At 38.5% G+C, this 576,716-nt stretch overlaps 3 protein-coding genes, 1 non-coding gene and 1 pseudogene across 6 annotated transcripts; 3 read left to right on the plus strand and 2 right to left on the minus strand.

Moving 5' to 3' along the window:
- Positions 1-45,484: 45,484 nt before the first annotated feature.
- Positions 45,485-99,405, minus strand: SPMIP7 (sperm microtubule inner protein 7). Its single transcript, XM_012458749.2, has 9 exons — positions 98,646-99,405; positions 90,416-90,513; positions 71,617-71,693; positions 67,230-67,368; positions 65,064-65,131; positions 63,553-63,594; positions 62,321-62,428; positions 53,070-53,177; positions 45,485-45,693 (listed from the first exon to the last, which is right to left on the minus strand). The coding sequence occupies exons 1-9, from the start codon at positions 99,196-99,198 to the stop codon at positions 45,570-45,572; spliced, it is 1,317 nt and encodes a 438-aa protein (XP_012314172.2). The 5' UTR covers positions 99,199-99,405; the 3' UTR covers positions 45,485-45,569.
- A 2,696-nt stretch (positions 99,406-102,101) lies between these two features.
- Positions 102,102-216,451, plus strand: ZPBP (zona pellucida binding protein). The gene is made up of 8 exons (XM_012458735.2): positions 102,102-102,225; positions 105,362-105,442; positions 113,447-113,572; positions 128,505-128,654; positions 139,768-139,986; positions 156,363-156,439; positions 204,188-204,365; positions 213,520-216,451. The coding sequence occupies exons 1-8, from the start codon at positions 102,102-102,104 to the stop codon at positions 213,612-213,614; spliced, it is 1,050 nt and encodes a 349-aa protein (XP_012314158.2). The 3' UTR covers positions 213,615-216,451.
- Positions 207,264-208,977, plus strand: LOC105721868 (nucleolar GTP-binding protein 2-like; annotated as a pseudogene).
- An 8,777-nt stretch (positions 216,452-225,228) lies between the features above and the next one.
- LOC135270758 (small nucleolar RNA SNORA23) lies at positions 225,229-225,376 on the plus strand. Its single transcript, XR_010338891.1, has one exon. It is a non-coding gene; the product is annotated as a small nucleolar RNA SNORA23 (small nucleolar RNA).
- Positions 225,377-228,518: 3,142 nt separating this feature from the next.
- On the minus strand, positions 228,519-368,588 carry VWC2 (von Willebrand factor C domain containing 2). Of its 3 annotated transcripts, none has more exons than XR_001108386.3 (4): positions 367,790-368,588; positions 340,626-340,755; positions 238,104-238,499; positions 228,519-229,369 (listed from the first exon to the last, which is right to left on the minus strand). XR_001108386.3 is itself a non-coding variant. In XM_064366683.1 (3 exons), the coding sequence occupies exons 1-3, from the start codon at positions 368,483-368,485 to the stop codon at positions 238,348-238,350; spliced, it is 978 nt and encodes a 325-aa protein (XP_064222753.1). In that variant the 5' UTR covers positions 368,486-368,588; the 3' UTR covers positions 228,519-238,347. The 3 variants fall into 3 exon arrangements, 1 of the variants encoding a protein (XP_064222753.1); XR_001108389.3 differs by having other exon boundaries at positions 228,519-235,968; positions 367,790-368,485; XM_064366683.1 differs by having other exon boundaries at positions 228,519-238,499.
- Between the last annotated feature and the right edge of the window lie 208,128 nt (positions 368,589-576,716).

Below are 576,716 nucleotides of genomic sequence, written 5' to 3' on the forward strand. Positions count from 1 at the left end.
CTGCTGACCCCACAGCTCAAAGAAGCTGCACAGATGAGCTGAGGCCACAGTGGACGGGCAATAATCCACACAGTCCTGAGAGACAGCAACTCCTTGCTCTTTTCAGCCACTGGGCTTTGGAGCAGTCCATTGCCTTTTTTACATAACATACTCTGCATCATCTTGTTCAATGCTCACAACAACCCTGCAAGGTCCTTATTAATTTTCCATTTTACAGATAAGAACCCTGAGCCTCACCAAGTAGATGCAAAAGCATTAAGTGGCAGGACTGGAATTTGCACTCACGTCTATGTGGCCCTAAGGGCCACTCTCTCACCATTTCACTGGCCCATCGGAAACCACAGAGACCAGATAACAAGAGCCTGTCGTAGTGCTGAGAGCAAAGCTGAAGTCCCAAACTGCAGCGGGCCCTGAACTCTTCTGGTAACAGAGCAAAGGCTCTGGAGAGGATCAAGAGAAGGCACAGGAGCTTCCAGGATGTCAGAGAAAAAGGATAGGCTTGGACTTCCATTGACTTCATTGAGTCAACACAGGAGTCAAAAACTGTTGTGACTGGGGACCCACACCCTGCCTGTTCTTGTTGATCTTTGGACAAAGCACTGCAACAGACAGAGTCATTCAAATAAAGCTTAGAAAAGTAAAAAAAGAAAGGGGGAAGAATACCATAGTTAAAAAAAAAAAAAGAGAGAGGGAAATAGGCAAACCTATTACTGGCATCATGATCTATCAGATTATGCTCTCAAAAGAAGGTTATGGGTTCATTCCTAGTGGAGGGATTGGCCCTCATGGGCTGAGTATCATTCACAGAGAAGCCAGAAAGCTCCGTGTGTCCACATGTCCAGAGGCAGGAATGCCCATGCAGGCACTGGATCGCTGCAGCTGAACACCTGCCAGAGAAGTTTTGCCACCCTAAAGCCAGGGCCGGGCCTTCTAGGAACACGCCAGACCGGTGAGGTGACATGTCCTGTGACTGCCTAGTATGGTTATGTGCTTTGCCTAGAAATCCAAGACTGCATTACGATGGAATTTCTGGTATAGAAAAATTGTAATGTTCATATACTATGTTTGAAAATAAAGTGCTTCTTCATTAAAAAAATGTTTAAGTGGCAAACTACACATAGCATAAAATGTACCATTTTAGACAGTTTTTAAGCATATAGTTCTGTGGCATTGAGTACATTGCCATTGCTGTGAAACCATCACCACCAAGCATTTCCAGAACTCTTTCCTCTTCCTAAATGGAAACTCTGTATTCATTAAACATGTCATCCTCATTCTCACCTCCCGCTCTCTCCTAGTAACCACGATTCTACTTTCTCTATGAATTAGATTGCTCTAGGGACCTTATATAAGTGCAGTCATATGGTACTTACTCATTAGTGACTGGCTCATTTCACTTGGCATAATGTCCTTCGGGTGCATTCCTGTCATAGCATGTGTCAGAAGTTCCTTCTTGTTTAAGACTGAGTAATATTCCATATTGTGCATTTGCCACAGTTTATCCATTCATTTATAGATGGAAGCATCCACCTTTTTGCTATTGTAATGCTGCTGCACACAGGAGCATACAAATATCTCTTTCGGATCCATTCTTCTGGGCATATAACCAGAAGTAGACTTGAGGGTCATATGGTAATTCTGTGTTTAATTTTTTTGAGGAACAGCCATACTGTTTTCCACAGCAGCTGTACCATTTTATATTCCCAACCAGGATGATTTCTCAGCATCCTTGCCAAATTTTTCTAACGATTAGCCATCCTAATGGGTGTCGAGCTTCTTCATTTTATGGAGTAGGAAACCAAGACATAGCAAATGTTAAACGTTTCCTTGAGGTCACACGGCCAATAAACGGCAGAACTGAGACTTGTACCAAGGTGATCTGAATCCAAGGAGCAGGACTTTAAAGATTTTCTTTCCAGGTTAATGGTGGACAATCTCAGGCTTATGAGATTTCTGCTAATTGTATGGAACTGGTCATCACCAGGAGGCCTGTTCGGCACACACTGGGGTGAGGAGGAAGACATAAAATATTTCCATCAGTGAGAAGCAAGTCTTCATTTGATCCACTCAAAAACAAGTCGATAACCTGGAAGAGATAAAATCAGAATAAGTCCTGACCTTTGGTACAAATGCCAAGGGACCTGAGGGTGGATAATTTTGGAATCCAACCGAAGAGTTGAATTATTACTTGTCTCAATGCTTCCTGCTTTCGGTTGGTTCTGGAAATGGAAGTGCCAAGCCCTGCCAGGAAGTCTTCTCTCGTGGTTTTACTGGTCAGGGCTAATTTAGGAAGTGCTGGAAATCTTGTAGAAACCCCTTGGGAAATTTTTACCTTGTTTTCCTACATAAGAAGTTCCACTCAGTTACAAAACCTCAGAGATGACATCTGGCCTCCCCACTGGCTTATCTGGGCTAAACCAGATAAGTGTGTCTTTTCCCAGTGCAACTTAGTATCAGGCAACATAGCCTGGACCACTTGGGCCCTTCGAGGAGGCGGAAATGTTTTGCCAGGAGTTCTGCTGGTTCATGCAGGCCCCTTCCCCGTCCACTCACACTTTGCCCTATGACTTGGTGGGTAAGATTCCCACCTAACTGTGCAAGACCTTGAGGCTCAGAGAAAATGGGCTAATTTATCCAACACTACCCAGCTAATAAATGGGAAAGTCAGCACACAAATCCAAACACATGTCATTCCCCAAATTACGCTTTTCTCTTTACACCTCTCTGTTCAGAAGTATCAGATTTATTCCTTTATTTAAGGAGACTTGAGTTCTTACCGTAACATGTGCAATCTTAAATTTCTCCATCAAACAGAAAACATACATGTGGTATGAATTCACACTCAGGCCACCATCCATGCCCAGTGGCCTCCGAGAGTCCCTCCTTTCCTCCTGCAATGCCACCTGCAGCCCACCTGCTCCTTGCTGCCCCAGGACAGGCCTGTACTTCCTGCACTCCCTACCTGCCCTCATGCTGTTCCCTCTGACGGTGGTGCTCCTGCTCATGCCATTGTCTTCACGTGGCTGGTTCCTGCTGATCATTCATGCACTGTCCAAAGGAGCCCCAAAGCGCCATTCTCATTCCCTCTTTTCAGTGCTCACAGCATGTGCCCTGGACCTTTTCCTTACACATCACTGTCTCCCTTGCCAGCTCCACACATGTCTTATTTTGCCCCCGAGAAGTCATAGAAGTGAAATGTGTGGCAAGCTGAGGACATGCCTGGGAGTTTGGGAGAAGACGACGTGAAAGATGAGCCAAACGCTGACAGGGGTGGATGCAGAACAATAGCAAGTTCTATGAAAATCAAAGGAGAAACAAGACTGTGAACTTGCATTAGAAAATGAATAAGATTCAGAAACTAATATTTGGGGCCAGGTGCGGTGGCTAACACCTGTAATCTTAATACTGTGGGAGGCTGAGGCTGATGGATCACCTGAGGTCAGGAGTACGAGACCAGCCTGGCCAACATGGTGAAAGCCCATCTCTACTAAAAATCCAAAAATTAGCCAGGCGTGGTTGTGCGTGCCTGTAATCCCAACTACTCGGGAGGCTGAGGCAGGAGAATCACTGGAACCTGGGAGGAGGAGGCTGCAGTGAGCTGAGATTGCAACACTGCACTCCAGCCTGGGCAACAGAGTGAGGCTCCGTCTCAAAAAAAAAAAAAAAGAAAAGAAAGAAAGAAGGAAACAAATATTTGGATGGCAGAGTTTCAGGGCTGGCAAAACAGGGTAGGCAAACATCAGGGAACAGAGAAGAGGTGGGCAATCCGGACGTGAGGAGGAGGCCCACCTGCTTAAGGTGCAGGTTCCTGCTAGGACTGACCCAAAGGTAATGCTGAACTTGTAAAGGGTGACAGATGAGAGACCCTTGCCATCAGCAAGGAACAAAAATTTAAGTTTCTTTATGAAACAAGGAACAAAAAATAAATTGCATATCATTATGTATGCCAGTGGAAAATCAACCATTATTACCATTATTAATTCCTTTTTTTAAATAAATATTTGAGGGTGTGTACCACATTTAATGAATAAGGTAGCCTGTCTTCCTGCCCTTATAGAGCAGATAGTTGAATAAGAAGAATCAGAAGCAAGTCCATTGTCTTTTCACTTAATATTCATTTTGAAAGGATGCCTAGTAATTAACATAATCAAGAAAATGGAATAATCATTTTATCCCGGAGAACTATATTCTACAGGCTTGGTTTTACTGGTGGAAAAATTTTAATCACATTCGCTCAAGAGTACACTTTAAAGGTGGAATACGAAGAGATAAAATTCTAGTTCATTTTTCCTTCCTTGAAATCAATTTTAATAACTAAGAACTGAGTTTCTCATGAAAGATTAATCTGATTCTATTCCCTTGAAAAATTAAAAGGTAAGAAATCTTTTACTCGTGTTATTCTTTTTCATAAAGATACAAGAAAAATCTTGGCATCTTGTTTTCTTATTCTATGATTCATATATGTTCTCAGCAATTTGGAAATTATATGTAAGGTTTGCAAACTCAATTTACATATCCAGCAGCAATCTGAGTTTAAAAAAAAGAAGTTAGAATCAAAACATCACCTTTCTCTGGAAATCTAAGTACCAAGGCTGGTGCCAACCCCTTGCATGAGTCATGACAATGGCTTTGAAGGTCATTTTCATACTCCCACCCTGCAGAGCGCCAGGCACCAGGTGCCTGCAGCGGGCAGGCTGCTGAGTCAGAGTGCAGCCCTGAGCCTGTCACCCACCTGTGCCCTGGCCTGGCGGTGTGACTCATCCCTGAGGCCCAGCCAGCCCCTGTGAGCCCCGATCGTCCTCCGCAGGATGTGCTTTTCCTGTCCCCCAGCTCCCAGGCTGGGAGGGCAACCCCCAGGCCTCTTCATCTCACTGCACCAGGAACAAACTTTTTTTTAAAAAGTGGGAATCAGTTTCTGGAGGTCTAAATCAGTCTTGGGAGTAGATTCTTACTCCTCTGTTCTTGGAGACAAAACAATGTGATGAGTTTTTAGTCATGTCGTTGTTTCAGATTAAGATAATCTGCAGTTGGCAACGGTGAGAGAACTCCCTCTTCCTCGCAGCTGCAAGCCTTCCTGCCCAGGTGACGGTAATGGCCTTAAGAGGACATCTGTTCCCATCTCCTGTGGCTCTGAATGGTGGGGTAGGTGGGGCTAGGCCATGGGTCCTGAGGAGGAAGGGGTGGCTCTGGCAACACGGCAGCTGTGCTGGGGCCTAGGAGGTGGTGAGCCTCGAGGTGGTAATGCAGAGCCAGGTCGGGAGCAGGGGTAGCTGAAGCATGCTTTGAGTTTTCTTCTCTAAATCGCCATCCTCTCTTCCCTCAGGAGATGGCTCTTGTCAGGGCCCTGAGCATCCCGGGCCATGATGTGGTGCCATGGTTGTGCTCCGATCTTCTTGTCTGATTCCACCACTTACGGACATTTGGCACCATTTTCTTTTGAAAACGGCTTTTTCTCCAGGCTTCTGTGGACTCTTATCTGGTGGATGATTTCCTCCTGCCTGTTTCCTTCCCAGTTTCTTCTTGTGGTGCTGAAACGCTGCAGGCTCCCCGGGCTCTGCTTTGGCCCTCTCTCTCCTTTACCACTCTTCCCAGAACCTACCCCAGGCCAGGCTTGTGCCAATGACCCCTGTTCTGTCTCTCCCGTCCTGGCCCTCCCTGAAAATCCAGACCCGCACCTCCACCTGCACACCTGGCATCTTATGCGGGGGTCTCATAGGCTTCTCCACCCCCTCAGGGGCAAAGCAGAGATTGTGGCTCTCAACTCCAGTGAACCGATCTTGCAGTCTCAGTAAACAGATTCACCCAGTGGCTCATGTCACCCGCAGGTATCATTCGTCCCCTCCCCACATACCCCAATGTACTGCAGTATTATTAAAATATAATTTTATGCCATAAAATTTACCCACTTAAATTGTACAATTCAATATTTTAAAATATATTCCTAGAGCTGTGTAATAATCACGACAATGTAAGTGTAAACTACTTTCATTCATTATCTATAGTGACTCGTAATCATTCCCTATATCTCTATCCCCCCAACCCTGCTGGTCTCCTCTACAAGTGATCAATAATTTACCTTGTGTCTCTATAGAGCTACGTGTTCTGCACATTTTCTATCAGTAGAATCATACACTATGTGGCTTGTGACTGGCTTCTCTCACTCAGCATGGTGTTCCTGAGATTCGTTCATGTGGCAGCATGCATCAGTACTTCATTCATTCCATCGCCAAATCATATCCCATTGCATGGACCCAGCACATTTTGTTTATCCATTCACCAGTTGATAGACATTTGAGTTGTTTCCATCTTTTTCCCATTGCGAATACTGCTGCTATGAACATTCATGTACCGGTTTTGGTGGCACATAAGTTTTCATTTCTCTTGGCTCTTTACCTCAAAGTGAAATTGCTGGGTCATATGGCAACTTTATGCTCAACCATCTGAGGGAATGGTGATGGGCTGTTTCTCAGATTGGCTGCACCACCAGCAGTGTGTGAGGCTTCCACCCTCTCTACATGCTCGCCAACACTTGTCTGCCTTTTTGATTACATCTGTACTGTCGGGTGACTGATTTGGTGTGCAATGCCTTGCTGTTCCAATGACTCCTGCCCAAGCTTTGGAAATATTAATGCACAAGAGATCACCATCAACCCAGCCACAATTTTTTCATAACTACTGCAGGCAACTTCCTTTTCTGATACCCTGAGAAGTCTAAATAAAAGAGATAAATAAGATGCAATCTTTGCTGTAAAGTGCCTAAATTGTTTTTGGGTTAGATACCTTTTAAAACACTGATATTTAGGGTAGAATAATATAAAATCCAGTTAAAAAAATCAATGCAAACTTTTCCTGGGATCTAGAATCTGAGCAGGCATTAGGAAGGATGGAGAGGATTTCAGTGGCTATAGGGAAAATGGGGAGGTCTTTCCTGGAGGAGACAGTAGCATGAGAAAATATCAACTCTCTAAAGGCAAACAAAGCAGTTTGGCTGCAGTACCTTAGTTTCTGAGACTGGGGGTTACCCTCTGGGAGGTATAGGCAATCCAATTGCCATATTGATATGGCAGCTTTGACAAAGTGAGCATTTGGTCATTCATCCCTATTTTATGGCTCTCCCCCGACCTCTTTCCCATTTCTGCATCTTACCTCATTATCTGACCTCCACTCCAACACTGAGCCATATCCCAGTCCTGCCCAGTACCCAACTTTCAACCTGATTTTATGGGTGACCTTCATTAAATGAAAAGAATACTATTTAGGGTTCCCCCCACACCCCAAGACTACATTAAAATATATTATGTCCCTTGGCTATCACATAATGTTCATATAAAAACTTCTTGCTTCAGGTCAAAATATAGAGAGAATTGAATGAATTGCCAATGGGAAAGTTACCATTCTGAGTGGTAGGGTAAGGGCTGGGGCTGTACTTTAGGGAGACCGACCTGGCAGCGTGTGAAGGACAGTTAGAGAATCAGTGAGTGAAGACTAGGTAAGGAGCCACGGCTTCAACCCTGGTTACAATCCTGAGAATCTAACTAGAGCAACATCCCGAATATCACAGGACTAGCATGAGTTGTGGAGATAAAAGAGATTGAATCCGGAAGGGGCTGGGGAAGCCAACATGCTTCTTAGCAGGGCTTTATTTTTCTCTCACATATATCCTAGTCTCTCACTCTTACCTGTGGCTTTGCTTTCCTTCATTTTAGTTACCTGTGGTCAACTGCAGACTGAAAATATTAAATGGACAATTCTTGTGTGATATTCTGAGCAGTGGAATGAAATCTCTCGCCATCCTACTCCATCCCCCAAGGACAAGAATCATCTCTCTGTCCAGTGTATCCACAGTGTCTCAGCTACCTGCTGTGGGTCACTTTGAAGCCGTCTCAGTGATCAGATCAACTGTCAAGCCAGCACCGTGCCTGTGTCAGCTGACCCTTATTTCACTTGATGGCCTCAAAGTTCAAGAGTGGTGATGCTTGCGTGTTGTTTTAATCGTTCTATTTTAGTATTAGTGATTGTCACTAATCTCTTACTGTGCCTAATTTATAAATTGAACTTTATTATAGGTATTTTTGTTTGGGAAAAAATAGTATAGATAGGGTTGGGTACTCGCAGTGGTTTCAGGCATTCACTGGAGGTCTTGGAATGCATCCTCAGAGGACGAGAAGGGGCTATTATAATGCATTATTAGCATTTCAACATTATCTGTTTTATTTATTATTTTTTAAAGTTTATCTCCACCACAGCTTTGTATGGCAGAGGCAGACATTCACCTTGGAAAAGATATACTTTGTTAAATAAGGTGTCATTTAAGCAAAACATCTTACAATGCAGAAGGATAGAGTGAGACTTTTCATTTGCCTCTGAACACAGCCTCTTCCATTAGGGACACAGAGCACGAGAGCAACTTAGGAAAGGAGCCCAAGGCATGTGGGTGGGAAGGCTGAGATCCTCTAGCTGGGGTTTTAGCTTTGCTGTTTCAAAGGAGTCGATTCAGCAGGAGGTTAGGGGCCCAGCTGCCACCTGGCTCACAAAGGCCAGCTGCTTGGCTTTTCCATGTCAAGAGGTGAAGGTGAGCCACTCTGGGAGTGGTGAGGGCATATGGCGCGTAAGCCAAGAGAACATCCCGATCATGGGGTCCAGGTACAAGGACCAACGTGGCATGTGTTGGTTCCTGGACCAGCCCAGAATTACCATCAAGTGAACTCTTCAGGCTGGCAGAAATCACTTCTTGCAGCACCACCACCCAGCAGCAAGTGAGTGGAAGGTAGGGTGGACCCACCAGGTATCCCATTCCCCACCTCTCTGCTGCAGCCTGGAAACATTACTGACCCCTTGGACCAGGTGAGCCTTGGCAGGTAAATGCAGGCCTTGCTAATAAGAGACGTTGGAGGCATCTCTTATTAATAAGGAAAAAAAGCATGCTTTCATCTGTACTCCAAGCTGATAAAACAGGTCACATACAGATATTTAAAAACTGTTTTCTACTCCAGTATATAAAAATAGCTTTACTTCTTCAAACACAGCTAATGGACCATTGTCACTCATGAGCTGTGCAGAAAGACTGATGGAAAGCCAGTATTCATACATTTTCTATGTTTGTGAAGGAATTATCGGTGTATTCTGAAAATGTCAAACAGGTGATAAGTAACGTGCCTGCTCTATGCGGGCATCTCTTTCCCTAGATGGTGTGCCTTCCCCCATTCAGTGTGATTGTCAAGCTTCTGCTCCTTGAGTCTCCTTAGCTCTGTGGTCCTGCATGAAGCTGTATGAATTCAGCATAGGTTCCAGGGTTCTTTGTCCTGTGCCTGCCCCATCCTTCTTGCAATGGCTGTGACCTTTTTGTCTATCAGCGAAGGGAAGGGGCAAGTCTGAAAACGGGTCCCCAGGTTGATGATCACAGTTTTTATTGTCTGAAATCTAAGCAAAATAATATCGCCATTCACTCAGCTCAGCCGCTCACGTTGAAAAGACATGCGAGACTCAATGAGACGAGAAGCCAGGATCGCCTCCTTCTCACATTACTGACTGCTTGGAAATAGTTTGTCAAATTGTATTTATGGTGAGACAGGTTCAAACAGCAGCTTTAGAGCTACCCGCCTGGAACTGTATTGGAAATGGGAAATGACGGGAGCAAGAGAATAATAAAGGGTCAATTAAGGCTCCGGGGAAGATAGGAGAAAAGACAAAATCAGAAAGAATGCTAAAATAAATTCGAATTGTTTTCTTACTATTTTAAAATACAAAGGAAAAGGAGTGTGTCGAGAGAAACTAGCTCCATCAGCACACGGGATGGATAAGCAAACTCAGGATGCATAAAGTAACAAATTAATAACATTAATCATCGTCATCATAGACACCATTTGTTGAGTGATGACAAGTTCGTTAATAATGTTAATCACCATAATCTGAGGCACCATTTGCCAAGTGATTCCTCTGTGTTACTGATGGTGGAGCTGGTATTTGAGCCTATGATTTCCATCTCTTGAGCTCTGCTGTTTCTACTGCCTCTAAATTCGGGGACAAAAATGGAGACTCTTTGGCCCAATGCTGGTCCCTCCTGAGTCTGAGTTAGTGAGTCGTTTGGGATCTCCAGTGCACGCTGGCCCTGTCAAGCTCATGGGAACCAGGAGTGCCATGGATAGAAACTGCGAAATCATCTTGGAGATAGCCAACGATTTCAGAGAGCCAGCCTGGATTCCTGGCAGCAAGCAGAGAGAGGTCAGGCTGGTGAGAGGGAAGTGATGCCAGGGATTAGGAACAGGGAATGCAAAAGAACAAAACAGGAAGGAGGAAAAGTCACTGGGCTCCATTGGGCTGGTGTCCTCCATGCAGCAGTGGAACGCCTCTCAGACATGCCCACTGAGCTCTAGAAGAGGGGGCATTTGTCCCCTGGTTCCAGTGCCCTGTTGCTGCTCATTGGGCACCTCCTGAGGCTCTAACTCCCTTGGACTTCCCAGCTGGCTCAGTCAAGTGCTGTCTGTATTTAAGGAGGACTGGAGCAGAAGAGAGTGCATCCATCCCCAGAGGCAGGTGCTGTTAGTAAGGCCTGTGGGAAGCTGGCTGCCAGGAAGTGGCTGGAGCCAAAGGTGGGCGGAGCTGTGGGAGCCAGGATGCAGCAGGTGGTAGGTAAGGAGGAGTCAGAGCCTATTCATTATCCATCAGGAGGGCTTGCACACTGTTAGTGTAGAGAAGGAGAGACATGCCCACCACCCTCTGAGGATTCAGCAACTGAGTCTTTAAAATAAACAATAGGCAGATTAACAGGATAAAACATAGACAAATGTATTATGTGCACAGGGGCATCACAGGAAAGAAAAGCGAATACCCTAAAACCCAGTGATATGGTTTGTCTGTGTCCCCACCCAAATCTCATCTTGAATTATAGCTCCCATAATTCCCATGTGTTGTGGGAGGAACCTGGTGGGAGATAATTGAATCGTGGGGCAGTTTCCCCCATACTGTTCTCATGGTAGTGAATGAGTCTCACGAGATTTGATGGTTTTGTAAGGGGTTTCCCCTTTCACTTGATTCTCATTCTTCTCTCTTGTCTGCCACCATGTAAGACATGCCTTTCACCTTCTGCCATGATCATGAGGCCTCCCCAGCCATGTGGAACGGTGAGTCCATTAAACCTCTTTTTCTTTATAAATTACCCAGCCTTGGGTATGTCTTTGTCAGCAGTGTGAAAAGAGACAAATATACCCTCTGTGAGATTTAGAAACTTTTATGTCTTCTTTACAGGGGGAAGAGAGAGGGTTGTAGGAAACTTACATGAGAGTAATGATTTTTTTTGGAAAGATGAATTGGCCTTTAGGAAAACAGACGATGGTTGGTGGCAAGGTCTGTCTGGGTGCGGTGTTGCTTTAGCCTCCTCCCTTGTGACGAGAGTCCATCTTTCCTGGATGATGAAACTCCCTGGAGGGGACTGATGACAACTGGGGTCCTTGTGGGGACTCTATCTTCAGACTGATAAGGGATGTTCATGCTGTTTTGCAAGTGCCTTCAGCTCAATTATCAATATACCAAAGCAGCAGATTTGGGGATGGCATTTTCTGAACTCCTTCATTAAGAATTTTTTTCCAAGATGGTAACTTCCTCCTGGCTATAAATGAATCAAGGGCGAGAAGCATTTCTTGGGAAATCTCCGAGTCTTTTCCGGTTCAGACCAGTAACACTTTATCACATTTATATAGAGCTTTACAGTTTTCAAAATGCCTTCATGCACAACAATTCATTCCACCCTCACGGAACTCTGTAAGTCATCCACTATGAGCCCCATGCTACCAAGCAGAAAACTGACGTCCCAAAATATTGCCCAAGTTTTAAGCAAGGAAGGACAAGTCCAGAGCTTTTATCCACCAGTTTCTACAGCTTTGGCTGTTTTATGTGCTGATAAAATGTGGATGCTTGTGCATGTATGTTCCAAGACATTAGTGAGAATACTTTGCAAATAACGTCTACCCAAATTCCTCCACATATGGTCTATTTAGTTAGTATGTGCTTTAAAATGGAGGAGTAGGGGGTGGTAGAGAAGACAGCCATGGTTGGTCTTCCCCATGAGGAGGCACTCATAGCTTTTCTTTGTTTTCATTTTGCACTTTAACCAAATAATACTAGATTCCCCTCACAAAACAAGTAGAGCAGTGATGATGTTTCAGAATCCATGGGTGACTTTATATACCATCATGTTTCATGTATCAACTATTGGTCTCTTACCTGAGTGCCAGATACATGCTAGACACTTGTGTCAGATATTGCATGTAGCTGGACAGCAGCCCTGACAACATGAGAATCAATACCCCTGCTTTACGAATAAGCCTGAGATTCCCAGAGGCTTAACATCTTACACTGAGGTGTGCAGCTAATAGCCAGTCAGCCCAGCATTAGAGCAAGAGCCAATTCCACCTTATCTTTGGACAGAGAGTGGAGTGGAGACATTTGAGGGAAATTAACCTCATTTTTGATGGGAAGTTTTTGATTCAAGTCAGAAAACTGGAATCACTATGTTGGGACAGAGTTCTCTGGTTCTAAAGCCATAGAAAACCCAGATGAGGACCCTATTAAAGGCTGCAGACTGACAACTTTCTATCATGCATCTTCGCATGGCAGAAAGCAGAGCAGAGGGAAAGCAAACTCTTTGTGTCTGTCTGTCTCTCTCTCTTTCATGTCTTTTTATAAGGGCACTAATCTCATTCACAAGGGCTCCACCCTCATGACTTGATCATTTCCCAAAGATCCCATCACCAAATATCATCACATTGGAACTAGGGTTTCAACACATGAATTTTGGCAGGGGATGCAAACATTCAGTTTATTGCATTGAACATGTGTCCATTTAGAAAATTTAATAAGCTGGTGCATTATCTAAAAGGATCAAGTATTTATTTTAATAGGAATGTATTGTTAATACAGCTCACTAGATTTCGGGAGATGGAGGGAGCTAGAGAGATGAGTAAGATCCGGGTGTTACCTTCACTGGTGGTTACATTCGCATAGGAGGTAGAGGTGTGCATAAACAATAGGGAAACTGAGGTGGGGCGGGATGGGCCAAGCAGGGACTGAGAGTAAAAATACTGCCGATTAGCTGGTGGGAATACCACCTGGTTTTCAGGCTGTAGTCCCATTACCTGATAACTGGGGGTAGAGGACCCTGTAAAGATGGTAGTCAAGGAGCCTGGTTGATGTTTGGTCATTACGCACCGGTTAAACAGCTATACCACATTCCCCCTGGGGATTTAAACATTGTCTTCTTTCCCAGCAGTCTGAAGGGCCTTGTTCCTCTGTTTGTTTCCCTCTTTGGGTAATAATCATTCTCACAATTGCTACGCACTCACAATCAGATGTGGTGATTTAGCAGCTGATGGCCCCTGTTATTCCCCTTACAAGAGATCATGGAAGCAGATATGATTATTATCAGTATGAATCTTTAGAATAGAATTAAAAACTTTTTTAAAACCTCTTATTCAAAACCATGGCATTTGAATAATTTTTGAGCTACCAAACGGAATTTATTTAGGCTAGTTTAAAGGCTAATTGATACAATTTCAATTTCAAATTGAAACACTACTTTTAATGCATTGTCATTCATCTTAATGGGTGTTAATGTTGAAACATAATTGCGACTCTTTGAATAAGAGCATCATTAACCCCGTTATTGCTGATCAATGTACAGAGAGGTTCTAATAAAAACGCTTGTCCGGTATGACTGGGTGTATGATCTGTTATCTCCAATCACGAGAATTTGTGCTAGGACAAGGGGCCTGCCCAAATACTTTGGCGCGTAACCTTTGGATGTTGAGGAAATACATGAGCTAACACATGAAGTGCCTAGCATCGTGCCTGGAGCACAATGAGTACTCAACAAACAGCTCAGTGGGTAGCAGATTGTGATTTTTGCAGCTGCCCTCTGAAAGTTATTATCTTTTTTTTTTTTCCCAAGCCTCTCAGAGATTCCCACTGCATCTAGACTATATGTTAGCTATAGAAAGCGTCTTAGAATGCATATTAATTGTGATGGTCACTGGCTATTGCATTTCTTGTATATAGTAGGGACGCTACAAAATCTTTGTTATATAGTAATAGCACTCTACATATGAGGACACCAAGGTTCAAAGATATTAAAGAAAAAGTCCCAAATTCACACATGAAATGCCCAGTAAGTGGCTGAGCTGAAATGTCACCTGACATTATGGCCCAGGCTCTTAACAACCACGCTGCCAACCACGCGGAGCAACCTTCAGGGAGAGTGGGTCACGTCTGCCTCTGGTCAGCCTCTGGTCAAAGTTCATGCAGCTCCTCAGATTTCCAGAAAAGGAAAGTGAATCAAGCTGGCTTGCTCTGTCATGTAACCACTGCCCCTTCCAGTTCCCCTTGCCTCGGGCACCCAGCACCCAAGGAGCTCGGAGCCCACCGCTGTGACCATTTCCCTGAACTAACTCTCCCAGATGCCTGGCTATAGTCATCAGAAAACACAATGCATTCCACCTCTGTGTTCACTCTCGCTGACCACAGTTCTAGAGTAATGCTGACAGCCAAAAGGTTAGGCTTTCCCAGATAGTGTTCCTTGAAGGTCTCTAGTGGTGGCAGACACCACAGTGAGTGGGTACCTAACACCCTACCTCTTAGGGTCACCCCATTTGAGTTCATCAAGGTGGTGAGTGCATTCAGTGCCTCCTAGTATCAGCCAGCCGAGCTTTGCTTCGCTGTCATTTAACCTACAGTTACTGAGTACACGTGTGCTGGGGCTGTGCACTCTGGGTAGATGTGTGTGGACAGATCCAGCCTCTTTTTTTTTTTTTTTTTTGAGATGGAGTCTTGTTCTGTCGCCGGGCTGGAGTGCAGCAGTGCAATCTCGGCTCACTGCAGCCTCCGCCTCCTGGGTTCAAGCCATTCTTCCACCTCAGCCTCCCTAGTAGCTAGGACCACAGGCGTGTGCCACGACCCACGGCTATTTTTTTTGTATTTTTAGTAGAGATGGGATTTCAACGTGTTGGACAGGATGGTCTTGATCTCTTGACCTCATGATCCACCCGCCTCGACCTCCCAAAGTGCTGGGATTACAGGCGTGAGCCACCACGCCCCGGCCAATCCAGCCTCTTTTATCAAGGAGCTGCTTGCCGTTTAGTGCAGAGATTCAGGTATAAACAATAGAGTAATACAAGATAATTACCATAACTTTATTTTAATTGTACACCATGTGCTTATATTGTGCTAAGTACGTGTTTAGGGTTCAATCCTCATAGTGAATCCTAAGAAGTCAGGACTATTCTTACTCCATTTTATACATAGGGAAACTGAGGTCCAGAGAGATCAAATAACTTCCTCTGGATTCTAGATTTCATGGTGGTGGTAGAGTCAGGGTGTTCATTTCACTAGTCTACCTGCAGAACACAAGGTTCAGAAGGCTTCATGGTGGATGACAAAGGAGAGAAAATTCCACCACTGACTGGGAAAGCAAGAGAAGGCCACACGGAGGAGGCAGCATCTGATTGTAGTTGTACAACTTGGGTTAGAACATGCAGGTGGACCAGAAGACCTAAAAATTCTAGCTGAAGAAAGAGTACAAAGCTGGGAGGAGGCCAAGGTCATCTCATGTTGTGGGAACCGCTTGTGGTGTTACTCAAAGCAAGGTTCCCAGTGCAGGCAGGGGCAGTGGGAGCTAGAGAAGGGAAGTGGCAGAGCTGAGGCTGGGCAAGTCGGGGAGGGCCCTGGGGGCCATGCAAAGGCTGGGGAGCCCTTGAGGAAGGTGGGGACCCAGGTTAGGAAGCTCATGGTGCCTGTGTCTGCTGCAGGGAATGGGGGTACTGCAAAAAAGATACCTGGGTGTGGGACCAACCCCACAGCTACTGCCATGGCCCAGGTGGGGCACAATGAAGACTTGAGAGCAATGGCAGCAGGAATGGAGAGAAGGTTCATTTACTCAATGGGTAGAAGAATCAGGACTTGGTGAATAAGTGGACCTGTGTGCGTGTGGTCGGAGGGATGGATGTTTAACATGCTCTGCATGATAAGCAGCAGAAACTGACTAACGTGAGCAACGAAAGGGCTGTGTCTGAAGGACACAGCACAGCTCACACATATGAAGAGCCGGCATCCCGGCTGCACCAGGGCCAAGGCCCAGAGACCTTAAAGATTTTTAGGATCGACTTTCTAGTCTTGCTAAGAATGCGATTTGGGTGCAAGGTCCCATTTTGTCTTGTCTCTCTTTGACTCTAAATGTGGCTGAACACTTGCAATACCTGCTGTTAGAACTGACATATGGCCATATCTACAGGAAGCATGAGGTGGGGGCGTGGAGGGGCAGACATTAGATCTATTTCCTGGAAGACTACCTGAAGTCAGGCCAAGGGTCCTCTAAGAATGCAATCTAGCCTTCCACTCTAGAAAAGTCTGAGGTGAGCTTTCCATTTTTAAAGCAAAACAATCTATTTTTTCATGAGTGAAAAACATTAAGATTTATAACACATATTATCTATGATTGTAAAATACACACCAATTTTAAGAATTAACTGCCTGCTATATAAAAGGAAGTTCATCCATAGCGGTAGTTCTCCCTGGGCAGACTGGGTTGGCGGGGGGATGTCAGCCTACTGAGTGTCTAGAACACAGTAACTGTCAGAGTTTGGGGGTTGAGGGGAGAAAACAGATGGAGTCCAAGCGTGATGGTTGAACGTCTAGTGGAGGAGGCATATGTTTAGGAGGTGACACACTGGGGGCTTTAGACTAAACTTGATGGCTCCTAGCTGTGTTCTTTGGGGAAAAACTACTTATCTCTGTGAATCTCTATTTCTTCAGAATTTTCCGCAAAATATCAGTTCCAGACTCCACCTCCTTAGAGTCTGATTCAGTAAGTCTGAGTTTCTTATGAAGTTCCATATTATGGGCAACCATGGTTAAAAACTGATGTACAGGGCCGGGCGCTGTGGCTCATTCCTGCAATCCCAGCACTTTGGGAGGCCAAGGAGGGTGGATCACCTGAGGTCAGGGGTTCAAGACTAGTTTGGGCAACATGGTGAAACGCCATCTCTACTAAAAATACAAAATTTAGCTTGACGTGGTGGCGGGCACCTGTAATACCAGCTACTCGAGAGGCTGAGGCATGAGAATTGCATGAACCCAGGAAGTGGAGGCTGCAGTGAGCTGAAATCAGGCCATTGCACTCCATCTGGATGACAGAGCCAAACTCCATCTCAAAAATAAAAACAAAAACAAAAAATAACTGATGTACAGGAAAAGCCCCCAATTTTTTGTAATCATTTATTCATTCACTCATTCATTCAAGTCCTGTTTTTCCAGCACCCACTATGTGCCTGTGCCTGTGCCTGGCACTGGGGCCGGAGCAATGGAGATGACAGCTAGGACTCACTACCTCGTGGAACATGTGCTCTTAGATGCAGTTACCAATAAATTAATCTGGTCAGAGAAAAAAGTTGTCACATCAACTGTAGGGATGGCACCTGATTATCACCTGCTGGCAGCTTCCTGGAACTGCCTCAGCTTCTGAATCTTAAAATTTTTTTTATTAGTAATTCTAGAGTTAGAGAAAGTTTCCATTTACTACACCCAAGGACACTTCAGTTGCAAAGAAATATTCAGCAAACTCACTTCACATTTCACTGTGGGACATTTCAGTAAGCACTGTGTGGGGAGCAGGAGGCCAGTATGGGCCATATGTGAAGTTCTTTCTCCAGCCCACCATTTCTTCTGCTGTATTGAATCACAGAGACAACTTTTGCACTACCTTGTGGCACTTTTCTGAGCATCAATGCGAGTCTTTGGTGTTGAGTCGCTGCCATGTGAGTTAGTATCTTCGCCCTATAGGCTCAGCCCCTCCATTCAAGCCGATCCTGAGCAGAGCTGAGGTGTATATCCGTGGTGGTGCCTCCCACCAGCTCGGGGGATGAGAAGCAGTTGCTTTTGCAGGTTAGAAACTGCAGACTTCCCTCTCTGAATACTATGTAGACTTAGAACATAGAAATGAACTTTTTAGACAATTAGGGAACTTGGCAGTAGTACATGAGACTCGGAACTGAATCCAGCGATGAGAGGGTTAACAAGGACAGCCTGAGTGATATGCATTTCCTTGGGAGCAGAAGTAAGGAACCCACATGGGAAGAGCCTGGCAGGGTGGAAAGAGGAAGCTGCAGTCTGTGTCTATGTGGTCAGAGCTGGGGAGGCATGCAGCATGGAGGGCCAGGACAGAAACAGCCAGGATGTGTGGGGCTCTGCAATGCTGTACTCACAGTGAAAAATAAAGTGACTTGAGAAGCTGAATGTTTTAATGCAGGTTCAAGGGACACGTGCATCTCCTGGCAGAAATGAAGCAGTGACTATTTTCTTTAACAATGGTTTCTATCTAGCATTCCTAACATCCCTAGCATCCTCAGTGCCTAGCATAGCCTCTGTAAGTGACCAGTGGCAGCAAATGTTTGTGAATGAACAACTGGCCTACTGATGGAATAATTGAATAAATCCTGGAATCGTAATTATCATAGTAACTAAATGAAGCAATACCAATTGCCAACATCAGCTTTGGTACAGTGGAGATGAATTTGGGCCTGGAGGAGGGCCTAACTCTCACTTCAGCATGGACTAGTAAATAAAAACAAGGATGGTGGTATCAACAGTCTTGGGTTCAACTCCCAGCTCAGCCACCTGCTAACTGTGAGACCCTGGACATGTTATTCAACCTCTCCATACTTTGGTTTCTCTAAATTTAAAATGAGATAGCACTGTCCGCGCGCGCGTGTGTGTGTATGTGTGTGTAATACAGCAAGGTCTCTGAAATTGTTAGCCATTATGATTAGTTGTAAAAGATAAATGGATAACATGGGTAACAACATCTGGCATAAAAATCTCTGTTCAATGCTTATCACCTGACTGTGTCAGACGCAGGCCACCTGATTACAATTTTATACTGCATTTTACTTCCTTTTTTACTCCCTCACCACATAAAAATAAATACATGTCCAAGTATATTCCCAAATAAAATTATATTTAAGGTTTCAAATAATTGAACAATTACCAGGGAGAGGTGATTGTTCAGTAAGGACAGAATGCAACATGCCCTAATAATTGCAGTTTTAAGAAACCTTGGCATTTGTGTTTCCAGTGTATGGAATGGTTCACTGTTTCAGGCACTTCAATAGTCCTTGATGAAATGTCACAATTTTGCCAAGATTCGATGCGTCAGAAACCCAAATGGCCATCGTGACAGACAGAGGGTGAAGCTCATGAGAGACCCCGCTGCGTGGTATTCCAGGAGTCCCTTCAAACCAGGACCACCACAGAGTCAGCAGCTTCCTCCCTGAGGGGACAGGGGAATTTTAAAGTGGGACCCTTGGGCAATCCCCCGGCTCTTACCCAAACGGTCACAGGGTCTGCAGCGGGTGCAGGAGAGCAATGGCTTCTCCTGAGAGGAAATGTGACCAGGGAGAAGTGCTGGATAAAGGGAACTTCTGGGCTGGCTTTGTCCAGAAATTTCCTGTTGAGTGTTTCACTTCACGTTTAGGAAAGGATTGAGGAACTCTTGGGAATCCAGTTAACAAAGGTTTAGAACGCAATGAAAAGAAATTCAGCGCTCACGTCTGGCTCTCAGGGCCTCCTGGGACATGCTGCTGCAGCTGAGGCCGAGGAGTCTTGAGACTTGGCCTTTCCTCTAAGAAATGGAGCCAGTTTTACATCTTGTCTTAGTTTCTCAACTTTCTGGCGGTCCTGAGCATGCACTTGGCATTTGTCTTTTCTTTTCTCCTCCAGGTTTAAAAAAAAGAACAAAACAGGAAATAGTGGAAGTGGTTCATTTCTTCATGCACACCCATGCCTCCTTGCAAAGTGCACCGGAATAACCACCACCCTTCCACTTTCCTCCAAAACGCTTTCCTGCTTATTCTAACCCTTTATACCAATAACCTTGCCCCAGGCCAGACCCACTGAAATTAAAAAACAAACAAGCAAACAAAAAAACCAGGCCAGACCAGTGAATGTAATACTTACATTAAAGTATGCATTAGAACATCATGCAGAAAACAATCTGTATCTTTCAAAGAGAGCATCTTGCTAGTACTTCTCCATAGGTTTCAAAGAGCAATTTTTTGGAAGACTGGAGAGAAAAAAAAAGGAGTGCAGGTTTTCTTTTCATTTCATGGATCTTTAACCCATATTTAATGCAGGCTCTGGATTTCAGACACAGCAAGTGTGCTTGTAATTATTTCAAACAGTTAAAAAAGCTAGTTAATGATGTTCAACATAAGTAATCATGTTAAATAGTAAAATTTAATTTCTTAAAAACTTAAATCCTCATATCTTCTGGAATGCATTGTACTGTGGGATGTCTGAGTAAATTAAATTCTCTCCTGCACACTAAAGCATCAATTTCCTTATGGTAATTATCTGCTAGATTGGATCTGTCAGAGGCAGGGAAGCAAGCCTGACATTATACCCTCTTTACAAAAAATGATTACAAAAAATTAAGACGAATGAGTAAAATTAAGGCTGTGGCTGGTAAGCCTCTATAAAGCTCTCATGGATCACTCTACAGAAGATACCATTGTACTGGGGACTAAGCTTTTAATGACTAGCCGTATAATCAGGTGAAGTCCATTAAAGAAGGGCAGAAGTAACCGATCACAGAGATAACAGCGAGAAATGATTTTCCGCCAAGTAGAAGCAATTTATTATACACAAAAACGCATTTCTAACGGAAGTGTCTGGATGGATAAGGAACTTGGTAAAGGTGACAGGATTTCTTTCCTGGAAAGTTTGAAAAAAATGGCAATGCACGGAGGCCTATGTGTGCTTTTTCTTTGCCTTTGGGGTCTCAGAGGGTTCTAGCTGGAATTCCCCGGGGTTCTGGCAAAGCCAGCTGCACAGCCAAGGGCAGCTGGGGTCACGCCACCACCTGCCTCTGAGTTCTCTTGTCTAGATTCCTCAGAAGCTAATTCGACCAGAGATATCTTTCAATTCTGTGCTGGACGCTCATGGACTGCACCATGGATAACAGAACTGTTAATCTGCTGTTGTTAAACCCAGCCGTGTGTGAAAGCACTTAGGGAATATAATTGCATGGCTATCAGGGCCAGCACGTTAGTTTAATTAACTCTAAGGCAAAGAAAAAGCAAAATCCCCATGGAATCATGAGGAAAGCCACCTGATCTCAGGGCACGAATTAATAAAGAAAAATGCCCGAGTTGGCATTCAAGGCCCAGGAGCAGCTACCATCTGGCTGTGTCCCGAGTCCCTTCCCTGCTGTCCCAGAAGTGCTCTCTGCTAGTCCTGGTCATGCCTTTTTTGGGAGGATATTCCTTTCCAAACACCTTCTCCTCCTTGCAAGTGACTGAGATTGCAATCCCTGCTCTGCAGTGGTCTTCCCCTCTAGGTCTCAGTTTCCTGATCTGGAAAGTGGGATCGTTGATGACGGCATGACTTGTCAGGTTTACTGGAGCATATAAGAACTCCGGGCTTGGTGAGGTGCTGGCACATACATACTAACCGGACTGCAAGATGGCAGCCTTCACCTGGCTTCACTGTCAGCTGTCTGTGTTCATCTCATCCCTTCTCTGTGAGCTCTATGAGGCCCAGAAATGAATTTGTTTGGTTTCTCGTTGTATTCTCAGCATCCAGTACAAACGCTAGCAGATCGTAGATGCTTTAAAATGTTTATTGAATGAAAACTATGAAGGTAGAATTGGAATTTTTCTAGTTTCGAGTGAAAACTAGGGGCAATGAATTTTCATTTGTAAGCCTCAGTTTACCTCCATTTGAATGCTATAGATAATCTGGTGTATGGCTTTCTCGCATCTCTGGTACTAACGAAAGCAAACAAGTGTTGGGTGAGCTGTACACACTCAGACTACTGGCTTGCAGACATGAAAGCTATCAGCTTAACTCATGCCTCAGCATGACGTGTATGTAAGGTCATTTTCCAATGACAATTTTGTCATGGGCATGCATGGCATTTCCTGAGGCAATCCCAGGAGCAAAGGCAGGCTTCTTTGGGAGGCCATTGGAAGTAGCAGCACCAGGCAGAGGCCAGCCTATCATCTCAGTCCTCATCCTGGCATTCAGAGCTCTTCATGGGCTTGTCTGCAGGTGCAGCGTGAGCTCCTTCTCTCCCTGCCTGTTCTCTCAACAGAGCACTGGTCCCAGCTGGGTCTGTGTTTTTGCTCACATTCAGCATGTTGTTGGCACGCTTACTCCCTTTCTTTTCTTTTTTCTTTTTTCTTTTTTTCAGACGGAGTCTTGCTCTGTCGCCAGGCTGGAGTGCAGTGGTGCAATCTCGGCTCACTGCAACCTCCGCCTCCTGGGTTCAAGAGATTCTTCCGCCTCAGCCTCCCGAGTAGCTGGGATTACAGGCACGTGCCACCACACCCAGCTAATTTTTGTATTTTTAGTAGAGACGGGGTTTCACCATGTTGGCCAGGATGCTCTCGATCTCTTGACCTCGTGATCCGCCCGCCTCGGCCTCCCAAAGTGCTGGGATTACAGGCGTGAGCCACCGCGCCCGGCCTTGCTCCATTTCTTTATCAGAAAGACCCCTGAGCATTCTGAAGGCAAAGTTCTCTGAGATGGCTTTTCTAATGTGCTCAGGGAAAATAAACTGCTTTCATTAAACTTTGTTTATATTTCCATGAAAGCACTGTCAGCTAATTGGACATGTGCCTGTTGCTCCAGGGAGTTAGTTATTTGAAAGCACAGGGCATATTTTTTCTTCTCATCAATGAGCTGGAAACCTTTCCTGATATAACTGGTAGCCAATAGAAAATAGTCTTTCTCTTAAGTGACCATGAATATAAAATGTGTCCAAATGATGGTGCAAATAGTATTTACCTATTTGCTAGAGCAAGCTGCCTTTCCCTCTAAACCCTGGAAGCCTGCTGGTCTGCTGATTCCTGTCTGGTCTCTTCCCTTATTCCTCCTTGTTGTGAATATCATCAGTCATTTCTCATAGCATAAGTTTTGTTTACAATTATGGTAAAATACCCATAACAAGAAATCTATCATCCTAACCATTTTTAAGGGGATATTTAAATAGTGTTAATACCTGCCATGCAACCATCACCACCATCTATCCCCAGAACGTTTCCATCGTCTAAAGTGAAACTCATTAAACACTAATTCCCCATTCCTCTCTCTACCCACCAGCCCTAGGAAACCACCGTTCTTCTTTCTGTCCACGAGTCTGACTTCTCTAGATACCTCATATAGGGGGAATCATCCATATTTGTCCTTTTGTGACTGCCTTATCTCACTTAGCACCATACCTACAAGTTTCATGCATGTTGTAGAATGTGTCAGAATTTCCTTCATTTTAAGTCTGAATAATATTCCTTTGTCTGTATAGACCAATTTTGTTCATCCATCCATCCATGTATCAGTAGACACTTGGTTTGCTTCTACCTTTTGGCTATTGTGACTAACAGTGCTAAGAAATGTGTACAAGTATTTCTTTAAGACCCTGCTTTCAATTCATTTGGATATATACCCAGAAGTGGAAGTACTGGATTATATATTTAGTTTTTTGAGGAACCAGCATATTGTTTTCCACAGTCACTGAACCATCTTACAGTCCCACCATCGGTGCACAAGGGTTCCAAGTTCTCTACATCCTCACCAACATTTGTTATTTTTATTTATTTATTTACTTATTGAGACAGAGTTTCACTCTTGTCACCCAGGCTGGAGTGCAGTGGAGCGAGCTTGGCTCACTGCAACCTCTGCTTCCAAGATTCAAGCGATTCTCCTGTCTCATCTTCCCAAGTAGCTGGAATTGCAGGCTTGCACCACCACTCCCAGCTAATTTTTGTATTTTTCTTAAAGACGAGGTTTTGCCATGCTGGCCAGGCTGGTCTCGAACTCCTGACCTCATGTGATACACTCGCCTCAGCCTCCCAAAGTGCTGAGATTACAGGTGTAAGCCACCGCACCCGGCTGTTATTTTTTAATAGTAGTCATCCTAATAGTTTGTAGTGACATCTCATTATAGTTTTCATTTATATTTCCCTAATGATTAGTTGATCAGTTTTCATTTGCTTGTTGATTATTTGCATATCTTTTTAAGAAAAATATTTATTCAAGCCCAATTTTTAATTGAGTTATTTGTTATTGCTGAGTTATAAAGGTAATTTATATATTTTGGATATTAGTCTCTTATCAGATATGTAATTTGCAAGTATTTTCTCCATTCTGATAGTTGCCTTTTCACTCTGTTGCTAGTGTTCCCTGATGCACAGAAGTTTTTAATGTTGATGCTATCCAACTTAATTATTCTATTTTGTTATCTATATTTTTGGTGTCATATTCAAGTAGCCATTGAAAAATCCAACATTGGTCAGGTGTAGTGGCTCATGCCTGTAATCCCAGCACTTTGGGAGGCCAAGGTGGGCAGATCACGAGGTCAGAAGTTCGAGACCAGCCTGGCCAACATGGTGAAACCCCGTCTCTACTAAAAATACAAAAAATTAGCTGGGCATGGTGGTGCGTGCCTGTAATCCCAGCTATGCAGGAGGCTGAGGCAGGAGAATTGCCTGAACCCAGGAGGCAGAGGTTGCGGTGAGCTGAGATCACGCCATTGCACTCCAGCCTGGGTAACAAGAGCAAAACTCCGTCCCAAAAAACAAAACAAAATAAAACAAAACAACAACAACAACAAAAACACACAAAAAATTAGCCAGGCGTGGCAGGTGCCTGTAATTCCAGCTACTCGGGAGGCTGAAGCAGGAGGATCGCTTGAACCTGGAGGCAGAGGTTGCAGTGAGCCGGGACTGTGCCACTGCACTCCAGCCTGGGTAACAGAGAGAGACTCTGTCTCAAAAAAAAAACCATCATGAAGTTTTCCTCCTATGTTTTCTTGTAAAAGTTTTCTGGGCTGGGTGTGGTGGCTTACGTCTATAATCCCAGAACTTTGGGAGGCCGAGGCAGGTGGATCATTTGAGGTCAGGAGTTCAAGAGCCTGGCCAGTATGGTGAAACCTCGTCCCTATTATAAATACAAAAATTAGTTGGGTGTGGCGGTGCGCACCTGTAATCCCAGCTACTTGGTAGGCTGAGGCAGGAGAATTACTTGAACCTGGGAGGTAGAGGTTGCAGTTAAATCGAGATCATGCCATTGCACTCCAGCCTGGGTGACAGAGCGAGACTGCCTCAGAAAAAAAAAAAAAAAAAAGAAAGAAAGAGAGAGAGAGAGAGAGAGAGAGACAGAGACAGAGTTTTCTGGTTTTAGGTCTTCCATTTAGATTTTGATCCATGTTAAGGTAATTTTAGCATATAAGTTAAAAGTCCTAATACTCTTATATAATAGTGTAAGTCTTATACTAACTAATTTTGGTCTTTTAAAAAAAATTTATGAAACTAACTTTTCCCTTAAAAGAGCAAGGAAGGGCAAAGATGACCCTCTGAGGGACAAAAAAAAAACCTGTGATCTTATTACCTTATTTGTATCCAGTGACACCCAACTCAACAAATATTTGTAAACTGAGTACAAATCTATATAGAAGCAAAGAGCAATGCATGCCTCTAGTCTGCACCAGTGTGCACTCTGCTTGAATGTTTGCATCTAGAGCAGAATCTTGCTCCTTAATTGACGGGACTGCAAAGTCAGAAGAGAGGAGCTAGTGACAATGGTGGGAGAAGACTTCTCGAGACATTGTCATTGCAATGAGAAATCTGGGGAAACCACTGTTTTTCTGTTAAACATTCCTGTTACCATTGTGGGGTTGGGACATGAGGGAGATACTGTCTCCCAAGAGGCCTGAAATGAGTGAGCAGGCCCAATAAATTCACATGAAAATCTTTGAAACTAAAAAGAATTAATGCAGATGGACAGCCTAAGGTGCAGGAGTGGGACCATAGGTAGGAAGAGTGCTGAGAGTCAAGAGCTGGAAAGAAGAAACACATCGGAACATGTGAAGTGGTTGTTTAATACATTTAATAAACCCGGTGCTATCTGTGGGCAAGTCTCTAGGAGGCCCATTTGCATGAAGGCCCTGTATGCCTGAGCAAATGGTGAAGGAAGCAATGGGGATGAGAGATCTGGTCTCTGCACCATGGAAAGGGAGACCTGGAGTAATTAGGTTCAGTGAAATCTACCAGATAACCAAACTCTGGCTAGACTGACTTGGCCTCCCTGGACTCCAGGTCTGGGCCATTGATTCTTGAGAATAACTTGGGTATAGCACAGGCTGCAGCTGACTGACTGCCCCTGGGTTCTGCCAGCCATCCAAATCCTTAACCCCTTAGTAAATGTTATTGGATGGGGCTTAGGCATCGATGCCCCTTAAGGTTGTGACCTACATCCTGAGAATGTGTGAACTAAAGTCCAAGGTAAGTGAAACTTCATGGTCCAGCTTTGTACTCAGCGCTCTGTGGGTGAGTTCCTCCTCTATGGCTCTGAAATGAATAGCCAGAAAGATGACATATATATACATCAAAGTCATCATGACGTTTATCTATTGCCATAAACTGGAAGCTTATATCCCTCCCAAATTCATATATTAAAATCCTAACACTCAAGGTGAGGACATAAAAAAGAGATGAGGTCTTTGGGAGTGATAAGGTCATGAGGGCCAAGCCCTTGTCAATGGGATCAGTGCCCTTATAAAAGAGATCCCAGAGAACTTTCTCACCTCTTCTGCCATGGAAAGGCAAAGCTGGATGGCTGAATCTATGCACACCTTGACATTGGGCTCCCAGCCTCCACAACTTTGAGAAACAAATTTTTGTAGTTTATAAACCACTCATTTTAAGGTATTTTTGTTGTTCATTTTGTTTTCTTTTTCTTTTTTTTCTTTTTCTTTTTTTTATTGAGATAGGATCTCACTGTGTCACCCAGGCTGGGGTACAGGGGTGCGATTATGGCTCACTGCAACCTTGACCTTCCAGGCTCAAGTGATCCTCCAACCTCAGCCTCCCAAGTAGCTGAAACCACAGGCATGCACCACCATGCCCAGCTAATTTTTGTTTTGTTTTGTTTTGTTTGTAGAGATGGGGTTTTGTTATTGTTGCCCAGGCTGGTCTCAAACTCCTAGGATCAAGCCATCTGCCTTCCTCTGTCTCCCAAAGTGCTGGGATTAGAGGCATGAGCCACCACATCTGGCCAAGATAATTTTGATATAGCAACCTAGAAACACCAAGACACCTGTAATTTCAACAAGCACCTAAAGTAATCTACACAATCTTTATAGGTGCTTCATGGTTGGCAAATATAGTCAGGGATGTTCTTGTTAGTCACAATATCCTAAAGATGGAGATGAAAGAGAACTTAGAAATTGACAACTTCAATTCACAGAGGGGTCACCTGAAGCCCAGAGATGACACGTGGCTTGCTAGAGCTGACTGAAAGCAGAATCTGCCGCTGTCCTGGGCCAACTTTTCTACATAATTTCCACTCCTATAATTCCTTACAGGCCTGTTGACAGGATTTATTGGTGTCTCAGACTGTCATAAAATGTATGCTATCATCACATCAGGTGCTTTAGCCTAAATAATTATAGACTAAGTTTTAATTATTTAATTGGCAAAACAATGTTTTGCCATGATGGCAGTCCATACAAAGTATTTCTGTAGCAAAGTTAATAGCAGGAAAACATAAACCGTGCTTCAAAATGAACTCAGGAACCGTCTAGGATGTTAAGAGGAGACCTCACCCTCATTTTATGTAAAATCAAAGGAGCGGGGTTTTTAGCTAATAAACAGATGAAAACACTTTTTTGAACTAAAATAGCAAAAAAACAACTTCATATTGAAAGAATATGAGAAGGTTCCACAGTGCATTCTCCTTCCTGAACAAAGACATGGATGCCGGTAAGGGGTCCTCAGTGACAGTGGAAATTCTTGAAGACTAGAGCTGGAATAACATGAGATTTTGCCATCAGTGGACAGCGTCAGAGGACAAAGGCTTTGTATGGTGAGCAGCTTCCTCCTACCTGGTCAGCTGTGACAGATTCAGAAAAGTAGTGAAAGATGTAAGTGAGTGAGTTTGGAATGTTTTCAATTCATCCTCGGCGTTTTAGGAATCACAGGAGATAAGATGGCAAGGTGTAAATAGATACCACTTTCTCTCTCACATTTATGTGAACTTCAGATTCCTTCTTCCAACTTCAGTTGAGTTTCTTAATATATGGCACTGTTTTCCACCCATAGAGGACATAGTTTCCAGCTCTGTAGGACCAACAGGGCATACAGATAAAATATGAAAAAAATGTATTAGTAGATAGATATGTGCATAGGGTGCAATGAAAATGATAAGGAAGGAGTCATTCATTCCCCCAGCAGGTTAGGAGGACTTCACAATGCATGGGATATTACCATGGGGTCTTTAAGGTTAGGGTGAAATAGTTGGTGAGGAAAGGCAGGCCAGCTAGGCAAAGGCGAGAAAACCTGTAAAAAGATGTGACACAATTCCTGGCAGCTGCCATGGAAGCAATGGATGGGATGGGATGGGATGGTGGCAGGCAGAAGGTAGCCTGGAAAGAGAGAGATGGGGACCATGAGACCATGTTCCCAGAGACCGCTGTGTCCTGCTAATGGGCTACAGATGTGTTGTAAAGGAAATGGGAGCCATTAAAGTATATTTTAGCACATAATTAAATTAACAAATTCATATTTTAGACCCATCATAGAACAACACTGAGGAAGATGGATTTGAATGACAATCTATGTTCCTCAGAGTAAGAGAAAGAGGAAGCTGGGGGGAGAGAGAAAGAGAGAGAGGAGGAAGAACAAGAAGAAGAGAAGGAGAAGAAGGAGAGGAAGAAGGAAGAAGAAGAAGATGAAGGAGAAGAAAGAAGAAGAAGGAGAAGAAAGAAAGAAGAAGGAGGAGAGGAAGAGGAGGGGGAGGAGGAGAGATAGAAAGAGATACTCCACTGAAGGGCTATTACAAAATATCAGGCATAAAACATTGAGGGTCTAAATTAGAGGAAAATGAGAGATGGAAATGGAGAAAAGAAGATTAAAAAATTAGTAGATATAGAGATACATTTTTTAATATCTATATGCAGGGTTCCTGACTACAGGACTGGATCCCTGGACTGGGTATCATGATTTATTTGTGGGTCACCAGCATATAGAAGCCAATTGAAAACACTTTAGTAGGGCAAATTGCTCACAGATGTTATTTCCCTGTGTTCAGGTTCTCTGGATTCAAAACTTCCTGTAATTGATTCAAACTCATCTTAAAACATTCAGAATTCGGGTGTGGTGGCTCACGCCTATAATTCCAGCATTTTGGGAGGCCAAGGCAGGTGGATCATGAGGTCAGGAGTTTGAGACCAGCCTGACCAACATGGTGAAACCCCGTCTTTACTAAAAACACAAAAATTAGCTGGGCATGGTGGCGCATGCCTGTAATCCCAGCTACTCAGGAGGCTGAGGCAGGAGAATTGCTTGAACCTGGGAGGCAGAGGTTGCAGTGAGCCGAGATCGCACCACTGCACTCCAGCCTGGGCTACAGAATGAGATTCTGTCTCAACAATAACAACAACAACAAACCCACCACCACCACCAATAACAAAACACTCAGAAATCTTTATAAATCTTTACTTAATTGTTATTTACAGGGAAGAGGTCGAAGTCCACATACTAGCATTTAAGGATCCTTTAAAATCTAGCCTTAGCCTGCCTCCTATTTTCCCTGTACCAGCAGTTCTCAAAGTGTTATTTGAGAAAACTTGGGATAACCCATACTCTTTCAGATATCTGTGAGGTCAAATCACAGATAGGAAAAAAGTCCATTAGGAGTGTGTATTGGTTGAAATGTTTGACTAGAGAAGCAGAACCAGTAAGGTACCTATGTTACATGTGTATGTGTATGTATGTATTTGTGTATACACACATATGTAATTTTTAAAATGATCTTAGTACAGAGTGGGCTGGCTAAGCAGCCTATACCAGGCTGCCTTGTTTCTGAAACTGAGGCCAGAAGCTCACTGGCAGACTGGCAGGCAGGAAGATCACCAGCCGGCTGGAACCCCAGTGCTGAGCTGAACAGACAGAAGCTTGTGTCTGCTTTTGTTGCCACTGATCTTACTGACAAGGGTTTGTGGTGGAAACTGGGGGTCCTTCCTCAGGGAGCAACACACACCTGGCCCAGGAGTCAGAGAAACTGAGAAGGCTCATGAGGAGGGGCCTTTGTTCCTGGCATTTGACAAACAGCTGGGGAAAGTATGTGCAAGATGAAAAATGGCCATTGCCTCTCTCCCACCTTCTAACTCCCTGAGAAAATCTCGCTTATAGTCCACTCTTACCAAAAACATGCTAGAATGGAAGTTCTGGGGAATGGGGTTCAACCTGTGTGGTGCATCACAAAACAGCCACAAAAAAATAGGCCAATCAATTTTCAACAGAACACAGTTTCCCGATAGCACATGGCAAATAATTTTGCAAAAACTATCACTTGTCAATTTTTGGTATAGAATCAAGGGAACAGTATATGTAATTATCCAAAAACACCTATTAAAATGCTCCTCTCCTTACTAGTTGTCTGTGTGAAGCTTGACTTCCTTCACATTCTTCAACCCTAAACACCTGTTGCCACAGATTTGGAATGCAGAAGCAGCTCTGAGAATCCAGGTCTCTTCTGTCAAGTCAGACATTAAAGAGATTTGCAGAAATGTACAATGACACTCTTCTTATTGACTTTTTTTTTTGTTTTGGGAAATATATTTATTTTTCTTTAAAAAGTAGTTATTTGTGTTAACAGAAAATTATTTTATTATTGTGATTTCAAAATAAATTAATCCAGATTCTGAAATTTCTCACTTTTAATTTCTAATTCAGTAAATATTGGTAATGTAATCCATATGATTAAAAGTCTTTGGGAATCTTAATGAGTTTTAATGGCGTTAAGAATTCCTAAAATCAAAATGTTTGAGATTTTCCCACATGATGGAGGAAGTCATCAGTTCAAGTCTCTCAAGTGGAGCCAGGAATGTTCTCCTCAGTCCTCCCCTCACAGAACTCTTGATATTCTTCAGACCTTAGCTGAAGTCATTGACCCCAGGAAGTGGTCTGTTCTCCCCCGAAGCAGGAGCCTCCATTCCTCTCTTAGAGTTTCTTAGGTAATACTTTCTTCTCCTTGGACCTTGTCTCACCTATGGGATTTGTCTCTGCAACCAGAAAACATCACATGCCCGTGGGGAACCCACCTCCCTCCCTCCTACCCTCCCTGCGTCCCTTCCTCCTTGCCTCCCTACCTCTCTGCCTCCCTGACTTCCTGCCTTCCTTTTTTCTCTTTTCTTTCACTCTTTTTTTTTTTTGAGACAGAGTCTCACTCTGTCATCCAGACTGGAGTGCGGCATGATCTTGGCTCACTGCAACGTCCACCTCCAGGCTCAAGTGATTCTCCTCTCTGAGCCTCCCAAGTAGCTGGGATTACAGGCACATGCCACCTTGCTCAGCTAATTTTTGTAGTTAGTAGAGATGGGGTAGAGATGGAGTTTCACCATGTTGTCCAAGCTGGTCTGGAACTCCTGACCTCAGGTGATCTGCCTCCCTTGGCCTCCCAATCTTTCTTTTCTGTCTCTCGCTCTCCTCTCCCTCCCTCCCTATTTACTTATTTATTTTAAATCAAGCTCTTCTGTGTGTCTCAGACTTTTGGAAACATCCTGGGGTTCATATGCCTCACATTTTAGGAGACACATCCTGGGGAGTCTGTATGCCTTAGACTTTAGGAGACACACATGAAAGCTTGATTTTTAAAAAAGAAAGAAAGATGGTGGCTCCTCATAGTCTGTGTTGATGTATTGAATTTCCAGATAAGCAGTCCCAGAACTGTTCACTTATTCTGAAAGGGAATATGCACAGGGGATAAAATGTTCTTTTGAAAAAATTTTGCACTTCCATCTGACCTGGGGCCTGTAAGGTTTGTTCTTGGGTTCTTGCCGAGTTTAAAAGGAAGAAACTGAGGCCAACACAAGAAGATCCAATATGAAGGAATTTATTCAGGCTCCCGAGTGAGGTTCTGCAGTCCGACAGGAGGGGCGGGAGAAGTTGCACAGACTCCTCTCAGACGTGGGGTTTTATAGGGAGTGAAGGAGCTTGATTGGTTGTGGGAGAGCAGGACTACTATTGGATAAGGTTACAAGCCTTTGTTTGCATACAGGACTTGGCTGCTATTGGTTAGAATTACTTGGCTGCTATTGGTTAGAAAGACTTGGCTGCTATTGGCTAGAAAGACTCGGCTGCTATTGGCTAAAATCACAAGACCCCGCTTGCATACTGGGTTCTTTAAGGGAAGGCCAGGCTGTGTGAGAAGGGCAGAAGGGAACATGGCCGAGCTTGTCCGAGCTTTCAGGGGAAAAAGAGGGGGGCGGTGTGCATCCGAGTTCCCGGCAAGGCAATCAGCTTTACAGGGCCCAAAAATTGGAATTAGTGATATTTTTCAAAGAAATAGTTTCTCTCTTTTGTTGTATTTCAAATGAGTGGTGCATGACTAAACATATTTCATAGTCATTTGCAATCACAATATCAATGACCTGACGCTGGTAAGAGGCAGATCTCTGCTAGATGCCTCAACCCACCATGAGCTAGTGTATAACCCTGGACATGCTGTCTGGATTTCCAGTTTCCTCATCTGTAACATGTAAGAAATAATACCTACCTTGTGGTGTGGTTGGAACAACCTGATGAAACATTACTTGGACCAGGCACACAAGTGGTGCTGAATGCATTTTGACTGTCTTGCAACCCTCTCTTCGGTCTACTCCCAGCCCTCTTACCTAAATCAAGGTTTCTATGTGAATTCAACATTTCTTGTAATTTTGTTTATATCATCGCCTGACAATTTTTTTAAAAGGCATAAAATTATTTAAGAATCCTGAGAATTTAGTCCAAAATAATTATTATACTAGATACCAAAAAATAGCTTTAAAAATAGACTTTGGAGCTCCTTTTACATTTTTATTTAATGTTTAACTCTCTTCCCACATCTTATATGGAGTCTTTCCCAGTTTCCCAGACCTGCACTGTTCTTTTTTCCCTGTGAGGATGTAAAACGTGTATAATCTGCACTATATGATTTAGCTTCTAGTGATGTATGGTCTTATTGTGAATCAAGATTTTTCAGCTACAACAGCAGAACACACACATACACACACACACACATACACACACACACACACGAGCTAGCATATGATTATAGAAGGTTCCAAGTCATCTAGTTTGGGAGGGAGAAACGCAGATAGATACCTCTTGCTAGTACCAGTCACAGTGTCAATGCTTGCCCCCATGTGCTGGCTGATGAGCATACAACCCGGCAGACCCACGTTGTAAGCAATGAGGTGGGGGAGCAGAAGGGAAGCAGCAAAGAGGAAGGATGCTGAGCAGGGCAACAGGTGAAAGAAAATGATCTGAAGGAGGAAACACAGGGTACAAAAGGGAGTGATTGGGAGTACAGACACAGAAGAAAAGTATTGGACATTTCTGACTTTCCATCTTAGAAGTTTTAGGTTTCAATATCTTCTGCCAAGGAGACTGCTTGGAGTCCTGGGTGACCTAACCATCCATCCATCTATTTATCCATCCATCCATCTATCCATCCATCCATCCATCCATCCATCCATCCATGCCTCCATCCATCCATGCCTCCATCAATCCATGCCTCCATTCTTCCATCCATCCATCCATCCATCCATCCATCCTTGTTGCAGATATTTGCAAGTACCTAATAGTACCTAACTACATACATCACCCTCGTTCATACCAAGATGAATAAAACATGATTTTCAACAGACTTGAATGGGGAAAATAACACATGAACGATCCTTTCATGGCAGTGAGAGCACTGTTATAACATATTGCAGACAAAATCTAAGTAAGCCAATATTAGAAGTAACATAAATGTGGGGGTTTATTTGAGAGCTCTGGAGTCTAGGTTGGCTGTCAGCCTCTGGTGCTGATGCCCACATGAGTTGTGGTATCTCTGGCTCCTCAGCATTGCCAGAGGCCCTGCCTGGCTGAAGTAAGAGAACGTGGTTCATAGTTATGCCTCCCAAGAAGGGGTGCCAAGGTGTGTTTCAGAGGACAATGATTTTTAATATTCATGATTAGTAATATGTATTGATTGCTTCTAATGTGCCAGGTACTTCTCTGCATGTTCTCTTCTTCAACACCCCCCACAACCCTACATGTTTCTAGTGAGAAACAGGAGGCTTTGAGGACATAAATTCCATGCCACAAATCAGTGAGTGCTGAAGCCTGTGTCCGAACTTCTCCTGTAGCAGCGACTCTGATGTAGCCCACGTGCATGGCTTCCCATGTAGGGCCTGGTGCAGCACACAGCCACTGTCCAAGGGAATAGGTTATGGCATTAATGGGATTTCCATGTGAACTTCGAAGTTGTAGAAAGTTAGAAAATTAGGGAGATAAAAATTAAGTATTACGGAAAATTTTCACCAAGAAGGCAAATGCTCTTCTCCCACAGCCAGATGCAGGGGTATGTGAGCATCCATCTCAGCACAGTTGGAATTTCCAGGTCCCTGCATGCCCAGAATGGCTGCTCCTTTCCTCACCCCTGCTAAAAGTCCCTCCTCCCGCCTCTCCCTGCCCCTTTCACTGCTGCCTCTCAGGCAGGAAGTGAACAGGAGTAATTCACTCACAAGAGGTGTCTCTGGGGAAAAGAGTGGCCTCTCTGCAGGGCGTGCCAGAAAGGAAGAGGTGCTGTTACTGTGAAGAGGGCTGGGGCTTACTCTCAGGAACCCCAGACTCCAGGAACTTTGAAGGACAAACCATGAAGAACTGAAAGGAACTAGAATCAAACCACAACCAACATAAACAACGTCACTGCCCTTCCTTAGCTAAACTAACCTTTTAAGCAGAAGATGGTAAAGGTTTAGAAAAGGTCCCAGTGGTTTGGAGAAATATCCCATTCTTTCGCCTCCATGGCACCATGGAGTTCACTCCTGAGCTCCAGGAGCCCTCCCCAGGGATAGCATGGCATCCGGCATGTGGATTTGGCTGTCATCCTGCCTGAAAGAGTGGGCCATGCACCCACGGGCAGGGCATGAGTCCACAGAGCCCAGACTCGATCTGGGGAGAACCTTCATTTGGTTCCACTGGTTTTCAGAGCCAAGAAATAACTTCACTGCACAAATGCTCAGAGTAGCCCCAAAAGGGCAGCAACCTCTCATCTTTGGGTAGTGTGAAGCCCTCTGTGTGTACATCAAAGGAATCCGCACGTGCTCATGCGGGGCATTTACTCAAGACAGCTCCTCGGGAGCATGAGAGGAAGGCACTGGCCTGCTGGACCTAGCAGCTGCTGTAAGGGGAGCACACCGTGGCCCAGTCTCCACTGTGCATCCCTTTTCTGGCTCTCCCTCCTTCCCTACCTGCTCTCTCAGCTCCTTGGCTGAGGTCCCCATCATTTCAGAGCTCTGCTCTGGGTCTCAGGTGTGTGAACACCACATGGCCATCCCCTTGTCATCCTCGAAGTCTCAGAAAGCCCAATGGCTCTTCCTCCCCTATGTGTATTTCAGTTGTGTTTAAGGCTTACTCAGGAGAGGTCCTTTTATTCTGCTACTGGTAAATTCATTATTAAATAATTTTCGAAGAGATACAGGCCACTGATTTTCTGCAATTTGCATCACCACACTTTAACTTATGTTGAAAGCTAAGCCTTCTGGTCTTCTAGTTTTAGAAGTATACTAATATTTCTGTGACCTTTCCCAGATGCCAGTTGAGATGTATTCTTTTAAATAGCAAAACCAAGAAAACCAATAACCTAAAATGAATATTTCTGACCTGAGTTTGATGAACAAATTAGGAAAGATAAGTCTTTTTCCAAAGAAAAAATAAAGTCAAGGGGACTTCTAAGTTCAAATAACAGGATGTATCTATATCCATATTCTAAGATATTCATATATGGATATACACACACAAAATATTAGAATATGAATATATTGATATATAAAACATGAATATATGGATATATCCATATTTCAGTATTTTGTAGACATGCATTCAGATACATTTTTTGATATGGTGTAGCACTTTACACTTTAAATCTCATATTATGTCTTAACATAATTTGCTTGCATTTTAAAAGGATTACACGTTTAGTTAGTATTGGGATGACAAAATGAAAGATAAGAGAAGCTGTCTGCTCAGCATGCAGGGCGACTGCCTTGACATAGATCAGCAGCAAGCACACAGCACCTTATCTGTCTTCCTGCTGAATGCTCCTCTGTTTCCATCAACGTTGGTCCAAGTGTGTTAGGGCCAAACTTGCCAATAAAACCTGGAGTTGATTTTGCAGCCATGAGCCTGCTTCCTGGGGGTTCCCAATGGTTGAGGAAGGAGGAGTTGCAGTGGTTTCTCCCACCCCTATCCACATTGCTGAGCTCAGCTCAGCATAAGCTGGACCTCACGCACAGGCCTTAACAGAGGCCACTCCACCATAATGCATGTCAAGGAAGCAACCGGAAGGCAAAGGCTTTCCTTAGAAACCAGCCCAGGTGCTCCCAGCAGTGTCTGACATGACTGTTACGGTTGTAGTTTATTTAGGCAAGCTTTAGATTGTGGACTAGGAGTCTACAATTGCTCACATGGTCTTAGAATCATCCCAGGATTTTCTTTTAGGGTTTTTATGGTGTTAGGTCTTATGTTTAAGTCTTTAATCCATCTGGAGTTAATTTTAGTGTAAGGTGTCAGAAAGGGGTCCAGTTTCTGCTTTCTGCACATGGCTAGCCAGTTTTCTCAACACCATTTATTAAACAGGGAATCTTTTTCCCATTGCTTGTTTTTATCAGGTTTGTCAAAGATCAGATGGTTGTAGATGTGTGGCATTGCCTCCAAGGCCTCTGTTCTGTTCCAGTGGTCTATATCTCTGTTTTGGTACCAGTACCATGCTGTCTTGATTACTGTAGGCTTGTAGTATAGTTTTAAGTCAGGTAGTGTGATCCCTCCAACTTTGTTCTTTTTGCTTAGGATTGAAAACCTAGGCAAAACCATTCAAGACATAGGCATAGGCAAGGACATCATGACTAAAACACCAAAAGCATTGGCAACAAAAGCCAAAATAGACAAATAGGATCTAATTAAACTCTAGAGCTTCTGTACAACAAAAGAAACAATCATTAGAGTGAACCAACAACCAAAAGAATGGGAAAAAATTTTTGCAATCTACCCATTTGACAAAGGGCTAATATCCAGAATCTACAAAGAACTAAAACAGATTTACAAGAAAAAAACAAACAACCCCATTCAAAAGTGGGTGATAGATAGGAACAGATACTTTTCAAAAGAAGACATATATGAGGCCAACAAACATATGAAAAAATGCTCATTGTCACTGGTCATTAGAGAAATGCAAATCAAAACCACATTGAGATACCATCTCACGCCAGTTAGAATGGCAATCATTAAAAAATCTGGAGACAACAGATGCTGGAGAGGATTTGGAGAAATAGGAACACTTTTACTCTGTTGGGAGTGTAAACTAGTTCAACCATTATGGAAGACAGGGTGGTGATTCCTCAAGGACCTACAAGTAGAAATTCCATTTGACCCAGCAATCCCATTATTGGGTATATATCCAAAGGACTATAAATTGTTCTATTATAAAGACACATGCACACGTATATTCATTGTAGCACTGTTTACAATAGCAAAGACCTGAAACCAATTGAAATGTCCATTGATGATAAACTGGACTAGGAAAATGTGGCACATATACACCATGGAATACTATGCAGCCATAAAAAATGATGAGTTCATGTCCTTTGAAGGGAGGTAGATGAATCTGGAAACCATCATTCTCAGCAAACTGACACAAGAACAGAAAATCAAACACCACATTTTCTCACTCACAGGCGGGTGTTGAACAATGAGAACACATGGACACAGAGAGGGGAGCATCACACACTGGGGTCTGTTGGTGGGGACTAGGGGAGGGACAGCAGGGGGTAAGGAGGTTGGGGAGGGATAACATGTGGAGAGATGCCAGATATAGCTAACAGGGGGATGGAGGCAGCAAACCACATTGCCATATATGTACCTATGCAACAATCCTGCATGATCTGCACATGTACCCTAGAACCTAAAGTGAAATTATATATATATATATGAATCATCCCAGGAAAGGACCCATTCAACATCTACCTCAAAACACTATAACTCTTTAGTAAACTTCTCAGGGAAGACCTTGGTTGCATTTATCTTCTTAGATAACTGAGTATGAACAGCATAGTACAAAGCCATTAAATGTTGGGAAATATTTACTCAATATACAGATTTGCATTTGGGAGTCATTCTTTCTAGCAGGAATTGGACAATGGTCAGTGTTCTGATACCACCCTCTACCCTCAGCTATCAAACATCAGTTCTCCTTGATGTCTGCTTTGCCCAGCACGGTTCTCACCCAGCCCACAGCCCTGCCTTGAGCTCAGCAATCCTGCATTGGAACTGTGCTTAGCACTGTTGGGTAGCCATCCCAGGGCTGTGCCCAGGCCCTGACCATCGGCCCCTCCAGAGCAGACAGCATTGATCCTGTGACATTGACCTTCTAGTGCAGATACCCCAACCCTCCACAATGTGCACCCTGCAACCTCAGGGCACCACACCCTCAGCGCCTCTTCCCCACCCCTCCTCTGCCCAGACACCTCTTCCTGTCTGTCCTTACCCGGCTTGCTGTCTCACTTTATCTTTTATCTTGTGGCTTGCCCACGGAACACACAGTAAAAACGGTCTACCAGCACTGGAAACATAGATTTACACTGAACACTTCTTAGGGCTTTATTTCCAAAGTGTGCATGTAAGAAGGTAAACCTATTTCCATTTACAGTTTACAAACTAGAACCAGTGGGGTTTGCCCTGGAAACCCCAATCTGGGTAACCAGCCAAGTCTGGGACAGCACAGAAGAAACCAGCACTCTTCCTGTGCACCTGTAATCAGCAGGTAAGATGAATAGGGCTCAAACAGCTCTTCAATGTCAATTTCACCGCTCCATGAGGAGTCTGCCTTTATAGAGGGTGAAATGGGAACTGCTTTGACAACAGTAATTGTGAGTATATTCAAACCAACCATAATGGAAAAAAAACACAACTGCATCAAATAAAACCACAATATTGTTTCTGAATACCATTTGGATAGAATGCATAAGGATGTACTACAACACAAAGTCAAAACAAACAAACAAACACTGAAAACCATATCGCCAAGCCCAGAGTATCAGAGTATCGGCATTTTATATACAGGTTTACAAAAAATGTCCTGGGCACCTACTAGATACCCACATCCTGATTAGCAGCTGCTCCCCCAAATTCAGTGTAATTCAAGAATTCTCAATTTCAGAAAGAGCGTTAATTTAGGTAAACCAAGTATTTTTATAGTAAAGATGTACATCTACTTAGAACTGAATGATCCCTTAAGTATATTTGTTTATTTGTGTTTAGAGAAGTACATTTATCTTACAATAAGACATATATTTTTAATGCAGTATCTTTTTTTAAGAGAAATATCACACAATTTACTAGGTTTAATTTTGTGCTTGTCTGAGTTGAGGAGATCATGCATGTTGATATCCTCTGCAGCCTGCGTAGCACATGCATTGTTTAGTGACTTGTTATTCATTGCTCCATTTGCTTGCTGACTTGGATATTGTGTGTGGAGCCCAGAGGCTTCTGAACCACAGGTATCTCTCACATCATGGTGTCCTCGGGTATTTGTTGCACCAGAAAAGTGTAGATATGTTATCTCAGTTAATGAAATTCTCAGGCCACCATTATAACTTTGTTTGTAATTATAATCATAGCATTATTTATATGTTTGTATTAGGTGACTGTTAACTCACTTTTGGAAGTTGTCACCCCAGGCTGTGATTCAGCTGGCTTGGAGAGTGTGGGAAGCAGGACTTGGATCCTGTTCAGGCTGAGTCTGAAACCCATGCTTGAAGCCTGAATGCCTCCTTGCCTCCCCAGGATTATGGGAGAGTGGTGATGAAAAATACTGTTGAGGTAGGCATTTTAATATATAAATCCTGAAAATCTATTTTTCGGAGAAATACACCTGCTTTTTATTTAATTATAGCCCTTTCATTTGCATTTTCCTTCTTAGTTTTTTGTTTAGCCATATATAATCATAATGCAAAACTTTGTGCTTCCCAGACATAAAAATAATCCAGTCTACACTGGGCTAAAAGTAGAAATATATTAAATTCGTAATATTCTCACTTATTAGAAAATAATTCTGGGTTGGTAAGTTATTCCTACTGCTGGATAATTGCCTTCTCTAACCACAAAGGCATTTTGGACAGTTATTAGGTGAGGGGTCTAATTTTTTTCCTTCCTAAAACCAATGCTCCATTTTGTGCATGAAACACTCATGGGAAACAAATTAAACATTAAGGCACGTAGGTTTTAGATTTTTCTGTGGCCACTTTAAGTCCTTACAGTATTAGGAAATACCTTATATCCTTGAGGAAATAGAGGAGGTACCAATTTCATTAAAATGTAACTAATGCAGGAGGAAGCAGGCACACAGACAATCAGAGTCATCAGTGGTTCTCAGGCTGGAACCTGGGTCAGAATGACTCCATCAGTGGCTTAATCAAATGTCAGTTTTGAATGTGGAACCCTGACTCAAGTGTTTAAGCTATAAGTTAATATATTTATTCACTTCAGCTTTGAGCTCCCTGGCAGGCAGGGGAAAGTGGAAGCACTTTACCTAATGTAATTTCACTCCTGTATATATTATAAACCAGCAGATTTTAGAGACGATTGAGGTGGGTGACTTACATGATTCTCATACTCCAAAACCAGTTTTTTCAGGAGAGACAATCGGTTTTCTGGTACTAAATTCTTAAAAGGAATGTTTTGATAGTTTCTTATGTAGGGATCTTTGAAGAGAAAGGTTACTGACGTTTTTATAACTTCTCAAGTTTTCCAGTTTTTAAGAATATACACCTACTGTAGTAACAGCATAAAAGAGAAATCGCCCGTAATACCAGAAGTAATAACTATTAACCTTTTGTTTACATCTACATTATTCTATGTATACATATATTTGAAATTTAAATAATTAAATACACAGTTGTAATACCTGCTTTTGCATTTGCCAGTATTCCATATATACATATCTTTCCATGATAATCAATATGAAGTGCTATTATCTTTTTAATGCATATATATTATATTTCAGTATATTAATGTACAACAATTTATCACATTTTCTCTTTTTAATTTTTGTTTTCTTCCTCGAGACGGAGTTTCACTCTTGTTGCCTAGGCTGGAGTGCAGTGACACAATCTCAGCTCACTGCAACCTCTGCCTCCTGTGTTCAAGTGATTCTCCTGCTTCAGCCTCCTGCGTAGCTGGGATTACAGGTGCCTGCCACCACGTCTGGCTAACTTTTGTGTTTTTAGTAGAGATAGGGTTTCACCATGTTGGCCAAGCTGGTCTTGAACTCCTGATCTCAAGTGATCCACCCACCTTGGCCTCCCAAAGTGCTGGGATTATAGGTGTGAGCCACCACGCCGGGCCTATCACATTTTCTTTTGATGGTCATGTTGTATTGAACTCCTATGCAGCTCAATAGGGAAGACACTAGGTTGAAGAAGCTGAAGAAGAGAACCAAAGACAGCAAATGAGACATGAGATTTTATTAGGGGCGTACATACAGGGGAGAGAGTCCAGTGGCGGTAGGCTGGATAATAGGACTGCCTTAATTATAGAAATGGTGGTGGTAGCCTGGACAACACAACCCAGTGGCAGCAGGTTGGGCAGGAAAACTGCAACTGCTTGCAAACAGCATGCAGTTTATATAGCATTTTCACTTAACAGCCTCCTCATAATGAACTCCACCTGTCAATCTTCATCAACCCAAAACTCAGGGCCTCAATCTCTTGTTCGGCCATGTTCCATGAGATGGGACAGAGGAATCTGCCATAAGGGTCATTCTAAGGATATGCTTAAGTTGTTGCTATCAGGTGTGTTTACCCTACAGGACAGTGGGTTGTTCTCATTTTCTCTCAGTTAAATAAAATGCTGCACCTTTAATTCTTTATGCAAATATATTTGCTCACTATGTAATTATTTGCTTTGATAAAATCCTAAAAGTGAAATGACCAAGTTGAAATATATGCCACTTGCGAAAGCTTTTAAAACATTTTGCCAAGTATCCTCTAGGAAGGCGTTACCCAGGTAAACTCCTACTGGTGGTAAACAGACATCTATTTCTGCTCATCAGCACCGATTTGTGGGTGAAAAGTGAAATACTACCGTTATTTCTCTAATATTGCTGAGGTGTAAAAATTTTATTGGCCATTCATATTTCTTATTTTTTGTTAATATCCTTTAACTTGTTCTGATTAGCATAATCACTTTTTAAATCATAGGCTGTTTTTACAATGAGAATGTGGATCATTTGACATATTTTCCTGATAGGTTTGTCTTAAAATTTTGATTGTATCTTTTATGTTGAAAGTAGCTATTTACCTTCTTCAGTGTCCTTTTTGGAAACATTTTTCACACCCTCCACCTTATAAACCAATTCCCCTGAGTTTCCAGGTAATCTATAACTTACCTATTTAAGTCTGGATTCTAGGAACAATTCATTCAGTGAATCTATATTTCTTTTTTGCTTCAAATAGTTGTCCCAATACCATCTATTGAAAAAAACCTACCCTATACTCACGGGTTTAAAATGCTTTCCTCTGTTCAATTTTTGTCTCCATTCAGCTCTGTGTTGAGTGTCATATTTTTTCGGACTGTTGTACTTTTGTAATATTTTAATATGTTGCATTCTAACATCCTTATTTGCTAGAATAACATTATTAGCATGCATGTTATTCTTTCTTTTCTTTTTTTTTTTTTTTTGAGGCAGGGTCTCACTCTGTCACCCAAGCAGGAGTGCAATGGCACAATCAATCATGGCTCATTGTCACCTCAATCTCCAGGGCTCAAGTGATCCTCCTACTTCATTTTTTGATTTTTTTGTAGAGACGAGGTCTTACTGTGTTGCCCAGTCTGATCTTGAACTCCTAGGCTGAAGCAATCCTCCCACTTTGGCCTCCCAAAGTGCTGGGATTACAGGTATGAGCCACTGCCTGGTTTAGCATGCATTTTCTTTCTCAGGTGAACTGTATAATTTATAACATCTTTCACCTAAATGCTATAAAAATGTCACAGTTCTCTGTATTTGTGTCATCTCTGGGAATAACTAGAAGCTGAGAGGGTGCCTTTATAGGGAAGAAGGTGCCTGGAGGGTAGGGAGAGAGGGTCAAGTTGTTAGTCTGATGAAGCACAGCTGTGCTGGCTCCTGGTGCAAGAAATAACGCAAGACCAGAATTCAGAATCTGAAGAGCAGACGCATATCCCTGAGTCTATCATCCATGGCTTTTGTGACTTTTAGTTGTAACGCTGACCACAGAAGCCCCAATACTACAACTTACACCCAAAGGTCAGGGTTAGGAACACTGGTCATTCTATGTTCTTCGTTGTTGTGGCTGACCTTGGATTTCAGGTCTCTGGTGAGCAGGATTCGCATTTTAACTTCACAAGTGAGAAATCTGAACAAGTTAGAGTGCAAATGGAGAGTCACCATCTCTCTTTTTCTGCATGAAGCTTAAGGATGCTACAGACAAAGTCAACATCCTTCTAGAAGCAGCATTGGAGTGTTCAAGTTCTCTGACAGGTGTGCAGGTATCTGCAGCATAGAGAATGGAAAAATTATGTTAGCCTGCAAAATGTGAAGATCCAGTATTAATGGAGCCCTGTCCAGGCCCAGAATGATGAAGAGGTGCCTCAGATTTTGAGCACCATCCCCCTCTGACAAAGTAGCCTGCCAGGAATGTTTACTGAAATATGTAATCTCGGGTACCTACATTAATCTGCTTCCTGAATGAGGCTGATACTGCCTCGCTTGTGTTTTTCTGAGAACGTTCCAGAGTTGAGGATTTTTATTTGGATCTAATTTTTTTTTTCCAATTTACTCTTTCTAAAAATAACTAAACTACAAGATTGGGTTCAGGGGGAGCCATTCCTTTGCTTGAAGGAATGGCTTCAAGTGTTCGTCCTGGTAGAACACTCACCATCCAAGTCTGTGTTGTTGTCCACTGAGGCTACATGATTCCATCACAAAGGTGGCCGGCTTCTCCCTTTCTGTGGGAAAATCAAGAACAAACTACCCCCAAAAGCGTTTACACATTTACTTGGAGTTCTGCAGGATAACTATCTTGATCTGAATTTCTTAGAAGAAGTCAGATAAAAACCCCGAGACACTTCAGAAAAGTCTAGAAACACAGGGAGGGTTTTTTTTTTTCCTGTTTCTACTTGTTTTGTTTTATAATTCATTGAAGGTCATCCAATCTGCTGGGAAGAAGTGGAGGGGTAAGAGAGGTATAATAACTGAATATGGAAAACCTGAATTCTAGCAATAATTCTAGTTGCATGATCTTAAATACTTCACTTCTCCTGGCCTTAATCTATTTTATTCATAAAATGCAAGATATTTGTAAAATGCCTGCTACAAGAATTTATTACAAAGTTGCAGGATCAGATGAGCTAAGGTTTGCAAAAGCACTTTGTAAACTCCATAGGCTCTGTGTATGTTTATATGTGTACAAACACTGTAAAAATATACTTCATGTGTATATTCCGAAGGCCAGAGGGCACCCCCTCAGCCCACATGCACCCCTGAGAGATTCCCCAAGCTGGTGCTCTCTTTGGTTAAGGCAGGGTCAGGCCACACTCTAACCCAAAGTGGTCATGACTTAGACCTCAAGACCCTCACGAAGCCTGGGGAACGCTTCTCTCTCAGGGAAACACTGGAGCAGGCCAAGAGAGGGTAGATGTTGGCCGCGCGCGGTAACTCACGCCTGTAATCCCAGCACTTTGGGAGGCTGAGGTGGACGCATCACAATGTCAAGAGATCAAGACCATCCTGGCCAACTTGGTGAAACGCCGTCTCTACTAAAAATACAAAAATTAGCTGTGCGTGGTGGTGAGTGCCTGTAGTCCCAGCTCCTAGGAAGGCTGAGGCAGGAGAATCTCTTGAACCTGGGAGGCTGAGGTTGCAGTGAGACGAGATTGCACCATTGCACTCCAGCCTGGAGACAGAGCGAAACTCCATCTCAGAGAGAGAGAGAGAGAGAGAGAGAGAGAGAGAGAGGAGAGAGAGAGAGAGAGTGTAGATGTTGTTCCCCTGTGTGACGTCCTCTGGGAGAAAAAGAAGAACACAGTCCTCAGTAGCTCAGTGTTCCCACTGACAGCATGTGGGTTTTTGACTAGATCGCCTTTGAGATCTGCTATGGTCTGCTCTGCTGTAGAATCCCTGCTCTGAAGTGGTCCGGATGTGAGACCTCTAGGTGGACCCAATATTCCAACCCTAAAGAGGAGTCTTCTGCCACACAACCCCTGCTCCCCTGCTGCCGGAGGCTTTGGAGTCTGAGGGGCGGGTGCCCCGGGCCCAGCTGAGCGCCGCCTGCAGGAGGGGAGAGGCGGGGCCGGGCAGGGACGCGCAGGCCCGTGGAGAGCAGCGACCCCACCACACCGCACTGCGCCGGGCAGAAGCCGCCTTTATTTCCCACCGCCGCACCGGCCTTCTCCGGGCAGAGCGCCTGGACAGCCCGCGCAGGGCCGCCGCCTCTAGAAGTCCAGGGTTTCTTTTTCCTTCTTGTTGAAGGGGTTGTAGGGTCTCACAGTCGTGACCAGTCGTGACAGCGGAGCCTGGTGACGGAAGAGGTCAACTGCCATTTCCCTCTGTAAGACGCTGCGGCAGGATGGGGAGACAAGGAGAAAAATGACACATAAAAGACACAAAAACGTATAACCTCATCCAACTAAGGATACCCATGAGCGGGAAGGGGAGGAGAGCGCGCACTGCAGGCAGGGAGGCCCACGATGACTCATGAGCACTCAGCTTCAGGGACTGAGCCTCTGCCCTGCGGAGAGAATTATGGCGGGTGCTACGAAAGGGGGTGATCTGCAGAAAGCCCCCCAAGGAACCCGACCGCACCGTGCCAGGCCTGGGGAGCGCCCAGGGCGCGCAGGGGACTCAGGAGAGACTCTCTGGGCCGGGTGGCTGGGGCATCCAGAGTCTCCACCAAGGAGGAGTGAGGGGCCCACAGACTAGGCACAGGGAAGCCGGGACAAGACGGGGTGGGCAGACCTTACCCGGAGGGTAGGAGAAGACATACCTGGGTCACCCAGAGACCTGGAGAAGACATGGGTGGCATGGGTGGGGGAAGCCTGGGCCCCACCCAGATGCTGGGAGAAGACATGGGTGGGAGGGGCCCCGGCCTCACCCAGAAGCCGGGAGAAGACATCGTTGTGTCACTCAGAGGACTGGAGAAGACATGGGTGGGAGGACCCAGGCTTCACCCAGAGGCCAAAAGAAGTCATGACTGGGTCACCCAGCAACCTGGAGAAGACATGGGTTGGGGGACCCGGGTCTCACCTAGAGGCTAGGAGAAGATGTGGCTGGGTCACCCAGAGTCCTAGAAAAGAGATGGGGGGTGGGAGGGTCTTGGGCCTCACCTAGGGACTGGGAGAAGACATGGGTGGGGGTCCTGGGCCTCACCCAGAGGCCAGAGGCTAGGAGAAGACATGGGTGGGTGGGGCCTGGGCCTCATCCAGAGGTTGCTGGGGGAGGGTAGGCAAGGCCGGTGGGCCGGAGCCTGTGCACAGGGTTTTACTGGTTCTGCCAGTGCGTTTAAGCTGCCTGTTCCCACAGGAGATTCATGATTGGGCTTCGTTTTACTTTGCTTATCTACCCAGTGGGAATAAATTTGCCCTATCAATTTTGGTGTGATAATTAATAAATTTTTTTAAAAAAGCTTTGAAAATGTGGAATGCTTTGCAAGTGATATTTTATCACCTTGGGTTAGTGGCATTCCCATACTCCCTATTCTGCCTGGAGGTGGCTGCCCCAGTGTCACAGGAGTTGGGCCAGCTATTATAAGCAACCCCATAAGCCCATGGCCTGAAGTAATTTTGCTGTGAATTTGCTGCTATTTGAATCACACACACATTGCAGTGTTTGTATCAGCAGCAAGTTACAATGCTAGTGTGGGAAATGAACCCTCTATAAAGCGACTACATCTAAGACGGCTTTGTTTTTATGCTATGATCACCACGAACTGATATTTTATTTTGCTTTATATATAAATATATATGCATACACACACACACACATATATATAGTATGTTGTGAGAAATGGCTGCAGAGATGGGAAGGCAAGTTTCTGTGAAGGTTACATTCTGGTAGGAGGATGTGGGCAAGAAACACTGGACTGTGGTGGAAATGGGAGCTAACAAAAGCATTTGTGCCCATGTTCCCCTGCTCATGACTGCCCCACCTCCAACACACCCCATCTCCTCACTTCAGATCTCTCCAACTGTCCCCTCTCAGTCTGCACTCCATCCCAATATTCATCCCGAGGCACTGTGGGGGCCCTGTGCACTTTGCTCCAAATACGGTGTGGGGAGTTTATGGCCCTGGACCCTCTTTACATCAACATTTGAGGCCTAAACAACTGAAAACCTCCAAACCACCAGTGCAGTTTGATCGATTACAGAGATCCAACCAAATGCACTGTTCCTTGCCTCAGAATCAAGTGGATCCAATGGCCTCTCTTTTGTCCCCCCTTCCATTCTACAACCTGACAGGCAGGAGCATGTCACTTAACTGCTGGTGTCAGAATCTAGAGCCAGAAGGTTCAGGTTGAGGAGAGAGTGGGCAGGAAGGAAGTTAGGGCAGAAGGCATGGGAGATTAGCTGTTTGCTTTTTCAGGAAGTTTAGAAGTGAAAGGAATGAGAGGACAGAACAGGGTGGCAGCTCAGAGAAAAGCAATGGGGAGACCCTGCTGGGGTTCTTCATAAACAAGTGGCCAGCTGGGAGAGGCCAGCACTGTGGGGCGGAAGGAAGGAAGCAGGACTTAATGGGACCACAGGACTGAGAGCTCAGAGATAATGATCAGTATTTTAGAAAAGTGACAGCATGTCTTCCTGGGGGAAAAGGGAGGCAGCGGTGACAGAAATAGAGTCTGGGATGTGGAGAGGAGGAGGGTGCACTAGCAGGGAAGATGAAGGAGTCACCTTGGGCGTCCCAGCAAGCAGGAGGCAAGACCAGCTGAGAGGGGCACGGGGAAGGGACTGAGAGCTCGCGTGGCACAGAGGGGTTTGAAGACTGCCATCACAGGGAATGGCATTAGCTCTTAATAAGTGAGGAACCCATTGCAGAGGAGCAGTGAGAGTACAGTAGCAGCTAATATTCAGGAGTTCCCAGGGAATGCCCGTGTGAAGATGACTTCTTAGAAATAACAGGAAAAAATGCATCAGATCAAGCAGAAACAGTCAGGAGGAAGTTAGCTCACTACGTTCTCATGATACTCATGAGAGAGAGATCAAGGCTCCCACTTTCACTGGAAAGTTTTAGAAAAATAACTTATAGTGTTAGATACAATCAGAGTGATACTTCATGATGTGAGGAGCCTGGAAGGCCCAATTTTTTGATCACAAGGACCAGGCCTTCCTGCTGGAGGGCACAGTGCTTATGTAAGCACAGTGAGGTTTTACAAATTTAAATCCCTCCTGCCCCTCCTCACTGTGCTTTTTCATGCCAGAGCACCACTGCTTGCCAGGAGCTGCTGTTAGGGGAGAATGCAGAGGTGCAGGCCTTGACATTTGGGCCCAGCACAAATCATCACTTAGTTGTGGGTGACACTTTGGTTAGTGTCATTTTCTCTAGAGTGTTATCTGCACCCTGAGAATAAGAATCCCAGAGAAGCTACCTCAGAGGGCTCTGGGTCCCCACTCTGGGGTCATGGATGACAGCCCTATGCGCAGTATGTGTGTATATTAGGGCCATGGGTGAAAGCCATGTGTGCAGTACATGTATTGAGATGAATTGAGAAGATCCCCAAGAGTCAGCCATGGACCTGAATCTGGATGTGAGAGTCTGGCTGAAAGGTATAAGTGAAATTCTCTGGGAGTAACAGTAGGGGACAGTTTTTCATTTAGAAATAGAGATTTATCTGAAAGATAATAGGAACCTTTAATCACACATTAGATGACTTGATTACGTGTAGATATGTTAGAGCAATCAGATATCAGGGTGAGATCCAAGATTTGCAGGTGAGAAGATGGATTGTGAACAAAAAAAGATGAGGGATTACCAATGTTTATATCTGCACTGACAGACAAAGAATCTTTGAGTTGGATCCTTCATAAATCATAAACCAGCCACAGGGTTTTATTCCAGCTGTTTGGACAGTGAGTCTAAATGATCAATATAAGGATATATTTAATTTTGACATTGTTTTATGTCCTTCACGTGAAGTAAATATATATTACTTGTCTAAATGTCTACCAGCTCTGCCTTTGGAAATAGATTTTTAATGTTTCAAAATGTGTCTTGACATTGGCCTCGGCAATGATTTCTTGTATATCACACCCAAAGCTTGGGCTACAAAGACAAAAATAAGTAAATATGACTTTCAAACTAAAAAGCTTCTGTGCAGCAACGGAAACAATCAGCAAGAATAAAAAGATAGCCTACAGACTGGAAGGAAATATTTGGGAACCATATATTTGATAAGGGTTAATATCCAAAATTTATAAAGAACTCATACAACTCCATAGTGTGAAAACATATAACACAATTTTTTAAATGGACAAAGGACCTGAACAGACATGTTTCCAAAGATAACAAAAATGGTGAGCAGGTATATGAAAGAGCGCTTAACATTGCTCATTAGGGAAATACAAACCAGAATGGGATATCACCTCACACTAGTTAGAATAGCTGCCATCAAAAAGACAAGAGAAAATAAGCGTTAATGAGTGTAGAAAAATTATAGACAGTTGATGGGAAGGTAGGTTGGTGCAGCCATTATGGAAAACAGTATGGAGTTTCCCAAAAAAAATTAAACATAAAAATAACATATCCCTTCTCCGGGCATATACTCAAAGGTGATGAAATTACCACCTCATAAAGATACCTGCACTCCCTTGTTCACTGCATCATATTCACAATAGCCAACATATGGAAACAACCTAGGTGTCTGCTGACAGATGAATGGATAAAGAAAATGGAATATTATTCACCCTTAAAAAGGAAGAAATCCTGCCATTTGCCCAACACGGACGGACCTGGAAGTCATTCCGCTAATAGATACAGAAAGAAAAATATTGCACAATCTCACTTATATGTGGAATCTAAAAAGGAAATAAAAGGTGAAATTTACAGAGATAATGAATAGAACAATGGTTATGAGGGATCCGATGGGGGGTGAGGCAATGGGAGATGTCAGTCAAAAGATACTAAGTAGCAGATACTAGGGAGGAACAAGCCTGAGACAGACGTAAAGTCCATCATGAGGACTAGAGAGAGTCATAGTGTATCGTATTCAGGACTTTTGCTGAGTAGGTCATAGATTCTATGCTCTGACCACAGGGAGAAGGGGACAGTGGGTAACTATGGAGATGATGGATGTTAACATGTTCACTATAGTAACCATTTTACTATACACCAATATCTCTTCATAATATTATGTTGTTATATGATATATGCAGCAGAATTAATTTTTTTAAATACATGCAAATATTGAGACTGGAAAAAAATGTGTTTTGAGAGACAACCAAGTGCAAATTATTAGTCTAGAAAGCCACTGACTTCCTTTTAAAATGTTTTTCATCAGATGGCCTGGAGATGCAAGACAATCACCAATCCAGAAAGTGAGATGCGTTGATAAAGCCTCCTATTGGCAGGCACCTTAGAAAAGGCCACACACACAGGGCCTGTGGGATGCTGGAATTGTCTATACACAGTGGCATACAATGGGCTAGTTGGGGCCTGAGACCCACCCCCAATGGTGCCTTTACTGCAACATGAGGAATGCTTGCCACCCTTATTTACCTGGGACCAAGCCCCACTCTTCCAAGTCACTGCATGAGCCACTCCTCTGGGAAGTCTTTAGTGCCCCCTCCCAGAGCCCCAGGCAGCTTTTGTGTGCCTCAGTTTCCTTATCTGTAAAATGAGGATAGTAACATTCCCTTCCTCACAGGATCCTGGGACTGTGACATGAGTTAGTACCCACAATTTACTCAGTCAACAGAACTGATTATTAGCGTTAAGACACTTTTCATCATCCTCTGCTGCAGTTGTTTATTTCTCATTGCAAGAGGGTGAGTGCCTTGCAAGCAGTTCTTGTGATTTACTGGAACACAGTAAACATATGTTGACTTAGTAAAAGAACCTGTGAATCCACCAGCAAATGGGTGACTGAGTGAGAGGATGAGCAGCTGGGTGGACCAGAGACACAGCTCAAGAGGCCTATGCATGGCAGCTGCTCCCATTCACAGCCACTGCCTTACTGAAAGTTTAAAAAGTTGATCAGAGCAGGAGCTGTGGCTTGGTACCCATGGCCTGACAGTCACCTCCTCAGAAAGCTCTCCCTGACCACCAAGCTCAGCAAGCCCCTCCCGAGGCACTCTCTACTAAATCAGTCTTCTTTCACCAGCACATTTCACTAGCTAAGATTATTATTTCATTTCTTCAGTTACTTGTGTGCTTCTTTACTGTCTATCTTTTGTACCAGAACATAAGCTCTTGAGAGTCGGGACTTTTGTGTTCATCCCTGTACATCTAGTGTCTTGAACAGTGCCTTGCCCAGAATCGATGCTCAATAAATGTTTGATAAGTCCGGGTGCGGTGACTCACACCTATAATCCCAGCACTTTGGGAGGCTGAAGTGGGCAAATCATTTGCGGTCAGGAGTTCGAGACCAGCCTGGCCAACATGAGGAAACCCCATCTCTACCAAAAATACAAAAATTAGCTGGGCATGGTGGTGCGTGCCTGTAATTCCAGCTACTCAGTAGGTTGAGACATGAGAATGTCTTGAACCCAGGAGACAGGGGTTGTAGTGAGCTGAGATTGTACCACTGCACTCCAGCCTGGGCGACAGAGTAAGACTCTATCTCAAAAAATAAAAAATAAAATATAATAAAATAAATGTTTGATAAACAAATGAATCCTCTACCAAAAGAATGTGATCTAGGAGAAAAAGCTCTCCTTTTGAGGGAAAACTGCTCTCCCTCTAGTCCGCCTTCCTACTGATAGCCTATTCATCTGTACTGGGCCAGCCACTAGACCTGGTTCAGACTGCATTTGCATTTTCAAAATAGTTTGCAAGGCCAGGACTTCCATCAGGTGCTTTCAAATTTAAGTTATAATGAATGAGCAATGACGTGTTCCTTCTCACTAGTAGCTTCAAATAAAGGAATCTATAATAACCTTGCATCTAACATCTCCTGTTTTCTACGTGTGTGTGTGTGTGTGTGTGTGTGTGTGTATGTATGTGAGATAGAGTCTTGCTCTGTCACCCAGGCTGAGTGTAGTGCCACTCTTGGCTCACTGCAAGCTCCGCCTCCCGGGTTCAAGTGATTCTCCTGCCTCAGCCTCCCGAGTAGCTGGGATTACAGGTGCACGGTACCACGCCTGGCTAATTTTTGTATTTTTAGTAGAGATGAGGTTTCACAATGTTGGTCAGGCTGGTCTCAAACTCTTGACCTCAAGTGAACTGCCCACCTAAGCCTTCCAAATTGCTGGGATTACAGGCGTGAGCCACCATGCCTGGCCACATCTCCTGCTTTCAATTTGCAAAATATGTGTTTAAAAACATATATGACTTTCAACAGAATTTTGTCTTTTATAAAAAATAAGGTGGCTGTTCACAAGAAGTAACCATGTATCTGAGGTGTGTTCCATGTGTCTGTTGACGGTCACAGAGAAGGGTGATGTGTGTGCACAGCTGCGAGTCTAAGAAGCAAAGACGCCGTTCCTCTAATGTCCCTTAAATACCTCCATATGCCCCTTTTGGCCACATTAACAATAACATTAATATACACCTGGTTTTCAGTGTAATTTGGGGTAAGATTCAAAAAGGAAACACACACGAGGCTTAATGAAGTTCCCCTCAATAGGAAAATGGAAAATTATCTCCTCTCTGTTTCGGACTTGATGCCCCATTTTTAAAAACAATGTAAATTTGCTTTTACTATTTAATTGTTCTTTAATGGAATATAATTAGGATTTCCCCTCCTAATGTATCTGAGCAAATTGGGTAATAGGATTCACACTTACCGGTACAGTTCTGAATCTGGTGATGGGGTTGTTGATGGAATATTAGAATTTGCTGGGTGGGTGGCTGTGAAATGAACCTTGCCGGTATATCCTGGCATATTTGCAGCACTAAAGTAAAGAGTTAAGAGAGGAGAAAGAGAGGAAATTAAAAGGATGATTTGTGAAATTGTCATGGTAACTAGGACCCAAATATGAAAAATATAAAGAAAGATGCAGTCTAATTTGTTTTCCCCCACATAAGGTGTGGAACTTGGGCTTTCCAAAAAGGAAATGGTGCAGGCCTGGGGCACAGGTACTTAGATAACAGCCCGACTCTGGGGTCAATAAAATTTATTTCAAGTGCATGTTTTTCTCCTATTTTAAATTTCCACGTCTTTTACAAACATGACTCACTGCTGAGCTCTGTTTCATAATGAAGGAAGATACCAGGTCTTACCAGAACAGCAGACCTGTATCCCACACATATCTCTGTAATGTGGACTCTAATATTAATGAATATAATATGAATAAATATCTGCTCTTACATTATAGTGGTGTTACGTTATCAAATGTCTTTCTTATCACCATTAATGTACTGTATTACAGATTTCAGATGATTTCCTAAAATTGCACATTGAAAACAAATGTACACCAGCGTTAATTCTATAGCAGTTTGTTTAGTCGAATTCCGCCGACTCTTCTGCTTCCCTGTTCTTTTCTCCACCAGGGACAGTGGGAGATAAAAGGAATGAAGAATTTGTTCTTCAGTGTGTATAAAGCCCTCTCTCTCTAGAAAAGGCACACAGCATTCAAGAGAAAGGTTTAAGTAGGTAGTTCAGAGGAAGGAATGTGAAGAATAGTCAATATTCTTGCCGTGACAGCATACAAAGCGGTTTACACAGATTATTTCCTAGGAGGTGGGTAAGGCTGGCTTATGGGACAGGCCCAGGGCGAAGCTCTGTCCTGTGAGCTGCTCACACATGTTGCCTTAACTGCAAGGAGTTGAGAAAAATAAGATTTAAATTGTATTTCAAAGTCCAAGAACACACTATTTGCAGATCATGAGGCTCTAATAGCTTGCCATCTTTGCAAACTTGTACCAATGCCGCAGCCTCAACTCACTGTGCTGACTTCCAAGAGAAATGAGAAAGGCCACCATCATGAACTCGCCCCAGTGAGGACAGGGCCAGTGGGCAGCCTGCACATGTCACTCATCTCATTGGCTTTCACTTGCCATCCTTGCGGCCTTTCTCTGAGAGCAGGACATCCCTGTGGCATGGTTCCCCATTTAAAATTGGGGCCCAGACAAAATGCAACACGGTAGCAACACGCAAACCTCTGTGGGCAGTGAAGAAATCGTTCTTCAGTGGCTGTCTTGGTTATACCCATGACCTTCCCACATAACCAGTAAGCCAAACAAGCCTTCTCCAGGAACCACTTATCTTAGGAGTCATTTTCAAAATTTGGAGCTTATAGGAGTTGCTCCTGAAAGTATTAGATGACAAGGCAGGTAGAAGAGAGGTTAGTGAAAGGAGTATGTGCTTAAGGGTCGGGAGGAGGAAGACTCAGACCCCAGCTCTCCATATCCTCTCTGAGGTCTGAACTGGACATAGTCTTTGGGGGCCTTCTAACCTCAGCCTGACCACGGGTAATGATGCCAACCAGAAGGACTTGGGTGACAGAGACGTGGAAACAATGAGAAGGATTCACGTTGCCATTTCCTGTTGTCTTTCCCACCTTGATTATGTGCGAATATCAGAATATTAGGGGGAAAATATGTATCAGGCAGGGAATTGCACTAATAAATCTCCTAATTCTCTTCCAGCTGTGTAATTTATGACTCTATTGGTGATGACTTATTGGCTTGCAGGTGATATAGTCAAGGACACCCAGAGACTAACAAAGTGAAGGCAAATTACACCCAGGGCAACACCAGGATAAACAGGACAAAATAACAGATTTTGTAAGACTAGGAAAATAAGGCAGCTGAACAGTGGGGGAGCCCACACTGCATTGAGAAGCAGGCTTCTGCGGCAAGCCTGACTCTGCCCCTTAACCAACTGTGAGGTTTTCCTCCGGTGAAGAAAGCTGTCTGGGCTTCAGTTCAGTCAACTGCAGCATGAAGACAACAACACAACTTCTTAGGGGCACTCTGGGGATTAGAGGAATTAAATGAATGTGAAAGCAGCTAGCAAATTGTTAGCAGTTAAAAGATGCTAAACTAATTTCAGCTGAAATACGGTAACGTAAAGAAATGAAACATTTACAAAATAAGGGTCATGTACACGGAGATTGCAAAGTTTATCCAGTACAGACAGCTGAACAGATGCTAAGACAGAGGTTCCCAGTGGTGCCGCACACTGACATCTCAGGGGCATCTGTAACGGTACCAATGCCTGGCTCACACCCCCACATTTAAATGTAACTAATAAGTGGTGTGGCCTGAGCACTGGGGCTTTCAATAGCTCTCCAGATGATTCTCCTGTGCTGCTAAGTTCAGGAGCCTCTGTTTTAGAGACATATTGTCAAGCTCGCTGAGGGACCTAGGTGAGTGAACCGAGGCTGCCAAATTCTAGGCAGTGCCCTGCAGAATTTCTTGGAATTTTGTTGGAAAAGTGCAGCTGTAAGTTAGAGAGGTAACCCAGAGTGAGGCAAAGTTATTCATGCGTGTGTGTCTCTCCCCTAAACATTCATTAAAGCTTCCATGCATGTTACAAAGGAAATCCCCTCCATCTGTGTGAAAGGTTTTTTCCACTGCCTTTGAAACACCTGCAGAATTAAAATGCCTCTAAAGTCATATCCTCCCATCAGAGCAGTTAAGAAGTCAGAGGGATGGACGCAGGCCATCTGTCAATCACACGAAGGGCTTGATAAAAAACATCACACAGCCTCTGTGCCTCTGTGGCATGCAGGTTATTGATGCTAAATGGTATCATATGTTACATTGTCTTAATGCTATTATATTACATCATATTTAATAATAACATATCATGAAAGAGAAGACTGATTAGCTGCTCGGGCTTGAGAATGAATTTGGTTGCATAATAAATGGCTAAATATTTGAAAATGAAAGTCCTCACCCACACTGCTTCTAAATCTATTCCATTTAACACTTGCATATAGGGCCATAACAAGGGGAATTTTGCCATCTTAAGTGCAACACACTGACCTTATATTAAGAGGATACTCTCCGGGGACACTTTAAACTGCTGCTGATAGGAGATACTATTTTTCAGCTGGAGGGAACAAAGCTATTAAAGATACTGAAACATACAAGCTGGGAAACGGATTTCCAGATTAGTTGCATGTTCAAAGAATTCCACTCTCCATTTGAGGAAAGCAGAGAGAAGCAGAGATCCATTTAAATATAAGAAGTCTTCACTTTTGCCTTTACCCACAGCTTCTAGTCCTTTAAACACCTTATTTTGTACTCCCTAGTTCCAAATAAGCCAGGATTTTGTTCACTACTTGATAAATTTGAATATAGTATTGCCCAAGTTTACAACAAATTGGTTCTCAACAAAGCATGATAAAATAGAAATTAAGTAATGTAAGAAAATCAAGTTTAGTAACTCAGAAGAAGGGAGCACAGATGGTATATAATTATAAGCTAAATATGAGATGAGAAAAATGCAGAGAAAACCATGTTATATGTAGAATATATGTAGTATATATGTGCATAAAATTTAGGCATGCATGCAAATTCTCACTCTACACTGTAAACATGACTAACAGTCATTGAGTGGGTTCTGTATTCCAGGCACCCTTTTAAATGCCTTATGTAAGTTGACTATTCAATTCTCACAATAACCTTGTGTCATAGGTCCTATGATCATGCCAATTTTATAGATGGAGAAACTGAGGCAGAGAAAGTCTAAGTAACATGGCCAGCACCAACCAGGCTGGCAAGTGGAAGAAGCAGACCTCAGTGCCATTGAACTGAATGGGAAGGACAATTGGCATTCCTTCCAGCCCAGCCAGGAGAGCCTTGTTAGTTCACAGAGGGCTGCATTTACACATGGTGGGGTGTAAGTGCAGGTTCAAATAAATGTGACAGTCTTATTTAGAGCCAGTCTATATCAGGTACAGATCTAGGCAGACATCAAGCAGGCTTAGCTCCTGACAGCTTTCACGCTAATACTTTTAATTTTAAAAATGCACATTTAAAGGTTTAAAGATCCCAAGTGGACAAAGACCACAGATACAACATAAAAGAGGGGGGTGTGAGACAGACACATTTAATTCCAGGGCTGCCCTGACCAGCTATGCGAACTTAGACCTCAACTGAAACTTTCCGAGCCATCCTTACTTATAATCGGCCGTGATTCAGGGCAGCTGCACGCTCTTGGAGGGTGCGGTGGATGATGTGATGCAAGTAAAGGCCTGGCACAGTGCCCAGCATGCAGCAGGTGCAGACCCACGTGAGAGGAGCAGCAGGTTGGTGGATGGGAGGTAGGGTGCGCAAGGGAAGCAGGAAGTGGGATAGGGAGAAAGGGCAGTAAAGTCCAGGCTTGGATGTTAAGGAGGGTTGGCTCAGAGGGCTGAGAGAAGGGAGGGACTGCAGAGAACTGTGAGGGGGATGAGACTGGAGAGGAAAAGAAAGGAGACCATTGTGAGTTGGGGTTTGTCTGATTTTATTGTCGCAAATAAAACTGGAATCATTTTGCAATGGCCTTTGGTCATTGGATTGCATTTTTCTGAATATCATAAGATCTTGCCGTGGCCACAGGATGATTTTTAAGAATTACAGGTTTATTGATTTTTCTCTTCATCTAGTGGATATATTTTTTCCTCCTGTGTTTTTGGAATCTTCAATTCTTTCATTTAGAAAGGAATGTAGAAACAGTGTAACTCACAGCTTTTGTATTATAGCCGAAGCTGGAGCTCCAAAGACCTGTTATTTGCCAGAGGAAGAAGCCACGTTGAATGTGAGTTAAGGCAAGAGCTTGCCCTGGGGATTAGGAGGCCAGTTCTCTGTTCTTTTTACCATTTATGAAATGAGTTATCTTGGCTCTTTATGTCATTTCCTCTGGCTTCAGCCTCCTCATCTGCAACATGGGGATAGAACTTGCTCCTTCCCTTCTGGCCTCATCACACTATTTGAAAAACAAATGAGGGAGTGTGTGAAAGTAGTCTGAAAAGGCAGAGGTGTTGGGCTGATCTAAGGAACTACTATTCATAGAGTTATTCTTTAACCTGGGTTGTGGTAAGATTTTTTTTTAAGCTGCAACACAGCCAGTGACTGACAGAGAAGCCCCCAATTTCTTATTTCTTTTTTTCTTTTTTTTTAATGACCTCGTCTCTAAGTATCAGCAGTAAAAGCTCCCAGTTTCAATGGGAGACATTTGTCAGGGCTGCCTGGTGGTCCGTGTTGGACAATTCCTGTTTATTTGCAAATGCTTCCTCAGAGAAATCATTGAGGTCAAAAAGCACAGCAAATATGAAACCGTGTAACGTCCTGAGATAAAAGATTATAACTTAGTGGAGGATGGTATCTCAGAGGCCACTGTCTTGTTTGGAAAAACAAGCAAATGGTGACTGCAAGTGCTGGGTTTGGGATCAGAAGGCATGGGCTGTGCTGCTCTCTGAGCTGGGCCTGCACCTCACCTCACCTGGGCTGAGACTGTGTATTCTTCAGAAATACAAGAGTGAGATGCATATATGTTAGATCCCAGAGCTCTTTCCCATATATAAGATGTGTGTGTGTATATAAATGTATATATCCAACAGAGTCTGTTACAAAAGAAAAAGCACCCCAACACCTCTTTCCATATCCTCATGAAAGGACACAGATCTGCCATTACAGATCATTAAACTATTATGTGCCTTATGCTGATGACTCATGTCTGCAAAGCACTGAAACTGTATGGGACTGTAAAATGGTTACTAAAAGGGACTGAGCATCTCTTCAAAGTTGTTTGCTGCGCCCTTGAAAAGAATATGGTTCTTATATTAAAGAGGGCAAAAGATCAGATTTGAGAAAACAGGATTCTTTTTCTTCTTTTTTGAGACAGTCTCATTCTGTCCCCCAGGCTGGAGTGCAGGGGCGTGATCTTAGCTCACTGCAACCTTCACCTCCCAGGCTCAAGCCATTCTCCTGCCTCAGCCTCCTGAGTAGCTGGGATTACAGGCACTCGCTACCACGCCAAGCTAATTTTTTAGTAGAGATGGGGATTCATCATGTTGGCAGGCTGATCTTGAACTTCTGACCTCAGATGATCCACCTGCCTAAAGTTCTGGGATTACAGGTATGAGCCACTGAGCCCGGCCTGAAAAAACAGGATTCTTATCTCAGTCTTACCTTAACTTTCTGCTTGACACAGATTGTAAGTGGGGATGAATATATATCATTTAAAAAAAAATTCCTGAGTAATACCCAGATTCAGTCAATAGTACATGTTTATTGAAGAAACAAACAAAATTACTTAGCTACACTGAGCTTCAATAATTTTTGCTGAACCCGATGACTATTTTGGATTCTTTCTATTTCCTAAACTAGTTTCAAGTTATAAGTTAGGAACTGCAGTAGATACTGCATTAATATTTTGAGTTCCTGAACTCTAAATGTGATTTAATAACTGGGCAGGCCTACCAAATCAGAAAATAGTTTTAGTTTAACAAGAAGCCTCATGCAACAATTTCATTTTTAGTGATGAGTTCTATAAGAATGCACGGATAAGTGCACAAACATACAAATAGAGGCTGCTTTTGTTATATTGTTTACAACAAGAAAAATAGGACCTGGGCTATATAAACTTGTTATAGACTTGGCGGGATACATGCAGCCATTAAAAAGATTTTAATATGGAAAAACATCTAGTGCACATTTCAATTTGACTTATGCATATACATTCCCCCTATACATGCACACACAATACACTTGGACATATATGTTGCACACATTCATAAATGCATGAGGGGAAGAGTCTAAAAAGAAATCAAACTTTTAATGTTGGGATTGAAAATGAAAGAGATATTTCACTTTCTACACTTTAAAAATATCTGAATTATCATGCATGTAATCCCAGCACTTTGGGAGGCTGAGGCAGGCAGACCGTCAGGTCAGGAGTTCGAGACTAGTCTGGCCAACATGATGAAACTCCGTCTCTACTAAAAATACAAAACAAAATTAGTCAGGCATGGTGGTGTGCACCTGTAATCCCAGCTACTCAGGAGGCTGAGGCAGGGGAATTGCTTGAACTAGGGAGTTGGAGGTTGCAATGGGCTGAGATCATGCCACTGCACTCCAGCCTGGGCAAGAAAGCAAGACTCTGTCTCAAAAACAAAAACAAAAACAATAAATAAATAAATGAAAACTACTATTTTAAGCTGTTAACACGATCACTACCAATATAAAAAACACAGGGCATGTCAGATGACTTAGTAACCCCCAAAACAAAATCAACTGATGAAGGAAATTTTTAAAACTTTTGCCCTGTAGGAAAATTGGTGATTCCAGTGATGGAACCACTTGAACTAGAAAGTAAGTGGCCTCGACCCTTGCCTGAAATATGGCTTTTGGGCCGGGTATGGTGGCTCATGCCTGTAATCCCAGCACTTTGGAAGGCCAAGGCAGGCGGATCACTTAAGGTCAGGATTGGAGACAAGCCTGGCCAACATGGTGAAACCCTGTCTCTACTAAAAATACAGAAAAAAAGGAAAATAGCCAGGCATAGTGGTGCGCACCTATAATCCCAGCTACTCAGGAGGCTGAGGCAGGAAAATCGCTTGAACCCGGGAGGCAGAGGTTGCAGTGAGCCGAGATCATGCCACTGCACTTCAGCCTGGGTGAAAGAGTGAGACTCTGTCTTGAAATAAATAAATAAATACTTTCATTGAAAAGGCAGGGGTATAGCAGGGCTTGCCAGCCATGATTAAGTGCCACCAATCATTAAAAAATAAAAAAAACCTTAAAGATAGTATCATAAAGCCATTTCTCTTCAAGAAACTTCAAGATGAAAAAATTCAGGAGGAGACGTATTTGCGTTTGAATAGGATGGCACACTCTATTCCTTACTTGACACAAAAGTAAGCTCGTGCTCATATGCAAATGATATCACATTGTTTGTATTCTCCTGTACTTGGCTTTCTAGCTCAAGCAGCACTGTGGAAACTACATAATAATTTGTTTAGAGATTCATATGTGTGTACCAAAACTAGAAAGAAAAGCAAAAGAGAAGCATAAGCCTAACGGGGATAACTTCTGAGCTGGGGAGGCAGAAGCATGGGCAATGAGATTGGGGCCGCACGTGTGGCTGAAAAGAAGTTTCTGTAAGTTACCAGGTAGGGGATACACAGGCATTTACTTATGTTATTTGATATGTTATCCATGACATTATTATATCTTTTTGCATTTATAAATATTTTATAAATAAAAATGAAAAACATTTCTTTGTGTTAGGTTAAGATTCCATTAAAAATTGAAAACTAATCAAAAGAAGAAACTTTGCAACCTTGGAGGCCCTCTAGTGCCCAAATCAGATAAGTACAGTTAATGTCTTCCATTCTTTTACATGATTCGCTCAAAATTTCATTTGTTTAAAAACAGAAGTTAAATGAGGTAGGAATGCTATACGCCCGAATGTATTGAAGTAGTTCATTTTGACATCAATTCTTTAAAAAATGCTGCCATAGTGTTCTTCACTCTTTTTGAAGAATGACCCAAAAGAATATGTTTTGATTATTTAGCAAGAATGTTTCATAAAACATTTCAAAATTTAGATATACTTATCAAAGAAGAAACAATCCTATATTGTGGTGCCTGAAGAATATTTTAAATTGGCTTTCTTCCTATATTCTTTTTTTTTTAGATTACTAGAATTATTATGTGTAATAGCAATGATTTCCTTGCAGAATGTATGGAAGAATCCAGCCCACTGACTCCTCCCTCAGGACCAAGCACAGCACAGCAGCCTTCAAGTTCCTATGTGTAAAAGTGATTCCTCTGTTAGTTATCAGCCGTGTCTCAGATACTTTGCAAATGTTATTGATCCCCCCACGATCACCTCGCTTGGTGGTTTTTCTTTCTCACAAGTTTCAGATGAGGAAACTGAGGTCACAGAAACGAAGTGACTTGCTCAAGGGCCCCAAGTGAGTCAATTCCCAAAATCTCCTTTGTGACAAACTACATTTCTTTTAGGAAGCAGGTATCTTTCTTCTTCAGCTATGTTCAATAAAAAGCCACGTTTAAATTCCTTCATTTATAGTAAAGTCCATCACCATGTTTCATCCTTAATAATAAAATAAGGGAAATAAGCATGAATGGAACTCACCGACTTGTGTTTGTATACAGAGGCTTAGAGCACCGCGGGTCGGCTAGGGATGAGAGGTCTCCCAAGGGGTTGTCAACATCATCAGCATTTGTAGACTGCACATGACCACTGTTGGAGTGGAAAGGAAAGAAGACATACGTTTCTTTATAAGAAACACAGAAGAAACTATTGAACAGCATTCTAACTTCCAAGGGAAATTTATTTGCCAAAATAGATCGAAGGCTCAAAATGCCAAATGTAAAGCATAATAATAGAACAATTTTCCTTAAAAAATATAAAGATGAATTTCTCTTTTTCAGAATGAGCGATGCCATGCTCCTTGGTCTTAAGTTGGAGCCAGAGTGAGAGCAAGGGCTGTTTTCGCGTTTCTGAGCAAAGAAGCAGCTGTTCCTGCAGCCCTGGCACAACTCCTTTATTGGAGACTGGCTGGAGGCTGGGCGAGACAGAGGCAGGTGTGTGCCAGAGATAATAAGCCTCCTAGTGGGTGGAAACCCTCACAGGTGCTGAGGAGCTTGAGCAACTAGCCACGTGCCCTTGGGCCTGAGAGAAAGTTGAGAGGCTGAGTTGATGTCAATCAGAGAGAGTTTCAAGGACTTCTGGGGCCACTGGTAGAAACACTAGTCAACTGCAGAGGAGAAGAGGCCAAGTAATGGGAGGGGATGAGCAAGGACTAAAGGTCCAGATCCCTCCTTCATGTTCTTGGATCTACTTTGTTTCAAGGTTCTTCTTCCATCTAAAAACCAGGAGAAGACCCCAAGTGGCAGATAATATACTTTTTTTTTGCCAGCCATGGAAAGCCAGCATTAAATGTAGAAAATAAGAGGTGACATTTCCTACACTTCAATGTTAATGAGCGCCTCATCCCTTTTTCAATTATAACTGTTTTTGTGATTCATAACACCCAATAGTAGTAGCAGCCAAGATATTTTATTTCAAAAAGTAACATATTTGGCAAAACAGAAAAGTACCACCCCTTCTCTCTCTTTCTTTCTTTCCTTCCTTCCTTCCTCCCTCCCTCCGTCTCTGTCTCTTTCTTTCTTTCTTTCATCAAAATCAAACCTTAGATAGAACTGCTGCCAGTAAACAGGCACTGTGTGCCAGATAAACATTAGAAACCTGTCACAACACATAAGCTGTCCTAAAAAGTGAATTACAACATGAGTGAGCTGAAAGCAACTACAGCCAAAATGTAAATCTAATATTTTTTTACAAAACCGAGAAACGTTACTTACGTATAGAGAGGAATATATTTACTTCGAGAACTTGAACTCACACTTCAAAAAAGAGAAGATATAGGCAATTGGGTTATTTATATTAAGTTAATAAACATTAAACTGTTACAGTATTTCTCTAATTAAAATAAAACCCTTCACAGATATCTCATAGGAATTGTCCTTTAAAGGTTTATAATTTTAAACAGAGACTATTTAAGGATGTAGTTTGCTTTCTCCAGGTGTCAAATAAATGGAACCATATAATAAATAAACTTTTGGGTCTGACCCATTTCAAATGTGTTTCAGATTCATATTTATTGTTGTGTGTTGCATGTGTTCTTTTTCATTGCTGAGTAGTATTCCACTGCATGGACATACTCTAGTATGTTATCAATTTATTTGCTGAAGGACATCTTGGTTGTTTCTAGGTTTTGGAGATTATAAATAAAGCTGTTGCAAACGTTCACATATAGGTTTTTGTGCGGGCTCTTGGAAGGAACATTTACGCAGAGGAGGCTTTCACTGTGAATAGTATGCTGAAGAATTCTGAGGTGGTGGCAGTGCTAACACACATAGCTTTTCATTTGCCAGCTAACTTATAACTAGTAAGTTAAGTGGATCTATGTAAACTGGAATAAAGAAATTATCATCTAGTGAGCTATTTGCCATTTTACACATGATACGTACATTTAAAATACCAGTAAAGTTTTAGAACTAAGATTCACGTTAAAAATTAGTGCAAAACATGTATATTTTAAAAAAGATATTCGAATGGGATTATCAACAGTTTCAGTTTGCTATATAAACAATAATCTTAAATTTGTAAATATTTCAATCTTTTATTTAAATGATTACCATTCACTTTTTCACAATGGAGTCTATACTGGGGTATTTTACACATTTGGCAAAACCATACTTTAAATATATTTTAAGGTAGGATCTTGCTCTGTCACTCAGGCTGAAATGCAGTGGTGCAGTTATGGCTCAGTGCGGCTTGGAACACCTGGGCTCAAGGGATCCTCCTGCCTCAGCCTCCCAAGTAGCTGGGACTACAGGTGCACCACCATCCCGCTTGGCTAATTATTATTATTATTATTTTTTGTAGAGATGATGTCTCACCATGTCTACGAAAGAGAAATTATAACTCAATTTCAATTATAGACCACCCAGGGTGGTCTCTATCCCCTGGGCTCAAGTAATTCTCCCACCTTGGCTTCCCAAAGTGTTCAGATTACAGGCATGAGCCACTGTACTCAGGTTTCCAAAATGGTTGTGGTACCTCCAATATTCTAAACGTTAAGGAGGGTGAAGAGAAAGTAAAGGAAGCAGGCACACTGAGCAACTGCCCCGGGATTCAGGTCATCTTCCCAGCCCTAAGGATGTGAGTCAGGGGGTCCCTGGGATGCTCTTCATCAGAGAACATGTCCCTCACCCACCCCATCTAACTCATGGGCTACAGCATCGGCTTCTTAATTATAATACATGGTAGTGAGAAATCCAGTGTGAGAACTTTAGGAGATAAAACTTACAAATTAATTGGTTTGACTGGTGCCAAGAAAGATCTTGTTTGAAATCTGTCCCAGAGGTCACCAACCATCTAAAAATAAGAGTCAAAATCAATGACAGTTAATGAGCACCTTATAAGTTCTGGTGGATAAACTCCCAGGTCCTTGACATTCCACATCATAGCCATGTCCCAGGCTCTCTAGGAAATGCACTCTCCAAGCTTCCCTAGCACTTCATGGGTTTGATCTGGAGCCACTCGTGGTCTTTGATCTGCTCAAATTGAAATTCCAATTTCAATTTGTTTTCTCATAGCTGAAATCTCTCTCATTATCCACCTGTTTCAGATTGAAACCCATGTGAAAGGTCTGATTTTAGTTTTCATCCTTAGCTAGTGTTCTGACTTGGATCCACTGTAGCCTACCCTCCACAAACCCAGGCTAGTCTCCCACTTCCAAACCAGCCTAGATCCTGAGCTTTGAAAATATATATATATATGCATATTTCAAAAATACATGTGTATATATATTTCAAAAATATATAAAAACGTAGAATTATATATATTATATATATATATATTTTAGATGGAGTCTCACTCTGTCACCAGGTTGGAGTGCAGTGGCGCCATCTCAACTCACTGCAACCTCCACCTCTCGGGTTCAAGCAATTCTCCTACTTCGGCATCCCGAGTAGCTGGGACCACAGGTGGGTGCCACCACTCCTGACTAATATTTTTTGTTTTGTTTTGTATTTTTAGTAGAAACAGGGTTTCATCACGTTGGCCAGGATGGTCTTGATCTCCTGACCTCGTGATCCACCCGCTTTGGTCTCCCAAAGTGTGGGATTTACAGGCGTGAGCCACCATGCCTGGACATATTTTTCTTTTACTTCACTTTTTCTATGTGAAAACCTCAGGTTTCAGTCTTTATATTAAAGTCATGTTTTCCCTCTTTTATTATCATTTTTCTCTGTAAAAGCAGAATAAATTTTACAAGAAAATACGGGCTTCTTAACCTATCATCAGTGGACCTCTTGGGGTCTATCTTAATATAGATATACATCTCTTAATATCTGTATTTCAATATAATTGATTTTCTTTTTAATCCTATGGATTTTATGTACTCAAAAACTTCATTATAAAAATCAGCCCAAGGGCTTAACCAGACTCCTATGCTGGAAGAAGTGGCCCAAAAGGGTAAGGGAATCAATGGAAGTAGAAAGTACTTTGCAAGCACAGAGCTGAGACATCTAATCCAGTTTTGGAAGGTCAAAAGTGAGGGCTACGATGAGACTGAAGAATTCTTGAGATTCACCTGGCGTAAATAGGGAGAGTGATGAAGGCAATCGAACACTCTTTGTAAAGCACACAACCTGGAAAAGAGCATCGCAGACTTGAGGACTTGAGAGAAGCTCAGCAGAGATAGGACAGAGTACAGAGTGGGGTGATGTTCGGGTGGTAACATGGAACAGTAAGAAGAGAATGGGGCAGGGATGAGGCTAAGGAGGGAGCCATGGGCAAATAATGGAGAATTGGGTCTGTGTCATGTCAAGGAGTATGGATTTTTTTTTTTTTTTTTAAATAAAAAAGGATGGGTTTAATCAGTGAAGTAACACAAGCAAATTCACGTATTAGGTAAAGTTCTCTGGCTGCGGTATGGATTTGATCATTCATGTGATAAATTCTTCTTGATACTCGCAAATGAAAAGAATGGGTGTCACTACTGACAAGTTGGTATGCTTTGTTTTGTCACATAATAAGAGATGACATCAGACAGCAATCTATGGATCTTCTCTTTTTGCCATGAAAAGTACAGAGCTAAGTTCTAGATCCTATGCCAAGAACCATCCTCAGCATAGCTTATCTGGTAAAATTATTTCTGTCTTCTTCATTATTTACTCATTCTCTTGCAATTTCAAAAATAAACACGGTCATTGCAAATGACTTTTGAGAAACAGGTAGTCTTTAAATAGCAAAAGTTTTATTGAAAATATCAAAGGATTTGCAGTCATCAATAACTTGTATGATTATGGAAATTTCAACTCCATATATATGTGCATATATATATTTACTTATCTTATATAAATTCTTTATGTATTCTTAACAATAAAATTAGTATTATTTTGACTTAAAATTTTGGAGCTTATTTCAGTAACAATGAGAAATACATTATTGCTCAGAGAAGTATGCTGACCTGAGTTATTGCTGGCACCCTTTCATATCTTTTCAGAGTAAAACATTGTGAGATGGGGTCAGCAGCTTTTTCCAAAGTTGTTTCTTCTGGATCAAGTTTTTGTGGTAGCATCTTATCCCAAGGAACATCTTCATAAGCTCTATGAAGTTATTAAATAGGAACATCTTATGAAAAACATATTCAATTGGTAATGTTCATAGTAATATTATGGTATGATAAGAAGGATTTAAAGATGACCCCAAAGATCTCTGCCCTTTGGTGTTCATATAATATATAATCACCTCCCCTGGACAGTGGGCAGAGCAAGTGAGTATGATGAGGTAGCACACCTGTGTTATGTGATTTTATATGCCCCAAGAGATTGGCACATGTAGATAAGGTCCCTTATCAGTTGAATTTGTGTTAATTAAAAGGTGGAATTATCCTGAATAGGACTAACCTAAGCAAGCAAGCTCTAAAAAGAGATACAAAACAGCAACACATGTTCTTTGCCCTTGAAAAAGCAAATATTAGTCCTAAAGCCACAATGAACGGAATTGTGTCAACAACCTGAGTGATCTTGGAAGATGAGAACTCAGTCTCAGCTGACACCTTGATTCCAGCGTTAGGAAACCCTAAACAGTAAACCCAGTTAGGACATGCCTAGACTTCTGACCTACAGGATTGCCAGATAACAAATTCTGCAGTCTGTCACACAGAAGAGAAAATGTACACACATCTTACAGTTTACAAAAAATGTTCACTTGACCTTCAGAGAATACCATTAATTTACAAATAAACTCTGGCTTAGAAAACTGATTTTCCCTGCTTAAGATCAGTTATTGATGGTCAAAATCAGGGCTCACGTCCAGATCATCTGCCTCCTAAGAGTCAGCAACATGCCTACTATTCCACACTAATGCAGCCAAATTGTACAAGTTTTTTAGCATGGTTGAAGGGTTTCAGCCATCCTATGAAATGCAATTTTTGTATACACACACTTGCACACGTACAAACACACACACACAAATATGGGAATGTTTGGAGTTTTGAAAGTTGTTCTTTTTCACAGACATATATGACAGACACAGTGAAATGAATTCCAATTTGATCCTGAGTGAAAAACATACAACGCTCATTCTAAAGCCTATATTCTGACAAGATAGATGAATCCCCAGACCTTCTCCTGCCCTATCCACACTTAGTGCTTAAGTTGACCTTTCCATTCTATGGGCAAGGCATATCCTTCCAAAAAATCCCACTGTCTGTTAAAGTCATTTTTAAAAGAATTACCAGTGATCCTCACTTCCTCAACACATATTTGTTCAGAGATGACAATATTTCAAGTTTTGAGCTAGGTGTTTATGATACGAGTGAACAAGGATCAATACAAAAATTGTGTCACATAGGAATGCTGTGAAAATTAAAGAACATAATATTGGAAAAGTTAAATAGATCAGTGATAAGTCCATAGTGTTTTTGTTGTGTGTGAATACATTTTGAACTTACTTATCTTAAAATTAGTGTCATAAAATTACTAAACATAATAAGATATTTCAAATCATAGCAAAGTCATAAATATTTCCTAATGTATCTGACTAGCATTGTATATGAGAAATTAATCTGTGAGTACAATGAAAGCTTGAAAGATACATCACTGTTTGAGCCTCTGATATATTTCACAAATATTTTATGGACTTTTCCATGAGGGTAATAAACTTTTTCCATAAGGACACTTTTATATTTTTAAAGAGAAAATACTTAATATTATAATTTGATATTTTGTTTTATAATAAAACGTTTCCATTTTGAGTGAAGTATCATGATCTTAATCAAAATATTAACTGTTTCTGAGATGATCACTAGGATTTTTAAAATAAAAATCAAGATAAGAATACAATGGGAAATAAACCCAAAAGTCAGAGAAGAATTTAGGGGCCATTTAGCAATTGAGATAAAAAAGAATGGAGGATGCCAAAGTCCCACATTCGGCAAGCAGATATGTTTTGAGCCTTAGAGTTGGATTTCAAGATGGCTGATGAACAAGGCGTTTTCTTCATATTGTCCTAATACTTTGAAACCCAACTTCATATCATGTTTTTAAATGTTTTCATAACACCCCTGGGATAGGAGGCATTCATACATGTGTTTTATGATACTATATTTGGTCATGGGTATACTTTCAATTTGAACGAAAAAGAATGAAGTTGAAATGTGAAGCCTGTCTGAAGTGTTCAAAATATGCAAAGTAAGAAGAGTGGGCAGACACGAATTACTTTGAGGTCCACAGATATTGTCATTTCTTTATTCTGTTTGCTGCCTCTCTTTCCCTCTTCATCCATTTCTCTGTGTCATGCCATGTGTTTTGGCCTTCAGTCTATCACTCTGCTGAATTCTGAATCCACTAGTCAGTCCCATCACCCATTCTTGGGCCTCATCCTACTTCACCTAGCATGATATGAATAGGCGTTCATTACTCTTTCCTGAACACATCCTCAATCTGCCTTCCAGAACCTAGACTCTCTTCATCCTCCTCATACCTTACTGGCTGCTCCTTCTCAGTCTTGATTGCTGGTTTCTACTCTTTTTTTCTCTTTTTTTTTAAGGAGATGCCAGGACTCAGTGCCCTTTGCCTCTCTGACTACACTTCTCTTTTAGTGTTCTCATTCAGTACCATGGCTTTACATACATTTCTATAAGCCACAACACCCGGGTTTATTTCTCTAGCCGAGACCTCTACCTCAAACTTCAAATCCATACATCGTACTGCCTACTTGACATATCCACTTGGATGTCTAATGAACATCTTCATATTCAACATATGTGAAACTGACTTTTCCACTGCCTTCATCTTGTTAAGAAATGGCAGCCTCAGTACATCCATCTGCATAGGCCAAAGCCTTAGACTCATTGTTGATTCCTCTCTTTTCCTACATTCATCACAATTAGAAAATTGTGTTGGCTTTACATTCTAAATAAATCCACAACTCAACCATTGTTTACAAATTTTTCTGCCAGTGCTCTCCTGCAAGTTACCATTATCTCTGTTCTAGATGACAATAACCCCCTAACTGGTGTTCCATCTTCTCTCCCCTGCAAAAATCTACTTTACCACAGCAGCCACCATGATTATTACCTTGATATGTAAGTCTGATCTTGCCACTTCTCTGCTAAAGCATCACATCACTCATAATGACAGTCCTGGCAATTACAATTGCTTAAAGTGTCCCACAAGATCTGGTTCCTAGCACTTCTCTGACCTATTCTTTTGCTACTCCCACCTTTTATCCTACTGTTACCCTACTCCAGGCACCCTGGCCTTTTGTCCTTCCTTAACATCTTAAGCACACTTCTGACCTGTGGCTTTTGCTCTATATTCCCTCTTCTGTGAATAGAGTCACTCCAAGTCTCTGCATGGCTGCTCTCTCAACTCTTTCAAATTTCTGCACACCCTTCATCACCTGGAAAGGTCTCCCACATCTCCTGCTTATTACTGATGCTTGCTACCCTGGACATGTGGGACTCCTGATTTTGTCGTCCTGTTCTACCTTCTCTTTCTATTTCCTAGACTTATCTGTCACTTTCTAAGATATGGTCTATTTACTTTCTTAGTGTGCTTGTTTATCACTGTCTGTTTCCCTTTTGATATGGTTTGGCTGTGTCTCTACCCAAATCTCACCTTGAATTGTAATAATGCTCACCTATCTAGGGTGGGGCCAGGTGGAGATAATTGAATCACGGGGACAGTTTTTCCCCCATATTGTTCTCATGGTAGTGAATAAGTCTCACAAGATCTAATGGTTTACATAAATGGGAGTTCCTCTCCACAGGCTCACTTCCTGCCACCATGTAAGATGTGAATTTGCTCCTTCTTACCTTCTGCCATGATTGTGAGGACTTCTCAGCCATGTGGAACCGTGTCAATTAAACCCCTTTCCTTTATAAATTGCCCAGTCTCAGGTATGTCTTTATTAGCAGCATGAGAACAGACCAATTTACACGTTTATACTGAGAGCCCCTGAGAGCAGAGATCTTTGCCTACTCACTGATGTAGTTCATAGTCTAAGATGTAGATTCATAACAGGTACTCAACGTATTTGTCGGCTGACTCAATGAATTCTCCCCCTTTAAGCTTTCTCTGTCTTGGCTTTCTAGGATGCTGTACTCTTATCCCCGCCTCCCCCTATGACCATTTACTTTCTGTTTGGTTTTATTCTTCCATCAAGCGTAAGTGTGCCTTAAGACTCTTCCTTGAATGTTTATTTTAGCTATCGGTGTAAGTAAATGTCTGTGTTTGATGTTCTCTGGGTCACTCCTAAGATCCATTATTGTAGACATAAAGAGGATGTGTCATGAAGGAAAAAGAAATGTATTCCAAAATCAAAATTCCACTGGGAAAAATGCTTACTTTTGTGTAGAGGACTTGTAAAATGAGTCCTTTGCATTACATTTCTTGTTTGGTAGAACAAGTGGTTCACCTTCAACCTAGAAGGCATGAAAAATAAGTTTAAAGAGACCAATAGAAATTGCTATTGTTTTCTAGTCATCATGTTTTATTTTGGGTTCCTCTTTCTTCCTGTTTCTTCTTTCAAGCACCTCTCAGATTAACCAGATTTAACGCTTCCCTACTTTTCCTCTTCTGCTTAAGGAATTTACATTGTTTTATTGTCATGCTCATTAAATTAAAACTCAGAAAATGTATATTAAAGTTAATGGAAAGTAAGAATTTAAGAGAAAGCTGTTGAATTGGAAACATCAGCAAATACTCAGTTTTAGCAAAATGTAATTAAAACATTTTAAAAACGTATTGTCCTGTCTTCTAATAGGACATAAGGAGATTAGTTATGAGATATTTTCCTCTCTCTTCCACTGATTTTATCGAAATTAATTAACTAATTATTGTTATAATCATTATTATCTTTAATGGTTACTATTTATTTTAATTTTCAATGATACCTTACCAATTCTTTGCCTCCTTTTGCTTTTTTATTGTACTTGTTTTTTCTCCCTCAGGGACTTGGTTCCATTTTCTTTTTGCTGAAGTTCAATTTTTATTAATTTTTTTTCAAATGTAAACTTTTTCTAGTTCTATTTTTAATTCACTCTCAGTTTTGAAAAATGTTCTAACTTAGGTATAGAATTCTAGTTCAATAAAGTTATGATTTTCTAGTAACAAACGTATCTCATTGACTTTGAGGATGTATTGTTGTTTTTAAAATACACAGAGTTTAATTGTTTGCAGGTATTCTGTTTTTCTCCCTTCTGCTTATATTTAGGATATTATCTTTGTCTTGCGTTTTGTTTTTTTTAATTACAGATTCAAAGTAATTTGTTTAGGAGAGGATATGTTTTTGTTCAGCTGGCTTAGGACTTGTTATACTTCTTCAATCTAAGAATTCATGCCTTTCATCAAATAGTTCTCCATCTTTATCTATTTATTGTCAATGAATTATCATTATTCTCTTCTTTTAGAATTACTATCAGACAAATATTGGACTTTTCATCCTGTCCTTCATGTCTCTTAATTCTTGCATTTCTTCATCTCTAACTTCCATATGTACCTTCCGTTCTGCTACTATCAGCTTTCATATTTTTATAATGTATTTGTATTAACACATAATAGATATGCAAATTTGGGGGGTACATGTAATAATTTGATACATTCATATAATTTGTAAAATTCAAATCTAGAGCAATTGGAATATCCATCACCTTAAATATTTATCTTTTCCTTATGCTAGAAACATAAATTATTCTCCTCTAGTTATTTGAAAATGTGCAACAGATTATTGTTAACTGTAGTCACCCCACTGATATGTCAAACATGGTATTATTTATTGAATCTAACTGTATATTCGTACCCATTAATCAACCTTTCTTTATCTCCCCTCCACACTCCCTTTCTTGGCCTCTGGTAACCACCAATTTACGCTTTATCTTCATGAGATCCACCATTTTAACTTTCACATATCAGTGTGAACAAGCAATATTTGTCTTATGTAGTTGGCTTACTTTATTTAACATAATGACCTCCAGTTCCACCCATGTTGGTACAAATGACAGGATTTTATTCTCTTTTATGGCTGAATAATATTCCATTGTATCTATATACTCCATTTTCTCTACCCATTCATCCACTGATGGACACTCAGGTTGATTCCACATTTGACCTAATGCAAATAGGGCTGCAATAAACATGGGAATGTAGATATCTTTTCGATATATCGCTTTCCTTTCTTTTGGATATATACTCAGTAGTAGAATCACTAAATCATATAGTACTTCTAGCTTTAGGATTTTGAGGAACATCCATACTGTTTTCCATAGTGCTGTACTGATTTACATTTCTACCAACATTGAATGAAGGTTTCCCTTTCTCTACATCCTTACTGGCATTTGTTATTCCCTGGCTTTTTAATAAAAGACATTTTAACTAGTGAGATGATATCTCATTGTGGTTTTAATGTGCATTTCTCTGATTAGTGCTGTTGGGCATTTTTTCACATATATATGTGTATACACATATATATGTGTGTGTTTATATATATATATCTATACATATATATATAGAGAGAGAGAGATTGAGAGAGAGAGAGAGAGAGACTTGTTTGAGCTCCTTATATACATTCTGGTTATTAATTCTTTGTCAGATGGGTAGCTTGCAAATACTTTCTCTCATTCTGTGAGTAGTCTCTTCATTTTTTTGTTTCCTTTGCTGTACAGAGCTTTTTAGTTTAATGAAGTCCCATTTTTTTCTATTTTTACTTTTGTCAACTGTGCTTTTGAGGTCTTACACAAAATATATTTGATCAGACCAATGTCCTAGTTCATTTCCTCAATGCCTTTTTTTCTAATAGTTTCAGAGTTTCTGATCTTAAACTTAAATCTTTCATTTTCACTTGATTTTTGTATATGGTGAGAGGTAGGGGTTTAGTTTCGTTTTTGTGCTGATGGCTGTACAGTTTCCCCAGAACTATTTATTGAAAAGACTGTCCTTTTCCCATTGAATATTCCTGCACCTTTTGTTGAGGATGACTTGGTTGTAATTGTGTGGATTTATATCTGGGTTCCCTAATTGGTTCCATTGGTCTCTGTGTCTGTTTTTATGCTAGTACAATGCTGATTTGGTTACTATAGTTTTGTGGTATATTTCGAAGTCAGGAAGTGTGATGTTGCTAGCTTTCTCATCTTGCACAGTATTGCTTTGGCTATTCTGGGTCTCTTGTGCTTTCATACAAATTTAGCATTTTTTTATATTCCTGTGAAGAATTAACTTTTCTGTTTATGATTTTCTTTTTCACTTTTTTCTAGTCTGTGTTTAATCTTATTTATTTTTTTTTTTAAAAAATTAAAGGCCGAGGGCTGTGGCTCACGCCTGTAATCCCAGCACTTTGGGAGGCCGAGGTAGGTGGATCACGAGGTCAAGAGATCGAGACCATCCTGGTCAACATGGTGAAACCCCGTCTCTACTAAAAATACAAAAAATAATTAGCTGGGCATGGTGGCGCGTGCCTGTAATCCCAGCTACTCAGGAGGCTGAGGCAGGAGAATTGCCTGAACCCAGGAGGCGAAGGTTGCGGTGAGCCGAGATCGCGCCATTGCACTCCAGCCTGGGTAACAAGAGCGAAACTCTGTCTCAAAAAAAAAAAAAAAAAAAAAAAAAAAATTAAAGCTATATCTAGCAGAATAATTAAATAATGTTCTCCTTTACTCCATTAGTATGTTAAATCACATTGATTAATTTTTAATGGTAAGCGAATATTTGCATTCCTGAGATAAACTTCACTTGAGCTATCTTTTCCATAAATTATTGTTTTTTATTTGCTTTGTAAAGATGTTTCTGTTTACATATATGAGGAATATTAATCTATGATTTTCTCTCTTTTTTGTAATATCTTTGTCTGATTTTGTTATACGAGGTAAACTTAGACTCCTAAAATTGTTTGAGAAATGCTCCATCTTTTCTTTTCTGAAATAACCTATGTAAGATTGGTGGTTGTTTTCTAGAATGTCTGATAACATTTATTAGTTAAACTATCTAGGCCTGAAGTTTTCATTGTGTTAAGTCTTTTGATTTAAAAAATAAAACTTCATATATATATATATATATATATATAATCATTTACATATTCTATTTTTTTCTAGTATTAATTTTGTTAACTTGTATTTTTAAAGATTTGTTCATTTCGTCTAAGTGCTAAATTAATTGGCACACATAAGTTTATAATATTCTCTTATCTTTCTTTGAGTATCTGTAGTAATAATCCTTCTTTCTTATATTGGTAATATGTATTCTCTTTTTCTTGATCAGACTAACAATAGGTCTATCACTTTTGTTAATCGTTTCAAAGGAAAATCTTTGGGCTTTTGAAAATATTTAACTGAAAAATAAATGTATATATTCAAGGTGTACAATGTGATGATTCGATACACGTATACATTGTATAATGATTACCACAGTCAAGTTAATTAACACATCTGTCACTATCCATTGTTATCATTTGTGTGTGTGTATGTGTATATGTGGTGAGGATATCACAAATCTGTTCTCTTGTCACATTTCAAGTAAAAAATACGGTATTATTAACTATAGTCCTCATACTGTATCTCCGGATTTAATTCATCTTAAAACTGGAAGTTTTAAGCTTTGACCAACATCGCTCATTTTCTCCACCCCCAGCTCCTGGAAACCACTGTTCTACCCTTTGCTTCTATAAGCTTGACTTTTTAAGATTATAAGCATTTTATAAGTAAAATCATGCAGTATTTCTGGTTCTATGTCTAGTTTATTTCACTTACAATGTCCTCCAGGTTCATCCATTGTTGTTGCAAATGGGGGGTTCTTTTTCTTTTTATCACTGAATAATATTCATATATATGCATATGTATATACACATATATACACACACACACACATCTTATTTTCTGTATCCATTCATCTGTCTATGGACACTTACGTAGAAAACAACTTTTGGCTTTTCAAATTTTTTCTTTTGTTGAATCTATCCCCCATTTCACTATTTCTATTATTATCATTTTTTAGTTTTCTTCCTTCTTATTTTTAGTTTAATTTAATCATTTTTCTAGTTTCTTTTATTTCTTCTTTTTTTTGAGACCAAGTATCACCTTGTCACCCGGGTTGGAGTGCAGTGGTGTGATCTCAGCTCACTGCGACCTTCACCTCCTGGGTTCAAGCGATTCTTGTGCCTCAGCCTCCTGTGTAGCTGGTATTACAGGTGCCTGCCATCACATCTGGCTAATGTTTGTATTTTTTAGAAGAGATAGGGTTTCACCATATTGGCCAGGCTGGTCTTGAACTACTGACCTCAAGTGATCCACCTGCCTCAGCCTCCCAAAGTGTTGGGACTACAGGCGTGAGCCACCACGCCCAGCCGCCAGTTTCTTAATATTGAAATATTATCATTAATTTTAGATCTTTCTCATCTTCTAAAGTAAGCAAGTAAGGCTAATTTTTCTTCTTAACAGAGTTTTAACTGCATTGTATAAAATCTGGTATGTTTTATTTTGCACTCAGTTTAAATATTTTCTAATTTATCTTGTCACTTCTTCTTTGACATGTGGGTTATTTAGAAGTGTGTTCAATTTTAAAATATTTAATATTTTCCTAGATGTCTTGTGGTTATTGATTTTTAATTTGACTCTGTGGTGGCTAGAGAACATATGTGGGATGAATTCAATACTTTTAAATGTATTAAGACTTGTTTTATGTACCCACATATTATCTATAGTAGTAAACATCTCATGTGCATTTGAAAAGAATACTTAGCATTTGTTTGGTGTAATGTTCTATAAATATCAACTACCTGAAGGTGACTGATGTGTTGTTTAGATCTATGTATTTACTAGTTGTTTTTTCTAGTTTCTTCATCAAGTACACAAAGATGTTAAAACCCCCTAAGGTGGTCGGTGGAATTGTGTATTTCTCCTTTTTTGGTCTGTTATTTTTGCCTCATGTGTTTTGAACCTTGGTACTAGGTGCATATACATTTATGATTGTTAGGTTTTCTTGACAAATTAACCATTTTATAACTAAGACATGACTCTATGTTTTGTAACACCTCGAAATCTATTTAATCTGATCTCAAAATAGCCACTAAAGCCTATTTATATTTTATTTACATTGTATGTATTTTTCATTGACTTACTTTCAATGTATTTGTATCTTTACATATCAAGTATATCCCTTGTAGGTAGCATATAGCTGTGTCTTGCTTTATTATCTATTCTGACAATGTCTACCTTATAATTGGAATGTTTAGTATATTACCATTAATGTAATTATGATAAATTTAGATTAAGTGTAGCATTTTATTGCTGGCTTCTGTAAAACCTTACATTTCTGTTTCTCTGTTCCTTTTTTTCTGCCTTTTTGGGAATTATTTAAATTTGTCTTTTTGCTTTTTTAGAGTTCCAATTTAAGCCATCAATTGGCTGTTTACTTCTTTACATTGCTCTTTAGTGACTGCTCTAGAGAAAACAATGTGCATCTTTAACTCTCCACAGTTCACTTAGAGTTAACATACCACTTCCCATAACATGTGCAAACATTGGAACCTTCTGTTAATTTATCACAAGCTTTCATCTCTTACTCTACAGTTGTCATACATACATTCAGAGGTCAATATTATACTTTTACTTAAAACAATCATATGGACCTTAAATTAAAAGGAAAAAAAAGTAATTATTAGGCAGGATTTCTTTTAGTGTACCTTTGTTGGCAATAAATTTCCTTCATTTCTTTACCTGAAAATTTGTTTTTAATCATTTTTATATATTCACATTTAAACCCCCGAATATATCCATGTTAAAATCTCTGGAACCTGTGAATATGTTACTATTAAAAAGAAAGCCCAGGTGCTGTGGCTAATGCCTGTAATCCCAGTACTTTGGGAGGCCTAGGCAGTGGATCACCTGAGGTCAGGAGTTCAAGACCAGCCTGGTCAACATGGTGAAACCCCGACTCCACAAAAATACAAAAATTAGCTGGGCGTGATGGCGAGTGCCTGTACTTCCAGCTACTTGGGAGGCTGAGGCAGGAAAATCCCTTGAACCCAGAAGGTGGAGGTTGCAGTGAGCTAAGATTGAGCCAGTGCACTCCATCCTGGGTGACAGAGCGAGACTCCATCTCAAAAAAAAAAAAAAAAAAAAAAGTAAAAAAGAACCTTAGACAAATTAAATTTAACAGAGTTTAATTGAGCAGGAAAAAGGATTCGTAAACGAGGTAACACTCAGCGCAAAAGCAGTTTAGACAGTTCTACTGCAAAACGTGGGCAGGGAATATTTATAGCCAGAAAACAGAAGTGACATACAGAAATAGCCTACTTGGTTACAGTTCAGTGTTTGCCTGAGTTTAACATGTTTTGCTGGTTTGTAGCCTGTGATTGGCTGAAAGCTAGGCTGCTATGATTGGCTGCAACACAGCTGCATGTTGTAAGAATTTACTTACAAGTTGTTAGGTTGCAGTTGGTTCACATATAATTTAGATTACAGTTAATTACATACATGGACTAGTTTCAGGTCAAATCTAATTTAATTTAACAATTCTTCTCTTTTGCTCACTCACTTCTGAGAGATTGACCAAAACCTTGGCCACTGACACTCCTTTCTGTCACCTTCATAATGGATTATCTGATGCCTATATAAAATTAACAATTCATAGTATGAAAACACTTGAATGATTATGTTTCCTCATGTTTTTGTTACTCTAACTGTAATGAGATCTTTTGATGTACAACAATGGCTACATATGAGCATTTAAGATTCTTAAGGGATGTAACACATGAGAGAGGCCACTATAATGGCTATCAGGAGGATAACGTAAAGACACTGAAGTACACTATTTAACAGGAATCTCCATGAACCAAACTCATCAGAACAAACAATTCAAAATTCAGGCAATAAAGACAGTTCAGAAGTATTTAAGTCTTGCTGGTCATAGTCTGTGTTTGGGGTGGAGTGGCAATTAAGAACCATAGTTTGTTGTAAAATGGTCTGATTTAAATAGGTATCTATTTTAGTAGTTAGCCTGGTAATATCGATCATCGTAATCTGGAGATGATTAAATGAAACATAGAGATGAGAAAATCTTAGACTAGAAAGGGTTGCCATCCACCATTCAGGATGCCTGCAAACCAGCTGTTAGCTACTCCCATAAACACATCATGTGTTTCTTTCCCATGAGAAATGTCCCTGGTGCATTTGGTGGCAGTGTCTACAGGAACAGCAGTGTTGGCTACCTTTTAAATTAAGCTTGTAGTAGTAGTAAAACCAGGGGAGAGATAAGTGCAGCATTCAATGGGATATCAGTATATTTACATGTTATCTGGTTGGATAGAAGCTTTGCATAGAACCATATGCAAGGTCCCAACATAAGCCAAGAAGAGATCTAAAATTGTAGGGTGTTCCATTAAGTGTTTTTGCTGAACATGATATTTTTTATCAACCTTCGGGAAAGTGGCTTCTACCCATTTGCACCCTGGGAAATATAATTGGCTTACAAATTTCAAAATTTTTTCCCAAGTGATGGATTATCTTCAAGTTCCATATGTCTGGCACCATCTACACCAAGAAGAGCATCCAGGAACCTTATTAGAAACTTTTCTCAATGGAAACTAACTTATCTTCATTCCATTTTAAGGTTAGTAGTAATTTTGGTTATTGATCCCTTTGGCCTTTGATTATGGAAGGTATTATGGAAATTTTCAGAGAAAGCTATTTGGAAGACAGGAGTGAGCCAGGACAATCAGCAACATATGAACCAGAAAGGAGGCAGAACACAGTAAATAAATTCTTCTCAGACCCAATAAATCTGCAGGCCCCCAGGAGCTGGAAAAGAGGGCCACCTGGTGGCATGTGAGCAGAGCCTAGTTACATTTTATCATCCATAAACCCACACAGCTCCTGCGCCAGGTCCAGTGAGTAATTTACTTTCTGTGTGTGGTCACTTTAGAGCATGCTGGAAGGATGCATAACCACATTCAGTGGAATGAGACCTTACTGGATTTAGTCCAGTGACATCACACAAGCAATTATTTGTACCCACCTAAGTGATACCCAAGTCTTGAGTATGCAATGCCTGGAAGCTCAATATACCTTTTGTAGGCATCGCTTGAATAGTTGTTGTTGTTTTTTTTTAGTATATATTTGAAGGCCATTCTAACGGGAAAGCTCAGAGTACTGTTTTTAAAAACAATAGAAAATCAAGTGGCAATGATGTCTCGAATATCAACTTCCACTCCTCCTTTGAGGTTTTAGCATGACTGTCACTGGTAACACAGACAGGCAGTGGCATTAGTGGAATCATTTGCTGATTTAGGGGCATTAGCTACAAATTTAACAGTTGTTCTGATTTCTTACTAGAACATAAACTTGTGCTAAAGCCATCCACAAATTACAGTCCATGGATTTTCCTGTAAAGAAAGGGGAGGATTAGGATGGCAGAAATAGGAAAAAGAGGGAAAACGATAAGGTTTTTGGTTTTCATGATGTCAGAAAAGTCTTGATCCACGGCCTTACGGTAGCCGTCAATGTCTGGGATCCCATCTGCTTCCGGGTAAAAGTTTCCCTGGCCAGATTTACCTTCAAGTCTCAAACAGATCTACGTTTCCAGGAATTTGGAGGGGACCTTTTGAGTTGTAAGATGTGAACCCAAGGTTTAAGTCTTTGATATTGTTTAAGCCTTTGATATTTGAAGTGTTGGTGGCAAGAAGAACTTGGTATGATCTCTTCCAATGGGGAGGAGACCATGGTTTCAATGAGGTCTCTGATGTCGTTTTCAGAAGATCCGATCTCCAGGTTCTAGATTTGGAAAGGTTTGGTTGTTCTCACTCTGTGGGTTATGGAAAACCTCCTTTACCTGGTGAAAATACACTTATGCATAATGCATTAAAGTCTGCAGTATTCAGTCATATCAGAGTTTAGGAGAACGGAAGATACACGAGGTTCTACTATTAAGGGCATATGCCTTCCAGGAACTATTTCATAAGAAGTCAGTTGATGTTTTCCATTGGAGGTAGATCTGATTACCATTAAAGCCAAGGTAATATCTTTGGCCACTGCAATCAAATTGATTCAGTTAACTTTGCCAATTTCAGCTGTAAAATGCCATTTGTCTTTTGACCTTTCCAGAAGACTAAGAGCAATAGGGACAGTGGTCATGCCATTTTAGGCATAAGCTTATTCAACTGCTTTCTCAATTGTCCACTGAAATAGGTTCCTCTGTGCTGGAGATTTCTTCAGGGATGCCCCATAAAGGAAATATATTCTTAATAACTTCTTAGTTACCATCATAAGATCAGCTTTTCCAAATGGAAAAGCTTCTATCCAACCAGATAACATGCAAATATACTGATATCCCATTGAAAATGACAGTTGGATAAAGTCTGATAGTGAAAATATGCCACCTGAAGTTTTTATTGTTTTGACAGGATTATGAGTTTGACAAACCAAACATTGGTTTTAAACCATTTTATCAGTTTGATAACAGTTACCACACCAGTATTTGTTCATAATTTGGATCATTCTGTCTGTTTCATGATGAGTTGTAGAGTGAAGAGTTTTGTGGAGTGCAGAACTTTTAACAGTAGAAGCTTCAAGGACTCAGGAAGCACGTGAAGGAAATATTAGGCACCCATCTGAGAGCTCTTTGAGTTCACGTTTAACACTGAATTTACATCCTTTCGGATACCAACTTTGTTTTTCCAAATCAGGTGCATTTCACTGTTTGTTAAATAGGTAACCATAGGGGAGTTGACTTGGATGAATCTTATAGAGTTTATTCAAATTGTATATCCTAACAGTTTCAGCACTAGCTGATTTAGCACAGAAATCTGCCAGGGAATTCCTTTGATATTCAAGTTTAGTTTTACAGCTATGAGCTTCAATCTTAATAATGGCAGTTTTTGACAAGAGGATAGCAAAAAGAAGTACATTTTCTTGGAGACTGTTTTTGATGGGGGGTCCCACTAGAAATAAGAAGCCCTCTTTGTCTTTATAACATGCCAAAATCATGGACTACTCCAAAAGCATAAAACTATCTGTATAAATATTTGCTGACTTGTCTTTAGCTATAGGTACAAGCTCAGAAGAAACTGAGTTAAATTGGGAAAGTTGTCTTCTCCATTAACTCATTTCAGGTGGTAAGGTTGTACCCTGCGTAGAATTTTCCTTCTGGGTTTTATAATAAGACCCATCAACCAAAAGTATCGACTCAGGACTATCAAAGGGATTATCTCACATTTGAACATGAGGAGCCACTATTTCTGACACTACAGTCACAATTGTGGTCTTCACCTGAATGAGGCAGAGGAAGCAGAGTAGCAGGGTTAAGTAAGTTGCAGCATTTTAGATAGAGGTTAGAAAGAGACAGGAAAAGAATTCCATAAGATATTAGTCTACTTGCTGACAAATGCAGAGTTTGACTGGAATTCAACACATATTTTTTGCAGTGTGCAAGACTTGCAAATAAAGCTCATGTCCTAAAAGTGGCTCAGATGAAACTACCAATCTGGCTGCTGCTGCTACTGCTTTTAAGCAATTAAAATACGCCTTAGCGACTGAGTCCAATTGTAGGCTATAATATGTGATTGACCTCTATTTTCCCTCATGTTTTGGGTAAGTACTCCTAATGCCTGAATGTTATTTTCAGGAATGAACAGGGTGAAAAGTTTAGCATAACTTGGAAGTCCTAACACTGAAGGCTGTTGTAAAGTTATTTTCATTTGCAGAAAAGCCTGCTCATGGCTGTTTTCTCAAGGTAAATTCTCTGATACGGAGTTTCTAGTAAGCTAATCCAATGGAGAGGCCATTAGGGAAAAATATGGGACCCAACATCTGTAGTATTCTGCAAGCCCTAGAAAGCTTCTCATTGTTTTTTTGACTGTGGGCCAGGAAAAGCTTTGAAAAGTTTTTATTCTCTCAGGCAAGAGGAGAATTGCTTTGACACTCAGGTTATGTCCTACAGAGTGAGCGTTTTTTTTCCATAAAAACAGAAGTTTCTCCATTAAAACATTGTGACCTGTATGAGATCAGCAAGTGGCTATAAAAAGGATATTGAATTTTTCCCCTCTTCTGAAGAATAGTCTTGGTTATTTCGGATTCTTTGCTTTTATGTACCTATTTTTTTAAATAACTTTTCAAAATCCCACAAAAATACAGTTAAGGTATTGATTTAGATTTTCTCTCAATACATTTAGTACTTTTGCTATAGGACTCTTGAATATAGTTTTATAGACTTTTTACTCAAAGCGAATAGTTTTTGATACAATTTTAAGTGATAGCTTAAATGTTTTAAAACTTTCTGCTTCTTACTGATATTTAGAATACAATAAATGAATTTACAATGATGTTTATTTCTAAAAACTGTATTCAGTTTCTTTTTACTGTAGTAATTTAACTGTATAAGCTGGGTGCGGTGGCAGATTGCCTGAGCTCAGGAGTTCTAGACCAGCCTGGGCAACGGGGGGAGACCCTGTCTCTACAAAAAATATAAAAATTAGCCAGGCATGGTGGTGCATGCCTGTAGTCCCAGCTACTTGGGGGGCTGAGGCAGAGTGATGGCTTGGGCTTGGGAGGTTGAGGCTGCAGTGAGCTGTGATCATGCCACTACACTCCAGCCTGAGTGATGAAGCAAGACTCTGTATTAAAAATAAAATAAGATAAAATAAAATGAAAAGTCATTTAACTGTATATTTGTTTGAATTTTTACATACATATCAAGAATAACAGTGTTGTTTAGTCCCCTCCAATATGTATGTTTGCTTGATTGAGCTGACTAAAAACTTCAGTGCAATATTGTGGAGAGGAGGTGAAAGACATGAGACTGATTACAGAGGGAATGCTTTCAACATTTCACTGTTTAAATATTAAGTTTGATTTACCTTTTCACAGACACCCATTATTAATTTAAGGATAATGTCAATCCTTATTGTCAAAATTTTTTTTCATATCTTGAGATGAGTATATGACTTGTATTTTAATCAGTTAATACAATGAATTACATTTATCAGTTTTCTAAAGTTAAGCAATCTTACATACCTGAAATAAACCTAACTTTCTTAGGTTTCTTAGGATGTATTAACTATTTATATATTGCTATATTCTAAACGTGCATATGTTTTAATTTTTTACCAGGCATCTTTTATTATTGAGTTCTAGTTTAATTTAGTTGAAATCAGTGAATACCTTTCTATTTTTTCTTTTTTCTGTTTAAAAAAAATTTTTTTTTATTTTACTTTAAGTTCTGGGGTACATGTGCAGAGCATGCAGGATTGCTACATAGGTATATACATGCCATGGTGGTTTGCTGCCTCCATCCCCCTGTCACCTACGTTAGGTATTTCTCCTAATGTCATTCCTCCTCAGTCTCCCCACGCCCTGCTGTCCCTCTCCTAGCTGCTTACCTCACAACAGACCATAGTGTGTGATGTGCCCCTCCCTGTGTCCAGGTGTTCTCGTTGTTCGACAACCACTTATGAGTGAGAACATTCGGTATTTGGTTTTCTGTTCTTGTGTCAGTTTGCTGAGAATGATGGTTTCCAGATTTATCCATGTCTCTGCAAAGGACATGAACTCATCCTTTTTTATGGCTGCATAGTATTCCACGGTGTATGTGCCACATTTTATTCTTTTGATTTCATTTGATTTGTTTGATATTGCAGAATATAATTTATCTCAGTGAATGTTCTGTGTTCCATTGTTGTTTGTATCAATTAGGTCAAGTTAGTTGATTATGTTTTTCATATGTTCCATATCCCCTTTTTTTTTCCATCTACCTTTCCTATAAACTACTGAGAACAGAGTTTTGAAATAACTACTAACTGTAAATCTGCCTTTCAGTTCTATTAGTTTCTGTTTCTTGTGTTTTGAGTTCTGTTATTAGGTGCATATACATTTTATGGATTGGTCCCTTTCTTATTATAAAATATCTGAGTCCTTAGTAAAATTTCTTGTTCTGAAATTCACTTTGTTGGCTATCATTGCACCTAATTCTGCATTTATTAGACTAGCTTTTGAGTGATATATATTTTCACACCTTACCTGAAACTTCTATTTGTATTTCACATGGTTTTCTTGTGGTCAGCATATAGTAGAGTCTTAATTTTTCATCCAACTAACAATATGTGACTTTTAAGTTCATTTTATTAAATTCTATTTAACAATGGACATAATTTGGTTTAAATCTATTTTTGTTTTCTATTTGTTTTCTTTATTTTCCTTTTGTGTTACTTTCTTTTGAATTAGTTGATAATTTTTTTAATTTTAAAATTTAATTTTATCTCCTACTAGCTTACTACGTATGTTTTTTTAAATGTTTTTCTTTGCTGCTGTTGCTGTCTCTCTGGGATTTACAGCACAGATATTTTACAACATGCATCTTTAACTCCAGGGTTTACATGATAATATTATACCATTTCAAAAATAGTGTAAAAAAGTTAAAACGGCATATGCTCATTTTCTTTGTTGTCCCTTACACTACTGTCACACAATCACCTTTTTCTGTGCTATTAACCTGAAATGCATTACTATCATTGTGCTTTTAACAGTGATATTTTAAAGAACTATAAGATGAAAATAGTATTTTATATTTACCCATATGTTTACCATTTCTGTTCACCTCAATTTATTTCATTGTGTAAACTTGAATTTCCATATACATTATTTTCTTCTGTCTAAAGAAATACCTTCAGGTCTGCTGGCAGTGCATTCTTTCAGCTTTGTTTTATGAAAATGTTTCTATTTTGCTCCTAATTTTAAATATTTTTATTGTTAGTTAACATCTTCTTAGTTTAGTCTTATTTATTTTTGTTACTTAAAATATGTGCATTTGTTTTCTTCTGGCTTACACAAACTGACAAAAAGCCGGAAGTCATTCTTACAAGTGTTCCTTTGTGTATATCTTTTCTCTAACTCTTTTTAAGATGTTATATTTTTCACTGTTTGTCAGTAATGTCATTGATGTGTTTTAGGCATAATTTTTAAAAATCTTTATACAGATTAAAATTTGTTGAACATCTTGGGTCTTCAGATTTATAATAACCCCCTTCAGCAGGAGTTATCATAGTCTGAAATCCACCAGTTTGTATTGCTCTCTATCAAAGAGACAATTACTTTTTCTAAAGCTGTGTTTAAATCTTCTCTAGCAGTATCTGAAATTTGTGTCATTTTCTGTGGTTCACATGCCTGTTGACTATTATCTTGGTATGCTATATCATGGTAGTATGGTATAATCTTTCAGGGAATCTAGATTTTTCTCTAATATAGCATCTCTTCCACTTTCTCATTATACACCTATAAACTCACTTGTACACATTATGTGTCTTCAGTTTCTTTACGTTTTCATTTCCAGGCACTCAAATTTATCATCTACCTAATTTCCTTGAAGTCTGTCTTCACTTTCTGGTGGCTGTTTTCTAACTGGCGCATCTTCCCTGTAATGCTGTTGTCTACATGTTATTTGTCTACTATTTAATAGAGAGGGGACAAAATTTACTCTTTGATGTCTTTACTGTTCTTGGAATACGATTCAGTGGGAATGCCTACTTTTAACTCTAAATGATCCTTAGTTTCTTCTGATAAAAGTAATCACATTGAAGTAGAACATCCTTTATGTCCTAATAAGACTAGCATTATCCACATTAAGATTCTCCAACACCACCAGCATCATTAAATGCTTCAATTTCCAGAATTTCTTCATATTTAACAAGACCTGACAAAATATGGCCACTGATGTCCAGATTTCAAATAATGTAATTACCATAAACTATGCTAAAAAATAAACTTTCAGATTTTTCCTTTTTCCGTTCTTATATTCTCCATGTGTTGTCTCCTTTAACTCTAGGCTTTTTCTGCCATTACTGTTGGAGCTGGGGTTGAGATTGCCAGAACGCTTCTGTTGCTGCCACCTTTGGCTTGTTTGTGTGGAACCATGACTCATCCTCAATGTACAGCAGAGAATGTGAGGGGATGCTCAGGGAGCTATCAGAAATAAACACGCAGTAGATATAAAAATGGTATCATAGCTTCTGTCATATTTTTTCTTTTACTTTTAGGATTCCAAATAAGCCTGTGTTCTTTCTTCTACCTACCTTTCACTTCTGTATTTTTTGTATTTTTGCATATTTGTGCTTCATCAATTTCTTCTGATTAATCTACCAGTTCTCCAATTCCCTCTCTAACTGTGTCTAATCTATTACTGAATCCATCTACACAGTTCTTTATCATATTTTTCAGTTCTGGAATTACTTTCACCCACAATTTTCTTTTCTTTTCTTTTCTTTTCTTTTTTCTTCTTCTTCTTCCTCCTACTTCTTCTTCTTCCTCTTTTTTTTTTTTTTTTTTTTTTTGCTTTAGACAGTCTCACTCTGTTGTCCAGGCTGGAGTGTGGAGTACAGTGGCACTATCTCAGCTCAATTCAACCTCTACCTCTCAGGTTCAAGCAATTCTCCTGCCTCAGCCTCCTGAGTAGCTGGGACTACAGACACGTGCCACCACACCTGAATAAATTTTGTATTTTTAATAGAAATGAAGTTTTGTCAGGTTGACCAAACAGGTCTCGAACTCTCAACCTCAGGCGATCTGCCCACCTTGGCCTCCCAAAGTGCTGGGATTACAAGTGTGAGCCACTGTGCCTGGCCTAATGTTTGTATTGTTAGTAGATATGGGGTTCTACCATGTTGGCTAGGCTGGTCTCAAACTCCTGGCATCAAGTGATCCTGCCTTGGCTTCCCAAAGTGTTAAGATTAGAGGTGTGAGACACCACACCTGGCCCCTCCCCCAATCTTCTAATTTCCATTTGGTAGTTTGCAATTTTCGTACAAAAATTTTGAGCTCATTTTTTTTCTCCTTGAACATTTTATACATATTTACAAGGCATGGATGTATATCTGTTTGCATACATCAATGTATATCTCTTTCTGTTTTCTTTCATTTGTGCTGATTCTCACTCATAGTGTACTTTTTCTTATATGTTTGGATACTGTTAATTATGTGTTGAACATTATACTTTAAAAGTTTTTAATTGAAATAATTTGAGGTTTAATAAGATAATATCTTCCTTCAAAGAAAAGTATTGTTTACTTCTGCCTGATTCCTGGAAGTGAGAGCAGTCTAGGATCACCTTCATCCCAGTTCAGGACTTGAAGTTTTCTTATTTACTTGGATTAAGCTAGGCAGCAGTCTGTTCAAGTGCTTTTTACTATTGACCTATCCTTACTTGTAGGGTTCAGGCTTCCAGGTATTCAGCTCACAGTCTTAGGTGGTTTTTATGGATCAACTCCAACTTCTGATCCTTTGCTCCTATGAGACCACCAAAAGTTCAAATCAAACTTTTGGTTGCCTCTTCAAAAACTGCAAATTCTTTCAGTGTCAAAGTGGCCCTAAGTGCTAGACTTAAATTTTAGAGTGTCTATCCTTTTTTGTTGGCCCAGTAATTTCTCTCTACCTTATTAGAAGAAAGAAATGTTAATCCAGTTGCTTTGCCATTAGAAATATTGGTCCATATTACTTAGCTTCCACTGCTGGAAATAATGTCTGGATTTATTCACTGCTATAAAAAGTCTAAATTTATTTTAAATTTAAATAAGTATGCTAATAAGCCTGTCCATGATAAGTTCCTACTTCAGAATTCTAGTTTTAAAATAGTTAAAGCATGGAATCTTGCCATAAATTTGTAGCATACTTTTTTTAAAAAAAAAAGGCAACAAAGTCTTCAATTTCTTATTAGGTTCACTTTGATTTGCTCTCACAGGATTTACCTACAGGACCAATGGATCCTTTGATAAGAGTTTAAGATAGAATAAGTAAAACTAATAAATAAAAAATTTTATTACCCTTGCAATCACATTATGCATTTTGTCTGAATTCAGAATAGCCTAAAACAGGCCAAATTGCCCCTATTTCTAATGCCATAATTTTCTTTTAAAAGAAAAATGCATAGGACAAAGAAAAGCATAAAGTTCTACCATGTGTGCATGGCATCTTGAGTAAAGGAGGCATTGAGAACACATTCTTTACGTGACCTTTCTGTTCCGTGCTCTTTGTTTCATGGCCATGTACTACTGTGGTACAGCTGTTATTATGTGAGAGGAATGCCCCATTTCCCTTTGTGAAAAACTAGAAAGGGTTATTGTGAAGGAAAAGGTGAGAAAAGAAGAAATCGACATGGCACTCTGAGGGTAAATTCTTAAGCAGGTCCATTTTAGAAGAAATATATATATGAGCTACAGAAATGGAAATTGATTCTTTACAATGTATTCATATCTTTACTGCTAATGAATATGTATTTTTTTGAGGTAATAAAAATCTAAAATTAGATTGTGGGGGTGGTTGCACAACTCTGTGAATATTCTAAAAACATTGAATTACACACTTTAAAGGGTTATATTTTATAATGCATGATATATATCTCAATAAAGCTGTTTTAAAAAAATATTTTCATATCTGTGTATGTCTTAGGATTATTTAAGTATCTTAATTTAAATGCCAAGGATTTAGAGACTATAAAATCTACATTGGAAGATGATTAAAAACATAATCCTTAGATTCTGAAAAATATTTAGGTTTAAATTTTGGTTTATATTTATTATCTGTCTGATCAAAAGTCAGTTACTTAACATTATTGGGCTTCTATTTTCTCAAATAATATGAGAATAACAACACTACTTGTTAAGAAGCAGGGATTCAGACAGGATTATTGTTCAAGTGATATGTTGTGGGAATGCCCTCAGGTGAAGGGACGTGAAGACAGTAGAATAGGGGAAGGAAAAGAAGCTAGTGAGAATGCAGCCTCAGCTGGAGAGTAGCATTAGTCTGTTGCCCTAAGAAGTCAGCCAGTCACTGGCCAAAATCTGAAAGAGGCAGCATGAGACAGTCCTCCAGTCTGGTGGCTGTTAGCCTTTTAGTGATCGTCACTCATTGCTCCTGGGAATAGACACACTAGCCAGTGAAGGGAGTCTCTGATGGGCACCAGCTGTGTCTACTACTCACTCCTCCTCCCCCATGGTGTTGTAGGAGTAATGCAAGGTAATGCACAATAGACATTGACTGCAAAGGGCTGCACAGTGCCTGGAATATAAGAAGCACCATATACATAGTAGCTATTCATCTAGGACACACTATATCAAACACCCAAACAATGAAATAAACCAATTATATATGTTGTATAATACCACCCAGCAAGGAAATCTTACTCTACATGTTGCCTCCTCGTCAAACGTAAACATGTATCTTAATGAGTGTCCTTCATGATGAGATTGTAAAGGAGTAACTTGCAGTGGGCTTGTCCAACCTGAAAACACAAAAAAGGGAATGTGATTTTGGTTAAAAACACAATAAAAGTGCTTTTGCAACAGAAATATTTACTATTAGAAGCTAGACTGTGTGATTGTAATTCATTTTTTAATGGATTATTTAATAACTTTTCTGGAACTTTTAGCTGTGAGAACAGAATAGCTGTGGAATTTCTGTAAGAGGCTAATTATAATAGTGCAGAATCACTTATTATTTCATACTTATTATTGGAAGATAACTATTGGGTACTAGATATCTATGTCTGTGCACATAGACATGTTGGGGATGGTGGTGACACAAGGTGAGTCTGGTTATTATGCAGACTCATGAATTATTATCACTATAATTCATGTAGTGATAGATTAGAAGTTCTAAAATCTAGCAAATATAAAAAGCAGCCTTCAAAAATATGAGTACACTGTAACTGGAAGCCAATGGGTATATATTTTTCATCTTTATATAAAGATGGTTTTGAGGTGCCTGTGAGCAAATGGAAGGTACAAACATAGTAGCTAATTTCAACACAGTGTGGCAATGCAACAATAGCTGAGCTCAGAGTGCTGTGCAGGCGCATAGGAAGGACACCTAAGAATACCTAGTTCAACCAGGTTGTCAGGCCTTAGGGACATCTCCCTGAAGATGACGCCTGATCTAATCTTGACAATTAAGGAGAACTTAGATGAAAGAAGAGAAGTAGAGAAAGGGTAGTTATTCCAGGAAGAGAAACAGCATGTGCAATGGTAGGCCTGCTCTGTAAGAGCATCTTAATGTGTATAAAAATAAAAAAATGTTACATATAACAGATTGTAAAATGATAGATAGGAAATGGTAGAAGATAAGCAAGAGAAATAGTCTAAGGTCAGGACATAAAAACCTCGGACGTAACCTGCAGATGAATTGCCCTTGAAGAGTTTTAATAAGAGAGATTGATTACTTTGATTAGGGCAGGTGACTAGCATAGGTGAAGATAATCGCAGTGCCTCTGGTAGTTTCCATAGAGATCGTTTCTGCTACCCCGTGGGGGCTTCTGACTTGGCTCACTACTTCATAGTTTTGTTTCATGAATTCATCCAACTTGGCAAAATGTAAATTTAAAAGTTAAAATTTGTGATCAGGATGGACAGCACAGAGATGTTGAAGCATGAGAGAGATGCATTTTGAGAGATGCTTAGGGCAGGACAGGTGCTCCATGGCCATCTGTGGATGCCACTCAGGTGAAGCACTATCACAGATGTCACCTATTTAATATTATACATATTATACCATATGTATAATTATATATATTATTTGATAGTGGCATATAATATATATAATGTATATACTTACTTGGGTTCCAGAGTGACCTTCATGAGTTATTTGACCCATCTGAGTCTCATTTTCCTCATCTTTAATGATTATTGTCAGGGTTATAAAGACTATAATTAATAAATACAAAGAAATAAGCAAACTATGGCATATGGTTTAAATGCTCATGTTTAAAATTAACAATTAGTAGCTGTAATGTCGTCTAGTGCTAGTGTAGTAATATTTCATGATGATGATGATGATGATTGATGATGACAATTCAGCCAATATTTGACTGAGAAACTCAGGAAAGAATCTGCAATGGGGATTTGCAAAGGAGGAATAGAGAACAAGTGGATGCTGAATAGTCTGTGGGTTTAGAAGGGGCAGTTAGAGAGAGAGTGTCAGGCGACCTCACTGCACTATTGTTGATTTTGAAGCTTGAGGCAATCACATGAGAAGGATATGGGTAGCCTTTAGGAGCAGACAGTGTCCCCCCGCTGACAGTGAATGAGGAAACAAACGCTTTAGATGGAAGAAACTGGATTCTGCAACAATCTGAATGAGCTTGGAGGTTGATTTTTTCCCCAGACCCTCTAGGTAAGAACCAATATAACACCTTTATTTTGGCTTTATTTATTTATTTTTGAGATGTAGTCTCACTCTGTTGCCCAGGCTGGAGTGCAGTGGCATGATCTCAGCTCACTGCAACCTCCACCTCCTGGGTTCAGGCAATTCTCCTGCCTCAGCTTCCCGAGTAGCTGGGATTACAAGTGCGTACCACCATACCTGGCTAATTTTTGTAATTTTAGTAGAAGACAGGGTTTCACCATGTTGGCCAGGCTGATCTTGAACTCCCAACCTTAGATAATCTGCCTGCCTCAGCCTCCCAAAGTGCTGGGATTACAGGCATAAGCCACCATGCCTGGCTGCTTTTGGCAGTATTATTATTGTCATAGATTCTAAACAGGAGACCCAGATGACATTCCCAACTTCTGATCCACAAAACTGTGATTAATGGTTTCACTTTAAGCTGCTAAGTTTGTGTCAATTTGTTACAGCAGCAAGAGAAAACTAATACAGGCACAAGTGAGAGGCCTAAGCAAAGGGAGAAATGGAATGCTGAATCCCATTGTCATTTCAGTTTTGAGAACCATAAGGATAATTCTGTCTGTGACACAGCTGGACAAAGGAAATTCTCTAGAAATCTATCATGCCAAAAGCAGCAGGATGGCATTTTGTGGTATCTATCTTATTTGGAACCATTTAAACAACTTCTTTGAAAAAGGAGGAAATTAGGAAAACAATAAAAGTTGAATTCTAATATTAAGCCAGACTAGAAGAAAGGACTCTGGACAGTGAATTACACCTCAGAGTCATCAAATTTCAGTCCCAGTATGAGGATATCCTTTCCTCTGTTTCGGTATCTACTATTTGCAAAACAAACAACCCTAAAACCTAGTGGCTTAACTCAACCACTTATTCTCTCCCAGGATTCAGAAGATAGTTGGGGTGATTCTTCTTCACATGGCGTCAGTTTCAATAGCTGCAAAGGTTGAAAAATGGCTTCACTCACATGGCTGGCAAGTTGGTATTGAACATTAGCTGGGGTCTTAGGTGGGCATACCGGTAAGTGTCTTGTATTTGTTTCTGTGAGCATAGGTTGGTCTCACGGGATAGTGAGTGAGATCCCAGAGAAGACTCTGAAGAGAACTAATCCCAATGTGCAAGTGCTTATCAAGTCTCCATTTGCACAATGCTTATTAACATATAATTGGCCCAAGCCAGTTAAATGCCCAGGCCTGATGTCAATGTGGGAAGTAAACAGACCTAGTTTCCTAGTAAGAGTGGCAGACACACACAGGAACAGGGTGAATTGCTGAGGATCACTTTTAGACAAGCTACCATTCATCTCTTCTTCATAACTCACCATCCCACTTCATCACTTTCATACCACAAAGCAAATGTCAAGTCTTCTGTCAAGGAAAGCACTATAGTATTTTCCTTACTTCTTAGGAATTTAAAGTGTTTGAAACTATGATCATATTTTTATTGTGAGAAGGATTCATGTGTAACCTATAAAACGATATGAGTTTGAGGGGGTCTGCCACGAACCCTATTTTCCCATAGGCCCTGTTATTTTTATTACAAAATACCATAATATTGTGCTTTTAAGGAATGTGAAAACTGTAATATAGGAGAAAAAAATCAAGGGCCACTCCATGTATTTTGTCTTCTTATCCATTTTCTATCATCTTCTAGTTATAGATAGGTTTTCATAACACCGCAAATGCCCTTTGCTAATGGTCTTACTTGAGTTATCTTTCTTAATATAACTTAAGTAGATCGTTTTTTTGTTGATTTTTAAAAGGACAACTTTAGGTCTAGTTGCTTGTACATGCTGTTTTTCTATTTTCTGTTTTATTTATATGCACCAAATATCCGAGCTTCAAAATACATGAAATAAAAACATTGACAGCATTGAAGAGAAAAGTAGGCAGTGCTACAATAATTGTTGGATCCACTTTCAATAATAGAATGATCAGACAAAGATCTATAAAGAAATAGAGAACTTAAACAACACTATAAAACAATTTGACCTAACAGAACAATTCACCCAACAACAGCAGAATATACATCTTCTCAAGTACACACGGAATATTCTCTAGAATAGATTATATGTTAGGCCACAAAACACTTCTTCATAAATTTTAAAAGGTTAAAATCATGCAGCGTCTTTTCCAGTTGAAATAAAACTAAAAATCAACAAAAGAAGAGAAACTGGAAAATTGACAAATATATAGAAATTAAACATGATGCCGGGAAACAATAAAATGATCAAAGAAGAAATCCCAAAGGAAATGGGAAATTATCTTGAGAAAAATGAAAATTAAAACAACAACATTTATGGAGAATGACATTAGCAAGATGGCAGAATAGGAAACTCTGAACATCCTCTCCCCAATTAGCAACGATTCATGAACACATTACCTTTGTGAGAAATACAGAAACTAAGGGAAAGACTCCTGCACCTTGAAAGAATGCAAAACAGACTCACTGAAGCTAATAAAGAGATTTGAGTGAGTCACCCTCTTGCAGATTCCCTGCCCCTGGTGCAGTGCCGGACAATCAGGAAGAGATTCCCTAGCTCCCAGATTCACTCAGGGTTTACTCCCCTTGATTGATTCCCATGTTTAGCACCCCAGCTTTTCCAAGGGGGCTCTCCAGAGGACTGGCTTCTGTCTTGCTAGTCCTGGAGCCCTGAGAGGGGTCTAGCACAATCGAATGACCCAAGAGCAAACAGATTGCATTCTGAACTGGTTGATAGCAAAGATTCTCTCATATGCTCAGCACAGAGTAAGCAGATTTTTTAAAATCCTCACTCTCAGCCCCCTAGAAAAAGCTGATTCATCCATGTGTCCAGTACCCAAACTTCTCTGTATTTGCCTAAATAACTAGCATTTATCTCACCAGTCCTGGAACTCTGATGAGTTGAACTAGGTTAACCCCCTGGGGGAAGACAGAGAAAGCAGCCTTGGCTTGTGGATGCCACAGATCTAGATCTAGAGATAGTCACCGTAGATCCAAGAGTTGAGCCAAGACTCCAGCTTTTCTGGGGATGGCCCCCAAAGCAGCATCTGTCTTATCAGTCATGAAACTCTGATGAATCTAGCACAGTCTAGTTGCCTATAGGATAATAAAAATGGGAGTTTGGGCTAGTAGACACCATAGCTCACCCCCTGCTCAGCATAGAGCAAGTGAACAAAATCCCATCTGTCAGATTCCCTTGGGAAGGAAAAGAGTTGGCAGAGGTTCCCAAATCTCTGACCAGGCTGATGGATTAAGGTCTTCTTTACAAGACCAGTTCATGAAGAATGGAAGAAGTGCCTGCTTTGTCTAATGTGAAGAAACCTATACAGAGAGTTAAAGAAAATGAAGAATCAGGCAAAGATTCTCCAAAAAAGGAGAAGATAAATCTTCAGAAACCAATCCTAATAAAACAGAATTAAATAATGAACCCAACAGAGAACTGTCACAAAAATGCTTACCAAGGTCAAGAGAATCATAAATGAAGAGATAGCAATACATAATAGTAGATGGATATTTTAGTACCTCACTTCAAATAATGAATAGAATATCCAGACAGAAGATCAATAAGGAAATAGAGAACTTGAATAACATATAGACCAAATAGACCTAATACACACAGAAATTGTGTTCATATGCTACAACATGGGTGAATCTGGAGGACATTATTGTAAGTGAAATAAGCCAATACAAAAGACAAATACTATATGATTTCACTTAAGTGAGGAACCTAAAGTAGTCAAATTCATAGATATTGAAGATATAATGGCTGTTGCCAGGAGTTATGGGAAGGAGGGAAATAGGGGTTTGTTTAATGGGTAAAGAGTTTCAGTTTTGCAAGATGAAGTGAATCCTGGAGATGGATGGTGGTGATGTTTGCACAATGTGAATATACTACTTTATACTAATTAACTATAAAGATAGTTCTGGTGAATGTCTTTAACCGCCCCTGACCCCCTGCATTAAGGTACATTGAAGCCTAACTCCCAATGTGATGTTATTTGGAGGTGAAGCCTTTGGGAGGTAATTAACTTTAGATGAGCCAAAGAAGGTAAGACCTCCATGATGGCATTAGTGTTCCTTTAAGTAGAGGAAGAGCTACTAGAGCTCTCTCTCTCTCAATTTCTCTCTCTCTCTCTCTGTCTCTTTCAGGACTCAGGGAGAAGGAAGCCTTCTATAAGCTAGAAAGAAGGTCTTCACCAGCAACCAAATACACTGATTCCTTGATTCTTGGCTTCCCAGCCTCCAGAACTGTGAGAAACAAATATTTTTTATTTCAGCCACCCAGTCTTTACTATTTTGTTATAGCAGTTTGACTTAACACAATGGTTTAAAAAAATAGAAAGACATATAAAGTGATATCAATATTGATATCAGGAGGCCAAAGTGGAGGAAAATCAAGAGAGTGACAATAGACAAGCTCTATTTCTTCTGTGATAAGAAAGGCTGGATCATCTACTGCAATAAGAGGCAGAGTTCTCTAAAGGATTTGAATATAATTAGAATGTTTATATTAGTTAATTGGTAAATGATAAAGAAAGGCAACTGGATTGAGAAAGGAAGTATTAAACCCAGTAAAAGGTCTAGACAAGTTTGGAATGGGGCGAGAAGAAATCAGCAATATAATATTTTATGATCTTTCTTTGATATTTGTGAAAGTCCACTGAAGAGCATATCAGTGTGTGATTTAATTAATTCTGAGATGTCGTTCTTTATGAAAATGCATTAGAAATAATGTGTATTTAGGTTTGCTAAAACCTGAAAGTACCTATCATTTTCAATTAATGATTGTTTCCAGAATGTATAAAGTCATTGAAAGTCTAGGACAAATTATATTGAACTCTGTCCCCAAATTGCAGGTATTACTTTTTGAAGCTCTTAATAGATAATAATAATAGCTACTATTAATGAAATGTTTTATCAGGTTTCAGAGATTTTGCTAAGCACTTTACAAGTCTTAATTCATTTGATTCTTACAAATGTATAAAAGAAGTACTATTTATTCCTAATTTATGTATGAAGAAACTGAAAATTTTAGACTTGTTACAATCTGACATTCTTTATTTTAGGTATTTTTACATTAATTACACCAAATGGCTCTTACTATTATATTATGAATTATTACTATTAGGTGAGTTTTACAAGGATACACAGGCATAAAGAGAATAGTAACTAGTCCTGGGTCATATAGCAACTGAGCTTTTGCTAGAGTTCAAGTCCAGACATTCTGAGTCAAGTGCCTGTTCTCTGAATCCTCTGTTTTACTGATTCAGGCAGTGAAATACTTGGGACAGATGAGCTCTATACTTGGTTCTGACTTGTTGGTGCAGTCCATTAACACCATTTTAGCCCTATATTAGCTTTGCTAAACCATTTCTTCAACCTATATTTTTGTGGAATAAGCTTTGAAAGTCTTCCTATAGCATTTGGCCTTTTGCTTTTCACAAGCTAAAAAATGTTGATCTCTTTACATTCCTGCCTGCCAGACAGCTTTTATACAGGAAATAATACCTATGGCTTTCCTTTGGAGGTGTTTCTCATCATTTTTTGGGCCAGGCCTGTGACAATTTAGAGGAGTTCTTACAGAGAAACCACATGGTGTAGATGTCAGTAAGGGGTCATCAGTCCTGCCTCCATGGCTGTGGAGCTATTTATTCAGAGTTTGCTTCATTTCAGCTTCTGTTCTTATTGGAGTCAAAAAATTTACTTTCAAATACTTAAATTTTTCCCATTTTATTTCAGCCCTTAAAACTAACAGTTTCATAATCATCAGTGAATTAATTCTTTCAAGGGAGAGAGACAGATAAGGAGGATCTCTATACAATTATCAAAGTGATACATAAATTCCCCTGTGGTAAAAGAAGATTATCCATATATCTAGAATAAGTAATATTATATACTTTGTGTTGATCACTTAATTAACGAATTTTTTTAAAGAAAAAATTTTGTTTTACAAATAAATTTATAAGGTTTATTATTCCTTTGTTTCTTACAATCTGTAATTAAAAAAAAACCTATATACTTTGTGTTGATCAGTTAACTAACGAATTTTTTTTAAAGAAAAAATTTTGTTTTACAAATAAATTTATAAGGTTTATTATTCCTTTGTTTCTTACAATCTGTAATTAAAAAAAAAAAAAAAACCTTTTTCAGATCATTGTAATCTTGTTAATTTAACTGCCTACATACTGACTCTTATGTCCATGCTCTCTTCCTTTGAGTATTTAAAACACATAAAATTCATGTGACTTCATTTACCTCCAAGTCTTGCTCTGATAGAAATGTCTGGTACTTCTCTGGAATTCCATCTCCTGTTCTGTTGCAGTTCTTCTGATAGAATTTTTTGCCTTTTTATTGTTGTTTGAAATCCTGTATCTGGTCTGGGAACTCGATGTTGAGGTTTCACATCACTAAAATCCACTAAGGTTGGTATGGTTCTGCCAATGCCAGGATTTAAATCAGCATCACCACCAGGACTCATAAACCCCGAACAGGAATCACCTAAGGTCACATCATCCCGAAGTGGAAATAATGGATAATGTGGCCCATATGGTGGAGGATAAGGATAATGTAAATGATAGTCTGGCAAGACTGAAGGGGGATAAGGGTGAAATTTAAGAAAAGCAGGGTTGCATTTCTTTTCAAATCTGCCATAGTTATGTCTGTTCTCAAGACCTTTCACAAAAGGCATGTTCATTTTTCTTAAGAGATCACAATAGTGTGGGTAATCTATATTCTCAACAGTTCCTGAAAACATGGACCTTTTAGAGATACTTATCCTTCCAGGTGTGTTCTGAATCTCTACATCCATGGCCTTTCTCTTTAGAGTTTTTGGTTACTATAAAGTAAATATTTCTGATAATTCTTTTATCTTTAACTATACAAACTCTATTTACAATAACTAAAGATCCGAGTTAAACTAGTACAAAATTGACTCAGCTTTCTACATGTTAGCAGATAATTTTGTTTTCCTTTTTAAAGTAAACCTTTTCCTCCACCAAAGGAAGAACAGGGCAATGAAGGAACAGGACAGAAGGAGAAAAAAGCAGAGTCCTTGTTGCTTGGCAACGACTAGAACTCTTAACACATCCATTTATTATGTACATCATAATTTAATTTGTAAGAAAACAAAAATAGCCTTGGTACTAATACTTCCATGATGCGTTTCTCCCCAGTGCTCAGGAAAGCTGTGTTCACTTATTTTAAAATTTTTCCATAAGTTAGTATTTTATGGATATAAAATTTAAGGAGTGTAAATAAAGCAGAGAATTCAGTGACAATATATTTTCCAAAAGTATATATGTGACTACAACTAAGTATTTATAGATATAACACTTTCTGTCTAAATAAATGTAAATCTAAATGCACTGTACAATATAAACATGTATTACACTAAAGTCAAATTGATATATCTAATTTTTAAGAGAAACAGAAAATTATAGTGAAAGTACAGGTACATCTTTTACATGCCCTAAATTACCTTTACTTCCCTTAAATTTACCATGGTGTCCAGAGTAAGAACAGTAAGTTTTAAACTCATTTTAGGAAACCACAATAGGGTATCAGCTGTCTACACACAAAATATCATTTAAATCACTACTACACTGGTTTGCTTAAAAGCTCGTTTACCTGGATAATTTTATCTTGCATGAGCTTCTATAAGGGGAAATCTGAATATTAGAATTTGGGGTAAAAGGTCACATCATCCTTACTGTAGCAAATATGTTAAAAGAGGCAAGATTCTAGCTTTGAAGAGTCAGGCACATAGTTGTTAATCAGGCCAACTGTCAAGGATGGTGATATCTTTGGTATCATCAGAATGCCTATGCCCCACTGAAAGTCTTTAAAATTTTGAGATATACTATTAAACAAGTGGGGAGATTAAATTAGGTGGTTAGCCTGTCAGTTTGAAATCCCTCATCCAGATCATAGCATATCAAGTGACAGTTTTTAGTTCACCCATTATAACTCATTTCTTCATATCAAAAGTGATAACCCACTTGTAATTAAGCATTCTATATTTAGTTGCTCAAACTTCATTCTTCAATGTATTTGCACCAACTGCTTAAGATTTATTTCTATCACAGCTCTGCTCCCATTAAGCCCATTAAGTAAATCCTTCTAGCAGCAGAAAAACAGAGGCAGGTGTCTCTTTCAATTCCTCTAAAACAAATTCTTGCTATAAATGGCCTCTTAGGTTGTGTATGGGACAATAATAATCCCCATAAATTTTTACTTAGAATAGATCCTTTATGAGAGACTGATTAACAAGAGAAAAATGTAAGTTTATTAATATATTTCATTTATATATGAGGAACACACAGAGAATGAGAAGTTCTCAAAGAAATGTCCTTGAATTCCAGCTTGTATAGCATCTTCAACAAAGACTAGGAAATTTTTAGAGATGTGAGAAAGGAAAATGACTTTGAGTCTCTACAGGCAGCAACTTGGACTAAGCAAACAAATCACAGGCAAAAAATAGTAAAAAAAAAAAAAAAAAAAAAGTTGGCTGGGCGCAATGGCTCACGCCTGTAATCCCAGCATTTTGGAAGGCCAAGGTGGGTAGATCATGAGGTTAGGAGTTCAAGACCAGCCTGGCCAAGATGGTGAAACCCCGTCTCTACTAAAAATACAAAAGTTAGCTGAGCGTGGTGGTGGGCACCTATAATCCCAACTACTCCGGAGGCTGAGGAAGAGAATCACTTGAACCTGGCAGGCAGTGGTTGCAGTGAGCTGAGATTGTGCCTCTGCACTCTAGTCTGGGCGACAAAGTGAGACTCCGTCTCAAAGAAAAAAAAGTTAATGTTAATTCCTCTGATATCATTTCATGGCTATTGAGGGTCTGAAACTGTCTTCAGTGGTTAACCTTTGTTTTCCCTGGTAAAGGATCGGGGCAGGGTAACTTTTGTCTTTCTAAATCATGTCTTGCTTCTAGGTGAAAAAAAGCAAGGTGGACAGCTCTCCTGCATCTGCTGCTGCTTGTCTTCAGTGCAGCAATCCTTCATACTGGAGAAGGTATATTCTGGTCTCCCCCACAGGATAGATGGTTTTGAATTATTTTGCTGTATTTAGGTGATACTATAAGATGATCTTCCAGTATGAGTATTTTAGAAAGTAAATTTCATCTGTGGTTGTTTCCTCCTTCTTCCATCAAGCTTCTTTCTTAGTCTAAAGGCCTTACTTTTAATTTCTACTAAGTGTGTATTGCATTTATTTCCCAATTAAGTTCCACAGATCCATAAAATACTAGCTGCTGACATTAGTAGATCAAAGCAATCTACTAGGGCTGTACACGTCTGAACTCATACATTCTCCCCATGTGTTGTTTGAAACTGGACCCCACATCTATCACCTGGCATATAAAAAGAGCTTCCTTCTGATCACAAATGCTACACAAAGGTAAAGGCACAGGCGTTGGGATCCAACATTTCTCTCTCAGCTCTACAATCTTCGACAAATCACTTATGTTCTTGAGGATGCCCTGCGTGGCTGTGGTGTCCTGAAGGCCCACGGAACGCACAACACAGCTAGCGAGTGAAGACCCCACAAGCGGAGACACAGGCGAGCCCCCAAGTCTACCGCCCCGGCGGAAGTGGGAGTACGTCCATCAGGTCCGTCGTTCCGGTACTCCGCCCGCTAACTTCCGGTGGAGGTGGGCGCGCGTTGCCTAACGACCTTAGGCGCGGATTGTGGGCAGGCGACGGCAGTGTGTGGATGGAGGCCTCTGCCCCTAGCCGGGCGCGGCAGGGCAGGCGGCGGACCCGGGCCGTCGGCTCCCCGCTTTTTCGGGCCGCCGTCTTCCTCTTTTCCGTCGTCCTCGTGTGGGTGCCCGTATCAGGTGAGGGTCCGCGCCTCCTCGCCTGCTCCGCAGGGACAGCCGCAGCTCCCCTCACTCTTCGAATTTGCCTTTTCTTGTGTCACGTGCATCCGGTTTATATAGAGACGCCTTGCTCACTAACACGAGACATGGAAAATTTGTTTTGTGTAGAAGTCGTTCAGAGGCACTCTGTATTTGCATAGAGAAGTGAATCACGGGAAATTAATGTATAGCTAGATTACTACATCACCCACAGTTGAAGCTTTAAAATTAAACTGCTTTGTTAATAAACTCCCTGATTAGTCCATGGGTCATCTGCCAGGTTTGCATTTCAGTGTGTGAACTCTGTAATGATGTGCTCAGCGTATTTCAAAGTGAATAGGCAACCTGCTGCTTTGAAATTATCCGTGATGGTGGAGCGCCATCTATTGGCTTTAGCTGTAAAATGTAGGAAATACTCTTAATTTTAAAATGTTGACCGCTAAAGAATTGAAATACTTTTCTATACTGTTTTAAAAATACCTTTAAGATACTATGAGCAAACGCTGAGGAAGGAAGTGAAAGTTTAATTGAACTGTTACTTAACTAGAAAGGTTTTTGGCTGCATTATTTTGTGTTCAAATTCTAGACTCATGAAACAAAATATCTCCCAGAATTGATAAAATCACAGAGATTTGCTTCAATTGAAAAAAGTTGTTCAAATAAGGAATAGTGGTAAAAAGAAATCCTCCAAGAATATAAATGTAAAAGGAATATGGGGGTAGGCAGGGGTTGGAGGAGGAGAAAGGAAATAAATGGAGTGACTAGAGATTTAAAGATCAAAGTCCAGGCATCAGGAATCCAAAGAGTATGTGAATAGCCGGTAGCCATCAATTGCCATGTAGGAGAAAGATGCTCCTTGGATATGATTTATGGTCGTGTAGTAGATGTTAAAAGGTGTGTTTTTATTTTAAAATTTTACCTGTTGATCTTTTGATTAAATGAGATTAGACCTATGAGGTATAAGAAATATAATAAGCAGTTAGTATCTTAAATGTAAGTGGTGAATAGCGAAGGCCTCTTATATAGCATTTTACAATTTATACAGTATTCTACTCATTTTGTACAGTAGCTATAAGGATAGAATTATTATTAGTTCCATTTTGCATATGAGAAAACTAAAGCTCCTGGAGTTTAAAGTGATTTTCCTAAAACCAGTAAGTGGCAGAATTAGGATTTTAAACTCACGTCCTCTGGCTTTGAATGCCACATCCTTTTCTTTGCACTTTACTATTCCTGTCTGCTAAAGGCTATTTGGGTATAATGCTTAATTGCATTTTTATACTGCCCCTCACACCATTATGCCCATCACAGTTGCTTATTTAGCAATGAAGACTATCAAAATAAATTTCACAATTAGTATTTAATGTTTACTATGTGCAAGGTATAGTATTTGATCTAGATCAGTTAACATAAACATTGATCCCACTATCAATGGAGCATGTAATCTAATAAGGAAAATGATATGTGTGCATCAAGAGTTACACTACAATGTAAGCCAGTGTCTAGAAGGGTTTTTTCTGATGTTACCTTCTAGAATTTTTATACTTTCAGGTCTTAGATTTAAGTCCTTGATCCATCTTGAGTTTATTTTTATACAAGATGAAAGATGAGGATCCAGTTTCATTCTTCAGCATGTGGCTTTCCTATTAACCCACCCATTTAGGCAAAGATTTCATGAGTAAGAATCCAAAACAAATGCAGCAAAAACAAAGACAAATAGGTTGGACTTAATTAAACTAAAGAGCTTTTGCAAGGCAAAAGGAACAGTCAGTAGAGTATAGGCAACCCACAGAATGGGGTTCACAATCTATATATCTGATGAAGGACTAATATCCAGAATCTACAAGGAACTCAAACAAATTAGCAAGAAAAACAAACAATCCCATAAAAAAATGGGCTAAGGACATGAATAGACAATTCTCAAAAGAATATATACAAATTGCCAAGAATCATATGACAAAATGCTCAACATCACTAATTATCAGGGAAATACAAATCAAAACCACCATGTGATATCACCTTACTCACACAAGAATGGCCATAATCAAAAAATAAAAAAATAAAAGATGTTGGTGTGGTTGCAGTGAAAAGGGAACACTTCTACACTGCTAGTAGGAATGTAAACTAGTACAACCACTATGGAAAATTGTGGAGAGTCCTTAAAGAACTGAAAGTAGAACTACCATTGGATCCAGCAATCCAACCATTGGGTATCTACCCATAGGAAAATAGGTCATTATATGAAAAAGATACTTGCACACACGTTTATAGCAGCAAAATTCACAGTTGCAAAAACATGGAACCAGCCCAAATGCACATCAATCAACAAATGGATAAAGAAACTGTGGTATATGTGTATATATATGATGGAATACTATTCAACTATAAAAAGGAATGAATTAAGGCACTTGCAGCAACCTGGATGGGATTGGAGACTATTATTCTAAGTGAAGTAAATCAGGAATGGAAAACCAAACATCATATGTTCTAACTTCTAAGTGGGAACTAAGCTATGAGGATACAAAGGCAAAAGAATGATAAAATGGTCTTTGGGGCCTCGGGGGTGGGGAAAATGGTGGAAAGGGGGTGAGGGATAAAAGGCTACAAATTGGGTTTAGTGTATATTATGTGATGGGTATACCAAATCTCAAAAATCCTCACTAAAGAATTTATGTAACCAAATACTGCCTGTTCCGGCAAAACCTATGAAAATTTTAAAAAAAGAACTATTGTACTATAGTACAATGTAGAATGAGTGTTATTTAAAAAGATGCTGGTGGTGTACTGTGGCAGGTAAGAAGTGCTAAGGATAAACAGGAGGTTTGAAGCAGAAGGGACTTGTAATTTAGGTCTTGAATGATGGGAGATTGGAACTTTTAATAATGTAGGGTATTCTAAGGTGATTTAGAAGAAGAGGTGAAATATAGGGAGAAGCAATAGGTAGATTAATTTTATCAGATAGTATCGGGGAAATAGAGTTGGAACAGTGATAACAACTGTCAGAGGAGATTGAATTATGGCTCTTCCCTTCAACTAAGACCAAAGATATTGTGATACTGTACTTGAATATTTTAGAATATCTAATGAGACAAATTGTTGATTTTTTTTTTGATAGTTGGATATTTGGTTCGATTACCAAGAGGTTTTCACTTGACCAAAGATTCAGTGAAAATAGTGGGATCAACACATTTTCCAGGTATTCATAAATATATTTTCACTAATTTAAAAAAAGTTATTAGCATTTGTTTAAATGTTATCAGACTTGTCCAAAAGGCTAATGTTTTTCAGTTATCCTAGTCTCCTAAGGCCCTTTCCTTTCTACAGAAGTAGATTAAAGTTGTTTGCATATGGCTAGACTCATCCAGTTATAATACTGTATGCTATAACTGCTTAAGTGTACCAAGAATAAATATTTCTAAAAGTTATCTAAAGTTGCCTGTACTGGATTTTTATTATATAATAATTAGCTGTAATATTAAATGTATGTAGTACAAATATGATAATACAAATCATACATATTTTGGATTCAAAGATTTGCAGTAGTCACATGAAATATAGCAACTACAACTTGTTTTGGTGTTTTTTAAAGTTGTGGCAAATTCACATGCCATGAAATTCTTCCTTTTAAGTGTATAATTCAGTTGCTTTTAGTATATTGACAAGATTGGGCAACCATTACCCCTATCTAATTTTACAACATTTTCATCACCCCAAAAAGAAAGACCTAATCCATTATGCAATCATTCTTCAGCCCTGGAAATCACTGATCTCCTTTCTGTCTCTATAGGTTTGCCTCTTCTGGAAATTTCATATAAATAGAATCATACACAATGTGCCTTTTGTGTCTGTCTTTCGCTTAGTATAATGTTTTTGAGGTTCAGCCATATTATAGAGTGCATCAATACTTCATTCCTTTTTAGGGTGTAATAATATTCACTTCTCTACCTAACAGTACATATGGGACATATGATAACTCTATGTTTAATATTTTGAGGAGCTGCCAAACTATTTTTTTTAAAAACATGAGTTATTTTACTTTCATGCCAGCAATGTATAAGGGTTCAAATTTTCCAAATAGTAAACATTGTTACTGTTGTTCATCTTTTTTTATAGCTATCTTAGTATGTGTAAACTGGTATCATTGTGATTTTGATTTGCATTTCTCTAATGACTAATGATGTTGTAACTCTTCATGTGTTTTGTGACTATATAGATATGACATTTGCAGAAATGCCTATTCAAGTCCTTTGCACATTTTTAAATTGGGTGGTTTTCGGCTGGGTGTGGTGGCTCATGCCTGTAATCCCAGCACTTTGGGAGACGGAGGCAGGCAGATCACAAGGTCAGGAGTTTGAGACCAGCCTGACCAACATGGTGAAACCCTGTTTCTACTAAAATTACAAAAAATTAGCTGGGTGTGGTGGTGTGCACCTGTAATCCGAGCTACTTGGGAGGCTGAAGGCAGGAGAATCGCTTGAAGTCGGGAGGTGGAGGCTGCAGTGAGCCAAGATCACGCCACTGTACTGCAGCCTGGGTGACAGAGTGAGACTCCATCTCAAAAATAAATAAAAAAATTGGGTGGTTTTTGTTTTGTTGTTGAATTGTAAAGTTCTTTATATATTCTTTATATCAGATATATGATTTGCAAATATTTTTCCCATTCTGTGGATTGTGTTTTCACTTTCTTTATGTGTTCTTTGAAGCCTATGTTTTAAACTTTGATAAAGAATTCTAATTTCTATTTTTTGTTTGGTGCAGGTGCTTCAGGTATCATGTCTAAGAAGTTATTGCCTGATGATTGGTCACAAAGTGTTATTCCTATGTTTCTTTTTAAGAGTGTTACAGTTTTAACTCTGGTATTTAGGCCTCTGATCTATTTTGAGTTAATTTTTGCGTATGGTGCAAGGTAGAGGTCAAATTCATTCTTTAGCACATGGCTATCCAGTTGTTTTATCACCATTTGTTGAAGAGATTCTCTTTTGAATTGGCTTGGTACATATTGAAAAGCTATTGGCCCCAGATGTATGGGTTTATTTTTGGACTTTAAATTCTATACCATTGATTTATATATCTATTCTTATGCCAATACTTTGCTATCTTGATTATTGTTGCTTATAATAAGTTTTCAAATCAATAAGTGTGAGTCCTTCAAATTTGTTCTTTTCAAGATTGCTTTGTCTTCTCTGGGTCCCTTGCAATTCTATATTAATTCTAGAATCAACCTGTCAATTCCTGCAAAACAGTCTATTGAGATTTTAACAGAAATTTCAGTGAATCTGTAGATCAATTTTAGGCATTTTGTCACCTTAACAATATTAAGTCTTCCAATTAATGAACTTGGGGTGTCTTTCCATTATTTCCATTTATTTAATCTTTAATTTCCCTCAATGTGTTTTGTAGTTTTCAGTGTACAAGTGTTACATTTCTTCTGTTAAATTACTCCTAAATATTTTATTATTTTCAATGCTGTTGTAAATAGAATGGTTTTATTTAGTTAGTTTTTGGAATGTTGATTGCTAGCATATGGAAACACAATTGATATTTTCATGTTGGTAGAAACACAATTCATATTTTCCTTGATATTGTATAAAACTGATATCAGTTTTCAACATTAAGTATGATGTTAACTGTGGGTTTTTTGTAGTTGCTCTTTATCAGGTTTAGGGAGTTCCCTTTAATTCCTAGTTTGTTGAGTACTTTTATTATGAAAGGGGTTGAATTTTGCTAAATGATTTTTCTATATGTATGGTGATGATAATGTGTTTTTTGTTCTTTATCCTCTTAATATGATGTATCACATTGATTTTTGTATTTTGAACTTGGTTTTTGCATTCCTGGGATAAATTCCAGTTGATTATTGTGTATAATCCTTTCCTATGTTGCTGGATTGGTTGCTAGTGTTTTTAGGATTTTTTATGGTTATGTTTGTTAGGAAAATCGATCTGTAAATTTCTTGTGATGCCTTTGATTTGGGTTTTAAGGTAATACTGGCTTCATAGAACAAGTTGGTAGGTATTACCTTCTCTTTTATCTTTTGGAAGAGTTTGTGAAGGATTGTTGTTAATTCTGTTAATTGTTCGGTAAAATTCACCAGTGAATTCATTTGTTCTGGACTTTTCTTTGTGGGAGGTTTCTTGATTACCAATTTAATCACCCCTTTTAGGACTATTCAGACTTTCCATTTCATTATGACTTTTTTATGAGAAATAATCTATTAATCAAAGGTTACTTGTGTGTGATGAGTTGCTTCTTTCTTGCTACTTTCAAGATTATCTCCTTGTTTATGGATTTTGTCAGTTTGATTATCATGTGCCTGGCTATGGATTTCCTTTAGTTTATCATAATTGGAGTTAATTGAGATTCTTGGATATGTGGATTCATGTTTTCAATCAAATTTGGGATTTTTGCCATTATTTGAAAAAAATTCTTTTTATCTCTCTTCCCTCTTTTGGGACTGTGATTATGCATACATTGATATGCTTGATGGTTTTTCACAGGTCTCTGAATTATAGATCTTTCTTCTTTTTTTCTTCTTTTTCTCAGAGTGGATAATCCCCTGTTGACCTCTCTTCAAGTGTGCTGATTCTTCTGCCTTCTCAGTTTGCTACTAATTTCTTCTAGTTAATTCTCATTTCAGTTATTGTACTTTTTAATCTGCAGTTTATTAATAAATAATTTTTATATCTTTACTGATATTTTCTATTTGGAATATCATACATTTTTATTACTTTAGACATGGTTTTCTTTGATCAAATATAAAATATCTAACTTATCCAGTAAGTCCAATATTTGGTCTTTCTCTAACATTTGCCCTTCCTTGGAGTCTGTTTCAGTGGGCTGCCTTTTTTTATGCATATGGCCATATTTTCTTGGTTTTCTGCATGTCTCATATTTTTAGTTGAAAACTTGACATTTACAATAATATAACATAACAACACTGAAAATAAGATTCTTTCTGCTTCCCAGGGTGTGATGTCGTTGCTGTTTGCTGATATTGTGTATTTTTCAGTGACTTTCTAAACTAATTCTCTAAGTTATATATTCTTTATCACATAGCCACTGAAGTCTCTGCTTAATTAGCTTAGTTAGGCTACTGATTGGACAGAGTTTTCATTAAACATCTTGAACCAGTTAGTCTCCTAGCCTTTGCTGAGGTTGTCTTTGTGCATATTGTGGCATATCTTTTAGATAGTTGGCCACTCTACCTTATCTTTCACTTTATGCTGTGCAGAACCTCAATTTCAGCCAAAGGTGAGAACTTAAGGCCTCTTCATCTTTACTGATTGTCCTGGGCATGCACACAGTCCTTTACCTGCATGTGGCCTGGTATTTTTTTCAGGAATGTTCAGAACAATTCAGAGTTCCTGTGGACATGCCATTCCCCAGCTTTTCCTCTTAAGGTTTTTGGTTAGGCTCTTGTTTTCCCGATTTGTTACTCACTATATCAGCAGGCAGTCACAAAGTTAAATGAGGGCCTCTAATTGTTTGTAAAGAGTTATTTTGGGGAAAGGCATTTTGCAGTAGCAAAGTCCAAGTCAGATCAAGTATGGACAGCCTTTAAAGTGAGATCTTCTGGGATATTGACTCAAAGGTCGCATACTGACAATACTCTGGGAAGGAGGCTTTGAAGGCATTCTAACCATGCCTACCCCCATCGTTGGCTTGCCAGGCTGCTGGTTCTCACTGTGATTGTAGACTGCTGATTGTCAAGGCTCCTTACTGCAGAGCTGGGGAAGGAGGCGTGGGAATCAGGCAAGTAAAGATGCTACAAACTCACTGTTCCTACCGATTGTATTAGTTTCTTAGGGATGCTGTAACAAAAGAACCACAGACAGGGTGGCTTAAATAATAGAAATTATTGTCTTACAGTTCTAGAGGCTAGAAATAAAAATCAAAATCTTGGCAGGGTTGGTTTCTTCTGAAGGCTTTGAAGAAAGGATCTGTTCCAGATATTTGTCTTTGACTTTTAGATTGCCATCTTTTCCCTATGACTCTGTGTCCTCTTTTCTCTGTATTTGTCTGTGTTTCCAAATTTCCCCCTTTTATAAGAACATCAGTAGTATTGTATTTGGACCCAGTCTGATGACTTCATTTTAACCTGACTTCCTCAGTAAAAACTATTTCCAAATAAATTTATATTCTGAGGTACTGGAGATTAGAACTTCAACATATTAATAAGAGAGGGAGGACATAATCAACTCATAAACCAGATCCAGTTGTTTTTCTTGAATAAATGTTTTCTGGATTACTGTATTTGGTTAATTTTGAGTTTGAGTTCTGGAAATATTTATTCTGATAATTTCTACATTTTTCCTCATTACTTTTGTGAAGGAGATAATTTTTGGAATTCCTTATTCTGCCATTTTTATTGATCTCCCCAATGACGACTTTTAAACCTGAATTATAAAACATTATCTGGATAACAAATTTCCCATTTATTGTATAATATTAAACTTATTCTTAAAATAGATTAACATTCCAGTTCACTAGGTAGTTCTTACATTACAGAGTAGATTATTATATTATATTTCATTGGTTTTGGCCTGTAATATACTGACTACAGGATTTTTCTTCTGTCTACAATTTCTTTTGTCATATAAGATCTTGGCATCTGTCTGTGTTGTCCATTTTTCGGTTTTGAGACCCTCTCTAACTCGTTCACTTTTTGCATATTCTTTTCAGTTCAGTTAGTTTTCCATAATCATTAACTCATGTATTAATTAATTCACTGAGCTTTTATTTACATTTTGTTGCACTTTTAGTTTATTCCATTTTTTTGGTGTATATAATAAATGCCATTTTGTGTATAATTTTTGGTACTTGATCAGAAGGTTTCTGGGTCTGTGTTATCCAGGAATAGAGATTTTAGCATCATAGGACCTGAGCATTCTCAATCTCGCTAACATTGTTCTTCAAAACAGCTGCACCAGTTCAAACTTCCTTCAGTGGTGCTTGAGGGAGTCCCATTTTCCCACATTCTTATCAGCACAAAATTTTACCCAATTCTGTCCATTTTTTGCTAAGCTGAAGATTAAATTGCCTCTGCCTATTCTTTTCTTGGCTGTTTTCAAAGAAGTTGTCTTTCATATTGTTTATATTCCAGTTACAAATACATTATTATCTTTGTTGCAAATATCATCTCCCTACAGTCAAATTTGTTAACTTTGCCTGTGTTATATAGGATCGAACAGAAATTGTTATCATTTCAGAAGTTGAGTTCAGTATTTTTATATTTGTGCTTTTTGCATTAAAATAATTTTCTATAACCAGTTCAGACGTAAAGCTATCATTTTCTTTAAATAATGATTTGCCTTCAGGTATTCAGTATTTTGGGAATTTATTTTTGTATATGGTGGGAGGTATAAATCAAAGTTTAACTTTGCATGTATTTTGAGATACTTTTAACAAAAATTTATTAATGATATATATTTTTTCCACTGATTTTAGATACCACATCTATCACATACATATCAGTTATTTATACCAATTTGTTTTTTTTCCCCTAGACCCATTATTTATTCCTACACCAGGCCTCTCTTTTTTTATCTTGTGTATATTATAGTATATATCTCAGTAACTCTCATTGCTAGTCCCTCCTCTTTGCTTTTCTGTTATAGAGCCATTTCAGATATTTAGGAAGCTTTAACCTTCCAAATGCATTTTAGAATCAGTATTCAAGAGCTTCTTAAAAATTTCTTCTGGGATTTTAAATAAATAAATTTTGGAATAAATGACATCTTTAAAGTTATGTGTATGCAATCATGATTATGGCATTGTGGTCTAATTTTATGTCTTTTGCTAGAGTCTAAAGATGTTCCCCACAGAGGTCTTGTTTGATTATAGAGTAACTTTTGTTTATTGTACTCTAAATATCATCTTCTTTCCTGTAACATGGTTTAATGCATGATTGTTGATGTAGAAGAATATCATTTGTTTTTGGAAACTCTTTTGTATTCATTTACATTTGCTTTGAAATATGCACAGGGATTAGTGGGGGCGAGAGGAAGGGTATAGTCATGGTATGAGGTACTGTCAAGCCAAAGCACAAAGGATATACTTATGCTGAGTTTCCAAAGATAAGGGGGCATTTACATCAATAAAATCAGAAAAGAATGATGCTGTGTGCTGCTCTGACATGGTTAGGGCAGAGGGTGTGAAATACATGCAAAGCATAGATCATGGAGAGTAGGGCCAGTAAATCATGCTGGGGAGTGAAAATTTATGGTGTAAGCATTTATTAAAGGAGTTATTAAAGAAGTTAGGCAATCTATTAATGCAAGCATTTCATTAAAGTATTCGAAAAGAAAAAAGATCATCACAGTGCGTATAGAAAAAACATTTCTTAAAATTCAGTACTGATTTGTGTTTATGATTAAAAACAAATAACCAACATCAGAGGTGATATTTCTTAACCTGTGGAAGGTTACGTAACTAAAAGTATATCCAACAAACATTATTCTTTATGGTAAAACTTTAGAGGTAGTCTCTTAAAGAGAATTTTGATTCTCTTTATTTTACTGGATCACAAAAATCTTTGTATACAGTGAATCAGTGAAGAGTTGGCATGCAGTGTCTAAAGGGTTGTTGCAACCTTTCCTAAAAGATTACTTGTGAGTAAATTCAAAACAATGGAATCTTAACTGGGTTCCTTTTGTATCTCTTAAAGGTACTAATTTTGCTTACTTTTCAGGACTTAAATTTTAAAGCAAATGGAACAAAATGCTTTAATATTTAAAATCAAAGCATAAATCTGCTGACTTTTTAATCACGTTATCATTTTTATTCAGTAGGTTGTACTGTATTATTATGAATAATGCATTATTCCACTAATCTAAACAATTTATAAGCTCTAATCATGTTTGGTGTCTTTACAAAACAGATAAAGTATAGATGTAGAATTATCTTAATACTTTGTTATTGAAATAATATTCTGATAAAACAGGTTAGTGTACATGAGCTCTGAATGAAAATGACTGACACATTATGCTCAGGTTGGGAATAAATGTACACAGATGCATACACATATATACATATACATAATATATTTTTAATGTTAATTACATAGAATGCAATGAAATTTAGTTTTTATCAAGTAATAGGAGCAGTAATTCAAAGTACTCTTATTACTGCATGTAATGCATTATAGAGAAAGAAAAGAACATAAAATACTACTGGAACATTTTAAATATTGTATTTTCAGTGAAAGTATATGTCATGCTGCATCAAAAAAGTCCACATGTGTTATGTGTAACGCAACAACTGCGAAATGCTGAACTGATAGACCCATCATTCCAGTGGCATGGGCCGAAAGGAAAAGTTGTTTCAGGTAGGATTTTGTTTCAATTATTATTATTAAATAGATGTATCTGACCTGTGTGTAACGCAGAAAGAATGCTTGTATCTCATACACATTTATGTTATTTCCTCAGTTCTTTTTCTTTTGATTTCCTTTTGGAGTTAGATCTAACAGTATAGTTGGTGTTTCCATTTTTACATATTTTATTTTGATACAGAGTCATACTCTAAGATTGAACTGTTTGGAGAGTACTCAAAACATCTATAATCCCCAAAAGGTACTTTTTTTTTTTTTTACTTAGAAATTACTGTTTGTACGATGATTTGATCAATATTTTCTCTATTCAACTTCTTATTTTTAATACTGAAATACAGATTTTACTTTTATTCTCATTTTTTAATTGGATAAAAGCTGATTTTTAACACTGTAGTTTTAAAAAACTTCAGTTAACTTAGCTGGCTTTGTTTCTAGCATTGCAAAAAATACAGATTAATGAGTTTTCATTTTGAAGATTTGTTCAGTCATTTTTGCATACCCTTAGAGAAAGTTTTTCTTTATTGGTCTATTTACCATGTTTTCTTTCCTTTCTTTTTAAAAATCTTATTGGTATTTTGAGATAGTGCCTGTGGACAAAAACTTATAGGATTATTTTATTTTTTTAGATGAAGGAGAGCAATGTATTTATAAAAGGACTTGAGAAAGAAACATAGGAAATACTTATTTTTTAATATGTCTTAATTCATATTTATGTAGTTAAGAGAGCTCAGCTGTACATTTCTGTGATTTTTATGTTGATTCTAAAATAGGTCATTTTAAAGAGTTAATCTATTTAGGTCAGTCTGTGTTTTTCTTAGGACAAATTATCCATCATTCATTTGTAAGTGACTACTTGGTGGAAGCCTCTGTGGTAGGTTTCATGGGGAATAGAAAGATCACACATAACCTCTGCCTCATTACACTAGCAAATTAGGAATGATTGTGCAGTTTGTTCTTGGGATCAGCAGGGCTCAATAACAGAAATTCTAATAGGTTTTGCAGTTTATATAAATCGGAGAAGTGGTCCAGGTATAAAAGCACCCAATACTGGAAATAAAATCAAATTTTATTTCTGTTGTTCTCTAATAGGAGCACATAATGTAATAGAAACATGTATTTTGAATATGTTTTATATTTTATATTGAAACTCTGCAAGTTGAAAAATAGAATCATTTAAGCACTGAATTTTTCTATTGTCATTTGTTGCTTCTTTGATTTGGAAATTGAAATTTGAAATTGTTTCTTCTCCAAGCTGCCATGCCAGGTCTTGCAGTTTATATTGCAAAATATAGTATGTAATTCAATTTATCCTTTAAGTAGAAGCAATATTTATTTTACTGACTCTTATAATAGAAAAATAGGTATTCATAAATGTAGTTATTTCCAGGTAAAGATACAATCTTGTTGCTACATTGGTTTTTACTTTTACAAAAACTATTTTCAGGGAATTCTGATATTTTAACTTTATGATTATATTATAGTTTTCAATACAATGGGTCACAGCCTACCAATTGTAAAGCTGATTAAGAACACCATACTTTTTATTTCCAAAAGGACTGGAAAGAGGTCTCATTTCTTAAAGTTTGAAGAACAGAGAAGGTTTTGAGACTGTAGTTTAAACTACATTGTACTTACTATTTTATGAATATCCAAAGATAGTTTCCCTTAATTTGAGCCAAATAAATCATGTAACTTGTACATTCCTTTGGAGAAAATATTCAAGTTGTTTAGATGTGTTGTGAAGCATAGGGAGTAAGTCTTAGATTTGGTGTCTCCATCTCTTTTTCTTTGTTTCTTGTTCACTATTGTTTATTTACAAAGGTAATTGCATTTATTGCAACAACTTCTGTACCTCCCACTCTGACCCTAATACTATTCTGATGAATTAACTCTTTTTGGTGTGTGGACTTTCCTACTTCTCTAAATATTCATACAAACATGTAAAAGTACACACACATGTGTTCAGTGTTCCCCTGTAACCTCTCCCTTATTTTTTAATAAAATCATAGTTTATAACTATGAAGCACTGGGTGTACAAATGTGTGTCAGATATATGCAAGTTATGAAGCACAGTAAAGCAAACATCCTTGAACTTACTATACAAGTTAAGATGCATTATTACCAACATATTGTACCTCCCAATAAGCTGTTTTAAAATCCCATTCTTTTGTTCCCAACCCCCCTCAGGTAAACACTATCCTAAATGTTTACAGTATTATTCCTTTGCTTTTCTCTATTCATTTACCACGTATATACAAACACATACACTTATGTATGTGTTCTGAAAGTATATATTTTAGTTTCGTTATTTTGAATTTTTCTCACATTTTTCTTTTTACCAGCTTCATTGATACATGATTGACAAAAAATTTATATATTTAAGGTATTCAATGTAATATTTTGATGTAGATATTCAGTGTGAAACAATTACTACATCAAGCTAGTAACATATCAGTCCCCCACATAGTTGCCATTTTTTGTGTGTATGGTGAGAACACTTGAAATTTACTCTTGTAAAATTTCAAGTATACAATGCATTTATTGTTAACCGTATTTACCAATCTGTACATTAGGTCTCCTGAACCTATTCATCTTCTAGCTGAAATTTGGTATACTTGGATTAAGAACCGCAGGTCCTCAATCCCCCAGTCTCTAGTAACTACCATTCTGCCCTATATTTGTGGTAGGGTAGAGTGTGAGTGTGACTTTTGTATGACTGTGACTTTTTTAGATTCCACATATAAGTGAGGTCATGTATATGTGTCTTTCAGTGTCTTCCTTATTTTACTAAGCATAATGAATTTTATAAAAATAATAATAAACACAATATTACCATATGTCATATTATTCTAAACATTGTATGCATATTAATTTTAACAATGACCTTTTGCAGTAATTACAGCCATTTTCTCCATTTTATAAATGGGAAAACAAAGGGATTAAGATAAAAAGATACTTTATGAAGTCATATGTCTTTGAAGTCTTGTATCAGAGTTCATAGACATAATCTCAATGAGGTAGGAACACACCATTTTATGAATTTTGGTAGTTTGTATCTTTCAAGGAATTTGTCCAACATTGGATTTTTAAATGTATTTTATTTATATACATAAAAATTTTGTAATATTTTGTGTTATCTTTTTATAGATGACAGATTTCTGATTTTCAGGATCTATAGTGATGTGTCCTCATTCACTCCTGATGTTGGTTGTCTCTCTCTCTCTCTCTCTTTTTTTTGTTCTCTCTTGCTATGTGTTTAACAATTTTATCAGTCTTTTAAATGAACCAGCTTTTGGTTTCATTGATTTTTTCCATATTTTTCTGTTTTCCAAGTATTGCTTTTGGATTTTATATTTATTATTTTCTTTCTTTTGATTGCTTTGGATTTCATTTACTTGTCTTTTTCTTTTACTGGTTGTAGAATTCTGGGTTGGCAGTTTTTTCTTTGAACACTCGAAAGATGGAACTCCATATTGCTTGTATAATTTCTAATGACAAATCTGCTGAAGTTCTTATCTTTCTCCCTCTCTGGGCAATGTGTCATTTTTTTTCTGACTTGATAAGATTTTTCTCCTTGCTTTTTAGTTTCAGCGATTTGAGTATTATGTGTATCTATTTTGATTGGTTGGTTTTTGTATTTATTCTGCTTGGTATTCTCTAAACTTTCTGAAATTATAGTTTGGTGCCTGTCAGTTTTCAGAAATTCTCAGCTATTATATGTTCTGACATTTCTTCTTCCCCATTTTACGTCTTTCCAAGATTCCCATTTTACTTACATAACACTGTTTGATTTCACAGCTCTTGGATTCCTCTTGTGATTTCATTCTTTTTTATGGCTGCATAGAGTTTTTCCTTCTTCCTTTTTCCTTCATGGGCTACAACAACTTTCTATAGTGCCCTATGTGACAGTTGTTGTTTTTTCTCTTCCTGAAAATTAAAGCTTTGGTCCTTTAAGGAGGTATAAGGGAAATGGGTGTGGTTAGAGTTTTGGTAGGTCTGCTGAACCCCTCCTTTAGCCAGCATCCCATGGGAAGCTTGCTCAGTGGTCCCCTATCTTCCTTGTGAGCCCATAGAGGTGTTCATGAATGAAAAATCTGTAAGAGGCCACAGTTCCCCTTATCTGTGGTCCCAGAGGCTTCTCATGATCACGTTGATCTACACCTGGTTTTTGGTAATTCATTAAACAGTTTTAGCTGAATCTTCTTTCCTGCTTATATGGCAGCTAAAGCAAATACTCACATTGTGGTTCTACCTACAAGCCCTTGTCTACCCTCAGATTTTAGATTATTGGTTGCCCTACCTCTTCAAGTCCTTAATAGGATCCAAGAAAAATTCGTTGACAGTTTTTCTATCTTTTTCTTTATGTAATGGTGGGATTGATGCTGTTATATTCACTTTCTACATTTGAGTTGAAACCAGAAGTATAAATCTATTTTTAAAAACAAGGGACATGGATGAACCTGGAAACCATCATTCTCAGCAAACTGACACAAGAACAGAAAATCAAACACCACATGTTCTCACTCATAGGTGGGTGTTGAACAATGAGAACACATGGACACAGGGAGGGGAGCATCACTCACTGGGGTCTGCGGAAGGTAAATAGGGGAGGGACAGTGGTGGGTAGGGAGTTGGGGAGGGATAACATGGGGAGAAATGCCAGATATAGGTGATGGGGAGGAAGGCAGCAAACCACACTGCCATGTGTGTACCTATGCAACAATCTTACATGTTCTTCACATGTACCCCAAAGCCTAAAACGCAATAAAATAAATAAATAAAAACGATAAGCTGTAATGACATAGTGCTTAAAGTTTGTCATAAAATTTTAGAACTCTAAGGCATAGACTTCTAGAAATCTAGTCCAACTCTGAATCTTTAATCAAGCTAGGATCTAGAGAAGGAAGAAATACCAACTTTATTTATTTTCAATGTAATGTTTAAACGTTTTTGGGGTAAATGTGATATATTTTTAATTGATACATAATAATTGTACATATTCATGGGGTAGGTAGTGATGTTTCTCTTTATATAATCTATAGTGACCAAATTAGGGTAATTAGCATACCCATCATGTCAGATATTTATAATTTCTTTGCTGCTAGCTATTTGAAACTAATATATTATCAACTTTAATTAAACAATTACATGTTGAATACCTGCTGTTGCATGAGTTCCAGTAGTATATTGCCCTTGGTATAATAACATTTCCATTTAAATTTAGTCACTTAAGGATCTATTAAGTGATTATTGTTAATGGATATTATAGAATGTGTTTTTATGTTGAGTATGAAATTCTCTGGATATCTTTTCAAAATGTGTCACTTTTTTCACCAAAATTCATTTTTTCTTCCAACTTTTATTTTAGGTTCAGGAGATAAATGTGCAAGTTTGTTACGTGGGTAAATTGCATGTTGCTGGGGTGTAGTGTACAAATGATTTCATCACACAGATAGTGAGCATAGTACCTGATAGGCAGGTTTTCCATCTTCACCCTCTTTCCATGCTTCACCCTCAAGTAGGCCCAGGTATCTGTTGTTCCCTTCCTTCTTTGTGTTCACATGTATTTAATGTTTGGTGCCCACTTATAAGTGAGAACATGTGGCATTCAGTTTTCTGTTCCCTGTGTTAATTGGCCTAGCATAATGTCCTCCAGCTGAATCCATGTTGCTACAAAAGATGTGATTTCATTTTTTATGGTTGCATAGTATTCCATGGTGTATATGTACCATGTTTTCTTTATCCAGTTCAGCATTGATTGGCATCTAGGTTCATTCTGTGTTTTTGCTGTTGTGAACTGGGCGGCAGTGAACATTGATGTTTATATGTCTTTACAGTAGAATGATTTATATTCCTTTGGTTATATATCCAGTAATGGGATTGCTGGATAGACTGCTAATTCTGTTGTAAGTTCTTTGAGAAATCTCCAGTGTTTTCTACAGTAGCTAAACTAATTTATATTCCCATGAGCAGTGTATAAGCATTCCTTTTTTTCCCATAACCTTGCCAGCATCTGTTATTTTCTTACTTTTCAATAATAGCTATTCTGGCTGGTGTGAGATGATATGTCATTGTGGTTTTGACTTGCATTTCTCTGATTACTAATGATATTGAGCATATTTTCATAAGCTTGTTGTCCACATGTCTGCTCATATCTTTTGCCCATTTTTTAGTGGAGTTGATTTTTGTTTGTTTTGTTAAGTTTCTTATAGATTCTAGTTATTAGACTTCTGTGGGAGGCATAGTTTGCAAACATATTCTCCCATTTGTAGGTTGTCTGTTTACTTAGTTGATAGTTTCTTTAACTATTCAGAGCTCCTTAATTTAATTAGCTCCCACTTGTCTGTTTTGTTTGTCTTGAAATTGCTTTTGGAGTCTTCTTCATGAAATCTTTGCCAGTGCCTATATTCAGAGTGGTGTTTCCTAGATTTTCTTCTAGTATTTTTATAGTTTTAGGTCTTACACTTAAGTCTTTTAAAAATTCTTGGCCGGGTATGGTGGTTCATGCCTGTAATCCTAGTACTTTGGGAGGCCAAGGCAGGTAGGTTGCTTGAGCTCTGGAGTTCGAGACCAGCCTGGGCAACATGGTGAAACCCCGTCTCTACTAAATATTAGCTGGGCGTGGCAGTGTGCACCTATATGTAGTCCCAGCTACTTGGGAAGGTGAAGCAGGAGAATTACTAGAACCCAGGAGGTGGAGATTTCAGTGAACCAAGATTGCACCATTGCACTCCAGCCTGGGTGACAGAGTGAGACTCTGTCTCAAAAGAAAATTCTTAAAAAATATTTTAAAATTATTTTTAAAAATCTCTATGGGTACATAGTAGGTGTTTATAAGTATGGGGTGCATAAGATATTTTGTTATAGGCAGACAATATGAAATAAGCACATCATAGAGAATGATGTATCCATCCCCTAAAATGTTTATTCATTGAATTACAAATAATCCAATTACATTCTTTAAGTTATTTTAATATATGCAATTAAGTTAAATTTGACTATAGTCATCCTGTTGTGCTATCAAATAGTAGGTCTTATTCATTTTCTCTATTTTTTTGTACCCATTAATTATCCCTATTTCTCCGCAAAAACCCCCACTACACTTCCCAGCCTCTGGTAACCATCCTTATACCTCTATGTCATGAGTTCAGTTGATTTGATTTTTAGATCCTACAGACAAGTGATAACATGCAATGTTTGTCTTCCTGTGATTGCTTATTTCACTTAACATAATAGCTCCAGTTCTATCCATGTTGTTGCAAATATTTGGATCTCATTCTTTGTTATGACTGAACAGTACTCCATTATGTATATGTATCACATTTTCTTTATCTGTTCATCTGCTGATGGACACTTATTTTGCTTCTAAATCTTAGACATTGTAAGCAGTACTGCAACAAACAGGAATGCAGATATCTCTTTAATATACTAATTTACTTTCTTGTGGGTATAAGCATTATTATGTAGCTCTTGGATGAAATGTTCTGTAAATGTCTGTTGGGTCCATTTGGTCTATAGTGCAGAGTAAGTCTAATGTTTTCCTGTTGATTATTCTGTCTGGAAGATCTGTCTAATGCTAAAAGTGGGGTGTTACAGTCTCCAGCTGTTATTGTGTTGAGGCATCTCTCCCTCTTTAGCTCTAATAATATTTTCTTTATATATCTAAGTGCTCCCATGTTAGGTGTATATGTATTTAAAATGGTCATATTATTTTGCTGAATTGATCACTTTATTATTACATAGTGACAATTTTTTTCACTTATAGTTTTTGTCTTGAAACCTATTTTGTTTGATATAAGAATAGCAATTGCCACTCTTTTTTGCACTCAATTGGTATGAAGTGTCTTTTTATATCCCTTTATTTTCGGCCTATGTGTGTCTTTATAGGTGAAGTGTGTTTCTTATAAGCAGTAGATCAGAGGGTCTTGTTTTTCATCTATTCAGTCACTCTATTTTTTTATTAGAGAACATAGTCAATTTACACTTAATGTTATTATTTATAAGTAAGGACTTACTCCTGCCATTTTGTTATTTGTTTTCTGGTCTTCTCTTCCTTCTTTCTCTCCTTCATATCTTCCTGTAGTGAAGGTGATTTTCTTTGGTGATATGATTTAGTTTTTTGCTGTTTATATTTTATGTATCCATTGTATGTTTTTTGGTTTTAGATTACTATAAGGCTCACAATTGCTCTCTTATAACCCAATATTTCTACTTGATAAAAACTTAACATTGTTTGCATAAACAAACAAAAAGAAAACTAATAAAAGCTCTAAGCCTTAATTTCATCTCCCTGCTTTTTAACTTTTGTTTTTCCTATTTATATTATTGTATTGACTATGACTTGAAACATTGTTGTAGTTATTATTTTTGATTGGTTCATCAAAGACTAATTTACACATCACAGTTATAGTGTTATAATATTCTGTGTTTTTCTGTGCACTTAGTATTACCAGTGAGTTCTGTACCTTCTGATGATTATTTATTACTCATTAATATTCTTTTCTTTCTAATCGAATTACTCCCTTTAGCATTTCTTGTATGAAAGTTCAGATATTAGTGAAATCCCTCAGGTTTGTTTGTTTTTTTTTTTTTGGTCTGGGAAAGTCTTTATTTCTCCTTCATGTTTGAAGGATATTTTTTGCCAGATACACTATTCTAGAATATATTTTTTCCTTCGGCACTTTAAATATGTCATGCCACTCTCTTCTGGCCTGTAAGGGTTCCACTGAAAAGCCTACTGCCGGATGTATTGAAACTCCATTGTACATTATTTGTTTTCTCTTTCTGCTTTTAGGATCCATTCTTTAACCTTTACCTTAGGAAGTTTAATTATTAAATGCCTTGAGGTAGTCTTCGTTGCGTTAAATCTGCTTGGTGTTCTATAACCTTCTTGTACTGGATATTATGACTTTCTCTAGGTTTGGGAGATTCTCTGTTACTATCCTTTTGAGTAAAGTTTCTACTCCATCTCTTTCTCTATCTTCTCATTAAGGCCAACAATTCTTAGATTTGCTATTTTGAGGCTATTTTATAGATCTTGTAGGCATGCTTCATTGTTTTTACTACTTTTTCTTTTGTCTCCTTTGACTGTATTTTTAAGTAGGATGTTTTCAAGTTCACTAATTCTTTCTTCTGCTTGATTCATTTTGCTATTAAAGGACTCCGATGCATTCTTCAGCATGCCATTGCATTTTTCAGCTCCAGGATTTATGCTTGAATCTTTTTTATTTCAATCTCTTTTAAAAATATATCTAATTCTGAATTCCTTCTCTGTGCTGTCTTGAATTTTGAGTTTCTTCAACATAAGTATTTTGAATTCCATTTCTGAAAGGTCACATATCTCTTTTTTTTCCAGGATTGATCCCTGGTGCCTTATTTAGTTTATTTGTTAAGATCACATTTTCCTGAATGGTGTTGATACTAGTAGATGTTCTTTGGTGTCTGGCCATTGAAGAGCTAAATATTCATTGTAGTCTTCATTGTCTGTGCTTATTTGTAGCCATTATTCTTGGAAAGGCTTTTGAGATATTTGAAAGGACGTCAGTGTTGTGATCTAAGTTGTATCTGCTTTAGGAGACACCTCAAGCCCAGTAATGCTTTGGTTCTTACAGGTTTATAGAGGTACTACCTTGATGGTCTTCGACAAGATCCAGGAAAATTCTCTGGATTACCAGGCAGAGATTCTTGTTTTCTTCCCTTACTTTCTCCCAAACATACAGAGTCTCTCTCTCTGTTTTGGGCCACCTAAAGTTGGAGGTGGAGTGACAATAGCACCCCTGTGGCTACCACCACTATGACTACACTGGGTCAGACCTGAAGCCAGCATAGCACTGTGTCTTTTCTCAGGCCTGTTGTAGCCACTTTGTGGCTCCTGGCTCTTGCCTATGTTTCCTCAAGGTTCTGGGGCTCTCCAATCAACAGGAAGTAAAGCCAGCCAGGTCTTTGTCCTTCTGTTGAGTTTTGCAAGGTCCCCCAATCCCTGGGTGGGCTCAGAAGTGCTGTCTGGGATTCAGGGACTAAAGTCAAAAATTTTAGAAGTCTACCTGGTGTCCTATTATGTTGCAGATGAGGTGACACTCAAAGCAAAAGACAAAATCCTTCCCACTCTACCCCACTACCCTTTCCAAAGGGAGAGGAGCCTCACCTGATAGCTACCACCACCCCAGGCCAGGAGGATTACTGCCAGACTACTGCCAATGTTCCCTTCAGGCCCAAGGGCTCTTAAGTGAGCTTGTCATGAAGGCTTCCTGGCCTGGGACCTACCCTTCAGGGCAGTGGACTCTTCTCTGGCCCCAGGGCAGGTTCAGAAATGCCATCCAAGCATTAGCCCTGTTAACTGGGGACCCTGAGAACCCACTTGTTGCTCTCCCACTCTGTGTATGTGCTGGCACCTAAGGTGTAAGACAAAGTGTGCTTTAGTTTTCCTTCTGCTATTCTCAAGCAGGAGTTTTTGCCCATAGCCACCATAGTTGGTCATGTGCTGAGTCTCATCTGAAGCGAGCAAGTCTCAGAGGCCCACCCAAGGCCCTTGATGTTGTACCTGAGTATCGCTGCTGGTTATTCAGGGCCCAAGGGCTCTTCAGTTAGCAGGTGATGAGTGCTGCCAGGACTGGGTGTTTTTCTTTAAGGCAGCAGGTTCCCTTTTGGCCCAGGGTGTGTCTAGAAATGTCCTCTTGGAACAAGGGCTTGGAATGGGGACATCACAACTCTGACTGGTGCCCTATCCTACTGTGCCTAGGCTGGTATCTTAGATGCAAGACAGAATTCTCCACATTCTTCCCTCTCCTCTCCTCTCCTTCCCTCTCCTCTCCCTCTCCTCTCCCTCTCCTCTCCCTCTGGTGCCTTATTTAGTTTATTTGTTAAGATCACATTTAACAAATGTGATGAAAGTTCAGATATTTTCTGAATATTTTCTCCCTCTCCTCTCCTACAAAAAGGGTCCCTTTTGTAGCTGCAAACTGTGCAGCTCGTGGTTAGGGGAGGGTTGATGCCAGCCCTCCCTTGCTTGCTCCAGCTGGTGTCTCAGTATTTTGTGTGCCCTTTCAGTTCACTGTCTCTGGGCCTAGTTCAGCACCAGGACTCACCTATGATTTGCAGCTCTATGGCCTAGATTGCCTTTCAAGTTTACTTGGAGTAAACAGAGTGCTGTAGACCTTGTTGGCAAGGTTTGCAGGCACTCAAGTTCATGTGGCTGGTATCAGTCATTCTCTTCTGGTTCAGGCTGGTTTAAATGCTCACTCCATAGGCAGGTGTAAGCTGAATTTGGTCTGGTTTTCCTTTCTGCTCTAACAGGAAAGCAGTGAGCTCAGTATGTCACAACTGCTGTGTTCTCCCTCCCCTAGTACCCAGAGACTCTATTTCTATCAGGCCTCCACTGTGGGTGGGGGTGGTGGTGGGAGAGAGGTGGCATTGGCAATTCTGGATTTTTAAAAAGTCTTTTCAGTGCCTCTTTTAGTGATACGAAGTTAAACCCAGGTACTATGAGTGCTCACCTGATTTTTGTTATTAAGAGAAGGTATTTTTTCTATGTATAGTTATTAATGCGGTGCCCTTGCAGGAAGGATGATTGGTGGAGACTTCTCTTCAGCCATCTTGCTTTGCCCTTTCTCCAAGAATCCCTTATATTGAAGTCTTTAATTCATCTTGTGTTGATTTTTTATGTGTGGTGGAAGGAAGGGTTCCAGTTTCAGTCTTATGCATGTGACTAGGCAGTTATTCCAGCACCCTTTCTTAAATAGGAACTCACTGCTTGTTTTGTTAGCTTTGTTGAAGATCAGATGGTTGTAGGTGTGTGGCTGTATTTATGGGGTCTCTATTCTGTTCCATTAGTCTATGTGTCTGTTTTTATACCAGTACTATGCTGTTTTAGTTACCGTAACCCTGTAGTATAGTGTGAAGTCAGGTAGTGTGTTGCCTCTGGCTTTGCTCTTTTTACTTAGGATTACTTTGGCTGTTCCAGCTCTTTTTTTTGGTTCCATATGAGTTTTACAATAGTTTTTTTCTAATCTATGAAAAATTTTATTGGTAATTTGATAGGAAAAGCATTGAATCTGTAAATTGTTTCGGGTAGTACGGTTATTTTAATAATATTGATTCTTTCTATCCATGAGCATGGAATGTTTTTCCCTTTGTTTGTGTCATCTGTGATTTCTTTGAGCAGTGTTTTGCAATTCTCATAGTACAGATCTTTCACCTCCCTTGTTAACTGTATTTTATTCTTTTTGTGATTTGCATATGCTGAACCAACCTTGCATCTCAGGAATAAAGCCTACTTGTTTGTGATGGATTAGCTTTTTGATGTGCTTCTGGATTTGCTATGCTGGTATTTTGTTGAGGACTTTTGCATCTATGTTTATCAGGGTTATTGGCCTAAAAACTTCTTTTTTCACTTTTGTCTCCACCAGATTTTGGTATCAGAATGATGCTGGCCTTATAGAATGAGGTAGGGAATAGTCGCTCCTCCTCAATTGTTTGGAATAGTTTAGCTAGGATTGGTACCAGCCCTTCTTTATATGTCTGGTAGAATTTGGCTGTGCCTGTCTGGTCCAGGGCTTTTTGTTATTGGTAGGTTTTTAATTATAGTTTCAGTGTCAGAACTCACTACTAGTCTGTTCAGGGTTTCAATTTCTTCCTGGTTCAATCATGGGAGAGGGTGTATGTTTCTAGGAATGTATCCTAGGAATGAAACCATTTCTCTAGGTTTTCTAGTTAATGTGCATAGAAGTGTTTGTAATATTCTCTGATGGCTTTTTGTATATCTCTGGGGTAAGTGGTAATGTCCCCTTTGTCATTTCTGATAGTGTTTTTTTGGATATTCTCTTTCCTTTTGCTCTGTTAGTCCAGCTAGCAGTCTACCCGTCTTATTTATTCTTTCAGAAAACCAATCTTTGGTTTTGTTGATCTTTTGCATGTTTTTTTGTGTCTCAATTTTGTTCAGGTCAGCTCTGATTTTGGCAAGCCTTAGGGGATGGTGTCCCTGGCCATGCTCCACTCAAACTGTTCCCATGCCAAATGCTCTGGGTTCCATGCAGGCTGGAGTCTTGTCCCTGCCAACTCTCCAAGAAGCTCTCACTTGCCAGCCCAAATATCCATGGGTTCTCCTGTAGCTAGGATTCCAGAGGTCTGTAGTGGGCCACTCCATGTGTATTTAACTTATCCCTTCCCCAGGAGCCACTCAGGGCCAAGAATAAGTCCTGATGCTTGGCAACCCTATGCAGGGTCCACAGCTTCTTACTCCTTTAGTCCAGGGTCTGCATCTTCCTTCCATCTACAATCAATGCCTTCCTTCTGCAGATCTGCTCAGAGTGTGCTAGTCTTCTTGATGGTCTTATCTCTTGGTAGGAGAAACTCTTCCATTTAAAATGATTGCCAAGGAATATGAAACCTAATTGATGACATAATATTCTAAAATTTATTTAAACTTTATGAGAACCTGATATATCCTTACAAGGTGTTGCTGCTGAAATATGTAGTAAACACTTGCAAACTGTTAACTCCGTTTATAAAAAACCTTGGCATGTTAGGATAAATGTGTAATATTTCATCAAAAGATAATTATGAAGAAATAGGCGTGACAATAGAACTGCATTCTAAATTCGTATCATATTTTTCACCTTCATCCAGGATATACAAATGGGAGTTCTCAAGGTGTAATGCTCTTTGTAAATTCCTTGAGGGTGGATATATCCATCTATTAATTTCTCTTTCAATACCTGAAGCAGAGCTTGCATGTGCTAGACATGCAGTAACCATTTATTGAAAAAACAAGTAATGAAAATTTTATCCCTATGAACACTCATCATTTGTTTTGGAGAAATATTTCAAATTAAAATTTATAAGCAATGTATCATTTACCTAAAATAGAAAAAAGGTAGACAGTTAGTTCCTGAGGTAGTACTTTCATTTCTAATGAATGGAATATTAAATTATTGACAAGCAAATTTTAATAGCTAAGAATTTTTCTAGTGAAAAACTGTGGTTATGAACATTCAGAATAACAGATTTATGGCATTTTCATGTACTTTAACATTCATTGTGTTTGTTATACAGAAAATCTTGTGAGATAGGCTATCATATATTATGATTTTTCATTGAACAAATGAGGGATCTGGATTTCAGAAAAATTAAGTGGTTACTCAAAGTTACACAGTTTGTGAGAGGGAAAGGTAGGTCTCAAGCCCAAGTCTCAATGCCTTTAAAGACAGATATACTTTCCATTTCACAACATAGTTTTCTGCGTGCATGACACCTAAATAATAAAGTATGTTGAAGTGAAAAGGAAGCTTACATTCTATTCTAACCCCCAGCAATGCAACTCTGTGATTATGTGATATATGGGCAAGTCAGGTGATCTCATATCCATTATTTTTTTGTGTGTGCAAACCTCAAATTTATAAGCCAAATTTTGCTTTATATTATATGTACTGATAAGAAATCTCTTGTTAGTGATTATATTCTGATAGCCTTTGTTCTGGGTATATTATTTATCTGTTTCATATGCAGTTTGTAAGCTTACTGATGGCATAATTATTAAATATAAATGTAATTATTTTATAATATGTATATATATAGATATTATATTTATGTATGTGTATGTATTTGTATATAGGTGTTCTGCATTTCTGATATTGCACAGTTCAATGCAAGGAGCAGATTAGGAGCACATTGTGTATGTATCCTTGTTAGTCTCTCACTACTTAGGCAACAGTGCAATCGATGAACTCTGGATAGTGAATGTCTGGCGCTAAGAAGGTTATCCTGGCACCCACTGTTAGCAGACACCAGATACAGTGTCCTAGCTATGTCCCCCACTCCTTTCATTGACTGTGTTGGTAAATTGTGATGGTTTTACCTTGCTTAGAAAATGTTTTGGTACTTGCCTCATGTAACTTAAGCATCTAATAACTGTATCTTATTCCTTTATTAGAAAACAGCACTACACAAATAACATCCACAGGAAGCCTTGTATTCCAAAATTTTCAGGAGCGTATGAGTGGAATTTATACATGTTTCCTTGAATATAAACCTACTGTGGAAGAAACTGTTAAACGTCTTCACCTAAAATATGCTGTATATGGTAAGAAGTAAAGTTAGTTGTGTTTTAACCTTTCTTAATGATTTTAAACATTTAAATATGTTTAAATAGGTTTGTCTTAAAGGGACTTTGTTATTTTTAGTCTCATTTAGTTAAAAAAGAATTACTGTCTCTCTGGGTAAAGTACTCTGTAAAGGGTTAGTGGTGAGGGCACAGAATGGTGAACAGACCATAGTCTTTTTTTCCTTCAGGGGAATGTTGACATGTACACACAAATTTTACGTCTGGGATATATAAATGTTTTTAAGTTATTATGATGATATTATGTCTTATACTATATTAAATTCTAAGTATTTTAAATTTGAGTACCATGATTTCTGGCACACTGCCATCCTCCAAAGCAGGAGCGTGAAACACCACTATGAATTCCTTTTCTGGCGGTTTGATCTTTTGAGGCTTACATTTGGCAGAGCTCAGTTGATATGTGTAAGAATTAAAGAAAGAGGAAAGAAGCATGAAATGGTGGCTTGCCAGTCAGAACAGATTTATTTTAGAGAAAACAAACCTGAGAGACACCTTCTGGCTGAGCTAGGTCAGAGGCACACACTCTCTTACAGACTAAGAGTTTTTTTTTTTTTTTCTTCTGGCTAATTTTTTTTTTTTTATTGCATTTTAGGTTTTGGGGTACATGTGAAAAACATGCAAGGTTGTTGCATAGGTGCATACGTGGCAGTGTGATTTGCTGCCTTCCTCCCCTTCGCCTATATCTGGCATTTCTCCCCATGCTATCCCTCCCCAACTCCCCACCCACCCGCTGTCCCCCCCACTCCCCCCAACAGACCCCAGTGTATAGTGCTCCCCTCCCTGTGTCCATGTGTTCTCATTGTTCAACACCCTCCTATGAGTGAGAACATGCGGTGTTTGATTTTGTGTTCTTGTATCAGTTTGCTGAGAATGATGGTTTCCAGGTTCATCCATGTCCCTACAAAGGACGCAAACTCATTGTTTTTGATGGCTGCATAATATTCCATGGTGTATATGTGCCACATTTTCCCTGTCCTGTCTATCATCGATGGGCATTTGGGTTGGTTCCAGGTCTTTGCTATTGTAAACTATGCTGCAATGAACATTCGTGTGCATGCGTCCTTATAGTAGAATGATTTGTAATCCTTTGGATATATGCCCAGTAATGGGATTGCTGGGTCAAATGGAATTTCTATTTCTAGGTCCTTGAGGAATCGCCACACTGTCTTCCACAGTGGTTGAACTAGTTTACACTCCCACCAACAGTGTAAAAGTGTTCCTATTTCTCCACATCCTCTCCAGCATCTGTTGTCTCCAGATTTTTTAATGATCGCCATTCTAACTGGCGTGAGATGGTATCTCAATGTAGTTTTGATTTGCATTTCTCTAATGACCAGTGATGATGAGCATTTTTTCATATGTTTGTTGGCCTCATGTATGTCTTCTTTTGTAAAGTATCTGTTCATATCCTTCGCCCATTTTTGAATGGGCTTGTTTGTTTTTTTCTTGTAAATCTTTTTTAGCTCGTTGTATATTCTGGATATCAGCCCTTTGTCAGACGGGTAGGCTGCAAAAATTTTTTCCCATTCTGTTGGTTGCCGATTCACTCTATTGACTGTTTCTTTTGCCGTGCAGAAGCAGACTAAGAGTTTTTAAGGACTCAGGGTGGGAGAGTTTAACAGAGGCTTAGAGTGCTTCTGTGTCTCTTTGTTGTGCTTATCTGGGAGGGAGAGTTGTGTGTCTGTTTCCATGTATCTTTTTGCAGCTGCAGGCATATCCCCCAAGTCTGCTTTTAGCTTCCCTATGTTAGTGTCTGAAGAGAAAGGAATGTGCTTATTAAGAACCACTATTTTACTGGGGCCCATTGTATAAGGATGAAGTTTGGTTGTTACCCAAGAGACTTTTCCTGAACCTCCCTCTCTGCGCCAGCTGTCTTATCTGTGTTTTACTGTCTGCTCTTTGTGGCTGCTTGTAATTAGAAGAGAAGTGATTTCTGCATGAGGCTAGAAAAGGAGCTGGAACTTAAAGTGGCTGTGTTTGTTGGAGATGATGGTGCTCCTGCCCTGTCAATATGGAGTAGCCAGGAGAACAGCCTGAACTAAGTTGCTTGCAGATTCCATCTCACTGGTGGGACCCATGTGTGGCAGACAGAATAATGGCTCCTAAACATGTCCATATCTAGTCATATACAGAACATCTAAGTGTGTTGCTCTACATGGCAAAAGGGATTTAGCAGATAGACTAAATTAAGGCTCTTGAGAGGGGGAGATTATCCTGAATTATCTGGGTGGGTCCAGTGTAATCACAGGGGTTCTTCTAAGAAGAAGGCAAGAGGGACAAAGGCAGAAAAAGATGTTCTGACAAAAGGAGAAGCTGGAGTGATTTTCTCTGATCAAAGAAGGAGCCACATGCCAAATAATGCAGGCAGCCACTACAGCTGGAAATGGCAAAGAACTGGGGTCCCCCTAAAGCTTTCAGGAGGAATACAGCTTGATTTTAGCTTAGTAAGACTCATTTTGGATTTCTGATCTCCAGAGCCATAAGGTAATACATTTGTGTTGTTCAGGACGTTAGGTTTGTGGTAGTTTGTTACAGTGCCAGTAAGGTAACTTATATACCGTTACTTTGACAGCGAGGGTACCAAACAACTGGCAGAATTATTAGTGCTTTCCTGATAACTTTTTGGTTAATCAAAAAATACTTTCTCATATAGCCAAAGAGAGACATGATGTGTTGATACATAATTAACTTTGTTAGGCAAATAATTTGTTTAAACCTTGTAATCAGTCATGTTTCATTTTTGTTACATAGTAGTTATCTGCATCTCGTTACTTCATGTACTTAACTTCTAATAAATATACTTCAAAATCACTCAGAAGTACATATTGACATATGCTAGCAAACATAAAAGTGCCTAAAATGAGGGCTGATTTATAATAATGATAATGATAGATATTTACTGAGCACTTACGGTGTACCAGGCAGTCCTGTGTTTTTACATGTAATTATTACAACAACAGCAAAATCCATATTTATGTAATGCTTCCTTAGTGTAAGCATTGCTCTGATTTATTTATATTAAATGTACCTCACAACAAACTGTGATGTAGGCACTGCTATTTTTGGTCTTGTAAATGTAAGGAAACTGAGAGTGGTTAAGTGACTTGCCCAAGACCATAGTTAGTAAGTAGGGGAGGGGAGGACTCAGATTCAAATTTAAGAATTCTGGTCCTAGAGTTAGTATTCTTATGCTTTGTGATATCCTACTATGTATACTACTGTTACATGAATGCTGCCAGGATGAAAACCTGATTAATAAACTGACTTTGGAAACCTACTCTTTTTATGCTTAAAACAAATGCAATTGATTCTATTTCATTTTAGCTACCTCCCTTAATCTTTCCAATTGCTACATGGTGTTTCAGATTTTATTTGAGCATTCTTCAGTTAATTATTAGTTTCTTTCACTTTTTCCCTACTTCAGAGGGTGCTATATGGAACATTTAAGTATCTGTCCATCCATCCATGCATCCATCCATCATTGGTCTGTGTATATACACGCATACACCATACCTTCACACCATAGCAACATTCCTGTATTTTGTAAGATAAGTTGATAGTCTTTCAGAAAGATGAATTCTGTAAAGAAAAATCTACAGGGAATTAATAGTGCTATTATGATTGATTCTGCCTGTTGACTTGTAAAAGGTATAGGAATTTGCAACCCTGCTATGAATAGATGAGAACCTCAGTTTCTAAAACCCCTTTAATGCTGTATTTTGAAGTGTTGCCAGTATAATAAATTAATGATATTTTATAGTTTTAATATGTATTTTTTAGTCTTTGGTAGGTTATTCCAATCTTGTTATTTGTGTAGGCACTGCGTGTGTGTGTCTGAATAGCTACTGAGAGATATGTAGCTATGTAGATAGTAATTTTATGTCAAATGCATTGTATTCTGTATTTTGTTTTTAGCTTTAACCTTTTATATTGTAAGTAAAGGATAACTCCAAATTTCAAAATTTTATGTAACCTACCAATGGTATTTACTTTTTGACTCATGTTTTTTGCTGTGTTGAGCAAGGTATTCACAATTACCTGGATTGTAAGAAGTAAAATCAACTTATAATTTTCTATGTGTATATAAAACCTTTACAAATGTTAGAAAATTACAAAAATAAAATCAAGAATTATTATCAGGTTTGAATTTGATAAGACAATAGGTATAAGATGGTAATCATTGCTTTAATATACACTTCCTTAATTATTAGTAAGTTAGAACATACTTTCATATTTTTATTATTCAGTAGATTACCTTTTCAATTCCATTGTCATCTTCCTTTTGTATAGTTTGTCTTTTTCTTACTAATTTTTAGATATTTTACTGTTCTGGATACTAATCCTTTCTTATCAATACCTTAAATAATTTCTGTCTTCTCTCACTTAAAATGTTTATACTAACAGAAGTTTCAATTTTTTTTTTTTTTGTAAAGAGAGCTATCAATTTTAATTCTCTGACCTTTTTTGTTTTTGTTTTGTTTTCTAAGATATTTTTTCCTGTCTAGAAAATAAAAATTGCCCAGCACTTTGGGAGGCCGAGGCAGGTGGATCACTTTAGGCCAGGAGTTCAAGATCAGCCTGGGCAACATGGCTAAACCTGCCTCGTTGTTTATACAAAAAAATACAAAAAAAAAAAAAAAAGTCAGACTTGGTAGTGCACACCTGTAATCCCAGCTACTTAGGAGGCTGAGGCCGAGGCACAAGAATCACTTGAACCTGGGTGGTCGAAGCTGCAGGTTCCACCTGCAAGTCACGCCACTGTATTCCAGCCTGGGCAACAGAGTGAAACTCCACCTTAAATTAAAAAAAAAAAAAAGAAAGGAAAAGAAAAATTGTTTTCTATATTTTCTAGGACTATTTTTTAAAACAGGAGTAAGTTAACATCTTTTATTTGGTAGAAAAAGGGCAATGTCTAATATAAATTTCCCCAAGACACTTAAAACCTGTGAATTTCTGACCAGTTCACAAAACCACTACATGACACTTTAGCATGAAATAAACAACAAACCTAACAGACTGTCAGCTCTAAATATATTACAGAGCGGAAATTTCCAAATGTATTATATGAGCTTTCTGGGCAAATGAAATGTTCAGCTTGTATAATATATTAACAGACATTCACAAGATAAGGTTATGTTTTGACAGACTTAACAAGCATTCTTTCTTTGTCTCCCCACCCACCCCCCCGCCGCCAAAAGAAAGCTAAGGTAATAATATAACGATTTCACACAGAAAATTAAGGATACAAGTCATGCACAAGAACAGAAGTGCTTGAGCATTAAAAACTGTTCTGCTCCATTGTCATACTTGAATTGTTGGTTCTTAAACCATTTTTAGTTAAATACAAGCAAAGGTTATTATATATTCAGCAATTAATAAGTTTTCAATCATTTAAGGTACAGTAGCTTAAAAAAGTAGACTGCGAATGGTCCTGATAAGGCAAGTTAAACCTTAGGCCTGTTTTTTCAGATAAAACTTTTTGTTTTGAGATAAATGTAGATGTAACGTATGGTTGCAAGAAATAGTGATAATAACGATTGTAACTTTCCTGAGGCTTCCCAGCCACGCTTCCTATACAGCCTACGGAACTTTGAGTTACTTAAACCTCTTTCCTTAATAAATTACCAAGTCTCAGGTAGTTCTTTATAGTGCGAGAACAGACTATTACACTATTCTGACTGACATTCGATAGACTTATTTGAATAAATGTTTCTTTATTTTTTCTATGCCCTTAGGACGGTTTCCAAATACTGTGTAATGGTTGTTTTTAAAAAAGAATTTATAGCAGCTTTGCTGGAGTTTGCAGAGCTCCGTCAACTGCCTTGTCAGAAGTCTATCTCCCACAGTTATTTTTTTAGTAGTAGTCATTACTTTATTCAGTTTATTTCTTCTTATACACATTATAGTAATTCGTATTATGAATAATAATGTATATTCTTCTAGAAATAATTTCAATCCAACTTTCCAAAATCATTGACATGAAAGTATTTGTAGTGTTTTATGTAGTTATTTGTTTTTTCTTTATTTATATATTAAATTTTTATGTAGTTGTTTCTGTTCCTTAATTAGTACATTATTTGATTTTTTTCCTTATTCATCATGGATTTTACTTCTATCTCAATTATAATTATTTTTTATATTTCTCAGGGATTCATTCCTTCTTGGATTTTTCCTGTTCTCGTTCCCTAACTTCCTTTCTTGTGTTAACTTTGTTCTTTATGTACACTCTTGAGTTGTACCATTAGTTCATTTATTTTCTTTTAATTTTTTGGGTAAATATAGTTAAGACTATAAATTTACTTTTTATTTCTATAGTTACATCCCACAATTACTGACATGTTTATCATCATTTCTAAATATTTAGTCAAATCTATGATTTCTTTTATAGCCCATTTGTTATTTAGTAATATTTTATTTTTTTAAAAATGTTGTTGATTTTTATTTTTATTTTTGTGTGTGTGTCAGAGAATGTGGTTTACATGTTGTAGTTTTGAACTTTTGGATTTTGTTGACTTCTTTCATCCTCCTCTTGACTATTTTTATTTCTGGAATGCTAATTCAATATATTTATTAGGATTTCTTAACTTATATTCATGACTTTTAGCTTGTCTTTCATATACCAAAATCTTTAAATGTCGTGTATTTTAGGTACTCTAATGCAATTTACCAGATGTTTCTTCAGGTATGTATGTCTGCCATTTAGCCTATTTCACTTAATTTATTTAATTTTTACCTCAGTGATTTTTTTCTTTCTACTTCAATGACTATATTTTCATTCTCCGATATGTTAGATCTTACATGTTTATACTCCCCACTTGTTTATGATCATATCCACCTATTTTTGTTTTATAATTTCCTGTTCTTAATTTATTCCTTTAATATTTTGATAATTTACATTTTTAATTTTATTATTAAATTTTAATAATGTACATATACTTCTGTGTATCTTTACCACCAACAAAATAGGTTTTATTACTGTTTTATCTGTACAGTGGGTGTAAAAAGCTATATCACTTATAATTTGCATTTTCCTTAATACCATTATCTTTGAGCATCTATTTATGTATGTTTATTGTCCCATACAAGATTTTCTGTTTATATATTTTTCCTGTTTTCCTATTTTCGTGCTCTTGTCAATTTCTCAGAGTACTTCGAATATAGATCAGTGGTTCTCAAATTATGTTCTGTGAAATTCTGGGAGTCCCTGAGACTTTCAAGGGATCAGTAAGGTGAAAACTAATTTAGTAATTGTACTGAGATATTATTTGCTATTTCTACTTTGTTGATATTTGCACTTATGGTGGGCAAATTACTGCCACCTACTTAGTAGAAAGCAAGGCAATGGCACTGAACTGTACTGATAATTGAAGGTGAGAAACATAGTTTCTTTTTTTAACTCTCATAACTTCTTAGTTGAGACACTGCTGAAAACAAAAGCCAGGTTAACAAGGGAGAAAGTGGCATAAGTTTATGTGTGTCCTGTACCCGTCATGCTGGAGAGGACTCAATTCAAAAGTATCTCCTGTTGGTGGCTTAAGGGCTCGCTTACATAATATTTTAATAAAGAGCCATAAATCCAATACAGTGGCAAAACAAAGAGAGAGCAGTTCCAGTCTTCTAAAAGGTTAGAAAATGTGGAAGGATAGTAAAATCTGTTCCCAGATTCCTTTGGTGCCTGCTGGTGCTTTCTCTGGACAGATTAGCAAGTGCTGTCTCCAGTAAGGAAGGACTGGTGTTCTGCCATCCGGCAAATAGAGGCTAAGGCAGCATGTTACCCTCCATTTTCAGTGTCTTTAACCTCATAATCCTCAATGTTTGGGGGAGAAATATTTTGTTTTTTTTTTCAGTCCCCCTTTTAAAGTTTTACTTTTAGAAAATTTTACGTATTAAAATCCACATTGGTAGCTTTGGGGAGATTTAGGTTAGAGGTTCTAAGGTAAAGAAATTGACAAGGTGGGGAGAAATAGATTGAAACAAGTAGAAAGTAGAAAGGAACAAATTTGGGTTCCCTATCTTATTGAATGAGTCTTTTAGTCCTGAGAATAATCAGCTTAGTTGAACAGGTGAGTCTGATTTCAGAAAGTAGTGTTATAGCTGAATTTTTATCAAAATTCAGTCTCTATATGGTATGAGCACACTGGTATTTAGTTGGAGGCATTTTTTATGGAAGACAGAAAAGCAAAAGTTAATACCTGGAGCAGTCTGCAAACTGGTCTCTGAGTTTGGAGGGCAGTCAGCTGAGAATATTTTAGATTTCAGCTCAAAGCATTTTCAGTTGGACTGTACAGGAAGTGGCAATTGGATAGATATTCCTAGATTGCCATTTGAATCAGGCATTCCACTGAACTTTCTGTACGTAAATAAGTTGTTGTGATGATTTCTCCAAAGTTTATATCAGGTTGTCTTGCAGGACTTTAGAAAAATCAGTTTTGATGTGTAGGGATTTCAAGTCAAATGAGTGAGTGGGAGAAAAATGGGAAGTTTTAGTGTGGAGACTCATAGTTAGATGCTGGAAGAAACTAAAAATTCAAGACTCAGTCTAATAATTTAAAAATAAATCCTCAAAAACAATGGACAGGGCTAGAATCTAATAACAGGTGCACTATAGTTTTTAATTTTTTCTTGAAACATAATTTTTCTCTCTCTGGTCACCCATTTGTACTAAATATCACAGCGAGTCCAGTTCTGTTGTAAAATAAGTTTTAGCCTCATTATAGTGGGCTTGATTAGTTAGATAAACTGTAGCAAGGCCGGGCTCAGTGTCTCACATCTGTAATCCCAGCACTTTGGGAGGCCGAGGCAGGTGGATCACCTGAGGTCAGGAGTTCGAGACCAGCCTGTCCAACCTGGTGAAACCCCATCTTGACTTAAAATACAAAAATTAGCTGGGCATGGTGGTGTGTGCCTGTAATCCTAGTAGTTACTTGGGAGGCTGAGGCAGGAGAATCACTTGAACCTGGGAGGCAGAGGCTGCAGTGAACCAAGATCGCTTCACTGTACCCCAGCCTGAGTGACAGGGCAAAACTCCATCTCTAAACAAATAAATAAATTAATAAATAAGTAAACAAACTGTAGCAGGAATAATGATTGACCTTATTATAGGTTCTTTTAAATTTGGCTTTGCTGGAACTTGTCATAAGGAAATGACTTTTAAAATGCTCTCCAGATTAGGAAGTCAAGCCATGGACTCACCCTCAGATGTTACCTGTAGTACTTGAGTTAATTCTTTTCTTGAAGTCCCCAGAATATTTAGTTTTCTGGTAAATGTTTTGATTTTGCCTACAAAAATATACTTTACCCAATTTCTGCAAACTATAAATAGCTTTTTTTAAAAAAAAAAAATAAATAAAGCTTTCTTTACTCTGGAAAACAAAAGAAAATCAGCAATGTTTTCAACAAAGAGTCATGAAAATCATTTTAGTCCTGCATCAGTTCAGTCCTACATGATTAATTCTTGTTCTGCTTGATGTTAGGTTAGCAATTTGAGTGCAGTTTTTAAAATTCGAGTTATTCAAATTCTTACCCAGTCTAATTGTATGATCTTAGTGTACTAAGTATATTTACTGTACTAATTATACTTAAAGTCTATTCCATGAATCTTCTTGAAGACCCTTTAGGATTTGCAGAGAGCTTTTGAGCGGGGGGGGGGGGGGGGAAAGCAATAGAATAAAGCAGTAACACATCAAAAGTGTTTATTAGGGACCAGTTCTGTAGGCACTCTGCCTAGCAACTACACAAATTCCAGACTCCCAGAAGGCAAAAATATGTTCAGTGCATCAGGTGGGTAAGAAGACAGTTTTATCCGTGAAGGAAAAAATTCCTGTCTGTCTAGGGACGTGTTTACCAGCAAGGGCTAATCCTGCAAGCAGCCTCCACCCTGCGGTGTTAACTTTTTTATGCACATAAGCTGATCCTGAATTGTTGCTGGTTTGTGTGTACTTCTGCTGGAGACTCAGAAGAATATACTTTTGAAATAGTGTTTCAGAGAATTTGGGGGATATTTGGGCTTAAATTGAGACTTAGTTCTATTTCAGGTAATACCTCGATATGGGTCAGTTTTCTGGGAAAAAAAGGTTTTCTTTCTCTGTCCCCAGTCATACTGTGACTCACTCCAGTTTCCAGCTCTGACCCCATAAGTTCAGTTATTCTATGTGATATTTGTATATATTATATACCTTTCATATTATAAATCATGATATATGTATATATACATGATAAATGCATACCTACACTGATGGATGAATCAGTACAAAAAGCATGTTAGAATTCCTGTTCAGAAATGAAACCTATAGAGGTTTCTTCAGCAATTAGAAGTTGTCTTGTCTCTACTCCAAATACAAAGATGGAGAGTAGCTGAGTATGACGCTTTTTCTGAGCATAATTGAGGAATAGGCAGGGAGGTCTCCCTTGCTTAAAAGAAGTAGCAACAGAACTTCCTGTTTTGGAAGATGAACTTTTCTGATTTTTGGTATTGTAGTGAATTTCTTTTCATTTTTATTTTTCTTGTGTCATTTCAGTGAGAATTTGGGATGGGCAAAATATATATATATATATTTGTTCTCAGTTCTAGATGTTGTACTCAACTCAATAAAACTAATTGTGGATTTATTAGAAACATATATTTTTGAATATTGTTCATGATTATATGACTTTAATTTCTTTCGAGATAAATGTTTGAACTTACAGAAGTGACCTGAGTTTGAGCACCGTAGTGTTGAGGTTAAGAGCACAGGCTCTGGGGCCAGGCTCCGTAAATTAGAATCTTAGTTTTGATAGCATAGGCATTGGACATGTGACAAATCCCTGCTTCCCTCAATTTCTTTATGATGGATAGAAAATCTTAATGATGTTGAGAGATTTAAATGAGTCACTATTTGTAAAGTGTCTATCATGATATTTGATACTTAGTAACTGCAAGATAAGTGTTGGTGAACTAAAAAAAAATATAACTGTATATAAAAACTTGTACCAAGAATTTATACCAAATAATGATATTTCTTAAATAGTTGCAATATGTTTCAGTTATTTAAATAACCATTTTTGTGTCTTTCTCTTTGTATTTTTTTTACAGCTTATCGTGAGCCTCATTATTATTATCAGTTCACAGCTCGATATCATGCAGCTCCATGCAATAGTATTTATAATATTTCTTTTGAGAAGAAACTTCTTGAGATTTTAAGAAAACTGGTTCTTGACCTTTCATGTGAAATTTCCTTACTTAAGTCTGAATGCCATCATGTTAAAATGCAAAAAGCTGGTTTGCAAAATGAATTGTTCTTTACATTTTCAGGTAAGTCCATACAGTTCTTTAGAAAAGCAACTTGAGAACACATAACTAATAGTTAAAAAATGTTGTCAATTACTGACAGCATTTTTACAATATAAATACTTTACATCTGAATATATTTTGTTCTCTACTTTGACTTAGTGCTTATCACCCCTCAAATAGAATTCTACTGTTTCATGTACTAATGAAAAGTTTGCTCTCTCAATAACTTACACTGTTAGGATAATTTACTCTAGAGTGGAACTTACTATAAGGAGTGTCATAATATTTACAATGATTTAATTTATAAAATCATCTGATTGTAAGATGGGTTAACATAGACAAGAAGAACCATTCAGCTTAGTGTGCTTTCCGTAATAATGTGGAGTAGAGGCCCAATATTTTCTGGAAAACAAAGAATTGGACTTTATATTTATAATGGTTTGTTTATGAAGGAGCACTTAGGAATACCCATCCATGTGTTTTTAAGGGGTCCCAGTGACAGTAGGGCACTCCTCCCATTTTCATCTCAAATGAAGTGTTACTGCTTGCTAGTTTCTTCTTCCTTCCTCCTTTTTTTAGTTTTTTTTTTTCTGCTATCAGACTTTGATTGTATTTACCCATTTCTCTACTTTCCCTTCTCACTTTTTTTTTTTTTTTTTGGCCATCTAGGATTGAAGTTTTAGAAACACAATTGAGAGGCATGAAGCTTTAAGGGAAAAGAACAAGAGAAGTTCAGCCCCATTTTCTGTCTTTTATCTCCCTTACTTCTCTTTCCTTCTCTCTTCCCTTCTCTTCTCCCCTCTTTCCTTCTCCTCTGCCCTCACCTTCCCTCCCCTCTGCTGGCTACTCTACTTCCCTTCTCTGGCGTTCCCCTCCTTCTCTCTTTTCTTCTCCAGAAATACATTGAGAGTTTTTCTCCAGCCTCTGAGACTAATTTCCAGAAATAGAATCTTTCTTTATTTCTAAAAGGACTTATTATTAGCATTCATAGGATTTATGGGGTCTTTGTTCCCGGGTCTGTTTAATAAGTAGATCAGTCCTTAGAAAACCTGAAAGTGTGACTCACTTTGGGTTCAACACTTTGGGAGGCCGAGGCATGTGGATCACTTGAGGTTAGGAGTTTAAGACCAGCCTGGCCAACATGGTGAAACTTGCCTCTAATAAAAATGTAAAAAATAGCCGGGCATGATGGTGTGGGCCTGTAGTCCCAGCTACTTAGGAGGCTGAGGCAGGAGAATCACTTGAACCCAGGAAGTGGAGGTTGCAGTGAGCCAAGATCATGCCATTGCACTCCAGCCTGAGTGACAGAGTGAGACAAAAAATAGAGAGAGAGAGAAAGAAAGAAAGAAAGAGAGAGAAAAAGAAAGAAAGACAGAAGGAAAGAAAGAAAAAGAAAGAGAATCTGAAAGTGTACTGAAACTCGTAAAAGCAATGATATCCAATAGAAATGAAGCATTGTGGGCTTGATTTGCATTTCCCCAAAGGCAAATGTTATTGAACAACTTTTCATGCTTTTTGGTCATTTGTGTATCTTCTTTGGATAAGTGTTTATTCAAGTCCTTTGCTCAATTTAAAATTGGGTTGTGTGTCTTTTTGGTGGTGTTGTAAAAGTTCTTTATGTATTCCTAATACTGGATTCTTATTAATATGTGATATGCAAATATTTCTTCCATTTTATAGATTGTTTTCTCACTTTCTTAATAATGTCCTTTGATGCCCAATTGATTTTAATTTTGATGAAGTCCAATTTACCTCTTTTTTCCTTGTGTCTCTTGTACTTTGGGTGATGTTTATAAGAATATATTGCCAAATCTGAGGTCACGAAGATTTACCCCTTCTGTAGTTTTAGCTGTTACATTTAGATCTAAGATTCTTTTTGAGCTAATTGTGTATATAGTATAAGGTACGGGTTCAATCTTATACTTCATATTTTGCATGTGGCTATCCAGTTGCCCAAGAACATTTGTTGAAGAGACCATTCTTTTCCACATTGAATTGTCTTGGCACCCTTGTTGAAGGTCAGTTAACCACAAATATATGGGCTTATCTCGATTCTCAAGTCTATTGCATTGTTCTGTTTTTCTGTTCTTATGTCAGGATACCATTTTGATTACTGTAGCTTTGTGGCACTTTTGAAATTGAGACGTGAGAGTTCCCTAAAGTTTGTTCTTCCTTTTTCACATTGTTTTAGTAATTTGAGATAGATTGTAATTCCGTATGATTTTTAGCATCTCCTTCCCCTTTTGTGATGAAAATCACCATTGGAGTTTTGATAGGGATTGCATTGGATCTGAACATAGCTTTGGATATTATTGCCACCTTAACAATATTAAGTCTTTTAATCTGGGAACACGGGATAACTTTGCATTTATTTAGAACTTGTTTAATTTCTTTCAGCAGCATTTTACAGTTTTCCATGTGTGAGTATAGTCCTGTAACTCTTGGCAAATGTATTTTGAAGTATTTTATTATTTTGGATGCTATTATAAGTGGAATTTTCTTAGTTCCCTCTATGCATTGTTCATGGCAAGTGTATAGAAATACACTGGGTTTTTAAAAATGGATTCTGCTCCATTGGTTGAATTCCTTTATTGGCTCTAATAGTGTTTTTTGGCTTTGTTTTGTTTTGGGGAAATATTTAATAGTTTTTATGTAGAAGAGCATGTTGTCATGGCTAGCAATATTTTTACTTAGCCCTTTCCACCCTGGATAAATTTTCCACATTTTTCTTGCAAAATTATTCTTGCTTTAACTTCCAGCACAATGTTTATTAGAAGGGGCAATATTGGCATCTTTGCCTTATACTTGATCTTAGGAGGAAAGCTTTCAGTCTTTCCCTGTTAAATATGATATTTGCTGTGGGTTTATAATTAAAGGATTTTTTATTTTGTTAAATACTACTTTTATATGAAATAAGATTATTATGTGTTTTTTATTTTCACCCTGCCTTCTATTAATGCAGTATACTCTATTTTGATTGTTATATATTGAACAACCTTTGCTTTCCTGGAACATACCCTACTTGGTCATGGTATATTCTTTACTATACTACTGGAATTGGTTTGTTATATTTTTATTAAGAATTTTTGCATTCATAATGGGTATTGGCCTGTAATCATACCATTTTCTGGCATTGGTGTCAGGGTAATGCTAGCTTCATGATATGAGTTAGGGAGGATTACCTCCTCTTCTATTCTTTTGGAAGAAAGTGAGATTAATTTTATTTAATTTTTCTTTGACTGATAGAATACATCACTGAGACTTTTGGATTCTGGGTTTTTCTTTGTTGGAAGGTTTTTGATTACTGATTCAAACTCCTTACTCAGTTATAGACCTATTCATATTTTCTTTTTCTTGAGTCAGTTTTGGTAGTTTGTGTGTGTCTAGCTATTTGTTTATCTCATTTAGATTACTTAATTTATTGGCCTACTATGTTTATAGTATTCTCTTGTTATCCTTTTTATTTCTGAAAGATAGGTAGTAATGTCTCTACTTTGCTTTCTCTGTCTATGTGAATGTTTGTCAATTTTATTGTGTTTCTTCCAAAAGCCAATTTTTTTAAAATTTTCTTTTTGCTTTTTCTAGTCTCTATTTAGTTCATATCTTTTCTCCTCTTTATTATTTCCTTTTTTTTTTTTGCTACCTCTGGGTTTAATTCATTCTTTTTCTGTTTTTTTAAGCTGTGACATTAAGTAATTGATTTGAAGTCTTTCTTTTTGTTAAGTATAGGTACTTATATATATCCTTCTGAGTACTGTTTTAACTACAACCCATACTTTTTGGTATGTTGTATTTTTATTTTCATTCATCTGCAAGTACTTTCTAACTTCCCTTGTAATTTTTTTTGATCTGTTGGTTGTTTAGGAGTATGTTGTTCAATTTCCACATATTCATGTATATTCTAGATTTCCTTCTGTTATGGCTTTCTGATTTCTTTCTTTTGTGGTCATAGAAGTCTAGTCCAAATGACTAGATTGTGGGTTGACGGTTGTAGAAAGAAGAGATTTATTCGCGACATCAACTTGCAGTCTGGAAAGATACAGTCTCTGTTGTGGACTGAAGGCACTCTCTCTTCCAAAAGGGAAAGGAGAGATTGGGTTTTATGTCTCACAGGGTCCATATTAACAAGAGTCTTATATATTCAGTTTGTTTTGGGGTAAAGCTATACAGTTGCCTTCAGTATTCAATAACATACTGTACAGGTTAGCCTAATAGCAATAGCCTATACCATATAGCCTAGGTGTGTGGTAGGCTATACCATTTAGGGTTTCTTTAAGTACAACCTATGATGTTTGCACAATAACAAAATTGCATAAGAACACATTGCTCAGAATGTGTCTCTATCATTAAGTGACACATGACTGTATTTCTTATCTTCTGCTTTATTTGCATTGAATTTTCATTTTTTAGTTTCCCAAATGGAAGCTTCAACTATTGAATTTAATTCTTTCTTCTTTTTTATGTATGTATTCAATGCTTTAAATTTCTCTCTAAGCACTGCTTTTACTGCACACCACAATTTTTGGTAAGTTGTTTCACTTTCATTTAGTTCAAAATATTTTAGAATTTCTCTTGAGACTTCTTTTCTGACCATTGTATTGTATATTAGTATGTTGTTTAATGTCTTAGTATTTTGGGGTTTGGCAGCTATGTTTTTGTTAATGATTTCAAGATGAATTCTGTTGTGGTCTGAGAGCATACATTGTGTGATTTTTATTCTTTTAAATATGTTGAGGTGTTTTTTATGGCCCAAACTGTGGTTTGTCTTGTGAATATTTTATGTGATCTTGAGAAGAAAATGTATTCTGCACTCTTTGGATGAAATCTTCTTTACGTATCTGTTGGATACAGTTGATTGATGGTGCCCTTCAGGTCAAATATGTCCTGATTTTCTGCTTTCCGGATTTGGTAGTTACTGATACAAGGTGTTGAAGTCTCCATCTTTAATACTGTGTTCTTCTGTTTCTCCTTGCAGTTCTGTCATTTTTGTCTCACATATTGTTACTCTGTGTTATTACACAAATACTTATTAGGGATTTTTATGTCTTTTTAGAGAATTGACACTTTTATCATTATATAATGCCTCTATCTATTCCTGATAATTTTGTTTGCTATGATAATCTGTTTTGTCTGAAATTAATATTGCTACTCCAGCTTTTTTTCTGATAAAGTTAACATAGTATTCTTCATCACTTTACTTTTAATCTTTCCATGTTTTCATATTTAAAGAGGATTTCTTTAAACAACATATGATTGCTCCTTTAGCTCAGAGGAGTTTGTTATTACCCACCTTCTGAAGCCTACTTCTGTCAATTCGTCAAACTCATTCTCTGTCCAGTTTTGTTCCCTTGCTGGTGATCCTTTGGAGGGGAAGAGGTGTTTTGGTTTTGGAAATTTTCAGCCTTTTTGTGCTCGTTTCTTCCCATCTTTGTGGATTTATCTACTTTTGGTCTTTGAAGTTGATGACCTTCAGGTGGAGTCTCTGAGAGGATATCTTTTTTGTTGATGTTAATACTATTCCTACCTGTTTGTTAGCTTTTCTTCTAACAGTCAGGCCCCTCTGCTGCAGATCTGCTGGAGTTTGCTGTAGGTCCACTCCAGACCCTGTTTTCCTGGGTATCACCAGCAGAGGCTGCAGAACAGCAAAGATTGCTACCTGATTTTTCCTCTGGAAGCTGCTTCTTAGCAGGGCACCTGCCAGATACCAGCCAGAGCTCTCCTGTATGAAGTGTCTGTCAGCCCCCACTGGGAGGTGTCTCCCAGTCCAGATACATAAGGGTCAGGGGCTCACTTGAGGAGGCAGCCTGTCCCTTATCAGAGCTCGAATGCTGTGCTTAGAGGTCTGCTGCTCTCTTCAGAGCTGTCAGGCAAAGACATTTAAGTCTGCTGAAGCTGTGCGCACAACCACCACTCCCACCAGGTGCTCTGTCCCAGGGAGATGAGATTGTATCAATAGGTCTCTGAATGGGGTTGCTGCCTTTTTTTTTTCTGGAGATGCCCTGCCCAGAGAGGAGAAACAGTGTGCTCCACGCTGTTAGAACTTCCCTGAGGCCTTGTTTACACTGTGAGGGTAAAACTGCCTACTCAAGTCTCAGCAGTGGCCAACGCCCTTCCCTCTTCCCCCCTTCCCACCCCTCCCCCACCAAACTCTAGCATCTCAGGTTGTGCTAGCAGTGAGAATTTCAAGCCAGTGGATCTTAGCTTACTGGTCTCCATGTGGGTGGGACCTGCCAAGCGAGACTACTTGGCTCCCTGGCTTCAGCTGCCTTTCTGGGAAGTGAATGGTTCTTTCTTGCTGGCATTCCAGGTGCCACTGGGATATGGAAAAAAGCTCTTGTGGCTAGCTCAATTTCTGTCCAAACAGCTGCCCAGTTTTGTACTTGAAACCTAGGGCCCTAGTGGTGTAGGCACCAGAGGAAATCTGATCTGCAGATTGTGAAAACTTTAGGAGAAGCGTAGTACCTGGGTTGGAGTAATTAATAGCCTACCAACCAAAAAAAATCCAGGACCAGATGGATTCACAACTGACTTCTACCAGAGGTACAAAGAGAAACTGGTTCCATTCCTTTTGAAACCATTCCAAACCATAGAAAAAGAAGGAATCCTCCCTAACTTATTTTATGAGGCCAGCAGCATCCTGATACCAAAACCTGGCAGAGTCACAACAAATAAAGAAAAATTCAGACCAGTTTCCCTGATGAACATCGATGGAAAAATTCTCAGTAAAATGCTGGCAAACCAAATCCAGCAGCACATCAAAAACGTATCCACCACAATCAAGTCGGCTTCATCCCTGGGATGTAAGGCTTGTTCAACATATGCAAATCAATAAACATAAAATCCATTGCATAAATTGAACCAATGACAAAAACCACGATTATCTCAATAGATGAAGAAAAGGCCTTTGACAAAATTCAACAGCCTTTCATGCTAAAAACCCTCAATAAACTAGGTATTGATGGAACATATCTCAAAATAATGAGACCTATTTATGACAAACCCACAGCCGATATCGTACTGAATGGGCAAAGACTGGAAGCATTCCTTTGAAAACTGGCACAAGCAAGGATGCCCTCTCTCACCACTCCTATTAGTATTGGAAGTTCTGGCCATGGCAATCAGGCAAGAGAAAGAAAGAAAGCATGTTTAATTAGGAAAAGAGGAAGTCAAATTGTCTCTGTTTGCAGATGATTGCAGATGACATGATCGTCTATTTAGAAAACCCCTTCATCTCAGCCCCAAATCTCCTTAAGCTGATAAGCAACTTCAGCAAAGTCTCAGGATACAAAATCAATGTACAAAAATCACAATCATTCCTATATACCCAATAACGGACAATCAGAGAGTAAAATCATGAGTTAACTCCTATTCACAATTGCTACAAAGAGAATAAAATACCTACAAATACAACTAACAAGGGACGTGAAGGACTTCTTCAAGGAGAACTACAAACCACTGCTCAAGTAAATAAGAGAGGATGCAAACAAATGGAAAAACATCCCATGCTAATGGATAGAAAGAATCAATATCATGAAAATGGCCATACTGCTCAAAGTAATTTATAGATTCAGTGCTATCCATGTCAAGCTACCATTTACTTTCTTCACAGAATTGGAAAAAAACTACTTTAAATTTCATGTGGACCCCAAAAAGAGCCCTTATGTCCAAGTCAATCCTAAGCAAAAAGAACAAAGCTGGAGGCATCACGCTACCTGACTTAAAACTATACCACAAGGCTACAGTAACCAAAACAGCATGGTACTGGTACCAAAATAGAGATATAGACCAATGGAACAGAATAGAGGCCTCAGAAATAACACCACACATCTACAACCATCTGATCTTTGACAAACCTGACAAAAACAAGCAATGGGGAAAGGATTCCCTATTTAATAAATGGTGTTGGGGAAACTGGCTAGCCATATGCAGAAAGCTGCAACTGGATCCCTTCCTTATACCTTATACAGAAATTAACTCAAGATGGCTAAAGGCTAAAATGTAAGACCTAAAACCATAAAAAACCCATTTTTATGGGAAACCTAGGCAAAACCATTCAAGCCATAGGCATGGGCAAAGAATTCATGACTGAAATACCAAAAGCAATGGAACAAAAGCCAAAACAGACAAATGGGGTCTAATTAAACTAAAGAGCTTTTGCACAGCAAAAGAAACTATCATTAGAGTGAACAGGCAACCTAAAGAATGGGAGACAATTTTTGCAATCTATCTGTCTGACAAAGAACTTAAATTTACAAAAAAAATAAAAAACCATCAAAAAGTAGGCAAGGGATATGAACAGACGCTTCTCAAAAGAAGACATTTATTGCAGCCAACAAACATATCAAAAAAGCTCATCATCACTGGTCATTAGAGAAATGCAAATCAAAACCACAATGAGATACCATGTCATGCCAGTTAGAATGGTGATCATTAAAAAGTCAGGAAACAACAGATGCTGGAGAGGATGTGGAGAAATAGGAAAGCTTTTACACTGTTGGTGGGAATGTAAATTATTTCAACCATTGTGGAAGACAGTGTGGCAATTCCTCAAGGATCTAGAACTAGAAATACCATTTGACCCAGCAATCTGATTACTGGGATAACCCAAAGGATTATAAATTGTTCTACTATAAAGACACATGCATGCATATATTTATTGTGGCACTGTTCACAATAGCAAAGACTTGGAAGCAATCCAAATACCCATCAGTGATAGACTGGATAAGAAAATGTGGCACATACACAACATGGAATACTATGCAGCCATAAAAAGGATGAGTTCATGTCCTTTATAGGGACATGGATGAAGCTGGAAACCATCATTCTCAGCAAACTGACACAAAAACCGAAAACCAAACACAACACAGCTTGTTCTCACTTATAAGTGGGTGTTGAACAATGAGAACACACAGACACAGGAAGGGGAACATCATACCCTGGGGTCTGTTGTGGGTGGGTGGCTGGGAGAGGGATAGCATTAGGGGAAATACCTGATGTAGATGTAGATGATGTTGACGGTTGCAGCAGACCACTATGGCACGTGTGTACCTATGTAACAAACCTGCACATTCTGCACATGTACCCCAGAACTTAAAGTATAATAATAATTTTTTAAAAAACCATACGATTGGGTATTTTTTAAAATGCACTCTGATGGTCTTTTAGTTGGTGTATTTATACCATTGATATATAAAGTGATTATTAATATGGTTGGAGTAACGTCTACCATATTTGTTACTGTTTTGTATTTGTTGCCCTTTCATTTTTACTTTTTCTTCCTTCTCTTGTATGTATGTATGCATGTCTAGAGACAAGATCTTGTTCTGTTGCACAGGCTGGAGTGCAGTGGCAGATTATAGCTTACTGTAACCTTGAGCTCCTGGGCTCAAGCAGTTCCCCCCACCTCAGCCTCCTAAGTAAGCTAGCACACCACCATGCCTGGCTTTAAAAAAAAAAAAAAAGTTGTTTTTTTTTTTTTTTTTTTTTTTTTTTTTTTAGCAGATGGGGTCCTGCTGTTTGCCCAGGCTGGTCTTGAACCCATGCCCTCCAGCAATCTCCTACCTCAAGCTCCCAAAGTGCTGGGATTGCAGGCATGAAACACTGCACCTAGCCCTTTCTCTTGTTTTAATCAGGTGTTTTATGTGATTCCATTTCTCTTCTCTTAGCTTATCAATTATACTTTTTTTATTACTTTTTTAGTGGTTGTTCTAGAATTTGTAATACATTTATGACTAATTGAAGTCCACTTTCAGATAACACTATGCCATTTGAAGAGTAATGTAATTGCTTTATAACATAGTATTCTCAGATTCATCCCTCTTTCTGTTGTAAAACTGCTGTTTAACTTTTCCATGAGCTTTAATACTGAATACATTGTTGCTTTTATTATTTTTAGCTAGCTATTATCCGTTAGATAAATCAAGAGTAAAGTAATATATTTTTAAAACTTTTATTTATTCCTTCTCTAATGTATTCCTTTGTTTACATAGACAGGTGTTTTAAATGTCTATTTTCCTTATCTCTGAAGAACATCCTTTAACATTTCTTGCAAGTCTTTCCCAATTGCTGTTAATAAGAGAAAGTCTTTTCTTTTCTTTCAGTTTTTAAAGGATAACGTAAATGGATGCTGAATTCTAGAATGGTAGATTTTTCCTCAACACTTTGAATATTTCATTTCACTTTTCTGCATACATGGTTTTTGAAGGGTAGTCTTACGTAATTCTTCTAATTCATGCGCCTCTTTAGTAATGAGTCCATTCTATCATCTTGCAATATCTTTTCTCCATTTTTGATTTTCTATAGTTTGAATAGGGTGTGTGTGTGTGTGTGTGTGTGTGTGTGTGTGTGTGTGTTTTGCATTTTTCTTACTTGAGGTTCTCTGAGTTTCCTGGATCTTTACTTTGGTGTATGTCATTAATCTTGGAAAATTCTCAGCAATTTTTGCTTCAAATATTTCTTCTGTTCCTTTCTTCTCCTTCTGGCATTACCATTTTGTATATTATACAGCTTATGTTATTGGATTCCACAGTTCTTGGATATTCTTGTTTTTTTTAATTCTTTTTTTTTCTTTTTTTGAGAAATTTCTACTGATGTATTTTCAAGCTTCAACCTGTTTGATTCTTTCTACAGCCATGTCCAACCCACTGATGGGCTCATCAAAGGCATTCTTCATTTTGGTTAAAGTGGTTTTGATATTTAACATTTCCTTGTGATTCTTAGAGTTTCCATCTCTCTCATTACATTATCCATTCTCTTCTTGCATATTATCCCATTTTTTCCTTTAGAATTCTTAGCATATTATTCATAGTTATTTTAAATTTCTGTACCATAATTCCCAGATCTCTGCCATATCTGAGTTTTGTTTTGATGGTTGCTCTGTTTCTTAAAACGGTGTTTATTTGACTTTCAGTATGTTTTCCAATTTTTGTGTAGGTGTGTGGAAAACTGAACACGATGTACCAGGTAGTAAGAAATTAAATAGTTCTTTTAGTGTTTGATATTTCTGTTTATCTGGCTAGGATTTGGGCTTTGTTTGCTTTTTATTGTAGTACCTATTTCAGAAGCTACATTTTTTTTGATCTTCTTGTTTCTGTCTTTCCTATGGTCTTTGGGTAATACAAAGACTTTTTCTTGAATAAGACTTGAAATGCTTTCCACTATAATACCATGGCATTATAAGTAACTCTGTAAATATATTGGTAATATATGCGTATATGAGGTTAAGCATCCTATAAGTCTGTGATTTGCTCTCAGTTTTTTTAGAGAGCCTATATTTTTTGTCTGAGACCTTCACAAGTGCTTCTCTTTCTCAGTTTACGCTGAGAAGGCCAGAGGGAGTTTGAATTTGGGTATTTCCCTTCCCCCAGGTCATTGAGGCTCTGGTAAAAATGAAACTTTATTAAACTACTTCTCTTGAGGCAGGGTTTCGTTCAAAATACTAGTTGTACTTCAGATGCTCTTGTTGTACTTTGCTTTGGTTTACTTCTAAGTGGTTACTTTTCTCCTTCCCTTTGCCAGAAGCACCAGATTTTTCTCCAGTCTTAACCCTGAGAACCTGTTAGGTTTCCTGAACATAAAATTCATGAAAGTTTGGAAGCCCCACCCTGCCACCTAAAAATTGGCCCCATTGGAGTTTTAACTGTGGAGCTTGCCCACACTGAACTTCTTAGGTCCTTCAGTTATAATTTAAGTTATCCTGGTAAAGGCTCCAGTAGTAGGCTTCTGCTCCTGATAAGTTGGGATTCTCCATATACACCTGTCTTCCATTTTTGGAAGCTATAGTTTTCTCAGTGACCTCAATTTTCTGATGGTTCTAAGAAAAGTTGCAGATATTTTTGTTGTTGTTGATACAGGCATGACAACTGACAAGTTTCTTAGATGCCAAATAGAAACCAGAAGTGGTCTCATGTCTTTTTTGTTCCATTATCCCTGTTACTACCTTTTGTGTTTATTTATAGAGTACCATTGAAATTTCCTTATTTTATTTTATTAATTTTCTTGGTGATTATCTTGAGAGCTACATTTAGAATTTCAAACTCATAACACACTAGTTTGAATTAATTCCGGTTTAGTTATAATAGTATTCCAAAACTCTGCTCCTATGAAGGTTACTCCTTCTCTATATTCTTCTTCTTAATTACATTACTATATATTGTGTATCCAGTAATATAGATTTGTAATTATTGTTTTATTCATTTGTCATTATTATAATATAAAAAAGATGAATGAAAAAATACTTTAATATTCATCTACAGTTACCTTTTGTATTTACCCATATGTGGAATACATATGGGTATTCAGTTACCTTTTATATTTACAGTTACCTTTTATATTTACCCTATGTGGTTACTTTTGCCAGTATTCTTTTTTTGTGTCTAGTTTCAAGTTACTATTTATTGTTCATCAGCTGTTTGTTTTTGGAAGATCTTAGATTTGCCTTCAGTTTTGAAAGCTTATTTTGCTAGATACAGGATTCTTGATTGAAGTGTTTTTATTTCAGTTCTTTATATCATCCCACTGCCTTCTATCTTCTGTGGTTTTTCATGAGAAATCAGATGCTCATCTTATTGTGGACACCTAGTATGTGGCAAATTACTTCTTTCTTGCTGCTTTAAGATTCTCTCTTTGTCTTTGATTTTTTAAAAAATGGTTGCCCATTTATTATAAATGATATTAAAGAACATACAGATATACAGCCAGAACGAAGAGATGCACAGGGCAGAACATGTGGCAAGAGGCCTGGAGCTTACGTGCCCTCTTAGGGCATGCTACTGCCCAGTACCTCTGCATGTTCAGCAACGTAGAAGCTCCTGTCTTTGATTTTTGAAAGTTTCATTATAATTTGTCTCAGTGTGGGATTCCTTGTATTTACCCTATGTAGATTTTATTTATCTTGTATATGTAGATTCATGTGTTTTATCAAATTTGGGAACTTTTGGCCATTATTTCTTCAAATACTGTTTTCGCCACTTTCTCACTTTTCTCTCCTTCTACAATACCCACCATGTATATGGTGGTACACTTGATGTTGTTACCCAGATGTCTTAGATTCTCTTCCCTTAATTTTTTTTTCTTTTTCTCTGTATAATTTCAGTAAACTATCTTCAAGTTCATTGATTCTTTCTTTTGCTTGCTCAAATCTGTTGTTGAAAACCTTTAGTGAAATCCTCATTACAGTTGTTACAATTTTCTGCTCCATAATTTTTATTAGACTTTGTCCTGTAACTCATTTTGCTTTATTGATATTCTGTATTTGTGAAGGTATCATTTGGTTCCTTGTTCATGATTTTCTTTAGCTCTTTGAGCATATTTAAGATAGCTGATTTAGAGTTTTTGTCTAGCAAGTCCAATGTCTGTTTCCTCAGGGACAATTTCTATTATTTTTTGTTCTCTGTGAATGGACCATACCTTCTTGTTTCCTTACAAACCTATTTTTTTTTTTGAAAACTTTACATTTTAAACTATTTTAATGGATACTTTTGAAATCAGATTCTTCTCCCTCTTCACTGTGTATGGTTGTTGCTTGTGTGGATTGTAGTTGTTTGTTTCATAATTTTCTACATCTTTTGTCATGTTCTCTAGAGTCGGTCTTCGATTTACTTCAACTTTTTTTCATTTTTAACCTTTGAATTCTCTTCAACCTTTGTAGTCAGATACTGACTTGACAGAGATTTTCTTAAATGCTATGTTTTAAGTCTTTTGTTGATTTAACATTCTCTTGGTTGTTGTAAACATTTAATCATTTTCTGGAGTTCTGACAAAAGTTCATTCTATTTTTGTTCATTGTTTTCAATGTTTCTATGGAAAGAGGTGGCCAGGAGTTTTCTTCTCTACTATTTTTGCTGGCATCATTCCTATCTTCTTTAATTTTTAATCTCATAGAAAACTTATCTTACAAAAAGCTAGGTGATTTTATACAGGATGAGGTTAGTCAGCTAGGCTAAATAAAGAGGGGATATGCTAGAAGCTCAGGAGAAGATAGCTGATGCAGAGAACATGAGTGTCATGTGGTTTGCCTAATATAGTGGGGATGGATAGCCTGTTGCCTGGTAACACCATTAATACTGGATTTGGACTGAAAGAGTCTCTTAGATATTTGTTACTTTAGCAATCTTTTATGTATACTGATTCTGAAAAGATAGATAAGAAAAGGCCTCATATATCTTTTGATTCTATGTTGTGGTTTCTGACAGTTTTGCATTAGTTTCATGAATAGTAACCTTAATTTTTAAAATTGCTTTAAATTTTTTTTTTTTTTTTTTTTTTTTTGATACGGAGTTTCGCTCTTGTTACCCAGGCTGGAGTGCAGTGGCGCGATCTTGGCTCACCAAAACCTCCGCCTCCTGGGTTCAGGCAATTCTCCTGCCTCAGCCTCCTGAGTAGCTGGGATTACAGGCACGCGCCACCATGCCCAGCTAATTTTTTGTATTTTTAGTAGAGATGGGGTTTCACCCTGTTGACCAGGATGGTCTCAATCTCTTGACCTCGTGATCCACCTGCCTCGGCCTCCCAAAGTGCTGGGATTACAGGCATGAGCCACCGCGCCTGGAGAAATTGCTTTAAATTTTTATAAGGGTTCAAAAGTAAGAAAAGTTTACATCATCATGATAATTCAATCTCATAATCATGTTATGATGCATTGGTAGACTCTGATCTGCCACCTTCTGAATTACTTTATGGACAGTTCTTTCAAAAGCTGTACCTTAGGTGAATATTATTTAAAAGATCAGGCTACAGTTTGCTAGTGCTTTTCATAACTCTACGTATATTTCTGATACATAAATTCAGAGATGTAACTTTTCTTTGGCCTCACTTTAAAAGGACCTAAGGTAAAAATAGAATATAAATAAAACTTTTTCTCCCCCAAGTTTGTGACCCTAATTGGAGCTCTGTCTCAAATTAACTGATCTAATTTTATAAATCACATGATAGATTGTGTTGTCTGTAATATTTTGTAGTACCTTATAATATCATGCAGATGGCAAGAGTGAAGTTTCACATCATGTGTGGGTTTGGGAAGGTATGAAAGAAATATGTTGAAACAACAAAACAAAGATTATCTGGTATTCTGAGAATATACTCTGCATATATTCATACTTTTATGATAAATTTTATGCTCTTCATATCAGCAGTTGTCCATCAGACATATTTTACATAACATATTAGGTAAATGTTGGTAATGAAGAGTAAGGATCCCTCTTCAAGATTATATTATAGTAAAAAGAAAATATTCATATAATAATAGTACAACTTATATAAATACTGTAGAAGAGTTACCAAGTGTTTTATGGGTTCTAAGGAAGTGATGATGTTATTAAGGAGATGAATAATTAAGGAGTCCTGTGAAAAATTATTGGTGTTTTGAAAGAATTCTGTGGAAAATGAACAACTGAAAGTCATATACACAGACACCATAGAGCATATTTGGAATGAATAGAAAATGGATAGCCTACAAATAGAGTTATGGGAAAAACAAAATTGTCAAGATTGGTAGTAGATAAATTGTAGAGATTTTGGTTGCTGGGGTGAAGTATTTGTTTTTAAAACATTTCCTCATAACTGGAAAGGTTGACAAAAATCACATTATTCAGATTCTTGTTTTACAAATGAGAGAGTAGAAGCCTCAAATGTTATTTTACATTCTACCTATGTTTATTAGTTGACCTCCTATAAAACTCAGGCTACAAATCAGATTTCTTTCCATGCATTTTTTTAAGTCTTGCAGTATAATAAGTACATTTCTCAAATGATCTCGCAGAGACAATACTCATTTCTACATTGCTAAATTCAATGGGATTTTGTTGATTTTGTTCACTTATGTATCCCAAGCACCTTGAGTAATTTCTGATACATAGTAGGCTCTTGGCAATTATTTATTAAATAAATTAATGTATACATGAATATAAATATTCCTCATTTTAGTTACCATGGCCGCTACTGTAGTCCAACCTCATTCCTTTTCCAGTATTGTGATCATAGTTTATCCTACCTCTATCATTTTGCAGCTAGAAATTAAGAATTGAATTAAATGACACACAGTATATTATATAGAGTTAAATACAGTGTTGAATGAATGAACATAAATGTATACATACATATACCTATTTATGTTATTAAAATTGAAATAAATCTATTGTTCAGATTTTACAAAATCAACAGCCAAACATTCTCAAGTAAGTTGATTAATTCTTAAGTTCACTGAATAAATAAGGTTTTCTTGATTTATAGAAAGCAAATTTTTGGCTTAGGTTTTTTGCTAAAAAGAGTCATTTAGCACCAGGAGAATTGCTTACTGTTTTAATGGAAGAAAAATATTAGAGTATCATTTTATTTTTCAAAAGCCAATTTAAATATTGTGACAGAATACATTAGACTCATGATAAAATATATTTCCTCAGTTTCATCTCTAAACACTGAAAAAGGACCCAAGCCATGTATGGACCATAACTGTGAATCTTCCAGAAGACTAGCTAAGGTATGTTATGTGAGGCTGGTAAAAAGAAAAAAATGTTATATGAACATGCTCCACGTGTAAGTAAGCATCCTAGCTATTTATAAAATACATTGAATCCCCACAGTTAAGGATTTCAACAATAAAAATAAAACTTTACCCACTAATAAAATATATCAATAGAATTTATCTTTATAAAATGCTTTCAAATTTAGCCTTTTGTAATTGCTTATATGAAGAAAATGGTTTTTCTATTTGTTTGGCCTTATGCTCTTGGTAACTAATTTATAATTATTATTCAGATAGAATACTGTCCATATTACCATAGTCCATCATAAACAACAGGCAAATTTGAACTATAATCTTTATAATCTATTTTCATATTGCTTTGCTCTATACCCAGCATCCTGTATCTATGTAGGATGAAAATTATGCTATATCTTCTAGAAGCAATTTAAATTACTTGTTTTTACATTATAGTTAACATATTGTTCATGTTCAATAAATTTATGACAATATTTTCTTATGCCTAATTATAATTTACTCACCATAAACACTTTTTTAAAGTAGTATTTTAAAATGTTTGGAATATATAATTATTTACAGTATAATGGTTATAAAGTTTTTCTACTAAAGGTATACGCATTGCATATAGAGATCAATAGCCATTATTTTTGCCTAGTGAAATTGACAAGAGTATTATTTCTTAATTTGTACTCAGTAAGCCTCCTGAAATATAGTGTAAGTCAGGCATTCCCAACTCCTTGGCCACAGACTGGTACTAATCTGTGGCCTGTTAAGAACCAGGCCATACAGCAGGAGGTGAGTGGCAGGCAAGCGTGAAGCTTCATCTGGGTTTACAGTCCCCCATCCCCATTGCTTGCATTACTGCCTGAGATCTGCCTCCTCCTGTCAGATCAGATCAAGGGCAGCATTAGATTCTTATAAGAGTGTGAACCCTATTGTGAACTGTGCATATGAGGGATCTAGATTGTGTACTCCTTATGAGAATCTAATGCCTGATGATCCGTCACTGTCTCCTGTCAACCCCAGATGGGACCTTCTAGTTGCAGGAAAACATGCTCAGAGCTTTCACTGATTCTACATTATAGTGAGTTGTATAATTATTTCATCATTTATTAAAATGTAATAATAATAGAAGTAGAGTACACAATAAATGTAATGTGCTCGAGTCATCCTGAAACCATCTGCCACCCCCTGGTCTGTGGAAAAATTGTCTTTCCCTGCTGCCAAAAAGGTTGAGAACTGCTGGTCTGAGTCATCAATTCGCATATTATCATATATTTCCATTTAAAAAATTTTCTTAAGCATTACCTGTCTTCCTTGGAAAAGGTTTTCTTTTTTTAACTCTTGAAATAAGATTTAGGATTTGAGGCACCATGAAGAGAGCAGTTTTTAATCTGTGAGTACTGTGTTAAACATTAGTCAGTTATTACCTAACACATCTTTTACCCTCTACCAATCTTAAACAGTCACATACCCTGAACTAGGATAATTTATTTGGAAATGGGGTTGGAATGTGTGTTCAAGCATAGGGATTAGGAGTAGGGGAAGGAATCTGATACATTTTGTTATTTTCCCTGAAGATGGGCTCAAGGTGATATCTCTATGACCTTTCTTATGTCATTTTTATTCTTGTTTTTTCTTTTACATTCAGGGGGTACATGTACAGGTTTGTTACATGGGTAAATTCCACATCTCTAGGGTTTGGTGTACAAATGATTTTGCATCCAGATAGTGAGCATAGTACCTGATAGGTTGTTTTTTGACCCTCACCTTCCACCCTCAAGTAAGCTCTGGTGTCTGTTGTTCCTCTCTTTGTGTCCATATGTGCTTAATGTTTAGCTCCCACTTGTAAGTGAGAACATGTGGTATTTGGCTTTCTGTTTCTGCATTAATTTGTAGAGGATAATGGCCTCCAGCTGCATTCATGTTGCTGCAAAGGACATGGTTTAATTCTTTTTTATGGTTACATAGTATTCCATGGTGTGTAGGTACCACATTTTCTTTATCCTGTCTACCATTGGTGGGCATCTAGGTTGATTCAATATCTTTGCTATTGTATATAGTGCTGCAATGAACATACACATGCATGTGTCTTTATGGTAGAATGATTTATATTCCTGTGGGTATATGCCCAGTATTGGGATTGTTGGGTCAAATGGTAATTCTGTTTTAATTTCTTCATAAAATTTCCAAACTGTTTTCCACAGTGGCTAAACTAATTTACATTCCCACGAGCAGTATATAAGCATTCCCTTTTCTCCACAACCTCACCAACATTGGTTATTTTCTAACTTTTTAATAATTGCCATTCTGACTGGTGTAAGATGCTATCTCATTGTGGTTTTGATTTTTTTGCCTCTCTTGATTAGTGATGTCCAACATTTTTTCATATGCTTGCTGGCTGCCTGTATGTCTTCTTTTGAGAAGTGTCTGTTCATGTCCTTTGCCCTTTTGTTAGTAGGGCTGTTTGTATTTTGTTTGTTGATTTGTTTAAGTACCTTATAAATTCTGGATATTAGACCTTTGTTGGATACATAGTTTGCAAAAATTTTCTCCCTTCTGTAGGTTTTCTGTTTACTGTGTTGATAGTTTCTTTTGCTGTGCAGAAACTTTTTAGTTTAATTAGGTCCCACTTGTCTATTTTTGTTTTTGTTGCAATTGCTTTCGGAGACTTCATCATGAAATCTTTCCCAAGGCCTATGTTCAGAATGGTATGTCCTAAGCTTTCTGCTAGGATTCTTAATAGTTTAAATATTTAATCCACCATGAGTTGATTTTTATGTATGGTGAAATGAAGGGATGCAGTTTCAGTCTTTCCTACTGAAAGGCCACTTTATCACTATGCTTTATCTAGAAACATAAAATAAGTTTTAAAGCTTCTAGATGATGAAGCTTTGAGTTCAAGAGGTCTGTAGTTTCATTAAGTTCATTTGTTCCTTTGGACCAATATCTAATTATTTTAGGTTCCTCTCCAAATATCTGCTCTCTGACTTTTCCTGTCCCTTGGAAACTTTTTTTTTAATGCAATATGTTTATCTTTCTTTCTTTTTCAGCATGGTTTTTTTATTTGGCTTTTAACAGCAAAATAAAGAAAAGCTAGTGCTTTTCTGTCTTGATGGTAGTATAAGAGCTCTGTATTGGTGTATAGTAAAAAGAATTCAGAATTTGCAGGCAATGATATTTTCACAAAAGCACCTTCATTTAAAAATCTGAAAAATTATTTGATGTATTTGTCTCATTGTTGATCTCATTTGCCTTTCAACTTTAGGACCTTTTTATCTTGTATTGGCATCTTATATATTATTAAATACAATATTTTGATTTTAGGAAGATTTAAGTAACTGAAATTGTTCCCAAACTACAGTAAGGCCAAATTTACATTAGCGTATTTGTCCCAGTGATGTTACATCTAGCTTCTAAAAGATTGTATCTAAATATGTTATATTTCTTAAGTATACCATTTTCGTTCCACTCTTCTCCATTTTGTCAATCCTTCTGTCAGTGCCATACTTTCTTCATTACTTTATCTGTATAACGATTCTTTTGTCAGTGGTGTTTTTACCTTGATTTTTTGTTAGGATTGTTCTGGATAGTCTAGGTTCCTTTCCAAGAAAACTTAGAATCAGGTTTTATGTCAGTTTTCTCAAAAAGGCATGTTTGAGTTAGATTGGAGTTTCCTTGAAATTATCAATTTGGTGAGAAATGCCATTTTAACAGTATTCAAAATTCTAATACCTCAAAATTGTACATCTGTCTATCTAGGTTTAAAAAATTAACGTGATGATTTGGAGATGAATAACATATTGTCTCCTCCTTCAGAGAAGTTCATGAGAAAGTAGGAGAATCAACATATAGACAAGTTACTTTTTGCAAAGTGGCAGTTATTGTAACAGAAATAGGTAAAAGATGATAGGATAATATATAATTGATTAATCTTTCTAAAAGTTGAAGAAGAAAAACAATGCCACTGCCAAATATAGCAGATGATATTTATTTACTCATTCATCTATTGATTTTAAGTATGTTTTCAAGTCAAGATCATAGGGTCATTATACTCAAATAATTGTATAATTACTTGACTCAAATGTTCAGTTGAAAATCAGACCAAGTGGGTCTTGATAACAACCCAAAAAGTAATCTGAGTCTTTCATATTGGGGTCATCTCTGATATATTTCTCACTTTTAAGAAAGATGACTAATGTTCCCTAATATTAAAAATAATGGTTTTAATTGGGTAAAGTTTATATTGGAAAATTCATAATCCATTATTTTTTTATCTCTGCACAATATTATTAATAAAAAATTACTCTTTGAAAGGAGAAATGCCATTGTCTGTTTTTCAAAATAGGCTATTATTACCTAGAATTGGAAATAGTATAATAATAAATATAAGAAGATATTTGCTACTGTTGCTTTACACAGAATTTTTTTGAGATACATTTGTATTTGTCTGTATAATGTTGAACTTGTACATTCTAAAAGAACTTCATTAAATGGTGTTCTCCTTCAAGAGCTATCCCATGGAAATTACTCTATTCTGTAAGTCAGGAATGTGATGCCTTTCTTAACCACTGTTACATTATGCGGGTTTTTATATTTGTCTTCCTCAACTTCACACATCAAGTGACATTATAACAACTATACTGTAAAATAATTCAAATAACTATATTGTAAAATAATAGGGCTTGGGTTGAAACAGTCTTCTATATAATAATTTTGTATCTGCATAATTAAATACTTTAATTTGAAAAAAAATCTTCTTTTTGCATTTTTCAGTGTAAAGGTCTTATATGTTGTTTGAGTTAAATTTATTCCTAAGTGTTTTGTGGGGGTCTTGGTGCTATTTTAAATGGAATATTAAAAAATTCACTTTCTAGTTGTTTCAATTTCCAATGGATATTTTCATATTTTCCTTGTTTCATGTCACCTTGCTAAATTCACTTGTTAATTATAGTAGTAGTTTTATAGATTACTGAGGATTTTCTATGTAATTTATCATGTCGTCTGCAAATACAGACAATGTTACTTCTTTATTTTTGATTTTTGTGCGTTTTATTTATGTATTCCATCTTCTCTGAATGGCTGCAATCTACAGTACAATATTGAATAGATGTAGCAAGAGTGGGCGTCCTTTTCCTTCTCCTGATCCTAAAGGGAAGGTACCATCTAGTACGATGGAACCTCTAGGTTTTCATAGATACCTTTTATCAGAATGAGGAAGTCTTCTAGTCCCAATTTACTGGGAGATTATATATATGAATTTACTGGGTGTTACATTTTTCAAATACTTTTTTTCATCTTGTTGAAAACAACTTATATCTGTATTATATTTGTTAATGTTTTATTAAGGAGATATATATATATATATGTTATATGTCATGTTATTTTTTGTAATGTCTTACTCAGGTTTTGATATTTGGATCATACTGGCCTTGTAAAATGACTTGGTAACTGTTTTCTTCTCTTACAGTTTTTTTAAATGTTTTTAGTTATTAGTTTCCTTAAGATGTTTGATAGAATGCACTAGTTGAAGTACTGGGTCCTGTAGTGTTCTTTGTGGGTAGGTTTTCAATAAGAAATTATATCTTAAGTACATGTAGGGATATTTGGATATTCCTGTTCATTTTGTTCACTTTTAGTGAGTTGCCAGTCTCAAAAATCTCATATATTGCATCTCAATTGTTAAATTTTTCTGGCATGTAATTGCTTCTAATAATATCCTGATACCTGCAAGATTTGTAGTAATTATCTCTCTTTTCTGATAAGTTGAGTGGTATGTGTTCTCTCTCATTTTCAATTTTTCCTACTTCTTTCTTTTTGATTCTTGAATTATTTAGTAGTTGGTTGCTTAATTTCCAGATTTTAGGGATTTTTCCTAATATCTTATTATTAATTTCTAGTTTCTTTTTTGGTTAAAGACATACTCTGAATATTTTAAGTCCTTCTGAATTTATTCAACATGCTATCTAGCCTTGTGAAATATATTATGTACATATTGAAATACTCTGTAGATGTTGGGTGTAATGTTTTATAATTAACTAAAAGTGTTAATGATAGTGTTGTTCAAATCATCTCTGTCATGGGTTGGCACATTGTCCTGGTAAAGGACCAAATAGTAAATATTTTAGACTTTGTGGGCAACATGGTTGTCTGTTCACTCTGCTGATTATTTCTTTTGCTGTGCAGAAGGTTTTTTAGTTTAATTAAGTCCCATCTATTTATCTTTGTTTTTGTTGCAGTTGCTTTTGCATTCTTCATCATGAACTCTTTGCCTAAGCCATTGTCTAGAACAATTTTCTAATGTTATCTTGAAAAATTTTTATGGTTTCAGGTCTTAGATGTAAGTTTTTGATCCATCTTGAATTGATTTTTTATAAGGTGAGAGATGATAATCCAATTATCCCAGTGCCATTTGCTGAATAGGGTGTCCTTTTCTCACTTTATGTTTTGTTTGCCTTGTTGATGATCGGTTGGCTGTATGTATTTGGCTTTATCTCTGAGTTCTGTATTCTGTTCCATTGGTCTACATGCCTGTTTTTATACAGTACCATGCTGTTTTGGCAACTCTGGTTTGTAGTATAGTTTGAAGTTGGGTAATGTGATGACTCTGTGTTTGTTTTTCTTTTTTTCCTTAGTCTTGCTTTGGCTATGTGGTCCTTTTTTGGTTCCATATAAATTTTATTTTTTTTCTAGTTCTCTGAAGAATGATAATGATATTTTGATGGGAATTGCATTGAATTTATAGATTGCTCTTGGTAAGATGGTCTGACAATATTGATTCTACTCATCCATGAGCATGGGTTATGTTTCCATTTATTAGTGTCATCTATGATTTCTTTCAGCAGTGTTTTATAGGTTTTCCTGAGAGATCTTTCACTTCCTTTGTTAGGTATATACCTGAGTATTTTACTTTTTTGCAGCTGTTATAAAAGAAATTGAGTCTTTGATTTGATTCTCAGCTTGGTTGTTGGTGGTGTATAGCAGTGCACCTGATTTGTGTACATGGTTTTTATGTTTTACATTTCCCATCAAAGATGTGATCATTTTTTACCAATTTTCTGTAAGGTATGAGATTTAGCTAAAGATTATTTTACTTTTTTTTGTTTTTATTTGTCCATGGATGTACAATTGCTCCAAAGTCATTTGTTCAAAATGCCATCTTTTCTGCCTTGAGTAGCTTTTGCACCTTTGTTAAAATACAATGAGTATATTTGTGTGGGACTATTTTTGGGTCCTTTATTCTGTTTCATTGTTCTGTGTGCTTATGTGTCTTCTAATATCACATGGTCTTGACTACTTTAGCTATCTAGTAAGACTTACTAATGGGTAGTTTTATTCATTCCACTGTATTCTTATCAAGATTGTGTTAGCTATTTTAGGATCATACCTTTCTATATACATTTTGAAGCTTGTATATATCTACAAAAATCTTTTTGGGATTTTGATCGGGATTATGTTAAACCTGTATATAATTTTGGGGAAAACTTACATTTTTACTATATTAATTCTTCCAATCCATGAGCATGATATGTCTCTACATCTTCTTAGTCCTCCTATTTCCTTTATCAGTGTTTTATAACTTTCAGCATACAAATTTTGTATGTGTTTTAGTAAGTTTGTACATAATTATTTCATTTTCTTTAGACTTATTTTGAAGAATGTTAGGTTTTAATTTTGGTTTTAAAATGCTCATTGTTAGTGTGTTCAAACTCCATTTATTTTTATGTGTTGGTATAGTTTCCTGTAAACTTGATGAATTCAATTGTTCTAGACTTTTTCATTTTGTTTTGTTTTACATTCTTTGGGATTTCCTATCACAATTATGATAGCTGCAAACTGAGATAGTTTTATTGTTTCCTCTAAGTTTTATAAATAGGGGAGTAAGTGTCACTTGTGGGATGTTTACGGATGTTCTAGCGTGACTGCAGAAATTACATTCAGAGAGATACATGATATTAAAGGATTTTTGATACTGACCAGCCCTGGAGATGGGGGCATGGCACAGCAAGCAGGAGGCCTTGAGGTAGGAGCTTTCAGAGACTAAGTGCAACCAAGCAGATGGGGAGCCTCCTGGGGATATTGGGGAGCTTCCTGGGGATATTGGGGAGTGCAGAGTGAGAGACAGAACTACAGAACCACTGGGAAAGTGTCTTAATCAGGGGACAGCAGAACGTGAACTTGGGGCAGGTTCACTGCTGGACCTGGACACCTGGGTGGAGTGCTCACAGTCTGTTTGAGGAGATGGGAGATGTTGAAGTATCAGGAAACTATTAAGTTTTAAGAATTTACAAAACAATACCCAATTGGTATGTGCCTTTTTTTTTTTTTTTTTTTTTTGAGACAGAGTCTTGCTCTGTTGCCCAGGCTAGAGTGTAGTGGTGCAGTCTTGGCTCACTGCAACCCCCGCCTCCCAGGTTCAAGTGATTATCCCACCTCAGCTTCCCAAATAGATGGGATTACAAATGTGTGCCACCACGCCTGGGTAATTTTTTTGTATTTTTAGTAGTGATGGGGTTTCACCATGTTGGCCAGGCCAGTCTTGAACTCCTGATCTCAGGTGATTCGCCCACCTTGACCTCCCAAAGTACTGAGATTACAGGCATGAGTCACTAATGCCTGGCCCAGTATATGTCTTTATTTACTCTTTTGCTTATTACAGAGGCTAAAACATCCAGTACTGTGTTTAATAAAAGTGGCGAGGGTGGACATCTTTTCTTTGTTCTGCAGCTATGGGGAGGGCATTCAGCTTTTCACCATAGTGTTTGTAGATGCTTTTTAGACATCATTTTGACCATGTGTATGATGACTTAGTTCTGGTTTCTGTATTCTGTTCCATTGGTCTGTATGTCTTTATGCCGGGACCACACTGTTTTGAATACTATAACTTTGTAATAAGTTTTGAAATCATGAAGTGTGAGTCTTTCAATTTTTCTGTTCTTTTTCAAGATTATGGGGCTACTAAGGGTCTCATCAGATTTCATATGAATTTGAGGATGGGTTTTTTTTTCTGCAAAAAAATGGCATTGGGATTTTGATAGGGATTGTATTAAATCTATAAATAGCTTTGGGTTGTATTAACATCTTAAATGTGTTAATGCATAAAAATACAACATCTTTTTTTTTATTTGTATCATTTTAAATATTTTTCAGCAACATTTCCTAATTTTCAGCATAGAAGTTTTTCACACCCTTGGTTAAATTTTTTACCATTTTATTCTTTTTGATGCTATTGTAAGTGGAATTATTTTCTTAATTTCCTTTTGGTATAGTTTGTTTTTCATGTATAGAAAAACAACTGATATTTGCATGTTGATATAGTGTCCTGCAAGTTTGCAGAATTCATTTATTGCAGTGTTGTGTTTTTTGGTGTGGAATCTTACGTTTTCCATATGTAAGATCATGCCATCTGTAAACAGAGATAATTTAATTTTTCCTATATAGTTTGGATTTATTTTATTTTGTTTTCTTGCCTAATTGCTGTGCTGTTCCTGGTGCTGTTTTGAAAATAAGAGGCAAAAGCAGGTATGTTTGTCTTATTTGTAATCTTAGAGGAAAAGCTTTTAGTCTTTCAATATTGAGTATGATGTTAGTGGTAGACAAATGTTATATGACCTTTATTATGTTGAAGTAGTTTTTCTTTTCATTCTGAAGTTTATTTAGTGTTTTAGTATGAAAGTGTGGAGGAAGATCCAAGATGGCCGGTTAGGAGCAGCTCAGGACAGTGAAAGCGTAGAGGGTGAGTGGATGCCGCATTTCCAGAAGGATTTTTATTGCCCACACACCAGGAGAATCCCAGGCGGAGGAGCCCCACAGGTCTCCAGCGTGGCTGTTTTGGCCGGCACGGCTGTTTTGCCAGCGCCTCGGCGCAGCGGTTCCCAGTGCAGAGTAAACGGGACTGTGTCCCCACTTAGCCAGCAAGGGGAGCTGAAACAGGGAGCCAGGCCAGGAGATTCCCGGGCCAAAAAGCACCACGAATCTCAGAGCCATGGTTTCAGCCGGCACAGTGGGTTGCCGCACGGAAAATCACACAGATCCCGGCGCCTATTCAACAGGCGACCAGGACACCTGGGAGAGAGCCGACCGTTCAAATAAAAAACAAAAGACTCTGAGGCAGGGAGCCAGGTGATCAGCCCCAGCTGGTCCCACCCCTACAAAAACAAAAACAAAAACAAAAAAAGAGCAATTGGAAACACTCTGGGTTGAGAGTTTCACAGCAAGCACAGCTGCACCCGGGACGGTCCAGCTCTGTGGGGGAGGGGCGTCTGCCATTACCGAGGCACTCCACCACTATGGAAGCAGTCCGCCATTGCTGAGGCAGCCTGCTGTTGCCGAGGCAACCCGCCATTACAGAGAGAGTCCGTCATTACAGAGGCGGGCCAGCATTGCCAAGGCAGTTCTAACTACACCCATATAAACAGGACTGCAGGGAAGTTCACATGGCAGCTGGGCGGAGCCCACAGCAGCTCAGCGAAGCCTCTGCAGGCAGAGAGTGACTAGGCTGCCTCCTTGTGGGCAGGGCAGCCCTAAAGAAAAAAAAAAAAAGGCAGCAGCAGAGCGGAATCTCATAAAGCCCTAACTCCCTGGGACAGAAAACCTGGGAAAAAAAAAGGGGTTTATGAGTTCTGCTGCTGCAGACTTAAACTTACCTGCCCAGCAGCTCTGAGTGAACAATGGAGCTCACAGCTCAGCACTTGAGCAACTATAGAGGACATACTGTTTCCTCAAGCAGCTCCCTGACCCCCATATATCCAAAGAGTCACCTCATAAAGGAGAGCTCAGACTGACATTTGGCAGGTATCCTTCTGGGACAAAGCAGAAGAAGAAACTGGTAGCAACCTTTACTGTTCGGCAGCTGCTGTAAGGGATCCCCAGGCAAGCAGGGCCTGGAGTGGACCTCAGCAGTCCTACAGCAGAGAGGCCAGACAGTTAAAAGGAAAACTAAGAAACAGAAATAACTTCATCATCAACAAACAGGATGTCCACTCAGAGACCCAATCAGAAAGTCAACAACTACAAAGTCGACAGGTGGATAAATCCACAAAGATGGGAAGAAACCAGCGCAAAAAGGATGAAAACACCCGAAACCAGAACACCTCTCCTCCTACAAGGGATCACAACTCCTCACCAGCAAGGGAACAAGACTGGATGGAGAATGAGTGTGATGAAATGACAGAATCAGCCTTCAGAAAGTGGGTAATAAGAAACTTCCGTGAGCTAAAAGAACATGTTCTAACCCAATGCAAAGATACTAAGAATCTTGACAAAAGATTTGATGAAATGCTAACGAGAATGGACAACTTAGAGAGGAACATAAGTGAATTGATGGAGCTGAAGAACACAACACGAGAACTTCGCGAAGCATGCACAAGTTTCAACAGCCGAATTGACCAAGCAGAAGAAAGGATATCAGAGGTCGAAGATCAACTCAATGAAATAAAATGAGAAGGCAAGATTAGAGAAAACAGGGTAAAAAGGAATGAACAAAGTCAACAAGAAATATGGGACTATGTGAAAAGACCTAATCTACGTTTAATAGGTGTATCTGAATGTGACGAAGAGAATGAATCCAAGCTGGAAAATACTCTTCAGGATATTATCCAGGAAAACTTCCCCAACCTAGCAAGGCAAGCCAATATTCAAGTCCAGGAAATACAGAGAACACCACAAAGATATTCCTCAAGAAGAGCAACCCCAAGGCACATAATCATCAGATTCACCAGGGTTGAAATGAAGGAGAAAATGCTAAGGGCAGCCAGAGAGAAAGGTCGGGTTACCCACAAAGGGAAGCCCATCAGACCCACAGCAGATCTCTCAGCAGAAACCCTACAAGCCAGAAGAGAGTGGGGGCCGATATTCAACATCCTTAAAGAAAAGAACTTTCGACCCAGAATTTCATATCCAGCCAAACTAAGCTTCATAAGTGAAGGAAAAATAAAATCCTTTGTGAACAAGCAAGTACTCACAGATTTCATCACCACCAGACCTGCTTTACAAGAACTCCTGAAAGAGGCACTACACATAGAAAAGAACAACCAGTACCAGCCACTCCAAAAACATACCAAATGATAAAGAACATCAACACAATGAAGAATCTGCATCAACTAATGGGCAGAACAGCCGGCTAGCATCAAAATGGCAGTATCATATTCACACATAACAATATTAACCCTAAACGTAAATGGACTAAATGCCCCAATCAAAAGACACAGACTGGCAAATTGGATAAAAAGCCAAAACCCATCATTATGCTGTATCCAGGAAACCTATCTCACATGCAAGGATACACAAAGGCTCAAAATAAAGGGATGGAAGAAGATTTACCAAGCAAATAGAGAGCAAAAAAAAGCAGGAGTTGCAATTCTCATCTCTGATAAAATAGACTTTAAAGCAACAAAGATCAAAAGAGACAAAGAAGGACATTACATAATGGTAAAAGAATCAATGCAACAAGAAGAGCTAATGATCCTAAATATATATGCACCTAATACAGGAGCACCCAGATACATAAGGCAAGTTCTTAATGACTTACAAAGAGACTTAGACTCCCACACAATAATAGTGGGAGACTTTAACACTCCATTGTCAGTATTAGACAGATCAACGAGACAGAAAATTAACAAGGATATCCAGGACTTGAACTCAGACCTGGACCAAGCAAACCTAATAGACATTTACAGAACTCTCCAGCCCAAATCCACAGAATATACATTCTTCTCAGCACCACATCACACCTACTCTAAAATTGACCACATAATTGGAAGTAAATCACTCCTCAGCAAAAGCAAAAGAACGGAAACCATAACAAACAGTCTCTCAGACCACAGTGCAATCAAGTTAGAACTCAGAATTCAGAAACCAACCCAGAACCGCACAGCTTCATGGAAACTGAACAACTTTCTCGTGAATGTTGTTGACTGGATAAACACTGAAATGAAGGCAGAAATAAAGATGTTCTTCGAAACCAACGAGAACGAAGACACCACATACCAGAATCTCTGGGACACATTTAAAGCAGTCTCTAGAGGAAAATATATAGCAATAAGTGCCCACATGAGAAGCAAGGAGAGATCTAAAATTGACACCTATCGTCAAAATTGAAAGAGCTAGAGGAGCAAGATCAAAAAAACTCAAAAACTAGCAGAAGACAAGAAATAACTAAGATCAGAGCAGAACTGAAGGAGATAGAGACACGAAAAACCCTTCAAAAATCAATAAATCCAGGAGCTGGATTTTTGAAAAGATCAACAAAATAGACACTATCCAGATTAATAAAAAAGAAAAGAGAGAATAACCAAGTAGATGCAATAAAAAATGATAAAGGGGATATCACCACAGTTGCCACAGAAATTCAAACCATCATCAGAGATTATTACAAACAACTCTATGCACATAAACTAGAAAACCTGGAAAAAATGGATAAATTCCTGGACAGTTGCCTCCTCCCAAGCCTAGACCAGGAAGAAGTCGAAACCCTGAATAGACCAATAACAAGGTCTGAAGTCGAGGCAGCAATTAAGAGCCTACCACCCCAAAAAAGCCCAGGTCCAGATGGGTTCACAGCCGAATTATACCAGACATACAAAGAGGAGCTGGTAGCATCCCTTCTGAAACTATTCCAAATAATCCAAAAAGAGGGAATCCTTCCCAAATCATTTTATGAGACCAGGATCATCCTGATACTGAAACCCGGCAGAGACTCAACAAGAAAAGAAAACTACAGGCTAATATCCACGATGGACATAGATGCAAAAATCTTCAATAAAATACTGGCAAGCTGATTGCAACAGGACAACAAAAAGCTTATCCACCATGATCAAGTAGGATTCATCCCGGGGATGCAAGGCTGGTTCAACATACACAAGTCTATAAACGTAATTCCCCACATAAACAGAACCAAAGACAAAAACCACATGATTATCTCAATTGATGCAGAGAAGGCCTTCGACAAAATTCAACAGCCCTTTATGCTAAAAGCCCTCAATAAACTAAGTATTGACGGAACGTATCTCAAAATAATAAAAGCTATTTACGACAAACCAACAGCCAGTATCATACTGAATGGGCAAAAACTGGAAGCATTCCCTTTGAAATCTGGCACTAGACAAGGATGCCCTCTCTCACCACTCCTATTCAATATAGTACTGGAAGTTCTAGCCAGAGCAATCAGGCAAGAAAAAGAAATAAAGGGTATTCAATTAGGAAAGGAGGAAGTCAAATTGTCTCTATTTGCAGATGACATGATTGTATATCTAGAAGACCCCATCATCTCAGCCCAAAATCTCCTGAAACTGATAAGCAACTTCAGCAAAGTCTCAGGATACAAAATCAATGTGCAAAAATCACAAGCATTCCTATACACCAATAACAGACTTAAAGAGAGCCAAATCAAGAACAAACTGCCATTCACAATTGCTATAAAGAGAATAAAATACCTAGGAATACAACTATCAAGGAACGTAAAGGACCTCTTCAAGGAGAGCTAAAAACCACTGCTCAACTCAATAAGAGAGGACACAAACAGATGGAGAAACATTCCATGTTCATGGTTAGGAAGAATTAGTATCATGAAAATGGCCATACTGCCCAAAGTAATTTACAGATTCAATGCTATCCCCATCAAGCTACCAATGACCTTCCTCACAGAACTGGAAAAAACCACCTTAAACTTCATATGGAACCAAAAGAGAGCCCACATAGCCAAGTCAATTCTAAGCAAAAAGAACAAAGTGGGAGGCATCACACTACCGGACATCAAACTATACTACAAGGCTACAGTAATCAAAACAGCATGGTACTGGTACCAAAACAGAGATACAGACCAATGGAACAGAACAGAAGCGTCGGAGGCAACACAACATATCTACAACCACCTGGTCTTTGACAAACCTGACAAAAACAAGCAATGGGGAAAGGATTCCCTGTTTAATAAGTGGTATTCAGAAAACTGGCTAGCCATATGCAGAAAGCAGAAACTGGACCCCTTCCTGACACCTTACACTAAAATTAACTCCAGATGGATTAAAGACTTAAACATAAGACCTAACACCATAAAAACCCTAGAAGAAAACCTAGGCAAAACCATTCAGGACATAGGCGTAGGCAAGGACTTCATGACCGAAGCACCAAAAGCATTGGCAACAAAAGCCAAAATAGACAAATGGGACCTAATCCAAACTCCACAGCTTCTGCACGACAAAAGAAACAGTCATTACAGTGAATCAGCAACCAACAGAATGGAAAATAATTTTTGCAGCTTACCCATCTGACAAAGGGCTGATATCCAGAATTTACAAAGAACTAAAACAGATTTACAAGAAGAAAACAAACAAGCCCATTCAAAAGTGTGTGAAGGATATGATCAGATACTTTACAGAAGAAGACATACATGAGGCCAACAAACATATGAAAAATTGCTCATCATCACTGGTCATTAGAGAAATGCAAATTAAAACTTCATTGAGATACCATCTCACGCCAGTTAGAATGGCGATCATTAAAAAATCTGGAGACAACAGATGCTGGAGAGGATGTGGTGAAATAGGAATATTTTTACACTGTTGGTGGGAGTGTAAATTAGTTCAAGCATTATGGAAGACTGTGGCGATTCCTCAAGGACCTAGAAACAGAAATTCCATTTGACCCAGCAATCCCATTACTGGGTGTATATCCAAAGGACTATAAATCGTTCTACTATAAGGACGCATGCATATGAATGTTCACTGCAGCACAGTTTACAATAGCAAAGACCTGGAACCAACCTAAATGCCTATCGGTGATAGACTGGACAGGGAAAATGTTGCCCATATACACCATGGAATATTATGCAGCCATCAAAAAGGATGAGTTTGAGTCCTTTGTAGGGACATGGATGAACCTGGAAACCATCATTCTCAGCAAACTGACACAAGAACACAAAATCAAACACCGCATGTTCTCACTCATAGGCAGGTGTTGAACAGTGAGAACACATGGACACAGGGAGGGGAGCACTATACACTGGGGTCTGTTGGGGGGAAATAGGGGAGGGACAGCGGGGGGCAGGGAGTTGGGGAGAGATAGCATGGGGAGAAATGCCACATATAGGTGAAGGGGAGGAAGGCAGCAAATCACACTGCCACATATGCACCTATGCAACAATCTTGCATGTTCTTCACATGTACCCCAAAACCTAAAATGCAAGAAAAAAGAAAAAGAAAAAAAAAATATACAGAAACACGGTTGCAAAAAAAAAAATGTGTGTTAACTTTTTTGAAATGTCTTTTCTACATCAGTTGAAAGTATCTTTTTTTCCTTTATTCTGTTTTGATGTATTACATTGATTGATTTTTTATGTTGAAATATCTTAACATTTCAGCAGTAATCATTCTTGGTCATGGCTTTCAATAATTCTTTTAATATGCTGTTGGATTCTGCGTTGTTGAGAATTTTCTGTCTTGGTATTTCTCAGGGATATTCATTTGTGGTTTTCTTTTCATGTTGTCTTTGTCTTGTCTTGGATCAGGGCAGTATTGGCCTCATAAGATGAATCTAGAGGTTTCTGTCTTCTTTAGTTTTTGAAAGAGTTTAAGGCCAATTGGTTTTAATTCTTCTCTAAATGATCGGTGACATTGCTACCAATAAAGCCATCTGGTTCTGGACTTTTCTTTGTTGGGAAGTTTTTGGTTACTGATTCAATTTCCTTACTAGTTACAGATCTACTAAGACTTTCTATTTCTTCATGATACATCCTTTGTAGGTTGTATATTTCTCAGACTTTGTCCATTTCATCTAGGTTATCCAATTTGTTGACATACATTTTCTCTCAGTCCATTCAGAATGTTATAAAAATACCTTATATGGGGTAATTTATAAATAATAGAAATTTATTTCTCACAGTTCTGGAGGCTAGAAATGCCAAGCTCAAGGCTTCAGCAGATTTCGTATATTGTGAACTCTCACTATCTGTTTTATAGATGGTGCCTTCTCTTGGTGGGTTCTCACACAGCAGAAGGAACAACAGCTCCCTTCAGCCTCTTTTATTAGGGCACTAATCCCATTCAAGAAGGCCTTGGTCTCATGACTTAATCACCTTGCAAAGACCCTACCTTGGCATTTAAGTTTCAAGATATGAATTTTTAGGGGACATATTCAGACCATAGTGCAATTGTTTATAATATTCTCTTATTTTTTTACTTTCTATAAAATGAGTTGTACTTTTTTCACTTTCATTTCTAATTTTAGTTTTCTTCTCTCCTTTTATTAGGTAATCTAGCCAAATGCCTATCAGTTTTCTTGATCTTTTTAAAGAAGCAATTCTTGTTTTGGTTAGTTTTCTGTATTTTTCTATCCTCTATTTTGTTTACCTCTGCTCTAATCTTTTAAATTATTTTCTTTTTGCTGTATATAGGCGTAAATTTTTCTTTTTCTAATTCTTTAGGCTATAAAGGTGGCTTATTGATTTGAAATGTTTATTCTTTCTGAAGCATTTATAGCTATAAGTTTCCTTCTAAGCACTGCTTTAACTGCATTCCATAAATTTCCCTTGTGCTTTCTTCTCTGACCCTTTTGTGTTTAGGGATATCTTATTTAATCAATATATGTGGATTTTCCAGTATTTAATTTAATTCTATTAAATTAGAAATGAAAATTGATTGGAAAAGATAATTTGTATTATTTCAATCTTTTATATTTATAAATATTTGTTTTGTGGCTTTATGTATAGTCTGCCCTTAAGAATGTTCCATGTGCACTTTAGGAAAAAACAGTATTCTGTCATATTGGGTGGAATGTTCTGTGTGCCTTTTAGGTTCAGTTGATCTATGGTGTTGTTCAGGTTCTCTGTTTACATACTGATCTTCTTTCTGGTGGTTCTGTCCATTATTAAAAGTGGAGTATTTTGGTTGTGTATTTCTCTCTTCAATTCCATCCATGTTTGCTCCATATCTTTAGGAGTTCTCATGTTTGGTGTGTATATATTTATTATTATCATAGCTTGTTGTTAAATCAGCCCTTTCATCATTATATAATGCTATATCTCCTGTAACCATTTTCGACTTGTCTGTTTTTTCTGATATTAATATGCTCTTTTTTGAATGCTATTTTCCATGGAATATCTTTTTCCATCCTCTCACTTCAACCTATACATATTTTTAAATCTGAAGTGAATTTCTTGTAGCATATAGTTAGAACCTGATATTTATTCATGTAGACAACACACACACACACATACACATCTTTTGTTGTGGAGTTTAACTCATTTATATTTAATGTAATTACTATTAGGGAATAACTTACTGTTGACATTTTGGGATTCTTTGTATGTCTTAGAGCTTTTTTGCCCCTCTTTTCCTTCCTTACTCTCTTCCTTTTTGTGTAGTTGATCTCCTGTAGTGCCATGCTTTGTTTCCCTTCTCATTTCCTTTTGTTCATATTGTATAGATATTTTATTTGTGATTATCTGGGGCATTAGATAGAACATCTTAAAGTTGTAACAATACATTTTAAACTGATAACAGCTTAATGTCAATCATGTGCAAAATCTATGCTCCCTTACAGCTCTGCACCTCCCCATTATATTCTGATGTCACAAATTACAATTTCATATTCTGTGTGCCCATTAATATAAACTTATGCTTTTGGTTTTTAAATCTTATAAGAGTTAAAAATTGACTTACAAACCAAAATTACAAAATGCAATGTTTTATATTTTTCTATATATTTTTGTTTACATCATTACTTTATATTTTTATGACTTCGATTTATTGTCTAGAGACTTTTCATTTCAAGTGGACACACTCTGCTGGTGGTAATGAACTTCCTCAGTTGTTGTTTATCTGAGAATACTCTTTTCTCCTTCATTGTTTGAAGGACAGCTTTGTTTTATATATATAAAATTTATAGTTGATAGCATTTAAAACTTTTTTAGCACTTGAAATATATCATCCTGGCCTCCATGGTTTCACTAAGAAATCAGTCAGTGATCTTACAGAGTTTCCCTTGCCTTTCTCTTGCCTTTTTTTTTTTTTAGAGATTCATTTGTTTTCTTTGATAGTTTAATAACTTCTACTTATATTGTATCTTTAAATTATTTCTACTTAGAGTTCATTGAGCTTTATGTATTTATGTGCCCATTTCTGTCTATATTAATTTGGAAAATTTTTAGCCATTATTTATTGAAACAAACTCTCTGCCTTTTTCTCTCTCTTCACCTTCATGGATTCCCATAATACTTATGCTGATCAAGTTGATATGGTATCTCACATATCTCTTAGGTTTTATTCATATTTGTTCATTTTTTCTTTTTCCTTCTCAAATGCTAATTTCAAATGATCTGTTTTCAAGTTGACTGTTTCTTCTGCCTCATTGGTTCTGCTGTTGAATCTCTGTAGCAATTAATTTTTTACTTCAGGTGTTGTACTTGTAACCTCAGAAATTATGTTTGGTTTTATTATTTCTATCTATTTGTAGATTGTATTAGGGTTTTCCATAGAGACAGAACCAATAGGATGTATGTATATATAAAAGGGATTTTATTAGGGGAGATTGGCTCACAGAATTTTAAGGCAAAGTCCAATGGAAGGCTCTCTACAAGCTAGAGAAAGAGAGAAACGAGTAGTGACTCAGCCCTAGTCCAAAAGCCTCAAAACTAGGAAGGCCAACAACGCATCTCTTAGTCTGAGGCCAAAGGCCTGAGAGTTCCTCAAAGACTACTGGTGCAAGTCCCAGTCTCTGAGTCCAAAGGCTGAAAAACCTGGAGTCTGGCATCCCAGGGCAGGAGGAAAGGACTCAGCAAGTAAACATATCCCACCTTCTTCCACCTGCTTTGTTCTAGCTGTGGTGGCAGCTGATTGGGTGATGCCCACCCACTTTGAGGATGGGTCTTCCTCTCCAGGTCCCCTGATTCACATGCCAATCTCTTCTGGCAACACCCTCACAGACACACCTAGAAAAATGCTTCATCAGTCATCTAGGCATCCCACAATGCAAACATTCTGATGTTATTATTGTTATTCTAATTTTGTTCATAAACTGCTTTCCTGATTTTGTTCATCTATCCATGTTCTCTTTTATGTAATTAAGCATATTTAAGGAAATTTGTAAAAATATTTGTCAGTTCAGTAAGAGATGTGTATTGTTTAGGGTGGTTTAGGAAGATTTATTATCTTTGGAATGTGCCATTTTTTCTTTATATACTTTGTAATCATTTGTTGAAATTTAAGTGTTTAAAAAATAGCTCCTTTTCCTTGTCTCTGTAGACTGGCTTGGTGAAGGAGAAGTACTTCCCCAGTCACTTCAGTATGTGAGTTGTGGCTCCCTTCAAACCTTTTCTGCAGTTCTAGCATACCACATTACCTGCCTTTGCTGTCAGTGGCCTCCAATCTGGTATCCAAACTATGCCACTATTTCCATCAGTTCTCCAGGTCAGGTGAGACAGAAATTAGTCTCTCAGGTAGTTCCCCAGACTAGCTAGAATGCTGTAAGCACATTCCACACCTTTTCTTCTCTCCCAAGATAGGAATGAAGATTTGGGCATCCTCACCTCAAGTGCACCATGCTGTGACACTGGAGGTGAGGTGGGATAGTAACGGCAAGGGTGAGCAAAATGTAACGACATTTTCTACCCTTCTAATTGCAGCTTTTTCTTGGTCAAGCATATAAGTTAGGTTCTGCAGCTTCTTAGCTGGTTTCTAGTGTTCTTACAAAGCCATTATTGTTGTTTATTCAGGGTTTCCATGGGGGAAAGAAGACATGGAGCTTGCTAGTCTGCCATCTTGCTGATGTTAATTCATATAGGATCTTTATTTTATTTTCAAATCAATGCATAGAATCCAGGAGAATCAACTCATGATAATTCTATGTTGACAGTATATTTGTGTGTTTCCTATACCAATCTCACTATGTCTTTTAGGTTTTTTCCCCAAAAAAGTGGGGAATTATTAGGAAATTGTGTCTGTAAAATAATTTATTTTTTAGCTTTGGAAGAACACATTGCATTTTTGCATGGATGAAAACCTATAGTAGCTTTTACCCTTAGTTTCAGATTTTTTGGTAACATGTCAATCATTTTATCAATAAATGTTTTATCCCAAATGTTGTGATTTTTACCTTGTGGGTGCTGGGAATTTTGATATTCTTATAAATGTTCCTGAATTCTGTTCTAGAATACAAGTTATTTGGAAAACAGTTTGATTCATTTAAGTATTGCTTTTATGACTTCTAAAGTAGGATCTGAGCAGTGTCTTCAGGCTAGATCTAATTATTCCTTACTTCTAAGATAAGACCTTTATGTTTTAGAAGTCCTGTGAATTTTCAGCTTTTCCATTCTGGGTGATATTAAGAAGTAACATTTCTGACCCGGTATGATCTTCAGGAACTTTATCCTTCTGGGTATTTCTTTTTATGTCTTGGGAAGATTCTGTACATATGCTGATGAATATTCAGCTAAATACAAGAGAATGAGCTGGGTGTAGTGGCTCATGACTATAATCTTAACACCTTGGGGAGGCTGAGGCAGGGGAGTTGCTTGAGCCCAGGAGTTCAAGACTAGCCTGGGAAACATAATGAGACTGTCTGATACGATTTGGCTGTGTTCCCACCACCGTCTCACTTTGAATTGTAATAATCCTACATGTCAAGGGCAGGGCCAGGTAGAGATAATTGAATCATGGGGGCAGTTTTCCCCATACTATTCTCATTGTAGTGATTAAGTCTCAAGAGATCTAATGGTTTTATAAATGGTAGTTCCCCTGCACAAACTCTCTTGCCTGCTTCCATGTAAGACATGACTTTGCTCCTCATTTGCCTTCCACAATGATTGTGAGGCCTCCCCAGCCATGTGAAACTCTAAGTCAATTAAACATCTTTCATTTATAAATTACCCAGTCTCATTTATGTGGCCAAGAAACATGTGAAAAAAAGCTCATCATCACTGGACATTAGAGAAATGCAAACCAAAACCACAATTGAGATACCATCTTACTCCAGTTAGAATGGCGATCATTAAAAAGTCAGGAAACAACAGATGCTGGAGAGGATGTGAAGAAATAGGAAAGCTTTTACACTGTTGGTGGGAGTGTAAATTAGTTCAACCATTGTGGAAGACAGTGTGACTATTCCTTAAGGATCTGGACAGAAATACCATTTGATCCAGGAATCCCATTACTGGGTATATATCCAAAGGATTATAAATCATTCTACTATAAAGAAACATGCGCATGTATATTTATTGCATCACTATTCATAATAGCAAAGACTTAAAACCAACCCAAATGCCCATCAGTGATAGACTGGATAAAGAAAATGTGGCACATATACACCATGGAATACTATACAGCCATAAAAGGGATGAGTTCATGTCCTTTGTAGGGACATGGATGAAGCTGGAAACCATCATTCTCAGCAAACTGACAGAAGAACAGAAAACCAAACACTGCATGTTCACACTTATAAGTGGGTGTTGAACAATGAGAACACATGGACACAGGGAGGGGAGCATAACACCAAGGCTTCTCAGAGGGTTAGGGACTAGGGAGGGGATAACATCAGGAGAAATATCTAATTTAGATGATAGGTTGCTGGGTGCAGCAAATCACCACGACACGTGTATACCTATGTAACAAACCTGCATGTTCTGCGCATATATCCCAGAACTTAAAGTATAATAAAATAATAAAAATAAATTACCAAGTCTTGGGCATATCTTTATTAGCAGTGTGAGAATAGACTAATACACTGTCTCTACAAAAAATTAAAAATTAGCCAGGTATGGTAGGGTGTGTGCCTGTAGTGCCAGCTTCTTAGGAGGCTGCCTCAGTCATGCTACTGCACTGCAGCCTGGGTTACAGAGCAAGACCTAACTAAAAAAAATACATACATGCATACAGTCATACAAAATAAATATTAATACTTGAGGATAACTCTTGCAGTTCTGAGGGCTCACTTTGTGCAGCGCTGTCGTCTCCTTTACATTGTACGATTGACAATAGTCATGTTGGCATTCCCAGTTTCTAACTTCCATCTTTTCAAGTCAGGAGTCCTTCTGGGTTTCTCATTATTACCACAGCCAAAGCTTGTTCAAGGTGTTAGGTCAAGTATTCAGACAGCTCACCTCATTTGTTTTGTGCTCTTTAGGAGTGGGTTACTCTCCTTCATTGCAAGGTGCCCATTGTCTGTCTTGCAAACTGTTGTTTCATATATTTTGTCTGTTTTTGTTTTTTTCAAGTGGCAGTCCCTGTTACTCATTTTTGGCCAGAGACAGAAGTTCTCAGTAATTTTATGTTCCTCACATTGCCAGAAACAAAAAAGAAAATGGGTTTTCTTAACTTTTTTCCCCTACCTATATATATAATAAATGAAAAACTGATGAGAGTGGAAAGAATAAGGAAAAGGTGTTCAATTCTTTCTGCCTTGTATTGTTTAAAGTTTTTGTCTCAAAGTGTTAAAAAGCCCCTAGGAGGCCAGACCCGATGGTTCACACCTGTAATCCCAGCACTTTTGGAGGCCGAGGCAGGTAGATCACCTGAGTTCAAAACCAGCCTGGCCAACATGGTGAAACCCCATATATACTAAAAACATAAAAATTAGCCAGGCATGGTGGTAGGCACCTGAAATCCCAGCTACTCAGGAGGCTGAGGCAGGAGAATTGCTTGAACCCGGGAGGCAGAGGCTGCAGTGAACCAAGATCATGCCATTGCACTGAAGCCTGGGCGACAGAGAGAGACTGCCTCTCAAAAGAAAAAAAAAGGCTTCAGGAGAAACTTTTAGGTTTCTGTCATAGCAAATGCTGTACAACTCAAAAGGTGAGGTTCTTTGAAGTCTCTGGCTTTGTCATGATAATATTTTGTAGAACTTCCCCCAAAGTTGCATGTTTTTCACTTTGCATAATAAGATTTATTAGTTTGCTAGGGTTACTGTAGCCTATAACATAGACCGGGAGGCTTAAACAACAGAAATTACAGTCTCACAGCCCTGGATGCTAGGAGAGCAAGATGAGGGTGTTGGCAGGGTTGATTTCTGCCAAGGGCCTGTCTGTTTGGTATGTAGATGGCCATGTCTTCACATGGTCTTTCCTCTTTGTATGTATCTGCATCCTTAACTCCTCTTCTTATGAGAACACCAGTCATATTAAATTAGGGCCTACTCTAATGGCCTCATTGTACCTTAATTACCTCTTAAAAGGTCTTATCTTTAAAGGCCTATATCTTTTGCATATCTCCAAATACTGTTACATTCTGAGGTACTAGGGGTTAGGACTTCAACATATGAATCAGGATGGGTTCATGAATCAGCTCCTTGCAGCTTGGGTCATCAAAAGATAGAGAACAATTTATAGGATTTTTAATTTTTTCTATTTCATACAAAATACTATAATGCTGAGCATTATTCAGATATTACCTGTACTGCTTCCAGATGGTGAATGAAGCTGGGATTTGCTGGGTTAATGCATTATGCTTCATAGTGAGATGGGTATAAAGAAGTTTTGCTTTCAGTCCAGAGTTGCTGGAGAACAGGTAGCAAGGTAGGGAGACCTGCATTGGAGGTCATCAGATGCTTTTCATTGCTTTTCCTTAATGTAGAAGTTATGGACCTTCTCTTATATAATTTGATACTTTCAATTACAGATCTTATTTAATAGGAATATAAATCAAGTTGGTGCAGTCGTCAAAAAGTTCTTTAAACAATTACTTTATTCATCAAGTATTAAATTTTCCTTTCTCTCAGTGTATTTAATCGAGCCTGGGAAAGGGACATACATGTCTAATAATTTCTTTAAGAAAAATGATGAACATCTCTTTCCTTGGAAATGAGAAATTATCACAAAGCATATTTGATTCTTCCTTATTTATTGACAGCTTTGCAATTAATTAGTAAGGCTTGAAATTAGAATATTAAATTTCAAATATGTATTTTTGATATCCTCATTTTCGACTACTTTTATTTGTATAGTTTTCATAGTAGTTATTTTATAAATTATAATATCCATATATAACTTATCACAGTCTACTGGTATTGATATTTTACCACTTTAAATAAAGTGTAGAAGCCTTACACCTATTTACTTCTATCTACACTCCCTATTAAAAAAATATAACTGATTTCTTCTGTGTACATTGAGCACATCAAGTGGTGGTATAATTTTTGCTTCAAGATCTGATGAGAAGAAAGATAGTTTATTATCTTGCGGTTTTTATGTGTGAACTTGACTGGGCTACCCAGTTGTAGCTGGTACACCATTATTTCTGGCGTGTATATGAGTGTTTCCGGAAGTGATTAGCATTTGAATTGTTTGACTGAGTAAAGATTACCTTCACTAATGTGGGTGGGCACTATCCACTCCACTGAGGGCTTGAATAGTACAGAATGGCAGAGGAAGGTGGATTTGCTTCTGTTTGAGCTGGGAAAACCATCTTCTCCTTCCTTCAAACATTAGTACTCCTGATTCTTAGGCCTTAGGACTTGAATTGGGACTTAGAGCATCATCCATTGGTTCTCAGACCTTTGGACTTGGACTGGAATTTACACTACTGGCTTTCCTGGTTGCCAACTTGCAGCTGGTAAAGTGTGGGGCTTCTTATCCTTCATAATTGCATGAACAAATTCCCATAGTAAATCTTGGAGATTTATTCCTCATATTATATATATGAAATAATGTCATACTGGCTACAACTGGACATCTTTTGGTACAGTCAAGTTGACACATAAAAATCACAGGATAATAAACTATCTTTCTCCTCACTAGCTTTTGAAGCAAAAATTATAAGACCACCACGTGATATATACACACACACACACACACACACACACATACACATATATACACAGACACACACATACACATATGTATATATGGAGATTTATTATAGGAATTGGAGAGTTATTATATACATGTGTGTCTATGTATATATGTATATACAGCAGGTTGAGTATTTCTTATCCAAAATGCTTGGGACCAGAAGTGTTTTGGGTTTTGGATTTTTCATATTTGGGAATATTTGTGTTAAAATTACCAGTTCAGCATTCCTAACTCAAAAATATGAAACTCAAAACCGCTATGATGAGCTTCATGTCAAGACTCAAAAAGTTTTGAATTTTGAACCATTAAAGATTTCAAATTTTTAATTTAGAGATGCTTAACCTGTGTGTGTGTGTGCATTTTTGTGTGGTGTGCATGTACATACACTATTGATTCGATTTCTCCGAAGAACCCCAACTAAGACAGTGTTTGGCACCAAGAGTGGTTCTAGGGGAGCAGAATTTTAAGGATTAAGTTTCCTGAAATGGTTCTGGAGTTTCTGGAATTGACTCTCTAGTCTTACTAGATTTAATGATACTAATGACTCTGATTTTCGTATTAAAGAGAGCACTGAGAGTCTGTGGTGCTAAGTATTTATTGAGATATGAAAATTATGTACACTGGATACTTGTAGTCAACCACTTATAAGAAGCAAGGAACCTGGTGACTCTGTATGATACTTCTGAACAATTTTGAGAAACTGTGGACCGCAGTGATGTTTCTTGGTTGTTCCCAATGTCACTGGACAAAGTAGTAAAAGGAAAGTATGAGCTCAGAAATTTGAATTCTCAGCTCATGCATCACATAAATGGTCTCAGAAGTTCCAGGTGTGCCCTGAAGCGGGGAGAGTCTTATCTCCTGTAGCTGCAGGGCTGAAAATCAAATGTGGGATGCCATCCTGTGGCTGGCTAAATTATAAAGCAAATTGAACTCTCAACTTCTCAGGGTACCTACTGATAAAATAAGGGAATTTAATTGAGAAAGAATGGGATCCTTTAAGGTGAGATGGGGACATTTTGGAAGACTCTGTTGAAATTGAAAATACTGAGCCCCTAAATTCTAATGAGGCTTCTTTGCCAGCACAAGTAGCTTCTCTAACCACAGTGAAAGTGGCTTCTTCAGCCCTAATGACAGTGGTGTCCCACCTACAGCAAGGCCTCTCTTCCAATGGTCGTATCTGCCTTCCCCTTCTGTCTGAAGGGGTTAATCCTGCATTGCCTGAGGACATGGTAATGGCTTCCCCTGAGGCAGTTGCCATGCCAGAAAATGCTGATTTTCCTCAGGAAACAACACCAACACCCCCATTTGCTTCTAGACCTGTAATTGGATTCAAGTCCTAGAAGACCCTTAAAGGTGAGGCATAAAGTGACCAATGAGGGAGGTGGCTATACTTCAAAATAACTACTTAAGTTTTCTAATTTGTGCAAGTAGTAATCTAAGGAAAATGTGTGTGGATGAATGTTAGAGCTGTGGTTAAATTGATAAATACCTCGAGCATTTATTAATTTAATGTGTGAGAATATTTCAATAAAATCTAATACCTATGGGGTATTAAATATTAAAGGTGGATCAGGCTAAATTTACTGATACGGGCTCACTGAGCAGACATTCTGCATTTAATATTGTAGCTCATGGAGTTAGAAGGGGCTCTAACAGTTTAGTTTGGTTGATTGGCTGAAATATGGGTCAAAAGATGGCTGGCTCACTATCAAGGGAATTAGAAATGCCTGATCTCTCTTGGTTAATGTAGACAAAGGAATTCAAAGGTTTAGGGAGTCAATTTGTGATTTAAGACCTACTCACTCACATTGGTAGGTCTCAGAAGACATATCTTTCACCAATGCTATGAAAAATAAATGTGGGAGCAGAGTCCAGCATCCTTGAAGAGCTCAATAGTTAATTGCTCTTCTCTGTAGGCCAGACTTTACAGTTTGAAACACAGCCAATCGATTGGAAGCCTAAATGCAGTGGAAGTAATTGGATTCCACAGTAGCAGAGACCAAGTAACAAACTCAGTCAGCAAAGGCAAGGTGGTCATAGTAACCCTAACGGACAGTAGAGTCAAGGCAGCAATCAGCATAATCCGACATATGCAGACCAATGGCATTGGCTAGTTAATGATGGTGTTCCTAGAAGTGAAATAGATGAGTCACCTACTAAATTCCTACTTGATCTGTTTAAGTATAAAAGTTCCACGTCAAATGAACAAAGTCTAACTCATAAAATAAAAACAGAAGGTCAAGCCACCTCAATCATTTCTTAGGCTTGAGCCAGTTCACAGACTCAGAATTCCTTGAAATGGTGGGTGGGTCCCCTTGTGAAAAGGGGACAACCAAAAATTTATACTGTCATTCTTTCTCCCATCCTACCCCTAAAGGGACTTAATGAGCTCTTTGACCTTTTACTAGGATAACTGTGCATTGGGGAAAAGGAACTAATCAGACCTTCCAGGAACTCATGGACTTGACTCTGAACTGACATTGATTCCCAGATTCAAAATGTCCCTGTGGTCCTCCAGTCAGAGTAGGGACATGTGGAGGTCAGGTAGTCAGTGGAATTTTAGTTCAGGTCCATCTCACAGTAGGTTCGTGGGTCCCCAAACCCATCCTGTGATTACTTCCCCAGTTTCAGATGCATAATTGGAACAGACATGCTTAGCAGCTAGCAGAACCCCTGCAAAGTCTTATGACCTGTGGAGTAAGGGTAATTATGGTGAGAAAGACCAAGTGAAGGTCATTAGAGCTGCCATGATCTAGGAAAATAGAGTCATTCATAGATAATATTTGTACATATTTATGGGGTACATGTAATATATTGTTAAATGTGTAGAATGCATAATGATAAAGTAAGGACATTTACAATATCCATCACCTTGAGCATTTATTAATTTAATGTGTGGGAATATTTCACGTCCTTTTTGGAATATAAAATGCGTTGTTGTTAACTACAGTCACCCTACTTTGCCATGTAACATTATAATTTGTTCCTTCTGGCTGATTTTATGTTCGTATCTGTTAATGAAACTCTCTTCACGGCCCCCCACCCACACCTTCTTCCCACCTTCAGGTAACTGTCATTCTACTTTCTACCTCCTTGAGAACAACTTTTTAGTTCCCACATATGAATGAGAACATGTGATATTTGTCTTCTGTGATTGGCTTGTTTCATATAACATAATGATCTCCAGCTTTATTCATATTGTTGCAAATCACAGGATTTCATTCTTTTTATGGCCAATAGTATCCATATATATTTATTTATATATATATATATATATATATATATATATATATAAATATATATATAAATATATATATATATATATATACACCACAGAAAATAGTGAGTCAAGGCAATGGTGCATTTTTGGGAGGATTGCAGAGGTTAGTGCCATCATCAAGGACTTAAAAGATGGAGATGTGGTGATCCGCATTCATCTCTCCTGTTTGGCCTGTCAGAAAAGGGATAGATCTTGGAGAATGACAGTAGATTATTGTAAGGTTAAGCAAGTGGTGACTGCAGTTGCAGCTATTATACCAGATGTGGTTTTATTGCTTGGGTTGATTAAACCATCTCCTGGTACCTCATCTGTAGCTGTTGATCTGACAGGTACCTTTTTTCCATCCCTGTCCACCAGAAGCAGTTTGCTTTCAGCTGGAAAACCAGCAGTACACCCTCACTGTCCTGCCTTAGAAGTATATCAGCTCTCCAGCCCTATATCATAATTTGGTTGTTAGATATCTTGATCATCTTTCTTTTACATAAGATATCATGCAGGTCCATTATATTGATGACATTATGCTAATTGGGCATATTGAGTGAGAACCTTCTACCTCAGTAAAATTTCTAGGGGTTCAGTGATATGAGGCTTCTTGAGATAACACTTATAAGGTGAAGGGTATGTTGTTGCATCTGAGTCCTCCTACAACCAAAAGGGGTATAATGCCTAGTAGGTTTATTTATATTTTAGAGACAACATATTCCTCATTTGGGTGTGTTACTCTGGCACATTTACAAAGTCACCTGATAGCTGCTAGGTTTGATGGGCTCAGAACAAGAGAAGGCTCTACAACAGGTTTAGGCTGTTGTACAAGCTGCTGTGCCATGTAGGCCATATGATCCAGTAAATCCAATGGTGGTTGAAGTATCAGTGGCTGATAAGGATGCTGTTTGGAGCCCTTGACAGGCCCCAGTATGTGAATCATGTCACAAACCTTTAGGATTTTGGAGCAAGGCCTTGACATCGCCTGCTGATATTTACTCTGCTTCCAAGAGACAGCTTCTTCTACTGGACCTTAGGAAATATTGAATGCTTGACTGTGGGCCACCAGGTTACCATGTAACCTGAGATGCCCATCATGAACTGGGTGTTATCTAACCCGCTAAGCCATAAAGCTGGTCATGCACAACAACACCATTAATCAGATGGAGGTGGTATTCACTTGATTGGGCCTGAGCAGACCTTGAAGCACAAGTAAGTTAATGAAGAAGTGGCCCAAATGCCCACGTTCCCATTCCTGCTACACTGCCTTCTCTCTTCCAGCCTGCACCTACAGTTTCATGGTGAGCTCTCTATGATCAGTTGACAGAGGAAGAGAAACTCAGGTCTGGTTTACAGATAGTTCTCAACAATATGCAGGGACTACCCAAAGGTAGACAACTATTGTACTACAGCCCCCTGTCTGGGACATCCCTGAAGGACAGTGTGAAGAAAAATCCTCTCAGTGTGCAGAACTCTGGGCAATGCATCAAAATTGTGCAACTGGAAGGAATAATGGCAAGATGTGAAATTATATATTCATTCATTCATAGGCTATGGCCAATGGCTTGGCTGGGTATTCAGAGACTTGGAAAGATCATGATTAGAAATTTGGCAACAAAGATATTTGGAGAAGAGGAATGTCGAAAGTCTTCTCTGAATGGGCAGAGAAAGTGAAGATATGTGTGTCCCATGTGAATGTTCATGGGTGACCATAGCAAAGGAGAGTTTTAATAAGGCGGGATATGGGATGACCCCTTCTGTGGACACTAATCAGCTTCTCTCCTCAGCCACCACAGTCATGTCCCAATGTGCTCATGAAAAACATGGTCATGGTGGAGGGCATGAGATTATGCATGGGTTCAGCAGTATGGATTCCCATTCACTAAGGCTGGTAAGACTGTAGCCACCATTAAGTGTCCAGTCTGCCAACAACAGAAACCAACACTAAACCCTATTACATGGCACCATTCTTCATGGTGATCAGCCAGCTACCTGGTGGGAGGTTGATTACATTGGGCCCTGTTCATCAGTGAAGGGGAAGATTTTTGCTCTAAGTATTATTTTATTATTTAATGTTGTTACAAATATTTTTAAATTATATTTTACAATTTGTTGTTTTTAATATAGAGAAAAATATTTATTGTTCATAGACCATAGTTGGTGACTGCTTTTCAATCTAGTTGACAATCTTTTCATTTTAATTGAAATATTTTAATCAATTGCATTTAGTTATCAATATATTTGGATTTAAATCAACCATCTTGCCATTTCTTTCTATTTTTCCCATCTATTCTTTGTACCCTCTTTCCTTCTTTTTTGTCTTCTTTGATTGTGTGTTTTGAAAAATGATTCCTTTTTATAGCTCTAACTGGGTAGTTTCTTTATTATTTACATATCACAATTATTATTCTATATGGATTATCAGCATTCTATTATGTATCATTTACCTTGGTTTTCTGTTCTTCAGATTTTCCTGTTTTAATGTATTAAACTTTTTTTACCTTATATTTTCTGTTGTTTGATGTTGTACACTTTGAATATTCATTTTAGTGGGTTTTGCTTCAAATTTTAACATATACTTGGCAGCAGTGCTGAAAATTAGTTTATTTTATACTCCTGAAAAATACAAGGCCTTAAGAAACTTTAACTATCCTGAATTGCTTTTATCTTTCATGGTTTTAGTTTCTACTATTTTAGTTCTCTTCTTTTTATTTTTCTACTTGTTATTAAGATTGTTTCAGAATAATCAGTGTTGGTTTAGATTTACCCACAATTTTATTTATTTATTTGCTTTTCTTCTTATATTTCAGTCCTTCCTTCTCTTGTTGTTTTTCTTCCAGAAATTATTGTGCCTCCCTGATCTGAAGATTCACTGGCTGTCAGCAGTTAAGGACAATTTTCAGCCAGGATTGTTTTGAAAATTACCTTTTCTGGCCAGGCATGGTGGCTCACACCTGTAATCCCAGCACTTTGGGAGGCCGAGGAGGGTGGATCATGAGGTCAGGCGATTGAGACCATCTTGGCCAACATGATGAAAACCCATCTCTACTAAAAATACAAAAATTAGCCTGGCATGGTGGTGTGTGCCTGTAATCTCAGCTACTTGGCAGACTGAGGCAGGAGAATTGCTTGAACCTGAGAGGCAGAGGTTGCAGTGAGCCAAGATCATGCCACTGCACTCCACCCTGGTGACAGAGTGAGATTATGTCTCAAAAATAAAAAAAAAAGAAAATCACCTTTTCTACTTTGCTTTTCTGTTGAGCAGTATACTTACAACAAATGCACTTTATGTAAATTATATCATATCGCAATGAAGTTATCTAAAATAATGAAATTTCTATTTACTACAATTTGGATTTTCTCATTGATTTCTCCATTGCTATTATAATATTCTTTTCTAGCTGTTTATGTTTTTTATGCTGAATGTTATCTTCCAATATTTATTGTGTTTCATTATTCTGGCTACATTTAGGTCTAATCTGCTGCTAAAGCTGTCCATTGAATTTTTAATTTCACTCCATTCATTACGTGTATTCAAATAGTTTATTTTTCAAATATGTTTTCTCTCTTTTCATGATATAAATTCTGTTACGTTTTCACCCCATTTTAAGCTTATAAATTTTAAATATACTTTTAAAGTCGTTTTGCATTTTGAGTAACAGATATTCAATTATCTGAATTGCTTGATTATCTAATTTGGCTGTTGTGGCTTCGATTGTTTCTTCATTTCACTATTTACTTCATAATTCTGGTTGAAAAAGTCATGCTTTTTAGACCTTTATCAGCAAGTAGATAGCCAGTTGGTCTAGAAATTCACACTGGAGTTTTTTTCCTCCAACCTCTTTACCCTCCTGCCCCTATTCCTCCTCTAAGAATCCCTGTTTTCTTCCCTTTGTAATCAATTTTATTTTCCTTGTCCACTGTGAATTAGGGACATAGCTATTATTAAATTTGTAGTTTTCTCAAGTTTAGCTCTCATCTCCTTTTCCTTCTATCCCTCCCTTCCTTACTACCTTCCTGGTTTTCTTTTCCCCTCTTTCCCTCTCTCTTTCTTCCTTTTCTCCCTCCCTGTGTAATTGTAGAAATGTGGCCACACAAAACATTTGTTTTCAATTAGGTGATTTTTATTTTCAGTTAGGTGATTTTTGACAGGAGGTTTTTTTCAACATATATAGTATACCACAAAGTTAAAAATAGACATATTTTTCCTATTTTTAAATTTCATTTCTACCTGCCCACTGTCTGTCTCATATACTACTTTATAAATATTCTACTTTAAAAAATATGACTTTATAAATATACTAATTGAAAAAAACTTAATGTCTTAATTATTAGAGATTTAAACAAATTTCTAACAATTTCAAAATATAATTTGTCTTTCATCTTTCTTTTGAAGAGCGTAATTTTCTATTGCAAGTTTCAGTTTCTGGAGAGAAAACAATGAAGAATGGATTGTTTTGCTTTCTGCTTCAGGATTGAAGTTGTGCTCACATTGCAAAGTGAAAATTTTCTGATTTGAAGTTTTAGGATTAATTGTGCTTCTTAGGAGTGAATTCCAACTTTCATAGAATTTAAATTGTTATATAGACCTTACTTTCTTCCTCATTCCTTTGGTTCTGCTCTCAAATGTAGCTCTAGTTCATATATCTCTGCCTAATTCAGTAATATGAGATCATATTATTCCTGTTCTGATGTTCCTAACAAGGGAGGGACAATTTTTAATTTCTGATTAGTCATTTTCTGTAGTTCTCTGTGGAGACTTTATATTATAAAGTCTGTATACCCCTATCTCTTATTTGCACTCTTAGCATCAAAATAACCCCCTTTTCTACAGAAATTCACAGTTCTCTCCAGTTCGTTCAGACACCTTTGTGTTTTTATCTCCTTTTAAAAATAATTTTCTAACCCCTTTTGATTATTTAGTCACTTTCCCCAGAGATTCCCTAATATAGGTGTTAATCAAAGATACTCAAAAGATTCTATTTTATAGGTATAGTATCTGTAACACATTGTAAATATTATTTCTCCCCTAGTGGATATTTGAGCCCCAGTTAGACTGTAATCTTGTATAATATCTGTTGCCTATCCTAAAACACCCATAATGCTAGTTGTTGCCTTCTTGTTAGACTAATTAGTTAACTAATCTTGTTAGACTTCTCGTTAGGTTTGTTAGACCAATCTAGAACTTATATTAAAGCTGTTCCAGTGATATTTATTCACTATGAGCTTGGCATCACCTGTAGGACAGATTGTAGTAATTAAAATGAACTGTTCTTTTTCATCTAAAAATGCCTATATTTTACAGATTGCTCATTGTTGAAGCAGTAACAGTTTTTTTGTTTCCTGAACTGCTAACCAATTGTTGTAAAACATAGTCCCTCCATATGTACTTAATCCCTCTATAAAGCTTTCCTTTTCAGGGGACTTTTTTTTCAAAGGAGTCCCAGGGGTTCAGGGTGTATTTGAAAGGGGTAAAGACTGAAGATGAATGGCTACTCATCTAGAAAGAGGGGAGTGAGGTGTCCCAGGTTCCCTTCTCTTCCTAATGAATACCCAGGGAACTTGAGGGAGAGAAAGTGAGGCTTACTTCTTTCTTTCATCTGTCCTTGTATCCCTGAGTCTGGTAACTGTGACAGGGTGCCGTCCATGGGTATCATAGTGGCATTCAGCTATGTTAACAGGGGGAACTAAGGAGGTGGGAATATCTGCTCTTACCCACATATGCCCTATCCCCTCTGTTGTCAGTAGTCTTTGAGTTTCTTTCCTAGGGCTTTGCCCTAAAGCTTAGAATTGAGTTTGATACAATTTTGTGGGGGGTACTGCATGGACTGTATATCATAAGCTGAATGCTAAGGTGAAGCTGTGAAATTGAGTCCTCTTCTAACAAGGGAGAGAAAAGGATATCCTGTGACATGCCCAGAAAATTGGTGGCTATAGTTACGTTTGCTAAGATTTGAGTGATGGGTCTTGGCTTTGGTTAGCTCCCTTGATCTTATTTTTCCAAAAAGGAGAACTCCAGATAATGAGCACCCTATTTATTCCTATCACCTGACAGGATTTTCAGGATGATTGCTCAGAACTAGAATATTGATCCAGATTTTTAGTTTACCCCTCCCCTTTTTTCCTTCTGGGCTGCAGTCAGAAATTGCTGGTTGGTTCACAGGAATAAGCAGGGTTACTCTAAAATGTAGGCAAAAACTTAAAAGCAACTAATGAGTATAGAATTTAATGACAAATATATAAGTTTTGAAACATAATTTCTCTCTCTCTAGTCCTCATTTTTATTAAAAACAAATCGTGATAGTACTAAGTTGTTTGCAAAATAGACTTTAGTCTTGTACTTGGCCCGATTATTTGCATGAAGTGCAGCAAGAATAATTATTTTTACATAGGCCTTTTAGATTGGCTTTGATGGAACTCTGTTCCACAAGGCATCTCAGATAGGACTTTCTAAAGCCAAGCCCAGCCATGAGTTTGTACCCTCAAATACCTGTGAGTTGGGTAAACTACTCTCTTCTTGAGGTCCCTAGAGCATGGGGTTCCTGGGCCTGTTAGAAAGTGACATTCTTTACTCACTTCAGGTTAGGAACCCCGTAAGGGGACTCTGTACCCAAGGTATGAGGCTAGTTTCTACCATAGGACTTTTATTGGCTCTGCAAATCGAGCTTGATTCCTTAAAGGGAAGCCTACCCTTTCAGTCAAAGCCTTGGTAAAATGACCAGTTTCTCCAGTTGTGTCCCTGTTGCAAAGGAAAATGGATTCTTATTGCATTGATGCAAACAACTATATTGCCATAAGTTAGGAATACTCACAACTAGTTTCCAAATTCTGGAGAAGCCATGCAGAGAGAGAGAGACAAATATGCTCCAAATTTTGTTCATAGGAATATAACTTAATCAGTTCTTAAACACCGTAAATAGCTCAAAATAAGTTTCCTTGACTCTGAAAAACAAAACAAGGATCAGCAATGTTCCAAGCAAAAGTCATCACTGAGAAGATTACTTCAGTTTTCTGTTAGTTCAGTCCATTCAGTTAGCTTTTGTTTTGCTTGGTATTTGTGAACATTCCAGCTTTTCATGAGTCCTGTATGCTTTTTCTTTATTCCAATGTCATATTCTCCAAAGTTTTCAGAAACCTGCATTTGAGACCACCTGTCAAAAGTTTTGTGGCTGATTATAAACCATCCTTTGAAGAGGGTTAAAATAAGACAACAGATTGTCTGTGAATAACAAAATGTCTAGGGTAGTTACAGTTAGAAATACAAATAATGAAGAAATTTGGCTCTCTGTGGTTTATAATAACTTAGCATAACAACCTTAATTGTGATTGACAGTATGTACTCAGACATCAGAATTTTAGAAATACCATACAATTTTGGAACATATATTAATGTTATTCCATAAAATATAACCTAAAGATTAAGCATCATTTTGGCAATCCCATATACCTAACATGTCAACTATTCCTATTTTCCTCTCTTGTAGATGCTCCAGGGGCTGTCTGTAGCTTCTAAAAGCTAGGTGTCAGGAAAGATAATTTTTGAAACTGAAGTTTGATTTGGGAAGGCCCATTAAGTATGGTAGAGGTTTAAAACACTTGATGATATGAAATAGAATTCCAGATTTTCATGTTTTTTATTTTTCCAAAATGATGACTTAGGAATTTTCTAAAAAACAAAAACTTTTTATAACCCTTTACATTTAGCTAAAGAGCAGATTAGTGCATTAAGAGTATTATGTTGTGCTTTTATTTTAATGCTTCATTTATGGAAAAATCATATAATATCATGTTGAATTTAGTTAACATATTCACACATGAAATTTCTTTTGCAAAAATACTTTTTACAATTCTTCCACAACTTGTTTGTTTGAACTTTTACCTTTATCTTATCTAATTCAAAACAATCCTTTAACCCTAGGCAAAAATTTACATTTTGACAACATCTGCATTTTACTGATAATATTTAAGGCTGTTTTTACTTTTCAAAGATTAACTTCTTGTGAACTAAAAGGTACCACAGCTTTTATTTTCCTTTTAAAAAATATTTGACCCAAGCGCTTATCCTTCTTTAAGTTAGTTAATTAGAGCTTTTTTATATAGACATCACATGCACACACACACGCACACAGGCACACAGAGACACACACACATAAAACACAACACATACATAACTTCACAGAAAGGCAGAAGAAGATCTAGTAACTGCATGATTTTTTGTTTGCCTATCTCCTAATTGGATTATTGGCCTTTGGGTGAAACTCTCTAAGGCTAGGAAAGCCTTAAAGCAAGGCTAGGAAAGCATACAGTTTCTAGGGCCTAATAACCAGGGATAGTTGGAAGACAAAAACAGATTTTGAGAAGGATTCATCTGCCTCTAATTCCTGGGGCTCCATTAGGAAAACAGAGGTCTTTCCCAAAATGGAATTTGTGGTACCATTTCTGTTTTTCCAAAGGAATCCCAGGCCATGATAAATTATCTTAGGGCCACTCATGTGTGCATTAAGATTGGCAAGGCAAAATAGAGAAAAATAGTTTAGTTGACTGAGAAAAAAAAATCTTTCTCCAGGAAAATAAAGTTCAGGAAGAGAAAAACATAAAGTCCTTTTAACTATACCTATAACTTGGATATCCACTTTGAATTAAGCTGAGTGCTCTTTAAAAAATTCCTTTTAAATCACTTATTACCTGACTTTAGCCACACCAAACAGCCAATCTTTCTAGCTTTGAAACTTTAGCAAAGGTAACCTCCCAGGTGCTCAGAGAAAGGAAAATCCAAGGCGGTTTGTGGAGGGGAAGATAATCAGCAAACAGCATAGGTTAGATATCACACCAGAAAGGACTTACTACCTAAGCCAAGATTGAACCTGGTCCACCATTGTAAAATGGTAGAGGCTAAAACAAAGCACTGCCACGTGGTTACAGGTCATGCTTCCAAGGTCTTAAAGCAGGATAGAGGTTTGCAGCAAAGTTTGCCACTGATCAGTTTACTGGGCTGGCTTGAACAGAGAGCCTATGGAGTTCTGGGCCCACATTCCATTTTAAGGTACCCCTCTTTGACAGAACCATACAGAAAGGCATGTAAAGCCCTCCAGACTGGCTATAACATACTTAGGACCAACCTCACAAATCCTTTTCATAATTAAAACTTTATGGAGAATATAAACAGTGATATTTGGGGTCCTGGCCTAGTAAAACATTTTCTAAAAGGAAAAAAAAGCCTTTCGTGTAGAAGTTAACTCTTGACCCAGTGGAGAAAATAAAAAAACAGCTTAAAATTCAGAGCTGTGTTAACTGCTGGCAGGCTGGATTAAAGGGAAAAAAACAAACAAGCAAAACAAACAAAAAAACAGCTTAAAGTACAGTGTTGGAGAGATACCTGGGGAAATAACCTCTTATTCTCATGCAAATAGGTTGCTCCAACAGGGAAAGAAACTTAATTGCTGTTTCTTCCCTGGGGCTCCAACAGAGGTGGACTTCTCAGCAAGGAGAGGGGAAGATGCCTTGTGGACATGTGGCAGGGAATGCTGGCCAACCTGTAGCAAAGGACCCTTGGGCCATGGGCCCCAGCCCCAGCTGGGAGAGGAGGAGGGAGAGCTGCAGCTTGCCTTTATGTACTAAGGTTGCCTTCAGCCCTTGGGGTGGGGTGTTGCCATTACAGTCCTGAAAAACACAAGGAAAATGCCATAGAAAAAGCTAGGTTAGACCAAGGTTAACATTCCTGAACCCCCAGAGCAATGGGGTGGGGGGGTTGAAGTTTCCTCTACTCTTAGAAGTCCAAGGACAAAAAGGCTCAGCTACTAGAGGAGAAGAGATTTTTTGGTCTGCATTTTACTCACCTTTCCTCATGTCCCGACGTGGGCCATCAAAATGATGCAAGATATGTTGCTCCTTAGTTCAGCTAAAATCCAGGTCCTATCACAGGACCAGGAAAAATTAGACACGTGGACACATTGAGACGTGAGGAGAATGGAATTTATTAAAAGAAAGCTCTCAGTGGAAAAAAAGGGATTCTGCCAATAGGCTCCCATTTCACAGATTGAATACCAGGCCACACATACAGGCTGAAGAGGCCAGGCCCCTTCTTGCTGCATAAGGCGTGAATCCCCAGTGGCTCCACCCCATTTCCCAGTGTGCAGGCAGGCCTCCAGTCTGTTGTGGGCATGCACAGACAAGACTTTGGGCAGGTTCCCACATCTGCACAAAAGCATCTGATGTAAACACTTGTGGGGCGAGTCAGGTATTTTCCAGGGATCCTCCCTTACTTGCCTCCTGCATTTATCACTAGGTTTTCTCAGGTCTAACTTCATCTAGGATTTTTGATTTTTTTTGCTTGTTTGTTTTGGGCATGGGGTATTAGGAAGCTGAATGATTAGGAATGTGTCTCCTGACACTTTTAATTATAGTCTCAAATTTAAATGCAATTAATTTCATAACACTTTTATACATATTTTGAGTATCCTTTATCTGAAATGGTTAGAACCAGAAGTATTTTAGATTTCAGATATTTTCAGATTTTGAAATACAGTAAGTCCTCACTTAATTTCATCAATAGGCTTCTGCAAACTGCAACCTTAAGCAAAATGACATATAACAAAACAAATTTTATCACAGGCTAAATGATATAAACAAGAGTCAAGTTCCTCTGGCATATTTCTGGTTATAAAAATATCACTGTATATCTAAATAAAGACCCAAAACATTTCTAATATTAAACATTGAAATAAATGTGAGAAATATGTATATTTAAGAAAGAGTAATAAAAACAAGTATGATAATTATTTACTTGTTCCAGTTCAGTGGCTGGACCCTATTCAGGTAGCTCAGGGCTCAAGGTGGAAACCAGCGCTGTACAGGACACCATTGCGTCACAGGGTGCGCTCACACACATCCACATCCACTCCTTGGGGGATAATTTAGCCATGCCAATTAATGTAACTTGCATCTTTGGAATGTGGGTGGAAACCAGAGTACCTGGAGAAAACTCATGCAGACATGGGGAGAACATGCAGACTCCACATGAACAGTGGCCTAGCTAGGAAGCATTTTTTTTTCTCTTTAACATTATAACAAAATGACATTGAAAGAAAGGACGTTATTTGAGGACCTGCTGCATTTCCATATATATAATGAGATATCATGGGGATGGGACCCAAATGTAAATAGAAAATTTAATTATGTTTTAGTTATACTTTATTCTATGGGTCCCTAGTCCACAGGCCTCGGACCAGTACCAGTCCATGGCCTGATAGGAAGCAGGCCACACAGCAGAAAGAGAGTGTCAGCAAGCAAACATTACTGCCTGAGCTCCACTTCCTGTCAGATCAGTGACAGCATTAGATTCTCATTGGATCACAAACCCTATTGTGAACTGCACATACAAGGGATCTAGGTTGCAAGATTCTTATGGGAATTTTTTTTTTTAATTGTACTTTAAGTTCTGGGATACATGGGCAGATCTTGCAGGATTATTACATAGGTACACACATGCCATGGTGGTTTGCTGTCCCTGTCCCCTCATCAACTACATCAGTCATTTCTACCAATGTTATCCTTCCCCAACCTCCCCAACCCCTGCAGTCCCTTTCCTAGCCCCCTACCCGCCAACAGACCCCAGTGTGTGATACTCCCCTGTCTGTGCCCATGTGTTCTCATTATTCAACACCCACCTATGAAGGAAAACATTTGGTGTTTGGTTTTCTGTTCTTGTGTCAGTGCTGAGAATTATGGTTTCCAGATTCATCCATGTCCCTACAAAGGACACAAACACATCATTTTTTATGACTGCATAGTATTCCATGGTGTACATGTGCCACATTTTCCTTGTCTAGTCTATCATTGATGGGCATTTGGGTTGGTTCCAGGTCTTTGCTATTGTAAACAGTGCCACAGTGAACATATGTGTGCATGTGTCTTTATAAAAGAATGATTTATAATCCTTTGGGTATATACCCAGTAATGGGATTACTGGGTCAAATGGAATTTCTATTTCTAGATTCTTGAGGAATTGCCACACTGTCTTCCACAATGGTTGAACTAATTTACACTCCCACCAACAATATAAAAGTGTTCCTATTTTTCCACATCCTCTCCAGCTTCTGTTGTCCCCAGATTTTTGATGATCGCAATTCTAACTGGCATGAGGTGGTATCTCAATGTGGTTTTGATTTGCATTTCTCTAATGACAAGTGATGCTGAACAATTTTTTCATGTTTGTTTGAAAACCTCATAAAAGTCTTCGTTTGAACACTTCTCTGTTCATATCTTTCACCCACTTTTAAATGGATTTGTTTCTTGTATATCTGCTTTAGTTCTTTGTAGATTCTGGATATTAGCCCTTTGTCAGATGGGTAGATTGCAAAAATTTTTTACAATTCTGTTGGTTGCCTGTTCACTCTGATGATTGTTTCTTTTGCTGTGCAGAAACTCTTAAGTTTAATTAGATCCCATTTGTCTATTTTGACTTTTGTTGCCATTGCTTTTGGTGTTTTAGTCATAAAGTTCTTGCCTATGCCTATGTCCTGAATGGTTTTGTCTAGGTTTTCTTCTAGGGTTTTTATGGTGTTAGGTCTTATGTATAAATCCTTAATCCATCTGGAGTTAATTTTAGTGTAAGGTGTCAGGAAGGGGTCCAGTTTCTGCTTTCTGCACACGGCTAGGTGGTTTTCCCAACACCATTTATTAAACAGGGAATCCTTTCCCCATTGCTTGTTTTTGTCAGGTTTCTCAAAGATCAGATGATTTTAGATGTGTGGGTGTTGCCTTCAAGGCCTCCGTTCTGTTCCATTGGTCTCTGTCTCTGTCTTGGTAACAGTATCATGCTGTTTTGATTATTGTAGCCTTGTAGTATAGTTTGAAGTCAGGTAGTGTGATGCTTCCAGCTTCGTTCTTTTTGCTTGGAATTGTCTTAGCTATGTGGGCTCTCTTTTGGTTCCATATGAAGTTTAAGGTGTTTTTTTCCAGTTCTGTGAAGAAGGTCAGTGGTAGCTTGATGGGGATAACGTTGAATCTATAAATTACTTTGGGCAGTATGGCCATTTTCATGATACTAATTCTTCCTAACCAGGAGCATGGAATGTTTTTCCATCTGTTTGTGTCCTCTCTTATTTCCTTGAGCAGTGGTTTGTAGTTCTTCTTGAAGAGGTCCTTCACATCCTTTGTTAGTTGTATTTCTAGGTATTTTATTCTCTTTGTAGCTATTGTGAATGGGAATTCGCTCATGATTTGGCTCTCTTTAAGTCTGTTATTGGTGTATAGGAATGCTTGTGATTTATGCACATTGATTTTGTATCCTGAGACTTTGCTCAAGTTGCTTATCAACTTAAGTAGATTTTGGACTGAGACGATAGGGTCTTCTAAATATACAATCGTGTCATCTGCAAATAGAGACAATTTGACTTCCTCTTTTCCTAATTGGATACCCTTTATTTCTTTTTCTTGCCTGATTGCTCTGGCTAGAAATTCCAATACTATATTGAATAGTAGTGACGAGAGTGGGTATCCTTGTCTAGTGCCAGATTTCAAAGGGAATGCTTCCAGTTTTTGCCCATTCAGTATGATATTGCCTGTGGGTTTGTCGTAAATAGCTTTTATTATTTTGAGATACGTTCCATTGATACCTAGTTTATTGAGAGTTTTTAGCATAAAGGGCTGTTGAATTTTGTTGAAGGCCTTCTCTGCATCCATTGAGATGATCATGTGGTTTTTGTCTTTGGTTCTGTTTATGTGATGGATTATATTTATAGATTTGTGTATGTTGAACCAGCCTTGCATCCCCAGGATGAATCCGACTTGATCGTTATGGATAAGCTTTTTGATATGCAAGTCTTTTGACCATTTAAACTTTTGTTTTTATCTGTTAAAACAATTTATAGGAGTCTTTCATACTCTTTATTTATCAGATATATGTATTGCAAATACCTTTTCTTACCTTGTAGTTTGCCATTGAACTCTCTTTTTTTGTTGTTTTTGTTTTTATTGTATTTTTGAGATGGAGCCTTGCTCTGTCTCCCAGTTTAGAGTGCAGTGGCATGATCTTGGCTCATTGCAACCTTTGCCTCCCAGGTTCAAAAAATCTGGACCTGGACTTTTTTTGTTTGGTAGGGTATTAATTGCTGCCTCAACTTCAGACCTTGTTACTGGTCTATTCAGGGATTGAACTTCTTCCTGGTCTAGGCATGGGAGGGTGTAAGCATCCAGGAATTTATCCATTTCTTCTAGGTTTACTGGTTTATGTGCATAGAGTTGTTTGTAGTGATCTCTGATGGTAGTTTGTATTTCTGTGGAATCGTTGGTGATATCCCCTTTATCATTTTTTATTCCATCTCTTTGATTCTTCTCTCTCTTTTTTTTTTATTAGTCTGGCTAGCAGTCTATCTATTTTGTTGATATTTTCAAAAAACCAGCTCCTGGATTAATTGATTTTTTTGAAAGGTTTTTTGTGTCTCTGTCTCCTTCAGTTCTGCTCTGATCTTAGTTATTCCCTGTCTTCTGCTAGCTTTTCAATTTTTTTGGATCTTGCTCCTCTAGCTCTTTCAATTTTGACCATAGTGTGTCGATTTTAGATCTTTCCTCCCTTCTCATGTGGGCATTTATTGCTATAAATTTCCCTCTAGACACTGCTTTAAATGTGTCCCAGAGATTCTAGTATGTTGTGTCTTCATTCTCATTGGTTTCGAAGAACATCTATTTCTCCCTTCATTTCATTGTTTATCCAGTCATCATTCAGGAGCAAGTTGTTGAGTTTCCATGTAGTTGTGTGGTTTGGGGTGAGTTTCTTAATACTGAGTTCTAATTTGTTTGCACTCTGATCTGAGAGACTGTTTGTTATGATTTCTGTTCTTTTGCATTTGCTGAGGAGTGATTTACTTCCAATTGTGTGATCAGTTTTAGAGTAAGTATGATGTGGTGCTGAGAAGAATGTATATGCTGTGGATTTGGGGTGGAGAGTTCTGTAGATGTCTGTTAGGTCTGCTTGGTCCAGATCTGCATTCAAGTCCTGGATGTCCTTGTTGATTTTCTGTCTCGTTGGTCTGTCTGATATTGACAGTGGACTGTTAAAGTCTCCCACTATTATTGTGTGGGAGTCTAAGTCTCTTTGTAGGTCATTAAGAACTTGCTGTATGTATCCAGGTGCTCCTGAATTGGGTACATATAAATTTAGGATAGTTAGCTCTTCTTATTGCATTGATCCTTTTATCTTTATGGAATGCCCTTCTTTGTCTCTTTTGATCTTTGTTGGTTTAAAGTCTGTTTTATCAGAGAGTAGGATTGCAACCCCTGCTTTTTTTTTTGCTCTCCATTTGCTTGGTCAATCTTCCATCCCTTTATTTTGAGTCTATGTGTGTCTTTGCATGTGAGATGGGTCTCCTGAATACAGCACACCAATGAGTCTTGACTTTTTATCCAGCTTGCCAGTCTGTGTCTTTGGATTGGGGCATTTAGGCTGTTTACATTTAACGTTAATATTGTTATGTGTGAGTTTGATCCTGCCATTTTGTTACTGGCTGGTTGTTTTGCCCATTAGTCGATGCAGTTTCTTCATTGCATCATTGGTCTTTACAATTTGGTACATTTTTGCAGTGGCTGGTACTGGTTGTTCCTTTCCATGTTTAGTGTTTCTTTCAGAAGCTCTTGTAAGGCAGTTCTGGTTGTGATGAAATCTCTTAGCAATTGCTTGTCTGTAAAGGATTTTATTTCTCCTTTGCTTATGAATCTTAGTTTGGCTAGATAGGAAATTCTGGGTTGAAAGTTATTTTCTTTAAGGATACTGAATATTGGCCCCCACTCTCTTCTGGCTTGTAGGGTTTCTGCCAAGAGAACCCCTGTGAGTCTGCTAAGCTTCACTTTGTCAGTGTCCTGACTTTTCTCTCTGGCTGCCCTTAGCATTTTTTTCCCTCATTTCAACCCTGGTGAATCTGACAATTATGTGCCTTGGGGTTGCTCTTCTTGAGGAATATCTTTGTGGTGTTCTCTGTATTTCCTGAATTTGAATGTTGGCCTGCCTTGCTAGGTTCGGGAAATTCTCCTGGATAAGAACCTGAAGAGTGTTTCTCAGCTTGGATTCATTCTCCCCATCACATTGAGGTATACCTATGAAGTGTAGAATTAGGTCTTTTCACATAATCCCATATTTTTTGGAGGCTTCGTTCATTTCTTTTTACTCTCTTTTCTCTAATCTTGCCTTCCCGTTTTATTTCATTGAGTTGCTCTTTAGTCTCTGATATCCTTTCTTCTGCTTGATTGATTTAGCTATTGAAACTTGTATATGCTTCTTGATGTTCTCATGCTGTGTTTTTCATCTCCATCAAGTCGTTTATGTTCATCTTTAAGCTGGTTATTCTAGTTAGCATTTTGTCTAACCTTTTTTCAAGGTTTTTAGTTTCTTTGCATTGGGTTACAACATGTTCCTTTAGCTCTGAGAAGTTTGTTATTATCCACCTTCTGAAGCCTGCTTCTGTCAATTCATCAAACTTATTCTCCATCCTGTTTTGTTCCCTTGCTGGTGAGGAGTTGTGATCCCTTTATGATCCCTTGGAGGAGGATAGGCATTCTGGTCTTTGTTGATTTCATCCTTTAGTGCTGGTTTCTTTCTATCATTATGGATTTATCTACCTTTGATCTTTGGAGTTGGGGATTTTGAATGGGGTCTCTGAGTGGACATTCTTTCTGTTGATGTTGAAGCTATTTCTTTTTGTTTTTTAGTTTTCCTTCTAACAGTCAGGTCCCTCTGCTGTAGGACTGCTGCAGGTCCACTCCACACCTTGCTTGCCTAGGAATCACCCGTGGGGTTTGCCCAACAGCAAGGATTGCTGCCTGATCTTTCCTCTGGTAGCTTCATCCCAGAAGGGTGCCCCCCAGGTGTCATCCAGACCTCTCCTGTATGAGGTGTCTTTTTGGGTATACAGGGGTCAAGGAGCCACTTGAGGAGTCAGTCTGTCCCTTGTCTGCCTGCAGAGGCACTGCTGGGCTGTCACAGCCTCATTCCAGCTGCTCTGTAGGCTTCCTCTGGCTTTTGTTTACAGAGGTAGGTTTAGACCCACCTCAGCAATGGCAGACGCCCTTCACCCCATCAGGCTCAATCATCCCAGGTCGGGCTCAAACTGATGTATTGGCTGTAAAACTCTCAAGTGAGAAGGCTTCAGTTTGCTTGTCTTTGTAGGGGTGGGACCCACCCAGCCTATCACCTGTCTCTCTGCTTTCAGCTCCCCCTCTCTCTGGGGAACGGGTAACTTCGTCCCGCAGGTGCTCTCAGTGCTAGTCAAAACGTCTGCCCAGATCTGTGCTGACAACCGGCACTGGCTAGAGCTGCCACTCAGATCTGTGCTGTTAACTCACAGGACTTTTCAGCCCAGTGGGGATCTCCTGGACTGTGGTTTGCAGAGGCCATGGGAGAAGCATGGTATCTGAACCAGAGTGTTATGGGAGGCAGGGGGACAGTCCCCGATCATCCAGTCAGTTGCACTTCCCAGGTGAGGCAGCACCCTGCCCTGTCTTGGTTTATCCTCCTTGGGCTACACCCACTGTCCAACCAGTCCTATAGAAATGAACCTGATATCTAAGTTGGAAATGGGGAGCTCACTCTCCTTCTACTTCTGTCTCACTGGGAAATACGCTCTGGAGCTGTTCTTATAAGGCCATATTGGTGGAATCCCCCTTATGAGAATCTCAATGCCTGATGATCTAGAGTGGAACAGTTTCATCCTGAAACCATCCTGCCACCCTGGTCCTTGCAAAACTTGTCTTCTATAAAAGCATTCCCTTGTGCTGAAAAGGTTGGGAACCACTGCCTTATATACACAACCTGAAAATAATTTTATGCAATATTTTAAATTACTTTATACGTGAAACAAAGTTATTTTATCATCCTTTATGGGTGTTTTTGCATGGTCAAGTTTGGACATTATAGAAATTGTAATGGAAGGAGTGTAATTTACAAGATATTGGAAGAACTCAGTAGACATGAGGTGCACCATTAGTGGTTATAGATCAGCCTGTGTTGTGCATTTGTTCCTGCTCCTGACCAGATTGGAGGTGCAAGTTAGTATGGCAGAATGGAGTAGAACTAACTAGCCGTAGCAGTTTGAAGTTATGACCATACCTCATACTTTAATGTGTAGATTGTAGCAGTCAGAGAGAAATCTAAGCCTCTTGTTAATTTTAGGAGGCAAGCCAGTCTAATTATTATAAACATAAAGATAATTATAGATCAGAATGATGCTTTATTATTATTTAGACTTAATTTTTGAAACAGAGCTAAAAGTTACAATATGTTATATTGTCTCATGTTTTTAAACTAAATTTTCCTTTGTGAAAAGAGTGAATGTTGTGCCTCAGGATATGCTTCTTACAGATGCTTAAAATACATTTTTAAAGTACTTTACATTTCTTACCATTCAATTAATTTCAAATAGCTTTCTTGATTTTACTCAGTTACTTATTCATATATTATTCAAAATACAAAGAGACCAAAAAGTTTGGTTATATCTTCAAATGATTTTTTGCATTGAAATTGGATGTACATTTAGAAATATTTGATGTGTATTGAAGACATCTTTTCAGTTTCGTGTGTTTTATTTATATTCTCTGAGTGCAAGAAAAAGTAATGACCTTGAGAGTTTGTTTTCCTGAAACTCTAACTCCACATGCATCCTTATTTGTTCTAAAATTATATTTTTATAGCTAATAATTTTATCAAATTTTATTTATATTTTAGGCTAAAAATCTCATAGAGAGATTTTTTAATCAACAAGTAGAAGTTCTTGGCAGACGTGCAGAGCCATTGCCTGAAATATACTATATTGAAGGTACTCTCCAAATGGTTTGGATTAATCACTGCTTTCCAGGATATGGAATGAATGACCTGCAACATCCAAAATGTCCTGAGTGCTGTGGTATGTAATGAACTATGATTTCATGTTTTATATTAGCCTAAGTGAATGCCTATCACTTATTTTTACTATCATTTTGGTATTTTTTCATAGTTTATTTAAGGTAGTCTATTTGAAAAGACTATGTCAATCTAAAGATATGAAATTAAAAACAGTCTGGCTTGATTTTGGCCTTGGAATTAATATTACAGCAAGAGAGTTTAGGAGCATTAGGCAGTTATCTGGGAGGAAACACAAAAATAGTTATGAGTCACTTAGAATTCCTTACCTTAAAAAGAACCAAATAATACGTCTTTTGGAATCAATTATTGATGAGTTTAGGTTTGTATAGTCTATAGTAGATATCTTTGTGACTTTTTCCTTCAAAAGTATATGAATTGCTTTATTACCAATTTTTTTTTTCTATCTTTTGGTCCTAGCACTACAGGATCTGAGCTGCTCTCTGACATTTATTCTTTCTTTTTCATCTTTACTATAGAAGAGACTTCTGTAGAGGCTATTGGCTTAGGTTGAGCACATGAATTCAAAGTTTTTGCATTTCTATTATTGAGAGATTAATGGGCCAATTAATTTTCAGTCTTAAAAGACTTTAAAAATTTTATACTAATATCACTAAATTTATATCTGACTTTGTATGTTTCATACAAAGAGAATGAAACATACGAGTATTCTCTTGCCACAAGAGAATACTTAAGCCTGGAGAGTTTATAAAGGAAAAAAGTTTATTTGTCTCATGATTACGATGGCTGAAAAGTTTGAAATTGGGCATTCAGTGGGGGCCTCAGTCTGCTTCCACCCATGGCAGAAGGTGAAGGGGAGCCTCAGTGTGCAGAAATCACATGGTGAGAGAGGAAGCCAGAGAGAGGGGGAGGTGCCAGGATCTTTTGTACAACCAGCTCTCACAAGAAACTAATGGAATTAGAACCTGGTCACACATGAGGGAGGATATTACAGAATTATAATAGTCTGTGTTTTTGTGTGTATTTACTTCAGATGATTTCTTATTGTTCATTAACATCCTTTTCCTTCAGATTGAAGAAATCTCTTTAGCATTTCTTATAGGCAAGTTCCGGTGGTGATGAAGTCCCTCAGCTTTTGTTTTTCTGGGAAAGTCTTTGTTTCTCCTTCATTTTTGAAGAAGATTTTTGACAGATATGCTATTCTAGGATATAAGATGTACTGCCTTGGTAATGTTGGGTAAGATTCGGAAGAATTCCCTGAATTACCAGGCAGAGACTCTTGTTCTCTTTTCTTATTTTCCCCCAAACAAACTGTCTCTCTCTGTGTGCTGAGCTGACTGGAACAAGACGAGGGGTGACTCAGGTACCCTGTGGCCACCACCACTGGGACTGCACTGGGTCAGACCTGAAGCTAACATAATATTGGGTTTCACCCAAGGCTTATGGTGACCACTGCCTAACTACCACCTATGTTCACTGAAGACCCAAGGGCTCTACAGTAAGCACTTTTTAAATATGTCCTACCACTCTCTCCTGGCCTACAAGGTTTCCACTGAGAAGTCTGCTGACAGACATACTGGAGCTCCAGTGTATGTTGTTTCTTTTCTTTTGCTGCTTTTATGGTCCATTCTTTATCTTTGACCTTTGGGAGTTTGACTGTTAAATGTCTTGAGGTAGTCTTACTTGGGTTAAAGTTGCTTGGTGTTTCATACTTTCTTGTACTTGAATATTGATATCTTTTTCTAGGTTTAGAAAGTTCTCTGTTACCATCCCTTTGAATAACCTTTCTACCCTAACCTCTCACTCTACCTCCTCAAGGCCAATAACTCTTAGATTTGCCCTTTAGAGGCTATTTTCTAGATCTTCTAGACATGCTTCATTATTTTTTTTCTTTTGTCTTTTCTGATTGTGTATTTCCAAATAGCCTATCTTGAAGCTCACTAATTCTTTCTTCTGCTTGATCAATTCTGTTGTTTAGAGTCTCTGATGCATTCTTTGGTATATCACTTGCATTTTTCAGCTCCAGAACTTCTGCTTAATGCTTTTTAATTATTTCAATTTCTTTATTAAATTTATCTGATAGGATTCTGAATTCCTTCTCTGTATTATCTTGAATTTTGTTAAGCTTCCTCAAAACAGCTATTATGATCTCTCCATCTGAAAGCTTATACATCTATTTCTCAAGATCGATCACTGGTGCCCTATTTAGTTCATCTGGTGAGGTCATGTTTTCCTGGATGATCTTGATGCCTGTGGATGTTTGTTGATCTCTTGGCATTGAAGAGTCAGGTATTTATTATGGTCTTCACAGTCTGGGCTTTTTTGTACCCATCCTCCTCAGGAAGGCCTTCTAAGTATTCAAAGAGACTTGAGTGTTGTGATTCAAGTCTTTGGTCACTGCAGCTGTATCTGCATTAGGGGGCTCTCCAAGCCAGACTTAGCACTTGAGTTCCCATCTCATCACCAAGATGGTAAAGACCAAGTACAAAAGGACAGTGCCCCATCAACCCCTTCAGGCCAGCACCAACCCAGACTGAGGGCAGGGATCAGGGGGTCAAAACATGAGGGACTGGGCTACAGTGTCAGGTCTGAATATGTACAGGCGAAAGAAATACAAGAACAGTTGTGGTAAGATTGTTAAGCCCCTGCAATATCAGTCAAAGATGGCTTCTGGCACATTGTCAAGAGTACAGCCAAATATTAAATGGCTTGCAAACACACGATTAAGCAGTCATCATTACCAGAACTTCAAGAGGAAGTGGATATAATTATGAAGGATTCATAGACAGTTGTCATGAAATAAAGCAAGCTGCCAATGTCTCTTCTCTAAGATTGAATCCAACCTCAGAACTCAAAGTGCACATTCTTGATACTGAAAGTTTTAAAACTACATTTGGCCCTGTGGACACAAAAGAAGCAACCAAATTTATTTGCAAGTAATATGCAGTCTTTTATAGAAAATGCTGAAATGTCCATTGAGAGCTATGACCAGGGCAGAGATCATGATTCGGTAACTGAAGACACTCGTGTGATAAATGAAGCACAAGAAAAGATATATAAAGTGGGACAGTTCAAAGAAATATAGGGTGAGCTCTACAGGGTTATAGATTCACCAGATGTTGTATTTCAGATTCCTGATGCTAGAGATCCAATGGGTACCCATTTCCCTCACATTGGGCCTTACTTGAAATAGAGTAAACCCTGGGAGCACCTTATGTTTGTACATAACAAGTGTGAACTTATTCCAGACTGGTCAACAAATGATGGGTTGCTGTCCTCTCCTAGGATTAGTCAACACTTGCTTTTCATGCAAGTCTTACTGACCCCTTTCACAAAGGAGCATTTATTCAGCTTCTGTTGCAGTTTGGAAAGTTGCACACTGACAAGAAACAGAAAAGTGTTGGGTTCATTGGCTATCTAAATGTTGGGAAGAGCTCTGTGATATAAACATAGTATTCTAAGAAAGTTCACAATGCGGCCCCATTGTAGATGAAATATCTGGAAATACATTACTTTGGTATGTTGGTTATGCTGGATTGACTGTCCAGGCTTGGTTTACTCTTCTGAGGTCTTGAAGACAGACATTGTGCTAAAAGGAGTTGTTGAAGTGGAAAAAATTAAGACCCCTGAGGACTGTACTGATGTTGTACTTTAACAAGTAAAGCCAGAATATATCAGCAAGTCATAAAAGATTAATTCTTGGGAGAATGCTGAGGACGTTATTGAGAAGCTAACTTTCTGGACTGGGAAGTTACTAAAGGGTGGAGAACTCAGTTTACTGACTGTGGGTAGATAGTCCTCAATGTCTAGCTAAGGGGCTGGATTCCTTTGTTTGTCAAGCTGCCTAATGCACAGCCACCTGTGGCCCCCCAGCTTTCACCCTCCTAATCTGTGGAAGTTGCCATAGCAGCAACCAAGAACAATACAGAAGAGGAAGTAACAGAAGGAATATGAAAACTATACGTGAAGTGACAGAATCTGTCATACTCACTGGGATGCTAACTTACAGATACAGCAGATTCTTGTGCATGGGGTTGGCAGAATTTTGGGAAACTCAGTGTGGTGCCTCACTTTTCTGGGGATGACCAGGTTACTGTGGAGATGTCATATCTGAAGAAAGAGCTTGAGAGCTTTTCTATTGAAGAAGAGGAGCAGAAGCAAGGAGATGATGAAGAAGAGTCTTACTAGGAGTCTGAGGAAGAACATATGGAAAATGACACCAAACCTGTTATTAAAGCCCTAGATGAGGATATTGCCTAATATCAGAAGTTGTTAGACAAAGCTAAAACTAAAAAGTTTTCAGGAGTCAGAATATCCAAGGGACTAAGTGAAAAGATATTTGAAAAACATGAAGAGCAGAGGAAAACATCAGAAGAAGATGTAGATGATACACAGTACTTACCAAAAAAAGGAAATAAGCAGAAGTTACAGAGGGAAGAGGAACATTCAAGTAAAACTTGCAGGATGCTTACATCTAAGGAATGGAAGTGAGCAGTCCAGCAGCAACAATCCAAAAAAATTGTGTACACTACTATGAAACATACAATGTGAAAAATACAAACGGGAACCAAAAGAAGACCAATGACTCAGAGGGACTGAAACACAAACACAAAAATTCAGATATAAGCAGTAGTATTTATAAGATTGTGTATTAAATTATACAAAAATATGCAAAAAAAGAAATCATTGTAAAATGCAGTGTCATGAAGCTTTTCCCCAGTGTCATCTTCTAAATGTTCTACAGTTTTAGCTCTTAAGTATTTGATTCATTTTGAGTTAATTTTTGAATATGATCTAAGAGTCCAGCTTCATTTAGATGTATGTGTACATCCAGTTTTTCCAGTACCATTGGTTGGAAAAAATTGTTCTTTCCTCATTGAATGATCTTGGCATTCTTTATGAAAATCATTTGTCCCTATATGCAAGGATTTACTACTGGGCTTTCTATTCTGTTCCGTTAGTCTGTGTGTCTGACTTTTTGCCAGCACCATACTGTTTTGATTATCATAGTAAGTTTGAAAATCACTAAGTGTGAGACTTTCAACTTTGTTTTTCTTTTCTAATATTTTGGTTATTTGGAGTTTCTTGAGAAGGAATTTTGTTTTTTGGAAAAAAATGTTACTGGGATTCTGATATAGATGGCATTGTATCAATAGCTTTGTGAATGTTGACACCTTAACAATATTGTGTTCCAACACATGAGCAAGGTATGTCTTTCTATTTATTTGTGTATTCATTTAATTTATTTCAGCAATTTTTGGTAATTTATAGTATACATTATTTCACCACCTTGGTTGAGTTTATGCCTAAATATTATTATTTGATGATATTTTAAATGGAACTATTTTCCTAATTTCTTTTTTGGATTGTTCATTGTTAATGTACAGAAACAGAACTGATTTTTGTGTATCAATTTTGTAGCCTGCTACTTTGCTGAATTTGTGTGTCCTAACAGTTTTACCATCTCTCAGTAAAAATTTGAGATGCTTCCACCTCTTGGCCATTGTGAATAATGCTACAATGGACATGGGTGCATGGGTATGCAATACTTTAACTTAGAGATCCTACTTTCAATATTTTTGGATATATACTCAAAAGTGAGATTAACTGATCACATGGTAATTCTATTTTTAATTTTTTGAGGAAGCTCTGTATTGTTTTTCATAGTAGCTTCACCATTTTACATTTCCACCAAGTATGATTTCAGTTTTTCCACATAGTGACCAATACATATTTTTTTTTTGAGTAACTGTGCTAATGCTTGTGAGATAATATCTCATTGTAGCTTTGATTTGTTTTTCTCTTATGCTTAGTGATGTGGAACATCTTTTCTTATGCTTGGTCCTGAGCATGTCTTTATTTGGTCCTTTTAGATGTCTTTATTTCTCTGAGAGGCTCACTCCTGCTGCTTCTCTGGGCCTTACATTTTTCAGGAATCCCTTGCCTCACCTATGTTCTCCTTTGTTGTCACCTTGTGGTTTTCAGGAACCGTTCCATCACAAGCCAATCCCACAGGCACAGGACTCTCATACAGGTCAGAAGGTTGTAAATTTAGTCTGCTCTGTTCTCTCAGTTGTGTAGAATAAAACCTTCCAGAGCTGCATTGAGAAGCAGGTGGGACAGCGGTCAGTAAAAATGCCACAATTTTTAAAAATCATTTAAAACATGGCTTTTTTGGATTCAGAACTTACTTAATTGCTGTAGATCTATGCCTGGTTTCCATAGGTCTTGTAAAGTTATTTTAGCCAGTCTCTAGTTGTTTATTTAATGTTTTCATGGGAGAATGAGGCCTGGAGCTTCCTAGTTCACCACCATACATCTCACTCTAAATGTATTACATTCTGATGTCTATTTGGATTTCCTGGATCTAATTTGAGTACTCCTTTGTTGACTCAACAAAAAAAAGCCATTAGTTGACCATTTGCATTTCCCTTTGGTGCCTATTTTTTAATTAATTTTTCTGTCTTTCTAATTGATTTATATGACTTAATTATATATTCTGAATAATATTCTTCTGTTGATTATATAGCTGCAATTTTTTTCTGAATTTTATTCCTTGACTGTTGTTAACAAAAGACCGTGAGATCTGTGAAGGCCAAAAGGAGAGCTTATATTTTCTGAGAAGCAATGGATAGAATATGGAAAAACAGGCTTTGGTATAAAAGAAGGTGCACTGAAGAGAACAAAGAGGGGGTTTGGCTTTCATAAAGTTCCTGCCCATGTTCCCAGTCAGGTCTGTTTATGAAAAGGTGGCATTCAAGCTTGTTTAGTTCCAGTTGGTTGATGTAGCCAAACCCTGATTGGTTGAGGCAGCAGAGTGATTGGTTTGCCTTCAAGTCTGAGACTACAAATCCCTTCTCATTGAAGATTTTCAGATGGTCATTGGAATTTTCAGTCTTTGGTTTTAGGAGCTACTCCAGCTTGGAGTTGTACAGGCAGAAGGTTTGTTGCCAAAGGCTGTATTTTCTTCAGAGAACACAAAGTGCATGACCACTCACCACTCTCTCACCTCACTATGGATGCCTGATTCTGTTTTTAAATTTAAAGTGTCTCTGCTAGCCACAGGGAATCCCTCTTGCTTGGAGAGTTGGGCTCTTTTTTTATTTTACACTATTGTTACTTTTATGATTTTTAAAATTAATTTCTTAATTTTAATATTAAATGTTTTATATTATGATTAGTGCATTTTCCTTTTTAAAAAATTATTTCCTATTCAAAGTTCATGACTTTTTTTGGTACATTATCATGTTTTTTATGTCAATACTGATTAGTCACAAATCATTTTTTTCTCTTATAGTTGACGAATTTTATATTTTAAATTTAAATAACATTGTAGCATTTTTCCTCAGGTCTACTTAACGGAGAAAAAATATTTTAGTATGTATACTTGGAAAGCGTGCTACACATAGGAAGTATATGATGTTACCCATATGATATTATGAGGGTTTATTAATTCTAAGAATAGTAAATAGAAAGTCATATTTATTTAAGCTTATATTTAGATGATTTTATGCCAGTGTCAGTTCTATTTTTGACAGTCAATATGAAGGATGTGTGTAAAGACTGCATGCAGATTTCTCTTCTGCATGCATAATGATTTAACACTTTTAGTAACTTTGTTGAGCATTTCCATATTTGTGCTCTAAGAAATATTAATGTCTGTTTTGAGAGAAAATGTGCCATGATCAACATACTTTTGAGAAACATATCATTGGAAGCTTACTGTGTACAGTACTAATTAAAATACTCTTATTATCGCCAAAGCAAATAAATCTACTTTGTTTAACCAAACTTTTTTCCATCTGAAACATTATTCTTCTCCCAAATAAAACATCTATTAAACTTGAGGAACTCTTTGGAACATAGAATGGGAAATATTTCCTCTAAAAAACTGGTAAAATATTTTCCAATTTGGAAAAATACATTTTAAAAGTAAATGATGTGAAATTAAATAATATAGTATGAACCAGATCCAAATATTAGCTTATATCATTGAATCATGATGACAGAAAAAGAATTTTCTTTGATGGCGCATAATAAACATGCGCTAGATGTGCTATTAACACATTCTGGGATCCTTGGGCACCCATATTTGCAATAGGAAAAAGAGGAATAGGGTAATCAAAGACCCCAGCCCAAGTATGAGGCTTGATGGCACCACCTGCTATCCATGCCCTTACCCACAATAAAAGAGTCTGTTAAAGAAGTGCATAAAGTTAAGTATTTATTGAATGCCTATGATACACTGGGTGATTTTTTATATGTCCTCTGATATTAATACATTAATGTTACAAAATTCATTATTATTGTACCTGTTTTACAAAATAAGGACAGTGGAACTAAGAGAGTTGACTGTTTTGCCAAAGATCCCAAAGATAATCTGTGACAGAGATGGTATCTGATCTTGGTTTCTTTCTATTCTGTCATGCAGTGGTAGATGTGGTAATCATGATTTCATTATCCTTATATTGGGGATGATCAAACTGAATTAAATTAGACTAATATTTTCAAAATTGCGTATTTAGCAAGTGGTAGAAATGGAGCTTGAAATCAGGAGATTATTAGAAAAAAAAATGCAGTCTTTTTCCACCTAAAATACAGTTATTATGGCTGTGTGTGAAGCATGTTTGGTTCCTCCTGTAATGTTGACCTCTTGTGGCTTCTGCTATATTAACTTAAAGCAGGGGTCCCTGACCCCAGGCCAGGGAACAGTACTGGTCCATGGCTTGTTAGGAAGCAGGCTGCACAACAGGAGGTGACTGGCAGGCAAGTCAGCATTATGGCCTGAGCTGTACTTCTTGTCAGATCAACAATGACAGTAGATTCTCATAGGAGTGCAGACCCTATTGTCAACTGCACATGCATGCCAGGGATCCAGGTTGCATGATCCTTACAGGAATCTCAGAGTAAATAGTTAAAACTTTCTGTATATGATTCCACTTACATGAAGTATGTAGATTAGTGAAATTCATAGAAACCAAAGGTAGAATGGTAGTTGCCAACAGCTGGAGAAATGGGGAAATGGATATAGAGTTGCAGTTTTGCCAGATGAAAAAGTTCTAGAGATTTGTTGCACAACAATGTGAATATACTTAATATTACTGAACTGTATGCTTAAAAGAATTAAGATTGCAATTAACATTTTATATTATGTGTAGTAGGAAAATATTACTTACTAACTTATTCTTTTTTCACAGTGATCTGCAGCCCTGGATCATATAACCCCCGTGATGGAATTCATTGCCTTCAATGCAATAGCAGTCTGGTGTATGGAGCAAAAGCGTGTTCATAAGCCATTATCTTGAGTTATTCAGTAGTTTATTAAATGCAAAGTATATATTTTAAATATTAGCATATAATAAATCATTATTATGCCAAAATTAAATATATCATATTTTACAGAAAATGGTGTCATCATTTTAATCAAATACTGTATGTCCAAATGCTTTATGAAGGTAAAAATCCTCTAGTCTTTATCCATTAATGCCAAACCTACATATGATTATAAAATATTTCTTGTGTCACTGCATTTTTAAAATAGTTTCAAATATACTGTATCAGGCTAGCCCAAAAGGTTTTTCAGGACTTTTCAGAAATATTCTGTTTTATCTTTACTATATGTTCACTAGATCCAGGCCATCATATTCTTCTATAATAACTATAACTTCAGTTTGTTTCATTCTTTTGATTTAAATTTATTAGATTTTATTCATTCTAGTTTCACCTTTCACGGTTTAAAGCCATATTTAAAGCCTGGGGTCTTACTGTAATTTTTAGCCTCTTTAATGTAAAGCCTAGTTTCAACTACATTGTGGATTTTTAATATAGTTCAATGTGACTATCTTAAACTTTTCAATTTTGTCTCTTAAATTACCTTTTTGGCATTTTAGAATGGAGTAATTATTTTACGTGCCTAAATTAATAGTTGAACTTTCTCAATGGAAAGAGTGAAAGAAAGAAAGAAATTTCTTTTCCTGACAACCCCTCTAGGAAAAATAATCAACAGTCATCACAACCTTTATTTCTTCCACTATGAAAATGAATATTATGTGACAGATATTACTTGTACAATCACTAATACTTATCCTATCTCACATCGGGATGCTATATTTGAATATGAAATATTATAAAAAATTTAAATATTTAAATTCTAGGAAGCATGAGTAATTTAGAAAATGAGTAGTTTCTCAGTTTTTCTAATTATTATTTTATTTATATTTGTGTCATCTTTCTCTCTCAAGCATTCAGTGTTTTGCTCTTCATAGGTTCTCTCTTAAGACATAAACATTTATAAATGGTAGACATACCCCGTGTTGGATTTGGGCACAAATGTGCAATACGTTGACAGGAAGACAGTTCACCTATACCTAGGCTATATTAGACTTTTAAAAATGAACTAGTTAGTTGATAAATTAGCCTCTCATTTTTCCATCCTATATACAGTTATAACTCTAGAATTCTCACACAGACACAAAGGGAAGATAAATGACATGTGGCTGGACTGTGTTATTAGCCCTGGTAATGTTTTCCTTGAAAAATTCCTTGGGTTTTCATCATCATGTTGTAATTGTTTTTATGTGGTTTAGAGACATGTTCAAGTGCCTTCTTTCTTCTAGTAAATTACATATACACATTACACTGTTTGGGTGAGTTACTGTTCTTCCCAAAGTTACTAATACATGTATTTTGTAAATAGTAAAAGACCTACTACACCCCCACCTCTAAAAGCAGTGTAATCTACTAAAGTTTCAAAGTTTCTTAATTGTATAATATATTAGAATACATATTCTTTCCTTTTTGTTCCTTATGTTTGCGCTTACTTTTTACCTATATTTAAAATCTCTAATAATTTAACTTACAATGCATTTTTCTGAGGCATGAACAGCATCCCATCAACAGCCTGGGAAAGCAGAGGCAGAGTTGTTATACCGGTGATAAGTACTGGGGATCAGAATGCAATCATGAAAAGATAGGTGACCCCAGATAAGAGGAGATGAACAACAGGAGTGGGATGAGAGCAAATTCATGCATTTTTAGCTCTTGGCAGACCAGAATGAGACTACACAAATATCTGAAGGCAGAACAAGGTAAGACTTTTAAAGTTCAGGCAAAGAAAACAAACTGTAGAAATTGAAGTAAAGGATAAAATAGGGGAAGGAAGGGAAGCATTAATTCTTGTTTTTCTTGGGTTCCATAGTAAAATTTTCTTTGCTCTATTGTATTGCTTATCACATTTGTTTTAGTTGATTACGTTTGTCTTCCACATTCAGTTATACTAGGACACTCCTAGCTTCATGGCCTTCTTTGTAGCAGATAGTTATATGCTTAAAAATTTTTTAAATTAATGAATAGATCATTAAAGTTCTTCAAGTATAAATACTTTAGTAATTAAGACAAAAGTTGCTTCTATGTCGAAAGTTATTTAAAGTGATGACAGTGTGTACAACAAAAATTATAAACTAATCCCTGAGAGATTATTATCATAAAGCAGTTTCAAGTGTTTTTTATTTGTTTGCATCAAAATAATATCTTACATTTATATCATGGTTCAATTTTCACAAAACATTTTTAGTTATTATACAATCTGATAATTATACCAGCCTGTGAAGTTAGTAGGGCAAATATAATTCCCAATTTATATTTTTTATTAATTTGTTTTTTTAATTATAAATATGTAAGATGTGTTTATTTGGCAATATGGTAAAAGAGCCTTAACAAGTTTGGTCCAGTAATCTCAATGGAAATTTTACTATAGAAGTAAAGCAAAAACAAAGTGAAATATTACATCCAATGGTATTAATTTCTGTATTATATGTAATAATGAAAAGGAAAATAATATAAATGACTTGCAAAATAATTGGTTGAATAAATTATGCTGTTTCTGTTTGATAGAATATTATTGTGCCATTAAAATCACATTTACAAATTAAGATTATATACACATGTGTACAATTGTTATCGGTATTGTGTACATTTTTAAACCAAATGCACCAAAATGTTAACAAAGGCTGTTTCATGTAATGGGATCATGTGTGAGGTTTTTTTTTTTTATGCCCTATATTTTCCAAATTTTCTGAAGTGAAATGAATTATATTCACAATCTTGGAAGCAATAAATGTACTTCGAAAAGTTAAAATAGGAGCCAAGTAGAGAAGACATTGCTTATCTCTCCAATATCAGTTCACTTCTCCTCTTCTTCCTAACAGAGCACCAAGTTTGTTTACTCCAGAGAATGATTCTTTTAGCCAGTCAACACATAGCTTTTCTGGCCATTGCCTTGTGACCATGAGTTGAACCAGCTTGAAGGTGAAGCCCACAGTGAGGACACACAGTGAAGATATAAAAAGAACTGGAGCATTCATGATGGTGTTGAATTACTAGTCCTTATTATACCTGAACCCCAACCTGTCCTAGACTTCTTAGTTCTGTCAAATAGGAAAGTTTCTTTTGTTTAAGCAAGTTGGGTTTTCTGTTACTTGCAGCTAAAAATATTCTAAATGATACAGTATTAATTACAGGAAATTTGTAGAGGATTAGAAGTAAGGGGAAAATACCACTTATAGTTTCATAACCTGAATGTCAGCAATGTTAACATTTTGGTAAATTTCCTACTTTTGTGTGAATTTTTATTCATGCTATAGGTACCATATGTAGCGAGTATTTTTCTTAATATTATGATAGATATATTTCCATACTATTTTATTAACCTCTTTAACATAATTCTGATGACTATAATATTCATGCATTTCAGCAGAAAAACTAGAATATGGTTTGTCTGTGCCCACTCTGCTCATAAAGACATGCCCAAGACTGGGTAATTTCTAAAGTAAAGCATTTTCATTGACTCATAGTTCCTCATGGCTGTGGAAGTCTCACCCAATCATGGCGGAAGGTGAATAAGGAGAAGAGTCATGTCTTATATGGTGGCAGGCAAGAGGGCATGTGCAGGGGAACTCCCATCTTGTGAGGCTTACTCACTACCAGAAGAACAGTATGGGGGAAACTGCCTCGATGATTCAATTATCTCCACCTGGCCCTGCCTTTGATATGTGAGGATTATTACAATTCAAGGTGAGATTTGGGTGGGGACACAGCCGAACCATGTCATTGCACCTCTCACCCCTCCCAAATCTCATGTCCTCACATTTCAAAATCAGTCATGCCTTCCCGCAGTCCCCCAAAGTCTTAATTCATTTCAGCATTAACTCAAAAGTCCACAGGCCCAAGTCTCATCTGAGACAAAGTGAGTCCCTTCTGCCTTATGAGCCTGTAAAATCAAAAGCAAGTTAATTGCTTCCTAGATACAATGTGGCTACAATCATAGGGTAAATACACCCATTCCTAATGGGAGAAGTTGGCCAAAAAGAAGGGACTACAGGCCCCATGCAAGTCCAAAATCCAGCAGTGCAGCCAAATCTTAAAGCTCTGAAGTGATCTCCTTTGACTTCATGTCTCACATCAAGGTCATGCTGATTCAAGAGATGGGTTCCTACAGCCTTAGGCAGCTCCACCCTTGTGGCTTTGCAGGGTACAGCTCCCCTCCTGGCCACTTTCACAGGCTGGCATTCTGCAGCTTTTCCAGGCACGCAGTGCAAGTTGTTGGTAGATCTCCCATTTTTGGGTTGGGAGGACAGTGGCCCTCTTCTCACAGCTCCACTAGGCAGATCCCCAGTGGGGATTCTGTCTAGAGGCTTCCAGCCCACATTTCCCTTTCACACTGCTTTAGCAGAGGTTTTCCATGAGAGATCCACCCGTGCTGCACACCTCTGCCTGGACATCCAGGTATTCCCATACATACTCTGAAATCTAGCAGAGGTTCCCAAACCTCAAATCTTGACCTCTGTGTACCTGCAAGCCCAACACTGCATGTAAACTGTCAAGGCTTGGGACTTCTTCCATCTGAAGCAATGGACTGAGCTGTACATTGGCCCCTTTTAGCCACAGCTGGTGCTGAAGCAGCCGGGATGTGTAGGGCATCATGGCCTTAGGCCGCACAGAGCAGGGGGGCTCTAGGCCTTGCCCACAAAATCATTTTTTTCCTTCTAGGCCTCCAAGCCTGTGATAGGAGAGGCTGCTGTGAAGGTCCCTGACATGCTCTGGAGACATTTTTCCCATTTTATTGGTGAGTAACATTTGGCTTCTCATTACTTAACGCAAATTTCTACAGCTAGCTTGAATTTCTCCCCAGAAAAATGGGTTTTTCTTTTCTATCCCATTGTCACTGCAAATTTTCTGAACTTTTATGCTCTGCTTCCTCTTGAACACTTTTCCACTTAGAAGTTTCTTCTGATGAGTACCCTAAATCATCTCTCTCAAGTTCAGACTTCCACAGATTTCTAGGGTGGGCAAAATGCCACCAGTCTCTTTGCATAGCAACAGTGACTTTTACTCCCATTTCCAACAAGCTCCTCATCTCCATCTGAGACCACCTCAACCTGGACTTCATTCTCCATATCGCTATCAGAATTTTGGGCAAAACTATTCCATAAGTCTCTAGAAAGTTCCAGACTTACCCACATTTTCCTGTCTTATGAGCCCTCCAAACTGTTGTAACCTCTGCCTGTTACCCAGTTTCAAACTTGCTTCCACATTTTCAGGTATCTTTTCAGCAATGCCCCACTTGTAATACCAATTTACTGTATTAGTCAGTTCTCACACTGCTAATAAACACATACTCTAGACTGTTATAAAGGAAACAGGTTTAATTGACTCTCAGTTCCACATGGTAGGGAAGCCCTCACAATCATGGCGGAAGGCAAATGAAGAGCAAAGTCACATCTTACATGGTGGCAGGCAAGAGAGCATGTGCAGCTGAACCCCTTTATAAACTATCAGATCTTGTGAGACTTATTCATTATCAAGAGAACAGCACAGAAAAACCTTGCCCCCATGATTCAGTTACCTCCCACAGAGTCCCACCCACGACATGTGGGGATTATGACAATTCAAGGTGAGATTTGGGTGGGGGACAGAGCCAAACCAAATCCAATGGTTTAAGCCTTTCTAATTGTTGGACATTTTTATTGCTTCCAGATTTTGACTATTATGTTGCATTACAGTTGACATCTTAACTTAAAATTTTGTGATATTTTAAAGTTGCTTTTTATGCTAAATACTCAGAAGTAGAATTACTAGATTTAGGTATTTCTAATCTTCTGGACCATTTGCCAAGGGTATTTTCTATAGATTATGCCAATTTCTAGTACAACCAATGATATATCAGAATATGTATTTTATTGCATGTTTTCCAGTATCATTTTTAAGTCATTCATGTAATGTGATATATGGAAATAGTTTCTTCCTCTATTTTCATTTTTTTGAGTACTAGTGAGGTTTAACTTCTCTCATGTAATAATGTTGCTGTTGCTGGTGGTAGTTATTTATTGAGTGTTTATTATATGAAAGATATTGTTTGAAACCCATTACATAGATTTTCATATTTAATTTGCCTAAGTTTGTGAGTTATTGTTACTCTAATTAGTACATGAGGAAAATGAGTCACAATAATTAAATACCTTCCCAGGTTTACATAGCTTGTAAGTGGTGAAGATGTGTCAGTTACAATTTGGTTTTGTGGCAAGATCCTGAGGGCCCTGATTCAGTGGCTCTACAGCATCCTCCTGACCTTGGACCACTTGTACTCTTGCCGCCCGCCCCCCCACAATCCTTAGTGCAGCTTTTGTCCTCATGGTTGCAGGTGCTCTTATGCCTTCAGGCTCTTAATTGGCCTTCCATTCAGAAAAAAATATAAAAATGAAAAACCCTCTACAGGACTTTTACATTATATTGAATGGAATAGTGTCACAGAGTCACCTGATACTATAAGGGAGATGAGAAATTGATAGCTTCATTTTTTTATTCTCATTAATAGAGAAAAGTTTTTAAAAGAGACAAGGACTTTGAATGAGTGTTGAACAGGCCAGTGTCATTTTCTTAAACAATTCATCCCTTTAACTTGTGTGCATTGATACACACCCTTGACATTGGTAACATATACATGTAATGTCCCCCTTCTTCTCCCCATGTAATAAAACTTCAAACTCTCACCCAGTTACTGCATCTCAACTGATGCATGTTGAGTCATGGATGATATGGAGAAGTTTGCATCAGGTCCAGGGCTGATATGGTCTAGACAGTTTATCTGCCTCTACCTTATAAAATGTGTGAGAAAGTAGAAAGTAACTGATTTAAAACTCCCATGCAGAAAATGGAGGAAAATAAAATACATCTCAGTACTTATCCAGGTGGACAAGATACAGTGAGACCTTCCTGCTATCAACTTGGTTTAAGTTTTTTGCTTGGTCCCTGGTTCTATCCTGTGTAGTTGTCTTCATTATTCCTTGCATTCCCCCTTCTGGAGGCTAAACCGTGTTTCAGTTTACTCTCTTTGAGAAGTCAGAGGCCCAAGACACAGGCTGTCATCGGCCACATTTGGGTTTTTCTTGGGCAGTACAGTTCTCTTTTGGTGGGTTGTATTGTGTTGTGTTGTATCATCCTGGTCAAGCATGGTGACAAAGGATGCAGAGATTCCTCAAGGCCCCAGCTTGTGCTTGCTCTCCTTTGTTCTGCATCTAGTTCATCTTCCTGTGATCTGGGACATGTTCATATCCTTCCATGGTTATGGACACATTTATGTGGCTTCTTTAGTCAACAAAGAGGCTCAATGCCTAGAGTGTGGAGGACCCTCTTGATTTGGGAGTCAACATTAATTTCCACTGGGCATGGTCCTCCTGCTCATTTCTTTTTTTTTGTTTTGTTTTTTTTGAGACGGAGTTTCGCTCTTGTTACCCAGGCTGGAGTGCAATGGCGCGATCTCGGCTCACCACAACCTCCGCCTCCTGGGTTCAGGCAATTCTCCTGCCTCAGCCTCCTGAGTAGCTGGGATTACAGGCACGCACCACCATGCCCAGCTAATTTTTTGTATTTTTAGTAGAGACGGGGTTTCACCATGTTGATCAGGATGGTCTCGATCTCTTGACCTTGTGATCCACCCGCCTCGGCCACCCAAAGTGCTGGGATTACAGGCGTGAGCCACCATGCCCGGCCTGCTCATTTCTTAAGTCACTGGAAAGCCTGCCAATTTTGAACGAGGCTCAGGCTCTGCAACCATTCGAGGCCACTGTGAAAGGTGCTCTCCACTTGGAAAGTGCGACACAGCAGTACAGGCATGCTCAGAGTGTCATGGCAGATAAAGGTGTTGTGTGAACTCTTGGGCAGGATACTAGAGGTGAGGATCATAGTGTGAACCTTTGGGATGTTAGAGAAGGCCATGCTATTCTCTGTAGATAACTATTCTCCTTTTGAGAAACAGTTTTTGGATTGGTGCTGGTTCCAGATTGGGCCAAGAAGTTACTATGTAATCTGAGCTACAACATGAGGTAGGTGTTGTCTGAACCACTAAACCTTGGAGTTGGGTAAGCATAGCAGCACTCTTTTATCCACTGGGAATGGTGTAACAGTGTGCACAAGATTTGGCTCAAGCAGGTCCTGAGGGAGTGGTAAGTTGAACAAACAAGTGGCTCAAACCTTCATGGTTTCTGTTCTTGCCACCCCCATTTCAGCCTGCCCCTATGACCTCATGGGGAGTTCTTTATGATATCTGAGCCTCATTTATAGATTGGTGTGCACAGTTTGTTGGCAGTAGCCACAAGTAGACAGCCCTACCCACAGGGCTGGTCCTGAAGGAGAGTGGGGAAGAGAAATATCAATAGATCAGGCTTGGAGCAGTACACCAGTCTGTCCACCTTGTTGAGAATGAGAGATGACTAGAGGTATGGACCTGCACAGATTCTTAAGCAATAAGTCAACAATTTGGCCCAGAGGCATAGAAGGAATAAGATTGGAAATTTGGTGACAGTGTTGTGAGAAAAGTGTATGTAACTAGATATCTCCAAACAAGCACACAGCATGTGGGAATACACACTAATGAGAAACTCAGCAAATAACCTTAGTGACCCAGTAGACAACATGACTTTGTAGACATTGGTCAACCTCTTTCTTCTCTGCCAAAAGGTCATGAACAAAGTGGCCATGAAAATAAAGATGGAAGGTCTGCATGGTTACCAAGGCATAATCTAGCTACAGCTCTTCTGAATGCTCAGTTTTCCAACAGCAGAGTCCACCAAAGAACCCCCAATATGGCAACACTGACCAGGGAGACAGCCAGCCAACTGGTACCAGCTTGATCACATTGGATCAAGTTCATGATGAGAGGGGCAATGCTGTGTTCATATTGAAATTTGATATAGATTTGCTTGCCCTGACTACAATATTTCTGCCAAAACCACCATCTGTAGACTTACTAAATAAATTTATTGCTGTCATATTCCTCATAGCAGTGCTACTGACCAGGGAACTCATAGTCAATGACATGTGGCAGTGGGCTTATACTCATGTAATTCATTGGTTGCACCATGTTCTCCATTACCTTGTAGCATCTGGAGTAATAGAATGGTGTAATGGGCTGCTGAGGATGCTTATGATGCCAGCTGGGTGATATCATTTAGTTGAGATACTGTAATCTCTCCTGGGTGTGATTTTTGCTCTGAATCAGCAACGAATAGCAGTTTGCCAAATCACCCTCATTGGTTCTGTGGCCAATGGTGTTTTTCTAAAGATTGTAAGGAGGGCATAGTGGAAGGCCCTAGAACTGTCCCTTCTGATACGACTGTAATATATGGTGCTATTGCTTCCATGATTAAGATTCATGGGTCTCAGAATTGCGTGTGGGTTGGAGGGGTAGTGAGGGGAATAAATTCTCACTACTACCCTGGATATCTACTAGCAAAACATTTGCTTCCTGTGTCTGTCATTTTGGACTCTGCTAGTTTGGAAGTCATACTTCTCAAGGGAGGAATGCTTCCAATAAACTGTAAGCCAGGACTGCCACGTCATGTTGTTGAACCAGCTGGCACAAAAGAGGTTGCTGTACTGGATGGAGTGATTGATCCTAACCATCAAGGGGAAATTGGGTTCCCATTACACAACAGATATAGGGAGATGCTTTGTGGCATATCTGAGTACTCCTTTGTCCTGTGGTAAAAGTTAATTGAAGATTACAACACCCAGTACAGGTGGGGCTGGTAATGGCCCGGAATGAAGGTATGGCAGCTATCAAAATGTGGCTCTCTGACCTTCTGCTATAAGGAGTCACCAACCGATGGCTCCACTGCTGCACTCTGATTCCACCCTGTTTGTGCTGCATCCATGCCTCTAGACTGAGCATAGCAGAGGCCTTCTGTCAGCCTTTCCTGTCTATGTGAGAATTTCCTGTGGCAGCCATGGTGGGAGGGCCACTCCTTCTCAGCCAGTTGCTGCTCAAAGCTAACTGCAGTCTAAGGCCTTCCGTCTTCCTGCTCTCCTCACGGGTTCAGACCTGCATTGTTATCCAGGGGATATCCCAGCCTCTCCTCTTTTCCTTCCCTTTTCCTTTCACAGACATTTTAAACTATAATATATCTCTTACACATCTAATCCTGTTTTTTTGACAGTTTCTCAGAGGATTCAAACTAGCCCAAGTGATGCCAGGAGCTTCTGGCCTTAGAATATAGGCAGTGGAATGGGGCTCTGGGACTCATTCACTGCCCACTCCCTGGGCAAAGAGGGTACCCCTCTGAGTGGCCTGTGTCTGTAGGTGTGATGGGTTAGGTCTAAGAAGGGGATAAGGGTGCCAGCAAGGACAGCAGAGTTGGCAGACTACTGTTAAATGAAACCGATGCTTTGAAAAGGAATGAGAAACTGAGGGATTTAACAAGATTGAAGACGTTAGGCAAACTTACTGCTAGAAAAAGTGATGATGGGCAACACAGTCAATTAGAAATGTCTAAGCTGCAGGTGGTAGAAGAAAGAATAGAGAAGCTGACAGAATTGGGAATGCTGGAGCTGATAAATTATATGAGGTTAAAAAAAAAAGCAACAGAGCATTATACCCCACAAGAAGACTCAAGGACACCATTCATGGCACCATCAGGGGCACACTTGTCTATGCACCACCAGCGTCACTAAACACCTAATTGGTGGGTTTTCTCTGTTGGCCAGGGTTGATGGAAGAAGAGGTAGACAGAGTAATGCAAGAACTAGAGGCAGATGGAATGCTTAACTATGGGGCACCAAGTGACTACGCACCCAGAACTGCCCATTATGCAGAGTCCACTGACCCAACAGCAGTCCATTCAGGACTGAGTCCACGCAGGTCCAGAGGGCCCAAGTAAGCTACATTCACTGATAGACCAAACTCCCAAATCACCCACAACAGTCATACCATTTCCCTTCCCCAAGCTCACATGAGGAAAAATCCCAAGCTTGATTGTTGGGTTCTGTCAGTAGGTGAAGCCAAACTTTGACAGTGACTGCCCTGTTTTAGGGGAGATCTAAAAGACCGTGGAGAGGGGAGAATATGTATAATTCTTAGACAGCAGCCAATGATGTGGCTGCAGCCAGGGACCTGGGAGGAAAGATGGAAAGACTGGAGACTAGGAGGTCTGAGGCAGAGGCCTGTGGATGGACACATGGACATGAGTGCAAAGTGTGAAGACTTTTCAATCGCATTAGTTAACACTCAGGAGAAAACACATACCTTAAAAGAGACACTGAACAAGTAGGTAATTTTTCCAGGTGATTGGCATTGATCATCTTTCATCATCAGCTCCACCAGAACCCTACCAGACACATGAAGGGAGTGGCCAGGATAGAGCAACAGAGTGATATATGCACCCAATGGCATGGACAGCTGCTTTCCCAGGCTTGTCTAGCTACTACCACCTCTGAATGTCTAACCTATCTGGAAAAGAGGCCCAGACTGGGTTCCAATACGGCACTGTTCCCCAGGGACACCAATCATCCACTCAGAAGCAAATTAGTGCCATCTGGCCAGTCTAATGGTTCATCTTTACAGGGATGCATATGTACTTATTGAGTGTGTATATACTATATCTGTGTATGTGTGTGTGTGTGTGTGTGTATATATATATATACACACACACACACACACACATACATATATATACATATCACTACCATCCATGGGCTAATAGAAGGGCTGATGCCCACACATGGAATCCTGCACAAAAGAACATATGACTAGCACTTAGACCACTTCTCAGCACAGGGTCCAGAAACGGACTAGACACCACCAAACAGGAAGACAGGAGTGCTGCCTGCTTTTATGCCTGGAGGGTAGGTGAGAGACCAGCTCCTGGTGGGCCCATTCAAATCAGAGGTACATAGTTGTTTACCTGGAGTAGGGTGCACATAGCCAGAAGGGTTTTTTGCTGTCAGGTCATGCTTTTCCTGTGCTTTGGCTTCTCTTGGAGCGTTTATGGTCTGTTCCTGTTGGTGGGTCTGGAATTTATGGGAGGCAGTAAGGAAACCATGGAACAGACTCGGGTGTCATTCCTAAAATCTTGAAGTCCTTGGGCAACCATCTCCTTCTTTCCAACTTCCAAAGATTTTTATACTTGTTTGTTGCATTATGTCCAGGGTTTTTAGTATAAGAGGGAGAACCTGGGAGAAATTGGGCTAATCTATCTTGACAGAACCAGAAGTCCCCCATAATATAATTTTATTATCTTAACACTGTAAAATATCTAGTGACAGTCCCTTTTCCATTCTATTGTGACTTCTCCTTTGACCTTGGCCTCCTCAGTAGCTGGGACCACAGGTGTGTACCACCTTGCCCATCTTGGAATTTTATTTCTTAATTTGCAACATATGGAGACATTTTATTATTAATAGATTTTCTTGTTGAGTTATAGTTTAATTGAATTGTCAGGATTTATAATTCACGTGATGTCAATGCTTTATAATGAAACTTTATACCTCAGAGTAAAGTCATTGTTTATAAATTTTCCACATGCTTGTATTTTGTAATATTTTAATGAAGAATTATGCACCTGTTTACTAGATCAGCTCTGTTAATTCTATTGTTCAGGTATTTATATCTTTTATGATCATTTTGTCTTCTGTTTATTCCACTACTACATATAACAAATTACCATATGAATTGTGGTATGTCTCCTTGCCTTATCAAGATCTAATGCTTTCACCATTTTATAACCTTATTCTTTTTTTTTGAGACAAAGTGTCGCTCTGTTGCCCATGTTGGAGTGCAATGGCACGATCTCGGCTTACTGCTACCTCTGCTTCCCAGGTTCAAGCAATTCTTCCCATGTAGCTGGGATTACAGGCACCCGCCATCATGCCCAGCTAATTTTTGTATTTTTTTAGAGACGGGGTTTCACCACATTGACGAGGCTGGTCTTTAACTCCTGACATCAGGTGATCTGCTCGCCTCAGCCTCCCAAAGTGCTGGAATTACAGGTGTGAGCCATCGTGCCTGGCCTATAACCTTATTCTTTAAAAATGCAGTTGAAATAAAGATAATGAAATGAAAGCAGAAAAAATTAACACCAGTAGAAGTTCACAAAAAGAAATATCAAAGAGTGTTCTTCAGGCAGAAGAAAAAGGATTTGCAATGAAAGGTGAAGAAAGCAATAAAAACTAAGAAAATGGCAAATGGTGGGGATATGGCTAAATGAATAATGACTATTAGAAGAGGAAGTTTTCAGATTTAAAACACACAGAATTAAGATATGGTGAGGGAATAGTTAATGCATTGTCTGTAAACATGATAAAAGCATCAATAAGTAGTAGATCTTAATAAGTCACAGCTGTATACTATATAGGGCACTAATTATATGTATGGAATTCTAAGTTGGCAGTTCTTTTCATTCAGCATATTAAAGATGTTTAACTGCCTTCAGAATTCCTTTTCTTATCCAAAGATAAGAATATTAAACATGCATCAAACATTCACAGTTGTCGGAATTCTTTTTTACATGGAATCTGTCTGTTTCCTCTGGCTGCCTTTATGATTGTCATTTTTAATTCCCTTCCCTTCACTGTAGTGCCGCTACTTGGGAATTCTTTGTTTTATTGTCTGTCATCAACTTTAGAAGGCCATCAGCCATTTTCTTTCTAATTATTGTTTTCCTGCTACATCCTATCCTTTTTCACCTTTTGGAACTTCAACTTAATATTTGCTGCATTGTTTACCTCTTATGCATCGTCTATCTGTACTTCCTTCCATTTGATCTGTCTTTAGATTCACTTTTCTCTCTTAAGTTGTTTCTAATCTGTTAAATCCAGTCAACTAAGTCTTTAATTTCAGTTATTATATTTTGCAGTTCGAAATTTTTTTGTTGTTGTTGTTGCTAGGTCAGTATAGGTTTCTAGTCCTCTGCTGAAATTTCCAATTTTGTTCTATGGTCTTTGAATATAGATTTATTTTATATCTGGGTCTGATTATTCTATCATTAGGAGACTGTGATTCTGAAGCTATTGTTTCTACTCTATTTATTTATGTAGGCTCAGATCAGCTGTGCACCTTGAATGCAGCCCTCTGGGGCCACAAACACATATGGGGATGTTACTTGCTTTTGTATACCCAGACTCTAAATTTTGCTCCATTTTTTCCATAAATGTCAGAAAGTGCTATTCAGCTTCTCAGCATGCTATTCCAATAGGAAATGTACTCAGGGAAAAATGCTCAGAATGCCAGACTAAACTAATTTGGGCTTTTCCAGCTGCTGGTCTGGTAGGTTTCCTAAGTATTTAGTTCTCCAGTGGCTTCAAGAAGAACTGTCTATTCTGTCCAGCTTTTCCAGTTGCCCTTGTAGGAGGATTGTTCTAAATTGCCTAATCTTCCAGTTCAGGAATGGGAAGTTCTTCACCTTAAGAAAAAATAATTTTTTGGTTTTAATTTATTTTCTAAAAAGCCTTTCTCCAAGCCAGCGCAGAGGAGCCTCTAAAGTGTTGTCATTTAAAAAAAAAATCTGAATCTAAGATATTTACTTACTGTTAATCCATATTTCTAGATATGTGGTTTCATAATCATTACATTTACTTTTAGAAATGATGAAGTAGAAATGTATTACCACAGTTAATACCATGGGATATTATATTATCGATGCTACTTCAGTGTACAGCAATGTTCATCTTTAATTTAAATAAGAGAAATCAAAGTTATATATTTGAGTGAGCCTCAAGGATTATGTTTTAAATAACTCGAAATATTTAAAGCATTTTGAATATTTTTTAATGATGTACATACATTTTATTTATCTTGCTTAATCTACTTTCAAAAGTTGAAATATTTCAAAGGATCATCTTAAATTTGACTCTACCTGGAAGTGCAAAATCCAGTTTAATAAATACTTTATTTTATAAATCAGTTCAATACACATACCCATCCAACAATACATACAAATTAGGCCTAATTATTTAAATTCAGCTCCACATAAAATTAAGGTATTACAAAACATTTTTCTGGTAAATTATATAAATGGGATAAAAACTAATATATAAATTATATATGTTAAATTTAAACATATGAGGATAGAATATTTTTCAAATGAGCACTGAATTAAATTATTCATTTATTAGAATCTTCAAAATGTTTTAATTTCAATAGTCTCATATTTCCAATGTATTATGTTATAAACACTTTGAATAGACCTGTGCTTTATAAATATTTATCTATTCTAGGCTACATGTTTTACAAATATTCACTCATTTCATCCTTTTAGTGGTTGATACCACCCTCCCCATGTTAACGATGAGCAATCTGAGTTACAGAGAGGTAGGTAACGTGTACCTGATAAATAACCAGTAAGTGGTAGAACTGGGATTAGAATCAGACCTCCAAAGGCCAAAGTCTTTACTGGCAAGTTTCATTAAAGCAAATAAATTGCAAACATTTATTGAGAATACTTATGATATAAAAGTTAAAGGATGCTCTGGCCTTTGTTTCTAGAGACTGTGTTTCTATACCTATGGAGTAAGGCTCAGGCCAGAGATGGGAACAACTCACCTATGCCATTTAACTCCTATCATCTCTGCTGGAAACCAGACCCATCCTCCAGCCAGCATGTTCTCACCCTTGATTCCTGAAAGCATCATGGACATTCCCTTTTGATCAGTTTGCTCTCCTCTTTTCCCCTCACTTGAGTTCCCTTTGGTATCTTCAACACTAAGCACAGTGTTCTCCATCTGTCAGATATGCAGGAAAAGTGGTAACTGACGATTTATTAATGGTTACAGTTGTTATGTAAAATTGATGTTTAATAAATTTGTACAGGACATGAACACTTACTGGAAAACTTTCACCTAATAATTTATAAAAACATAACATTGTTCTCAGTCTATAGAAACTGTCTGAAATTTGTAAGTGTAATAAGTACAGCACTTTAGTACATTTTTCCTACAACAGTCTATTAAAATGAAGACAAAAAGCTATAATTTTACATTCATCGGGTACATTGTAAAACTTCACACAGACTTGGTAAATGATATTATTTAAAATGACTTTTTTTTAAGTTTTCAAATACTGAGTTTATGGAAGAAGTATTTGAAATTATTTTAAAAATTAATTCAAATTATAAATAGTAAATAACACAATTAAATACATATGTGTATATGTACGTGTATTATTCATGCTATATTTATAGCTATATGCAAATAGTTGTGGACTTTATGTAGCTGTACTGACATAGACAAATGAGAATAGCAAACTCGGCCAAGCAGAATCTCTCCCCGTTCCCCTACACTCTTCACTGCTTAGCTCCAACTTTCTGTGATTATCTGACTTAAAAGGAATTTCTGGCCAACAATGCATTGCTTCTCTTATCTTTTGTTTGCTTTGTTTTCTTTTAATCAGACCTTGCTTATATTTATATCTATCTTTCCGATCTCAGCGAATTGAGAGAGTAACTGTTTAACCGTTTGTATAGATGCATGCATGTACAGAAAGATGAGCTGCCAGCTGGAAAATTTACATAAATCTGAGGAATAAATTTAAAGGAAAATTATCTCATTCAAATACTATTTTCATTATTTTCCTTTTTTTCTTAAGAAAGAGATTGATCATGTATTAAAATTTTTGAGTTTTTAAGTCATAGTTCTTAATATTTTAAATGTTTCAGACAAACCTCAGTTTTGCTTTACCCTAAATTTCAACATTTCCATTTTACTTCCATATCCAAATTAATATCTCTTTTTACTTTCCCTCCTGGTCATTATATAACATGATTTGTCCTCTGAAGTGTGGGTATGCTGTTTATTGTACTAAAAAAAATCCATTATGTTTATTTTAAAGACATTTACTTTCTTAGCTTCAATAGAGGGCACATTTTGAATCTCACTTCAGTGTTGCTATTTGTAACAGACATTTTTTAAGGTACCAATTGGCCATAATTAATCTACAACCTACAAAAAGATATATAGAACATAATGATTTTGTATCAAGCTCCTTTATTGCACTCATGCCTATCTTAAAATGAAAATCTTTCTCTTGAGAGAAAATAGGGTGGGGGTGGGAGCAGTGGATAGACCCGGCCACTGGCGGCTGAGCCCCCTGGCGTCAGGTGGGACAACTTCTGTCCACCCATGACTTCACCATTGCCTGTTTTGAGTGGGGACAATCTTTATTTTTAAGAAATAGCATACACTTTGAAACTACAGGTTTAACATTATGTAACATGGGTAGACCACTTTTATAATTAATCTATATTAAATTAAACTGAGGTTTGTGAGGATTAAATAAAAACTATGTGTACAGAGTATATTGGAGAATATAGCTGGAGCAGGCACTTAGTTTTTTATGTCATTAGAACATACAGTAGTAACTTCATAATTTTATCACTAGCTACTATGAATCAGGAAACAGCAAAACTTTGCTTAAAAGTATAAATCATAATACTGATGTAAGTTAATGACTTTAATGTGCAAGTTCAAAATGGCATATGATGCTATCGCTTTTTTTATTAGTGTAAGGATATCTGCTGGTATACTTGACTCAGAGCTTCATGGGCCCAAAGACCGTATATGGCTTTATCAGCCAGGCCTAAACTGCAATTGACATGTAGAATGCAATCAATCAATAGATTGAGTAAGACTCATTGCTGCTCTCCAGGGAAGAATTTTTGAAAGCAGGTAGAGGTATCCTGACTCTGCCCCATGCAGGATAGCTTTGGAACCAGACAGATTTGGCCTAAGTTCCATCACTGAATTTTTTTTTTTTTTTTTTGAGACATTGTCACACTGTCAATCAGGCCAGAGTGCAGTGGTGCAATCTCCACTCATGCAACCGCCACCTCCTGGGTTTAAGGGATTCTCCTGCCTCAGCCTCCCAAGTAATCAAGATTACAGGCAAGCGCCACCATGCCCAGATATTTTTTTTTGTATTTTTAGTAGAGATGGGGTTTCACCATGTTGATCAGCCTGGCCTTGAACTCCTGACTTCAAATGATCCACCTGCCTTGGCCTTCCAAAGGGCCAGCTGGGATTACAGGATTGAACCACTGTGCCCAGCCCATCACTGAAATTTGGGTAAGTTACCCACCATATGTTGACTTCCTCATCTATACAGCAGGGTTGATAAAATGAAGAAATCAGATAAAATAATTCGAAATTTGAAATAGTAGTGTTTGTCATGTAATCATCATCTAATAAATAGCAATTTACTTCTCTTGGCTCCAGAAAAATTCGGTCACAATATTTGGTTATATTTTGTAAATTTCAATGTGACAATCATATCTAAACAACCTGATGCTTGACTACTATTTTGAAAAAGAGTAGATTTAGGAATCAAAATATAGAATAAGCATTTAAACTAGGGAGGTCACAACATTTTTGTGAGGAGCTACTATTTACTTTGACAAGTATCACGATTAACATTCTAGAATTAGGGATCTGTGTTGCTATTCATTATCTTATTTATGGGGAGTGGGGTGAAAGACCATTTTGGAAATTTCTGTCTAATTTCTATAGGTCCCTGGCTTAAACACAAATGATAAGACTTCAAATCATGAGCTCTGGTATAAAGCATATTTGGATTCTTAATTCAACCCCTCACTCACTAGACTGAATCTTAAGGCAGTTTTTAAATTTCCCTGAGCCTGTTTTTACTTTTCTGCAGCAAAGGTGATAGCATTGCCCACTATTTGGGAGAATTGTGAGGTTAAATGTGATAATAAGTGAAGGAAATGTAGCATAACTTTTGGCCAATGACATACATTCATTGATTGCTTAAGAATGGCTTTTTAAAACTATGAAACTACTTGGTAATATAAAGAACATTAATAGTTTCATAGGTTTACATTACTTACTGGATACTTGTCACTTTTTTTCCATTATAATTATAAGAATTATATGCTTAGAAAAAGAATAAACCCTGAATATCTAATAGAAATAAAAATAGAATTGTATTTATTTGACAATGCATATATAAAAAGTAAAGGGAATGGAAAAATGAAATCTTTCCATAAAATGTGTTTGGAAACAGTTCTTTTTAAAACATAAATTACAGAAATTCAAATAATAGAAAATATTAATTATTAAGTAAAATAATGATCATTAAATATTAATCATATAAATACACTTTTAATGTATGCATTGGTCTTAATACAATTAGATACTAAATAAAATTGAGAAATATGTCTACTTACTGAAAATTGCATTAAAAACTAAAGTAGCAATATTTGCAATTGTTTTTAGTTATCAGGCTGTATTCATAATATACTAAATTGACTTCAGGTATATACTTTGATTGCTTTTGATAATTCTGTGCCTATATAATAGGTCAGTCAGAGGCTTTATATACTTTTCTGAACTTTAAAGGAAGGAGTTAAACAGTATGCATGTCTTAAATCATAAACTACTCATGGGACAAGCACTGAGAGCACATTTTCATTTAAGTTTCCTAATTCCATTGAAACTTTGGCTGAATACTTTTCAGGGTGATTGTCAACGTCACTTAAGTCAATGAAATTTATTCATTTAAAAATTAGGCATTGTATTTAGTTTCTAAATTTGTGTGTTAAGGCTAGAATAGCAGGTGCTTTGCAAAATTTAGAGTGAAATTTAACACTGTAGTAAAATATAGACAACCATCACTTTTAAATAGTATCATTCAGGTTATGGAAGCTACTACATTTCTGTACAAATGACTCAGTTCATTATTTTGTCAGCTCACTAGATACTTATTGAGGTGTTTAATAATGTTATATAGAAAGATTAAAACATGCAGAAATATTCAATGCCACAAATAAAAGTCTAAGAAAATTGTTTTTCAAAAATTAGAAATAAGAAAGTAAATAAATATCAAAACTGTAAACTTGACTTCCTTTATCATAAAGCGCCAATGTGTCTTCAATACAAGAAACTCTCCTCAGCATCGGAAATTTCACACCAAAGGTAATTTTTTTTTCTGATTTGCATCAGAAATGGCCAACAGCTGTCAGACTTCATCCTAAAACCACCATGGGGTATTCGGGGTATTTGGTGTGTCTCAGGGTATGTGACTTAGATATTTGATACTTACTTGCAAGTTAACAGAGAAATCAAAAGACAACTGGGATGGCAAACAGTAATGGGAGCTTTTAGTTGCTCTTTAATATATACATTGTCCTTAAACAAGAATAGTAAATAACTCTGAACTAATAGATTGAATATAACTCAACAAGCCTTTAACATAAAGATATTGGGTGGTTTTCAGGATCGAATGTCTCACAGTCTGAATTAAAGGGATTTGTAAATAATAGAAGAAGCAAGCATAAAATTAACTATTATTCAAAATATGATTTCTAAATTATATGTTAAAATAAGAGCCAAAATTAACAGTATTACTGGGACATAGAGTGACAATTCATCCAATGAGAACTACAGAAGCCTTCTTACCAGCAATGGCACTTGAATTACACATTGAAAATGGCTAATTTCTCAACATGCTGTAGAGGACACTCGGGACAGGATCTGGGATAGTAGAGGCCATGTTCAGAGTATAGTTTGCAGTCCCCAGGGCCCAGAGGTCTCACCAGCCACAGGGGCCTGGGTCATGGTGTGGTCCATGATCTAATTGTGAAGACACCAGTCTTCCAGGCTGAGGAGTTTGGATGTTATTTTGTGTGTGATTGCAATCCTCAAAATAAAGAATTCAGTTGAAAACTAGAGCTACATTTAGAAAACTAAAATAGTAGACTGAAGAGGTTAGTTTGGAGTGAAGATATGGTCTAAGCAGGCTGTTTAATCTGTGCTATGAAGCAATGAGAACCTGAGCTTTTGAGGTGGCAGCTGGAACGTGAAAAATATGTACTATAAAAATGCCCTTATTCCTGAATAAGTAAATTGCTCTCTCTCAATCTAATTCTTCAGAATAGTTACTGATTGTATCAACCATCCACAGACGCTACTAGTGAGGAAAAGAAATAGAGTAGGTAAGTAGGTTCAGTAAGAAAGTTACAAATTATGTTGGTCAAAGAAGCATGTATGTTTTTATCAATGGTGCTTATTTGCACATCTGATACTCTTCTTATTACACTGTGTTGGGGAAAAGATGATATTAAAAAGAATAATGAAAAGTAGGATTGATCTCTTGCCCATTGAAGCAAATTTAGCAAATTGTTAATATTTTTAAAATCATAGTTTTATGTCTATAATTTTGTTTATTATATGTTTAAATAGTCCACACTTAATGGATGTAGTTTCCAACAATGCTTGTTTGAAATAGTGTATATTTTATAAGTTTCAGATAATGTGTACATTTATAAACCCATTTCACTGCTTAAAATAAAAACAAATATTAAAAATTTGAATTTTCTGACTTGTTAGGACTTTTTAGCCTTGTATAAATGTAACATTTATGTTGAAGTAGAGAGGAGAGTTTATTAGACATACTAATGATGTTACAAATTTAAAACTGTATGAGAATTGTTCTCAGCATGTTTTACTGCACAAAGCAGATGATGAAATTCTAAGTATCAAAAGAATAAAAGTAATAATCAAATGTAAATTAGTTTCAAGGCTTACAGACCCCTTTGATGTCAAGGATACTGTGCCTCTCCATCTGTACTAGTTGCAGTATTATAGCAGAGCTTGCCCAGGCTCAAGTGTATCTAATGCTTGTTGCATGCAGGGATGAAATATAAGTTTTTGAACTGACTTTACTCAAGACTTCTGGGAAATGTCAATAAAAAGCATTGTTAATCCATCCAACAAGTAAGTTTCCTATGACTGAAGGAATGAATTTAAATTGAAAACCTCTAAGACATCAGATAATTTCCAGAACCATTGTATTGCTTACATGAGTAGCTTTATACTTTTAGATCTAAATATAGGTTGAAAAATTTGAAATAAATTCATTAATACATTTGTAAGCACATTTCAGTTTATTAACTTAAATAAATCATTTAACAATTATTAGGTACTTATAGAGCAGACCTATTTGAATTTTAATGATTATGGCTTTTCCAGAGCTTCTATACTTGAATTCTGAGGCCCCCTTTTCTGTGCTATCTCCAAACCATATTATTTTGAAATTGAGTAACTTACACTTTCCTCTTTTTATTGGGAAGTTATTGAAGTTATCGTGTTTATTCACCAGAACAGTTTTGTTGTTGATAATCTCAGCAAAGAGTTCTCTGACAACAGAGGAGAGGGAAATAGAATGTCTGAGATAACTGTACAGTTGTGAAAGTCTAACTGCAAGAAGAAGTTGGTCTTAGACAAAAATGAAAATAATGCCATTATTATTAATGAGTATGTGCAGTGTCATCAATCCAAGTTCTTCCGTGGGTTTGGTTTATGTAGTATTTCTATGAGGAAAGAGAAATGAAGGGTTGAAATCAGAGATGGAGAGGGAGTTACTATGGTGCAGTAACAGCCACTGAGCTTCAGCTCTTAGGAGTATGTGCCTGTGACCATGCAGGTCACACTAAGTTTAGAGCAAGTGAGTCAGTTAATTTCCTAAGATGATATTGTGTTCATTCTCTCTATATGCAACAAACTACTAGGTTTTCTGAAATTCTCACAGCATTGAAAATACCATTGCAATGATTTCAGAGTTCATCATCCATTCTGGTAGGAATTATTATTAAGGGAAACAGGAAGTCTTTGAGCCACATGGACTGAGTCTTTAATTGCATCATGCAAATTAAAGAGTAAAGAGGTTACTAATGGCCACCTACCCATGGGGGCTAGGATCATTTATTAGCAAAATGACAACTTTAAATAACTGTCTCTAACAATCCATCCTTGAATAAAGGAGGGATGGCCAATGCCTAGCAGTCTTTAATAATAAAGTTAAATTTTAGAAAGCTGATTACAGCTACAAGCAGTTAGCTAATAATTCCCCTGAGTAGTTTCATGAAGTCTATGTACTGGTAGTCTCTTTGGCTCAAGATGTTCTTTACGAACAAGATAAAAATTAAATGATTATATGTAAATGTTTTGATGACTCAGTCAGAGGAATCTTTATATTTACTAAGTTTCACAACAGTTTAATTTTTCAATTATGATAGATGTGTCTATTTTTCTCAAATATTATTCAGTCTTTAATGATTCAATTTTTTATATAATAATTTTTTTCATGTTCTCTATCTTCTTTTTAGGAAGGCTCTCTAATCTCCATTTTCTGGTCTCTTAGTTTGGCTCCTAACACAATACATTATAATTACCTATACTTCTTATGCCAGAGACCAAAAGTCCAAGAAGGCAAGAAATCAAGCCTTATTCCCTTGTTGCCATCACAAGTGCTTTGTACTTAATAGGTTCTTAAAGCAAAATTTTAGAATAAACAAAAATATGGAAAATCCCTTTAAAGGCTTCAAATAATGATTATGTATATTTTAATCCTTTAGAGACATGAATAGTGATGATAGTGTTGCTTTTTTTATCCTACACCTATTTAGACTCCAATTACCTCTTTCACAAGGCACCCTATGTTGATAGGATTGATAAAGATACAACTGTTTTCTAATATGCATTGATCAGATTAGCAGGATTTGGCAGTGGCTTTTGATGTTCTCTGTCCAAGTGAAGAGAAAAGAAGTTGGTTTGGAATTATAACTATAGGAAAGTTGTGCAGTACACTTGGCCTTCAGATACGTTTTAACAGAAGAACTCCTTTCTCACTCTGCATGTGAAGGGTGGTTAATTCAACATTATCAGTCAGGATTTTACTGTGTACTTTATGGAGGATAGATGACTCATTCTGATGACAAATAATATGATTCCAATGAAATGAGAGCTGAGATATCTGTAGCACATTTAGGTTTCAAGTATATAAGTTTGTTCAGGAGTTTGATTTTCCTTGACTCTCCTAGGAGAATCCAAGGACTCCTCCCCTATTTTGTTGCCTGCTTCAGCTTGATGGAACAGTAATGCAAATTTTCCAGCCTACTATATTCCTCAATTTAGGGAATAAATTAAAATTATGTTTTGAAGAGAAAGTAATGTAAATAAGAATGAAATACACATGTGTTTAACCTATGGTCTACAATACAGGAGCTTAGGGGAAAGAACTGAGAAAGTGTGAGTTAGTGATCTTTACACCTGCATTTCACAAATGACTGAGAATGAAGCAGATAAAAGCAGCATGTTACTGTAAGAAGGAAGGAAATATATTTATGTGAAATAGACTAAATTTTCTAAGGATCAACATTAGATAGATGTCTGTAATTAAATAGAATTTAAACAGGGTTTCAGTGGAAATTGGTCTAATATCTTTTGATCCATTCATGGGTGACTCTGCCCTGTGAAAATGTGCAGGGGGAACATACATTCCCGGGTGATAGAATCAGAACTGAAAAAGATATGCAGGTACACAGTGAGGACGGTTGACAACACAGCATTTTTAATCTGTATCTATAGAAAACACTTATATAAGCTCTCTAATGGAGGGATTATAGAAATACATTTAATATATAATAGTGTACTTTTGTGTACTTACTGTGAAAATAGCACATTTATTTAGAGAGGGATTTTATGCCCAAAGTTCTCGTTGATGTTTTGAAATATATCCGTTTCCTTCTGTTGTAGTAACTGTTATCAAGAAAAGCAAAAGGACCAACAGTTTTCCATTATTCCTCATTAAAAGTCTTCTCTCCTTTGATTGATATTTCCCAGAGTCATCTAGAATGTTCTTGTCAGTAAAATGTTCTAGAAAAAGTCAGAGTCTGTGTTCTGGGAAGGGTCTACATTTGCCTGCATTCATGTCTTGTGCACATGGCCTGCCGCTCGATTCTCCATGTGCCTTCCTCGTAAGTACAGTGGCATATGGTGCACTCGTCAGTCTTCACTTCTCTGCCAGCAGGGATGACAGCGGTTTCTGCAAAACAGTTTGGACCTGAAATGCAGAAAAATGTTTTATACTTTATGTGCGCATAAATATATAATGCATATAATTAGGTATTAAGCATTACAATAAATACATGTAAACATATTTGTGTATATATATTTTTGTTTGTTTGCTTGCTTTTGAGATGGAATCTCGCTCTATTACCCAGGCTGGAGTGCAGTGGCACCATCTTGGCTCACTGCAACCTCTGCCTCCCATGTTCAGGCAATTCTCTTGCCTCAGCCTCTCAAGCAGCTAGGATTACAGGCGCGTGATACCACACCCAGCTAATTTTTGTATTTTTAGTAAAGACAGGGTTTCACAATGTTGGCCAGGCTGGGCTTGAACTCCTGACCTCAAGTGATCCACCCTCCTTGGCCTCCCAAAGTGCTGGGATCATAGGCGTGAACCACTGCACCCAGCCAACAGTACATATTCAGTTTCCTTTATGAAGGACAGTGGCAAAATTATAATTTCAGTAATATGAAAAGCTCACTTTTGTTCTGAAATGAAACTAATGTCATTTAAAATTTTTATAAGAGACAACACTGTGACTCATTATTCCATTTTGGAGCTAAAATCTGCAACCATTTGATTTAATTAATTGTAAATAATCACAGAAAAATTATAACTAAGTGGGACCTTCAAAGAACCAGTCTTCTTCAGGACACTTTTGGCAGAGATACCCTAAAACAAGCAAACTGCTTGAAGTGACATAAATACAGTGTACCTTCCTGGCCTCCTGGAGCAGGTTTTCAAACTTTCCCATACATTACAATGGCCTGGAGGGCTGCTGAAAACAGTGGTTGCAGGTCCCACCCCCAGAGTTTATGACTCACTAGGTTTGGGATGGGGCCTGAGAATTTGCCTTGATAAATTCTCAGGTGATGTGGATGCTGCTTGTTTGGCGACACATTTTGAGAAGTACCGTCTTAGTGTGTTGCAGGAGTATTATCTTTCACAATCTTCCATGAGAATTGAGGATCTCTGTAATTCTCAGTCACTACTACATCAGCTGTAACATGTCGGCGAATAAAGGTGTCATATCTGTACTTTATGTTAAGATCAAGGACAGGGAGAGATGAGTATCAGAAAGAATTCCAATGTTAGTTAAAACACATGTTTTTTTAAAAAAATATTAATGGCTTTGTTATGGCTCATGCCTGTACACCTCATTCAGCTATGAGCAACTACTCTGCCTCTACACCTCCCTCTAAAATTCAAACACCATTAATTACTGCATCCTAAATAAAGGCCCTCAACTTTTATCTTCAACAGTTTGCAAAATTCTTATTCTTCCCCTTCTTTGCTTCTAATGTCTTTGATAATGTGCTCACAACCAAAATGTGTTTAATTATAATGTGTGAAGTCATCAAAGAGATGAAAAAGGTCCATCTGCAAAATTTTAAAAAATAAATTAATCCAGCAAACTCCAGGATAACAGCCGGCCTTTGAATAATTCTAAGCACAATAACTCATGCTCTGTGGTGGTGGTTTTCAAGTTCGCAGAGGAGGTGGAGGGCCCCCATTTCTGGAGGCCAACCTCTGCACTTGGCTCCCTGCTTGCATGTGCCCCTTTCTCCCTCCCTGAACTCCGTTTTCTTTTTTGTTTTGTGTTTGAGACAGGATCTTGCTCTGTCACCCAGGCTGGAGTGCGGTGGCATGACTGTGGCTCACTGCAGCCACTTTAACCTCCTGGGCTCAAGGGACCCTCCCACCTTAGGCACCCGAACAGCTCTGGTCACAGAAGCACAGCACCACACCTGGATAACTTTTTTTTAATTTTTTTTTTTTGTAGAGATGAGGTCTTTCTATGTTTCCCAGGCTGGTCTCAAACTCTTGGGCTCAAGCGATCCTCCCTCCTTGGCCTCCCAAAGTGCTGGGATTACGGGAATGAGTTGCCACGCCCAGCCCTGAACTTTCTTTTCTTCTTGTCCCCTGTTCAGACACTGCCCTAAGATTCCGCCCTTGAACTCTTCTCTTCTCTTTCAGAGAACCCAAAGCTTTAACAATCATTCGTTTGGCGATGACTCCCAAATTATAGTTCCAATTGTACTTTCTCACTTGAGCTCCAGTCCTGTGTTTCCAGGGGACCAGTATCTGCATCGCTTGAAGACGCCCGATTTATGATGTCTAGGCCCAGTGTCTCTCCTGTCTGCTATCCAAGGAGCAGTATTTATGTTTAAGACACACATGAACTAGCCTTGGTGAATTTTAAGACTTTAAATTCAAGAGCCTTCCCCACCCAGTGGCCCCAAAAGGATATTCTAGTCCTCCCTGACTCCACCCCACCCCACACAACTGGCTTCCACACTTGGCTGCTGTCTCCCTTGCCCTGCAATGCATTTTCCTTAGTCCATAAGGCCAGCAGTGCCACAGTGACCATTTGGATGGAGCTTATGTTGTAAAAATTTCCCTAATTGGTCACATTTGGCTCGAGCTCTCTTTGGCATGCCATTTTTTTCTGTATCATCCTTTTTTGCAGAGGTAAATTTGAAGATACACTCTGCTTTTATTTCATCCTAATATCTTTCAGTCAGTATGCTTTGCACAGAGAAGCCACACCATAATTGCCCAGAAGACCTGTATCCTTAGATACAGATAATCACAGGTCTCATCTCCAGACAAATCTAGATTAAAAATTTGGTACTTAATAGTGATGTGATCTTGGACTAATTAAATTAATTATTGTGTGCCTTAATGGGAATAATAAGACCTCAAAGAGCCTCATGAGGGCTAAACTGGATAATACATTTCACCTATCCTGTTGTTCTACAAATGCTAGCAAAAGTCTTCACCTGAATTAATCTTTCTACGTCAGGGCAATAGTCTGTAATGAGTTTTTTTTTTTTTAATCATTCTAAGTTTAACTCTTCATTTTGTATTTTACTGTAGAATATAAAACCTTTATTTTTCAGTGTTTGGCAACATATTGAAGTCTTTATTCTTTTTGATGTTCAAATTGTCCAAAATTTGGCTAATGGAAGGCCTGGACTTCAAGCTAGCTCTCATGTCTTTTTGGTACACTCGTTTAATCATTAAAAGCTTCTTTCATTTCTGAACTAAGAAGATATCTTCAGCTCAGCTTGCCCATATCTGTAATTAGCCTTCTCTCTTCCTTTTGGTGGAAAATATATTTAGAACAAAGATCTGGCCATCACATAATGTATACTGAGGTGGCACTTCTAGGCCTTCTCAGTAGGCACAGATAGGAACACATACAAACACACATACACACACACTTTAAAAAAATTACAAATTCATAGTATTAATTATAATTCAAAAATTTTCTTCTTAGATTTGTGTATGTGTAGCTTTTCTCATTTTTTATTTGCTTATCTTATTTAGATTTTAATTATATATCTCATTTTACACTAAGAGTGGAAACCAAAAATAAAATTCTAAGTCCTTCAACCAATTGAATGGACTCCTCCTTGTGGACAGGGGCATTCCAAAGTTAACCTGAAAAGCTAGCTCAGGCCATGATGGGACAAAGGCCTTGAACATGCCTCATTATAACCTCCTCCCTTTGGAATTCAGGTATAACTGACCAACTTTACCATTATAATAGAGATCTTAAAACTGACAAAACAGAATTTTTGTAGCAATAAGACACTAAATTCCAGCCTGACGCTAGCGTTGGCATCACATGACAGACAGCGGGCCCTGAAGAAATAGATGTATTTTATTCCAAAATATATTTCTTTGACATATTTTGAAATGGCCCTGCAAAGCTGTCTCTTGTGGGGAAAATCTGCATTCTGTAGAATCCCCTTCCCTTTCCTGGTCTTTTCCCTCATCCAAGAGAGAATTAATGATGAGTCTGGCACCTTTATAGGTCTGATAAGCACTCTGAAGCCTGCTACCTGGAGGCTTCATCTGCATGATAAAACTGTGGTCTCCGCAACTCCTTATCTTAACCCAGACATTCCTCTCTATTGATTCCAGGTCTTTATTTAATAGCTCTTTTAAGCAATTGTCAATCAGAACATCTTTGAATACACCTACAACCAGGAAGCAGCTCCCATCTCCACCCTCAGTTTTGAGTTGTCCTGCCTTTCAGGAAAAAACTGATATATACATTACATGTATTGATGGATGTCTTATGTCTCTGTAAAATGTATAAAGCCAACCTGTGCCCCAGTCACCTTGGACACACATTCTCAGGCTCTCCTGGGACTGTGTCATGGGCCATGGTCATTCATATTTGGCTCAGAATAAATCTCTGCTAATATTTTACAGAGTTTGACTTTTTTTGTTGATGGACTCTTGTTTATTAAAATCCTGAATATATTTTCCTATGTTTATCCTACTTCTGTAAAGTAATTTAAAAATTACAATATAAATGTCATTCCTAGTAATTATATATATATATACACACACACACACACACACACACACACACACACACACACACACACACGACATGCCTCATTATAACCTCCTCCCTTGGAAATTCAGGCATAGCTGACCGGCTTTACCATTAAAATAGAGACCTTAAAGCTGACAAAACAGAATTTTTGTAGCAATAAGACACCAAATTCCAGCCTGACTCTAGTATTGGAATCACATGAAAGACAGCAGGTGCCATATATATAATATATATATATGTACATATATATTATGTACATACATATATAATATATATTGCACTTCTTATAGTCAGCATATTTTGCTCAAAAGTCACTAATCTCTTCTCTGTGTGGTTGTATTATCACTGGAATACAGTTAGGTCCACCTGTTCCCATTTATCTTCTCCACTTCATTCCTGTTCTGTTACCTCCCACCTCCAGCCATTCTGTCCATCATTTTCAGTGATTTCTAATTTATCCTTCTAGTGTAACATTTTAAGAATAAGCAAATTATTTCCTCATTTTTCTTTCACAGAAGATAACATACTTCTTAATGCTATGTACTTTGCTTTTTCTCACCTAAAAATATGTCCTAGCTTATCACTCCACATCAGTACACAGACTCAGTCCTTGTTCTTTGTGGCCCCATTGTGTGCCTTCACTATTGTTTATTCAACATGGAGTCTATTGATGGGCCATTTGAAATGGGTCCCCCTGCATTTAGGAAACGTATAAATGCCTAGCACATTCTTTAAATATGCTTCAGGAAAGAAAGAGATAGATATAAAAATTGTTGGAATTTATTAATATAGTCTGTATTCATGAGGAAAACAAAAAGCCAGTGAAAACACCAAATGTTAAAATGATTTAAAACACACAATCCTAGAGGCAGAAAGCAACAATTTACAAGCTGTTTCACATAAGAAAGTTGGTTTTATACACTTTCAAATATAGTTATATAGAGATTTATATCTTTATCGTTGCTAAATGACTAATGAGAAGAAACACTGATTCTGGGTTTTTCTTGAGTCACAACCTCAAGAAAACTTGGGGCGAAGGCAACACAAGCATTTGGACTTCAGACGTTTGTCCCCCATGGCTGTGATTTTAAAAAAAGAATAATTCTTGATAAGAATTGTATAATAATATGCCATTAAATTTTTGACAGTTAAAATTTACTGTACTCTTCAGCTCTTCGTTCCTTTTTGAATTTTTTGTCTTTATTATTAACTAGTTACTTTGTTACTGGAAAGGGGTTCTAATCCACACCCCAATGAGGGTTCTTGGATGTCATGCAAGAAGGAATTTGGGGCAAGTCCATAGAGTAGTTGTGATATATAATTATTTTTACACATTGTTGGGTTCAATTTGCTAATAGTTTGTTGAGAATTTTTGCATCTATATTCTTAAGAAATATTGGTCTTCAGTTTTCCTTTCTTGTAGTGTCTTTGGTTTGGTATTAGGGTAACACTGAAAGAAATTATAAAATATTGACATGATTTCTTCATTAAATGTTTGGTAGAATTCACCAGTGAACCCATCTGGGCCTGGTGCTTATTGTTTTGGAAAGATGTTAATTATTGATTGTATCTCATATATATATGAGATCTATATGAAGATATATATATATATATATATATGTAGATCTCATACATATATATACTTTATGTAAGCTTATGTATAACAGAAGTGAATGACAGCAATGGGACAATGGATAAAAGATATATATATATCTTTTCCTCATATAGATCTCATATATATTTTGCTAATTTTATACCTAAGTATTTCATTTTGGGGGTAGTAATATAAATGTATTGTGTATTTAATTTCAAATTACAGTTGTCATTTGCTAGTATATAAGAAAGTGATTGAATTTTGTCTATTAACCTTGTATACTGCAATCTTGTTTCTTAGTTCCTGAAGTATGTATAAGATTTATATACACACACACACACACACACACACACACACACTTCAGGAACTAATAAACATATATATATATATATACACACACACACACACACACACACAAATACACCTATTTGTAGTATCTATTTCATTTTGTGTGAGCTTTGGCAGATCGTGTCTTTCAAAAATTGGCTCATTTTATTTAGATTATTAAATTTGCAAGAATCGGGTTGTTTGTAGTATTTCTTTTATTATCCCTTTAATGTCCATGGGGTATGTAATGATGTCCTCTCTTTTGTTTCTTATATCAGCAGTTTGCATCCACTTTTTTGTTCTTAGCTTGGTGAGATACTTAGCACTTTTGTTAATCTTTTCAATAATTAAGCTTTCTCTATAGAAGCTCTATAAAGCTTTCTCAATAATCATTTTCTCTATTGCTTTCTTATTTTCAAATTAATTGATTGCTGCTCCATTTCTTATCCTTTCTTTCCTTCTGCCTACTTTGAAATTAATTTGCTCTTTTTCTTGTTTCTAATGGTGGAAGCTTAGATTATTGGTTTTAGATTTCTTCTTTGATAATTATTCATTCAATGCTACAAATGTCCCTATAAGCCCTGCTTTCACTGTATCCCATACATATTGGTGTTTTCATTTTTATTTCATTTAATATATTTTTAAACTTCTCTTGAGACTTTTTCTGGGCTCCATGTGTTATTTTTAAGTGTGGTGTTTAACATTCAAGTATTTGGAGACTTTTCGGGTATCTTTCTATTACTGATACCTAATTTAATTCCTTTGTAGTCTGAGAGCAGATATTGTATGATTTCTATTTTTCAAATTTTGTCAAGGTATTTTGTGACCCAGAATATGGTCTATCTTAGTGAAAGTTCTGTATCATCTTGAGAAGAATGTGTATTATGCTATTGTTGATGAAGTAGTCAATAGACGCCAATTATATCCACTTGACTGATGGTACTCTTCAGGTCAACTACGTCCTTACTGATTTTTCAGCTTGCCAATTCTATACATTTCTGGTAGAGGGGTGTATAAATATTCAAGTATAAAAGTGGATTCACCTGTTTATTCTTGCAGTTCTATCAGATTTTGCCTCATGTGTTTTGATACTGTTTTTAGGCAAATGCATATGGAAGACTTGTGTGTCTTCTTGGAGAATTGACCCATTTATCACTATATAATTCCTCCCTCTGCCTGATAACTTTCCTTGTCTTGAATTCTGCCCTGCCAGAAATTAATATAGCTACTTCTGCTTTCTTTTATCAGTGCTAACATGGCATAACTTTCTCCATCCATTTACTTTGAAGCTATACAGTAGTCCCTTTTTATCCAGTTTTGCTTTCCATGATTTCAGTTACCCATGGTCAACTACAATCCAAAAATATTTAATGAAAAAATCCAGAAATAAACAACTCCTAAACTTTAATATTTTTTGCACCATTCTAAATAGTATGATGAACATTCATGCCATCCCATGCCATCCTTCCTGGTACATAAATCATTCCCTTTGTCTAACATATTCTTGCTGTGTATGCTACTCACCCATTACTGTAAGGAAAAATATAGTATGTATAGGGTTTAATACCATCTAAGGTTTCAGGCATCCACTGGGGGTTGTGGAACATATCCCTTGTGGATAAGGGGGGATACTCTATGTGTCATTATATTTAATGTGGATTTCTTGTAGACAACAAATAGTTATATGTTGTTTTTCATCCCCTTTGAAAATCTGTCTCTTGGTGTATTTAGCTATTTATGTTCAAAGTGATTATTAATATAGTTGGATTAATATCTGCCATATTTCTCACTATTTTCTATTTGTTGCCCTTGTTCTTTGTTCCTATTTTTTTCTTCTACTTTTTTATGCCTTTTGTGGTTTTAATTTAGCACTTTATGATTCTATTTTTCTTCTTTCTTAGCATACGTGCTACATTTCCTTTTTTACTTTTTATAGGGGTTGCCCTAGACTTTGCAGTATACAACTAATATAAGCCAGCTTTCAGACGAGATTGGGCACGCTTGGGGTGTATGGCTGTAGACATAGCCAGCTTTCAAATAACACAGAACCACTTTGTGGGTAGTGAGAGTATTTGTAATAACAAAATAAACCTAATTCTTCTTTTTATCCATCGTCCCATTGCTGTCATTCATTTCTGTTATACATAAGCTTACATAAAGTGTGTGTATATATATATATCTATGTGTGTATGCTTATTATATGTTTGTGCATACACTTGTAATATGTTCTAAGAAAAAAATCACCACTCTAGAATTCTGTAGCCTGCAGAATTATCTTTCACAAGTAAAGGAGTAATAAAAACTTTGTCAGACAAACAAATATTGAGGAATGTGTTGTTAGTAGACCAGCCTTACAAGAAATGTTCAAAGAAGTTCTTTAGTGAGAGAGAAAATTTTATGGGTAAGAAACCAGATCTACATAAAGAAAGAAGTAATATCATAGAAAGACTAAGTGAAGGTTGTTTTATTTTAAATAACAGTTTGTTCATAATAATAGAAACAATATATTTGATTATGTATGCTTATGGTATCTGTGTGTATGTATAAGTATACATATGTATATAAGTATATATACATATATAAGTACATATGTATGCATATACATACATATATACATACATTTATGTAAGTATATACATATATGTATATATGTATATGTATATATGTGTATATATATGTATATACTGGTATATGTATATAAGTGTATATATATATACTTATATATATATGCTAAAAGGAAAATTTATGAAATAAAATGCTCACATTAGAAAAGAGAAAAACTTCCTAAACCAAAAATTAATTTCCTACCTGAAGAAACTTTTTATTATATATATATAAGTATATGTATATAAGTATATATATGTATATGTGTATAAGTATATATATGTATATGTGTGTGTATATATATGTATATGTATATATAAGTATATATATGTGTATATATAAAGCATACATAATGGTTGTACAGGAAGGCTAGAGTGGGCTGAAGTTGGGTATTTCCTTTCCCCCACATCAGTTAGGCTCTGATAAAACCCTAGCAGGTTAAGTTCTGGTTAAACAGTTTCTGCTGAGAACTGAGAAGAACGGAATGCTCTAGAATATTTCAAATGGCTACTTTTCCCCTACCCTTGCAAGAAGAGTGAGTGAATTTTTCTGATATTCACTGTGAGAGCTTTGTTGAGCTCCTGGCAATTAAATTCAAAGCATGGGGACTGTGACCCTATGACTGGGTCCCCGTGGAGTTTTTTACTTTCAAGCTTATCCAACAAGCCTCCAGCAATTCATCAATTACAGGTTAGGTTTTCCTCAATTACAGTTTACATTTTCCTAACCCAGTACTGGTTCCCATGGAGCTTTCTGCTCAGGAAAGTTGTGATTTTCTGTGTTTGCCTGTAGGTCTCTCCACTTTGGAGAGTAACAGTTTGTACTGTGACCTCTGAGGGATCCAAGAAGAGTTACTGAATTTTTAGTTTGTTCAGTTTTACTTGTTTTTAGGATAGAGTTGCAGCTTCCAAGCTTCTGCAGCCAGACTGGAAACTCTATTGATCAGTGTTTGAAAACTAGGCCAAATTTGTATATCTGGAATAAACTCCCCTTGGTCTTGGTATACAATTCTTCTTCTATATTGATGTATTCTTTTTATGAATATTTTAAAGGAAATTTTGTGTCAATATTCATGCAAAATATTGGCTTGCATTTTTTCACTGTCTTTGGTTTTGGTATCAGGATAATAATGACTTCAGAGAATGAGTTGGGAAATTATTGGATGAGATTCAGGGATACTGATTAATTCTTCTTTCAATATCTGGTATTATTCTTGAGTTTGAGTTTTTAAAAAATTATCAATCCAATTTTCTTAATAGTTCTCAAACAAATTATTTCATATTGAGTGAATTGAGGTAGTGTGCATTTTTTGAGGACTTTGTCTTCTTAGTTGTTAAATTTATGTGCATAAATTTTTATGTGCTGCTAATATTCCTTTATTTTCTTTTTAATGTCTGTTGGACCTGTAATCATAGTTCCTATTTTATTACTGATTTTAGTTATTTCTGTCTTCTTTCTTTTTTTCCTTGTCTTGCTATGTATTTAATTGTTGATCTTTTCAAAGAACCAAGCAGCTTTTTGTTTCATTGATTTTCTTGAGTGATTTTATGTTTTCAATTTTACTGATTTTTGTTCTGAGCTTTACTATTTTCCTCTTTCCATTGCTTTTGGTTTATTTTGTTTTGCTTTTTCAAGTTTCTTCAGGTAGGAAATTAATTGTTGGTTTAGGAAGTTTTTCTCTTTTCTAATGTGAGCATTTTATTTCATAAGTTTTCCTTTTAGCACTGCTTTATCTGTCTCTTATAAGTTGTGATGTGTTGTTTTTAATTTTTCTTTTTCTTTTTCTTTTTTTTTTGAGATAGAGACTTGCTCTTTCACACAGGCTGGAGTGCAGTGATGCGATTTCAGCTCACTGCAACCTCCACCTTCTGGGTTCAAGTGATTCTTGTGCCTCAGGCTCGTGAGTAGCTGGGACTACAGGAATGCATAACCATGCCCAACTAATCTTTGTATTTTTAGTAGAGATGGGGTCTTACCACATTGGCCAGGCTCGTCTCAAACTCCCAAAGTGCTGGTATTACAGGCGTGAGTCACCACACTGGGCCTGTATTTTCATTTTCATTAAACATTTACTTTAATCTTATAGATTTCAAGCCCAAGAACTACTAAGAATCTTGGAAAAATATGTCACTCATGACTACCTAGTGGATGAAAATATGAATTACTAAAGAGAATGTATAAAATGTATACATGTATACAAATGGATTCTACAATTGTAATCACTCAATGCAAGTAACCTCCCATAAATTTAATTTCAGTAGTAAGTAGGAGAATGGGTTCATCTTAATTAACATTGATTATACTTAATTTTCATATTTATATGCTACTTAATTATTTATATGCTATATATTACAAGAAATATGGTCAGGTGTGGTGACTAACGCTTGTAATCCCAACACTTTGGGAGGGCAAGGCAGGTGGTTCACCTGAAATCGGGAGTTCGAGACCACCCTGACCAACATGGAGAAACCCTGTCTCTACTAAAAATACAAAATTAGCTGGATGTGGTGATGTATGCTTGTCATCCCAGCTACTTAGGAGGCTGAGGGAGGAGAATTGCTTGAACCTGGGAGGCAGAGGCTGCAGTGAGCTGAGATCGCACCATTGCACTCCAACCTGGGCAACAAGAGCAAAACTCCATTTCAACAAAAAAAGAAAACAAACAAACAAACAAACAAGAATAACTATGAAGCAGGCAGAAAAATTATATAAATATGAAAAATGAAACTTGGAGAGAATGTTAGTTCAAATCATATGGCTAAGAATTAATTACTGATATGTTACATTGTGTTGATTTTGCCTGGCTGCAGTTAAAGGAAGCTCTAGTTAAAAATGACTAATTTTGAAATTACTATAGGAGCTAATGTTTTTCTTGTCTCATGGACAGTTGATAAACCTGGCTTAACTGAACGTTTCTGTGCTAACTTGATGTCAGGCCAGAGGGTTCACATTGTGAAGGGTTTTGTTTTTGTTTATACCATCTGGACTCCATGAGTATGCCCACTCTCCTCACTGGTGCTGATGCACAATGCTATGATCTGAATATTGGTGTTTCCCTGAAATTCATATGTTGAAACTGAATCAACAACAGGATAGTATTAAGAGGTGAAGCCTTCAGGAGGTGATTAAGTCATGAGGGTAGAGCCCTCATAAATGAGATTTAGTGATCTTAGGAAAGAGATGTGAGTGATCTGTTCATCTTTCCATCCCTCCCATGCCCACTCTGTGAGGAAGTTACCATGACAAGACACTATCAATTGAACAGGCCCTCTCCAAACACCAAATTTGCAAGTGCCTTTATGTTGGACTTCCCAGCCACTAGAACTGTGAGAAAATAAGTTTCTGATGCTTATAAATTACCCAGCCTGTGGTATTTTGTTATAATAGCATGAATGGACTAAGACATATAGTATCAGAATGGCCTAGCACATTTAACAAAAACTTACTCATGATTGGGAAAGAGCCATCTTCCATCCCTTAAAAAAAAATCCTCCACAGCATGTCTCCTTCAATGCAAAGGCCGTGTTTGGCCCATGCTGTTGCCCTAGTTGCCAGCACCCTCTAGTCCAGGATAGGTGCTTTCACTTAGCACTGAACTGATGATAAGTTATGCTGAGGCTTGCAAATTCCAAATCCAGCTAGCTAGAACCTCTTGGGCCATTTCTAGTTGAGCGCCCTCCCCCCGTCCCACCGCCCCTCCTGGCTGCTCCTGTGTCTCCAGCAGAACTGCCTTCTCAGTGACAGCCCTTGGTCCCCACCCATGCTGTCCCTTGATTGGGAGTCCCTCAGGACAGGCGCCAACACAGCACTGCATCCTCACCCTGGGGTCTAGTACTGCATGCAGCACAGAGCTAGAGCTCAGTATATGTATGGTTGAGTTAAAGCTTCAAATTAAATGAACTGACATACTGCAATAAAAGTATCACAGCTGTGCTGGTGGGTGAATTGCCAATATGGTTTAGATTTTTACAACAAGGGATGGTAAGCCATAGTAAGACTGTGTTGATGAACAAAGACACGGGGGAGCACAGTGTCTCATTCCTGTAATCATAACACCTTGGGAGGCCGAGGCAGGTGGATCACTTGACCCCAGGAATTCAAAACTTTGTCTCTATAAAAAATACAAAAATTAGCCAGGCATGGTAGTGCCATCTATAATCCCAGCTATTGAGGAGGCTGAGGTGGGAGGATCACCTGAACCTCGGAGGTGGAGGCTAAGGTGAGCTGTGATTGCACTACTGCACACCAGCCTGGGTAACAGAGGCTGCCTCAAAAAAAACAAACAAAAACAAAAAAGACACACATGGGTGTCTATGTCATATCTCCTCCCCTTCCATCCAGGACTAGGTGTTGAGGAATAGCCCATCACACCAGAATGACACAGCCCCCATGGAGCAGAACTCCATGCAGTGGGAGCCCAGCAGGGTCCAGCATCTGCTTGCAGCAACACATTTTATTTTAGGCACTAGACTATTGGTAATTTTTTTTCAATGTTTTTGAAATTAAACTACAAATAATTCCCAAGTATTCCAAACTTTACGTCCCAAACCCATTTTGAAACAGCTGCTTTTTCTATAACTTATTGTAAATTATGTTCCTTAGCACCAGCTCTGACTGCCAAATGTAAAATTTCCCAAGTGTTATTTATACAGAGGAATCAACATCTATTGTATTTCAATTTCCCTTTTATATACCTGACATATTTTAGTTTCACGGGGTACTGATCTCAAAAGGATTAAAAAAAACCTGATTTCCTAAGATGCATTTTCAATTCACTTATGAGCGAACTAAAAATATGTTGATGTGTTTGTGCACGTTTATGTGTTCATGTGCACATGTGTGTTTTTCTGGTAAGGACCTACTACAATCATTTTTAACTAGAAGAGTTCAAATGAGCAACAATTTTTTAAAAGACACTAAGGCATGAAAAGCAAATTTGGTCTCTATAGAAGAAATAATCTTCATCCAAAGAAAATGCCTGCCAGCTTGAAAACTATCCTGCCAAGTTAATATCCTGTCTTTCCCAGTGGCTCCCAGGGAGTGCTGTGCAGAAACAGGAGCCCTTCTTGTAGTTTATACTCTTCCTTCCAGTCCTCTGGGAACATACCCTATTCTAGATTCATGGAACCTAATGCATAACTCCTTGATCACCCTATTCCAATCTTTTCAAGTTGATTTATCACATGCCACCCAGTCTCCTCCAAAATTCAAGATTAAAAATATATCTCCCATTTTTAAAGGCTAAAGTATTGATGTGTTCAATGTTCTCAGGAAACAGAAATAATGTCCTCCTCAAAGGAATACAAAATGAAAAGTATTTCCCAAAGTTCATATTTCAATATAGCAAAAGGTACCCTGTTTAAAAAAGTGTCCCCATTGTCAAATAAATTGGGAGCAGGCTTTATTATACAACTTAAGTGAGGATTCTTCATTGAAGATATTTTCAGAACCTTAATTGTGCTAACATATACTGAGAACCTCAGAGAAAATGGCAGAGTGGGCAGCATTTTCTAAATTCACTTGACCATAAAAGTCTTTACTCAAAAACAGTTATTAGGATCTGATGAACATTTATATTTGTTTCACAGAGCAGTGTTTGAAAAATGAACCAATAAAATGTAAAAAAAAAAAAAATGTCATTGTCTCCTTTGCACAGCATATGCAGAACTGAGAGGCAGATCCTCAGGGCCTGCACAAGCTAATTTCACTGGGCAAGGATTGTTACATAGGCCTTCCCACCAACCTTACAGAGCACACACACAAATGCCAACATACCATGAAACTACAACACATATCAAGAAACACAGCATGACCAGGGCCTGGGAAGCCCCCTCATGTGCCTTGGCCGACTAACAGAATAAAACAGGCTTGCCTTTCTCTGCGCTCCTTAGATAATCATAATGTATATACCCTTGTACAGCAGGACTTCTTTCCCTCAATATTATGTTTATAAGATTCATTCACATTGTTGAGTTGTACTTATTTCATTCTCATTCTTGCATGGTGTTTTCCATTTTATGAATATATCACAATTCATTTACTACACTTGATAGATATTTACCTTCTACTATTAATAGATATTTACTTTAAAGTATCTATCAATAGCAGAAATTTAGAGTACTATAGTAGTAGCTATTAAAAGGACCTACTATGAAGTAAAACATTCTTTCATAAGCATTTTTACAATGTTCTTGCTCTGCAACTATCCCAGCAATGAAAGAGTTGGGTCATAGGGCTTGTGTACTTTCTGCTGTAGCAGAAAGCAATAAACATTTTCCCAAAGTGGTTACATCACTGTAGACTTCCAGAATCAGTAGATAAGAACTCCAGCTGATCCAGAGCGTGATGTTGGTATTGCCCATTATTATTGCTATGTTTTACCGACCATGGCGGATGTGCAATAGTACTGAATGGTGCCTTTAACTTGCGTTTCCTTGATGGCTGATTGTATATTCTCTTCTAATATGTGTCTTTTGAAGTCTTTTGTCATTATTTTCTACTGGCTGTCAAGTCCTTATTTATTTGTCAGAAGTTTCAGCTGCTCTGGAAAAGTCCTTTGTTGATGTGTGATGACAAATAAAACTTCCAGTTGTAATCATGGAATTGTCATCTCTCTTTTTATTTCTTTTAAATTTTGCTTTACTTTAAAGCTATGCTAATAGGTACATATATAATTAGCAGACTAATGCCATCTGGCTAAATTAAGGCTTTTATTGCTTGTCTTGAGAGATGCTTTTTCCTTAAAATCTACTTTGTCTGTTCTACCAACTGCATTCTTTTGGTTAGGATTTGTAGGGTCCATATTTGTCTCGTTTTACATTCAACATTTTTTTTTTCTATCCTGCCGTTAAAGTGTCCCTTGAAAGCAGAACATAGAATTTAAGAAACTGTGCTTGAAAATCTTTGTCTTAAAATATATTTAATTAATTTCTATTCAATATAATAGTGAATAGATTTGTCTTAAATCTGTGGCCTTAGTAATTCTTTTCTATTTCGCCCATCTGTGTTTGTTCCTTTTATCTCATATGTTGTCTTTTAAAGGACTTTTTTTATCCCTGTTTACATGTCTCCTGGCTTGTGAGTTTCCTATTGCCTGATACAAATCCTTAAATAAAAATCTTAAAAGAATCTTAAAATAGAGATGAACATGGGTTTATCTCAGTAAGCCTTCCTTTCCTGTGAGAGTTAGACCTTCAAGTCCTTTGTTCTGTGATGCTTTCAAATCACTGGGGTTTTTTTGTTGTTGTTTTGTTTTTTGCTTTGTGTTTTAATGTGTGTGCATTCTATCCCTTAGACTTGTCCTCAAGTGGGAGTTACTCTCATGCACCTATTCCGTCATGGCTAAAAGTAGCTTCGGGATAATTTCATTGTCACAGTATATTTGACAAATATATTCCCAAATAAGAAAGGAGCAGATCCTAAGTATCCCTATAAAATGAGAAGTTAACCTGCAGAAATTGATAAGGTGTTATGACTGTATAGTTCATTGGGATGCTAATCCAGAGATGTTATGGATTTATTGGTCTGTAAAAAGTCAAACAGCATATTAGGTAATTTAGCAATCTTATACATGCATTCCTTTCTAAACTGACTGTTGTAAATCCCTGTTTTTGAACAAGTGCTTTTGTCTTCCTGATGGTTCTACAATTAGAAATTAAATGCAATTTTGCAAGTGTCCCTGATCCATTTATGTGAGAGTATAATTTATATAATGAATTTCAAAGTTTTTATCAAATACACTTGACCTGGGAAAATTATTAGGATAGTACATCACCTTGTCTTTTTGCTACTTTTGCAGTTCTTCATTGTTAAGACGTCAGAGCTCTGTTTCATCTGTGTTAATCTTCCCTCTGTTCCTAAAGGAGATGTATGGGTGTTAAATGTGAGGTGAGAAACTGAGGCTTTGAATGCTCAAACTACAAAATACTAGGACTTGGTCTTCTTTGCTCTGATATTTCAACACTCAGATAAGGAAACAGAAACCTAGAATTATAACCCAATTCTAAGCACAAGATTAAAATTGAGATTAGTTATTTGACTCCTTTGCAAAACATCTATTTGTCTCTCATAGTTTTTCAGTAGGATCTAACATGCCAGATGGTCTCCCTATTTCAGAATTGCAAGTGTGAATGATGACATACAGGGGCACCTATTTGTTATCGTTAAAGACCAACTTAGGCTATTTGAATTCAAATAGAATATATTCAAAATATGTTAATCAGGCTTGTTGTCTATTTCCAATAAGCTCTTTTTCTTCCAACACCGTTTCAGTGGCCACTGGCGAAAGCAGCATGAAAGCCTTGAGGAACTCCTAGGGCAAATGTAAGGAGCAAGAAGCATCTGCATGGATGGCCATTGTGTGTCCCCAGAATTCTGTCTAGGTCATCTCCCTAAAGGCTCTTCTCTGTTCATCCTGGCCTTTGACCAGTCTTGGTGTCTAGCTCCCAGAACTCCCTCCTTTATTGGACCCATTTCAACATCTTAGCTGCCCTGATTTTGCTGTCATCTTCTGCATTCCTTCCCCTTATTTGAGGCATAACAATTTCAAGTATGTGTGAAAGCACTAATATTGCCATGATCTGTTTAAATTATATCTTCTTATTTTGATAGTTAGACCTCAATTCATTGGCTACTATGACATGCCATCAAGTTTAACCTTCAAAATAGAAGCCTAAGTAGCATCCTGGAGAACTCCCAGAAAGATGACAACACCAGGAAATGCTCCTTCTCCAAACTCCATTAATATATTTTGAAAGTCATCAGACACAAACATCAGCTTGTGACTATGAAGTGAATGTGATATGACTCAGAAAAGAGGGAATAATCATTTTTAATGCACCCAGAAGAAACAAAAGATAAGCATTCCCTCTATATCTGATATCACTTGCAACTCCAATTCAGAGAGCAGCACTCAGCATACAGCCTGTCAGTGTGGCCCAGGTGGCCCCTACTTGCCTCAGCCTGATGGATCATCCCCGGCTCCATCCTCTGTATGTCCACTGAGGGTGTACTTCTTAAACATCCCTGGGCCAGGGAGTATGCTTGGATGAGAGGCTGCCTGAGGCTTCAGGGAGGCCTGCTATGATCTCAGATACTAAAGCCCATCCTCCTGAACTGGTCTTCACCCCTTCATAGTGACGTGGTACAAAGGATAAATGGAATGTTGTGAATTAGAAAAAAAATCTATTACTAATGGAATAAAATGTAGTGAAACCACAGTTTTATAGCCCTATACCATACCTAAATTGATAATCTGAACAAAAACTAAATTTAGGAAAATCAGTGCTCATCTAGATAATAGATACAGAGCTAACAAAATTGATAAATACCAAATTATTATAAACAAATAAGGAAAAGTAGAATTAGGAGCAGGATTAAACCTAAGAAGATAAGGAAAAAGGAAATTTAGTGGTGTCCCGATTAGTATTTAATTGGCTGTCAGAAAATTTTAAAAAGGCCCAGAAAAAAATAATTGCCATTGACTACTTCCACCAAGGCCAACTTGGAGCAACCAACATGACCTCACTGAAGAGGCTGGGAAGAGTCCCTGAGTTGGACAGAGATGTACATGATCAACTCTGGACAAATACATGACACCTGGTGTTTGTGAAGGGCAATGCATTGTGAAACAGGCTGCAGACACACAAATGCAAATAAGTGAACGAATAAACATAGATTGAAGAACTGTGAATAAATACAATGCAAGGAAGAAACCAGCAGCTAGTCTGGTGCTTAAGTGGACTAGGCTAGAACATTTGTGAATAGATATTTCTGGGGGATGGGAGAGCAGTTCCATATCTGGAAAGTGCAGTGCGGACAGTGGAATTGCCATGGGTTGGTGTGATGTTATATAGACTTCCTAATTCAACAAATGGAGGCACTTGCATTTGAGCTGGGCCCCAGGACGAGCCTCTCTGAGAATTCACTAAAATTTTAGGAGGGCCTATTTTACTTCCTTAAAGTGTGTTGAATCCTGTTGAAATGGAAACCATTGATATCTGATTATCATATAGACACTAATGAAGTGATATTCTGAAAGACCATTTAAGGATAATACAGTGTGGTGTTATCTAACACCCCACAATTACAAGCTTTATTAGGGGGAAAAACATTGTACTCCAAGAACATGAACTAATAAGTCAATGATATAGCCACATTTAAAATCAGTCCAAAGTGATGTAAATATCTTGTCAGTCATTCTTGATGACTAGCAAATAGTGTCATCATCCACAGAGGCAAACAAAAATCAATTGCAAATCTTTCAAATGATGCAGAATATCCTGAAGTTAAAATTTCTGATGAGAAATTGCTAAGAATCACACACAAAGCCACTAATAAATAACTGTATGTCAGAGCCAGACCACAAATCTAGGATCTATTCTAGTAGTATTGAGATTGGAGGGGTGAAGAGGAAATCCAAATCATCATTGATCAGTATAAAGCATCCCTGATGTTAAAATATACCAACCCTTGTTGATAAAGGATTTTATAATTCAAGTAGTTTAATGTTCATGTACAAAGACATCAGAGAGGAATTGTGATGGTTTAAAATAAGTTTTCTGCAAAGAATTACTTAAAGTTTGCCTTGAATATAGGTAAAAGTAAAAATGGAGGTAAGGAAACAAACACAAGTCAAAAGAAAAAAAAAAACGAAAAGGACCCAAAAAATATAAATTAGGGTAGAAGAAGTCTTACCAGGTCCAATAATTGTACAACAAACCCCTCTGACAGTAGTTTACCTATATAACAAACTTGCCTATGTATCCCTGAACCTAAAATAAAACTTTAAAAAAACGGTATACTACATAATAATGAGATACTTACCACATTCTAAAATAACTGAATAGGGACATTTGATAAGGAGAAGTGCAATTAAAAACAAAATGAAGAAATAACATCTTAAATCTTAACATGGAAAAGAGCATAGCAATGAAATATTTAAAGAAAAATCCATTTGAAATCAGAATTAAAAAGTAATCATATCATTTTTAATTATCTATTAGCATAAAGCATAGTAGATGATGATTCAGAAGCAATAGGAAGTTTAATTAACATTGTAGAGGTCGGGCTAAAATAGTGAAGTTTGTTCTTCCAAATAGGAATATACTCTATTGTCTGCATATTCAAGGCCTTTTACTAAAAGTGATTCAAAGCCACACTGATGATTTCAGTAAAGTAGAAGCACAGTGTACCAGGGTCCCCCCACTTCCCTCACCCTACACTGTGGTGCCCCAAAGTCAGTGTGGGATGCTTCCTTATATGTACTTGCTCAGCCCAGGGGCTTCAGACATTGCCCAGAGCCTTGGTGACAAGTCCAACCTGGACCTTTCCCCATCTCCAGGCTCCTGTACACACTGCTTTCCTGACCTCTCCACTCCGATGTCCAACAGCCATTCCAAAATTCATCACATCAAAAATGTAACTCTGATTTTCTCCAAATTTCCCCTTGCAGGGAGGGGAGACTCCTCTGAATGCACAACCCCAGAATCACAGGGGTCTTGATTATTCTCCTCCTCTGCCACATCAAAGGCCTGTAGCCCCACCAGGTTTAGGCTGAATGCAGCAGCCGCCAGCTGCTTCTCCCCAGCTCCAGGGCTGCATCCCTGGTGCTTGTGGTCCAGGCAGCAAGCACCTCTACTCATAAATCAATGTTTTAACCACATCTAAAATTAGTCCCAAATGCTGACACCCTCTTAGATTCCTGTATCTATTCCTGATCACCATGTTAACACCTTTGTCTTAATGGACTAAGTAGAACTTTCAGAATAAAGCAAGAGCAGGTATTTTCTTAAAAACATATCTCATGCTTCACTCTATTGTCCCTGTTTAGGAGACTGAGTTGAAGTAGATATTACCTGTAGTTGAAAAAGGTTATTAGAAAAAAATCCTAATTATATAAGGAGTTTTACCTTTTCAGAATGTGTTTTGATAAAGTTAATTTGCCATCTTACATCTGTATCAATAAGTGCAATTTTCCCATATTTTCTATAAATTTTTATTTTTAATTTTTATGAACATAACTAGTTGTATATATTTATATAGTTTTCCTTTTGAAGATTTTTTTTAAAATTAGATTTAGAATTATCCTAACTTTATGAATTTGTTGAGAAATCACCTCTCATTTTATGTGCCAATTTAAATAGAGACATATTATTTGCTTTTCAAAAGCCTTGAAGAAATTACGTTAAAACTTTTCTGGAATTAAATTTTTTAACAATTATTTCAATTTCTTATGTGCTTTTTGAAGCATTCTATTTCTCTGCTTCTCATTAGAAACAATTTTAGTAAATCCAGAAATTAATTCATGTAAAATATCAAAAATTGAGATTTTGATATTTTATCAAATATTTTAAAAGTTGCAACAGTACAAGGAATTGTCCTATAATTTTAAATTTAGCCATACAATTCTTATATCCTATTTCCTAATTTGAAAAAGTTGATACTTTTCATCTTTTTATTTGACTTGTTAGAAGGCATTATTTTATTGGTTTGGTCAAGGAATTAGTTTTTAGGTTCATGAATTTTCTCTGTAATTTTTCTATTTTCTAATGTATTATTTTTATATTTGTTTTGATTAGGTATTGATGTCTGTATCATTTTTAGACTTTTGTTTTTCTCTCCTTTGCAATACTAGGTTTATTTATTTACCTTTTGTCCTTGTTTAGGAGTGAAAATATTTAGGACAACGAATTAAAACTTGAGTTTGGGCTGTAAACTCCACAGGCGTTGACACAGCCAGGCGGCAGGTCCTGCTCTCCTGAGGAAACCTGCCCAACTGTCCTATCTAAATGATATTTACTGGTTTTTAAATAGACATAGAAATTGACCCACTGTCTTAAAACTTGAAATTTATATTTGTCTTAGAACTGGGTTTCTTCCTGAACTTCAATGGATCCCAGGATCTTGACAGTGAGATGCCACACCCCTCGTCCATCAGGATGGCTGATGGCTGATCCCCAATTCCTGTTCTCCATCTTCCCAGCTATGTGAATTCCCCAATTTTAGTCAAGGAGACAGATCTGAGACTTTATCTCCTGTTCTCCTCAGCTATAGCACCCAGTTAAAAACTTCCTCCCTAGCAATACTCAACTCAGTGATTGACTCTCCATGCTATGGGCAGCAGGACCTAGGAAGAACCCCTGTGTTTCTGTAGCACTTTCACCCATTTGCTATCTTCATCCTTCCTGCACCCCAGACATGGGCAGCGGCTCCTTAGCCAGCAGCCTGGACTCTTCCTGCCTCCCAAACTCCATGGGACTGGCCCTAATACTGTGGCTTCAGGGTCCACTGCAGGAACCCCTTCCTCTCCCAGCCTGACAGGTCTGCAGCTGGTTCTGTGCTCAGGGTTCTTGGTGGAGTGTGCGATGCCTCCTACCTTGGCTGCCCCACACCCACAGTCATCCTAACCCTCTGCAGGAAGAAATGCTTTCTCCACCATCACACCTAAGGGGGATTACTCTCCACTGCTTTCTGTTCTTAGCAAGGACAGTCGAGGCCAGCATGACTTTTACATCTGTCTTGAACACTTATTTTCTTTATTCTAGAAATTCAGACATTCACTGGGGTATGTCTATGAATTAGGCTCTGTTCATTAATTTTAGCTGATACTTGGTGTACCATTTCAAATTTGTGTTCAATTTGAAACTTTAAAGCCAAAATTTCTGTTCATTCTCTTCGATCTGTTCTGATGTCTGTTTTAGGAAGTACAACTATAGGAAGGTGAAATTTCCTCTTTTTCTGTCAATTTTTCCCATTTTATTTTTACATTGCTTATCATTTCCACAACTTTGGAAGAACATGCCTGAGCTAATGTCCTCATCAATCCTATGTATGCAGCTAATGTTTTACACTGTCATTTTTGAACATTGGCTGATATGATTTTAATTTTTTCTTGGGCTTTCCTAATATCCCTGAGTTAGTTTAAATCTAATGCCATGGATATATCATTATTTTTAATGTTTATTTTGATAACATAAATCACCTTTTTTCCAAGTTTTTTTCCTATTTTTTTTTAGTACATGTATTTCAGATGGAGCCATTTTTATTTTTAAGCTTATTTTTTGAGTCAACATTGCAGCCTGGTAACTCAGCCTGGTCTGTTCTCCATGGCAGTGCCCTGGATTCACCTGTTCTGGCCTCTGCTCTGGGGGGACACCTCCCAGAGTGGGTTCCGCTTGGCAGGTTCGGGTCAGTCGACTTCCTTGCCTGCTTTTCCTCAAGGTCAGACCTGTATGAAGACCTGGCAGCTCCCCGCGCCTTCCTCCTGAATTCCCTTCAAAGTTCTTTCTTTTGGGAAATCTCTGGCCCATCTCATCCTGTCTTGGCTTCTCTGTCCCGAAGGACCCAGACAAGCTAAGGGAGGAAGAGGGAATGTTAATCCAGGTAGCAAACAGGCGGTGCCAGGGCAGAGAGGAAATGGAGACAACTCAACTCGGAGGCAATTGACAGGAAGCTTTGAGGCTTTCAGTGGATTTATTCTCCAGAGTTTAAAGTAGAGGAAAATTCAGACCAAAAAACAAAAAAAAGATGTAGTTGAAGCTTATAAATGGCTTGAATTTCCTCTTAGAAAAAAAATTGGGGAATGAGATTCTTTTTAATAAATTTTTGTCTGTGCTTCTTGTGTGGCCTTAGGAAGATTCCACACTGATCTCTTCAGTGGGCAGTGGGCAGTGGGCACCCTCGGAGGTGCAGAAGCTAAAAGCTCACCAGGGATGAGACGTAGTGTTTACCTCTCTCCCTGTCTCTCTCCCTGCCTTCTCTCTGTGTTACTCACTATCTCTGTCTTTCTCCTTGTCTCTCTTTGTTACTCCCTGTCTCTCTGTCTCTCCTCTCTCTCAATCTCTCCTCCTTCCTCCCCCTCTCTCTTTATAGTGACAATCTAAATTCCATATAGGATGTATATGGATAAAGACTAAAGGAGAAGACCAAATAAAAACAGCAGATAGTTTATTGATGTGAAATACTGGTATGTTTTTCTTTTTCTAATTTGCTTTTTGCCATGTGCTAACATTATAAGGCGGGGAAGACTTAGCAGAACAAAGAGAAATAGCCAAGAATCTCTCTTCCTACTCCTAATTGAAAACTCTGGACAAGTTCTATGTAAACAAAAAAGTGTTACTTCCACTAGTTTTGTTTTCTTTTAGATTAATAAAAGAACAGAACAAATATCGATTATGTCACCAGTTTTTTTTCTCAAGAATTGTGGCACATATAAATCTATTTTTAAATATATACTCTCATTTTTTGTTTTAAATAGTTTCTAAAACAAAAAAAATCGAGAGCAACTGTTAAGCAGGCAGATGGCATTTGGATTTAAGTGCCATCTAAAAGTTGTTTTCATTTTTTTTATACTTATAAAATAATACAAAAGTGTAATTTATTTTCAAGACAAATTTTTAAAAAAAGGAAAGGAAAACTTTTATTGGACATTGGGTATACCTAATGACACACATTTTTACTTTAATATTTGTCTTTTATTTAAAAAATCTATGAATTTAACTTCAGAAAAATATCTCTAACAGCAAAAAATAAATTACTAATTATTTTAACTAACATTATTATGTAAAAAGTGATTTCAATCCATATTTTAAAACAGATTAAAAAAGCCTATTTATAGTTATTCTACTAGAAATCTAACGATACCAAAGACTTTTAGGGAAAATTAATATATTCTGAAATAATATTGTAGTGGTTTGAGACGAGCAAGGCATAGATGGGAACAAGAATATCTCAAAGAAACTACACAGCACACATTTTGTGGGGCTAATAACACATATCTTGAGCTTCCTCCTGATTAGTTTCCACCCAAATAACTAAGGCCACAGTCAAAAGAGACAGGATGTTTTATGCGAAGGCAGAGGTGGGGTAGGGTCAGGCACAGTTAGTATTCTCTTTGTCTCTATTTTAAAATTTTTACTAAACCATTCATTCCAGACTCCCCTATGACCCCAAATGTAATTCCACTGCTGTTCTCTTGAATTTCTCAAGTTTCACAAGCTGTATTGTCAGATGGGTGGAGTCTCTTATATGCCAGCAGCACTCTAAAGATTTAGCTAGTTGGTGAAACAAATGGAACAAAAGAATTGGAAAGCTGGGACGAAGGCAGCCTGGGACTCTTCTCTCCACTCAAGCTCAGTCAGCTTCACCTTCTGAGCCTAGTAACCCCAAAGGCTCAGGACAACTGAATGCGAGTCAAATGCAAACCTGGCCTCTCAGGCTGAGAGAACTGAGGCCAGGAATGCGGTCCTTTAGAGCAAGATATTGGCCAACAGAGAATGGACAAAGAGACCCAAAAAAGGATGAAACATTTGAATAAACCAATTATTGTACAAGGATGGATTGAAAGTTTACTCTTTAAAAAAGCATGCCAAAGCCAGATAAACTGACAAGTATAATAGAACCTTTGTCTACAGCCATACCACCCTGAGCACACCCGATCTTGTCTGTAAGAGAACCTTTAGCCCTAGCAGTATGTACGATATTCCATGTCATAGGCAAAAATGAAGAGCTTCCCAGGGACATAATGAGCCACGTAAACTTCAATTCAAGTGCCTAACAAAGATGGTAAGATGAAAGAAACCCCAAGTTATCTATAAATTCAGATAAAGGTTTAAAAGGAAAATATATAGAATTCAGCATCATGTATTAAAAATATAAAATGATGTATTAAGAATTGCAAATGTGGTTCTATATATGGACAAGTGTGAGCATGTTTTATAGCAACACATTATAAGAGAAAAAACATTATCATATGAAGAGGTAAAAAAGGCACTGATAAAATTTAGCAGATACTCTTAGTAAAATATTGCAAAAGTGGAAAGGTTTTTAAATAAAAGAAAAAAAAACTTTATCAAAATCTAATGGGAGTTATTATTCCAAATCATAATGCACTAAAATTATTTCAATTAAAATCAAGAACTAGAAAATGATGCTCCCTCTAGTCATCACTCTTTTCTGTAAACTTGAAGACTGTAAAACAATAAAACGAGAGAAGAAAGAAATAGCTTCAATAAACACTGGAAAACCAGTGATGAGTCTCATCTGTGATGCCACTGGTAAGACTGGATACCCAGAAAACCAGATAACTTTCTGCGTTTTTAAAATAAGTGCATGGAATTGAGAAATGAGAACCGAAAAGGCAATGAGAAAAATCGTGATCACACCTAAAATTATAAGAGTAAAATTAGCCAAGATAGCAAAAGGCCTACTTAAAAAAATAACCATGGAAAGAAATAAAACAGGAACCAAAGAGAAAGAATTACTATGTACTAGGATGGGGAGATTAAATATCACAAAAAGTGCAGTACAAAGCCTTCTAGTTGGGGCTGGGACAGAGTTTCCTGTGAACACCACAAGCTTTGGGCCAGGACCTGGAACTGCTGTGTTCTGGAACTAGGAGTGAAATAGAAGTGGACAGGCCCTACCAGGGACTAATACTCAATTGGATTTGGTGATTCTGCATTCTATTACATGCCATGCTTTGGTGGTTCCAGGTTGTATTAAGTGCCATGCTGTCTGGTACCTGCACATATAAACCCTCTCTGGGAAAGATAATGACGTCATTAGTCTCAAATTATTCCTACACAGTTTTGCAAAAAGAATATCCAGAAAATAATAAAAATTAATAAACACACGAGATCAGACAAAAAAGAATAAACAGCAGACTAAAGCCTAATTGCTCTAGAGATTGGAATTATCTGACAGAATTTCAATTAGATTTGCTCACTATATTCAGTAAGATGAAAGACAAAGTTAAGAATTTAGGCAGAGAACTGAAAACTATAGAGAATCATGTGGAAGTTCTAAAACCAGAAATACAGTCGTTGACATTACAAAGGCAGTGGAGAGAAATAAGAAAAAGCAGACACCTCTGATGATTGAGGGAATGTGCTGCCAAATATTAAAACAAAGAGACAACAATTTTAAATTATGCAGAATACATAATGACATAGAGAATATCGTGGTAAGCTCTAACCCAGGGGTTGGCAAACTTTTCTGTAAAGGGACAAACAGTAAATATTCCAGATGTATTAGACTATCCAGTCCCTGGAGCAACCTGAGCTCTTGTGTTGCAAGATACACCTGATACATAAATGACTGTAGCTGTGTTCCAACACATTTCTGTTCACACAAGCCGGCAGCCAGTTGTGTTTGGCCAGTGGGCCATGGTTGCCCACTCTTGGTCTAACCTATGTGAAATTAAAGTATCAGCAGTACAGGAGAAAATAGTGCATGAGCAATTTTTTAAAAAGATTATGGCAGAGAACTTATAAAAGACATTGAACCACAGATAAGAGAAATCAGGAGGAAAAATAAGAACTAATAATCATATACAATGTAGAATGCCATTATATAATAAAACTGCTGGAACAAAAACAGAGATAAGACAGTATTAGCAGCCAAAGAAAAAAAATTACTTCCAAAGGAGCAAAAAAGTAGACTGAGCATTGAGAGCTGGGAGTCAGAAGACAGTGAAAAAATATCTTCAGAGTTTTGAAAGAAAATAGCCAAAACAAAGGAATATATTGAGCAATTTATTATTTAAGAATTAAAGGAAAATATAGACAGTTGCAAATGACCAAGTACTGAGAAAATTCATCATTCTCAGGTCTTTACTAACGGAAATACTACAAGGTAATCTTTAGGCAGAAAGAAAAGTATCCCAGAAGGAGCTTGGAGAGGCAGAGCCACACAATCATAAATATGTGAGAGATCTCAGTGATTGCTGTCTGCAGAAAACAACAGTATTAACATATTGCAGTGTGGTGTGTTTAAAATACAGGGAATAAATACATATGAAAGAGAGGGCGTGTGAGAGGGAGCGTTTGGAGGTGAGGTGATCGGAAGCCTGAGTGTTGCCCAGGCTGTGGGTAGAAGCACCACAAACACCACTTGACTTAATATTAACATTAAAGTCAAGATGGCAGACTGTAACACATGGAGCAATCACTGAAAAAAAAAAAAAGCCAGAAAAACTTCTGAGTTCACTGAATCGTAAAGCTGAATAAAAGACCATCAGGTCATCCAAAGATATCAAGAAAGGTTAATATTATTTAACCCAAAAGATATGACACCAAACCCCAAAATAACAGAACCTATGTTTTTCAACCAGACCCAAAAACCTTTGCCCAGATGCAAAGTCAGGAAGATAGATGACAAAGTGGCAGTTGCTTACCAGTGTGGCGGGGAAATGGTGGCAATAGCCTTGAAGACTACTCCCTATTCCAAATAATAATAACAACAATAATCATAAGGCTTAGATAAAAGCAGCTGATGCCTGAAAAGTGAGTGACTGTCAGAGCGTAAAAGTTAGGACTAGATGGGAAGGCTCCTAACACCCAGTTCATGATGCTCTAGGTGCCACCGCAGGTAAATCACCATCGAATAGATGACAGCATTTACAGACCAAATTTTGTCCATCCATGAGTTTGTGTTTCAGCCATGGAAACAATCATAAAGGAGGAAGACAAAGGATGAAATGGGTGAGCAAATGACCAAATAAACATTGTTATTATTTTTTGAGACAGAGTTTCACTCTTGTTGCCCAGGCTGGAGTGTAATAGCATGATCTCAGCTCACTGCAAACTCCACCTCCCAGATTCAAGTGATTCTCCTGTCTCAGCCTCCCAAGTAGCTGTGATTACAGGCTCCTGCCACCATGCCCAGCTAATTTTTATATTTTTGGTAGAGATGGGATTTCACCATGTTGGCCAGGATGGTCTTGAAGTCCTGACCTCAGGTGATCCACCCTACTCAGCTTCCCTAAGTGCTGGGATTACAGGCATGAGCCACCACGCCCGGCCCCAAATAAATTTTTTGAGCACTGAGTCTGTGTCAGAAAGGAGATACGTGTCTTCCAGAGTATTTTCTCACTTGATTCTCACAACACCACTGTGTCTTTCCTTCCAGTTCCTTTGGTCATCAGCTATAATCTGGAAGAGACTTAACGGTCAAGTAGAGAGCCCTGCACCCCAAGACTGTCCTAAGGAATAAATGTGGCCAAATATATTTGAACCTTGAAGACCTGTCAAAAGAAATTGGGCAAAGACACTGACAGGAACACATCAAAGGGATCCCACAGATAAATTTAGACTTGGTGTTTTAAGTCATCTCGGCACGTTGTGTCATATTCTTTAGATATGAAGGCTGAGCAAATAAAGCAACTCTACAACTGTAATTAAGAGAATCGTTTTCAAGCTAATTAAGCCGTATTTATTCATACCAAATAAAACTGTGTTGACAGGTAGTGATTGAATACAGATACAGGCTGTCAGGAAAAAAGGAGGAGGAAGGGGGATCTTAAAATAGGGTAAAATGTCAAGCCTTCTAAAAAACGACAAGGAAATTCTTCCCTTGATCTCCTTCCTGGAGCTGCTCTTTGTTAATGCTCACAGAGTTTCTCCAAGTAGGTATTTAATTGAAGTACTAAATTAAATATGAATCATGTCAACAGCATATTCCCGAATACAACTTGAGAATTATAATTAAAGATGAGTTTGTGGTCTTGAAAGAGCTTTTACATACAGTTAATTATTTTCAAAACTCTATGAGACAGGTGCTGTTTTCCCACACTACAGATGTGGAAACAGAGGCTCATAGATAATGATTTTGCCAATCTTGTCAACCACAAAGTAGCAGGCAGAAAAATCAAAATTTGGTCTTTTAAGTGAAAAGCATTTTTCATCAAACTAACTATAACTGCTCCCTGTAAGGAAAATTTACCTACATTTTCAGACTATCTTGGACAAAACATTTCAGCATCTTACCATCTGGATATGATTTACCCAACCTGTGTCTCTTAAAGGTTACCAAGTCCTTATATAGCCAAGACGACCTTCCATATAATTCCTAGTCTGTATTTTGGATCCTTTCTTTAGGATAAGCTTCCAGAAGTACAAACTTCAAACCACAAACTCTGAACAATTTTAATACTTGATACATAAGGTCAAGTGGTTTTCTAGAATATTGCCTGGGTGCGTATTCACAGTACAGAATAAGTGTGCTAACACAATACAACACCAATTTCTTCAACCCATTCTTCTAGCCACTATGTATTAAGCATCACTATTTATTACATACCATAGTTGAGGCCAAGGACAATGTGGTGAGAAACAAGGCAGGATTCTCCTGCTCGTGGAGGCTGGAGCCAATAGCTAAAAAGAATAACACCAATACTAACAATAGTTACTTTTTGGTTGCACTACTATGGTGTTTTAAGGGCTAAATATACAGCATGTTAAACAAAGTCATTATCATGCTACCTTATCAGACACTGTTATTATCCTCATTGCAGAGAGGAGGTATAGGGAATCAGCCCCACACCCTGCCTTTGGGTACCCCGAGTTCAGTGGCGACAAAGGAATGAGGAAAAAGACGGATTAAGAGTGAAAGTGGAACCAGGGGACCATCATGTTTTATTAGAGGCAGTGAAGGCCCCGAACTCTGATCTCTCACACTATTTATTGATTACCATCACTTTGATCTATAGGGTAGGGGTGGAGTAATGGTGGGGAGAGGGTGACGTGATGGTGGAGTGAATCGGTGAGCAGGAACTGAATCAGTGAGCCAGAACCGGTGTGTCATCCTAAGGATTGATAACAGTGGCGGTTTGGGAGTTTCACAAAACAAGAACATGGGGTTATCTCTAGCCTATTGCCTGTGTGCAGCTGGTGGAACGCGGGCCTTACAAGGAGCCTACAAGTCTGGTTTCGTCTTAGTGCTATGAAGAGGTTTTATGTTTTTGAGCACAATGTTTATGGTAACAGAGCCAGGTCACCCTGCACTGGAACATGAGGCATGGAGAAGTCTGCCTCCCCAGAGGCCTCCTGCAGTTTGCCATGGTTTGTTGTTCCCAGTTACTAATAAGCAATTTATGTAGGCACTCTGTAAGTCCTTGCTCCTTTGCTGCTTCCCCCAACAAGGAGGAAAGTGAGTCAGGGTGCAAAGTGGCTGGCCAAGGCCACAGAGCTGATACTGGAAGCAGGTGGGTTTCCACCCAGCAAAGCACAGGCAGCTGCACCACTGACCACCTTCCACATGTCAATCATGCGAAAGGACTCCAGCTACACCCCAAAGACACTGGCTTTCCTCCAGCTTCCCCAGCTCAGCACAGAGGCTCCACATTGTGAGTGAACTGACATTCACATACTTTATTTTTTCTCTGTTATCTAAGTATGTTGGAAGCTCTTTTTTTTTCCCACAGAAACAAGATCATAAACTGTTTCCAGTTCTTTCTGCAAAATTTCTTTTATCCATTGGAAACGATGAAACTATTTCAAAGACATCTCTGCCATCTTTGACTGCAGGTCTAGAAGTGACTTCTACAGGTAATTACAATTCTGAGAATCTAACTCTCTCATACAAATAGGAACAACCAAGAGGCGGGTTCTGGCCATCCTCTCTGAATTCTGAATTAGGGAAGGGGGGCAGGAATCTTTTCTTAAAAAAATTTATTTATTATAGTTTAAGTTCTGGGGTACACGTGCAGATCGTGCAGGTTTGTTACATAGGTATACATGTGCCATGGTGGTGGTTTGCTGCATCCATTGCTCCGTCATGTACATTAGGTATTTCTCCTAATGCTATCTCTCCCCATTCCCCCCACCCGCTGCTATCCCTCCCCCAGTCCCCCACCCCCAGGCCCTGGTGTGTGATGTTCCTCTCCCTGTGTCCATGTGTTCTCATTGTTCAATACCCACTTATTAGTGAAAACATGTGGTATTTGATTTTCTGTTCTTGTGTCAGTTTGCTGAGAATGATTAGCTTCATCCATGTCTCTGCAAAGGACATGAACTCATCCTTTTTTATGACTGCATAGTATTCCATGGTATATATGTACCACATTTTCTTTATCCAGTCTATCACTGATGGGCATTTAGGTTGGTTCCAAGTCTTTGCTATTGTGAACAGTGCTGCAATAAACATATGTGTGCATGTGTCTTTATAATAGAATGATTTAAAATCTTTTGGCTATATACCCAGTAATGGGATTGCTGGGTCAAATGATATTTCTGTTTCTAGGCCCTTGAGGAATTGCCACACTGTCTTCCACAATGGTTGAACTAATTTACACTCCCACCAACAGTGTAAAAGTGTTTCTATTTCTCCACATCCTCTCCAGCATCTGTTGTCTCCTCATTTTTTAATGATCACCATTCTAACTGGCATGAGATGGTATCTCAATGTGGTTTTGATTTGCATTTCTCTAATGACCAGTGGTGATGAGCTTTTTTTATATGTTTGTTGGCTGCATAAATGTCTTCATTTAAAAAGTGACTGTTCATATCCTTCCCCCACTTTTTGATGGGGTTGTTTTTTTCTTGTAAATTTGTTTAAGTTGTCCGTAAATTCTGGATATTAGCCCTTTGTCAGATGGGTATATTGCAAAAATTTTTTCCCTTTCTGTTGGTTGCCGGTTCACTCTATTGATAGTTTCTTTTGCTGTGCAGAAGCTCTTAAGTTTAATTAGATCCCATTTGTCTATTTTGGCTTTTGTTGCCACTGCTTTTGGTGTTTTAGTCATGAAGTCCTTGCCCTTGCCTATGTCCTGAATGGTGTTGCCTAGGTTTTCTTCCAGTGTTTTATGGTGTTAGGCATCATGTTTAGTGAAGTAGGAAAAGGATGGACGAGTGAGGCATAAGACTTCTGGTCTCTCATCACCTCACACTCCTGTAGCGAAGGCGCTCTAACCCAGGGCCTGCTAATGGAGTCTTTCTACAATAATTTTATAAGTAAAGGTTACAGCAATGTTACAAGTTCTAGAAAAGAAAAAAGAAGAATGTAAATACCCCAAATCCTGTCACCTAAATCTAACTGCTATATTCATTTCTCTCTTTCTCGCTATATAAATATATATATAAATAAATATATATATAAAAATATATATAAATAAAAAAATATATAAATATATAAAAATATATAATATATAAAAATATATAAATAAATATATAAATATATAAATATATATGTAATATAAAAAATATATATATTATTTATTTATATATTTTATTTATTTTTACATATTTTAGTTATATATTTTTATTTATATGTAATATATAGATATATGTTATATATGTAATATATTTATATATATCTATATATTATATATTACATATAAATGTATATATGTAATGTATATTTATATTTATATTACATATATTTATATGTAATATATATAGATATTATCTATATATCTGTAATATATATAAATATATGTATTTATATATTACATATATATGTAATATATAAAAATTTATTATATATTTACATTTATATGTAATATATATTACATATAAATATATATGTTTATATGTAATATATATAGACACATACATCTATATAGTCATGTGTCATGTAACGAGGATGCATTCTGAGAAATGTGACCTTTGTGATTTTGTTGTTATGTGAACATCACAGGGTGCACTTACACAGACCTTCTACATACATAGGCTGCACGCTGTAGCCTGTTGTTCCTAGGCTACAAACCTGTATAGCATGCTCCTGTACTGCATACTGTAGGCAGCTGTAACACAATGTAAGGATTTGTGTATCTAACCACAGAAAAGGTAGAGTAAAAATGCAGCATTGTAATGCCATGTGCAGTCTATAGTTGACCGAAATGTGGTTATGAGGCACATGACTGTGTGTGGGGGTGGGTGGGTGTGTGCATGTATATAGTTTCACTTTTTCAAAATGTTGGCTACAACACACAGAGCAAGGGCATCCTTTGCCCACCAACTCTACTCCCATCCTTACTCCTACCCCAGGGAAAGCCTCTACCAAAATATGCTGTGTATGCTATAGTGCCATTAAACACACACACACACACACACACACACACTCCAAACAATATAATGCATTGGTTTTGTTTAAATTTGCAATAAATACATATATCATACTAATACTCTTTAATCTTTTTTTTTTTTTACTTACGTGTTTTGTCATTTCTCCAAGTTGACATAAATACAAATGCTATATGGCAGTACATTATATGAATGTTCCATAATTAATTCATCCATTTTTCTCTTGATGACCATATTCAGGCTGTTTCTATTTTGTATTTTTGGTCATTAATAACAATGATTTAACAAATATACATGTTTAAGTTTCCCTGTACAAAATGCATGATAGCATCCTCTATCAACCCCCAAGCAAAAATTCATGATTACTGCATATTGCCTGGCTATGCACATTTACAATTCTAAAATATACTGGCAAGCTTGTTTCCGAAGAAGTCCCTCCAACTCATGCTCACATCAGCTGTGTGCACCATCACTTCCCTACTGCTCTAGCCAACTGCTGTGCAATGGTCTGAATGTTTGTGTCCCCCTAGAATTTCATATATTGAAATGCTACCCCCTAGGTGATGGTATTAGGAGGGGGAACCTGGGCAGGTGATTAGTTCATAAGGGTAGAGCCCTCATGATGGGATTAGTGCCCTTATAAAATAGGCCCAAGGGGGCTCCTTCCCTCCCTCCAATACAAGGTAGACACAGGGAGAAGGGGCTGTCTATGAACCAGGAAGCAGGCCCTCACCAGGCACTGAATCTGCAGGTGCCTTGCTCTTGTACTTCCAGCCTCCGAAACTGTAAAAAATAAATGTCTGTTGTCTACATTTTACCTAGTTCATGTATTTCGTTAATAGCAGCCCAAACAGACCAAGACAATTTGTTAATCTCAAATTTCCTTTTTTTTCTTCAAATCAATGGGTAAGAATTTGCTTTCTTTTGTATTGTTTTGCAGTTCCCTGAAAACTACTAAGGTTGGACTTTTTTCATATCATTCTTGTCATCAGTACTTCTGGTTCTGTTCCTGCTCATTTCTCAGATTGCCTTCTTAATTATTTACAATATTAATTATTTATTTGGATACCAAATTCTTTTTTTTTTTTTGAGATGAAGTCTTGCTCTTTTGCCCAGGCTGGAGTCCAAAGGCGTGATCTCAGCTGACTGCAACCTCCCCCTCCTGAGTTCAAGGATTCCCTGTCTCAACCTCCCGAGTAGCTAAGATTACAGGTGTGCACCAACACACCTGGCTAATTTTTTTTTTTGTATTTTTAGTAGAGATGGGGTTTCACCATCCTGACCTGGCCGGTCTTGAACTCCTGACCTCAGGTGATCCACCTGCCTTGGCCTCCCAAAGTGCTGGGATTACAGGTATGAGCCACTGCACCCAGCCCCAAATTCTTATCTTTATGGCTTTATTCTATCTTATTGTGGAAATATATGGTACTTTTTTCTTTCTGTTTTGTATTTTTTTGTGTATCTTAAAATTTTCTTTCCCCACAAGCCATAGATTCTTACTCACAGATATTGAATCTTACCTTTTTTTTACACTTAGAGTTTAAATCACCTAGGATTTATTTTTGCATATACTATGAGGCAGTGATCTGATCTAACTTCTGTGTAAACCCAATTTTCTTGACAGCATTTGTTGAATAATATCTCTTAGGGTTAGGTTTGTCTGCAAACAACAGGCTTAGACTGCATTCTTTTTCACATCGGGAACTCATGGGCTCCAAGAGGCCTGGCTCCTTGTATGTTTCTTTCCCCACAATCTGTGGCTTCCTTGCTCAAGTTCACCTCATGCTCCAAGTCAGCTGCTGGTGCACCAACCAACACATTCCAGTGCCAGAAAAGACACTGCTGAGACTTTCCATCCATAAGCCTGCTATATGCCCTGATTTAGGTTGGCTTGTTTTTACTTAAGCATTGTGGACATATTTGGTACGGTAATTTTTATGGGAACTATATTTTTGTTATTGTTGTAAGTGGTATGCATTTTGGGGAGCATATAGATACTTGCATTTTGTATTTGGCATGTTTTTCTTTGCTTGTTTTTAATTTTTCTCCCCTCTTCATTCCACCTGTGGTGCTGATTTTTTTTTATTCCCCTTGTTTTCCTCTACTAGTAGAGTCTTTAAATAGTCTATGCATATTCTTTTGATGATTACCTTTACACATCATAACCCAATTGAAAATTAACTAAAGTTAATCAGTATTTTTCGTCTCTCCTCAAAGAAAAAGAAGTCACTGTACTTTAACTGCCTTTTAAACACTCTTGCTAAGACTTGGAATCCTTAGCAATTCTTTTCTTTACAAAGTGATTCTTAGCCCACACAAAACCTATTTTCCTTCTATTATCATTTTTAGACTACTAACAGATTTATCATCGTGTTTTACTTTTTTTAATTCTCTTTGTTTCTGGCTTAGAATTCCATACCCCTCGGAATCCTACTGCCCCTCTGCCTTCTCCTTTTGTGCTGTGCTGTGCTGTGCTGGGATAGTGAGGATGATGGAAGAGTCAGGAAGAATCTTCAGGCTTCTGGCAGCCTCTGCCCAGGGATGCCCAGGTTAGATGAGAGGGAGCAGGAAGAGAGGCACGACACTTTCAGCCATGTGTGCACCCAGCCCCGCCAGGCTCCAGGCTGTACAGACCTTTCTCTTTCTGGATTCTACGGGGGACTCAGCTCTCCTCTCTGTGGGATGGAATCTGCTGAGCCAATAAGCTCCATCAACTGCAACCGCCCGACTCCCAGGCATCTGTAAATCACTGTTTTCTACTTTCTGGGTTTGGCCTACCTTTGCTTTCTGCATGAGCAATGCTTTTCTTGGCAAGGTGCATCTTCACTATTAAAATGTATTGCTTCTTGTAAACCTGATAATGTCTTTACCCTCATTCTCAAATGAAAATGGGTAACTACAGAAATCTAGATCATCACTATTTCCTCTCAAGACCTCTATTTTAAATACTTGTTGCCTTTTCAGGCACATTACTGTTCAGCGGAAAGCTGTTGCTACTTTGATTGCCGGTGTTTTCTAGAAACCTACCTTTCCATATGGACGTTTTCAAGAATTTCTCCTCCAGCTTTACTATGATGTGGCTGGGTGTGAGTCACCATTTCTGTCATTGCTCCTGGCACATCTAACTTGATACTTGGTGGACACGTTAAATCCAAGAGCTTCCATGTTTTTACTTATTTCTCAAAAATTCTCAGTCATTGTCTCTTCAACAGTAGCCCCTCTGTCTCTCCACCCCCACCCCCAGCCATGTCACTAACTCCCTCTTTAATTGTGACCAATCAACTGGATTTTTAGTTTCAATGACCAAATATTTTCCACTTGTTGGGATATTTTTAACTGCTTTCCATATGGTAACTACTTGTTTCTGCTTCATAGTTCACTGTTCTTTAAATATATATTATTCCTCTACTTAGTTTTATTAAGTTTATTAAGGTTTTCAATATACTACTTTATCATTCTTTCTTGTCTCCTCTTATTCTTCCTGCCCTCCCTCCCATCCTCCCTCCCACTCTCTCTCAGTGTGTGTATATGTGTGTGTTTGCATACACACACATATACACACATATATACATAATACATATGCATATATGTATGCATATACAGACATGTACACATATGTATGTGTTTGGGTATATAATGTCTCTAATTACAAAATCCATGCTATTTTCAAAGGACAATATTTTTTAAATAAACCATTTATTTGGTTTTTTTCCTTAACTGATCGAAATCCCCTGCCCAACATTTTCATAGAACAACAGTATCATCCTAGTATGTTTCCTTCCATGACATTCCATTCTCATAGCACATAAGAATAGAACGAACGAAAACACATAGAGGTTTTTCTCAATGATTCTTGTAGGAAAAATGAGATACTAATCAACTTTTCTGCCATTTGTTTTTCTGCTTAAAACACACCATGGAAACTCCACCAAGCCAACTTATCTATGACAAAGGCACCGCTTTTAGTCACTGTGTATTAGCTCATGAATGTGTACAGTATATTTTATTCAGCCATTCCATTACTGATGAATATTCACTATAGTTTCATATTTTGTTCTTATTAAAAGCAGTGTTATAATAAAGAAAACCATGGGACATACCTTCATGTGCAGGGGTTTTAATTGCACAGTGCTTCAGGGAATCAGACTTGGATTGAAAGGTCCATGAAATTTCAGTTTTAGGCAAAAGTGCCCAATTGTTTACACAGAAGGCTGTAAGAAGCTTCCTTAAGACACCAACAATAGATATTATTCATTTTTTTAACCCTTGAATTTTGCTATAAATTGATATCTTATTCCTTTATCACCTTATATATTTATAAAATACTACTTTGAAGTCCTTCTTGGAAGTTTCCATTAGCTCTCCATTTTTAGGGTTGAATTCTCCAATTTACTGGTTCTGTGGAATATTTTTCATGGTTTTGCATTTTTGAGCATGTTTTACCATTTTGATTATCAACTAATTTTGCAAAGGGGTCTTCATCTAAGAGAGTTAGACATGTGTCCTGGAGAAGTTCCTTAGATGCTTTGCCTGGGTTCTGTGGAGTTCACCTGTTATTAATATGTTTTGTAGGCAGTCTCTTGAACTGGGATTCTCCCACAAGCATCAGTATAAATGAGGTGCACAGTCTGTATTCCTTTTTTGTGAATGACTCTTTTCCAAGCATGCAGAGTGCATTTTCAGTAGTGTGCATTAGTGAGGAGAAAGTTTGTTGTCTACTCATGATAACGTCATGGTTTCCCACCCCTTGTTTCAGAAGGGGAGCCCTTTTCGGCCCTCCTGCTGCACCTAGGAACTATAGCACCAGCTTCCCTGTGCAGGTGTGAAAATCCTACTTGTAAGATATGCCCTGTGTTCAGCTGTGTAAGTGCCTGTCACCACTTCCACTTACTCTTCTCTTAAAATTCTTAGTTTTATATACAGAAAAAGACACAAATCTTACAGATTGGTAAAATATACATATCTGTACACTCATGCATCTACCACCCCAATCATGATGTAGAAATTTTTTTCACTCCAGGTTTCCTTGTGTCCCTTCCCAATCAGTACTACACTTCTGTTTTCTACCACCACAGATCAGTTTTTCTGTTCTAGAACTTCAATTAAACAGAATCATATAGTATGACTCTTTTTTCCAAGGTTCTTTTACTCAGAATAATATTTTAAGACAACCATATCTTCTGTATAGCAAGTAGTCATTCCTTTTGACATCTGCTGTATGAATAGGCCACAGTTTGTTAATCCATTCTTCTCTGGATGGGTACTTTGGATTACTATGAAAAAACATATAGGTACATTTTATAAATGTCGTTTGGTGGCCATACACATCCAGTTCTCTTGGGTGTGTATCTAAGGTATCTAAGGGCAGAATTGCTGGTAATATTGTAGACACAGACTTAAGTTTGTCATGTTGAGTCACAAGAAGTCCAGTGGCTCTACATCCTTGCCATTCCTTGCTATTGGCAGCTTTCTTAATTTTAACTATTCTGATGGCAAACAGATCCTTTATTAGGACTACTTTTTTAATTCCTTAGCCAAAAGATCAAAATAAGGATTTCAATCTTTGCAAAAGGATCAGTATAAAAATATAAGACAGATAAAGCTTAGAAATATCATGATACAGCAACCATAGCAAGAAATACACAAGATAAATTTTTTCCCATCTCCAATTTTGCTGCCCAAGTGTAGGCTTTGATTTGTTAAAATATTTGGTTTGTTTAGAATAGTCCTTCCGACCCTTCTCACCCGGCCAGATGAACGCACCCTTTCAGACCCTGTTCATTGTTACTTCCTCTACTATTCTTCCCTGGATCCCTGAATGGGGGAGTTATTTCCTCCATTCACTGTGTACTTTGCAAGCACTTAATTTATAACAATTATCTCATGGAATTATGGTCAATGTCTGCCTCTTCTCCCAAGTGGTGGGATACCATGTTTTATTCATATTTGTGCCCTCAATCTTACTGTAGTGTTTAAGCACATAGCTAGTGTTCCATGAATATTTATGGGAAAAAAAACAAAAGTGTAAATGTTTCCTCACTTGTATGGGTTTCAAAAATTCTCTGCAACTCAGAAAGATAACTAATATTTTCTTAATTCATAGCTTATCCCTTCAAAAACTGTATTCTGGAAAACATACATGTATTTGAGATTACTATTCCATATAACTATTTTTAAATCTCCCTATATGAGATCATTACATTTAAATGTTGCAAATTAATGCTTAGAATAATTAAACATACATGTAGAACCATACGATGAAAATCCACATATGGGAACATTTGGAGGCACTTTTTCTACTTCTATGTGATTCAGATGTTTTTATAAAATACAGAACACATAATCCCCAAGTAGACATGGTGGCTCTGAATTAGATGTGTTTCATCTCACAAATACTAAATAAATGTCATCATCACTGATTTATCATCAAGGAAATGAACCATTAATTGATACTTTGAAATATCTACAAAATTGACTTGGCAAAAGAGGTCTAAAACAAGTCTCAGCTTTAAAAGAAACAGCACATATTTCCTATTACTGAAACCTAAACTTAATGCAAGCTCTAGGAAAACAGCACCTATTAATGTTACACAAAATCACAAAAATACAGTCATTGTAGGGGAATGAATCATTCATTCGGGTCTTCCTCATTTATAATGTAATTTTTCTTGGCAGGGTGCAATGGCTTACGCCTATAATTTGAGCACTTTGGGAGGCCGACGTGGGTTCGTCATTTAAGGTCAGGAGTTCGAGACCAGCCTGGCCAATATGGTGAAACCCCAACTCTACTAAAAATACAAAAATTAGTCACGCATGGTGGTGGGCACCTGTAGTCCCAGTTGTTCGGGAGGCTAAGACAGGAGAATTGCTTGAATTTGGGAGGCGGAGGTTGCAGTGAGCTGAGATTGCACCATTGTGCTCCAGCATGTGCCCAGAGTGAGACTCCATCTCAAAAAATAAAATAAAATAATAAAATAAAAAATAAGGTAATTTTCCTTAAACAAAAGGCTGCTATAGGCAGCCCCGAGAGATGCCAGCAGGTCTTCTGCTGTTTCTACTTTTGTAGCAGTGTAGTGGGATTATGACTGATTAACAGGTGAGGCTTAGGGCCAGAATTTTCCTGTGTCTTCAGCCCAGGGCCTCGCAGGTGCCAGAGTTCAGGAGGGCAAGTGCCTCAGATGTCTCCTGTGCCTCCAGCACCTCACAGCACCTGTGTCTTGTATACAGGCTTTAGTTACTTGTTCAGTCTTTTATTTTTAACAGAACAAGAAGGCTATGTCAGCACATGAGACACACTCTGATATGGGCATCCTTTCTTAACGTTTTCCTTCACTCTGGAGGCCCAGCTCCACCTCTCCGTTGACCTGCGCTCCTTCCCTTACTTTGCCCTCCAGGTCTGTCCTCTGTGCCGGGGAGCGTGTGCTGACATTAAAAACGTAAATGTAAGGACGGCCTTCCTGGGTTTCTCATGATTCTTCCTTTCTGGCAATCTTCAGGAATGAAAAAATCTTGAAGTATATTTTTAGCGATAGTTTGATCAATATCATATTCCTATGAGATTGTTAAGGGATGTGGACAAGGTTTCAATTTCTTTAGAGGAAGTGGACTGAAAGGGACAGGTCTTCCTCACAGGCTAATCTGTGTGTGTTGCTCTCATGAGAGGCTCCCCACGTATCTGCAGGACCCCCAGGGAGACATTTGGCTATTTACATTTCTTGAGCCATCTGTCTCTCTAATGGGGGTTACAAAGATAAGGCAATCAGTCCTGGATTATCCCTGCTGTAGTTTAAAGTCTCACTTATGATTTTGCTCCTAGCAAGAAGAGGACACAGATGGGCTTCTGGGTCTGTGTGTCCTCGGAAGAAGGTGGCTTTGCTGCGCTGCTCCACTGGAGCCATTTCAAGCATGTTCCTGCCTCAGGCATGCCTCAGGCTGTCTGAGTTGAAAAGATGCAAATGTAGATCCAATTCAGCAAATACAGGAACCTAAATGCCATAAAGGGAAGCTGTGCTTTGTGTTGAATTCCAGCCTACCCAGCTGTGGACCATCATCCTCTGAAGCAGCTGCTGTGTGTTACCGCCTCCTTCTAGCAACGCGCCGCACCACAATCCTGCAAACCAGGCACCTATGATAGATGTCAAAACTGACCACCCTTGTGCTGTGATGTTGCATTTCATCCCATAAGAAGGAGGCTGTTTTCCTTCTTTTCCAAGTCATATGGACAAGCCCGAACTCGAAAGATTCAGGGCTTGGTCATGTGGCTTGCTTTGACCAACGGACCTTTAGCAAATGTAAGGCAAGCAGAGGCTTGCAAAGGGCTTGCCTGCAGGGGCTGGCTCACTACGGCACTCGCAAGCCTGAGACCACCTTGGGAGAGCCCTGAGTGAGGCTGTGGCATTAGTTTCAGGACAGAGTGTCAGGCAGGGGTTGGAGAAGCAGTGAAGGAAGAACACCCATCAGGACAGGGAAAGTGGCAACTAGTGTCAGGCCACAGCAAGACACCTGGCACAGCTGACAGCTGGAGGGCCTTGAAGAAACATACCTAATAAACACATCTGGTGAAGAGTCTATTGGTTCTTCCAGCTGTGTCTGATAAGATAAGCAAAGGAGAAACAATCCGAAGAAGGAACTGTTTGGCTCAGAAGCAGAATTTACAGGCGAATTTACTTGCTGGATGGAAGAATGAAACTGTTTCACATGTCTAATCTCTCCACTGGCAAAAGATTCTCAAAGGAAGGAAGAAAATGAAAAAAAAAAGAGAGAGAAAAATAATAAAAGCAAGGTATGGCTGTAAAAGTCTTTTATTAAAACTTAAGCATTTAATATGGTGCTGAGTAGAATCTCTCTACTGGACAAAGGGGCTTGTAAGAACCTTAAGGACATTGTTCCACTGCACCTTGAAATGTTCCCCAAAGTAGAGAGACATCCGCACTTTGAGACTGAGGTTGCATGGAGTGAGCATTCTGGGTGCTGGGATGGAGTTGGTATATCTTGCAAGTTGGAGGTGGGTGGATCAGGAGGCTGGCTTGTTGCCATAATAGACCCCTGCCTTTGGATCTGCCCTTCTGAAGCCATGCCCTTAGGTGTGACTTTCAACTTGACATGTGACCTGCTTTGGACAATGGGATATACAAACAGAGTCTCAAAAATACTTGCATATTGGAGTTTGCCCTCTCTTGATGCTTTTTGGAGCCCTGGGCCTACTATATGAAGGATTATGAGTTAACTTATGGGAGGATGAGGGACCACATCGCCAGAGGCCACACCGGCCCAGCCACCTCAACTACTTACAGAAACGAGCTAAATGAAACAATTTTTACTTGAAACCACTACGTTTTGTGGTGTTTGGTTATATAGCCAAAGCTAATTGATACAGTGCTCGTGTTATTCTCATTTTTCAGTAGGAAAACTTCAGTAAATTATCAAAGATTACAAAATAGATAGGAGACAATCTATTACTTGATCCAAGGTACTTTGATTTCAGAGACCACTTCATTCATCCTGTTCCTCAAGAAGCTTTTGCCTTTCTGTCCTACCCCACGGACGATACTAACAACTGAACTGCACATTCTCTTCCTCCTCTTCCTGAACTGGCATGTTCTTATAAAAGCAATATACAAAATCAATAACATCTCTACTTGGCATATTTCGGCTAGAAAACATGACAGAAAAATATTCCATTTACAATTCTTTAAGAAAAACAGATCTTTTAGAATAAATATAGAGGGATATCAGCAAATTGAGAGTAGGCAGCTCTACCCTCCCATTCTCCCCACAGGAGCACTGAAAAACAAGCAGGAACTGTCAGAACCAGCTTTGTTAGAAATGTGGAAAACAGTCAAAGGTTTACAGCAACAAAGCCAACACTGAATCACAAACAAGGCAACTTAAAAATGGCAGGAAAGCTTTGAGGCAGTCGTGTTTGCCCTTGCCTCACCCTCCCCTGCTCAGCAGCAGTCTTCATTCCCATGCTGGGAACTTGGTCCTGGGTTCAGGAGGGAGCAGACAGCATTCATAAATTATTGTGCATGTCTGTTAGAAACCGTCTGGAGCTACTTGAAAGACCGACGCAAAATGCTGGCCTCTCTTTTTGCCTAACTCAGAAGCCATTCGGGATGGAAACGCAGTAGATAATGCTGGAAAACACTGTAAGGCAGACAACAACCTGCAGCCACCTACTCAGGTCAAAAGACCACTGTCGAGACATGCAGGAGACCAGCTAGTGTGAGAGAGTAAGAGCCCAGAAAGAGCTGCCGCGGGACATTCGGGCATTCAAAAGCACCCACGTATTTGGAGGAATCTAGAACACCACGCACATGCCCAGGATGAGATGCACGATCAGAACAAACCTGAGAAGACCTTAAGGTTTCATCCCAGATGGATTTCCAATTTTACCACATTATAATAAACCATATATAATTTTTGCAAAAATAAAGGAAAATATTTGAAAACAACATACCAAAACTTACAGAAAAAAAAAAAAATGCTAAAAGGGAAATTTATAGCTATAAATTTCTCTGTTATAAAACAAAAAAGGATCTCAAATCAATAATCTAACTTTAGACCTAAAAGAATGAGTAAAAGGAGAGCACATGAAACTTAAGGTTAGCAGGATGAGGAAAATAAGAAAGATTAGAGCAGGGGTAAACAAAATAGATAATAGAAAAACAGACCAGGTGCAGTGGCTCATGTCTCTAATCCCAGCACTTGGGGAGGCTGAGGTGGGTGGATGGCTTGAGCTCAGGAGTTGGAGACCAGACTAGGCAACACGTCCAGACCCATTCTCTACAAAAATACAAAATTTATCTGGGCGTAGTGGTGCACACCTGTAGTCCCAGCTACTCGGGAGGCTGAGGCAGGAGGATCGCTTCAGCCCAGATGGTGGAGGTTGCAGTGAGTTGAGATCATGCCACTGCACTCCAGCGTGGGTGACAGAGTAAGATCTTGTCTGAAAAAAAGTAAAGAAAAGGAAAAAGGGGAGAAGCAATAAAACCAAATTTGGTGCTTTGTAAAGATCAACAAAATTGACAAATCTTTAGGTAGAGTGGCAAAGATAAAAAGAGAGAAGATACAAATTACTAAAATCAGAAATGAAAATGAGAACTCCCAGAAATAGGAAGGATTGTAAAGGATTGCTATGAACAAATGTACTCCAAAAAATTAGATAACCTAGATGAAATGGACAAATTCCTAGGAACACACAAACTGCCTAAGCTGACTCAAAACGAAGAAAAGTAACAAAACACCTATAACAAGTGAAGGTATTCAATCAGTTATCCGAAACCTCCAACAAATACAAGTCCAGGAACAGATGGCTTTACTGGTGAATTTTATCAGACATGTAACAAAGAATTAGCACAAATCCTTCTCAAACTCTTCCATATAATAAAGAGGAAGGAATACATCCTACCTCACTGTAAGAGGCCAGCATTATTTTGATATCAAAGCGAGATTGAGACATCACAAGAAAAGTATGGGTAAAGATCTCTAAAAATCCTCAATGAAATAGTAGCAAAGTGAATACAACAGCATATTACAAAGATTATACATCATGACCAAATAGGTTTTATTCCTTGAATGTAAGGGTGATTCAACCTACAAAAATTAATGGACATAATACAACACATTTACAGAATAAAGAATGAAAAAAGAAACTCATATCATCTCAACTGGTGCAGATAAAGCATTTAACAAATTCCAATGCACTATTATAATGAAAAAAAAAAAACACCAAAGTAAAAAGAGAAGGGAACTTCCTCAATTTCATGAAGTCTTTTACAAAAAACCTACAGCGAACATTTTACTCAATGGTGAAATAATCGAAGCTTTCCTTGTAAACTAAGAACAAGACAAGGATTTCCAATTTCACTACTGCTATTCAACATTGTATTGGAAGTTCTAGCCAGAGCAACGAGGCAAGGAAAATAAAAGCATCCAAATTGGAAAGGAAGAGGCAAAACACTCTCTATTCACAGATAGTATGATCCCATCTATAGGAAATCTCAAAGAATTCATAAGAAAGCTATTAGTGCTAATAATTGAACTCAGAAAACTTGCAGGTTACAAGATTAACACACAAAAATTGGCTGTGTTTCTATATACTAGCAATGAATAATCTGGAAAGAAATTTAAGAGAACGATTCCATTTCGATAGCATCTAAAACAATAAAATATCTAGGAATAAATTTAACTGAGGTAAGACTTGTGCATTAAGAACTACAAAACATTGCTTAAAGAAATTAAAGAAAACAGAAATAAATGAAAAAATGTTCCATGTTCACGGCTTGGAAGACTTAATATTGGCAGGATGGCAATACTTCCCAAAGCAATCTATAGAATCAATACAATCCCTTTTAAAATTCTAACGCCATTTTTTAGAGAAATGAAAAAGCCTATCCTAAAATTCATATAGAATTACACAGGTCCCTGGATAGCCATAATAATCTTTTAAAAAGTCAGAATACATACAATTCCCAATTTACCCCCAAGTTACAGTAATCAAAACAATGTGGTACTGGCATAAGGACAGACATATAAACAATAGAATAAAATTCAAGTCCAAAAATAAACGTAGGCATCTGTGGCCAACTGATTTTTGAAAAGAGTGCCAAGTCTATTCAGTGAAGAAAAGATTAGCTTTTGTAAGAAATGGCGCTGGGACAACTAGAAAGCCATGTGCAAAAGAATGAAGTTGGTCCTCTACCTCGTGCCATATACAAAAATTAACTCAAACTTGACCTATGGCCTAAATACAATATATAAAATCATAAAATTCTTAAAAGAAAACAAAGATTTAAATCTTCCTTACCCAAAATTTTGCAGCAGATTATTAGAAACACCAAAACATGAAGAACAGAAGAAAAAATAGAACTGGATTTCATAAAATTAAAAAACTTGCCTGCATAAGAGGATGTTTTATCAAGACAATGAAAAGACAACAAACAGAATGGGAGAATATATTTGCAAATCATATCTTTGATAAGGGCTTAATATGCAAAATATAAAAAAGTCTTAAAACTGAAAAACAAAAAGGCAAACAACTCAATAAAATGAGTTGAACAGTCATTTCTCCAATAATAATGGCCAATAAGCAGATGAAAAACTCTCAATGTCATTAATCATTAGGAAAATGCAAATCCAAACCACAATAGGATTCCTTTTTACATGTACTAAGATGGTTATAGTAATAAAAACAAATAGAAGAAAAATAACATTTGTTGGTGAGGATGTGGAGAAATTCAAACACTTGTAAATTGAAACCCTTGTTCAATGCTGATGGGAATGTAAAACTGTGCAGTCACCACGTTAAAGGATGGTGGGTCCTTAAAATGCTAAACAGTTACTTTCTTAGTTTGCTACCATTTAAAATACCACAGACTGGGTTGCTTAAATAATAGAAATTTATTTTCTCATGGTTCTGAAGGCAGAAAGTCCAAAGTCAAGGTGTTGACAGGTTTGGGTTCTCCTGAAGCCTCTCTCCTGGGCTTGCAGATGGCCACCTTCCTTCTGTATCTTCCTTCACGTGGCCTTTTCTCTGTGCACACACATTTTTGTATCTCTTCTTCTTGTAGGAACTCCAGCCCTATTATATTAAAGCCTCACCCTTATGACTTCATTTAATTTGATAGCATCTGTAATGGCTCTATCTACAAATATTGAAACATTGAAAGTTAGGGCTTCAACATATAAATTTTTGAGAAAACAATTCAGTCCTTAACAGTTACTGTATGACCTAGCAATTCCACTCCTGGTATTGCAGTAGCCAAAGGAATTGAAGCAGGAGCTGAAACAGATACTTGTATGCAGTGTTCACTGCAGCATTATTCACAGTGGCCACACAGATAGGAGCAACCCAAGTGTCTACCAACAGACGAATGGAGCAACAAATCACAGCATATACATACAACAGAGTATTACTCAGCCACTGAAAGGAATGAAGCACTAATCCATGCTACAAGTTAGATGAATCTTGAAAACATTATGGTAAGTGAAATAAGCCAGACATCAGAAGGACAAATATTGAATGAGTCTACTCATATGAAATAACTAGATAAGTACATTTTTAGAGACATAAATTAGATTCAAATTTACCATGGGCCTGACGTAGAGAGGAATGAAGAGATATCACTTAACAGGTGGAGAGTTTCCATTTGGAATGATGAAAATGTTTTGGAAATAATGGTGATGACTGCACAACCTTGTGATTGTACAATGCCACTGGAGTGTACATTTTAGAAAGATTAAAATGGCAATTTTTTGTCATACTTACTTTACCACAATTAAACTTAAAAAAATAACAAAGGTGGCATAAAACTATGGATAAAATGATGAAACTTTAAAGAAGCCCTTAAAGGGTGCCTAATTAAATGGACATAAATGTATATAAATTTATAGATATTTATACATACTTATATTTATATATAAGTAAACATATAGTATATATAAATAATATTTATTTATATCTAGATAGAAAGACTCCTTTAGGTAACATTCTTAATTTCCCCAGTGTTGATCTATACATTAATACAATTGTGATTAAAATCTCAACAGCGTGACTGTGTGTGTGCGTGTGTGTGTGTGTGTGTGTGTGGTCTAAGACACATCAAGTACATTTGTAGGGAGAAATAGACAGAGAAAATAGTCAAGATCATTCTGAGGAAGGCTGACTTGCCCACCTATTGGCAACAGTATAAATCTATAGCAATTAAGAGCTGAGTATTGACATGCAATAGGCAAATTACGCCTGTGTAACGGAATGCAAAGCCCAGGCATCAACACACACATATGTAAAAGTACCCACGTGACAAAGGCTGTACTGAGGGTCCCACTGTTGGGGCTGAGACAAGTGGTTATTCACAAGAAGAACAATAAGGAAAAATCAGATGTCCCACCTCACACCACACACAAAAATCAACCTCATCTCCATTAAAGTTTAAATGCAATAAGCAACATTTAAAGAATTTCAAACTTTTAGGAGGATATATATGAGAGCAGCCTTGTTACCCTAAGGAGAAAAAGATTTTAAAAACTAGACTTAAATGAAAAACCATAAAAGATAATTTAGAGACTTTAACTCCATCAAAAGATACCACAAAGGAATTGAAAAGAACCACCCCCAAAATGCTAACTCAAGATATTTGCAATATATAGAACCCTTAAAGAAGACTTTTAAAACTCCTAAAAGTATTATAATTTTGGTGTTGCTGAGTAATGCTGAAGACACACATGCCCGATGAGCGAAATTCTGCTCCAAGGTATGCTTTCTAAATAAGTATGTGCCCCTATGGGCCACGATGTAGAACAAGATGTCTCACTAGTAGCACCTGCAGTTGCTAAAAACCATCAGATAGCAACACCAATATCTAGCAAGCACAATGGGTGAACCTATCCTGACATATTCTGATAAACTCGATGGGGCCATGTAATAAATATACTTTCAACCTTTATCAATGTGGATGAATCTCAAGAAGAAAATACTAAGGAAACAGGTACGTTTTTAAATAATATACACAATGGGATTTCATTTGTATGAATTTTATAAACATAAAAAATAAGTAACATTTTGTAAGACTATCTACGTAGGTAACTAAAGGTAAATACATAATCTTGCATTGTGTCCCTTTCTTATGTATGGCTTTCCTTGACGTGAGATTACAGGGGAACTCCATAAGCCTAAGAACAAGAAATTTGATGTTCTGGGGAAGCCCGTGTGGTCTCATCTCTGATGTATTATCATCAGTAGACCTGTGGAAACACCAAACATAGCTCAGATGCCCTCACCACCTTTTTCAGACCCAGGACTGAAAATCATAGGCAAAGAAGGTAAAGAAATAGAAGCCCTCATTCCCTTTTTATGGATTTATACCCAGAAGTAAGACTGCTGAATTGTATGATGGCTCTGTTTTTAACTTTTTGAGAAACCTCCATACTGTTTTCCACAAGGACTATACCATTTTGCATTCCCACCAAGAGTCACAAGGTTCTAATTTCTCCATATCCTCACCAATACTTATTTTCTTTTGATTTTTGATAATAGCCATTTTGACAGTTGTGAGGTGATTCTCATTTAGGTTTTAATTTGCATTTCCCTGATGACTAGCAATGTTTTTCTTCTACCTGCTGATCATCTGTATGTCTTCTTTGAAGATATCTGCATCCCCATGTTAATTGCAGCACTATTCACAATAGCTAAGATATGGAAACAACTCAAGTGCCCCTGGACAGATGAATGAATGAAAAAAATGTGCTATATGCCTGCATTGGAATATTCAGGCTTAAAAAAGAAGGAGATCCTGGCATTCTTGACAACACGGAGGAAACTTGAGGACATTGTGCTTAGTGAAAACAGCCAGTCCCAGAAGAACAAATACTGCATGATTCCATTTATATGAAGTCCCTAGAGGAGTCAAACTCATAGAAACAGAATGGAGAAAGGTGGTTGCCAGGGGCTTGGGGCAGGGGTAAATAGAAAGTTGTTGAATGGATACAAAGTTTCAGTTATGCAGGGTAAGTTCTAGAGATCTGCTGCGTGATATAATGCCCATAGCTAACAATATGATATTGTGCACCTAAACATTTGTTAAGAAGGTAGATATCATGTTATGTATTCTTACCACAGCAACACAACACAAAACAAAACAAACAAAACCAAAGGGACATCAGAGAACTCTTGGAGGTGATGGATAGATTAATCACCTGGACTGTGGTGATGGTAACATGAGTGTATACTTATGTCCAAACTCACCAAATTGTATACAGTAACTGTGTGCAGTTTTTTATATACCAACTATACCTCAATAAAGCTGGTAGGGGAAATGGAAATCCTGCTGTATTAGTCCATGTTGTGTTGTTATAAAGGTTTATCTGAGGCTTCATAATTTTTAAAGAAAAGAAGTATGTATGGCTCCTGGCCTGCAGCCTGTACAAGAAGCATGGTGCCAACATCTTTTTCTGGTGAGCCTCAGGAAGCTCACAATCATGGCAGAAGGAGAAGGGAGTAACCAGCATATCACATGTTTAGAGAGGGAGCAAGAGAGAAAAGGGAGGTGCCAGATTCTCTTGAGCTAATAGATTGAGAACCCATTCATTACCAAGAGGGGAACACCAAGCCATTCATGAGGGATCAGCCCCCACGACCAAGACACCTCCAACATTAGGGATCACATTTCAACATGAGATTCCCAGTTTGGACACACATCCTAACCTTATCACCTGCCTTTACTTGTATAGTCTTACGTATTGCCTCTCAGTGGGGTAGTGTTTCTGGAAACAGAAGGGAACACCAGCCCTGAAAGTCAGCCTTGTACACCTAAACTAAGCAGGGTTAAGCATTTCTCAATCAGGTTGCACAAGTAACTGAAGGAAACCCTTACTCACAGCAGCAAACTGTGGGGCTGTGTCTCTCAGTGGATCTGAAAGAAACATCAGTCTTCTTTCTCTTCCCCACTTCGCTCTGGTCCTCTCACCAAATCCCTGGGAACCAGCTGGGGAGCCAGGTGCTCTGGGAATTAATGTGCACCGTTAGCCACCAGCCCCTGGCTGGTGAGGGCAGCTGGGAGGGCTGGGCTGGCTGCTGGGGAGGCAGGGACCCTGGAGGCCAAACACTGAGCTGGCCCTTAGGGGACTCATTTTTGCCTGATTCACACTACTCACCATCTGCCACCACAAGGTCCCCAGAAATTATTTTGGAGAACTGCCACATTCTCCTGCAGCACAGATCAAGAAAACTGTCCTGACTTAAAGGGACACTATCTAGCTAATGCTCGGCAGATCTCTTTGTCCTCTCCATCCCCGGGACCCGTCCTCACTAAGCCTTCCTTACCTCTCTTTGCGACATCTGCCCTCTTTCACCTGGGAGCCACCTAAGCCTTCCTCCCCCCTGCAGAGAGTCCTTAAAGCTACTCTCTGGATGTTAAACTCCCACCCAGAGATGCTGACGAGGTCCCTGTCACCACCTAATGCCAGGCAACATGGTAGTGAACTGAATCAAAGCTGTCAGTGATCATAAGGAAGATCATGGAACTTCACTAAGAAAGAGACTACGGTGTCAACAAACTATGACCCAGTGTTTTCCTCAACCATTTGTTGGAAAACATATCCCATTTTCAGAGACCATAGCATGAAAAAAAGAGACTTGCCTTTTGGGAACTAAGAAATACAATAATTGCATTAACTATCAAGACTCCAGGCTGGGCACACCACCAGACTACAGGCTGTGGCTCTCAAGCCTATAATCCTAGCACTTTGGGAGGCCAAGGTGGGCAGATTGCCTGAGCTCAGGAGTTTGGGATCAGCCTGGGCAACATAGTGAAACCACATATTTACTAAAATACAAAAAATTACCCGGCATGGCGGCATGCGCCTGTAGTCCCAGCTACTCGGGAGGCTGAGGCAGGGGAATTGCTTGAACCTGGCAGGCGGAGGTTGCAGTGAGCCGAGATTGTGCCACTGCACTCCAGCCTGGGTGACAGAGCAAGCCTTTCACATACACAATGTCATTTATTTCTATCTTCACAGCTGTACCAAGGAATATATTTATATTTCTATTTTCAAATATAGAAGCCAAGAACTCCTCATCCCTCTCAAAGAGGCAGTCTAATGCTTCGCTTCACATCTTCAGGAAGCTTGGCACTTCTCTTATGGCCAAAACTGTATTTGTCAACCCCTCTCTCTTGAACCAGCGTGCATGGCATTGGGCAAATTACTTAACCTTTTTGAGCTTCATAATTCTAATCTAAAAATATGGATGATAACAGCTGTCTCATCCAGGGGTTGTGACAAGGGCACCAGTGTATCTAGAGCATTTAGCACAAAGTGTGGCTCATGTCAAGGATGCAAAATAGCAAATGACAAGTAGAAAAACAAATGTTCATAAACACACTTTGTGTACTTTATGTAAATTCTCTCATTTAATCTCATTATAGGGTTCATAGTCTACCATGATAAAGAAAAGAAAAAAACAACAACTTAGGACCTGTCTTATCCCACTGTCTTTTGAACTGGAAGACACTGGAGGGCAGAGGTGGGGTTTGGGTTCCTAATATGCCCCAATGCTCAGCAGAGCTCCTGGCATAGAGCAGATAGGCTGGCTTCCAGCATCTCCTGAGGCCAAAGGCCAGTCCAGACTTCAGGCATGACTTCCTGGGCCTGGGAAGGGACAGGGCGGCGCCCCCATGGGTAGATGCTGGGGGCTCGCCGTGGGTCCCTAAGGGAGGCTACAGTCGTCCCTGGGAGGGCCCGCCATGCAGAACCTGCCCACTCCACACGGCAGCAAGAGCCTGACCACAAGAGGCCTCACCTTCAAACCAGGATCCAGAGTGAAACCAAGCCCTCTCTAGTGACTGCTAGAGTTCAGAGACCACAGCCCCACTGGGCAGCCTGGGAGCCGCCTTCAGCCTGCTGCAAGATCTGGGCATGCTGCGTTCTGGGGGCCTCTGCTTCTGTCCTTGGTGCGGCTGTTGTTTTTAATGTGTGGGGTGAGGAAGAGGCAAGGGCTCTGGACTGGAGTAGATCTGTGGTGCTAAAGGACTGGATTTGTTTGGAGGCCTAACTTCTCCAAGCTCATTCGTGTTGTTACCCAAGTCCACAGAGTGCCCCGGCTTTACAGAAGCCCGCTTCCACCTGCGCCTGTAGTTCAAGGAGCCAGGCACTAGATGGAGATGCAGTCCAAGTCATGGCCAAACGTTCCTCACATCTGGGAGTTTGAGAGCAGAGGGAGGAACCAGGGTTTGGAAGAAGTTGATTAAGACACAGTCACTTAAATCCCGCAGATACTGATCTGTAGGAGCAAGGCCCGTCCCCCATGCAGTCACACCAAGGTGGTAGGGCTCTTTCTGAAGAGAGAAGGTGAGACATCACCCTCACCCACCCCTTGCTCCTACACAACACCACTTCTCAAAAAGCCACAGAAACAAGGACAACCACTAAATAGCATTATCCCCAGGTATGATCTTCAGCCCTCTGCCTCCCAATTTTAAGATAATTATAAAGGTTAGTTTCAAGATGGAAAGAAACCATCTCCCTAAAGGGCTGGGCCACGCATGGATCAGATTTCCAGCAAGCACAAAACAGCACTGGTCACCTTGTTAAGGAGATGAGTGAACAGGACAAGGACAGCCACTGGCCCATGCCTGGCAGGCCTCTTCTTCGAACCAGAACCTGCAATGTCATCTGAATACATGTCTTTGGTCCTTGAAGAATACAACCACAGAGCCACCATCACCCCCTGACCCCCCAGGGTCACTTACCTGGAAAAGGAAGAGCTTCTGAGGCTGCACTTTTGACTCAGGCCATGTTAGTGAGGGTCTGAGATAAGGCGGTGACCGCAGGGCAGAGAGAACCATGCTGGCCTGATGACCGACTCTCTAGAAAGTAGACACAGGTGGTGCTGATGGCTGCAGTCCTCTGTCAGGCTCCCAGCATCCTGACTGTTCAAGATAGTTCTTAGTTTAATCTGGATTAAATCCGGACCCCAGGCTGACAGCAACGATCCACAGGGGATGAGGATGCCATCTTCACTGCCTAGCAGTCCTCAGAACGGGAGTGGGAAGGAGGAGCTCACTGAACTTCAGAGATCCAGTGTTGCAGGCGTGAACGCTCTGTGGGGTCTGGCCATTTTGGAGCGGACTTTTTCTTTCAGGGTTGGTCCCAGAGCCTGAACTCTGTTCAGTCACACACTGTGATGTGGCACTGTCAGAGCAGCTGGGGCATCTTCAATATAACATTGTGCTAAGCAAGTGTCGCCTTTCCTGCGGGCAGACCTCCGTAGGTGCCAGTGTGCTATGAGCGAGGCTCTGGTGTTTAGCACCAGAGTAAGTTGAATGGTGGCCCCCAGAATGCCTGTCCACTGAGAACCCACAAATGAAGCCTTACTTGGAAAAGGGTTTTTGCAGATGTAATTAAGTAGGGTCTTGAGATGAGATCACCCCGGATTACCCAAGTGGCCCTAAATCCAATGGCAAGTGTCGTTATAAGAAAAGGAGAAGACACGGACACAGAGAAGAGGAGCACATCAAGACAGAGGCAGAGCCTGCAGTGAAGCCTCTAAAGCCCAGGAATCCCAGGTCGGCAGGCAGCCACTAGGCCAGGAGACAGGCATGGAAGGGAGCAGCCCTCAGAACCTCCAGAAGAAACCGAACCTGTGAGACCTTGACCTACTTTAGACTTCTGGCCTGCAGAACTGCGAAGGAGTCAACTGACATTCCTTAAAGCCATTCAGGTTGTGGATTTGCTGTGGCAGCTCCAGGAAGCTAATGGAGCGTGGTGCCACGATCACTCCACGAAGCCTTCTCCACAGGGAGGCATCCTGAGGTACGGTGTCCACTGTGGCCGGCACAGTGCCTGACCAAGCGTAATGGGGTACATGGTTGCTGAGTAAATATGGAGCTCACTGGACGGATGATGTAACTGAGAGTTATGCAGGGTGAAGTAATTTGGGGAAAGTCACCCAGGTAAGACACTTAGACCAATACATGAACACAAGTTGTCTGACATTGGCTTTTTTCCAGAAGATGGCATTACATCTCCTAATCACAAACAGTTGATTGTTTAGGTAATATGAAATAGACATGGCCTGGCCTAGTAAAAACTGATGAGGCTGCTGTGTGTGGGCGTCTGTGTAAGCGCATGCACACACCCGTGAGCAAATGCTCCTCTTCTCTCTCAGGACCTCCTACAGAGCCCCTGTCCATCTCCTTCTGCTGAAGCTGCCATTCTTTCCACAGTTCCAGGAGTACTTGGCTTATAAGGATGTCACAGGAATGTGAAGCTGTGTCATTGCAATGGACAGTTTTGTTCACTTGAACTCACCAATGGAACTGACAGCAGGTGTTAAACAATGTGACTGAAAATAAAGAGCAAATTCCAAGTTGATCATGTAATTCTAGGTCCCTGGTGTGTGGCATGAAGAGGAAAGTTTGCGATAGTCAAACCTTCATTCATGGCAGACCCTACCTGACCACCGTGTTGTGGTACTACGCTCAGTCTTCCTGAATACTGTGTTAGGGCACTGTACTCTGTTTTCCTGCAGCATCATGCTATGTACTATGCTCGGTCTTTCTACAGCAATATGTTGTGGTACTGTGCTTAGGCTTCCTGCACCTGAGCTAGGACACTATGCTCAGTCTTTCTATGCACGGTGCTCAGTCTTCCTCCACACCCTGCAGTGGCACTGTGCTCGGTCTTCCTCCACACCCTGCTGTGGTACTGTGCTTGGTCTTCCTGTGCATCATCCTGTACTACTGCACTGAATCTTCCTGTACCTGTGCTATGGTGCTGTGTTCAGTCTCTCCAAGATCGTCTCAATCCCACTACATGAGGATTCACTGGCCTCACAGGTTAGAAACTGAGAAGTGATGCTACCATAAGACTTGGCTAGAGCAGGAGCCACTTTTATTAAGCCAGATTCTCAGAGAGCAGAATGAGTGACAGGCTGGTTGTCCATTCTTCAGGCTTCTGCTGGCATCCACAGTCTCCCGGAAATAAATAGGGAGCTACCAAATGGTGAAACAAGCACCCAGTGTTAGACCCACTCTAATGGTGCATGTTCTCAGACTGAGTCATGGTTGGAACATTTACATTTGTGAAACAACAAGAAGCAGCATGTGTGTGCAGAAGAGCTGAAATGTGGCATGGGTCAGAGATGCACATGCCAGTGGGGGATCTGAAGTGCATCTTTCTGTGTGGGGCCACAGAAAGATGTACTTCAGAAAGGAGATCCCAACCCCACTCAGAGACCCGTGAGGTCTCCCTGTAGTCTGCTCCCAATGATGCCAATTGCTTTTGGAGCCCTCAGCAGCAGTGGCAGGATGCACAGCAAATCTAAACTCCCTTCTAAGCCATCTAATTTCCAGTGCTCCCCCCATCCAGTTCATCAAAGGAATAACTTTTGAGCAGATTTAATATAGCTAGCACTTACTTTCTCTCTCTCTCTAGGGGAAACTCATTTATAAAAGATAAAAGCATTGTGTGATCAAGAGATGGTGACTGCATTGACTTCCCCCCAACAGCTGAGGCTTCATGGGATCCAGTGGGGTCTCCCTGGGACTGTAGAGTATGAACTGCCAGGATATGTAAGTCAAACTCTGAGAAATAAGAAATACAGTACAGTAGGATAAGAAACATGAGGCTGGCATGCCAACATATTTATCATACGTGAAGCAAGTAGGACCTAAAGAGAAATAGAGACAATTGGCTACTGTATTGATGAAAGGTAATCAACACACATTATCTACAGTTTAGATAACTTTGTGCTATCGTAGAAGAGATACGGAGCCCAGGAAATTCCAAAAATATCATTAGAGGTGCTTTCTGTCTAGATTCCTTTCTGGTCTACTGAATTAGACACAGTATAATCATTTTATTGATTATACTGTAAAAAATGTATTTGATCTGTGGCGTAAAAAATAATTAAAGGGCCAAAGAACAGTTACCAGAATATCCATTTATATTATTAACATGTGAGAGAAATGATTCATATAAAACACAAAAATGTGTTTGCCTTTGAACACAAGGTCTGAAGAAGTGAGAAATGATAGGCAATGATTTACAGATGTACATATTTTTGACAAGATTATACAAGTGGGGAAAGGGAAGAGATGGCTCCTGAGAGCAGCTAGAGAGGAGGTGGGTGATAAACCAGGAAACAGGAGAGCCGACCACAGCTGCAGGAGACACACCATTTCTGGGCTCAATGAGCAATAGCTCCCACCTCCCACAGCTGGCCTGGTGCAGGTGGGCTGGAAACAGAGGCTCCCATGTCTCCAGGACAGACAGCTGGTCCAGCGCCATGCCCGGCTCCCATATGCTGCAGGGCATCTCCTGCTTTCTCTTGTTAGTGGAGAACAGGACATTTGGAGCTGCTGCACAGGAGAGAGAAGACTCTAGAAAGACCCTGCCATGGGAGGCTCTGAGTGGAGTTGGGAGGGTGACATTCTCCAGTGCTGCACCACAGACTGCTCCCCAAGACACTTGCAACACAAGTGCAAAACTCATGCACCACTCAAAGCCTGGGTCCCTACCTTGCAGCCTCCCCAGCCCCTCACTGGTTAGACAGGGCATCCCCCACACAAAGCTGTCTCCTGTTAGATTTCTCTCTGAGAGAGATCTAATTTGTGACTGAGACCTGGAGAAGCTCCCCACTCCCCACTCTTTGTGGAAGCAAACTGCTGTGCTAGCCCTGTCTGGTTTTCTGCATTCTAATGCTTTGACATTGGGCCTTGCTGACCCTGGAGGGACTGCCCCTCCCAGGGCTAACCAGTTCCAACAGACAGTAAACCACTCTCCCGTGAGTGCACTTTTCATATTGATCACCCAATCTGAGCCCACATCCCCATGACCTCTTCTGCGGGCTTCCACACTGAGAGCCACTGTCCACCTCCCCTGATCATCAGGGCCAGGTTCCAGACACCAAGGGGCAGTTCCTATGCCCACAACCTGCTGAAATCACTCCAAGCAGCCAATTCTAAACCTGTCTCAACCCTTCTTCCCGTGGAAGCCACACTGAGGGCTTTTGTTTATTTCCCTTCAGTTTCTGCTGCCTCCTGACCTAGGCCAGTGTGCCCCTGTGTGCTTCTCAATAGAGCGCCCTCTTATCTTGGGATCTTTGAGTATAACCAACTCTCTTTGATCAACGGCGATCATCTCATGATTTATTGCCCTTACTACTATACCCATTAATAAAGCCCACATTTTCAAACCCTTGCCCTCGGGAGGATCACAGTATAGCACTGAACTAATGGTCAGGGGTCCTGGCGAGGCTCTGTGCTCAGGCCATATACACGTTCACTATTTGACCCTCTAAGCAACAATTCTACCACACAGATAACACTATTATGCCAATTTATGCTAAGAAATAGAGGATTTAAAGAGGATAAGTAACTTGTCAATAGTCGCAAGTGATACTAGTCAGATGTGGAATTTACAACTTAATCAGATATTGTATTATATATTATTATAATGGGTTCACACTTTTTGTTTTAATATTACATCCCACAGAGGATTCTTATATCCTGACAGTGACCCTTTTAAAATCCACCTATTCCTATCACAAGGTCCTCTCTACAGCTTGCTATACTTTTAAAACACTTTGCAAATAACAAGCCAACATTTTCAAAGACATCCAAGATTTGATACAGACCTTCTGCTCACTGCAAGTTAGAGTTAAATTCTGCAGGTAGGAAATTTACAGCCTCACACTGAATAATTCACATTTGCAATCTGTCAAACTGCTAATTATTCCTTCAAAGAAAAACAATCAGGTATTTGTACCATAATATTTTACCTCATCTAGGCTAAACTGCCAAGGTGTCAGAGTGATTAGGAACCTACTTCTCTGGCTGTCAAATGAGGCTGGGAGAATTTACATATGTATAAAGAAGGGAAAATGTATGCATTCCTATGTCAGGAAATTATGAATTAATTCAACCAATGTGAAGCTCAGGGACTTATGCGTTACCTGCTCTTTGCTCCTTAGGCACAGTGGATACTGAGATAAAAACGTCTCTAGATACTCATGGTTTTGTGCAGGAAATAAGTATGGTAATAATAATAACAGTGTAATAAGAAGAAAAGGAGAGAGCCATCTGTCTTAGCCCACAAGGCTTTCTATAGTGATAAGCCTTGAGCTCAGCACTGTCAGGCCACAGCCGAATTTGGAAGCTTGGAAATGACACTCCAAGCACAGGAAAAAATATGTGCAAAGACGTAGAAGTGAGGGAGCACTTTACGTTGTTCTGCAGATGTCAAAAATGTCCTTGAGGACTGGAGCCCTGCATGTAGGTCTGGGAACAGCAACAGTGGAGAGCTGTTAAAAGACGAGATCACAGAGGCGCAGGTCAAGACCTACGTTTGTTGTTGCTATTGTTTTACTCCATTAAATGTCTTTCCATATTTACAATAGAGGAAGTGGCGATGTGCAGGTCAGAGCAGCAGTCTTCGGGGGCAACTCCTTGCACCCCATGGAGTGACGGAAAGGTATTGGGAATGGGGTGTATTCACATCATAATAAATCTGGTAGGCTCTATTGACTTGCTTAGATCCTTGGGATAGTTATCTCTAAAGAAGCAATGTCATATCATCCCAAAAAAGCAATGTTTATTTTTGAAGTTGCCTGAAATACTTTTTGGAAAGCAGGACAACATGGATAACTTCCGTGGAGTGGAGCCATCTTTTATCATGACTATACCAAGGAAGCATTTAGAACCAAGCATCCACAGAGGCAGGTTTCAAAGACTCATTAGTAAAAACTCTTTAGTGATGAGTATATAAGATGAGAAACTGTGGGTGTGCACACTCACTGACATTCACTTACTCACTTGCTCTTCCTTCCTGCGTAGCTGTTCTGTTCCCCACTCCCACATCACGAGGTTCTATATCTGTGGCCATAGAGGAAGAGGAAACTTACCCTGTCATTCTGATGTCTGTTTTGTATCAGGAAGGGCTCTTGGGTTTAATTTTGTTACAATGTCAAGATCTTTTGTTAGGAATTATAATTTGCTTCGGAAGTAGCACTGAGGGTTGGTATTTCAAAGTTAGGAATTTCTGTATTTGAAGACTGACTTTGGATAGGAAGTCCTCTTGGCCACAAATGTGTTAGCATCTGATCAACTTCACGCAGACACTTTGGCTGCCTCTCTCTCTCAGATATATTCCTTCACCATTCTACATTTCAGTCCTTTTTACAGTTGAACTATTAAATATCAAGGGTTTGCTATCTCGCTAATACATTGATAGTAATAATCACAAGCATTATTGTCGAAATTATAGGTTGTATGTGAGAATCTAAATTTCTATACAAACCGTAGATGCTTAGCAGATGGATAGAGTTCCAGGGTACACATGCAGGATATGCAGGTTTGTTACATAGGTAAACGTGTGCCATGGTGGTTTGCTGAACAGATCAACCCATCGCCTCGGTATTAAATCCAGGCTCCATTAGCTATTCTTCCTGTTGCTCTCCCTCCTTCCACCCCCACCGACAGGCCCCAGTGTGTGTGTTGTTCCTGCCCGTGTGTTCATGTGTTCTCATCGTTCAGCTCCCACTTATAAGTGAGAACATTCGGAAATCACTTTCTTTTGAGAAAGGAAAACGAAAGCCCCAAAATGAGGACAAAAGTGATTTGCCCAAGGTAATGTGTCTGCTTCGTATCAGATCCATTGACCCTAAACCAGAGAGTCTCAATCAAAGACCAGGGTTCTCACATTCTTCCATGCTGCATTCCCATTCTAGGGCTTCTCTTTGATACAATTTTATGGCCTGTTAATAAGCAGAAATTTTTATTCAGCAATGGATATACAATTAATTGAGTAATGTAGTATAAATCTTGCCCAGAGAAGTATTTATAGGGCAATATTTTAGAAGCTGTCATATCTGTACTTAGCTAACTCTGCCAGGGAAAAGCCGATCGTTCTGACAGACCTGACTTGGCTTCCCTAGAACTGTGAAAATGGAAAGTTTAGTAACTTAAGGAGATTTCCAAATGTAAACACTGTAGTGTTTTAAATCGTTTTAAAGGTTGAGAGGTTAGAATTGATGTCCTCAAGGGACTCAGCCAGTCATCGTACAGATTGGTGTCGAGATTCTCTACCGGCATCTGTGACATCCACTCTGAGTGTGTGATTCCTGTCTGAGTAGACCTTCTTTCCACATTGTGGCCCCTACACAATGTGAAACACCACACATTCATCCCCCTGTTGCCATCCTCTCCTGCATTAAAACCTGCCCTCAGTTTCCTCCTGTGCTCCCAACCCTCAGGAATCTTCATCCAGCCCATTTCAGAGCCAAACCCAGAAATCTTCATTGACTTTTTCTCTTCCCTCACACATAGGCCCCAGTAATAGAATGACTCCTGTTACCTTTTCTTCAGTTTTTAAAGCTCTGCTATCTCTCCATCTATCAGGGATTATTATCGTCAGTCTTCTTTTTTTTCCATGCATCCTCTGCACAACTGACAGGTTGATTTTTCTAAGATGAACTGTCATCATACCAGTGCCCAGGTTGAGTCCTTCCATGATGCCCCATAGCACTGGGGGCAACATTTCAACGCTTCACTTCTCATTCTAGTGCTTCTATGCTCTTGACTGTAACAGACCTCAGCTGTTGCTCTTCCCCAACCAGCATGCAGGCGTTCAACCCTATGGGACATTTTTGACATCTTTACCTACGGTGTGGGCATTACAAATTGAAAACCTTTCTGTACATACAGAACTAAAATCGTGCATTGAAGAGTAACTCTTAGTTTTTTGTGTGCTGTTTGTTTTTTCCTTGAGTAAAATAGTCAGATTATCCTGAATCTGTGCTGTGAGCTGGGCCCCTGCTGAACAAGCTCATCAGTAGCAGATCCTTTCATTTCTTGAATGATAGGAAATGGCATATATAAACAATCTCTGAAAACATTTGCTCTATATCCATGGGCCTCGTTGAGCTGTGTCTCCTCTTCACTTGGGAGATTCTTCACATCTGATGTTTCCAAGAATGCTATGTGCCTGGAGCCATCAGGTGCTAAGAAGTAGCTCATCCATGAGAAAATAAAGTTTAAACCAGAGTTTGAATTTATATTTATATGAATATGGCAGAATATTGGAATTCCCATATTTCCCACTTCTTACTGGTTACAGTAAGCAAGAATTTTGCAGAATACGGCGTGTTCTCACTTGTAAGTGGGAGCTAAACATTGGTACTCACAGACATAAAGACGGCACCAATAGACGCTGGGGACTGCTACAGCAGACGGGGAATGTGGGGAATGCAGGGACTGAGGGAAAGGGAAAGGGAAAAACAAACTGTTGGGTGCTATGCTCAAAGCTCATGAGCTCACTATGAGAGCATTTGCACCCCAAATCTCAGCATCACACAGAATACCCAGGTATCAAATCTGCACAAGCACTCCCCAAATCTAAAAATAAAAGTTGGAAAAAAAAAACCAGAAAGGGGAGATGAGTAATGTTGTAAGGTATCTTCTATTATGCAGTGAAAACATGAGTAAACACACTTCTTTTCTATAGAACCTGGCCACCTTCTAGATGAGATGTATTAAAGCTACATGGACAAATTCATACTATGAAATTTCCATCTATTTCAACATCTCCAGGGAAATCACTAACATTGGACTTGCATGAATTATTGCATTATCTCCCACATTTATCCCAATAACTTTAAAGGCAATTATTATGCAAGTATACAGACAATTCCTGGTAAGAACAGTCCTAAGTTCACTGATATATGATTATAGGATGATTTCTGGAAGCATCCTACAGGCAAGGGTGTGGATTCACTGTCATGTCACTAAGTTTCACTGGATGGCGAAACGCTCAACATGAGTTTCTTAACCTCATTTGCTCCCTATATTATCTCTAAGTTTTCAGGTTCTCCCCTATACTGACCTGACTAAACTACCATACCTAACAGGCATCCAATTAAAAATAAAATAAAATTAAAATGTCTTGGTATTTTAGCAATTTTTAAGTAAGTATACAGATAACACAATTTTAGATTTCTTTTTATTTCCTGAATGGTAATATTCTCTCATGAGCTATGGTGCTGCAATAGCCATTTACTCATTCATGCATATGCACTAAGATTTAACATGTATTTATCAAGTATTTATATAACACTAATGACATCACTTAAAAGAGTTGAATTTACAACAGTCTCCTCCTAGGAGTTGCTTATTTTCTATCAAGCATAATATAAACAATTGTTTTGGTCATGATTTCCCACAAAAATGAAACTCCATGAAAAACGTCTGCAAAACTTATTACACATTGTAAGAAATGTGTGGACAAGGGAATCAAGTAGGATGAATGATTGGAAGAAATGCAAACCATGCTAGATAAATTTCTACTGCAGGGCCTCCCTAAGTGTGTCCCACAGAGCCTCTGTCCTCCCGGAAAGTCTGAGGTTTGAAAAAGCTCCATGTCCAAAGCATTTTAGGAAACCTGCTATATCCCTCGGCGATTTGTTATATGCACTATAATAGTTAAGTTCTGAGTCATGAAACTTCCAAAAGAGAGTCTAGTTCAGTAGTGTCTAAGTGAAAATTTTATATTTACATTTAAACACTGAATCCCTACCTTAAATTCTACCAATCCATTTAATTTCTCCACTATGAAATCATTTCTTTTTGCTTGCCTACAGTACTTTGAGCTGACAGTTCTGCTTACTGCTTTTGCCTGATTCTCTTACTTAAAAAAAAAAAAAAAAAAAAAGGAATGTAAACATCGTAGGCTGTTTCAGCAAACGCTAGCTCTCAAAACATGGCCACAAGCCTCAGTGGAATTCATCTCTGCAAAGAGGGAACAGTCGGCCCTCTTTCTTGCTTTGGTTACTTGAACCTGGAGCACAAAGGCCACTTGTTCCGGAATCCCTCCTGGACCAGAACAGACACCTTCGCTTGTATGCATTATGTCTCATAATTCAGACAGAAAAAAAATCCTAGCCCACACTCCTCAGGCATCCAAATAAGACCAAATATTTCAATTTTCTGTCCTTGGAGTGGAGTCCAATCATGAAAAAGGTATTCCTCTAGCTCGTCTCCTGACACCATCCGAGTTTGTTCTTTGCACCCCATCAGGTCATTCATGTTAACCTGCTACAGTGTTGACCAGCTTGCACCAAGAGGCAGAAAACTTGAGACTGAGCAACAGCTCTCCCTGGGAGGTCAGAAGGAAGATGGAGAGGGACAAAGTATGAGTGGCTTGACTCATTGTGTACCTGAAATACAATGAAACTAGAGATTTTAGAAAGTTTTCCTGAATGCCTGATCCACAAAAAATGAACAATAAAACAGTGAATAATCGGCTTTTATGCAAACAGCTTTTGAAGCTGCACTGAAGCAATTTTCTTAGTAATATGGGAAGAAAAAATAAACAAACCAATACTCCTCATGCTCACAAAACAGAATCAGAGGCATTAAGAAAGGTTTATTTATTTGCGAACCTAACTCACTGATTTGTGCTCAGTGATCCATAATCACCCCCTCCCACTGCTAAACATTATTATACAGCACTTGAGGTTTATAAAATGGTTCCCCACCAGGCTGGGGGCTACAAAGCAGCAGCTGGTACATTCTGATAAACAAATGATGGATCCGGAATCTGTCACTGATCAGACGTGATGGGCCCCCACACGCACACGGCAAAGAGTACATGCAATTAAAACCTCAGTACTGCTGTTGATCTGCTGCATGACTGCTAGAATTTCCTATACTCCATGCCCCCCCCCAACATGCCACCAGACATTCCCCATAGCTCTAGAGCACCGTAGTCATTTTCATAGTTTCCATTTAGCATCCAAAGAAACATCTTTGCTCATCTACAACTCTCTCGAAAATAGCTTCCTAGATTTTCTCTACTACTGACCGAAGAACAGTCACTCTTCTCAGACAGGCTCTCCTTGGGTGGAAAGCGAGGTGCAAAGGGACAGCCAAGTAAAGGGGCTCCTCCTCCAGAAGCCTGGTTAACCCCGGGGGACAGAGTGGTCCATGCGGTGAGAGGGACACATCCCAATACCCATTTCCTGGAAACAGACCTTACTGCCTGGGCCCTCGCAACAGCTTTGACTTTAGGAAGACATGATTTGATTCTAGAAATGATTCATTTGGGAAAACAACTACAACAAAAACTTAGCGTGGAACCACCAAATCTTCTTTGAATGCTTCTAATTTTAGGCTAGAGACGTGGGACGTCACAATTTGAAACGTGGTTCTCACCCCTAACTTGAGTTCACGTCAAAGGCCCCGTTTATGAAATAGCTTTATTTCTGCAGATAGCTCTTTCCTCTCAGGCCATTTTCAAATATTACAAATTCCCACTTGCACGGATCCAACATGCATAGTCCTTGCCCTTCTAACCATGGGCCCTACATGAGGGATCTTTGACAACAGACAAAAATCTCTCCCTTGTTTTTTTGGCTCTTGTTTGAAGGTGGTTATCCTCCACCCAGATCCTGTTCAGGTGAAACCTCCCCTAGGTTTCTCAATAATTATTATGTTGGTTTCTCTCCGCTTTAATCATGAGAATGTGAAACATCATTCAGTTCAAACAAGAAATTTTGGATGGATAAAAGACATTTCTGAACAAGCAAAGCCTTGACTGTCCTCAGATTTGATGGCATTAGAGAATGTTTTTAATGAGCATGTAAATTAAATGATGTCACATATTGTAAGTTATTGCCCTTGCTGCAGAGGTACCATGGTATCAATTAGACCTCAAGGGACACACAGGCCGAATTTAAATTTGGCCTTTTGTTCTTATATTGGTGGTGCTGCCATAATAAAATATCATAGACTGGGTAGCTTATACAACAGAAATTTATTTCCCACAGTTCTGAAGGCTGGAAATTTTCAGACACAGATACAGGTGGGTTGTTGTCTGGTGAGGGCTCTCATCCTGGCTTACAGACAGTTGCCTTCTCACTGTGTCCTCACATCACAAAAAGACAGGAAGAGCTCTGGCGTCTCTTTATCTTCTTATATAACGGCCCACACCTATCAGAGTAGGGCCCTACCCTTGGAACTCATTTAAACTTTATCCCCTCTCTCACAGGCCCTATTTCTAAATTCTGTCACATTGGGGATTAAGGCTTCAGTGTACAGATTTTAGGAGGACATAGTTCAGTTCCTAGCACATCTTAACAGTTGTGTAACTTTGGGCAACTTATAGTTCACCTCTCAACCTTGTTTTCTGATTTGTAAAATGTACATTATATTTATTTCATAGTGTTACTGTAATGCTTAAATGATTTAATACAGGTAAAAAAGCTCCTGGAAAATCCTGGAAGCTTTTAGGTCCTAAAAAATAAACTATAGCTATTACTATGTCCCTTGTAACCTTATAAGGATGTTGGTTAACACTTCCCTCAAAACACTGCTTGTATGGAGTCATGGTCTAGTCCAAAGGCATCATCTACTCAAGTGCAGTAGGTTGCTCTGAAGCCTGTCCCAGAGACACAGGCCCTCCTGTGCTAGCCCTGAGAGAACTCCAGGTATGAGCACTTACATCCTTAGCACCACAGCCTCCCAGCTCCCGTCCTCCACCGACAAGCTCCCAAGAGACCGGAGTCTGCTTCAATCCTACTGTCTCCTGACCCCCTCTATCAACATCTGTACTCCCCTAAAAGTCCAATTAGTTATTCCTAAGAAAATGAATAAGTGCACCAATCTTCTGGAAAAAAAGTAAGAGATAATATGTAAGTCTCATTATGTCTTTAATAGAATATCGTTCAAGAATCTTAAGTGAGAAATGTCTCACATCCATAGAGTGTTTAGCCTTTTATGGTTTTATGCTCTCAGCCGTACTTGCCTCCTAATTTTCCCAGGGTGGCATTGGATGGGAGGGATAGGGAAGATGGTTTTCAGGATGTTCAGTCCTCTGTCCCCATAGCTATTGTGAACTCAATACTTGGAGCAGGCCAGTCCTATGGGACTTGCATATCTGGACTGGATAGCACTGACTTCCCTTTGAATTGTTTCTGCTGAGCTGCATGTGACAGTATCCCATCAACGTACAGGGAAGAAGGTTATAGGCAGATTTTTGAACTTTATGTTTGTATTTTCTGTAAGGATTTGAAATTTTTAAAATTATATCATAAGGACGAATGGGAAATTGCTCTCATGTCTCAAAATAATAAATAAATATGTTCCTCCTAGGCGACACAGCTCAATTTTATTATCAGCACTGTGGATTGTGCAATGGATTAGATTTCCACCCCTCGGCTATTGGAAAATTCAAAATGAAATTTGTATTCCATCTCTGGTAAGTAAGAATTTGGAAAGCATTTGGAGTCATAACCTTGCCATTCGATTTATCTTGTTTTCCTTCTTCCTCTCAAATTGCATCACTTTAAAATTTTTCCCTCACAATGCAGGCGATTCCCTGAAGACTGTGGATCCAGCAAGTGCCATGACTGATCAGACAGCCTGAGTCCACATCTAGAACTCCACCCATGATCTCCCCAAGCCTTCAGGAATTCCAAGGCAAAACTCAAAGGGAAAGATCCCTCTTCTGTTTTTAGCTAAGAAGAGGGGGACCCAAAAGTCCTTCACATGTTTTGGGGACACTTATACTCTTGCCTGACACAGCAGGCACATCATTGAGGTGACTTGTTATTGGTTTCCTTGCATTTAATACTAGTTTTTGCAAAAGATAGACACAAATTTCAGCAATTACTCTAAGACTGTCTAAATTTAATTAAGTTCTATTCCTCCAGCCAATATCAAAAATGTTTGCACGGTTCATTGAGTCTCACAGAGCTCTGGTTATTTATATTCCCTCACTGAATATCACACTTGCAATTCTTAATTTACAGTCTGCCCATCTCTATGGAATATGTTTAATAAAAATGTTTGAAAAGAACTGGGTCATTTGGTTAAGGTTCTCAACTCACTTCAACAGTGCCACATGTGATCATCTGTAAAGTCAATTTTTAATGTCATACAAATCAAATAAGTTAGACTTCAAAGACTAAATTTCAAGCATTTAGTGACTATATACTTTAGCAATTAGTTGCGCACACATTCTCATGATTTTTGACATTTTGATCAAGGGTTGGACAAAGGTGGTGTCACAATAAGTGAGGATGCTCTCTGAGAAGAATACATGATACAACTTACTAAAGAAACCAAACCAATCTACATATATCTACAACTAAACAGTGCTTGGTTTCTTTTGTAATGTATCTATGTTCTTTGCATATAAAAAATCTAAAAGATTTTTGTAGACCTCAAGAAAGATTTTTTTATAAATCCATGCACACTTAAGTATAGATTTGATTGATTGATTGATTGATTGAGATGGAGTCTTGCTCTGTTGCCCAGTGCAGTGGGGAGATCTCAGCTCACTGCAACCTCCATCTCTGGGGTTCAAGCAATTTTCCTGTCTCAGCCTCCTGAATAGCTGGGATTACAGGCACCCCCACAAGCCTGGCTATTTTTTTTTTGTTTTTTGTAGAGACAGGGACCATGTTGGCCATACTGGTTTTGAACTCCCAACCTCAAGTGATCTGCCCACCTCTGCCTCCCGAAGTACTGGAATTACAGGCCTGAGCCACCATGCCCAGTCCACACTTAAGTATAGATTTTAAATATCATTTGACTATAAGTCACAGACCAAGAATTTAATAGTAAAAACATTAATGAAAACCATCAGCCTACATGTTTACCTTTTAGTTCATGTTAGTAGAAAATACATTTTAGTTTGGTTTTACAAATACAAATAAAATTATTGATTGAATGTGTCTGCCTAAAATATTCTATCCAAATTAAATTTGATGCCATGATGTCATATGGAATAATCTGAGAACAGCATTACAGACATCTGTTTGAACCCAAAATGAAAACAAATTAACTAGCAAACTCCCTTTCTTTGGCTTCTATTCATTATTATTTGCAAATTATGATTTACTGCCTAGGAATCAATGACCAGAAAATTGTATTTTCTTCTAAAGCAATTTAATTTGTTTTTATAAGGAATTTAGTCATGATATCATGACTTTTTTGTTTCATATGATTTAAAAAATAATGGTTATTATAACAAATTGGAAAAATATATAAAGAAGAAGCAAAAGGTCTTAATAATGTTCGGAGATAGCTAATGCCAATAGTTTGTAATTTCCTTCCAGTATCAATCAATCATACATTTTATTTATAAAGTAAATTGTTTTAACAAAATGCTGCCAAACTCTAAAATGTACATGGTCCCAACACACATTACCAGACCAATTTTTCAGTAATTCGCCACTTAGCCCCTTCTGTAATTTTCCATTTCCCCATAGAATCCAAGTTTTTGTTTTGTTTTGTTTTGTTTTTTTGAGACAGAGTCTCGCTCTGTGGGCAGGCGCCAGGCTGGAGTGCAGTGGCGTGATCTCGGCTCACTGCAACCTCCGCCTCCAGGGTTCAAGCAATTCTCCTGCCTCAGCCTCCTGAGTAGCTGGGACTACAGGCGCGTGCCACCACGCCCAGCTAATTTTTGTATTTTTTTTAGTAGAGACAGGGTTTCACCATGTTGGCCAGGCTGGTCTCCATCTCTTGGCCTCGTGATATGCCCGCCTTGGCCTCCCAAAGTGCTGGGATTACAGGCGTGAGCCACCGTACTCAGCCCCCAGGTTTCTTTTTTGTTCTTGCTTTTTGTTCCTTCTCTGTCCTCCTTTTAAAAACCTCAGTCACCTTTTCTTAGTTGGAGCTGAGCTCAGTTTATATTGAACTGTCTCTCTGACTGCAGTTGTCCAAATACAGTATGTCTTGCCCTCTTTTTTTTTTTTTTTTTTTTTTTTGAGACGGAGTTTTGCTCTTTACCCAGGCTGGAGTGCAATGGCGCAATCTCGGCTCACCGCAACCTCCGCCTCCTGGGTTCAGGCAATTCTCCTGCCTCAACCTCCTAAGTAGCTGGGATTACAGGCACGCGCCACCGTGCCCAGCTAATTTTTTGTATTTTTAGTAGAGACGGGGTTTCACCACGTTGACCAGGATGGTCTCGATCTCTTGACCTCGTGATCCACCCGCCTCGGCCTCCCAAAGTGCTGGGATTACAGGCGTGAGCCACCGCGCCCGGCTGCCCTCTTTAACAAGTATTCAGTCCTGCTTCTCTTTAAAAACTTCTGACCCTGGTCCTCCCAGCCCCCACCATGCATGTAGCAAAATTTGCACCCAAGCCCACATGTGTCATTAACTTAAATATTGAGAAAGAAAAGAAACTTCATCTTAGGAATGTGAGCCCCCTTTCATTATCAGACCTAATGACAGCAGTCACCTTTCACTCCTTGAACTAAATAATTACTGCTTGAAGCCACTGGCTAGGTGGGCTCCAGACTAACTAATGTCCGGTAGCCATAAAATGCCATACGCTGGACACTATAATCCCCTACCTATTGGCTATTCAACAATGTATAACCAATCACTGACCAATGTTGTCACTGTAAACCAATGAGAATTCTAGGCACACAACTTTGTATCAGACCACTCTCTGTTCCCTTTGCCTTTAATAACCTGTTTGTAGCAAAGGAGCACTCTCCAAGGCAACCCGGCATTGTGTCCTAGGCTGCTGTATTCAACCTTGAACCAAATACACTATATTAATTCTGCCTCAGCTTCTTTCTTTAGGTGAACAATATATATTTATATCTCTCTCCAGCATTTACTCAGCATTTCATGTTTGCAGTAGGAAGGATTCATGAACCTCAGCTCCATCTACCCCGTGACCAGAAACCCTGTTTTCTGCTGATAATTCAGCATATAATATAGACTGACACTCAGTAGGACTAAAAGATCTGTGGAATAATCCACTTGCTCATTCACTTGTTGCATGAATATATATTTACATAATTGGAGTCCTACTTTGATAGTTTTGTATCTTGCTTCCAGCATGGGCTTCTTAATGTGTGATGAAAGTTCTCTGCCTAGATTCATTCTCCATATAATTGAACTATTTGATTCCCACAGAGTCCCCTGGAAATGAATTAGCCACTGGGGATAATGAATAGAGGACAAGAGAACATACCAATGAACTGCATCAGGTCAACCTTGAAGTTTGCCTCAAGGCCTGCATAACCCACACGATGATATTCAGCTAATCAGAACGGCCCTGTACACAGATTAGAGGGGACTGTGGTGGAAAATAGCACCTCCTTTACTCCGAAGTCCACCCATCAGCCTAGAAACCAGTAGAATCACTATCACTGCTGGTTTTGCTCAGCCAGTACGCTCCCCATGGTACAAGATCAACTTTATGACTTCTGGATATGATGATCCACAAGCCACCTCTGAAATCAACAGCTAAGCTGATTAGCCTGCAAAACTTTATCTGCTTTGGTTGCTTTTAGTTCCCTTTTTCTAGTTGATTTTAAATCCTATATAGCTAAAAGTCATGAGCTAAACAATATATAACTAAATTCCCACTGCCTTATTTATAAATAGAATCTATAAGTCATGATGGTAACTTACATTGTTTTTTAGTAACTTGGGGTCAGTTCAAGCCATCTGAGGCCACTGACTCTCCAACTGGACAGGGTCAATCCCCTGCAGAGATGTTCAATGAGTGATTTTCTAACATTAGAGGGACAAAAACACCACTCTCAGATCATGTTAACGATGCCATTTTGTGAAGACATGTCCCATAAAGAACCAGGAAGCTTGACTACATTTGCATGGACCACTGATTACCTCATTTTTCCTCACCCTCAATCACCTTTCCCCATGCCTTGGACCACCTTGCTCCTCTATCCCATAACTATCACTAAGACCCCATCTTCAGGGAGGTGGATTTGAGAGGTGTTCTTCCACCTCCTTGTTTGGCTGCTTTGTGAATAAAATATTTCTCTACTGTAAAACTTGTCATCTCAGTGATTGGCTTATTGTACAATGGGCAGAACATGCTGGTCAGTATCACATCTACATTCATCTTTCTGGCCTGGACCCCATCTCTAAATTCCATACTCCAAATCTCTAATTGAAGAAGTTACTCAGACTTCCAATAGGCTTATCAAACATAATACAACCAAAACTGAACTCTTCATCTCCCCGCTCTACCTCCTGCTATTCCAATATTCTTCTCTGCTTCAGTAACTATCAATCCCATTCATTTAGTTGCTCACTATAAACTCCTTGAAGTTAACCTGAAAACCTTCCTTTCTCTTATGCCCAAATGCAGTGCATCAGCAAGTCTTATTAGCCTAATCTTCGTAGTATCCTTTGATCTTTGGCCCTTACTCTGGTCATTTTGACTTCTGGACTTTTCACATTTCCAATTTAGGATGTACGTGACCTGTAGCTGCTATTCTGAAGTGTAGTTCTCCAGAGAAGTCTGTTAGACTGTGACATCCTTAAAGCAGTGTCGAGTTTTGACCCAGACTTTTAACCTTAGAGCCTAGTGAAGTACCTGGAGGCACTTGACAAATTATCAAAGAAAGCTAAATGATAACTGGACATGGCTCATTGTCAAGAAGTGAATAAAGCTTGAAAAAGTCTTGGCAATGTAGACTTTTACCTGAAGGTTGTTAAACCCAGTTGATGGGAGATTGTCAGCTTGAACCAGCCTCTGCACCAGGCCCCAGAAGACCAGACCAGACCAGAATGGAGAGACTTATGCTAAGTGCCATGGAACCAAACAGAAGTTTGAAATGGGCCCGTTTTCCTAAAAAAACAGGAGATGTCAGTCAATCTGGTTCAGCACAATAAGGAAGTTCCCTCTGTTTTAATCCTGTAAGGCAAGTAACTTTCAAATGACCAATACACTTTTTGTTCCCTGTTTCTGCTTCCTTGAGTTCTTTCTGCCTATAAAGCCAAACTTATCTGATCAGCTCATAGAAACCTCATTCTATTTCTCGGAAAACAGAATGAGGTGGTGCTCGATTGTAGAATAACAAATAAAAGCCAATTAGATCTTTAAACAAAATTAGTTATCATTTTGTCTTTTGATGAAGTAAAGGAATATCCTACCCTTTTGTGTCCCTGAAAACAGCTTACTGCAAAGACTCATCTTTCCCATATGTCTTAGATGTGTATATGCCCCCTTGTTCCCTGTGAAAAAGACAAGGATCCTGCAAATTCCTTTTTTTTTTTTTGCCTAATAAATAATTAGCTGAACTGCTTTGCCCCACTGATCAACCAGAACAAAATTCTTGTTAACCTTCCTCCAAGGTCCCCTCAGCCTGAGCAGCCGGACTCCTCTCCTGAGAATAGGCTGGCCTCAGGGAAAATATTCTCTGTCTACTATCCGATGCTGCTACTCTTTCATCCCGATTCCTCATGCCTGGTTATTTCTAGCCTGGTTGACTCCTGTCTATGAAAGAAAAAAGCTCTTTTTGCCTAAGTTCTGGAGTTACTTAAAGATCTTATAATCAGTGTGTTTTTCCAATTGCAATAGTCTTTTATTATTGCAAAAATCCTTTTGAATGAAAGTTTCTTCTTGCTAAGTTCAGATTTATGTTTTTATTTTGCAGTTGATCACCTTGTTGATAGAACGCAATGCTTCTTATCATTGCCAAAGTCAGGACCTCTTCTCACTGTAGCTAAAGCACGGCCAGCGAGCCTTTGCTCTCCCACCTGCAGGAGCTGGAAATTGTTGTGTCCTCAGTGTCTGTTTCACTGGGGTAGCCCTCAGTATGAGAAGTGTCTCTTTATACTGAGCCAAAATCTGCCACCTGTATGTTCTACCTATGTGCACCTTATCGAGCTATGCAGAATAAATCTAATTCCTTTCCCACAAAATAAGCACTCAAGTATGATAACATTTCTCCCCTGAAATCCCAACATCTTCTCTAGGTTAAATAATTATTTCTTGGTTAAATAAGTATGCCAGTACACATATTTGTTATAGCATTCCTGAATTCTGATGTCCACAGAGCATGGAAGAGTCCTTTTTACTACTGCTGATGAAAAAAGAAATTAAAAATTCAAATTATTGACAGTCTAAAGTACGGGGTTTAACATTTCAAAAAAGAAAATCCACATCAAAATAAATGAGAATAACTTCAAAAAGCAATGAGAAATTCACAAAAGAAGATCACCGCCACCACAAGCCCTTAGGAGAAGAGCCAGCAGCTGGAAATGGCATCCTCAACTTGGGAGCCACAGGGAGCTTCTGGAGGCATTTGATCATTTCTTTGGCCAAAGCCAAAGAAGAATGATTAACACCTTAGATGGAGACAAGCATGTGGCACTGTATTGGGCTTGCTGAACAGTCAGCTCTAGGGGGCCGGGTAATTTACAAACTTTCCAGAAGGTATGAACAACTAAATGTAAAGAAATATTGGAAGAATAGTGTTAAGTATAACTAGCCCAGGAAAATTACCATCAGACAGTGGACAGGAATGACAATAATAATACAAGGTGAATTCACAAATTTTGAAATCACATCCCAGCAAGACAACATGAGATAAGTCAAAATACCAAAGAAACCAGAGACTTAGGGCAACACAGGGCCCCCATCACCCCACGGAAGAGCAAATTCTTAAGGAAACAACTTCTGTTCCAGGACTCCTACTTGTCAAAGACTTTTTTTCCCCTCAAATTTTAAAGATTAATAAAAGATTCTACAACTTGCCAAGAACAAAGAGGATAATGCCTAAGATTTCTTCCTGGAGACATTGAAAAGGAAGAGAACCACAGGGAAGAGCTGAACAGTCAAAAGAAAGAAGTACTACGAGTACTGCATTCAGTTATGTTGACTTTTCTTTTGAAGGCAGAAAAAAATACAGTAGTTGGAGGTTATGAAAAAAAAAAAATCTGTAAACACAGTCCCGTGGCTGTAAAAAATCTTCTTAAGCAGCAATAGAGATCTGAGAACAGACTGAAAAAATGACAATAACCCAAAAGATAGTTAATGACACACAAATCAATCAACTTGAATCCAGTTCTGCTTCCAGGTGGCAAATAAAGAGTCTCCAGAGATGGCCATTCCCATCCAAGCAACAAGAAAGAGCTGGATAAACTAAGAAACCACAGGCTTTTGTTGTAATTGTTGTTTGTTTAATGTATTCATTCATTAGAGAGCTGAAGATGCAAAGGGATCCAGGTGGACTAAAGGCAGAAAGAGAGAAGCCTTCCAGCACCTACAGTTGCCCTCCTCACTGGCAATGTGAAGGGAGAGGAAGAAGGCTGTTTAGGCGGGGCTAAGGAGAAAGCAGACAATGGGATCACAAACTTCAAAGGGCGTGCATAGCCTGGCATGATGCGTTAGACCCCGGAAGAGCATCAGCCATGGAATGAGTCTGCAACCAAACACTGACCCTCTGCAATGAGCTTCATCAAGTGAACGGGGACATTAGGGGAAGGGCAGGAATGCCCCATAACCTGCCAGGCTGCCAGGACTTTAACCGAGGGTGTTGTGGATGCCTCCATGGGACACAGAGCAGAGAAGGGCCACTGAAGAAGAGGGGCCCAGCAGCAAATCTGGAGAACAAGGAACTCCCTACCCCAAAATCTGGCAGGTTGTAAATGGGGAGAGACTAATAGTTCGGAAAACTGGTCAGTGGGATATTATTTTTTAAAAAATCTCAAGTCACACTGGTGTTCAGATTCTAAGCACTGCTAAAGAGAAATCCTGACACAGGCTTGCAAACATTTTGAGCCAGTGAAAAATTGTTTTAAAATATAGTGTATTAACAGAAAGTTGAGGTATAGTAAGGCCAACAGATCAGGAGACAACTCTCTTTGCAAAATAGTTCATTACTCACAAGTCCCAAGAGAAGAGAGACATCACTTTCAGAGGACCACTGAGAAGTGGCAGGGTTAGCCATGAGGCAGAGAGAGAGAGAGAGAGAGAGAGAGAGAGAGAGAGAGACAGAGAGAGAGAGAGAGAGAGAGACAGAGAGAAGCTGTAAGCAAGAGCCTTGGTGTGAGTTCTGTAGGAAGGAATTGGGAAAGCAGGGCGAGCAGGCTTAGCATTGGCTAGTGTGAAGTGTGAATCATTTCAGTGGGCTGTGGGGCACCCGGGCTATCCCTGAGACCTGGCCCTAGGTGAGTATTAGGGCAGGGTATGGTGGCTCAGAGTGTAAGAGCCTGCTGCAGGAGGTGGTTGAGGGAGTGAGCTCTGGATTGGTTGCTTGTATTTGAAAAGCCTGCTCTCTGGAAAGTCGTTTACCACCGCTAAGAACTGACTAACCCTGGGAGAGGCTGTCTGTCTAGCGGCATTGAAGCTCCAGATGTCAAAGTATCAGAATACAAAAAATAAAAGACATGGTTAATACAGAACTAAATCCAACTACACAGCAGCACAGCCCAGACCCAGCTCAACACACATAGAATACAACCACACCCCACTAGAAGGGACAAGTTTATAAAGACTGACAACACTGAGTGTTGGTGAGGATGTTTAGCAACTAGAACATTCACGTATTGCTGGTAGGACTGTAAAATGGTACAAACCATTTGAAAATTGATAATTTCATGTGACTTTTCACATAGGCTACCTCATGACCCACTCCTTAGTATTTATTTGCAAGCTGTAGAAGTGTATGTCCACAAAAACCTGGTGCAAAATGTTCATAGCACTTTATTCATTATAATTCCAAACTGAAAAGGAACCAAACATCCATCAGCAAGAGAATGCACTTACAAATTGTAGTTTATTTGTACAACGAATACTAGTCAGCCAAAAAGAAACCAAAATACAAATAGGCACAGCACGGATGAAACTACTCAAAAGTATTATGCCGAGTGAAAGACGCCAGATATAAAACATCTCATGTAAGATTCTACCTATACAATGTCACAGAACAAGCAGAAATAATCTATAGAGACAGAAACTGGAAACAGGTATTTCTGGCAGGTAGGGTGAGATGGAAATTACATGGCAATGTGCATGAGGGCACATTCTGGGGTGATGGCTGGTGGAAGCATGTAACTATCAGTTCTTAACTGAATGATCAAGAGCTGTGCATTTGATTGCATGTAAACAGTGCCTCAATAAAATAATTGATCAGAATACATAAGAAAGCAAAATGCATTCTGAAAAAACAAAGAACAGTAAGTATTGCATTTTACAGCAAAATCTAAATGCTAAGATGTATTGGGGTATCCAGAAAAGGCTATACCAACGCCCAATTTAGAGAAGCCCCCCAGAAAAGAGGTGAGACATGAAATAAACAGGCCATTATTAAAAGGAAGCTTAGAATTGCTCTTTGTACGTGGTGGACCTTTTAAATAGTGATTATTATTAATACAATATAATAGTAAGAATGGTAGAAAATAATGAAAGCAACTTATTTTGAGCATAATAAATCCTAGAAAATAAATTTAATAACATGAAATTACTTCCCATCCAATAGTAAGAAAAATAAAAAGCTATTGTTTGATACAACATAGAAATAAAAAGAGATAATAAAGGCTAGCTACAATGTTGAACAATTGGAGAATGGGGTCCTGTACTAATAAAATACTAAAATGGACTGGACTTGTCTATAAAAAGAAGGCACTTCCTGGATTTAATATGAATTAAACAATTTTTAAAGCATGACAAACAACTTTGCTAACTATACAATAACAAAGTCAAAATGCATTATATAAACACTAAAAAATGGGCAAAGCTTCACTCTACTTGCATGAGTATAAAAATGTCAAAATTGGCAATAAAAACTCAAGAATACAGAAAAGTACTTAAAATCTAAACATGGAAATATGTGAGCCCTATTCATAAACACAAGTGCAATGTTACATAACTAACTATATTAACAGAATATATAAAACCAAGCTAAGCAAGAAATAATTTTAAAACTTTGAAATTATAATAAGCATATGTCAAAATTTTGGAAGATTATGAAAATGAAATGTATATTCTTATGTATAAGTGTATATAAGCAAAGAATAAAACAATTTTGAATAAACTATTTTTTCCTGACTTGGAATACTGAACATGCTAATGGCAAAAATTTTGGCTAAGACAATACACAGAAGTCATGTAATCACAAATTTGTTCTTGCTGGGAAAAAAAATGTATATTTATATAGTGCACCCATTGGGGCCAGAGTCTGTTAAATGACTTTAAGTTATCTTTTGTGATAATATTTTCAAACGTTTAAAAAATTAAACATATAAGAAATCTATTAAAAACTTCTTAAATGAAACCACTAAAAATTTCCTACCAGATTTGCAGTATACAGCAAAACCTTAATATTTAAAAATATCACTGGTTTTGACATGTAGTATTTATTTTGTTTCTAAACAGCATATAATTTTAGTATGATTTCTTCTTTGTGTGAAAAATAATTAAGATAATCTTTTTTAATTGAAATTTTACAGGCCATACATTTGTGCACTTCTACACAAATGTATGGCCTGTAAAATTTGCAACCCTATAGTTAGAACCACACCTGGCTTCTTCATTTGCAACCTTCTTCATCTTCTGGCTTGTTCGTTTGCAACCCTATAGTTAGAACCACCCCTGTACGTAACAGGTACTTGACTGACAATTATTGAATGACTGTCTATGAGTCTCACATTTTTCAGTCCCCTAATATTCTATTTGTGACCTAATGCATGATCAATTTTTAAAAACTGTTCTAAGATGTTTTAAAGGAGATTTTTTTTTTGATACAAAATTATATATGTGAGAATAATTAACTGAGCTTGTTAAAGATTTCTCGTATTTTCATTTCTTTGAAGACTAAAAGTGGAAGACTTCTGGTGATGGTGATGATGTCACTGAAAAACTGTCCTCCAGAGAGCAATGATGAAAACCAGATGGAAGAGTTAATTATTGGGAGGTATCAGAAAGCCACAAAAAGCAGGCAGAAAGCCTAGGAGAGTTTACTCTAAATAGACACTTACAACAAAGGGTAAGAATCATAAGTTTGTGGCTTTTTTGCCTGTGGTGGGTTTTTGTCAATCCTCTCTTTCTACTCCAGTCACAGAAAATCACAGTCTTGCTACCTCAAAGACAGAGTCAGATTTGGCAGAACAGTTGGAAATATGGGGGTGGTTGGGATCTTTGAAGGAAGAAAGCCAAAGAAAGGGTAAAACCCCCAAATCAGTACAAACTGCCTATAACTCTGGCCAACCAATGAATAAGCAAATACAGCGGGGAGTCTGAGGAGGTAGCCAGAAAATGGGTGTAAATGTGAGAGGAGTCTATCATTAAAAAGCAAAAGTGCATTAAGAAACATCAGTTTCTTGTTGCTGTTTTGATTGTATGAATTTCCCAAATCACCTGCAGTTCAAGTAATAGAAAGTAAAGCCTTGGGGGCGGGCTCAGGTTAAAAAAAAAAAAAAAAAAAAAAAGAAAGTAAAGCCTTACAGCTGGGATTAGAAGAGCAGCTGGAAAGTGAGGAGGCACACACAGAAGCAAGGAAAGAAAACGGCTGGGCCCAAAATGCCAGCATAAACTGCACAAGCACTTTGCTTGGCCACTAAGCTACCCAGGCACAGTGAATTCTGAAGAGACCCAGGCCAATTTAGAAGCAACTGCAAGTAAAAAATAACTAGGCAAAGAATAGTGGAGATCTATATTCACACTGTGGATCCAGCAGCAGAAAACCATCAGTCCTCAGAAGAAACAACAGAACCCAGAGTTGCTGTAAAGTAACAACAAAATGTATGCCCCATACTGAAGAAGAAAAGACGAAAGTAATGGACTCCAAAAGAGCCTAGATGTTGGACTCTGTAGACAAAGACTTCAAAGTAGCTATTAAGGGATGTTTCAAGCTTTTAAGGAAAATGTGATCTTAATAGGTCTTAATGAGTGAACATATAGAGAATCAACACAAAGGAATAAAAACTATAAAAATAATTCTATGGAATTTCTAGAATTGAAAAGTACAATAACTGAAATGAAAAATTCACTAAATGAACTCAACAGATGATTGTAGAGGGCAGAAAACAGAATCAATAAACTTGAAGATAAATGAATATAAATCATTCAATGTAAAAAACAGAAAAAAAAGATAAGGGGAAAATAAACAAATCCTTAAAGACCTGTGGGATAATATAAGAAGTTTTCATATGTGTGATTTGGGTTTTGGAATGGTAGGAAAGAGAAAAGGAACAGAAAAATAGCTCAGTAAATAATGAATGAAAATTTCACAAATTTGGTGAATGTTGCAAGGTAGGAAGTACAAGATTAAAACAAATCAAATATATTTCTAGCCAGGCGTGGTGGCTCACGCCTATAATCCCAGCACTTTGGGAGGCCGAGGTGGGTGGATCACGAGATCAAGAGATCGAGACCATCCTCTGTCTCTACTAAAAATGCAAAAATTAGCTGGGCTTGGTGGCCGGCGCCTGTAGTCCCAGCTGCTCGGGAGGCTGAGGCAGGAGAACTGCTTGAACCCAGGAGGTGGAGGTTGCAGTGAGCCGAGATCGCACCACTTCACTCCAGCTTGGGTAATGAGAGAGAAACTCTGTCCAAAAAAAAAAAATATATCAAATAACTGGAAATTGAAATTTAATTTAAACATTTTCATTTAATATTAGGAAAAATGTAATATTAAAATATTTAATTAATTACTTTAATTAACAAAAGATGTGCAAAACCTATATAATAAAAGCCACAAATATTACTGAGAGGAATTTTAAAAGATCTAAATAAATGAAGAGATATGCCATCTTTGTAGATTGAAGAACTCAATCTGGTTAAGATGTCTATTCTTCCAAAATTAATCTGTAAATTAAATGCAAACTTAATCAAAATCAAAACAGGGTTTTTGTAGAAACTGATAAGCTATATTTAAAATTTGGTGAAAATGCAAAGGCTAATGGAATTTTAAAAAATACAGTTGGGCATCTTATAGTACTTAATTTCAAGGTATACGATAATTCTAGAGAAGTTAAGAGTCTAATATTGGCATAAGGATGAACATGTATGTCAATGGAAAAGAATAAATGGTTTCAAAAAAGTCCCCCACATATGGTGAATTGATTTTTGACCAAAAAAGTCAAGATAATTCAATGGGGAAAAGGTAATCTTTTCAAAAAATGGTACTGGAACAACTAGATATCAATACGGGCAAAAGCAAACATCAACCCTTATCTCCCTCCATATACAAAACGTGTGGACCCAGACAATACATCTGAGAGCTAAATTTATAAACTTTTGGAAGACAATGTAAGATAAAGTTGTTACCTTGGATTAGGCATGTATTTCATAGATAGAACCAAAAAGTAAGCCATAAAAGAAAAATTGAGAAACTGAACTTTATCAAAATTAAAAACTTCTGCTCTTTGACAGATACCATTAAAAATGAAAAGGCAAGCCACAGACTGAGGGAAAATACCATATTCACATATACTAGACAGAGGGTTTGTATTAACTTTTTCAAGTCAATATTAAGAAATATGACAGGATAATATTGACAATAAAAAGAATAACAATAAAGAATGAACCAAAGATTTGAACAAGCACTTCACAAAACAGGCTATAAAAAGGCTATAAACCACATGAAACAATGTTCATCGTTGGTAGTTATGGAAATACATATTAAGGCACACTAGACCTCCTAGACCCTCTAAAACTAATCTCTGTCAGTACCAAGTGTTGGCAACGATGTGGAATATCTGTGTAATAACATTTCACAAGTGCTGTTTTGACCCAGATTTGATGTCATGGCTGAAAATTCCCAATTCCTCTTTGCAGGCTGTTCGCTGAGTCCCCACCACAACTACTTCCCTTACCAGGGACTAACACTGCTGAATTATAATAAACACATATCCAACTGCCAGAGGCCCCAGGATACTTAGTGCCCAGGAATGGACCCTTTTTATTTGTAATTACTCAAAATGCCCAATGTCCAGGGATCCCAGCTAGCTCTATCAAGCTCACCCCACCCCACTTGCCATACAAAATAATATTTTTTCTTTTAAATCTTTAAACATACCTTAACAGCTACTTTGAAGTTTTTCTCTGCAGAGTCCAACATCAAGACTCTCTTACGAGTCAGTTTCTTTAGCCTTTTTCCTTCAGTATGGGGACTACAGTTTGTGGTTGTATAGTTCCAGCCTGCTGTTACCCTGTCCCTGGAGGCAGTCCACTGTGTAGCCCAAGTGACAGCCTCTTCTCATTCACAGCTCTAACCAAGAGTTCTGTCTTTCATCTGTCCAAGCATCCTTGTGTGATATCCTACCATTCAGAGAACTCATATTCATAACTATTATCATGTAATTATAAAACAAACTGGAGCACTCATGCACTCCTGAAGCGAATGCTCAACAGAACAGCCACTTTGGAAAACCATTTGACAGTTTCTTACAAAGTAAAATACATCCACTCACTCCCACAGTTCCATTCCTGGGAAGCTACCCAAGACAAATATAAACATATGTCTACACAAGGGCTTATCCATGAAAGCTCACAGGAGCATTAGTCATACTAATCAGAAGCTAAAATCTCAAATGTCTACCAAGTAGTAAATGAATAAAATGTGGTGTATCCATACAAGGGAACATTGCTCAGCAGTAAAAAGGAAGGGACTGATACAGGCAATGACATAGGTGAGCCTCAAAAACATCACCAAGTGAAAGAAGCCAGACACAAAGACTCATACTCCATGATTCCACTCATCTGAAATTCTATAAAACACAGGTTAAAAATAACCACAGTGATAATTCAAGCTCTTTAGGAGGCTGAGGCAGGCAGATCACCTGAGGTCAGAAGTTCAAGACCAGCCTGGCCCACATGGCGAAACCCTGTCTCTACTAAAAATACAAAAACTAGCTGGGTGTGGTGGTGTGTGCCTGTAATCCCAGCTACTCAAGAGCCTGAGGCAGAAGAATCAAATCGCTTGAACCCAGGATGCAGAGGTTGCAGTGAGCTGAAATCCTGCCCCTGCACTCCATCCTGGGTGATAGAGCAAGACTCTGTCTCAAGCAAAAACCAAACATCTAAAACACACACTGAAACAAAGAAGAGCAGCAGCTGCTTGGGGCCAGGGCTGGGGAGGAAGGTAAGAAATAAGCCGCACCGTTAAAAGGCAGGCTTTTAATGATATGTGAGGTATACCTCGGTAAGCATGATTTATAAAAGAAGAAACTGAAAACACTACACAACCTATATATGACAGGGCATAATTGCATCAACAATGGCAACTTCCTAAAGCTTCAAAAGCTAGAGTTTTTAAGAATTGATTGAATACTGTAATTAAAGATTTCTAGTTAGAAAGAAATATGCAGCTAAAATAAAGAGAATTCAATTTTTAAGATGTCAAAAAACTTTGTTAGGCAATTAGATTCACTTCAGAGTAGGTCTTCCAAAGTTCAACCATTTCTAAAGAAATTCCAACTGATGAAAGAGAAAGCACTACTGCCATGCTGATATTTTTTTAATGTATTCATAAAAAGATGGGTTTATGAGAATATTTTAAAATGTTGACAATTATAGCTTCTATATTTATTTCTAGAATGTCACAGCTTGTTTAGATGCAATTATGAGTATGTGCAACACAATCAAATTCAAATGCATTTGTACTTTATTGGTTTCTTACGTTAAATCATGGTTTTTATCATGACACTCCGCTCCTGCAAAAATTTATCCAAAGTATCAGTCAAAAATTAATTGTACTTTTAACAATGAATTTTTAAAATGAATTTAAAATACAATTTGCAATAACATTAGATGTTTTAACTCATGGAATCATCTTCAAAAAGCTTTATTTTTAATCCAAGCATAGATGTGTTTTTCATTATTTTGAAAATTACCGAATTGTTTTTCTACTTGAAGCATATAAAACACTGATATAAAATTGACATTATTTAATGTTTTGCTACTTTTTTCTTCTGCTATTGGAGTCAACATAGTAACAGGATTTGTTTTACTTTTTGCACAACGATTAAAAAATTGCAGTTGAAAATGAGTGATTTAATCTAGGGTAAAATCTCATCTTCTGTCAATGAGCATTCATGGTTCAGAGAGTGACAGGTAAATATTCCTTCTACTTCCAAGTGTGTTACATCATTGCCTTGAGATCCTCTTCTTAATGTAACTATTAACTTTTGAACTAGAAGCTGATGTTACTTAAACAAATTTATGTTTTCCAGTTTGTTTGTATCTGGCCAGTGAGTTCACTGCAGCCTCCGACAATGACTGGGCAAACTGTGCAAATTAAGCACTCATCAATATCCTTGCAAAAGCAAAAATCAATATTAAAAGCTGGCTAAATGTCCCCTTTCCCTCCCTGCTTCCTTCCTCATTGCTAATGAAAGGATTAGTGGCAAAGTGGAAAAGTTTATGAAATGAGTTAGTTAATTTTGCTGTGATAACAGGAAAGGAGCTCTGCATTCAGCATCCTGGGTGGGGAGGACTGGGCAGCTCCTCTCCAGGCTGTGGTCCTATAGGTGGTGCAGGCTGAAGGACATCTCTTATCTGACCACACTTATCACTGCACAGAACTCCCGTCCTGCCAGCCTTCCTCAGCCTGTCCTTGGGCTGCACCTATGGGGGATGACTGTCAATGTTCATCTTTTTGGTAAGTTTCAGGTGCTAGATTTTTGTGTTTAACCAGGGATCACAAAGGCATTGCAAGGATAAATGATGGGGAAGAGTCAATATAAATGAGGTGCACTTGACTCTCTGCATTCCTGGTATGTGCAATGACCATATTTACATTCTTCAGACAATGAAACAAAAGTCAAATTCTTGTCAGTTTGATTAGAAGTTTTGAACAAAGTGTTACTAATGAAACATTTCAGGAGTACTTAGTTCAAAGACTCATTTGTAGTAACTGAACTTTATTCTAATCATTTTAAAAAATAAATTTATATTCCCTACAAAGTTCCTCTAAAGTTAGAACACCGGAAAGAAATGAATTTCTTTAAAACAAATATCCATTTTTTCTCCTCTGCTTATAAAATCTTAATGAATGAGCCCTTTCTTCAGGCTTTCATTACTCATGGGGGCCAGAGGGGAGAGTCTTAGCATCTTCATTATTCTGATGCTGTATTTTCAATAATCACTGTGGGCTGCGATGGTGATCATTGTTCATGGAGCCTGGAATATGGAGCGATTGCCTGTGAGATGTTTCCGGCACTCCAGATGGGCTCAGAGCTAGAGTGGCTGCAGGGTAGAGCGTTTCTGAGGTTTATAAGTAATAGCACCTACCTAATATTTACAAGATGTAAGAAATCATTGTCAATCAATCTTCAAGAGCTTCAGGGAGGTCGTGAGGGTCAATCTCTCTTAAAGTAACAACAGGAGCTTGGTGTTTCTAATCTCACTTTATTTAGAAGGGATTAAAACCTTGGAAATACAGTGTGAGAGACAAAAATACACCTCCCAAAATAGGGAGGATTGTTGAGCTGAAGACAAGAAGCAGATGCAGGAAAGCCCTCTGCCCTCCCTCTATTTATAGGACATGGTGTTACAAAGACTAAAGGCACCCTACCTGTCCCCTTCTGCCAGGGAGAACAGAGACCATCCTGGGCCTGAGATGGTACCAGAGTAGCCCACACTAACAAACATCACTAACTAGTATCTATCTTCCAGTTATCTGCTCTCCCCGATGGGTCACCCTTAGAGACTCAAAGTCATTTTCTTTTGTCTCTGTACTTCTCTAAAAATTTACTGCTCCCTGTTATCAGCTGGAATTCAAAGCCACTTCTTTGAGAACTGCTCATTCTCTGGATATCTCCCATGTGTGTATGAAATATACATATGAATAAACTTGTTTTTCTCTTAATTTACCTTTTGTGACAGGTGTCCCCACAAACCTACGTTATTTTTCCCCTAAATATAAAGAAACATCATGCAGTATTTTACATTTTAGGCTGCATAGCATGACCCGTGTTTTGGCTGCATGTCCCTCATGTTTCAGAGGACTTGGCCATGGAGAATGCAGTGTGAAATGAGCAAGTTCATGAAGTTGTCCTAGGAGTATTGCCACCCCAGCATGTGAGTACCACAGCAGGGGCACACACAATGCTTTCTGTGAACACGAAGATGAGACCTTGTGAAGCAGGAGGCAGACATTTGCTCCCACCCTTGAACACCTGTAGAGTTCTGTTTGTTCGAGAAGGGTTTTAAGGCATTCTGGATGGAGTAAGCAACAGAGCGAAAACAGGTGAACAGATGTATTGGCAGTTTTGTGTAGATTCAAGACAGGAGGAAGGGCTGAATGCAGCCATGACAGAGGGAACTGCAGGCCAGCGAGGAAGCTGTTGCATGCCAAGGTGTGTGTCTTCCCAAGGGGCTAGTGAGAGGGCTTCAAAAATTGAATTATTAGGAGATAAGTCAAATTTGGGTGTTTGGGGACATGTGCAACCCCTTTCCTAAATATTAATCACATTCAATTTATTTGCTAAGACCGTTGCCTTCCTTTACATAATATTTTATTTTAAAGGCAAATTCATATATATATATACTTCAATTTTACTTTCAATCTCCTTTCACAGATGAGGAAAGTGAGGTGCATGCATCACAGGTGGTTCCAGCAGCAGGTCGAGCTTGATCCAGCTCCCTTGCTGCAGGGTGTATGCTCTCTCTGGGACCCACAGAGCCCCTACACGGTTGATGTTGCTCTTTTCCACTTTGGGGAGAGGTGATATGGCACCTTCTCTCAAGGGTCTTCAAGGAATAAAGGACAAATATTTTAAGTGTTTATCTCATTCACATACCAGATGATTTACTGGCATAAGATGGGAAAAAACAAGAAAATTTATGAGTTAACTAAAGAAAAAAAAAAAACTGTTCTTTCTGCGCACCCGAAATGGATGATTGAGTAACGATGTCTGAGACATTTATGTACTAGTGTCAAAGAATAATAGATTTTTAGCTTTGAAGGGCTCTTCAAATCATCTAGTCCAATTTGGGAAGTATTTCTCTGTGAATTTGGCTCCCCATCCTCTGAATACTTGATAGGAGAAATTCTAATTATTAGGAAATTGTTCTTTGTCTCACATCCCAATCGGCCTTCTTTCAATTGCCATCCATTTTTAGCCATTCCCTCCTAATATTACCTAGATGCAGACACTCTCAGCATTTAGTGGCTCTCCTTGGGGCAAAGTCTAGTGTGTACTTTTGTATCTACCTTAGCCTGCTCATCAGGTGACAAAATAGGTTCAAATAACTTCTACTTCTCACCAGTATTATAAGAATCAAGTTGTACCATAGGCTAAAATATAGAAACTTTTTTCAGAGGCATTTAATTCTTATCTGAAGAATTTCTGTTTTCCTAATTAATGAATTGCCAGTGGTTTTCCCCCCATATGATAATGCTTTACTCAATGATGGCTGATGTGCTTTCAAAAGACACTCAGTGAATGTGTGATTAAAGATAAATTCACTTTGCAGCTGTCAGGATTGCCAAATTGTAACTGCTCTTAAGTGAAGGCATTTGTTTTAGAAAAGATGAGATGCAATTTTCAGAATTGGAGGTTTATGGATACCTCCTGGGGTAATGGACTCTTTTATACCTGAAGTTTATCTTCGTGAAAGACAAATAAAAGGTTTGGGTTTTGCTGTTAGTGTAAGAGCAGAATGTGTCTTCTGATCAACAAAGAGGGTATTTTACATTCCCTGGAAGCACCCACTGAAAATCCTTGCTAAGAATATTCATTGGCTTATTCTATTGGAGACGGAGACAGATTGGGCAAGTCATCCACAGGGTTATTTGTCTTCACACTGTCTACCACTGACAGATCATTTCTACCAGAATGTGTTCCATGTAAGTGTTTTGGATGCAATTCAAGTTACCTCTGGTAATGGCGCCATTGATCATGCTGTGGATGTGGTAAAGATATCTGCCTTAGGATGAATAGCTTTACTGTATATTGTGACAATTGATTTCCCTTTTGCTGAAGACGCAGGCTGGAGATATTTTAGAGCACTGTATTAATGACCAGGCAGCTTTTAACAGATGAATAATGGTGAAGGAGTATGAATGGATAATCTTCTAGAGGACAGAGGGCCTTGCCTGTGAAATACAGCTGGAAATTTAACCTCTTCTGCAGCTTGGGGCCGCTGCCTGAGACTGCGCAGACTGCCGTAGTGTGCAGGCAACGAGTCTTAGAGGTTGATTGAAAGAAAATTTGGTGAAGATATTACCTTTAAGAAACTCAGCTTGGGGTGGAGTCCCAGTAGGCCAATGTCAGGGAGAAAGCAGTGTTGAGTGTCTGGATTCAACAGTGGGCTCTTGACTTACTTAATCCTTATATTAAGCCCACAAGGAATGAATGAAAGGTTGTCCTGATTTTGTAAGCGAAGAAAATGAAGAGGAGAAGAAAATTAGACAAGGTGGTAGGGATAAAGCTGGAATGTGCCAGTCTAGCTCCAAAGCCAGGGTTTTTTGTAGCATTTCCTCAAGGAATTCAGTCTAACTTGACAGTTCAGAACACCAAACAAAAAGCATCCAACAGTGCTTACAAATGCTCTTCCTCCCATTCTTCCTACCTTCAGGACCAGCTCAAAGTCTTTCCCATTGCCCAAATCAGCAGCAGAGCCCCGTTCTTAAACTTTGGATCTCCACCTACCTTATACAGTCAACCACTAAGGGCAGTTGACGTGACCTTTGATGTATCTCCTCAGTGCACCACATCTCTTTGTGTCCACTGCCCATGTCCAAACTATTATGCTTCGCTAGATTACTGCAATAGCCTCTTTTCAGAAACCCTCAACCAGAATGACTTTCAAGAGTTCAAATGTACTTGCATCATTTCCATCCTATAATCCCTTCTTTGGCTTCTCATTGCCTCAGAATTAAATCTATTAATAACTTCCCTAATGAAGCACCAAGGTCCTTCCTAATCTAGCCTGTGTCCATTCACACATGGCTGCCTCACACCTCTCAACTCTCCCTCCAACTCTAGGCTTAGGCAACAAATCTAGTGCACTCCCACCCTCTGGATGTATGCTGTGCCTAGAACCCACACACTTCTTCTCTGCTTCTCCCCTTCCAAGACCCAATCCCACTCCACAGCAGGCATTCTCCTTGCTTAATGCTGTGTACTTCATAAATTCAATGGAAATTGCCTGTTTCCTTCCCATCATCTATGGTTCTAGAGATATTCGTATTAGCCATTGTATCTCCTGTGGCATACAGCAAAGCTTGAGTCAATAGCTGTTGAATGAATTAATGAAGGACTTCGAAATTCATCATAGTATTTAATTGACACAAAAAATCCACTGATGTGGCTATGTTAAATATCTCCAAGTTATAGGTACCAAAAGGATACAGAGGAATCAAGTTACTTGACCAAAGTTTTACCCAATAATATTCCATTGTATTATAGGGCAGGCCAATAATTGGTTTTCACATCAAGGGCTTTCAGTTATTAAGTACCATTTAAATTATGTTCAAAATTATTTTGCTAATAAGGTAGAGAAGTATAATACATTGTGGAAAAATTACCATCTAAAATTTCGTAAAGTTTTATATGCTTAATATTGAAATAATGAGCCATCATTTTTCTATAGTTTAATAAAAGGTTAGCAAGGTTATAATAAAATCAAAGGCTTTATAAATTTACACAACCTTTTTTAAAACAACATGGTGATATGTATCAGAGTCATAAAATATTCTAAGCTGTCAAACTAATAATCTCACTCCTGAGAGTTTCTCCTAATGTAAGAATTCAAAGGCAAATAAAGGCCATATACATCGTGATGTTTACTGCAGTATTACCCACTTCTCCCTGCTATCTCCCTCGCTACTTTTATCATAATTCAAGTAAAACAGCAAACACGAGTTATTTATAGGGCTACCTCCCATCTAGACTGTGAGATCATTAAAGTCAGGATCCATAGCTTGACTCATCTGTGTATATGCAGTGAAATAAACAATAAGTGCCTCAAAGTTTTCTAAGAGTAACATATATGTTACACACACACATATATACATATATAAATACACGCACATACACAAAACACGTTTCTCCAACAATCTGAAAAACAAAGGATCCAACAAAACATGGTGTCTGCACAATTCCTACGCTCAGTATCAATGGCATAAGAATACAACGGGATTACGACCGTGGCTTCTGTGAATAGTGGGATCAACCTGCATTAGGAAGCAAGCCAGAGAAAGTTCCCACAAGGACCTCTGGACACACATTTATAGAAACTCAGTGAGAGTTACAGAGAGGCAGAGATGGGGAAGTCACTCAATGGCTAGTCCTCAACAAGTTCAAGGGGCACAGTGTAAGCGGTATTGGCCACGCCTACTGGACACCAGTCTTTGCTCTGGGTCCCCGGCTTTGTGTAAAATCCATTCCCAAAGGCAGTTTGTCTTGAGGAAGTATACAAATAAAACCACCCGCACACACCTTCTGACCAGCAGTTTAGAAGTGCACTTAATTCTGTAAAGTACTTCATCCTAATAAACTTGTGGCAACACTTTGGGGCAGTCTATCTGTAACTTAATTTATCTATCTTAAAAATAAGATTCTGCCCCAATCCTTGCAAACAAAGGGGTCATTTTTAATTGTTCTCAAATTTACAAAGAAGAAGTGCCAATTCAAAGATCTCAGGAAGAGATTAAAAACAAATTAAATTCCTATGTGTGAGAGACCAACTGCTATCTATTCATCCTCCTTATCTACTTTGTCAGAAATGAAAAGATCAGAGAACTATCTGAACTCTTTCTTGTTATACTGAACACTAAAGTCTGGAATAGCAAGAGCAAACACAGAGTTAGTATTAGTTAAGGAAGTGATGAAGAACAGCATGAAAATATGTATTACAGAGGCTAGGACACTGAGGTTCTTCTCTAACAGTAATAAATAATTAATACCCATTGGGCTTTATGCAGATTAATGGCATGTCATCTGAATCAATATTTGCACAAAATCAAAATGCAAGTAAAACAGAAGACAACTGTAGAAGAAGTACATTAGCACTTTGGAGTGAGTTCTTGACTTTTGTTGGGAAGTGCCAACAGGAGGAACTGAATAAAGCTTTTAAATATTTTAAAATTTATTTATGTATTTATTTGCAAGGAAACAATTCACCAGGGACTCGTTTCATCCAGGCTTCGGCACCAGGAAAAACAGAATTGTGTGTTTCTGCTAAATACTGCAGCTAATATTGCCTATGGTTCTGTTTTTTGCTTTGGGTGCTAGCAAGCCTATAGACTAATTTTATGCCAACCTTTACTAACTAGCTGTACATAATGAGAGAGAGCATATTTCTGTATAAAACCTTTCTGACTTAATTTGCCATTCAACAGTCATGTTTTCTCTGCCCTGATATTTTCAAATTTTGAAGTATTATTGCATGTTAATATATTTCCATAAACCCTACAATCTCTAGAATACACCAAACATAAATTAATTAAGGCATTTGAAATGCATTTGAAGTCTCAAATTTATCTCATTTCATGTTTAAAGCTTCACAACCACTATGTTCTCTCATTAAATTTGACTGGCAGGAAATATCCAAGAATGCTGTGAACAAATGAGTGCCCAAAAGCAGTGGCTCTCAAATGGTGGTCTCTAGACCAGCAGCAACAGAAGCACACGGTGTTTGTTAAAAATGCAAATCCTCAGGCCCCAGCCCAGACCTCTGGATCAGGCACTCTAGGGGTGGGTCCCAAAGTGTTTCACCAAGCCCTCAAAGTGATTCTGCTATACATGAGGCTTCAGGAACCACTAAGCCTACAAAGCAGGTGAGTGTTGTGTCCCAGACTCTGCAGTTCTAGCAGTGTTCAGTAACTGCGGGAGAACAAGAGGCACACACTGGCTCTCATTCTCTGTATTTTAAGTTTTCAGCCCCATCTTCTGGGAAGCTGAATTCATAAAGAAAAAGAGCCTCTTAGAATGACATGGAGAACAGCACTGCTTGAAGGAGAAAGAGGGTGTCTGCACGGCAAAAATTAACAATGAGAGAGGGATGTGTGGGGAGTTGGACTTCCATATTATGCACAAGGGACCAGGAGTACAAAAAATGTATAACCAGCTATAGACTTGTGTTTCTTTGCCTGTTTTTCTTTACAACTTCTTATTTCTTACAGGTATTAAATAAGTAGGAAGCCATTAGCTTGAGACAGTCTCCTTACTTTGACTTTCTACCTAACAAATCAAAACATAATTTAGGAATATATTTTTATAACAATAGCTGGGCTTCAGTCAATCACAAACAGCTGAACTTCAACCAATTACAGGCAGCCACCTGATCAGACTATGCCTAAATAAGGGAAATGCCTCATCACACCACACCCAATTATGGCAGACACCTGGCTCTAGCAAAACCAGGTGACTTCTCCACTTTGCTTTTGTGTTCAGCCTTTAGAAGCTCACTGCTCCCACTGCTGGGTGGAGCTTTCTGAACCTTTCGGCTTCTGAGTGTGGCCTGACTCATGAATCCTTTGCTCAAATAAACTTTTAAGTTTAATTTCTCTAAAGTTTCTATTTTAACACCGGCAAATAGCAATATATACTTATAAGGATCTCAACTTCAGTAGGCTTAAGAAGGAAGATTTCATAAACCTATTCAAGACATTAGGATTAGAAAAGTCAGCAGCTGAGGAAAGATAAAGGTTGCGTATCAAGATTAGCCTTTGGAGTGAGTCAAAGAAAATTACAAAAATTTCACTTTATCTATCTTTGTTAAGAGGTTCAATACTTTTAGAAGGTTCATTCAGGAATATTTTACATACCATAAAACTCACCCAGTGTAAGTGTACGATTTAATAATTTTTAGTAAATTTTATTTTGTATCCACCTAAAAACCCAATTAATAAACATACCATCACCTCAATAAATTCCCTCATGATGATTTGCAGCTAATTCCCACTCTGATTATTGCTCTCAGCTACCAATGATCAGTTTTCTTCTTACATAAATTTGTCTTCACAAGATGTTTCAAAAAATTAGAAGCATAAAATATGTAATATTTTGCAACAGCTTCTGTATTTGAGGTTCACCCATGTTGTAGTATGTATTACTAGTTCATTCCTTTTTACTGGTAAATAGTATTTTACTGATAAATAGTATTCAGTACATGGATATACTACATTTGTTTATCCATTCACTGGTTAATGAACATTTACATTATTTCCACTCTTTACTCATTAATAATAATGCTAGAAATAATAATAATCTGCTAGGAACATTTGTATACACACCTTTGTGTGAATATATGTTCTCAATTTGCTGGGATAGAATCCTAGGAAGGAATAACTGGGACGTATGGTAAGTTTTTCTTTAACATTTTAAGCAACTGCCAAACTGTTTTCCAGAGTAGACAAACCATTTGACATTTCTGCCAGCAATATTTTTCTGCTTTGTCCACATCTTTGCTAACCTCCAGTACTTTCTGTCCTTTTTATTACAACCATTCTAATGGGGTATAGTAGTATTGCATTAGACTGTTCTCATGCTGCTAAATAACCCAAGACTGGGTTATTTATAAAGGAAAGAGGTTTAATTGACTCACAGTTCTGTGTAGCTGGAAACTTACAATCATGGCAGAAGGGGAAGCAAACATGTCCTTCTTCACATGACAGCAGCAAGGAGGAGTGCAGAGTGAAGCAGCCCCTTATAAAACCATCATATCTCATGAGAACTCACTATCACAAGAACTGAATGCAGGAAACCACCCTTGTGATTCAGTCACCTCCCACCGTGTCCCTACCACAACACATGGGGATTATAGGAAATACAATTCAAGATGAGATTTGGGTGGAGACACAGCCAGGTTGAGGTTGAGCATCTTCTTATTTGGTTATTTGTCATTTGTTTGTCTCTTTCGCTCAATTGTCTGTTCAGATCCTTTCCCCATTTTTAAATAGGCTGTCTTCTTTTCAAGTTGTGTAAATTCTTTATATATCCTGGATACAAACATTTTATCAGATATATGGTTTGCAAATATTTTTTCAAAGTCTGTGCTTGTATTTTCATTTTATTTGTTGTGTGTTTTGAGATGCAAAAGTTTTTCATTTTGATGACATTCGTTTTATTAGATTTTTTCTTTTATAGATTATGATTTTGATATTATTTTAAGAAATAGTTGCACAACCTTTAGTCTTAAAGTTGTTTTCCTATATTTTTAATCTAAAAGTTACATAGTTTAAACTCTCACATTTGGGTGTACGATTCATTTTGAGTTAATGTGTATATGGTGTAAAGTAAGGGTCTAAGTTCTTTTTCATGCATGTGAATATATAATTTTCTTAAAACCATTTGTTGAAAAGACTATTTTTTCCCCATTGAAGTATCTTACAACATCGGTTGTAAATAACTAAGTAAAGATTTGCATACTGGATTTCTTTCAGGACTGTCAATCGTCTCCATTGTCTATCTTTGCACCAATACTATGGTATCTTGATTATTGATTTTCTAATAGGTTATAAAGTTGGCTAGTACAAATTTTCCAACTTGGTTCTTTTGAAAATTTCTTTTGGTTATCCTTTACATTCTACATAAATTTTAGCATCAGACTGTCAATTTCTAAAAAAAAAAAAAAAAGTGTGCTGGGATTTGTGTAGAAATTGCACTGAATTTATATTTTGATTTCGGAAGAACTATTATCTTGACAACATTGAGACTTCTACTCATTAAATATCTCTCCATTTATTTGTATCTCCTTTGATTTCTTTCAGCAATATTTTGCAGCTTTTAGTGTATAAATCTCACATTATGACATTTGTTTCTAAGTATCTATTCTTTTTGAAGCTATTCTAAATGAAATTATTTTCTTAATTTCATTTTTATTATCCATTGTACACTACAAAAATTTATATTTTTGTATATTATTGAGTATAAATCTTTACTAGCCACAATAGTTGTGTGTGTGTGAGTGTGTGTGTGTGTGCGTGTGTGTGCATGTGCATGTGTATATGCACGTGTATGTGTAATTCTTGGCATTTTCATATACAGGAGCATAACATCTTCTAATAAAGGCAGTTTTACTTCTTAATTTCCTTTTCCTTCCTCTTCTTTCCCACCTTCTCTTTCTCTCTGTATATAGGACCTCCTCTATGTTGATGGATGAAAGTGGTCAATATGGATATCCTTGCCTTCTCCTAGATTTTAGGACTATTGACAGAACATTCATAGTAGTTGTTAGCTGTGAATTATTCATAGTTGCTCTTTATCAGATTGAGAAATTTCCCTTTTATGCCTAGTTTGTTGAGAGCTTCAAACATGAATGAGTGTTGAATTTTTCAAATACCTATCTGCATCTATTGAGATCATATGCAGTTATCATTTACATTAATAATGTATTATGTTAATTAATTTTTCAGACAGTAAACCAACTTTGCACTACTGAAATCAACTGCAATTGGTTAAAGTGTATAATTCTTTATATGGTTCTGGATTCAGATTGCTGATGTTAACTCATCTTGTTAAGGAGATTTCCATTTATATTGATGAAATAAATTTGTCTCTAGCTTTCTGTTTTGTGTGGTGTTTTTGTCCGCCTTCAGTATTGTGGTCATGACAAATGCAGAGACTAAATAGGGAAGTGTTCCCTTTGCTTCTATTTCCTGGGTGAGTTTGTAAAGGATTGGCATTATTTCTTTCTTTGAATATTTGAAAGAATTCACCAGTAAATGTACGTAGGCCTGGGCTTTTGTGTGTGGGAAGCTTTTAATTATTAATTTGAGTTTTGTTGTTTTAGAGCAATTCAGAAATGAACTGAGTCAGTTTTGGTAATTTGTGTTTTCCTAGGAATCTGTCCATTTCTTTCAACTATTTGAGTCTGTTGGTGTAAAGTTGTTCATAATATTGCCTTGTAATCATTTTCGTTTTTATAGGGTCAGTAGTGACGCCTCTCTCTCATTCCTGATTTGTGTCTTCTCTAATTTTTTCTTGGTTAGTTTAGTGAAAGTTTTGTCAATTTTATCAATATTGTTAAGAACCAGCTTTCAAAAACTAACTTGGTTTTCTTTACTTTTTCCTAAGCTTTCCTATTTTCTATTTAATTGATTTCTGCTTATATTTTTATGTTTTTTCTGCATGATTTTAGTAAAATTAGCTGATCGGTTATTAGTTCCTTAAGGTAGAGGGTTACAGTGCTGATTTAAGACCTTTCCTTTTTTTCTGAGAGAAGTCTTCAAATCCACACATTTCCTTATAAATACTGCTTTAGCGTCATCCCATAATCTACAGCGTATTCTGTCTTCATTATTTAATCAGTTCAAAGCATTTTCTAAAATCTCTGAGATTTCTTCATTGGCCCTTGGGTTTTTTTTTTTTAAATGTGCTGTTTAATTTCCAAATAATCTTAGATTTACCAGATTTCCTTCTGTTGTTGATTCTAATTTAATCCTTTAAAAATCTGTTGTGTTAAAAAAAACTCTATATGATTAAGTCCTTTAAATTTATTGAGACTTGTTTTATGTCTTAGCATATTGTCAACTGTAGAGAGTGTCCACCTGCACTTGGCAAAATTGAGTACTCTTCAGTGGCTGGGTGGTATATTGTACATATATGTCAGTCAAATTCACTAATAGTGTCATTCAAGTCTTCTATATTATTGTTCATTTTCTGTCTAGATTTTCTATGAATTATTGAATAGTTTATCAGTATTTGCAACTACAATTACTTAAGTTTCTATTTCTCCTTTGAATTCTATAAATTTTTACTTCATGTATTTTGGGGCTCTGTTTTTTAAGTACACACACACACACACACACACACACACACACACACACACACATATATATATCAGTTCCCTAGTAGTTGTTTCTCTGTTTCTCCTTGACTGCCTTTTTGAAATTAAATACACAATTCTTTCATGTGTCATGTTTAATTCCTTTGTTGATTTTCTTAGTGATTGTTCTAGGAATTACAAAATGCATCTTAAGTGATCATAATCTATGTCAGGTTAACACTAGTTTAATTCCAGCAAAACAAGAAATTCTTTTTTTCTATTTTTTTTAATTTTTTCTCTCATATCTGCACCAAGAACAGGACCTGTCAAGGAAATGCCATGTTACAGAAATAATGAAAGCAGTCCAGTACCTGAAACACATGAGAAACTAATCTCGCTGATCAGAGGAATTAGGAAAAGGGTATTGATGTACAAAGAAAGTTGGGAATATCTCCCTATACTTTTCTCTCTTTTGTATCTCCCTGCTTTATTTGGATGTGCTGGAATTATTTAAATAGATATTAGGTAATTATACATATTGCAATTACTTTCTCAAAACTTGAGCTATATTGTGCTTGTTTAATAGTGTTGTTCGGCAAACAAAGAATCTGAATTTTAAAAAGTTCAATTTATAAATTATTTCCTTATGTTTAGTGCTTTTAGTGTTCTTTTAACCTTTGCATGCCCAAAGTGATAAAGCTGTTGTTCTATATTTTCCTGTAAAAGCATTATTGTTTTAACTTTCATATTTAAATCTGCAATCTGTTTGGAAATGATTTTTGTCGAATGTGAGGTAGGAATCATGATACCTTTTATTTCCTTACTGCTATTCAGTTGGTCTAGCACCATTTATTGGAAAGATTACTCCTTTTCCAACTGTCCTGTGATGTCAGTTTAGTACACAGCCAGCGGTCTTACATTCACAGGCCTTTTCTTACTCTGTTCTGTTCCATTGGTCACTTTTCTTTGTGACCAAACGACAATGAGCTAATTACTATGTCTTTGAGTAAGTCTTAATATTTGTACGTTTTCCAGCTTTGTTGTTCCTCTTGGGTATTTCTCAAGCCAGCTTTTAGCTCTTGTATACCATCTGGATTTTAGAATCAGTTTGATAATTGCTACAGAAAACCATCAAATTTTTGGCTAGAATTTTGTACTGAATCAATAGATTACTTTGAAGCAGACTCATCTTTTTATGTTACTGAGTCTTTCAATCATGATCATGATATAGCCCTCCTTTTACTTAGGTCTTCTCTAATTTCTCTCAGTAAAGATTTATGTTTTTTAAATATGGAGACTTTTCACAATTTTGTTAGATTTACTTCCAAGTATTTGATTTGTATGATGTTATTTGAAACTCTAGTTTTTAATTCACTTCTATTTGTTTCTGGTATATAGAAATAGAGCTGATTTTCAAACATAAATCTTGCTAAATATCCTTGTTAAAATCAACTCTTCATTTTGATATTTGTAAATTCCTTTATTTTTTCTGGGCACAATCATGTAATCTGTAAATAATCACAGAGTGTTTCCATAAAATTTGTGTTATTTCTTTGGTAGAAATGTTGGAAGGATTCAATAGTGAGACCATATAGCAGCAGACTTTTCTTTGTGAGAGGATCTTGATATGTCCACACACAAACACACACACACCCTATTCAGTCTTGTCTAACTCACTGCATGAAATTTACTACCATCTTATCCTACTTTCTGAAATACACAGGAAAACAAACAAAACTCTGCCTAATTCTCAGTCAGTGCTTCTTACATATTTTCCCATGAAAGTATGTTTAATAATTTGAAGTCTCAGTGTTTATCTTTAAAGTGTCATAAAAGTTTTTCATTTTCCTCCAAAAAAATAGATGTATTTACTTTCCTGTGAAAGTAAAGCTGCAAATAATAATCATCAGGTAGCAGTTATACTTCAGGGAGATATATAACCTTTATATCCACTGGCTTTGTGCTTTTGGCATACATCACATCCTCCCTTGGATACCATATTCCACCTTTGAAAAGTACAGCTAATTCTGACAAAGTCCTTATATTTCAACACTGATGTCCTACTTTTTTCAGTTTTCTTCTTTGGATCCATAAAGTAAGATGACATGTGCACCTGCAGAATGGAGGTCTTCTGATCCCTAATGGGAACCTAGTGCCTACTTAACGCAGACAAGCATGTCTGAAACTAAGGGGCTTGATCAGAATGGATGCTGTGCACCTATCACCAGAGAAAAGCTGAATTCTTGAAAGTCAGATAATACTCACTATTTGTGTTATTGTAGGGGGAATATTTTAAAAACAAATAATGCCATGCAACATCCATTTTATCAAAAGAAAAACACTGGGAGATTGATCTACACAAGTCAACAAATTGAATATATTAAAGTACATTTGGTTTGTGATCATTTATTTATATTCAAGGCATTCTTGGTTTCCAACTTCTGCTCCTTTGATGCAAGTGACTTTGGCAGCTAGCAACTGAACTGTAATTTCCCTTCTGTCGGAGAAAGAGCTATTTAATGCTACAGGTCAAGACATGCCAGAGTGAGGAGTAAAGGCTGGTCTATGGAGATCAAGAGTTAAAACCTTCACATTTCATCCAAGCTAAGTCTATCCAAGCTTTTAATTTCATATAAAGCATTCATTTTGGATGTCTTCTAATCTGTTATATATCAAACATATAATTTTTTTGCAAGAACATTGTTTATGTGGGGAGGCAGGGTTGGAGTACTGTAAATTATTCATTAATCTTGGTCATTTATTATAGAGCATTTGTTTCTTGTAGAAACTGTTTTTATTTTTCAAGCATCTCTCTTTTATCAAGAATTTCAAACCCCATTTTCCCTGTCAAGGTCAGAATACCCTATAACTAGAGACAGCTGAAAGCCAAGTTCTATCTGGTGAATAAAAGAAATGTAATTGTATGTGCATGATTAGACACATTTAAATTTATTCCCAGTTATACTCCCTAAAATAAGTTGATGTTTTGATATAATTGGATCAAGCATTATAATAGAATTCTTTCTGTAACATAAATCTAGCTTTAAAAAACATATTCATCTCCCTTCTAAAAATCTCTAATGGGCCACCACAAAAATCTTGCCTTATTCCATCCCAAATTGCCTCTCAAAATATAGAGGTAAAGGATCAACATTTTGAAGTTTACCATCAGGACAACAAGCATCTCCCAAAACCATCAATGCTATATTAAAACAAACTTTGAATCTCTGAGTATATATTTATACAGCATTTACTTTTTGGACATTATTTACTCAGAAAATATAACCATATCTTAAATGATAAAATTGAACATAGAAATAAATTACATCTTTGTAAATTTAACATATCTGCACACTTTTAAGTATTCATTCAAACAACTGCTTAGTGTAGTTCTCTGTGCTCTAAATAGGATAAATCCTTAGGGCAAAAACAATTGAAAATATTGTTCAATCTTGAACAATATTCAGTAGGTTTCACATTGGTGGTAGTATCAGTAGAATTTGTGCTGTGTGTCTTATGGGAAAGAACGAATAAGTAAATACATCGATGGTGTTGGGTTATGTACATACAGAGATGGGGCAAGAGAGGACCAAAGACAGAGGGCCAAAGAAAGAGAGGAAGTAAATACAGCAACACGTTAACAACAGGTACCTGGAGCTAAGAGTATACAATTGTTCACTGGAGAGTTATTTCAACATTTCGGTAGGTCTGAAATTTCTCTAAAAGCAGGAAAAAAAAAATCCGGGGGTTGAAATCCTTTCTTCTCACCTATTGTTAGCACCCAAGCCAGGATTCCCTGACTGTCTAATGCCAAGACTTAGTCTGTAATCAAAATTGACAGGAAAAACATGGAATATCTTAGATGGTTAAGATGTCAAATATTTGAGCAACCCATATTTAAGCCATTCCCTAACCTACCTGATGCAGTGAGAGTTGTTGTCCAGTACCCATGCCATGCAGGGCACATGACATGAGCGCCATCCCTCAGGTCACCCAGCTGACGGGAGGCGCTCACTAGGGCTCCTCAGCAGGTGTGCCGAAAGCCACACCCCCGAGACTCTGCCAAACTCTCCACCTGCCTCTCCTTCCCCAACCCCAGAGTCTTCCTCCCCGTTTATTAGTGTAAATTAGTGGTGATTAACACCAGCAGAATAAACTGTATTGATTTCTCTCCATCTCACTGCTGTCTCGACATCATTTTTTTAAAAAACACACTCCATGCTAAAAGGCCTCCTCGTTCTTATCTAATGGAATCCCACCTCATGATTTCTTCATAATTAATGTGCACAAGAGATCAGCCAACCCCATATAAAGTACACTCTGTGACATCTTTAACACTGTCCACTTGCATCCGGAGGACTGGACGTTCTATGCTACAATAATTATGACATTCCTAACACAGTCATCTTGTTCTTTCAGGACTATCCTTCAACAGCAACCTCATTCCCTCTTCCAATTATTTACTTCAAGAGTTTTACAATGTGTTGTAGTAAAATTTGGATATGCAAACAGGTACCTGGTTGGAGGTACCCATGGAACCTCACAGTTCACACAGTTTTGACTGTCGTGATGCGAACTCTGAGAATTGTCTGAGCACCATGACCACCCCTGTACCACCATCCACCCACATGTGCCTGCCACTTACCAAACCTACACCCACAGCTATCAAGCCTTAGTCCAGCAACCCATGTGAATGGCCGACAGCATCACAAGTTAGTCCCGAATGCTCCCAACCAGTGGTCCTCACAGCACGCCCTAGGCAACATCCAGAAAGCCCAGTCGCTCCTGCCAGGGAGGACACTCGGATCCTTGCAGACACCAGCTGTGTTCCCTCCATCCACTGTTTCCCAAGCTCCGCTCAGCCTCTTGCCAAACTGCCCTCCAAGCCATAGTTCTCAGGCCCAGCCAGCCTGGAAATGCACTCTTGTCAAAAACCCTCTTAAAGTGTAATGCTCTCAGTACCTCAGGTGCAGAAAAATCATTGTTTGTCAGGATGAGGAAACACTCTCCCTTGACAAATTAGGATCAAGGGCATCCTGCCACTTTGTTTCCATAAAGCAGGCAAGGCGGCGCTCTCCCTGGGACTAGGAAGGGGCTCCCTTCCCGCCTAATTTGCTTATGAAAAATATTCAATTATGTTCCAAGTTTAATTCACTTAGTAATGAAAAGTAAATGAGCCCAACCAGTGTGTTTAATTTGTCTTGGAAAGATAGAAACGGCTTTGCAAGAACAAACAAAGTTAAATTAAAATAAGTGACTCTCCTCAAAGGTGGAAATTAAATTTCTCCCCAAAGAACTTCTTAACATCCATATACATGGTGCTGATGCCAGTAAGAGGGAGAGAGGCCTTGCTACAGAACCACTGTGGCCTAAAGATGACACACGTGGGTATGCATGTGTATAGATATGTGGGTTGAAACTCATACCCGCGTGTGAAGTAGCGCAAGGGCTGTGCATCAGGGTGCAAGGTACACTCCGTCACCAATGGGCATCTCACATACCATTTTTGCAGATGGGACAGCACTGATCAGGCTCGTACACAGGGTCCACACACTCCGTCTGGGGACACGCTGACACCGTGCACAGCACCTCCCCATTGGCTTCACAGCGACACCTCTCACATGGAGACACCTGAAACACAAGTCCACAGTCAGTGTCATGACTACTGTCATCTTTATCCTACAGGGTCATGTATGTTTTTTTGAAACAGAGTCTCGCTCTGTTGCCCAGGTTGGAGTGTAGTGGTGTGATCTCGGAGCGCTGCAACCTCCACCTCCCAAGTTCAAGCGATTCTCCTGCCTCAGCCTCCTGAATAGCTGGGATTACAGGCACCTGCCACCATGCCCGGTTAATGTTTGTATTTTTTGTAGAGACAGGGTTTCACCATGTTGGCCAGGCTGGTCTCAAACTCCTGACCTCAAGTGATCTGCCCACCTCAGCACCAAAGTGTTGGGATTACAGGTGTGAGCCACCACACCTGGCCCTACAGGGCCATATTTTTCTTCCCCTAAACTTTCTGCAAAGAAACCTAAGTGTTTTAGGAATGTAAAAAAAAATAATCCAAGCCAGTGGTTTTCAGGGTGTGCACACAGGCACACTGGATATTGAGTGAGTTGCCTTATGTGCGAATGCACAGGACGGGCCACAGGGCTGTGACGTTCCCTCTCCTGTCCAGCCAGAGCCACTGTTTAATTCGTGGTCTGCATATTAGGTTTTTTAATAAACTTTTTTTTGAAGAAACATTTTCATCTATTTAAAAATTAAACAAATAAAAACTTGCTGCTGAATTCTTGCCCATCCGCTCACCATGTAGGTGAATCCCTTTTCTATAGCCCTGTCAAGTCGCCCCCCAGCCTCACGTGGAACACTACCAGTGTTTCCAGTTACAAAGACACTGCAGTAGGAAAGGGGAAAGGCATGAAGGAGGAGAAACAGAGTAGCATTAAAGCCAGGCTGCGGGCTAGGGACTGTATGAATATTTCCTCACTGAACTTTTACAGCAGCACTAAAATACACCTACTCAAATTATTGACCCTTTGTACTGGCAAGAAACTGAAACTCAGAGGTGTTAGGCAAAGTGTCACGGGCAGGTTTGCCCTGCGAGGACGAGGTCCCTTTCCACTGAGGGCTCCTGACTATAAGTCCATGCATGGTGATTCCAATATCCTCTGGGGCCTCTCCCAGTCATTTCACCCTCTATCCATCATCACGATGCTCTGTTAGAGACCCAGCTTCCATTTGCCTATCTGTACCTTCCAGTCATGGGTCCAAACTGCCTCTTTGAGCCATCCAAATCAAGCATACCAGCCATTCCCGGGAAGGCTGTACATGGCCAGTGGAGCCTTCCACAGTCACTCACACAGCATGTGGGGATTTATCCCCTGGTTATCACCAATGGAGTGATTTTTGATCTGGGTTGACCCAAGACAAAGCAGGAAGAGCATATGCTGACCTAACCATCAGATGCAAAACTGGGAAGCGGGGATACCCACTAGAAAGACCATGGGAAGTTAGTCGTGGAAATGGGTCATATCAAACTCCTTTCCCAGGGGCAGGGAGACCCCCAGTTGACTTGTGTGCCATGATACAAACACCACTTGCAGAACATGAACAACTCTCACAGATGCTTCCTTTATCTACACAATGCAAACACCAAAAACTGAAATCTCCATGGAGTGGACTGGCTATCATGAGAAGCAAAAGCTCAATTTGGGTTTAACCATGTCTCTTTCGGAGGAACTAGACCACAGTCAACTTGCCTGGGAGTGAGGACTAAGGGATGTGTGTATGTACACTTGGCCAAAAAATTCTAAAAACTGACAAATGTTAGAGTAGCCTGAGACAAAACACTAACTGGTTTGCAATGTAGCTTTACAAGTTGCAATCAGTCTTGAAACAATATAAAGCCCTGTTTTTGACATGCGTTTTGCTGTTGTCGTTGGCACAATTAGGGTTTTTTTCTTTGTCTGTTTGTTTCTTTTGTTTTTTTGCTGCCATAACCAGTGTTTCTCTTTGTGGTTGCTGTCATTGTTGTGGGTCTCATTTCTTTCTATCTCCTACCAATTCCCCCATTCAGTCTGTGGCATTTTTGTCTCAACGGGGATATCATGTAGGAAGCAGAATGAGGGAAGGATTCTGAGGTTTTCCTTTCTTTTTGTTTTTTGAGATGGAGTCTGGATCTGTCACCAGGCTGGAGTGCAGTGGCATGATCTGGGCTCACTACAACCTCTGCCTCCTGGGTTCCAGCAATTCTACTGCCTCAGCCTCCCGAGTAGCTGGGACTACAGGTATGTGCTACCATGCCTGGCTAATTTTTGTATTTTTAGTAGAGATGGGGTTTCATCATGTTGACCAGGATGGTAGCTATTTTTTGACTTCATGATCCACCCACCGCGGCCTCTCAAAGTGCTGGGATTATAGGCATGAGTCACTGTACCCGGTCAGATTCTGAGTTTTAAAAGCCAAGACCTTGAGTTGCAAGGACATGGTTTGTTGCATGTCAGAAGACTTCAGCTGGAAGGACTCAGAGCATAAGCCCTGAAGCCCAGGTGGTGTGGATTACATGATGGAGAGCCAGAACAGCCTGCCCCAGGAGAAGGAACACCATCCCCTATAGAGATTAAGATAGGAGCAAGAGGGTCAGATAGCAAGGTCTGTCCTCACGGAACAGCACAACGTGGCAACCACTCCTTGCCTGGGCATATACCAGGGAGGGAGTGAAAAGCACCATTTCCATTTGGGAATTTAAAAGAAGTTGAGAGCATGCCCTATGTCATATCGCCAGGGAGGGCCTTGGAATACAGCAAGACCAGAGATAGATGTCCAAATGCAAAGTCAAAAAGGCGCCAGGTCCTTAAGCAGCAGGCCCTGAATCAGCCTCTCCCAGCAGCTTTCTGCATGCAGGCGCACACCTTGGCAAATGGGGCAGAGATCACTGGCCTGGAAACAAAACACTTCTTACTGCCACTGGAGCTGAAATTTGACTGAATCCGTGCCACAGATTACTGCTCAAAGGCATGCACACAGGCCGGCATGCTATTTTCTCAAAGGTTTCGTAGCTTTCTAAAAAATTTGATTGTTGGTTATATTGTCATTAAATATCTAGAAATCTTGATTCAACTACAGTCATGTGCCCCATAACTGGGTCACAAGGGGACTGCATATATGACCTGGTCCCATGGATTACAATACCATATGTTTACATATCTTTTCTATGTTCAGATACAAAAATACCATGTGTGACACTGCCTACAGTATTCGGGACAGTAATGTAACATGCAGGTTTGTAGCTTGGGAGCAATCGGCTATAGCATATAGCCTAGGTGTGTAATAGGCTGTACCATCTGGGTTTGTGTAAGTCCATTTTACGATGTTCACACAATGATAAAATCACCTAAGGATGTATTTCCCAGAATGTTTCCCTGTCGTTTAGTGATGCATGATTGTGTTTAGAGATTTGTTCACTTCTAAAAAAATGAGAGTCGGTGCTTAGAATGAGGATCACCGATCAGGCCTCGCCTTCTGCTGCCTACATCTGCCTTCACCAGCACCCATGCTGGGCTCCTATGCACTCTCATCCCAGGTTCAGGCCTGCCTCAATTCCCAGAGGAAGTGAGGCTGGTAACAGCAAGTGGCAAAGCTGTGCCAGCCCCTCAGATGTCAGCCAGGTGTCCTGCTAGTCCTGCCTGGGCAAAAGCCCTCAAGCTAGTCACAGGCCCTGGGTAGGTAGAAGTCAGCTTCTCATCTGATAAGCAGGTTCCAGGACCACGCCCATGATCCAGGTCACATAATAGAACCCTGCCTTCCTCTGGTTTATGTTCCCATCTCCTGCAGGCCGGGTGTCCTAGCCCTGAGGTAGCCCCAGTCCCAACACATGAACCCACCTTCCAGTAAAACCTTCTTGCCTCACAGTCTCAAAGCACCTGCTGGGCCACTGGGCCACTCCCCAGTGTTAGGCCCTGATCACTGATCAGGCTTCACCTAACTAAGCAGGTGTGCCCAGACTCAACAGATGAAAATGATGCCCCATCCTTTTCAGCTTAGCAACCCCTGGAGCCTACCCTGCCATGCTCCTTGCTTGGTGAAGCAGTGGCCTATGCCCCTCAATGCTGTCCTGTCTCCCTGGAAAGGCTCACATTGAATAAACTCCTACCTGTCATGGATCCAGCTCAAACGTGGCCTCCTCTGGGGAGCCATCTTTGATATCAACAGGAATCAGCTGGGCACTTGCCTTCCATTAAGACATCACTTGAGCTCAAACCTAGGCCTTCCATAGCCCTCATGTAGGGTAGGGAACGTTGTTAAAATAGCAAAACAAAACAAATACAAAACCCAGTGCCCACATAAACTCAGCAGCCAGCCAAGGAAGACGCAGCCTCACTACATCAGGGAAGAAAAGCCACCACTGAACTCCATACCTCAAGTCCTCCAGGGATGTCTGACAGAGACCCAGCTGGACTCAGTCCGGCTCTTCCCACGGCTTCAGTCCGTACACTGCCTAGGCACTCTCATTCCAACACAGGGCTCTGCTCAGTGCCCCAGGATGACCACTGTACACTCAAAAAAGCAGCTCCCTGCTGAGAGTCCTCCGGGACAATGTGCTAGTTAGTGCCTTCCACCTCCTGAGAGGCAGAGAGTCTGCCAAGGAGCAGATGGAAGCTGCAGCCACGTCTCTAGCCATGGGCTCCAGCTTTGACATGAGGCTTGAATCTTCAGTCATCAGGGCCAATCTGGCATTCTGGGTCACAGTGACCCTCTTTTAGGCTCATTTCACTAACCTATGGCTGAAGCCCCACTGGCGTGTTCAGCAGGTCCAGGAAGCTGACCTAAATGTCTGGGAGTGAGGTTCAAGATTTGCCTGTCCCTTGACCTGGTCAGACACCAAGCTGCCGCTCTGACTCTAAGCACCAGGTCTGAGCACCCACCAAGCTGATGGTTCCCCATCTGCCAACTCAAGCCTTGTGGGCATTTTTCCAGGCTGTGCTCCTTATCTCACATGGAAACTAAAGGTAAGATTCCCAGCACATCTCTTACTCTGCAACCAGCAGCAAGAACTTCCATGCACATTTTTTCCCAATCAGATGAAACAAACTTTTCTCCTCTTCCAAAGTTATCATTTCCCCAGAAGAAACGTAACTAGGGATAACCTAAGTTTAAGGCGCCAGTACTTCTTACTAGCAAATCACCACCTACATTTTATACAGAATATCTTATGACAGAAATACCATTCTTCACAATCTTCCAGTTATAATTCCAAGTTTTGCATGGATAGAATTGAGATGCATAGCCTGGAGAAACAGTTGGGCATTTGAGAAAAGAATTCATTCTCAATCCCCCTACTGTGTGTCAGGAGTAGTCAAAAAAATGCGTTGGATCCAAAGAACATGGTTTCTTAGGAATGGACATGAGAATGAAGACATTCTCTATGTGTTCATTTATTCATTCCAGTCCTGAGGCCAGAGAGATGAATACCACTTAAACCATTTTTCAGGAAGGTGAGAATACAGAATACAGGGGATGGTAAGGAAAATTAGCAGAAGTGTGCGCATTGGACCTGACCCCAATAAACAGGGTCTCTAAGCTGATGCACTAATCATTCTCACTCATCCACATTGCTTTCACAGTTACCACAGTTCCTCTGTCTTACAGACAGCAGTTAAACAGGATCTAGGACATACATACTCAAACCTGAAGCAAAACAATGAAGAATAGATATGTTTGGGAATACTTTTTCAATTTAACAACTATGACTAGCAGAGGCTAGTCATAACTAAATGCATAGCAGAGGCTTTGTAAAGATATTAACTTGATGACAAAGTAAAATTATTCATAATTAGTTAAACCTTTATAATGCTCACTAATTATAGACACATCTATATCATATGTACATAGGCAGCAAGGACTGTAAAATAAATATTGAATCTATTTCTAAATAACAAGGAGTGGATAATAGCGTTTACACATGAAACAATTCTGAAATGAAAAATGAGGCCGATAAAACTGGATACTGCTTAAATCAAGTGACAAACATAAACTAAAGCTCTATATGATGGCAGGCGGTAGAGAGTTGGGACTAACAGTCCTATGTGAGTAGCATTTAAGTAGCTTTATATTGCATTGCATATATTTTACATTAGTAAACTTAAGTCCAATTAGGTATCTATCTGTAAGAAGCTTTGCCTTGTTTGATTTCATAACTGTTTTTTATAATCATTATACCACGAGAATGACCAAGCTCTGAAATATTACAGAAAGCAGCTTGATTTTAACGTTTCAAATCTTTTTCCACTATGGAGGGCAGGAGGTATTTTTCAGACACTCCTCCTACTCTATTCTGTCTGCAATAGCAGCAACCCTCACCATCTACCAGGATGCCTACCTACCCGGGAATGCCAACATATTTTTCTCAAATCCAGTTTAAATACATGTTTCTGTGAGAAGTAAGAGATGCCTGTGTTCATAATCCTGTCACCTGCATAAGGACCACCATGACATGTCTAATCTGGAACTTCTGACTGTGAGCTGCTGGAATAGATGCCAGGAAATCCTACTGCTGCAAAGTGCACTAGCTCTCGGTGGCTAGAAAGTAATTCCAGGCTGAATGCACATGCCCACTCACTAACAGACAAATGGGAGACATGAAAATCCCAGAACTATTTTCCAAGAAACTGTAATGGTTTCATAGATGGAGTTAATTTAAACACAAAGAAGAAAGAGAAGTATGAGCTAATAAACTTCAGCATAGAACTTTCTCAACTACAACTATTCAGCATAAAGTAAATTCTTCTTCCCATTTTGCTATTTCTTCCATTAGTAGAGATGTTGCACTGATATTTTCTAACTCTAAGATTATTGGATTCTGCAATGACACTAAATAAGACTAACACGAAACCAAAGAAATATTGAAATACTATCTGCCCCTTCCTTTCTATCTGCCTTTCCGAATCCTCCCCTTCCTTGAAATTCTTTAAGTTTCTGGACCCCCTGGAGCCTGCCAGGCCTTTTGGACACAGATGCTCTATCACTGAGGTCCCTAACCCCCATGTGTGCAGAAAGTGTGGCCACCTAGACTCAGTGCAACTCAAAGGCCAGAGCCATCTCTCACTCACATCTACGATGGCTACAATAGCTGGGCCAGTACAAAGAGCCAGAGCCGAACGAGCTCAAGAAACACTGACTGAGTCAAGAAAGAAATGGTTGGAAAGACACAAGATCTAAAATGAACTTACACAACATTTTATGAAAACAACAACTTTGCTAGAGGGACAATTGCTCCACACTTCACAAAGAGCTACTCATGGATAAGACACCCAAACCTTAAGAAGGGGGAATAAAGGTAAACCTCTCTATTGAGAGGGATCCTGATTTGAATTACACATGTAATACACAGAAGGAATAGAAGGTATAGATGCTAAAGTAGTGACTTTAAAGAAGCGGCCAGTAGTGTGTGAGGAAACTGAGTAAATGCAAAGCCTGAGGTCAGAAAGCAGAACGTCAAAGTCCTGATTCCAGTTCCGAACCCAGGGCACATACAGCTGCACGTCACACTCCACCTACTCCATATGTCTAGCTCTCTGCTCTACTCCCTCTGTCGATGTCTTCTTTAAACAGCTAAAAATACATAATGAATAATTGAAGATTCATACTTACACAATTGACAAAAATTTTCAAATTCAAATATGAGAGATACACATCCATCTTGCTGATTAGAAATTACATACACATGGGACCTGGGGCAGTGATACTAAGAACCGGCCCCTCAAATCACATCAACCACCCAGCCATCCTACTCTTGACCAATGCCATAGGCTTACTACAGCACCATATTTTCTGTTCTCAAGGAGAGATATGAAGAAATACACAAGCCGCTCACCTCAAATGCTCAGTCTGCTTAGGGAGATGAGATGTAAATATACGGAAGAGAAACTAACAAAATGGCTGAAAATGTTGGGTGCTAACTGAGCTATGTGCGTATTGAGAGTTTTAAAGGCAATGCTGTCACTTCGGGTTGGAATGATTTGGCAGTGAAGAATCTGGAATATGATAAGTCAAGTGGGAAAGATTGGGACAGGTAGAAAAGAGAAGAGGAGCATGTAGACAAGGGGATGAGGATGGAGATGTGGCCAAAGGTTGCTGCACATTCTAGACTGGCCAAACTGAACTTCGATGAAGAAGTGCAACCATGGATCATACTGGGCAGGTGGAGAGGGAAGGCATTAGGATTACAGCCTGTATACCCTGGGGAATGTGGAAAGAGGTGATGAATACCCTGTGTTCAGGGTCCTTGCACCATAAGACAAGACCAACTTGGATCTACAATAACCAACATGCAATATTTCTTTCTCAAGCTTCTGGGTCCAGCACCTATACATACCTGCCTGCTGAGCTCATACCCTGTCTATTACAAGGGCCAAAGACAGTGCAGCTAACAGACATGGATGCAAACTCTAACGTATTTATTGGTGTAAGGTTGGGCAAGCACTTAACATTGCTATGTCTCAATGTCCTCAACCGTGAATGCTCTATTAAGTGGCAAAAGAAGAAAATCTGAATGATCAACTTATGTATAAAAAAAAATTTCATCTCATTAAAAATCAGAAAAATGCAAACCAAATGAAAGTATTTCATGCACATTTGAGTTGCATGAAAAGAATGTCTGGTAACATCAGGTCTTGGCAAAGAGAAGGGGAACCAGAGTTCTTACATTTGCTAGCGTGCAAACGGGCAAAAGGACTTTGCTTCAGGATATATAGGAGGTTAAGATGGAGGGTCAGGAGTGAGAGAAATTCTTGCTTCTCTTCCAGTGTTCAGTTATGTCCCTCTGGGAGGAGGCATACAAAGAAACACTGCAGCCAGCTCCGCTCAGCCCCTCTGATTAGCTCTGTGGTGTCGGTTGGTCTGCAGGATGAGCGCATTTGTGCCCTCCTTTCAGAAACCTTGGAGGTCCCCGACAGGTGGGCTCTGAGTTGCTCAGACTGCGGAGGTTCAGAAATGCCCCTGGTCTACCAGCAACATGTGGTCCATCTGGCTGTACTTCCCAGCCCAGGATGTTGATTTCGGTCTCTGTGTCACTTCTCAGTTGGTGACTGACTTCAAAGTGAAATAATGCATGCTATTTATGTGCTGTCTATCAAAGACCTAAAGCCCTGACAGTTTGCAATAGAAAAAAGTTAAAAACAATTGACCATGAAGAGAGTGGATAAACACATTGTGGTGTTAATCAGATGGAATATTGGACAGCAGTTATAAATTAATGAACAAATATGCCTGTGACAACACAGAGAAATCTCAAAAACATAAACAGGAAAAAAAAGTTGCAAAAGATATATCTGGTATTACATCAGTCCTATCAATGTCAATCTTTGAAAACACATGTCAAAATAGGTGTTGCTTACAGATACAGGCTCATGAATAAAATAAGAAAATCAGTGCCGGAGTGTATGTAGCAACTTCACTGCAATGCTCCTTCTGGAAGAGAAAGGAAAGGGGAGGGGATGGGATGAATGGGAGGGCAAGTTTGTTTCCATCTGTACACTTTCATTTCATTAAAAAAGAGGGTTACACCCTCTCTCTACTAAAAACACAAAAATTAGCCAGGCATGGTGGTGCATCTGTATTCCCAGCTACTTGGGAGGCTGAGGCAGAAGAATCGCTTGAACCCAGGAGGCAGAGGTTGCAGTGAGCCGGGATCGTGCCACTGCACTCCAGCCTGGGCGACAGAGCAAGACTTCGTCTCAAAAAATAAAAAGGTGGCCGGGCGCGGTGGCTCACACCTGTAATCCCAGCACTTTGGGAAGCTGAGGCGGGTGGATCACGAGATCAAGAGATCGAGATCATCCTGGTCAACATGGTGAAACACCGTCTCTACTAAAAATACAAAAAATTAGCTGGGCATGGTGGCGCGCGCCTGTAGTCCCAGCTACTCGGGAGGCTGAGGCAGGAGAATTGCTTGAACCCAGGAGGCGGAGGTTGTGGTGAGCCGAGATCGCGCCACTGCACTCCAGCCTGGGTAACAAGAGCGAAACTCCGTCTCAAAATAAATAAATAGATAAATAAATAAAAATAAAAAGGTTAGAAATGAATGTGACAAAAAAGTGGCATCCGTGGTGCCTGGACAGAATCTACATATTATTTAGGCATATTTGATACATTTAAAACATAAATTTAAAAAAAATTCTGAGATATCAATTCGTTTCACATCAAAGGACATTTATGAAGTACCTGAAAAATGCCAAGAAATCTTCCAGATCTCACTGATCACTCCCAACCAGTAGCCATCTGATGGAGGATGTTAGTGATGCTTTACTGGGCTGCAGCTCTTCCACGAGAAAGCAGACAGGAAGTGGAATGGCTAACACAATTTAAAGTTCTGTCAGGGCCTCTGGGAGCGGCTGCCAGGCACCTTAACTGTAAAGGAATAAGCATGAGGGTTCTCCCAGAGACCCAGGTAGGCCATGAGAGGTGGGAAGCTCAGTCCTGGACCTCACTCCTGAGCCTGTCCTGTAGCCACAAGCGAGCTCCTGACCACCTGACATCACAGTTCCAGGAGGAGACACACAGGAGGCATCCCATGTTCCCTTCTCCCACTGAAACCGCATGAGGCTTCCCCAGGGAGGAGGCCATGCAGTGGCTCCGGCTTCAGTCTCTTCCAGCCAAGCCTAAGGGAAAACACAAAGCTGGACACAGTGCGGATGGGGAGGTCTCTTGGCCACCAGGACAGGAGGTTTCCAGAGCAAGGGTAGGAAGGGTGGCCAAGGAAACAGGAGGAATGACAGCCCTATGTGGAGAGTACATGATTCTCAGGAGGAAACGCAGCTCTAGAGCTGGACTGCGCTATCTCCAGTCATTCCCTTTACCTTCCTGAGCTTCTGCGTTCTCATGTTAAAAAGGGGAAGGAGGAAGGTACCTGTGGAACCCAGTAGGGCACCAATCCTCACAGTCACTGCCTGGTCACAGGAGTGCAAAATCAGTGTCTAGTGCAGTGTAAATGTGCACGACAGGAGAGGACAATTAGACTCTCTGGGTCAAGCCCAGTGCTGCCCCTGATTAACCGTGGGACCTTCAGCAAGTGATCTGAAACTGTGCCTCAGTCTTTTTATCTGCAAAATGAGGATGGTTAAATTACTGTTGGCAAAGTACTCAGAGTGGTGAGTGGCTCATGATGGACATTCCACAAGGGCGAATTACAGTCATTCACTGGTGTCCGTGGGGGACTGATTCTGGGAAACTCCTCGGATACTAAAATTCAAGGACATTCAGGTCCCTTCCAGGTGATCCTGCATATGTGGTATCTGTGAATGTGGAGGGCCAAATGTGCTAGTAGTCATAGCAAAGAGAGAAGGACAGTATTTTGAAGTGATGCGTGTATATTTCTTTCTCACCAGTGTTTCTCTTTGGTCCTTCCACCATTGCATTTATGCAAAGAGGCTAAGTCTTGGTTTTCTAGAGAGCAGACACAAGTAACTAGAACAAGTAACTACACAATTACTGGGCTTTTTTTTTGAGACGGAGTTTCGCCAGGCTGGAGTGCAATGGTGTGATCTCGGCTCACCGCAACCTCCGCCTCCTGGGTTCAGGCAATTCTCCTGCCCCAGCCTCCTAAGTAGCTGGGATTATAGGCATGCATCACTGTGCCCAGCTAATTTTTTGTATTTTTAGTAGGGACGGGGTTTCCACCATGTTGACCAGGATGGTCTCGATCTCTTGACCTCGTGATCCACCCGCCCCGGCCTCCCAAAGTGCTGGGATTACAGGCGTGAGCCACTGCACCCAGCCAATTACTGGGCTTTTAAAGAATCATGAGGGCCAGGCTTTTCAGGAAGAAAGTGGCCGTTATCAGTACTTCTTGAGCTGGATTTTTACAGACTGAAAGCCAAAGCCTGGAGATTCAATCACAGAGTGGGAAGAATGAAGAATGTATAACTAAGGAAGGAGAAGCATCTTCTGGTCTGGAAAGAAGGACCCGAGGCAGGAGGATGGAACGAGAGTGAAGCCGAGGTCAGATGCCACCACCCTGGCTTGAGTCAGCCTGCAGCTGGCGGAGGGGGCACTCAGAACATGGCCCTAGGTTTGGGAGATAACTCCTGAAAATCTTTTGGGATATCCCAGCCTTTTGGACAATTAGGAATCTGATCACTTCTGAGTAACCACCCAGAAGTAATCAGATTCCTAATTGTCCAAAAGGCTGGGATATCCCAAAAGAGACTTAGAAACTTTAGGTTGATAAGAACAGCTGTTTTCAGCCATCAGCAAATGTTGGGAGCCCTGGAAGGAAAAGCGATGTTTCAAACTAAGAGGACCTCCCTGTCTCATCCGACTTTTGCTGTATTCATTTTGACCTTGTTACATGATTATTTGGATGACCTCAGATTAGGAAGTCAGTGGCCAGAGGCATGAACGAGAAAGTAGCCTCCCAAAATCATTGCCACAGTTCTGTCACCAGATGGCGAAAGTGCCTTGTCTAGCTGCCCGGTTTATGAAAACCTGTTTCCAGCTCACACCCTTTGGGTGCACATAGAGGCAAGTCACGAAGTCCCTTCTATTTAAACGATGAAGTCTTCCTAGCTTCTGATAACCTGGAACTGTGTGATTTCAGAGCTGGAGGAAAATGCTGAAGTGATTCCTTTAAATTCCGCTTTTGATGGAGTGAAAACACACCCACAGGTCTGGTGGCTTGTCAAGTCAGACCGCTGCCTGAACTCAAGTCTGGTCATACTACAGGGCCACTGATAGAAAATCTTCATCAATAAGTACTCAGAATCCACAGGAATCCTGGAGCGCAAGTGGATTCCTGCCTGCACCTGTCAGCCACCCTCGCGACCTGTAAGAAACCTGGAACATGATGTCTGCCTTTCAGCAGTCACCTGCAGCTAAACCTCATCCTTCTTCAGGTTTCTTCCCTGAAACTGTCTTATCAAACTAGCACGGGACATGGCCAAGTTCTCCCTCCAAACTTGACAAGCAGAAGGGCCCTTGCCTGCTAGAGAGGCAAGGGCCCAGCAGTCTGAGTCCCCGACCCCCTGAGGGCTGGCAGGTGCCCTGCCTCGTGATGTCCCTTCATCAATCCAGGCAGGCACAGAAAGGCTCCCACTCAGCTCCCTGCCCCTCTATACTTTCTCCCTCAAAAAGAGAGCTAATTCTAACATCAAGTGAAGTTGATCCACAAGCGACCTGCCAGCCTCCAACACAAGTATTATAGCAACGGAAACTAAGGACAGAGACGCTGCTGCCTGTGCCATTCAGAAAAGAATTTTTTTCTGTTCTCTTTGTCTTTCCACTCTCTGTCAGAGAACAGATTTGCACACAAAGGGATTTAATTAAGAACTGTTCTCAGAGGCTGTCAGTTTCTGAGTCTTGGGAAGAAGACAACTCCACGTACCACACGTCACATTAAGAATAAAAGAGCCTGACAATCTGAGGCAATACAGCTTTCTTCTCAGGTCCCACAGACAATTTTTCCTTCTTTATGGTTTTAGCTTCAGGCAAGACCCTTGTCTACTAACTTCTTTTAAATTCTCTCCTGAATAATTCCCTCAGATTAATACAGATCAACAGGAACTTGGTAGGTCAATTACGTGGGGAAAAATTAGTGGCAGTGTTTATACTATGTATTTATCTGGTTGTAAACAGCAGAACAGCTAGGAGGAGAATGAGGAACACCACCTTCTTTGCTGATGGTCCAGACCGGATGGGCAATCTGGAATCTGCCAGCCTGCCTAACTGATACACACTCAGAAAGGATGCAGCCGAACGTGCTGTCGCCTGCACCCCGGCCTCTGCAAGGAGCCAAGGGGCCTTAGGGGCATCCGGACCACCAGGGCCAGTGCAGGGAGCGGCCTCTCACTTCCCACCTGGGGAGCATGGGCGATGCTGAAATGTTTGTAGAATTATTTAGTAAATAATCGGCTCATTTATAGATTCCTAAATCAAGCCCGTAAGAGAAGGAAAGGAATGTCAATGCATCTGACCACCTGTTTGGGAAGAGAGGAAGGTTCTCTGACAAATTTTGAAAGAAATTCTCTTCTTTAAAAACATTGGAAGATCAAAACCCTTTTGTTTTAGAATTAAAGGATTAAAGCTAAGTAATCCTTGGGAGAAAAAACAGAGTTTAATTTTCACTTAATATATAAATAACTATAATTATGTCTTCCTAAGAATAGACTTTTAAAGGACAGGTGTGACATGGGGATTAGTTCTCTCAGGGATGACAAATTCAAATTACTTCAGGGACCAGTCAAGTAAGAAAATGAGGCTGTGGACTAGGTGTGTAATAGGGAGTGGTGGGGTCTGTGGCAAATGGGGGGAAATTTAATGCAATGAAATCACTATGCCTGCTTCATGCTCGCACCCACCCACACTCTCACTTGCACACTCACACACTCACTCTCACACACACCCACTCACATCCACACCTACTCTCTTGCTCACACACACACATGCACCCACATACAAATATGCCCACACTGACACACACACTCATAAATGCACCCACACCTCTCACACACTCATATAAACCCCCACACACTCATGCACACACATGCACCTACGCTCACATTCTCACACACATACACCCACACTCACACACACATGCACACATACAACTCCCACACACACTCAGACTCACATCCACACATCCATACTCACACACACACACCCCACATCCTCTCACACCCACATTCTCACACACACCCACATTCACAAACTCACATCCACACATCCACACCCAGCCCACACCCACACACCCTTTCACACCACACACCCATACACACATGCTTTCACACCCACCCACACTCACTCCACCCACACATCCACACACACCACACACACCCTCTCACACCCCACACCCACACACACACATGCTTTCTCTCACATCTGCCCACACTCACACACTCCACCCACACATCCACACACACCACACACCCACACATCGTCTCACTCACACACACTCATATGCATATATCCACACTCTCAGATGCACCCGCACTCACACACACACAACTTGCACACACTCTCACACACACACACATCACACACCCACACACCTTCTCACACACACAGAGTCTCATACGTACACATCCACACTCAGATGCACCCCCCCACACACACAGACACACACACACACACACACACACACACGGGGCAGGGGCAAACAGAACTACACTGCTCCCATTTGGCATTCTTTATTTGAGACGGCAGTGACCATGCACACTCTAAGCAGGAAGTGGAGATGACCAAGGTGCCCGTCAGTCTGCTTTTGCCCGCAGCTGGCTCAGCTCCAGCAGCAGCGCTCGCACCCCCAACTGTAAAGTGACCCACATGGATGCCTGTCTGGACAGTGTCTGAAGTCAGGGCCTGCCTGTCTCGTTAAAGCTCCTTCTGCACATCAGCTGCCAATTACCCAGAAAGTGCTGGGCCACAGCCTGAGCCAGGAGTGGACAGGCACTGTAGGCTCCCATCGCTGGCCCTGAACCTCTTCTTGAAGCTAAGCCTCCTCAAAAGTAGGCTGAAATTAGAACAGGACACCCACTGCGGTTTCTCCGGTTAATGAAATCCCTTTCCATGGCGTTTTAAGCGCTGGTGGAGAAGACACAGCAGTGCTCACTCATGCAGAAAGGGACTCTGCACTCAGACATACAGCGCAACGGTCCCTGAGACCCGACCGTTAAATTATATCTGTTATCCCTTGATGTTACCCAGAAGCAAGATGAGCTGATTTTCTTGGCTTCCTGGAGGCCACTGGGAACCCAGACATGAACTCTGCTACCAGTTGGGGGTTACCCCGAGCTGGGAAGCTGAGCTTACAGCACAGTGTAGTCCTCAGCTGCTTCTCTTGTCCAGCCCACAGCAGCAGCCTTGTCAAAAACCATCTTCTTTTTCAACCTACCCACTCCTGACATTTGTGTGTGTGATGCAGCAAAACCACAGCTAGTGGAGGTAAAGGTGCTCGGGGCAGTTCTGCCCCACAGGAGAAAGGAAGGTGAGCATCCGGCCACCTGCTGGCTCCCTGCACAACCCAGCCTCTCCACAGGGGTGGGGCTTGTGTCCCTCCAGGTCCCTAAATCATAGTTATCAACAGTGCCACAGTGTTACCAGGTGGGGAGGTTTAGCTCCTGGCACATCAAGAAGAATTAATAAGAATAGCGACTTACTTGAAATTAATTTTATTATATTTCATTTGTTTCAAGCTGCCTAAAACAAAAATATGGAGCTATCTTTTTAAAAAGCACACAGAATTTGAAAGTAACATAAATAAGAATTGTTTTTAAAGCTAGACACAAGGAAAGCAAAGATACATACAGAAGGGCTGATCTGTTTGCATAGTTGAAAGTACTATCTATTTCTGATAGGCCTATTGCCCTAAGGGCACAGAGGGCAGTAGGGAGGGAATATCACTTCCAAGCATTCTGACCTTCATTACAGGAAAGGCAGGAAAAATTGCCCATGGCTGAGTAGTGCTTGGTAGTGGGCAGTTCTGGCCAGCTGGGGTACCTTTGAAGTGTTCACCAACTGGATGATTTGGCCTAAAGCTGAGCTGGTTCCCAGTACCTGTTTTCTAAAAATATTTAAAGAACTTCTGCACAGTAAAAGTATCTATCAACAGAGTAAACAGACAATCTACAGAATGGGAGAAAATATTTTCAAATTATGCATCCAACAAAGGTCCCCCATCTATATGGAATTTAAACAAATCAACAAGCAAAAACCAAATAACTCTATTAAAAAGTGGGCAAGAGACATGAACAGATACTTCTCAAAATTAGACATACAAGCGAACAACAAGCATATGATAACATGCTCAACACCACTGATCATCAGAGAAATGCAAATCATAATCACAATGAGATATCATCTCACACCAGTCAGAATGGCTGTCATTAAAAGGTCACAAAATAACAGATGCTGGTGAGGCTACAGAGAAAAGGGAGCACTAACACACTGTTGGAGGAATGTAAATTAGTTCAGCCCCTGCAGAAAGTAGTTGGAGATTCCTCAAAGAACTTAAATCAGAGCTACAATTTTACCCAGCAATCCCATTCCTGGGTATGTACCCAAAGGAAAATAAACCATTCTCCCAAGATGACACAGGCAGTCCTATGTTCATTGCAGCACTATTCACAACAGCAAAGACATGGAATCAACTTAGGTGCCCATCAATGGTGGGTTGGATAAAGAAAATGTGGTACATATACACCATGGAATACTACATAGTCATAAAAATATAATGAAATCATGTCCTTTGTAGCAACATGGATGCAGTTGGGTGCCACTACCTTAGGTGAATTAATGCAGGAACAGAAAGTCAAATACCACATGTTTTCATTCATAAGTGGAAGCTAAACATTGAACACTCATGTACACAAAGATGGGAACAATAGACGCTGAGGACTATGAGAGGGGTGAGGGAGGTGGGCAAGGGTTAAAAAACTATGTTCTTGTGTACTGTGTTCTGTACCTGAGTGATGTGATCATGCTTACCCCAAACCTCAGCATTACACAATATACCCAGGTAACAAACCCCATGCAAAGGTCTCCTAGGGGAAGGCAGGCAATGTTGCCACCAGCAGAGTGTCACTGGTCTACAGCTTAGTAAACAGTAAGTTTTATCCACTTCTTGATTCTTTGACTATGCTTCTGGGATCATTTTCCTTCTTCCTAAATTTCATCCTTTGGACTCCATTTTAAAGTTCTTCTAGTAAATATTTTTTGGTGGTCAGCTCTCCATTGCATAAAGTATCCTTCTTTAGGCTCATTCCTGAAGGACAATTTTCTTGGATACATAAATCAGATTAACACCTGTTTCTCTCTTATTTAAAAATATTCTCCTCCTGTGCTGTGTTTTCTGTTGAGCAGATGTCTGTTGTCAGCCTACTCACTGTTATTCTGAGGGTAATGTCTTCTCTGTCTGGTTGATATGAACATCTTTATTTTGCCTTTGGTGTTCTGCAGTCTCTATAATATGGCTGAGTGTGAATATATTTTTATTTATATTTCTTTAGATTCACTGGGTTTCCTGGATCAGAAAATAGATGTCTTTAATTTCTCCCATTCTCTACAATCTCTTATCAGAATTCTAAGCAGCTGTGTGGTAGATGTTTTCACTCTATCCTCTGTGTATTGAAACACCTCTTTCCTGTGTTCCATCTATATGGTCTGCGTTTCATACTAGTCAACTTCTTCAGATCTGTATGCTGGCTTGCTAATTATATCTCAATCTGCAGTTAGTCTACAACTATTAATCCCTCCCACTAAATATTAATTCCATGGGATTGATATCATTCATTAAAGTATCATTCACTTATGCAAGTTTTATCTGATTTGTATTCAATGCTGATTAGTATTTGGGAAATATTTCTGTTATTTACCCATGTGCTTTATTTCAGCATTTATATATATATATGTAAATGAGGATATATCATTTCTGACTTACAACGCCCTTTGTTCTTGTGAGTAATTTTTATTTTGAGGTCACTTTCCTTAGAACACTATTTGTGGGAATTTTGTGCAGCCTGGGTGAAGGGTGCACCCCCTCTGTGTGTATTTGTTTAGGTCAGATACCTGTCAATCCCTTTAAAAGAATATATTCCATTTGGATTTTTCAGACCACACAGGGAAACATGAATTAGGCTCCACATCCATAAGCGGGCTAGCCTGCTACAAATGGCAATGATTCGGGGAAAACTTAAACATTTCTTTCTCCTCTGGACAGAGCCAAGGCCCATTGAGAGATGTTTGCCTACATTGTTCCATTGCAGTACAGGTTCTTGGGTCCCCCGGCTTTATAAGATAGATCCGATCTGATTCTCTCTACTTGCCGACCTGAACTCATCACATGCCCCAATCTGGCAATAACTGGTCATGAGTGCCAAGGGCCCAGGCCCCAAGATCGAGAGATGCTCCCACACGGCCACCACTTCAAGGTGGACTTTGCTCTATCGATTCCAACTCCAACAATTAATTTCTCTTGCTTTCTTGCCACATCAGCTGTCCTTTTAAAAATAGACATAGAATGTGGAATGATAGACCATGGAGACTCAGAAGGGTGTCAGGGATGGGGAGGAAGTAGATAATGAGAGATTACTTAATGGATACAGTGTACATTATTCCAGTGATAACTACACTAGGAACTCTTCCTTTACCACTACGCAATGTATCCCTGCAACAAAATTACACTTGCGCCCCATCAATTTATATAAATAAGATTTTTCTTTTGAAAGTGCATGTTTTATATGATACCCAGGATTTCAGGGATTTTATAGAAGGTGAGTTGTTAGGCTGTTCTCCATATTCCCAGGAAAGGAAAAGGAAGGAGTAGTCTCATGTTTAAAGCACCATCACTTCTACTATACTTGCATACTTGTACAGAGCCACCTGGCATTTTAATTTTTCCTTCCTTCCTTCCTTCCTTCCTTCCTTCCTTCCTTCCTTCCTTCCTTCCTTCCTTCCTTCCTTTTTGAGACAGGTTCTCACTATGTTGCACAGGTTGGTCTTAAACTCCTGGGCTCAAGGGCTCAAGTGATCCTCCCACCTCGACCTCCCAAACTGCTGGGATTACAGGCATGAGCCACTGTGCCCAGCCATGGCGTTTTAATTTTCCATCTCTATGCTTTTTCACAGGCCTAAGGCTTCTGAGAGAACTCACAGAACCCTCGGCAGAGGCCTGACATCATCCTTTTCCACAGATTTGAAAGGCAGTCTATGTCCTGGCCGCACCCCAGTGCCCGACAGAAATAGAATGTGAAGTACGATCCAGCTGGCAGGATTTCAGCCTTGGAACAGACAGGCAGCAAGAAGGATTTCCAGCTACGTGGTCAGAAAAGTACCATGAAGGATGGTTACAGGGTAGGTAGGCCTGGGTGGGAAACCACATCCTTCACACAAACTCACAGTTGTTACATTTAATGCAAACTCTTTTTTTATCCCTAGAAACATCTGGCCCAGGATTCCCCTGTCATTTAAAAACAAGCCATCAACAACAATGGAGTCTAGTAATAATAATAGGGTGGCTTCTCACTGTGTACCCCCTTGACCCCCGACCCAAGCTCTCACAGTGCCTCACACACCACAGTACTGCTGCCTGTCTCCTGGAGGGGGCCATTGGCTTCCGTCATATCTCCAGGATCCAACCCGGGGCCTAGCATGCATGTTGTCCAAAATATTTTGAAATAAATATAAGAATAATTTTTCTGTTAGAACTGATCAGATTCAGAGATACCATCTGAGAAGGTAATGCTTTATGGAAAAACAGCTCCAGAGAGTCAGTCCCTAATGACTGGAGGGTCTACAAGTGTCCTCCTACAGACCGGAATCTGCACCAGGGCGTGGTCACCTCCACCTGAGCTGCAAGCTCCACAGAACTTGTCTAAATAACCATATCAACTTTATTCAGAGCTTTACAGGTTCAAATTGCTTTCACATACATCTTATTTACTTCTTACAATGGGAGAGAAATGCAAACTCCTATCCACTTTTTTTTCCTTTCTTTTTTACTTTTTAAGATGGGGTCCCACACCATTGTCCAGGTTGGAATGCAGTGGCCCAATTATGACTCACTGCAGCCTCAAATTCTTGGGCTCAAGCCATCGTCCTGCTTCAGCCTCTCAAGTAAGGTGAGCACCAACATGTCTGTCCTTTTTTCTTTCTTTTTTTTTTTTTTTCAATTTGTTTTGTTCTAGAGATGGGACCTCGCTATGTTGTCTAGGCTGGTCTTGAACTCCTGGACTTAAGTGATCTTCCCACCTCAGTCTCCCAAAGTGCTGGGATTACAGGCATGAGTCACCACAACAGGCTTCATTATCCAGTTTTTTTTTTTTTTTTTTTTTTAACCACTAGAAAAGAAAGCTCTGAACGTTGTCCAGGGAAGCACTGGATAAAACAGAACCCAGTTCACATTGCCATGTTCAGATGATAAGTTCCCAGAAGCTGATTCTCCATCAAAACTGAAGAGGGAAGGACTGGAGAGCATGGGACCTACTTTCCTAAACCTCCTTCCAATGTCAACTGGCTGTATGATTTTGAAGGGGGCACTGACTTTTCACTGCCTGTGAACAAGAGGCTTTTGAAAGTCCTGTATTTAAAGGAGCATGGGTGAATCGCTCATCTGCTGAGTGGGGGTGTGGTCAGCTGGAAAGCAAATGCCCTCCCAAAGGAGCAGCCCTGCCCAGCTCTGGCAGATGGCTGCCATCTGGGAATCATTTCATTTTTGTAAGAATTAGGCAATCTGTGAATTTATATGAACCTCTCACTTGTCAAATATTGGCACTAGTAAACAAATGTTTTATATGCTGTGAGCCAAATAGAATACCTCCTAGAATGAGATCTTGCTCTCTGGACACCTGTTGCCCCACATGGATATGGTAAACCCTGGAGTCCCACCTGCCGCTTGGGATCTAATCTTCTTTTCATTGCCCTCTGTACTCATTCCCCTTTGCCCTCAGGGAAATCCTGGGACTACGTGCTTTTATTCTCATTATGACTCAAGACTTCATACTTTGAAGGACAAGACATTTATTTTGTCCATCAGATGGCTGAGTCAAATATGACATAAATCCATGTAAATAGATGCTTAGCCAAGTGGATCAAGCGTGTATTAGACATACATGTGGGCAAGGTACTCTGGGCCTGTGTAACTTTTCCTTCTTCCAAGTACCCGAAATGTTCTCCACCACACACAAAATGCCACTTCATCACCATATGGTCATGAAGACATTATGCACGATTTTCAGAGTCCAACACAGTAGGATTCACATCCTGTCTTTACCATTTAGTAACTCTATGACCTTGATCAAGTAACTTAACTTTTTTGGATCTTAGTTTTCTCTCCTTTAAAATAAAGAAAATACCACCAACTTATTAGTCTGTTGTGTAAATAACTCCAGAAAAGCCAATGTATAAAAAATATTAGCACTAGATAAATATTGACTCCCTTCTGCCCATTGTAGAAGGCCAAATGTTATGGTGATAATTCCATCATACGTACACATCAGATATTGTATGGAGCACGCAAATGAGCAGTTTTTAAAGCTGTGTTTCCCCCACCTGAGTTAGGGACACATCTGAAGAGTCCAGATATGGCATATGGACTCCCTCTTTAAAAAAAAACAAAACTGAGAAGTCTAGAATTTACAAAATCTCACTCAGAAACAAAACAAACTCAGGAACAGCAACAGTACAAGCATTAGCCTGACTTGCAGAAAAGAACACAGATTGACTCATTTTACTTAGTGAAGGTAGATAATAAAAGCATTGTTTTCAGTTAAGTAGCAAGAGCCAAAAGAATATAAATACCATTAGACTGAAAAGTACGAATAATCGTGGGTTTCTCTTTACTAGCACTTTCTCACAATTGCAATAGAGATCTATTTAGATGGAGGTTTTTATTCCAAATTTCATGTTAGAATTTTTTTTAATTGATAACAACCTAGAAATACGATTTTGCAGTGGAGTTAATGGCAAGTCAGATATGGAAGCAGTCAGAGAGGATTTGGTTTAACTCAGTCGTCCCAAATCATTTTACCTACAAGTACCCTTTCCTGTTATCTCTCTCTCAACAGTTCTCATGCTTTGCAAGACAGTCTAGTAAGCTTCATTTATTAATAATTCATCTCCCCTTTTTCTTCAAAGACATACAATTGCCAATCAGAGCTCCTGATTGGCTATGATAACCAGTGTTGACACACTGGGCTGATATCAATCCTACCAAAAACGAAGAAACATGAAGTTTTAGTTATCCTGTATAGCCCTATTTCAGAGTCACAAAAACCCTATTAGGTTCTATAAAACATGAAATAAGCTTGCAGACTCCTCTTTCCACCATCACAGTCCTCCAGGGGACCAAGATTCCCATGATGAAAACAACTTGCTGATCAAAATAGAATGATTTTTTTAATTAACACATTTCAAATGTGATTTGCTTCTGAACAAATCACATGGTCACCAAGGTAAAATTTACATCTGCTCAGTGTAGCCCCCCTCCCTACCCTTATTCACCTTCTAGTTTTCTGTGATACAAGGATCCATTCTCATAAGTAAAAGAACCCCTAAAGTGATGCTCAGAATGGAATGGACACAGAATCAGAATGGTCAATATGAGCCCCTCCGTTAATGTTCATTGGCATACACTTCATCACCACTGCCTCTGTGCCTTCTTTATAAGCACTGCTTTCCCATGATGCGTGCTCATGCATCCTCACACACCCCACTGTTACTACCTCGTTACGCCCGTTTTATGAAATCAATTCTGGTCATGGACACTATGTTCTGGGCTAAACTGTGTGCTTCTACAATTCAAATTTTGAAGTTCTTACCCCAGTAGCTCAGAATATGACTGGAGACGGGATCTTTAAAGAGGTAACTAAGTTAAAATGAGGTCATTAGAGCAGGCCCCAATCCAATATGAGAAGAGGAGAGGTGGACACAGACAGATGCAGAGGGAACATCATGAGAAAACCGGGAGGAGATGGACATCTGCAAGGCAAGGAGAGAAGCCTCAGATGAAATGAGCCCTGCTGACACCTTGATCTTGGACTTCCAGATCACTTGGAAATCTGGAAGTCTGGAAATCTGGACTTGTAGATTTATTCCAAGATAATAAATTACTGTTTAAACTACCATGTCTCTGGTACTTTGCTATGGCAGCCCTAGCAGACTAATATACTGTAGGAAGCAGAAAACAGTTGAAAATATCATTCATTTACTAAAATAAATAAATAAATATACATATAAGCCAATAGACAAGCTCTTTATTCAAACTTGGATCCCTGCTGGTATAAGTTAAAGAAAAAAAGACAGTTGGTATAATTTGAGAGGCAGTGGAGAAAATTCTACTATTAACTATGTTTTTATTTGGATGTACAAATTAAATTACAACCATCCCCAAAGGAATGGACACATTACTCTCATTATTGTTAGCAGCTTAGTGGTATTTTGTGGAATCAGTGAGATCTTTCACCAGTATCTAGCTGAGATCAAACAGGCTGTAAGGAGTGGAAGTTTTAAAGAGGTGAAAGAGTACAGAGAGAAGGGAAAAAACAGGTTTGGAATATGCAGAAAACTGAGTAGAAAAGGCAGAAAAAAATATGCCCAATGAAAGAGAAGCCCATGAAGACAGGGAGAAAACAGCACTCCTGATGGAGCCAAATGCCTTGCACAGGCTCTGGGGTTAACCTACTGCTTAAAGGGGGTCCAGCCTCCATCAACAGCTAGTAACTTTCTCTTTCTCTTACCTGCTCCCCCCGCCCTGCCCCTGCCATCTCTCTCTTTCTCTCTAGAAGCAGAGAATAGACTGTTAAAGGACCTATGCATCTTACAGGGACTGAGGCCCAAGTAATCTCACTTTCACTTCCTTCCTTGCTAAAGTAAACAGTGTTCCAGGCATGACCCGACTGTACCACAATATCCATTTGAATTACACTTTCTTCAGAGAAGTGCAAAGCACTTCAGACAGAAATGTTTTCCTTTTTCATTTGCTATGTACTTTGTGCTATGCAAACTGCAGACTACAATTTATCTCTCTGTGAAACCCAGAATACCCAGAGCAGGCATGTTAACAATTTCTGTGCCCTGGTACTCAGCATCACGACAAATCTCCATTACTGCAACCGACGAACCCTGTGGACTCACAACTAACCCTACACCATTCTACATTCATCTTTTCAACACTCTCCAAAAAAGCATTCCTTTCTTTTTTGTACATTGATGGAAACAAAAATGGAGACAATAAATGGCTTGCACAAGGCCACAGTAGATCAGGGGAATGCCTAGAAATGTTCCTGATACTAACTGAAATGGGCACTATAAAATCTTTATGTAGTTGACATACTATAGGAGCAGGCATATAATTAAAAATGTGTAACAACTTTGCAACATTCAAGCAGGTGTCCATCCCAGCATCTGGTAATTAGTGGTGAAAGTTTAGAATGAAATGTCATTTGAAGATGGAGGATGCACCTAATACTCCAAAAATAGCTTTACTGGTATTTTAATTCTTCCTAAGACTGTAATCTTTCCAATTTCCCTTTTATCAGTAACATCTCCCATGCACAGAGTTTGAAAACACATTTGACCTATCGACTACCAAACAGGTAGCCACAAGGAATTAAATAAGAGATCCTTCTCCATAGACAAAAGCAGCTTCATGGCTGCTAGCACTTAGCATGAGTTATTAAGACAGAAGTTTGAATTCTTCCCTCTACCTGTGATCTCACGTAGATAAAGGGACAATGTAAACTATTTGGGCTTTCTAGATCAAAGCGCTACTAATTCCTCAGTTTATCTCTTAGGACAATTCTAACAAATTACTATGGAATTGTAAACAATGCAAACAACGAAAGCAATTAATTAAAAACCAACTGCTTATTTTGACTTCAGAAGAGCTGATGGTGTTGCCAATTCAAAACTTAAGCGAATTGTTCCAGTGGGCCCAGGTCTGTGACCCTGCTCCAGGCCAAAATGGAAGGTCCCTCCTCTGGGCTATTGTGGCACCCACAGTTTCCTTAACCCGGACACATCTGCCTGTGCACTTTTGTATTGCACGCAAAACATCTGGCAAGATATCTGCCAGACCCACCACCCCCACCCTCCCACCGTAGGCAGGAAGCATTTTGAGGGCAGCGTTTCTGATTTAGTTAATTTTGTGTGGCCTGGGCCTGGTTCAAATGAGTTTCTACAATTCAAATTTTGAAGTTCTCAATTGTCTCTCTCCCAAGGGCCGAAGTCAAATGTGAGTACTTAGGAAATGTATGCCTGGAGTTATATTCTGCTAGGGGAGCCTAGAGAAAGCTGGCCCCTTACCTTACAGATAAGAGAAAAGAAACCCAGAGGGGGTATGTTTTTTGTTCCAGTCCTGCAGTCGTAAAGCCAGAATAGAAAACCATGTGTCCTGACTCTAAATTCCAGTGCCCTTTCCATACTTTGTACACTATGTATAGATCTGTTCTTCCTGGCTTTGTATTTCTACACTTGATAATTCATTGCCACAAGTCATTAACTACATGGCCTTCACATCCTCGGAATTAGCAGATCTCCCAGGCTAATTCCAGGAGGGGTATTCCAGCAGAGTTGCTCCCTACCTGTTTCCCAAGCTTTGCTTTAGGGGCTACGCGTTCCACGGCGCCCTCTGCAGGTGGGAAAAGGACAGCTGTGGCCTGACAAGTCAATGGGCCAAGTCCAGGCAGGCCATAGGTTGAGCCTACCTTCAGGTGTTTGGAATAACTGAACATCTGTGCAGGTCTCTCTCAGGCCCCTAGCCCACGGGCAGGGATTTTACCTGGAGCCTGTGCATGCATGCTGGGCAGCACCTCCACCCAAACCAAAGTTTTAGTGGAGTATAAGGGTTAAAAACTGAGCTATAGAGTAGAACTTCTTAGTGTGACATATGAATCTGCTTCTTAATAGCTGCTCTGCCTTCAACACGTTATTTAAATATTCTATGTCTGTTTCCTCTTCTCCATAAAATGGAGACAATGGATAATAATCCACTCCCTAGCATGGTATACGATTTAACTGATGTAAATGAAAAACAGCAGGATCCTGACACACAGTAGACACTGGAGAGATGGCTGGTGCTATTAACACTACTACTACTCATCTAAAGCAAAACGATTTTTAACCATTAACTGCCCTTGTTGGTTTCGCCATCCACTATGATTTGACACCCAATAAACAAATATTTTCTTTTTCTTTTACTTTTTAGAATATTTGCATGATACCCTAAACACATAATTAGGGAAACGGCTTACTTATATGAATAGTCTTCCTTAATTAGCTAACAGCTGAAAAATATATCCCAAATGGCATCGCAAATTACCCTATGTTTGAAAACAGGTTGAGCATTTCACCAACAACATTCCCCAATTAGGAGCGGTACATTAATGTTGAAAGTCCCTCCCATACCTGTTGGGACCCTTCCCTTCAGTGCCATGGGTTTCATCCTCATGAAGCCCTTTTAAAGTGAACACCGAAGGAATCCCAAAGGATTGGCCACAATGCTCGTGGAAGGATTACCTCTGTCCTGAAAAAGGGAGGTCATGTCAAAGGGGCGTGAACACAGCGCTCTCCACCTCTGAGGACCAGAGAGCACCTCTTCTTTCAAGTGGGGGACCACAGAACCAAAGCTGTTACACCCCTTCCTGGAATGTGCAAAGTCGCCCAGCGGGCGTTCGCCTCTTACCACAAACTCCTCCAAAGTCTGATAAGTCTTGCCCCGGAACTCGCAGTAGTTCTTCCTCTCCTTGCACTGCGGGCAGCACTGGCTCGTGTCGACGTGGATGCAGCGCGGGTGTAGCCTCGGGCACTCGGGCTGAGCGCACAGCGGCCCCTCCTCGGTGCACAGGCACGGGCAGGCCGAGGGGCCCGGAGCGAACTTCTCCCCGATCGCGTACACGAAGCCGCTCTCATCCACGCAGCCCTTGCCGCGGTAGTCCGGGTACACATACTCCTCGGGTGGCTCTGGCGTGGGCGCGAGTTCTGGGCCGATCGCGTCCTGGGCTGCTGCGGCCAGGGCTTCCCCCTGTGGGGTGTCCCCACGGGGCCGAGCCTGCAGGTCCCCGGCCTTGGCGCCCCCGCCCTGGGAGACCCAGGCCTGCTTCAGCTTGCTCCACGGCTCCCGGCCGGCGAGCCCACGGCCGCTCTTGCTCTTCCAGTCCCGGCTGCTGCCGCCCTCGTCCCTCGCCGGGCGCCCGAGCTCGTTCACCCTCCCCGGGCCGTCCCGAGAGGCGTGCTCGCGCTTCTCCTGGCCCGGCTGCTCTGGTGCCTGGGCCAGCTTCTCCAGCGGGATGCTCGGACTGCACAGAGCCACCATCAGGCAGCAGGTGACCAGGAGGGAACTGGAGAGCGCGCCAACTGCCATCGCAGTGGAGCTGGGCATCCCCTACCACGTCCCGGCGGGCGGGCGGGCGGGGAGCGCGGCCGAGGGGCGAGTCGCATTCACAGCCCGGGGGCGCGCCGCCGCCAGCCGGGAGCTGCCGTCCCTGCGGAGAGAACAGCAGCACAACTGAACCCCGCGGCCCGCGCGCGCCCCAGCCCGCAGCGGCCCCCACCCGGGCTCCGGCATCGCTCTAGATTAACGAGCTGGGCGACGGGGGCGGGGGCAACATGCCCAGCGTGGGTGCACGGCCGGGGTTCTTAGACATCACAAATTGTGGAACGATACATTGCAAGCGAAATCCAAGAACGACACCGGCCGGCGTGTTTCTGATGTAGTCGTGATTAGTGTTGGAGATGGCCAAGGGCGGCTTGCGGGGCTCAGGGAACGCAGCGAGCCGGGCCCGCCCCCAACCCTGCAAAGCCCTGCTGGGAACCACGTAATTCAGGCACCCAGGGTGTCCCTCCCTAGGTCCTGGCCACATTTCCCGAAGGCTATTAAATGGAGAATTCCGCAGTGAAGTTAGAGACGGACGAATGTATAGGAAGATAAGAGGGAAACTCTTTCTCATTTGCTCTAGGGTTTTTTGCTGGGAAAAATGGGGGGAGGTCAAACAAAGCTTCTGCTAGGACTTCACGATTCATTTCTAACAACTTCTTAAAAGCCTCCCGTCCCGGGAGCAGACGCCCCTTCCCCGCTCTCTAAGCCCCGCTGCAGGAAAGGATGCCCTCGGCCCCTTCCCAGACCGCGGGATCGGGGATTCCCGAGGCTTCAGCTCCTCCGCCGGCCCACCCCTCCGAGCCTCGGGAGCCGGGTCGCCGGCCGCGGCGCTCAGTCTTGTAATGTCCTGGCTGCGGAGCAGAAGCGCCCGGGCAGCACCAAGGTGTGCAGTGCGGGAAGCTGGGGCTTCGGGGCGCAGAGTAGGGGGCGAGACCCTCCCAGCCAGCCTTTCTGGGTTCCAAAGTTTCTGCTGCCCAAAGGGGCCGGGAGAGCCCAAGACGCCGCAGGACGTCGGCAATCCAGCCTCTCTGCCTCACTCCCGGAACGCCCCCACTCTCCGCACTCCGGTGCGTCTGTCCCCTCCCCCTCAGCCCTCCTCCCAGAGGGCTCCGGACATGCCCGACCCTGCTCACCCACTGCCGGGTCCCCGCCGACCTCAACACTGCGCGAAGCGCCCACGTTCACAAACTTGGGCGGGGAAGGGGGTTCCTCCGGAGCAGTTGAGCGGCGGAACAGAGCCGGGGCGCGTCCGGCAGTGCAGGGACCCCCAACATGCACCCCCAGCCCTGAAGACCGGCGCCCAACCTACATACATGAGCGCAGGGCGCGAGCCGGACGGCGGGCTCGCGGCGGGCGCAGAGGTAGCAGCGGCGGGCGCGGACCCGGGTTGCCAGCGCCCATCCTGGGCCGGCTGGGACCCGCGCGGGGCGGACCGCGGAGAGCCCAGCCCCACCTGCGCGCTCCGCCCGGCGCGCGCACCGGGCTAGGGCGTCTCCGGGGACTCGCTCAACGCGCTGCCAGTTGCCCGTGGTCGCAGCCCCAACTCGCGTCAGTGCCCGCGTCGCCCTCAGCCGCTCATCCTCCGGCTTCTTCCCCTCTTCTTTGCGACCCAGGGCGCCCCGGGGGCCACCCTGGCCCCGCCTCGCTTCTCTCTGTGGGTGGGCTCAGGGAGCTCTCCAGACCCGGCGGTCGGATTGTCTGGGCAGCCGCGGCGCCTCGGAGGGAAAGGAGAAGCCCGGAGCGCGGCCGGAGCGCGAGTGGTACCGAGGCCGGCATGGGCGCCAGCGCTCCCGCCTCCCGCCTCCCCCTGCCGCAGCCGCCTCCCGCCCTGCTTGCGTTCGGCTCCCTCCTCTGCTGCCCCCTCTCGGGAGGCGCCGCCGCGGCCCGCGCTACCCCCGGAGAGGCCCTTCCGCTGCACCCTCTCCCTTCGCTGCGCCGGACCCACCTGTCAGTCGCCCGCGCGGCCGTGTTCCCTGCCGCAGACCCTGTACGACTGCCATTCTCCCTGCGTGTCACTCAGTTTGCGCTGGACCTTTCATCTTGGCTTTTTTCTTATCTTTAATGTCTTCCTTCCTAATTGGCCCCCTCTGGCTTTCCTCTCTGTGGACAGCTTGGTTCAGCTACTGATTCGAAAGCCGTGTTAGTTTAGCAGACTGTTGAGAATGTTTCGTCTTTGCATTCAGAAACCCAGAGCTACAGACGTCTGCGAGTAAGAAACGTAAAAATCTCCAGCGCGAACTTTCTGAATGTCTGCCAGTCTCTCTCCACTCCCATCTTTCTCTTCTTGCCTGCTCTCTCTTCTACTACAAATCAAAACGTTTCCCAACTTTGCTAGACTACTCAACTGTTAAGCAGAGGCCTGGTTGTTTTTACTCTTTGATCTTGTGTAAAGGAGAGAAAGTTAATAGTACCTATTCAAATTAATTCCTGAAATGGAATTTTCACGGAAATAAATGACCATCCCCAGGGCAGTGGTTCCCACTCATGGCATTTTAGAATCCTGAAAATGCTCAGATGGAACACATAACCTTCCCTGCAAGTTCAGGCACTCTGCCTGGTGGGAACTGGTGAGGCTGGATTGGGACAAAGTAGTTCCTCTAACTTTTAAAAAACACCATGAGTTCGTGTCCTTTGTAGGGACATAGATGACTCCGGAAACCATCATTCTCAGCAAACTGACACAGAACAGAAAATCAAACTCCGCATGTTCTCACTCATAGGCCGGTGTTGAACAAAGAGAACATGGGGACACAGGGAGGAGAGCATCACACCCTGGGGTCTGTTTGGGGGGCTAGGGGAGGGACAGCGGGGGTGGGGTGGGGAGGATGAGGAGAAATGCCAGGTATAGGTGATGGGGGATGGAGGCAGCAAACCACCTTGCCATGTGTACTTCTGCAACAATCCTGCATAATCTGCACATGTACCCCAGAACCTAAAGTACAATTAAAAAAATGGACAAAGCTTATCTGAGGTGCTGGGAAGCCCTCTTTGAAAGTGATACTTCCGCTTCAGCCTCCAGAGGAGCTGGGTGTACAGGCCACCACATAGAGCTAATACATTTTTTAATTTTTTGTAGAGATGGGGTCATCCTTTGTTGCCCAAGCTGGTTTTGAACTCCTGGCCTCAAATCCCAGCCTCTCAAAGTGTTGGGATTACAGGTGTGAGCCATCATGCCCAACCCTTTCGTTTCTTGTTATCCTCAGACCACACTTGCCTGTGGCTGCAGCAGCCTGCCCACCCACCTGCCTCTCATTACATGCTCTAATCAATTATGGCTGCTGTGTCTTTATGATGCCTCTAATCCAAATATCACACCTTTCTCAGCACTACCAAAACGAAAACATGGCTCAAGGTGTGACCATATATAATGTGCAAAAGGAATCCTCAGTATTATAAAAGCAAGTGCTTTTATAGCATGGTTAGGCTACAGTTTTTGTGGTTTGACTTACTTATTAGCTAATTACGTTCTTCTCGTTAAATACCCTGTTTGTTTTGCCGACAGCACTCTCATGTGGTTACAATGGGGTAGCCCCAAATACGTGACTAATAAGAACAAAACAGTAATAGTATGTGTCCAAAATTCTAACTGAAAAAATGATTGGGGGCTCAACCGAGGGAATAATGACGCCTCTTTATTGATCCCACTTCAATCACGGGTCTCTTTGAATCAGAAACTTCTTGTCCCAGCCAGCTGGTTCCAGTAGAGAGCCATGAATATGAGATAGCCAAACTTGCAAGAAGAGGCCAGACAAAACTGAGGACCATTTAAGGGACCACATGTCCAAATGGCTTTGTTCTGTCAGATATTCTCAGAGACGGTGTTACAGGATCCATAGAATGAGGGAGGTAAGCAGTTTCCAAGGAATTGCTGTCCTTTGTGAAGAAGAAAAATACCCATGCAGCTTGATGAGTTGAGTAATTTGAGAAAATCTAGGGGAGTCTGCAGGTGTTGAAGGAATATACAATTTTTTTATTGCCAGTGCAGTGAATTGTTGTGATTCACTTTTCTTCTTTCCTTCCTTTTTTCTTTCTTCCTTCCCTTTGCCCTCCTCCTTGCCTTTCTCACTCCCTCCTCCATCTATCTCTCTCCTTCCCTTTTCCTCTTTCTCTCCCTCCTTTCTTTCCTCTTCTTTTTTTCACACACACCCACCCACACACCTCCTACTTTTCTTTATTCCCTTCCTCCTCTTTTCTTTCTTCCTTTCCCTTCCCTTACCTTCTGCTTTCCCTTCCCTTCCCTCCTCTCCCTGCTCCTCTTCCCGCCCCTCCTGTGTCTTTCCTTTCCCTTCTCTTTACCTCCTCTTTCTCTTCTGTTTCCCTTCCCCTTCTCTTTCCCCTTCCCTTTCACCTTTGCCTTCCTCTTTCCTTTTTTTCCAGGCTGCAGAGTGTAAAGCAGCCGCAGAAAGATCTCTGGTCAGGGAGTGAGGTGACATGGGTATCATCCAAGTTCCACTAGGGGCCAGTTTTGCAACCTTGATCAAGTCACTCATTGTTACAGGCTCTTTGTTTTCTCACCTTTAAAAGGAAAAGGAGAGCTTCTCTGAATGAAGAGGAAGCCCAAAGCACTCTAGGAATATAGCACATTTCTGCCTCCATGCCCTGTTTTAACTGAGATTGTTGCTTCCATCTACTTCCTGTGTGCAAGAGTTAAATTGATCTGCTGAGGTAGTCTTATTTAGAAGCCAGTCTAAGGGTCTGAGCTTGGCCGCAGGGCCAATCCTGAGCAATGCAGAGCAAGTGGGTTCCAGGCAGGATTCTAGGCGTTTTTGGTGGAATTAATCTTACCTTTATTTTCTCCCCAGAGCATGGTTTATGTCTCTTGTACAACCCTTATGACAGTCGACTTTTTCATAGCTCCAGATAATTTGTACCCACCTCTGAAATGACAGCTTATTAAAGGGCAGTGGCTATACTTTAGTCATCCTTCTATGCTTAGAGCTAATAGGACCAAGTGAGGAGGGAAGGAAGCAGCAATAGAAGGAGGGAAGGAAAGAAGGAGAGAGAGAGTGAGAGGAGGAAGGAAAGGAAAGTGATTCGGAAGGAGAGAAGAAGAGGAAGGGAGGGAAGAAGGGAGAGAGGAAGGAAGGAGAAGAGAAGAGAGGAAGCAGGAATGGGAGGAAGTAAAGAAAGAGAATAAGGGAATGAGGGATGAAAGGGGGTAGAGAGGGAATGGAGGGGGGAGAGGGAAAGAAGAAGGATGAAGGAAAGAGAAAAACAGGGAGGAAGGAAAGAAAGAATGAAGGAAGAGTAAAAGAAAAGGGAGGAATGGAGTGAGGACAGGAGAAAAAGAATTGAGGAAGAGAGGAAGGAAGGGAAAGAGTAAGAAGAGAGGGAGGAAGGAAAGGAAGAGAGGAAGAGAGAGAGGGAAGGAAGAAGAAAGGGAAAAGAAGGAAGGAAAGAATGATGAAAAAAGAACGATTGAAGAAAGGGAAGAAGGAAGGAGGGAAAGAAGGAGGATGGAAGAGGGAGGGAGGGAAGGAAGGAAAGCCAAAACTAGGAGAAATTCGCTTATTATTTATACAATGTCAGGCAAGTTTACAACCATCTCATTCAATTCCTTACAACACCACCAGTTTTAGGAACCATTATTGTTTTCCATTTTGCTTGTGGAAAACCAAACCTGAAAGAGATTAGACTTGACTAAGGTTACCCACCTAATAAGGTAAGAGCCTGGTTGACAGCGACACCTGTGACTGCACTCCCAGGGTCCTGTCCCCGCAAACCCCCACTGCTGTCTCCTCCAGGTGGGCTGTGGGTGAATGACTTACTATTCTGGGCTAACTGGCTCTCCCCAGTTTCTCTATCCAGCCAGAACTGCAGGACCTCAAGCACTGGGCTTTACATTCATCATGGCAGAGAAGCAACAGGTCATGCAAAGACCAGAGTGGGCTGTAGGGGCCTTGGAGGCAGTCCTGAGAGGCCGCTACATCTTCACTTTCTCAGGCCAGGCCCCCCTTTAACAGGGACTCATGTTTGCCAACAAATGAGAGAATACATTAACACATGCATGGCTGAGAAAGGATCTCTGGATGGACATTTTCTCAGACCCAGAGGAGGACCAGTCAAGGATCAGGTTCCCCTGGGAGGAGAGGCCCTTCAGGGCACCCATTTGCGAGTGAAGTAGAAGAGAGGTAAGGAGCTTAGGTCTGCTCACAAGGTCATCTGCTGCAACTGCGGTGCCAGCTGTTTGTGATTTGAAAGTGGAAAAGACTGTGTGGAATAAAACATAAACGAAGTTAGGATGACTGCAGACCTGACCGGGAAACCAAGAAGGCCTTAATGGAACGCAGATTCAGTGAGGGAACAAGCACCCTGCACATTTGCTCTATGGGGAGAGCTGCTTGTGATGCAGAGGCTAGCCAGCTTTACAGGTGGCAGTGGAGGGAACTGGCAGACTGCTGGCGCGCCTCACCTTTGCGGGTGAGGAGACAGTGTGGCTGCCCTGGGGAAGGAGGGCCTCCCGGAACTCATGTTCCAGGCACACCAGCTACAGCAGTGCCTGCAGAAAACACAAAGGGCTCCCCACTCCTGCTCATGCACTCACTCCTCCCGCTGACTGCAGATTGCCTGAGCCCACGGAGAAGAGTCTTCCTTCATTTAGTTCACACCTTTGGCAAAGCCATTTAACTTGAATTCTGGGCTTGGGCCAGCAAAGGAAATGCTGTGAAACCTTCATCTTTGAGGGTTAGAGGGAATAAAAGCCACTTCCACCTGAAATCAAGGGTCAGCAGGATTATTATGGTTCAGGCAGAAAGGTGACAATTAATGAGTGGGCGAAGGCCACTTTGGTGCTCAGATGGCTTTTTATGGATGTACACCTAGCAGGCCTGGCTGTTAAGGGAGCCACTAATTAAAGTTCTGCCCTGGAACGGGCTACCGGTCGGCAGGGCAACAGCTCCATTACTGCTTCCCCTTTTGATACATGTCTGCAGTTGAGAGTTACCGTTCCCTGGGCCGATCCGCCGCACATGCAGCCTGATTACAACACACCTCGGGGACTCATCCCTTCTGCTATGATGCCAAAAGTCAGCAGCATCTGTTCAGATAATCAAATGGATGACTCACAGATATTCTTCTGAAATCAGTGGCAAAATCTTACTCCTTGAAAAGAGGTTTCCAGGGATCCATTTTTAGTAGCCTATAAAGTCATCCACTGTACTGGCATCACAGACCCCATAGATATGGACCGAAAAAAAGTTTCAGAAACAATTATTATGAAACAAGGGCCTATTGGAGCTTACTACTCTAAGAAGTACAGTAAGCAGTTGGCTCAGAATGGTTGGAATTGCAGATGGCACAGCCCTGTGCAGTAGTGGGACAGGACAATGGTCTATAAAGCAGAGGTAAGAATTGCATTTTTAAAGGTCTTTCCTCTTACCTTTGGAGAGTTCCAAAGGAGGAAATCTCTGTCTAGTGCTGCATGCCATGTGACCCTATTTGGGCAGGATTTTCCTTGGAGTCAATAAAGGGAACCTGAAATTCACTCTGGAGCCCTTCTGAGTTGGGATGTGTTTTCTCTTGACTTCTCTGACCCATCTTCTTCCCAGGAGCCAGGCACTAGACCTGGCTGGGAATGCTCCACAAGAAATGGAGCTGTATTTATACCCTGTGGTCTGTATAGGGGATGCTTTGCTTGCCAGAGCACAGCAGAAAGCAGTGCAGGAAGGAGAGGGTGTTTCCAGGTGGGCTGATAATGAGTGAGTAGCTAAGAGAAAAAAACAAACTCTTTTTAATTTGCTTTCACACCATGACAGTCAACACAGAAAACTTCTGTGGCCAAATGTTTGGTGACTACTTCCCCACCCTAAAGCAATCAGTCAATTCTGCAGCCACCAGCAGGGTGTCCTTCAATTCAATTCTGATTCTGTCTATCTGCAGATAGCCTCAGATTCCACAGGTGAGGAGTTCAGTCCCCAAGACTGCCCCCACTTCTGAGGCCAATCTCAAACCCTAGTTGTTTTACCTGTGCTTCTGACTGACTGGCTATAAATCAGGGATCTTAAGCCCCCTCCTTGAATTTGATTAATTTGCTAGAGTGGCTCACAGAACTCAGGGAAACACTTACTTTGTTTACCAGTTAATTATAAAGGATATTACAAAGGATACAGATGAAGAGATGCATAGGGCAAGATATAGGGGAAAAGGCATGGAACTTCCATGCTCTCTCCAGGTGCCCCACCCTCTAGTAACCACTGCACATTCAGCTATCCACAGAAGCTCTTCAAATGCTATCTTTTTTATTTTTTTCAGAGGCTTCTTTAGGCAGGTGTATGGGTTAAATCCTGATGGACTCGTTAAAATACAAAAAGACATTACTTTGGAGTCACTAAAAGTTTTAGCAGATATACACCAGGAGGGCAAAGTCAAAGACCAAATATAGATTTCAAAATATCGCAGGGACACGTGAATCTTTGGTGGAGCGTCTGGAAAGTGGGTCTGATGGGATAACTTATCTCCTTGGCCCCAAGCTGGCTGACCTCTAGAACCTTCCCTGGTACCAAGGGGACTTTGAAATTCTCTGGGGCCCCTCAATACTTTATCCCAGATATCACCAGCTATACGGGAGGGTGGCAGAACCTGAGGATGGGAGGGACAAGGGATTCCCTCTGTGAACAGATGGTCAAGAACCTGACTTCTCCGTGATACTGCTTGATGCTCTGACACCGGGCCTCATACTTGGGCTGGGACAGTGGGTGTGTGCTTCAGAAGAATCCTGGGCTCCTTATCACAAGGAGGTAAGTCCTTATTTCAAACGACTTCTTCATGGGATCTAAACATGAGTACATACAGGTATCTACGACTTACAGGTCAAAGACAATGACAGTGACTGCCCCTACTCTATCTCACTTCTGTGTTTCTCACATCTAGAGTATGTAGCATCTGTAGCATGCAGCAAGGGCAAGATAAATGTTTACCATTACCAACCCCCTCCACTCCCCCATCCCTCCTCCTTAACCCCCCACCTCCTCACCACCAACCCACTAGGACTGTGCTTAGTCATGCGAAACAGTCCTGCAAATACACTGAGCCCTAAGGCAATGAGTGAGCACAGGCTTCTGGACTTGTCTGCCATTTGCCAGGCTTTCCCAGGCGCCACTTCTTCTCCTCCTCACTCAGGAACATGTTTGCGAGGTTTTATCTCCAGCTATTGAAAGAAACTCCTTCCTTTCAGCACCAGGCATGAATAAGCCTGAAATTTCTCTGTGGTTCTGGGCCAAGAATTCTTGTGATATTGCTTTTCTCATTCCGTATGCATCCTAATTATTCCCTACTCCCTTGTGATGTTCAAGAAAACAATCCTTTGAGAGACTATTGAGGAATTCAGCACCTGGTTTCCACCACTGGCCAGTGAAGAGATGCTCAGGAATCCATGGAATTTGAGAATGGCTAGGTCTTCTCTATTTTTTTCCCGTGGAGTTGGTATTGTGTACCTCCTAGTCATTGGCCTTTAACTGCATTCTTTACATCACATTATTCAATTTGGTCTACTATTCTAATAATTGACATTCTGTCTTCCAACAAATTAAATAAACAGTCCCTGCTTGGGGTTCTCTGAGTTTCCTGGATCTGTGGTTTGATATCTGACACTAACTTGGGGAAATTCTCAGTTATTATTGTTTCACGTATATTCTCCATTCCCTTTTCTGTTTTTTCTCCTTCGGGAATTTCCATTGCACATATGTGGTTCCTTTTGCAGTTGTCCCAGATAATTGTCTCGATTCCATTCTATTGTTTTCAGTTGTTTTTCTCTTTGGTTTTTAATTTTGGAGATTTCTACTGAGATATTCTCAAACTCAGGGATTCTTTTCACAGTTGTGTCCAGTCTACTATTTAATAATTATAAGCTCATTAAAGGCGTTCTCCGTTTCTGTAACAGTGTTTTTCTTCTCTGGTGTTTCTTTTTGGTTATTTCTTAGAATTTCCATTTCTCTGCTTACATAGCTCAACTGTTCTTGCATGGTATTTACTTTATCCATTAGTACCCTTTGCATATTAATTATAGTTTTTTAAAATTTCTTATATGAGAATTCCAACACCCCTGCCATATCTGATGTCTGTTCTGTCTTTTCACACTGTTTTGTTTGTTTGTTTGCCTTTCAGTGCGTCTTGTAATTTTTTCTTGATAGCAGGGCATGTTGTTATGGGTGAAAGGAACTGTGTAAATTGGCCTTTAAGGTGTAGGGAGGGGAAACATGCTACAGTCCTGTGAATAGGTCTCAGCATGTGGTAAGCCTGTGCCTCTGGACTGTAAACTTCATCAAGTACTTCTCAATTTTTTATCCCTATTTAGGTGGCACAGGGTGGCTGGAGTGGGCTAGAGTTGGATATTCCCTTAACCCAAGGTAGTTAGACTTGGAGAAAACCCTGGCAGACTGGGATCTGGTTAACTAGTTTCTGCTGAGGGTGGGCTTTGTTAAGAAAAGAATGCTTTGTTGTATTTCAAAATAGTTCCTTTTTCCCTCCCCTTGCTGGAAGCAGGATCCTGTTTGATCCCTAGGAGGCAAAACTCACAAAAATGGGCCCCATTCCACCCTGTGCCTGGTGACTGGGTCTAGCCAGAGTTTTTATGTCCAGACTTGTTCACGATGAGCCCCCAGCACTTCATCAATTACAGTTCAGGTGTTTCTACCCTGACACTGGTTCCATGGGGGTTGCTCCTCCATGGATTCCTGCTCTGGTAAATAGTCACTCACTTGTCTGTCTAGTTTAGGGGCAGTGGTTTGATCTGTGATCTCATTTCCCTGGCAGATCTAAGAAGAGCTGTTTGTTGCTTTTCAGTTCACTCAGCTTTTGACTTGTAAGTATGGTGAGAAGACGTCGCTCCTTATGTGCAGCACCACAAACCAGAAATTTATGAGTATCCTTTGAGTAAAAATTTTCAAACAGTTTCAAAGCCACCTTCTATACTTGCATTCAAATCATATTTCTGCCATGTGTCTCGAAGACATTGTTGCTGTTAATTCATCATATTTTTTATGCTATGCCTATTTTGTTGGAGATTGTGCACTGAAAGATAGATATTGATATCTATTTGATGAAAGATATATAAAGGTTTGCCACCCAGTATCCATTCTCTTTCTTCTGATAACACACACTGTCCTGATTTTCCTCTAGAGAACCAACGTCTGCCCCAGTCTCAACACACCTGATTCTCAGTTGGAGCTGCCAGCTGCAGCAGGGGACCGCACCTGGCCAGCATCATTGCTGTTTGGTCATTCTAGATATTCAGGGATGCTCCTGTGATCAATCCCATTGAGACTGCAAGAGCCGACTCCGTCTTGAACCATACGAGGGCTGAGGCAGCTGGATCACGAGGTGAAGAGATCGAGACCATCCTGGCCAACATAGTGAAACCCCGTCTCTACTAAAAATGCAAAAAATTAGCTGGACGTGGTGGCACATGCCTGTAATCCCAGCTACTTGGGAGGCTGAGACAGGAGAATCGCTTGAACCCAGGAGGCGGAGGTTGCGATGAGCCGAGAATGTGCCATTACACTCCAGCCTGGGCAACAAGAGAGAAACTTCTTATCAAAAAAAAAAAAAAAAGAAAAAGAAAAGAAAAGAAAATATTTCCTTTTCTTTTTCCTACTAGACTTGAATCTTGTAAAAATTAAGGCTGGACCTGCTAGGGTCACCACAAATTGTAAGTAGGTTCTACCTGAAATGGAGGCAGCATAGAAGAAAACCGAAGCAAGAAAAGAAGACAAATCAACTCCTGATAATGTGACATGAGGTGTGAGGTCCTCGCAGGCTCAAAGAAGTCTCCAGCTGGTTCTCTTTGTAGTCACCAGAGCCAATGTATGTCTTTTTTTTTTTTCTATTTTTCTCCCAAGCTGATTTGAATTGAAGTCTTCTGTCACTTGCAAATTCAGAAGCCCTGACAAATAAAATGGTTCATTAATTGAATCAGCTATATCATAATTCAAATGGTGGCCTGACAACATATCTGCAGATATCAAAATCCCACCATAATAATTAGACTATAAATGGTTTTTAGTCCTATTTTCAGTATTCTCAAAAGTGCTCTCTTAGAAATTAAGCTACCGCTTTTTCTGCACAAGAATTCCTTTCATGCCATCCCAGCAAAACTGCCTCTATGCGCTCAGAGGCAGAACTGGTTCTGAATTGTGCAAAGAGTCATCATTGCCAGCTCTGCTCCATTTTTTCCTGGCAGACCCAGCATCCAATCAAGATTTCTGGATCTTTTCCAATTATAACACCATTTGGAAATACTCAGCATTTTCCAGCCTTGAATAATGTATTGATCTCTTTAAAGGAGAAAATATTCTCACAGACCCCCAATGTTGACTTAAATTCTTTCTATTGTAATTTTACTTAAATATATACGCAAACATAAAACACTACAAACTGTTAAGCTTATAGCTTTTAGACAACTATAAAAATAAGTTTACAGATCAGATATAATATAAACTACAAAACCAATGGAATGGAAACGAGCTACATTAGCTTACCAGGACAGAGCAGAGAGTATTCCCAAAGCCCCATGGCTGCTCACATCTTGGGAGACCAATGTTTCTAATTACTCTGAGTTCTGAGCTCAGCATTGTCAGAGGATTCCTGCCTGGCAGGGCCTGGATTCTCCAAGATTTTTCTGTATTTAGACTATTTCAATGCTTCATTAGCATGGCTTCCCATAAAGTCACTGGCATCTACTTAACATAACTATAGCCGTTATTTATGGAGACTCTCTGCTGTTTCTTATTGAATCTGTGACTATTAAAATTGTACCAAATGCAGTATCAGCATAATAATAAATGTTTGAACTGCGAGAAATAAAATCACATGATGGCCCTCAGCAAGGTGCTCGTCTAAAGATCTAGAAGATCTGGTTATGTAATTTTTAACCAACTTTATTAAGGAATACTTTACATACAACGAAATGTACAGACTTTATGTACTTGGATGGATTTTTACAAATATATACATTTGTAACCAACACACCAATCAAAATGTACATTGTTACCCCTCAGTAAGTTTCCTGTTACCTATTTCAGTCAATATCCTATCTGACTGCTGTGAAAGTTGTCAGAAGCAAAATGGAGTCACTAATGTTAAGAAACCACTGACAAACAGAGCTGAGAAAGTCTATGAATAGAGACTTCTCATGATTGTATGCCTGATAACAAAAAAGGCTGTAAAACCACAACTTTGCACAAAGGCTGTCACAACCCTACACAAAAAATACTTCTTCCAGGACATCTGCCCAGCAACTGCCTGTCCACTCTCTGGCTGGTGTCACCCTTGCTATTAATCTTTGTAACCAAAGACAATTACTTAGAAGCAGTTATGAAATTCTTCTGATTTTCCCTTTAAAATCCCTAGTTTTCTCTTACCTCCCTGAATACACACATAGTTTAGTATGACATGTGTATTCCCACTACAACGCCCTATTCCCAGATAAATATCTCTTGTTTTGGAGAGCCTGACTCTTGTTTGTTATTTGGGTTGATACTGCCAAACCAACCCTTCACACCTCCGGTCTCAGAAAAATCACTTCCATTTTGCTTAAGGACTTCTTATAGATGGAATCATATTGCACCATACAGTCTCTGCGTCTGTCTTCTTTCACTCAGTACTCTATTCCATGTGATTAGAGTACTGAGTGACCTAATAGATTAGATCTAGTCATGTGATTATGTAGTTAGGCAGCTGTTCATTTTTCTTGCTATGTGGTCTCACATTGTATGGTTCTTCAATAGTTTGTTTTTCTGTTCACCTGTTAATGGACATTTGGGTTATTCTGGGGATTTGGTTATTGGGAATAAAGCTGATATATCTTCTTGTGGGTATGTGCTCTCTGAGAAGTGGAATTGCTCTATGTATGGTATATATATATAACTCTATGAGAAATTACTGAATTACTTTCCAAAATATCTGTACATGTGTTGTACTTCTATCAGCAGTATTTGAGAATTCCCACTGTTCTAATTTCTTGTCAACATTGATGTTTTTACTCTTGTTGAATTTTAGACAAAGTAGTCCATGTGAAGGAGCATCTCAGCTTGGTTTTAATTTGCCTTTGCCTTTTAACTAGCCAATGTTGGACACTTTTCCATATGCTTTTGGCTTTTTGTCTAAATTATGTTATAAGGAGTCTACTTACAATTGCTTGTTTTTGAACAAAAACAAATTGATTATTTATCTTTTTTGTTGAGTTTCTGTAGTTTACACATTTTTTTGGATAGATATCCTTAGATATAAATATAAATATTTTGACCTATTTTCATTCTTTTTAAAAAAAGTTTTCAAATCTTGTTCTTTCATTTTTTAACAATGAAGTGAAAACAAAACTTAAAAACACCTGTATTTTCATTCTTAAGTCTCTTAAAAAGCAATAATTTATTTAACAAACTCCAACTTATAAAATGGTGTTTTCTTCATTATTTCTCATTTCTTTCTGTCTTTTCTAGGATATTTTTGCCTACTCTGACGTCGTGAACCATGATTTCCATGTTTTCTTCTGGATGCTGTGTAGTTTCAGATTTTGTATTTAGGTCTATAATCTAGTTCAAGGTAATTTTGTGGTGTATTCAGAGTTCGAAGTCAAGGTTTCTTTCTTCCATACAGATACCTAACCTTTCCTTTATCATTTGCTGAGGATTGTCCTCAACCTCAGAGTAGGCAAAAATATCCTAGAAAAGATAACTTCCCTTTCAGTATTTGTCAAAATTCCATCAACTCTCTAGTGTATTTGTCAGATATCTGTTCTGTTCCACAGCTTTAAAGATAGATTTGTATGTTGATACCATTAGTGCTTTAATTAAATACCTTTATAATAAGCCTTGAAATCAGGTAGTGTATGCCCTTTTGATTTTAAAAAATTATATTAGCTTTGAATTTATTAAGTACATTGCTTCGAATTTCCACGAGTAGTTGAAGCAATGTGTCAGTCTCTGCAGTCATGCTTAGTGGGTGGTACTGAGTCCACAAATCCATTGGGAGAGACTTGACATCTTAATAACATTCAATCTCTAATCTATGAATATAGTATGTCTCTCTACATGTTAACTTGATTTTTTCTGTGAATTTTTTATTACAAAATTCTAACACACAATTTAAAAAATTTATTACAAAGTATTTTCTGTTTCTAAATGTTATTATAAATACTTTAAAATTTTATTTTCCTACAGTTACTTGCTAGTGTATAGCAATGAAATTGGTGTTTGCATATTGACCTTATGTCCTATCACCTAGGTGAGTTCATTTATTAATTCTAGTAATTGCTTTGCATGTTCTTTAGGATTTTTTTAAGAAAAAAAATTGTATGGACATCAAATAAAGACAAGTTTAGTTCTTTTTCTCCAATCTTTATTTCTTTTTATTTTTAAATACTTTATTTCATTCTTTAGAGACCTCTAACACAATGTGGAAGAAAAGGACTTAGAGCCTTGCTCACATTCATACATGGAAAACATTCAAAATGGATGATTAAATATAACACTGGCGGTAGGTTTTATTTGTCATGTCCTTTATTAGATTGAGGAACTTTCTTTCTTTTTTACTTTGCTGATTGTTTTTATAATTAATAAGTGTTGAATTTGTCTAGTGCATTTATTTTTGTATCTAATAACCTGATCATTTTTTCTTAGTGTATAAATTATATTGATTTTTAAATGTGTAACACATGTTGCATTCCTGAGATAAACCCCACTTGGTCATGATGGGGAATTCAGTTTGCTAATATTTAATGAGGATTTTCATGTTTATGTTCATGAGAGATATTGGTCTACAATTTCTTTTCTTGTAAGATTTCTGTTAGCTTTTGCTTTTAAGGTAATTCTGGCTTCGCAATGGAAATTGGGAAACATTTTCTTATCCTGTCTTTTCTGAAAGAGTTTGTATACAACTGATACTATTTATTTTTTGGATGTTTGATGGAATTCACCAGTCAAACCATCTGAGCCTGGAGGTTTCCCTATAAGTCAATGTTTAATTATAAATTCAATTTTAAAATAACATATAACTATTCAGAATTTCTAATATTTTGGAAATTATTTTTTTAAAGAAATTTGGTCAATTCCTCTAAGTTGTCAAATTGTTTTGGCATAATATTAAAAATATACCTTTGCTATCCTTTCAATATCTGAAAAATCTGTAGTTAGCTTTCTAATTTCATCCTTCTGTTGTTAATTGTTTTCTCTCTCTTTTCTTAAAATTTCATTATTATTTAAAAAAAATCTTAGTTGGTCTCTGTTGGTATGTTCTGTAGTTTGTTTTTTATTTCATTGACTTTTTGGGGGGTAAATCTTGCTGTCTTTTTGCAGATTTTTATATTGGAAACTTAGGTAATTAGTTTTGTACTCTCTTCTTCTATTGAATTGTAACCATTTAAAGCTATTGGTTTTATTTAAGGACTACCAAATCTGCATCCCATAAATGTTGATATTTGTTTTCTCAACACTCAGTTGAAAAGCTTTTTTAATTTTTCTGGAGGATTTTTTTCTTTAACCTCTTTCTTATTTAACATCTGCTGCAAAATCTCCAAATATTTGGAAAGTTCTACACCATTTCTAGATAATTTTATAATTACTGACATTTATTTTTAATTTAACTTGAATGTGGTTAGAGAATATAATATTTACTATTTTCATCCTTCAAAATGTGTTAAGACTGGTTTCAAGGTCCGTCACATGTTCCATCTTGGACTGTATTCCATGAGCCTTGGGAAGGATTATGCATTCTGCCTATGTTAGGTGTGGTGTTCCACAAGTGGCAATCATGGCTGGTTGGTTGATGCTATTATTCCTATCTTTTATATTTCTACTGATTTTTTGTTTCTATATTTTATCACTTATAAAAGCTAGACATTGAAATCTCAAACTATGACTGTGCAGTTGCTTTTAATACCTTTAGCTCTGTCAATTTTGCTTCATGCATTTTTGAAACTATTCGCACATATATAGGATTGCTAATATTTTTAATTATTTGAGTTTCAGTTATTATAATATAGTCCTGTTTACATATGCTTATACTCCTTTTATAAAATCCTATTTTGTTTGTTATTAATACACTCACACTATTTTTCTTGTGCCTACTCTTTGTATTACATATCTTTTTCCATTCCTTCAATCTTTCTATGTACCTTTGTATTTAAAATTCATCTGATAAGCAGCATAAAGTGAGAAAGGCCAACTAGTCAATCCTGTGGCCTAAACGTCTATGCTTCTTCTTTCTCGTGTTAAATAAAAATCTCTGGCTTTTATTTAAAGTGTCTGGTCCACTGTAATTAACAGTATAATTGGTTTGACACTTATCACCTTACTATTTGTTTTTTCTTTGTCCCTATGTTCCGTGTTCCTTTGTTCTTCTCTTTTTGTGTTCTTGTGAGTTAACTTTTTAAAAGTATTTTTAAAAGTATTTCACAACCAACTTGTGAGTTAATTACTTTAAAGTATCTCTTCTATTGGCTTTTTAGCTATACGTGCTTGTTTTACTTTTGTTATGGTTGCCATATGAATTACAGTATTATCCTTATCACACTACACCTTGATTAATGTTATTGCACTTCGTGAATAATGTAGGAACTTTATAACAATGTAACTTAATACATACCCTATCCTATTCCTCAGGGTATTAGTGCACTGCACTATATCTTACACTGACATGTTATAAACACCACAATATATAGTTAATATTATTTTTTGTTGAACAGTCAACTAAGTTTTTCTTAAATGAGAGAAAAAAAATAGTATGTCTAGTTACTCACACATTTTCTATTTCCAGTACTCTTCATTTTTTTTTTTTTTGGTACACCCAAGTCTCCATCTGGTATCCCATTTCACTTCATTTTTGACTTGAAAAATTTCCTTTAGCATGCCTTTTATTATAGGTCCTCTGGAAACAAAATCTCTCAGCTTTTATTTATCTGAACCTTTTATTTCATTGCTGAAAATATTTATCACTGGAAATTAAACTCTAGGTTGACAGGTTTTTATTTTCCTTACAACTCTAAAGATGTTGTTTCAGTGTTTTTATCTTGCATTACTTTGAACAAAAAGCTCAGCATTTTCCTAAATATTGGTTCCCCGTGTCTGCTGTGCCTCCTTCTTTAGCCTCTTTTAAGATTTTCTTTATATCATTATTTTTAAGTCAACCACTTAACTATGCTATTCCTAGGTGTCATTTCTTATTTATTTTGAGAGAGTCTCTTGCTCTGTCCCCCAGACTGGAGTATAGCGGTGCCATCTTGGCTCACTGCAACCTCCACTTCCTGGATTCAAGAAATACTCCTGCCTCAGCCTCCCGAATAGCTGGGATTACAGGTATCTGCCACTATGCCCTGCTATTTTTGGTATTTTTTAGTAGAAACGGGGTTTTGCCATGTTGACTAGGCTGGTTTCGAACCCTGGCCTCAAGTGATCCACTGCGTTGGCCTCCCAAAGTGCTGGGATTATAGACATGAGCAGTCGCACCTGGTCTATTCATATTTATTTATTTTTTGTGATGGAGTTTCGCTCTTGTCTCCCAGGCTGGAATTACAGGCATGAGCAGCTGCACCTGGCCTATTTGTATTTATTTATGTATTTATTTTTGCGATGAAGTTTCACTTTTGTCTCCCAGGCTGGAATGCAGTGGCGTGATCTCCGCTCACTGCAAGCTCCGCCTCCTGGGTTCAAGTGATTCTCCTGCCTCAACCTCCTGAGTAGCTGGGATTAAAGGCTTCCACCACTACAACTAGCTAATTTTATATTTTTAGCAGAGATGGGGTTTCGCCATGTTGGCCAGGCTGGTCTCGAACTCCTGATCTTAGATGATCCACCCGCCTCGCCTACCAAAGTGCTGGGATTACATGTGTGAGCCTCTGCTCCTACAGTAGACACAGGGAACCAATATTTAGGAAAATGCTGTATTTATTTTATTTAAACTTTGCTGAGCTTACAGTGTGTCTGGATTGCTGTTTTTGATCAAATTTTTAAGTTTTGGCCAACATTTTTTTCCCCTAATCTTTCTCTGCTCCTACTGGGGCTCCAATTACACATATTTCAGAATGCTTGACACCGTCCCCAGGTACTGAGGCTTTATTCATTTTTTAAAAAAGCAAATTTTTTTTCAGCCAGTACTTCAATTTCAATGATTTCTGTTGACCTGTCTTAAAATTGATTTAATCCTCATTTCTCTGTTCAATCTGCTATTAATCCCATACAGTAACATTTTATTTCAGATATTGTATGTTTTAGTTTTCCTGTTATTCTATATAGTTTCCATGTCTCCTAAATTCTTTGTCTCTTTATCCATCTTTATATATTTTTTTAAATCCATCTCTTTGGTATTTTAAAGAACATATCTGCTGATTCTAAAATCTGAGCCATCTGTTGACTTGTTTCTATTGATTGATTAGATGTAATATAGATATATCCTCATTTCAGGAAATAACCTTTCCTCTGTTTGGCATCTATAAGTTAGGATTAATCGGTTTGAGCTGATCGGGAGTTGAGCTGGTTCAGTAGAGTATTATGGCTTTAATATACACAGCAGGGCCTTGAAATTCAAGCACCAAGAGTTGCACTCTTTGTTTTTCTTAGTTTTCACAGAAGTTTAATTTGTTTGGGGTTTGGTTGCATATTTGCTTAAACTCAGCTCACCTGGCACTTCAAATGCTTTCAGGGTGAGCTCAGGCTCTTCCTCATGAAGGACTCTAGAGCTCCAGGTCAGAGGAAGACTGCTATACCTCAAAACTGGGAGACCCAGAGACCATTGGATTGCAAATCTGGATGACTCAGAGATGTCCTGCTATGGAAACTGGGAAACCTTAAGGCTGAGATCTGGATGCTGCAGGACTGCAAGATTTGGACAGTGAGAGCTTATGATTTCTGTTCTACAGCCCTCCTCCACCCTCGATAAAATTCTTGGGTTACAGAATTAATGAGTAGAAGAGATTATCCTTGCCTTTGTGTTTTTTCCAGACTCAGAGCTGATGTGCCTGTCCACAGGGGTGTCAATAATTTGGATGGTTTTGCCTCATCCCAGAAGCTGTCTTTCTGTGACCAGCCCATGCCTCTCCCATGACTGCAGCCACCCCCAGTCATCATGGGAAAGTGCACTGTGCCCCTGGCTCACCTGGGCCATGCTTGCCTTCAGGAGTTTTGGCTCTTTCTGGTTTCTTTGCTTTCACAGCTCTACAGTAACTTTAAAAAAAAGTTAAAATATTTCCTGTGCTTTTTGGTTAAGATCAGAGTGATTTTTTAAATATCCTTCTAAATACTAACTGGAAGTGAAACTTAATTATATGATTTCAAAATTATTAGAAAAATGAAATTAAGACACTTAAAATCAATGAAACAAATAAGACCTCAAAAGTTATGTCCCCAAATTCTCAGGGTTCTCAGATCCCAGTTTGGGGAAAAGTGTTTTAGCTACTTATGACCCTTTAGGAGGTGAAGGTCATCAGAATATTTCCTCAGCCTCCAAGGCTTTAAATAGAATAGAGGGACAGACAGCCAGTCTTTCTGGTTAGCGCAGCCAGATCCTTAGGGCCAGGGCTGGAGTCTGAGCCAATAAGTAAGTGGCCAGGTTTCTTATCTTGGACTTTCTCCATTTGAGATTGCCAGATAAAATTCATAAAATACTGCATGAGGCATAATTATACTAAAAATATTGTTTGTTGTTTATTGGAAATTCAAATGTAACAGGGCATCCTGTACTTTTCCTTGAAAAATCTGATAACCCTATTTCCATTGCATAATGCTGACGCTTTATGCTAAAGATTTCTATAACAAGACATTAAAATGACTTTTTTTTCCTTTTTTGCCAAATCAAAAGGTAAAAAATGAATATTTTAACTTTCTGTTCTTACATGTGATCAGAGCTTTGCTGATAGAGGTTTTGTTATACAATGGAATTAGTGGAATCACTTTATGATCCTGGATTCTAGGGAAAGGACACAAGCAAATATAATGATTTATGGAACTAAAATTTCTCTTATTAAACTGTAATCTCATTGAGAGAAGAAATGCACTGTTCTTACTGATATTAAAATTTGCATTAAGGATATTTAATAAAAATAATATATGCTCATTTAAGAACATTTGAATAATTATAAAAATGTATAAGAAAATAATCAATAATAATTTGACCACCTAAGAGAAGTTCCTTCACATTTTAATGCATTCCTTTAATTCTTCATATTGATATAAGAAGGATGTGTGTGTGTGTGTGTGTGTATGCACATGTATGTAAAATATTTGTAGAATCACTATGTCTCAGACTCAAGCAGCCAGCCCATGATCACAGATATAGTCATATTTAAAGAAACAGCTGTTTGTAATATCCTGCAAAGCAACTTTTAAATAATGACTCCATATGTATGTTTACACACAAATTTGCCTAAAGATGCAGAGCCTAAGATGTCACTCTGCTCTGTCTTAGTAATTGTTACACTAGACTCCTCGTTTCTTGGAATGATACACTCAACTGCAAACCTCCAGGATATAATCTCCCTAGTATCCCCCTACAGAATGCCCGTCTGTTACAGTAACAGCAGTTAATTGCTTGCGTTTTTGCAACTTTGAGCCAAGCCAATAGTTGGCTTTAGTGTCCACAGTCACTTGCTGTCACTTGGAAGAGCTGTTTTCACCACTCCATGCCAAAGTGAACAAGGGCCATCTCGAGTGTCAGTCCTCCATCACTGAAGAATATATAAAAGTGACCTCGCAAGGAAGACACTGGAATTGTTAGAGCTAAGGGTAGGCCATCGTAGGAGTCCAGAAACAGCCTTTGATTTATTGATTTATTGGAAGATGAATTCTCTTCTACAGCAATTTGCCACAGTGACAAATAGAGACTGCTAGAGACAATCTGGTGATACATGCAGTTAGTATCTGTGGCCTTATCTTTGATTGATCCATGAAGTTTTTCTATTTTACTCATCAATATTGTTAGGTGACAGGTGCCTGGGCATATTTCTTGGCTTTGGAAAAACCTATCAAAAGAAAAGAAATCAATCTACAGATTATGTAGGTTAGAGAATCACAGGACAAAAATTAAGAAGACCTATGCTTTTAAAGAGAGTGGTACTTCCACAGGCAAAAACGGAGTTTACATTTTGCCAAGTCTTGATTAGTAGGGAGTCCTTTCTTATTTTCCAAACATTTTCTACCCAAATAATTTCAAAATTCTTAGGGATACTTGCATGTCTCACAGATCCACCTTCCTTGGGGAACTGGCAAAGTCATTTCTATAGCTGATTTCAAATTCACTGGGTAAAATGTATCCTCCACCTGACAAGGATCTGGGACTGAGCCATCCTCCTTCTTCTCTCCTGCTGTGACTCTTTTCCAGCCTTCAGAAATGGCTCTTCCCTCTGCATGTCCAGTTCTTTCAGGGAAGGGGTTCATAGCAGAACTCTCTGGGCTACAAGTGAGGCAGGGGTTTTAGTTATACCTTTTCCTTTCCAGAACCAAAAGACCCATAGAGCTCCAAGGGGAAGTTAGGCTAAGGGTGTTCAGGAGCCACACATATGGCCTGGAATCTCCCTGCTGGAGCAATTGGGGTTCTGCTATAGAGGCTGGCTCCCCTTCCTCATTCATTTGCTGGGTCTTGGAGCTCATAATTTTCCCCAAGCCTAGCTTCCCTTAGATTAGTCCTGGTATGAGCTGTGAAGTGAAAAGGGCTCCACTTTTCACTCCTGGAAATCCCAGGTCTTTCCCAGTCAGAAGTGGTAGCTGTATGATGTAGGAAGAGTGGTGAGCATTCTAAGACAAGATGTTCTACTAATACCCTGTGGCTCCTAAGGGTCCCCTTTTCTAGACAGTAGAGCTGAGAGGCAGCATCATTTAATGTTCCATGCCTGTAAGCTCTGATCTCCACCCTCCTTTTTTTTTTTTTTTTTTCTGAGATGGAGTCTTGCTCTGTCGCCTAGGCTGGAGTGCAGTGGCACCATCTCGGCTCACTACAACCTTAGCCTCCCGGGTTCAAGTGATTCTCCTGCCTCAGCCTCTGAGCAGCTGGGACTACAAGCGCATACCACCATGCCCAGTCAATTTTTGTATTTTTAGTAGAGACCAGGTTTCACCATATTGGCCAACCTGGTCTTGAACTCCTGACCTTGTGATCCACCTGCCTTGGCCTCCCAAAGTGCCACTGCGCCCAGCCTCCACCCTCCTTTTTTTTTTGCCTCTCTCTTCCCCTCACCTTTGCTTTTATTTTCCTGCACAAATTCAGGGCTTTTCTTTTATTAAAAAGTTCATTGTTAGTTCCTGCGTGCATTTAATCACTTTCAGTGTGGCAATGACATGATCGAAGGGGATAGTCTTTGAAAACAAATTTGGCTGAATTTACATCGGATTCCATCATTTATTACCCATGTGATTAGGGGACAAATTTAGTGCTCTTCGAGTCTTAGTTTTCACTATTTACCAAATGGAGTCAGTCATATCCACTTCAAACAGATGCGTATGAAGATTATGTGATTTAGTGCATATATTTTTTCATGCAAGGAAGGAATTTGCAGAGGATTTATATTCCTACTCTTCTTCTATTTTCTCCAGTTAATCTCTTACAAGCTGTTGAGATTTTGGTGTGTGGAACATCCGATTGATTTACCACCAGCTCTGATCTAGTTGCAATGTTTTGTTCCACCTTGAGTTTTGGGAAGCAAGATTCAGTCTTTTGACTCAGGGTCCAGATCTCTCCTGGTTCTCTGAGACTGGAGCCGGCACTTGTCCTGGGACTTCTCCGACTCTACCAAGGTCTGTCTTGGGCTGTATTCTGCATAGTCTGCTTTTGCCTTACCTCAGGCTTTTCTACAGATTGTGACCTGAGAGTCATCCATTAGAAGGCCTCAATTAAATGCCATCTTTTCCCCAAAACCTTTTCCAACTCACTCAGTTGGCGAAAGCACCATCTCAGAATAAACATGACACTTTTCCTGCACCTTCTTCCATTCATAAAATTCTTTCTCACATTTTATAGAGCTGTTAAATAACTGTGTATTTGAGGTGTTGGTCTCTTTCCCCATTGCATAGTAAACCTGTGAGATCAGAATCTTCATCTGATCCATCTTTATTTTTTCACAGAGCTTGGAAAATTGCCATATATGCAGAAGATACACTGTAAATGGTTTTAAGTAAGTTGATTCACTTATTAAAATATAAAGTACTTGCTCTTACAGTCTCCCAGGATCTTTTGCCATCTTACGTTCCTAAAAGTCCATTTTTATTGATAAAGGTCTTTCTCTAGCCTCTAGCTAAAAATGTTCAAATACGTTATGGCATACTCAAAGCAGCAGTTATTAAAAATAATAATGGTATTTTATTTATCACACAGAAGGCTTTGCATTCCAAAAGAAAAAATGGAGTATTAAAGGTATAGAATTATTACGTATGCATATGTATATAAGCCTGGAAGGCTACATACTAATCTATGAATAGTGGTTCTTTCTGGTAAATGGAATTTTATGTGACTTTCTTCACATTTGTTTATCTGTTTCCTGTTGTCTTTCAATGACTATATTACTTGCATTTACCGAAAAAAAAAAAAGAAAGGAACAAAATGAAATGCCACTGCTCATATGTACTAAGAAGAAAATAAAAATACTGTAATTTGGGGACACTCATATTTTTTCAAGAGTAAGGAGCTGCTGCTATGCAGTCCTGGGTGCAGTAGGGATTCCCTCCTAGAGAAGGGGCCATGAGTTTTCAAAGCTGTACTTTCTCCATGACAGCTTCAACCCTGCAAGGCTTTTCTAAAAAAAGATTTTTAAAATGGAGTCTTGCTCTGTTGCCTGGGCTGGAGTACAGTGGCACAATCTGAACTCACTGCAACCTCTGCCTCCTGAGTTCAAGTGATTCTCCTGCCGCAGCCTCCCTAGTAGCTGGGATTATAGGCATATGCCACCATGTCCAGCTAATTTTTGTATTTTTAGTAGAGACAGGGTAAATTAGTTTTAAGTAAATTGATTGGTGAAACCCTGTTGGCCAGGTTGGTCTTGAACTCCTGACCTCAAGTGATCCACCTGCCTCGGCCCTCCAAAGTGCTGGGATTACAGATGTGAGCCACTGCGCCCGACTGGCTTGTCCAAATTGAAGTAAAGCTCTACAGAGGAGGCCTGACATTTGCCTAATGCTGCACCAATATACACAGAAATAATACCAATAGCCGTCCATATTATATGTAATAGCACAAGGAAGGAAAACTGACCTTTGAAAACCCATAGAAGTCTACAGTTTATGACCTGGACATGTTTTTCAACATAGAACAAAGTCGGCATGAGACATAAAGTAAAGTTATATTTTCCAAGCAGAAAATACCCAAGAACTACTAGACTGTTGCTTACCTGAATGCCATTTTGCCAATTCTTGACCATTTTATTGCCATCTCTTACTGCCACCTATAACACTTCCTCCTATGGGGGCTTTGTGCAGAGTGAAACAACTTTTGCTATTCAGGTCAGAAATCAAGAGATGTTTGTACCATTTTTATCCTCTGTAATTTATGTAACCATGGGAGGAAATCTCTATTTTGCAGCCACACATAAACACTTGGTTTTAATTAAAAACTGTATGCTGGGCTTTCTTAGCTTTTACTGAAATATAACTAGATGCTTTGAAAGCCTTGTTAAGAGGCAATTTTGGGAGGTCTGTGCTCCTGGTCATTGATTTTCCTGGAAAAGAATGCGTGCATGCAGAAACATCTTAGCATATTCTGTTATATATTATAAAATACCATGCTATCTGTGATGCCCTTTTAAATTTTAAATTAGGAACTAAATGCTCACCTCTTTCCTCTCATTCTTTTAAATTCCTGTAATGATTCTTATTCAGCCTATTGATGTGGCATATTAAAGCAGCAGTGCCTCTCTTGGTTTAAATGCCTATAGCACAGATGAGTATATTAACACAGGCGATAGCAGTGACTTATCCCCAGTCCCACAGGCATCATGATCAGACAGCTATTCATCAGGAAGATGTCCATGGAAGCCTTTCACCTTGTGCTGGCTTTTATCACTTTCTCTTCTAGCAACACTAGTAACAGGCCTCCCTGAATTTCCAGGCTCATCACTCTTAAAGAACCACATTCTATCCAGTGTGCTAGAGTAATCATCATGTCTTACCCATTACAGTAATACCCTAGTTGACAGAATCAAAGCCACAGCTCTCTCAGTGGGCCCAAGATATACAATTTCAGCCTGATGGGTAATTTACCTGCTCCTCTGTCTCATCATCCTCCAGTCCCCCTGGAGGCCACAGGTCCTTCTGGTGTCCTTGTTTGCTTAATTGCCCTTGATTGAGGATTGTAGATGAAGTAGGGAGGTGGTGAAGAAGAGGGCGTTTGGAGAACCTCTCTAATTTCAAGTTACTTTAACACCTGGAATGTCAAAGTTGTTAGAATGGACATCTTGCCTTTTGACTGAACTCAGGGCAAAACTGGGCCAGCTTTCCTCCATAAGTATTCTGTTGTAGCTGTTTGTTTTTAGAGTCCTTTTCCAGACTGGAGAAGTTCTCTTCAATTTTTCATTTGCTTTGCATTTTTGTCATCAGTGTACATTTAATTTGGTCATGTGTTCTATCTACATGCATGAGATGATCCATCCTTTTCTTCTTTAGTCTATTAATAAGATGAATTACATTGACTGACTTTCAGATGTCGAGCCAGCCAAACATACCTGATCATGACATATTAGCATTTTTACATATTGCTGGATTTTATTTGTAAGAATGTATTGAGGATTTATGCATCTATGTGCACAAATGATATTGTTCTATGGCTTTCTTAAATTGTAGTATCCCTTGTCTTTTATACTTTGGATGAGTTTGCATAGATTGAACATTACAGTCATGCACCACGTAAGGACATATTGGTCAACGATGGACCGTATACACTATGGTGGTCCCATAAGATTATAATGGAGCCAAGAAATTCCTATGACTAGTGGCATCTTAGCCCTCAAAATGTTGTAGTACAATGTATTACTCATGTGTTTGTAGTGATATTGATGTAAACAAGCCTACTGCACTGCCAGTTGTATTAAAGTATACCAAATATGATTGTGTAATTTACCCAATACTTGATAATCATAATAAATGACTGTGTTAACTGGTTTATGCAATTACTATACAAAACTTTTTATCATTATTTTACAGTTTACTGCTTCTACTTATTAAAAAAAAAAAAAGGTGAACTGTAAAACAGCCTTAGGCAGGTCCTTCAGGAGGCACCCAGAAGAAGGCATTGTTATCATAGATGACAGCTCCCTGCCCGTCATTGCCCCGATGGGCTTCCAGTGAGACAAGATGTGGAGATGGAAGATGGTGCCACTGATGTTCCTGACCCTGTGTAGGCCTAGACTAACGAGTGTGTTTTTGTCCTTTAGAGTTTGTATATTTGTGCCCCCCCAATCTCTTGTTAATCTCAAGTTGAATTGTCATCTTAGTGCTGGAGGTGGGGCCTAGTGGGAGGTGCTTGGATCATGGGGGTGGGCCACCCTCTTGGTGCTGTCTAGGTTACAGTGAGTGACTTCTGAGATCTGGCTGTATACAAGTGTGTGGTGCCTACCCCCACCTCGCTCTTGCTCCCATTCTCCTTATGCAATGTGCCTGCTTCGGCCATGAGCAAAAGTTTCCCGAGGCCTCCCTGGAGGTAGATGCCGCTACGCTTCCTGTACAGCCTGCAGAACCATAAGCCGATTAAACCTCTTTTCTTATAAATTACCCAGTCTGAGGTATTTCTTTATAGCAATGCAAGAATGGCCTAACACAGTGTCTTGGTTTACAAAAAAGTTTTTAAAAAATTAAAAAACAGAAAAAGTTTACAGAATAAGGATATAAAGAAAGAAGACATTTTTGTATAGCTGTACAATGATGTCTTTAAGCTAAGTATTATTATACAGTGTGTTTAAGCTAAGTGTTGTTATACAAAGTTTAGAAAACTGCCCTTCCCCCAGCAGTTTAAGGTTTTGTTCTGCAGAGGAGGTGGGGACAAGGCTTTAGGTGGAACTATGCGTCTTTCCTGCAGCAGCCACGACCGTCCTCCCCAGGCCTGCAGCATGAGACAGGCTTTCTCCTGTTTCTTGCTCTACCTCTCATTTTCTTCGAGTTCCCACCGAAATTTCCAGAGAAGAACCTGTGAGTGGGTGAAAAGTTTCCTTTTTTCTGCAGGTTCTGGGATTCTATGCTCACGCACTAGCCTACACTCCAGCGTTTACCAAGGGCTCATGTCCTAGCCTTTGGTTTCAGCTATTTGTTTGCCTGCTATCTCAGCGCTCTAATGGATTGAAGAAAAAGTTTGATTTTGTAGATTTTTTTTCTTATTGTAAGATTCAGATTAATACTTTTCAACTTCTTAAGTCTTAATTGAAAGACAGAAAAAAGGTCATTCAATTGATCCTCCATATTCTTCAGTTCTTGGAAGGTTTCTTGAATGATTTCAGTGATGATTGTCTTGACTTTCTCTTAGTTATCGCTTTCTGGAAATCCTATTATTTGGCTTTTGGATCTTCTGGACCGAAACTTAATTTATTATCTTTTATATTTCAATTTCTTAATATTTAAGACAAATATAGATTTTCTTGACTTAACTCCTAAATTCTTCTATTCATTATATATATTCATGCTATTATGTCTTCAATTCTTAAGAATTCTTTGATCTTTGTTGAATTTCATATATGTGACATATATGTTATATGTCAAATATATACATAATTTTTATTTATTAGAATTATATAATTAACAAAATATTATGTATCTCTTTATAAGTGAGGTATATCATATATGACATATATCCTAATTGTGTATAATTACTTATTTCATTGGCAAATTTTTATTTCTATTTATTTACTTTTTTGAGATGGAGTCTGCTCTGTCACCCGGGCCGGAGTGTAGTGGCACGATCTCGGCTCACTGCAATCTCTGCCACCTGGGTTCAAGCAATTCTGTTACCTCAGCCTTCTGAGTAACTGAGACTACAGGCACATGTCACCATGATCAGCTAATTTTTGTATTTTTAGTAGAGATGGGGTTTTGACATGTTGGCCAGGCTGGTCTCAAACTCCTGACCTCAGGTGATCTGCCTGCCTCAGCCTCCCAAAGTGCTGGGATTACAGCCGTGAGCCACTATGTTCAGCCAACAGAATGGTTTTGAGAACATTTATTTTTGTTTTGTTTTCATTTTCCTCTTTCAGTGCTTTTTTTTTCTCTGTCTCCTCCAATCCTTCCTTTTTTCTAGGAAGCATCTTTCTTCCTTAATAAGACTTTCTTTAGATATATAATAGATAATACATGGCTGTCTTCTCATAATTAAGAGTAGGGGACTGAAAAGCTGATGGTAAGCTCTGAATGTGTGCTTATTAATTCTGATCTTAACTGTCATGTGAGCTACTTGTAGAGGCAACTAACGACAGTATCTTTAGGACTTTCCCATTGGGTTTCTTGAATTACCCAGAGAAGGGCCTTAACAACTCCCACATGGAGGTAAGGGTCTTCTTTCTGTTCATCGTTCCAGGAGCTCACTGCACATGTGGGTTGGAGACTCTCAGCGTTCAGTGTGCACAGTTGCTGAATCCTCCCTTGATGGTGAATACAAGCCTGTGCCCTCAGTTAAGCTTTGGGTTCTCATACTTTTCCAGGATTCTATCTTCGAGGAAAAAGCTGTAGCTGAGCCATATGGAGTGCAATAGGGATCTCGGTGCAGCAGTATTTCTCATCTCACCTTCACTGTCCCATAACATACTCTATGTAAGCCCCATTTCAACAGTAGCTCTAGTTACAGAGGTACTAAAGTTGCCAGTTCATGTGTATTTTTAGGATTTTGCAGAGTAAATCATGTTAGTTCTCAGCTTATCCCACTGCTTGGGATTCACCTTTTTGAGGTTCTGCAAAGTCAGTTACCACCTCATCCATCTGTATCTTAACTTTTGGCATTTTCTGTTCTTATCTCCTTTCTTGGTTTCACCGTTGCTTTGAGTTTTTATCTTTTCAAGTTAACCTTTAAAGATATATCTAGAAGGACCAAATTTGGATGCCTGTGTTTGATCTTCTGTCAAAATCCAGAAGCTGAATATACCATGCTTGATCTTTCTCCACTTCTTCACCACTTGCAAAGTACATTTTGAAAATGAAGGCAACAAAAGACAACTTGTCTTACTTTTATTAAAATAAATAAATGTATCGCAATTGAGAAATCCCAGATAATCAGCAAGAAAGAAGTTCTTTGAAATGGGTTTCGGTACCCATATGAACTTAATACATTTACAAGGAAGAATCATAAATCAGCAAAGCAGGAGAGAATAAAATCTTAGAAATAAAATCATATTAAAATTATCTTTTTAAAATAAAATGATTATAAAAAGAAAAAGTAAGTAAATAGCTGATAAGATGAGAATAACTTTCAGAATAAAAGCAGTAGATTAAAATTAGGAAAAATAAATAATTGTGTTCAAAAACATTTCATACCTTCTGTATTTCCAGGTATTCTCAGTATGCTTGATTTTTAAAAATGTATACTTTTCTGTAACTTCAAAATATGTTGCTTAAGCATGAATTATATAATAGCAAAATTTGGCACATTAATTTAGATAGCTTAGAGACTTCAAATGCTTGAAATTTTAAGAACAAGGTGAATGTAAACAAGTTTACAATTTGAAAACTTGTTTCTTAGTAATCTATGCCACGATTTTTTCCCCCTATAAGAGTATCTTCATTTCCACAAAAGTTATCTGACAAGCACCATTTTTCTAGATGGACTAACAGGAGCTGTAAATTGTTTTCCTTCTGCAGCTAAGATGAGGAATGTCTACACAATTGCCACTTTAGCAGAACTATAAAATGTCCATTCTAGTGTAATTGTTTCCCTGTCAAAGAAAAGATTAAAAAAAAAAAAAAAAGACATCAAGCACAGATCATCCTTAAATACCTTAAGTGCTTGTGGGGAATAAAAGCTTATTCTCATTTTTAACAGTGTGATACCAAATTTTATTAGTATGTCACATTTATTCTAGGCACTATGGTTGGTGCTAGGGATAAAGAGAGAAATATGACACAGTCCTTGCTCTGGAATGACTTACATGCTGAATGGGGGTGGTTCCACAAGAAGAAGAAGGTAATTGTGTCAGGTGATATGATGAATGGTTTGATTTAGTATGGTGTCAAGCCTGTGGTCTCACGTGGATCAAGGTGGAGTGGGAGTGGGTGGGGGTATGGGGAGTGCTTGGGGTATGGCTTGAAAACAGCCAGATTTATACATTCATTACAGCTCACTATGTTCTTCTTGACATGACTCCACTGCAACCACTGGACACAGCACGTAGCTGGGAAATCTGGTTGTCAGACTGAACTCATTTACTAGGTAAGTCATTTGCTGCTTGCTCAGTCATTTAGCCTGAATTGAGCAGCAGGTAGGAGTTCCCTTTGCTTCATGTCTCCCCTCAACACTAGGGGTTGTAAATGATTTAACATGGCTTAATTAACACTTAATTACTAATGATGCTGAGAAATGCTTATCTATTTTTCATTCATGATTCATTTTCACAGAAATATTTGTTTAATTTGCTTGCCTATTTTTTCTTAGATTGCTTTTCTTACTGTTACTGAGACAATATGTATTTCATGTCTTTATCAAGTTTTAGTTTGCCTTTTCACTCTTTTATTTTGATGAACCAAAGCTCTTAATTTTAACTTAGTCAATAAAGAAGCTATTAATTTTAATGTAATCAATATATCCATCTTTTTATTTTTTAAAAATTTAAAATAATTATAGAATCAGGCTCATGTGATCTTCCCACCTCAGCTTACCAAGTAGTTGAGACTACAGGTGGATGCCACCACGTCTAGCTAATTGTTTTTTTAATTTATTTTTTGTAGAGCCAGAGTTTCACTATGTTGCCTAGGCTGGTCTCAAACTCCTAGGCTCAAGCAATCCTCCCTCCTCAGCCTCCTAAAGTTCTGGGATTACAGAGGTAAGCCACTGCACCTGGCCCCAGTGGTTACATTTTACTCAACTATAGTAAAATATCCAAACCAGGAAGATGACTTTGGTGCACAGTGCCAATGGTATGTGCACATTCTCTGTCATTCTATTGTGTAAGCCCATGTGTGTAACCACCTCCACAATCAAGGTGCAGAACATGAGCACACAGATGGCACTCCTGCTGCTCCTTTATTGTCATACTTCTCAACTAATCTCAACCCTTGGTAACTAGTAGTCCTTTTTCTTCTCTGTGTGTGTGCATGTGTGTGTAGGTGTGTTTAGTACTTTTATTGAGTCGAAAATCAAATAACATAAATTTAGCCATTTTAAAGTGTATAATTCTGTAGCATTTAGTGCATTCTTTGTTGTACAACCATCATCTCTATATAGTTGCAAAACCTTCTCATCACCCTCAAAGGGAAGCCTGTATCCCATAAGCAGTTGTTCCCCATTCTCTACTTTCCCCAGTTTCTCTCAACCCCTAACCTGTTATTTGTCTCTAGGGCTTACCTTCTCTGTATCATATAAAGAAATCACATGATTGCGACCTTGTATGTCTGGCTTTTCCTCACTTAGCATAAAGTTTTTGAGGGGTCATCCACATTATAATACGTATCAATATTTTGTTCTTTTTTATGGAAGTATAACATTCCATAGTATCTATATACCACAATCTGTTTAGTCATTTTTTTGTTGATGGATATTTGGGCTGTTTCCACCTTCTGGCTATTGTGGTTAGTGCTGCTATGAGAAGATGTATGTGCACATGTATTTGTTTGAGTACCAGTTTTTAATTCTTTTGAATATATACCTAAGAGCAGAATTGCAGGATCACATGGTAATTACTGCTTAACTTTGTTAGGAACAAATTGCTCAGTTCAGTAACTGAACCATTTTACATTCCCACCAGCAATGCAGCAGAGTCTAATTTCCTCAAATTGTTACCCTTATTTATTTTTCATTTTTTGAAACAATTATAGGCTTCCCAGGAGGTGTGAAGTAGTATTGCATTATAACGTTAATCTGTGTTTGCCTAATGACTAGTGATTTTTCTTTCATACACTTCTTGGCCATTTGTATATCTCCTTCGGAAAAGTGTCCATTCAAATCCTTCACATATTTTAAGAGTGGGTTGTTTGTATTTTTGTTGTTGAGTTGTCATGTATTTTGGACATTAAACCCTTCTTAGACCTGTGCTTTGCAAATATTTTCTTCTATAGGTTGTATTTTCACTTTCTTAATGATACCTTTTGATACACAAAAAAATTAATTTTGGTAGATTCTAGTTTGTCTAATATTTTCGGTGTTGCTTGTGCTGTTGCATCATATCTAATTATCTAAGGCCATATCTGAATCAAAGGTCATGAACATTTAGCCTCATGTTTTCTTCAAAGATTTTTATGTTTTTAACTCTTTTATTTACATCATGGATTCATTTTGAGTTAAAATTTGAATATTATGTGTGATAAGAATTGAACTTTACTTTGCATATAGATGTCTAATTGTCCTAGCACCATTTGCTGAAGAGACTGTTCTTTCTCTCCATTGAATAGACTTGGCACTTCCATTGAACATCGCTTGGCTATAGATGTATGGGTTTATTTCTGGACTCAATTCTATTCTCTTAGTCTTTATGTCTATCATTATGCTAATAGAATATTGTTTTGATTACTAAATTCTGTAACATTGGAAAGTGAATTAGTCAGGGTTCTCTAGTGGGACAGAACTAATAGGATACATACATATATACATACATACATACATGAAGCAGAGTTTATTGAGTATTGACTTACATGATCACAAGGTGAAGTCTCACAATAAGCCATCTGCAAGCTGAGAAGTAAGGAAGCCAGTCTGATTCCCAAAATTTCAAAGTAGGGAAGCCGAAAGTGTAGCCTTCAGTCCATGGCTGAAGGCCAGAGAGCCCCTGGCTAACCACTGGTGTAAGTCCAAGAGTCCAAAAGCTGAAGAACTTGGAGTCTGGTGTTCGAGGGCAGGAAGCATCCAGCACGGGAGAGGGGTGAAGGAGGGAAGACTCGGCAAGTCAAGTCCTTTCACGTTCTTCTGCCTGCTTTATTCTAGTTGAACTGGCAGTTGATTAGATGGTGCCTACCCAGATTGAGGGTGTGTCTGCCTCTCCCAGTCCACTGACTCAAATGTTAAATCTCCTTTGGCAACACTTTCACAGACACATCCACGAACAATACTTTGCATCTTTCAATCCAATTAAGTTGACACTTAATATTAAGCATCATAGCAAGTGCGAGACCTTCAGCTTTAAAAAAAAAAATCTTTTTAAGATTGTTTTGCCAATTCAGGGTCTTTTGCAATTCCATATCAATGTAAGAATCAGCTTTTCCATTTCTGCCAAAAATCCAAAAGTCATTTAAATTTCGAAAGGAGTTGCAGTGACTATGTAGATTGCTTTGAATAGTATTGTCATCTTCACAATATTAAGTCTTTCAATTCATGAACACTGGCTGTCTTTCCATTTATTTAGGTCTTCTTTCTTTTTTTCAACAGTGATGTGCAGTTTTCCATGTATAAGACTTTTATATCTTCATTAAATCTATTCCTAGCTATTTGTTTTTTCTTTTGAATGCCATTGTAAATGGAAGTGTTTACTTAATTTCCTGGTTAGGAGAGCTTTTCTCCTGGCCACTTATTGTCAACAAGTCTTCCTGTTGATTCTTCTTGCTGGTTTTTCTAGGCTTGATGATGCTGTAAATGAATTATTATCAGCCTCTGGGAGGAATGAGCTTACTTGGGCCACCTTGAGTTGCTGGGTTGGGTGTCAGGAAATGTTGGGCCTGGTAAGTTCCAACAATAGTATGAACCTGTGGCAACCAAAATCTGTCAATATACAAAACACGACCATTGCTGTAATGTCTCTTCCTAGTAAATCTCTGCTAACCCCAGTCAACAAGTTTTCTGATTTTTTTCTACCATAGGTTAGTTTCTCCCATTTCTGAACTTCATATAAATGGAATTACACAGCATGTACTTCTTTTTCAAAGGATTCTTTCACATAGTATAATTATTTTGAGAATTTTGTTAGTTTTTTCCTTTTAATTGCTGAATAGGATTTCATTGTGTATGTGGATGTATCACTATTGTTTTGTTCATTTCTCCTTTAATGGATTTTTCTAGCTTTGGGCTAATGTGAATAAATCTGCTTTATTCTAGTATAATCTTTTTCATTTGTGGACACATGTGGGAGTAGAATTGTTGGATTCATGTTTATCACTTAAAAAATAGACAGTCCTTTTTCTAGAGTAGTTGCATCAGCAATAGGTAAAAATTCCAGGGTTCCATGTCATTGCCAGTATTAAGTATTTTTCAGTCTTTTAAATTTCAGTCATTGTGGTGGGTATGTAGTGATGAGTAATTTTAGTTTTAATTATTTATGTCTTTGATGACTAATGAAGGTGAGCAAAGTTTCATATGTTTATGGGCCATTCATAATCTTCCTTTGAGAAATGTCTGCTCAAGCCTTTTACCCATATTTTCTTGGAAGCCTTCCTTTTATTAATGAGCTGTAAAATTTATTTATATAGGCTGCATACTAGTCCTTTGTGAAATATATTGTTTGCTAATATTTTCTTTTAGTGAATATTTTCTGCCTATTCTTCCTTGCCTAATTATTCTACAACCTTTCTAGAACTGTTAGTAACTCTCCAAATAGGTTAACTTCTCTTTTTTATAACGTGTTAATACTTTATATTTGATATGGTTTGGCTCTGCGTCCCCACCCAAATCTCATCCTGTAGCTCCCATAATTCCCACATGTTGTGAGAGGGACCCAGTGGGAGATGATTGAATTACGGGTGCTGGTCTTTCCCATGCTGTTCTCATGATAGTGAATGGGTTTCATGAGATCTGATGGTCTTAAAAATGGAAGTTGCCTGCATAAGCGCTCTTTTTCTCCTGCCACCATCCACGTAAGATGTGACTTGCTCCTCTTTGCCTTCCAACATGATGGTGAGGCCTTCCCAGCCATGTGGACCTGTGAGTCCAATTAAACCTCTTTCTTTTGTAAATTGCCCAGTCTTTATCAGCAATGTGAAAACAGACTAATACAATATTCTTCTTGTGCTGTGTTCTGAATAATTTTTGATGATCTATATTCTTGTTTACTAATTTACTAGTTGATGTCCAATTTTAATAATTAAATTTTTTTTTTTTTAATTTTGAGAAAGAAATGTATTCGTTTTTTTCCCAAATCTACCAGATCCCTTGCTCTGTAGTTTTATTTCAAAACACCAGTTTTGTTTTGGGACACAAGGTATATGTATTTAGATTCTGTCTCCATTCCTTTTAATAACTGCATTGTAAGTCTTTGCTTTTATACACAATGCCTTGTTTTCTTGCATGTTTTGTGACTTTTTTCTTTGATTGAACTTTTTAGATCAGTTCGGAAATTTATCTGTGAATTGAAATATATATACCTTCAAGGACATTTACTTCTGTAAAGTACTTCTAACACCCCAACCCAAGACTATGTTCAGCTAAATTCTTCATCTGAGGGTTTTCAGGCAACCCGGGTAGCACAAATTCTGTCTATATACCCTGGTTAGGTTTGGTGAGACATTTAAAAAAGGTTCTCCATGCAACCTTCAGCTTAAAACAGACATGTTTCCTGTTGTCCCCTTCTGTGTTTCAGGATTGCTTTGTTTTTTGGTGAATCAACATTTAACCTGATAGTATGATATTCACATCTCACCCGTAAATATGGGTCACCTTTTAGACTCCCAACCTTGCGCCCACCCTAGCTTTCAACACCTGTTTCTTGCAGAAATATTTTAAGAACAATATTGTTTAAATTGCAATTTTTCATGTTGCTAAAATCTGAGCCTCTCTGCCCTTCCTTAGAAGGCTTCAGTCAAACTGGTTTAGTAGATATTCTAGTTTTTTTGTGTGTGTGACATTCCGTTCATATGTATAAGCTGAGACTTCATGCAAGTAAGACAGATGGAGAGGACATTTGTAGGATTTCCAGACATCAATCTATTAAATTAATTATGTCAGTGAAAACAGGAGTTCAGAACCAGAGATAACCTTAACAATGTAAGGCCCTTGACAAATTTTCAAAAATGTTATGGAGAGCTTTGATTGCTGTAGGCTGTGAACTGTGTAGTATACAATGCTTTTATTTTATTTTTAACAACTTTTAAGGTATAGGGACCCCATTGAACTTTAACCAGAAAACCTCATTTCCAAATGTGGATTTTAATTTTCTGTTTTTTTTTTTTTAATTTTATGCCTCAATCTAATAATCTACTGAAAATGTTATAGTCTGTTCTAAACTACTTCTCTATTAAAAGCAACTGCATCACTTCGGAACTTTAACCCTTTGTTTTTGTTTATCCAGTGGCTATCAAAATTGAGGATGATGATCAACAAATGAAAAACCCCAAGAGTTATTATTGAATTGATTGCAGCTGAGTTTAGTTATCTAAATTATCTTTTTTTCTTCTGTGAATTTGAACGAGGAAGATCTCTTTACACAGTTTAGTATAATCACATTTCACAATAATTTTTTAAAATGTGAACATATAATGGATTATAATTCCTACAGTACAGAATAATTAAAGGAAATAATTCCTGTGGAAACATTACCATAGGAATTATAATCTATTGACAAATAGTTTATATAATCCAGTGGCAAATAGTTCATGTCCTAACATTTGTTTGGATCTTTGTAAGTTGCAAAGTGTTACAGAAATGCTAGATTTTATTTATTTCAGACACTAATTTGGCCTTTTTATCAAGCCTGCTGTTAATGACTTTAGAAGAGCGAAGTGCCTATCATCAAAAAGAAAATATAAGCAATCAGGCCCAGTGTAAGCAGAGCAGGTGCAGAAAACAAAAAGTAATGGCTAGCCACCAGTTTCTCTCCTAAAAACACTATTTTAGAATTCAGTTTGTAATGGTACAGTATATTGAATGGATCTGCTTTCATTCTTTTGTACCTAGTCCAGGAGCCAATTTGCTTAATTAGGGTCATGTGTCCATTGTCTTAAAAAACCTATCAGGAGAAATAGTTAATTTCTGAGGCAAATAGTATAATATATGTGAACATTACTTAAAAACAAATCAGTCATTATTTGAATATAAATTATTACTATAACTATTTATCTCAAAATGTCTTTTGGTTCCTGAATTCTATCTGCAATTTTTTGATCCTGATATCAAAATTTAAAATTCAACTATTAGAATTGAAAGGTTTAACATTGTTATACTTCTGATCAATGATTGCATCTCAATTTCTTGATTGGAATGTTAATGATAATAGAATTATCACATTGCAATAATAGAATTATCGCATTTCAATAATAGTTATTTTCTACTGCAGAGAATTCTTTTATTCTATGCTATATCCTAAGGAAAGCCAGCCTATAGATTAATGTTAAGAGCAGCACTTCCCTCATTCTCCTTGTACACTCCAAGGCCACATCCCGGGTTCTGTACTCAGACTCAACATCATGTAATTGATTATGAGGAGATGATAAGACACATAAATAAAGATTAGAGTATTAAATGTTTAACATCAAACTATTTATAGTAACAGAACATTGTAAACAACCTCTTTATCAATTTATATGTATTAAATAAAAGCTGATATATCCATCTGTTAGAAAATTATATAGTGATTCAAATATTTAAGAGGGATTTTAAAGAGATTATATGCATATAATTTTCATTGAAAAAGTAGTAGCCAAGATCATTTGTACATTAGAATTTCAATTTTGTATAAAAGATTGGCCACAATGCTGAATGGAATATACATAAAAATGTTTCAATGGATCTCTGAGTGGTGATAAGTAGGTGATTTAAAATATTTTTATATTTTTTCTATATTTTCAACAATAATCACCTACTGTTTTTATTATCAAGACAAAAGAATAAAATTTCATTTAAAAATGCAAAGGATTTCCTCTAAGATGGACATCAGTGAACTATAACCAAATCCTGCTACTAATCTCATCCAGCAATTCCTATTGCCATATCTGGTAAGCCCTCAGCCGGTGTTGCTCCTCTCTAAATGCTTGCTTATTTAAGACAGGTTCTTCTCCATGCAAACACTCACTGTAGCTTTTGGGATCTGAGTCCTCAGTCAGCCACCTCCAAGAGCTTTTGAGAGCCTGTTCACCAATTGCACTCTGCTTGGAGCCATTGCTATCTTCTGAGGACTCACATTCAGACTCTTCATGGCTGATTCTTTGCCTGGAATTCTTGTCCAGGCTTCTGCTCTTATGGAAGCTGGTGCAGACCCACTTACCTTTCCTGGGTTACCTGCATGCAGCAACTGCACTGACTTCTCTGTGTCCTGCTGAGTTGTATCAACCTCTTCAGTTTTCTTCAAATCTTTACTCACTCTTCTTAGAGCCTAGTTTGTCTATCTTAAGACAACCCCATTTTTCTTGGCTGCCCTCTGCTATCCAAATGAGGGTTTTGCTACTAGTTAACCTGCACCTAGGCACTAGAGCAATCAAAGACAAGCCTGGAAGTACATTAGGCACTATGGACTCATTCGCAGTGGGAAAGAAAATTGATTTTCCCGTTCACAAGGAATGCACATGGGCATTCACTATTGTTTAATTTGAACAAAAGAATAAGGTAACAAACTAAAAAGGAAACATTGTGTTTCTGCTTGACTCACTCGCCTAGATAATTCAAATGTGCTCCAGGTACTTTCTATACATTTTTCCTTTTTATCCTCCTAAGGACTGAGTATTATGATCTATTATGATATTTTATGGATTTCCTGGTGATAAATCAAACTTCTGAATATTAATGCCATGAATTTAAGAACTTGACATGCTGACTGACATTAAGTCTTACACAAATGAGCTTTTGGGTTGTGGCCTTCCTTCAGAGATCCTCTCTGGACAGTTTTCTGCTAATAGGGTCATCTTTCTCAGTCTCTGGAGCCAGGATCTTTAAGCTTTCTGTGTGACTCCAGTTCAGTCTTTAATGACTAGGAATCTTTCTCATCTGATTTATGGAAGGTATTTTGTATTTTGTTTCTAATATTTCTCATTTTACTTTTCACAGCTTTATTAAGGTATAATTGATGTATAAAAATCTGCACATAGTCAATGTATACAATTTAATGAGTTTGCACATGTGCATACACCTGTGATACTATCACCACAACCAAAGTAATAAATATGTGTATCACCTTCAGAAGTTTCCTTATGTTCCTTTGCTTTTTTGTGTGTGGTAAGAAAACTTAACATGAGATCTAGCCTTGTTTTATTCTGTTTGTGTTGCTATAAAGAAATACCTGAGGCTGGGTAATTTATAAAGAAAAGAGGTTTATTAGGCCCGTGGTACAGCAAGCTGTACAAGAAGCATGGTGCCAGCATCTGCATCTGCTGAGGGCCTCAGGTTGTTTCCACTCATGGCAGAAAGGGAAGGGGAGCTGCCATGTGTAGAGATCATATGGCAAGAGAAGAAGCCAGAGAGAGAGAGGAAGAAGATGCCAGCCTCTTTAACAACCAACTTGCAAGGTAACTAAGAAGAGTGAGAACTCTCTGATTCTCTCATGAAAAGAGGACATTAGTCATTTCATGAGGGATCTGCTCTCATGGCCCAAACATCTTCCATTACGCCCCACCTCCAACATTAGGATCAAATTTTAGCTTGGGGTTTGCAGGGACAAACATCCAAACTGTTGCAACCCTCTTAAAATTTTGAGTGTGCAACACTGCATTGTTACCTGTAGGCACCAAGTTATATGGCAGACACTAGAACTTAATCGTTTTGTTTATCTGGAACTTTATACCCACTGTGCAACTTCCCATGTTCCTCAAACCCAAGCTCCTAGCAATTATCATTCTATTTTTCTTGAAGAAATGGCTGCACTCTTGATAACAGCATTATTCACAATGGAGGAATGTCCATCAACACAACTGTCCATCAACAGATAAATGGTAATGAAAATGTGGTGTATTCCTTAATGAAATATTATTTAGCCTTAAAAAAGAACGAAATCCTTCCATTTGTGACAAATGGATAGACCTGGAAGACATCATGCTAAGTGAAATAAGTCTGTCACAAATACTGCATGATTCCACTTATATGAGTTATCTAAAATAGTCAAACACATGGAAGCTCTTCTTTCATTTTGCATAAACTTTGCTGTGTTTTTTATACCCATAAATCCCTATTATTTTAAGAACTGAAGTTCTTAAAATATGATGTCAGGACAACCAAATAATAGGGGCTTATGGATATAAAGCCATATTAATCAATGAACATTGACTCATTAATTAGTATCTGATGGAATTGTCTCTCTCCTTCAGATTTGATTTTAGAATATTGTGTCCTTACTGCTCATTTCCATATGCCCTGGGAAGAAAGGTCATTGATGTGGCCTTAGTTTTCTCTTGTATGTATCAGTTCTCAAGGTTTTCTTTACTCTTTATGAATGAGCTCCCCACCACCAATTCACACTTTGATTTGAATTTTGCATATGTACTCAAAATTCTATAACACATTGCATTATCATTAAGATTCAACAAATAAAATGGAATTAAGAAACATTTTGAGCTTTGTCAATGTCGTTAGAAGAAAATACACAGGTAAGTAGAAAATGTTCAGAGAAGCTCAATATTACCTCAACGTGCAGCCTCCCTGAAAGCTCCCATGCTCAAGTAAGGTCTATGCTGAGTTATAACTGCTGAGCCTCGTAGACCCTCTTTTGGTAGCTGCTCCTTCCACACCATCATTTATGTATCAGAAAAGATTCTTTTTCCAACAATAGTAGACTTTTTGAGCACCCAAACCACACACAAGTTTATCACAGTTCTCCCTTGAGAAGAAGAATGGAAACATTGCTGAATATATATTTCTTGACTTTCCATTTATTTCACCAGATTGACTGCAATTCACTCACCTACACTCTTAAGCCATTAATCATCCTTATGTGATTTTTTTTTTTGCAAGAAGTGATGTCATGCCTGCATCCATTATTTAAAGTTGCCCTTCATATATCTGATTATGGACATGACATTCAGAGACAAATGCAACATGGAGGTGTCATTTAGCTGAAGTCAGGAGAATATCAGATACCCTGATGTTTGCTGCTCCTGCCATAGGTGAGAATTAAACTACACTTTCTTCTTTAGCACTGAGTTTAGGTAATGTTTTTACCACACCAGTTGCTCACTCAATCTGTTTTCTGATTATGCTTCTGTAGGCATTGTCTTCTTTAGGAAGAGACTGGAGGATTTCTTTTGACAAAAGTATCTAACAGCCTCCTCAGCACTTACCTCTATTGCAATGTGTAGCTAACCATGAGACCTTCCCTGAGACTAAGGCCAGGAGATGTTGAGTGGATTACTTAGCATAAGATGAAAAAGATGGAGAAGGCTGGGTGCAGTGGCTTACACTTGTAATCCCAGCACTTTGGGAGGCTGAGGTGGGTGGATTGCTCAAGGCCAGTAGTTCAAGACCAGCCTGGGCAACATGGCAAAACCCTGTCTCTAATAAAAATACAAATATTAGCCAGGTGTGGTGGCACATACCTATAATCCCAGCTACTTGGGAGGCTGAGACACGAGAATTGCTTGAACTGGGAGGTGGAGGTTGCAGTGAGCCCAGATCACGCCACTGCACTCCAGCCTGGGCGAAAGAGTGAGACTCTGTCTAAAAAACAAAAAGCAAACAAAGCAAAACAAACCAAAAAAGATGGAGAAGCATGGCACCTGGAAAACCTGGTAATGGCTTAAGGGGAAGGCTCATTCTTCAGCAGAAACTAGCCCAGGGTAATCTTTCTTATCTCTTATTTCGTCATATCAAGGTTTTTGGAACAGAAATATTGTCAATGAGATTAGTAATTTTGTAAGGAAAGTGTTATAGTTGGTTCTCAACAAGAAACACTAACTGAAAACAATCATATTGTAAACAGAATGATATATGACTTGGAGTGCTCACTGAGTTCAGGGCTTGCCCCTTATCCCCTGGACACTCAACACTGTCAGAATCCTAAAACTAAGCAAGCTTGAGGAATGCAGAGTTATGTTAGTCAAACTCCAGAGAGAAAGAATTTTATACAATAAATACCAGTTATTCATCTGTAATGAGGTATAAAATAATGCCCCATAACTGGATTTCCCTGTGGCATACATTGCTGGTGACTCTACTCTCCAAGGTCAGTAAGTGGCATGGGAAGTCTTGTACAGTCAGAAGGTTGCTTTTTGAGCTCGGAACTGAGATGATTTTATTGGCTAGGCTGTCGTCCTGCCTCCACATTCACAGAAGGTGTTTATCTTTTTCTGGGAGCAGAGTGTGCTCAACTCCATTGCCAGAAACCTCCTTCTATCAGGAGGATACATCAGTCCTACAAAGTCTGGTTCTTCTTTTCTAATGCTTTCTTGCTGACCAAACTTTTTACAGGAAACTCTCCCCTCTGAATTCAATAACATCAGTCAAGTGTTTTCTTTGTGCTCAGTCTCATTATATGAATGTATATCTTGCTATCCTCATTTATTATATTTTTGTCTGCAGCAATTCTCAAAAGACAGTCTTAGTATAAGTTCAAGGTCACAGAGTTGGGGTGCTGGCAGGGAGATTTATTGCTGCCTCAGGTTAGACAACTCCTTCCTCAGGAGGGGAAAAGAAAGATGCAAACCTGGGTTACCCAGCCCTTCAATCCAAGTAAAATTTAACGTATATGCATTTTGCTTTTGCTGTTATTTTATTTTTCTTCTATATTGTGCCCCACTTCCTAATCCCTAAATTCATCCTGTTCAAACCAACTCTCTTTTATCCCAAGTACCCTGGCTGCCCCTTACATGCCCAGTGTCTGAAGTTGTTCCCTCTCTTTCTTGATATCAATTACCACCATTAAAATCTTTCCTTTTCTTCAGTGAGAATTACAAAACAAAGTCCATTTGGTCATGATGATATAGGATGAGTTCAGGTTGTTTGTATCAATTATATTCAATCTAGGATTTAATAGGAAAGATACAAAGATGATTGGCCAATGCAGGAACTGAAGAGGTGAATTTAAAAAGTGTGCTTCTTAGATTGCCTTGTGGATGTCATTTTTTGCTTTTGCATCCCAGAATGAGGATGATGAAATAAAGAGTATGAAAAATCTAGAAGAGCATCATTGCTCATATTAAACCTCATACTGGAAGTCCTACCTAGTGCAATAAGACAATAATAGGAAAGAAATTATATACAAATTGGAAAGGAGGAAAAAACTGTCTTTATTCTTAGATTATATGATTTTCTATGTAGAATTGACAGGAAAATTATTGGAACATAAGTGAGTATAGCAAGATTTCAGGATTCAGTGAAAATATATAAAAAATCATATATATATATATATATGCAACAAAGAATTATAATTTGAAATAGAAAATACAACAGCACCAAAAAAATAAAATATTCGGGCCTATGTCTGGCAAAATATATACAGGATCTTTATGGAGAATACTACAAAACCCTGATGAAAGAAATCAAACTAAATCTAAATAAGTGGATAGATACTCCATGTTCATGAATCAGAAGATGATGTTAACATGCAAGTCATCCTTAAATTGATATATAGATGCAATGCAATCCCAATTAAAATTCCAGAAAGCAGTTGTGGAATGTCTAATCACAAACTGATTCTAATGTTTATAGAAGATGTAAATGGTCTCCAACAGTCAACACAATATTGTGTAAAAACAAAGAGGACTGATACTCATTGACTTAAAGATTTACTATAAAGCTACAATTATTAAGACAGTGTAATATTGATGAAAGAATAGATAAATAGATCATTTGAATAGAATAGAGAGTCCAGAAATAGACCCAAACAAATATGGTCATCTGATCTTTGACAAAGGAGCAAAGGCAATACCATGGAGAAAAGATAGTCTTCTAAACAAATAGTATCGGAACAACTGAACAGCCACATGCAAACAAAAGTAAATCTAGACATAGACCTCACATCTTTCAAAAAAATTGACTTAAGATGAATTATAGACATAAATGCAAAATGCAGAACCACAAATGATCCACTAGAAAATAGAAACCAAAAATCTAAATGGGCTTGAGTTTTGTGATAATTTTTTAAATATATTGTGAAAAATTCATTTTTTAAGACATTTTCTATTTAAATATTACTAAAATTAAAAAATGCAGCTTTGTGGAAGATCATTAATAGAATAAAAATACAAGCCATAGTTTGAGAGAAAGTATTTGCAAATGTCTTATATTCAAACTAAACAAAAATCAAGAAAAACAAAACAGCAAATCAAACATCACAACTAAATAATAAACAAGAGATTTGAGCAGACACCTCAGCAAAAAAAAAGTGCAATGGCAAATAAGCATAAGAAAAGATGTTCAACATCATTTGTCATTAGAAAAACGCAACTTAAGATAACAACCTGATATTATTTCACACCTATTAGAATAGCTACAATTAAAAAATACCAGACAATACCAAACGCTGTTTAAGATACAGAGCAACGGAAACCCTCAATCATTTCTGGTGAAAATGCAAAGGATACAGTTACTTTGGAAGACAGTCTGGCATTTTCTTACAAAGCTAGAAATAGCCTTACCATACTGTATTAGTCTATATTCTGTTGCTTATAACAGAATGCCTGAAACTGGGTAATTTATAAAGAAAAAGAATTTATTTCTTGCAATTAGAGAGGCTGAGAAGTCCGAGGTCCAGGGTCTGCATCTGGTGAGAGACTTCTTGCCGGTGGGGACTCTGCAGAAATCCCCTGGTGAGAGGTAGAGTGAACTAATATGCTAAGTCAGGTCTCTCTCCCTCTTCTTATAAAGCCACGAGTTTCATCCCATTATAACTCATTCATCAATTAACCCATTTGTGTATTAATCCATTTATGAGGGCAGAGCCCTCATAATCCAATCACCTCTTAAAGTCCCAACCTCTCAATGTTGCCACATTGAAAAGTAAATTTCAACATGAATTTTGGAGGGCACATTTAAACCATAACACATACAATTCAGCAGTTGCACTCCTAGGTAGCTTTCCAGATATTTTGAACACATGTTCATACAAAAACTTGCTTGAGAATGCTTGTAACAACTTTATAATCACCCCAAACTGGAAGCAATTTAGATGTCTTTCAATAGGTGAAGGGATAAAATACTTTTTTACATCCATGCCATAGAATATTATTTGGTATAAAAAGAGGAAAAAATGAGCTCTCAAGTTATAAAAAGACACAAATTAATTATAAATCCATATTACTAAGTAAAAGAAAAGCTTCATACTAAATGATTCCAATTATAAGACATTATGGAGTGCAAAATTATATACAGAGTAAACAGATCAGTGGTTTTCAGAGGATTGGGGGAAGCAGGAATGGAGGGAGGTGTTGAATAGGTGAAACACAGGGGATTTTTAGGATGGTAAAACTATTCTGTATTCTACTCTAATGGTAGATACATGACATTATGACTTTGTGAAAACCAGTAGAAATTTACAGCACAATGAGTTAACCTTAATGTATGAAAATTACATAAACAAAGAAAACCACTTAAATCAGAGTATTCCAGGATGGAATGCAGAATGTGACAAAACCATCTAACTTGATTACAAATGAAGTGGCATGAAACCATCCCACTGAAGGTGATAGATGAATAAGGTGCTAACTCAAATAACTGAAAATGAATGAAGTCTGTAAGACTAAAGGCAAAAATAATTTTATATAAGCATTGCACTCTAGTTGATAAGGTTGTTTGCCACTGGGATATGAGTTAACCATTCTCATACAAATGGACTCCGACTTATAATGGTTCGACTAATTATTTTTGGACTTTATAGTGTATAAAAGTAGTACACATTGAGTAGAAACCTTATTTTTAATTTTGATCTCTTATATTGATGTTTACTATTACAGAACAGGCTTTGTGTTAGATGATTCTGCTCAACCATAGGCTAATGTAAGTGTTCTGAGCATGTTCAAGGTAGGCTAAGCTAAACTACGATGTTCGGTCAGTAAGGTGTATTAAATAATTTTGACGTGACATTATCAATTTATGATGGGTTTATCAGGATGTAATCTCATCATAAGTTGAGGAGTATCTGTACTGTTATGCATGTATGCTGGAGTCAAATACCTAAGTAAATGTGTGGTGGACGGGTGGATCCAGGTTTTTCACTGTTGGAGTTGAAACTGCAGATCAACAAGGGGAGGAGGAGGCTACTGTGATCAATGTGGTAATGGATCAGGATTAGAGACAATAGCATAATTTCCGTTTTTTTCTTTGAGCACAGTGGTATGATCTTGGTTCACTGCAACCTCTGCCTCCCAGGTTCAAGCAATTCTCCTGCCTCAGCCTCCTGAGTAGTTAGCATGCCACCATGCTCAGCTAATTTTTTTTTTTTTTTTTGGTAAGCCTTAATGCAGGTGTATCTGTAGTGAATAGGGGCTAAGACAAAAGAACAGGCGGATATTGGAAACCCTTTAAAACTCTAGAGAGATTGCTCATGAGGCATACATACTATAATCAGATCCCAGTCCTGGGATCTTTGGAAATTTACTTCTCCAATCAAGGCATAGAAAAATCCACAAGGCTGCTAGTTTTGCATGGGGCCCAGACTGAAATAAGCTCTGTAGCAGTTCCAGGCTGTGAGATGAACCTTCCTGTACTTGAGCCGTATGATCCAGTAGATTTAATGATGCTCAAGGAGAGAGCTCTAGTAAATAATAATGGTCCCAGCTATTCCTGAAAGTCATAAGGCAGACCCTGGGGTGTTTAGAACAAAGTCACAGTTTGTTCTGTTGATGACAATATCCCTTTTAATAGTCAGCTTCTTGCTTGCCATTGAATCCTGGCAGAGATTGGCACTGGCCATGAAGTACCAAGTGTCTATAAATGGGTAAAAATCTCATGTACATGCCCAGAATACTTATTCCAGCTTCACTGGTCTTGACATGTACCCATCATCTAGGAGCAAGTAGCCTAATTAGGCCATGTTATGTCAACAGATAACTTGCTTATGACTGGAAGAGAATCACCTTTATGATTGGATTGCTATTCTATCAGATGGAGCAAATAATGAGCACCTGGATATAAATAACCTTTGCAAGGGTTTTTCTTTATGTGCCTAAAATCCTAAAATCTGCTGGTCTTGAGATCCATGTTTCCAAGAGAGAAATGCTTCTCCCTGTGAATAAAACACTGGCCCCCTTCAGCTGGACCTTGAGACTGCCACTTGGCTATTTTTGGCTTATCATGACTGTAAACCATTTGGCACATGAGGAGATTACTGTGCTATTTGGAATGATCAAACCCAGTTATTTTATTAAGGGTAAAATGGATTGCTATTCACAACGAGAGTAGTGATTAGATCTGGAAACTAGGGAATTCTCTAGAGTGCCTCTCGATAATTCCAGGTTCAAAGGTAAAAATCAACGGAAAACTTTATGACTCAATAAAGTGAGGACCATTAGGGACTCTACTAGGTGAAGGACGCAAATCAGGGAAGTGCTAATTGAGGGCAAGAATAACCTGGAGTAGATGTGGGTGACAGAAATAATAAGTATTAATTATTGCTTCTTTACTAGTTACAGAAAAGAGGATTGAAACAATTACATGTTTCTGTTGTATATACAATAGCCAAACATTTCCTTTGCACTCCCGCATGTGAGGAGTGTTGGTGCTATTTAGTTCAAAGATCATCAGATCATGTAGAGTCATACTCATACCTCAAGGGGGAACTTCAGATCCATGGGACACTGGGTGTGAAGTGCATACGATGAGCAAGGGGGCTTGTCTTGTTGGGAAAAGTGTGAATGTGTCTTCATTTGTGCAACTAGTGGCCTGTGACACAGGGAAGAAGAATGTTAAATAAGGGCAAATTGGTGAGAGCAAGCAGTGAGCAACAAAGTATGTGGGATGGGCTGAGCTTGCCTCGTTCAGACCACCCTTCATCTTTCACCTCCTCTGCTGTCTTGCAGAAGGGCTGATTCCTACAGGCTGAGTGCGAAGCCTTCTGTGTTAACTGCCTCATGTCTGAGTCAGTCAGTAAGGAGGCATTGGGGGATACTAGAGGACAGGAGGAAGGAAGAGACAGCAGTATCATAGGCAATAGCAACATCTGCTCTGTGATTGAGGCCTCTGGCAGACAGATCCATTGGAATTCCAGTTTTTGTGGGATGGCTCTAGCTGCTGGGCTTGAGAAAAGCCTACTCCTTGTGTCCTTTGGGTCTAAGGGTTGGAAATGATGGCTTCCTAATATTACTCATTTCTGGCGTGCTTCATTGTCTTTCTTAATCTTCTCAGCATTTTCATAACCTGAGTAACCAACTCCCTGAACTCAGTTCTCTTTGTTTCAGATACTTAAGGTGGCTTCTGGTTTCCTGGTTGTGCCCTAACTAACAGGGCTGGGTTCATGGGTATGTATCCTATGCAATTGCACAGGGACTTGCTCTAGGGAGGGCTCATGCTTGCTTTAGTGCTCGGCTGTTGCCGTATTGAACAAAAGAATCTGCAATTTCATTTTGCTCTAGGCCTCACAGATTGTGCAGCTAGTCTTGCTGATGAACACACATGGAAAATCTTAGCATTGCTTGCTGTAATAGAGCACGTCTAGAAGGGATTTGTTCTTGACAGGTCACTTGCCAAGGCCTCTAGACATGCAGTGGGTTGTTCACTCTGACATGTAGACAGAAGGGTAAGCTAAAGCTTCTGTCAAGGGCAGAAGCAATGACAGTGACCAGAAAAGTGTCATAGAGCATAATGACTGAGGTGGTGAGGTAAGATTATAAACAAGATTGTGAATAACAAAGTGAGAAGCTGGGAGAATGGGCAATTCCTTGCTGTAGTGCCAGTGGTTTTGCTAGACCAGGAGCAATGCAAGGATATTTCGGATCCAGTGTTGTGATCCAGTGTTGTGGAGCCTGAAGGTCTTAAAATTCACACTTTATTTTTATTTTATTTTATTTTATTTTTTTTGCTCAGCCTATTTCCTTTTCTAAAGACATTATAGTATGAAAGACCTGGGTTTTCTCCCCACATATATTAATGCTATTATTGACTCATCTGAGAAACAGGGAACGTTATTTCAATTTGTAGCCCAGCAGGCCAAGATATCCCAAACTAATGTTTGTACCTATACCAGGAATGAGTCCTTAAACAAATCAGTCTTTTGCAATTGAGCCAAAAAAAAGTCCAGCACTGGCATCGCCTCCGAAGACAACATATTCTGAACCTGAAGCTCCTGCCTCCATCATCTTGATCCATCTACTCTGTGAAGAAGATTTCTATGCAGAAGATTATGAGGCTTACAAACCCTCAACGGAGAGAACAAATTCAAGTCTTTGTGTCTAATTGCCATGACACAGATGTTTGTCCCCTCCAAAGCTCATGCTGAAATTTGCTCTCCAGTGTTGGAGGTGTTGGAGACATGGGGACAGACTTGTCAGCTTGGTGCCATCCTCACATAATGAGTAACCAGCTATTCGGTCTATTAGCTCTTGTGAGAGCTGGTTATTAAATAGAGCCTGGCACCCCACCCCCTGTCCCTTGTGTCTCCTCTTGCCATTTGTTCTCTGCACATACCAGCTCCCTTTTACCTTCTACCATGAGTGGAAGCAGCCTGAAGCCTTCAACAGACACAGATGCTGGCATTATGCTTCTTGTACAGCCTGAAGAACTGTGAGCCAAAGAAACTCCTTTTCTCTATTAATTACCCAGCCCTAGTTATTCCTTCATAAAACACAATTAGACTAAGACACACTAATTTATGGTGAAAACAACTCCCAACATTTATATAAGGCATAATGTATTTCAGGTACCATGCTAAACATATTTCTTTCATTGACTTCATAAAAATTTCATGAGGAAAGACTATTGATATGTCCCTTTCGCTCTTGAGAAAACTGGTGATTAGATAATTTAAATAATTTGCACAAGGTTCCATATGTAGTAAATGTTGGAGTTGAGATTCCCACTCAGGTTGAGTAAGAAGTTTACCCAACCTGAGGCCAGAATGTTAAGAAGATTAACATTATGGCATTAATTGCTTGATTAATACAAACTATTTTAACCCCTGACTCACCACATGAAGAGCTCAGACCCTTCTCCTCCTTACTCCTGTATCACCCTAGGTAAAACCCCACTATTGCATTGCTTAGAACATTGGGTTTATCCATCGGCTAACCAGCCTTCTCTCTTCTTCAGTCCTGGGTCTCTTGAAGACAGCAGTGCTGTAAATCTGATACCAGCCTTTAGAACAATGTCTAACACATAAAATCACCTCCCACGCATCAACTGAAAAGGTGGCTGAAGGACTGTGGGTAGCTCTAAACTGGAATTCGGAGATCTAAAATGAGGTCCTGTCCCCCTGCTCTCCTGAAGTTTGACTTCTGCCAGCCTCGCCTTCCATGTCCTCTCCATTTTCGGTCACTGTTGACTACCCTTTTTGCAATCTCCTCGTTCTTAGTGGTTGGCATTTTTTTAATGACAATAGCTGAAGGGAGATTCTTGTCTAACTTTGATCTTTTTTTTTTCTTTGTAACTTTATTTTTTCTCTTCATTCTTTATTCCTCCAGAAATCAAGAACATCGTAGGGAAGATTTAGGGAATCTTTAGGCCTTTCCAAGCAACATGGTAACACCATACTTCTCAAAATATTAAGTTCTGTCTTCAGGTAAGCCATGGAGTTTGAGGAGTTGAGTAGAGATACTTTGTTGAGTTTGGGGAACTTAGATTTTGGCAGTCTTTCATATCCCCACCCCTGCTACAGCTAAACCCTCTATTTTTCACATTGCTCATCTCAACCCCTATCAAGTTACCATTTTCCTGACTGAAAAACATTTGGGAGCCAGGAAAAGGTACCATTCCTGTTCAGAAGTGTATTTTTTATTTCCACCTTCGAAGCTGTTTTTATAGCTTTTGCTTTTTCTCATTCCTCTCTAGCCCAGCTACTGGGATAAGATGATTCCACAGAAACTCTTTCCTCATTTGCTGTGCCTTCTGAATCAAAGGGTGATGTGATTAGTCACTCATGAAAAAGGCCAAACTGAATCAAATTCATATTCTGATCATGCGGAATCATTTCTCATGTACGAGGGCTGTAAGGTAGTATTGTGTAATGAAGCAAAACAAACAAACCCTCCTATGAAATAAAACAAAAATCCTGACTGGCTCTGATTAACTCCAAGCTCTGACATTCTTTAGATATGGAATCTCAGAAAAGTTTCTTTATCTTTCTGAATCTTCTTTCTTTTTCCTGTAAAATGGAGGCACTATGGAACTGTGTCATTATTTAATTAAAACAACCACCACCTCCACCAAAACCATTTGCCTATGTAAAGCATCTCTAACAGTGCCCAGCAAATACTAGGCGTTCCAGCCATGCTAATGTGCTTGCTAATTGTCTACACTAGAAATGAGACATCAAAAATTCACATAGTGTAAGCACTTTGTCCTTTTCCAGTATCCTAAACAACTAGCTCTTCTGCCTTTGCTTGAAATTTCCAGTGTTGAATAACCCTCTGCCCCTCATGGCAGTCTATTCTAAACCATTATAGTAGAGAGATCTTTCTTAGCATCAGCTGAATAGACAGAGTAGCATTGGTCAGGGATTGTAGGCAAATGTGTCAGCTTCCTGCTTTTATAACCTGATGGCCCAGGGTAAAGTCTTGATGTTTCTGTGTACATCACCCATCATCCCTGAAAAGGGAAAGATTATAAACTCTCTTATGCCTGAGAGTTTCATAATAAAGTTTGAAACAGGCAAGAGGTTAAATTTAGCCTCATAAATCCTGAAGCACAAATTGCAGTTGTGAAATAAGTTAACGATTAAGAAGAAACCCAGCTAGAAGTTCTGTTTTTGTTTGACTGTTTGTTGTAACATTTCCTTCCCCACTTTTTTCTAGGTAAGAAAGACCAGTGTGTCTGTCCAAGTCTGAGACAGCACCCAAGGATCCTTGCCTCCTGGGGCTCACAGCCTTTGGTTAGATTTTCCTCTTGAGCCTGGACTTTTATCCCACAGAATAGGGCCAAAGGAGATGTTCCCTGCTTGATTGAAGTTGGTTCACTTGTAACGTGTGTCTTTCTAGAAGACTTTATGGTTCTATTAGATGATGTCTCCCAAACTAATTGCCTTGTTTGTAATCACTCAGGAGAACAGAGCATCTTTTGAATTTGTCCTCAGTTTAGTGGAAGACCCACATACACAGGCATTGTGCTATGGAGCCTGTGTTCACAAGTGTGACCTTGGGCCCTTCATGCCTCGCTGCAGGCCTACCTGCACCTGCCACCTTCCCCGAGTCTTCCTGCAGGCCTACCTGCACTTGCCATCTGCCATAGTTTCACTGTATTGCCCTCTCATTAGTTTCCTCTTTGTCTCCAGCTTTGGTACCACAGTCCATTGAGGCTTTTGTGACTTTTTTTTTTTTTTTTGAGATGGAGTTTCCTTCATGTTGCCCAGACTGGAGTGCAATGGCGCTATCTCAGCTCACTGCAACCTCTGCCTCTTGGGTTCAAGCAATTCTCCTACCTCAACCTCCCAAGTAGCTGGGATTACAGACACCCACTACCACACCTGGCTAGTTATTTGTAATTTTAGTGGAGACAGGGTTTCACTATGTTGGTCAGGCTGGTCTCGAACTCCTAACCTCAAATGATCCACCCGCCGTGGCCTCCCAAAGTTTTGTGGCTATCTTATTGCTCTACCTGCAGGCTCCTGGCACATTCCCTGACTTCCCATTGAGCATGTCTTGTATATACTATGCATGCATGAGATCTCCTTGGCCTGATATTCTAAAGCCCTCTAGCAATATGTCACATGGGCAGCCTCCAGTGGTCCTGGCCCAGTGTTGCCTGTACCTAACCCCTTTCTTGTGTCCTTTATTGTAGGGATATGTGTAAGAAACACTTATTTTTTAAATAGGTTCAATGAAGAAAAAAAAAAGAAACAAACCTGGTTTTCCCCACCTGCCAAACTAGTGGAGGGAATTTTATCCTTGTTAGTTTTCATTCTGCTATCCTTGTCACTGCTTCTTAGGTCAGTCGGGATGCTGACATTCAATAAATCTGTTAATCATCCTGGCGTTTGTCCACTTGAAAAAAATGATAAACACACTGCCCAAATATTCACATCCATGATACTTTTGTAGACAACTCTACACAAAATATTGTCTTTTTCTCCAATGTAGTTTAAAAATTCAACATATTTTTCCCACATAGTTTAAAGCATGTACAACTAGAAGATTTGCCTTAACATTTATTGCAAGAGCTTGAGAGAAATTTAAGACTCTTGTGCTTAAGAAATTGCATCCAAATATACTGATTCTGTTTCTTTATGGTTAATGGATGATTAGGATGTTTTAGGCTTTAATTTTGGATGGAATATAAAAGGTTATAGCATACACAGCATGAAAATGTATGCAATAAAATCTTTGTCAAATGTGAGCTGCATTTATTAGCATGGACTCTTCTTTAGCATAATATGAATCTAATGCCAAGTTTGTTTACCTAAACTGATAATGTTCTGGATGGCGATGCTTAATCTACTCTCTTACAAGAAGACGTGAAGGAGAAAAGTAGGTGTGTGGCCTCTCCCTTCTATCTCTCCTCCTTCTTCCTCAGTGCCCTGCCAGAAGAGGCCAGGGATCCCACTCAGTACAGTTAGCGGCTTTTTAACCTGTCTCGGGGTATGTGAAGATGGATGGCAATTAAGGACATTCATCTGACTGGGCTAGACACGTGTCACCACAGCAAGGAGCAGGGCTCCCACCTTCTTTATTGCAGGTCATCAGGTAGTAATAACTTTCAGCCTTCGCAGTGCAGAGCTATATACAGAGTGAACAAGGAGAAAACGCTGTAGCTTTTTAAAAACCTATTCTTTGAGCCACTGATTCTTAAGAAACAACCCAATTTTCCTCCTGATTGTTGTGTTTTCAAAAGGATTGATAGTGGCTCATGCCTAAGTGGAGAAGACTTCGGTGTGCCATAATTGTGTGTGCACCTTTAACTGGGTGGTGCCACACAGTAATAATAATCGTGGTTCCCATTTATTGAAAGCTCATGCCTGACATCATGCCTATCTACTATACACTTTCTTTAGAACCCACAACTTCCTTATTTATGTAGGAATTAACATTTTTCTTTTAAAAACAAAAAAATAATAATGGAAGCTCAGAAGAGGTACATGTTCAGATCTACATAACTACAAAGTCCAATTATACAATGATAACAGCCCATTTTCCAACAGGCAAACTCAAACATAGCATGGTAATGAAGCATGCTACAATGTGAGATAAGCTTTGTACAGAGCTGTAAAAATACCTGTGTCAGTTTAAAAACAATAGGAGTTTTTATTGAATGAAAATGTATATATTAAATAAAAATTAGGCATGTGATTATTTAAACAGTTGTTCATTTCATTAAAGTGAAAAGCACATAAAAAGATATAATCACATTGATTAACTTTGAGCAAGTTTAAAATCTGATCCTAGTTCCTTTTTGGTTTCTTTTTCTTTGAACACACATATACAAAAATGACAGGAACATTTATAGACTCACAAATTTCCCGGAGTTTGACAAATCTTCAGTACCAAATCACAGAAGTCATCTGCTTGAGTCAAGTGCATGGATTCTATTTCGTCTTCTCAGCCAGAATGGAAACTTTCTATTTCATACATTTTTTAGGAAAGAAAAAAAGTTATTCCCTAACTATGCATCTCAAGAGCTCATTTCTTCTCAATCTGTCTCCCACACCAAAACTAGTCTGACTGTTTCAACCCCATGAGTAAAAGCTGTCAGTGGTTCCCCAGAAGCTACCTGCTGTTAAACTTCTTTACTGCTGTGGTAAACTGGATGATTGGCCCCTGTTCTGCACCCCTCACTGTATCATACCCTCTGCCTCTTTGCTGAGGTATTCCTACCACAAAAGCAAAGTGTACTTATTCACCCCTTGACACTGGGCTGCGCCCTGTGACTTGTTTTGGCTGCTGGGCTAACAGCTGACTTGGCACAGGCAGAGGCCTCCCTTGGGCCTGGGCAGTTGGGAGAGCTCTCTCATGCTTCTGCCACTGCCATGGGAAGGACATTCTGCAGTAGCCAGCTGGTCCTGCGTGAAGGTTGAAGGACACGTGGAGGAGAGTCATCCTGGCTGATCCACTGATATGTGAACAAAACACACTGCTGAGTTTTGTGTGCCAGTGACATTTGAGATTGTTTGCTATGCAGGGAACTTAGATTGTTACAAATTCTTGGAGCACTTTCCAGTGTCTTGCCCCTTCTGATCCAGCGGCTTCCCCTCTCCCTGCTGGTGATTTTTTCCCAGTGACTTCCGCAGGCTTGCGGCTCCTGAGCATGCCTCATCAGCGCGTGTTTTCCTGCCAGCCTGCATTCCCGCTGTGATTTTCCTCAGCCTGGAGTCCTCCTACTCCTTTCAGAGAAGATGATAACCACAGGGCTTAGGGGATTGACTCTGGGTGTCAAATGGCCCTGCCTGGTAGACAAAGACCTAAGCTTTGGGCCCATGAGTGTTCCAATCTCAGTATTCTTATCTGGAAAATATGGGCAAGAGTATCTCATAGGGTTTTATGAAGATTATATGTGTTTAAATCACTTGTTGCTCTAATTTAAGCTGCTCAATAAGATTTGCAAATGTTAAGTGTTTTTACATAAGATCCATGTAAAGATTGTCTTATCTTGACAATTGCTTATTCTATTTCCCACTTTCCGGTATCCTTTCTCTCCAAATGTAGAAATCTCTGTACTGCATTGGTATTGGTGTGAGAACTTAAACATTGTAAGGCAGGAATATATTTCTTATTCAATGTTGGTTGGCACATAGTAGGGGTTCTGACTTTCTTGTACTGAACTGAACTTTGCACTTCGATTGTTGTCTCCTGGGGCCCCTATCTGCAGATCCAAATTTCCTAGAGCAAACTCCATTACTTGTGTTCCATTTCAAGCCTCTCTCCCTTCTTACCTCTGACTGTGCATTCTGTTTACTTCTTATGACCAGGAACATTAATCATTTCTGTATGTTTTCCTCCAATGGGACATGATGGACATGGTTATTCATATGTAGGAGTAAACAAACCCAGCTTGTTTCCTTCTGGGAACCAATAAACCTAGAAGCTATTAATTTAGACTGGAGAACAAGAGTTTAAAAAACTTTTCCCTTTTTAATGACACATTCCCTGTAATTCTATTGTATTACATTCGGGAAGTAACATGAGATTTCTCTTGTGGCTAATTTAACACCTGTTCTTGTATGGACAGGTCTTTGAATTTATTTTTTAAATGTTTTTTATTTTTGTACCATCAGTGCATTTGTCTTATTGCATTTCTACTGAAGAAAAGATAAGATTAAATATCTTTCACAAGAATTAAAGGAAACTAAATTAAATGTAATTTCTAGGTAGTGCTGTACGATTTAAACACTTTCATGAATAGTGGCTTGAGAACTGAATGAGGTTTATCATTGATACATATAGTACTTCTGAAAATTTTTGCAATCTTTTGGTACCTGTTTTTCTGTACAAATTATGAAGAAATAATTATATTTTGATAGCTTTTTGACATCTCAGAAGCAAATAGGTTTTAGGGATTTGAATTTCTGCAGAAGGAAGCATGGTGTATACAGTAGGAAAGAGTTCCCATTTTTAAAGCCACAGAAAAATGCATTTGAGAAATTTACTCATTAACTGTGTCAGAAAAATGTAAAAACACCTCCTCTGAGCTTTCTCTCAACTCTAACATGGAAATGATAGTTTGGACGTCACAAACTGAATGTGGGTATAGTAAACATAAACTTTTCAAAACATATTGGGTTCCTTCATTTGAATAATATTTGAGAAACATGTAGAATTTATTTCTCTGTGATTGGAGGGACAGATGCACCTTGGTTTGCTGGTTTCAGCTTGGGTCAACTTAAATGCTTTACATTCACTGTGTTACCTTGGGGAAGTCACTTAACTTTTGTAACCTCAGGTTTGTCAGCTGTAAAGAAAGACCGTTATAAAACAAACTTTATAGAGTTATTTGAGTAGGAAATATGTCAGATGGTATAATTATCAATCAAATTAATAGCATTGCTTTCTTGCACAGCTTTATTTAGATACAATTTATACACTGCAAATTTTACCATGTGAAGTATTTTAATGCAGAATTGTGAAATCATCACCATAATCTAATTTTAGAACATTTTCATTACTCGGTAAAGGCATTTTACTTTTCCACTAGCAATACATTGAATACCAATTTTTCCATATCCTTGTTAACCCTTGTTTTTCTGTTTAGTCATTATAGTGGGGATGAGGTGGGATCTTATTGAGGCTTTGATTTGCATTACCTCAATTCTAATGAGGATGAATATCTTTTTAGGTGCTTTTTGACCATTAGTGTATTTTTTGGAGAAATGTTTATTCAAATACTTGTCTTCTTAATTCAACATTTGTCATCCTGCCCTGCCTTGTTGCATAAGCTGTTACATGGCATTTATCACAGATTACTAAAATTCCCTGACTCCAGTTTAACTGTGGCTTTGTGAAATAGAAAGAGTAGGCACATATATACTTGATTCTATGTTGTTTGCAAATCACCCCAGCTTTTCTGAGCCTCAGTTTCTTTTTCTGTAAACATAGATAACACTCTCCTTACAAAGATAATGATCGGGTGAGATGGTGTATGTAAAGGGGATATACATATATATATACATACACACACAAGGCTATGCACATAGAAGGAAATAAATAAATGTTTGTTTTTATCCTTTCTTACTTGGACCATGGGGTATAAATATAGAAAAAATAATCACAACAAGTATTGTGCAACTTTCAGTTTCCTTCTGCTCTGTTGAAACTTAGGAGTGGTTCATGGCACCCCACCAGTCTGGCGCTGGGTAAACTACAGGACAGTGCTGGACATTAATGGTAGGGCTGGAATCAAGAGAACACAATGGAGTGACAGGGCAGATCTATCTCAGACGCCTCCAGGTTCAGGATGGAAAGCTGTGTAGTGGAGTCTATGTTCTTGGTTGTAAATTGAAAGAAAATAAATATATTCAGTAGATATTGGGAATTTTCAGGGTCTTTTTAAGGGGCTGTGGTCCAGGCTGGGAGAATGGCCAGGACTAGAACTCAGGAGGTCATGCAGCTGAGGTAGTGCCTGGCTGGGATGGCATCACTGGCATGACCACACCATTTATGCTCTGTGGCCACCCCCTGAATCTCTACCTGCCTTGGGCCTTTGCCTCACCAACCTCCCCATCCCCATATTTATGGACTTGGCCAAGTCTGGAGTTAGATGATGACTGGGCCCAGGTCACCTCTCATCTCCTGGCTGCTTAATGTGGGAGGAATTATCTGCTCTCTGATGGCTACCTTAGAAAAAAGGTGGGGACCTGCCTCTTCCAAGGGCAAATAATGAGAGACTCCTCAGACAGGAAGAGGGTTTATTTCTCGGGAGTCCCCAAATGACAAATACCTCGTGAAGAATCCTAGGTTGGTGGTCTGTGTGTCAGGTGGGTGAAGAAATGAGTGAATGATTATATCCCCCTACAGATAATTGCAAAAGTGAGTATTCACTATGTAAGGCAATCAAGGTAGACATGTACGCTTAATAGCATACACCTGACATGTTTATACTCTCTACTTTGTCATGGCTTTTCTTTTCTTAGGGTCCACTAAAAAGGGAAATTTCAGTGACTAAGGGAATCAACCTCTAATTCCGTCCTATATGTAGGTTCTGGTTTTCTAGGAGATAGTGTGCTAACAGGTTGGTATCACGGCCTTCCCCAGGCTACATCCCCACGTCTCCTGCCACCATCTCCTGCCTGGCTGCCTGTCTCTCGTCCTGTGCTTTCTGTCTTCAATAGCATGACCAGAATGACCTGCCAGCCCATTGCTCCAAAGGCCACACTGCGTGCTCTGCCCCCACCATCCCTTTCTTCCTGGCTAACAACTACTTAATTATCCAGGACCCAGCTCGAACATCTCCTCCTGATTTCTCCTAACTCTCGTTGCTTACCTGTGTGTCTGTCATAGCTAGTTAATTACTTGTGTGTGTAGGTTTTCCTCTCTTAGATTACGAATTCCTCAAAGGCTGAAAATAACTCCTCGGCACTTGTCGCTCTTAGTCTTACTCCCCCTACCAATCATCCAGCAGAGGATGTGGTTCACAACACACATTCAATCCGGGAATACTGAACAGAGTAATTCATTCCTGTCAAGGAAGGCCTTAGAAACCCTAGGGGTCGTCTTTGCTTTTCCCAGGTCCAATTTTGTAGATTTCTACTTCATCCTCCAAGGGATGAAGCTGTCCCAGAGTCTCTCACTAACTTACTCATTCTCACAATGCATTTTAGACTCCATAAGCAACAGATTAATTTGGCAGCTCAAAGACAATTTCCCACCAACGAGTCTTCTAATTCTTCCTTTCTGCTTTCATGTAAACATTTGCACTTGCTGACACAACTTCTACTTAGCATTTATTTCTCTTTTTACCAAATTAGGCTACTTATTGCCTCATTTGCATACAAGACTCACTACTTGAGAAGTGTTCACAAATCACAATAATTAATACTTACTCGCACTAGATATCACCTATCTACAAAGCAATTTAAATTTATTAATTAAGTCAGCTAATTGGTAAACAAGTATAAACCATTGCCACGGTTACAGAGAGTAGGAAATTGAGATGTGGAGGCACTAAGTGATTTATTTAAGCCATTGAGCAAATGAATTGCAGAGAGAGAGTTTGCACTAGGCTGTTGTTGGCTCTCCGCCCCATATTTAGACGTCTGGCACAGCCCAAGCTGCACAAGCAACAGGGGGCAATTAGTTATGCAAATCAGGTAATTACAGACATAAATATTCATTGTCTCATGCCCTGTCTGCTGGCCTGAGAAGGCCCATTTAGAGCCAGGTCTTCAAGGACTATGTTAACAAACTCAGCAGGACTTTGTGGCTCAATGTCAATAGGAGAATAGACTATTATCTAGTGACTCTTGTCTACCCCTGGGTTGTGTAAGGAGTATCTGTGCTCTCAAATTCAGTATTGTCTTAAGGGAACGTCTCTTGTCATTTTTATACCACGTGATTTGTCTCTTTGAGAAAAATAAGCAAATTTGTCATGTAATTGGTCATTCAAATAAAATAATCGTTAAGATCTTCCATTGTAGGCATTTGGGAAAAAGGTACAAAAGACTCAGTTTCTTTCCTTACAAGAATTATCAAGAAGTGCTGCTGCATTCCAGGTGTTTTCGGGTATGTGAAAATCTCTTACTTTCCTAGGAGAGCTCTGGGGGTTGCTACTTTTCTTATTTATAAATAGAGTCTAGAACAGATAAGCAAACTTGCCCAGGATCAAAGGTAGGAATGAATGCTTGATTTAGGCTTAGGTTTGTGTGATTTCAGATCTCACATATATCATAAGGTATATCATGAATGCAGAAAATTACACAAATCAAAAGTGATACATTTTCACCAAGTGAAAACACTTAGGTTACCAACATCAGATTAAATCTTCCTAACAATGAAAGTTATAGTTTCAGGCACTCGTTAGGAGATAGTCCACTCTTCCAGAGATCACACACTTTTCCTCAGGTTGTGAAGTGAGGACATGTAGGTCACGGGAAGGATGAAGCAACATTTGCTGGAGCAGAGCCTTGTGTGTGCATCTCTGGCTTGGTCTGAGCTGGAATCATCTGCTTGCTACCTTCAATTTCCCGTTCCACTGGTCCACACTGTTGGAGGCTCCCAGCTGCACTCAGGAGGTAACTAAGACTTGGGGCACATTCTAAACTTCTTGAATTCTCCAGAAGGCTATCTACTTACTTATCCATGATGGACACAGGGGAAGAAATTATCTTGCATTTAGGAGATTTGGAGATTGTTTCTTGGTAAAAGACTTTCTGCTGTGGCCTCTTGTCAAAACCCAAGGCTATAAGTGCATAGACAGGGCATTAGGAGACATAAAGGGTAAAGAGAAAGAAAAACAGAGAGAAACTCAAGTTAAAATACAGACAGCTTATTCAGACATATTTACTCTGCTATGTGGAGGCTGGGGAACCAGGTGGGGTTCCATTAGCACAAACACCACATTTGCTGTAGCTGGTTTTAAGTGCAGACAGCGGTGTGAAATATAGGGACATGGCACATGGTGCCTATTCTGTGAGCAACCCTCTCTGGGCTTCAGTGTCCACAGAAACTAGAGTTTTGGATAAGATAATTTTTTCCCTGACTTTCAGCCCTAAAGTGATCATGTCTTATTTAGTGAGGATAAACTGTAACAGGAATGTGGAGGATGTCAGGGACCCCTGATACAGCCGGAGGTCAGAACATGGATTCTGGGGCCCCTCGTGCCTGTGCACAGATCCTGCCTCTAGAGCTTCCTGGCCATGCATTGTGGAACAAATTGTTCAGACTTTCTGTGCGTGTCTTTTTTCATTTGTAAAATAAGGACTGCAGTAACTTCTGTAAAATATTTCTGTGGGAATTAAATCGCTAATAAATCATCTGGAGCAATGTTTAACATCTAACAAGGCCCCTCTAACAGTCTGAGTTAGTGCTGGGCTCGTGGATCATGTCCTCTAAGTCACCTGAGGGCAGGGTTGGGACTTTGTGGTTCACTGCCAGGCTCCTAGGACTTGGCATGGGTCAGTACTTGGCAGGCACTAGTTGAATGACTGAATCATTCTTTGAAGGAATGATATGTAGACCAGGTCTTCATGTTAGGGCTCTGTTAACCTTTCTACCTTGACCCCATTATCATCTTTGTTTATTCCTTTGAGCAGAGTTTTATAGTTTTTTTAGGCCTCTTTGCATCTTACCCTAACACTGGAGGAACTCTAGATTGCTGTTCTCCAATGAAACACAGACATGATCTTTTAGTAAGTAGAATCCTGAACATCTGATCTAATTTCTTAGCCATATGTGGGTAGATATATGCTCCCTTGCTCTATCTGGCATCTGTGAATGGGCATGCCTTCCCATATATACTGTAGAAAAGGAAGTGGGCAGGTGGTTGGTGTGAAAAGTGAGAGAGCAAAAGACTATTAGGAAGGGATTGCATTGATCAGTCAGGAAGGAAGGAGTGTTTTGTAGCTCTGAGCATCTCTTTGCAACATTTGCTTTTGGTGTGGAGGTTATATCTGTGGCTCTAAAAAGGATGTTGGAGTTGGATTAAAAATGGAGACTAAGATCCCAGCACTTTGGGAGGCCGAGGCGGGTGGATCACGAGGTCGAGAGATCGAGACCATCCTGGTCAACGTTGTGAAACCCCGTCTCTACTAATACAAAAAAATTAGCTGGGCATGGTGGTGCGTGCCTGTAATCCCAGCTACTCGGGAGGCTGAGGCAGGAGAATTGCCTGAACCCAGGAGGCGGAGGGTGCGGTGAGCCGAGATCGCGCCATTGCACTCCAGCCTGGGTAACAAGAGCGAAACTCCATCTCAAAAAAAAAAAAAAAAAAAAAAAAAAAAAATGGAGACTAAGAAGGGCTTTTCAGTACTCCCAAGTGTGAGCTGTTCTGGTCTTAGTGAAACCTGGAGTGAAGCTGATGGGTGTTCTGGGAAAAATGTCAAAAACATAAAGTCTGGAAAGCAATCACATTTAAATAAAATTATGACCACCCAGAAATAAATATAAGGAGTTAAATATGACTCTCAGTGAGAACATCAGACCACTTCATCTCTCACAGTGGAGAGCAGACCATCTCCTTTGATATTTCCTTTGCAGATTAATTTTTTGTTATTAAGAAGATAAATAGTACACAATCAACACTTCAATCTGGAGAACGTTGAAGGCAGTCGATTAATTTAAAATGAGAGAACTGCTCTCAAATGAACTTACCCTGCAAGAAAAGGCTCATGTATCATGAAGAGAGAATCAGATTAAAATGGGCAAGGTTTGTAATAAAACTAAAACATCAGACGTCTGGGAATTTAGCCAGGCAGATGCTCGTAGCTCCAGTTTTAACTGAGGAAAAAAAATACAATTATCAGGTGTCCTGTAGTAGGTGTTTCTGTTACGTGTGGCCCTATTCATTGATGAGAATGACAGTTTTCCAAACAGAGATGTATTTATATTTATTTGTGAAGTTTAAAATTCATTGTTGTGTGTGTACATGTAGCACATTTGCAATTTTTTTTTTTTTTTTTTTTTTTTTGCAGGACTGTTTACATGGTGGATTCTTGATAGGGCTAAATAAAACATTCTAAAAGTGTGTGAGATGATAAGTAACACTGCATTGACAAATAACCGACAGGACCAATATTACAGGTACCATCTTCTGTATTTGAAGGATTAGGTATTGATAGTATTTTTAAAAAACAAGTAAAGAGAACAGGTATTACTCATATAAAATCGTCACCTTGAGAGACTGTGAATATTCATTATAAGATGACAATCTCTCTATAGAATGTGTTGATAGGATATGCTGTAATATAAAAACTCATGTTTATTCTCCTTTTCACTATTAATAATGTATCCACTCTCCCAAAGGTGAACACTTCTAATTGTTTATGTGTTCCTTTGTCTCTACCACCCACACATGGCATTTTATTTATTTATTTTTGTTTATTTAGACCATCTTGCTTTGTCTTCCAGGCTGGAGTGCAGTGGCACAATCTTAGCTCATTGCAACCTCCACCTCCTGGGTTCAAGCTATTTTTGTGCCTCAGCCTCCTGAGTAGCTGGGGCTAGAGATGTGCGTCACCATGACCGGCTAATTTTTGTAGTTTTAGTAGAGGCAGGGTTTCACCATGTGGGCCAGGCTAGTCCGAACTCCCGGCCTGGCCTCAAGCAATCCACCTGCCTTGGGCCACCCAAAGTGCTGGGATTACAAGTGTGAGCCATTTGTTTTGTATAAGTATAGTTGCATTGTAAAGAGCTTTTTATATCAAAATGTACCCCTTTAATATAAATCATTAGTAAATTCCATGATACTATGCATCTGGAATGCCTTTTTAGTAGGACAAAATGAAGTGAGTAACAAACCATAGTGTAAATAAGGTTTCCTCTGTTATGGGAATTTTCCCCTCTAAGTATTCTCTTCTACAATGCAGTGTCATCTCACCAGTGGCAAGTCTAGTTTTGTAGATGGGTTTACTTTGGAACCAGTCAGAATTCTTTCATACTCATATCTGATTTATAAAGAGGTTGGTGGGTTTTTTTTTGCTCACAATGTAAGCAAATTCTTTAAACATTACAGGGCAGCCGGATAGGCGGCCTTCTCTGGAAGCAGAGTCACTGGCCATCTAGCAGCAGAACTTTCTCCAGGTGTCCACTGGGATGACACTGGGTGAGAAGGCCGTAGCATCAGAATAAAAGTGATAGAACCAGGAAATGTTGAAAGAGGAGACTTGACTGGTGAGGGAAGGTAGAGGAAGTTGTATTTGCCTTCGTCAAATTGATGCCATTCCTGTCACTGTGTATGCCAGTCACATGTTCTTAGGTGGGAAGACCCACCAGCCACTCAGGAGAGATGCCACCTAGTCTAGACTAATCAGGTAATACGTGCCCCAGCCTTAGTGATGGGTCAGGGAAGAGTTCGTGTCTTGAGATGATCCATGCGCAGTGAAGCTGAACATGTTTTTATAATAGCTATGAGAAGAGACATATAGTTTCCCCCAGATGTGAAGCTTGAAGCCCTGTTACTACTGATAGCCTCTGTCTTGGGGCAAAGGCAGCAAGTGTGGGTGGCAGGGGGAATTGCAGGGAGACAGCTAGAGCTCTAATGGCCTTCAGCAGACAGGACAGGAAGCCTGTAGACCTCCAGACTGCTCAATTACTCAACCGATAAAGCTCCCTCGTGATCTAAGGTAGTTTAGTTACTTTCTTGTTTCTTCCAACTGCAAAGATTGTAGTGATACAGAAATGCTATGTCATGCGGGCATGAGGAGGAGAGGTTATCTGAAGAAAAATAATGGTAAGGAGAGATAGCCACCAGGATGGAAAAGACCATCAAGCAGACGTCACAGAAAAACAGACAAGATATATATAGGAAAGGGAAATGGAAGGGGTGGGAACACTCTGTGGGGCTGGTTTTGCTGTCCCATGTAAAAAACTGAAGCTCAGACCAGTTAATTTTTGAATCCAATTTAAAGCATTGATTAAGTGATGAAAGCAGGAATTGAGCCCAGGTCTGGTCAATTCCATGCTTTTTCTACTAAACATTTGCCTTATCACCACTCACAGACAGCCCAAAGCCCAGCTGTAAGGGTGGATGTTGAAGCTACCTCTGCAATGGGTGGGTTTACAAATTAAATATTCCGGAAGGACACTGTCTTTCACAGCCAACACTCAATGTCTATAACCAGAAACAAATGAAACTTGAAATTCATCTGTTTAGGGGTCTGCTTCAGCGGGGCATTGGGAACTTTGTACATGTGTGCAAACATGGGTGTATAAACACTCTCCTATGGATGACTATAAGGCACAAGTGTTAAATCCAAGAAAGTACAGAGTTGATAAATAATAGGGGGAAGAAGTCTCAGGATTTTGTAATCTTCTTTCGTTGAACATTCTAGAGCTGGCCAAACTCTTTTACATCAACCATTCAGTGGACAGAATATTTTGGATATGGATTTAATTCTGGAAATAGATGGTAACATTGTCATCTGCAGCCCCGGCATCCCGGCAGCAGGTGTTCTGAAAGTGTCTGCCAAGTGACGACACAAGGGAATTCTTGTGAGAAAATCATTTACTTTGTGGACTTCCACCTGTAGCAAGGTTCACTCTAGGGACTAAAAGTCAAATGCATTTTTCCGGAAAAAAAGAACTTTATTTCCCGTTTCTGTTGTACTATCATTTTTGACATACAATCCTTGATTTAGATGGACTCATTAAGGAGGATTGAGAAATTTCAATTGACAGGTTATATGTGAGTCAAGGGATCACAGAGACATATGGATGGTGACTGAATTGTGTAGGAGTTCAGCTACATAAACTTGAATTATTTGTATGTGTCATTAAGAGGAAGAAAAAGGAACCAAGAGTAATTTAGCCTTTTTAATGTGCCAGTCACATTGCAAGAGGATTTATAACCATTACCTCATTTTGTCCTCACAATAATCTCATGGAGAAAGCATTATTGCTGCCATTTTCTAGACAAGGAAAATAAGCTTTTGAGAGGACAAATAACACAGCTGAGGAAAAGACATGTTGGACTTAAACTCATGTTTCTGATTTCAAACTACTGCTCATCCTTCTTATGTTAGGGAAATCTAAGATTTATGTCTAGTTCTTGAGATTCCAAGACCTGCACTCTTCGCTTAAGAAATTGGAATAAAAATATACAGTAGAAGAGAATGGTGCACTAAGATGATAGTGCACTTTGATAAAGTGGAGTTTATATTATTATTAAAATATTCATAATACTAAACACTTAACATTTAAAAAAATCAATCCCAATTTAGCATGAATAAATGAGACCATAGTTTTGAGTACAAAACACAATTACAAATTAATTACAAAAGATTTAGAATGAAGCTGAGAATTAGAACGGATTAATATAAAAGTCTTTGAGTATTTAATTTTCCATTTGTTAAACAGAGGAAATTTACCTATATTTGAAATGACTGAAAGACCTAGTATGTTGCTAGTATATTACCTAGGCTATTACTGACTGGTAGTAGGTTTTCAAATATATTGAACATTTTTAACATCTAAATGGTGATTTGGCTTAATTGCAAAATATTAAGCTAAAACGAAAAGTTGGAGATAGGTCACACAAACTAGACTTGTGCAGGTATTAAAAGGAAATACAAAACAATCATTTTAGCAATGCTTTTTAATTCTTCTTCTTCCTCTTTTATAAGTAATATGTCTTCTGACTAAAGTTTAGAAAATTCAGGTAAGAAAATATCTAAAATGAAAATCAATAGTTAGAATCCTTAGGAAAAAAAAAAAAAAAAAAAAACGATTTTAGTGATGATTCGTATGATTCATACCTATCCTCGAATCCCACACTTAGTCAGTGGTGCGTGCTGTTCCCCACGATGGAGCCCGGCAGCAGGTGACTTCCCCTGCCCTCACTCCTGAACTTGGTGCTGCTGTTAGGGGCTGCCGCTCTGCCGCGGTGCTGCTGTTAGGGGCTGCCGCTCTGCCGCAGCCCTGCTAGCTCCTTCCGCAGCTCCTCAGACAGAGCTGAGCATGGAGGGTGTCAGGCTGGGGTCCTCATCACCGCGCTCCACCCCCCAGGAACCCATCCTGTATGGATTTATATTAGATGTGGAAATCACTCAATTCCTTGGTTCTTAGCTTCTGAACCACAGTTGAGAAACAGGCTTGGGAGTTAGGCAGGAATGAAAACATCAGAATTACTGGTCAAAGGGTAGTGATGATGATGAGCTTAGGCCGTTCGACGGGGCATTCTTTTCTTTGCTGAAATCACAGGCAGCCCAGGTTGAGAACCACGAGACCTGCCCACGCAGCATGCATGCCCTCAGGGCCTGCCCAGCTTCCTCTCCTGCTTAACGTGGAACAGGAGTGAGGAGAAGAGCACTGCTGCTGCAATGCAGGGGAGAAGACAGGGCCGTGCACACCCTCAGCACCCCGTTTTAGGAGAACTGAGTAAGGACATTTGACAAAGGGCAGTGAAATGTTAATTTAGCATAGCGCTGCTTTGAGAGAAAGGTAGTGTAGCAGTGCTTTAAAAAAAAAAAAAGCAGTAGAAAAGGCCCCACAAGCTGTCATGAAAACCCACGGAAGGCTTGCCAGGTGGAAAGGCCTTGGCTCTCTTGACCGCAGCAGCTCCAAGTAGGTTCGGCTGCCTACTGGAATGACCAGAGTAGTGTTGGAAACAACGGATGCCTGGGCTCCCCTCCAGATGTTCTGATCGAATTTATGTTGGACATCGGTGATATTTTAGCTGTTTGAACAATTCCTGCAGGTGATTCCAATGCGTGGCTAAGGTTGAAAAAATCCAAAAGGACCTTCAAAATTATACCAATTTTATTTGATATATTTAAACTCTACTAAAAATTATGCAAAATTGTGTGGACCCCACTGAGGCAACAAGGATTGGATAGGAGCACAGAGTGGAAATGACCCTCCGTGGTGGCTGGGAGTGATTTTCAGGGCCTTCCACTGACCAGGCTGCAAGTCCTGTCCTGCAGCCCTTTGGGAAAAAACCGTCTGGCTAAAGTTCTAACTTTAGCCAGAAACAGACTCAACCACAATGAGAACAAAACATGCCTATCATGGGAGCAGCAGAGAATAATTGCTGATCACTACATTTGTTAAATAACACCCTTTCTGGGATTGTACTTAATTAGTAGGAGATATTTAAGTTACATGGCAGCAGAAATCAAAGCTTCCTTCACAATTCTATAGATAAGCCGGAACAGGATTCATATTGAATATTTAAGCTGAAGAACAGATCTCTGATATAAGTGAGTCTCAGACTAGTATGGACTGACATAGAGCAAAATAACTGTGGACACAGAAGCTTTGTAAAGAGGAAAATTCAAGAATTCAGACTGGGACAATAATGGAGGCTATTCTCAAAACCATATAAACCAAATGATGTCAATAATTTCTGCTAGAGGGAAACCCGAGTTTTACTCCCAAATCCATCCAGGATAAAGGGCTTTTTTTGTTCCCCAATCCTCGTTGTGTTTTTTGGAACTCTTGGATCTAAGGGCAAGTATTTCTCTCTGCTATGAGCCATTCCTCTTTCAGCCAGAGAAACTCTGCTTTTCATTATTCCACATATGAGGATTCTGAATCAGATGTTTTTGTTGTTTAGAGAAAAATGTGTCTGGTGCTTAAAAAAAAAGCAGTTGGGAAGCCACTAGCTTAAGGGTAAATATATATTATTCCCATTCTAGAGTGGATCCAATGATTCAAAACAAATCCTTTACTTGTCACCTTGTACTAAATTACAAGGGACATTCACTGCCATGGTTATTGCTCTAGACACGGAATAGGCTGAAGGAGACCCACCCTGGGTGCAGGGCCAAGGACCAAGCAAGTTGGGCGATGCCCCCTACCCAAGAAAAACCTTCAATGCATGTAGATCTTTCTAGCCTAGGAGGCTTCCTCCTACACAACAACATATTTAAATGACTCATATCAAATCCACATTCAAATATTCTTTAGCATACTAATCATCTGAGGATCAAGATAATAGAGGAAAGCATTAATGTAAGCATGTCAGTTCATATTATATAGCTACAGGAATTGAAATGCAAGTGTCAACCCCTCATGTCCACAGAAGGTCATACAAGTCAAATGAGCTTGTTTATATATACAATTAAAGACAGGAGATTGCAGCCATTTTTTTGCATTTTTTTATAGTGACAAATTATAATTGCATTTATTTATGGGGTACTAAGTGATGTTATAATATATGTATACAATATGGAATGATTACGTGGAACTAACATATCCATCATCTCGAATACTTATCATTTATTTCCCCCGTCTAACAGAAATTTTGTATCCTGTGGCCAAAATCTTTCTATTTCTCCCAACTCTCACCCTCTGGTAGCCACCGTTCTACTCTGCTTCTATGAGTTTGTTTTAGATTTGACATATAAGTGAGAAGATACAGTATTTGTCTTTTGGTGCCTGGCTATTTCACTTAACATAATGTCCTCCAGGTTCATGTATGTTGTCAGAAATGGCAGGATTTCCTTCTTTTTAAGGCTGAATGCAATCCCATTGTGTATATATACACCACATTTTCTTTATCCCTTCATCTCCTGGTGGACACTTAGGTTGATTCCATAACATGGCTATTGTTGATCCTTCTGCAATGAACATGGAAACACAGATATCTTTGACATAACTGATTTCAAATCCTTCATATGTACACTGAGATGTGGGATTGCTGATCATATGGCAATTTATTTTTAGCACTTTGAGGCATACAGTTTTCCATATTGGCTATACTAATTTAGATTTTCACTAACAATGGACAAGAGTTTCCTCTTCTCCACATCCTCATCAACTATTGTTATCTTTCATCTTTCCAATGTTAGCCATTCTGAGAGGGGTAAGATGATATCTCATTGTGATTTTAATTTGTATTTCCCTGAAGATTAGTTATGTTAAGCATTTTTTTATGTTTCTTTTGACATTTGTATGTCTTCTTTGGAGAAATGTCTTTTCAGTCCTTTGCACTAACAGCAACAAACTGTCCAAAAAAGAAATTAAGAGAAGAATCTCATCTATGATAGGTATAAAAATACTTAAGAATATATTTAACCAAGGAGGTGAAATATCCTGTAAGTGAAAATGATAAAACATCAATTGAAAAAGCTGAGGAAGACAAAAATTAATTGAAAAGTATTTTGTCTCCAAAATTGGAAGAATAAGTATTGCTAAAATGTTAATGCTACCGAAAACAATCTACAGATTCAATGCAACCCCTGTCAAAATTCCAATGTCATATCTCACAGAAATAGAAAAAAATTTCTAAAATTCACAAACCTCTCAAATATCCAAGGAAATCTTGAGCAAAAAGAGGAAATCTGGAGACATCACACAATCTTACTTCAAGCTATATCACAAAGCTATAGTAATTAAAACAGCACATGCTACTGGCATAAAAGTAGACATATTGACCAAAGGTGCAGATAGCACAGAAATGAACCATGCATTTATAGTCAACAGATTTCAACAGAGGTGTCAAGAATAAACAATGGGGAAAAAGAGTTTCTTTGATAAAGTGTGTTGGAAAAACTTGATATATGTATGCAGAAGAATGAAATTGAACCCTTATATCACACTATATATACTAATCAACTCCAAATGGATAAAAGACTCAAGTGTAAGACCTAAAACTGTAAAAGTACAAGAAAAAAAAAAAGAAAAAACTATGAATTTGGTTTGGGCAATGATTTTTTTGGACCTGATCCCAAAAGCTCAGGCAACAAATGCAAAAAACAGATAAATGGCATTCCATTGAACTAAAATAACTTCCATACAGCAAAGAAAATGATTAACATAGTGAAAAGACATTCTACAGATTGGGAGAAGATATTTATAAGCCATATCACTGATAAGGGGTTAATATCCAAAATCTAACAGGAGCTAAAACAGTTCAATAGCAGGAAAAGAAATGATTTGATTAAGAAACGTGTAGCTCTGTTTGAATGCAGAGTAAAAGGAGGAAAGACATTGGTTTGAGGCTGCAGACTTTCAGCTGTAAGATGAAGAGATTCTGTGGATCTAATGTACAGCATGGTGACAGCAATTAATAATATCTTACTGCTTACTTAAAAACTGAGGTCAGGCACAGTGGCTCACGCCTGTAATCCCAGCACTTTAGGAGGCCAAGGCGGGCGGATTACCTGAGGTCATGAGTTCGAGACCAGTCTGGCCAAGATGGTGAAACCCTGTCTATACTAAAAATACAACAACAACAAAAAAATTACCTGGATGTTGTGGTGTGTGCCTGTAACCCCAGCTATTCGGGAGGCTGAGGGAGGAGAATCACTTGAACCTGAGAGGCAGAGGTTGCAGTGAGCTGAGAATGAACCATTGCACTCCAGTCTGGGCGGCTGAGTGAGACTCTGTCTCAAAAAAAAAAATTGATAAGAAAGCAGATTTTAAGTGTCTTTATCCCCTTCCAGACAAATGGTAACTATAGGTAGTGATGAATATTTTAACTTGTTGTAATCTGCACAGCATGCATATGTATTATAAATTATCATATGGTACATTTTGAACATATACATTTTTTCTTTGCCAATTACCTATTTTTTTAAAAAAATAAATGTTCCAGTTTCTTCTTATAGTACCTCAACTTTTCTAAATTTGCATATGGGCCACAATTGGAAAAGAAGACAAGGACTGGAAGCCTCCACGCAAATCTTGAAGGGTTTAACAACACTAAGTATTTGAAGGAGAACACAGGGCAGATGTCTAGGAAGTGTGCACATGTGTGCCTGTGCGTATATGTGCATGTACATACACTTGGGTTCCCTGATTCAACAACCATAGACATTCATTGCAAATACTGGGTCATGAGCTGTTGATGTAGAAACATTACAAGGCCAAGTTTATTCCTTTTATGACTAGAATTTAACATCATTCTTTAGCCTCAGCCAAGCTTTATATTCCCTTTTTTAGATGAGGTGACTGAGGCTTAACCCTTACTTCATGTCTCAGGTCTGATCAAAAGCAGACCTACTATTAAGTTCATTGAAGCCATTCTTGCCATGATCATTATGTATGCTGCCTCCTGTTTTTAAGTTTTAAATACAATATAGTTCCCGATCAACAGTGATTTCTATGTCCTAGAAAGGGTCCCCAGGGCCTAGAAGAAATTGTCTTAGCCACATGTTAGTGAATCTGAATTAGCTGATCTGGTGTGGTCTCAAGGATCTGATTACAATTTTTGATGTGTCAGCAGTTACAAAAACATAGCCTTCCATTTTCATAGCTGCATTGAAAACATAGGAGGTTGTGATATTTTGTTCTAATTTAATTCTACATAATAAGCTCCACTGAGAATTCCTCAAAGCCTAATGAACCTGCACAAATAAGTTATTTCACGTAGGTTAATGCTGCATACAATAGAATATGTTTCATTTTTTTCTAACCTTTAATTTGAATCTTTGTTGTAATTTCATTAATTCAAATATTTCTGTTGCTTTTATCATTGCTTTTTTGACAAATATCTTCATGTTGCCCCAATTTAAAGAATGTGTATATTTAATCATAGAACTGTTCCTTTACAAAACGCAGGTTTAGTGAAATTAGTTTAAACAAAAACGGGAAACTTGAAAGAATAATTATTTGGTAAACTCACAGATCCCAGCATCAAAATGTGGGCTTGGACCTGTGAAATCCAACAAGGTGGCACTTGCTCCTTCTTGCCCTGTTTCTATCAGAAGCCTAATCTCTCACTTGGGCTTCATTATTCACTTCTGTGTTCTCTCTCTCTCTCTTTGCTTAACTTTTTATTCTTTTCATAAATCTTGCTGCCCCAGACTCAGATTTATGGAGCCTCTCAGTTTAAATGACTAATGGACTAGCTGTAGTTTTTGTGTCCCTATTCCAAATTATTGAAGGAACAAACCAAGTTTCCTGGCTTGCACTCACAGTCCACTCTGGTTTCAGCCAATTCCAGCCTGGCGCAGAAGGCCTGGAGGGATGCTGTCAACTTGCAGGCCATGAGCGCTGCTCCTTAATGGGCAGGTGGGAGCAACTATGATGACAACCTAGGCTGAGAGAAGAGGACATGAGCCAGGCCAGCACCATAGGCAACTGTTAGACTTTTTTATATAGCCTACTTTTTCACAATATTCCACCATGTAAGAGTAGTGCAGGAAAGATGGGAAGAGAAGACTTGAAGTGTGAAACTTTGGGTAGAAAAGTAAAATTTATTGAGATAAAAGAAGAAACAAGAGGGTAACAATGGAAGACAAAAGGTCAACTGTCCATGTGACATCATGGATATTTCACCAAATGGATATTTTCATCATAAAATATTCTATAGGTACAGTGTGGATATCTATCTATCTAACTACCTACCTACCTATTTATCTATCTTGCTATTTTGCTATCTTGCTAATCTATCTATCTATCATCTATCTATCTATCTATCAATCATCTATCTACCTACCTACTTATCTATCTTGCTAATCTATCTTTCTAATCTATCTATCTATCATCTATCTATCTATCTATCAATCATCTATGTACCTACCTACCTATCTTGCTATTTTGCTATCTATCTTGCTAATCTATCTACCTATCTAGCAATCATCTATCTACCTACCTACCTACCTATCTATCTTGCTATTTTGCTATCTATTTTGCTAATCTATCTATCTATCTATCATCTATCTACCTACCTACCTATCTTGCTATTTTGCTATCTTGCTAATCTATCTATCTTGCTAATCTATCAATCAATCATCTATCTACCTACCTACCTATCTTGCTATTTTGCTATCTATCTTGCTAATCTATCTATCTATCTATCTATCTATCTATCTATCTATCTATCTATCTATCTACCTACCTACCTACCTATCTTGCTATTTTGCTATCTATCTTGCTAAACTATCTATCTATCTGGCAATCATCTATCTATCTACCTACCTATCTATCTATCTTGCTAATCTCTCTATCTCTCTATCTATCTATCTATCATCTATCTACCTACCTACCTATCTATCTTGCTATTTTGCTATCTATCTTGCTAATCTCTCTATCTATCTATCAATCATCTATCTACCTACCTACCTATCTACCTATCTTGCTAATCTCTCTCTCTCTCTCTCTCTATCTATCTATCTACCTACCTACCTATCTTGCTATTTTGCTATCTATCTTGCTAATCTATCTATCTATCTGGCAATCATCTATCTACCTACCTACCTACCTATCTATCTATCTTGCTATTTTGCTATCTATCTTGCTAATCTATCTATCTATTTATCCATCTATCTATCTATGTATCTGACTAGCTAGGTAGCTAACTATCTATGTATCATCTGTCAAGAGAAAGAGGGAGAGAGAGGTAAAGAAAATAACCCTACCCTCTCCCACACAACACAGACATTGTCTGACTGAGCAGGTTGCCAATATTAACTCTGGTGAGAGTTCATCCAGTCATTTTCTACACATTTCTGAAAATAGGAAAGGGTTTCTACTGAAGGTGGACAGAGCTCTGTGTGATGTTACTTTTTCTGGAAGGAGGAGAGTATATGTGTATTGATGTGAGAGCATTTCACATAGTCGATAGTACCTGAGAAGAAGAAAGAATCTCCATCACCAACTATCTCAAGAGAGGCTGAAAAGTCTGGGAAGTGAACGGATGGAAGAAATGGGAAAGGTGATCTGTCAGCTCATTCAGGATTCTGATAATCACTGTTACATTTTAAGTAAATATAAATCCAGTATTAGCACATTTTATCTGTGGAGTACAATCATCCAAGTGATTTTCTATGATGCCAATTCCTAGATAAAGGTAGTAAATAATGAAAAAAATTTCTGTTTCATCTTTGTATGATACTGGGATTACATGAATAGCTAAATTTTATTTTCTAGACTTTGTCTAAAATCTATTTTGCTGTGTGTATATTTTGTCTCAAAAGAAAATTTACATTTTATAGTATCTCTTCTGATTTAGTTTCGAGTTCACAGATAAAATATTTTTCCTAGGGAACATTTCGTTGAGGAGAATTTGTGTATCCTGTTGTTCTGGTTAAAATATCAATCTTCAAAGGTGGTTGTAACATCACTAAGCAGGACTTTTATTGGGACCATGGTTGCAAAAGTGTGCATTTTCCTTTTCTGCCGGGAGATTATTCAAAAGTAGAATTTAAAGGATTTTTTAAAAATTAATTGTATAAATTAATTTTTAGTAATTAGTTAAAATTAATTACCAGAGGCCGGGTGCGGTGGCTCACGCCTGTAATCCCAGCACTTTGGGAGGCCGAGGCGGGTGGATCACGAGGTCAAGAGATCGAGACCGTCCTGGTCAACATGGTGAAACCCCGTCTCTACTAAAAATACAAAAAAATTAGCTGGGCACGGTGGCGCGTGCCTGTAATCCCAGCTACTCGGGAGGCTGAGGCAGGAGAATTGCCTGAACCCAGGAGGCGGAGGTTGCGGTGAGCCGAGATCATGCCATTGCACTCCAGCCTGGGTAACGAGAGTGAAACTCCATCTCAAAAAAAAAAAAAAAAAAATTAATTACCAGAAAGTAAAGTGAAGATATATAAAATTCCTAGTCTGTAACAACATACATGAGACAAAGAAAATGAGGGGAGAAGAGAAAGAAGTGAGAAGGAATGAAGAAAGTACAAAGGCCTCAGTGGCATGAGATCTATCACAGAGAAGCGCCATCTCAGGTGAGAAGCACACTCTTTTAAGTGTAAAAGTCTTACAAAAGCATTGGCAACAAAAGCCAAAATAGATAAATGGGACCTAATCAAACTCCACAGCTTTTGCACGGCAAAAGAAACAGTCAATAGAGTGAATCGGCAACCAAAAGAATGGGAAAAAATTTTTGCAGCCTACCCGTCTGACAAAGGGCTGATATCCAGAATTTACAATGAACTAAAAAAGATTTACAAGAAAAAAACAAACAAGCCCATTCAAAAATGGGCGAAGGATATGAACAGATGCTTTACAAAAGAAGACATACATGAGGCCAACAAACATATGAAAAAATGCTCATCATCACTGGTCATTAGAGAAATGCAAATCAAAACTACATTGAGATACCATCTCACGCCAGTTAGAATGGCGATCATTAAAAAATCTGGAGAAAACAGATGCTGGAGAGGATGTGGAGAAATAGGAACACTTTTACACTGTTGGTGGGAGTGTAAATTAGTTCAACCACTGTGGAAAACAGTGTGGCGATTCCTCAAGGACCTAGAAATAGAAATTCCATTTGACCCAGCAACCCTATTACTGGGCATATATCCAAAGGATTATAAATCGTTCTACTATAAGGACACATGCACACGAATGTTCATTGCAGCACAGTTTACAATAGCAAAGACCTGGAACCAGCCCAAATGCCCATCGATGATAGACTGGACAGGAAAAATGTGGCACATATACACCATGGAATATTATGCAGCCATTAAAAACGAGGAGTTCACATCCTTCGTAGGGACATGGATGAACCTGGAAAACATCATTCTCACCAAACTGACACAAGAACACAAAATCAAACACCACATGTTCTCACTCATAGGTGGGTGTTGAACAAGGAGAACACATGGATACAGGGAGGGGAGCACTATACACGGGGGTCTGTTGGGGGGGAGGGGGGATAGTGGGGGGGTGGGGAGTTGGGGAGGGATGGCATGGGGAGAAATGCCAGATATGGGTGAAGGGGAGGGAGGCAGCAAATCATACTGCCACGTGTGCACCTATGCAACAACCTTGCATGTTATTCACATGTACCCCAAAACCTAAAATGCAATAAAAAAATAAATCAATAAATCAATAAATAAATAAATAAATAAATAAAATAAAATAAAAAACCTGAAAAAAAAAAAAAGTCTTACTGCAGAAACATTGTAAACTGGCTTCAGTTCACAGGAGCAGAGAAGGCAGCAAGAAAAAGAGATATTTGTGTTGTGAGTACTAGAAATGACTTGTCCTGCTCAGCCAATAGGAATCTGGTTTGAGGAAAGCCTACATATTAAATGACAAGACATATAAAAGATTCAATATAATATTGGAAGGAGGATACTGTAAAAATGAAGAATAGATCAGCAAAAATAGCTAAATAGAGAACATTCAGTATGGAAGTATTGCCCTGAGGAGAAAAATGCTATGACAAAAAATTTTGGCTTAAATTGAAAAACCAAACCAGAAACTTGGTAGACCATAGACTTTATAAAGAGAGCCCACAAAACAAGAAAAATTTTAAAAATCCAGAAAGAGATGGCATGGCAAAGGAGGAAATGCAACATTAACTGGGGGAAATCAGGAGACAAGTAAAATAAAGGAATAAAGTCAACATACAAATAAAAACAGGAAAGGAGAGGATATAATGTACTAAAATCCTTGTAGGGGATGCAGAGGACTGAAATGAGAAGAATAAGCAAAATAAAACATTTTCAAATAAAAAGAACAAAAAGAAAATTAAAAAACCCCCACAAAACACAAGGAAAGGAGATCCAAAATATGCACAATTTGAATGTCCAAGGAACAGAACTGAAAACAAAATCAAAAAACATTTAAAGACACAATTCAATAAATATGATTTGAGTTTACACTCTGAAAGATTATACCAGGTGAAATGTTTCCTAAAGTGGTTGATGTTGAGGCATAGAATGGAACTCATACATAAATAATTACTTGGGCACTCTTACAAAAAAGATCAAGTCATTTATAATGGAAAAAAATTAGTCTCTTCTCTACAGCAACAATCAACACATTCACGGTGAGAAGACAGTAAAATTGCATTAAATACTGCAAGAAGGTAAACTGAGTCTAGTATTTGAAAGTCAGCCACATTGTTCTGCTACAATAAAGTTTGCAAAACAAGAGTTTTCAACATGCAAGAAGTGAGGAAACAGTTTTTCTTGACAAAATTTCTATGAGACACACTTTTAGCCAACTAAAACATTCCTAAAAATAGTGATAAAAAGACTGGCTGTAAACTTGGAATACATTTAACTAAATTAATATAACAAAAAGTGGATTTTAGGGTGACAAAGGAGAATGGAAATGTCATCTAATGATGCAGGAAATTGAAACAGAAAGTGGTGAAGACGATGGGAAGGAAACTCAATAGTTGCCTCACTAATAAGAGCTGGCAGTCAAAGGACAACATAGAAAGTTTACAAATCCTGTAATGGAAATTTGAGCATAATTAACAATACACCAAGAAAGATAAACTTATGGTTTAATTGGATGGTTGAGAAGAGAATTTAGAAAGGCTAGAAGATGACATAAGCCAATTTCACCGTGGCTCATAGTTAAGTTAGAATTCACAGATGCTGTCTAAATAATTAGAAATAAAGATAACATATCATTGTAATTACAAAGAAATATAAAACTTCTAAATAGCAGAACTATACATGCAACATACACACACACACACACATGCCATGCGCAAACGTGCACACACAACGTACCCAAGGCACATATTAAAATACTTAAGGAAAACACAGAGAATAACATTAAAAGATATAACAAATTTAGACTGAACATATCTGTCATAATTGGGCTTAATTCACAAAAGTAAAAAAAAACAAAATTTTCTTATCAGCTTATAAAACAAAACCCAGGCCTCTGCTGAGGATACCATGGGATTCAAATGATTAAAAATAAAATGATACTCAGGCCGATGGCAGTGGTTCATGCCTGTAATCCCAGCAATTTGGGAGGCCGAGGTAGGTGAATCATTTGAGGTCAGGAGTTCGAGACCAGCCTGGTCAACATGGTGAAACCCCGTCTCTACTAAAAATAAAAAGATTACTTGGGCTTGGTGGCACGCACTTGTCATCCCAGCTACTCAGGAGGCTGAGGCAGGAGAATCGAACCTGGGCGGCAGAGGTTGCAGTGAGCCAAGATTGCCCCACTGCACTCCAGCCTGGGCAACAGAGAGAGACTCTTTCTCATAATAATAATAATAACAAAAAGAGAAAAATAAAATGATATTCAAAGATAAAGTGGAAAAAGAAAAAGGAGAATACATAATGATAACATCAGAAAAAATGAAATCCAATTAACATTATTAAATGAGAAAAATAAAAATATGTAATTATGCTAAAGAATACAATTATGAGTAGATATAGAACATAAATACTTTTGAAGAAAGAGCAGATTATAAAGTTTTTAAAAATAAATATTCCAGGAAATAAAATATGGAACAGAAACACACTGGAAATAGAATAATTTTATTCACTTCTCTCAGTACAAAAACAGATTTAAAAGAGCCAAAAATAATATAGCCTATGGAATTCCAATGTGATATAATGAACAAGTTATATCTGATTAATATTTATTAAAATATGTGCTCTGAAAAGAATATATATGCATATATACATATACATATATATGCACATATATGTACATTTAAATGCCTCTGTATTCACAAATATTGACCTTACATAAAGGTAATATAACTAGAAATTAAATTTTAAAATTAGAAATGAACATTTTTTTGTCCTAAAACTTTCAGTATTTTTACTTAAATATTCTTATCTCCTTGGCCAGGGAGGAAACAAACACCAACAAAAATGGAAGCACAATTGGGAAAGAAAACAATGAAATTAAAAGTAAAAACCTTCCAGAATACAGCTAAATGAGTATTGACAGAAAATTAATTACAGACTTAAATACTTACATCAATAAAACAAAGGATGAAAGAAAGTGATTAAATATCTGACTCGAAAGGCTAGACAAACAAGAATGATATAAACTAAAGGAAAGCCAAGGTGGGGGGGAATTAATAGGGATGAAATGAGAAACGAAGAACAGATAATTCTGAATTAAGATAAAAATTCTAAATGTGGTCTGTTATAAAAACAGTAAAAAGATAAACCATTAGCTGATTATTACAAGAAAAATGCTCAAAATAAACAATGAGGACATAATAACCACAAGAAAGGAATTAAAAGAGTGATACATGTACTTTGCTCAATTCCATGCAAATATTTTTGGAACCATGGTTGAAATGATAATTACTACTTACATATTCTGAAAAAGTATTTGGAGAAATAACTTTAAAGTCTTGATGTGATTAAAATTTAAATGAAAATAGGTTGTAATATTATAGAACCTTAATAATTAAAATATGGCACTGATGTAAGATAATTCAAAAATATACATACATATGAAAATTTAGCTTAAATTAAATTTGGTGTCTCAAATCAGTGGGAGAATATATGGACTAATCAATATATATTATTTGAGAAGATGAAGCTATCTATCTGGAAAGAAATTAATTTGAACACTGAACAGCTGAAATAATTCTACATGAGCCAAAGATTTAAATATAATTAATGAAAATTAGAATTCATTTATGATGTTACAGTGAAAAAGGAGTTTCCAATCACAATTCAAAAGGCACCAAGGAACAGGATGAAATATTCTATTACATAGAAGTCAGTAAGCACAAGCACAAAACATATGCTTGGTAAAAACAAACAAACAAATTCAGTCTAAGCATAGTAAAATTCAAACCATTGGAGAAATGCTCCAATTTAGTTCACAAATAAGCAGATGATTTCATTATATATCAGTTGATCCTAAAAGCCAATGCGACTTTAAAAGATCTATTGCCCCCCTGAAATTCTCATAAAGGTAAGTGGCTTCACATATCAGACAGAGTGATCAAGCTCCCTCAAGCTCATTATGACAAAAAGTTTAAAGTTTGTTACTATTCTCTTTCAGTAAGGCTGTGAGACACAGGGAATCACATATACTGTTGATGGAAACGTAAATTGGTTAAACACCTATGAGAGAGGGAGCATAATCTATCAATATTCATCACAATTATCAATACATATGCCTTTTGGGCCGTGAATTCTATTTTTAGGAATTTATGTAATGGACATATTCACACATTTAAAAAACAGTATTATTCATTACAACGTTGTTTTTAACAGCAAAACAATGGAAAAAATCCTAAATTTTTATCTGTATGAATGGTAAAATAAATTCTGTACTATTTTTCTAACACTAATATGAAACTGTGAAAAAGAGAGCTCCTTATGCAGTAAAATGGAAATATCATTAGGATACATAGTTAAGTTAATAAGTTAAGATGCAGCATACTGTGTATCACACTTTACCATTTGTATTAAGAGGCTTGCTGGCTATGGTGACTCACTCTTATATTCTCAGCACTTTGGGTGTTGAGGTGGGAGAATTGCTTGAGGCCAGGAGTTCCAGACTAGCCTGGACAACATAGTGAGACCTCGGTCTCTACAAAATAACTGAAAAATTAGGTAGGAGTGGTGGCACCGCTCTGTAGTCCTAGCTACTTGGGAGGCTGAGGTGGGAGGATCACTTGAGCCCAGGAGTTCAAGGCTGCAGGGAGATATAATCACACTACTGCACTCTAGCCTGGGCAACAGAGCAAGATCCTGTCTCAAAAAAAAAAAAAAAAAAAAAAAGAAGCTGAAAAATGAGAGGTAATTTTTGCTTATGTGTGTATGTAACATACGTATAGATGCATACACAAGAAAGTAATAATAGTAGTAGTTACTTGGTTGAGGATTAGATGGATGGTAATTTGAAAAATGGGACATGGAAGCCAGAGAGATTTCTTACTCTATTATTTTACTGTTTGACTTTTAACCATATGATTGTAATACATTTTTCAAGAATCCAGTAACTGCTGTGAATACAAATGTTGTCATATTTCTTTTATGTTTGGGGAGTAGGGGGACAATTCTTAATGAATCTGATTGAGATTCAATGACAACTCTAAAACACATTCTAAATCTTTTGACTCTTAGTTTTTTTGCTGTGGAGTTTCCTAGTGCCTCATTCTAAACTTTACTTAATGGAAATGATTACTTTTTCCCATAAGTATTTTTGATAATTTTCACTTGAAGTGTCAACTATTTCTAAGACATGAGTTTTGTCTTTGTGCATTAATTGCTTCTCCAGTAATTATGTTCAAAATCTTGATAACAATTGTTTCAATAGCTTAAATGGTAATAAAATTGGCCTTTTAGGTGCTATGACTATGTTATAACTGTATTTATAGTGTTTATATTAAATGGATATAGTCAACATAGTCATAGGTCAACTATGAATATGTGAAATCTGAGACAGGCAAATTTATTTTTTTATTATGTTCCTAAAGTGACCCATGAACTAGAAAAGTTCTTTTTAAGATTGAACTGAGGTTTTGCAGAAGCATGTGTAGAAATGAGAAAGGAAAGACACACACACACGGTTGCCTGGTCGGCCAACTCCTGGTGTTAGAAAGAGACACACGTGTGGCAGATTGATCACCAGCAACCCATGTAGAATTGCCAGTTAAGTCTCAAGGTAATGTTTTCTAATTTTCCTTGTGATTTTTTTGGATGCATTGATTATTTAAGAGCATGTTTGTTATTTAATTTGCACATACTTATGAGTTTCTCAAACTTTCTGCTGTCATTGATTTCTATCCACTGTGGCTGGAGAATACTTTGTATGGCTTCAGACCTTTCACATTGACTGATGCTTGTAAGAATTCTTGTGTGGTCTATTCCAGAGACTGTTGCATGTGTGCTTGAGAAGAATCTGCATTCTGCTGTAGGGTGAAGGGTTCTATAGATGTTGGTTAGGTTTACTTGGTTTATAGTGTTGTTCAGATAAACTATTTCCTTACTAATTTCTGTCTAGCTGTTCTACCTATTATTAGAAAGCAATAACAAGTATTATTAAGCAACTGTTCTGTTACAGACATTAAGCTAAATTTGAGATCTATTATTTCTATGTATATGTGTCGAAAAATGATGACAACAAAGAATATAGCATTTCAAAAATATTTTAAAAGTAAGTCTTTGTACATGAACTATATCCCATTATGAGCCATTTAAAAGACCAGAGTAAATATATCAAAGCTCTGAAAATATTGTATAAAGTAGAAATCACAGCACCTTAACTTAGGAACAGCTAGAAATCTGCCTGCTCTGCCACAGCTGTTGGATGGATGGTCACAGGTGCTGTTCATTCCCAGTACAGGTTAGATAATGAGGAGAGCCATAGCTTCACATGATCTGCTGCTTTTTTCCCCATTCACAAGTCTTTTCTGTATTAAACAACTCAGGATAGCTATTTTGGTTGATGTATTATCATATTACAGATGTTTGTTACTATTTGTTCTCTAGTATTTGTGATTTTTACAAGACAGAATTCTACTTGTAGGTAAGAATTCTGTAACGTGAATGGGGAACACTATGTATTTACCAAAATCTGTTTCTTTCTGGGCTTATTTCTATAACAAATGTCCCCTTGGACAATTTGTATACCAATTGGTCTAGGGTCTCTACTCTTTTAAAGATTATTGATGATCCTTAAAATGCTATTGTTTGTATGTATTGAAATCAATTGTATTGGAAATTAAACAAATTTAAAAATTTATTAATTCATTTTAAAATAAATATACCATGTTAATGTAAATAACATAATTTTTCATGAGAAATATATTTATCAAAACAGAAAAATAAGAGAAAAGCGACATTGTTTTGTTTGCAAATTTCTTCGCTATCTGAATTAACAGAAGATAGCTTGTTTCTATTAATATAGTCAATCTGCTGCAATCTGTGGTTTTGTTTGAAGTATATGAAAGCAAATGTGCCCTCACACAGATATGTAGTTGGAAAATACAGTAGGATTTTAAAAGCATTTTTATTGTAGGTACTAATTGGAGCTACAATTGTAGACATTTTTCTTCAGTTCTAGATCAAAACTGGATAAGAGGCCATTTCTTAAAGGTTAGCTGCAATGAACTTTATATACATGATGACATTGAAGTCCATTGATCTATCTTGTATTTGGATACATCTTTTATCCACGCATGATTTTTGTTACGTGATGATTTGGTCATTTGGAAAATATTGGTTCACTGGCTTATGCAAATCTTCCTTTAACTGTTAGAAATGTAAAAGCTTGGCTTGGCGTGGTGGCTCATGCCTGTAATCCCAGCCGAGGCAGGTGGATCACTAGAGGTCAGGAATTCAAAATGAGCCTGGCCAACATGGAGAAACCTGGTCTCTACTAAAAATAGAAAAAATTAGCTGGACATGGTGGCACGTGCCTGTAACCCCAGCTACTTGGGAGGCTGAGGCAGGAGAATTGCTTGGTAGGGAGGTTGCAGTGAGCCGAGATCAAACCACTGCACTCCAGCCTGGCTGACAGAGTGAGACTACCTCTCAAAAAAAAAAAAAAAAAAAAAAAAAAAAAGAAATGTAAAAGCTTGAGGTACTTATATTTTCAAAAACTTTAGGTCAATTTTAAAAACCAGGAAGCCACCAAAGAAAGCAGAAAACATAATGTCCAAGTCAGATTGGCCCTCAAAGACGAATTCAACGGGGTATCTGTGAATAGGTAGAGCTAAGTGACAGATAATAATGGACTATGAAGATTCTTCTCCAAAACAAACCTGGAACTAATCAGGGAAACTCTGCCAACCCAGGAGATGGTAGTTACCCATCAGGGCTCATGGGTGTATGGATCTGTATGCAATGTTTTTACACACTCTGAGGGAGAGGGTTTACTGAGGTTGCCCAGCCTTTACTCTCCCATATGTATTGCACATGTATGTGATGACCACATGACTTGCATTGCAAACTAATGTCACTAGCCCATGACTGGCTACATCTGCACCAGAAGGTGAATGAGGTTGCATATTATGTGTATTATTTTGAAACTTGAGCTAGTGTGGTACTTAGATGGAACCTGAAGTGACTTCCTTGGATAAGAGCAAGTGATTTTCTGTTTAAGTGAAAAAATGAAATGGATACTCGGGCACAAGTAGAGTGGTCTATGGCAGAGACAGTGATGTGCTCCTCTCATTTTGTTTCCTTTCCCCTGAAGACAGCGGAACTATATTTCTGTCATATCCAGGGCTCTCAAGTGGCTCCAGTTAACCAGCCTCCCAGGGCTGACTTCTCCCCTTCTGTCTGATTCACATCGAAGATGAGTCTTAGACACCACCAGATGCTCAAACAGTTTATTCTGGCAGTATTCTTAAGAGTCAGATAGTGGGAAGAGGCTGAGACCTGGGCCAGTCTCAGACAGAGGTCAGGTGATGGCCTGGCCGAGAGGATCTCCATCTGGACACTATTCTCAGAGTATGGAGGCTTCTTACCCCTTTTTGTAACTGTATTCAGTCTTGGTCAGTTACCACGTATTTCTTTATGAAAATTATTCTATTTTTGCACGAATAAGCTTTGGTTTTAAGACTTAAGAGAGTTCAATCTCTGCTGAACTGGCTCTACGTTCTGGAAATCTCCAGACCAGGGTTAAAAATTCCCAGGCCAGGTTGTATCTTCCTGTTAAGTGATGTGTAGTATTGGCCCTGCCGTGGGAAATGTTAGGTGGGCCTTATGGCTATCATTAATCCTATAGCCACTGTATGTCTCTTATGACAATTTCCAGCATTTCATGAAGTCCACTGGGGTCATTGAACACTGACCATGTGAAAGGGTTGCTTTGCAATCAGGAATGTTAATATTGACCCCAACCTCAGTGAGAAATAATATTCTATTGTGTAAACACAATAGAATATTCTATTATGTAAGATGTTGGTTGATGTTGCTAATTCAATGTTGTTTCACATTTTAAAGCTCACAATATGCTTATTTAATAGTTTCTGTGAGTCATATGACACCCAATTTGATAGCAAAATTCAATGAAAAATATCATCTGAGAGTGTTAATTGATTACTAACTTAATGAAACCTAGAGTATGACAAAGTACCAAAAAACCTACTGAAAAGGTCTTTCTGAGACCATGATAGAGTAAGAGGCAATGCTAATTATTCCATCAAAAGCATTCAAAGGTAAGAGAATTTGTAGCAGCTACAGCAGCATCAACAACAATGAACAAAATATGGTCTTTTCTCAATAAGACAATTCATCTGAAATGATCAAGTGACAAAGAAAATCTTCCCCTTAAAAATATTTATTTTATAAAATAAAATAAGATTATAGAGTGGTTGGTATTTATTCTCAATTTGATTAGAGAGTATTTCATGCATTAAACAAATAGGCAGAGACAGAAAGAGAATGCAGTGAAAAGAAGAGCTTAACGAACGAAATAAATTAGATTTGGAAACAATTAAAGAGTTAGAATTAAACCTCCAGAAAAGTTAATCTGTGACATTTAAGGTAAAATTAAGAAACACAGTGAATCAAAGCAATTGTAGAAAATATAATGAAATAAATAGTATAAAGTAACTTAATCTAGGAAAGAAAGTGTTGATGGAAAGAGGAAAGAAAGGAAATAAGTGAGAACATATTATGCAAGGTAAACTAGGAGAAAATATCCAGAAATAAACAAATAAATGAACATCTAGAATTGCCTACTAATGTAACTGATCAATTCCTGGGACCATTGCAAAAAATTGTATACAATTAAGAAACATATAGTTTTCAACAAAATGAATGAAGAAACTATGACATAGTTACACGATGAAAATTCATGAAGTGCTAGATATAAATGAATTACACTCCGAGAACATGGATCAACCTCACATACGTAATATTGAGTGAAGGAAGCAGACATAAAAATATGTATTTCATAATTTTATTTACATGAAGGCTATTTGTGATAATAGGATTTCTTTATTTTTGCATTTTTATGTGTGAATATATTTTCGAATTTTTAATACTAATGCCCTTAATAAATGGCATACATTAATATTATTGCCAGTTATCAAGATATCATTACTTTTTTGTTTTACTTTTCCCTTACGGACTTCTCAAAATAGATGTAGCATTTTGAAGGCACTGAATTAGTGATAGGAGGATTTAAGTACTAGATCTCTGTTTAATACAATACAAAATCATGGGAAAATCATACAGTTTCTTTGTAGATTGGCTTTCTCATTGGCACACCGAATAATGCTTTACAAGGCATAGAACAAGGGCATCTGACTATGGGCCAACATAGTTGCAATTCTACAATTCGACACAAAGGATAACAATCACTTCTTTTCCTTTTCTAATTTGAAAGATAAAAATCTGATCCTTCACTTCATGAATGTAACTACTTCACCATTTTTCATAGGTGGAAACTATTCTTACAGGGCTTTAGGATAAATTATGATCTAACCATAATCTGTCAATAACAAGCAAACTTGAACATCAAGCAGATAATTCAAATAATACACGCTTGTAAATATAAATCACAGTTAGCTTTATGCCTGATGGTCTTTTCTATAATGAAATGTATACTTTTATAAAGCAAATAGGAGCTGGAGCAGCTGCAAGCTCGGTGCTTGCCAATTTGTCAGTTGTTTGAAAACTGTGCAAATTATTAGCACTTGTACTATATTTGGATACTTAGAAGCCATTTTTGCAAAAAATAGGAAGCAATTTTATCCTAACATGAATTTTAAAACAAGCATATTGGCTAGGAAGGCGCACGCTGGGCAGAGGTTTACATCAAACTGACACTTCAAATAAAGAGTATCACAGGGAAACGTGATGCCACTTGCCTCTTGGAAAATATGACCAGGCTTTGACCTTAGAGAAGCAAAAGGAAATTTTCTCTCCTTCTGAAATTGGCTGTACAAGTGTGTGGCTTGGATAAGCAAATACTCAGAAAGAGAGAATTCCTCTAGCATTGCATGAGTTATGTGCTTGTTGTATACAATTTTAAAACCATAGAAGTTACAAAGAAAAAATATCAGCCATGTTCTCATCTTTCCAAGTTAGAGTATCATTTGTTTTCACAAAATTAGAATCCTTCAGCATATGAATTTTCCATCTTGCTTTCTCCACTTAACATTCCATCATATGAATTTTTCTACATAATTTCTTGCCTTTAAAAATACAGTTAATTACATTTTGTGGTTGCACATTATGGATTCACTATGATTTTTTAGCCATTATTCTATATTGGAGATCTACACTTTTGCTCTTGTTTATAAAAATGTGACAAATATGTAAATCTGATAAATTGCTTAAAGTATTTTTTGGCTATAAGCAAAATAAATTATTGGGTGACAGGGTGTCTTAATTTTCAAGGTTCTTCAGAAAACCAAATACTGCATGTTCTCACATATAAGTGGGTGCTAAATGATGAGAACACATGGGACTCATAGAGGGGGACTACACACACTGGGGTTTATCGGAGGGTGGAGGCTGGGAGGAGGGAGAGGATCAGGAAAAACAACTAGGCTTAATATCTGGGTGATGAAATAATCTGTACAAGAAACTCATGACACAAGTTTACCTATGTAACAAACCTGCACATGTACCCCTGAACTTAAAATAAAGTAAAAAAAAATTGTAGAACAGCTTCTGAAAAAAATTTTAAAGACTCTTGAAGCATATTTTGAAATTGCTTTCCAGAAAATTTTTTATTGATTTTATGTTCCCAATAGATGTTGTAAATTTTTAACTTTTTGAGTTAAATTATTAAATTGATATGGATTCATACAATTATTTGTAAGGTTCTTTGACAGCCTGACCCTAACAAAGACTGGAAGGAATTCTTTCTTGTAGTCATATTTCCCTCCGTTACCCTAGGGAGTGAGAAGTCCTAGGATGACCAGGTGTGCATGAGTACATTTGAGGACAAACAGAGTTCAGCTTTGAGAGCCAGGATTTGCTGGAAGTAATGGGAACTTCCTGTTTCTAGGGAGAGCAGACAATAAGAATCTATTTGTCTATGGGTTAAAATATGTACTTCTCCAGAAATATTTTAAAGAAATTAAAGGGTATCCTTTTCTGGAAAGTTCATAATGCCTGCTCCTCATTGTAGGAAGATATAACAAATAACGCTTAAAATAGTTAATCATATCATTACATGATATAAAGAGATAAATCAAGTCATCCTTTACATTCTTTTTATAGGATCTTCTCTGGACTTGTCGTATGTCCTGGCTTCTATTTTATATAATAAAATAGAGAGGGGGACTTCTCTCATTTATTGTGTCCTTGTTGAAATCTAGCACCCAGCCCCTGAGCAAACACTCATGAAAATTTGTTGAATGGAGCAATGAATGCATCAATGTGTGTACACGAGTTTTATGTGTGAGAAACTAGTTACCAGATTTATCATCAGGATGGTTAATCAGTTGATTAGATCCTTCTTGGTTCTTCCCTCCCAAGCTATTCAAACAGTTCGATGTTACTTGAACAGTTGGGTGATCTAATTCATATTCTATTGCTTTTGCCCAGTCATTCTTAGTGTTGGATTGATGAAGTCATCAACTGATGGAGTGGTTTCAATGCTTGAAATCCAAGGGCTAAAGTAATTAAAGCAAACAAAACAGGGACACAAAGAAAGTTTCCTAACTTTTAAACTTTGTAAAAAAGATAATAAATACAATCAATTAACTTATGCTATCACTTTTATTTCACAGGATAGAAGTCATTTTAACAACCCCAACTAAGAAGAATTTACCCTTTGGAATTCTTCTGGAGCTGATTGTATATCTAACAAATACTTATTTCTTTGGATTGATTAATCTTTTTTTTTAAGTTTTGAAGATAAAATGTTTATTTTTTTAAAAGAAAAATGGCAATAGCCAATTGGAAATCTACTTAATTTTTCAACTGCAATTTTGTTTTCATTAAATGAAGAAGTGACTTACTGACTTACTATTTTAAATGGCTCCTTCCCCCCCTCATCTGAAGTTTATTGTCTACTTGTGCTGAATCCTTCCAAAGCGATCATTCCACTGTGTATCTCAAGCTCTGGTCTTGTTTCTTTTACCAAAAAATGCAAAAGGTAATTTCATAATGTTGTATGTGGTCAACAATTGTTAAAAATAGAAAAAAAAAATTGGAATAGGCAATTAAGTTGAATTTTTTTAAAAAAACCACACAAATGAGCTTGGTTGCAGCAGAAATCCATTCCTGTGCTCCTGTTAATCTGATCCGGTTCCATGAGTCTTTGCAATTTGTCTTTTTTATCCTAGCCACATTATGATTTTAAGAATATTAACTCAAATGTAAAGAAAATAATTTCATGGCAAAATATCTTGTGCATTGTTAGACTGAGGACACATTGGCATTTGGGAATTGATAGCAAGAATTCCCTCCTTCCCAGTTTGAAATTCCTCCCTTAGTGTCTGTGCAGTAGGTCCTTAGCATGGGTGGTAAACCCTTTGTGCTGGGGGAAGCATTGCTATGTTGAACGTATTTGGGACCTTCAATATTTGGTAGAGCTGAAGCCTGTATCTCTTTTGCTCTGCAACCGTTTTATGAGAAACTCCCGAGATATCTTCCTGTAAATTTGAAATAGAGTGACCTATCCATAAGTTTATAAAATGAATGATATATAGTAGTTTATAATAGAAAGGAAGAGCTCTTGTCTCCTTCCTCCTGACATAGTTTCTCTCAATTTATGGGCTTTTTTTTTTTTTTTTTTCTTTTGAGACAGAGTTTCACTCTTGTTGCCCAGGCTGGAGTGCAATGGCACAATCCCGGCTCACTGCAACCTCTGCCTCATGGATTCAAGCAATTCTCCTGCCTCAGCCTCCCAAGTAGCTGGGATTACAGGCATGCACCACCACGCCCTGTTAATTTTGTATTTATAGTAGAGACGAGTTTTCTCCATTTTGGTCAGGATGGTCTCAAATTCCCGACCTCAGGTGATCCGCCCGCTTAGGCTTCCCAAAGTGCTGGGATTACAGGCGTGAGCCACGGTGCCTGGCCTGGGCTATTTCTTTAAACCCGTTGTTCAAATTCTTCTGGGAACGATTCTATTTCTACTAAGTATTTTGTTTAATTGTTGATTAATTGATTGGCTTTGTACTTATATAGTGACCTCCTGCCAAGGCCTCAAGGCCCCTTAAAGTATCTTCAAGTGACTTAGAAAAGGCTAGGGCCTGTTTGCACAGCTTAGTAATGAGAGGGTGGCTGGACTTAGCCCCACTAAGTGATGATCTCTGTACAAGTCACAATTACAGTGGCTATGTGTGGCACCCCCACTACAGATTGTGCTGGACAAGGAATGGGCCTTTCTTTCATCAGCCCCTCCTGGTCCTCATCTTGGGTTTCCTCTGACTGTGACTCAGGCTTGCACTTGGTTGTGCTTGACACCTCTTGCCAGTAATTCCTGATCTTGGCCCACTGGCTCTGTTTAAGTCATCATGCCAAGATCAGGAGAATCCAATCTTTCCAGAGTGTTTAAACTTAGCACGCACCCTATTTTGACTTTGGAACAAAGTCATACACACACTAACCCAAAGAAATGCTTTCTTTAAACAGACAAATGCCTAAAATCCTCTTGGCATATGACTTCCAGGAAGTAAGTTGCATTGAATCAGATTTTGCTATAGGCACTGACAGATTCATTTGAGTTATAAATTTTGTCAGGTTTTGGCATGGGTATTAGAATAAAATTGTAGTTTTTGTTGCTCAGGTTTAATTTATAACTCAAGACCAGAAGCTGTTGCATCGGATTAAAGGGTATTAGCAAGAACTCAGCAGACGTTACAAATAAGGTTTGCCATCTTCTATAGAGTGTAAAATGTTCTCTGATCTGGCCCCAAACAAAATCATAGAGAGTTATATTATTGACAAAGAAAATGAAACACTAAAATTGATGTATGGATGAAGATCAGTGGGTCCTGAAAACAGCTTTTCAGAGTATTTAATTAGTTTGATAGGAACCATCCACAAATCTCTAAATTTTTATCAGGGAGGAAAAAAATGCAATGTATTCCTTTGTTTACCATGGCATTTGAAAGCAGAAGAAAGATAGAATTCACTTAGATTGCCTTAATACCTTTATTTTCTAACATTACAACAGACAATCTCATGTGTATCTAAAACAATAGTCGCCGACACGTGTGTGCTAATGTTTGCCAGGTGTTCTTCTAAACTTTTATATGTATTGGTTCATTTAATAAATTCAGCTTAGCCAGACCATAAGAAAATTGGAATCTGAAGTCCTTATTACTATCTTTCAGGATTGCATCGTATTTTAAATTCCTACTTCTCCTTAGTACCTGAGAAATGGAAAATTAGGGTGTGGAGATACCTTTTTGTACCTTTTATGGGTTGCATAGTATCCCTCATGTGTGTTACACATCAATTTTCCTCCTAATTCTCCTCTGTTTGCACGTGGCCAGAGACGACCTGCCCATACTTGGCTTCATAGGAGAGTTCAGCTCCTGGGAGTGAAATCTGAGCACTTTAGCCCACTCTATGGGTTGGTCTGAGTCAGATGTCTCCCCTGTGTCCAGTAGGCTATGGTGACATCGGCACAAGTCATGAGGTACAAACATTATCAGAGAGCATCCTGAAGTTATTTCAGACTTGGAGAATGGACTGTCATTGTCCCAGATCACATCCAGGAACCTTAAAGAATGGGGCCTCTACAAGAGGAGGTGGACTGGGTCCTCTTGGTGGGTTTTGCAGCCAACGTCTGCCAGGATGGTGTGTGGCAATGGTGAGCCAGGCAAGGCCGGGGGTGGAGCCTCCGTCCGCTGCCAGGAGGCTGGCTGCAGATTGCTGAAGATTCTTCCACAACTGTCTCTGGATCCCCCCATCATCCCCGTTGGAGTTGATTCCTAACTGTTCCTCTCCTTTCACGTCTCTCTTTCCTCTGCACCTCAGACAGAATTACCCTTCATAAATACACATTGATCCTATGGATTTGCTATTAAAACTTCATTCACTGATCCCTCGGTTCGCAGCAGCGGCATTTACGGGGCGCCAGGTACACTGGTCAGTGACCCGTTTGAGAGCTGGGAGGAGGGGGCTGTAGGTGCCGCCGCTAGAGGGCAGAAAGCGCCATCGCGGCTCTGGGGAGCTGGAGTCACCGCGGGAAACCGAAGGAGGGCGGCCTGGGGAATTCTCACCGCGGCGCCTCCTCTCCAGCCGCGGCCACCTTCTGCTTCTGCTCGCGTCCCGTCAGGCCTAATAGCCTCTCCCGGTCTAGACACCATTTCCTGAAAGTCCCTCTCATCCTTCCCTTGTTGATATTCTTTTCTGTGTGACCTAAAATGCTCTTGCACACCCTCGGTCCCAGCCTGCGCCGACTGGTCTTTATGAATCTCAGCTTGTTTCCCGCCGCAGCTTCCCTTTTCCCATCCGGCACGGGAAGCCGGCTGCTCCTCCTGGCTTCTCTGCATTGGACAGGTGTTGATCACAGCGCTCAGTGTTGCACAGTGAGGCCTCTGTCCTTCCACCTCACCGCGGACTCCTGGAAGGGGGCGAGCATCTCTATTCATCGTCCCTTCCGCAGGCTGGACTCAGCCTTCATGGGAGCACATCTCTGAGGAGACTGAGAAGTCTGAGTGCTGGGATTCCAGGTGCGTGGCCATCCTCTCTGTCCTCCACTGCCCTTCCTCACTCTCCATGATGGATCCCTGACGCTGGCTTCAGCTCGTGTGTTCATTCTTGAGTCCAGGCTGTGGTGAAGTCTGGACATGCTGAGCCGCTCTGGGACTTTGGAAACGCTCCTGGAACATCTCCACTTAGCATTTTCACACCATCACGATGATCTGTCAGCACCGTTACCTCCACCACAGGGTGACGAGGTGACCTGACTTGCCCCGAACTTTCCTGATCGGACTGAGGAAACCTCTCAGGCCTGGGCGAACCGGGGTGTTCGGTGTCCTTGAGTTAGAACCTGGGTTCCTCCATGGCAGGGTTCTACGTGTTGTATCTTTTAATCCCTCTCAAGTAGTATGGCACTGGAACAGAGGAAATGCTCAGTAAATGTTTGCTGAGTGAATGAATGAATGGATTAATTGCAAAAGACTGAACAACAACTAGGAAAAAAAACAAACAAACAAGATTCAAGCTGCTGATTAGATGGTGCTCACTATGGGGGTAGGCTTTCCCAGCAGCCCTCCTGGCGCAGCTGCAGCCAAAGCTTTAACCTAGAAGCATGCATTTCAATGCTAATGCTTCCTGGTGCTGTATGATTCCCAGGGAAGAGCGAACACTGGTGCTGAGTAAGCTGCCCACTTTTGTGTCTATTGCATTATAAGTAGGAAGCCAGGAACAGAAGCAGGATGCTCTGAGGACACGAGCTAAGCCTGCTTCTAGCTCTCAGCTGGCTGTTACTCACTTCTTGCCTTGATATTGATTTCATTTATTTTACACCCAGATTTGTGACGATATAATTTCAACAGATAGTATACTATTCAGCCATGGTCCCTGTAACCATAAAAAATGTCTATTTCATTGTCGATTTTTCCAGGCTTATAGTTTGGGGCTATGGATCCGATGATGTGGTGTTTTATGTGAGGGGGTTGAAGATCATTCCTTACAATGCTTGGACCCAGCTGCATGCCATTTTTTTGTTTGTTTGTTTCAAACATTTGCCAGATTAACAATTATCTACTTGAGCCTATTCTGGGCAAGGAATTGACTTTGGCTAAATGCTCTCCCTGAGAAACCAAGCTTAAGGGCTCCTGACCCAGGACAGGTTAGTGGTGGGAGACACCCAGATCCAGGAGGTCATATGAGAGGAAGAAGCCTCAGTGAAGTTATGAATCTGAGGGCACTGGGCAGCTAGGGGATGGAGACATGAGGCACCAGAGGAAAATTAGGGAAATACTGCAAGTCTGAAGTTTTAAGTCAGGGTTGGAAACAGCACCTTGAGAAATTCCCCAATGACCCAAAAGAGAGAATCTAAAGCTGCCTGTTTATTCCTGGGCAGGAAGGCAGCCAGTGTGGACCAGTGCAGCCTGGCTGCTCTCTACCTCTCCTTACCGCTGGGAAGATCTGTTCACCAGACCAACCTGGAGCAGTGGCTTAGGTAACCCTCCAATGTGAGTCCTGCCTCAGACCCTTCCACAAATGATTTAATATCATGAAGCCTCAGTTTCATCATCTATAAAATTAGGTGAGGATCAGGATGTCCTGGGCAGTTTGGGGGATCCTCAAGTGAAACAATTTATAAAGTCAGTAAAGGACTAGCTTGGTGATAGTTGTGTGTTGTCATTCATTTGAGAACCTCTTTGGATGACTTCAATCAGGTTTAGCACACAATGAAACGTGAACCTGTGAAGAAGCCTCGTAATACACACTTGTGCTTTCAGGGAGCTCCCTGCAGAGGTATAGTTCCCTGTGATCAAGGGCTTGCAATCTAGTAGTCACAGTAGGAAAAATACTTAAGTAACCACAGTAAAAACTAAAACCTGCAAAGTGCTAATAGCTAGAAATACAGCTGAAATGACATTGAGTTTCAAAGGAGGGAGAGATTTGTGGTTTATTCTATTTCCCAGGCTGAGATGTCGTCACAGAAGTCTGTGGGGTGTCTAGAGAGGTAATAATTGGACCAGTGGTTCTCAACTTGGCTGCTATAAGTGGGGATTGTTAGATATTAAAGATAGTTGGTTCTGCCTCCAACCTACTGGTTTGGGGTGGGGCAGGGCCATGTGCATGATACAGAGCTCTACACAGCTCTCATGCCCATCAGGAGCACAGGTGTGGGTCTGACACACGGAGAGGTTGGGTTTTGGTGCACAAAACTAGAAGTTATAGAAAATAAGGAATTGTAGGTGAGGCCGTACTGCAGCTTGCTCTTAAGCCTATGTAAAGAGGTTTGAATGTGTGTCGATGGATTTTGCATAGCAGAGTTGCATTGCTAGACCTAAACTTTACCAAGCCCCTCCTAGATGCAGAGGGTACATGTTTAGAGGCTGCAGAGGTGTTCCAGGTGAGATAGGAAAAGGTCTTATTTTAGTGAGTGGGATCATATTGGACCGGAGGTGGGAAACAGGCATCCTTCTGGAGAGGCAGTTTGAGGTTCTTATGTGTCCATTCACCTTATAAACATTACTGTGCACTGTGCTATCAGCAGGCACTGAACTTTCAGTGAAGAAGCTACAGCGCTGCCTTCATGAAGCTTACCCTGTGTTAACTTCCTATTTGCTGTAAAAAATTATCATACATGTGATGGCTTCAAACAATACAAATTTATGATCTTAGAGTTCTGGAGGTTAGAAGTTTGAAATAGGTCATACAAGGCTAAAATCAAGGTGTGGGCAGGGCTGCACCCTTCTGGAGTCTCCAGAGAAGGACTGATAACGTTCTTTTTTCCGGCTTCCAGAGCCTGTCTGTATGGCTGGCTTGTGGCCCTCGCCTCTGTCTTCGAGGCTGGCAGTGGGAGTTGAGTCTCACACCACATCTCTCCAACGTTGATTCCTCTGTTTCTCCCATGCACATTTAAAGGATGCCTGATATTCCATTGGCTTTCCTTAGACGATACTGGGCAATTTTCTTATCTTAAAGTCAACAGGTTACTAACCTTATTCCATTCACAAACTTAATTTTCCCTTACCATGTGTTATCATATGTTCACAGATCCTGAGGATAATGGATAGGCATCTCTAAGGAGGTGCTCTTCTGCCCATCATACACTGTGCTGAGGGAAGCCAGATGACAAGATGAACAGGTAGGTGAATTGCATGCATTTCTGTGTATACATGCATTTGTATATACATAACTTCACATCAAGGAATGCATATTGACAGAAGCAAAGAAAATGATGTGATGGAGAATAAAATGGGAGACTAAATACAAGTCTATTGGAAGAGGTGCTGTCTGTGCTGAGCCACGGCAGGGTCATGTATACTTTATGTAAATGCACAGAGCTAAGCCTGGGGACCCAGCACTGCATGGATAAGTACTCCTGGGCTAGAGACATAGATCCTTTGCTCCTCCAATTTCTCTTCTCTAAGAAAATAGCTTCACGGTTTATAATCATAAGATTGTTTTCAGAATTGAATGATGTAAATGATGTAAGAATTTTTACAAAACATCTTGTATCACTGATGATTCCCCAATGCTTAGAATGGTTTCTTCACATAGAAGGCCCTCAACAAATACTTGTTGAATCAAAACATTCGTTTTGAGTTTTGTGTTGGTGCAGCAGGGACATTATTTTTGGAAACATTTTTAGACCTATTTCTATATTCTGATGATTTTTGCCTTGGAGACCTCATCCAGATTAAAGCAATGAGTTTTGGTGCTTTAGAGAGAAAAGACATACCTGCTAAATCAATAAACTCGTTTCTCCAGTTTGACTGTCAAAATAGATTTTTTTTTGTTTAAATCTATATCAAGATAATAAGAATTGTAAATCACACTTTGTGAGGACAAGCAGGAGCTTCAGTAAAAGCAAGAATGAGAGAGAGAAAGAGAGAGATAACTTTCTGAAGCCTTTTAGAATACCAGGTACCAAACCTGGAAGCAACACATTATGGCATTCCTGTTCCTTCCAGACACATGGAGTGGACACCTGCACCTATGCCAGCAGGAAAGTGAGCTGTGCAGTCAGGGGGAGGAGGGGGGTAAGAAGAGAAGAAAGAGAAGGGGGAGCAGCACAAAATGTAGGGCCGGGAGACTCTGAAAACCAACCCCTTCAAACCTTGGAAGATGGTTTAGAGGAAGGAGACAGAACAATCCTGAAAGATTGATGTTTCCTCCACTCCTTGGGACTTGTGCCTTGAAATGGGGTTTCTCAAAATGTATTGATGGATATTGCATGTGAGAACATCAGGAGCATAGCTGCTTTTGCTGGATGTGCAGTCATTTAAGGCGGTGGCTCTGAAACTTGAGTACACATCAGAATCTCCTTGAATGAGCGTCAAGAGCTTTCAGACAACAGATCCCTGGACCACTGCCCCACCCATAGTTTCTTCTTCGGTAAATCTGGGGAGAATAATTTGTACTTCTGAAAGTTTCTTGGGTGATGCTCGTGTTGGTGGTCTGGGGACCATACTAAAAGAATTATTGTTCTAGGGGAAGACCTCCGCCCCATGCAGGGGAAGACCTCCGCCCCCTGCAGGACAAGACCTCCGCCCCATGCAGGACAAGGATAATTCAACAACTTTGGAAGGGGGCAAAAGAATTTTTTGGCACCATTTCCGTATCCCCTTGGTCCTTCTATGCCATAAAAAGAAACTGGAAAGTCTCTGAATTCACTTAGAGATGCTGAGAATACAGTGGACTAAACAAGCTTGGGGTTAGGATTAAGATAACCCTGAAGGCAGAGAGTTTGAGAACGAATGCTGGAGGCAGGCACTTCAGGAATGAGTTCTGCTCTGGGGATGGAGTAGGAATCTAAGTGAGGGGGTATTTTGACTGAAGAAGCTAACATTTAGCTGAGAAAACATTTTTTAATTTTGTAAATGACTCTAGGTTTCTTGGTTGGTACTCACATCTATTTTACTTATTTATTTTCTGCTCACACTCTCGTGGATGGGATACGAAGTGAGAGATGGACTGTAAATGAATTTTGAAAGCTATTTTTTTCTCCAAACATAGTTAGAATATAGTGTCTGTAAATCTGAGATGTTACTACTTTTGTTCACTTGTTATTATCTGTGTCTGCCCATTCAATTGTAGGCTCTTTCAAAACAAGGACCTTGCATGTCTTGCTGATTCAAGTAAGTACTAGATGGATATTTAATAAATGAATAAATAGAAAAGAAGGATCAAATTGTAGTAGAAATGGTCAATAATGATATGAGGAAATATACAGAAATAGTATGTAGCCATTAAATTATTTTCCAATATATCCAAAGTTATATAGAAATGTTTATATTATAATGTTAACAGTAAGACTCAGAATTCGGTATGTTCTTAATATGCAAACAGGAACTTCTTTGGGAAAAGCGCACCTGATGTAAACAGTTACTCTAGGAAGTGGGTTCATGGGTCATGTTTATTTTCTTCTTTATGCTTTTCTGCTTTTGCTAAATTCACCTTTTTAACGTTGCCACAGGGTGGATGAAAAATGCTATGCCAAGTGAGTGCACATGAATATTGGCCAACATACTCCTATTAAAGGAACATTATTGTAAATGAAAGTTATTGCTTTAAGGAATGTAGCCATGAGAGCTGCAATGATGAGAGTACAGGGAAATGGGAATGTAATTTAAAAGACCAAGCAAACCGTGGCTGCACAATGCAAGCTAATTCCGGTGATGGCAAATAAAAGAGTCTCATGTTATTCTCATCAACTCAAGCACTTCCTGCAGCCCTGCCATGCCAGGATGTGGGGAGCTGGCAGCCAAGGTAGATGTCCACAGCAACTTGGTGAACACTGCCTCATCCATAGTCACGATCTTTCCATTTCAATCCAAGCAGAAGTGTTTCTTATACACTTAGTGCACAAGGAAATGAAAGAGCATTAGAGAATTCTAATGCTTTCCTGCCTTTTCTCAAAGGGTTCATAGGCAGGCCAAGAATATAGATATAGATGTAAATGTAGAGGCTGATGTAGATGTGGGTATAGACATATGAATGTAGAAATCAGTGTAGGCATATTTGGAACTGGAGATGTACAGAGTTAATTATATAAATGTAGGTGTAGGTGTGGGTGTAGATGTTGATGTAGATATAAAGATGTAGATGTAGGTGTAGGTGTAGATAAAGCTGATGTAGATATATAGATGTAGGTGTAGGTGTAGATGGTGATGTAGACATTCAGATGTGGATATAGTTGTAGCTGTAGGTGTAGGTGTAGGTGATGTTGATGTAGATATACAGATGTAGGTGTAGGTGTAGATGATATAGATGTAGACACTCAGATGTAGATGTAGGTGTAGGTGTAGATGATGGTATGTAGACACTCAGATGTAGATATAGTTGTAGCTGTAGGTGTAGGGGTAGGTGTGGATCTAGGTGTAGATGATGTTGACAGAGATATATGGATGTAGGTGTGGGTGTAGAGGATGTAGATGTAGACACTCAGATGTGGATGTAAGTGTGTAAGTGTAGACGTAGATATTGATGACACTCAGATATAGGTGTAGGTATGTGTGTAGGTACCCAACGATCTGTCTTCTCCCAGCTTCTGTAGCTCCTTCTTTGTCTTACTTTTCATGGATTATATAATTTTTTGTCTCTTGTGCACATATTATGCTGCTTCATGTCCTATTGCCTTTCCTTATGTCATTTCTTCCACCTGAGAAACTTTTTTCTTCCTCTCCAGGTTACACCCGGTAGTCACACTTTCAGGAAGACTTTCCTGTACTTTTTGGGCAGAGGGGTGGGTGCCCTCTCCCATCCCATGGATCCTGTGTTTTTATATGCCTTAACACTTACCACACAGGGATGTCATTGCCTTCTGATGAGGACTGGGGTTGGAGAGAGGCTGAAGAGCATAATGAGGTATTTCTCAAATGGAGGTCCACAATTTTCTAGGCCATTATTCTACTCCTGAGCATAGCTAGGGATTTTAGTGCCCATGAGTTCGTGTTTATAACTGAGTTGGTGCCAAGGAAGGCTTCTTTCACTGTCACAAGCTAATAGGAAACTACGGGGTGAAGTAACTAATAAACAAGGCGCTTTCACCTAGTGGAGGCCAGATGGCACCATGGTGTGCGGTACTAGTGAAGTTTTGTAGCTGCTCAAATAGAGGGAATTGGTGGGAGATTCTGGGGCTCCAGGATACAGATGAGCCCTCCTCAAAGGAATTTTCCTAACTTTGTGAGATTTGTGGTTGCAAAATCTCATCCTCTGCCTCATTAACATGCAATTTTAATTTAAGTTCCATTGGTTTTGTGGTTTCCATAGTACTTGAAGATGTATACCACGTTATGAGATGTGTATCTTACATGAGAACTGAAGGAATTTGTGCTTAGTTTTAGGTCTTTAGATGTTAGCATCACTGCACAATAAGTTACCTGATGAGGAGGCTGGGGAGCCTCTGCCCTCTCTAACAAAAGGAAGCTTACGAAACACACACTCAGTGGTTAAACATATGACCTCCAGGGTCTAATTGATTAGTTTCAAATTCCTCCTCCTCTACTTATTCTCTGAATGGCCTTAGAAACATTTCTTAAACTTTTTGAGCCTCAATGTCCTCATTGTAAAATGGGAAAAATATTGGTACTTACTTTATATAGTTATTATAGAATTTTATCTTATTTTATGTTTTAAGAAATAAGATCTTGCTCTGTCGCCTAGGCTGGTGTGCAGTGATGCGATCATAGTTCATTACAGCCTGGAACTCCTGAGATCAAGTGATCCTTCCACTTCAGCCTCCCAAGTAGCTGGGATGACAGGCGTGCATCACCATGCCCAGCTGGTTGTTATAGAATTAAGTGGAAGAATTCATGTGAAGTGTTTAGTACAGTGAGTCATGATGATTGCAAACGAATTTTATGTTATTCGGCAATGTCGGAGCAGATGCTATACCTTGTTTAACTCTGTTCCCGTAAACAAAGTCAGGTGCTTGGAATATATGTGGTATATAAATGTTCATTAAAAAAAAATTCTCTTCTCCACCATAGTTTCTGGCAAAGGGCCTTCCTACATGGAGGCGTAGACTCACCCTGACTCCTAAGTCAGCTCCTACTGAGACAGAAACTATGTTCCCAGCTCTGTCTTTCAGTAATTGGGTCTTTGAATGATGCAACAGGACCTTTGTGCAGCTCAGGTCTCTGAAAACCCAAAATAGCTCCCAGAAGACTCTCTACTGCCAGTTTGACCTGGGTCTTTTTGTTTAGAAAATGATTATTTAGTTTTAGAAATTGTATCTCAGTCTCTCGCTACATGCTAGATTATTAATCCCATCCTTACCCCAGCCTCTTTGTGTTAATCCTATATTTTTATAGGCTTTTGCATTAATCCCTATGCCCCAGTTCCAGCCAGTTTCTTTGCTACATCTGCCAGGCCTGTGGCTCCTACCTACAGAGGGCTCTGCAGTCTCAGCTTGCTTCCACCAGCCCTCCTCAAAGGGAGTATTCCTAACTTTACCTAGTCCAGTGGCATGGCTTGCAGATGATGAATTTACTCCCATGAAACACGTTGCTTGGATCCCCTCTCCTGTGAGCTTCTTGTTACCTGAATGACATCTAGATTCATCCCAACTTGAAGATTCGGCTCAGGTCACCCACCAGAAATGTCTAAGTCAGTAACTGGAACCTGATCAGATGTCTAACATAGGGCCTCATCCCAGCGGCATCTCTTGGGCCGGTCTTTAATTTCCCCATTCTCTTTGCCTGCCTAAAGTTTCCTTCAGTATGATGATGGTTTGCCTTAAAGTCTCAAAACAGTAGAGCTCATCATAGATAAGAGTAGTGGGGGAAATCACAGAGTCAGAGTCCTGGAAATAGCCATGCTCATTCAGGGTGAGATGCAGAGGCAATTTCTCTGGTGACAGGCTCATTATTAGCATGGGCAATCAATGGAAAGTTGGGCAGAGGCCTGAACAGGTGTCTTATAAAACAAAAACACATGTGTCCATGAAAGCTGTGTGGAGATTTTCAACACTGTTAGTAAAGAGAGAAATGAAAATCAGGAACAGGACAATTTAGTATTTTATATTCATTCAGTAGGCACATATAGAAAATCTGCAAATGTCAATTCTGGAGGGGATATGGACACACAGGTTCTCTCATTTCTTACTGCTGGATTGAGCTTGGTGCCATTTCTTTGGAAAGCAGGTGGGCATTATTTCCTAAAATGAAATACTTAAATACCTTGTAACATTTGCAATTCCATTTGGAATGACTTGAGAGAAATACTTACACATAGCCAATAGAAGACATGCAAGAATGTTCATAGCTTCCCTGTTTACAAGAGAAAACCTAGAAATGATCGAATGCAAATCAACTGAAGTGTGGACTCATCAATTGCTGTGTATTTCCACAATGAAATAGTTATCTACAATCCAAGCCAGTTTACTCCAGTGACAGATGAAACTATGGATAAATCCTAGCAAAGTAGTGTAAGTGAAAATCTCCAGAGATTATACATGGCGTGATACCTGATATACACAATTTAAAATAATATGAATAATATTGTTTATGTCTGTGCACATTTGGGTAGGGACACAGAGCCAAATGATATCAATATATATTGTTAATCCCATCTTTACTCCAGCCTTTTGTGTTAACCCCAGATTTTTTTTTCTTTTTTTTTTTTTTTGAGACAGAGTCTCACTCCGTCGCCAGACTCCAGGCTGGAGTGCAGTGGCGTGACCTCGGCTCACTGCAACCTCCGCCTCCGGGCTTCAAGCGATTCTCCTGCCTCAGCCTCCCGAGTAACTGGGACTACAGGTGCGTGCCACCACACCCAGCTAATTTTTTTGCATTTTTAGTAGAGACGGGGTTTCACCATGTTGGCCAGGATGGTCTCGATCCCTTGGCCTCATGATCCGCCCGCCTCCGCCTAAGCCCAGATTTTTATATGATATATTGATATGTTGATACGGTGTGGCTCTGTGTCCTGACCCAAATTCACATATGGATATTATAAAGTTGCAATATATGCATATCAAGTCCTCCTGATAACCACTCTCTCCTCCAGACTGGTGCCCTCTTCACTCCCACCAGCACCTGAGGCCCACACTGCTTGGATCCCATAGTGACATGTCTGCAATATGCCCCTCAGCCCTGGGGGCTTGGCAGAGCTGCATCACCCTTGCAGATGGGGGTTGCTTTGTAAATTATCTTTGTACATGTTCGGATGTGGGTTCTAAAGCCCCCTCCCTTCACCCTCAACCCCTCCATATGAATTGTACAGAATATTTCTACGGAATTTGGGACTGTCCTTTCCTTGACTTTATATACATTAAACAGATGTGAATCTTAAAAATATAAATAGATACCTACATACATATCTACATATCTACATACATACATATATACACATATACATATATACATACATAACTGTATACATATATACACATATACATACATATATACGTATGTACACATATACACATATACATACATGCATACATACACATATACATACATGCATATATACACACATACATATATACACATATACACATATACACACATACATATATACACATATACACATATACATATATACATACATACATATATGCACATATACATATATACATATATATGTACGGTTTGGCTCTGTGTCGCCACCCAAATCTCATATCACATTGTAATTCCCAGTATTGGAGGAAAGTCCTGTGGGAGATGATTGAATTATGGGGATGGACTTCCCGCTTGCTATACTTATGATAGAGTTCTCACGAGACCTGGTTGTTTGAAAATGGGTGGCACCTCCCTCTTCACCCTTTTCCTCTTCCTCCAGGCACGTAGGACATGCCGGCTTCCCCTTCACCTTCTGCCATGATTGTAATTTTACTAAGACCTCCCTCAGCCATGTTTCCTGTATGGCCTGCAGAACTGTGAGCCAATTAAACTTCTTTTCTTTATAAATTACTTAGTCTCAGGTAGTTCTTTATAGCAATGTGAGAACAGACAAATACATATATGTGTGTAGGAATATATGTGTGTGTATACATACATACATACATACATATTTCCATAATTTTTCCAAAACATTTCCATACTTTGTGAGAATATATAAAAATGATATCAAAGTATATAAAAGTAAAAAGGAAAACAAAGGGGAAGATGGACATGGAATACTAGCCAGGTTTTTCAGAATGATAGAACCAATAGGATATATCTGTATATAGATAGATGAGAGGGGATTTATTGGAGGAATTTACTCACACAATTATGAAGGCTGAGAAGTCCCAGGACAGGTCAGTTGCAAATTGGAGACCATGAGATGCTGGTAGTGTGGCTCGGTCCAAGTCCAGAGGCCTCAGAACCAGGGAAGCTAATGGTGTAACTTTCATTCTGAGGCCAAAGGCCTGAGAACCCAGCGTGGCTGCTGGCGTAAGTCCTGGAGTTCAAAGGCCACAGGGCTCGGATTTCTGTTGTCCAAGGCAGAGAAAGAGCATACTCCAGCTCCAGGAGATAGACTGACACATTGACCTTTTAAAAATTTTTCTTCTCTCCAGGTCTCTAGTAGAGTGCATGGTGCCTGCCTAAATTAAAGATAAATCTTCTTTACCTATTCCACTCTGACCCACATGATAATCTCCTCTGGAAAAACCCTCATAAACACAACCAAGAAAATTATTTACCATTTTTCTAGATGTTTCTTAATCCAGTCAAGTTGTTATCTAAAATAACCATCACACATGATAATCAGAATGATGATCACCTTGAGTGGGGAGAGGAAGGGAGACAGGAGGAACCATGTTCTGCTCAGTATGGGCTGCTGTCAGGGTGTCAAGGTCCTGGGTTTTGTTTAGGGCAGTGGGTATACTAGGGCTTAATACACAATTACAGTACCTAACTAAACAAAACTTGCTGACTGTGTCAAAACAATGATAAATGCATGTCATGACCCAGGATTATTATTAATTATTTCCTCGGCATCTGATATGGTTTGGAGTTGTGTCCCTGGAGAAGGGGCCTGGTGGAGGTGATTAAATCATGGGGATGGATTCCCCCCTTGCTTTTCCTGTGATGTGAGTGAGTTTTCATGAGATCTGATTGTTTAAAAGTGTGCAGCGCATCCCCCTTCTCTAATCTCCCTCCTGCTTTGCCACGTGAGGATGTGTTGGCTTCACCTCCCTCTTCTCTTTCTCTCTCTTCTGCTGTGCCACATGAGGATGTGTTGGCTTTTTCTTTGCCTTGCGCCATGACTGAAAGTTTCCTGAGGCCTCCTCAGCCATGCTACCTGTACAGCCTACAGAACTGTGAGCCAATTAAACCTCTTTTCTCTATAAATTACCCAGCCTCAGGTAGTTCTTTATAGCAATGCAAGAATGGATTAATACAGCACCTGAAATCCATAGAAAAAATAATAAATCAAAATAAAAACTAAAGACCAATGAACAACCAAAACTCAAACTCAATTCTTGCTACTATGAACATTGAATTGGGTAATATATATAAACTGTGCACCATGGTGCCGGACACCTGGAGTGGGAATCTTTTTTCTGGAGAGTGTAAAATAAACTGTCTATTTCAAGCCATTGGCCATATTAAGGCTAATAGGGGTTCTGATAGGAAGCCACTCATAGCAGCACCATCAGGGTCCCTGGAGAAGGCATGGGTGTGGGAACAAGACTCCTGTCCTGGAATGAAGTGGGACAGATCTGGGATCTGCAGGGCAGGACCTAGGACAGGTCTAAGCAATTATCAGGAAGCAAGCCTATGAACAGGGAGTCATGGTCAGGCAGGAGTGAACACATGATAGGCACTGAAGCCTTGAGGGGTGAGGGGTGGAGGGTGAGTCACTTGAGGGAGGGATACTAAAGCCAGGCAGGGTGTGAGAGGGTGTAAGCCCAGAGCACAGGCATCTAGGTGGGAATCTGGGGCCTGAAACTTCACCTCCATTCTGCTAGGTATTACAGTGTGTCCTGTGGGAATTCATTACCTCTGTGCCCCTCAGTTTCCTTTCCCATAAATATAAAATATAATATAAATATAATATATGCAAAACCATGTAATTTGTATATTTCAAATAAGATAATACAATATATATGAATATTATTATATGGAAATTTCCTCATTAGGTTGCAGTTGGCATTAAAGGAGTTAACATTGGACAGGTGCGGTGGCTCATGCCTGTAATCCCAGCACTTTGGGAGGCAGAGGTGGGCGGATCACCTGATGTCAGGAGTTCAAGACCAGCCTGACCAACATAGTAAAACTCTGTCTCTACTAAAAATACAAAAATTAGCTGGTCTGTGGTGGCACACACCTGTAATCCCAGCTACTATGGAGGCTAAGGCCGGAGAATCCTTTGATCCCTGGAGGGGCAGTTTGCAGTGAGCCAGGACAGTGCCACTGTACTCCAGCCTGAGCCATAGAGGGAGACTGTCTCAAAAAAACAACAAGAAAAAATGGAGTTAACACTTGTGAAGCCCTTACACAGTGCATGCACTATACAGAGGGAGTGCTAAACACACTTAATTTTTTTTTAATCAGAATTACTATAAATTCTGTCATTCTTTTACAGAGTGCCCGGTCAGCAGTTTTGAATTATGTGTTTACTGGTGCAGTAGAATGTCTAGCCCCAGATCTGACCCATTGCTAACATTTCCCTGGTAGCAGACTCCTCTCTGCTTTCCTAGGGTATTGTTGAGGGCAGAAAGTGAAGTGTTATGGAGGCTAGTGTTCCGATGTAAGCTCTATCACTCACTTGCTCTGTGATCTCTGACAGGTTACTCCACTACTCTGTGCTTTAGCTTCTGTCTTCATGGCAGAAACGATACAATATACTTTAAGATTTTCTGTAAACATGAAATTAGGTAATACAGGACAGTCTTAGCTTTGCAAGGTAATGCAAGACCACAAACCTGACTGTGCACGCAATCTTAATTTAAAGCAATGGGAAAGTTATGATTGTTTCATAACATTTGAACATTTTTGTCAAAACATTCAAAACTTTCTTACTGCCACTTATAGATGTATAAGAAAATAAAACATAGTAAAATTAATATTTAGTAAACTGAACTTTAAAACATCGGAAGCATGGAGAATTACAAGGTTTTGTTTATTTGTTAGAAACTTGCCAAGAGGGTTTGAACAGTGTCTTCTTTTCATCCCTTACTGTACAGAGCAAGCATCTTTTCCATGCCTTGGCAGATAGCCATCCTCCCTTCTAAGTTTGGATCAGCTTCCAATGTTTTGTTCTTTGTGCTTTCCATGTTGTGAAACATCTCTGCAAGTCCTTTAGTGGGAGATCTTTTGCCAGCCTTCCTTCCTCCAGGAAATGACATCCTTTTTTTGCCACTGATGTCGACTACCCTCTGTCTCTGAGCTCCCTCCCCGGCTGCACATCTGGAGTCTCTCGAAGGCTGAGTGTTCATGTTCCCTCTGTCAGTTATTTCTTCTACAACCTGATTTACATTTTATTCAGTTTCACTTCCAGCATTATCACCTTCCATTTCCTTGCTGTACTTTTATCTTTGTTGGCCAATTCCCTCTTTTGATTACCAATGTTGTATATAGGAAAATAAAATGTAGTACCCAGCCCGTTGGTAAAATATCATGCCAGTTTATCATGGGGGACAAGAGACGATATAACTACGTGCTTTCCTGTCTGTGCATTGCAGAGTGTGTCTCCAGAACAAAAGAAACAAAACCTATATATAAATTTTCAGGCCAAACCATAGGCAATTACAAAAGCTTTATCTGGCAGGTCTCAGGAACGTTTTGCTCCCTACATCAGCCAGTGCTTTGCAGTCCCTGTAGGGAGTTGCAGTCAAGGTCTCACACCCCCAGTCAGCCGTGTTCTTATGCGTTTTTGCACTGCCAGCCCAGATGACTTCATTCCTAGGTCTGTTTATCTGAGGTCCTCTTCAGGGGCCTCTGCTGAGGTCTCCTTGTAGAGATGGGGAGGAGGGGGAAGACCTGAAGACACCTTTCTCCATTCTAACTCCCTACCCAGTACTTTTTCACTCCAAATCCTCGCTCATCTTGTCTCCTAGTCCTTGGGTCAATAAAACTATAGGAGCCATTTGTTTGGAGAGCCTTTAACTGTAAAAATGATGCCCCAAAATATCTATGCTGACCCTCAACTGGAACACCATTCCATGGGAGAAAATGGAACAGAGGGGTGTCAGAACTTTTTCTGGTTCAGCCTTTTGCTTGTAACATTGCAGTCAGTGATTAAAGCCTTAATTGTGAATTCTATTTTGGCTTGTTGCCTTGTATCAGCTACTCAGACACCTGGCTGCTCAGCTATGTCTCCAGCTAGACTAGCTCCTGACAAGTGTGACCTGAATAACAGGTGTTCAGGGGCAAACCACTGGCAGAATTTGCAAGAAGTGAAGTGATTGGCCACTGATCATAATGCACATCTAGTATTTTGTAGGGATGTGTGAACTGAAGAGCTAACAGTGAAGTCAAAGTCATTTTGTTGGAGGGACAAGTATTTTATCAACCACGGTAAATGGAATCTATGCATGTCGGAATTGAACAAAATGAGGACTGCCTTTCTGTGTAATTGCTTGATGTTAGCACCAAGCACACAGAAGGAATGCAATGCAATTCGGCTCTTCCTCTTACCCCAAATCCCTTAGGCACGTCTCTGCCATTCCATAATGAAGCCTCCATGTCAGCCAGCATTCCAGGTGACTGATGTGTCAGATGGGCAGCCAATGAGCATTGCAGCCTTAATACAAGCATGAGCTCACCTCAGATGGAGTGTAGGGCCCCAGACGGGCCTTCACAGTCAGCTATGTCCTGCAATATACTTCTACTTCCATACTCAGACATCCATTTTAACTAGTTTAGTGTCCATCACTCACACACACTTACGACTTTCTGACCTAGATCCCCTAAGGTGCGGTGCTATTCTGGTGATCCACAAGGGAACATCTTGGTGATTTGGTGCCTTGATGAGGAGCTCTGCCCCATGCACTGACACCACCCACATTCATTCCTGTTCTCCCCATGGAGGCCTCAAGTGATATCCTAACTGTTGTTTGATTCATTGATTTCACTGAGTCATTGATTGATGTGCTCATCTGTTCATTTTTCAAATACATACTACTAATACTAATAGTATTTAATTAATTAATATGATTAACCATCTAATATGTGCTGGGAACCATGCTTTTCATTCACTGAAGCAGATTTTGAACAGATTTCTTTATCTTTCAATTTCTCCAAGTATACAACAGGACAATACTAGAGCCTTCCACCAGGAATGTGAGGGAGGCACAGGCCATGCACGGGGCACGCTGGGAACTGCTCCTGGCTATTGGGAGGCTCTGGAGGTGTCAGCCCTTGTTGCTGATCCTGTGGGTCAGCCTCTGCCTGCAGTCCCTTCACATCCTGATACTCCTCTGTAAGCTCTGTTTTTGGATTCCCAGGGCAAATTGTGTTTGACGGTGTCTATAGTGAGCAGAACTGACACACAAATCTCTGAATTTGAAAGAGATGTTTTAAAATTGCATTTGAAGTCATTGCTGAGCATTAGTATTTCACCCTGAAAGGAAACTGAAGCATTTTCTATCTATGTCTGGAGAAAGCTAGGACATCCTTCTCTTTCACCTGACTTCTGTGCCTATGGTCCTCAGCAAGGATCAATCTCTGAGGCGAGAAAGCACAAATCATTTGCTCCAATTAAGGCAAACAGAGTGCAGGCTGCCAAGCAAGGCTGCAGAGCCTTGAAAGGGATCCTTTCAGCCTGCCCAGCTGCTGGCAGCTCCTCTGCAGGAGGCCCAGATCGATGCCGGCTCTCCAGCACTGCTAAGGAGAGAAAGCCTGGACAGTGCCTCCAGTCACTACCACCACAGCCATCATTGTAGCAGCCATAGTGAGTTCACATTAGTCCATGGCAGTTTATTTTTTTAATTAATTAATTTATTTTTTTGAGATGGAGTTTCGCTCTTGTTACCCAGGCTGGAGTGCAATGGTGCAATCTCGGCTCACTGCAACCTCCGCCTCCTGAGTTCAGGCAATTCTCCTGTCTCAGCCTCCCGAGTAGCTGGGATTACAGGCACGCGCCACCATGCCCAGCTAATTTTTTTTTTGTATTTTTAGTAGAGGCGGGGTTTCACCATGTTGACCAGGATGGTCTCGATCTCTTGACCTCGTGATCCACCCGCCTCGGCCTCCCAAAGTGCTGGGATTACAGGCGTGAGCATGGCAGTTTATTGAAGGTACAGTGCATGGACTGCATGGGAAAATGTCCACTGTCCCTAATGGGAATGTGGCTGCTGTGCAGAGGGAATAATGTACCCTGGGGCCACTTATTTGGGAAAGGATGGATTCCTCCCACTCTGCCTTCACATTGTCTTCACAGACCCAGCTTTTTTCAATAAGCAAGAAAAACAATCTGTCTAGAAAACTTTGGTGTAGAGAAATGTGTGAATGTCAGGTGATATGTCACAGGGTTTTCAGAATGTCTGAACAAAAGGAGAGTATAGAAGATATTATTATTGGTCTTTTATTTGTATAAATTTATGGGGTACAAGGTGCAATTCTATTACATACATAGATTACTTGGTGATAAAGTCAGGGATTAGCATATCCATCACCCAAACGATGTGCATTGTACTCATTAAGTAATTTCTCATCAACCACCCTTCTCCCAACTCTTCACCTTTCCAAGTCTCCATTCTCCATTCTGTCTGTCTCTTAATTTTAGAGATGAGTGAATTGTGTCCAGAGAGAAAGGTCTTAAGAATCCCCCCACCCCCACCCCTGGCCAGAGCCCAGAATAGAATAAGAATGTTTATCACAGGGCAGCCTCTGCTGAAGATGCTCTGTGGGAGGTGAGTTGTGTTGGAGGCAGAAGCCAAGTTTGGTACTTAAAACAGCAGAAAATCTTGTGTTGCACACAGTTGCAGAAGTTTTTTTCTTTAGGAAATGCACATTTTGACTATCTGAGAAAGAATTAATTATGTATTATTTCATAAACTCAACTTTCCAAGGAATTTTTTTCCCAAGAACCTCCCATTGGGAAACACCTGATTCAGAGAAGTCGCAAGGCTCAGACATTGGCTCACATACTGGTAAACCTTTTGCTGGTTGACCATTGTTTTGCTCTTAAGGGTAAATGACTTAAGTATCTAAGTCTTTTTTTGGTAAAATAAATATAAAATAACCAATTTTGAGTTGTTTTGATGAAAACCTAATTTTTAAAAGGTGTAAAAAAGGAGCAAAGACAATTCAATGTAAGGAACATCAGCAAACAGTGCCGGAACAACTGAACATTCACATGCAAAAAAAAAAAAAAAAAAAAAGTAGAATCTAGACACATATCTATAATTTCACAAAAATTAACTCAAAATGTGTCATAGACCTAAATGTAAAATACAGAACTATGAAACTTCTAGATGAGAACATAGGAGAAAATTCAAATGATCTTGGGTATGGTGGTAAGTTTTTAGATACAATACCAAATGCATAATTCATGAAAGAAAAAATTGGATAACTGGCATTTCTTAACACTAAAATTTCTGCTCCATGACAGACCCTGCCAAGACAGTAAAAAGGCCACAGCCTGGGGGAAAGTATTTCTAAAACACGTATCTGATAAAGAACTTGTAACCAAAATATTTTTAAAAGCCTCTTAAAACTCAACAATAAGAAAATAACCCAATTATAAAAGAGAGAAAAGGTCTGAACAGATACCTCACAAAAGAAGACATACAAATGGGAAATACTTAACACCATATACCATTAAGTAATTGCAAATTTAATAACAATGAGATATCACTATACATCCAGTAAATGGCTGAAATGTAAACACAACAGCAAATGCTGGTGAGGCTGTGGAGCAACAGAAACTTTCACTCATCCTTGGTGCAAATGCATAATGGTATTGTCATTCTGGAGGATGATTTGGCAGTTTCTTACAAAACTAAACATACTCTTACCGTGTGATCCAGAAGTCATGCTCGTTTGTGTTAACTCAAAGGAGCTGAACACTTATCCACACTAAAATCTTGACAGAAGTGTTTAAACCAGCTTTGTTCATAATTGTCAAAACTTAGAAGCCATCAAAATGCCCTTCAGCAGGTGAATGGATAAACTGTGGTGCCTCCATGCAAGGAAATTTTATTTAGTGCTAAAATGAAATGAGCAATGATGCTGTGGAAAAACATGGAGAACTCTTAAATGTGTGTCACTAACTTTAAGGATTCAATTTTAAAAGCCTACATACTGTAAAGACCAGTATTTGCTATGGATTCAGAAGAAGGAATAAATAGCTAGAACATAGGGAATTTTCAGGACAATGAAACTTTTCTGTATGATTCTGAAATGGCTGATATATGTCATTATGCATTTATCAAAACCCCGAGAATCTGCAGCACAAATAGTGAGCCCTGGTGTAAACTATGGACTTCAGTTATTAAGAACATATCAATATTAGTTCACCAATAGCAAATGTGCTAAAGTAATGTGATGTTAATAATAGGAAAAACTGTGGAGTGGGGGAGGAGGGAGAGATATATGGGAATCTATATTTTCTGCTCAATTTTTCTGCAAATCTGCTCCAAAAAATAAAGTCTATTAATTAAAACACAAAAAGGAAACAAAAAATATGTGCAAAACATGTAATGCATTGGCAGGTATCCAGTAATGTGTTGCTCCTTGAAATGAATGAAGTAACTTCTCCTAAGTCACGGGTCCTGCAACGAATTCCCTCTCATTTTATTTCACCATATGGGTGGCCAAAGGACAGCTCTGCCTCAAGGATTCCAGGAGAAAACAACAAGCTAAGAGTGTAAAAAGGGTGTAATCCCCTTGGAGGAAGTCCCGAAACATGGAAGAAATCAGACCTTTAGGTATGACACACTTGCCTGCTGAGTCATTTTGTACATAGTTATTGGTCTGTCATTTCTGACTTCTTCTGTGGGCATATTATGTCTACACTAGGAACTTCTCTGTTAAGCCTTCCAGCATGAAATATTTCTTTGATCCTTGGCTCATTGTAGGGCGGTGTCATTTTGACTCATATCACTGGTTTCTGACTAGTAAAAATGGTGCTGATAAAAGTGACAAATTCTGCTTTCATTTGAAAGGAACTGTTTTGTCATCCAGCAGAAGAAAACTTATGGGACTTATTAAAGACCATGGGGGAAGCCCCAGTTTCAAGAAGACACATTCAATCTGTATTTCAACTGCTCCTCCTTCCAAAGGGTCCAGAGACAAGACCAAACAAATATAAAAAATGATACTTAAATATCCTCTAAAGTGCTAGAGAACAGAAAAGAGTGACATCAATAGGCTATATATTTTGAGAAATTCTGTAACTTTTGATTCTGCTGGGGAGCTACCTGGGATCCAGTTGTCAAATGAAGCTCACACAAATCAGTTTCCTAGTGTTGGGCTCTGAGAATAATGTCAGGCTAACAGACAACCAGGAGGCTCAGACAAATGCAAGAGCAGTCTGGGGCACCAAGGGAGGCTCCTCACATCCTCCCTTCCTCCTTTGAACGTGCACCTCTGGACCACAATAGTAGATGAAGTCTCTAGGTGAGGTTTTCAGGATACCTTTCACAACAGGAGGAGGATGTGAAACGAGAAACATCTCAAGGTTATCTCACAGACAACTGAGTGCCTATAAAACATTGTCTAGGAGCCAGGTCTCAGATAATCTTTGTGTATTTACTTTAAGTTATCCCTTAGCTGGGTACTGGGAACAACCTGCTATGGGCATGCTATAGATAAATACTATTTCCCCTTGCAAATATTTACCCAGAGATACAGTTGCCAAGGAGATTGGACTGGATGGTATCCTGTCTTCTATTCCTTTCCCAGGGCATCCCTACCCCAAAGAGATGAGTGGATCACGGGCCAGCTGACTCCCTTGCGGTGCCTTGGGACAGAAAAAAGCTGATCAGAGTTGATCTTCCAGAATAAGTCAACAGTGCCCTACTAACCCACTCAGAAAATGTGGGACAAAGCCCAGTTTTTTAAATAGTGGACAGAAATACCTTCAAAATCATAGCAACAAAACTGTGCCTCAGCACAGTCATTCAAAAAGGCAGCGATGGATATTGCTCTAGGCTTGCTTGTGTTCTCCTAAAATTTATATGTTGAATTATTTGAATTTCATCACCCAAAGTGACAGCACTTGCAGATGGACCTTTGGGAGCTAATTATGTTGAGATGAGTTTGTAAGGGTAGTGCCCTCATGATAAGGGTAGCACCCTTATACAAAGAGTCACCAGGGAGCTTGCTTTCTCTTAATCTCCACCATGTGTGGACACAGGGAGATGGCAGCCATCTGCAAACCAGGAACCAGGAAGAAAGCCCAGCCTGCACCTTGATCTTTGACTTCCCTGCCTCCAGAACTGTGAGAAATGAAGTTCTATTGCTTAAACCAGCCAGCTTGTGGTTGTTTGTGATGGTAGCTGGAGCTGACTAGCACAAATGTGAATTTTCAACCTGCAAGCAGCTCTCATACCCAGATTTCACTTTTCTTGCTACATAATGTGGGGATTTGTGGAGTGGCAGAAACATGAGCAGCACAGCCATATAGAGAAGGAAGAATACCTTGTGCAACATCAGGCCACTGTTATTAGACTCAGCTCAGAGGCTAAATTGTCTAAATAGTCCCATCTCCAAAGCAATGTCTGCTCTACTTCCCAACAGTGGCAACCTCTCTGATGGCCCCACAAATCACCAGCAGGGGCTGGACACATGAGAGCTTGGAGGACAGTGACCAGGATGCAACACTAGGCTCTCTGAAAACCCTGCATGCAGAGATGGGACTCTGGCCTAGTGGGGCTGAGAGGATGAGCAGCCTGTGGGGGATATGATGCCAGATGATGTAGAAGACGAACCCCAGGTGGCCAGAAACGAGGGGATTCTGATCAAATCAGACTTCTATATGTGTTTACACAAGAAAAGAATTCCTCATCACTTTAGGAGAATCGACAACTCAGAAGAAGCAAGCCAGACTGATCAAAGGAAAGAAACTGTCCCAAAATAATAAAGAACAAACAGTTATTACCCTCAGTGATATTTATAGAGTGTGGCACCCAGATAACAAGAACAGGCAGCTATGAAGAATGTAAAGAACTAGAATGTTGAAAGCAAGAAAGAATTCTTGTTATTTCAACCTGTGATTAATAAAATTGGAAAAACCATAGAGTTTAATGAACTTTGCAGAAAAATGAAATAATGATTTAGGACAGTTTTTGGTAATCCTCAGCCCATGGGTGAAACTCAGGGCCACTTTTTGTATATCCCTTAAGTGTATGTGAATAAATGTAATATATTGGGCTTGGTATCCATCTGAAAGGAGCTCCAAAGTGAGAGAACAGAGGACACGGAAGAGAAGCAATAAAGCCAAAATTTTAAAAAATGAAAAATGCTTACTAAAGAAATGTGGATAAGTTCATGTCAGAAGGACTCACTTAAGGACAACTGGAATATATTGAAGGGAATCACATATAGAGCTACATCTCAAATCAGGAGAATTTAAGAATTCTAAAAATAAGAAGAAAATCCCACAAGCTTCTCATTCAAAAGAAAAAAATGTCACAAAGCAACATGAAAAAAGTCAGTATCTCCAGCCTTACCATCCTTTGCACCAAATGCTTTAGGGCAACACATCAGTACTCAAAGTTCTGAAGGAAGCTGGATTTTAATCCTAAAGTTTCATATCCTTCCAAGTTATTATTCACTAGTGACATCAGAAGAAAATATTTTAGGATTAGCAAGAACTCAAAAACTGTTAGCTGCCATTTTCTGAAATTAATTACTCAAATAAGTACTACAAAGAACTGATGGAAGAATTATGATAAAATGATTAAGAAAACTGGAAAGTGATATATACAAAACATGGTGGTTGTCAATGAAGAAGGAGCTAAGGGTAAATGATTTGGGGAGTAACTGCTTAAAGGTGGCAGAATGAAGATGGCAAGGAAAGCTCTTGGTGGCCATGTTTTCCTGCCCAGCAGGCTTGCTGCCATGTGTCTTCTCGGGGTACCCTTATGGGGACAAAGGAAGTTGGAGTGCTTCCGGGAGATTTGCCCTGGATTCTGACTGCTTCCTTTCCTTCTCTAACAAACGGCCCGTGTCTCACCTTCTACCCTGCTGTTGGCAGGTGCCATGAGAACAGAGGGAGCTGCTTTGCTCATGTTTGGCTGCTTCTTGGAGTTTCCTGCTCATCTTTTTGTGGGATGAGGATGGCTACTGAGTGACAAAGACACTCTGATGATAGCGCATTATTAATAATTCCAACCATGACTCCTCTCAATTGATCTCCTGTCCACAACTTCCTTAATTATAACTTTTACTAGGTAAGGTTCTCAGAGAAAGCAGAAGGGAACAGTTTTCACTTGCACTAGTCAATGTCCTGTTGGCAGAAGTGATTTATTATGAAAATTTCCAATGGAAATGTTCCCTACTGTGCAATGCATCATCCCATGCTGGTATGAAACTCTGTAGTTAAAAAAAATCTGTTGTAAGAGGTGCCCTGACTGGTTCCCCATGGGTAAATGAGGTGCAGTGGTGCTGCAGTCATTAGACTGGGGACGGTTGTGATTTTGATGTGGAGTCAACAGTTATCCATCACAGGCTTGGTGTGTGTCAGATATTAGCTATATACATTTGCTCACATGAGCTTATTTAAGCTTCCAAAGCTTACTATGACATAAATTTTACTACTTTCATTTTATCACTCAAACCATAAAAGCATGGCATGGGGAGTATTACTTCCCTCCTTTACCTTCTGCCACTGTAATTTTCCCAGGGCCACATACCTTCAAATACAAGTGAAGATAAGATTTAGATACTGGTCTCAATTCTGTTCTAACCTATGGATGTAGCCTCAGGCAGCAATGTGGAATTTCTTTTCCCCAGGTTCTTGTCAGGGAAGATAATATCAAACACTTTGCCATGTATTTCCCATGTAGGGGCAAGTGTTCATATTCACAGATACGTTCTGAAGACTCTCAGTTCGCCCATTCCTCCAGCAACCCCCGTTTGACTCTTGGATGAAGTCGGACCACTATGGGATGACATGCTTGGGAAATGGTGAACTGGGTCCTCTGCCAAACTAGACAGTTCTACTTGCATTTTTAGTTTGTGTCATCTGGTATCACTCTGTGTAATTTACTTAATGAATGGCATGGAACTTGCTGCTATATTTCCAGTTGGAAAATTGTGGTACGTGTTGTTTGCTATATCACATAGGATTCCATTTATGAGTTCCCAGCAGGCAGTTGGAGGATTGGGTCTAGAAGCTGGCAGTGTGCAAGAGATAGGGAAGGGTGTCCTCATAAGTACTTGGGGTTGCGGTGTCTCTTTACAATTGATGAGAAACAGGAGTGGTGCCAAGTGGACCTGTGGTCTTGAAGAAAAGTGGACACTGGAGAGAAATCCAGGAATGTAACCAGTCACAGATGAAAATATAAAGGCTGGGCACTGAAATTGATGCAGGGTTGCAGTGATGACAAAAGTATGGGTCTCTAAGTCTGAAAGCCTGAATTCAACTCAAGGGACTTGAATCTTCTGAGCATCAGCTTTCCTGCTATAATACAGGGATAGAACACCAACATACAGGATGGTTGTGAGGATTAAATGAAAATATTCATGCAAGGTGCCTGAAATGATTATTATGACAGAGTCAAAGCTAAAAAATACAAGGAAAAAAAATCCATAGGTACTATCACAGCCATATGTCTGGGTACCAGAGCAGAAAATCTGAATGTATGCCTGCCTTCAAAGAGTTTTCTTCCACTTTTCTTTCTCTCAGGACCGGGGCACCTACATGGTCTGAAATGTGTAGTAGGGTCAGAAAATGGCTCTAGGAGCAGGAAGAAGGGCGACAGGACCAACCATTCATACACTCCATTTCAGTTCTTCATTCCATTACACCTTGCTACTTTTCCTCACGTGGGGTCTTTTTGGGAGAGCAGCCATAGAACCCCATTGCTCATGTGCCAAAGTACACAAGCCTGGGAGAATATCTGCACGGAGCAAAATACTGCAATTGAAAAGCGAACATTTGTCTACCTGTGGGAGGTAGCTCCTGGCACTGGTAACACACCTTTAAGGTGTTTTATTCTTCCAATTACTTCCTCTCCTTGGATTCTCTCTACTGTTTATGCTTGTCTCCACTTAATTCTTTTTGCTTCATAAGCTGGTACAGGTACAAAGACATTCATTTAAATAATTAAATTTCTCTTCTATGTTACAGTTTCCATTTACTGCCTCAGAAATCAGACTATACTATTCATCGCACAAACAAAATGAAATTAATTGTTCAGATTTAATTTTAGTTATGAGAGATTTAATGCTAAAATGAGAACCTACAGAACTTAATGCTTGAGAAGAGAGACTAAACGCTAATGTTTTTATTCCTCTGTGTCTCAAAAGAACTTTAGTTTGATTATTGCCTACTCTGTAACAAGAACTGTGTGGGGAATTTCATACACAGGATCTCAATTTTTGGTCACAGCACTTTGTGAAGCTAAAGCAGTTATTATCATTTCCATTTTCTAGATGAGGAAGCAGGATCACAAAAGTCGAATAATTAGAAAGTGGAGAAAGCAAAATTTGGAGGTAGGTCTCTTTGATTTTAAAACATGTTCATTTCTATTTACAATTCTCAAAAATAATATGAATACAAAGCCTGTGATGGTATGAAAATTGTATCACAAATAACACATGTTTATGAATGATAGGATAATTGTAGGGCTCGGTGGGGTTGGAAAAAATGAACAATGGGGCCTCTGACATCCAGATAATAGTTTTAATTTATTATGTTCATTCCATATTTTAAGGATAATATTAGGTTCAACAATAGGTTTTATGAATCTCCATAATCACTTTAGAGAAATGAGGTGCTACAGTTTGATGAAGTTGGATCCTGATGCTGGCCTTAGGTGGGATAAGGGCTATCTATGGACCATCTCTAGTGGAGGTGTTGAAAAGGAGTGACCCATTCTGGCTGTGTGTGAGCAGGCTGCTGCATATGGATAAGTGTGTAAGGAGGCCTGTGTATATGGATGTGAGTGTGATGAGGTCTGTGTGTATAGATGTCAGTATGAGGAGGTCTGTGTATATGGATGTGTGTGAGGAGGTCTGTGTGTATGGATGTGAGTGTGAGGAGGTCTGTGTATATGGATGTGCATGTGAGGAAGTCTGCATGTATAGATGTGTGTGTGAGGAGGTCTGTGTGTATAGATGTGTACATGAAAAGGTCTGTGTATATGGATGTGTGTGTGAGGAGGTCTGTGTGTATGGATGTGAGTGTGAGATCTGTGTATATAAATATATGTGTGAGGAAGTCTGTGTGTATAGATGTGTGTGTGAAGATATTTGTGTATATGGATGTGTGTGAGGAGGTCTGTGTGTATGGATGTAAGTGTGAGGAGGTCTGTGTATATGGATGTGAATGTGAGGAGGTCTGTGTATATGGATGTGTGTGAGGAGGTCTGTGTGTATGGATGTGTGTGTGAGGAGGTCTGTGTATATGGATGTGCATGTGAGGAGGTCTGCATGTATAGATGTGTGTGAGGAAGTCTGTGTGTATAGATGTGTACATGAAAAGGTCTGTGTATATGGATGTGTGTGTGAGGAGGTCTGTGTGTATGGATGTGTGTGGGGAGGTCTGCGTGTATGAATGTGTGAGGTCTGTGCATATGGATGTGTGTATGACGAGGTCTGTCTATATGAACGTGTGTGTGAGGAGGTCTGTCTATATAGATGTGAGTATGAGGAGATCTGTGTATATAAATATGTGTGTGAGGAAGTCTGTGTGTATAGATGTGTGTGTGAAGAGATTTGTGTATATGTATATGTGTGAGGAGGTCTGTGTGTATGTATGTGTGTGTGAGGAAGTCTGTCTATATGAATGTGTTTGTGAGGAGATCTGTGTATATAGATGTGAGTGTGAGATCTGTGTATATAAATATGTGTGTGAGGAAGTCTGTGTATAGATGTGTGTGTGAAGAGATTTGTGTATATGGATGTGTGTAAGGAGGTCTGTGTGTATGGATGTGTGTGAGGAGGTCTGTGTGCATGGATGTGTGTGTGAGGAGGTCTGTGTATATGGATGTGAATGTGAGGAGGTCTGTATGGATGTAAGTGTGAGGAGGTCTGTGTATATGGATGTGAGTGTGAGGAAGTCTTTTTATATGGATGTGAGTGTGAGGAGGTCTGTGTATATGGATGTGCATGTGAGGAGGTCTGCATGTATAGATGTGTGTGAGGAAGTCTGTGTGTATAGATGTGTACATGAAAAGGTCTGTGTATATGGATGTGTGTGTGAGGAGGTCTGTGTGTATGGATGTGTGTGGGGAGGTCTGCGTGTATGGATGTGTGAGGTCTGTGTATATGGATGTGTGTATGAGGAGGTCTGTCTATATGAACGTGTGTGTGAGGAGGTCTGTCTATATAGATGTGAGTATGAGGAGATCTGTGTATATAAATATGTGTGTGAAGAAGTCTGTGTGTATAGATGTGTGTGAAGAGATTTGTGTATATGGATGTGTGTAAGGAGGTCTGTGTGTATGGATGTGTGTGAGGAGGTCTGTGTGCATGGATGTGTGTGTGAGGAGGTCTGTGTATATGGATGTGAATGTGAGGAGGTCTGTATGGATGTAAGTGTGAGGAGGTCTGTGTATATGGATGTGAGTGTGAGGAGGTCTGTGTATATGGATGTGTGTGAGGAGGTCTATGCATGTGGATGTATGTGTGAGGAGGTCTGTGTATATGGATCTGTGTCTGTCGAGGTCTTTTTATATGGACCTGAGTGTGAGGAGGTCTGTGTATATGGATGCGTGTGTGAGGAGATCTGTGTATATGTATCTGTGTTAAGGAAGTCTGTGTATGTGGATGTGTGTGACTAGGTCTGTGTATATGTGTTTATAGAGCTCTTTCTATATAGTTTTGTATGTCATAGGCAGCCCACTCTGGTGGTGAGATGACCAGAGACTTTCAAAAGTAAAGCAGCAACTACCTTAATGTGTGTCTTGCCTGAGAGGATCAAAATACAAGCTTTTGGAAAACTGGCCAGCAATAAACATAACAATTGCAACTTTTTATTACATACTAGGAGACAGATCCCTACATCCCTTGTTACTAATTTCCTCCACACTGGATTTAGGGTAAGAGCATATTTAACTTGCTGGCATTCAAACTCAAGAACGTTTAACTTCAAACTTTTCCTCTTTCCTTCTGCCCTGCTGAGCCAAGCACTTTGTCCTCTGGGTACCTGTCCAAATCCTGGAAGACAGTTGAATTTTATTTAGACAGAAGCAGAGGCCCTGCCCCACCAACAGGCTCCTATGGAAATTGTGCATGTCATGTTGGCTGACATTAGGTAACTTCTGTATATGGGGAGCAGGTGGGTGAGGGAGGAGGGTGGGAACTGTTTGTATCATAGACGGTCTTATAGATGGGGACGTACTGTAGTTTTCCAATGTGTCAAATACTAACTGCTGTTAATGCAAAGCTAAGGCACTGGGTGCGAAGAAAAGATGCAAATATTCAACTCTCTGGAAGCTGAGTGCTTCCCCTTGCTGGGCAGACAGGAGCCTTGGCCTCTCTGCAGGGATCCTTAGCATATTGTCGTTGGAGGCAAGACTGATGTGAAGCCCATTTGCAGCTCAGGCCCTGGGGAGGGCAGACCCACAAGTGGTGGGGGCATCACAGCTCCCACTGAGGTGGCCTCAGACTGCGGAGGCAGATGTTCAATAAACTTAGTGAGTTTTAAAAGGAGTCATTAAGCTCAAAGGAATGCTTGCTATTGATAAACCTGGAGGACATGCGTGCACCTTGTCCGTGGTATCCCTTTTTCCACTCTGCGCAGGGCTCATGTTCTCCTGGAGTGTCTCCTACCCTGGCCCTTCATCAGGCCCACTCCTCCTTGGTTGTCTTCCTCACTCCTGCACTCTCCATCTGAGCCCTTCTTCTCACTCTGGGTTCCAGCGCTTGTACGATCTCTTCCATCTGCATCCCACCTGCTGCCAGCAACTCTTTTTGCTACTGGATTAATTCTCATTTTTATTGCTTCAATGGCCTCAAGCAGACCTGCAATTCAGTGTGGTAAAGCGTTTGAGGGTTTTTTCTTTCTTTTTTTGGTTCTTCTGTGGGAACAAGAACACGCATATGCAGAAACAAATTATTTTCTACAAACTTACAGAATTAGAAAACAGCTGCAAGGATGATTCCGGGATTAGGAATAATCATATGCATTTGTTGGAGTAGAGAGGTCATCTTAATATGTGCAGGGTGCCTGACTGGGCATCCAAAGCCAAGTGCTCATTAAGGTCCTGTCCTACGGCCTTGGGGATGCTGACAGCACTCACTTCCTCTCTGCCTTGGCTGATTTTCTTCAGAGGCAGGTGAACCTGTGGGTTTATCCCCAGCAGTCCTGGGGTCTCAGGCAGTATCTCACTCTTTCTTTTTTAGAGTTGTATTTCTTTTAGTTATTTTTTCTGGTGTCTTGCTCTTCCCAAACCCTCTGAACTCTGTCCTTGGGTCACTGCCAAAGAGATTGTCAGAACAAGATGCCCTTGGCCCAGTTCCCTTTTCTGGAGGTACTGCCCAAGTACACTCGAGCCTTTTCTTTCCTGAACATTCAAATGGATTTGGTCCAAATTTAGCATGTGATTAAGACACATTTTCAGGCCACAGTTTTTCACCTCGTCAATTAACAAGGTTGAGAGCTCAATCTACAACCTTTTAGCAAGTTACAAAGCAGAAAGCACAGGGGGGTTGCTGTAATCTGGTTTGGATCATGAGTCCTTGCTGCTGACTCATGATCCAGAAGCAGAGGCTGCAGGAGCCCCCTCTCACATGCGATCTTTCCCTGACTCCACACAAGCCCAGCCTGCCAAGTGAGGCTGCACACCAGGGGCAGCTACTCTGGCTTTCCTGTTGCAGTCTTAGCTGTTTCTGACCCGTTCTCCTCCCTTGCATATGTGTTCTAGAGCTGTGGTGTCTGTGCTGTGTGGTGTGGTCTGTTATCCCCTCCATCCCCATTCCCAGCCTACGCTTAGAACCAATTACACTCTTTCTTCCTCTAAAACTAATTACTTTCCTTCTCCCCTGCTCAAGGAAGCTGCAAGCTCTTATAGTAACTGAAATTTTATTGAATTCAGACTAAAAGTGTTAGGGTGTAAAGTTACTCTCCGATATTAAAAGCAATGAGGTCCACAGACATCAAGGAGCTCTATCATATCAAAAACTGAGTCCTACTCAGTTTGTGGTAGGGGACAAAACAAAAATAGAAAATCTGTTTTTAGGAACTGAATTATCTTCCCCCTAAATTCATGTGTGACGTCTGAACTCCCAAAGTGACAGTGTGTGGAGATAGAGGTTTTAGAGTGGTAGTTAAGGTTACATGAGGTCATAAGGTGGGGACTTAATCCAACAGGACTGATGTCCTTCCGAGAGAAAGAGGCATCACAAGTGCGCATGCATGGAGGAAAGGCCGTGTGAGGACACGGCGAGCAGACGGCATCTGCAAGCCGAGGACAGAGTCCTCGGGAGAAGCCAGTGCTGCCCACCCCTGGGTCTTGGACCTCCAGTGTGTAGAACTGTCAGAAATAAATTTCCGCTGTTTAAAACACCCAGTTTGGGGTATTTTTCTAGGGTAGCATGTGAAGACTAATACACCTATCAACTTCTAGAAGGATCTTTGAGCAGGATTTGGACCCTGAGTAGGCCAGGGAAACAAGTTAACATCAGAGATTACTAAGAGATGATGTGTGACCCATGGTAGACCCTAAGTATTTGAGGGATGGATGGAAGGAGGGGCATTTGGATGGAGGAATGAATTACTTGGACGTTGACTGTCCTAACAAGAAGAAGAATGTCTCCAAGGATCATGCAAGGTACCCTCGCAAATAAAAGTGTGTGGCACATTTCTAATTAGCACAGTACCTGACACATTATAGAGAATCTATAAAGTTGGATGTAATCTGAATACAATCTTTCTTAATCCTTGTGTGTATGTATTTTTGTATTTTTCAAAGACTGGCACTGGCTCTGGCTTACCAAAATGAAATTAAACAAGTCTAAGTTACCTGACCGTTCCCTGTGGGTTTTCTTCAGGATGTTTTTTCAAAGAAAACTCTTCAACTGAAAGAAGTAGGTTACATTTCATGAGCTTTAAGTGAGAACTAAAGTCAGTCAGTCAAGGCCCTCTAAGCTGTAGGAACTGGGACAGAAATCACACCTCAAATGTGGGGAGCTGTGGCGGTCAGCACACGTGTGATTCAAAACATGGAGGACATAGGGAAATGGATGCGTGTCTTGGCAGAAAGTGCCTCTGACCGCACATCTGGGGATGGAGAAGGTGCATGTGGAGGGATCTGGCAGAAGAAGTCCTGGACTTCAATCCCCAACCCTTTATTTGTCCCTTAGCAGATGGCTGTCCTTGAGAGGAGTATTAAAACCCCACCATTAAAACCCCAAATTGGAATTAACATAAAATAATCCTCTGGCATGTGTCCATTTATGCTTTCTGCGTTGGTCTTAGGAAAGCTGAAATGACATATTCTCACTTGTATTGCTTTGGGAAGAGTGACAGAATTAAAATAAACAACCATCATTTAACTTTTAAAATGAGGCAATTTGTAACAGGTGTGGGGAGGGAGGTAAGAACACGGGCTTTGGAAGCAGAGCTGTGCTCTAGTGCTAAATGCCAATGTGGCTTGTTCCAGCACCTTCAGGGAAGTTGCCAAATCACCCCAAGCCTCAATTTTTACATCTACAAAAATGGAAATGTGACTTTGTTTCCAGTAACGTAGTAAAATGAGCTACTGCAACATAGCTCCCGTTCACAACACGTAAATATGCTGGATTAAAGATAACGACAAAACCAAAACCAAAATCCATGGCTGGGTTCAAGAGAAAGAAAGAGTAGTAGAGGTGCCAGAAATAAAGTCCATTAAAACCAGACTTGAGCGTTGGAGACCTGGTGCTGTTGAATCATGAGAGGCCAGGAGTAGGATGAGATTGTGGGATATATATGATTAGGAGCCTGGCCTTCCAGCCTTGTGGCAGTAGGGTGAGATGCATTATTATAGCTGGGCGCCCACCATGGCTTCAGTGTCTACAATGACCCCAAGTGTACCTGGTGGGGATTAAAATGAAACTATGAAAATAGGAATTTTAGACACAGACACACACACACATACACCAATCCTGGAAAATTAAAAAGTCACAACAAACCAGAATTCTATATTATTAAGGGTACATTAACATGCAGTAAAGGAACAAATTGTCCAAAAAGTAAACACACTCCTTCAGGTAACTCTAGAAAGGGTGAATAAGTTGGGTGATGAAACTCATTTGTGTATGTAACATTTTATTTTTTCAAAGCAAACGAAAGGAAGTAAAGAAAGAAGAAATGTATGAAGGAAGATAGGAATAATCTAAAGTAAATATAGTAAAATGCTAATATTTTAACAATCTAGGTAGTACGAGCAGGAATTTTGTTAAAATTATTTTTAATGTTTTTTTCTATAAGTAATATTTCATATTAAAAGACAAAAAGAGGAAAATACCTACATATATGCATATATATATATATAATTTACACCAAGTTTATCAGTGTATAAAGAGTATGTTTTTTCATCTTGTAATTACTTTCATAAAGGTTAATGATTTTTATCCAAATTTATCTCTTTCTTTCAAGGATTCAAACTACTGCATCTTTTATAAGTTCTTAAAAAGATACCACAAATGAACTAGACAAGGTTTGCTAGCCTTGGTAAGTCCTCCAGTGTGGGGCAGGACCACTGGTCACCAAGGAAAGGCAGCTCTGGGCTGGACGTCTGGACATGAAACCCAGCCCCACTGCCTGTTAGCCATATGGCTTCTGGCAAGTCTCTTCACCTCTCCAACGCTTTAGTTCTATGTGTGTAAAATAGCTGTGTGATGGTATTTTCTTCAAAGACTAAAGGATTAAATTAATGTATTAAACTCAGAATATGACCTGGCACATAGTAAATACTATCTGTATATTATTGGTCATTTTAATTTTATTTATTATTATTATTTGAGTCAGGATCTTGCTCTGTTGCCCAGGCAACAGAGTGTGTTGATCACAGTACAGTGGTGTGATCACAGCTGACTGGAGCCTCAACCTTCCAGGCCCAGGTGATCCTCCCACCTTGGCCTCCCAAGTAGCTGGGAACACACGTTCATGCCACTATAGTGGGCTAAGTTTTATGTTTTTTTTGTAGAGATGAGGTTTTGCTATGTGACCCAGGTTGTTCTCAAACTCCTAGGGCCAAGAGATCCTCCCACCTCAGCCTCTCGAAGTGCTAGGATTACAGATGTGAGCCACTGCTCCTGGCTGGTAATTTTAAAATTAAAAAATCCACAAAATAAATTTATTTTCACAAGTTTAGAGAGATGTTCACTTACTACTTGTGTCGGCAAGTCAATGGCTGCTAATGCATTAGATAATATCGAAAGGATAAAGAGTGTCATCTAAAAGAACATGAGGATGACTAAAGAGTAGAAAGGAAAGTTTTCCGGGTGATACCTGCTTGTAAACCAGGAAGAGAGTTTCCCACACGTGCCAAAGTTGCTCTCTTCAAGGAGGGAAAGGGCAGTTGGCTTTTTTGCCTCACAGGGTCCATATCACACAGTAGAGTCTGATATTTCACAGGCTTTGGGGAAAAGCTGTACACATTTATGAGGGGAACTGAGCACATGTGCAATGAATAAACTTGTGTGTAACTTACATCCCAGGTTCATTTTCCGATGGGGTTTTAGCTTTAAAATGAGGTGGAATTTGGTTGTTTTCATCAAAAGATGGACCCTAGGACACAAAGACAGTTTGTGCAGTCTCTGTAATCAGGCTGAAACTGGCCTAAGTCTGCAGCTGCCTGTCGGGAAAGGGTGTTTGTCATGCTGGTCCTCTGTCCAGTCATGGTTGTTGTGGTCTGGGCTGTAAGTGAGAGTCAAGACAGGTCTGGTCATTTGTCTGATAAATCCTATTGCAGGGAGTTTAGCAAGCATTTGATTTTTCTTGTAGCCATAGGAATTTAGGGAGTTGTCACATCAGTCAATTCCCGAACCCTCAACTTACAGGTTCAGGTAACGTTGCCTCTTTAACCTTGCAGTCCCCCTTATTTGATAAAGGGGCATTTATTCTGGTCTCTGAGATCACAAAGAGCTCCAGTGCTTCTTCCAGCCTTCCTCCTCCTGAATTCTCATGTGTTCAGCTGGGAGCTGGGACTGCTGAGCTGTTGCTCTACTGCCACGGTGCAATTTACCATCTGGGTCAGCTCATCATGTCAGGTTAAGGTGGAAATGAATGGTAATACCTACTCTTTATGTTAAAAATAGGGAGATCATTCCTTCCTTGAGGTTAAATAAGACCAAGCAGTCAAGCACTCAGCACATTGCCGAGTGGTACACAAACGGCAGGGTCTGGTGTTTTAATCACCACTGCTTTGTCTGGAGATTTTGTCTCTTTGGTTTTCCTGGACTGCTCTTTATCTCATCTTTCCAGTAAAGAAAATGAAGGGTAATAAAGTGAGAAGACAAGAAAAGAGAAGAAAAAAAAAGGAAAAGAGAAGAAAAGAGACAAGACTCGGTGGTGTTTCCAGAATGGCCTGCAAGGCCGGAGATGTGCCGGTGGGTTTGGGCAGGACTAGTAGGCAGCTGGCTCAGAATACGGTCCAGCGACAACCTTCACATGTTGCTAAAGTGCCTCCTAAGGAGAAGGCAGTTAAGTGCCGGCTTGTATTTTGCTTGCATTGTGTGGAGTCTACCAGATGAGAGGTGGACACCATGAACTTTGCTTCCACAGTCGCCAAGTCTGTTCTCTGATTTCCGGTTGACCAAAGACTCAAAAACATCACTCTAAAGGTCAGATTTTTCTTAGCCTGCATGAAGAGCCTACTATATCTTAGCTAAGCCTTAGGTCCAATAACGTATAAAAGCAATGAAAGCAGGTGAAGGCCCTTGAATGGCTCTCATCCTATCTGGAGAAATGGAAAAGTACATAGTGACTTCAGTACAGAATGAGGCTGTAAGCTTTTTTGGAAGCACCCGGAGGAGGGTCACACTCTCTGGAGGTATGAGCGATCCAGCCCAAATCACAGGCAGGAAGCCTGACATTTTACAAATGCACTGAGTCACTCCATAACAGTCTATGAACTTCCTTTTTGACTTTTCTGGATTGGCTCTCTACAGTTCCTGAATTAACAACCTACAAGCTAGCTTCCTCATTCCCCTTTTGCTGAAGGCATCCAGTCTCATTATGTCTGTTTATAACAATATAAAATCCTTCTGTGAATGAGACTTATAATATAAAATGTATCAAAGTCATGTCCAAGGACTGCAGGGCATATTAATTTGCTTCCATGGGTTTTAACTTGGCAGCTCTCATTAACATTAATGGAATTATTAGCTTAAAATGCAACATAATGAACAAAGAATAGCTATTAGAACTGGCCCAAACAATTAATGTAAGAAACAAAAATTCCATAATAATGCACATTACATACAAATATTAAAATAGGATTACCATATCATGGAGGAGAACTTTTGTTATTCAAGAATACGTTCATAAAATTGAAAACGTGCTGGATCCTAACTGGTCACTAAGCCCTGTAATTGTGATAATGTGAGCCTCCTACCCTTTGTGGTGGTTATTGCTAAGGGGAAACTCTTTCAGCACCAAGCAGAGCTCATTAACAACAACATCTATTCATTACTACCAAAATGAAAGCTTTGTTTTCAGAAAATGAAACTCCAAGCACAATGATATTAAGATAGGTGAAATTTGTCTGCAAACTGAATTATTTCCAGACAAATAAACCTCTGACAAAAATTATCCTGGCAATATATCAATAACGATTACTTGTGCAGTTAGAATCAATGCAAAAATAACTTCTAAAAATGTGCTCTTCCCTGAGTGCCTACCTTATATTATTTTTCAAAAAAGTAATTGGAACTGCAAAATTAGAGTCCAGAGTAATTGAAATATATATATATGTATTAACACACATATGTGTATATATACACATACACACATATCTGTATATCTATATATACACACATACACATATCTGTATATCTATATATACACACATACACATATCTGTATATCTATATATACACACATACACATATCTGTATATCTATATATACACACATACACTGTTTACTTGTTTTAAACAAAAACAAGTAAGGTATCTTGTTTGTAACAACATATTTTACTCCATTATAGAAACCACATATACAAGCCATTGTTGGAAATAGTTTGTCTTATAATAATCAGTGTTGTATTTAATTCAAAAGGCTGTTTTTCTATCTATCTGTATCAGTTTATTAAGGTGGTCATGACAAACTACTGCAGACTGGGTGGCATAAATAATAAAGATTCATTTTCTTATAGTTCCAGAGGCTGAAAGTTCAAGATCGAAATGTTGGCAGATTTGGTTCTCCTGAGGCCTATCTCCTTGGCTTACAAATGGTCCTCCACACTCTGTCCTCGTGTGGCCTTTCCTCTGCGTGTGCTCGTTCCTGAGGTCTCTTCTTCTTACAAGGACACTAGTCTTATTGGATTAGGGCCCACACAAATGACCTCATTTTAACTAAAGACCCTATCTCCAGATATGGACACATCCTGAGGTGGTGCAGGTTAGTATGTCCACTTGTAAATTTTGGATGGGAGCACAATTCAGTCTGTAACCAACTATCTATCTGATTTTTCTCGTCTCTTTCTGTCTCTCGCTCTCTCCCTGCCTCTCTCTCTCTCTTTCTTTCATTTACCTAGTTTTCAACCTGTTGTTCCTAAACTTGGCATGCTATAAAATTGACAGTTTAAAAAAAATAAATTAATATATATTTCAAAATTGCTGAATGCATTTTCATCCTGACCCGACTTCCTTCCAGCAATGGAAACCAGTCACTTTCCCATCTGTAAAGCAGAATTTCCAGTTTCTCCTCTGGGATTATTGTGGATATTTAATAATTTAATGAAAACACCTAATTCTGGCCCAGATAGTCATCGATGCTTGTCAGTTTTTTTTTTTTTTTTTAACTTTCATATCTACTGTTCATTTAGATTAAAGCAAAGGGAAAAAAATCCACTGATTGTCAAATACAACTTTACATTTACATTTTATGGGAAAATTTTCCAGATGACTAAAGGAGCCAGTTTACACTCAACAAAAGTTATGGACATTCTTAAAAATGAAAGTATAATTTGTGCAGATAATAGTAAAATTAGTGATAATCTGACAGAACCGTAACTAAATCTTGTTTGTAATAACGTATTTTACTCCGTTATAGAAACCACACATACAAGCCATTGTTGGAAACAATTTGTCTTCTTATATTCAGAGTTGTCTTTAATTCAAGCCATTCATTTATACATGCATCACCTGACATATTTTGCCTTAAAGGTAAAAATAAAGCAATGAGAAAACCATCTAATTTTATCCACATGTAAGCTTTAAATCTAATAGCGTAGTGATTCTAGAGGTGGCAGTGCAGTTGATGAAGGAGCCAGACATCCCGAGTAAAAGTCCTGAATTTCAATTTGCTGGTGTAGTGACACTGAGCAAGTTTACTTGTCTGTGTTTCGATTTCTTCATCCATTTGAAGAAAGAACTTTCATCTTACTCATATGCAAACACTTAGACAATGGGTGGTATTGCACATGCTGTACTTACTGTGAAGTCTAGTTCAAGGAAAAAGAGCCTAAATTTGCTGGGCAATGCTTGGCCTATTTATTTTAAGTAACATTTTAAATCATCCTCACCTAATTATTTATTTGCAAAATTAGTTTTATAATGATTAAAATGATGATTTATATTTATTTCAGAAATTATAAATTTACCATAAATATTAGGACTAGAGAAATCCCTCATAAATTCCATAACTCAAAGATAATAATGTTAGCGTCCTTGTCAGTCTCTCTTTGTTTGCATATATTCACACATGTCAAAGCATACATTTTAAATAACTAGAAGTATTCAATATATATTAGGTTATCTACTCATTTTACATGTTTAAGGTTATAGCTATGCTAGTGGGTATAAAGTGATATATTATGGTGATTTTGATTTGCATTTCCTTGATAACTAGTGATGTTGATTATCATTTGTTGTGCTTACTGTCCATTTGTACATCTTTGGAGAAATGTCAGTTCAGATCCTTTGCACATTATAACATTGGGTTGTCTTTATATTATTGAATTGTAGGGTTTATATATTCCAAATGTAAGTTTCTTGTCAGATAAATGACTTTCAAATGTTTCCTTTCATTTTGTGCTTTGACTTTTCACTTTTCCAATAAAGTTATTTGAAACACAAAGGTTTTACATTTTGATTAAGTACAATTTATCTATTTTATGTTGGTTACTTATGTTTTTGGCATCATATCTAAAAACCATTGCATGACCCAAGATCATGAAAATTTATGTCTAAACTCCTTCTAAGTGTTTTGTCAATCTATAACATTTACATTTATGGTCCATTTTGAGTTAATTTTTATATATGGTGTGAAGTAGTAATCAAATTTCATTCTCTTGTATATGGCTTTTCAGTTGTACCACCATTATTTGTTGAAAACACTTTCATTGTCTGTTAAATAATCATGAAATAATTGTTGAAAATCAATTGGTTGTGTGTATATATATATATATGGATATATTTCTGAAATCTCAATTCTATAGCATTGATCTATATATCTATCCTTATTCCAGAATCCCATTGTCTTGATTACTGTTGCTTCATATTAAGTTTTGAAATCATGAAGTATGAGTCTTCCTATTTTTTACTTTTCAGATTGTTTTTAGCTATTATGAATTATTTTCAATTAGATGTATATTTTAGAATCAGTTTGTTAAGTTTACAAAGAATTCAGCTGAGACTTTGACAGAGATTATGTTGAAACTGTAGGTCAGTTTTGGGAAGTATTAATATCTTAAGAACATTAAATCTTCTGAATCATGAATATGGATATTGATTCCATAATTAAAATCTTTTAACATTGTAGTTTTTAGAGTATAAGTTTTTCACTACTTTTGTTAAATTTATTTCTCAGTATTATTTTTGATGCTTTGTAAATAAAATTATTTTCTTAATTTCCTTTATAGATTATTCATTGCAAGTTGATGTGGTTTTAATGTTTGTGTCCTTCCAAAATTAATATGTTGAAATCCTGCTACTTAAGCTAATAGTTTTAGGAGGTAGAGCCTTTGGGAAGTAACAAGGTCATGAGGACTCTGCCCTTCTGAATAGGATTAGTGCCCTTATAAAAGAGGCTGAAGAGAGCAACTTACCTTTCCCACCATGTAAGGACAAAAAGAGGAGAAGATGCATTTTATAAGGAAGTAGGCACTTGCCAGACAATCTGATGATGCCTTGATATTAGACTTCCCAATCTCCAGAACTGTGAGAAATAAATTTCTGATGTTTATAAGTCATCTGATTAAAGGTATTTTTGTTATAGTATCTCAAAATAGACTAATACACAAGTACATAGAAATAGAATTGATTTTTGTATATTGATCTTGGATCCTTTAGGCTTATTGAATATATTCGTTCCAATGATTTTTTTAGTGGATTCCTTAGAATTTTCCATATGTAAGAAAATAGAGGTGGTAGCAAATAGAAATGGTTTTACTTCTTCTGTTTCTCTCTGGTTGCCTTTTATTTCTTTTTCTTCCCTGATTGCCTTTGCTAAAATCTCCAATACAGTTTTAAGTAAATACGGTGAGAGTGGATTGTTCTTGTTCTTGTTCTTGATTTTACAGTTCCAGTCTTAGAAGTGCATTATTTACCATTAAGTATGATGTTACTTGGGGATTTTTGTATATGTCCCCTATCAGGTTAAGTAAGTTCACATCTATTCCTTGTTTATTTAGTGTTTTTTAATACAAAAGAGTATTGGATTGGTCTATGCTTTTTCTTCATATACTGATTGCTTATGGTTTTTGCTTTTTAAAATTATATTGATATAGGTTATTGAATTAATTGGTTATTGGCTATTAAACCACCTTTGCATTCCTGTGATAAATCTCACTTATTCATGGTGTGGAGTCCTTTTTATATGTCAATAAACTTGGTTTGTAAGTATTTTGTAAAGGTCATATTGATAAGGGATATTAGCCTCTAGGTTTCTTTTCTTTCAATGCATTTTTCTGATTTTACTATCAGGGCAATACTGATCTCACAGAATGTGATAGCAGTTTTCATTCTCTTCTATTATTTGGGAGCCTTGAGAATAATTGATATTAATTCTTTAAATGTTTGTTAAAATTCATCAGTAAAGCAATGTGAGCCTAGGCTTATTTGTGGGTAGCTTTTTAATTACTCTTTTAAACACTACTTGTTATAGACCTACAGAGATTTTCTAATTTCCTTTAAATTAGGTTCAGTAGTTTGTGTCTTCCTAGGTTTTTTGTTTTGTTTTGTTTTGTTTTGTTTTTAGATGGAGTTTTGTACTTGTTGCCCAGGCTGGAGTGCAGTGGCATAATCTCAGCTCACTGCAACCTCCACCTCTCAGATTCAAGCAATTCTCCTGTCTCAGCCTTCTGAGAAGCTGGGATTACAGGTGCCCACCACCATGCCTGACTAATTTTTTTATTTTTAGTAGAGAGGTGTTTCACCATGTTGGTCAGGCTGGTCTCAATCTCCTGACCTCAGGTGATCTACCCACCTTGGCCCCCACAAAGTGCTGGGATTACAGATGTAAGCCACCATGACCAGCTCTATGTATTTTTCTATTTTATCTAATTTAGTGGTGGACATTTCTTCATAATATTTCTTTATTCCTTGAAGTTTGATAGTATTTACACTGTTTCATGTCTGATTATATTAATTTGAGTCTTTTCTCTTTTTCCTGGTTAACCTAACTAAAAGGTTGGCAATTTTGTTGATCTTTCCAAACAAATAACTTTCGGTATTACTTATTTCTCTATATTTTTATGTCCACGTATCATTAATTTACATGCTATTATTTTCTTCCTTCTGTATACTTTATAGTGAGTTAGTTTGTGTTTCTATTTCCAGTGCCTTAATGTAGACGTTTAGGTTGTTGGTTTAATAACTTTCTTCTTTTCTAAAATATAGACTTTAAATGCTATAGCAGTATTTTCATTCATTTCAAAGTTTTCTATTTTGTGCCATGGCTATTGAAGTCTTCTACTCACTTTTAACTGTATGTTTTGTTTTTCTGTTCTTCTATTCACATTGACTCTCCTGACTGGAAACCACTGCCTTATGAATGAGCCAGGATAAGACTGGGACTCCACGTTTCTCAGCACTCCATGTCTGAGGCAGAGCATACACCTAGTAGTGGGAACTGGATGGAAGAAGGAATTAATGATACCTTGGCTGAAATTGCCTAGAACATAGCCTGTGCTCCAAGTAGCTGGAGGACAGGATGAGACATGCTGATGTGCTACTTCTCTTGGGAAGATATCTTAGTCTTTGACTTGCAGCTGGGGAAAATGGGAATCACTGGTTTTTGGCTACACTAGTCTAGAGGGAAATTTCTTTTACATTGAACTGGGAAGACAAGAAAGGAAGGACATTATAATTTAAATGTCATAGATTTTCATATTCTTATTCAAGTTTAGCAGACTTACATGGATTTATTAGATTTTCCATCATGTTCCATAGATGCAAATTAGCTATCTTCTTAAAAATTTTCACAAGTTTCACTGAAGAGTTGGTCTGCCCAGATCCTTTTGTTGCCATGCTGGAAGTGGAATTCCCTATGACTCCTTTCAAGTTTATTTTGTCCTATTTCCCTCTAAAGATTGACATAAACTTTTCGTCTTCACTTGCACTTGACATGGATGACTCTGACGTGGATATGAGAGCCATTGGATTGAGATGTTCACTGTACCCTTTATCACCAAGTGGACTTGGTTCATTTGACTGGGGTATTTGTTATCTATTGTTAGATATCAAAATATCACAGTTTTAGTGGCTTAAAATGACATTCACTCATTACAGTTTCTGGATGTCAGCTGTCAAAGCCCAACTTAGATGAATCCTTTAATTAATTGTCTCTCATAAGACTGTAGCAATATATTGATCAGGAAATTGATTTAATCTTAAAGCTCAGCTGGTGTGTCCCTTCTGAGCTCATGCAATGTTGACTGCTGACAGTTCCTTGTCAGTTGTAAGCCTAAGGACTTGAGTGTCTTCTTAGGCTGTTGGCTGGGGCCACCCCATTGTTCCTTATGATTTTCTTTGTGATTAGGTCATTTCCCTGGGGAAGCTTGCAACACAGCAGCTTGTGTCATTAAAATTGGCAAGAGATAAGAGAATCTATTAGCAAGACAAGTTACCATCTTAGGCAAAATAGCCATGGAATGACATCCACCTTTGCTAGATTTTACTGCTGAGAAGAAGTGAGTCAAGGGTCCCACCCACATTCAGAAGAAGGGCATTAAAGAAGAGTATGAATTTAAAGAGTTACAGATTTAGGGGTCAGTCTTAGGGTTGGTCTGCCACAGTTGGGAAGGAGTCTGTTTCTGCCTTGATCCATCGCTGGGCCTCTGCAAAAGAGGGCAACAGTTCAACAGAAAGGAGCCTGAAAAAGCGTATTTTAAGTCTTTGGGTTTTCCCCCAGACATTTCTTCTTCCTGGGATTCTGGGCATTAATCCATTTTAGTTACTTTTATACCACTAACAGCCCTCTTTCTCTGGCTCCTTAATGTGTTTTTCTTTACTATCTCCTATGTGTGTAGGTTTTTGCTGGAGATCTGCCGTATCCCTCTGTCATCCTCACCTATACTAAACCCCTCAAGAATCTTATTCTCTGGGAGTTACACTTTAACTCCACGAAGAGAGACTCTCAATGTACATTGTTTTCCTCACTTTCTCTCATCTCCTCACTTGCATGCCCAACCACCTGGCTGGAAATACCTGGTTATTTTTAAGGCATTTTAAATGTAGCTTTTTCAAAAAATAAACACAAATATCTGCAGAAGCATATATTTCCATTTCCCCAAACAGACCACTTACAGTTTATGAACACTCTGCACCCCATGAGCTAAGTAGTTTCTGCACTTCTCATTGTGTGTGTGTGTGTGTGCGCACACGCTCATGTGTGTGTGTATACTCCTAAAGATTTGTGATGAGCATATATTCTTCTATGTCATTCTTTTTCAGAAACTGTTGTTTTCTCTTATCGGATCACAGAGTGATTCTGTTTTCTTGGATAGCAGCTAAAGCCCCTCACACTATTTAGAAATGTACCTTTTCCAAATCAACACTCAACCCCTTCTTCTACTTTTTCAACTCACTATCTGATTATTCTAATCAGTGCGTGGTTTCATCAGCACTCTAGACTGTTTATGCCTTTATAATAACACACATGCCGTATTACTCTCTACTGTATTGTCTGATAAGGCTCCTATTAATTAGAAATACATCACAAAACAGGAAGAAATAGAAAGATTATGCATATCTATATACACATTTGAAAGAACAATAATAATGTGAATATGCATGTAATCACTACTAAGATTTAATAAGACATTGTAACCAAGCATACAACCTGTATATGTTCTTCCCCAATTCTATCTTCCCACCCTCTCCATTAAGCTATTTTTGACATTTTAATAGCACCCCCTTGCTTTTTGTAAATATAATTTTATCACCTATACATGGATATTTAAAGAATGGGATATTTGATTTTACCTGGTTTTGAAACTCATATGAATAGAATCATACTATAAGTATTCTATTACTTGCTTTTTTTGCTGAAAATTATATTTCTAAGATTTAGCTATTTTGATGCCTTTGGCTGTATTACTAATCTCTTTATTGCTTTGTAACATTCCATTTTACAGTATGCTACAATGTATTTATCTAATCTACTGTTGGTGGAAACTTAAGTTGTTTTCAGATTGTGGCTGCTACAAATGATGCTGTTTTATGTATTTTTGTACAGGTCTTACAGCTCACATATGTAACGCAAGAGTTTCTTTAAAATCTGTACCTAGGTTTGAAATATCTTTAGTGAAGAACATGTAAGTGGTGGTTTTTGCCTAAACAAATTGCACACTTGCTATAGTTTGAGTGTTTTTCCCCTCTAAAATTCATGTTGGATTTTAATTGCCATTGTAATAATATTAAGAGGCAGGAACTTTTAGAGGTTATTAGGCTGTGAGAGCTCTCTCATTGATGGATTAGTGTTGTTATGTGGGAGTGGTTTTGTTATAGTGTAAGTGGGCTTCTCATAAAAGGATGAGTGTGGTTCCCTTTTTCTCTCCCTCTCACTTTTTATTTGGTCTTCTGCCATGAGATGACACACAAAAAAAGCCCTCACCAGATGCTTGCCCCATGTCTTGGACTTCTCAACCTCTAGAACTATGTATGAGCCAATAAATTTATCTCCGTCATAAATTACACAGTCTCAGGTATTCTGTGATAGTAGCACAAAACATACTAAGACAATTTATACACTTTATCTGCTCTGAATGGAGTTGCCGTAGCTCCATATTCTAATACTTTTTCATATAAGATGTCTGTAATAGTTAATTTCATATCTCAAGTTGACTTGATTAAGGGATGCCTAGGTAGCTGGTAAAATGTTATTTATGGATGTGTTTCTGAGAATATTTCCAGAGGAGATTGGTGTGTGAATCAGTGAACTGAGTGTGGAAGATCTGTCCTCAGTGAGAATAAGCACCATCCAATTGGTTCCAGTCCCAGATAAAAAGATAAAGAAAAAGCAAATTTGTTTTCTCTCTCCCTCCGTGAGCTCGAAAGCCTTTGCCTTCTGCCCTTGGACATCAGAACTCCAGGTTCTCTAGCCTTTAGACTCTAGGCTTTCACTAGAAGCCCTCTGGGTCTTCAAGGCCTTTGGGCTGAGACTGAAAATTACACCATCAGCTTCTTCATTTATATAACTTCTTTTGTAAATACATCTCTTTAATAACATTGAATAGTATTAATAAAGATTTCTATGAATAATCTTTCACGTATATGTTAGATTTATTCCTAGATACTTTATAGTTTTGATATTATTCTAACTGTATCTCTTTTAAACTTCTTTATCTGATAGGTGAATATGCAAATAATTTTTGGGCATTGCTTTTATTTCTAGTTTCCTTGTTATATACTTATATTCATTATAATGCTTCACCTGTATCATCTTTTTTATTTTCTATTACGCAGTCAAATTATCTGTAAGAGAGACAGTTTTGTTTTTTTATTTCTGATCCACATTTATTTAAAAAACCTTTTTGTACTCTATAGTACTAGCTAAAACATTTAGTATACTTTTGAATAGCAGTGGTAATCAGGCATCCACATCTCGTTCCTTAATCTCAAAGGCAGTTTTTTGTTGTTGATATCCTTTGTCTGGTCAAGGAAGTTCTTTATTTTTTAATCTAATTTGCTGAGAGTCATTATTCTGCTTTTGTCTGCTAAATTTCAAAACTAAGATAAAATTTTATGATTTTTTTCTCCACCTACTTAGAGGACCAAAAAATTTGATACCTTAATTTCTTAATGTTCATAATATTAATTGATGTTTTAAAATGTCAAATCCACATTACATATATGGACTAAACTTACTTGATCATGGAGCATCAATCTTTTTATACCTTTTTCTATCTAGTTTACTAATATTATGTAGATTTTTGCATTCATATTAATCAGCAATATTGGCCTTTCTTAGGCTGCCTTTTGTTTATACCGTTTTACCTGCCCTAACTTACATTTAGACTACTAACAAGAAGTTCAGTGCAGTTCAATGTAAACGACAAAAGAAGTACTCATGGCCTTTATTAATTTGAGAGATGTATAGACACATGAGGAGAGGTTCGGTAATTGTTGCATTAAATATGAGGTTGAATCCTGTCATAAGAACTAGCATATTTCTTGAGATAGTAAATGTAATTTGAATTATGATTTCTGGGCTAGGAAAAAGTCTGAAGAAAATTGCTACTCTTTTATTAAAATTATCATTGACTTCTGCTGCTTGTCTCACTGGCTACTGGTGTTAAGTGACTCAGCTTATCCACGTCTCTAATGTACATGCAGTGTACATTAGTAAAACATGCCAGTCAGTTACAGTGCCAATGGGATACAATGTCCTCTTACCAGTGAGGAGAACATGGGGCATGCTCTTTTATTTCACTTTCATTATATTGCTCCTATACTTGTTTTCCTCCAATTAACAGTTAATCTCTTAGGTTGATTTTTCTTTCCAGAAAAATATTTGGTCAATTATAAAATCTAAAACACATAAAGCTGTAATGGTTAGAAACCAATTGGGTAAAGCATTTATTCATTTACTCACTCATTTATTCTTGTGTTACTGAGCACCCAAGGCATTGTAGCATGCAGACAATAATTGAATATGCACATTTTCATTCAGTCCCCTTTTGTACAAAGGTGACTCGTTCTTGCTCTTAGCTCTGACTGCTGTCTGCATCCTAAACTTCTCTGGGTTAGCCTCTTTAGTAAGTAAAGTTTATACTAGCATTTTTTTTTTTAATTCTCCAGGGCAGGGATGGGTAAATGTGTTACCGCTTATGATGGTGGGGTATATCTCATATCCAGCTGCTCCTTAAATAAACTTTCAATTAATCCTTCTGTTTTCCTCCACATCTAGTAATCCTGGCATTAGCTGTCAGAGCACCTGATGCCTCCAGTTTTTCAAGTTATCCCCAAGATCTGAGGAGTAATCAGTGTCCTTGTATTAGTGGGTCACTGGCATTCCCATCCACAAACTCATCTTTCAGCATTCTCAGGTTTTCTCTTGTTGTTGACACTTGTCCATCTTTTGTCTTTCTTCTATTTTATGCTATCTCTACCCTGTGGGCATCTCTCTAAATCCCTGTTTTTTCCACAAGATCTTACATTTCTCATTTATCAAAGAAAAAGCATTAAGAGAAATAAAAAATACTTTGAACTAAATGAAAATGAAAGTACAACTTATCATAATTTATAGAATATATTGAAAGCAACGCTTAGAAGAAAAGTTATAGCATTAATAACATATAGGGGAAGAGAAAGAGAAATCCAAGCTTTCACCATAGAAAACTACAGAAAGAAGAGCGATTTAAGGTAAAACAAGGAAAAGAAAAAAGTATAAATTAGAGCAGAAATCAATGAAATTGTGAATAGGAAAATTACAGAGAAAGTCAATGAACCTACACCTGGTTCTTTAAAAAGATTGATAAAATTGGTAAATTTCTATCCAGGCTAACTAAGAAGAAGAGAGAAGACACATTTCATTTTATCGTTAGTACTAGAATGAGGTTGCAGAGAAAATGGAATCTTTGCATATTTGTGGGAGTGTAAATTATTTCAACCATTCCATAAAATATTGTGGTAATTCCTTAAAGAGCTAAAAACATAATTATTATTTTGGTGAAAAAGTTATTGCGGTCTTTGCCATTACTTTTAGTGGCTAAATGATGAGAGTACATGGACACAAAGAGTGGAACAACAGACACTGGTCCTACCTAAGGGTGGAGGGTCAGAGGAGTGAGAGGATCAGGAAAAACAATAACAAACCCCCGAGACAGGAGTTTACCTATATAACAAATCTGCACATTACCCCTGAACCTGAAATAAAAGTTAAAAAAATAAAAATTTTTTAATTTTAAAGAGAAATTTAAAATTAGAAGGATGAAAATTATCAAAAAGTAATAAAGGAAAAATTTTCAGAACTGAACAACTTTAGTTTCCAGGTGAAAGAGCCCACAAAATGTCCAACCTAATGGTTATATAAATTAATTAATTTCTATACTGCACACAACACGTAGTCCCTAACCCCCATCTCACCCTTTCCCTTTATCCCCAAAGTCCATTGTGTCATTCTATGCCTTTGCAACCTCATATCTTAGCTCCCACTTATGAGTGAGAACATACGATGTTTGTTTTGCCATTCCTGAGTTACTTTACTTAGAGTAACGATCTCCAAATCCATCCAGGTTGCTGCAAATATCATTATTTCATTCCTTTTTATGTCTGAGTAGTATTCCATGATATTATACATACCGCAATGTCCTTATCCACTCATTCATTAATGGACATTTGGGCTGGTTCCATATTTTTGCAATTGTGAATTGTGCTGCTATAAACATGCGCGAGCAAGTATCTCACTGCTTGTTATTGGTTATTGGTCTATTCAGAATTTCTACTTCTTCCTGGGTTGATCTAGGACAGTTGTATATTTCCAGGAATTTATCTAACTCCTCTAGGTTCTCTAGTTTCTAATTGAGCTTATTTAAATCTTCTCTGTTCTTTTCTTGGTTAATCTTGCTAACGGTCTACTAATTTTATTTATCTTTTGAAAGAACTAGCTCTTTGTTTCATTTATCTCTTCTATTGGCTTTGTTTGTTTCAGTTGCATTTGATCTGCTCTGATTTTTATTATTTCTTTTCTTCTGCTAGTTTTGGGTTTAGTTTGTTCTTGTTTCTCTAGTTCCTTGAAGTGTGACCTTAGATTGTTTATTTGTGCCCTTTCAGACATTTCAATGTAGGCATTTAAGGCTATTAGCTTTCCTCTTAGTACTGCCTTTACTGTATCCCAGAGGTTTTGATAGCATGTGTCACTATCATTGTTCAGTTCAAAGAACTTTTAAATTTCCATCTTGACTTCATGATTAATTAAATAACCAGATCCTGAATGATTGTTTCACCCAACAATCATTCAGGATCAGGTTATTTAATTCCCATGGTTTTGAGGGTTCCTTTTGGAGTTGATTTCCAATTTTATTCCACTGTGGTCTGAGAGAATACTTGATATAATTTTGATTTTCTTAAATGTATTGAGACTTGTTTTGTGGCCTATCATATGCTCTATCTTGGAGAATGTTCCATGTGCTAATGAATAGAATGTATATTCTGTAGTTATTGGGTAGAATGTTCTGTAAATATCTGTTAAATCCATTTGTTCTAAGGTATAATTTAAATACATTGTTTCTTTGCTAATGTTCTATCTTGATGACTTGTCTAGGGCTGTCAGTGGAGTAGTAAAGTCTCCCACTCTTATTGTGTTTCTATCTACCTCATTTCTTAGGTCTAGGTGTAATTCTTTTATAAATTTGGGAGCTCCAGTGTTAGGTGATATATATATATTTAGGATTGTAATTATTTTCCTGTTGGACAAGTCCTTTTATAAGTATGTAGTATCTCTCCTTGTCTTTTTTAACTGCTATTGCTTTAAAGTTTGTTTTGTCTGATATAAAAATAGCTACTCCTTCTCACTTTTGGTGTCCATTTGCATGAAATATTGTTTCCCACCCCTTTACCTTGAGTTTTTCTGAGTCCTCATGGGTTAGGTGACTCTCTCTTGAAGACAGAAGATACTTGCTTGGTGAATTTTTATCCTTTCTGCTGTTCTGTATGTTTTAAGTGGCGCATTTAGGCCATTTACATTCAACGTTAGTACTGAGATGTGAGATACTATTCTATTAAGTATGCTCTTTGTTGTATAAATGCCTTAGGTTTTTTTTTTTTTTTTTATTTTGTTTTTGGTCTATAGATCTTGTGAGATTTATGTTTTAAAGAGGTTCTATTTTGGTGTATTTCAAGGAATTGTTTCAAGTTTTAGAGCTCCCTTTAGCAGTTCTTGCAGTGCTGGCTTGGTAGTGGTGAATTCTTTCAGCATTTGTTTGTCTAAAAAATACTGTATCTTTCCGTCATTTATATAGCTTGGTTTTGTTGGATATAAAATTCTTGGCTGATAATTATTTTGTTTAAGAAGCCTAAAGATAGGTCCCTAATCCCTTCTAGTTTGTAGGGTTTCTGCTGAGAAATCTGCTGTTAATTTGATAGGTTTTCCTTTACAGGTTACCTGATGCTTTTGCCTCACAGCTCTTAAAATTCTTCCCTTCATCTTGACTTTAGATAACCTGATGACTATGTGCCTAGGCAATGATCTTATTGCAATAAATTTCCCTGGTTTTCTTGGAGCTGCTTGTATTTGGATGTCTAGATCTCTATCTAGCAAGGCCTGGGAAGTTTTTCTAGATTATTCCCTCAAACATGTTTTCCAAACTTTTAGATTTCTCCTCTTCCTTGGAAACATGAATTCTTCTTAGATTTGATTGCTTAACATAATCCCAAACTTCTTAGAGGCTTTGTTTATTTATTTATTTATTTTTCCTTTTTTTTTTCTTTATCTTTGTCAAAAGCCTTTTCTTTGAGCTCTGAACTTCTTTCTTCTACCTGTTTGATTTTATTGCTGAGACTTTCCATTATATTTTACATTTCTCTAAATGTGTCTTTCATTTCCAAAAGTTGTGATTGTTTTTGATGTATGCTATTTATTTCACTGAAGATTTTCCAATTCATGTCTTCTATGACAATTTTGATTTCATTAAATTGAACTTCACTTTTCTCTGGTCCCCCCTTGATTAGCTTAATAATTGACATTCTGAACTCTTTTTCTGGCAATTCTGAGGTTTGTTTCTTGGTTTGGATCCATTGCTGGTGACCTAGTGGGAACTTTTGCATTTAGTGGGGGAGGGTAAAGAACTTCATTTTTTCATATTACCAGGATTGTATTTCTTTGATTCCTTCTCATTTGGGTAGACTATGTCAGAGGGAAGATCTGGGGCTCAAGGACTGCTGTTCAGATTCTTTTTTCCCCTGGTGTGCTCCCTTGGTGTTGTGCTCTTCCCTTCCCCTAGAAATGTGGCCTCCTGAGAGCCACACTACAGTGATTGTTATTTCTTGTCTGGATGTAGCCACCCAGTGGAGCTACCAGGCTCTGGGCTGGTACTGAGGAGTGTCTTCATGGAGTCCTGTGATGTGAATCATCTTTAGATGTTTCTGCTGCAGATACCAGCACCTGCTGCAGTGGAGGTGGCAGGAGAGTGAAGTGGACTCTGTGAGTCCACATGGCTGTAGTTTTGTTTACAGTACTACTTTTGTGTTGGTTACCCTCCAGCCAGGAAGTAGCACTTTCAAGAGCACATCAGCTGCAATAGCATAGGGAGGATCAGGAGGTGAGTGAAGCCATAGAACTCCCAAGAGACTATATCCTTTGTCTTCAGCTACAGGGACAAGCAGAGAAGGACCATCAGGCAGGGTTAGGCATGTCTGAACTCAAACTCTCCTTGGGGGCTTGCTGTGCTTGCTATGGGGGGTGGGGGGATGGTTCTCAGCCAATGGAGTTATATTCCTATGGTGATTATGGCTGCCTCTGCTGCCTCATGTAGGTTGCCAGGGAGGTAGGGGAAGTGGGCAGTTACAGTCCTACCTTCCCATGCAGCCCAAAAGGCCTGTTTCACTCCTACTATGCCCCCCACCCACCCCATAACAACACTGAGTTTATTTTCAGGCAGCAGGTGAGCAGGGCAATTCAGTTGAGAACAATACTCTTTTCAACAAATGATACTGACACAAATGTGAAAAAATAAAAACTTGGAGACAGACTTTATACTTTGCACAAAAATTAACTCAAAATTCATCATAGACATTTTATAGTAACTTATCTAAATGTAAAATGCCAAACTGTAAAACTTCCAGAAGAAAAAATTGCAAAAAATCTACATAATCTTGAGTTTCATGATGTGTTTTTAACTGCAACACCAAAAGCTTGATCCAGGAAAGAAAATTTGGTAAGTTGTATTTTGCAAAATTGAAAACTTCTGTTCTGTGATGGGCACTGTTAAAAGAATAAAAATACAAATTATACGCAGGGCTAAAATATTTTCTGAACACATATCTGATAAATGACATGTCAAAAATATATGGAGATCTTTTAATCTTCAACAATAAGAAAACAAACAACCCAATTTTTAAAAATGGACAAAAGATGTGAGCAGACAACTCATCAAATTAAGTAGATAGATGGCAAATTAGTATATACAAGAATGCTTATTCATATATCATTAGGGAATTGCAAATCCAACAACGAGATACCGCTACACAGTTATTAGAATGGCTAAAGTCCCAATCACTCACAACACCAAATTCTGACAAGAATATGGAGCCACAGAAACTCTCGTTCATTAATGCTGATGTTCAGACTGCTACAGCCACTTTAGAAAACAGTTTGGCAGTTTCTTACCAAGTTAAACATGGACTTATAATCCAGAAATCATATTTCTAGATATTTCCCAAATGAATTGAAAATATGTCCACAGAAAGATTTAAAGTAGCTTTATTTATAATTGGAAAAACTGGGAGCAACTAAGATGTCCTTTAATAGGTGACTGGATATACAAACTGTGGAATATAGACAATGGAAAATTATTCAGTGAGAAAAAGAAATGAGAACTGAAGGTACAAAAGGCATGGATGAAACTTCAGTGCATGCTCTAATTGACAAAGATGAATTTTAAAGACCCAGATACTGTGTGATTCCAACTATGTGATATTCTAGAAAAGTCAAACTATAGATATAATAAAGAGATAAGTGGTTAACAGGAGTTTGGTTCAGAGGAGGGTTGAATAGGTGAAGGAAAAGATGTTTTAAGGCTCTGAAACTACGTTGTATTATACCATCGTGGAGGACACATGACAGTATGCATTTGTCAAGACCCATAGAACTTTATAGTACATAAAGTTTATAGGGAATAATCTTAATGCATTAAAATTAATTTAAAAAAAAATGCATTGAGCCCAAAAGTTTGAGACCAGTCTGGGAAACACAGTCAAACCTTGTCTTTGAAAAACGTAGAAAATAAAAGTAGTCAGGCGTGGTGGCATGCCCTAGCTACTTAGGAGGCTGAGATGGGAGATTGCTTGAGGAGCTCAAGGCTGTAGTGAGTGTAATTGTGCCACTGCCCTTCAGCCTGGGTGATAGAGCAAAACTGTTAAAAAAAAAAAAAAAAAGAGGGAAAACAAAAGAAAAAGTGTTATAAAAATAAGAGATTGACAGAATCCAGGATGGAACTTAGAATGTGACAAAATAGTCTAACTGTACTACAAATGTATGCACCGACTTAACAGAAAGGGTGGAGGAAGGGTCATAACCTTAGCAATTCTGGAAATCAGTGGAGGATTCACAGGGCATCAGTTGACAGTACCGATAGTGCTATACATATGTACACTAGAATGAACTAAAACTTAGTAAGCTCTTGGCTGATGATGTGAGCCAGGTTTCTCACTGTCAGAGACAGTTTACAAATAAGCAAGGGGAGAAGGCTGGGATGACTTATGTGGCAATGGATTAGGGTTAGTGATGTCAGTATGAACTCACATTTAGTTTAATATAGATTCAGATGTGTATAAATAGAAATGTGTATAGACATGTATTTATACATGGGCTAGTATGCAAATATATTTTCCTGCCATCAGCTGAGAGAGCTTGGGCTATCCTAGCAGCAGTGAACACACTTGGTGCCCAGATCTTGGTTTCTAATACTATTTCCCAGTGAAGAGAACTAGAGCTCCTTAGATAAATCACTGATTCAAGACTGGGACAGGAAATAGACAAGAGGAGTCTGGGGCATCTTGTAGTGCCCAAAGTTAAGGAAGTGTTCAAATAAAACTCCCACAATTATGAGAGTATGTCAAAGGGACCGGAGCTAACTGAAAGCACTGTTCTTCACCAAGGCTGGAAAAACTTGAGCAATAATGGCCCCCAGTAAGTAGTATGGATTACAACCTGATGTATAAAGTGCATGGCTATGAGCTCATGCTAATATAACCAAATGAATTCAGGAGCGTAGACAAATCTATGTGACACAGTTTCAAATACTTTAATAATTTATTTTATTTTGAAGCTACATACTGAATTTATTAATACAGCATTAAGTTTCTATGTGTAAAAAAAAGTCTTTGTACATAGTAATAAAAAAAAGATGAGGCGAGATGCATCAAGTAGAAACCTTCTGGCTCCTTTCCTCTGTCTTCTTATAGAGCCACTGATGAATTATGAGCACAATCCTCGACTCTTCAAGTGCGGGCTGCACATAGTGACTTATTTCAAAAGATACAGTTTGGAAAGAATGGAAAAAGAGTAAATTTAAAGTCGACAAACCTGACACACCCCTCATTCAGGTGATGAAGGTCAACTTCAAAGTGGTAAGTCATGTTGATAGCATGTACCTTGATATGATATGATAAGGATGCCACTTTGATTCTCCGATCCCACTCCCTCAAACCTATAACCCTGGTGTAATCATAAGAAAATCATCAGATGAATCCCAGTGAAGAAGCATTCTACATAATACCTGACCACAACAGCTCAAAACTCCCAAAGTTATCTCAAAAAGATAAAAAGTCTGAGAAATCATCACAGCCAAAGAGAGCCTCAGGAGACGGAACATCCAAAGATAATGTAATATCTTGAATGGACTCCTAGATCAGAAGAGGGAACTAAGTTAAAAATAAGGGAATTTGAAAACAGTATGGGCTTTAGTTAGTAATTATCAATATAATAGATGCATTAATTGTAACAGATGTGTTATACTGACAATAATATCTAGCTACATACAATTATGTCGAGTGGTCTAAATAAATTTTACCACATACCAAAAGGGCTTTCAGAGGTCACATTTAGATGATTTCCTCCTCTTTTATTCTGTTCCTTGTAACTCCTTGCAATATTTTCTCCCTCAAGACTCTACACAGACATTGCTACCCTTGAAGAATAAAACTATAAGGTGTATCTACCTTTTAATATAAATCAATAGAATTAAAAAGTCATTAATGTCAAAGTTATATCTTAGTCTTTTGCAAAATAAAAATGAAGTTGGAAAGAAATTCATTTTAAAATACATGACTTTAAGGTGGTAGGTTTGATTTTGGTGAGGAGATCCTCGCTCTGCTAGAGAGGTCTTTTACATCATCCCGTGTGAACATCATGTTTTGGCAGTCAGCAGTTCACACCCTGAATACACAGAGGACTTGGCTCGTTGTGTTAAATTGAATGTTATTGCACATTTTATGAAAGATTTCCAAAGGATTTCTGGCACACATTTTTTGGCTCATAATCCTGAAGGAAATGTTGAAAACTGGTGTAAAAAATAGAATTTTATCCTCTTTGTTGCTGTGTTCTCAAAAGACCAAAATGAGCTTTTTAGTCATGTATTATAAAATATAATCAGGCTTAGCTCGACTTTAGGTGTTGCTTAACTGTGGCATTCCAAGCTGAGACTCCAAAATTTATTTTCCCCGTAGTCCTGATACCTACCTGTAATTATGTCTTGAAGGGTTCTCTAAATGTGGACTTCTCAGTTGAGACATAACTAAAAATTTCTAAAACTACACTAAAAACTGAGAACTCTGCTTTTTAAATTTTTTTTATAGAGTCATCTTTCATTTATAGAAGGAAAATCTCTAAACAATATATGCTGCAAAGAACTTGAGATGGTCTGCTCTTGGCCTGTGCAGGCCCCAGAGGATGGCCCTTTTAAAATATCTGAGCTAGTCATTTCTCCACGCATTGCTTCACATGAATCTTCCCATTTCCTGTCTTGGTGTCTTCTGGTCCATTTTTCATCCTATAGCCAGAGAGAACATTTTTAAATGAACCCAATTATGTCACTTTCGTTTCTAAAACCCTTCAACTGCTTTCCAATGCCCACAGGCTGAAGTCCAAACTTGTTACTGTAACCTGTTACTATAGCACACGCTTGCCCCACTTCCAGAGTCATCTCCGGTCACTCCTCTCTGTGCATAATGCCAGCAAACCACAAGAAACTTCTCCAAGAGCAGGATGTGCTCTCTCATGACACCATCGCACAGTAGCCTCTGTCAATTACACTTCCATCTTTACCTAAAAATTCAGACCTATCCTTAGATATCTCTTCCTCCAAGGAGCCTTCAAGCATGGCAAAGACGAAATCCATCCGCAGTATTATAGCCTTTGATAAGGTATGCCCAGCAGCCTTTAGCCCCAGGTATTTTGCTGCAGGAGATTCACCTTTTTTTTTTTCCTTTTTTTGAGAGTAAGGAATTTTGCTCTTGTTGCCCAGGCTGGAGTGCAATGGCATAATCTCGGCTCACTACAACCTCCGCCTCCCAGGTCCAAGCGATTCTCCTACCTCAGCCTACAGAGCAGCTGGGATTACAGGCCTGCGCCACCAAGCCCGGCTAATTTTTTTGTGTTTTTAGGAGAAAGGGGATTTCTCCATGTTGGTCAGGCTGATCTCAAACTCCCAACCTCAGGTGATCTGCCCGCCTCAGCCACCCAAAGTGCTGGGATTACAGGCGTGAGCCATTGCATCCGGCTGGGAGATCCACTTTTTTGAGAGCTTATTATGGTTAACACTAGTAGTTCTAGTGGAACTCATTCGTTTATTTACATGCAAATATTGAATGAACACCTATCAGGCAGTATTCTTCAAGGGTTCAGAGATCAGCAAATAGGTACTTGGGCTACAAAACAATTCCTGCTTTCACAGAGTTTTTCTTTTTCTTTTTTCTTTTCTTCTGGGAGTAGGCAAAGAATCAACAGATATAAAATAAAAGTGAATTAAATGGTATTTTAGAAGGTGATAAATGCTGTAGGCATGAGGATTGGCAAAAGATAAAAGAGATTGAGAGAAAAAAGGCTAGAATATAGCATTTGAATGTTCCTATCAAAAACTTGAATAAGGATAGAGAGTTAACCATAGGGGATCTGGTGGAAACTCATTCCAGCCAAGATCCTAAGTCTTAAGGTGAGGAAATACCTGGAGGGTAGAGAAAGAGCAGGAAGACCAGTGTGACTGGGGTTGAGTGGGTGAGGGGAAGAGTAGTCAGAGTTGAAGTCACAGAGTTAATAGTGAACACATGCAGGAGGGTTTTGGAGGCTAGCGTAAGGGTTCATCTTGCTAATCTTCAGGCCTTCTTCTCCCTTGAGCTGGATGAATAGGAACTATATTGGCCAAACCTTTCACCTCTTTTCTTGAATATAGTGGCCCCGACAGGACCAGTCAGCACCCTTTCATGAGTTTAATATAGACATCGCCCAGCATGTAAGGGCACGTGGAAGGGAGAGGTTGTTCTCGTTATTGTGAGACTTCTACTTGTGAAAAAACTGTAAGGCCTGCTGGGCGAACTGGCTCCCACCTGTAATCCCAGCACTTTAAGAGGCCCAGGCTGGTGGATCATGAGGTCAGGAGATGGAGACTAACACAGTAAAACCTCATCTCTAGTTAAAATAGAAGAAATTAGCCTGGCATGGTGACATGCGCCTGTAATCCCAGCTACTCAAGAGGCTGAGGCAGGAGAATCGCTTGAACCCAGGACGTGGAGGTTGCAGTGAGCTGAGATCGTGCTACTGCGCTCCAGTCTGGGGGACAGAGTGAGACTCCATCTCAAAAAACAAACAAAAAAATTATAAGGCTAGAACAGCTAGTGGCTGTATTTTCTGTCACATGTAAGGAGCTTGTTTAAGAATACAGTTATTGGAGAAGAAAATAGTTCTATGAGATGGGCAAAGAAAAAAAATCCCAAATACATCATTTGAGATCTTACGCCTAGTGATGGCTGAAACCAGCCCCTACCTTGAATATTGAGGTAAAGTTTGTTTCAGTTGGAGTTAAATTTCCATCACTTGAAAGCTAGAATCTTCATGAATGCATCTCTCAGTACTGCAGATCACCCTCTGATTTTCTATTTCTGTAAGTATTGTGTTGGGGGTAGGCCCTGTTTCTACCTACACATCACCTGGCATCAGCAGTTATCAAATCACAGTCAATCTTGTTTCATCTGCTAACCCTATCCACTTTCCATCTCCATCAACCTCATAAAGCAAGTCATAGACATCATATCATTTTATCTGTATCTTATGAATCTTTGAAAGATAGAACGCTTTAAAAAACATAACCACAAATTAGTATATCTAGAATAACAATAATGATTTTTAATGGGATGCATTTAGTAGATTGAGAATTTTGGAGAGTGGCAAGAAGGCTGTATCACTATTCCTTTGCTCAGAGCTGGAGCTCCAAAGTGTTGAATAGTTTCCATTTGCTTGCATTTCTTTTTGTGTTTAGATTATCTGGTACTATTGATTTTTTAGTTTCACTAGAGGATTAAAGAAAATAAACTTCCTAATATTGGTTTAAAGAAAAGGGAAGACGACTCTGAGGTAAGTTGAATTAAGTAATTTAACATCCTTTGTATTGAATATTAACCACTACTTCCTTTATGGAGATGTTGCAATGTTTTCATTTATCTGGAGCCAAAAAGTTTAACCTGAATATTATTGTAAGAAGTATTCTTGATAATATTTTCCTGCTATTTCATGTAGCTCTCACTGCTTGAATCCTCCATATATTTGCAATGAGTAATGATTTATAAATTGTTCTGGGAAAATTGTTACCTCCATACAAACAAAAATAGAAAGCCAATTATTAAAACCCACCAAGAGTTTCTCATTGACTATAGGGAATAAACCAACAAAAATAGGATGTGAAAACAAGGCCACCCCTCTATCATTTTCTTCTTCAACCACAGCTGAAAACTATGGATCATTTATCTTTATATCTCTAGACTTAAGAGTGCGTAGTAAATGCTCAATAAATTTTGAAGGAAAGGGAATAAGGGAGTTAGTTAAAAGTGTATCAGTTTTAAGCTCTCTCTTGAATTACAATCATAAGGTCTGGGTAACTGTGTATGCCAAAATAGCTTTCCCAAAGCAATTGTCATAAGTAATTGTGCAATTCTTTTCTCTACGGTCCTCAATGAGGGCATTCCGACACAGCAGCTGAGATAGCTGGGACTTGTTAATGGACTTGAAAACATGCAACTCCCCCCGCCGCGGCTGCTCATTTCTCCCCTCTAGAGAATGGGGCCAGCATCATGGCATTCTCAGAGATATTCTGTGCAGTAAAGACTGGTGGTGCAGCTTAACCACATAAATCCCACAAAAAATATTTGCTGAGATATTTAAGGCCTCTATGCTGAAAGTATTTATTGACAAATGCCTTCAGATTAAAGGTATTTGAGTCATGAAGGAACCATGATACTGCACCTTGTGAGACATATGAAAAATGGATTCTCATAATGGTGTAGTGCTTGCCAAGTTACGACAAATGGTCTAGACTCAGAGATCATGTTCTAAATAATACTGATACCTCCAAAGAGTTCTGGTCAATGGTGATGTCCAACACTATGTACCAAATGCTAGCAGAAGTACAATGATATGAGAACAGGACAGACAAAAGAATGAAACAGCAGGGTAAGCAACCCCATATTTTGTTCACACTCTCCAAATTGATCCCTGCTTGACATAAGTGTGGGTGACATAGGTTCTCCTCAGCTACCACCTCCACCTCATTATTATTATTATACTCCCAGATAAAAGAAAGGTGGAAAAGACATCACCTGTCTCACCTGTGCTACAGCACAGCAGATTATACAATGAAGTTATATCCTTTACCCTCATGTACTTAGGTCTCTTGACCAAGAGATAAAAAGTCCGTTCCTTGAAAGTAATTACAAGCTAGAAACATTTTATTTTATCATCATTCATTCTCAACATTGTTCATTTCTTTTTGTAGGGCTGAGGTTCTCACCAATATCGTATTTCTTCTAACCAAAGAACTTAATTTAACATTTCTTATAGAGTACCTCTGATGGCAAAGATTTTTTTAAGATTATGCCTAATATGGTATTTCTGCCTTACTTTTGAAGTTTATTTTCACTGGATCTAGTACAGCATTTTTCCCCCAGCACATTAAAGACTTTACTACATTTTGTTCTTGCTTACATGGTTTCTGATGAGAAATTAATTAACAAATTTGCATTGATTTGCATGTTTTTCCAAGATTTTTCTTGTTATAAGTATGGGGTGGAGATTCCTTTCAACTGTCTACATCTCCAGGGTGAATTTGGAAGGCCCATCATTATTTTTAAAGTATATCTTCAATGGATATTGAATCCTGGGTTAACAGATGGTTTTTGCATTTAATTTTTCTTCTCCACTATGTTCTAGCTTGTGTTGTCTTAGACAAGAAATACGGTGGTAATGATTATCTTTGTTCTTCTGTATATAATCTGTCTTTTTCTCTATGGCTAATTTTATGATTTTTCTTTCTTACTGAACTGTAGGAACTTGACAATAATATACTGTGGTTTTGGTTTACGATGCCCAAGTCCACTGAGTTTCCTGGATCATCAGACTTGGAAAATGTATGGCCATTATTTCTTCAAATGATTTTTTCTGTTCCAATCTTCCTTTCATTTTTTTCTCTCATATTCAATGTATACGTATAATACTTAGTATTGTCTGAAGTTTACGTAGGCTCTGCTTATTCATTGTTCTCCTCTTTGTTTCTCTGTATTTCTTTTTTGGTGAGTTTATATTATCCTGCCTTCGTGTTCATTGATCCATAAAATTTTTATTCTACATATAGCATCTTTTAGCTCTAGATTTTACGTTTGGCTCTTTTTTATGTGTTCAATGTCTCCTAAGTACATTAATGTTTCTCTTTAAATCTTCAAACATAATTTTAATAGCTGCTTAATGTGCTTCTTTGCTAATTTCATCATGCCTTCCATTTTTGTGTCCACTTCTGTTAAGTTGTAATTCTCCTGTTTATGGACCAAATTTTCCTGCTTCTTTGCATTTCTAATATTTTTCATTGTACATTAAATATTGCATATTCTAGCATTCAAATTCTTTAGTGGTTTTTTTTTTTTTTTCAGGTTTATTGTAAATCGGCTTGAGAGTCCCAAGGCTTAAAGAAAAATAATTGGCTCTGAGTAGCCTTCCGTCTAGGGCTAGATTAACCTTAATCCTATGGTATAAACTTTCTGGATTCTCTTGTGAATTACCAACGTGCTTAACAAGGTTCCTCCTATCTACCTACTTGGAACCTGAACATCATTTTGTACAAACTTTGTTTTTCCATTTACAGCTTCCCTGTAGTTGTTTTATCTCAGATACCTTTTATTTTCACCTGACCTTTTGGATCCTGACCAGTACAGACATAGTGAAATACTATAGGAGATCCTTTTGCAGAATTCTGAAGTCTGTTGCAAATCCCAGCTACCTCGATATCTCTAAGCCCCGATTTGTCCCCTCAGCTCAGAAACCTTGCTGTGTTCTCTTCAGGCTCCCGGTCCAAGTGCTGCTATCTGAGAAGTGCCTCCAGGTAGAACTGAGATAACCATGATGCTCACATTGTTTGTTTCCCCCTTTCAGTGATCCTAATCCTCCACCACTTGTTATTCAATGGCTGAACACAGTTATTTTATATATTTGTCTATTATTCTAGTTGGTCATGGAAGAAATCCTTGCCTCTTAAAAGTTACTCAACCGTGGCCCTACATAGCGTATTTGATTGCCTAAGGCATTGCATCTGTTTGCCTGATGCTCTGCATTCTACTGGTCTGCATGCTTCCTAGTATGAAAATAAATCTTTTAATTACAAAAGGGTCAATCTGATCTTCAGGTCACAATTTCCATAAATTCAATATCAGCTTGTCTTTACCAATTGTATGCCTTCTATTTACATTTTTTTTTCAATTGCTTTGCTCTATCATCTTTCTATCCACAAGGATTTCAGAAGGCATAGAAACTTTCTGTTATGAAAATAGAAGAGGCAGGATTCCTTTCTTCTTCTCTAGGCCTGTGTGAGTTTTCTTGAAATAATCTTTGGAACTCCCTGTTAATGCACATTATTGTTTCGTACCTCTTCTTTTGCTTCTTAGATGCTTACATTATGTTTGAAACTAGAAAAGAGACTCAAGTCAGCTGAGTAACTTTGCCAAGCAGTGGGAACAGAGGTAGCTTTTATGAACTAACCTCAGAATGCTTAGGTCGCAGGATGAATATAAAAAGTGCTAAAAATTGATTTTTTTTTAAAAAGTATGAATAAAATATTCTGACAAATCAGGAAGAGCTGGTACATAATAGCACATGGCACATAGATAATATTTAATAGTATAGGAAAAAAATAATGAATCTGAATCTGGTACAGAGGGCTAATTGTAGTTTAGCTACCCAGTGAAGAAAATACATGAATCAGAGGCTTAGATGGTTAAATAAGCGATAGTCTGACTCCAGAGATGAGGAGTCAATACTCGTACTAATAATAAAACAGTGAAGTACTTTAAAATTTTTCAAATATTGTATGTTAAGTGTTTCACTTAGGATACATGTTTTTGATATGCATATGTTCATCTGATCTTTTACTTACTTTGTGGTCACTAACATTATCATCATTCCCATATTACAAATAAAGTAACTATCCAAAGAAAGTTGAAGTTTCAGTAATTCACGTAGGGACACCTACAGCTTGTAAGAGATGCAGCTGGGATCCAACTGAGGCAAGCCAAAAATCCATGTTTCTAACCACTGTGCTCCACTAAATTTTATGGAGGTCGGGCTTTTTTATACGCTCTGCTTCTGTCTTTGTGGGTGGCCAAAGCACATTTAAAGGCCATGGGAAGGATGATCTGGACTCCATGGTTGCCTCTTTACATCACTCAGTTTACAGCTCTCCCTCATCTCCCTCCTTCCCTCCCTCATCTGCCTCCTTCCCTCCCTTGTCCCCCTCTTTCCCTCCTTTGATCAGTATCTCATCAGCTAGTCTAGGACAGCTGTCTCATGTTACTTAACTTGGATCTTGCTATTGTATCAGCTCCTTTACACGTGGATTGTATTTTAAAAGAGTAGATTCTGACAGAACCCTAGGAACAAATAAAAAATTAAACATTTAGTTAACACAGTATGTATAAAATTCAGCCCAAAAAAACACACAAAAACTCAACAAAATGCAAAAGAATGATTAAGGCACATCCAGTGTGCATGCTTTCCACCATAAACAAATGGATAACTTATATAAATTCCACATTTGAAGGAAAATTAAGCAATGATTGGAAACATTAATCTACTTACCCTTTAACAGCTGTCTAAAAAAATTTCCCTGTGAGTTTTATTTATGAATTTTCAATTAAACACAGCATAACTATAGATTCAGAATTAAAAATCCTCTTAAGCAGATGTCAAATGATTTTGATAAGATACTTTCGTAATTCATCTCTTTGCCGTTACAAAAACACACTGGTAATCTTTTAAGTTCCTTCCCTCCGTCATGAGCCTTGTTCCCTATTCTAATTGCTGTTGTTTTGCCTTTTTATCTCTTGGGTTGTAATGTGGTTAAGTTTCATTAGAATTTTCAGATAAAGTGAACAAAACATATACAGTTAAAATACATTTTTAAAATTCAAATTTATATCTTAAAATATATTTATGATTACTGAGCTATAGAAAATAATGTGTAACTATAAGTTCTATGCAAATTCAGTTAAAATACATCTATAATTTGAATGTGCAAACAAATACAAATCACTCATAATGTAAAACAAAACAAAAGCAATGAAAAATTAACTGAAGTTGAATAGAGAAATGAGACTCAGCTCATTTCTTTCTCATGAATGAGATGTCCTGCATTTATCATATATATCAGTGTGAATTCATACATTATTTTATAAAGCTTAGTTATAATGGATCAAAAGAGAAGCTTAAATATATGCTCTAATTTTTGTTGCATTATTGTTATTTTTATTTCTGGTTTACAAAAGTAACTTATAATTTGCAAAAAATGGAAATATTTTACCACAAAAAAATTGGTTTTAATACCAGATCCATATAATCGCTGTTAGTATTTTTGTATATCTTCTCTATCTCTTTTCTTTCCTTAAATTTTTCAATATGGAAAATTTTAAATATACTTTGAAGAAGGAAGAATAATATGATGAATATCTATGTTTCCCTCCCCCAGCTTCAACAGCTTTCAGCTCTGTTATTTTCTCCACTCATCTCTCCCAAATCCCACTGGACTATTTCAGTGTAGTTTCATGATATCATATTGTTTCATCCATGAATGACTCCGAGTCTTTTTTTCATTTGTTTAATTTAGTGTTACACTCATGTGAAACATTTACATGTGACCAGAGTACAACTGTGAAAGAATGCTTCTTCAGAAAAGTCTTGCATTCACCCAGATTCTCTCTGCTACCATGCTGTTCCTTTCCTCTCCATGTGGGGAACAATTTTTTATTAGTTTATGATGGGACCTTAATTTCTTTTTTAAAGCATTGGCAGACACATATTTGTGTTTCCTTCTTCTTCTTTGTTACATAAAATACACCATGTCCATCACAATTCTTTACCTTGACTTTCTATAGTTTAAAAATTGTATCCTGAGGCAGGGTGTGGTGGCTCATGTCTGTAATCCTAGCACTCTGGGAGGCTGAGGTAGGTGGATTCCTTGAGCTCAGGAGTTTGGGACCAGCCTGGACAACATGGCAAAAACCTGTCTGTACAAAAAATACAAAAATTAGCTGGGCTGGTGATATGCACCTGTAGTTCCAACTACTCCGGAAGCCAAAGTGGGAAGACTGATTGAGCCCAGGAGTTAGAGGCTGCAGTGAGCAGAGATTTCATCACTACACTCCAGCCTGGGCAACAGAATGAGACCCTGTCTCAAAAAAAGAAAAAATTGTAACCTGGACATCCATTTTCAACAGTGCATAGAGATTTCCTTTATTCCATTCTTACAGCTGCTGATACTCCACTGCATGGATTAATTATTTATTCATCTAGTTCCCCATTGGTGGATATTCAGCTCATTTACCGTCTTTTGTTCCTGCATATAGTGCTTCATATGTGAAACTTGTGTATACATTTTGCAATATATTTGCCAGTTTGCCTTTGGTGTACATACTCAGAAGTGGGGTTCCTCAATTAAATTGTGAATTCAGGTGAAATTTTGCTGGATAGCACCAAATTCTCTTCTACACAATTAACATTTTGTATGCCAGTTGTTATTGTGCTATAGCTTTATCACCAGATTATGTTGTCAGCATCTGATGTTAACCAACTTGACATGAAACAAATATCCCAGTGTAGTATTTTTTCCTTAAATTTTATCAAAGTTTAATGTACATACAGAAAAATTTACAAACCACAAGTGTCCAACTCAATAATTTTTCATAAAATGAGTATGCATGTATAATCAATCAGCCTACAGTTAAGAATTAGACATTGCCAGTCCCTCAGAAGCCATTCTCAGGAACTTCATCCACCTAAAAGTGGCCATTATGTTAACTTCTGAAACCCTCAATGTGATTTGTCTATTTTTACACTATTACCTGAATCAAATTGTACAGTAAGTGCTCTTTTATTTACAGTTTCCTTTTTTGAGGGGGTTAACTATTGTTTTTATAAGATTTAACTTTGTGGCAACATGTAATAATAGTTTGTTCTCATTTCTATATAGCATTACGATATATGAAAGAATCATTTATCCTCTATTTGATAGCACTATAATGAATCTGATTTTTGCCTATTATAGATTGCTGCTATGAATAATCTTATATAATGTTTTTATCTGAAAACATGCATATATCTGCACAATTTTTATAAATATTTGTCATTAAATTTAAAATTATCAGGCATTCTGAGATACAGGATGATATGACTAAAAACTAGGAATAAAATATGACTACAAACAAATTCACAGATGATTCAAGTATTGTAGTCAAGAGAAAATGATTTTAAAAAGCTATGATTACAAATAGTGGAAAGATGAATGAAATACTTAAAATGGAGAAATTTACCATATACATTAAATATATAAACAAATACAGTTTTAAAGATAAAAAAGAACTCAACTAATTAGTTTATCAGCCTACTAGACAACTCAAAAGAATTTATTAGTGAAATGGAATACAGATCAATCAAAAATGTCCAGAATAGAGCACAGAAACCAAAGGAGTAAAGAGAATATATATATTTTTATTGAAATTAGTTACAGAAAAGCATGACTGCCATTAACACCTACATTCAACACTATACTTCAATTCTAGCCAAAGTACTAAAAAAAAAACGAAATAAGAAATTTAAACACTAGGGAAAAAACGCATCACATTTCAGATAACATAATTGAGTACATATAAAATTCAAAGTAAGCAACAGGTAAACTCAGGTTTATCAATGAATTTTAAAAAAATTGCTGGACATCATATCAACATTAAGTAACTTCCATGCACTAGCAACAAACACAAATGACAAAACACCACAATCATATTGGAAAACATCAAATATTAGAAATAAATGTTATTAAATATATATGGGACTTTTGTCTTGAAAACTATATAACACAGAGATTACATAAGTAACAAATAAATGGACACAAATAACATCTTTAATAATTAGAAAACTTAAAATTATAGATATAAAGGATTTCTTTATGTTCATCTATAGAATTAATGTAGTCAAGCCTACCTAAAATCCCAGAAAACATTTTCTACAGGAATTTATAAGCTAATTTAAAAATGCATGGGAATTTACAGGGTTCAGAATAGCCAAGAAAATTTTGAAGACGCAGAAACTTACCGTATCACATATATTAAAACTGTATTATGATAAAAGCCACACAAATAACATAAAATTTACCATCATAATAATTTTAGTGTGCAGTTCCCTGGTGTTATTCATACTCACATTGTCATGAAACAGATCTTTAGAAGTTTTTCATCTCACAAATCTGAAACTCTATATCCATTAAATAACAACTCACTTTTTCCCCTTTCCCTAACCCCTGGTAACTACCATTCTATTTTCTGTTTTTCTAAATTTAACTGCTTTAGATAATTTATATAAGTGGAATCATATTGTATTAGTATTTTTGTGACTGGACTGGATTATTTCACTTAGCGCAATGTCCTTAAGCTTCAGCCATGTTTTAGCATATAACTAAGTGTCCTTCCTTATTAAGGCAGAATATTGATCTTTTGTATGTATACACCACATTTTGTTTGTCCATCCATCCATCAAAGGATATTTGTGTTGTGTCGACCTCTTGGGTATTGTGAATAGTGCTAGTATCAACACTAGTGTGCAAATACTTCTAAAAAGCAGAGTGCTTTCAGGTCATGTCCATGGCCTCAATAAAGGTATAGAACATGACCCCTGTCCTATACCTATGTTTAAATTTGTAAATTAAAATATATAAATTTATAAATAAATGTTCTTTCTCCATTTATAAGCGAACACCTTACTTTGAATTATTTTGGATATATATCCAGAAGTGGGATTGGTAGATTATATGATAAGTCTATTTTAAATTTTTAGGAGAACTTCCATATAGTTTTTCGTAGTGGCTGCAGCATTTTTCCACCAACAGTGCACAAGGGTTCCAATTTCTCTACATCCCCACCAACACTTGTTATTTTCTGTTTTTGAATGGTTGCCATCCCAATGGTGAGAGATGACATCGCATAGTTTAAAAAGCTATGGTATAAGAAAGTGTGACACTGGCACAAAGAAAGACAATTAGGTCAATGGTTTCTCAATAAAGAGTTCTGGGAAACATTTATCAATATAGAAATATTAGTTTTAGAACAAAGGTAATACTGTGGTGGAATGGAAAAACGGTGTTCTCTTCAATTAACTCTGCTGGGTTGATTAAGCACCCATAAGGAAAGAAAATGAATCATGACTCCTGTCCTATACCAAACACACAAGAGTCACCAATTCCAGATGGATTGCAGATTTAAAGATAAAACTTTTAGAAAACCTAAAAGAATAACTATCTGCATGCTGTTGACTTGGCAAAATTTCCATATATAGAATTTATAAAGCCAGTAGCTATGAAAAAATTAGTAATTTGTTATATATTTAAATGAGAAATTTATTTATCAAGAGAAAATACTAAGATAACTAAGGTACAAATCCTAACATAAAAATATTTGCACGTATGTATAAATGGAATAAAAATGAACAAAAGAATGACTGTAGCTTCACCATTATTTGTTATCAGAAAAAATACAAATGACCCAGAAATTTGAGCCTAACTTTAGAAACAATAAAAAGGTATTTTGAAGACCAATTATATAAAATTCCACATAAAAACATAGACAAGATTGTTCATAGAAGAAATCTATAAGATAGACAAGAAGGAAATACTCAAATACCAATAAATAAACTGATTAAATTAGTTGTTATAAATTCATAAAATGAATATTATACTGCAGTTATTATCAGTGTACAACTTCAACCCCCAGTGAAATGAACAAACCTCAACAACAAGAAAAAAATATTAAGAGAATGAATCCAAAGACATTTACATAAAATTCAAAAAGAGGTAAAGCATGTATATGTTTATAAGTCAAGATAGCGGCCATTAGGAGAGGAGGTTGTAACCTGGACAGGCGGGGGGAAAGCGAACTTCTGAAGCGCTAATATTCTATCTCTTTATCTGGGGAAATTTTACATTGTTGTGTTCACATTGTGAAAATCCATAAAGCAGTTCACTTCTATCTATATACTTTTCTATTTCAGTGATACTTCAAAACAACTTTATAAAAACTAGAAAAAAAAAAAACAAATCAAGAAAAATTATAAAAATGATGGAACCCAAAACAGAAGCATGTACAAGGGAAGTCCTACAAAACTGGGCATATAGACACCATTATAAAAGAAAAACCTAGGCTATTGGGGGAAAATGTCCACTCAAATTCTTATAACTTATTAATGGTATATTTCATATTTAACTCAGTTCTCCATGATAAGGCCTCTTTTCACTTTATAACATTAATTTTCTCCTACCATAAAATAAGGTCTTTTTTACTTTGGTGGGTACATAGTAGGTGTATGTATTTATGGAGTACATGAGATATTTCTATACAGGCATATAATATGTAATAATAACACCAGGGTAAATGGAGTATCTATCACCTCAAGTATTTACCCTTTCTTTGTGTTACAAACAATCCAATTATGCTCTTTTAGTTATTTTTAAATGTACAATAAATTACTGTTGACTGTAATCACTCTGTTGTACTTCAAATACTAGATCTTACTCATTCTTTCTAACTATATTTTTGTATCCATTATCCATCTCCACATCCCCACAGCCAATGCCTTTTCCAGCCTCTGGTAAACACTCTTCTACTCTGTATCTGCATAAGTTCAATCGTTTTAAAATTTTCAGCCCCACAAATAAGTGAGAACATGTGAAGTTTGCCTTTCTGTGCTTGGCTTACTTCACTTAATGTAACAATCTTCAGTTCTATCCACATTGTTTCAAATGATAAGATCTTATTTTTTTTTTATGACTGATTAGTGCTCCATTGTGTATATGTACCACATTTTCTTTATCCACTTCTGTTGATGGAAATATTTTAGTTTTAAAATGTTCTTCAATCAGATTCAGAATGGATGACTCTATGAAGAAAATGTGTCCTGAAAGCCCACATTTTGACAACATTTTGAAAAGTCTACATATATTTTTCAGTCTTTATTACTATTAGGAAATTATTTGTGATCTTTAGAAATAAAAATTCTGAATACTTTGATAGGGAATCAAAACAGTGGGAGCATGAAATATAGAAATACAAAAATATTTACCTAAAATATTTTATTCATGTATCTGAAGTCTGTAGTTAAAAATATAAAATATATTTCATGAAAAATATTACTTTGAAATACATTTACATTTAATTTATGTCAAGCTTCATAAAATGATGATACTATCACTCAGGCCATATTTCACATGACAAATTTAATACAATACAAATTTAGGAATTTTATTTATTTATTTGAGACAGAGTCTTGCCCTGTCACCAAGTCTGGAGTGCAGTGCCATGATCTCGGCTCACTGCAGTCTCCACCTCCCAGGCTCAAGTGATTCTCGTGTCTCAGCCTCCTGAGTAGCTGGGATTACAGGCATGTGCCACCACACTCGGCTAACATTTGTATTTTTAGTAGAGATGGGATTTCACCATATTGGCTAGGCTGGTCTTGAATTCCTGTCCTCTAGTGAGTCATCCTCCTTAACCTCCCAAAGTTCTGTGATTATACTGTACCTTGCTCAAATTTAGGAATTTTATATTACTTTATTTAAAAATAACATATATTCCTAAGCTTTAAACAAATTATGAACACCTTTTATGAAAGTAAAGTTATTCTATTTTTTAACAAAAATAGATATTTTAAAAGAAGAATCAGACAAAAATGTTTTTACAATTCATTGAGAATAACTAGCCCTTCCAGTGAGCCAATAGGAATTGCAGGGTTTGAGGTGGTCTAAGTCACCAGCTCTTTGCAACTGGAGAGAATTCATACCGTAGAAGAGGCAAACTAGGGAGAAAATAGACGTTTTTAACAACTGCCTAAGGCACAAAATTTATAAACTTGCATGACAAGTCGCCCCCCATATGCAGATAATTCTGATTTCTGACACATAATAAATGTTCGATGAAGTATTTCTTGAATAAGTAAATGAATGAGTGAATAAATGAAAAGATCAAATCAATCAAACTAGGACATACAAGTCACCACATAAGAGTGGCCGGTCCTTCTAAATATCAACTTGACGTTTCTCCTACTCATACTGTTTTTGAATACCCTGGGAGCCAGTGGTTTTTACTGAATTAATATACCCCTGTTTGGGCATTTTTAACATTTTCATACCCACCCATGATCCCGGTGTATATATATTTTCCTTATATATCATTTAATTATTTCTCTCATAAACTACATTTTCTGTTCATGTTCTCTTATGCATCTATTTTATAATTTAAATGAAAGGTTTCAAGTGTACTTTATGATTTAAAGGTTCCAAGCATTTATGCTCATATGTGTCTTTAATTTCCAAGACTCTGCTTCCACTTTCATATCGCTGAGCTGCAAAATACAAGGAAAATGTGAATCAAAATCTAAGCAGAAACCCCATATACAAGTGAAGAAGCAAGCAGAAAACAAGATGTCAATCAGCCTTATTGATTACTGCTCTGGATGTTCCAGGTGATGTGGAGCAAGTTGCATAGAGCTAATACTTCAGTGAGAGAGATAAGGTTTAAATGAAGGAAAGAACGACAAAATCATGCAATGTGTTTAAAAATATAGAGATCAATAAAATACGTAAGTGTTCTTGTTCTCATAGTCTAGTGGAGAAGTCAGACACGGAAACCAATATATATAGTACCATTTGCAAAATTCTACCATACAATATAGACAAAAAGCTTTTAGGACATTGAGGAAAGAATGACTGGCTATTTTTTAAGTGGGTCATTCATTCACACAGCACTTTAGCATACTTAAATTATCATAATTACGCTAAAGCTATCTTGGGAAAGGTCACTAAGCTCTTCCATGGCTTTTCCCTCTCAAATGTAGACTTGTGACTTTACAGCAGGATATTCTTCTTTCTTCCCTGGTGAGACAACTTTATTGGTCAGATCTACCTGGCATCTCATTACCCTTTCTCTTGCTCTGCCCCAATTATAATTGGCATCTTTAGAGAGATTAAAGTGGGCATGCTGGTTTCAGCTCTCCACTTTGCTCCAGGAAGTGCTTACAGGGAGCAGCTGTCTCTTTCTCCATTGGCTGTACCTGAGGAGGAGGAAGTCTCACTGACCCTGTAACTGTGTGTGCATATATGCTTAGCTTGGCATTTCGGTCAGCTAGCCCATTTTTCTCCAGAGTAACTGTATTCTACATCCTCCTATTTAGAATTCCTCAGGAATAAAGACCTTATTTTGTTCGCTGTCTATCTTATAAATAAACTTTTAAAAATTTAAATAACAATCTTGTAAGAAAACAATGGTGTCTTTATCAGAAACTTCAACACTCAATAAAGTCACCTACAGGAATAAGTGGACTTTTAAAAGGGCCACCTGGACAGTCACATGAACAGGAATGTCCAGCCTCACACCCTCTAGCACAGACAGCAGGGTTCCAGAGTGCACTATTATATGACCAGAGACAGAAATACAGGAAGTGAGAGAGAGAATGACTGTCTGCTACTTCCCAAGGTGGCTGTCTTCTCTTGAGTTCAAATATCACACAAATTATGTAACCGACATATTGCTCTAGGACAGGGAACTACACATTTTCTATTAGACAGCATATTAGTGTTCTAGGGCTGTTATGAGTAATAGCTATGAATCATTCAGTTTTTAAGGCCAGATATTTGAAATAAGGTTTTGTCAGCATTGGTTCCATGTGGAGGCTCTGTGGCAGAATCCATGCCATGCCTCTTTCCCAGCCTCTAGTGACTTCTACAATCCTTGGTGGTTTTCAGTTCATAGTTGTCCTCCAGCCTTTGCCTCCATGTTCACATGGCCTCTTCCTCTGTTTCTCTTGGTCTCAAATTTCCTTCTGCCTTCTGCAAGGATACCAAAGATTTAAAATCTAACTCAAAACCAACATGGTCTTGAGATCCTTAATTACATTTGCGGAGACCCTGTTTCCAAATAAGATCTCATTCACAGTTATAGCAAATCAGGAATTGAATATGACTTTTGGTAGAAGGGGCATGCAATTCAGCCCACTATGGATAGTTATGCCTGTTATCAACTCATTGCCCTATGCATGTCTTCTTGAAATTTATGGGTTGTCTGCATGTTTGTTTTTTTCTTCTAGAATCTTTTGAAATAGATTGTTAACAGAGTACATAGAAAACTTTCTTATGTGATAGAATTAAAATGAGGAAATTTGGATTTAATCTCATTTCACATTTGTATATATGATGACATACTTTAATAAAAATATTGCTGACCTCAGTGTCTGCCATGTAACTGGGGAGATTAATAATATTTTACACAAGGACTAAGTATGATTATGATTATTAAAGCATGTAACAGTACCTGAAACATAGTAGACATACTACATACTATGTGGATACATTAATATGCAAGTGGATGGATCCATGAGCAAAGGATGAATTAATAAAATAATAAGAAAAGGGGAGAAAACCAAAGAGAGATAAACCAATGACAAGGTTTATGGTCGTAATCCAGGGTGAGGTGATGAGAGTGAGATAGCAGTGAAGGGAATGCAGTCAGACAGCTTCAATTTTCAAAATGTTTCAAACAGAAATTAAGGTCGTTTCTTGAGTGTTGTGAGCGGCACATCAGACATAACCAGGTCCATGTACGTTTGTGTCTTTCCATGAGGTCAGACTTTCATTGATGCTATCTCAATCATAAAAGCCATAAGCTACATGGAGTTTCCAAGGAAGCAATTTTCCTGAGCACCATCAGTTCACTCAGTAGTCAGAACTGTGGGCACATAGTCTCAAGCCACTCCTCAAGTCAGTCAATGTTGCAAACCATATATAGTACTATACTTAATCAATATATAAATGTTATAGATTAAGCATTTCACATCAAACAAAGTAATATTTAAAGTAAAGAGAAAATAAAATAGGAAAAAGGATTAATGAACTAGTCCAAGAAGAGTGATGTGGACAAGGAGTATATCATGGATTGATCTGAATGGAAGTCAGTGGCTTCCAAAGAAGAGTTTTTGATTTGGGCAGAACCCTCGATTGACAGATGCTGATCAAGAGTGACAGCCAGATGGGGGTCTATCAAGTCAATCATCATGAGTTGGTGAAGTCCTGCTGTTTTTATGGCCACTGAGTCCTTGGTGAGGGCTGATGTCCCGTTATGTTCTTTAGTGTTTGGGTGCAGTCTCTATGGATTAGGCTAACTTCTGGTCCTTGTTGGTATGATGCCTTTTGAAATGGAAGATGGCGTCTTTTTCCTAAAATGATGTTACTTATATCAAGGGGAAAAGAATAGGAAATAGATCAAATATGCCTTCAAGGTAAATCTAGAACATATAGATACTGTAAGACTGTTAACTAGTTGTTTGGAAATAAAACTATCGAGGGACAGTGATAAGCACATTTTTTTGACAGGGAGGTAACTGTGGGTGACCCTGGTAAATATTTTCTTTAAACCTTGAATATGCAGAGTTATAACATGAGTGAGCATTTCAAACAAGCTGTGTGGGTTCAGCTTACCGGTCGCTGCCTATGAGTTGTAGTGATGAGACTACTAGGTAGAGTCATTGGAGTTTAAAAGGATTATTATGTCATATTATGTTATGTTATTAGCATGATTTTATATGTACTTAGGGGTAAAATGGAAATGGTAAGGCTCTCTTTCTTCTCTGCTTTGGCAACTAAAGGGCTGCAGGGCATGGAAGGCACTGGTGGCCTGAGGTGTTGTAACCCCAGACCGGTAGGCACAGGCTCCAGGAGAATGAGCCCTTGGCTGTTTCAGTTCAAGTTGTTTCTAGCCAGCCATGCTGATAGAAGACAAAGCACACACACATACTAGAATGTTCACCAACATAGATAACCAGAGTCAGTGGGAGAAAAAAATAGATCATCAGTCACAGAAACACCTTGAATAGCAATCTTGAGTTAACCCTTTCATCCATGACTCATTTTTTCCTTTATCCATTGTTTGTGGCACAGAGAACTTTAAAATTCCTGCCTGTACCTGCCATCAATGTGCTAGCCTCTAGTCTGTGGGTGGTGACTTCCTTCTAATTATAGTTTATGTCCTGTGCATGTCTTATTTCCTTACTGGACTATTCTTAGCATATTATTTGGAAAATGCAGTTTGCTCCCAATGAATCTTGTGTTCAATTTGTTCTACACTAACTGTGCTCCCCACAATTTTGAAGTACAAAAATTGAAAAAAATCTACAGCCACCACCACTACTTTGTGTTTTTACTCCCCATATTTTCTTGTTTATTTATATGTCTTCCTCCTAATTTCTTTTTTTGTTTGTTTGTTTTTTAGACGTAGTCTTGCTCTGTTGCCAGACTGGAGTGCAGCGGAGCTATCTCTGCTCACTGCAACCTCCATCTCCCAGCTTCAAGCGATTCTCCTGCCTCAGCCTCCCGAGTTGCTGGGAATGCAGGCACGTGCCACCACATCCAACTAATTTTTGTATTTTTAGTAGGGGCAGGGTTTCACCATGTTGTCCAGGATGGTCTTGATCCCGTGACCTCATGATCCGCCCTCCTCAGCCTCCCAAAGTGCTGGGATTACAGCCATGAGCCACCACGCCTGGCCCTTCCTCCAGTTTAATGCCTCAAAATTGTATTTTATATTACCGATCCTGAATATCCTCCTCTCACTACTGCCCATCAACACTTTCTTATTAAATAAGAACTGCTTGATGAGTTACTACATTTAACAGGTAAAATATAGCACACACAATTAAATTGGAACTTTAGAATTAAAATGGGCAATTTTCTCTTCTTACATTTTATTGATAATTGTTGTGGGTTTGGAATGAAAGTGGCGGTATGAGTATGCAGATGTGTTTTGTCCAGCAATCTTTGGCCATATTTGCTTGTTTGTTTTAAATTTCATTTATTGTCCCTAAGTGTCGAGTGGGGAAGCGACGTGAGATGTGAGTTTCCAATGTAACCATGAATGGAAGTCCAATCTGATTAAGATTTTGTTTAAGAGCGTTTGCAGTCACATAAACAAACAAACTCCAGCTCCTTGACAATGCCTGGCACCCGCACGGCATTCTGACTTGACTTGCACAGCGGCATCCTTCGTGCCCTTCAGGACATGCTTCTAGCTCATCAAATATTTCTTTCCTTCGCAAGTTTCACCCAAACACCAACAGTAAATGAGACTTAATGCCATTCCAAAGAATGGGAAAACGGGAAGCTCCTAGTTTTGTGCTTATAAAATAGAGAGGCACTGAACAAGCTCCAAAAATGTCCATTTTTTTTAACAAAAGGTGTCAGACAGGGTATATCCAGGTTCTGAGACTCCTGATTCTTACATAATTTGAAGCTATTTTGAGTAAATGAACAGAAAATTATAAATACAATTTAGAAGAGAGAATGAATTTTCTCAAATGCCTGCTTCTCGTTGGCATTAGAGAAATCTAGCTCATTTATATTTCTCAGGGCCTCTCCATCAAGTATGTGGATACTTTATGATTCATTAACTTTTCTTCCTCTTCTTACTCCCTAGCTTTTTCTTTGTATGATTAATTGATTGATCGCTTTATTCATCAAGAGATGATTGATCGCTTTATTCATCACAGAGATATTCTCTCTGTGCTGGGCACTGTGTAGCATATATTTATAGAACATTTATTAAGTATTTACTATATATCAAAGTCTGCTGTGTTTTGTAGGTGTCATTTTTGTGAAACCCTCACCATATCGAGTTTATACTGTCATCTCCACTTTGCAGGACAGGAAACTGAGGCAAGGAGTTGAAATATTCATCCACGATTACATAGTAAATGGCGCAGCTGGGATTAGAGCCCCAGCAATCTTCATCCAGACTCTGAGTCATAATCCTAGGACACGCTCTCTGGCTGACTGATACCCATGCTGTAAAGAGGCAATGTCCCAACCTGCCTCCAGGGAGCTGACAGCTTACTGAGGTCAGAGTTGTACACACAACAACTAAATCAGCAGGTGCCATGGCAGAGAAAAACAGGGGACTCTGGGAGGGCTGAGGGATGGAGTCTGTTACTCCCACCTGAATTAAGTGAGATTTCAGATTCGAAAGTAAAGCCCATCCGTCACCTTTGGTAGTTACACTACGAAACAACCCCCTCATCACTTATTTCCCGCTCAGGTTGCGCTTCTGAGCCCCACATCAGAAGCTCAGCTCCATGTCCCTAGGGCACTCTGGTCCTGTCCCCCAGGACCTGGCTTCCCTGAGTCTGCACCTCTCCCGAAGGGGCTGGAGGAGTGGTGTCAGGAGCTAGCTGCCAGTCACTTCTACTCTCCCACTCCCCGAGTTTCACTGGACCGAGACAGGCGTTGGGCTACACAGAAACACACCCCCGTGTCCATTTCTGAGGTCGGCTTGCTCCCCGGGTTGGGCAGCCACCAGCATTCTGCAGGTGAGTGCTGCGGCCTCAGCGGTACAGAGCCCTGCATCTCCCTAGCTGTGTAATGGCTCTGGCCCTGTTTGCCAGCCTCTAAAATGGGCAGGGACCCTCAGTCCCTCAGCCGTGCTTTGGGGCAGGAGTGGAAGCACAAACAGGAGCGATAGCGTTACACCTGCCCCACCCTCTCCTTGGGAAACGTGCTGCAGGTTACAACTATTGCTCATGTCACCACTGTCACCTCCTCTAGCAATAAACACAAAAACCTACTGGCACACAGCCAGTGCTCTGACGGGGTGTGCTTTTTTTTGTTGTTGTTGTTATGTAAAGATATTAACAGCAAGTTCCTTAAACTCAGAATTTTGGGAATAGTTTTAGCCCATACCCAATTTATGACCAAATTGTGTGAAATGGAGAAAATGTACAAGTAGGCTACAAACACTGTATTTCTTTTAAAAAGTAGGTATTTCACTGTCCCAAAATAATGACAGAATTGGGAAGTTTTAGGGAAAGGGAGAGCCTAGGAAAACTGACCAGGTTTGAGAGTTAGGAGCATGACGTATGATCAGAATAAAATTGTTGTAGCATCAGATCCCATGGGATATCACAGGTGATACTGTTTTTTGATCTTTATCATAATAAGCAATTAAGACCTTTGAACATTCTCATTAGAGATTGAAATGACATCTTTAGTGTATGTGGAGAAAGGAATTAAGGGTGAATAAAGCTAGTCTATGAGACTTTTGGAGGCTCTTAGATTGTTCCAGGAGAGAAGAGATACCACAATAGCTTTGACCAGGATACTGATAGATGGATGGAAAAAAGGGAAGAGATTTGTTAGAAATAATATACCATAGCCTAATGATAGATTATAATTGAAAGATGAGGTGGAGAGTGGTGTCAAAACTAGTTCTAGCCTTCTGAATTCCATAAAATGATGGATTGTGGTGGCATTAATCAAGATAGAACACATTGGGAGATTTTTTTTTTCTTTTCGGGGAAAAGGTCATAATTTTGATCATGAATCTAGATCATAGAAGAGCTATCTAGCCTGGCAATATATCTTGATGAGTCTGCTGTGTAAATGTCGTAGTTAAAGTCATGAGCATGTATGAGAAGTTTCAGGGAGAGAGAATAGAGAGGAAAGCTGTGAAAAACCAGTGGCAATTAGAATACTTCCTACCTCAGTTTATCAGACAAACCTATTTTACCAAAAGAAATAGGTACATTCTATTATTAAGAATGACTACAGTAAAGTATTCATTATAAGAAATTAGAAAAATGACAAACACACTTAAGGCAAGTAAATCCTTTTTGGCTCCTCTCCGCTTGGGTTCTGAAATTCTTTCCTGTTTTCAGATTATCCAATATTAGTCCTATCATGTGTTGAAGGTGTCACTTATGATTTCTGTGAGTTTCAAAACCACTCTGACAACAGGTGCAAAAAGGCTTCAGAATTTCCAACCTCTTCATGACCTGGAACTTTTGGTCTCAACACCTGGGGCTTACTGGAGCTGTTGGTGTGGGGGAACTGAAAATAGGTACAGAGACATAGAGAACATTCTCTATCTCATTCTTCCTCTTCTTTCCTCTTGTTGTAGCACACAGTTTTATCCCGCTCTTTGGAAGATTGCTAAAAGTGTTGAGGTAAGCAATTAGAAAAGTGGAGGGGGTAAAAGCTTGACTCTATCCTTCCCCTCTTCTCCCTTCACATCTTCTCTTGCAGAGGGAGGCCACCAAATGACAGAACAGAAGCTCTGTAGTCACCATGCATAGCCCACCCAGGTTGGAAATTGACAATTCTCTGGAGAGTAAACTTCTTTTATGTGGATACCAAGTAAGTACAGTTGATGCAGGTGGCACACAGGAGTCGAAAGCCTAGAGTCTAATTGCCTGAATTTGATAAACAAGGTAAACATTGTGGCAGCATTCAGATAAGATCATGAATCTACCACAAACCAACAAAGAAGCCTCAGTGAATCTGAAAACAGCATGAAATATCTCCAGTGTCTAGACCCCTACATGAAACAGTGAACTCAATAAATAACTGGTGGATAAACGAAACAATTAGTGCATGAACAATGGAAGATGCGCCTCATTTCAGGTCATAGAAAAATTGGTTGGATTAGGGGGAAGAAAAACATGAAAAATAAAAGAATAGTTTCAACCCCTTCTTTCATATCTGAAAAAAAAAAAACTGTCTATATTTACCCAGAAATCTAATTCTATTCCTAGCCTTAGAAAACAAAACAATCTCATTGGTATACAGACATACAACACTTAATAATGACATTGTTTTCAGACATCATAAAACCCTAACAAGTATTGAGGATTAATGTCAGAGGGTAATTGCTTCCAAGCCCTACATCTCATATATTCCAGTTAGAATTCCTTATTTCTTAAAAATTGTACTCACTTTCTTATACCAGGCTTAGGACACAGGCCTTCCAACTCCCCACTTCTTCTCATTGGCCCTACACAAAAGGGATCTAAGAACTATTAAAATTGAGAACCTAAAAATGAAGATATCAAACTAAAACATTAACCATTGTTCTAGTGAAAAAAAAAATTATACTTTTTTTTGGTAGTTTTAAACATTTCATTGATTTTGAGGAATACATTGTGCCAGACTCTCGTTGAATATTTAAATATTCAAAGGCTTTATAACAGTGTGACATTTAACAAATGAATATAATAGCATGTAGTTTAAAAATACTGCTCTCTAGAAAAACAAGGGAAATGTCCTTGAAACTACTTACTGAAGACTCAATGATAAAAGGAGAGTGTGTCGTATTACCATTTTGAAGTTTAGTTATAGCCGCTTATCTAGACGATGTTTGTCATTTTGCTAAAAGGAACGTTTTCATTGCTAGTGCCTGAACATTTTGAGAGAAAACTTTGTTGACATTCCTAAGCAGAGATATTGAGGTTAAGAGAAATGTAGAAAAAAATATTATCTTAGAATTGGGAGAGATTGAAACTAAGAGTTGGAAATACTGCTTTGCTTTGCCATCTGCTGGTTTTCCAGAACTTCACTCCAGTTCCTGTTCACTAACAGAAAGCAGTGAACTTGAATAAGGAACCATGGCCTAAAACACAGGGTGCTTTCTTTTCTTTGTAAGGAATTTGGAAAAGGGTTTTAGGAAAGGCTGGAGTAGGCACAGTCAGTTATAAAGTTATAAACCAGTCACCTCTGTGGGGCTGCCATTTTTAAAAGGAAAGAATAAAATGTTAATATTCTTTATTTGGAAACTGAATACATATATATAAATGTATATATACAAACACTGAATACATATATATATACACACACACACACACAACACACATTTGATTATTTTCCTTACATAATTGCATTAGATAAAAATTTCTGCTAGGTTAATTATGCTATGAATTTAGGACTAATTTTTCATTCATTATGCCTCAGAGTACCGTGTTTAACACATAGAATATATGTAATTAGAGTCTCTCACTGTATAGGAAAACTGTTAATGCTTGTTGGTCAATTAAATTCACTGACATTGCAATAAACAGATATTGTAAGTCTTGATTTATATATATATAGAAACTAAAGTGCAGAGATGTACCAGATATACCCAAAGTTACATGCCCATTGAAAAGAAATTCTTTCCCCACCCTGCCACCCCACAAAGCTGGGCAAACCTGTGAATATGCATGAAGGTTAATGTCCATCCCAACCCTGTTTCTGTAGGTCATTCTGACTGGCTCACATAATGAGCCCAACTAGGGGAATTTGCTTATGCCTGTGAATAGGACATTAAAATGGAATGCAGGATTGGCTTAGTCCCCCCAGGCAAAAAGAGCGGCAGGTACTCTTACATCCCCAAATATGACTGACGCAATATTTGCAAAGACAATGATCAAAAAAGAATTTTGCCACCCATAATCTCATGCCCTCTGCAGGGATCAAAATATTGAAACTGAAGTTATCAGAAGGGAGAGTTCCTTGGTAAAATTCGCCAGTGCGCTGTGAGACGCACGTCTCTATCACCTCAAAGTTCTTAGAAGGACTCCAAGGAAACTGTTTGAAGAAAAGTAAACATATTTTCTGTGTTTCAGGGGACAAAGTGGACAGGTGTCAGACTTATGGCTAAAAAATATCCACAGACAAAAGGCTGATTGAAGAGGCCACTTCAATCATACCCTCCTTTCACCCAGGGAGCAAGGAAGACCTAGCCTGAAGATTGGGTCTTATTAGACAGTGTAGAGAAAGAATAAGGTTAATCCATGATTGTGTTTGTCAAGTTGTGGGTGCACTGCCCTTACTTTCCTTTACTTTCCTTGACCTCATCTTACGCTTTATTGCATAAAAATACTAAATTAAGGATTATATCCTTTAAAGGATATTCAGGGTGTTATGTCTTATCAGTGATGTAAATTCAGAGATAGATTGCAAATAAGCCTACATTGGTGCTAGTCTTGGAGGATAACATGCCACATCTACAGACTCATTTTTGCTCATTGTTCCTTTATCTTTCTTCTAGTACTTTCCATTTCTTCAGTTTCTGAGCTGGTGGGTAAAATAAATCTGGAGCCCTTCTCACCATGCAACATGCCCTCTCTCTACACTTTAGAAAGACAAAAGGGGACCCATCCTGAGGCAGGTAGTTTACATCTACTTAACCTAGACAAATCGTATTTCTTCAGGTTCTGCTCTGCATGGCTCATCTGAGCCTCTAGAGGTAGTAATTATAGTACTGTGATTAACACAGAGAATATATGTAATTAAAGTCTCTCACTGTAGAGGAAAATTACTAATGCTTCTTAACCTGAGTTTGGGGGCCAAAGCTTAGACATAATGATATTTGTGTATATATATATCTCTCTCTTTTCCATTCTGAAGGGGCAGAAGTGGGATAGGATTAAATATTGGGGATTTGGGCTTACTATCTATCTGTGTTTTGGCTAATATGTTGATAATATATCCCATTTATTATCTAATTATATTTTAAACCTTTTTACAGTTGTTTACATATGGAAAGTTGGAAGAATGGGGTTTTGGTATTAGTTCATTATAATAATTCTGAAAGCCTATTATTTGGACAACACTATCATTTGGTACATGTTATGCAATCTCATGTTGTAAATTGAGTCAAATTTCATGATGGAAAATACAATTGGGATTACTTTTTACCTTGATATCAGTGTTCTCTTTGGGCAGACATTTTAAAAATAATTTAATACATTGATCCATTTCACAGTTTTAGTACATAAGGCCAATGAGCATTAAAGAATCGTGTCTGAAGATGGGCTAGTCCATCTAACTGATACTTAATGGATAGAAGAAGCAACAACAATGATTGGGGAAGCAGTTTCATGAAGGGCTAGATACTTATGTCTGGCATATTTAAGGAAAAGCAAAGAGGCTAATGTGGCTGTAAAACAATGAAGAGGGAAGTCAGGGATATGACCAAAAGGTTGGGCCAATCTTTGCAAACCTCTGCAAGATGTGAAAAGGAGATTCAATGCCAGGTGTTAACTGACTCCAACTCATATTTCAGTGGGATCATATCCATGGTGCTGAGAATAAATGAGAGAGAACATGAGAAAAAAGAGGGATACCAAACCAATTATAGTCATTTAAGCAAGGAATTGTGGTGACTTCGACCAGTGTGTAAACACTGGTGGAGAAAAGTGGTAGAAGTATGAATATATTTTGAAAGTACAGCCAACACTATTTCCTGAGCAGATGGAGTCAAGTGCAAGTGAGAAAAAGAAGAGTCAATATTGACTCCATGATTTTTGCCATAATGAATGGAAGGATGAAGCTGACATCAACTGAAATGGGAGTGGCTGCAAGTAAAGTATGTTTAGAATTAAATTTCAGAATTTAATCTTTAGAAATACTATTTTTGATATGTCTACTTGATGCCCAATGAAAATGAAAATATTGAGCAATTATGTAGATATGTGAATCTGGGGTCAGGAAAAATCACGTGGTCTAAAGATAGAGAACTGTCAGCATAGATAGTATTATTTCAACTTGATTAAAATTTCTAAAGTTGTTTAATTGTACATGTTTATCATAAGGAGTTTCCAAAACTGAAAAGCCATATTTATAATTACTGTTAGAACATCATCAGAACCCAGAATATAATCAGAACCCACACATCATATGCCTCTCAGTCCCATGACCCTCCACAAAATAAACACTGGCCGAGCTTCTATCAGCACACATAAATTTTCTTTGATTTGTACTTATCAGACAAAATTCATTGCTTCGTGTCTGGCTGCTCTTGCTCATCATCATATTGGTTGTAGATAAGCATGTTGTTGTAGTTGTGACCCATTCATCCTCAACAGTAGTGTATAAAATGGAAAAACACAATTGGTTTTTCCATTTTAATTTTGATGGGTATTTTGACGATTTTCAACTGTCTTGTTAGGTTGTATGTTTCTAGAAAGTTACTCATTCTTCTAGATTATATAGTCCATTGATGTATAGTTAATTATAGTTTGTCTCTTATAGTCCTATTTATATCGGTGGCATCAGTTATGTCTCCTTTTACATTTCTGGTGTTTGTTGTGTAAACATTCTCTTTTTTCTCTAGTTCATCTACCTAAAGGCTTGTCAATTTTTTTTTTTAAATACTTAACTTTTCTGTTGTTTTCCTATTCCTTAATATTCTGCTCTGTATCTTATTCTTGTTGCTAACTGTTGGGATAATTTATTCTTTTTCTAGTTTCTTGAAATTTAAAAGTGGTTTATTTGAGATATTCTTTTTTAAAGTAGGTGTTTACTTCCGTAAATTCCCCTCTTATAAGTTCTTTTGCTGCATTGGTTTTGGTATGCTGTGTTTTAATTTTAATTGGTCTCAGGATATTTTCTAATTTTCCTGTGATTTATTATTTTACCCATTACTCTTGTTTAAGAATGTGTTGTTCAATTTCTATATATTTGTGAATTTTACCATTTTCCTTTTTCTTTTGATTTCTTTGCTACTGATTCCATTGTGGTCTGTAAAGACTCTTGGTATAATTTTGATCTTCTTAAATTTGTTAAGACATGTTCATGGCCTAACATATGACATCCTGGATGATGTTCAATGTGTACTTGAGAGGAATGTGCATTTTGCTGTTGTCGGGTAGAGTATCCTGTATATGTCTGTTAGCTGCAATTGGTCTATGGTGTTGTTCAAATCTTCTGTTTCCTCATTGATCTTCATGGTTTTTCTATCTATTACTAAAAATGGGGTATTGAGATCTCTTACTGTTATTGTTTTATTGTCTATTTAAATTCTGTCCATGCTTGTTTCATATATTTGGATGCTCTGCTGTTAGGTGCATATATATTTATAATTGTGATATCTTCTTGATAAATTGATCATTTTATCATTATATAATGTTCTTCTTTGTTTCTTGGAATTATTTCTGACTTACATTCATTTTTGTTTGATATAAGCATGAACAACTCTATTTTGTTTCCCATTTGCACGGAATATCTTATTCTGTCCTTTTGCTTTTTGCCTATAGCCTCTGAGTGCCCTTATATAAAATGTGCCTCTTCAAGATAATTTCTAGCTGGATCTTTGTTGTTATTGTTCCTTTGTTCATTTACCTACTCTGTGTCTTCTGATTGGATAGTTTAATCCATTTATACTTCAACTAATTACTGATAGGGAAAGGTTTACTATTGCCATTTTGTTGATTTTTTGTATATGCCTCGTAGTTATTTAGTTCCTCTTTTCTTCTTTTTCTGCATTCCTTTGTATTTTGTTGATCTTTTTGTTAGTGATTTAGTTTGATTTCTTTTATCAGCTTCTTTTGTGTGTCCTCCATAGGTATTTTTTTTTTGAGGTTACCATGAGGGCTACATAGAAGATCTTATAGTTACAAATATCTATTTTAAATTGATAACTAAATTTCAACTGGATACAAAAACTCTGCTCCTTTTACATCTTCCCTTTCATTTTATACTGATGTTACAAATTCTGTCTTTTTCTAGTTTGTATCCATTAACTAGTTTTATATAGTGCTTTTTATGCTTTTTTGTCTTTTAAATTTCATACTAGAATTATGTGATGTATATGCCACCATTAGAGTATTAAATATGCCTGTATTTGTCTGTATATTTCCCTTTCTGGAGAGTTTTATACTTTTATGTTTTTGTATTGCCGTCTACTGCCCTTTTATTTCCACTTGAAGGACTTATTTTTTTTTATTTTTTATTTTTTTCAGCATTTCTTGTAAGGCAGATCTAGTAGTGATGAAGTCCTCAGATTTTTAAATGTTTTTCTGAGAAAGTTCTTATTTTGCCTTCATTTTTGAAGGACAGCTTTGATGGATATACTACTGTTGGCTGGCAGATATTTTCTTTCAGTATTTTAAGTATATACTCCCATGTCCTTATGGCAAGAAATGTTTCTGCAGAGAAATCTTCTGATAATCTTAGGAAAGCTCCCTTGTATGTAGTGTATTGCTTTCCCCTTAGTGTTTCCAAATACTCTCTAGCTTTAATTTTGACAGTTTGTTTTAATGTGTTTCACTGTGGACCTGTTTTGGTTTATCCTTGTTGGGGCATTTGAGCTCCCTACAACTGAATTCTCATTTCCTTCCTCATATTTATGAGGATTTTGGCCATTAGTTCTTCAAATAAACTCTCTGTTCCATTTTCTCTCTTTTCTCCTTCTGGTATTTCCAGAATTCATGGCTTGGTATGCTTGATGGTGTCTCAAAATCCTTTAGGCCTTCTTTGCTTCCTTTATTCCTTTTACTTTTTTCTTCTCTGGCTTGGTAATTTCAATTGACCTGTTTTCAAGGTCACTGATTCTTTCTTCTCCATGATCAAGTCTGCTGTTAAACCACTCTAGTGAATTTTTCAGTTCAATTATTGCATTCCTCAGGTCTGGAATTCTTTGCTTTTTAATAGTTTCTGTAATACCTCTTTGTTGTCGTTCTCATTTTGTTGACTACTTTTTTGTTTCCTCTGCTCACTAAATTTTGAATGCTTTTTCAAGTAATTTATATACCTCCTTTACTTTAGGGTCAGTTTCTGAAGATTTATCTTAATGCTTTGTTTAACTCATATTGACTCATTTATTCATATGTCTTGTTTGTTTTTTCCTGAGATTTGACCATTTCATTATGAATGTTTGTGTCTTTAAAATTGCCTGGGATACCCACTCTTAACTGATTTCTGGAGTTCTCATTAAGACTTTGGACCAGGCATGGCAGTTAAGTCAATGTCTCTGTGGGAGAATGAGGTCTTGGGTTTCCTGTTGTACGATTTGCTAAGATCATTTTCTTGTAAATATTTTCTAACAGATTAAAAAGGCTTCCATTTATTTCCAGTTTTCTAAATTTCATTTCTAGCTTCTTTATTTTATCGACGCTTTATTTTGTTGACTGTGACTATAACAGTATTTCACCTTTATCTTTTTAATGTGATGAACTACATTGACCTTTTTAATATTAAACCAACTGTGGAATAAACACCACTTAATCATAGGTACTTATAGTTGTATATATTGGGAAACTAAATTTGCTAAAATTTTATTTATTAATTTCATATCTATATTAATAGGAGGTATTTTCTGATCTTTCTCATAATTTCCTTATCCAGATTTGATACCAATCTATACTACCATTATAAAGCCTATTGGGTTTTCTTTACTTCTGTTCTTTTTATAAATTAAGCCTATTATATTTATAATTTAAAAATATTGGCCAGATGCAGTGGCTCATGCCTGTGATCCCAGCACTTTGGAAGGCCGAGGCTGGTGTAGCACTTGAGGTCAGGAGTTCAAGACCAGTCTGGCCAACATGATGAAACCCCATCTTTACTAAAAATACAAAAAAATTAGCTGGGCATGGTGGCTTGTGCCTGTCCCAGCTACTGGGGAAGCTGAGGTAGGAGAATTGCTTGAACCCAGGAAGAGGAGGTTGAAGGGAGTTGAGATGGTGCCACTGCAATCTAGCCTGGGTGACAGAGTGATACTCTATCTAAAAAAAATAAATATCAAAAAATAAAAATAGCAACTTTTATTTTGGATACAGCGGGTACACACGCAGGTTTGTTACATGGGGATACTGTGTGATGCTGAGGTTTGGAGCATGGATCCTATAATTTAGGTAGTGGACATACTACCTAATAGGTAGTTTTTCAATCCGTCTGCCCCACACCCTGGTTACTTCACATTGTCTATTGTTCTCATCTTTATGTCCATAAGTATTCAATGTTTAGCTCTCCCTTCTGAAAACATGCAGTATTCAGTTTTTTGTTCCTGTGTTAATTACTTAGGATTATGGTCTATAGCCAGATCCATTTTGCTGCAAAGGACATGATTTTGTTTTTTTATGTCTGTGTAGTATTCCATACTGCATTTGTACCACATTTTCTTTAACTCACCATTGTTAGGCACCTGGGTTGATTCCTTGTCTTTGCTGTAATGAATAGCTGTGATGAACATATGAGTGCACACATCATTTGGGTAGAATTATTGATATTTATTTTCTTTTGGATATAAACCCAGTAATGGGATTGCTAGGTCAAATGGTACTTCTGTTTTATTTTCTTTGAGAAATCTCCAAACTGCTTTCAAAAGTGGCTGAACTAATTTACATTTCCACTAACAATGTATAAATGTTCCTTTTTCTCTGCCAGTATCTGTTAGTACTTGATTTTTAAATAATAGCCATCCTAAGTGGTGTGAGATATCATTGTAATTTTGATTTCCATTTCTCTGATGATTAGTGATCATGAGCATTTTTTTCACATGCTTGTTCGCTGTTTGTATGTCTTCTTTTGATAGCTGTCTTTTCATGTCCTTTGACCATTTTGTTAAGGGGTTACTTGCTTTTTTGTTTGTTGAATTGTTTATGTTCCTCATAGGTTCTGGATATTAAATCTTTGTCAAATGCATAGTTTGCAACTATCTTCTCCAATTCTGTAGGTTATCTGTATACTGTGTTAATGGTTTCTTTGACTGTACACAAACTCTTTAGTTTAATTCCATCCTACTTTTCAACTTTTGTTTTTGTTGAAATTGCTTTGGGGACTTAGTCAAAAATTCTTCCTCAAGGGTAATATTGAGAATTCCTAGGTTGTCTTCTAGGATTTTCACAGTTTGAGGTCTTATATTTAAATATTTAATTCATGTTGAGTTAGTTTTTGTATATAGTGAAAGGTAGGGGTCCAAATTCATTTTTATGCATATGGCTAGCTAGTTATTTTGGAGTCATTTATTGAATAGTCCTTTCCCTATTGCTTGTATTTGTTGGCTTTGTTAAAGTTAAGATGGTTGTAGGCAAACAGCCTTATTGCTGGGTTTCCTATTCTGTCCCATTGGTCTGTGTGTCAATTTGTGTACCAATACTATGATGTGATGCCCTCAGCTTGCAATTTTTTCTTAGAATTATTTTGATTATTCAGGGTCTTTTCTGGTCCCATATGAATTTTTGAATTTTTTTTTCTAATTCTGTGATATATGACAATGAGAGTTCAGTAAGAATTGCTGTATAAATTGCTTTGAGCAATATGGTCATTTTAATGATATTAATTCTTTCAATCCATGAGCATGGAATGTTTTTCTATTCATTTGTGTTGTATCTGATTTCTTTCAGCAGTGTTTAGATATTTCAACAGTGTATAGATATTTCACTTCTTTGTCTGACTCTATTTTTAGGCATTCCAATATTTTATGGCTATTACGAATGGGATTGCATTCTTGATTTGACTCTCATCTTGAACATTATTGGTATATTATTGGTGTATAGAAATACTACTGATTTTGTACATTAATTTTGTATCCTGAAACTTTGATAAAATTCTTTTTCAGTTTCTGGAATTCTTTGGCAGAGTCTTTAAGGTTTTCCAGGTATAGAATCACATCATTAATGAAGAGATATAGTTTGACTTTTTTTTATATTTGAATGATTTTTATTTCTTTTTCTTGTCTGATTCTCTTGCTCTGGCCTGAACTTCCAGGATTATGTTGAATAAGAATGATAAGAGTGGGCATCCTTGTCTTATTCCAGTTCTCAAGGGAAATGGTTCCAGCTTTTCCCCATTTACTATGATGTTGCTGTGGGTTTGTCATAGATGACTCTTATTATTTTGAGGTATGTTCCTTTGATGCCTTGTCTGTTGAGAGTTGTTATCATGATGTGATGTTGGATTTTATTGAAAGCTTTTTATGTGTCTATTGAAATGATCATATTATTTTTGCTTTTAAATATTTGTCACCTCCAATCTCATGCTGAAATTTAGGCTGGGCTCAGTAGTGCATGACTGTAATCTTAGCATGTGTTCATTGATGAGTATGCAGATGGGTTTCAAGGGTTCATTGTATCATGAGTGTTTTCCTCACACCATCATAGGGGTATAATTAACAATAACAATTATATACATTTAGGGTGTCAAATGTGATGTTTTGATTTATGTATACATTTGAAATGACACAATTAAACTAATTAACATATCCATCACATCACAGTCACTATTTTTTTTTATTATACTCTAAGTTCTGGGGTACATGTGCAGAATGTATAGGTTTGTTATATAGGTACACATGTGCCATAATGGTTTGCTGCATCCATCCCCCTATTGTCTACATTAAGTATTTCTCCTAATGCTTTTCCTCCCCTAGCCCTCCACTCCCTGCTATCCCTCCCCTAGCCCCTCATCCCCCAACAGGCCCCAGTGTGAGATGTTCCCCTCTCTGTTTCCATGTGGTCTCATTGATAAACACCCACTTGTGAGTGAGAACGTCAATGTTTGGTTTTGTGTTCATGTGTCAGTTTGCTGAGAATGATGGTTTCCAGATTCATCCATGTCCCTGAAAAGGTCATGAACTCATCCTTTTTTATGGCTGCATAATATTCCATGGTGAATATGTGCCACATTTTCTTTATCCAGTCTATCATTGATAGGCATTTGGGTTGGTTCCAAATCTTTACTATTGTGAACAGTGCCACACAGTAAGCATATGTGTGCATGTGTTGTTATAATAGAATGATTCATAATCCTTTTGGTATATACCCAGTAATGGGATTGCTGGGTCAAATGGTATTTCTGTTTCTAGATCCTTGAGGAATGCCACACTGTCTTCCACAATGGTTGAACTAATTTACACTCCCACCAACAGTGTAAAAGTGTTCCTATTTCTCCACATCCTCTCCAGCATCTGTTGTCCCCAGATTTTTTAATGATCACCAATCTAACTGGCATAAGATGGTATCTCACTGTGATTTTGATTTGCATTTCTCTAATGACCAGTGATCATGAGCATTTTTTCCTATGTTTGCTGCCCTCATATATGTCTTCTTTTGAAAAGTGTCTGTTCATATCCTTTGCCCACTTTTGAATGGGTTTGTTTGCTTGTTTGTTTTCTTGTAAATCTGTTTTAGTTATTTGTAGAGTCTGGATATTAGCCCTTTGTCAGATGGGTAGATTGCAAAAATTTTTTTCCCATTCTGTTGGTTGCCAGTTCACTCTAATGACTGTTTCTTTTGCTGTGCAGAAGCTGTGGAGTTTGATTAGGTCCCATTTGTCTATTTTGGCTTTTGTTGCTAGTGCTTTTGGTGTTTTAGTCATGAAGTTCTTGCCTATGCCTATATCCTGAATGGTTTTGCCTAGGTTTTCTTCTATGGTTTTTATGGTATTAGGTCTTATGTTTAAATCTTTAATCCATTTGGGGTTAATTTTAGTGTAAGGTGTCAGGAAGGGGTTCAGTTTCTGCTTTCTGTACATGGCTAGCCACTTTTCCCAACACCATTTATTAAACAGGGAATCCTTTCCCTATTGCTTGTTTTTGTCAGGTTTGTCAAAGATCAGATGGTTGTAGATGTGTGGCATTGCCTCCAAAACCTCTGTTCTGTTCCATTGGTCTGTATCTCTGTTTTGGTACCAGAACCATGCTGTTTTGATTGCTGTAGCCTTGTAGTATAGTTTGAAATCAGGTAGCGTGATGCCTCCAGCTTTGTTCTTTTTGCTTAGGATTGTCTTGGCTGTGTGGGCTCTATTTTGGTTCCATATGAAGTTTAAGGTGGTTTTTTCCAGTTCTGTGATGGGGATAGCATTGAATCTATAAATTACTTTGGGCAGTACGACCATTTTCACAATATTGATTCTTCCTAACCATGAGCATGGAATGTTTCTCCATCTGTTTGTGTCCTCTCTTATTTCCTTAAGCAGTGGTTTGTAGTTCTCCTTGAAGAGTTACTTTACATCCTTTGTTAGTTGTATTCCTAGATATTTTATTCTCTTTGTAGCAATTGTGAATGGGAGTTCACTCTTGATTTTGTTCTCTGTTAGTCTGTTATTGGTGGATAGGAATGCTTGTGATTTCTGCACACTGATTTTGTATCCTGAGACTTTGCTGAAGTTGCTTATCAGTTTCAGGAGATTTTTGGGATAAGACAATGGGTTTTCTAAATATACAATCACGTCGCCTGCAAATAGAGACAATTTGACTTCCTCCTTTCCTAATTGAATACCCTATGTTTTTTCTTGCCTAATTGGTCTAGCTAGAACTTCCAGTACTATATTGAATAGGAGTGGTGAGAGAGGGCATCCTTGTCTACCACCGGATTTCACATTTCAAGTAAACAATACATCATAATTAACTATAATAACCCTATTGTACATTAAGTTTTTAGTATTTATTCATTTCATACCTGTTATTTTATAGCCTTTGACAAATATCTCCCCTTTTCCCCTTAAGCATTTAGTCTCTGATAACACACATTTTCATTTCTTATAGTATATGTTTTTCTCTTTTTCTTTTTACTTTCACATATACATAAGATAATACAATATTTGTTTTTCTACATCTGATTTATTTTACTTAGCATAATGAATGTCCTCAAGGTAAACCCATTTATCACAAATGACAGAATCCTTTTTATTTTTCAGGACTAAGTAATATTTGTGTGTGTGTGTGTATGTGTGTGTGTATATATATATATATTTCCATATATAGAGAGAGGAATATAGGACATATATATAATTGTCTTTGTCCATTCATTTGTTGATGGATGCTTAGGTCGTTGTTTCCATATTTTGGCTATTGTGAGTAACAATGCAATGAACATGGGAGTGAAAATATCTCTTTGAAACTGTTGTTTTTTTCCTTTGATTACCCACCAAGAAAGGGATTGGATCATGTGGTAGTTCCATTTTTAATTTTTTGAGGAGTATCTATACTGTTTCCATGGCTGTACTAATTTATATTTCCAATGACAGTGTACGATGCTTCTCTTTTCTTCATACCCTGAATGACGCTTGTTATCTTTTGACTTTTTGATGATACCCATCCTCACAAGTGTAAGTGGATATCTTTTGGGAGTTTTAATTTGCCTTCTAAAGCCTGCTCTCTCAACTACTGCTTTCCCCAGGCTTTTACTTCCAAATATTTTCGTTCTCTCTATTGCTTACCATGTATATCATTTCTTATTTGATTTGCCTTTAAATTCATTCTGCAAACATCACTAATACAAACCACTTCATTTCTGGGGAATCTTTGAGACAGGCAAAACAAGGGCTAACCCTGGAGCTGATAGCTCAGGGAGCTATGAGACAGATCAAAGCACACAATTATTTGAAACTAAGGCCTGCATGTTCCCTCTGGTTAGAGTAACCTGCATCAAAAATGCTGACTGCCATCTTTTTGGCAACTGTCAAGCTGGGGATTAGGGGATGTAAGTGGGTAAGGAATGATACCACAGTGCTCTCTTATTGAAATCCAGCTGCTTCCTTCTTCATTAAGCATTCCCTTGGTTGTTGTAAGTTTTGTTATTAGATTCTAGAATTCTAAAATATTTAATTGTGTTTTTACCAACTTATTTATTGCTATTGTGGTGGGATGGTGTTTTCTAGTTCCCTACTCAGCTATTTAGGTGATGTCACCTTTAACAAATAGTCTTTGGAACATTATAGATTTCCTTGCTATTTCGATTTACTCTTTTAATATTTTTTTCTTTTTCATTATTTGTTTAAGGGATACAAATGCAGTTTTGTTACATAAATATGTTGCGTAGTGGTGTAACTATCTCCCGAATAGTGTGTATCGTACCCATCAAGTTATTTCTCATCTCTCACCCTCCTCCAACTCCCCCAACCATCTGAGTCTCCATTGTCTATTATTCCACCTTCTATTACATGTGTACACATTGTTTAGCTCCCACTTGTAAGTGAGAGCATGAGGTATTTGGCTTTATGTTTCTGAGTTATTTCACCTATGATAATAGGCTTCATCCACATTGCTGCAAAATATATAGATATCATTCTTTTTATTACTGGGTAGTATTCTGTGGTGTGTGTGTGTGTGTGTGTACCACAGAATACTACCCAGTCGTGAAATGAATGATATCTATATCTATATATATACACACACATACACTCACACACACACAAAGATATATTCTAATGTACAGATACATATTAAAATATATGCATAGCATATATTCTATTTTATACATGTATACACATACCACATTTTCTCTATTCAATCATCCATTGATGGGCACAGATTGATTCCATACATTTTCTCTCATGATTAGTACTCTACTAAACATGTGCGGGTATCTTTTTGGTATAATGATTTATTTTCCTTTGAGTAGATTATTAGTAGTGGGATTACTGAATTGAACAGTAGTTCTATATTTAGCTCCTTGAGAACTGTCCACACATTTTCACAGAGGTATTAATTTACATTCCCACCAATAGCATCTAATCACACCATTATATCTACATCCTTGCCAACATCTATTCTTTCTTGAATTTTTTATAAAAGCCATTCTGATTTGTGTAATATGGGATCTCACTTTGGTTTTAATTTACCTTTCTCTGGTGATTAATGATGCTGAGTGATAATTTCTTCATATGCTTGTTGCTCATTTGTATGTCTTCTTTTCCAAATGTCTGTTCTTGTCCTTTGCCCACTTTTTAATGCGGTTATTTATAAGCTTTTTTGGTTATTGTTGAGATGTTTGAGTTCTTTGTAGATTTTGGATATTAGTCTTTTGTTGAATACATAGTTTGTAAATATTTTCTACCATTTCTACCATTCTGCAGATTGTCTGTTCACTTGGTTGATTATTTCTATTGCTGTGCAGACATTTTAGTTTAATTAAGACCCATTTGTCTATGTTCTTGTTGCATTTTCTTTTGAGGTATTAATCATGAATTTTTTGCCAAGGTCAATGTTCAGAAAAGATTTTTCCTAGATTTTCTTTTACTATTTTTTCAGTTTCAGGCCTTACTTTTAAGTCTTTAATGTATCTTTAGTTACTTTTTGCCTATGGTGAGAGATGAGTCCAGTTTTATTCTTCTGCATGTGGCAATCCAATTTCTCCAGCACCCTTTATTGAATAAAACTCCCCAATACATGTTTTTGTTAACTCAGTCAAAGATAAGTTGACTGTAGCTATGTGGCTTTATCTGGGTTCTCTATTCTGTCCCATTGATCTATGTGTCTACTTTTATGCCAATACCATGCTGTTTAGGTCATTGTAGCTTTGTAGTATAATTTGAAGTCAGGTAATGTAATGCTTTCAACTTTGCTCTTTTTGCTTGGGATTGATTTGGCTATTCAGGCTTTTTTTTGTTTGTTTTATATGAATTTTAGGATTTTTAAAAATATTTGTGAAAAAGGATGTTGGTATTTTTTAGGAATTGTCTTGAATCTGTAGGTTGATTTGGGCAGGATGGTCATTTTAATAATATTGATTCTTCTAATTCATGAGCATGGAATGTTTCCATTTGCTTGTGTCATCAGCACTTTCTCTTATCATGGTCTTGTCATTTTGCTTGTAGAGATTTTCATGTTCTTGACTAAATGGACTCCTAGTCATTTTATTTATTTTTTGTAGCTATTGTAAATGGGATTAACTTCTTGATTTGGTTCTCAGCTTGATCATACTTTTCTTTAATTGTTAATGAACATTTTATAACCTGATTCTCTTTTTTTTGTTTTCTTCTTTGCACACTATCTTTTCAAAATCTTTGCTCACTTTCTATTGAACTAAATTTAACATTCTTTTATGAGAGTGTTTTATAAGGAATACTTAATACTTACTTGAAAATATATTTCATTTTTTTAAGTTTTATATTTGGTGCACTTTTATATACAGAGAGTTTGCAACTTTAGACACAAAATAGTTTGCACCTATTAATCATTTTTCTTGTATAATTTTTGCCTATGAGGTAATGATTCTTTGAACGTACTTCTCTGTCTCGTTCATGTAACATAGCATTTGTATAGTTTTGTGTTTTCATATTTTACTAAAACTTCAACCCAAGTGCAAATTACTTTGACATATAGATTATGACATTTATCTAATTTCACACTTTTCTTTTAATTGGCTTGTTACAAATCTAATCCTATGGTCTAAAAAGCTATTATCCATAAACCCTTTAGAGTACTATTTTATTCTGTACTATAATTTTAGTTGAGGACATTCTGGACAATTGATTTCATTATAAAAATGTTTAACTTTTATGTCATTTATTTATTTACAAATTAAACATCTCTGCTACCTGCTCTGTTCTTGAGTTTTATATTCTTTGTCATCTTGCCCTTAAGAATGGATTTATTTTTCCTTAACTTTTTGTCTGTACTAAGTATATGTTTGTCTGCTTAAGGTAGACACAATTTATGGTGATGAAAATTAAAATAATTCAGAGATAAGCATATATTCATAACAGAAAAATAACAGTTAATTAGTTTAGAAATTAAGTACCATTTGAAATTGTCTCTAACAGACAAAATCAGGAAGATCTAGGGAACCTCATACATTTAATATATCCTTAGAAAATGTGGACGTGAGAGCCCAGTGTCTTAGGAATATGGATTTTTGCATGAAAGTTTACACTTTGCTACCCAATTTGATCTAATTATCTAAATTATTTGAGACTTAGTATCCTCAAATGCAGATACAAAGTCTCAACTGATAAATGTAGGCAATTGTAATTCCATCAAATAATTATTGTAAGAAATGTATATAAAATTGTTGCAAATATTAAACAAACTTTTGACTTTCACAAATTAATTAAATTTTTTAATTATATTTATTTGGCATAGGCTTAATGTGCGATGATATAAAGCTTTCTGTTTTTAAGATATAAGGTGATGCCTTCTCCAGTACGACCTCCACTGTATGGTTAAATCCCTAGGTAGAGTTAGGATTGAACAGAGTTTTTCAAAACAGAAAAATCTGGATGGAAAGTGTTCCCCTCTTGGCCCTTGAAACATGCTGCTACTGCGTCACTACTGTGTTTATTATTTCTCTTATTCCATGGGATGGCAACATATCTACATTTAATCAATCAATTAATTTATTTATTTATTTATTTTTGAGACAGAGTCCCACTCCATCGCCCAGGCTGGAGTGCAATAGTGTGATCTCGGCTCACCGCAACCTCCACCTCCTGGGTTCAAGCTGTCATAGCTACATTTTATTTATTTACTTATTTATTTATTTATTGAGATGGAGTCTCACTCCGTCACCCAGGCTGGAGTGCAATGGCGTGATCTCGGCTCACTGCAACCTCCGCCTCCTGGGTTCAAGCAACTCTCCTGCCTCAGCCTCCCAAGTAGCTGGGATTACAGGCTCCCACCACCACACCCAACTACATGTGCGTGTGTGTGTGTGTGTGTGTGTGTGTGTGTGTGTGTATTTTTAGTAGAGGCGTGGTTTCAACATGTTGGCCAGCCTAGTCTTGAACTTCTGACTTCAGGTGATCCACCTGCCTTGACCTCCCAAAGTGCTGGGATTATAGGTGTGAGACGCTGTGCTTGGTCATATCTACATTTTAATTGAAAATTTACAAATGGGTAGAGTGAATAGATTGTAAAAATATTGTAGGAAACATGAAATACTAAAAATATATTTGATTGCTGGACTTTTATCTTCTTATTCAGATATTCCCAGTTATGGTTACATTTGCATTTTCTTGTTTCAGAAGAGTAAATTTAAAAAGTAATAATGACACATAGGTAGATTTCTGGAAACTGAAGGACTCAAATATTCATTTTTAACCATAATTATGTTTTAAATGAAGTCAAATTTTAAAATAATACTTTCGATAGAAGCAAATTTCAGTGATATGCTGGATTTTTCATTTGAAAATATGAAACTACAGAAAATATGCCATAGAAGTTTAATGTTAACTAAAATATTTTAAAATAGTTTTGATTTAAAAGTGGTTGAATTTCTCCCAAGTAAATTTATTCACAAATTTGTCTTATTTCCTAATAACTATGTGTAATTTCAAATTGAATGACAATAGATAGGCATCTTTGATTTAACTGAAACTAATCCTGATCCTTTCTTATTGACCTTTCCATGGGGCATTTACAAAATTTTGCATCAAGGCTTATGTTAAAACAAAAAGAGAGGTTGAAAGTAGGCTCATGGAGCTATGCCTTGGCTTTCAATGGATTAAAGCATTAGAGACATCACTTACTTCCTGACATGAGCAGAAAGGCCAAATTTCTCTTTGTGAATAGCCAGTAACTATGTATGTGTTCTTAGGCCAGCATGACCTACAAATAAGGCACCCTGACAGAGACAGAATGAGTCATTTCAACAGCTCAGTTAGGCAGGACCCAGTGAGACCAAATTGCTTTCCTCTCAAACCTGAGGTAATCATTGCTCATTTGAGAGTTATCTGGAAAACAGATTATAATAGTCTCCGTAACATCTGACTTAATGTTACTCTTCTAATTACTATGTTTTTCGAAAGTGTATTTTCCTAATGATATATAATTGTGTGTCATTCTGCAACCCACTTCCCTTAGTTATTTTGTTTTTATTTTTTTCCCCAAACAACAACAGTAGACAGTGAGGCCCTGCAGAGGTACCACCACATGCACACATACTCCTGCACACACTTAAGAATTACAGAAAAATTTTAGCCCTGAAGCATTTTTAAATTTCATTTGTGATTATGTCCACACTGATGTCTAACATTTGGATAGTATATTACATAAATTAAAACTTTCACCTTAACAAAAACGAAAATAATTATGACTGCAGGTACATACACTGAAATTTCTAGGTACCAGTTTACTGGGCACAGGAAATGGTATCTCTTTTTCCGTATCATCACTGCAACTCTGCAAGCTAGGTTTACTTTACAGGTGAGGAAAATGAGGCTAATAAAAGCCAAAAAAATTGCACACAGTAATTAATGGAGAACTGTATACACTTTTTCAAATTCTAAGGCTTAATCTCTATTCATTGCATTATGTTCTTCCTTTAAATATTTACTATTATATATGTTTTATTTCTTTAGACACTTGAATATCTTTATTGTCCTCATTTTACATTTGTAAACTGAGTCTCGGACCATCATGTCCAATGGCCAAGGCCTCTCAAAGAAAAGGTGGGAAAACTGGCCTATACTTCCACATTTTGAGTCTAGAGCTTTAGCTCTTTGTACTACAAAATATATGAAAGAAATTTTTTTCTAAAAGTCTGAACTAAGATACTGATTAACATGCAGAGAAAACTAATCCAAACAACCCTCAATCAAATAAACAAACACAAAACAACCAACTAATCAGAAATAATCATGTAATTATAGGGACTTTGATGGCCACTGCATCCCTGCCTAGTATCTGGCAGAGAGGAGATGCTCAAAAAAGATTATTAAAAGAATTAGTATATATTTTAATGTGTTATTTATTAAAAATAATCTCCAGATATAGTCAATTTCCTTTCAGGTCAAAATCCTACAGTTTATTTACGAAGGTATAAAAATGAAGTTGGCTTACATATGACATCATTGAACCAAAGTTAGAAAATGTACATTCAAAGGCTGGAAGATAAATTGTTGTACCAGATAATAAAGTCACGTATTGCAATAAGCCTCTCTAGTTATTTCCAGGTACTATAGTCATTGTTTTCAATTTCCATTCTACATAAAATACATATGATTTATAATGCATCATCTTTGAGAAGTATATTTTGAAAATTGTGTGATCACTGGCTTACCACTCTGTAGGATGTTTTTAACAAAACAATGTGAAAGAAAAAAAATCATCTCCCATTTCATTCCAAATGCAAGTGTTAATTCATCATTGCCAAGGGTAATGTTGTAAAATTTGTTGCAGTATTAACAGTGCATGTGTCTCTCTAATGTTGTGGGCACTGAGAGACCTTGTTAGGACACATGAGGTAACAGTAAATAGCCTTGTTAACAATTCGTTGATTATGAAGAAAAGGTTCTTAAGCTTTTCACATTTTAACATGAAGGCTTGTTATACACAGTACTTTTACTTTGTGTTAAGAAACTGGTTGGGGATTTTCGGTCAGGCTGCCACGGAATCATGGATGCTGGCAAAAGACATAAGGTTCCAGGGTAAAAACAAAGGACATCATTACTAGTGGTGCAGCCAGCAGCCTGAGCTTCATGTTTTGTAAAAATAGATTTATTGATACAGAATTTGCAAACCGTATAATTCACCCACTTAAAGTGTACAATGGAATGTTTTTCAATATACTCACAGCTATCTGCAACCACCTCCACAGTCACTTTTAGATTTTCATTAACTCAAAAAGAACCCTGAAACGGTTAGCTTTCCATTCCTCCAACTGTTCATTCCCCTTCCCTTATCCCTAAAAAGCATTTAATCTACTTTTTGTCTCTATATAGTTCCCCATTTTTAAATTCTATGTGAATGAAACGATAGTTTGTAAAATTCTTGACTAGCTTCTTTCATTTGGCATAATGCTTTTGAGATTCAGCCATATTGTGGCATGTGTTAAGACCTTCTTTATTTTTATGTCCAAATAATATTCCAATGTATGGCTATATTCCATTTTGTTTATCCATTTATCTGTCGATGGACATTTGAGTTATTTCTACTTTTTGGCTACTATGATTAATGGCCATTTTTGTGCAGCTTTTATGTAGACATGGATTTTTATTTCTCTTGGTTATATACCTAGAAGTGGAATTGCTGCATCATATGGTAACTTTGTATTTAATTGTTTGAGTAACAGCCAGACTGTTTTCAAAAGTGGCTCTACCACTTAAATTCCCATCAACAGTTTGTAAACATTCCAATATCTCCATACTCTCACCAATCTTTGTTATGATCTGTGTTCTTGGTCCTAGTCATCCTAATGATGTGAAATAGTATTTAATTGTTTTTTGGTGGTTTTTTTTAGTATTTCCCTCAAAACTAGTGATGTTGACCATCTTTTGTTTATCTTCATTGGATAAATGGCTCAAGTCTTTTGCTCATTTTTAAATGGGGTTCTTTTTATTTTCGATTTGTGAGTGTTCCTTATGCATTCTAGACAAAAGTCTTTTAGACATATGATTAACAAATATTTTCCACCATTCTGTGGTTTGTGTTTTCATTTTCTTCATAGTGAGAGGATTATTTGAAGGATCTTGAAGAATACTTTCTTACCTTAAAAGAAAATATTACAGTATTTTGATTAGCTAACTAAAATTCCTTATATTAATTATATAAAGTTTACAAATTAATTATATATATTTGTTCATAGCTACTCAATTTTTTCTTCAAGTTCTCTGTATTGTTGTATTTCTGTTTCTTTCCTCTGGAAAAATATCTATATATTACATTTATTTAATTTACATAATTTATTTAATTACATAATTTAAATCTAGATATAGATTCATTACATAGTATAGATATATTACATAATATAAATCTCTGCCTAATATAAATCTTGCCTATACCAGCATAATTAAGATGATCTTAAAATCTTTTGATGCACAATTTCTAAAATTTTGATTAAGTCAAATTTATCTTTCCTTTTCTTTCCTTTGTTGCTAGGACCTTTCATGTCATATCTAGGTATATCCAGTGCCAAATTCAAGATCATAATGATTGATGTCCATGTTTTTTCCTAAGCATTATAAAGTTTTTGCTTTTCCACTATGTCTCTGATTTTATTCTTTTTTTTTTTTTAGGATTATTTTGGATGTTCTGAGTCCATTGCAATTCTGTATGAATTTTAGAATCAGCTTGTTAATTTCTACAAGAAAGTAAGCTGGAATTCTGACAGAGACTGTGGTAAATCTGTAAATTGGTTTATTGATTTTTGCCATTTAGAAATATTAAGTCTTCCTATTTGTGAATGTAGAATGTTTTTGAATTTATTTAGATCTTTATTTTCTTTATTAATGTTTTGTAGTTTTCATAGTATAAGTTTTGTATTTCTTTTGTTAAATGTATTTATAAATCTTTCATTCTTTTTGAAGCCAATATGTATGGAATTTTCTGAAATTCACATTTGTATCAGTTCCCTTTGCCACCAAAGCCCTGAAAGTTGCTGCATACACACTAAGTATACATCACAGATGATGAACCCCAGGCTTAGGCACGCCAATTCTTATAAGAAGTGCAAACACACCCCGCCCAGTATTTCTCCCAGAGAAAGAAATTTTAAGTATCTTGAAAGGCAAACTAACTTATACTCTATTTTGAAGGGAAACACTGTTTCTGTTTTCAAAGATATATGCTACCCAAACAGTTTTGCAAAGACATTCTGGAACAAAAGTTGTTACATGATGTGCAGAAACACCAGAGACCTAAGAAGAATTGTTTCCTGACAAATACATGTGTAGAATGGGGGAACAGAATTTTCCATGAAAGAATGGAGTTCTGGAAACATTATCCAGTGTTGTACACTACATAAAGTATACACCTAAAAAGAAAATTAAATGAGACAAAATAAAATTATAAGACAGGAAGCATGAAATTATACAGAATTTATTTTTAATAAGTCAAAAAATATTATCACAAAAAGTGATAAAAATCCAGAACATTTGGGTCCCAAACAATGTAATTTATAGATTTTTGCCAGAGAAAAGAAACAGAAATAAAGCAATATGAAGGGCTTGAAGAGAAAATTGAATGATTATGAACAACTATATATAATTAATTTGTAAAATTTGTATGATTAATATAATAAATTTTGGTTAGCTAATAAGATGCTGTAGCATTTTCTTTTAAGACAAATATAATAAATATATGACAACTGCATTATATAATATTTCTCCAAAGGTAACCTTGTTAATTTTGAAGAATAATAAGTGTACTAGATATCCTGTTTAACAAAATGAACACAACTAGAAGTGTATTTAGAAATATATAGCAAATAGTTGACATTATGAAGTACTTAGAAATTGATCACACACAACCATAAGAATATTGTCAGAGAGGAAATAGTGTCTGTATTCATAGACTTTCTAGAAAATATTAAAATAAATAAAATAAAAATCTGCTCAGTATTTGTGAGTGAATTAATATCCCGGATTTTTTCATTATAAAAGAATAAAGTATATAAATATGCTTGTAACGTTTCTAAATAGCTATTACAAACAGTTTCAAAGACTGTTACAAGTAATTCCTTTAATCAGAGGCTTTTCTTTGAATTGTCTTGTGTTTTTCATAAACATATTCATAATTTTAATTCAGTTCAATTTATCCAGCTTTTGTGTGATTTACACTTTATGTTTTACTATATAAATCTTGCTTACATAAACATCATTAAGATGTTCTTTGTTTTCTTCTAGAGCTTGTTTTACCTTTATAACTAGATTTTAATAATCAAATTTATCTAGAATATATTTTTGGCTATTTAATCAAAACTTATTTCTTCTATAACTGGGAATTTAATCCGGTGTTGCTATTGAGAAGCCTATCCATCATGTAGTTTTATCTTTATCACGTATCAGGTGACATTGTGTCTTTCTGTTTCTGGAGCCCTATTCTTTTTTATTGGTACAATTGTCTATTCTCTCACTAAAATCACAGTGTTTGAATTACTACAGTTTCTAATAAGTATAAGTCCTCTAGCTTGGTTGTTTTCCAAGACTGTCTTGTCTATTACTGGCTCTATGCATTTTCATACAAATTTTACAATTAATATGGCTTGTCAGTTTGTACACACAGATACATACAGGTTGCCGAGACATTCATTGGGATTATATCTAATCTATACATCAGTTTGGTGATAACTGACAATTTTCAAAATGCCATATTGATGTTTCCAGTCCACAAATATGGTATGTCCCTCCATTGAGTTCCATCTCCTAGGCAGAGGTCATGTAAATCTTTATTTGAATTTATTCCTAGGTATTTGATGTTAATTAATGCATTCATGAATAATTTCTTCTCCCAATTTCAGTTCCCAACCTGTTAGTGTTCACATAAAGAGGCAAAACTGATGTGTGTGTGTGTCTGTATGTGTGTGTGTCTGTATGTGTGTGTATTGATCTTGTATAAACAGAACCGCTAAAGCCACTTACTAAATTCTAATAGCTTAGCTGAAGAGTATGTCGCACATTCCACATACAATATTTTTTATTTGCCTTATTTCATTTTCTAGAAGGTATAGTACCATAGGAAAAGAAGAGTTTATAGTGGATATGTTTTATTTGTACTGATCTCAAAGGAAACATTTTCAGCAGTTCACTATTAAGTTATTTTCAAAGGACTAAATTACAGCCTTGTTAACTTTTCTTCAAAGTGCATATGTTTCCATTAATTTCTATTCTTATTGCCATAACTCCTTTCTTCTATTACATTGTGTTTAATTTGGTATTTTTAAATTAATTTCTTTGACCTATGAGTATTTACTATTTATTTGTTATTTAGTTTCCAAACATTTCAGAATTTTATAGTTCTCTTTTAGTTATAAATTTCTGCCTACCTTATTTCCAAAGTGATAAGATAACAAAGTCACTTTAATTAAGTTATCTGAAATCTCTCATGACTTGCTTTTAAGGCAAAGCTTTTAATGAATTTTGTAAATATTCAATTTTTACTTGAAAATAATACATTTCTGAAGTTGTTGGTTGAAGTGTTCTGTATATATACCAAGTTAATCAAGTTTGTTAATCCTTTTCTTTATAGTTTCAATAACTTCACTGACTTTTTTCTTTGCTTTTTCTGTTCTTGAGACCAGTATATTAAATTTTCAAGTGATGATTGTGAATTTGTTTATTTCTCAACTTTGTTTTACATATTTTCAAACCATGTTAATAGACACAGGGGATTTTAATATTTGAACAGTTTTATGTTTAATACTGACTCTATTGTTATTTTGAAATTTCCCTCTTTATATCTAAGTAATATGTTTTTCCTTCGTTTTACTAATATATTTACAACACCCCTTTTGGTTAATGTTTGCATAAGATATATATTTTTTAACTTTTACTTTCAAACTTTGTTTAAACATGTCTTTTGTAAGCCCAAGATCTGGTCTTTTAATCTGTCTGGCAATTGTCTTTCAGTTGGTTTTTTGTGTATTTAAGTTTAAAGTGATTACTATTATATTTGTATTTAAGTCTACCATCATGGTTTCTGTTTTCATGCTCATGTAAATCATTCCCATTAAAAGTCCATGGTGCTTTCACATATGAAGGTTATTATCTCTGGGAACAGAATTCCTCTGGCAGGCACCAAAGAGGCAAACTCTCTCCATCCAATACAGTCCAGGAGCCCATTTGGGGTTAGCTTGCTATCTTTTCATAACTTGGTTTACGTTTGGTTTACCACCACTCCTAGAATCTAGTGTTTCAGGGGTCCCAGCTGAGTTTCTATGGCCTTTTCTGTTATTCCTCTCATTGATGGTTCCTGAATTCCATTTCTGGCAACCACCAGCATGAGGTTGCTAAAATCTCTGCTTGCTATTCAGTCAATATGCTTGAATTTTTTGCTTCTTGGCATGGAAGGCTGATTAAACATCTCAAGGGAAAATAGGAGTGCTAGTAACATTTCTTTTAATCCCTCTTTCTCCTTAGGATCCTGGGCCTTTGTGTTCTATCTGCCTTGACAGAATGAAACCCTAATTTATTTTCCTTTATGCCTCCATGATATTGCCGGAAGCTCTGAGAGATACTTGGAGTTTCTAGAAAACTCTGGCCTGTCTCCTTGCTCCGAGAACTGCATGTGGTGGAAGGAATAAGCAGTGTTCTGTAGGCTTCATTTCCTTCCATGCTCTTGTTTCTCAAATCCTTGGTGCCTTGGTGTGTTCAAAGACTTCAAACACATTAAATATAATTATAAAAATTAATATGTGTGTGTGTGTGTGTCTGTGTGTGTGTCTGTGTAAAATTCTGTCTATTTAGTTATTCTCAACTGGAACATTGGTCTTCCACAAGGCACACCATGAAAGGTGGCAGTGAAAATCTTCCTGTGGTTTAAACCTTCATTTCTGATAATACTTATGAGCTAGAACAACTTTCACATTTTTGTTTACCATTCATATACCACATATTTTATGCACCATTTCAACATACTTTGTCCATTTGTCTCTTGTGTTATTGATTTTTGAGTAATTTATTTTTCAAAGTTATCCGTATGTTCCAGACACAAACTTTATGATGGTTATAAGACTGGTAAACATATTCTCTCACTCTATAACTTGCCATTTCCTTCTCAAAATGATGTCTTTTGAGAAACTTTGGTTGCTAATTTTAATGTAGTTGAATTCATCAATATTTTCTATTATGATTAGTGCTTTTGTGTCTTATCTGGAGAAGATATCTCTATGCCAAGAATATAGAGGTACTTCTAATATTTTTCTAGAATTTTATTTTCTAAATTGACATTGATAAAAATTGTTCCAAAATTGACTTCTTACGGTATAAAATACATATGTTTTTATTAATTTTGATGCTAATATTCAATTAATTTAACATTAAATTAAAACAAATTTGTCTCTATTACACTGCAGTGCCAATTTAGTTACATATTAAATGTTCATCTGTGTGAATGTATATTTTTGTAATCTCCACTTCATTCTATTGCTTGATTGGTTTATTGTTGCAGAAAAAATGCCACCATATCTTAGTTACAGTAGTCTTAAAATAAGTTTGATATTGAGTAGATTATGTCCATGCAGTAGGTTATTCTTTTAATAGATTGATTCTTTATGCTGGCCCTCTTCATTTTTATACAAATTACAATTATTCTGCCAGTTTCACCAAAAAACAAACATTAAAACATTAGAATTTTTTTGTGATTACACTGAATATAATCATTCAATGTAAAGATTGGACACTCTTGCAATACTGATAATTCCAATCTGTGAATAGTGTTCTACCTCATTTGGTGGGTCTCTCTCTCTCTTTCTCTTTCTCCTTCTCTCTCTGTCCCTTGGCCTCCTAGCTCAATAAATTCTCCTGCCTCAGCCTCCTTAGTAGCTGAGACTACAGGTACCTGCCACCACACGTGGCTAATTTTTGTATTTTTAGTAGAGTTGGGATTTCACCATGTCGGCCAGGCTGGTTTCAAATTTCTGACCTCAAGTGATACACTCACCTTGGCCATCCAAAGTGCTGGGACTACAGGGGAGAACCACCATGCCCAGCCAAATTCACTTACTTTCTTATGTTCTACATCATATATATTGTGTATCTTGTAAGTAAAGGTATAATAAATAAAATTTATGTTATTTTATGTTAATAAAATGTGTTCGTGTTGGCTTCAAAATGTGTTAGTGCATTGTCCAGGTTGAAGAATCCTATGTTAAAAATTATAATTTTTGAGAATTTACAGGCAATACTACTATGTCTTTCTGTATACAGCGCTGCCAGTTAGAAGTCTGAAGTAAGACAAATATTTAGTTCTTGGAGGAGTGATCCATTTTGTTCCCAGGTAATTTGCAAGATTTTCTTTTATCTTCAATTGTTTACGATTTGGCAGTTTTGAGCAAACACACGATTATTTTGTGATTCATCAGAGTTTGCACTCATTAGGAAGTTTCAATTAAATATGTTCATGTGTTCAACTCTGAAAAATTATCTTTTATAACTTCCTTAATTTTTTTACCTCCATTTACTGAGATCTCTCTTCTTAGAAATCCTATCGATTAGAATAGAGTGTTAAATAGAATCCTATTAATCTTGTATTCATTATATTTGGAGTAATTTACTGTTAAAATAGATTTATGTTTTTAAATAGATTTGATTTACAGAAGTTGTAAAAACAGTAGAGTTCTTGTATATTTCACATCCAGATTCCTCTATCATTAACATTTTAAGATACAATGTACATTTATCTGTAAATAAAGTGATGAACTATGTCTGATGTATTATTATTAACTAAAGTCCATCATTTAAGTTAGCATCACCGTTTATGTTACACTGTTCTATGGGTTTTCACAAATGAAAAACGGCGACTTTATTTATTTATTTATTTATTTATTTATTTGTTTATTTATTTATAAAGTACTCCTTTGAGACTGGGTGTGGTGGCTCACACCTGTAATCCCAGCACTTTGGGAGGCCAAAGCAGGCAGATCACTTGAGGTCAGGAGCTCAAGACCAGCGCTGTCAACATGGTGAAACCCCGTCTCTACTAAAAAGGCAAAAATCAGCTAGGCGTGGTGGCACTTGCCTGTAATCACAGCTTCTCAGGACTCTGAAACAGGAGGATCACTTGAACCTGGGAGGTGGACGTTGCAGAGTCAAGATGGCACCACTGCAATTCAGCCTGGGACACAGGGCAGGATTCTGTCTCAAAAAATAAATAAATAAAGTACTCTCTTGCTTCCTAGTTCCACGAGATTTTCTAGGCAGACAGCAGTGAGCATGGCAGTGTGGGGAGCTCCAGAAGTCTGTGACTCCACAGAGCAATGAATCAACTGGCAATGTCTGCCAGAACAAACTTGCTTAGAACTCTGGGATTCAATAAAAAGCTTATAAAAACAAGGAGAATATTTATTCAAGAAAAAGAAGCCATCTGAATATAAATAAGAGACCTTCGCATTATCTTAATTGGTATGGGTACCATTTTTCTCTCCCCAACTCACTATGGCTTTGAGGACAATACCCTGTATTAGCGGTACCCAAAATTAACACTGATAGGGAAACATGATCCTGTTCTCACGGATTTGTGGTTGTTTGTTTTGGCCTGTCTTGCAAGTCCTTGAAGGACTGGTTGAAGAGATTTGCCTTTATTTTACACAACTCTCCCTGAGGGGTTAATTAACCTACGAGGAGGTGTTTTTTTAAAAACATTTAAAGACAATTGTATCAGCTGCTGCCACTTAGGGCAGAAATAACTTATTAAGAAAATAATTGCCTAACCGCAAGGCTCAAGAGAAAAAGACTAGGGAATTAAAAAGTTTGGAAAATAAAGGCTTTGAAAGTTCTCACAGATTCCTGGGAATCTAGAAGGCCATGTGCAAGTCTAGGACTGGGTACATTCACAGAAAGGTCTGAGAATGCCCCAAGCTCTCACCTTGGACCCCAAACTCTCACTTTAAGCTCTGTGCGAATAGGAAGTAAAGGTAGAGGCAGAGTTGTAAGCTGTGCAGCTTAAACTACACACATTTATTTTCCCAGGAGGCTGGGAAATCCAATATTAAGATGCTGGCAGATCTGCTGTCTACTGAGGGCATTCTTCCTGGTTTTCTGATGGTTGTTTTCTCAGCCATCTGTATTCTCACATAGTGGAAAACAGAGAGGAAGCTCCATCCCACTTCCTAAAACCATCACATTGATGATTTGGCTTCAACATAAGCATTTTGAAGGAATGCAAATATTCAGTCCATAAAATTCTGCATCAGGACCCTCAAAGTTCATGTCGTTTTACATTCACAGTACATTGATTCTATTCCAACAACCCCAATACTGATAACTAATTGCAGTACCAACTCTAAAGTCTAATGTCCAAAATTTCATCTAAACATCATCTAAATCAGATAAGGGCGAAATTCAAGGTAAAATTTGTTCTGAGACACAATTTCTCTTGAGCTGCAAACTTGTGCAACTGAAACACTTATGTGCTTCCAATATACAATGGTAAGACAAGTACAGGATAGTCATTTTTATTCTAAAAGGGAAACATAAGAAGGAAGAAAGGAGAAAGTGGTGATGGGTCCCAAGCAAGCCCAAAACCTAATAAGTAAAATCCCATTAGAGCTTAAGCTTTGAAAATAGTCCTTTTTGGCTTGAATCTCTGCCTTTCAGAACCAGTGGGGACAGAAGTACTACCTCAGGACCTACTGGCGTGGTGGTCCCACCTGGACCCACTGGGGCTGGGAAGGGATTGCATCCCCAAAACTTTGAGTGGTGTCTATCTGACCTGCTGACAGCATCTGGCTTGCTAAAAAGCAAGACAACAGTGTCGCCTTTGAAACAGGGAGCATCTCTAATGATCTCTGAATCTTCTTAGCAGCCATGCTTCCCTTGTTTGAAGAACAGTACACATTAACAGGTGGACAGCTTTATGGTCTCTTCCTGTAAAAGTCAAGAAGTCTGAAAGCCTTCCTTAATTCCTTCCCATCTCCTCTGCTTCAGTTCAAACTGGCAGTTGATGAGGTGTCTGATTTAAGTCTGTGATTCATATCTATACAATCTTATCAAACAACTGTTTTGCCAAACCCTTAGTGTTCTTTTCTGAACTTTCTATTTCATTTTGCCAGTAAATATATTGAAAAATTAATTCTGAGTTTTAATAATTGCCATTATTACTGGTGTTAGATTGTATCTCACTGTGGTTTTGATTTGCATTTCTCTAAGGATCAATGATGTTGAGTTTTTTTCATATGTGTGTCAGCTGCATAAATGTCTTCTTTTGGGAAGGGTCTGTTCATATTCCTTTGACCACTTTTTGATGGATTGTTTGTTTTTTTTCTTATGAATTTAAGTTTCCTGTAAATTCTGGATATTAGACCTGTGTCGGATAGATAGCAAAAATTTTCTCCTATTCTGTAGATTGCCTGTTCAATCTAATGATAGTTTCTTTTGCTGTGCGGAAGCTCTTTAGTTTAATTAGGTTCCATTTATCAATTTAACTTTTGTCGCAATTGCTTTTGGTGATTTCATCTTAAAATCTTTGCCCATGCCTATGTCCTGAATGGTATTGCCTAGGTTTTCTTCTAGGGTTTTTATGGTTTTTGGTTCTACATTTAAGTCTTTGATTCATCTTGAGTTAATGTTAAAAAAAGGAATGCTTTTACATTGTTGGTGGGAATGTAAATTAGTCAAAACATTGTGAAACACAGTGTGGCAATTTCTCAAGCAAATAGAACAAAAAATACCATTTGACCTAGCAATCTCATTATTGAGTATATACTGAGTATATACAGAATATAAATCATTCTGTTATAAAGATACATGTACATATATGTTTACTGTGGCACTATTCACAATAGCAAAGACATAGAATCAACCCAAATGCCCATCAACAATAGACTGGATAAAGAAAATGTAGTACATATATACTATAGAATGCTATGCAGCCACAAAAAGGAATGAGATCATGTCCATTGCAGGGACATGGATGAAGTTAGAAGCCATCATCCTCAGCAAACTAACACAGGAACAGAAAACCAAACACGACATGCTCTCACTCATAAGTGGGAGCTGAACAATGAGAACACTTGGACATGGGGAGGGGAGCAACACACAAGACGGTGTTGGGAGTATGAGCAGCGGGAGAGCAACAGGACAAATAGCTAATGCATGTGGGGCTTAAAACCTAGGTGACAGGTTGATAGGTGTGGGAAACCACCATGAAACCTATATACCTATGTATCACATTTGTACGTTCTGCACATGTAACTTAAAGTGAAAAATTAAAAAAAAAGATACACTGAGAATTTTTGAATTCTTTACTTTCCCGTTCCTTTTTGTTTAATAATTCCATCTTCAAGTTGCTTCTCTCCTCTTGCATTTACTATAAGCAGTCAACAGGAACCAAACGCTTCTTCAACATTTTGATTGGAAATCTTCTGGACTAAATGTCTAATTTCATTGCTTGCAAGTTCTCCCACAACACAGTAGAATACAAACACAGCTAAGACAGTTTCTCACCACTTTACAGCAAGGATTATCTTTTCTCCAGTGTCCAATGACATGTTCCTCATTTCTCTCTGAGATCCTGTCAAAATGGCCTGTACTGTCTATATTTCTACCAATATTCAGAACATTATTAGTTAGGGATTCTCAAAGAAGACAGATGCTTTCTTGGCAGCTACACTTTTTCTTTTCTGAGTTTTCACTAAGTCACCTTTAATTATCCTTCATGATAATCTGAACTTCCTTTAGCATGAACTTTAAAAGTCTTCCAGCCTCTACCCTACCCACTACCCAGTTCCAAAGCTGCTTGCACATTTCCAGGCATTTGTTATACCAGCACTCCAACTCTCAGTACCAATTTCTGTTTTCATCATTTGGGTTTGCTATAACAAATATATCATAGACTGTGTGGCTTAAATGACAAGCACTTTTTTCTCACAATTCTGGAGGCTTGGAAGTCCAATATCAAGGTGCTGATATACGTGGTATCTGCTGAGGGCACCTTTTCTTATTTGCAGATGTTTGTATTCTCATTGTATTCTCACATGGTGAAAAGTGGAGAAAGAGCAAGTAAACTTTCTCTGGTCTCTTTTTCTTTTTTTTTTTGAGACGGAGTTTCGCTCTTGTTACCCAGGCTGGAGTGCAACGGCGCGATCTCGGCTCACCGCAACCTCCGCCTCCTGGGTTCAGGCAATTCTCCTGCCTCAGCCTCCTTCTGGTCTCTTTTTCTAAGGATGCTGATCCCATGATGTGGGCTCTACCCTCAAGTCATAATCATCCTCCAAAGGCCCCACCTCCACATACCACCATATTGGCATGGGAGGCACAAACATTCAGTCCATAGCAATGACATTCGCCAAACTTGAAACTGTTCTGACATTTTTTTCTTCAAACATTCTTTCAGAGTTGCCTTCTGCCCTCTTTAAATCTGAAACTCTGATGTCATGACTGTTATCTGTTTGTTATTGTCCCAGAGGTCCGTGAATCACTGTTCTGTTTTTGTTTGTTTGCTTTTTTGAGACAGAGTCTTCCTCTGTTACCTAGGCTGAAGTGCAATGGCATAATCTCATCTCACTGCAATCTCTGCCTCCTGGGTTCAAGTGATTCTCCTGCTTCAGCCTCCTTAGTAGATGGGATTATAGGCATGTGCCACCACACTTTTTTTTTGTATTTTTTGTATTTTTGTATTTTTAGTAGAGATGGGTTTCACCATGTTGGCCAGGCTGGTCTTGAATACTTGACCTCAAATGATCCACCCACCTCAGCCTCCCAAATTGCTGAGATTACAGGCATGAGTCACCATGCCTGGCCTATCAATGTTCATTTTTGCTTTTCAATTTTTCTATTCCTTTTGTGATTTAGAATGGATACCATATGAGTTTACTAAGACTGCCACAGCAAAGTACCACAGACTGGGAGGTTTCAAACATTTATCATCTTGAGGAGTAGTGTACATTCACAGGTGAATAACTCTATGATCTCATCCTGTAAGGTCCAAGAAGTCTGAGAGCCATCATTAATTCCTTCCCATCTCCTTCTTCTTCTGTGTCTGGCTTATTTCACTTAGTACAATGTCCTTCAGATTCATTCATGTTGTCACAAATGAAAGGACTTCCTTCTTTTCAATGGCTGAATATCCCATTACAGGTATAGACTACATTTATTTATTCATTTGTCGATCAATGGACATTTATGTGCCTTTCATGTCTTGACTATTGTAAGTAATACTGCAATGTTCATGTGAGTGCAGATATCTCTTAAAGATTCTGATTTCAATTTCTTTGAATAAGTACTCAGATTTAAGATTAACAAAACACACAGTAATTCTATTTTTAATTTTTTGAGATACCGCCATACTGTTTTCTGTACTAGCTATGCCAACTTACATTCCCACCAACAACATACAAGGGCCCTTCTTTCTCTATCTTCTTGCCATCATGTTACTTATTTATTTTGTAACAGACATTCTAACAGGTGTGAGGTGGTATCTCATTTTGATCTTGATTTACATGTCCTTGCTTACTTGTGATGTTGAGTGACTTTTCATACAACCATTGACCATTCTTCTATCTGTAGAAATGCTTGTTCAGTTCCTTTGCTCGTTTTGTTTTGCTATTGAGTTTTAGGAGTCCCTTATAAATTATGAATGTTAATACTTTGCTGCATATATGTTTTGCAAATGTTTTATCTCATTCTGTAGATTGCCTTTTTATTTTGTTGATTGCACCCTTTGGCGCAGAGGTGTTTTACTTTAATTTAATCCCACCTATCAATTTTTATTTCTGTTGTCTATGCTTTGGTGTCATAGGCAAAATCACTGCCAAGCCTAATGTTGAAAAGTTTTATCTATTTTTTTCTAGGACTTTTATAGCTTCAGTTCTTATGCTTTAAGTGACTAGTTAATTTTGAGTTGATTTTTGTTAATGGTATAAAATAAGGGTCAAACAGCATTCTTTTGCATGCTCATATCTAGTTTTCCAAACACTATTGAAGAGACTATCTTTTCTTTGTTGCATATTCTTGGCATTTTGGTCAAAGATTAGTTAACTAACTGTAAGTGGGTTTTTTGGTAGGGGGAGGGCTTTCTATTTTGTTGTATTGGTCCATATGTCTGTTTCTATGCCAGTATGATATTGTTTTGATTACTTTAGCATTGCAATGTAATTTGAAATCAAGAATCGTGATGTCACCAGCTTTGTTCTTGCTCAATACTGCTTTAGCTGTTTGGTGTCTTTGTGATTCTATTTGAATTTTATGATTTTTAAAAAATTTCTGCCAAAAAAGCTACTGAGATTTTTGGTAGAGATTACATTAAATTTGTGACTCACTTTTGATTGTATGGACATTTTAGTAATATTAATTTTTCCAGTCCATGAATGTAGGATGTCTTTCCACTCATCTGCGTCTGCTTTAATTTTTTTTCACCAGTGCTTTTTACTTTTCAATGTACAAGTATTTTAACATCTTTGCTTAAGTTTTTTTCTAGGTATTTTATTCTTTTTGATGTTATTGTGGATGAAATTGTTTTATTAATTTCTTATTGGATATTCATTATTAATGTATAAAAACACAACCGATTTTTGTATTTTTATTTTTTATCCTACAACTACTGAATTTGTGTATTAGTTCTATCTGTGCATATGTATAACTTCTAGGATATTATGTTATCTGCAAACTAAGAAAATTTCACTTTTTCCTTTCTTATTTTTATATCATTTATGTCTTTTTTTGCCTAATTGCTCTGGTTTCCTGTACTGTGTTGATTAGAAGTTGTAAAAGTTGGCATTCTTGCCTTGCTAAGATTCTAGATCTTAGTGGAAAATTTTTCATTTTTGCATTGCTGGGTGTGATGTTTTTCACAAATGGCCTTTATTTTGTTGAAAGGAGTTCCTTCTATACCTATTTTGTTGAGAATTTTTATTATGAAAGGGTATTGAATTAGATAAATTTTTTTTCTGCATCTATTGAGATGGTCATTTGATTTTTATCCATCGTTCTTTTAATTTGATATATCATATTGATAAATTTGCATGTGATAAATAATCTTTATAGTCCAGGGATGTTTCACTTGGTCATGGTGTATGATTCTTTTAACCAATTTATGCCTGGGGTTGCAATTTTTTCAATTTTTGCAATCAGAGCTTGGCTAGGATGTTGGGCAGTAGGCTATAAATAACTCTAACATGCTTAGCATTCCAATAATGGAACACTAGGCATAAATGGGTTTTAAAATGTGGCTGAATTTGGTTTTCTAATATTTTGTTGAGGATT

The sequence above is a fragment of the Aotus nancymaae genome, unplaced genomic scaffold (genome assembly GCF_030222135.1).
Source record: "Aotus nancymaae isolate 86718 unplaced genomic scaffold, 86718_ANA_hifiasm-v0.15.2.pri h1tg000065l, whole genome shotgun sequence".
NCBI lineage: Eukaryota > Metazoa > Chordata > Mammalia > Primates > Aotidae > Aotus > Aotus nancymaae.

Coding starts and splice junctions, on each gene's coding strand:
- SPMIP7 (XM_012458749.2), bottom strand. CDS start 99,198: ATGGATGTAGAGATTCAGAACACACCTGGAAGGATAAGTATCTCTAAA. Junction 65,132..67,229: donor GGGTGCCAGCAATAACTCAG/GTCAGCATACTT, acceptor TCTTATTTTTAG/ATGGTTGGTGACCTCTGGGA. Junction 62,429..63,552: donor AAATATATTCCTCTCTATAC/GTAAGTAACGTT, acceptor CCACTCCAACAG/TGGTCATGTGCAGTCTACAA.
- ZPBP (XM_012458735.2), top strand. CDS start 102,102: ATGGAGGCCTCTGCCCCTAGCCGGGCGCGGCAGGGCAGGCGGCGGACC. Junction 102,226..105,361: donor CGTGTGGGTGCCCGTATCAG/GTGAGGGTCCGC, acceptor TTTTTTTGATAG/TTGGATATTTGGTTCGATTA. Junction 204,366..213,519: donor AAAATGTCCTGAGTGCTGTG/GTATGTAATGAA, acceptor CTTTTTTCACAG/TGATCTGCAGCCCTGGATCA.
- VWC2 (XM_064366683.1), bottom strand. CDS start 368,485: ATGCCCAGCTCCACTGCGATGGCAGTTGGCGCGCTCTCCAGTTCCCTC. Junction 340,756..367,789: donor AGACTTTGGAGGAGTTTGTG/GTAAGAGGCGAA, acceptor CTTGTGTTTCAG/GTGTCTCCATGTGAGAGGTG. Junction 238,500..340,625: donor CTGTCCCATCTGCAAAAATG/GTATGTGAGATG, acceptor TCTGCATTTCAG/GTCCAAACTGTTTTGCAGAA.